This window comes from Anolis sagrei, chromosome 4 (genome assembly GCF_037176765.1).
Source record: "Anolis sagrei isolate rAnoSag1 chromosome 4, rAnoSag1.mat, whole genome shotgun sequence".
NCBI classification, from domain to species: domain Eukaryota; kingdom Metazoa; phylum Chordata; class Lepidosauria; order Squamata; family Dactyloidae; genus Anolis; species Anolis sagrei.
The window spans coordinates 180865903-181383032 of record NC_090024.1 but is presented as its reverse complement, the minus strand read 5'-3'; the positions used below and the strand labels follow the sequence as shown (position 1 = coordinate 181383032).

Sequence of the window (517130 nt, the reverse complement as noted above, 5' to 3'; positions counted from 1 at the left end):
AAAATATAGCACCTGCTCTGGAAAAACACTGTCCTAAGTGACTAGTCTACTGCTGTGAATCTTGCCAGAAGAACAATGCTCTTGGAAACACAATAGGAAGGGTTTTTCCCTTGGCAGGGAGTCTCACAGTCCGGGAAAACCACAGAAAAAGTCTTCCCTTGTATTCTCACCAAACATGCACCTGGGAATGATGGGATCTTTCCCGAAGATCTCAAAACTCAAGCAGAATGCGGTCTTTCAGATGATGCATGTGGTTTGAGCATTGGACTATGACTCTGGACACCAGAGCTGGATTTTCCACTCAGCCATGGAAACCTACTGGGTTATCTTAGGTAGATCACACACTCTCAGCTCCAGAAAACCCTGTGATAGGGTTGCTTTAGTGTTGCCATCAGTCAGATACCACTTGAAAGCACACAGCAACTGCAAATCTGCCCTGAGATATTTAACATGCTTTTTAATATCCTGTTAATTCAAGGCAAGTTCCAACAGCCAAACACAGTAATGAATGTGCACGTGTAGGAAAGGAAGGTTACCTTCTTAGGTTTCTAAATATGTGTCATGCCTTTCTATTTGTCTCTGCTTGGTGATGTATGGGTGCCTTTAACTCTGTTTTAGTAGTACACCAGAAATACAAAAGTAAAACCTGCATCTGCTTTTGTGGTTTCTAAATAAATAGCTCAGCATGCACATCATTTGACTATAGAACATGCTGCATGCAGGAACTTGTAGCAATGGCTTGTTTACATGTCTGGTAATTTCACAGAATAAAAGGCCGAAGTATGTGCACAGGGGGAACGATTCTTTAGCCTTAAGCTGAGATGATTAAAATGAAAATAAGGAGGAAAAGATGCAATCTAAAATTTCACTTTCTCAATGACATGCCAAAGAGAAGGAGGGGGAGGAGACGATGACTCTGGCACAAGCCAGTAAAGATGGTCCTAGTGGTGATCGGCACACTGGATGCAGTGCCTAAAGACCTTGGTCTTTACTTAAAAAGCATTGGCACTGACAAAATTACCATCTGTCAGCTACAAAAGGCCACCCTACTTGGATCTGCACGCATTATTCGCCAATACATCACACAATCCTAGACACTTGGGAAGCATTCAACGTGTGATCCAATACAAAAACCAGCATAGTGATCTTGCTTTTTGTGTACTAATCTTGTTGTGTATCTAACAACAACAACAACAACAACAACAACAACAATAACTCTTTATTTATATGCTGCTTTTCTTCCATAGTGGGGACCTAAAGCAGCTTCCAACTTCATATCCGGATATTTGGGGTCACCTTAAGTTGGAGTCAGCCTATCACATTTCCCAGATCAAGAGATATTTACTTTGCAGAAGGAGAAAGAGATACTGCTCTTGGAATATGCATACAGGTGTGTGTGTGTTTGGAGGCAAGATTTTGGACTATGATAGTAGGATGTTTTCCAAGATGAGTAAATGGCTGGCTGCACTGTTTATGCTGGTCAACATCTAATCCAATGCTGTTTCATGTGAAGAACAGGAACACTGGTACATATGTGTGCCCTTTGGCTATAATTCTTTCTTTAGCTTCTGGAAGCTCTCCAGGAATCAGCAGCTGATAGCTCCTGGACTGGCCCCATCCATGGGCCACCACTTTGATGAGCAAAAATCTAATCCATTTTCCCAAGCAGCCCCATATCAGCCAATGCCTTTTCCATTGGCTATTTTTTTTATATATATAGATATAACACAAATTAGTATTTTCATACTGCACATATTCACATATTTGAGTGTTCTGCTTTTACTTCTATTACAAAAGCTTATGACTGGCTGCTTCCTCAGTATGAGCAATTTCTGTGCGCAACATGGAGCAGGCAAAGTGTGACCCTCCAGATTCCATTGGGCTGCAGCTTTCAGTATTCTGGATCATTGGCTAAATTTCCTAGGGTTTAGGGAAGATGTGATTAAATGACATCTAGAGACAAAAAAAAAATGCCCACCTCTGATCTAACTTGTTGGAAGATCTCTACCAGTTCCCAAGCGACACAGTTCTGAAGACTATACACTTCACTGCAAATGATGGCATCCTGGTGCTCTTGAACAACTAATGGATGTTATAATGACTGTTTGTATGAGCAGGAAAGATAAGATCTTAATCTCAGGAAACTATTTAACCAGGTGCTTGGAACACGTTAGCACGATTGGCAATTACACTCACCAGCCAAAGAAATAGGAATAAATATTGCAGTGCTTCAATTGATCTCACTCCTGAAATTCTTGAAAAAAAAATCAAGATTAACTTCTCAAGGCCTTTCTGAATGAGGGTGCAGGTAATACTGACAATTTCAAAATATCACTCCAAACTAAGAAAAATCAACTTGAAATACACTCTTTCCACATTTGCGATTTTGACTTTTGCAGATTTGATTGTTCACAGATTTGAGGGAGCCCCCGGTGGCACAGTGGGTTAAAGCGCTGAGCTGCTGAACTTGTTGACTAAAAGGTTGCAGGTTCGAATCCGGGGAGTGGCGTGAACTCCCGCTGTGAACTCCAGCTTCTGCCAACCTAGCAGTTCAAAAACATGAGTAAATGAATAGGTACCACTCTGGCGGGAAGGTAATGACACTCCATGCAGTCATGCCAGCCACATAACCTTGGAGGTGTCTATGGACAACGCCGGCTCTTCGGCTTAGAAATGGAGAGGAGCACCAACCCCCAGAGTCGGACACGACTGGACTTAATGTCAGGGGGAAAACCTTTACCTTTACTATTATCTTGAGAAGTTTCAAGACCCTCCGGTGTGCCTTTATGATCAGTTCCCTCCAGCGAAATTCAACAATCAAATTGATCATAGAATCATGCTGAAATACTTAGAAATTCCTAGAGAAGTATGGTGGTAGGGGAAAACATTTATTTATTTATTTGTGATTGTTCACTTTCATGGGACTCCTGTGAACCCCAAATGTATTCTAACGCTGCAAACAAAACACAGATGCTTTTCTTCATCTATCCCTTTACCTCCCAAACCCCAAAAGCAAGAAAAATTCCTGAAATCGGATAAAACTAAAATCACAAGAGACTATACAGCCCTTGGGGGCCCTTCCAACTCTATGATTCCATGATGTTATATTACTTCTACTTTTGATGTGATGAAGCAGTGCGGCCCACCAGGAGGGTTGGGAGGTGCTGAAAAAATGTCCCTTGTAGCAGCTGCCCATCCCTGATGCTACAAAGAAAATAAACTTTGGGAGAAGATTTATGACATAAACCCCAGGATAAGAAAATATTTCCTGAAAATTGATAAATTTACACTTGTTGGTTATAAAAGATCAGGAAGGAGAAGCAATGCTGAACAGGGCTAATTTCACAGAATCATAGAATTGAGTTGGAAGAGGTCTCATGGGCCAACTCCCTGCCAAGAAGCAGGAAAATCACATTCAAAGTACCCCTAACAGATGGCCATCCAGCCTCTATGTAAAAACCTCCAAAGAAGGAGCCTTTGTATTTTTCAAAATACAAAAAACCCTGGATAAGATGAAATGTCTTCATGCACACCAGGTAGCTAGAAGACATGCTTCACTTTTGTGGTCCATGTTGCCACTAGAGGGGTGCACCCTACACTATTGAATGAATGCGGTTTGACACCACTTTAACTGCTGTGGTATCGTGGGAATTGTAGTTTGGTGAGACATCAGCTTTCTTTGGCAGAGAAGGCCAAAGACCTTATAAAACTACAATTCCCAGGTTTCCACGGCATTGAGTCATGGAAGTTAAAGTGGTGTCAACAAGCATTTATTCTATGTGTAGATGCATACAAGATTCTTGTAAACACCACTGATTAATTAATATAGGTGACCCTTATTACTGTGCGTGTGTGCGTGTGTGCATGTGTGCCTTTAAATTACCTGTTAATTTACAGCAACTCCTTGAATTTCTCAGGGTTTGCTTAGACAAGAAATACTCTGAGGTGCTCCAGCAAAGGATCACCGCCTTGTTGTGGTGCTGGAGCTTGAGCGCCTCAATGATGTCATGAACGAAACCGTGAAGGGCTACCCAAGACAGGATGGTCGTGGCAGAGAGGTCAGACCAAGCATGATCCCTGAGGAAGGCAACGGGAAACCACCCCAGTATCCTTGCCAAGTAAACTAAATGGACCAGTACAACCAGAGATATGTCGGTATGCCATTGGAAGATGGGACTCCCAGGTCGGAAGATGGCCAAAATGCTACTGGGGAGGAGCAGAGGATAAGTTCAACTAGCCCCAGATGTGATGACGCAGCTAGCTCAAAGCCGAAAGGAAGGCTAGCGGCCGACGGTACTGGAGGTGAATGACGAATCTGATGCTCTAAAGATCAACACAACATAGGAACCTGGAATGTAAGATCTATGAGCCAGGGCAAATTGGATGTTGTTGTTGGCGAGATGTCAAGACTAAAGATAGACATTCTGGGGGTCAGCGAACTGAAATGGACTGGAATGGGCCACTTCACATCAGATGACCACCAGATCTACTACTGCGGACAAGAGGAACATCGAAGAAATGGAGTAGCCTTCATAATTAATAAGAAATTCGCTAAAGCGGTGTTTGGATACAACCCAAAAAATGACAGAATGATCTCAATTCGAGTGCAAGGAAAGCCTTTCAACAGCACAGTGATCCAAATATACGCCCCAACCACAGCTGCTGAAGAAGCAGAAGTAGATCAGTTCTATGAGGATCTGCAGGACCTACTGGATAATACACCAAAAAGAGACATTATTTTCATTACAGGAGACTGGAATGCCAAGGTGGGAAGTCAAATGACAACTGGGATCACAGGCAAGCATGGTCTGGGAGAACAAAATGAACCGGACGCAGGCTGATAGAATTTTGCCAGGAAAACTCGCTGTGTATAACAAACACTCTCTTCCAACAACCTAAAAGACGGCTTTATACATGGACTTCACCAGATGGTCAGCACCGAAATCAGATTGACTATATCCTTTGCAGCCAAATGTGGCGGACATCCATCCAGTCGGTGAAAACAAGACCTGGGGCTGACTGTAGCTCAGATCACGAACTTCTTATTGCTCAATTTAGAATAAAACTAAAGAGATCAGGGAAAATACACAGACCAGTTAGATATGATCTCACTAACATTCCTAGCGAATATACAGTGGAAGTGAAGAACAGATTTGAAGGACTAGATTTAGTAAACAGAGTCCCAGAAGAACTATGGACAGAAGTCCGAGACATTGTTCAGGCGGCGGCAACAAAGTACGTCCCAAAGAAAAAGAAAACCAAGAAGGCAAAATGGTTGTCTGCTGAGACACTGGAAGTAGCCCAAGAAAGGAGGAAAGCAAAAGGAAACAGTGATAAGGGGAGATATGCCCAGTTAAATGCACAATTCCAGAGGTTAGCCAGAAGAGATAAGGAACTATTTTTAAATAAGCAATGCATGGAAGTGGAAAAAGACAACAGAATAGGAAGGACAAGAGACCTCTTCCAGAAAATTAGAAACATTGGAGGTAAATTTCAGGCAAAAATTGGTATGATAAGAAACAAAGATGGCAGGGACCTAACAGAAGCTGAAGAGATCAAGAGAAGGTGGCGAGACTATACAGAAGATCTGTATAGGAAGGATAATAATATTGAGGATAGCTTTGACGGTGTGGTGAATGAATTAGAACCAGACATCCTGAGGAGTGAGGTTGAATGGGCCTTAAGAAGCATTGCTAACAACAAGGCAGCAGGAGACGACGGGATCCCAGCTGAACTGTTTAAAATCTTAAAAGATGATACTGTCAAGGTGATGCATGCCATATGCCAGCAAATATGGAAAACACAAGAATGGCCATCAGACTGGAAAAAATCAACTTATATCCCCATACCAAAAAAGGGAAATGCGAAAGACTGCTCCAACTTCCGTACAGTGGCCCTTATTTCTCATGCCAGTAAGGTAATGCTCAAGATCCTGCAAGGAAGACTCCAGCAATACATGGAGCGAGAGTTGCCAGATGTTCAAGCTGGGTTTAGAAAAGGCAGAGGAACAAGAGACCAGATTGCCAATATCCGCTGGATAATGGAGAAAGGCAGGGAGTTTCAGAAAAACATCTATTTTTGCTTCATTGACTATTCTAAAGCCTTTGACTGTGTGGATCATAATAAATTGTGGCAAATTCTTGGTGGGATGGGCATCCCAAGCCATCTTGTCTCTCTCCTGAGGAATCTGTACAAGGACCAAGTAGCAACAGTAAGAACTGACCACGGAACAACAGACTGGTTCAAGATTGGGAAAGGCGTCCGGCAAGGCTGCATCCTCTCACCCAACCTTTTAAACTTGTATGCAGAACACATCATACGATGTGCGGGGCTTGATGAATGCAAAGCTGGGGTGAAAATTGCTGGAAGAAACATTAACAACCTCAGATATGCAGATGACACCACTCTGATGGCTGAAAGCGAGGAGGAGCTGAGGAGCCTTCTAATCAAGGTGAAAGAAGAAAGCGCAAAAGCTGGGTTGCAGCTAAACAAAAAAAAACCCAAGATTATGGTAACAAGAATGATTGACAACTGGGAAATAGAGGGAGAAAATGTGGAGGCCGTGACAGACTTTGTATTTCTAGGCGCAAAGATTACTGCAGATGCAGACTGTGGCCAGAAATCAGAAGACGCTTACTTCTTGGGAGGAGAGCAATGTCCAGTCTCGATAAAATAGTAAAGAGTAGGGACATCAGACTGGCAACAAAGATCCGCCTAGTCAAAGCCATGGTCTTCCCTGTAGTAACCTACGGATGTGAGAGCTGGACCTTAGGGAAGGCTGAGCGAAGGAAGATCGATGCTTTTGAGCTGTGGTGTTGGAGGAAAGTTCTGAGAGTGCCTTGGACTGCGAGAAGATCCAACCAGTCCATCCTCCAGGAAATAAAGCCCGACTGCTCACTGGAAGGAAGGATACTAGAGACAAAGTTGAAGTACTTTGGCCACATCATGAGGAGACAGCAAAGCCTAGAGAAGACAATTATGCTGGGGAAAGTGGAAGGCAAAAGGAAGAGGGGCCGACCACGGGCAAGATGGATGGATGGCATCCTTGAAGTGACTGGACTGACCTTGAAGGAGCTGGGGGTGTTGACGGCCGACAGGGAGCTCTGGCGTGGACTGGTCCATGAGGTCACGAAGAGTTGGAGACGACTGAACGAATGAACAACAACACTCTGAGGTGATTTGCCATTGCCTTCCTCTGAAATGCAACTTATAGCCTCTGGTGGTCTCCCATCCATGTACTACCCAAAGCTGAGGGGATCTGATGTCATTATGTATTTTTAGTTGCCTAATAGACCAATTAATAGACCAATGAATTCCAAGGCAGCTCTTTTCACTTTGAATATGATCATTCACCATCATAACTTCAATAGTCACAGCAATTAATGGGGAGCAGTGTTAGCTATTATGTAGTATAGTTGCTTTTAATTTCTCTTCTTGTATCAAGCTTCAGCATTGAAGAGGGGAGAGAACAGCCAAAAATTAAATATAGAATGTGGGAAACAGAAACATGTTTTTGAGGAAAGAGTGGCACTGCTGCAGGAGAAGGAGTTGATTTGTTTATTCATATCATCTCCATTACTTATTAAAAATACATGCGCATTCTCCACTGAAGTAATACAGCAGAAGACAATGAAATAAGGCAAACCTTTTAAAATGGGATATATGTCTATGAATTGTAGTCCAATAAGTTCTGGAGAGCTTCACTTTGCCTACACTTGACATAAAACAATTAAAATATACAAATAATAGCATGTAAAAAGGCATAGACTTGGGAGGAGAAGAACACGAATGCTCTTCAGCAAGGCCAATGGCTTTAGAGTTTGTATCACTAGCACAAATATAGTGCAATGTATGCACGAGATTCTATGTAGCCATGCATTCTCAATATAGGGAAGAGCAAGGGTAGGATTTCCCAATTCTGTACTGGATTTCTGCTGGAGGAACAGTGGAATCCAGCAGAACCGGAAGGAGCAATCTGTCTCTCCACTTCATCATACTGTGTAACCCCCCAAACTGGATCTTGAGGACTGAGTTTTCTGGCAAAGAACTACAGAGAGAAGAGAAGGGGGAAAGGAATGCTTCCAGTGCAATGTTGGGTTTTGACCCTGAAGTATTTATTTATTTTTATTTACTTTATTTTATCTCCTGCCCTCTCCTCCTTGTGGACTCAGAGTGGCTAACAATCAGCAACAATTCGATGCAATTCAAGCATAAGACAATATCAACTCAAAATACAAAACATCGCATATACAAAAATTAAAATGAGAATACATGATAAAACAGTATTACAAATCAACAGTATTTAAAACCAGCTCCTTCTCATTGGCATAATTGAAGTGCATTGCCATCAATTGTCTTCCCCAAAGGCTTCCTTTCAGAGAAAGGTTTTTTTTTTGTTGTTGTTGTCTGAAGGGCAACAGGGATGGAGTAATTCTGATGTCCTTATGGAGGGAGTTCCAGAGCCGAGGAGTCACCATTGAGAAGACCCTCTCCCTCGTTCCCACCAGCTATACCTGAGATGGGGGTGGGACTGAGAGCAGGGCCTCTCCCAGCAGATCTTAGTGCTCAGGCAAGCTCATATCAAGAGACACGGTCAGAAAGATAGGTTGGGCCTGAAGTATATGTTTTCTTAGTACTTGTGAAGAAATTTCATTTTTCCAATGACACATGTTACAATTTATTGCATATATTCCAAATATTATGGACCATCTGAAACAGTCCCAATTCATCCTCTGTAGTCCCACATTTTCAATTGCTTTAAAATGACCCGGTTTCTCTTTCTTCTGTCTTTCCATTTTCTATTTTTGTCCTCAACTTTCATCAGTTGCTGCAAATTCAGTTCAGAGTGCAAAAGTACAATTTTTCTTCCATTAAGATGCCATCGATTGTAACACACACACTAATTTCAGTACCACTAACAGGGGGAAAAAGTACATGTGATTCTAAGATACCCCCATTTTTAGACATGTTTATATGGGGGGAATATGCATCTCAGAATTGTAGAAATAGTGTAGTTTTCATTGCTCTGCTGAGGAGGAGAAGGGGAGCAGAATCTTGTCCTTTCCAGTAGAATCACTCAAAAGCAAACTGCTGCAGCCTCTCCTAGTTTGTGCAATCTTCCTCATAACAATTTGTGCCAGCTTAACCACATTCTGATTTTGCTTGGCCACACATATTCCAGTTTTCATCTGTGAAAGACCAGAGGATATATTATTGCTTGGGGAAAATGTTGTTTCCTTGCAAAGATTATGCAAGCTGGGGAAGAGACTTGAATCCCTTCAGCAACTGCAACCTGTGTTTTTATTTCTTAAAAGAACGATAATCTGGAACAGCTTTTCACTGTATGTTATTATCCAGGCTGAATGACATTGTTCCTCACAAGGTCTGGGTCAGGAACAGCGCAAGGGGAACATTTGTGAAGCAGAAATGTGGAACTGGTCCCTTTGGAAACAGAGGAAACATGACCAACAACCAAAACATATCCAAATCAAATCAGTACAAAATAAAAAGAATCAGAAATGAGGGCATGGTGATTCTTAGAAGTCTATTCTTCTCTCTTCTTCTGCGAGACAGGAACAAGTCTCAATGGGCTCTTCTTGACACAGCACTATATTGGCCGACAATAGCAGGTCAGGTACTTGCTTATGGAAGCCAGAAAGGGCCTCTTTCTCAACAAACATGCACCACAGTGACCATTTTCAACCATCTGATAAAACAGACTCTTAAAGTGTATATGCCTGACTACATTTGTTAGCATTTAACATGCCACAGGGCTCTCTTGGTTTGCCTCAGTGAGTAGAGTGTTTATGTATGGGGACAAAATGAGGGCATTGCCCCAAATACAAATTCTCTCCTCCCTCCCCATGAAGTCTTCCTGCAGTTCTCCCATTCTTAGCTTACAACTTCAGCTGAGCATTTAGAATTACAGTTTCATCATCCAAATAAAAGGAGCAGACAGTTATCAAGGGAAGGTGAACACACACAAAAATGAGATATAAAAGATTTTCAGTATCTAATTCCCTGCATTCCTATATTAGGGACTGAAGGAATATTTCAAAAGGGACTCTATTTTGCTATCCTGTTACAATCCTGGACTTGAGTCTTATATTCCTTGTACTATATTAAAAAGCAAACTACAAACTGCAGTGTTTCAAATAAGATGCATGCATTATCCCATGCAGATACCATGGTTGTACAATAGAGTCTCGCTTATCCAACCTTCACTCATCCAACATTCTGTATTATCCAGTGCAGTCTGCCTCCCACCTGGATCCACAGCTATTTCAATACATTGCAATGTTTTGGCGCTAAATTCGTAAATACAGTAATTACTTCATAACGTTGCTGTGTATTGAACTGCATTTTCTGCCAATTTGTTGTAAAACATGATGTTTTGGTGCTTAATTTGTAAAATCATAATGTAGGCTTTTCCTTAATCCCTCCTTATTATCCAACATTTTCGCTCATCCAACATTCTACTGTAGTTGTATAGCACATCCTATTACTATAGTAACCTTAAAAAGGTTACCCAGTCCCCATCTACACTGGCATATAAAGCAGAGATCTTCAGATAGTAATCTGTCAGTAGAACTGCTCTGCTCTGGGTAATAATATGCCAGCAAAATAACTAAAAAAAGATGATTGGACAATAACAACAATAGAGCCAAACCTCTTCCAGAAAAAACCACAATGTATGGCAAAGGAAAGCTAATTAAAGTTTTTTTCCAACCTCCTCAGGCTAAGAGAGTTTTGGATTCAGCACAGCTTCAGCTGGGCCTATTGTTGGCTCAGCTGGCCCTTGGCCATTTTGGCCAGTTAAGTCTCCACTGTTATTATGAATCTATCCAATGTATTCTGCGAATATACCAGGAATAGTCCTCATTGATCAGCTGCAGAGCACTGAATGATGTATATTGTCATGGCTGAGCTTTACTTATTGCACAAATGCTGTTGGTAAAAATTGTTTAATATTCTTTGCAACACATCACCAAAATTAAGATGTATACAATAACAATAGATGAAAGGTTTATATTTCTATTGCCTATGTTTATAGACACCAGTAACATCTCAGTGCAATACACGGAGCAACCAGATAAAATTGGATAAAATGTAGTCTTAACATTTTCCACCCACATTATCTTCACATAGCTTTGTTTTTTTCCAAGTAAAAAAAATCCAATATCTAGGAAATAGGTCTGGGAAATTCCCCAGAAATGGATCCTAGGTGTGTTGCAAACAGACTAATGTGGCAGAATGTTGTCTATGGTAAAGCTAGGTAATTTTAGACTTCAGAATGAATGGTTTTCCAGAGATTTCAGCTTTAAATGGGCACATTTGTTACTTCAGTTCTGTAGTACACAATTAACATTTCTTTTCAGCTTTTCTTTGACTACCATTTCAGGAGCTTCTTGATATGTTTCAGCAAAAAAAAAAAAAAAAAAAAATTAAAAAATTAAATACTATATATCAGGGGTCCCCAAACTGAGGCCTGTGGGCTGGATGCAGTTCTCTGAGGTCATTTACCCAGCCCTGCCCTAAACTTTAGACCAGTGTTTCTCAACCTTCCTAATGCCGCAACCCCTTAATGCAGTTCCTCATGTTGTGGTGACCCCAACCATACATTTATTTTTGTTTGGTTTTGTCTTTTGGGAATTGTAGTTGCTGGGATTTATAGTTTACCTACAATCAAAGAGCATTCTGAATTCCACCAGTGATGGAACTGAACCAAATTTAGCACACAGAGCTCCCTTCTAGAAAAGAACTGGAAGGGTCTGGTGGGCATTGACCTTGAGTTTTGGAGTTGTAGTTCATCTACATCTAGAGAGCACTGTAGACTCAAACAATGATGGGTCTGGACCTAACTTGGCATGAATGCTTAATATGCCCAGATACGAACACTGGTGGAGTTTGGGGAAAATAGATCTTGACATTCAGGAGTTGTAGTTGCTGGGATTTATAGTTTGCCTACAACCAAAGAGCATTCTGAACTCCACAAACAATGGAATTGAACAAATTTAGCACACAGAACTTCAACGACCAACAGAAAAAACTGGAAGGGTTTGGTGGGCATTGACCTTGAGTTTTGGAATTGTAGTTCGCCAACACCAAAAAGGAAGAGAAGGACAAACAGGGTTTTTTGTTGTTTTGAATAAATAAATAGACCAAAGATGACAATATTTAAACATAAGTACAACTGAATTAAAAGCAAATTAAAGACATGCCAATTTTAAAAGCTATGCATCCATTTGTTTCCTTAGCAGTTCGTCAAATTGGGTAGCATTGTACGAGTTGTGTCTTCCTGTCTAGCAGAAGTGGGATGGACTGGATGGCCCCTTGAACTCTCTCCTCACTATATGATTCTATTCTCCTGCAAGGCTAGAGTTTGGGAACCACTGATTTGTAAAAAAAACCCTAAATCAACACAAAACAGTGTGGTGCACTGCAGTTGTTTGTGCCACCCACCAATTCAGTCTGCTTTCTTAAGGTGTAATGGAAAATTCTGTCCTATTTCCTGCATTGAATGAAGACTCAATGCTAATCCCATTGGCTTCTGCACCTGGAATGGGAGGCACCTGTCTTATCCTTTGCGTGAAGCAGAGAAATGGCTATCACTTAGTTGAAGGGCCAGTGATACCAATCTCAAGTCTTGTGCCAATTTCTACAAGATGAAATAGCCCTTGAAACAACCTCAGGGCTTTAAATACTAATAACATTCCTTTCATCGTGAGCCTTAAAACAAAAACAAAAAAGTAACAATGCAGCTGTATTAGGCTTAGAGTTCTATGCTCTGATTGTCCAGATGACTACCTGCTGACTGCGCTTTGATCCTTTCTTGGGTTGTGAACTGTTCTGAAAGGCAGCTCCATGCAGAGAGTATGGCAGTAGTCCATCTTAGACATAACTAGGACATGAATGACTAATACAAGTAAAGCATATGAAGCCACAAACACTGTTGTTTTTGTTGTTGACGATGATGTGTTGTTGTGGTTTTGAACTTCTCTTTGAAAAGCAAAGAGTTCAAGTCTCCTTAGGAACCTTGCAATCTTCCATGGATGCCCCACTGTTTGTTAATTTTGTTTGGAAAGGAATCAGCCTATGATTGCATAGTGGAGAGAGAAAGTCATTCTCCATTTGCTAAGTCATCCCCGCTCTTGTTCCTGAAAACATGTTCTCAGTTTGAACCCTGATCACAGCTTGTCCAGCTCAGTATATAAAGTTATATACCTAATTATGCTGCATTGAATTAATTTTAGTAAGAAGAGGTAGAAACACTTCTGTGTTATTTCTCTAGAATGCATAATGTGTTATTAAAGCAGGAATGACTTTGAAAACTCTAATCTGAATAATTTGTTGTTTTATTTATCTTTTTGTTTATTAAACTATTTATCTGTCACTTCTCAGCCCACCAAAACCACTGAAGCAAAGCACAACAAATGAAAACATTTAAAATGGATGCATGAATAAAACATTTAAAGACAGACAAACAGTTTTAAAAACCACAGAAACCTAAATCAGAAAGAATTCTTCATGGTTTTTAATATCTGCGTTGTGATAATTTTCACAAAACACAAGGTCTGAAAGGATCCTTTAAAGCCATCTAATCTGGGTCTGTCATGATACTGTGGTTTAGCAGTTATTTAAGGATACCCACAGACAGCCAGTTCATATATATCACCCTCAGTGGCTTGTTTCAGCGTACACTGCTCATGTGAGTGATCTTCTCAGCAGTGGTGAAGGAAAACACATTTTACGCATGCCCAATGGCATCCTTCTTTATTTATGGCCCAGAGCTGAGGAAGGTAGGGAAGGAGGGGAGGGGAGAAGGAGAAGTCCTCGACTTGGAGTGATCAGCATTTGGGCAAACAAACATAAACAGCCTCAGACAATACATTAAACATAAAGAAGTTGATAAACCAACCCTAGTTATAGTCTAGTTTACATTAACCTACCATTATGTTCAAAACAATTCACAAAATTTATTATTATTTTACTGACACAAAAACACAGAATGACACAGCAAATGAGATATATATGCTGGATTTCTTATCACAAAATCACAAGTCGAACACTCCCAAGTATTTAGGACTATGTGATGTCTTCTTCTTCTTCTTCTTCTTCTTCTTCTTCTTCTTCTTATTATTATTATTATTATTATTATTATTATTTGAAACACAACAAGATTAGTACACAGCAAACAAGATCACTATGCTGGTTGTTGTATTGGAGCACACGTCAGACACTTCCCAACTGTCTAGGACTGTGTGCTGTATCAGTGAATAATGCGTGCAGATCCCAGTAAGATGGCCTTTTGCAGCTGGCAGATGGTAATTTTGTCAGCGCCAATTGTGTTTAAGTGCAGGCCAAGGTCTTTAGACACTGCACCCAGTGTGCCAATCACAACTGCGACCACCTTTACTGGCTTGTGCCAGAGTCTTTGCAGTTCGATCTTTAAATTCTCATATTGTGTCAGCTTTTCCAGTTGTTTCTCTTCAATCCTGCTGTTGCCTGGGATTGCAACATTGACGATCCATACTTTTTTTTAACATGATAGTGAGGTCAGGAGTATTGTGTATTATTATTATTATTATTATTATTATTATTATTATTATTATTGCATCCCGCTTTATCTCCCCCAAAGGGGACTCAAAGCGGCTTAACATAAAAACATTAGCATAACCATATACAACCATTTAAATAGGAGTAAATATAAATGGTATTTTAAAATTCCCAGTTAAAAGCTATTACAAAGACAGCAACTGCTAATTAATAACATAATAATAACATTATTTGTACCCCGCTACCATCTCCCCAAGGGACTTGGTGCAGCTTACATGAGGCCGAGCCCGAATACAACAATACAAGCAAAACAACATCAGTACAAGCAATTAAAATAAAACATAGACAATAAAATATACAACATTATCAATAAGACAAAATGCAATTAAAAACAGTGGTATGGCCAAATGTAAAGTTAAAATGGAAATAATGCTGGGACATGGATGAAAGGTGATAGTGGCGTTTGTGGAAGGGCATACGAGCTGATCTAAAAAATGTAAAGTGCTTTGGAGGACAAAGTGCTATGGGATTATTATTCCGGGAAGGCACACTGGAACAACCACGTCTTCAAGCTCCTCCTAAAGACTGCCAAGGTTGGGGCCTATCTGATGTCTTTAGGGAGTGAGTTCCAGAGTCGAGGGGCCACCACCGAAAAGGCCCTCTCTCTCATCCCCGCCAACCGTGCCTGCGATGCTGGTGGGATCGAGAGCAGGGCCTCCCCGGATGATCGAAGGGATCGTGTGGGTTCGTATACAGAGATGTGGTCACGCAGGTAGGTAGGTCCCAAACCGTTCAGGGCTTTGTAGGTAAGAACCTGCATCTTGAATTGGGTCCAGTAAATGAATGGCAGCCAGTGGAGCTCCTTAAACAGAAGGGTTGACTACTCCCTGTAAGGCGCCCCAGTTAGCAACCTGAAAACAATTACAAGGAAACATTGATTCAACTGCAATTCATTTAAAACAAATAAAATGTTTAAATGACGATAAGGTATACCTATCGATCATTAAACAATATCCAGTGCCAATAACATTAATATTATGACTGCATTAAGGAATTCACTTGGCAGTTCATGTAGTGATAAGACAAATTGCCCATATCAGGGTGTCAAACTCATTTTCACAAAGAGCAGCCTTAAGGCCTGTTTGTAATTATAAGTCTGTCTACATGTAACAATGTTTTCCTGCATTAAAAGGCTCATGGGCCACATAAAATGATGTGATGGGTCAGATTCAGCTCCTGGGCCTTGCATTTAACACGTGTGGCTCCTTTCAAAATCACATGAGAAAAGGAAGAGGTAAAAGAAAGCAATCTCAAGTCTGCTGAGAAAGTTCTCCCTCCATAAAGAGAAGAAATCCTTTCTTTAAAAGTCCAATCTCTGAACCAAGAAAGGACCGCCTCCCAGTATAGTCAGGCACCAAAAGACTAGGAGAAACAAAATCCCATCTCTGTGTATACATGCATAGAGGCAGCATCCTTTTAAAGAATATGTTGTGGAAAACAGCACCGAGAATTTGAAGCTTGGAAAAGTTGCCTTTTGGGAATGACAAAATGCAAACATCCCCAGAATTGCCCAGTTAGGATGATCAAAAATAACATTTCCAAGTCTATCCAAATTAGACTTGGAGGTTGAAACAGGAAAATACAGCAAATGGATGCCTTCCATATCCAGGTGGTGTTTACAAGAGAGGTTGGTTTCTGGGACCATGGTTTTTGATTCTTAAATGTAGGACTGTCAGCTACAGGTATACTATACCTCACAAAGATTGAGAAGCATGACAAACCTTGATATTATTGTTGATCATAAGTTAAACATAACACTGCAGTGTCATCCTACAGTAACAATGGCAAATTTTATTTTACCTGCATTAATGGAGCCCCCGGTGGTGCTGTGGGTTAAACCCCTGTGCCGGCAGGACTGAAGACCGATAGGTCGCAGGTTCGAATCTGGGGAGAGGCGGATGAGCTCCCTCTATCATCTCCAGCTCCTCATACGGGGACATGAGAGAAGCTTCCCACAAGGATGATAAAAACATCAAATCATCCGGGCGTCCTCTGGGCAACATTCTTGCAGATGGCCAATTCTCTCACACCAGAAGCGACTTGCAGTTTCTCAAGTTGTTCCTGACACGACAAAAAAACAAACAAATCTGCATTAATAGAACCATAACAACAACAACGGTAACAACAACAACTTTGTTCTTGTGCCCCGCCACCATCTCTCCAAAGGGACTTGGGCAGCTTACACAAGGACCAAGGTGCCTAAAAAGCAAAACATGAAATAAAACACAATATAAAATACAACTGAATAAAACATATAAGCATGTAAACAACAACATAAAACTCAGAATAAAACAGCGTTTTTAGTTCCCAAGTCGAGAGAAGTAACATTCTCACTATAATCTGCAGTGGTCAGACATCACCAGGAGTACTGCCTTCATTTCTGGGCATTACATTTTAAGGATATCGGAAAATGGGGGCGGGGGGGGGGGGTCAGAGAAGGGCAAAACATTCCTTTGTAATAGGAGGACTACTTTGCACAGATGTCGTATGGGTTGTTGTGACAATGTATGCAAAGCATGCTGAACATTCAGGAAAAGTTTTATGGAAATACTTGTTGTTGTCCTATGATTTGGACAGGGAAGTGTGAGGTTTTTTTTTAGCAGATTTTGAATTTGTCTGCAAGGATTTGATATTATTTAGAGGACTAAAGTATTCACTTTGCCAAAGGACTGTATCTTTTGTTTTTACCTTCTGCTTAAAGGGCACTAGAAAATATTTGAATGTTGCTATAATTCCTCCTGCCTTGCACAGAAGCTGATCCATTAAAAGTACTTGTCTTACCTCCTCTAATTATAGCCTCATCTGGACCCCGCCCCTTGTCCCCATGCTCCCCTTTGCTGGCACCCTCCCATGCTAACAGGCCAGACCTGGAGAGCTTAAGGTTTCTCTCACACTGAATAGATTTTCAAAAGTGTCCATAGACCCTCCATCAGCAGGCAGGTTTACAACAGCAGTTCTCTCTAGGCCATCTTTCAATCTGCCCATTACTGAGGCTACATTGGGGGGGGGGGGGGTTGGAGGAGGGAGAGAGCTATGTGCTGCCCTCTGGGGATGACAGACGGTGCATAGACAGCCATGGCACATTCTCTGCCTCAAGCGCAACGGTCCAGGAGCGCTGCCATGTGTCTGCCTTCCAAGCGAAAGGATTGTGAGTCCTTTTTTCCCTGGGATTATTGTCTCCTCTATATCTGAGCAGAGTCAGTGTGCAGTGCGTTTGCTGCTCAGTGTGCATGTGACTGCCATACTGATGGGGGCTGCAGAAAAGTGTGCATGGTCCTGATACTGAATGAGTCGGGCACACTTTCTGCTTCAGGTTCAGTAACATAAAACAAACAGCCCCCTCAAATGGAAACCATTGGGATCTGGCTTGGAGAGGGGTCACATGCTCCTAGACACAGCAAGAACAGTCCCACGTAATGTTTCTATACCAAGTATGGAGGCATCCATCTATTTAATCCTGATCAGAGATCTCTTGCATCCCATTCTTCAGACTGCAATTTTTTCCAAATTGTTTTCTGTGTCAAGAGTGACCTGAAAAACTACAATTTTCTTCTGGTGTGAGAGAATTGACTGTCTGCAAAGATGTTGCCCAGGGGACACCTGGATGTTTTAATGTTTTACCATCCTTTTGGGAGGCTTCTCTCATGTCCCCGAATGGGGAGCTGGAGCTGACAGAGGGAGCTCATCCACACTCTCCCACGATTTGAACCTTTGACTTGTCATCAGTCCTGCCAGCAAAAGGGTTTAACCCACTGCACCACCAGGGGCTAGAAAATCAAACTACACCAGCTCATTTCCAATTAAATGCATATATTAAAGAACTAAACACTCACTTGCCTTTCAAAATAAAATGAAATGTATGATTAGCTAACTAAAGTTTATTATCCAGAAGCTGGTTACTTTATCTAAATTCTGAGAATATACTGATCAATGTGGACTGCGGATGGAGAAAACAATGGTTACTCCACAGCATGGTTTACACTAACCTGGTCTTTTTGCCAACCACATGAAAACAAAGCAAACATCACTGACAGAAAAAGTTATTCCTATGAGGGAGGTTTTCAAAAAGGGAAATTCAAATTAACCCATTAATAGTCTAGGTCTAGGGAGACCTGACCTCAGAGGCGGCCTTAGGTATTTTTCAACGGTAAGCAAACAGTATTTTGGCGTCCCGCCCCCCAACCAATCACTGATATATATATTTTCTGTTCGTCGTGGGAGTTCTGTGTGTCATATTTGGTTCAATTCCATAATTGGTGGAGTTCAGAATGCTCTTTGATTGTAGGTGACAGGCCCATAGCCAGGATTTTGATTTGGGGGGGGGGGGCTGAGTTTGGTTCGGGGGGGGCTGAGTCTGAGTGAAAGAGGGTCTACCCTAGCAAACCTCTTGTATCGTTACCCCAATACCCCCATGCATGTGGGATATATTGAGTATGGTAATCAGATCATGAAAAGGAGCCCCTGGTGGTGCAGTGGGTTAAAGCACTGAGCTGCTAAGCTTGTTGATCGAAAGGTCGCAGGTTCGATTCCGGGGAGCGGCGTGAGCTTCCGCTGTCAGCCCTAGCTTCTGCCAACCTAGTAGTTCGAAAACATGCAAATGTGAGTAGATCAATAGGTACCGCTCCGGCGGGAAGGTAACAGCGCTCCATGCAGTCATGCCGGCCACATGACCTTGGAGGTGTCTACGGACAACGCTGGCTCTTCGGCTTAGAAATGGAGATGAGCACCACACCCCAGAGTCAGACATGACTGGACTTAATGTCAGGGGACTACCTTTACCTTTACCTAATCAGATCATGATATGAATAAACATAACAGTTTAAATCATGTACCAGTAAGGCCTTTTCGTGGACCACCATGAGACTTTCGGGAGGGGGGGGGATGAAGCCCCTCAAGCCCCCCCCCCCCCCGGCTACATGCCTGGTAAGTGAACTATACATCCCAGTAACTACAACTCGCATATGTCAAGGTCCATTTTCCCCAAGAGTGCCTCAAGAGCGCCCCTGGGCAAAATCAATTATACTGCAAATGCTTACTTTGCGTAATGGGTTGAGCCGCCCCTGCCTGCCCTTCTGCAGGTACTTTCTTAACATTGACCTGGATTCGGTAAAAATATATGAGAAAATGTGTAGAGATGCACATCTGGTGTCTATTGATGTATCTGTAGAACTAATGCAGTTTTGCAACACTTTAACTGTCACTGCTTAGTACCATGAGATCCTGGGATTTGTAGTTCAGTGAGGCACTAGCCCTTTTTGGCTGAGAAGGTTGAAAAGCGTGAAAAACTGAAACTCCCATACAACTCTGCATGCCATTACTGACATGTTCTGTGTTGAGATATATGTTTAGGTGTGATAGATATAATACCAAAGCCTACTAAAATCTGCAGCTTGTGGATTCAAAGTGCATGCAAGGTGGGACGTGTCATTTCCCACTCTTGCTTATTTCTGCAGAAGGCAGTGTGTCACAAGAGGAAGGGTATGTCAGTCTGTCGTTCCTGGCTAGCTCTGAACTTTTGTAAATGAAAATAGGAAGCAAGGAATGAAATGATGCATTCTGATCTACTTGTAGCACCACATTGGCATGGTTTGGTCTTTGGGGTTGTGTATATTGTTTTGCTGCAAAGGTTGCCACTTGGGCACAAAACAATCGAAAGAGTTGCTGCTGCAGTGTTAACTGCGGTGTCTTCCATCATATTGGTGACTGCATCCTGTTGCCTAGCAACTATATGGCAGATTTTGTCCTCGGGAAGGATTCTTTGGCATCACCTAAGTGGAGAGATTGCAGAAGGAAAGGAGGGCTGGGAAAACTAGCATCTGAGGTGGGAAACACTGATCCACAGGGGCAAAAGCAGTGCCTGGACACAGGTTTAAAAAACCTGTTTCCAGGCTATTTGGCACTGGAAACCTCCGCCAATGAACAACTGTTTTCTATTGTTTTAGTAACATTAATTTCTGTTTTTCTCTTTGCAGCTAAACATACAGAGAAAGCTGCCGTATGCTGAGTCAGACCAGTGATCCCACTAGCTCAGTATGTCTCAACCTTCCTAATGTTGCGACCCCTTAATACAGTTCCGCATGTTGTGATGACCCCCAAGCATAAAATTATTTTTGTTGCAAAACTGTAATTTTGCTACTGTTATGAATCTTGATGTAAATATCTGATATACAGGATGTATTTTTATTCACTGGACCAAATTTGGTACAAATATCCGATACGCCCACATTTGAAAACTGGGGGGATTGATTTTGTCATTTGGGAGTTGTAGTAGCTGGGATTTATAGTTAACTACAATCAAAGAGCATTCTGTACTTCACTAATGATGGAATTGAACCAAACTTGGCAACTTCCAGAAATACTGGAAGGGTTTGGTGAGCATTGTCCTTGAATTTTGGAATTTTAGTTCACCTACATCCATAGAGCACCGTAGACTCAAGCAATGATGGATCCGCACCAAACTTGACACAAATACTCAATATGCCCAAATGTGAACACTGGTGGAGTTTGGGGAAAATAGACCTTAACAATTGGGAGTTGTAGTTGCTGGGATTTATAGTTCACCTACAAACAAATATCATTCTGAGCCCCAGCAATGATAGAATTGGGCCAAACTTCCCATACAGAACCCCCAAGCCTTGAAAGGACTCATTGGTGCAAGCCTCCCTCCAGCCTTTCACACTCCCCCTCGCCTGCACATGAGTACTATGCTGCCATGCGCCAAACATGTCCAGAGAAAATGTTGAAGACGCTGTGTGTCATGTCAATTCAGCTGTACTCTGAGGCAGAATATGGCATGCAAAATATGAGCGTGTATCCAGCATTTCGTGTGGGGCCCCAAAGCTATGCAAGAATGGAGGAGACATACGTATAGCATGGAGATAAAGATTCTTTATTTTTCCAGTGTGCAAAATCTCTGGGAATGTGAAGACCTGCTATGCAAACATATTAATCAGTGTTACAATGCTGAAAAACCTGTATAGAAAATATGTAAGTTTGCATGGAGATCTTATAGCAGAATGAAGACACTAAGATGTGTTGTACAGAAGTGATTCCTGTTTATATTTATGTTGATTAGGCTTCTGAATAAATACATTAATTGAGTATTTTAAAGGCTTCTGGGGTGCCTTCAAAAGCAGTAGAAGGATGGAAGTGTCTTCTCGCAAACCCTATCTTGCAAATCCATGGGACTTCTTATGGCCAGTTTTCAGTTTTTTGATGTTATTATTTAACTACAAGACTGTGGTGTAGAAGCATCTAACTAATTAGAAAATTAACTGTTTTAAAGTCTACCAGATATACTAACTACAATTGTGGACCATCTGTCCAAGAATCTAACAATCAGTGAGGTGTCATCAAATAATGCAGCAAATTCCAAGCAGTGTCACTTTTTGTAGTTGTGCCATTGTGATTCTGTCTATGGAGATTTCAGACAGTTCAAGAATTCAGACTATTAACGTCATTGAAGCTTGTAAAGCTGCTCAGTTTAATTTAAGTTCTTTCTGCTTAATGTATAATATTGTACAATATTGTATCTCCATGCTATGTTTTGTCAGTCCATTTTAAACACCTATCACTACTGGAACCATTGTTTCTTCCTTCACCCAGAAGCAAGCCTTGATATTTCACAGTTCTACCCCTTTCTTTGCCTTTGATTCTGCAACATCCACAATCCAAGCTTTCTTTTCCTCAATCATAGTTACATCCAGTAAATTCTAACTGTTTGTCAGTAAATCTTAAAGTCCTGTAGAATCTAATACCACAATTTTCAACAGCTTTTCATCTTATATTCCCACCAGTTCTTTGTGGATATTCTTCGCCTGGGTTCCAATGGACCATTGTAAGTACTGCATTATGACCTTTCTTATATTTGGCCTTCACTATTTTGCTGTACAGACTGATAAAATGGCCAATACCTTCACTGCACATAATGAAATTGCCTAGAAAAGCTCCTGTCTATTTATTCAGCAATATAAGTACTGTGATTGATTTATTTATCTATCATGTCAGAAGCTAATTGGGTACAGTTACAATGTATTTAGAACACAAACAATGTTTAAAACTTGGCATTATTCTAAATGTCCTTTGACCAGAAGCTGGCCACTGTGTACTGTATATAGGGGACAATAATTTTACCTTACATGACTTATATCGCTATATACATCACCTTAAGCTAGATTTTCCCATCTACCCTATTGAAAAATAATAATCAATATGATAAAATGTTCTAAAAACTTCCCACTTTCCACCTCAAAGACACAGTGAAAATATTGTTACAATCCTGCCAATTTATCCTTTTAAACAGTTTCTTCATTTTACTTTACTATCTTATTTTTATTCAATCTTCAAGACCCATCAGTGTTTGGACATTTCATTTTTTCTTTATGAATGATATAAGTGATTCACATTGCTCAAACAGATCAGCTGACTTCTCCTTAATCAAACAAGATAACACGTCAATTTCCGTCAATTCTAAAACTTTTGTAATCCAATTTCCTTTTCATGATAGTTCTTCAGTTTTCCAGTTTTGTGTATATTGTCTTGCTGCAATAATTATATAGGACTTCATCCCACAATAGAGGGAAAGTGCGAGGAATTGTCTTCTTTTGTGGCATTTTCTATTGAAAGAAGACAGAGAATCTATTCACCCCCATCACACAAGATCACCTCCTCCTGTTTCTAGTTAAACCCTATGCTTCATTTCTCATCACACGGACAGGTGTTATTTCCTTCCATCATGTCGTCCATGGAGTGTCCATTCCATATTTTTAAAATTATTATTATTATTATTATTATTATTATTATTATTATTATTAAAATGTACAATTGCAAAATTTCAAAGGTTCCAAATTGCACAGTTATAACAACATCTTTTTTTAAAGAGAATAGAAGTCCAAGGACTAATGATGACAGAAGGAGCATTGAGGAGCATGAAAAGACTGCCCACGCACACACACTCACACTGAAACATAAACCCTGGAGTGACCAAGTCACAGTTTTTATATTCTATTCTATTTTATTTAAAATTGTGCAATTGCAGAATTTCATAGGTTAAAATTGCATAGTTTCAGTAACAAATATTTTTAAAGGAGGATAGAAGTCCAAAGAGTAATGTCTGTCAGTCAGAATATGGACTTAAAAGGGGAAATACATGGTTTCCCATCCCATTTCTAAGCGTGGGGAGATGAATGGAGTCAATTCCAGCTCATCTTTAAAATCCACACCTTTTATATGCTGAAAAGATGGAGTCTATGGGCAACCAACAAAATGGGCCATGTGTCATGTGATGGAATCTATGAGATTCTGTCTTTTAAGTGTGTAGAAATGGAGGACAACCTCCATCTGATGGGGTTTGTACTGACATAAAATTAATGGTTTTAGTTTGTTTTGGAAATCACAGTAAAAATAGTGTTGGATCGAATTGAGATTTGATTTTAAATGTCTCTTGTAACAAATGTTGTCTCAATCTTGAATATTCTTTTGCCTTGTCACATGTCCAACAGCTGTGCAAACACTCATTGCTGTAACTTGGGCACCAAGGCTCAGTTCTGAGTCCAGGAGTACACTCAAGCTGTGAATCTGAATCCCTGATTCCCTAACTTGCTCTGAAACTTGACTTTGTCTTGTTTGGATTAAGTTTCACTTTGTTCACTTGCTTCAAACAGGCAAGGGCTCTTTTTCCCACCCGGACATTCCACAAATACGATCCATTTGCCTCATTCCCAACAGACCTCTGAACAAAACCTCTGAGGATACTTGCCACAGATGCAGGCAAAACATCAGGGGAGAATGGCCAAATAGTCTGAAAAACTCACAGCAACCCAGTGATTCTGGCCATGAAAGCCTTCAACAACACATTTTCACTTTGTTCACCCTCATCCAATCCATTACTGATAGAATAATTTGCTTTAATACAACAACAGCTTCCTTCGAATTATGTGGGGAAAAGAGATAGAGTTGGGCATCATCTGCATGCTGGTGACACCAAACCCTAAAATTTCATGTAGATATTTTATAGCATGGAAGATAGCACTGAGTCAACAGGTCAGTGGCCACAGTTTTGAATGTTCACTCTTCAATGCCATCTTCTTTGCTTGACTCACAAAGAAAATCCAGTGCCACTATAGAACAATGACCTCAAGTCCCATGCTAGAGATGCAGCCCAGAATGATGTCATCAATAATACTAAAAGTCACTGAGAAGTCCAGGTGGGCCCCAGTAACGTCTCTGTTCAATGCTTTCTCCAATTCCCTTTCCAAGGATCTTGTTCACAACCTCAGGTTGCACAGATTGAAATCGAATAACATAGCACAATCAGGAGCCAGATTTAAATTCACTGAACCTGTTTCAACTGCAGCAACCAAATCAGAGAGGATTTGAATGATTTTAACTGCAAGGTATTGTGGAAATTCTTCACATTGGGCTGCCAGCTGGTCTGCATGTTGTTTTGTGGGATACAGTGCAAAAAGCTTCTGACCAGTCAAGAAATATTGGCTGGAAAACACTGTGTAGACACAATGGTGACCAAGAAAAAAATGTGGTGCTATCACCCCCAGGCCATAGGTTTTCCAATGAGCTCTGAACCATGTTTGGTCAGGCTTGCTCTGAGTCTTCCACCACCATTGCTCTGGTTTCCATTCTACATGTTTCCTTATTGCCACTTGCTTAGTAAACCAGGAAGTTTGGTTGGCTCCCCTCTGTGAGAGCAGACAATAAGGACAATCATAGCTATTTTTTCAATTTCAGAATTCAGCTTTCAAAGGATTACCTGCTCAGGCAATCAAAACTCCCCAAAGGCCAGCAGGAATCCTTCTAGATCCACAAACAACTTAAGAGATGTCATCTTACTTGGTCCCCCAGCCCTATAGAGACCCATAGTGAATTTAAAAGCCACCAGGTGGAGATCTGTCCATAAGAATGAAACTGTGAAAAGTTCCTCCATATCCAGAGCACCGTCATCTAACCCAGCACAGAAAAATAGGTCTAGAGTGGTCCCAGATATTAGAATCATAGAATCATAGAGTTGGAAGAGACGTCATGGGCCATCCAGTCCAACCCCCTACCAAGAAGCAGGAAATTGCATTCAAAGCACTTGGAAAGGACCTAGCAAGTCCTGACAGGAGGGTCTTTGCATTGATGTTGAAGTTTTCTAGCACAACAAGTGTGTGGGAGATCCAACACTGTCACTGAAACTAATTTGGCCAGCTCAGGAAAGGTATGGGTGCAGGCAACATTCTCAAAGAGGCCAAAGCCTTCAAACAAGCAGGCCGTGAGAGCAGCTACAGACTTCTCTTTTCTGGGGTGGTAGAGATGGTAGTGATGCTTCTTCTCACCAGTGTGCCAATTCCCCAGTTAAAATGGTATGAAAGTGCTCTTGTTGTGCAATGAGAACATACCTTTTAATGTTACAACAGATGAGATCCAAAAGACATGCAGCCAAACAACATCACAGTATGGTCAAGAGGAAAAACTTACAAATGAAGAGGAACACACAAATTAAGAGGGAGGGCAGAAGTTTGCTTTTGCCCGAGCCCACTAGGAAGTGCAGGATTATGTCCCCTTTACTCTTTCCTCTCAACAAGTTGATTGCTTTTGTACTCTGAATGCACTTTGCAGCAATTGAAATAAGCTGGGGATAAAAGGTAGTAATGGAAGGAGGAATTGGGATATTTTAACAACAACTGAAAGAGTGGGATGGCAATGGGTTAATTTGGACTATCACTGCCAAATAGACAGTTTAAAGGTATGATGTGAAAGAGACCCTAATGTTGCTTTCCTTGGGGTAGTTGTCCACAGAGCTGTGGATTCCCAATTTAGGATCAACATTTCCCAGCACAAAGCCTGTCAGTGAAAGAAGCCATAATAGTTTATACAGTTGGGTTCTGAGCATAGTCATGCAAAGCAACTTGAAGCTAACTCCATTCCAAGATACAGGCCTATACAAAGCTTGGCCTCAAACCTCATGCTCCCCTGGGGCCCTAAACAGATGCATTTCCTTCCTCCTGTGTAAACCTTGTTTATTATTCCAACATCATACCCTGGAGCTTTGGCTCCTAAGGGAAAAATAAGAGCATCAGTTGGGGATAAATAGTCACAGCTGGAAATATGCCTGTTAGGATTGCTTAATGCAGTCTATACTGCCCAGGAAAATGAACATAATTTGTACTGCTTAATGTGCTTCCTTTATTTCATGAAATGTCATAAACTAAGTTTAACTTGCATTTCCTTTGCTTCATAAAATTGCTCTTTGGAATGAGTACTGCAAGGCTAGTGTGGTGAGTGGTTTAAAAATAAGTTCCACAACCAAAGAAAAAGTCATGCCCAATGGGCTATTTTTGTCATTCAGGTCTAGTTTATTCTCCAGGCTTTGCAGCTTCCTCTTGGTGTGATCAATTTGGTAAGTGACAAGAGTGATACAAATAGACAACTATCACCCATCTGAACAACAGCATACTCCAGAAACTAGCTGGTTGGCATGGGTTTGTATCTTTTCTTCTAACACTGACACTCAGAGCTTGAAATGTTTACTTTGTCCATGCAGGCTGAAGGAACCCTTGAATGTGCCATCCAAAATAGTAACTTTATGCTGTTTTCATGGGTTGGCTGGGGCCCCAGTTCAAAATGCCCAGACCTGCTACAACTGGATCTATGTGTAACTTACGGATACACACTGAGATGCCCCACCTGCAATATTAGCTTCCTCCCCTGAAGCTAATATTTTCCATTTGGGCCTGTATCATACCATCTCATTCTTGTGATGTGGTGAGTTGGCTGCCAACTCCCAAGGAGCTAACTGGCCCTGGAAGGGGATCCACACCCAACTCCACAGCAAACTGGTCGACACGTCAAGCATGTGAACAGTTTTCCCAGCTCAAGGCAATTCAGTCCCCACATGCCAGCTGCCAGGAGGCCAGGTTTGAATGCAGAAGAACCAGTTTGCTCTTTGCTCCAAGGTTGAATGACTGCAAGGTTTTGATTAATTTAGAGGAGCCTTGGCACACACTCTTTTCTTCGTGCTTAACAAGGAGGGTAAGCCATTCCAAGCCTCTTCGTTCCATTTATTTATTTATTTTTATTTTGCTTGCATTATAATTCCCAGAATCCTCTCGGAGCCAGCATGGATGCATCTTTTATTCCATCAGAAACAGAGAAGAACTTGGAGAGCAGTTACATTCAGCCACTCCAGCATCCCTTGGTAACACTGGTCTGCTCAGAGAAAGAGGGAAAACAATCTGAACTGGAGAGGAGTGGGCAAGGGAGCTGACATGCTACAACAACAGATGTGTAATTGGAATACTACAGCAGACTGGTTTGCTACGGATCCGAACTTGCAGCCATTGAGCTAAGGTATAAAAGTAATTTTCCATTGTACTATACATGGCTCAATGGGACTGTAAAACGCTGCTAAGCTTTTGTCCTAAATGGCACTGGCCATGACATTAAGATGTATCACTTCCATGAGCTTCTTTTGTTGTACTCAGTAGAATGAAGGCGAGACACTGCTTTGCTAGTGCCTGTCACAGAATGGCATCTTCCATGCTTGCAAGACAATAATTCCACTTTAGGTATTTCTCTGAGGCTTGAATAATCCATCCAAGGTCCTGAACCTTGGATAGCTCCTTTAAATTCAGACTGAAGCCAAAAAGCAGATTCACCACCCCATTGAGATCACACTTATCAGCCATTTAAAGGCAGGCCAAGGAACTCCTGCAAGAAACAGTCTGGATTTGATAGTGCATCAGCAGTGACAGGCAGGTCAAGAGGGTTGAAATCCAACAAGTAGTCTGAGACTAAAGGAAAAGAATCAAGCAGAATCCAGTGCAATTAGGACACCACTGGGGGGAGGGTGACACCAAAATGATTGTCTATTAAATTTTAGTGCAGTGTTTCAGCAGAAACATATTCCTTTTTATTAAAAAATATCCCCACTGTTGGATATAAACACAAAAATATGTACTGTGTCATATACCTACAGAGCCGCCGGTGGTGCAGCGGGTTAAACAGCTGAGCTGCTGAACTTGCTAACAGAAAGGTCAACAGTTCAAATCCCGGGAGTAGGGTGAGCTCCCGTTGTTAGCCTCAGCTTCTGTCAACCTAGCAGTTTGTAAACATGTGAGTAGATCAATAGGTACCGCTCTGGCAGGAAGGTAATGGCACTCCATGCAGTCATGCCAGACACATGAATTTGGAGGCATCTATGGACAACGCCAGCTCTTTAGCTTAGAAATGGAGATGAGCACCAACTCCTAGAGTCAGACATGACTAGACTTAATGTCAAGGGGAAACCTTTACCTTTTCATATACCTACAAGGCTAGAACTCTGTCATAATTTACTTTTTGAACCTTCTAATGTGTATTTGCACCAATGAGAGCTGCCATTATTACTAAATTTTAGTGATGCTTTGAATGGTATTGTTTTGTCTGCACATACTAAAAGCCTGACTGCTCATTGGAGGGAAGAATAGTAGAGGCAAAGATGAAGTACTTTGGCCACATCATGAGAAGAAAGGAAAGCTTAGAGAAGACAATTATGCTGGGGAAAATGGAAGGAAAAAGGAAGAGGGGCAGACCAAGGGCAAGATGGATGGATGGCATCCTTGAAGTGACTGGATTGACCTTGAAGGAGCTGGAGGTGGTGACGACTGACAGGGAGCTCTGTCATGGGCTGATCCATGAAGTCACAAAGAGTCGGAAACGACTGAACGAATGAACAACAACTATAAGCACATCTTGTTTTGTAGTTACAATACTGTAGTATGGGAGGTGGTTCATGGAGATGACAATATACATTATCACCATGATGCCATCAACCTAGTGACACACTGAAGCACCTCCAATACTCCATTAAAGTCCAGCTAAACTCCATAGTGGATTAATTGCTCCATTCACATGGAAGGAGCCAGCTGCCATGGAAAACTACTACTATATAGGGTATGCAGAACAAACTAGTACAACAAAGCCAGAAGCCCTTTCACATCACACGTTTATTGTGCTACTAGCCGTCTCCTGCCATGCATTGCTGTGGCCCAGTCTGGTGATTTGGGAAATAAAGTAATGATAAAGTGTTGGTTTTTAATCTATGTAATGTCTTGATGTGTGTGGGTAAACAGTACTTCTTGTTGTTTCTTTGCCAGTGCTGATGTAGAGATTGTCTGGTTTGTCTACTCTGGAACAGGCAACAAATTATTATCCTTCTTTAGGGGTCCCTTTCAAATCTATGATATTATATCTGTCATATACATATGTGCATGTGTGTATGAATCATATCTATCTATTTATATCTATGGCTGGATGGCTCTTTGTCAGGAGGGTTTTGATTATGTTTTCTTGCCCTGGCTAAGGGAGTTGGACTGGATGGCCATAAGGCAGCATTTCTCAACCTGGGGTTGGGACCCGGGGGGGGGGGTAGGGTTAGGCTCAGAAGGTGTTAGAAGGGTTGTCAAAGACCACCAGAAAACATAGTCTTTTCCATTGATCATGGGGGTTCTGTGTGGGAGGTTTGGCCCAATTCTATCGTTGGGGGGGGGGGGGTTCAGAATGCTCTTTGATTGTAGGTGAACTATAAATCCCAGCAACTACAACTCCCAAATGTAAGGGTCTATTTTCCGCAAATTCCATCTGTGTTCACATTTGGGCATATGGAGTATTTGTGTCAAGTTTGGTACGGATCCATCATTGCTTGAGTCTATGGTGCTCTATGGATGTAGGTGAACTACAACTCCCAAACTCAAGGTCAATGCTCATCAAACCCTTCCAGAATTTTCTGGTTGTGGGAGTCCTATGTGCCAAGTTTGGTTCAATTCCAAAGTTGGTGGGGTTCAGAATGTTCTTTGATTGTAGGTGAACTGTAAATCCCAGCAACTACAACTCTCAAATGACATCCATTTTTAAGTGATGGTTTCTCCTTGGGGAGTAGGTGTATTGTGTGCAAATTTGGTGGCAATTCGTTCTGTGGTTTTTGAGTTATGTTAATCCCACAAACGGACATTACATTTTTATTTATATAGACTATTATTATTCCACTATAACAGGCATATGCAAACTTTGGTCCTCCAGGTGTTTTGGACTTCAGCTCCCACGATTCCTAACAGCCTCAGGCCTCTTCCTGAGGGAGAAAAGAAAAGGGCCTGAGGCTGTTAGGAATTATGGGAGTTGAAGTCCAAAACACTTAGAGGACCAACGTTTGCCCATGCCTGTTCTATAAGATATAGTCATAGAAGTTGAAGTGGAATCATAATGCTTGAGTTCCATATCCACAGATTCTGCATCTACTGATTCAATTAACCACAGCTTGAAAAGATTTTTTAAATTTCCAAAAGGCAAACCTCGGTATTGACATGTTTGGAAAGGGACACCATTTTACCATGTCATTATATTTATTAATTCTTGAACATCCATGGATTTTGGTATCCACTGGAGAATCTGTGTATCCTGGAACCAAACTACAGGAGACACAAAGAGTCCACTGTAGTGCAAAAGGTCCCCGAATACAGTTCTAACCAACACTTGACACACAGGCAACAAATATAACTTATTGTAACAGCTCTATGTGTACAGCATGTGTGTATGTACAGGATGTTCCCTTCTGTAATAATGGTGACCACTTTGCACCTAGATGAAGATATGATTTTCTCAAATTTCACAATCTTTCTTCTCAGGATTTGACAAGATTCCTCTCTTTAGGGGAAAAAGCAGAGTCTGATACAATCATGTCTCCTACACATACCCGGGCACAACTAAATGGATGCTTCAGACTTCTGATAAACGCACCTGTCACGTTGGGCTTTTGCAGTGGTTACTCAATTCTTTGGATGATAAGAATGAAAGATTGGTTTGTTCTGTTACTGGAATGACACCTGGGCTATTAATGCTTACAGTGATAAAACATGTTGTGGGTGGCTGAAAAGGTTTGCAGGCCATCACAAGCTAGTCACGTGGCAAGGATTGACCATTTATCTTCTGCCTTCATTGGCAGGTGCTGGGTTTCATTGTACAAAGTATGAACATCAGCTCTTAAGATCTATGCATTGCCAATTGAGGTTGGATCCTTCAACCCAGAAGTGAGCAACTGTGATGGGACCAAAGACCAATCTTCTGCACCTGGAAACTTCTGTGGGCTAAATTACACAAACTCATGAAAATGCCAAAAAAACTAAAATGGCTGGAAACCCATTTCTGGCTTTGACAAATAAGATAAAGGTGTTAAGTAGTGCAGCCTTCCCCTAAAACCTATTTAAGATCACCTGAGAAATGACGGAGATCAATCTGCAAAAGCAACATTTACCAGTACTGATAGTATTTATCAATATCTTTACCAATACCGATAGTGGCCCCTTAAACACACTTTACTCATTCTGCTTTAACCTCAAACTTCACATCCTTTCATAAACACCTTCCCTTGTTTATGTGCAAAATATAGATTTGGAGACATTATGGATCAAAGCTACTTAACTTTATTTAGTGAAAGTATATCTCGCTGTATACATTTACTTGGAGTCTACAAGTACCATCAATATTAGTAACTATTACTTTTTCTTACACCAATCGCCAAAATCCCTTACCAGATTATGGAGAAGATCTACACTTTTCTTGTAGTACGTTAGACATATTGGCGAAGCCAGTAGACTCTCATCATTCCTATTAAACAGACCTGGACCCCATTTATCCTATGCAGTTATATTATTATTTTATTTTAATTGCAATTTGCTTGCTCTATGGAATCCTGGAAATTGCACTTTAGGAAAGAGGTCTTTAGAATTCCCAGCTAAATTGTTCTAGTACCACAACAGATCATAAACCATGGCACTCTATAGCAATGGTTCCCAACCTTTGGTCCCCCAGTTGTTTTGGACTTCAGCTCCCCAAAACCCCAACCAGTTTACCAACTGTTAAAAATTATGGGAGCTGAAGTCCAAAACACTTGGAGCAGTGGTTCTCAACCTGTGGATCCATGGATGTTTTGGCTTTCAACTCCCAGAAATCCTAAACTGGCTGGAATTTCTGGGAGTTGTAGACCAAAACACCTGGGGATCCACAGGTTGAGAACCATTGACTTGAAGGATCAAAGGTTGGAAACCACTGCTCTATAGGATGGAGCCATGGCAGTTAAAGACTGTAAAATTAAAGCAGTTTGACACCACTTTGCCATGTCCTAATGCTGTAGAAGCATAGGAGTTGTAATTTGGTGAGGTACCCGCACTCTTTGGTAGAGAAGGCTAAAGACCTCAAAGAACTACAACTCTTATGATTCTATAGCATTGAGCCATAGCCGTTTAATTGAAGTGAAACTGCATTAATTCTACAGTGTAGATAAATGCAAAATGGAATCACAGTGTAATAATTGTGTAGTGTGAATGGGCCCCAGGATTCCATCTAAAATATCATAACATTAAAATATCTAGGTGCAACTTTTGTGAGTATCCTGTTGGAATAATGTTTCAGGTGTACTAATCTCCCAAATGGAGAGTCCATCACATGAGTTAATAGCTTCTATGTACTTTTCCACATTATTTTTCTTCTTTCTTCATTTATTTTTTAAAATATTTCCATCCTACCTTGTATCTGGAGATCTCAGGGCAGGGCACAGCTAATAAAAGCAACAGTAAAATAATTTGAAACAACTGAAACAATTCAATAAAGCAAAACAGAAGATTACATGATCCAGCAACAAAGAAACCCTGTCAGAATATTTGTCCATACAATTCAGCATTGTCAACTTCACGTGGTATCACTTTTTACAGGGTTTCGGGTGGAATTCTTTCCTACACCTGCCTGAAGGTCGTTGGCTTTACCTAGCTCTCTCCATCCAAGTAATAGCCAGGCCCAATCTGCCTAGCTTCCAAATTCAAACAAGCTGCATTTAGATTGATGGGGTGACTCATACTTTATTTCTTCTTTCCATTTGTTTATATTTATACTTCCAAATCTATTGCCATACTACTGAATCGCCTACAAACAAGCTCAGGTCTTTCCTCCTGATTGGATCTGATTCACTTAGAATGCAGTGATGCGCACGAGTAGTTCTTATTATGCTCCCCAATGTGCATTACTCTGTGTTCGTGAACACTGAGTTGCATTTGTCAGCACGCAGTCCATTCCCCGAGCTTAGTTAGGTCCCTCAATGACATTTCATCGCAGAAGTTCCATTCCTGTTCCATTCCTCTCAGTTCATTTGAACTTCTGCACAGTCATGTCAGACTAATTTCTGGTCCTAGTCGCTATCTCATATTCTGAACCTTCCCTATTTTACTATCATTCAAGAATATGGTTGTGTTCTCTTGCAGCTGAATTGGACCTAATGCCCACAGGGTCACCAAAGAGACACACAAGTGATCATTTGAGGTGGAGTCAACTACATCTAATTTGCACCCAACCTCCTCAAAGGGAAGGTGCAAGTGTATTCTTCTGTAGGTTGTAGGTAGGCTGTATGTTAGCATCTTCCCTGGCTTCTGGAGAAAGATTCTAGGAATAAGGAATTTGGCTTAGACCTATCTACTAACATCTTAAGCTGTGTCCACACTGCAGAACTATAGCAGATTGAGACCACATTGCCTGCTATAACTCCATATTATGCAATTCTGGAATTTGTGGTTTTCTGAGACATTTGCTCTTCTCTGCCATAGAGCTCTGGTGTCACAGCAAACTACAATCCAAGGATTCTGTGGGATGGAGTCATGTTAGTTGAAGTAGTGTCAAACTGCAAAAACTCTGCAGCATGGATTTTTCTTTAATTTTTGTAGCCACTAAGTCAGATATTCTGAGACTCCATCCATTCATCAGAACTCTGTGTGTACCTTTGTTGTTGCCATTTGCCTTCAGGACTACTCCAGTTTATAATAACACTTTCCTTTGGTTTTCCTAGCACTATTTAATCAGAGGAGGTTTTCCATTGCCTTTCTTTGATGCTGAGACATGTGACTTCTCTAAGGTCACCCAGTGGGTTTCCATGATTGAGTGGCAATGAAGGTCCTGTTCTCCCAGAATCCAGCACTCAAACCATGATGCCATACTGACTCTCAGTTGGTGGCTTACACCTTTGTAAGATTCCCTACATAAGTGACTGAATGCTTTTGTCTGATTCAGAGCATCTGAATTCAGTAAAAGTTTTCAGAAGCAGAGCTGTGCACATCAATTGACACTCCTTATGGATGCGCATGAACATTTGGTGTCTTGGTTCAAATACTATTCAGCATTGCCATTATACATAAAGATTGTTGTTGTTCATTCATTCAGTCATCTCCGACTCTTCGTGACCTCATGGACCAGCCCACACCAGAGCTCCCTGTCGGCCGTCACCACCCCCATAAAGATTACGTGGCATAATTAAGGTATATTGTATATGTGTGCAGTAAAACCCAGTGTAAGGTCATGGCCCATGTTTTGTGCACAGTCCTCTTGTGTATCAAAGTATAAGGCCTAGGTTTTGCTCTGACTTCTCAACTGAAAATATGCATTGTTGTTGTTGCAACTTTTGTGAGTGATTACTTAGACCAGGGACCACTTGAACAGGGACCACTTTGATCAGAGACCACTTTGGCTAAGGACTATTTAACCAAGGACCACTCTCCAGCATTAGTACCAAAAGGGTTATGAATCAGTATTTGGTCAATTTAGATTTGGTTTGGGGTGCTGATTCAGAAAATTGCATTGGATAGACCACATCAGTTCTAGTTTCCGATACAGAACATATGCCATGGTTGGCGACAGGGAAGGAGTGGCAGGTGGCACAAAAAGAGTGGAAATAAAATAAATAAATAAATAAATAAATAAATAAATAAATAAAGAAAGAAAGAAAGAGGAAGGAGGCTCACGGACCAGATTTTCATCTTCGCAGCCCACTGGTGGTCCACAACTCACAGGTTAAGAACCACTGATCTACACTATAGAATTATTGCAGTTTGACATCAGTTTAACTGCCATGACTCAATGCCATCATCATATACTGAAATCATGGGCATTGTAGTTTGGTGAGGCACTAGAACCCTTTTTCAGAGAGGGCTAAATATTTTTTAAAACTAAAACTCCCATGATTCCATAGCATTGAGCCATGGCAGTTAAAGTGGTGTCAAACTACATTAATTCTTCAGTGTAAATGCTCCCTTAGGCATGCACCTCAACAAAATAGGTTACAAAAAAAAAAAAAACAATGAACAAACTGCTCGGCCTATTGGCCTATAGACCACAAAGCTGGAGAAGGAGGGTGAAGAAGAAATAGAACAAGAAATGAATTGTTATCTTTCAGTACAGTGAAATTACATTACTTCAGTTCTTTTAATATCTTACACCACACATTCGTTTTTGGAGCTGTGGGGGAGATTCCTATTCATTACTAGGATATGCAGAACAAGACCGGTCTGTCCCTAATTGGTGAGATAAGACGATGGATCGTAACCATGGAACAGAATGTCCAGCTTCCTTTCTATAGCAGCTCTACCTCATTGTGGATTGTTAAGCTACTGTTTTTAATGGAAATTTCACTACCTTTTATCTGTTGCAGATCTTTACGTGCTTCTTCTCCCTCTGTGTGCTGGTAACCATCACTTTTTAACAGCCCAGGGAAATATGGAATGCAGACTGAAAAAAAGAGCTCCGATTGTTTTGTTGTGCCAGGAGCTCAGAGACAATCATTACTCTTCTGGAAACAAAAGTTGGAGGTATGTGATATCAAGGTCAGCGGACTTACAGAAAACCAAAACCAATCATCACAAAAACACAGATGAAATGATTAAAGAACACAATAAAAATAATATTTATAATCTATATGAATGACAAATAAATAGGAGTATATGTTGAACTTGACAAAATATCACAGCTTACGCCCAATGAGGAAACATGCATGAAATGCTGGGCACATCTACACTGTATAATTAGTGCAGTTTGACACACTCTAACTACCATATATTCCCCATCTCAAATCCTTATCTATCCTTGCTGCAGCCTCCATTCAACCACCTACAACAATTTAAAGGTATCCTGCTTGCTTTAAAAGGCATTGGAGTTTTAATGCCCTTATGCCAGGAAATATCTCTAAGGCCTCTTCCACACAGCTGTATTAAATCCACATTGAACTGGATTATATGGCACTGTGGACTCAGATAATCCAGTTAAAAGCAAATAATGTGGATTATCTGCCTTGATATTCTGGGTTTTATGGTTGTGTGGAAGGGCCCTAAGTAAAGTATGACAACCTCTTATGCTCCCTTCAGTTGTGACCTTGAAACCTTCCAACCGTTAGACACAGCCTGTGAACACTAACTCCACATCAAAACTAAATACATGTAAACAGAGTACATATTCTTCTCTCCTTAACCCATCTTCATACCCCTCCATCTCTATGTTGAATTTTCAGCTGTAAATTCCCCAGAACAGATGTTTACCTTTTTTACTGAAATACAACTGATAATACCACATTTATTTATTTATTTAGTATTAAAAGCATTGCATAAATTAGTATAAAACTGATAAAAATAGAAGGAGCGCAGGTGGCTAAATATTTTTTTAGTGATACCACATAAATGTATCTTTCCCTCAAGATTACATATGTTATCCCTACTCAGATATGTAGTCCTCTCTCCTCTTACTACTTAGGCCCAACCCCAATTAAGCTCATGGCTGAGTAGTGATTTGAGTCTGATTATCCCCAATTTGAATGTAAGAACTACACCAATGGAAGTAGAGGCGGAAAATCTGACTGATAAATAGAGAGGACACTGATACACAATGCACTTTAGCAAGAGTCTGAATTATCAGCTTTGCAGACACAAAAACATACATCAACAAAGTCCTAAGGATAGAGTATGCAGTGCAGAGCTGGACAGGACACACTGAGACATACCATGTCAACATCATAGCTATATTTTCTTCAAATGGTGCAAGCAAGAGGCCATGGCACTTGGAGACAATCTAGGTGCCAGCTCAAATTACCTCCTCCCTATTTACAGTTAGCTGCTCTCTTATGCTTGTTTGTAAGCAGCAACTAAAGGACTATAGTTTCCATCCCATTAATTGTACATCCCAGGTAAATATTCATTCTGGCTTGGTGTTCTCTGGTGCCCTCCACTGGTAATGTGAAGGGAAGCAGCTGGCTTTGAAGACAGAAGATTGCAGTCGGAATGTATCTTCTCCTAGGGCAGTGGTTTTCAACCTGTGGGTCCCCAGGTGTTTTGGCCTACAACTCCCAGAAATCTCAGCCAGTTTATCAGCTGTTAGGATTTCTGGGAGTTGAAGGCCAGAACATCTGGGGATCCACAGGTTGAGAACCACTGTCCAAGGGTAACCAAAGAACCATCATGGCTAAGCAAGGCAACCATGTACTAAGAGTGGCATGTCCTGAATCTATCCCTTTTGCACAGAATAGGCCACTAGAAGGCTCTCCTCTTTCTCTTTTCACTCTTTTCTAGTATGACTCCATGGCAATAATTTCAATTAGTATTCCAGAGGTCATAAACTAAGAACTATTTTGGAGATAATGTTATGTGATTTCAGCTTCCGCAAGAACCATGGGTTCAGGACTCCATTGTTCCAAGTTCCAAAGACCATACAAGACATGGATGAGTTGAAGGCAAAAGGAACAGAGGTGTTTGTTCACCTTGGCCATATTGGATGCCACAGAGTCTGTACCTTAAAGACTAACATACCATAATGCACACATACAGAAGTACTTATAGAACCTTGACAGCAGTTTGAAACAAAGACTTTCACCACGCCGCATGCCAATAGCTAATATCTTCATTCCTGTTTGCTGGGAGTGAGACAATGGGTTTTGGCTGGCTAAACAGTGAGTGATAAGTGGTTGACATGGTCTGAATGGACTCCAGGGAAGGGCTCTGATCAAATGTTTGGGATTTGGATGATTTCCCAGAGATAAGGTCAGGTGGTATGTTGGGAAATCCCTGTGGGCTCTTCCCTGGGTTTATTGTGAAACTCCCGGGATTATTGTGAAGGGATTATGCTCCTTACTGGTTGAGATCATGGCATTTTCCCTGAGATGTATGTGCTTTGTGCAGCTTTGGCGAGTTTGTATTGGAAGTTGCCTAGAACTGGATTTCTGAGGTAAAGATCATTCACAAGATCTGTGCCTGGGTGCCCTCAGAGCTGCAGGTTTGTGTTTCAACAACAATAGGAAAGTTGGACTGTTTGGGTGAGAGTAATACTTGCACCCTCTGGGGCGATTCTTGTGTCTAGTAGAATGTATTGAAACATCACCCACACTCCAGGCATCAGGGTGAACATTGTTAATTATGTTGTTAATTCTCTGTGGAGCCTTTTTTTTCAGGAGTTCACTATCTTCCCTATGAAGATAATAACTTTGGTCCACTTTATAGTAGCTATATAGATTATTAGAATAAAAACATTTTGGATGCTTATATAAAGTTGCAGTTATTCAGGTTTGGGATCCTCCCCTCCTTCTGTATTGGTCTACCAAGTGTTATTGACTAGGGTTCGGGACCCCTTCAATGATTCAAAGTCCAAAAATGTAGGAATCAGGTACGTTCAGTCAGAAAATGTGGGAATTCTACATAGGATCACAATAATACAACCACAAAGGGCTGCACTATCTATAAGCATTTCATTCAGATATGTTGCCAGTCCATTTGGCTTTCCCCCTATAGCACCTATCATTTCTGAGTCTCAATTTTTAGGTCAGATATTTCATCATCATCTTTTCCCTCTCCTTGTCATTAGTTCTGATGTTGCATAAGATTGATCTACAGCATTCTTTCCATTCAGATCATATTAACTTTTCTCATCTAGATATAGTTACATTCCAATACATGTAATCCAATCTATAATCAACCAGGACCGGGCTGTGGTGCAGCTAGTTAGTAGCCAGCTTCATTAAATCACTACTGACTGAGAGGTCATGAGTTCAAAGCCATCCTGGGTTGGAGTAAGCTCCTGACCATTAATAGTCTAGCTTGCTGTCAACCTATGCAGCCCGAAAGACAGTTGCATTTGTCAAGTAGGAAATTTAGATACTGTTTTATCCGGGGAGGCTAACTTAACTAATGTACGATGCCATAAAAAACCTTTCAGCAGCGTGCAGAAGAATGAGGAAGTACTCCATCAAAGGACTCGGTGTCACAAGTGGACAGTGAAGTGGCGGCTCCCCCTATGGCCGGAATGGAGCATACCCTCATGAAGCCGGAAAGCTGAAATGTTAAATGCCTCTGTGTCTGTCTATATATGTCAGGGGTCCTCAAACTTTTTAAACAGAGGGCCAGTTCACCGTCTCTCAAACCGCTGGATGGCCAGATTATAATTTGAAAAAAGCATTAATGAATTCCTATAAATACTGAACATATCTTATTTGTAGTGCAAAAAACACTTTAAAACAATGCAATAATTAAAACAAAGAACAATTTTAACGAATATAAACTTATTAGTATTTTAATGGGAATTGTGGGCCTGCTTTTGGCTGATGAGATAGGATTGTTGTTGCTGCTGTGTGCTTTCAAGTAGTTTCAGACTTTGGTTGACCCTAAGCGAGGGCCAGGTAAATGACTTTGGAGGGCTGTATCCGGCCGTCGGGCCTTAGTATGAGGACCTCTGATATATGTTGTATGTCTAAATAGCATTGAGTGTTTGCCATGTATATGTGCATTGTAATTTGCCCTGGGTCCCTTGCGGGAGGAGAAGGGTGGAATATAAATACTGTAAATAAAAAAAATACATCAATCATCCAATCAATCAATATGTATATTGTACTAAGCCAAGACCATGACAAAAAGTTATAAAATGTACAGAGCTGTTCATGCAGAGTAGACAAAGAACAAAGACAAAGGTTACTAACATAGTCCAAATAATAACCTATTCACTTCTATAATCAAAACTTTTTTTTTGTCTCAGCAGAAGTTGTTGTTGTTTTGGACTATAACTGCTGAACCATTTGGACTGCAACTCCTCATAGAAATGCTGGTGGATTCTTAGGTTTGTAGTCCAAAAGCAACTTTTACCTGCTCTTTTGTGACCGCATTTAGGAGCTCCTGAATGCGGTCACAAAACCTAGCTTTCAATTCCTTGACCATGCTTCCTTCACCATTGTCTCATTTTTATGAGCACGAAGAAGAGCTCCTAAATGATTAAATCCTGTATCCTTGCTCTGGGCCTGCTGTTGTGGGAAGCACAACAGCTGAGTGGTCTGCCATTGCCCCAAAATAGCCTCCAACCAGTGTGCTGCCCGATCTTGTGACAGGGCCTCCAAGGAGGCACAGCAGCTGGGGCACGGCTTTGAGCTGCCCTGGCAGCTGGGGCTCATTACCAGGGGGGATTTATGGCTCCGAAGTCCATGGAGCCCAAAAGGGATCCCCCTCATTTATGCAACAAGTCCATGGCCTGTGGGAGGCCCTTTATATGCTAGGTCTCTCTCACGGCTCATCTGCCTTCATTTATTTCAAGCTAAATAATAACCCAAAATGAATTATTTTCTGATGACTTGGATCAGAATCATCTCAGCCTTTAAGGGATAATTCTCAAAATCCTGTATAATTCTAACTTAATGTAATCAAAACTATTAAAAATGAAAATGAATCATATAACAAGAACTGAATTATGGAATAGATGAAGCATGATAACCGATTTGCCTTTTATTGCCTTCAAATAATTTCTGACATATGGCATCCCTAAGATGACCTTGTCACAGAGTTTTCTTGACAGAATTTGTTCAGAGAGAGTTTCCTTTTGCCTTCATCTGAGGCTGAAAGAGAGTGACCTGCCTAAGGTCATTCATTGGGTTTCAATGGCTGAGTAGGAATCCAAATCCTGTTCTCTAATCACAGCAAAAATACTCAGACCTTTGGACCACACTCTGATCTACTACAGGCAAAACATGTGTGTCTAGTACTGGATTAAATTATGGTGTGTGGTGTCATGGATAAAAGTACAGGAAATTTTTGGCACATTATATTTATTTATTTTATACATATATATATAAGATGTGTATTTATCTTAGTGAGCATCACAGATTAAGATTAAATATACCCTAAAATTTAAAAAAGGATAAAATGTAAACAAATCAGAACAATAGGATCAAAAAGTCTAAAAATATTAAAATATTAACACAATATTAATATTGAAAAATATTAATTTGAAGCCTCCTTGAGAAAGAGGTAAAAACAACATGGAAAGAATTGGAAAAAAAACATCTGCATCACAAAAAAGACAATCACTTTAACATGTTTATCCAAGGTTTTATCTAAAGCTAACAGTAGGCAGACATGAAATGAAACAACCAAATCAGGCAGACCTTGAATAAGTAAACAAAACTATTTCGAACCTTCCATAGACCACTTGAAAGCTTCTTCCAAAATGTATCTAGAGACAATTTCTTTTCTTTCAATAATATTTCATTACAATTTCCATTTGGATGGATGAATGCATAGATCTATATATTAAAAAACATGTTGAGGAAAATTGTGAGGTTAGTTCAGTTTCTCCCTTTGTCTGCTTTGCCTTAAATTCCTTAAATGCATGCTCAGTAAAGGATTCCATAGGAAGCTGTTCTTATTTTTCCTGTTGTAGGCAAGCACACAACTAAAGTAAAATCACAAGTTTTATTGCATATTTTTTACTGCAAAAAACACTGCTGCAATCTGACAACTGAAAGTCTGTATTTCTCTAACCCTTCATCTCTCTCCCATTACCAATGCTATTGAAAACACCTTCTGCTAGACCAGGGGTTCCCAACCTGTGATCGGTGGACCACCAGTGGTCCCAAAGAACTAAAATATGATCTGCAACCTCATAGTTGCTACACCATTACAACGAGAGCAACTGGTCTCGCAAAACCCTTTTTTTGACCAGGGACCAATTTGACCAGGGACCACTCTCCAACATTAGTACCAAAAGGGTTACGAATCAGTTTTTGGTCAACTTTAGATTCAGTTTGGTTACTTGGGGTGCTGAGGTAATGGGGAGGTAATGGGGATGTCAGGAGCGGAGAGGCTGACTATGCACAAAAGGTATGACAAGTCTCCTGACTACTGCTTCTCTTTCTCCTCCCTTCCCCTGAGCAGAGCTGTTCTATGTGACAGTTGGAAGCAGGGCCGCCTTGGTGTCTTTGTTTTTAGGCCAGTTCCAGGGGTTATTTGGGATGCTGATTCAGAAAATTGCACTGATACACCATATCAGCTCTAGAATATTAAATATGGTTTTCTGAAGGCAAGCAGATGGCGACTACTGGATAGTATATGTTCTGTATCAGAAACTAGAGCTGATGTGATCTATTCAATGCAATTTTCTGAGTCAGCACCCACAATAACTAAACCAAATCTAAAGTTGACCAAAAACTGATTTGTAACCCTTTTGGTATTAATGCTGGAAAGTGGTCCCTGGTCAAGGTGGTCCCTGGTCAAAAAAAGGTTGGGAACCACTGAGCTAGACAGAGGGAAAGGAGAAAAACATGGACAAGCTGAGTGGGCAGAAAAAGACTTCATAAAAAGGAACTTCTTTGTCAGATATTTTATTGACTGAGATAAACACAGTGACCATTCACAACAGCAGTAATTCTACCTCTTCCTTTAACAGAGCTTTGCAAAGTTAAGTTTTTGAACTACAACTCCCATAATCTCTGCATCATGCTGACCCTGCTGGCTGAAAATACTGAAAGTTGTTCCAAAACATCATTTTCCCAGAGCTCTGTCTTTTCTCAATTTTTGGTTTGTGTTAAGACTACTTTTTCTGCTCTATTAATGTGTGCATGTCTACTGGTTGTACAATGTGTGTCTGATCAAAAGAGTCCCAGTTCATGAAAGCTTATTTCACAGCAAGGCTTATGTTATATTAGTCTTCAAGATTTCACAAGACTCCTTGCTGTACAGGAGACCTACTTATACATTTGGTCACCTTAATAATATCTGCTTGCTCAGGACTGGCCTCATAAGAACTTGGCCAAAACTGGGTGCTGAGAACCACTTGGAACTAAAGAGTTCTTTCATGCAGCACAGAGGAGCAATATAAGATTTGATGATCGGGTGTAAAATATAGACCAGTTAATTTTAGCAATATTCAAAACTCTTTAAAACAGAGACAGCTTTCATTATCTGATACAAATTGTCCAGGGAAGCAATGCATCCTCAGTATAGCACCGTTTCCAGAGTGTATGTCTCTATTTGCCATGTCTCTATTTAAAAAAAGATTCATCAGTGCAGTTGGGTGTACTCTATTAAAAGCTGGACTAGGTCCAGCATACTAATAAGGAAAAGATAGTGAATTCATGGGGAATTTCCTAATATTAGGTGACATTATTTTCCCATGTTGCTCAATCTTCTTTAAGTTGGGCAGCCAGCTTTCACATCGCGTTTTACCTGATACTCTTAATGTTGAATCATTAAATTAGGATTAAAGAGATTTGAGTTCAAATTGAAATTATTCATGAACCTTATGGATAACCTTGGGCAACTCATCTTTCAGCCTAACCATGTTGTTGTTTATTCATTCAGTCGTTTCTGACTCTTTGTGACCTTATGGACCAGCCCACGCCAGAGCTCCCTGTTGGCCGTCAGCACCCCCAGCTCCTTTAGAGCCAAGCCAGTCACTTCACGGATCCCATCCATCCATCTTGCCCTTGGTCAGCCCCTCTTCCTTTTTCCTTCCATTTCCCCCAGCATCATTGTCTTCTCTAAGCTTTCCTGTCTTCTCATGATGTGGCCAAAGTGCTTCATCTTTGCCTCTAATATCCTTCCCTCCAATGAGCAGTCGGGCTTTATTTCCTGAAGTATGGATTGGTTGGATCTTCTCGCAGTCCAAGGCATTCTCAGAATTTTCCTCCAACACCACAGTTCAAAAGCATCTGGTTGTTGTGATATTAAGATGTAGATGGTAAAATCTTGTTGTGTACCACCTTGCATCATTACAAAAGACAAATATTGTATAAAAATAGACCTGTGGTCTTCTGAATGCAAAGCAAAGGTTTATCCAAGAGAGTAATATACATTATTCCATTTGCTCAATTTTCTCCGCCTATAAATTCACAGCTGTATCAAAAAGTCCACCCATACCTTCAAGACTACTTGCAAATCCTTTCTGATTTATGCATTCTATTTTTATTTATTTTTTGCAATCACAAAATTAACCTCTGGGACACAGACTACTAAAAAGAGAAATAAATAGGTCCTAGAGTAAATCAAACCTGAACCTCTCCCTAGAAGCCAAGATGATTAAACGGAGGGTCTTGTACATTGGACACACAATGTGTGACTCACTAGAAAAGCTAATAATGCTTGGTAAGTTAGAAGGCAATAGGAAAAATAGATAGAGCAATTACAGATTGATGGACTCAGTCAAGAAAGCCATGTCCCTGAGTCTGCAATACGAGCAGGATTCAGGGATTCAGGCATGTCTGGAAGGGCCCTTGGAGGTCTCTCATTCATAGAGTTGACTTGATGTCAGCAAACAACAACACATGCATTTCTTTCTCTCCTTAGATAGCATTCCCCTTTTCCATTTGACTGTTTCCCAAGGGCAAAGTTCTCAGAGCAGCTAGCAGCTGGGTTTTCAGCACATGCCTGCTGTAATTTAAGGAGTCTTGTCGCATCATGTAAAACAAAGGATCTTGGCTTCACTCTGTAGACCTGCAATACATGGATTGTACCTTTTTAATTATTCATGATTTGGATCCAAGTTCTGGTAGAGACATAACCAATTTCTAGATGACCAGACTCTAACAACTCTTGGTATATGTGTTTTTCCCCCTCCACAGGCCCGTAGCCAGGATTTCGTTTCGGGGGGGGGGGGGCTGAATTTTTTTCAGGGGGGTTTCAGGGGGGCTGAGTTTCGGGGGGGGGGCTGAGTCTGAGTGAAAGAGCATCTGGCTTAGCAAACCTTTTGTATCATTACCCCAATACCCCCATGCGTATGGGATATATTGAATATGGTGATCAGATCATGATATGAATAAACATAACAGTTTAAATAATGCACCAGTAAGGCCTTTTTGCGAACCACCTGAAAAATCATACTTCCTGCTCCTCATTTCAGAATACAGGCTTACCACAGTTACCAAAGCCTCTGACAGCAAAACTCTATTTTACAAAGTAATAACAACAGCAGCAGCAGCAGCAACAACAACAACAACAACAATTTATTTATATTCTGTCCTATCTCCCCAAGGGGACTCAAGGTGGATCACAATACACATACAAGGCAAACATTCAATGCCGTTTGGACTGACAAGGACAGAACAGACACTAGGGAGGTATGTTGCGTCTATGTCCAGCTTTTTCAGCGCTTTGGAAGTTGTGCTCAAATCCACCCACAGGTGGTGCTGTTGCTCCATCCTCTATGACAAAGAGCCATCAAGACTTCCTCCTTCCTTTTGGTCGCAGTATTTCTGGTCTTTTTCTTTTATGGTGTTGTAAAATAACTCCCCTGCTTTTTTTTTAGCAGTACCTAATTTCTCTACTTACAGATCTAAGCTGTTTTCGAACTGCTTAGGTAAACAGTGAGCTGGGCTCACACCAACCCAAGCTTCAAACTAGCAACCTTTCAGCTAGTAGATCTTATTGCTGCTGCTGCTGATTTACCAGCTGTGCTATAGCCCGGTCCAAGCATTTTCATCCTTGTCCATCTTCCCATTTCCTCCTCATTCCCTGTTTTTTAAAGCAACATGAGCCTTTGGAGGGTGATGAAAAAGGACTGGAGAAAAACAGGGTTTTAATGTTGGGCTGGAGCAGAATGGCTGCAGTAAACAATGCAATAAAAGCTTGAGCTGAAAAAGAAAGAGATTCCACTCTAGTTGGTTTTATAGTACCAATATGTGCCTGCCTACAAAAAGGCAAATTACACAGTAGCTGCCTTTAAGATACATGAACAACAAAATAAAGAGAAAAGGGGAGAGAGTCAATAAGCCTGTCTTACCAGCAATACCAAGTATGTTTTTTAAAACACATAGGTCTATAAATTTGCTACCAAAATGAAATAATAAGCAATTACCTGACCTGATTATTTCATTTCAAATGTGCAGTTTTTAAAGGGTTTTTTTGGGGGGGGAGGGGAGGGGGGGAAGAGATGCAGAAACATCTTGAAGTACTCTTCCTTTTGTGATATAGGCATTTATCCCTGCTTCTTCCATGTTATTTTTGTCTCTTACTAAATTTTCACCAAGATGTAATTTGTTATTGTGTGCCTTAAAATTATTTCTGATTTATGGTGACCCTAAGGCAAGCCCATTACAGGTTTTTTTGGCAAGATTTGTTCACATGGGATTTTCCTTTGTCTTCATCTGAGGCTGAGAGTGTGACTTCCCTAGGTCACACATGGATTTTTATAGTTGAGCAGGGATTCGAACTATGGTCTCCAGGGTCATAGTCCAACACTTAAACCACTATACCATGCTGGCTTATGTTATACCTGTATTAAGGCCAGATCAGTCCCATCCACTCAAATGCAGCTTTCCCTCTGTTCTCCCGACTGTTTGGGACAGAACTTGTGGAATAATTGCCTAAGCTTCTTGTATTATTTGAGGCTTTTCTGGATGATTGGACTGTTGCACAATATATTCACAGCAGTTAGCCACTTTGCTGTTCATGGTCCAGACATCTTGCCTCAAGGTAATAGTTCTGTTAGGAGAAATATCACATTTTGAAGGGTTTTGTTGCAAGGAGAACACATTTATTTCCCATTAATTCTGTGCATCCCTGTTGCCACAACATTTTTGGGTCACTTCCTAGGTAAAACCAATGGCTGGCAGTGATGAGGAGCACAACCCTTTGCTTGCATTTTGGGGAAAGTGAGAGAAAGCCAGACAGAGTTTCAGCAAGTATACAGTGTGACAATAAAAATGGTAAAAAGGGAAAAATCTAGAAGAAGAGCAACTGTTTGGGGCCGGGGATATAAAGCAGGGAGGGAACTTCTGATGCTGTAAGGCCATTTGAGGTTGCATGAACCAGAGTGCCTAAAATAATTAAGGACTGAGTGAGACAATCTAAAAAAAATGATGAATCTCAGGAAAAGAAAACTGGCAGCTCTGTACAATTATTATGTAATATTCCAGAGTCCCTCTGGGACAATATACGTCTAGGCTGGCCAATGGACATGGCATCAGGCCTTAAATAAAAAAGACTATCCTATCCTGCCTGTAAGCCTGATTCCATACAACATTCAATGTGTCACTTGCAGTGATTTCAAGGTTTACTTGAAAAAGAAACGTTCCTATAAGGACTCAGATAAATCTTTCCTGTAGTTGCATGTCCTGTGCATGCATATCAAAGAAAATGATGAGAGGAGACTGAACCTCTCCAACAAGCAAAAGGATAAAAATACAAAATAAAATCATATTGAATAAACAATCTAGGAATATGAAGATTTTGATTCTGTTCCTAAATACAAACTCCAGAATGGAGTGGCGGGAAGAGAAGGGTTTGAAACCCAACCACCCCAACTAGGTAAGATTGTCCAACCAAAGTTCTTATTTCATTTTGTAAAAATCTTCATGTTTCAGATTGTTTCAGTGATAATAGATAAGGAAAATAATTTGTTCTCCCCCTATAAATAGTCATCCCCTCATATTAGTGAGTTTAACTTTTTTGATGACACTATGTAACACAATTTTTGTTCCTGGGTTATAAATGTCATTTCCTAATAGGTTCTATCATAAAAACATGGAAAGGGTTTATTAAACTGCAAAAGCTTTGTTTTTGCGAGACATCTTGTAGCACATTTTGCTATAGTTTTCCAATGAATATCTCATGGAGTCTCAACCAATTCAACATAGTTTGTGGCAGCCACAAAAACAAAGTTTTCGGAGTATAACAACTACTTTCAAAGTAAGTGATACACAATTGAACAGGAACAACACTTTCACACCAGGGACAGAAATTTTCTCAATTTTTGTTACATAGTGTGGATTTGGATAAAATGTTCTTTCTGTGTCCTCCAGTGTGACTCTAGGGTCAATTTCTACCCGATGTAATGAATGAATGTAACCAATGGTTGTGTAAAAGAGGGAATTTCAACACATGCTTCTTGTCTCAAAACCAGGAAACAATTGTTGAAATTTCTTTCAGATACTGTAGCTGTTAAAGGTATAGGACCCTTTCCAGTTTTCAATGTGGCAACCAGGGCCAAAATCAAAGATGGAGACTTGCAGATTTTTGTGACTTTGACTGCATCACTTCTATTTTGCCTGCATGATCATTATTTTAACCATCTTTCCCGATGAAGATGAATGTCAAAAATTAGCAAAATGTTTTTGCACCTTTTTGCTTATACAGTAGAGTCTCGCTTATCTTACCTTTGCTCATCCAACATTCTGTATTATCCAACACAGTCTGCCTCCCACCTGGATCCACAGCTGTTTTAATACATTGCAATGTTTTGGTGCTAAATTCTAAATACAGTAATTACTATATAATGTCACTGTGTATTGAACTGCTTTTTCTGTTGATTTGTAGTAAAACATGATGTTTTAGTGCTTAATTTGTAAAATTATAATGTAATTTGACGTTTAATAGGCTTTTCCTTAATCCGACCTTATTATCCAACATTTTTGTTTATCCAATGTTCTGCTGGCCCGTTATGTTGGATAAGTGAGACTCTATTGTATCACCAATATATATATATAGGATTTCATTCTGAACTCTAGTCACCTCCCGCTACCCCCCGCCTTCTTCCGGATGCTCCTTGCCTCCAGCTTCCATTTCACACTCCAACCACAACAATGAAACTTTTAAATTGCCATTTTTTTTCTTTTGTTCATCCCCCCTTCCCTATTTTATGATGATTTTGATAAAGTAATCTACAACACTGACTGATCTTCCAGTTGTTTTGAATTGGCTTCCCAGAATCCTTACTCATGTACTGGATTATATGAGGCCCCATCTACACTGCCATTTAAAATTCAAATTAAATGCTTTGAACTGGATTATATGGCAGTTCAAAGCAGATAATGTGGATTATCTAATTTAATAACCTGAGTCTACACTGCCATATAATTCAGTTCAAAGCAGATAATCTGAATTCTACGTGGCAATATAGGTTGGATCTACACTGCCTTAGAGCCCAGGATCTGATCCCAGATTATCTGCTTTGAACTGGATTATATGGGTCTACACTGCCAGATAATCTGGGATAAGAAGATAATCTGGGATTAGATCTTGGAATATAGAATAGTGTAGATCCAGCTGTAGATTCAGCTTAAGTTTTTGAACCTATTTGAGCAATAGGGTTTGGGACCTTGGACAGCTTCTTTTAAAGTTCAAACCTAGAGTAGTCTCACTCTTTGCCTTGACTTAGAAGCCACCGGCTAACACTGCCTGCTGACTGGGGATTCTGGGAGTTGTAGTCCTTTCCAAAACTCTGCCACTGGCATGCCTGATGGACCGAGCCCTTTTTGCGTAGTATTACATAAAGAAATCAGGTGTTTTCAAACTACTGGACTCAGTGTAACTATCTCCTAGTACAAAATTATCTTTACATTGTGAATTTACAGTGTGATGTTATGCTATGGGTTCAGCAAAGCAAAAATGTCGTGAGAGCTGGCATTGGGACTTAAATAAACAAACAGACGTGTATATGCTTGCATGGTTATTTAGTTAAAACCAATAAAATATTTTTGAAAACTAAACTGGAATTGACAGAGCTGGAAAGCGCAAGCAGCAGTCTGTGCCAGCTGGCATTCTATATTAGTAAGCACTGAAAGCCACTGGGAAGGCAGCATTTGCTTTTCAATTACATAATTCTGTGCCGTGTTCTCCAGCAATTTTAGCCTAAAAGGAACACAGTGCCCTCTACTGTCTCTTCTGTCTGCATTAATTTGCCCAAGTATTATATCCATATTTATATTTCATATTTATAATCATATTTATTCGTATCTTGCTTCTCAGAGTGGGACTCAGAGTGGCTCTCAATGTAAAAATACAATAAAATCAAAAGCATACAAAAATGAACATGAAAATAGAATTGACTCATTCACAGCTCATTCAAACCTCAGCTAAATAATATAATTTTTAAAAAACAAAAAGGTACTTAAAGTTCATTTAAAGCAATACAGCACACCAGTCCAAAAGCCATCTGTTTGACAGAGGGAAATTTAATATAAAACCACAATTATATTGCTAAATTACAAAACAAAAAGGGTTTTGTGTGTGTGTCACGAGCGATTTGAGGAACTCCAAGTCGCTTCTGGTGTGAGAAAATTGACCATCTGCAAGGACATTGCCCAGGGGAAGCTCAAATATTTTACTATCCTGTGGGAGGCTTCTCTCATGTTCCCGCATGAGAAGCTGGAGTTGACAAACAGGGGCTCACCACACTCTCCAGAGTCGAACCACCAACCGTTCGGTCAGCAGCCCTGCTGGCACAAGGGTTTAACCCACTACGCCAACACTAACTCTATTTTTCTGTTGTGATAAATGTTCATCATGCAAAAATAAAAGTTTAATGACTAAAGAGTATAAGTGATAAAAGGTTGTTTGATATTATTGATATAAAGTAAACTTCAGTGACAAAGAAAATAATTTTTATGGTGGTTATGTGCCTTCAAATAGTCCCTTATTTATGATAAGATTTATTCAAGTTTGCTTTTTGCATAAACAGTAAAGATACAATAAGTATTGAATTCTGAAACAGACAAACCAGATTAATCTGTTTGTGTTGGTGTTTTGGGGGAGGGGTGTTTTATTGTTTTTATTATTCACCATTATTTATAAGATGAAACTATCTCAGAGAGTTTGTTCAGAGAACTTGTATGTTCAGGCAGACAAGAGTTCTTTCTCCCACTCTGGACATTCCACAGATATATAGACCTCCATTTTACTAGTTTCCAACAGACCTCACAACCTCTGAGGATGCCTTTCATAGATGTGGGCGAAACATCAGAAGAGAATGCTTCTGGAACAATGATGGTTCATCATCAAAATTCTCATTCATTGTAGCACACCCAAATACCTGAGAGTTACCCTGGACCGTTCTCTGACCTACAAGAAGCACTGCCTGAATATCAAGCAAAAAGTGGGCGCTAGAAATAATATCATACAAAAGCTGACTGGTACAACCTGGGGATCACAATCAGATACAGTGAAGACATCCACCTTTGTGCTTTGCTACTCTGCTGCTGAGTATGCATGCCCAGTGTGGAACACATCTCACCACACTAAAACAGTGGATGTGGCACTTAGTGAGACCCATTCCCTGTTTGGATATCAGCTAGCACACCAACACCTTAAATCAAGAAATAATTTTCTAAGATCTACAGAGACACTTGCTGGAACACCTCAGCAAGCGAGAGTCCAAAAGTGGCAGGCCAAAACCCAGAACTTCAATCAATGGCTTATAGCAAATGAAAGACTCCCTCCTGGGCACACAGAAAATTGAGCGACTTGGAAGGCGCTGAACAGACTGTGCTTTGGTACCATGAGATGCAGAGCCAACTTTAAGAAATGGGGCTACAAAGTAGAATCCACGACTTATGAGTGTGGAGAAGAGCAAACCACCTACTACAATGCAACCTAAGCCCTGCCACATGTACAATGGAGGACCTTCTTATAGCAACAACAGAGGCACTCCAAGTAGTCAGCTACTGGTCAAAGGACATTAAAAGAATACCAAGTTTGCAAATTGTGTGTGTGTGTTTAAATACAAATACAACTGTTTGGTTCGCTCCTGACACGATAAATAAAAAAAAATATCCCTGTTCTTTCCAGGATTGAGGCCTGTCTACAAGGGTCTGGGAGCAATATATTTCTAATGATTTGTCCCTCAAACCATTTCTGACAAATTCTCAAATAATTAGCACATTTGCTCTCATCAGGGTGCTAATGCTTTTTGTATATTGTGCAATGTCAAGCCACTAGATGGCAGCAGCAAATGCTTAAGGCAGCCTTACCAGGCACAATCCCTTCAGTTGGGATACCATACTTTCACGGGGCCCCATCTACACTGCCACATAAAATCCAGCTTTTGCAGTTTAATAATTTTTTCCAGGTTTTTATGATAGAACCAATTAGGAAATGATATTCATAACCCAGTGTCAAAATTGTATGGCTTGACATAGGGGAAGGCCAAGTGATAGTCTTGAAATCCTCAGAGTTCTTCCTATACAGCAGAACTTCAACTTAAGAGCATCCCAACTTAAGAGCTTTTTGAGTTAAGAGCCATCACTCAGCCTGGGTTTTGCTTTGACATACAACAGCATTCTGAGTTAAGAGCTAGCACCAGAGGGAGCACGAGCAGGAGAGTACAGGGCTTTAAGGCTTCAAGGGAGCAGCATCCATGCCTCATACCTCCGTGCCTTTGTGCTTCTACCATTTCAAAGTTGATCTTTCTTTTTTAATTGTTCCATAAGACTGTGTAGGTTCTGCATTGCTGTTACACTGGCCAACACACACTTTGTTGTGTCAGATGTGCTTCTTTGATACAACGTTGTGCTTCTACCATTTTAAAGTTGATCTTTCTTTTTTTTATTGTTCTATGTTTTTTATAAGATACATTTTCTTATTTAAAAACACATAACAAAAAAATGGGGAGGGGATGTCATGGAACCAGAATGAATTAATAGCATTTCAATGGGAAAATTCACCTTGAGATAAGAGCAGTTTGAGTTAAGAGTTCAAACATGGAATGAATTAAACTCTTAACTCAAGGTATCACTGCATAGAGCAAATCTATGGAATCAGTTGTGAGTGAATCAGTTGTGAGTGAATGGGAGCTACTTAAATGAATTAACACTTAAATACCTCCCATTAATTCAAAAAATCCACTCTGATAGGGAACCACATGACAGGTGGATTCACTCCACCATAGTTGAACTGAGTTTGCAGGACTTGCACTGTTGATAACCAAGGCTGTTGGAGGTCTCCCATTCAAGGGGTCACAGCATTTTTAGAGCCATGGCCAGCTTGTTTTGCTTTGGTATTTTGTTCCGGTTTAGGGCCAGGGATAAGACCAGCAGCACCACTTGCTCCAGTGTCACTGGGCATGTCACCCTTCTTCAGTTTCAAAAACCCTGTGGTAGGGTTGCCTTAAAGTCTCCGTAAGTCAGGAACAGAACAACATATGACATGTGTTGCACAAGGCGCACAACAACAAATGACTTAGGGCCCATCCAGACAGGACCTTTATTGAGGGAACTCCTGCAATAAAGAAGGGGCTGTCCAGACAGCGTTCTGGACAGTCCCACATTAATTCCCTACAAATCAGGAAAACCCTGGTTTGTAATGAATTAATTCGATAGTGCATTTATTCTGTGCCTTCTTGGAAGGCACAGGATAAATGCACTATTTCTGCTGTCTAGACTACATTCCAGACACCATTCTCACAGCTTACCAGGCTAAATAAGCCTGGTAAACTGTGGGAATACCCACCCCCTTCCCACAAAGCCCCTAGATCCCTTAGAAAACTAAGAAAAACTTATGTAGCCTCCATTAAAAGTGCCAGCAGGCTCTCTCGGCACGTAGAAATGACATGCCAGGAGAAGGGGGGGGGAGAGGAAAATCCCTCCCCCCCCCCCCTTGCTCTCCTGGCACTTGATTTCTATGCCTGGGAGAGCCACGTAAGTTTTTCTTAGTTATCTAAGGGGTCCAGGGACTTGGAGACCAGTATATTTGAATCCCCGCTCAGCCATAAAAGCCCATTGGGGTGACCTTGGGCAAGTCACACTCTCTCAGCCTCAGATGAATGCAACAACTCTGTTAACAAATCCTGCCAAGAGAGCCCTATGACAGGCTCAAATCTTCTTTCACATGCCCATTTCCATTACTTCATTTGCCAGTGAACTTATCTGAAAACTCCTGTATCAAATGATTGCCAAATTTCAGAGCTCATAAACACCACAGCCAAGCTAACAAGAAAATTAAATCCCATTTTTTAGAACCTTGCAATGAAAGCAGCTCCCTACTGCTCTCTTATGGTTTGTCCTCATATGACAACCGCTCAGGTATAGAATCATAGAATTGGAAGAGACCTCGTGGGCCATTCAATCCAACACCCTGCCAAGAAGCAGGACAATTGCATATATCGGCTTGAAAAACATTCAACTGCAAATTTTGTAACGTTCCATCTAGGTTTTTGGCCATTCATAATCCCTTGTCAAATTACTTCTGAGACGTTTACAGCAGCTATAGACAGAGGAGATTCCTTTCCCTGAGGAAAATGGAACAATGCAGGCTGCAAACATTGGTGATCATTTTGGGATATAGAGAAGAGTTGTTGCTGATGTGTGCCCTCGAGTCATTTCTTACCCACAGTACTGGGTTTTCTTGTCAGAATCTGTTCAAAGGAGGGTTTGGTCTTGAATTTCTTTGAGGCTAACAAAGTGCAACTTGACCAAAATCACCCAATGGGTTTACATGGATGAAACATTGGGCCCTGCTCTCGATCCCGCTAGCCTCACAGACACGTTTGGCGGGGAAGAGAGATAGGGCCTTCTCTGTGGTGGCCCCTCAGCTGTGGAACTCCCTGCCTAGGGATATTAGATCGGCCCCCTCCCTCCTGACCTTTTGGAGAAGAGTGAAAACCTGGCTCTTTGAGCAAGCATTTGGAACTTCAGCATGACCAGATAATCTCAAATTGGAATATGAACTAGGAACGGCCAAGACGTTATATATTTTTTATTGTCTGTTGCTTTTATGGTTTTAAATGTATTATGATGTTATTTTTTGTTTTTAACTGATGTATGCATTTATATATGGCATTTAATTGTGCCGATTTGTATGCCGCCCTGCGTCGCCTTCGGGCTGATATGGGCGGGATAAAAATAACGTAAACAAACAAACAAATAAATAAATAAATAACTATATACATTGACCCATCGGAAAGGGGAGGAGTTGTTATCTCAGCCACTCATGTGGTCAGTTTTGGAGTATTTCAGATTTCAGAATTCCAGATGAGGGGTGTTCAGCCTGTATGGCTTATCCTAACTGTAACCCCCATCACAATGAAAAACCACAGTGGCTAACTTTTAGTACATGGGAATCTCCCTGGTGTCAGAAAACACACCACAATTCATTCTTGTTGTTGCTTCTAAATTATGGCACACAGGGGCTAAACTAACATTTTATTGGTGCCTATAAGGTGTCTATTAGGCAGTGCAACATTTATGCACAAGCTAAATAACCTACCATATATGAACTCTAAATAAATAAATATGCAATAAAATTAAATGGGAAGTGATGCTATGAAGCCTCTAAAATTTGATTCAGCATATTTCAAGCCAGTCATTCCAGGAACATAAACATATTTCATATTCCTGAGTGCACCTTTTGGTTTTCTCCCCTCATGGAAGAACATATTCTCTTACCATAATATTGAGGGTTAGTGAAATCATCTGTTGCATAAGTGAAGGTCCTCGTTACATATTGTGTTCACTTCCGTTTCATTCTCAGACCTCATTACTGCTGCAATATCGGAAGGAAAACCATATTATTCACCATCTGTATGATTCCTTCATTTAAGAGCCTTTCTCAATCCTTGGTCTCCAGATATAATTGGACTACATTTCAGTCATAGCTAATGACCAGTGATTATGAGAGTTTGAAGTCCAACAACATTTTTGTTTATTAGTTACATTTATATCCTATGTTTCCTCAAAGAGCTAAAGGCAGCATGATTGCTCATTTGTTATTTTTTGTTGTGCTTGCATATTGTTTGACATAATAAAATTCTTGTGTTAATTATATTGAATGCACATGCAATACATATTCCAAATCCATATGCAAGGCTAGGAAATTTACATTGTGTTGACTCAGTTTATGTTAATGCTTCTGCTTGAGATTAGAAAAAACAAAACAAAATTGAGTGGTAATTTCTAAAATCCTTTAAAAAAATACATCTCAATTTCTACTTAAAATTGACCTAAAACAAAAATGAATGAGATTATCGATCTCAAGCATGCACCAAAACTATTTGGAATATCAATCCCATTGTAAATGCAGTTTTGTGGGAAATAGTTCAGACAGTTTTGAGCAAAAATTTCAGAAAGCCAAAGAATTTGTTGAAGTATCCATCAACTACACAAAGTAGTTGATGAGACAATCTAAAATCTTACTAGAGTTTGTGTTTTGAGTCTGTAAGATTGGACATCATGCCCTAAATTCTAGCCCTGATTAGAGTAGACCCATTCAATGAGATTTATTTGTGTTTTTCTTCTTTCCTTAATAATGGATTGAATACGTCTACTCTAATTAAAACTAATCAATAAGAAGCCAGTCTCTGTCTGGTCATTCTGGGAACATGCATATAGATTTATAGAGGGTAACAGGCAAGCGGACAGACAAATATTTTAATAATAGTATAGATCAAACAATTAAAAAACCATTTAAATAACTAAAAGCACTAAAAAAACTAATATAATTATGACAAAGCAATTGTAATCATTACAGACCGGAAAGGCCTGCATGAACAAATGTGTTCACTGGGTCTTGTCTTGGATATCATACTGAGGGAAAGGTGTGATACTAATTAATTACTTGAATGAATTAATGAACAAATAAACAAACAAATAAATACTATCATAAAACAAGTAAAACATTAAACTTTTGCAGCCTTTAGAAAAAAACATGGAGAGAGGTAGGAGGCAGCCAGGCTTTGAAGCTGCAAGGCTATGCAATGCTAATCAAGCTGTTCAATTGCAACATTTGTACTTGCTTCAAACAGACAAGAGTTCTTTCTCCCATCCTGGACATTCCACAGATGTATAAACCTCACTTTTCTAGTTTCCAACAGACCTCACAACCTCTGAGGATGCCTGACATAGATGTGGGCGAAACGTCAGGAGGGAATGCTTCTGGAACATGGCCACACAGCCTCGAAAACTCACAGCAACCCATGATTCCAGCCATCAAAGCTTTTGACAGCACATGGAGATAATGTTTTGTTTTTTAAACTGTGGGTCCTGACTGCAGTAGGGACCTCCAATGTTGGGGTCATGAAAAATTTGGCAACAGTAAACAGTTTCTAAATGCTACTTAGATATTTACGCTAATCTGTTAGCAAAAACGTGCAGTGTTTACAATGTAGAAAATGATTCCACTGTACCACATAAAAAGGAAAATCAGCCTGTTTAGCAAGCCTTGCAAATGCTGAATTATGATCAGGAAATGTTTGGTTTTTTTTATACCTGTTTTATATACCTATATACTTAGGGTCATGTAAACATTTCTCGAGCAGAAAGGGGTCATGGAAAAAAAAAATCTCAGTCAGAAAGGAGTTGCAAATAGAAAAGGTTTAAGAGGCTCTATTCCAGAGAGTAAGTTGCAACTTTTCTCAGGAAATTACCTAAAGGCATGCTATTAGTCAGTGAGACTTCCATTGAAGATCTCAGCAGTTGTGGACATGTCTACCAGAAAGTAATGTTTTAGGTAAGAAATGTAAAACAAACTGTTGTACATTTCTTACACCAGTGGCTACACTCACTAGTGGCTACACTCACTAGGGCTAATGGGACATGGTTTCCTGAACTACTGACAGTCCCCGATTTACAGACATCTGACTTACAAACAACTCATAGTTAAGAACGGGGGTGAGACAACAGGAAGGGAGAGAAATCTATCCCCAGTAAGGGAAATTCACTCCTGAAAGAGTTATCATGGGGAAAGGGGGTCTCTACTGAAGTTTTCTTACCAATATTTATTTCCACAACAAACTAAAGTTTTCAAAATCCAATTATCATAGGGACAGAAGGTGAGGTGAAATCTTCAGAACAGGGACACAGACAGTAAAACAAACACCACAGTGGTGTTAACCTTTCCCTATGCTATTCAATGAACACACATATACACACACACACATACGTACATGTATATGGCTAGTAGCCTCCAGTGTTGCAATGGGTTAAACCGACAGGTCGCAGGTTTGAATCTGGGGAGAGTGTGGATGAGCTCCCTCTGTCAGCTCCAGCTGCCTATGTGGGGACATGAAAGAAGCCTCCTACAGGATGGTAAAACATCAAAACATCCGGGCATCCCCTGGACAACGTCCTTGCAGACGACCAATTCTCTCACACCAGAAGCAACTTGCAGTCTCTCAAGTTGCTCCTGACATGAAAAAAATATCTATATGGCTGGTGTTACATTTAAAAATCCACCTGTTACAATTTACATACATGTTCAACTTAAGAACAAACCCACAGAACCTATCCTGTTCATAACTTGGGGGTTGCTTGTACACTTAAGTACCTAGTTACTCGGCCCACCTGTAAAAGAATGCTGAGTTTTCTAATCCAAACTTCCCTACTATGATGCCCTCCTGCCTGCTTAGAAGGATGAGAGTTGCAGCCCAAATCATCTGGAAGACACAAATTTGGAGAAGGCTATCTTGTTTCAAATCTGTCAAATTCACGTGCAATTTGAGTGGGTGGCCATGCTTTACCTTTGGAATTTGTGTGGTGTTGCGCACAGTTCTTTTACTTTGTTCAGATTAGAAATCGAATGCTGAGATTATCAGACCGCAGCTATCACACATTCACACACGCAAGTGGACAAGCAGAATCCCCACCCTTAGGAAACATTTGCCTTTGGGCACCTGAGTCCACAGGGCAGCGATAACTTTCAGCTCTCTCTTGCTGCCTGGAACTCACATCTTAGTCATGCTCTGACCGAGATTTTCCTATGGATAGTTGCTTGATATCCTCACTCTGCTTTGCTGGCATCCCTAATTGTTTGCATTGTGCCTCTTCTACTTGCAGGGCAGAGGTTACTGGACAGGCTGGTGCCAGGTCTTAGCTCATAGAGACATGCAAAACAGTGCCATTTAAAGTAGTGATCTACTGAGCAATGCCAGCCTGCATGCTATTGGCTTTTGGACTGTGGTGATTAATATGGTAAAGGTTTTGGGCACACCGGGGGAACAAATTGCCAGTCTGCCACCTCAGATCAGAAGGACCTGGGAAGCAGGATAGGGTGAATGGAAGTCTGAGTGAAACACTTAAATCTCAACAAAAGCACGCTGCAGAAGTTAATGGTAATCAGGGGGACATAAAGCCTAAAATAACATCCCATAGAGCTTACTGAAATATATTATGTGAAGTCTGTGCCCAGTGGTTCCCAACCTTTTTTTGACCAGGGACCACTTGACCAAGGTCTATTTTGACCAGAGACCACCTTGACCAGGGACCAGTCTTCAACATTAGTACCAGAAGGGTTATGAATCAGTTTTTGGTCAACTTTAACTAGAAACTAGAGCTGATGTGGTCTATCCAATGCAATTTTCTGGATCAGCACCCCAAATAACCCCAGGAACAGGCCTAAAGACGAAGACAGCAAGGCATCCCACTTCCAGGCGGCACATGAATGGTTCCACTCAGGGAGAGGGAGGAGGAGGAGAAACAGCAGTCAGGGAGTTGTTGTAGCACCTTTGATGGGTACTCAGCTTCTCTCCTCCCAACATCCCCGTTGCCTTGGCATTATAACAGGGTTTTGTCACTCTCATGTAGCAATGGTGAGGCCATGGGCCATATTTTACTTTTTGAGGACCACTGGTGGTCCACGGACACAGATTGAGAACCACTGTCTATGCCAAAAACACCAAAATGCTGTCTAGATGGGAAGGCCATCAAGGGAAATAGTGAAAGGAATAAAAAATTTAGAGTGATATGCAAAAACAGCTGATTATTCTCTTTTCAGTGGAGCAATGAATCTGCCCCAGGTTCTATCCCCTTTCTCAAATATTCAGCAGCTTGATTAGCTCCTTGATCATTTTAAACCTAGTGTAGATTCGCTGCTCCAATGACATGGGAGTCACAAGACATCAACAGCGTCAGCGGGAGTGTTGAATTGGAGGAATCTGAGTCCCTTTCACATTACTATGATCCCACTTTAGGAGGCATCCTATGGATTTGTGGTGTTTTTAGCCCAGCTGAGCCAAGGGAACTGACTGGATCACCTTGGGCTAGTCATTGACTTTCAACCTGATTTATCACATAGTTAAGGAGAAGGACAGCCATAAATAACTCATCAAGTTTCAAAAAATAAAATAAATAGGGTCATATTTGCATAAAGGTTCTCTAGTCTAAATATTAGTTTTGTTTTCAGGTTCCCTCTGGGAAACTCAGAAACAGTCTTATCTCACTATTGCCTCTTACCAACTGGTCTTAAGTGAACACTACTTCCAAATCTTCTTGCCTCCACCATGACTGGAACCCACTGATACTAAGGAGACACCATTCTAATGTGTAACTGGAAATGTTTTCTGCAGAGGGGAAATAGAAGTTGCAGTGGGAATGACATTTCTGTACAGTGCGAAATACCACCTTTACTTAGAAACAAGGAATACAAAATTAAAATGACTATGGTTCTTTTCGGTGTTCATTATTTTATATTAGGGGTCCTCAAACTTTTTAAACAGAGCACCAGTTCATGATCCCTAAGATTGTTGGGGGACTGGACTAGTCTGGAAAAAAACATGAACAAATTCCTATGCACACTGCACGTATCCTATTTATAGCGCAAAAAAAACCCCTATGAAACAACAATACAGTATTTAAAATGAAGAACAATTTTAAGCCAACATAAACTTACCAGTATTTTAGTGAGAACTGTGGGCCTGCTTTTGACTGATGAATCAATTAGGATTGTTGGTGTGTGCCTTCAAGCAGTTTCAGATGTAGGGCTACTCTATATCTAAAGTTTAGGGTGAGGCTGGGTAAATGACCTTGGAGGGCTGCATCTGGCCCGCAAGCCTTTGTTTGGGAACCCCTGTTTTATATGACTAACATATTATTGGGATCAACTACCTAACTGTTCTGTTGGTGACTGGAGAGGATATCTACTGGCATGCCCACAACAGGTTGCCTGTGAGCATGTCACCTACACCTAGCATTCCATTGGCACCTGGCTCCAGGGTTCATTGGCACCTTAAAAAGTCCTCATTTGAATCATCAGATTTTGTGATGACTTTCAGATAGAAATTTTGCTATTTCTAGTTTGTCATAATATCTCAGGGACTGTTGTAGTGTATCTTCAGACAATTTTGTATTACCTCTGGCATGCCCTTAAGAAGCCACAATTACAACCTGGAGAATGGGTTCCCAGCTTCTCAGTTTTACACAGAGTTTCTAAGCACTATGAAACCAAAAGCATTTGGATTCCACTTAACACCCGTGATTCCATTCTATGTAAGTCTGGGATTTCTGGTGCAAGAAAGTATATTGAACATCCTCTCAACCAGATAGCTTCTGAGGCTATAATTCCCAGAATTCCATAGGATATAGCCATGATAGTTTAAAGTGTGGATTGACTATCCCTTATTTGAAATGTCAAAATCCAGAATACTCCAAAATCTGTAATTATCCACATGGGTTGTTGAGCCTATGCTTTCTTATGGCTCTGAAACTTTTTTCATGCACAAAAAGATGAAAAATATTGTACGTATAAAGTTACCTTCAGGCTATGTGGATAAAGTGCATTTAAAATATAAATGTGGGGTTTGTTTCCAAAAGGCACCAAATCCAAAAAAGTAAAAAATTAGTTATAGATGGCAGCACATTGTTGTTTAGGAGTAAAATATTCTGTTCAGATCAAAACTATCAAAATGTATCAAATCACTTTGGTACAAGGCTTGAAAAATAGCATTTTCTAGCAAAAGAATGCCTATTCTAAGCACTTTTTTTCCATGATTTCCTTCCTTCCTTCTGTCCATCAGTCTCACCTTGATTTATTCAAGTTTTCATTTCCTTAATTTCTTTGTTTTTACAGCTAGAAAAATGAGAAGTGCACACACAACTGGGGATAATATCCTCCAATTAGTACTGGAGCATAGATTAGAGGATATTATTCCCTTCATCCCTTGACCTGGAACCATACATTATTTTGTGTGGCTGCACACAGCAATCCTTCTATAGCCTCATACCATAGAAAGCAGGGGAAATTATGTTTTTTTCTGACTGTAAGACATTTAGAGGGTGACCATCAAAATAAGCCCTCTATATATGCTATCAACAGCAATTATTCTCATGTAAAATTTAGAAAGCTCTTGTTTTCCCTGCTCCTCTACGATGGAAGTTGGGTTGAGGGTATTAATGAAGACTTACTTACTTAGCAAACCCTGATTATAAACAGACATCCCTACTCTCTTTGCAGAGCTGTCTAAGGTAGTAGCCAAAAAATCCCATCCAGGTTTAAAGGCAAATAAAATCCAGCCTTTGAGGTGTTCTTTCAGCAGGTTGGGTGATTGGGGCAATTTCCTTGGGGTTCAGGAAGCTTGGGGAGTCTCCTAGGTTCGGGCCCAGCCTATCTTTGTGATCACATTCCCCCCTATGTACCTGTGTGAGTGTTAAGATCTGCTGGGGAGGCCCTCCTCACTGTCCTGCCACTGTCACAAGCGTGGTTGGTGGGGACGAGGGAGAGGGCCTCCTTGGTGATGGCCCCCCAACTTTGGAACACCCTCCCCAGGGAGATTATGCAGGCCTCCACACTGTCCTCCTTCTGCAGGGATATGAAGACTTGGATGTTTAAACAAGCCTTTGAGAATATCAAATTGCCCTAATGATCCGCAATTAATGATACAGCACTGCATTTTCAACCCATGCCCTTGTTCCTTAGCTAGAATTTGCACTATCCCATTCCCTTGTCTTGTTTACAGTTGGCCATGTCTTATGGCAGTTGTCACCATAGGTTATTGGGTGTTGTTTAATGTGTTATTGGTTTTACTTTTTTGTATTGTTTTTAGGCACATTGTGTCACATGCAAGCTGCCCCAACTCCCTTTGGGGAGATCGAGGTGGGGTACAAAACTAAAGTTGTTGCTGTGCTGTGGTTGTTGTTGTTGTTGTTGTTGTTATTATTATTATTATTATTATTATTATTATTATTATTATCTTGCAGGGTTACATGTGGTGCATGGATGGTACTTTCCCCACTCTTAAGCTATGAGCGGTGCCCTTCTTTCTATTCCCCTATCTTCACAAGCACATTTTGTTAGAGATGTGAGATAGGGGCTTCTTGGTGATTGCACATATGCTTCATTTCTGTGGAGGCTAGGCTGTCCCTTCCTTGCTATGTCCTTATGTCTCCATGAAAAGCCTTTAATATTCAAGAGACTTTTGAGAACTGAATATTTTCAAATAAAGGGCTTTTGACAAGGTCTCGTACTATTCGAATTTGCTGTTTTAATATTTGTTCATGTGTGCCTTCAAAATGTTTCCAAGTTATGGTGATCCTAAGGCAAACGTAACACAGTATTTTCTTGGCTAAATGTGTTCAAAGAAAGCATTGACTTTCTCGGAAGCTGAAGGAGTCCAATCTTCCTAAATTCATTCAGGGGAGTTCCAGGACTGATTAGGATTAAAACCCTGGCTTCCCAAAAATCTGGTTCAAAAGTCAAACCAATACAGTTCATTTTAAATAATACTGTTTTTAAAGTTGTGTGTGTTTAAATAGTATAGTATTTGTTTTAATTTGCAAGCTACCTGGAGTCCCTGCTGGAGGAAAATGTGAGCTATAAATGTTTATTATTTTATTTTGAAAACATAAAATATTTCCTAAGTAAATCAAAGAATTTGCAAAAAAAAAATTCTGATGAAGGAGTCTCTAATACAAATGCAAAGCTATATATTGTATTTAGAGACTATAGTTTTCATTCATGTGTTTTTAGTCAAATTGTACTGGAAATTCTTTTACCAAAATGTTTTGAATTTTTTTTATTTCCCAAAGAAGACCTCAAAATATTAACAACCTGAAAAGATCTGAGCTTTAATAGTAAACATTAACTTGCAGCATCTTGAAATTTGGCTTTTTAAATATATGGGTTCAACTGGCTTTTGCCTTTCCAGGAAAAGGAAATAGTCAAAAGTTTAGCTCAGTCATCAGAGTGCATTGAAAGTGGTGATGATGTGCCTTCAAGGTTTTTTTTTCTGATGTATGGTGACCTTAAAGCAAATCTGTCACAGGATTTTCTTGGCAAAATTTGTTCAGAGACGGTTTGTCATCCTCTGAGGCTGGGAGAATGTGACTTGTCCAATTTACACAGTGGGTTTCCATGGCTGAGCAGGGATTCAGATCCTGGTCTCTGGAGTATGAATCCAAAACCCAAACAACTATGCCATTCTGGTTTGACAATGCACTCTACAAATTACATCACAAGGGGGCATAATGTTTCTTTAGAAGTGCTGATGAAATCAGACAAACTCCTGCATTTTCACGCCTAAGACCCTCCAAGTAGTTTTGAGGACTGGGGTCACAGCTCTTGATTTAAAGGTGCTGCTTCCTGAAAGCCGGCTTGTATGTCAAGATATGATCTACAAAGCTGACTCCAAATAAAACAGCTCACACTTGTACACTTTTAACAGAGGTAAATACCAGCCACTTTATTATTTGTATTAAGAGTTTCATTTGCTTCTGTGAAATGGCTCGACTATAGCTAGCAAAGCAGGATAAGCTGGATCCGCCTACTTTATATTCCCTACCAACAGTCTAGCAAACAAAGCCACAGGTTTTATGTACCTTGTTTGTAGGATCAGGTCCTCACCAAATATCTATGTGACTCATGCTTCCTGGCATCTTGAGGCATTGTGATATGTCTCTCTGCCAGTTTCCTTTTTCCATTTCTTCCCTATTGGCCCTCACCCTTCAAACTGTGGAGGAGTGGTTTCAAGTTAGCATGAGAGGCACAATTTGGAAATTTCTTTTTGAAGTCACAGTTCTCAGAATCCACTGGCAGCTAACATGGCTCCATAAGTAACATTAGAGACTTGGCACAAAGAAGTCATAAGAACCCTTCCCTTGGCAATATTTGTTACAGTAAGTTGTGACAGGATCAAGTGTGTGTGTGTGTTAAAGGAAACCTTATACTGCTGGTCATTGTGTGCAACTGCTAATGTAGGTCAGCAAGTAAGTTTGAACCACACCTGCTGGGGTATAATTGTATGTGTTTTAGAATACAGTTTAGCTTTTGCTCTGAGGAGCCTTTGCGCAAACATTTTGCTCAGCTATTTGTACTGCTCTCTCATTGGAATGGAGATAAAGAAACCTTATTCCGTATTACTTACAAGGACTATGTAAGTTTGTTGCACCGTTTGATTTTGTTTGCAACACTGCAAGTTTATATTTTAACTCTGCTGATAAGAGTAAAGTTTTTTCTGTTGTTTTTCCTCTTGCCTGTGTGCAATGTTAGTGTGTCATCTGAATTGGACCTGACTGAAACCTGCTATTCGCAACAATATTTCCCTTTCCATATTTCACAAATTTGCATAGCTATATTTCTTCTTCCTGGGCCCCTTGGTGGCACAGTGGGTTAAACTGCTGAGCTGTTGAACTTGCTGACCGAAAGGTTGGTGGTTGGAATCCGGGTAGCGGGGTGAGCTCCCGCTGTTAGCCCCAGCTTCTGCCAATCTAGCAGTTCGAAAACATGCAAATGTGAGTTGATCAATACGTACTGCTTCTGTGGGAAGGTAATGGCGGTCCATGCAGTCATGCTGGCCACATGACCTTGGAGGTGTCTACAGACAATGCTGGCTCCTTAGCTTAGAAATGGAGATGAGCACCACCCCAGAGTCTAGAATTAATGTCAGGGGAAACCTTTACATTTTATTTCTTCCAATATATGGGCAGGGAATTGATGACCCAACAAATGATGATGATGATGGCAATACCTATTATATTTATTTATATCCCACTTTTTCCTCCAGTCCTGGGGGGAAAGGGGGCACCCCAGGTTGCCATGGTCAGTAGTTCAATCAACTTTCCTTTTTCCTGCCTTAGTATTTTATCTCCCCCATTAGAACAATATTATCTTTACATAATGTTGTCTAACTTGCTCTTTATGATAGTGTCCTATTTCAGATCATAATCATATTTAGGGGATATACTAAAGTGGAAAACCCAAGAAAACTGCCAGTCTGATGTTTCAAAATTTTTGTTGCATTCTGTATCATAAATGCTAGGGGAAGAAAACTTGTATCTCCAAATGTGAAAAAAATCAATATTGTACAAACACAGGAATGGCCTAAGTGCAAATTGTGGAATATTGGTGGAAGTATTCTTATTAATCTCAAATAAAAAGATTAAATATATATATTTTTCAGACTTTTGCCCCAAGACTACTGGGAAGACCTCCAAAGAGCAAAATGTATTTTCGCATCCATATAGAATCATAGAGTTGGAAGAGACCTCGTGGGCCATCCAGTCCAACCCCCTGCCAAGAAGCAGGAAAATTGCATTCAAAGCACCCCTGACAGATGATCATCTAGCCTCTGTTTAAAAGCTTCAAATGAAGGAGCCTCCACCCTATGAGGCAGGATTGTTTCACACAATGGATTTAATGCATCCATCACTATCCTAGTGCAATGCAGAACTTGAAAATGCCACTTTTGAGACTGTAGGTCACCAAATTCGCCAACTTGTAAAGTCAATAGCCTTGCTCAAAGGGGGAATTTGAGGGCTGTAGTCCTCAAACCCATTTTTCAAAGCGCTGATTCGCCAGCCACGTGCACACCCCTTTATATAGAAGTCGAACCTGTTTGTTTAGTATCTAGTTTTGTACAAAGACTTTACCAAATCTCAAATCATGCCTGCACTAGATTTAGTGAGTCACATCTACTCAAATGTTTTCAGCATGGAGCAATACAGAAATGTACACTGTCAGCATGTGTAGACTGCCTCTGCTGTGAAAACAAAATGAAATATAAAGGCTTGCCGGTGGCACGAACACAAGCATGTTGTTTCACATTGTATACAATCATGTAACATTTATGGTTTCTCTTCACCTTTTCTTCCTACCCACCCAATGCTCCCAGATACTCAACCTCATGTAACTGTTTTAATCTGATTTTGGATACAACTGCTTGCAAGTATTTCAGTTTTATGGCATATTAGAGTACAACTCCATCAATTCTCCACCCCGCTATGGTATCTACAACAAAAAAGGTTTCTCCACAAACATTATTAAGTTGATAGATGTGGGTACTCTTCCAATATTCCTTTGTCCAGCAACACGCGAAAGCAACCTTCCCTGAGCTGATGCCTTCCTGAGATGTTGAACTATTATAGCCAACAACCACAGCCATTGGAAATTATAACCCAGCACGCAAAGGCATTAACTTAGGGAAAGCCGCTCTCTATAGTTCCAGTCATGGTTCATATAGCTTAGGACAGCACACTTAGTTTGTTTCGTTCAGGTCCACATCAAGTCTACACAAGCCCAGCCCTTAAAATGAGTGTGAGTGTCTGTGGGAGGGATGGAGAAAGACCTGCTTGATAGGCTTCAGACCTGTCAAAGCTTAGTCACCCCTTGTTAATTTAATGAGGAAGCCTCAGTATGAGTGAGGAGTGAAACTACCAGTAGATCCTGTGTGGTTGCTCAGCAGAGCCAAAGGGATGGGCAATGCCCAGCTTTGGTAGGAGAATTTGTTGGGGAACCTGTCTTCTTGCCATCTAGCACTTCTCATAACAGGCATTTCGGAAGTTCTTTCTTGTTTTGGTAACAGGGAATCCCAATTCCTAAAATTCCATCCAGCACAACTTAGCCACACAAGCAAACTATCAGAAAAGGTTCATGAAAGCAAGCGGAATAAAATGCTTATGAGCACATTTGCAGGTTTCTTTGGATCTTAGGTAGGGAACCTGTAGTAGATATTACTGAATTCTAGTTTCTATCTGCTCCATCACAAGGTATGGTGGAAATTACATGTTAAACCAGAGTTAAGGCACAAGATTCTGTCTGATCTTGAAGGCTACTTGGATAGGAGACCACCAATGAATACCAGAGTCTGTAGACTGGGTATTTCAGAGGAAGGAACTGGCAAAACAACCTCTGAGTATTCCTTGCCTAAGAAAACGATATGAAATTGATGCGGTCACCATAAATCGACAGGCAGCTTGAAAGGACATGACATGGTAGGAGTTGTGAGTTAAGCCAATCTTGCTTAAGACCAATATTGAGAAATTATATTCATATGGATTAATTCTTCATTTAAAAGAGGATTTACAATTGTTTTTCTTTCAAGTAGTGTTTTATTATCTGCTGTGTTTCTAAACGGCTGGCTTTACTCTTCTAACTGGACTATTTTGTATGTATTTTAAAAGAGTTTCATGTTGCTTCATTTACATTCGTTAAACTGCTTTGAAGAGGCTTTGCCCTTAAACCTGGCACATAAATGTCTAAGCTAAACAAATAAAAGTCTCCTTTGTAGTCTGTAGATGCTGCCCCTCCCAATTTTTTTATTTAAGCATAAACAAAGCACTTGCTTTTATTGTATTGCATTTTATTTGTTTTACATCAGATCAACAATATCTCAGGTATGAATAAAGAGCATACTAACATTTCGCATGGGGGAATGCCTGACAGGTCCAAGCAACATCAAATATTAATTAACAATATGTACAGACTGGTGCAGTGCACATACTAGAGCTGAGGTCATTTACTAAACAAACCCAAGCTATTTTTTTTTTTACAAAAAACACATTTTTACAGCATATTTAAAAAGAATGACAGCTTGTTTCCACAAGCTATATGTTGAGAGAGTCCTTTTCTTCTTGGAAAGAAAGTTTCAAGTATAGCAGAAATGGACAAAAATGCCCTATACAAAAATATATTCCAAAAGCTGCCTAGAGAAAAATGCAGCTGCAGCAGTACCTGGCTTAATGGCCAACTTCCTTTGTAGGAGGCAGCATGCAGATGAAGGCATCTGTAGAAGGCTCACAGTGAACCCACATAACATATTTCCCATTGGAGGCTGGTGCACACATTCATACACATAATACCCTCATCAGATGTCAGGTCCAAATATATATACTGTATTTATCAATCCTGAGATGCACTTTTTCCTACATATAAATATCTCTGAAAACAGGGTGGGTCCGGGATCTCATCTGTACTGCTATAGGTTTCCCCTAATATCAAGTCTAGTCATGTCCGACTCTGGGGGCCTGTGATCTCCATTTCTAAGCCAGCGTTGTCCATAGACACCTCCTAGATCATATGGCCAGCATGGAGCGAGGTTACCTTTCCACCTAAGTGGTACCTATGGATCTACTCACATTTGCATGTTTTCGAACTACTAGGTTGGCAGAAGCTGGACCTAACAGCAAGAGCTCACCCCGCTTCCCGAAGTCGATCCACCAACCTTTCGGCCAGCAAGTTCAGCAGCTCAGCAGTTTAACCCACTGTGCAACCAGGGGGTTAATTATATTTGCTATATAATGCAATTTCAGAACATAGTTTACTTACATTAAATTGGATTATATGAGTCTATACTATCATATAATGCAGTTCAATTAAGTTCAAACTGCATTTTAAAATTGCATTATATGGCAGTGTAGATGGGGCCATAGAATCTGTGTGTGTCTCTCTCTCTCTGTGTGTGCATAAAAATAACTTTTTTCTGTCAGTACTAAAAGTAGTGTGTATCTTACAATCAATGGCATCTTAGACTTGAAGAAATACAGCATCTTTCAATGTTTAGTTACTTTTAAAAGATTATCATGAGCCAATTCCCTAACCCTGCACACAGAACACAGCACCTTTGTGCTCCAAGTTGTGGGGCTTCTGCAAAGTAGCATGGGGTTCAGAAAATGGAGACTGATTTCAAGAATAGAATCAGGAGTTTCACTATTCTTAAAAGACAAAGTTGGGCTTCAGAAGCCTCTCTGAACCTGGGAGCACTGCCTGCTTCATTCATGCAACAGTTGAGAAGTATTAAAGATGGCTTTTTCCCCATAGACAAAGGCAACAGGTTGCTTTTTAAAAATATTATATTACATTCGTATAAAACACATTTGAGGTAATGTAATTAAGCCATTATACATTTAGCCAGCTCTTAAAAACTGAGAATAGTTTGCTGCAGTCCTATTTAGCTGGGACTATTAAATATAGTAGGATTTATCTCTGAGTACAAATATAAAATCTGCAGTATCGGCTAGGAAAGACTACAATCCTACACACCAACCTTCTCTAATGCGATATGCTCCAGATGTTTAAGACCACAAGTCAAATACATCCTACTCAATATGGTCACTGACTAGGCATTCTGAATTCTGTAGTGAAAAACATCTATTGGATACCAAATAGGAGCCATAGTTCTCATCAAGTTCAGTGTCAAACCCTTCAAATCTAAAATGAAGATTGTTGCAAGAACTTTAGTCCAGGGGCACACAAAGTGCACCCCTTCAGATGTTGCTGAACTACAACTCCCATCGGCTCTAATCAACACAACTAAGAGTAAGGAATGATGGGAGTTACAGTTCAATGACATCCTTGGTCTGAACTTTGCTCATCCCAGCTTTAGGTCATTGACTGTGCTGGAGGAGCACAACTTGTTTTTGATTTTATTTCCAAAAGGCAACCTTTTCAAAGTTTTTCTTTGAAACATGTGATTTCATAAACCAGAAAAAGGAAACCAGCATATTAAGATAATTTTTCAATTCATATTACAGCCCTAAGCAAAGTAATGAAAAGGAATACTTTAAGATGGCAATCCTAAATATACTGATTTAAGTCCATGGCTTTAATCTTTCCCACTCAATTAGACGTAAGTCCCATTCCATTCCAGATAGACACATTCAGGATTGTACTACAAGTCCCACCAATCTGTTGTCTGCCTACTTAGAAGAGGCCCTCTCAAGTTGGGAGTGTTATTCTCAGATGGGTTTGTGTAAAACTGTAGCTTCTGGGTAAACATGCACAGAATTGGGCTGTGAAACACTGGTCCCTATACATTTCATTTCATGCAACAGAAGTTTTGTCTTTGTTCAGCGTTTCTATTTTGTTTTATAGCCTGTTCCAGAAGTGACAGCTTTAGTTTCTTCTGCTGGATTATCCCACTCACTCACTGCTGACAGCTTGGAGACTTATTGGTGGACGTTACTTGCTTTAAGAAGTTACATCATTGGTCTGAACAGACTGACCAAACTGGAAGCTTTACAGCTGAAACAAAATGTTATTAAAATATTTTAATACAAAAATGCTAGCAATCCTGGCAAAATATGAACAATGATTTTTTTCTCTTTAAATGTCTTTCCCCAGTTTTTTATAGGGCAGAGGTAGAAATTTGGCAGTCTTCCAGATCTTACTGAATGGCATCTCCCAGCAGCTCTAGCCCACCAAATTAATGATCAGGAATGTTGTGAGCTGCAGTCCAACAAGATCCGGAAGCTCAATTCCCATCCCTCTTCTATAGGATGCAGAAGTCATTGTTTAACCTTATAATTTATTTCTGAAGCCATTGGGAGTGAAATATAATGCAAGCCAGGCCAAGTCAGTCTATCTATCTGTATATGCATGCCTATCTCTTGTAGGGTGTATTTTAAAAGTAGTTTGACAAGATAGATCATTTAAAAAGAAGCAAAGGTGTGTGTGTGTGTGTGTGTGTGAATGAAAACCCATTGTGAAGCAAAATATACAAGGAGTTAAAAGCTAACAGGAAGGTTGCGACAAACTCTATCTACACTGACCATTTAATGCAATTTTAAACCAGAATTGAAAAAAGTGATTGCACAGGAAATCCTGGAACCACTTTGAGGCACTGATGGTGATTACACAAACCGCAGAGCACTGATGCGTATTAAGTACTTTTTTTGTATGCATTTTTATGAGCCCAGCACAATTTGAAGCTAGCTTTGAACTACATTAAATGGTCAGTGTAGATGAGGTCACAGTCAGCATTGTATCCGTGATTTTTTTGTGCACACTGAAGATCTGGAATGGGGAACGGTAGGGATACACTGCCCCGACTGTCCTGTCCAAACATACTCTTCCAAGTGCATTTTTTTCATATACCCTAGCTCTCACTGCAGCCATGTTTTGTAACTATTCACTCTTAAATAGATATAGCCTGTCCATAAAGTGGTGGAGGAACCAAATGGGCTCCCTCCTTAAATATTTAAATGTGTCAGTACTATATACATAAGTTAGCTACTCCAGCTAGAAGGGGAGGGGACCAAGTGTTGGATCCCTTCATGATGAGAGTCCCCAGTGTCTCTTTGGATACCCATATCTCTTTGCCTCTCGTCTTCAACCCCATCACAACCCACCCCAATGACCCAAGGAAGCCAGCCATGCTTCACACGTGCCTCTTCATGTGCAGAGCCAGGTGATCTGATCGGGAGAAAGCACGGTCGCAGAGCTGGCACTGGAAGGGCCGGACCCCCGTGTGCTTGCGGTAATGACGCGTGAGTTCATCTGACCGTGCAAATTTCCATCCGCAGCCTTCCCAGTTACAGTGATAGGGCTTCTCACCTGAAAGAGAGAAATAAGCACAGTGAACAGACTTTATAGTATTCTGGGAGAGATAGCATTGTTAGATATGGGGTCCTTCCACACCACACAATTATATTTCCATTATTCTACTTTTAACAGCCATGATTGCCTGGTTTGTAGTTTGGGGTGACACTAGGTGAGAATTCGAAATGACCTTCCCTTATTTGAAAGTCACTGGAGGCAGCCATGGCAATTAAAATGATGTCAAAGTGCTATAGTTATATAGTGTGGAAAAGGCCTACAGATTCAGCTTATTAGCATACACAAACGTTATTGGCAGTTGTGTCACCAGCCCCTCAAATCTGATGGCTGGGAGATTCTGATAGTCTTCAAAAATAACTCTTCGAAGCTATGATTCTGTGATTCTCTAGCCTGTAAATTGTCCCTTCTTCCTTTATCTTAAACTTATTAAGAAGCCATCCATATTCCCATTAAGCAAAGCAGCATCCTTTCTAGTGGATGCATCTATCAAAGGTCATATATCCTCTTCACTTTGGTGAAGTCTATCTCCACCCATTTCTCTGTCCTGGAAGAGCCACAAGACCTGCTCTGCACCCAACAAGATTTATAGCACCAGGAGACGGAGATTGCCGTCCCACTAACACGTATATGGGAGTGTCTCACTGAACACAACGGAGGTGACTTCTGAGGAAACCCGAACAAGGGCACGTCTTTCCAGAAGCCACTCGGTTCATGTACATTCCTGCAAGAGCCCTCTGTAAACAAACTACTTGGACTTGGGCAGCCTCTGGCCAAAATATCTTCCAAGTTTCCTAGCACCTGAGCAGGAAAGGGCAACCTCAGAGATTGGTCATCTAATCTAACTCCCGCTCACTTTACAAGATTGAAATCATTTGCTCCTAGCTTGAGGCTCATAGGGTGCATCTACACTCTAAAATTAATGTAGTTTGACATTTCTCACTGCGATGGCTCAATGATATGGAATCCTAGGAGCCGTAATTTGGTGAGGCACCAGACCTCTTATAATGAAGTTATAAAACTAATCTCTCAAGATTCCATAATATTGAGTCACGGCAGTGAAGGTGGTGTCAAACAGCATCAATCCTACAGTTTATATGTACCCTTAGACACCCTCTTCTCCACATCCCTCAAGTCTGCATCATTGGAAGCCTGGGAACTGGTAGATAGATACCTGTTAAATGTAGTTTCTGGTTGCTAGAGATTTACTGTTAAAACAGGTCTAACTAATACTATACCCAATACTATACCATATCATAAATTCTGTATAGGCTTCATCATCTAAATATTGAAATACAGTAACTGAAATCAATTTTAAGACAAATACACACACATTTAACTTAATGTAACACAGCTTTACTGTTTTACAGATTTTTATTGAAAGTATTGTTTCTTTGATTTTTACTGGTTGCTTGAGAGTTCCAGTTGCTTGAGTTCTGGTTAACGGAGAGCCTATTGTATTTTAGTTTATGTATTTTAATAGCATTGTATTTCATTTCTGTATTTTAGCTATGCTGTACCCTGCCTTAATCCATGAGGGGAGGCAGATAACAACAACAACACTAATTTGATACACAAGAAGATTAGTACACAGCAAACAAGATCACTATGCTAGCTTTTGTATTCAATCACATTTGGACATCCTCAAGTGTCTAGGATTGTATGATGTATGGGTTAATAATGTGTTCAGATCCAAGTAGGGTGCCCTTTTGCAGCTGCCAGGTGGTAAATTTGTCAGCACCAATTTTTTTTAAGTGCAGGCCAAGGTCTATAGGCACTGCACCCAGTGTGCCGATCACCACTGGGACCACTTTTACTGGCTTGTGCCAGAGTCTTTGCAGTTCTATCTTTAAATCCTCATATTGTGTAAGCTTTTCCAATTGCTTCTCATCAATTCTGCTGTCACCTGGGATTGCAACATTCACATTCCATACTTAGTTTTTCCCCACTATCATGAGGTCAGGAGTATTGGGCTCCAAAACTATTATTATTATTATTAGTATTATTATTATTAAATTATTAAAATTATAAAATTATGTTAAACTTATTATAAAACTATTAAAATAATGCAATTATTTTTGTAAAAATAATGATAATTATAACTCTTATTTACCAGTGTGGGTTCGCATGTGGGCCTTAAGATGGGAACTCTTGGTGTAGGTCTTGCCACAGCCAGCAAACTCGCAGTTGTGGGTGGCCGTACGCTTACGGGGAAAGGCGGCCTTGCGGCCCTTCTTAGGCTTGCTCTCTTCCAAGGGGGCCACTTGCATGGGCGAATAGTAATCCAAGATGGGTGAGTTGGGCGGCGTGACCAGCAGGCCGTGCAAACCCTGCGCATGAGGCTTCAGGGGCTCCCGGAAGACGCTGAAGTGTCCATGGAAGTGGGGTGCTAGGGACCCAGTGAAGGTGGGGGTCTGAAAGAGGTGGGGGGCACCACCGCGTGAGTATTGCTGCACATTCATGTCACCTCCAATGACAGGGCAGTGCTGGTGAGAGTTGGGGCCCATCTGCCCAGCAGGGAAGCAAGCCGGCACCTGATGTTGCTGTGGATGCTGGTGCTGTGGGTGCTGGTGGTGCTGGTGCATCATGGACTGCATGGCCAGGGGCTTCTGGTCTAGGCAATCAGGGCTCACGCCTCCACCCAGCATGCAAGACTGCCCATCCATGGGTTCCTGCTTGACCCGCAGGTGATCCAAGGCCATGCCTCGAGGCAGACCCGGGTGAGAAGGATGCCCGAGGCCAGCATTGGCGGCACGCAGCTCAGTGTATTCCCGCCTCTGGAGCTCACAATGACTCTGTGGTTGTGGGTGCAAGTCCTGGGTGAAGAGCTCAGCCACGTAGCTGTGCCCTGGGCTGGGCAAGTAGGATGGTGCAAACTTGTTGGAGGGCTGGTAGTTGGAGCCATCGCTGTCATAAGTTGTGCCACAGCTCTCAGGGGTCTCAGGTAAGGGATAATGGGGGTTGGGGTGTGGGGCTGGCACAGACCCTGCCCCTCCTGGTGCTGCCCCATTGGGCTGCCCATTGCTGGTGTGTGCCAGGATGAAGTCCAAGTCAACAAAGTTGCCGAGCTCATCTGCTTCCCGTTTAATGTTGGTGCCACCTTCTGCCTGAGGAGGAGCCAGACGCTGTGCAGGGAAATAGGGAGAGAGAAGGGTTAATACTAACAAAGGGAGACTCTGCCCAATTTATAGATCTCCAAATCTGAAAAAATCCCAAACTATTTACATGCAGTCCCCAAGTTATGAACATGATAGGTTCTATGTGGTGTTGAAGGCTTTCATGGCCAAAATAACTGGGTTGCTGTGAGTTTTCTGGGCTGTCTGGCCATGTGCCAGAAGCATTCTCTCCTGATGTTTCGCCCACATCTATGGCAGGCATCCTCAGAGGTTGTGAGGTTTGTTGGAAACAAGGCAAGTGGGGTTTATATATCTGTGGAATGTTCAGGGCGAGAGAAAGAACTCTTGTCTGCTTGAGGCAAGTGTGAATGATGCAATTGATCACCTTGATTAGCATTGAATGGTTTTGTAGCTGCAAAGTCAATCAGTGAGGGTATATGTATAAAGGTCTGTTAGAAACTGGGCAAGTGAGGTTTATATATATCTGTGGAATGTCCAGGGTGGGAAAAAGAACTGTTGTCTGCTTGAGGCAAGTGTGAATGATGCAATTGATCACCTTGATTAGCATTGAAAAGCCGTGCCACTTCAAGGCTTGGGTGCTTCTTGCCTGGGGGAATCCAAATAGTATGCTGGACACAGCAAATTATTTGAGAACACAGAAATGCTGGACCACTCACCATGTCAGACTACACTGAGAAGCCACTGAAATCCATAAGCATGTGGACAATTTCAACACAAAGGAGGAAACCATGAAAATGAACACGATCTGGCTACCAGTGTTAAAAAAAAACTCTAAAATCACAACAGTAAAGAAAGAACAACACTCAAGAACAGGGGAATTCCAGACAAGAAACAATCAGGGCCAGCTAATCACCTCCCAACAAAGGATTCCCCCGGGCAGGAAGCAGCCTAGCCTTGAAGCTGCAGTGCTTTTCAATGCTAATCATGGTGATCAATTGCAGCATTCACACTTGCCTCAAAACAGACAGGAGTTCTTTTTCCCACCCTGGACATTCCACAGATATATAAACCCCACTTTCCAACAAACCTCACAACCTCTGCCATAGATGTGGGCGAAACGTTTGGAGAGAATGCTTCTGGAACATGGCCATACAGCCCGGAAAACTCACAACAACCCACAATAGGATTTGTAGGTTTGTTCTGAAGTTGAATTTGCATGTAAGTTGGAACAGGGAAGGGTCAAAACCCCTGTGGCTGCTTTGCCCTCTATGACCCTGTTCAGAAGATTTCGCCTCACTTTCTGTTCCTGTGATAATTGGATTTTGAAAAATTTGGCTTGTTGTAGAAACAAGAATCAATGATAAAGCTTCAGTTGAGACACTTGTCCCCCTTGATAACTCTTTCAGGACTGAATTTATCTTCCTAAGAGAAGATTTCTCTCACTTCCTGTTGTCTCACACACACTCCACCCCGTTCTTAACCATGAGTCGTTTGTAAGTCAGATGTTTGCAACTTGAGGACTGCCTGTATAGACTCCCAAATCCGGGAAAAAAAAACTATTTATAGCCTACAAACCTGAAAAAACACTGTTTATAGCCCCTCAAATCTGAAAAATACAAACATTTCACAGACCCCCAAACTTGAATAAAACACTATTTATAGCTTCCCCCCAAATCTGAAGAAAACTATTCTTAGATCCCAAAATCTAAAAATGCTATATGTGAGATCAGAAGGAACAAAAAGTTTTGGTTTCCAGAATAAGTGGGAACTCAATCTCTCTGTGTGTGTGTGTGTGTATGTATGTATATGTAAGTGTATGTGTGTGTGTGTATATATGGTATTCCTTGCCTAAGTGTATTTATACTGGCATATAATTTTTGCAGATGGTGTATACTAAATATTCTTAGATCCCCAAATCTAAAAAAAAGATTTATAGTCCACCAAATCTTTAAAAAACCTTTAAATAGTCCCCAATCTTAAAAACACGATTAATAACAACAACAACAATACATTTTATTAGTTATCTGCCTCTCCTCAGGGCTGGAAGTAGGTATACTGTTAAAACACCCAGGTGAAACACAATACCATTACAATGCATATTAAAATGCTTAATACAAAGATTAAAGCACCATACTAATGAAGAAGGTTTTTATAGTCTCCCCAAATCTGAAAAAAGGAGTCTGGGCGCACCTTCCCTTCAACTCACTCCAAATTAGAGCCACTCTAAGTGCGACTATCTACGCTGTTGAATTAATACAGTTTTGCACCGCTTTAACTACCGCGGCTGAATGCTAGGAGTCAAAATGGGCATCTGCACTGTAGAATTCATCCGGTTTGACTCTACTTTAGCCGTCACGCGGCTCAATACTATGGAATCGTGGGAGTTGTTTTGAATCTTCTGTCAAAGAGGAAGGACGGGTTCCGCACCAAAACGACAACTCCTGGGATTCAAGAGCATCGAGCCATGATTGTTCTACATTAATTCTACAGTGTAGATCAGGCATTGGCAAACTTCGGCCCTCCCTCCAGGTGTTTTGGACTTCAACTCCCACCATTCCTAACAGCCGGGAATGGTGGAGTTGAAGTCCAAAACACCTGGAGGGAGGGCCGAAGTTTGCCCATGCCTGGTGTAGCTCCATCTATGCCGAAGAGGGCTCTGTACCTCAGTGAACTACAAAGCCCATAGCACTGAGCCGCAGCAGCTCAAGCGGGGCCAAACTGCGTTAATTCTACAATGTAGATGAACCTTCCGCGGCGCTCCCCCTTGACCCCCGGATAGGGCCAAGAACTCTAAGCCCCTTCTATGCTACTGTACAAAATCCACATTGAACTGGATTATATGGCAGTGTGGACTCAGCTAATCCAGTTCAAAGGCAGTTATCTGCCTTGATATTCTGGGAGCCCTTCCACATGGCCTCATAATTCAGAATATCAAGGCAGATAACCCACAGTATCTGCTTTGAACTGGGTTATCTGAGTCCACACTGCTATATAAGCCACTTCAAAGCAGATAATGTGGGGATTTTATTCAGCTGTGTGGAAGGGGCCTGGGTTATATGGCTGTGGGCCCTTCCACACAGAATATCAAGGCAGGAAATCCCACAGTATCTGCTTTGAACTGGGTTATCTGAGTCCACACTGCCATATACCCCAGTTCAAAGCAGATAATGTGGGGATTTTATTCAGCTGGGTTAAATGGCTGTGGGCCCTTCCACACACTCATATAACCCAGAATATCGAGGCAGGGAATCCCACAATATCTTCTTTGAACTGGGTTATCTGAGTCCACACTGCCATATATTCCAGTTCAAAGCAGAAAATATGGGATTTCCTGCCTTGATATTCTGGGTTATATGGCTGTGTGGAAGAGCCCGAAGTGGAAGGACCCAAAGACCCCTCCTCACTTTTGAAGGGACGAGATTCTTTCTAGAGGAAAGCAGCAACAAGAGCCAGAGACAGGCACCTTTAGACCCGCCCCCTCCCCAATTTGTGATTGGCTCCGTTCCCCGAGAAGCCCCTCTCCAGACGGGACGCGATTGGCCAAAACGCGGCACCAAGCCGAACTCTCCGGCTTTGCCACCTGCGCCCTTCCCAAAGCCCCAGGCAGAGTAGCCAAGGTAGTCCTCAAGTCGCAACTCCATATCTGTGGAATGTCTCCCAACTCCCTTCGGGGAAGACAGCCCCCCAAATATCCTCCAGTGCTGCCCCTTAAACCAGTGGTTCACAGCCTTCCTAATGCCACGACCCCTTAATACAGTTCCTCATGTTGTGGTCACCCCCAACCACAAAATCATTTTCGTTGCTACTTCATAACTGTCATTTTGCTACTGATATCAATTATAATGTAAATATCTGATGTATTTTCATTCACTGGACCAAATTTGGCACAAATATCCGATCCACCCAAATTTGAATACTAGTGGGGTTGGACGGAGGATTGATTTTATCATCTGGGAAGTGTAGTTGCTGAGTTCACCTACAATCAGAGCATTCTGAACTCCACCAACGATGGAATTGAACCAAACTTGCCACACAGAACTCCCATGACCAATTGAAAAAAACGAAAGGTTTGGTGGGCATTGACCTTGAGTTCGGGAGTTGTAGTTCACCTACATCCAGAAAGCACTGTGGACTCCAACAATGATGGATTTGGACCAAACTTGGCACGAATACTCAATATGCCCAAATGTGAACACTGCCGGAGTTTGGGGGAAATAGACCTTGACATTTGGAAGTTGCATTGCTGGGATTTATAGTTCATCTACGATCCAAGAGCATTCTGAACTCCACCAACGAGGGAATTGAACCAAACTTAGCACACAGAACTTTAATGATCAGCAGAAAAAACTGGGTTTGGTGGGCATTGACCTTGAGTTCGGGAGTTGTAGTTCACCTGTATCCAAAGAGCATGGTGGACTCAAACAATGATGGATCTGGACCAAACTTGGTACGAATACTTAATATGCCCAAATGTGGACACTGGTTGAGTTTGGGGGAAATAGACCTTGACATTTGGGAGTTGCAGTTGCTGGAATGTATAGTTCACCTACAATCAAAGAGTATTCTGAACCTCACCAAGGATAGAATTGGGCCAAACTTCCCACACAGAAACCCCATGACCAATAGAAAAACTGGAAGGGTTTGGTGGGCATTGATCTTGAGTTTGGGAGTTGTAGTTCACCTGCATCCAGAGAGCACCGTGGACTCAAACAATGATGGATCTGGACCAAACTTGATACGAATACTTAATACACTCAAATGTGGACACTGGTTGAGTTTGGGGAAAACAGACCTTGGCATTTGGGAGTTGTAGTTACTGGATGTATAATTCACCTACAATCAAAGAGAATTCTGAATCCCACCAAGGATAGAATTGGGCCAAACTTCCCACACAGAAACCCCATGACCAATAGAAAATACTGTGTTTTCTGATGGTCTTTGGCAACCCCTCTGCCACCCCTTCACGACCCCCCTCCTCAAGGGTCCCGACCCTCAGGATGTGAAATATTGCCCTAGACGGAAAGATCCTCTCTCGAGGATAAAGTACATATTGGGGAGGGTTCTTCAGTAGTCTATCTCCATGCCGTTTGCCACCACTTTAATTCGCCCTGGCTCACTGCGATGGAAGCCTGTCATTTGCAGTGATGGCGAGGCACCCGCACTCTTGGGCGGAGGCGGCGACAGACCTTGTAAAACTACAACGCCCAAGGTTTCTCAGCGCTGAGCCCTCTAAGTTGGAAGTGCTTGTCAAACGGCAGTGAAGATGGGAATGGGAAGAGCAGGTGGGGAGGATTTGACACGGGGAAAGGTGTCCTTCGGGGAAAGCGCCTCCCTGGTGGCTTCCCAAAGTTTAGATGCTGAGGAGGAGGAGGAGGATGCTGCTGACGACGACGGTGATGGTGATGATCCCCTCGCCCGCTTCCCACCCCGCATCTCTCTCAATCTCTCTCCTTCCCTTCCTACCATTTCGGGCGGGCTGTTTTCCAGCGGCACCAAGCCGGCGAAGGTGGAGATGGAGGGCAGGACGGCTTCTTCCACGGCCACGCTCATTTTGCGCGGGGAATACGCGCTGGGAAATCGCCGCTTCCCTCCGAGGCACTGGCCGCGCGATCCCAGTGAAATCCCTCCCGAAGCAGGCAGGCAGCGCGCGGGGAAAGTGCCTGCCTGGAGTCTTCAACTAGTTGCAAGCAAGCGAGAGAGCGAGAGAGCGAGGAGAGGGCGCTCCGCTCCGCGCGCTCCCATTGGCCGGGCGCCGCTGCATATTCATAAGTTTCGCCTGCTGATTTGAATACACGGGGAGCTAAGGCCACGCCCCCGCTCTTACCCAGGCAGGTCATTCAGAAAGCAAAGGTAAAGCTTGTTAGGGCCCTTCCACACAGCCCAGAATATCAAGGCAGAAAATCCCACATTATCTCCTTTGAACCGGAATTTATTTATTTATTAACTGCATTTCTATACCGCTTTTCTCACCCCTGGAGGGACTCAAAGCGGTTTATAACATAATAAATGGCAAATTTAATACCTCTCATATATATATAATGTAAATATCTGATGTATTTTCATTCATTGGATCAAATTTGGCACAAATCCCCTATACACCCAAGTTTGAATACTGGTCAAGTTGGGGGGGGGGGTGGATTTTGTCATTTGGGAGTTATAGTTGCTGAGATTTATATTTCACCTACAATCAAAGAGCATTCTGAACTTCACCAACGATGGAATTGAACCACACTTGGCACACAGAATTCCCATGACCAATAGAAAAAACTGGAAAGGTTTGGTGGACATTGATCTTGGGTTTGGGAGTTGTAGTTCCCCTACATCCAGAGAGCACTGTGGACTCAAATAATGATTGATCTGGACCAAACTTGGCACCCTGGGTTTGAGCCTGTCACTTTTCAATCAACAAACAAGTTCAGCAGCTCAGCAGTTTAACCCACTGTGCCACTGGAGGGGAGGGGGGCTTTGCTATAGCGAAGCCCCCCCCCCAGTGGCGCCGTGGGTTAAACCGCTGAGCTGCTGAACTTGTTTGTTGATTGAAAGGTGACAGGCTCGAATCCAGGGAGCTGTGTAAGCTCCCGCTGTTAGCCCCAGCTTCTGCCAACCTAGCAGATTGAAAACATGCAAATGTGAGTAGATCAGTAGGTACCTTTCGGCGGGAAGGTAGCAGCACTGTATGCAGCCCGCCTGGTTGGTGGGGACAAAGGAGAGGGCCTTCTCGGTGGTGGCTCCCTGCCTCTGGAACGCCCTCCTCAAGGAGATAAGGCTGGCCCCATACCTCACTTCCTTCCATATGAAACTTGAAGACTTGGTGGTTTCATCAGGCCTTCGATAATGACTAGTCTCAAGACTCAAGCCCTTGGTCCAACAGTTAGGACTTGGCCTTGTACCTCATCCATTCCCCAGTTCCCGGTCATCTGAGGGTACCTTTTCTTCCAGCCCAGACCTTTTTTATAGTCCTTTAATTGGCCCTAGAATTGAGTGGCCACAGTCCCCTAGTAGGTGGCGGGGGGGGGGGGGGAGTTTTATCTGATGATGGCAGTAGGCTACTGATCAGTTTGGTAAAAGTCTACAGAAACATAGATTTTATCAGTTGTGTTGTCATACGTCAGGTGTGACCTATCACTTGCCAGTAGACTGAGGATGGTGGGGGAGGGTAGCGAAGGAGGAGAATTGGTCTGTAGGCACCACTTTCCACTGTAGTAGAGCCGAAGTCTCCTGCCCTCCTTTTCACCTCCTCCTTGGGACTCTTTGCTCTATCTCTCAGCTGAAAGAAGGTGGTGAGTTAGTGAAGAAAGGAAGGCAGGATGAGCTGCTAGGTTGACCAGGAATAAAGTGTTACCTAATGGGTAGAGCAAATGTGATGGATGTCTCTTTAGAGCAAAGGCACCCGGGCCATCTTCCAAGCCATGCTGAATCTAGCTATGCTGAATTACAGGGCCCTTCCACACAGCCCTTTATCCCAGAATATCAAGGCAGGAAATCCCACATTCTCTGATTGTGGACTCAGATAACCCACTTCAAAGCAGATATTGTGGCCTTGATATTCCGGGATATAGGGCTGTATGGAAGGGCCCTAAATCGTAAAAAGAAAAAAAAAAGAAAAAAAGAAGGGGGGGCATCCTATATTGGTGCCATCATCCCTTTGATCAATCCCTTTGATCAATGAAGTCAATAAAAATATGCAGATTTTTTAAACTGTTTTTAAAATGTGTGTTGTGACTGTAAAGTGTTTTTTTCCTGATATGTTGTTGATTTTATTTTATTGTGTTGGTTTTAATCTGTAATTTTTGGGCTTGTCCCCTTGTAACCTGCCCCGAGTCCCTTTGGGGAGATGATGGCGGGGTATAAAAATAAAGTTGTTGTTGTTGTTGTTGTTATTATTATTATTATTATTATTATTATTATTATTATTAAAGTCTATAAAAACAACCACGTCTTCACTTAATTCAAGGTGAAACCGACATAGAAGTGCAGGTCCAGGGCTGGCATTGAGCGAGTTCCAGTATCCACAGTTTGACAACTGCAGAAGTCAGCTGGAATTTTGAAGTGTTGTATCTTTTTCTTCAATAATGTTTTTATTACTTTCTAATTATTGAAATTTTCCCAATCACACCACCCAACACCCAGACCACATATTTCCTCTATATCAGGCATGGGCCAACTTGGGCCCTCCAGATGTCTTGGACTTCAACTCCCACAATTCCTTACATCCTCAGGCCCCTTCCTTTTTGCTTAAGTGGCAGAGGGGGGAAAGAAAAGGGCCTGAGGCTGTTAGGAATTGTGGGAGTTGAAGTCCAAAACACCTGGAGGGCCCAAGTTTGTCCATGCCTGGTGTTGTGCCATTTAAATGCAGATCTACTACTCCTTTCCACCCAAAGCCAAGGAAGCCATCCTGGTTCTAAACCAGTGTCTGTGATTCGTAATGGACTGGATGAGGGCAAACTAACTGGAATGTAATCCAGACAAGACAGAGCTGATCTTGGTCAGTCTGAAAGCAGATCAGGGAATGGAGACCCAGCCTTATTTGGAAAAGAGGTATTCCAAGGTGTAGCTTCTCTGAAAGATGCTTGATGAAATTAGGAAAGCTATTGTTGAGCTATTCATCTTAATCCTCTGGTCAGAAACAACTTGAAGGCACACAACAACTGCAAAAAAGTAACATTTTTAAATAGGCAGACATTTCACAATACAAGTTATTCAGCTTTCATAAACAACACATTCTACTCTCACCATTAGAAAGTTTATATTAGAAATAAACATAGCATTTTGTCTTTTTTAAAGCCTTTAGTTGTCAAAGGCTTTCATGGCTGGAATCACTGGGTTGCTGCAAGTTTTCCGGGCTGTATGGCCATGTTCCAGAGGCATTCTCTCCTGACGTTTTTAATACTGGTAGCCAGATTTTGTTCGTTTTCATGAACAAAATTTCAATATTAAAAAAACTCTAAAATCAGTAAATAAAGAACAACACTCAGAAAACAGGGGAATTCCAGAAAGCTAATACCTCCCAACAAAGTATACCCCCAGGCAGGAAGCAGCCAGGCTTTGAAACTGCAAGGCCATTCAATGCTAATCAAGGTGGCCAATTACAACATTCACACTTGCCTCAGGTAGACAAAAGTTCTTTCTTTTACCCTGAACATCCCACAGATAAATGAACACCACTTGCCTAGTTTCCAACAGACCTCACAACCTCTGAGAATGCCTGCCATAGATGTGGGCAAAATGTCAGGAGAGAAACCTTCTGGAACATGGCCATATAGCCCAGAAAACTCACAGCACACAGCAATGAAGCCTTGAGTTGATTGCAGTTGATTTTTAAGTCAAGCTTACTGTGGATTGGATTCCAAGTTGGTTTTTACATCCTCATATATGGAGACATAGGGGGCATTTCCACCAACCCCCTGTCTCTTTTTCATATCATTCCCAGGGTTCCCTCACAGTCTTCAGGTCAACGTTTTCTTGTTTTATGCAGGCTGGAGAAACAGAATGAAGTATTGGAGTTTAGTACTACTACTACTACTACTACTACTACTATAACTACAAATAATAATAATAATAATAAACTAATACTCTTTATGTACATGCTCACCATTCCCAGATGGAAAGTTAGGCTCCAAACCAGTCTCTTTATAATATTTGAGTTTTCTGCGTTAAGTGTGAAAATGCTCAATTAAAAAAAAAACCCTTTTAATTGAAAACCATTCCTATCATCCTGAGTGGATTGTATGTTGTTCTTTCTCATTCTAATTTTTATTCTTGTATAATATTTTATTATTAAATCATTTTTATATCTGTTATCAACATATCACTCACAATGATAGTTCTAACCTAGCCGTACAGTTTCTTTACCCCTTATTTACTTAATTTTTAATCCCACCTTTCTCCCGATATAGGGACTCAGTGACTGACAGCAAACATCTAAGATTTCTTCTGCACTTTTCCCATAATCTTCATCATTATTCTATAAATATCTTCCAACCAGTCAGCCACTTGCAGGTGCCCATAGGCAACTACAGTCTCAGCAAAAAAATAAATAAAAATAGTTCTATCTTAAGGAAGGGAAATGCCTTTGAATCTTCTGAAAAACTGTTTTGTTGATTAAATATTATATTTCATACTACTTTTTAAACCATTTCATTATTGTATCTGATTGGGCAGTACCAGTTCAGTTACACTATGTAACAACATTTGAAAAAAAATTGTTCCTGGTTTGAAAGTGTTATTTCTGTTTAATTGTGCGGTACTTACTTTGAAAGTAGTTGTTATACTCTGGAAACTTTGTTTCTGTGGCTGCCACAAACTATGTTGAATTAGTTGAGACTGGATGAGATAGTCATGGAAAAACTATAGCAAAATGTGCTGCAGGACGTCCTTTGCACTTTAATAAACTTTTCCCATGTTTTAATGATAGAACCAATTAGGAAATGACATTTATAAAGCAGGAACAAAAATCATGTTACATAGTGTTATTCCCATCTCTTTCATACTTTAAGTTTTTAATTTCCCAGTTGTCTTTTTCTTGCTACATTTCTATAGTTTATTCTAAATCTTACCTGATAGAGATAATGTTTTGGCCATCTTCAGCCCCATCTACACTACCATGTAATCCAGTTTCTGGTCCCAGATTATCTGCTTTGAACTGGTCTATAAGGCAATGTAGACTCATATAATTCAGTTTAAAGCTAATAATGTAGAATCAGATACTGGATTATATGGCAGTGTAGATCCAGCCTTAGGCTTCTGACCACCCAACTATTTTGAATGTCTGAAGCCATGGCATACAAGAATAATAGGAGTTGGAAAAGTTAGTAGCTACTTGCTGTATTAGTACATGACAAGTCTCTTCCCCATCATATTACATTTTAGTATTTCTTTAATTGATGTTACCATATTAGGAAATAAAAAGATAGCTTCCCCATTTTGAAAACAGGCAACATTTACTGCATATTTCATATAACAACACAGATATCTTTCCTTATTTACCTCCTATAACAACACAGCCCCCAAAAAAATCCCAAAATCTTGGTGTCTTGGTTTGTAGGCTTGTTCCTGAAATAATTTGGAGTGCTGAGTCAGAAAATTGCATTGGATAGACTGCATCAGCTCTAGTTTCTTAGATATGGTTATGATTTTCCATGTGTGAGCAGATAAAAGTCTGATATACGTATTAGGTTCCGTGTGTAAAAAAACTAGAGTTGACACAGGAAAGCCAATGTTATTTTTCGAATCAGCAGGTGAGATACCTGCAGAAACAGGACTAATATTTGAAGCACTAAAGTATGTGTTAGGCAATGTAATAGGTGCAGATGAGTCCCCCTGGAAGTACACCCTCATGTATGTTGTACATGATGGTCAGAGACATTTAGTGTACCTAATTCTAGAATCCATGGAAACAACTTGTTTTGACCAACTGGTGGGGCAAATTGTGAGAATTAGGAGATATTGGTGTGCAAACCTGGCTTCCTCTTTTAAGCAATGGGATTTCCAGAGTGAATCTACCTGCTTATTTCAATTACCTCTTTTTATCATAAACTGTAACACTAGCTTAACAGCACAGCTTACATTATGGATTTATCTTTGTACTCAAGTCTGAAACCCAAATTCTTGAAATAAATATGAGAAATAAGACCTATGGCAAAACATTACAATGTAGAAGACTTCCAGGATTAAAGCTAGTCAGGCATGCCTTTTTTCTCTTTTTTTTAAAAAGAGTATTCATATAATTTCTGCTCCCTAGTTTTCTGTAATGAAAGCTGGGAAAATCCCAGATTCTTTTTAGTTTGTCAGGAATGACTTGAGAAACTGCAAGTTGTTTCTGGTGTGAGAGAATTGGCCATCTGCAAAGACGGTGACCAGGGAACACCCAGATATTTTACCATCCTGTGGAAGGTTTCTCTCATGTCCCCACATGAGAAACTGGAGCTGACAGATAGGAGCTCACCTTGCTTCCCGGATTCGTACCACTGACCTTTCGGTCAGCAGTCCTGCCGGCACAAAGATTTAACTCACTGCACCATCGGGGCCTTAAATACCTAGAATTTGGGTTTTTTGTCTAAGAATTTGAAATATTATTCTCGCTGCAGAACAAAAAGTCTTGGTCAGCTAATTTAATCTTGCTTTCTGGATAGTTTTGTGTTGGACTCGCAGATATGTGAAGTTACCCTCCCCCCCCCCAAATATACACACCAATATATGTATGTGAAAGAGTGTGAAAGAGTCTTCAATTTACAAATACAGTGTGTGTGTGTGTGTGTTTAACCTAAGTCTTATGTCACAATAAACCAATTAGCCCTTAAGTTGCTAGAGCACCTTTGCTTTTGCGTAGTTGTAATTATGAGAATGCTTCACAAATTTTCTGTGAGTGATGTTTATGCCTCAGTCTTAATCTACTCTTGAGCTTCTCTTCCCTCAAAAACAACAGTCTGATACTTTTTTCTTCTAAACCTGTTTTCCTCCTTAGATACTATGAATTGCTGATGATGGTCGTTGTATATTCCTAGCAATGATAATTTTATCGCTGAATGTGGGATCTCAGCTGTGTTTTCTGCAAGCTCCAGAAGCTGTATGTATGTGTGGCAGGAGAGAGATAATTGTTCTTGCTTTCTGGTCCTCTTTTTACGATAGGGAGAAATCAGCTCAGACATCACACAGGCTGCTTTTGTAAGCCATTCATTTGAATATAGGGTGATCCATTCAGACATAGAGCATGAAGAACTTTCTCATTGTGATTAAATTAGTGAAGTGCTGTCTCCACAGCAGGTAAGAAGGGTGTTGCTGATTTCATGATAGCACCATCATATACTACTTCGGTTCCACTATGCCTTGGGCACATGTGATTTGGTTATCAGTGCGAGACTGCCCCTGGGCAAACCTTGGCAGGGATCCAAAAGGTAAGGCTACATTGGAGAGTGAACCCTTGGCCCTTCAGATATTGTTCTTGTGTGCCTTCAAGCCATTTCCAACTTATAGTGACCTAAGGCAATTCTATAATGGGGACTTATTCAGAGAGGGGTTGCTCTGTCTTCCTCTGAGACTTACCCAAGGTCACCTAGTGGGTTTCCATCACTGAGTAGGTGGGATTCAAGTCCTATAGCTCAGAATTAAGACTCCAACCAATGCCCCAAGCTAGCTCTCATGCTTTTTATATCACCCATATCCCCCTGCCGTTGACCACGCTGGGTTGGAAAAATGGAATATGTAGGCTCAAGTATTTGTGGGCACAAACACTGTCCATCCTTGTCCCATACAGAGACAGCCATCAAGCATTTGGAAAACTACACAGGGCTGTTTCTATTCAGCAAGTAAAGCGTACGGGTGTCCTCCCTTGTTAGCTGGGACTTGGCCTCCAGCCAGTCATTACCAGGAAGCTCCTTAGCTGTTGAGTTTGTATGGCAGAGATAGGCTTATCTCCTCAAGCCTGTTGCCTTATACAAGGCTTCCCATATCCAGTTACCTTTCTAAGAACTTTTGGGCTGATTTTGCTGTCGGGAAGGCACAAAAGACCAGAACAAATGATGTGGATGTCATAAACATCAAGGGAAAGGCACACGATTTTGTTGAGACGAATCTAAACCTACTCTTCAGGTTACTCTCCTTGCCAGACCTTAATTATCAGGGTGGAGCAGCACAATAAATTGTTGGTGTAATCCAGAAGAGCAACAACTATGCAAATCTCCTCCTAAGGGATCTAGCATTATTTCCCAAAGCACATGCTGGCCTTTGCAAGGAAATTGCCTCCCCACTATCCATATTGCTCATCTTTATTTCAAGATCAGAATTAATTTACTGGCTTAAGTCCAGCCTTGCAGTGATGGCGCAAGGCTTGGAAAGTCCTTCTCCTTCCAGAGTGAATTCCAGAGGCTCTAGCTTGGGGAAAAAATTGAGTATATTTTTCAGAGTGGGTGTTAACTCTAATTTTTGTATATTAAAGTGGCTCATTAAACAGATTATCTATATTGTCATCAAGCATTTTTGAATAAGACACAAACATCAGGCATATTGCTGTTCCTGTTTTTTTTAAAAACTGTATGTGCCAACAGTTGTTGGAGGGAAGCTCATTATCATTTCTGTTCAGTAGAAATGCATTCCAGCTCTTCCATCTGAATTATCTAATAGCAAAGAATTGCATGACAGTATAGCTCAGTACAAGTGCTTTCTGTAATGTTTTGTCTCTGCCACCCTCTGAATGTGCTACCATCCCCATTGACCATCCCAACTGGATAATAAAGATGTCCATCATATCTGGATAATAAAGATAAGGGTGCCAACCAACTTAGGGTAGGATGACAAGTTACATCTGGTTTCATGGTGAACATATGAGCCCCCGGTGACACTGTGGGTTAAAATCATGTGCCAGCAGGACTGATGACTTGAAGGTTGGGTTGCTGACCCGAAAGTTGCCAGTTCGAATCCAACCCAGGGAGAGCGCAGATGAACTCCCTCTATTAGCTCCAGCTTCATGCGGGAACATGAGAGACAAGTTACATCAGGTTTCATGGTGAACATAGGAGCCCCCAATGGCGCAGTAGGTTAAAATCTTGTGCCAGCAGGACTGATGACTTGAAGGTTGGGTTGCTGACCCAAAGGTTGCCAGTTCGAATCCAACCCGGGGAGAGCGCAGATGAGCTCCCTCTATCAGCTCCAGCTTCATGCAGGAACATGAGAGAAACCTTCCACAAGGATGGTAAAAACATCAAAAAAATCTGGTCATCCCCTGGGCAACGTCCTTGCAGACAGCCAATTCTCTCATACCAGAAGCAACTTGCAGTTTCTCAAGTCGCTCCTGACACACACACAAACAAACACACACACACACACACACACAAACATGATCACCAGCGCATTCTGGCAGTGACAAGGTATTGGAATACTCAAACGGTTCTTATGAGTGGAGTTTTAAATACGGAAACATCAGAAAATCAAATCCACTGTGATCGAATGACTAGTATATCAAAACAGGCCTGGAGAGGCCTCACTTCAGATGATTTCTCTCCCCTACAGTTCACTAAGGATCTTTAGGTTACTAATATTCAGTGTTAATTGATCTCACAGTAATTATGAGTCCAAATGTCACCTTCATCTTTTTGGAGGTCATATGAGGTGAGGATGTAGTTAATAAGGAAATAAACTTGAAATATACAGGTGGGAAGGGTAGTAGCTGAGGTCGCAATCCAGAATTACTCCCATTTAAATCAAATGAACCTTTCTGTGTAAACATGGTTAGGATGAGGCTGCAAGTTTGTTTTACCACTGGAAAGGAAAGTCCCTATTATTATTGTGCATCTTACATTGTTAAACATTTTTTAAAAATTCTTTTATCTTTACAGATACTAGGGAAATGAATGAACATAATTGAAATCATGAAACCTAAAAAACCCCATCATACCTTTGAGCTGCCATTGAATCAAAGAAGGCACTTCATAGCTGGGAATTGAAAAGTTTTAGCTGCAACTGAAATGTTTCTCTCATTTATTGGCACATGCTGCACACTGATGGGATCAAGTGGCAAATGTAGGGAAAGACTCCTTGCCTAGACCTAAAAATAAACATTTAACTTATTATTTTTATTATTCTTATTATTGACTACTCTGAGACTTCTGAATTCAGACTGACAGAGTTTGGGAGCACAATATTCCTGACCAGACGATCATGGAAAAAAACAAGTATGGATCGTTGATGTTGCAATCCCAGGCAACAGCAGAATTCACGAGAAGCAACTGGAAAAGCTTACACAATATGAGGATTTAAAGATAGAACTGCAAAGACTCTGGTTGTTGTTGTTGTTGTTCATTCGTTCAGTCATCTCCGACTCTTCGTGACCTCATGGACCAGCCCACGCCAGAGCTCCCTATCGGCCGTCACCACCCCCAGCTCCTTCAAGGTCAGTCCAGTCACTTCAAGGATGCCATCCATCCATCTTGCCCTTGGTCGGCCCCTCTTCCTTTTGCCTTCCACTTTCCCCAGCATAATTGTCTTCTCTAGGCTTTGCTGTCTCCTCATGATGTGGCCAAAGTACTTCAACTTTGTCTCGAGTATCCTTCCCTCCAATGAGCAGTCGGGCTTTATTTCCTGGAGGATGGACGGGTACAAGCCAGTAAAAGTGGTCCCAGTGGTGATTGGCACACTGGGTGCAGTGTCTATAGACCTTGGCCTGCACTTAAAAACAATCGGTGCTGACAAATTTACCATCTGACAGCTGCAAAAGCCCATCCTACTTGGATCTGCACACGTTATTCATTATTATATCACACTGTCCTAGACCTTTGGGAAGTGTCCGACGTGTGATCAAATAGTGATCTTGTTTGCTGTATACTAATCTTGTATCTGATGATGATGATGATGATGATGATGATGATAATTCTTACCCACCTCTCCTTGTGGCTCAATGCAGGTCACAACAAAGCTAAAAACACACAATAATCTTAAACATTCTATAAAATAATATTTGGGAAATCTTGAACCAGATGAGCACAAATGGTTTAATTTTTATGCACTGTACTGCAATCAGCTCTTGTGCCATATATTTTTTATACTTAGTTGAAAAGCTGTGTAATTGTTAATAGATCCCTAAACCATGATGAAGCCTTTTTTAAAAATAGTAATAATTGTAGGGGTTGAGGAAGCCCCTTGGCTTGTTTTTTTCCTATGATTTTCCCTACTGATCCCCTTCATTAAGATTAAAGCTATGTTTGCTACATCCAAAATCTCCCAAAACTAGCCTACTGCCATAGAGTAGTGGGAGGTGCCCTTCCTTCAACTGCTAGTTCACCTGAATTCCTGTAAAGGGGAGACAGTGTAAAGCCATTTGCCTCACACAGCAAAACATATTGTACTGGCCCAGCATAAAGTCACCATCTGTGGGGAAGAAATAAGGGGTAGTTGGCACCTATTTGTTGTTTGACTAGTCAGTTTTGAAAGTCATTGTGTGACCTTTGTGTGGAGCCAGTCATTTTCTTCTTTAGCCTAACCCTTCTCTCAGTGTCAAAGGAAGGATAAAGTAGCATGATGACTCACATTAATCTGTACCACTCTGAAGTCAAATTAAATGGAGGCCAAAAAATACATCCAATTTATGAAATTCAGTCCTACAAAATGTAGAGAAAGTCACTAGCTAGGATAGTTTAGCAGGGATTGATACAAACTTCTTTTTTTATATCAGGAGAGAAGTCTCTTCTTGTGTGAGAGAATTGGCTGTCTGCAAAGACTCTGCCCATGGGACGCCCATACGTTTGATGTTTTACCATTCTGTAGGAGGCTTCTCTCATGTCCTCGAATGGGAAGCTAGAGCTGACAGATGGGAACTCACCCCACTTCCTGGATTCGAACCACCAGCCTTTCGGTCAGTACTTCAGCCAGCACAAGGGTTTAACCCATTGTGTCACTGGGAGCAAAAAAAGGAGTTTTTCAGCTATTTTACTATGACAGTGTTTCCAACGTATGGGATGCCCATATGTTTGATGTTTTACCATCCTGTAGGAGGCTTCTCTCATGTCCCTGAATGGGAAGCTAGAGCTGACAGACGGGAGCTCACCCCACTCTCTGGATTCAAACCACCAACCTTTTGGTCACAAAGGGTTTAACCCATTGTGCCACTGGGAGGAAAAAGGAAAAAGAAGAGTTTTTCAGCTATTTTACTACGACAGCGTTCCCAAACCTTTTAAAAAGTGATTTTTACTAAGCATTGTGGATCCACAGAGTTCTTCCTTCTTTCATCTACTCCTATTGCCTGAGTGTTTTGTGTAATGTGGTAGGTTTGGAAATGAAGATGCAATATTTTAAATGTAATCACAAACCTTTGTTCTGGTAAAAGAAAATATTGGATTCACATCTAATGTAATGTGTTTCTTTTCTTTCTTTTTTACTTAAAATAGTTTTGAAATTGGACTTTACGTTCAACCGCTGAGAGTGTAAATGCTGAGCAGCATTCAACTTGCTTCTAAATTTGTTTTAAGTGTAAGCTGAAAAGGTGTTTGGAGATGTAACTAGCACCCCCTTTCCTTCTCATTAAAGACAATACAATAGTTGGTCTTATGTTGTTTACTTTTAGTTTTAGAATTAATTTTTAAGGTCTTTCGTAAAACCCCTAAGATCCTTTTGCAGTTTGGGAACCACTGAACTATAATAACTGAGAGTACATCTACATCATAGAATTAATGCAGTTTTGACTCCAGCAGTCATGGATCAATGTTATGGAATTCTGAGTTTAATAGTTTGGCAAGGCATCATCTCTGTTTGGAAGAAAAGGCTAAAGGCCTTGTAAAACTATAGCTTCCACAAGTCTATAGCATTGCACCATGGCAGTTAAAGTGGTATCAAACTGCTTTAATTCTACAGTGTAGACACACCCTGACTGGAATCTCCAGGACCAGAAGCAGTCCTCATCTGGCAACTGGGACCCCATCTATACTGACAAATAAAATCCAGATTAACTGCTTTGAACTGGATTATATGTCAGTGTAAACACATATAATCCAGTTCAAAGCAAATAATGTGAATTATCTGCTTTGATAATTTGAATTATATAGCAGCGCAGAAGGGGCGGTAGACTCATATATTGCATTTCAATGCAGTTAAACTGCATTATGAAACTGAATCGTATGGCAGTGTAGATGGGGACAGTGTAGCTGAAACACAATGGGATACATGTAATGAATAATAATATTTGCAACAATATAATGTGAGATTTCATGCTACCTGTGAGCCTTTACAGACACTAGAAATCCCATATTAAACAGAGAGCATACTGCAAGGAACTGGGGGAAAGGGCTCAGAAATAACTGTGGGTAGATCTCACAACTCCACCTCCACACCTTTGGATTTCATCCAAGAAAGTTTGCCCAAAGCCACTATTTCTCTTTATTTGACCTTGGTGAAATTAATTTCAAAACACGAAACTCACTGGGTGGCCATGGGTCATCATTTCCCCCTTCACTTTATGTACCTCGCAGGATTGTTGGAAGCATAGATGGGGAGAAGAGCCATGTGCCCCAAATTTGAACTCACTGAAGGAAAGTCATCTGATAAAAGTTACTTATTACTAAATTTATTTATTTATTTCAAACATTTATATCCTGTCCGTCTCACGCCCCCCTCCCAGGGGCGGGGGGCGGGGGGCGGGGGGGGGGGTCAGCGCACCTCACAACCAGCAACCATTAAAATTACATAAAGTTACAATCCAAGGTCTGTCAATTCTCGGTCACATAAGTCATTTACACTATTATCACTTCACCTGCTGCTCAAATGCTTGGTCTCACGACCATGTTTTAAGTTTTTTCCTAAAGGATAGGAGGGAGGGGTGACCTGATTTCATTAGGAAATGAGTTTCACAATCAGGAGGTCACCACTGAGAAGGCCCTGTCTCCAGGCCCATGTATATGGGATATATTGAGTATGGTGATCAGATCATGATATGAATAAACATAACAGTTTAAATAATGCACCAGTAAGGCGTTTTCGCGAACCACCATGGGAATTTCGGGGGGGGGGGGGGCTGAAGCCCCTCAAGCCCCCCCCCCCCCCCCCGCTACATGCCTGCCTGTCTCTCATTCCCATCAATCACGCTTGCGAGGGTGGTGGGATTGAGAGCAGGGCCTCCCCCGACGATCGAGGTAGATATGTTCAGACAAGTAAACTGGGCTAGAACCATTTAGGGTTATAACTCCCAGAAAGTCTTAAGTATAAAAGCTCTACCTGGCTTTTGGCCTTTGTTTCTCAAAAGGGTGGAAATGGCCTATTCTGAGCATGGTCTAGTTTAGGGGTACCTCTACACCAGGGGTCCTCAAACTTTTTAAACAGAGGGCCAGATCACAGTCCCTCAAACTGTTGGAGGGCCAGATTATAATTTGGAAAAAAATGAATGAATTCCTATGCACACTGCACATATCTTATTTGCAGTGCAAAAACACTGTAAAACAATACAATAATTAAAATGAAGAATAGTTTTAACAAATATAAACTTATTAGTATTTCAATGGGAAATGTGGGCCCTCTTTTGGCTGATGAGATAGGATTGTTGTTGTTGTTGTTGTTGTTGTTGTTGTTGTTGTTGTTGTGTGCTTTCAATTCATTTCAGACTTAGGTTGACCCTGAGCGAGGGCCAGGCAAATGACCTTGCAGGGCCGCATCTGGCCCCTGGGCCTTAGTTTGAGGACCCCTGCCCTACACTGTAGAACTGACCCAGTTTGACACCACTTGACTCAGTGCTATGGGATCCCAGTACTCTTTGGTAGATAAAGTTTAAAACTCTGTAAACTACAAATCCCATGATCCCATAGCATTCAGCCATGGCAGTGAAAGTGGCATTGAACTGCATTCATTCTACAGTGTAGATGCACCCTAGTTTTTGTGCTATAGATACATATATTACCTTATATGTGTATTTCTGAAAGCCATCACATTATTTTCCTCCTCAAAAGGATGCCCAATTCAGTATACTACAAATAAATCATGGTATATGATTTATCTGGAGTTTTAATGTTCTATAACCAGAAAGTAAGAGGAAAGAAAATGGGACAGAAGAAATTCAATCCACTGATTAAAAGCTCTTTCACTTATCATCCCTTGGCAGGTTTTTCCCGCACATGAAGGGAAAACAATGTTATCAGAAGCAGCGTTTGTCTTGCAAAAGACTTCCTAAAGATGGCGGGGAATTCCACTGCTTGCCCCTCAGGCTGGCCATTAACTCTCAGGAAAGCTCCTTAATTGACGAGACTGTGTGAAGATACAGCTGGACTCGTGCATGCCCTTCATTAAAGAAACTGACATTTTTCAAAAATATGTGCTGGTTTTACAGGAATAAAAGAAATTACTTCAGATTTGCTCAATCACGCAGTGCTCTCCCACTCCCCACAACTTGCTTTGACATTTTTGCTTTCCAATATGAGATTAAGTAAGATTTCTTTGGGGAATAAAGAGTAAACTGTAAGAAAGGGGTTAAAAGTCTTATAAGGGTGCATCTATTCTCCACTGTAGAATTAATCTTGAGAGTTGTAGCTTGGTGAGGCACCAGCATTCTTCAGCAGAGAAAACTAATCTATATAAATAAAAATGTAATGTTCGTTTGTGGGCTTAACAGAATTCAAAACCACTGGATGAATTGACACCACATTTGGACACAAGACACCTAACAACCCAATGTATGTCCTTCACTCAACAAAATTGATTTTGTCATTTGGGAGTTGTAGTTGCTGGGATTTATAGTTCACCTACAATCAAAGAGCATTCTGAACCCCACCAACGATGGAATTGAAACAAACTTGGCACACAGTTCTCCCATGACCAACAGAAAATACTGGAAGGGTTTGGTGGGCAGTGTCCTTTGGTTTTACATCTAGAGATCACTGTGGACTCAAGCAATGATGGATCTGGACCAAATTCTACAAGAATACTCAATATGCCCAAATGTGAACACTGGTGGAGTTTGGGGAAAATAGAATCTTGACATTTGGGAGTTGTAGTTGCTGGGATTTATAGTTCACCTACAATCACAGAGCATTCTGAACCCCACCAACGATAGAACTGGGCCAAACCTCCCACACAGAACCCCCATGTGGGCCACAGCAATGCGTGGCAGGGGACGGCTAGTGGCCTTATAAAACTACAACAGCCATAATTCCAAAGCATTAAGCCATGGCAGGGTGCTTTTACATTGTAGGATGAATGCATTTTGACACCACTTTAAATGCTATGGCTCAATGCTATGAAATCATGGAAGCTGTAGTTTGGAGAGGCACCAGGACTATTTGGCAGAGAAGGCTAAAGGCCACGTAAAAGTACAACATCCTTGATAAAGGTAAAGGTAAAGATTTTCCCTTGACATTAAATCTAGTCTAGTTCAACTCTGAGGGGTGGTGCTCATCTTTATTTCAAATCTGAAGAGCCTCCGTTGTCCGTAGACATCTCCATGCCATGTGGCCAGCATAACTGCCTGGAGCACTGTTACCTTCCTGTTGAAGCGGTACCTATCGATCTAATCACACTTGCATGTTTTTGAACTGCTAGGTTGGCAGAAGCTGGGCCAAACAGCAGGAGCTCACCCCGTCCCGCAGATTCAAATCAACAATCTTCCAATCAGCAAGTTCTGCAGCTTAACAGTTTAACCCATGGCACCACCGCGGTACCCATGATACCCATGATATCTTTGCAGAAATTGTATGTTAATTTCACAGTGTAGCTGTGGTGTTAATTCTGCAGTGTGGATACACCCTAAAAGGCTTCCAAAACACTTTAATTTGCTGTTATATGAAATGCAAAAAATTGGTCCAAAAGCACCAGAAGTAATCACAGTGGAACATCATGTGCACACTTGCTCAAAATTAATAACTGGAATAAATAAATAAATTTGTGAACAAACTGTGAGCTATAATATTTTATTTGTGTTTTCACCATTTTTGGATTCACCATTCAAAAATGCATGTGCTTTCAAAATGTTTTAGCCACCTTATCAAAGGGTTTTTTGAGGCTGAAAGTTTCCATGGTGGATCATGGCTTCAAACCCTGGTCTCCAGAGTCATAGTTCAATGCTCAAATCACTAGGCCTGTGTTATTCTAAAGCTGGATCTACACAGCCCAGGTTCTGATCCCAGATTATCTGCTTTGAACTGGATTGTATGAGTCAACACTGCCATATAATCTGGGATAAGCAGATAATCTGGGATCAGATCCTGGGATATAGGACAGTGTAGAAGGGGCCTTACTCCCACTTCACATTGTGGGATTTTAAAATCATATTTTATTTATGTTTTGGTGCACAGGGCATTAGGAGTCCTGGGTACATGGATATACTGTAGACACACACGTACAACTGAAAGGACCATGTATGAAAAGTGGCTAATAACAGAGTTAGCATTTAACAGAAAACAGAGCACCTTTGTTCCTTCACAATTTCAAGTCATATTTTAAGTGTATTTGCTCAGAGGTTCTGCTGAACATAATGGCTAGATTTTGAAATAAATGTTATTAGAATAGTGTACATTGTAATGTTCATGGGATAGTTGTAGGCCAACCTGAGTTTGTGAAACTTGTGCAGTCCACAAACACTCCTGAGGCTTGTTGATTTATATGGCTCCCACTTTGCAGTTAGTGTTAAATTCAAATTCCAAGCTAGCAATTGTTGTGAAAGATTTTATATGCATGTTTCTGCCATTGTATCTCAGAAACCTAAATATACCAGCTGTGAAACTAATTAATGAGGATATTGGCTTACTTTTGAATAGACATTCATAGAATTGCAGATTAATTGTCTTAATTTTAGTTTCTCAGCTCATTCCTAATCCCATTAACTCATTTGTAGGCATGCGTATATATGGTGTGATCTGGAACTATTTAAATGAGTGGGAACTTGGATAAATGTGAATCTATTGGCTCCCAGCCCAAGGGCATCTTTACCAGAGTTTAAGCTTCAGAACAACATTTGCCCACATTTAGCTACTTTCTGACTATTTATATACAAATCTTGGTAAAACAAATGTGAAGTTTGCTTCACAAAGTATGTAATCAATAATAATAATAATAATAATAATAATAATAATACCATCCTAGATGCTTGGGAAGTGTTCAACTTGTGATTTTGTGATACGAAATCCAGCATATAGATCTTGTTTGCTGTGACATACTGTGTTTTTGTGTCAGTAAAATAATAATAATAATAATAATAATAATAATAATAATAGAGTTGGCAGCACATTGTTGGCTAGGGGTAGAATATTATGTACAGACCGAAAACTATCAAAATGTATCAAATCCCTTCAGTATAGGGCAGTGGTTCCCAACCTGTGGTCCGTGGACCACCGTGGTCTGCAAGAACTAAAATATGGTCCGCAGCCTCACCGATACTGCACCGTTGCAACAAGGGCGACTGGTCTCGCAAAACCCTCTTATAGTGCCAAGGCTTATTAAATATGGGTTTCTTTGGGCAAGCAGATAGTGACTACTGGATGGCATATTTCTGTATCAGAAACTAGAGCTGATGTGGTGTATCCAATGCAATTTTCTGAATCAGCACCTCAAATAAGCATACCGAATCTAAAGTTGACCAAAAACAGATTCGTAACCCTTCTGGTAGTAATGTTGGAGAGTGGTCCCTGGTCAAGTGGTCCCTGGTCAAAAAAAGGTTGGGAACCACTGATATAAGGCTTGGACAATTGCATTTTATAGCAAAAGAATGACACATGTTTTTTTGAGTTCCTGTAAAATTTGTTCAGTCGAATTTGGTACGTTTTTGGAAACAAGTTCCACAAATATGGTGTTCTTCATTCTTCCAAGTGAAGAGTGAAATCAAAGTCATATTTCAGACATCTACGGTATGTATCTGTATCTATTGTATTTCATTGCATAGTAGCTCCACTTGTATATAAGTCGCACCCCCATTTTTGGGGTGCCAAAATTGGGATTTATTGTTTCCTTGCATAGTAGTTGCACTGCCTGCCTGCATGCTTGCCCCTTGGAGCTATGGGGCTTCCCAAAGAAGGTATCTGACACTGATTAAAATATACATTACAATGATACTTTGATTCAACTAACCAAAAGATGCCTCTTGCTCCCTGCATTTCCTTTTTATAAATTGCTTTCCATAATAAGATGAAACAAACTTGATACATCTTAACAATTTGCCCAACGATAATCACTAACCTGCCACGAAAATCTTAATAGTTACAGGCATGCAAAATATAAATTAAATATTTCCATCCTGGAAAATGGAGCTCCACCTATTACTAAGAAGAGGATTTATGGCTGGGTTATTTTCCAGGACAAACTGTAAAACAGAAAAAAAAATCCACATATCAGAGAGCAAGAATTCTCTGTGTCTATGTATTACTTTGAGATGCGTGCACACACACATGTATGCTCATACACAAACTCAATTCCTGCTCAATGCAATTAGAATTTATGGCATTATGATCTAAGCAAACATAATCAAACACAGAACTCTTTTCCTTGAAGATGGGCCCCGCACGTGGAGTGGCCACACCAACACTGATAGGTATTGCAGCATACTTGACATTTTCTTTCTGGCCTCATCTACACTGCCATGTAAAATGCAAATTATATGCTTTGAAACGGATTATAAAGCAGTGTAGACTCATCTAATCCAGTTCGAAGCAGACAATCTGGATTTTAGATGGCAGTGTTGATGAAGTCTTTCTCTCCCAAGCTGGCTCTACATTGCCCTAAATCCCAGGATCTGATCCCATATTATCTGCTTTGACCTGGATTATATGAGTCTACACTGCCATATAATCTGAGATAAGGAAGATAATCTGGGATCAGATCCTGGGATATAGTTTGATCTTCATAATCTCAGACTTTGGAAGTATTCCTTTCTTCTGGACTACAGTTCCCATAATCTCTTCCTTTAGCTTATGGTCTTGGGAATTCTGGGAATTGAAGTTTTAAAAAGGTGATTCCCTGCTCTGCATAAATGGGGGGGGGGGGGGGGCTAGAAATCTCTGACAAAGAAGGGTAAATATCTCACAAAACAATCCCAGAATTCCGTAGCATTAAGTCATAGCAGTTAATGTAGTCTCAAACTGCTATAATTCTATAATGTAGATACAGAACAACTGAAGGCAAACAACTGAGCAAGAATACTCATCAGTCCGCACTGAGGTCAATGAGGTTCAGTGCAGAAAGTTGACATTCCTGAATCCTGCTGTGGCAGAGTAATTCTTGTATGAATGAATCAGGGGTTCATAACCTGCAGTTAATGGACTCCAAGGAATCCATGGATCGTATTCATTGGGTCTGTAAAACACATACATACAAACAGTATACAGTACTCTATTTTCCTAGATTTCTTTTCCCATTGCTGTTAGAATTGCATTTGAAAACACATTTTTGGGGAGAAAGTCCATAGCATTCACCAAATTCTCAAAGGAATCTGTGATCCTTCAAAGGTAAAGCCACATTGGACCAGACCATATATTTCTCATGCTGATTTTAGCAGATATTATAAAGCATTGTGTCCCCAAGGCATCCCCAGAGGAAAGGCAAGTGGGCTCAGATTCCTTTGCCCACCCACCCCTCTTCTGGACCACTTTTGTTACTTGAAGGACAGGAACATTTGGCACATTTAGAGCATTGCTCTTGCTTACTTGCTCTCTAAACAGCAGTGTAAGGCAACTGCCCTGTGCAGGTGGCAAACCGTGATGGAAAAGAGCATTGGGAGCTGGATTGTATACTTCATATCACTGGAACAAAGCTAGCTCCACGATGAGGCCACACAGGTGGTTGATGAAAATGAAATGCAATAAGGAAGAGCCCAAACTCTTCAGGAACTGGCAACACCTCAGGCAGCTAATCTTAAGTGTTCTGAACTGTACCAAATAATTAGTTGTTTATTATTGTTGTTGTTTCCTGCCATATACGGAAATATGTGCTTGTGAGATAATTTGCCAAAATATAGTGACCAGACTTCAGTAGAAAACATTTCTTTGGTGAGTGAGATACAGGTATTTTTTTGTTCGGCCTAAGGTAACAAAACATTTTGGGTTAGCCTTACACTTATATTCTGGGCCCCTTTCACACTACACACATATTGTGTTGTACAGCCACCCCTCCATATTTGCTGGAATTAGTGGTGAAAGGCCCCTGTGAAAGTAGAAAAGCCGTGAATTAAAAAAAAATACTATGGGTTTGGTTTTGTTTTTTTTTAACCTGAGAGAACTGGTCTCAAGTAACCATTAATAGAATTGTGGCTATAATTGTTTACAGTGCAAACCTATGAATGTGTGCTCAGAGATTAACCCTACCTCACTTCTTTACAATGCAGTTTATTCCTTCATGAGAATGCACAGGATGGCAGGTGAAGAGACCTTACAGTACAAAAACAAACATATCTGTCCAGAGAAGTAAATAGCTTAACAGCAATCTTATTGAATCATTTTTTGCATAATATTTTTTTTATTGAGGGTGGTTATTAAGTTCCTGATAAACTCATATTCCATATGAGTTTACCACTACCTCTGAGGATGCTTGCCATAGATGCAGGTGAAACATCAGAAGAGAATGCCTCTAGAACAGGGGTCCTCAAACTTTTTAAACCGAGGGCCAGGTCACAGTCTCTCAAACTGTTGGTGGGCCGGATTATAATTTGAAAAAAAAAAAAGAATGAATTCCTATGCACACTGCACATATCTTATTTGTAGTGCAAAAAACACTTTAAAACAATACAGTAATTAAAATGAAGAACAATTTTAACAAATATAAAATTATTAGTATTTCAATGGGAAGTGTGGGCTTGCTTTGGGCTGATGAGATAGGATTGTTGTTGTTGTTGTGTGCTTTCAAGTCGTTTCAGACTTAAGTTGACCCTGAGCAAGGGCCGGGTAAATGACCTTGGAGGGCCGCATCCGGCCCCCTGGACTTAGTTTGAGGACCCCTGCTCTAGAACATGGCCATATAGCCCGAAAAAACCTACAACAACTCATATTCCATATATTTCTGTCCCATTCAACTTCATGATAAAAGTCTTGCAAGAAGCAATCTCTGAGTGGAGCTACTTCAAAATAATGTTGGGAGAACAACTTAATACATTTTAATTCTACATCCTGAACATGTGAATAAGTATGGGGCAGATATAATAAAGGGTTCTACACTAATACGTGGTATGGAGAGTGGAGAGAAGCTTTTCTCTCGCTCTCATATTCCTAGAATTCATATACCTCCCCTGAAGCTGAGTAATGAGAGATTCAGGACAAATAAAAGGAAATACTTACCTCATTGTGCAGTGAAAATATGCAATTAATTTTCCCCAAGATGTAGTGATCACTGGCAACATGGGTAGCTTTAAGACTGGCTCATGCTGCGGAGATACTTTGAATTTCTTCATGGAAAGAAAAAGCGGGATATAAATAAACATAACAATAATGACAATCCTGTAATTTGTAGTTTGGTGCGGCAGCAGCACAGTATTTATTTTATTTATTGTGTAAGAAACTAATTGAGGGTACAGTTGTAAGGTATTTAAAAACACAAACAAAGTTAAACATTTGACATTATACTAAATGCCCTTTGACCAGTAGCTGGCCACTTGGAATGCCTCTGGTGTTGGTATAAGAAGGTCCTCCATTGTGCACGTGGCAGGGCTCAGATTGCATTGTAGTAATTGGTCTGTGGTTTGCTCTTCTCCACACTCACATGTTGTGTACTCCAGTTTGTCACCCCATTTCTTAAGATTGGCTCTGCATCTTGTTGTGCCAAAGCTCAGTCTGTTCAGCACCTTCCAAGTCACACAGTCTTCTGTGTGCCCGGGGGGAGTCTCTCATTTGGTATCAATCATGGGTTGAGGTTCTGGGTTTTTGCTTGCCACTTTTGGAGTCTTGCTTGCTGAGGTGTTATGAGTATATCTGTAGTATATCTGTAGATCTTAGCTGTTTCTTGATTTAAAGCGTTGGTGTGCTGGCTGATATCTGAACAGAGGATGGGTTGAAGATGTCACTGCCTTGGCCCTTTCATTATTTGCTGCTACTTCTTGATGGATGTCAGGTGGGGCAATCCCAGCTAAACGATATAATTTCTCTATAATTTTAGCAGTGAAAGCTAAAGATCTTGGGAAACTATGATTCCCATGATTCCATACTATTGAGCCATGGCAGTTAAAGTGGTTTCAAACTGCAATAATTCTAGTGTAGATGCACCCAGTGTAAATAGTGCACTCAACATTACATGATGAAAAAATATAGCAATTAGCATAATTATTGGTTTCACCATTTTAAAAGCATTGTACAGCTTTCTGTCTTAACTGTTCCTATTTAAAATTGAGACGGGTGAACAATATATTTCCCAATTATGCTTTATTAAAAAATAATTAGTAACTAGGTAATGTCTCAAATAACTATTCTGGACTGGGGTCTTTCAGAAACTGAAAATTGTTCAGTTACTATAAAGTAAGCCTTGTTAAATAAAATATGTTGATCATATAGCTTTCCAAATGCCCCCCACCTGGCAGTCCTAACCTATATAGCCAGTGCTGAGGAATGCTAGGAGCTGCAATCCAGCAATACCGGGAGGGCCACATGATCCCCACCCATGTGTTAGCCGGAGTAGGGCTAAGTAGACGCATATGGGATCAGTCTTTATTCAGTTTAAACGTATTGGAAAATTGCCATTGAGGAGCAGGATTGTCTTTTATATCTTTACCGCAGATCCAAGCAGAAGTATACTTGCTTCCATACCCCTCCCCCCCAAAACAGTGACATGGCCTGTTCCATTTTGGAACATTCTTGCTTTGATCATATCCCTCAATGCTATGGTAGTTCTGGCCATTTCACTGTGCAGCCCTTTAGACCCTTTGTTATGGATCTCACTGGCGCTCTGCATTTCTCTTTATATACCCCAGTTATTTTTAACTCTGCCTACGCAAATCCCAGATCCGGAATGAGCTACGGCTCAGGGCCAAGGGGAAATGGATACGGCACAAATTTCCTGCCCATTTTTTTTACCTCTTTTCCTCTATAACATGCTAAGCACAACTTTATTTTCTCTTACTCGTAACTTTCACTGTTACAGGAAAACCTGCCAGCAACTCAAATCAGTGTACAAAGGAGCGGCCTCAAGGGTCCAAGTCACACAGGTGGAGAACAGATTACTCTAGCCAGGCTAGGGTTTGAGTGTCTTTAGGGAGATGTTTAAGATCTAGGAGATAAAGACAAAAGGTCAGCTGCTGAAGTATCAGGCATCATCTGAACATGTAGTTTCTCCTATCTCCAGCCAAGGAAGCGATCTCTGAGGGCAGACATAATACACCCCGTCCAAACATATGTGTGATGACCTAGCCCTGCCTAGACCACATGCCATTTCCAGCTGTTTCCATGCTTGGATGGATTGAAGGTGAATCTGTACATCCTCCAGTGAGCTCCTATTTGGACCACCTGTCTCTCTCCTCCATTGTATCTTTACAACAATCATGTGGAGTAGGCCAGATTGACAGCTCCAGAATTGGTCAGTGAGCTTCATGGTTCAATGAGTTGAACTTGAATTCAGATGTCCCATTTCCCAGTTGAACACTATTAACTAACTATTACACTGCATTAGCTCTACATTGAACTAATCTCTGATTACAAATGTAATCTAATCTAAAGAAATATGCCCCAAATATATATATTCAAGTAGTGGTGATATGTATCTGGTAAGGTCTAAAGAGCCAATTACATATTTCCTTTCTCTACTGCAGTGGTTCCCAAGCAGTGGGCCGTGGCCCAACAGTGGGCTTCAAGAATGAAAATCTGGTCCATAAACCTCCTTCCTCTTTATTTATTTATTTTATTTATTTTATTTCCACTCCTTTCCGCAGAACTGACCAGCCCCACCCATTTGTACTAATGTTGGAGAGTGGTCCCTGGTCAAAGTGGATCCTGGTCAAAGTGGTCCCTGGTCAAAGTGGTCCCTGGTCAAGTGGGCCCTGGTCAAAGTGGTCCCTGGTCAAAGTGGATCCTGGTCAGGTGGGCTCTGGTCAAAGTGGTGCCTGGTCAAGTGGGCCCTGGTCAATGTGGGCCCTGGTCAAAAAAAGGCTGGGAACCACTGCTCTGCTGAGTTCAAGTCAAAACTGCCATCCCTCACAATATTCCCATTCAAAACTCCAGCATTCAGACGTTTGTTACTAATACTGGAATATTGTTTATTCTCCACATTTAAATTGTTTAGCAGTAATTCATACAAATTAAATCTGAAAGTTAAGCCATTATTATTATTATTATTATTATTATTATTATTACTGAAAAAGAGAAAGTATTTTCTACTACTTAAAAATCTGCAATATTTTAAGGGAATCTACTGTATCATCATGATGGACTAAGACGTCTAATGATTGCCATGCCTATATCAGTGCGTGGTAAGTGTACCCTCATTTGTGATTTTGCAGTATTTAAGTGTTTTACACAGACCAACTCTCTATATTTATTATTAAAGTTTTATGGTAAGCTATCTCCAGTAATCTCAAGTAATGTAATGTAAGGTGAGACCTTAAAGAAATTAGGCAGAAAACCAATCAATTCAGCTTTAGCATGAAAAGTACATGGTACAGCATGAAATATGTGAAATGAAATGTGCAGACAGAAGTTATTTTTAATTGACAGGAGTCATTCACAAGGAAACATGACTAGATGTTGAGCTGATGTAATACTATATGATATAATGAGGCTCTGGTAACACAGAGACAACATTTGGGATCTTTCACATAAGCAACAATTGACTACAGTGAAATGATTAGTTCACATACACAAACATCCCCCAAATGAGCACACCTTCAACCACATCTGTGTATAACATACAGGCATGCCTAAATCAACAGACTTTGGGCCCTTCCAGACAGGCCCTATATCCCAGGATCTGATCCCAGATTTTCTGTTTATTCCAGATTATCTGGCAGTGCGGACTCATATAATCTAGTTTAAAGCAGAAAACTTGGGATCAGATCCTGGGATATAGGACGTGCTTGGAAGAGCCCTTTGGTGTGAGTGCAGTGGTTTGACTTTGGTGTGAGTGCAGTGGTTAAAAAATGCACAGGCCTACTTAGGCAAATTACAACCAAGAAAAGGTATCTCTGACAACCTGGGTGCATTGCCTCATGTTTCTTTGTCAATAGAAATGCAATTATAAGAGAATTCTATCTAAATTGTTTTTGGGTATACGGACCTATCTCCAAAACTGGTGGTTCAGATAGAACTACCAATTTTTTAAAAAATGAATATTCTGTGGCAATCTTGTGATTATGAATCAGGAAACAGAACTAAGGAAAATTCCTTCTTCCAGTTTTATATGTGATTTCAAGCTGAATTTTATGTAATACATCAATGAAGCATGAATATGATTATCTTGTTTAATTTCAGATATGAATATTTCATTTCATTTTATTCAGAGTTCTTCTCTGTATAATTCATTGTTGTTGACAACCTTTTAAATTTGCTATGTCCATCTTTTCATTCAGAGATTGAATTTCCTTTAAACCCCATTGTTTGTCTACATTAAATGATCAGGTCAAATATTACCTAATTGCCTAAGTAGCAGAAAATATTCCTTATGATAGAATAGAGTCATATTAAATTTTAATGGGTGAGGAAATGTATTAATCTATATTTTTAAAAAATGTAAATACATAAAAGGCTTTGTTTATTGTGAACACATTGTCTTATCTCAACACTGAAAGTCTTGCTCCAGCCCTCATTCAACATCCTCTCAATGGCAATGCTGGGGGGGGGGGGGGGGACCCTTAAAGCAGTGGCTCTCAACCTTCCTAATGCCGCGGCCCCTTAATACAATTCTTCATGTTGTGTTGACCCCCAACCATAAAGTTATTTTTATTGCCACTTCATGACTGTAATTTTGCTACTGTTATGAATTATAATGTAAATATCTGATATGCAGGATGTATTTTCATTCACTGGACCAAATTGGGAACAAATACCTGATATGCCCAAATTTGAATGCTGGTGGGATTGGTGGGGAGGGGGTTGATTTTGTCATTTGGGAGGCATAGTTGCTGGGATTTATAGTTAACCTGCAATCAAATAACATTCTGAACTCCACCAATAATGGAATTGAACAAACTTGGCACCCATGACCAACAGAAAATACTGGAAGAGTTTGGTGGACATTGGCCTTTTGGAGTTGTAGTTCGCCTACATCCAAAGAGCATTGTGGACTCAAACAATGATAGATTTAGAACAAATGTGGCATGAATATCCAATATGGCCAAACGTGAACACTGATGGAGTTTGGGAAAATAGACTTTCACATTTGGGAGTTGTAGTTGCTGGGATTTTTCATTCACCTACAATCAAAAAGCATACTGAGCCCCACCAGCAATAGAATTTAGCCAAACGTCCTACAGAGAATCCCACCAAACTTTAGCCAAACTTCCCACAGAGAACCCCCATAACCAACAGAAAATACTGTGTTTTCTGATGATCTTTGGCAACCCCTCTGACACCCCTTTGTGGCCTTCCCAGGGGTCCCGACCCCCAGGTTGAGAAACACTGCCTTAAAGTTAGACAGAAAACAAGAAAAGAGTGGTTGTGCTGGGGACCTGTAAAAAAATGAGCTTCTTGGCTAGAGTCTTTGTTAACTGAGGTATACTTATTAAATTACTTTAGTGTGAAGATATGCAAATCAAATATATTAGATATTATAGAGGTTTTTTTGCTACAGTGTAATAGTATTCAGATATTCTGTGCATACATGCATGCACACGCACGCACAGAATATATAGCCCAATTCTGGCACACAAAGTCTAGAAGAAACAATAATCTGATGGAGAAGCAACACACTTTCATGTTGCATTATGTAAAACTTCCTCCCTGTGTTCCAGGAAGTGTCCTTTAATTATCCAGCTTTCATATTAGTAAATAGGTTTGCTCCACATCACAAAAGCCTTGCAATTTTAGAAGCAGGTTTGTTCACTGTTCAGATTAGTTAATCTCTTGGGGTTAGGATTCCAAAACAGTTTCAGTCACTAGTAAGCAAAAAAAAAAAAAAAAAAAAAAAAAAAAGTTCAGAAATAACTAAGATGGCATACACTATATTCATTAATAAGGCTTTGCAGCTCTCCCCTTACAAGTATTAGGTAGGTAAATTAGAGACCTTCATCCTTATTTTCTTATGCTGATTAAATATGTGGCAAACAATGAAGTAATGTATGCAGCTGAATTAATCATTGCTGCATGTTTTATTTACTTAATTTATGGCAAAAGCTGCTTTGCAGGGTTTGACCCATCTATGTCCTATCCTAAGCTAGGATATTCCATCAACACCCATCTTCTTTTGTTTCTTCTCCCAATTTGGTGTTCGGTGGGTATTCATATTCTGTGTTTCCCCAAAAATAAGACACTGTCTTATATTTATTTTTCCTCCAGAAGACACACTATGGCTTATTTTCAGGGGATGACTTATTTATGGGTTGATCTCTCTGGCCTCAGTAGCAGACTGCTTGCTGAAGCTTTACTCATATCCCCTGGTGTTTGTGTGGGTTGAGAGAGACCCACAAACTGTTGCTAGTCAGTGCTGGGGAGCATCAGTTTTATTGCTGTTTGTGAGTGGTGAGAGAGACCCACAGTGCTGAGTAAAACCGCAGCCACAGCTTTACTTCTTCCTCCTGAGGACACACAATACCTAAAGCAGAGCGTCCTGCTCCTCACTTCACTGAGGGGACTTTTATTTTCACTTTCTATGTCTATGCCTCTATGCCAACCTTGTATGCTGCATAGTCACTCCTATCACTATGTCTTATTTTCGGGGTATGGCTTATATTGCACAAAAGCTTAGAAATCCTGTTACGGCTTATTTTATGGGTATGCCTTATTTTTAGGGAAACAGGATATTTCTCCCAATAATTTTCCCTAGAGCAGGCATGGGCAAACTTCTGCCCTCCAGGTGTTTTGGACTTCAACTCCCATAATTCATAACCTGTTAGGAATTGTGGGAGTTGAAGTCCAAAACACCTGGAGGGCAGAAGTTTGCCCATACCTGCTCTAGAGTAATGTTTCTGTTTCTGAAAACCTTCGGGTTTCCCCAAGTCTCCTGAAATCTCCCTTTTCTGTGTGCTTGTGCTGCTTTGATTAGCATTTGGACAGAAAGGAGAAAACGCTATATATTTCTCACAATGCTACTATATTCATAGTCACACAAACTGTTTGCGCTATCCAGAAGACTTCTTGTTTTCAGTCTTGTTTTTCAGTCACAAGTGCTTGTGCCAAACAAACAAGATGAGTGAATTATTCTGAGTAAAAGTATAATCGGGGCATAATGGACTCTAGAATAGGAGGACACAACACCTTCCCAGACTTGTGGGGAGGGGGGAGCACTTCCTGAAACGAGCAGGCAAACAGGATCATGAAGACCCCTTTGCAGTTTAGTCCCTAGGAATTATCATTCACAAATCTGCTAACTGATCAAGCACACATTTAACTGCGCAACTATATTTTCCCCAATAATGAGGATTAAATTATCTTACAAAAATTAAAGCAATTACAGTTTAAAAAAAGAATTGACAAATACATAAGTAAAAACATGTTTGGTTCAAATACAATTAAACCACTCATATAATTAAAACCCTTTAAAACAGAGCCATTAAAAGATAAAAATCAGCAAAACACCATAGCACACTATTAAAAATCCTTGCAGTACAATTCTAAAAGCCTACCAGGACAGGGGAGTATTCACTTGCTGAAAGAAAGACATCAAGAAGGCACAAGGAGTGTGAATGATCTTATGTTTTTCTCCCATCATGAACAGTCCACATAAATTTAATTACATAAAGTGCTAGCAGGGTTTCTGACCACAGAAATTTAGTTACATAAAGTAAGGGTTTATATCAGCTACTAACAGAAATACCGTCTTGCTCGGTTGTTCTTGTACCATGTGTGGATGACAATAGGGAACATACGAGGAATGTTCATGAAAGATTTCCCCTGATCCATTTCCTGTGAACTGAGAACTGTGAACTGTGAACTGAGAGCAATGAGAGCAATGAAACTTGGCACAGTTATTAGTCCTTCTCTACATAAGTGCCACCTAGAGACACACACTTTTCTCATCTTTTTTAAGCAACTGTAAACACCTTGACAGGTTGCTCAGGCTCATCATCTGAAAAATGCTTGCCCTTCAAAAATAATTTCATTGCCGTAAAGAGGTGGAAGTCCAATGATGCGAGGTTGGGTGAATAAGGGGATGAGGTAGAATTTCAAATCCACAGGAGCATGCTTCTATTTGGGCAACAGGTGAGTTGTGAACTGGAGCATTCTCTTACAGAAGGTGGAAAACTTTGGTGAGCATGCCACGTCTCTTGGTTTTGATGGCTTCCTACAATTTCTGCAGCAGTGAAGCATAGTATGTCCCAGTGATCATGGTGCCTTTTGCTACGATATCCATCAATACTACTTCATGCTGGTCCCACAATACTGCAAGCATGACCTTATCTACCAAGAATTGAGCACATGCCTTCTTTGGAGGTGGTGAGTCATGATGCTTCCATTGCATAACCTGGACTTTAGTCTCAGGATCATAGTGATGGACCCAGCTTTCATCCTGTGTGATCAGTCTGTTGAAAAAGTCCTCCTGGTTTCCATAACACATTGTCAATAGAGCCTGAGAGCATTTGACTTGTTCTGGGGACCCAGTGAGCGGATACCTTATGCATGTGAAGATGGTCTTGGATGATTTTTTCCACAGACCCCACACTAATCTGGACATTTTGGGATAGGTGGCAAATGGTTACGCTGCGATTTTCCAAAATGGCGACCTCCACTTGCTGGATAGTGTGTTTATCAATAGCAGAGTGGGGTTGTCCTGGAATTGGGACTATTTCCACCAAAGTGACCACATTTGAATTGACTCTGCCATTTCTTGACTACATCATATGATGGGGAATCATCACCATCAACCTCTTTCATCTCATCAAACATCTCCTTTGGTGTGCAGCCTTTCAAGTAAAGGTATTTGATTACTGCTTTGCATTCCACTGGGTCCATTATCAAACTTCACACCACTTCAGCACCAGTAAAATCAAGATGGCTATCAGTTCTGAGTTGTAAATTGGCACATAACCTATAGAGACTTATAGGTGCAGTTTCCTGTGATAAATAAAAGTGGGTCAGGGGAAATCTTTAATGAATGTCCCACGTAGACACTATTTCCTTATTCAAACTGTATTCTTTACCATATGCACATTATTCTGCCTTCATAATGTCCCTGTGGCTTCTTAGAATCATAGAATCATAGAGTTGGAAGAGACCTCATGGGCCATCCAGTCCAACCCCCTGCCAAGAAGCAGGAATATTGCATTCAAAGCACCCCTGACAGAGGCCATCCAGCCTCTGTTTAAAAACCTCCAAAGAAGGAGCCTCCACCACATTCTGGTGCAGAGAGTTCCCCTGCTGAACAGCTCTCACAGTCAGGAAGTTCTTCCTAATGTTCAGATGTAATCTCCTTTCTTGTAGTTTGAAGCCATTGTTCCGTGTCCTAGTCTCCAGGGAAGCAGAAAACAAGCTTGCACCCTCATTCCTGTGACTTCCTCTCACATATTTATACATGGCTATGATGTCTCCTCTCAGCCTTCTCTTCTTCAGGCTAAACAGGTGAAACCTAACACAATTGGTATTCTTCCTACTGGACTATTATAGCAGACAATCATTATATTTGGGGCCTATGTCTGAAGAAGACAGCTGTTTAACACCCTTAGGTCCTGGACATGGCACCCAATATTCATTGTAACAATAGAAGAGAAGAAGATAACTTTACCCAATAAGCCAAATCCAGTCTCAGGATGACTGAAAATTAACCCATCACCCAGTTAAGGCTTTTTGATGCATTAAAAAGACTCTTAACTTCCCAAATTCTCTTAGTTTATAGTACCATATGAAAAGAAAATGAATAATCACAATTAAAAACTCTATGGTTCACATGTTTCTCTGCATTTATTCTCCAGCTCCCCGAAAAAGTAGTAACTTGGTTTGAAGCTTTCAGCATGTTTCATTTGACAAACTCTGCTCCTTTTGGACTTCAGCTCCCAGAAATTCCAGATAGTTTATCATCTGTTAGAAATTGTGGGAGCTGAAGTTCAAAACATCTGGAAGAGAAGCTTGAGAAACACTGGCGTAGAGGATCCAAAATGTTAGTATCAACTATGCTAAAGTTTATTTGGAATGACACTAAACCAAACAAGCTAGACAGAGTCGCACAGATAAAAGAATCAAATAGGGGTGCAATATAACATGGCAATATGCCCTCCACATTAAAAATAAATACTTTCAATATATCGTGAATACAAACAGAAGAGCAAGACAATTTTTAAAGCCTATAGATATCCAAGGTAATTGTAAGGCAAAAGGTGCAAAAATACAATCAGGTTCTTCATTTTTGAATGACAAGGAGAACAACATATTCTGTCTATTTGACAATTGATTTATTTAGCTCCCAGAAACTATTCCAGTATCTAATTTTTTTCAGTAGATTTTATTTAAAAGGTAGTGTCTTTTCAATTGCCAAGTTCTACAGATGGGTTCTCCACCAATTTAAAGACAAATCAAGGGATTTTCATTTTTCAAAACCAGGTGATGCATGGAGAGATAATATGGTCTTTATGATGCAAGGGCCTTTTATCATCACAGAACAATGACAATAAACAGACTTTTGAGTTGCAGGCACAGTTTGGTTAGTAATTATATTGATTTCAGAGAAACCCAAAGATTTAGAAAATGGCACATGACCATCACAAATGCACATAGGGCCCAGAAGCAAAGCATCATGTATAATACATTAATATCATCCATGGATACTGCTTCCAAATGGTGTACCTTCAGTATGTGACAAAATTGCTGTCTGGATTTCCAGCCAACCAAGTAGGCTTAATTCTCCCACTGGAATATTCCATTGCATTCCCCCTCTTTCCAAGTGATACTCAGCTTTCCATGAATCGTGAATATGCCCATTGAACTGTTTGCTTGTGGGAAGTAAGGTTAATTAAAAATTAGATTATGTTACAATTTTGATGGCAAAAGAATGCCAATACATATTTTTGTTTCTCAATAACCAATGTGTGCTATAGTTTTGTCAGTACTTCTTTCTGAATTTGCTGCTGGAATGAGAACAGCATCTACTTTATATCTCCTAAAAGAGAAGCAAATCATATGATTGGGATTTTCAGGACTTGAGGCGACTAACTATTATAATTCTCATAGAGCAGTGGTGCCCAACATTTTTTTGACAAGGGACCACTCTCCAACATTAGTTCTAAAAGGGTTTGTCAAATTAGATTTGGTTTGGGGTGCTGATTCAGAAAATTGCATTGAATAGATCATATCAGCTCTAGTTTCTGATACAGAACATATGCCATGGTCAGCGGCAGGGAAGGAGTGGCAGGCGGCATGAAAGGAATGGAAATAATAAAATAAAATAAAATAAAATAAAATAAAATAAAGAGGAAGGAGGTTTGCAGACCAGATTTTCGTCCTCAAGGCTGACTGGTGGTCTGTGGCCCACAGGTTAAGAACAGCTGTCATAGAGGTTGAAAGCCTGAAGCTTTGATAGGAAGCAACATCTAAGTGGCTAGAAATATGGGGGGATACTACCTGATTAGTGTTTACATTAGGGGTTTGTTTCCAGGACACCTGTTTCCAGAACACCTGCTCCCCCAATAACAAACTGTGAATGCTCAACTTTTCAATGGTGTTATAAAATAGTGTATCTTATTTACAGTGTATAAATGTAGCAGAGGAGTATGTTGAAAAATAAATGCAGTTTCAAGGAGTGACATACTCCCCTGCTACATTTATGCACTTATTTCAGCGTTTAACGGATCCTTAGAAAGTTTTTGTATTGAAATGCTGGCCTCTGCGGAACTCTTTTTCCACACTTTGTTGGTACCCAGCATGCAGGAACTTTTCAAAAACGCAAATGTTCATGAATGATTGTGTTCACTGTTCCTACAGAAAGATTAATCTCTTGTGCAATTTCATGTCAGGTTATGCATTGATTATCCAAGACCTGCATTTTACGTGCTGAATTTTTATAGGAATGACTCCTGTGGGCTGGGAACCACTTTTTCCGAGATCGTCACTGACATACATATGACCATGTTTGAAATAGTAAAATCACAGTTTTGGTTTTTTGGATTTTAAAAAAATATTATCAAGCTGTGGCTAATGAAATCCATGGATATAGAGGACCGACTGTAGGTTGCAGGACAGTGGGAGGGGGAGACTGTTGAAATTTGATACATTTTCCTAACAGGCTTCTCTCAAATCACACTCTTCTTCCATCATACTTTTGTTTCTCAGAGTATTTCCCATTAATCTTCATAGTCAGACTGTTTGAATGTGATGTGTGTATAGATTAAACCCACAACAAATATTGCATTAGGGATATATATATATATATATATATATATATATATATATATAGCTGTTGAATAGCAGGTGTGGTCCTCATTCCACGCCAAAACCAACAATTGCTGTGTAGCAGATAACCCTGTGAGTGAGCAAACACACATCAGGGAGATGCCAGTCAGCAAGAGAAGGAGGCAGACTTCCCAGGGAGGACTCCTTAAAACCAAGAGAGCAGAGCTTGCGACTAAATGTGGGATTCTGAGATTTGCAGTTCAAAAAGATAACTTTTCTAAGTTCTGTGATAGAACTCTATGTTCCCAAGGCACAATGTTTGTTTGGGGATGTTACTGGAAGTGTTAGGGAGGTAAGCACAGAAATAAATTGTCCTAAACCTAGAAGCACTTGTTGGAAAATGATGTGCTTATGTTTCTAAGCAGTTACCCGAGATGGAGGAAATGGAAATCCTTTGTTAGTACGGGTGTGAATAGTTCTGCTTTTCAGCAGAATCTCCCTTTAATTTATATCAATATAAAAAGCTTATAAGTATCTGGAATGTTGTTGGTGCTTTCCTAGTATAGAAGCAGGCATGTAGCCGGGGGGGGGGGGGGGGGGGCTTGAGGGGCTTCAGCCCCCCCCCCCCCGAAATTCTCATGGTGGTTCACGAAAAGGCCTTACTGGTGCATTATTTAAACTGTTATGTTTATTCATATCATGATCTGATCACCATACTCAATATATCCCATATGCATGGGGGTATTGGGGTAATGATACAAAAGGTTTGCTAGGCTAGACCCTCTTTCATTCAGACTCAGCCCCTCCCCCGAAACTCAGCCCCCCCAACCCCCTCTGAAAATCTCCCCCCCCCCCCCCCGAAACGAAATCCTGGCTACCGGCCTGTATAGAAGGGACAAGTTTTGTTATAGTCACCTGCTTTAGCTTATATTCTTGTACAGATATTCTTTAGTTAATGAAGTAGAAGTCTTCCTGGGCATCACTTCTGTGAAAATGTGGTACCAGAGACCGAAATAACATGGAACAAGTAGGACTAGGTTTCTACGCCACAAGGAAGAAAAGCAGTTCAACACATTTCACCTAAAATATGTTTTTCTCCCAGCTCTCTTTCACCTTCTTGCCAAAGCTAATGCTACAAATACTTCCAAATAGTCAAAAGATGAGAAGGAAAGGCAGGGGGAGGGCAAGATTTGTAAAAAGGAGCTTCTTTGCCAGAGGCTTTTTATTATCACCAATTTTCACTTTTGTAAATGATCATTTTATATATTTAATGCACTATGCCTTTGGTATTTTGTTGCTATTTGACTTCACTATTTACTCCCACTTCTCCTCTAAAACCATATCCGTGTTTACATGTATGCACCCCTGGCTTGCATCATGGATTCAACTTATTTCTTGCTCTAGAGAAGGCACGGGCAAACTTTGCCCTCCAGCTGTTTTGGGCTACAACTCCCACAATTCCTGAGCTTAATAGCTGGTAAACTGGCTGGGATTTCGGGGAGTTGAAGTCCAAAACACCTGGAGGATGAAAGGTTGCCCATGCCTGTTCAAGAGCCAGCTGCCCAAATGAACTGTGGAAAAAAACCCCAACTTGTATATACCAAGTGTATACAAACAGATAGCCACTTTGGGTATTTTTCTCCTTTTATCGTAAACTTGATGTTACAGCTGTCATAAGAAAAAGAAAAGGCTTGTGTTCAAGAGTTTCATCCAAGATGGTTTGCATGATAAGCTATGCCTGCTGAAATGATGTCTTCTGTACACAACGGTTAAAAATGGGTTGGGGGTCATGCTTCTTCCCAAAATGTTGTGGAACTGCAGCTTCCTCTTAATTGGCTGTTCTGGCTACAGTTGTAGTCCAGCAATGTCTTGAAATTTGTGTGATTCCTTTGTATTGGAGAAAGAGGACCTCTGTCCCTTTCGCCTTAAACTACCCTTTTCAATACATACAAAAATTGGCAGTTTTTATTTCATGGGTCTAAACAGAAACATCAAATGATTGCTGCAGTTCAGACTGTTGTTAAATGAACTGCTAACTTAGTTATCTTCAGCCTAACACACTCAATGGATATTATCAGCAGATCACCAGCTGGTGGCAACTTTCCAGTGAAACTGTTAATATCATGTCTCATGAAGACCCTCACTGTTTACCCCTAGTTAAGCCCTTTTTAGTTAGAGGGATTAATATTTTATGTGCAGTTTCTGGCAAGTCAGTCTAGACAGCCTCTTTGCATTTGAAGCCTCTGTTGCCTTCTCCCTTTAAGAATCCCTTCGGGAGCAGAGACTCTCACAATGCACTTCTGGTTTTTGGAAGTGTCAGCCTTTTTGTGACTGGAAGGTGAAGAGAGAGGAAGGCCAGAAGGTCTACAAAATAGCACGTCCAGTTGGAGCTGTATGAGCTGTATTCAAGTCCAGTCGGAGCTAGATTCAAATCCAGTTAGAGTTAAATATTGAGACCATCTTAGAGCTGTTGAACAACATACAAGAAAGAGACAATAATAAGAAATAAAGATTCAAGAGCCTCAGTTCAGACAGAACTGTGACTGTCTCTCAAAGACTTTACCTCTCCGCATAAAGACTTTGTAGTGAGACTCAGGAGGAGAGAAAGTCTAAAATTCTTGTCAGTTAATAAATTTCTGTTTGATTCATCTATATAGTCTCTAATCTGTTCTCTCCACAGCCAGTTCACCTTCCAAGTAGTTAAGACAGTGTGGGGGCAGAACAGTTAATGTGAAATAAGTGAAACCAATGGAATGGTGCATTTTTTAGATAGTGGAGTAAGCTCTAGGTGTTTGTAAGCTGTTTGACGCATAATTTGTCTTGCTAGAATTCAAAACAAGAACAGAAATCCCACCTTATTCAATATGTAGATAAATATAGTCAAGAACAAAGTACAATTAAGAAGTTTGGATGGAACTGATTTGTTTATAAATGTGTTACCACTGTAGTCAGAGATCACAGTACTTCCAGATACACAGTATCAACGACCCCTCACAAACTAATACCCATGCCAACATAAAGGCAGATCAGATAGCACACCAACTCCTGAAGAATGGGAAACCCAACTTTGCCACCAAAGTAGGAAAGAAACCAATAGCCAGACAACCAGAGATTGAGAACAACAACCTCCATGAACCTTTTACATCTACTGAATTGGACATGGCTCTCAACAAATGTAAGAATGGCAAAGCAGCTGGCCTGGATGATCTACGGATGGAACAAATCAAGAACTTAGGTCCAAAAGCAAGGCGCTGGCTGCTGGAGCTGATGAACAACTGCACTGCATCCTGTCAGATCCCCAAAATCTGGAGGAAAGCAAGAGTCATCGCCATCTTGAAGCCAGGCAAAGACCGTAACGACCCAAAAAGCTACAGACCAATCTCCCTGTTGTGCCACCTCTACAAAGTTCTGGAGAGACTTATTTTGCATAGAATTATGGAAAATATAGACCCCTGTCTGATCCCACAGCAAGCTGGCTTCAGAAAAGGCAAAAGCTGCACATCGCAAGTGCTGAACCTGACTCAACACATAGAAGATGGCTTTGAAAGGCAGCAGATCACAGGAGCTGTCTTCATAGACTTGTCAGCAGCTTATGATACTGTGAACCACCGCCTCCTCCTGAGAAAAATGTATAATATCACAAAGGACTACCACCTCACCCACCTCATAGGAAACCTGCTACAAAACAGGAGCTTCTTTGTTGAGTTCCAGGGCCAGAGAAGCAGATGGCGGAAACAGAAGAACGGCCTGCCTCAGGGGAGCGTGCTTGCTCCATCCATGTTCAACATCTACACAAATGACCAGCCACTGCCAGAAGGGACAGAGAGTTTCATCTATGCTGATGATCGTGCCATTACCACTCAAGCAGGGAGCTTTGAGATGGTTGAAAAGAAGCTCTCCGAAGCTCTAGGTGCTCTTACTGCCTGTTACAGGGAAAACCAACTGATCCCTAATCCATCTAAAACACAGACATGCGCCTTTCACCTTAAGAACAGACAAGCATCCCGAGCTCTGAGGATTACCTGGGAAGGGATCCCACTGGAGCATTGCAACACACCCAAATACCTGGGAGTCACTTTGGACCGTGCTCTGACCTACAAGAAGCATTGCCTGAACATCAAGCAAAAAGTGGGCGCTAGAAACAACATCATACAAAAGCTGACTGGCACAACCTGGGGATCACAACCAGACACAGTGAAGACATCTCCCTTGCGCTATGCTACTCTGCTGCTGAGTATGCATGCCCAGTGTGGAACACATCTCACCACACTAAAACAGTAGATGTGGCTCTTAATGAGACATGCCGCATTATCACAGGGTGTCTGCGCCCCACACCACTGGAGAAATTACACCGCTTAGCCGGTATTGCACCACCTGACATCCGCCAGGAAGTAGCAGCCAATAGTGAAAGGACCAAGACAGAGACATCTCCAGCTCATCACCTGTTTGGGTATCAGCCAGCACATCAACGACTTAAATCAAGACATAGTTTTCTTAGATCTACAGAGACACTCGCTGGAACACCCCAGCAAGTGAGAGTCCAAAAGTGGCAGGCCCAAACCCAGCACCTCAATCCATGGGTGATACCAGATGAGAGACTCCCCCCTGGGCACACAGAAGACTGGGCGACTTGGAAGGCGCTGAATAGACTGCGCTCTGGCACCACGAGATGCAGAGCCAATCTTAAGAAATGGGACTACAGGGTGGAATCCTCGGCATGCGAGTGCGGAGAAGAACAAACCACTGACCACCTGCTGCAATGCAACCTGAGCCCTGCCACATGCACGATGGAGGACCTTCTTGCGGCAACACCAGAGGCACTCCAAGTGGCCAGATACTTTTCAAAGGACATTTAACCAACTACCAAGTTTGCAAAATCTGTGTGTTTTTTTTTCTTTTTCTGTGTGTTTGTTTTGTTCTGTTAGAATTGTAACACCATGGTATGGTTGCTGATGACACGATAAATAAAAGTATACAATTTAATGTAGAATCACTTGAAATGGGAGTAGGAGACCTCAACAATAATTTAATACTGGAGGCAATTTCATATCCTTCAATTGCCCCGATTTGTCAAGAACAGGGCCTTTCCACACAGCCATATGACCCAGAATATCAAGGCAGATAATCCACATTATCTGCTTTGAACTGGGTTATCTAAGGCCAAACTGCCATATATCCCAGTCCAAAGCAGAAAATGTGGGATTTTATTCATGGTGTCTGTAGTCCAGACACCATTCTCACAGTTCACCGGGCTAAATAAGCCTGGCAAACTGTGGGATTACCTCCCTCCCTCGAAGCCCCCAGACTCCTTTGAAAATCAATGAAAACTTTCCCGGCCTCCATTACGGGCTTGGAGCACCTCTCCTGGCATGTGCCAGGAGAGGGGGGGGGGGAGGAGGAGGAGGAAAATAGTCCCCCCGCCCGCTCCCCTGGCATGTCATTTCTACAGGCCGGGAGAGGTGCTCCAAGCTCGCGCTTTGTGGGGTGGGTGTAGACAACCCTCCAGGAACGTCCGCATTTTAAAAACACAAATGATTCTGGGATAAAGCGCTGTCTGGAATCGCCCTGGGTTTCCATGACTGAGTGGTATTTTAACTTTGTCTCCAGAAAACTAGGCCCCTTCTACACAGCTGAATAAAATCACACATTATCTGCTTTGAACTGGAATATAGGGCAGTGTGGACTCAGTTAATCCAGTTCAAAGCAGACATTGTGGGATTTTTTGCCTTGATATTCTGGGTTATACGGCTATATGGAGTGGGCCCCATTCTAATGTAAACTGCTTTGAGTCCTCCCAGGGGTGAGAAAAGCGGTATATAAATACTGAATACAAAAAAATAATAATAATTCTTCGACCACTATACCACAGAGGTTGTAGACATACATTATGTCTGAGAATTTCTGACTCTTTTTATACTATGTCAGGGGGAGCCTTACACTTTCAAAGTCAATGTGTTCTATGCAGAATTTAATAAGAAATTGTCCCTAATAGTGTATTCAGCTCAAACATGAGACCTTGTCATGCATTAAGTCATGTCATTCCTCCATATCGCTGAGTACTGTGCTGACTGATATTTTCTTGCCTGGACCACAGATCCAGAAATTTGACCTAGGACTTTTTGCATACAAGCTGAATAAGTGTGAACAGAATATTTAGATGGAACTCCCCTTAAGAACATAAAGTGCTGATTTGGTGGAAATAGTCATGGGCACATTACATGACTTGTATGCAAGAAGTCCTAGGTGACTTTGAAAGTGTAAGGCTAGGTCAAATTTCTGGATCTGTGGAAGGGCCCTCAGTCTTCTATCCTGAAGCTTAAATATGCCCAGGTTGTTCTACCAGTCTCATGTCTCCTATATTTCAAATCTTCTGTTATCTTCAATCCTTGTGTGCATCTCCTATGTCAGGCATGGAAAAACTTTGGACTTCAACTCCATCAATTCCTAACAGCCGGTAAACTGGAGGGCCTTTCACACAGCCATATAACCCAGAATATCAATATATTCCAGTTCAAAACAGAATATGTGGGATTTTATCCAGCTGTGTGGAAGGGGACCTGACTGGGTTTTTTTTTAGTTTATTTATTTATTTTGCATCAAAAGAATTGCATAAATTAGTATAAAACTGATAAAAATAGAAGGTGTGCAGGTGGCTAAATATCTTTTGACCAAAAACGGGCAACAGCAACAGCATTGTCTGTAGCCTCCAACAATGCCTCCTCTGTACATGAGGCAGGGCACAATGGACAAGCATACAGATGCAGTTGGAGTTGGAAGTCCAAAACACCTGCCCATGTCTGTCCTAAGCTCTCTGTGCTAGCCTGATGGTTTTTAGTGTTGTGTGCAAGTTTATATATTCCAAGGCAGTTGTCATCTGAATGACATTTGCTTCTTTCCTCCAGGAGATGACTGAAGATGTGCACTGCTAGTGCCTTATATTCAACTGGCACATCACACACATACACAGTCACACCCATAAGCATAAACCTGTCTCCATCCTGTTGCAAAACACATAAGCTTACAAGCCATGGCAGAGAGCCAGACATGGGGTAATTCCCAGGTCCAGTAGGGCAGTGTTACCCTATGCTCTGGTCTCACTCCTAGAGTCACGTAGAGGTGAGTCTCGTGCGATAGCACACCCAGGGGTGTGTGGCAGACAGGCAGCGTGCTTTGTATCCCTCCCAGCCCTAGAAGGCTGATGAACTAGAGCAAGGCAGACACCTTACCTTGACTGTGCAGGGAGGCACCCGTGTCTCCTAAATGAGGGAAAGTTCAAGATAGAGAGAGAGATCTTCTTTTGAAAGATTTCCTTGTGTGCAAATGTATGGGTTCAGCCAAGGCCTAAATGTCTTTCACTTGACTGCAAGCTATTCTGAACTTGGAGGTAGCTAGATATGCAAATAAGTTATTTTAATTGATTCATTTCCCAATAGAAAATTAAAAATATATATTATATTTTAGTACCACATTAATAAATGATATCTTCACCCTTTTGCAATGTAACCGTTATTTATAACATTACCTTTAGAAGCAATGGCCACAGGGATTTAACTTCTCTGAATGATGGAAAAAAAGTATTATATGGTTCAAGTATTGGCTCATGCTGAAGTGCTTTCTAAAAGTTGATAAGGCCCTCACTCAAGGTGTTCATTTAGAGCACCCTGAGTGCAGAACTAGTGGTCTTCCAGATATTGTTAGACTTCAAGATCCATGGGAGTTTTAATTTGGTGACACCAGCAACCCACATTTGAAGCCTTATTATACTTGATATGATAGATGCTTAGTTTCAACAGGACAATCCTCTGTTTTAAAATATTACACCCAATACTATATATATATATATATATATATAAATTAACTAATCCTCCAGTTGTTGCCCTGAATATGTTGTGTCCATCTCTCTGCTACCAGGAGGAGGGTTCTGCAGCCTGGTGGAAAATTTCCAGCATGGAGGGGGAAATATGATTCTAAAGTTGTGTATCTACCAGGGAAAACATAATTCCCTTCAGTTCACAATGTCATAGGACTGAAGCATCCTCTGCTTTGCCAATCCAGAAGAGCAAAAAGAGAAATTTTCCAGCAGTGTGTATTTTTTTTTAAAAAGAACACCATGAAGTATTTTGCCTGGACAGCTGCCCTCCCCATGCCTCATTGTTTTGGAACAATACGGGCAGCTTATCACATGGTGTCCAATTCTTCACATACAATTCCATTTACCCATTAAAAATGGTATTGTTTGGAAAATCATAATCATAGCCTGCAAAGCAAGGGAAGACAGATATTTGTGTAGCATTTCAGTTGTTGCATTTGCAATTGGAAGGCCACACTAGATAGCGTGCAGATGTTTTCCATTTTGGAATTCTGATCACAAATAGATCCCCCCCCCCTTTTCCTCCCCTGAAGTATTGGGGAAAATTAGAGAGAACATAAAATAAGGGTTAATTTCATCCAGATTTCCCAATATTATTCAAACATAACCTGACTTTGTAACAATTGTTATGTCAGAAACAGCCAAATGTTTAGTCTTAAGTATAAGGAACCAGAACTCAGTGATTGAGCAAATACTTTGCACATAGATAGCACCAAGTCCAAGCTCTGGCATCACCAATTCAAATGGATCAGGTACCAAGTACAGTGGACTCACTGTATCTGTGAAGATTTAGTTCTGGGATCTGCATGAATAAACCCACGAATGACCACATCCCAAATTATTAAATAGCAGTTTCGGTGTGTCCATATTCTTGTGATGCCATTTAATCCATAGTCAGATCCAACGTTTCCACTGTAATATAGGGAGTGGTTGCCAGTTAGAGTGGACATACTGAGCTAAGTGAAGAAATGTCCTTTCCCATTACAGCATAGCTTCTTGTATTCTGTTGAGATAAACATTTGTTCCAGTGTCTTTACTGTCTAATGATTCAATGGCGTCACTGATATCTGGTACAATGTTATATCTAATAGATGCTTTGTTTCAGTAGGAGAGATGCTAATAGACTTTTTTTCAATTCCCTTAGCATTCGAAACCTTTGGCCTTGCAGATGTTGGGGAATTGATTTCCCATAATTGCTTACAACTGTTTATGCTGGTTTGGGCTTCTAGAAATTGAAGTCCAAATATCTGGAAGGGCAAAGTTTCCCTTTCCTTAACCAAAATCTTTTCTTTCTCAGCCTCACCTTCTGCAATATTAGGATAGGAGTTATATCAACCTTAATGGATTTGGAATGATTGTAGATTACTTATGAAAACTGGTTTAAATAGTCAAGTACTCCATCTTATAAATATAGTATACTGTGTACTAAATTTCTCTTAACATTGTTGCAATGGGGTTTCCTAAATCATACAAAATATATGGTTTGTCTGTATGTATATTATGTAACATAATACTACATAATCAAATATATAGTGCCCTGGGTATCTGATAGGTTTGAGTTCCAAGACTCCCAGTAGATATACCAAAATCCATGGATACTCAAATCCCTTTATATATAATGGTGTCGTAAAATGGCATCCCGTATAAAAATGGTGAACAACTCAAATAAATGAGAATCTGTGAAAAAGAGTGATATAACAGGGAATGCCTACACATCAGCATAGTGTTTGGTAAGGAGCAAAATAAGCTTTTCTTTTGGGATTAAAAAAAATTGAGTTGTGGTTGGTTGAATCTGTAGATATGGTAAGGCCACTGTATACATGTTGGTCCAAACAATGTTACATTGATAAAGATTTTCAAGGATTTTCCCACAATAGCTGATGTAAAAACTCAGGTTTCTGGATTCTAGACTTTGAAAATAGCTAGTTAGAAATAATTAGTTTATAGTAATTAATTTCTTCCCAAAACTGAATGTACAGCTACATTACAGTAAATTAAATCTGTAATGCAAGGAGAAATAACTCCCATCCTATTGCAATATCAAGGCAGTCATAGTTTGCTTACCGTTGAAAATTACCTAGGGCCGCCTCTGGGTAAACCCTTGTGATGGTGATGGGGAGACTGCATGGAGGGTCATCTGGGCATCACAACCCATGAAGCTGAGATGTTCCCAGTGCTTTCATTGGTCCATGTAAGGGCCAGCATAGACTATAAAAGGCTGATTCCAAGGGAAAAGAAGAAGGCATTCCTTGTTGTTTCTGTCCACCCACCTCTCACTGTTTATTTGTCACAACTTGGGGGGTTTGACGGGTAATATGGATCTGTTTGAAAACAGGCAAATGAGAGTCAATAGGTACCACTCCGCTGGAAGGTAACAGTGCTCCATGCAGTCATGCCGACCACATGACCTTGGAGGTGTCTACGGATAATGCCAGCACTTCAGCTTAGAAATGGAGATGAGCACCACCCCCCAGAGTTGGACTCGACTAGACTTAATGTTAAGGGAAACCTTTACCTTTACTATGGATCTGGAATGCAGAGCAGTTGGGTTCTGGCAAACATAAGGGTATATAGTAGGCAGTGGCTCAAGGCCCACCCAAATGTGGACAGGCACCCACCAGCAGTAATTGGCTGTCAGGTGACAAACAGGGTCAAGTTCAAGTTCAAAGGGGCATGACAGCCACACAATATGATAAGATCCTAGACCCATGTAGAGTGCCAATTAACTGAGTGAGCTGTAACCAATAAAGTTGAGGCCTTATTTTTACCTGGCTTATGAGTCCGTTTCGTTCATTGTGTGCACGTTTACCTGGGAACGGCAGTATAACTTTTCACTCACAATTGTATGTCTGGGAGTAGCTTCATTAAATCATGAAAGATAAACTCCATATAGCTGAAGTGCTGGCTCATCCTGTCCCATGTGGGCGTTGAGGTAAGAGTGGGAAAGATTTAAAAAAAATGTAGTTTCGTACCACAGGCACATAACTAAAACAGTATTAGTCAATTTGAAGGAAGAAGAAAGCAGGGAGCTCCTTTTTTTTGAAAAACGTGGATCATTCATACATACTTTTTATTGATATTTATTTCATCACCATTCATTCAAGCATAGTTGTTATTGCCATATAAGTCATTTACAACTTATGGCAACCCTCAGGTGAATTTTGCAGACTACTTTAGGTTAGACCTCCCCTTCTGAAAATATGAAAACAAATTCATTCATTAGTCAAGCTTATCTTTAGCAAATTAAGACGGTCTTGTTAGTCGCTCATGGCAAAGCCTTTGTGAACAATTGAGGTCTGGCTAATGAAGGTTGTCCTTTGTGATTTACCTGGATGTTGAGTCAAAACATGTGATGAGATGTTAATGTGCTGCTAAAGGGAAATTTCTAAACAGCAACTGAGCTGTGACTCAGCCCAGTAGGAATGCTTTGTTCACATACTGTCAAAAAAATTAAAAGGAACTTTTTAATGTCCTACTTCTATGAAGAAGCTAAAAGATGTTTAAATATGGGTGCTTTTGCATTCAGAGGCGGCCCTAGGTAATTTTCAATGGTAAGCAAACAGTATTTTGCCCCCCTCCCCCCAACCAATCACTGATATATATTTTCTGTTTGTCGTGGGAGTTTTGTGTGCCATATTTGGTTCAATTCCATCATTGGTGGAGTTCAGAATGCTCTTTGATTATAGGTGAACTATACATCCCAGTAACAACAACTCGCATATGCCAAGGTCTATTTCCCCCCAAAAGCACCTCAAGAGTGCCCCTGGGCAAAATCAACTATACTGCAAATGCTTACTTTGCGTAATGGGTTGAGCCGCCCCTGTTTGCACTGTAGATTTAATGTAATTTGGCACCTCTTTAACTGCCATGGCTCAATGCTACGGAATCCTAGGATTGGAAATTTAGTGAACCCCTCACACTCTTTAGCAGAAAAGGCTATAGACCTTGTAAAACTACAACTCTTGAGATTCTACAACTTTGAGTCATGATGTTACAGTGGTGTCAAATGGAATTAATACTACAGTATAGATGAATTTTAAAATCCAACTTTTGGCTATGTCCACTTTAACAGTGTACCTCATACTTTTAACCAAGAACTGGGAAGCCCTGGTGCTTGAGCATTTTAACTGGAGGTCAGATGTGACCAGCAGTGCTGTGAAATCCGGAGAGGCACGAATTAAAAGCAAAAGGGAGAAATATGCCAAGAGGAAAGCACGTCAAGCCAACACTTTCCACCTGGAAACTGATGCCCTCACTGTGGAAGAATATGCAGATCAAAAATAGGACTCCACAGTCATCTACGTATCCACCACCAAAACACTACACTTGAAAGCCCATTATACTCGGACAACGAAGGATCGCCTAACAACAACTCTTAAGTAACCAACCCTAAGTTCAATAGGACTTACTCTCAAGAAAATGGGTACAAGATTGCCCAATGCCCATTATTTTTTTGTTTTGCCTAGAAACTCTTTTCTCTGGGTTTGTCAAGATTTTTCAAAAAGATATGGCGTCAAAGAACTGGAAGAGACAACAAGGGTCATCCAGTCTAACCAGCTGCCACATAGGAGCACACAATCAAAGGACTAATGACAGATGGCCATCAGGATTCTGTTCCTTCTCTCCAGTGAAATTATTATCACATGTTCATACATTATCAGAACTCATGCACATCAAAACAAAGACTGTTTTTTAAAAAAAATATTATTATGCATGATGTGCTGTTGTCTGCAGAACAGGTTTGTATGCTATATCATATTCTGGGATCAATCATTGCATCTTACTTCCCTAATTATTCACATACATTTTGGTATCTCATTAAAAAAGTACATGCGTTTGCACAAACAGTTTGGATACAAAGGCCTAAATCCAGCTACTAGTTCCAGCTAAATTCCATTGGATCAAGGGCTGAATTCAAAGCCAAATCTATTCTGTTTCAAGGACCAGCAACCGAAATTAGGCTAAACTGCTCTTAGTCCTTCTTCTCCTGGCAGAAGGTGGCAGATTCATAGATCTAGATCAGGACGCAAACTGGGAAGAAAGGGAAATAATGCAGTTGGCATGTATGAGGTACCCAAAGTCCTTGTAAAATGTTGAGCATCACTCAGCTTGCATGGGAGGTTAATCCAGTAGTTTCTGCAATCATTGGTGTCCCTTTTCTTGATGACCATAATGTATATTGAGAATTTCTTATTTGTGTGTCACAGTTTTATTTTCCACGCATGTCGACAAATTTTAGTTAGAACTAGAGTAGATTCTGTCTGTGCAGCTTAAGCAGCTCTATAGGTATGCCATTTGTTCTTGGTGATTTATTTCTCCCAACCACTTTGAGTACATCTTTCACTTTGCTTTCTAAAATTGTAGCTTCATCTTCAAATGGTTTGCCTTTGAATGAATTGGTCAGCCTTTCATCTCTTTTTTGATAGCAGCAGTAATAATCATAATCATAAGGTAAAGGTTAAGAGGTTTTCCCCTGACATCTAGTCCAGTCATGTCCGACTCTGGGGGTTGGTGTTCATTTCCATTTCTAAGCAGTAGAGCCGGTGTTGTCCGTAGACACCTCCAAGGGCATGTGTCTGGCATGACTGCACAGAGCACAATTACCTTCCTGCTGGAGTGGTACCTATTGATCTACTCACATTTGCATGTTTTAGAATTTCTAGGTTGGCAGAAGCTGGAGCTAACAGTGGGAGCTCACCCTGCTCCCTGGATTTTAACCAGTGACCTTTTGGTCAGCAACTTCAGCAGCTCAGCGGTTTAACCCACTGTGCCACCGGGAGCTAATAATAGTAGCAGTAGTAAATTTTTATCCACCTTTCCTTGCAACTTGAGGCGAGGTACAATATTATTAAAACAAGATATAAAACACTAGTAAAACACCTACAATAAGATATACAGTTAAAATACAAGTTAAAGTCCACCGATGAAATGCAGATTAAAATCCACAACTTAAAATTGACTGGGAATGCTTGCACATAGTTCTTCCCTGTATTGTTTCCATTGTCTTTTATTTTAGCTTGGCTAGGTAATGTATTCCTCTGCTGGTTGAAGAGCATCCCCATTTTGGGTTTAAATTTCCGTTTGAATCCTCAGATCTTATGGAAGAGGTTTTTTGTCCTTCCTTTTGTGTTGTCAGCTTCTATTTCTATCATTGACTATTATGATAGTCCCTGCACACAGATCTCTTAAAAGTTGGAGTGAGATTTCTGAGTGTATTTCTGTAACTTTTAACTTTTGTTTCCAGTCTGTTCTAAACTGTTTTAAGATTCATCTGACATCCATTGAGGCTTCCCTTTCGTTTTGCCTAAAAGTAGTATATTTTTACACTTTTCTTTGACAATGTTCCTGGTTTCAAGAGTTCTTCTAGCTGTCAGGATGGATGCATGCATAATTTTAAAACTAGAACTTTCTGTGGATTTTTTTAAAAGAGATGCTCAGCAAGCCCACATGGACAAAGTGTCCTCTCAGCCCCTCACATTGCACTCCTTCAGCAGTGTGGGTGATGGCCCCACAGTGGGGAAAAACACGCAGCCCAGAAGATAGGTGTCATATGATTGCTGCCTTGTGTTAAGCTCCAAGGGGGAATCCTAAGGAATTAGATTCCTCCATTCTGGTTGCTGATACTAGGACTGGTGCAAATATGTTTGCAAACTCTTACTCTACAGTGGAACCTCTACTTAAGAGTGTCCCAACTTAAGAGCATTTTGCGTTAAGAGCTGTTGCTTGGCCTAGGTTTCACATTGACATAAGAACAGTGTTTTGAATTAAGAGTTTGTGCCAGGGGGAGCGCTAGCATGAGAGTACAGGGCATTAGGGCTTCGAAAAGGATGATGTCTGTTTTTTAATTTAATATGTTTTGCTTACTTTTCACTCTTATGGATTGTTTAGTTATTTGTATTGATTCTATTTAAATTTGTTATTTATTGTTTTACTATCATCATTTTATTTTAATTATTGATGTGTTATTTACACTGTTGTAATCCACTCTAAGTCCCATCAGGGAGATGAGGTGGGATATAAATAAAGTTGTTGTTGTTGTTGTTGTTGTTGTTGTTATTATTATTATTATTATTATTATTATTATTATTCAAGGGAGAAGTCTCTGTGTCTTGTGCTCCTGTCCGCTTTGGGAGATTGCTGTCTGCTTTGCTCTTGTTCACTTTGAGGAACTCTGGGTTACTTGATTTTGAGTGGTTTTTATTCCTGGTATGTTTGGCTTCATGAAGAGAGGTGGGGGGGGGAGCGCAAGAGAGGGAGAGAGATTGGTATGAGTACAGTATGAAGAAAAGGATGCTTCTGCCTCTTCACTTTGTGCTTCCTTGTCACAACTTTGTGCTTCTACCATTGTGCCACAATTTGTGCTTCTACCATTTTAAAGTTGATCTTTCTCCTTTTTTATTGTTCCATGTGAATGTGCAGGTTTTACTTCGCTGTTAGACTGGTCAACACACATTTTGTGCATTTATACATTATTTCTTATTTATAAAGTACATTTTCTTATTTAAAGCACTTAATAAAATAGGGGTGGGGGTGGGCTGGAATGGATTAATAGCATTTCAATGTGAAAAATCACTTTGAGATAAGAATTCTTAACAAGTCTTAACACAAGGTATCACTGTACTTTGTGGCCTAGTTATTAACATACCTTCCAAAATTTCATTAAAAAGCAGGGGCATGTGTGGCCAAACAAGACCAGAGTGTGGTCAAGATAGCAAAAGCCATTAATGAGAAAAAAAACATAAGACATAAAAAACTAGGATTGGCTGCAGCAGTTTGCTTTACTTGAGAAAAAGGGGAGGGAGGGGATGGAAGGGGAAGAGAGGGGTGGCTTTTGGTTGCTACTTTAATGGGTTCCCCCAAGTCCAACCCCATTCTGCCTTCTTGACCATGCATGGACCACGGAAGATGGAATTTGCAGTACTTTCACCTGCTTTGGATCCAACTTCAACAGAACATTGTGACTCCTACAAATGACCAACCTTGACCAAACTAGACACGGAGAACCCCCATGACCAACTGAACATATTGCAGGGGTTTGGGGGGGGGGAATTGACCTTGATTTTGGTGTCTTGTAGTTCACCTGCATCCAGAGATAATGTGACCCCCACCAACAATGGACTGGGGCCAAACTAGACACAGAGAAGCCCCATGACCAACTGAACATATTGCAGGGGTTTTTTTTAGGGGGAGGGGTTGACCTTGACTTTTGGGAGTTATAGTTCACCCACATCCAGAGAGCACTGAGCCCAGCCAATGTTGCATCTGGACTAAACTTGGAGCATAGACCCAACATGGTCAACTGTGGATATAGATGGGGTTTGGGGATTATTGACCTTGGAATAGGGGAGTCATGTTTCACCCTTATCCAGAGACCCCTCTGAACCCCACCAATGATGGATCTGGACTACACTTAGCACACAGACCTAATGTGGCCAACTTTGAATACTGGTGGGATTTAAGGGTGATTGACCTAAGATTTTGGAAGTTGTAGTTCACCCACATCCTTATGCATTTACTAATGGAAGCATTCATAAAGAGCAAAAGGAAATACTTGCTTTTTTCTAATAAATAGCGTTACAAATTATCAAACTGATATTATTAAACACCCCAAAACAAAATGTGCCCTTTTCAAATAACCTGAGCATCGCCAGGTACCCAAGCTAATATATGACAAAAGTGTCCATCCAAAGAAAGAGTTTCTAATACATTCCAAGGCAGCATATTCTCATATATTCTTACTATTTTATGGATGCAATCCTTAATACCCCAAAGTAGTGTATCTGTAAGTCTACAGCTGTAAAGAAGTGGGGAAAACACCTACATCTCTGTAACCTCATTGTATGCAACGCCCACCATAAGATTTCAAAGATAGGAGGTTTTTTCAACACAGGAGAGTGATGGTGAATGGGGCCAAATTTTTACTGTGTGATGGTAAATCAACTGAAGACTACTGAGTACAACTGAGTAAAATGGATAGATTTAACAGTGTGATAAAGGTAGGAAAATCATCCATTTGATTTCAAAACGAAATATGACTGAACTCTATGATAAACCTATTCTACCAAACACTTGAACTGGTTCAATGAGGTGAAGTGGTGGGATGTTTTAAAAAGTAATAGACTTGCCTTACATCATTATAAGCTGGAAACAAAGAAGAACACAACAACAATAAGGAAATTTTTAAATTTCACATGGCTTGGCAGTAAATCTGCTCTTGTCTTTTTAACAAGAGCTGCTCTTTCTTTTTACAGCAGCCTGACATCAGGAGAAAGGTTTCCCAGCATATTTCCCTGCCAGGAAAAGTTTTGCCTGCTATACTGGAGTGTGTCATGGGAGAAGAACCAGTTTTTAAGAAGAAGACAAGAAGTGGAAAATGCAATGAGCATTCACCTGAGAGGCCCTCCCAACAGTGACGCATGACCAACATCCACAGTAAATTAAAGTCTTGGCCCTGTGGTTGAGACAGCCCTAATTACCAGTGGAAATGAGCCTTATAAATAATAAGAACATAGCAGGGTTCCACAAACCCTGCAGCCAAGAAAGGAAAGGACAAGGGTTGCAGGTCTGCATTTTTGTCTAGAAGGAGCTTCTTTATTATACTATACATAGCTGTGTATAACACTGAATAATAGATTTTAGTTTTGATATGAGTAATTTATATAACCCTCCAGATATGCAAATTGATCCTTATCATCTTTATTTTATCTTCGCCTGAAACCAATCTTATCTTTACAACTTTATTGTGTCTTCTCTTGAAAACAACCTTATAAAGTAGAGTGCTATATCTGCTTTATAGCTGAAAAGCTTAGCAAGAGCTTAGCAAGATCCCTGAAGGTACCAGCTGTTCTATGTTCAGGCAAGATTCATCTAAGGTGCCAAGTATAAAATTTATATCCATTGAGATGGAGATCATTCCAAACATAAATGGCCACCCCTCTGAAATGTGAAGTTGGTCCTGTTAATATCTGACTTCTGATAATTGGGGGTGCGCTTGCATATCCCCAATTAGCACACAGGAAGAACATGCATTTTTTTTTTTGTAAATTTGGAGGAAATTTTGATTGTGTTGAGGTCTCGCTTGAAGTTGAGATTAAAGATAGAACCTGCATGTAAAAAACGAACTTAACACTTCTTGTAGTTTCCTACTTCCCCTGTGATCATTCTTTGCTGTCATATTATAAAGTACCTATTTTACCATCTTTGTACTATTAACTGGTCAAAAGTAAAGAAATCTTCAGTTCTACATTCAGTGACTTCCTGCAATTACCAACCAAAAACTATTGTGCAGCTATTCCTTGTTAAAAACACAAAATGAACTGGGAAAACGTGGAAAAGTAACAAATGGGGGACCTCATCCCCCTTCCCATAACATTTCCATGAATATGGTGGAATAATTGCACAATAAAGAGTCATCTGAATGCACCAAGCAAAGGGTGATTTCCCTGTTCTATAGCTACTGTTTTTACCATGTGTTGATCCTCTTCCTCACTGTCATCAATTGTGAGTGTATTGTGTCACTGGACTGTAGCCAAGGGAGAAATCTTCCTTTTGTACCACTTGGAAAGACCCAAGAGCAAAGTGCAATTTGATATATGTCTGAAATGGGAAGATTTTGTTATTGTCTTCTGCCATTTTATATATGCAATAGTTCCCTACAAAACTGAGAGCAGTTCTGCATTTCACAACTTCACTTGGCCTATATTACCTCTAGTTATAGTTGCATTTCAGAATTGTCATAATTCAGCCAGTAAACCATTTGTCTGGGGACTGATCTAGACAGAATTTTGAGGGCTTGCTTCTAAGCAACCTCCACCTTTTGCTGCTTATCCAACCTTTGCTCATCCAATATTCTGTATTATCCAATGTAGTCTGCCTCCCGCCTGGGTTCACAGCTGTTTCAATACATTACAATGTTTTGGTTCTGAATTCGTAAATACAGTACTTACTACATAACGTATTGAACTGCTTTTTCTTTCGATTTGTTGTAAAACATGATGTTTTGGTGCTTAATTTGTAAAATCATAACGTAATTTAATGTTTAATAGACGTTTCCTTAATCCCTCCTTATTATCCAACATTTTTGCTTATCCAACGTTCTGCCGGCCCGTTTATGTTGGATAAGTGAGACGCTACTGTATAACTACCAAGTATTTACACATTCACATAAGACAGCTGAGTTTTACCTTAAAATGTATCAAGTTCTCATTGATGTATCAAGTTTCCATTGATGTAGTTTTCCCCAATATCCCCACTATTCATCAATAGTATCTTCTTAGAAGAAATGTGCTAATGATTCGAGGAAACAAAATGTCTACCTATGGTACACAGAGTTCTTCCTTCAATACAATCTCTTGCATTTCATTGTACAAAGGAGAACTGGTGTCAAGGAAGAATTTGCATTTGTTTATCTTTGAGAAAAGTGTGTATATGTATGTATATATGTGTCCCTGCAGACTGCCAACACGGTGCTTATAAACAGGTTATGTGTGTTTGTTTTGCAACTAGCATTGCTGCGTGAGCCACTGTGTAGTTTGTACAAGAGAGATAGTGTTTAGATGACTCTTGTTTCTGCAAAATTAGAACTACTGCTTCCTGGTGTTGAGCAATAAAATGAGCTTAGGCCCCTTTCAGGTTGGATTCCTGCATTATTTATAAGCTTTGTTTTATTTTAATCCCTCCTGGATTACTGCACATCATCTGGATGATTTCCAGGTATTGTAAGGAATGTTGTGCCACTGGCAGCAAAGAATGTCAACATAACTTGTTTGCTGTTGTTTTATACCAGTTTTAATAAACTCAAATTAACCTAGTCTACCTACTCTGTGAATGGTACCCATTTCCATCTCTTGAGATCATGAGTGGTGCTGGGCACAGCATCAAAGGGCAAATATGGATCTATGTACATATGTGGGCAAAAGGTGAGGGCAAAGAAAAGAGTCATCAGTCTTCTGCTGTAGAGCTATAAACAACTACCCATTAGTTAAAAAGATAGCAGAATTGCTGAAAGCCTAATGAAGGCTGTTCCCTCAAAGTCAAATGAGTAAGATACCTGGTTAATAACAGCATCTGAAAGGGAACTCACTTGTAGGTGTGGCCCAAATATCAGGTGATAAGATGCTCCTGGCACCTCATTCCTCCTACAAAGCAACCCAAGAGAGAGGAGCAACAAGCCTTTCCTACAGGCCCTGAGAGGAACCATGAGTGATCATGTTAGAGGACAAATTTAGTCATTGTAACAGAGAAATGATGGCAGAGAAAATTAGAACACCTTTTAATTAGATGCAGCGAGGTCTCTGAAATATTGGATGCAATGAAGTCTCTGAAATACCAGGATATTATATCAAGAACACAAGTCAGTCTGAAGGAAGCCATTGTTTTAATATAGGTGGGGCACAACAACATGATCCTACAATCAAATGGCTTTAATAGCCTCTGTTAAGTCTATGAGAAAGTGTCTAACCATTTCATAGAATGGGCTATTTGCCCAATATGCACTACTGCCACTTTCCTCCTCCTCCTAAAACCTAAACGGATCTAAAGAAATGGAAGATACCTACAGATGGGTGTTTTTCTTGATGTGACCAAAATTTGGTTGAGAATCTTTGTTGTTGTTGTGTGCCTTCAAGTAGCTTCTCATTTATGGCGACCCTAAGGTAAGTCTGTCATGGGGTTTTCTTGGCAGGATTCATTCAGAATGGGTTTGACTTCTGAGGCCAAGAGAATGTGACTTGCTCAAGGTCACCCAGGGCTTTCCATGGCTGTGTGGGGATTGAAACCCTGGTCTACAGAGTGATAATCCAATGCTCAAACCACTAGACTACATAAATTTTGGGTTACAAGTCCCATCATCCCATAGTACTGACCATGCTGACTGAAACATCTTGAGTCCAAAACACCATATTTCCCTTCTCTTCTTGCCATTACCATCATGCCACTTCTTTACTAAAAAAAATTCAACAAACCCTTTACCCGTTTTTAGAATTGCCCCTTGTAGAGAATTGCATATTAGGCACACTTCCTCCAGCACTCTGTGGAAAAGAATGGGCCTGTTGAAATTATTCCTGTCACATATGAATTATAGGCATAAATGATCATTTAAAGTGATGTCCATTTTTATTCTAATTTCTCCTGTCTATTTAATACACACTGGAGGAAAACAAATGGAAATTTCAAAGATAACACACTGAAAATATTTTAAAATGATAGGATTACAGTGCTTTGGGAAAAAGGAATTAAACCAGACAAGCGTAATCCAGCCAGGTACTTATTCTCTGGATGGATGGGTTTCTGTTGATACTGTATCTACATCTAGTCAAGGTAGGAGGTGGAGGTGTAGACCTTCTGTCCTCCTTCAGGCTCAGGTGCTTGGATTAACCACAGCTCATTCTCAATTCATGAGTGAATTCTTCAGAGACAATTAATGGCAATATGAAGAAATGTTGTTATGCTGGTCTGTTATTTTACATTTGTATACTACATCCTTCAAGTAGAAACAAAGTTCAGTTTCCCAAAACTTTGGGGGTTGTCGTATCACAACAATATAAAATGAGGGCAGAGAAGGCCACACTCACAACAAATTAGATTTTTTTTGTTCCAAACAAGTTTTAAAGATGGGTAGATATTAAGAGTCCTATTTTATTATAGCTGCAATGTCTACCCTCTTTGATTTTATTTACATCTGATATTTGCAATATAAGGGTGAGAATTTTATTTACATCTGATATTTGCAATATAAGGGTGAGAAGGGCTAGGATGTGTTGTCTTGTGCTGTTTGCACAGTCCACATTTGGGGTTTAGTTTAGACTGTGGAAATAAGGCCAGAACACCTCCCCCCCCCTCCAAAGCAATGGAAGTGGTCAAACATGTATTTTTGGAAAACTGAACTTTAAAATATTAACGATGTATGCAAAAATGTGAATTCTCAACTTGGAGGTCTCCCTTTTTTATTGATAAATTTTGTTCAGAAACTACAGAAGCAAGAACAGTAAATATACATTTTCTTAATATAAATAACATACTACTGCTACTTCCACCTGAAGCCCCCACAAGTAAACATTAACTAAAATCTAGAGTACTGTATATACTCGAGTATAAGCCAACCCAAATCTAAGCCGAGACACCTAATTTTACCACAAAAAACTGGGAAAACAGATTGACTCAAGTATAAGCTGAGGGTGAGAAATGAAGCAGCTATTGGTAAATTTCAAAAGAAAAATAGATACCAATAAAATTATATTAATTGAGGCATCAGTAGGTTAAATGTTTTTGAATATTTACTATATTTCAAAGAAAAACAGTAAACTAGCTCTGTAAGTGGAAAAATAGGGTCAACAAAAACAATATGGTATGAACAATAACATAATAATAATAATAATAATAATAATAATAATAATAATAGAACTTCATTTGTATCCCACCCTTTCTCCCCATGAGGACTCAGGCTGGCTTCCAACATAATAACAGGCAAACATTCAATGCCCATATAAACAATACAGAACTAAATACAGATCTATAATTATATATACTAATTTCACATATGCATTTCCCCCTGAAATGTTTGCAAATCCCCCCTCTATGTATGTGCATTTCCCTCCTGCAATATTTGCAAGCCCGACATATCTATGTTTATATCTATCTAGACCTCTCTCTCTCTCTATTATATATATGGTCTATAGGGCTTGCAAAGGCCAGTAAAAACTTCCAAGAGAAAAATTAATACATTTGGATACACAGAAATCAGGCTTGCAAAAGGTTTCAGGGGAAATGCATATATAAGATGAATATGCATATAGATATATACAAATAACAGAACTTGCAAAGATTTCTAAGGGAAAACTCTATACAAGCTTTGGGGCATGCTTTTGGTCAAGGAAGTACAACATTCCCTACTCTTTAAAATAATAATAATAATAATAATAATAATAATAATAATAATAACAGATCTTGCAGATTTGCAAGAGTTTGTCTCTCTTTTTCTTCCCCTCCCACCCATACAATATTCCCTTTTTCTCTTTCTCTCTCTTTAAAAAAACAACAGTTTCCAAAATGGGCGAATCCAGTTTGGGAGGAGAAGTGGAGTGAGAGAGGCTTTGGAAAACAAAACACACTGTTAAGGGAGGAGAGAGAAATATATCCTATATTGCAAGCAATGGCTTGGAGCCTTGACCCCTTTATAAGCCGAGGGAGGCTTTTTCAGCTGAAAAAGGGCTGAAAAACTTGGCTTATCTTTCAGTATATACGGTACTTAATCTAAGGTCTTAACACTCTCTGCCTGGTGATTATATTTTCTCAATAAAAGAAGAAAAACCATTAATAGATCATCTCCCCATAAGATAACACTCTTCCAATTCAAAACACTCATAACAGAGGTGTGACCCAATCTTTGCTGAATAATTCCCGGTGTTTCTTGAAACTGATTAGATAATTTTCCTTAATCAAAACTCTGAGTTAGCCCATTTCCACTAGTTCACACATATTTGTAAGCCAATCTTCTTGTGTTGGGGGAGTTTGTTCTTTCAGTCTTTGAGCATAGATAATTCTCACTGCCATAGTTGTATATAACATTGGGTTTCCACATTTTCTATAGAGTACGTGGAGGCTTTCAAAAGAGGCTATTCGTGAGAACTATCAAAATATGTAGTGATACCAAACTATACAGCTTAACCATGCACTATATAAGTATTTCTCTTTTTCTACCCCTAATTATCCTACTATTCTCTTTGGATCTTGAATTCTAATTCATATGCTATGATTAATGTATTAGTCACTAGTACAGTTGCCATCTCAGTTCCAATATATTAAACATGCCTTGTTTAATTTTTTGAAGGTCTTAGATCCAGGCTAGCATGGGTCTGTTCTCTTAGACCCCTTCCACAAAGCTGTAGAAAATTCACATTGAACTGGATTATCTGGCAGTGTGGACTCAGATAATCCAGTTCAAAGCATATATTGCAGATTATCTCCCTTGATATCCTGGGTTATATGGCTGTATGGAAGGGCCCCAAACTATCTTGAGTCCCAGCTTGGGTGAAAGTGTAATATCAATAAAGGGATGGATATGACATTTTGATTGGGTCCAAGGCAAAATGACAGGTATGCCATCTTAACATGGTCTGCATGATGTACTGGTCCAGATAATCTGATACAAATGCCATACCATAATATAATATAATAAATTGAATATACATATAATAGTGATAATGTTATAATGTCATACAATATACTACTACTACTACTACTACTACTACTAATAATAATAATAATATAATAATATATTTTATATTAAATGTAATATTACTAATAATATTACAGTATAATGTTATAGTACAGTGTAATATATAATATTAATATTGTGCTATGATAATATAATATAATATATTGTATTTATTTTTTACTGTAAGCCGCTCTCAGTCCCCTTTGGGGTGAGAAGGGCGGCATATAAATGTCGTAAATAAATAAATAATAAATAAATACCATGGATTTTGGCAAGAAGAAAGGAAAGAAGAAATGAAGATTAAATGTAGCTCGAATCTGGGAAAGGCAGGGATTGGGGCCATTTGTGGCTCCCTCACATGCACGGGCAAGTCAGTGGTACCAGCCCTATACTTGTTCTGCTACCTGGGGGGTGAGTCATGACTTAACTTAGCTGGCAACCTTTCTCTAATTAGGTCCATCTTAGCTGTCAGACAAGCTGACACGCTCTGTAAATGACAAAGATCAGGACCAGAAGCACAGCTTGAAGAAGGGGCTTTCAGACTTTCAACAACTTCCATTATGTTCCTCATGTTTGAAATATGTCTTTGACTAACTATTAATTAAATGATCTGATCATATAGAGCAAGAACTGACTTTAAAGAAAAAAAAATGACACATAAGTGAAATAAGCTCAGGAAGGATTTTCTGGGTTTTAAAAGAAATAAAGAAGGTCCCAATGCTCTTTCAAGTTTCTTCCCAGTACTAATACAATTCTATTATCTACCTCCTCCATGGTCAGCTAGCACTAAAGTTGTCTGGATTTGGGTTTTTTTAAAAACAAGCAATATACAATATTGAGATTTCTCAGCTTACATTTACGGTAACACACTCTACATGGGGCTGCAGTTGAAGAACATTTGGAAACTTTGACTGGTCCAAAGAGCTACGGCCCAATTGCTAACTGGGGCTGGCTGCAAGGGAGCCACAACTTGCTTGTTGCATCAGCTCCATTGGCCGCCAGTTTGTTTGCAGGCACAATTCAAAGTACTGGTTGACCTATAAAGCGATATACAATTCAGGTCCAGGTTATTTGGCAGATCATATCCTAGAATCATAGAGTTGGAAGAGACCTAATGGTCCATTCAGTCCAACCTCCTGCCAAGAAGCAGGAAAATCACATTCAAAGCACTCCCAACAGATGACCATCCAGCCTCTGTTTAAAAGCCTCCACCACACTCTGGGACAAGGAGTTCCACTGCTGAAAAGCTCTCATAGTTAGGAAGTTCTTCCTAATGTTCAAAGGAGATTAGGATAATTTCCTAACCTCCTTTCTTGTAGTTTGAAGCCATTGCTGCACATCCTAGTATCCAGGGCAGCAGACAACGTATCTCTCGGTATATTTATTTATTTATGTATTTATTTATTATTTAAACTTATATGCCGCCACTCCCCTGGGGCTCAGAGTGGCTTACAAGAATGGCTAAAATCTAACAAAATTTAAAAGCAATTTACAACAATTTAAAAACAGCAATATCAAACATTAAAACCCTTTTGAAACAGGTATGTCTTACATGCCCTGCGGAAAGCTGGTAAGTCCCGCAAGGCACGGACTTCAGGTGGCAGAGTATTCCAGAGCGATGGTGCCACTGCTGTAAAGGCTCTGCATCTGGTTGCTGTTAGACACAAGGTCTTGACACTGGGGACTTCCAATAGATCTTGGTCCTCAGAACGGAGGGATCTCTGGGATTGGTAGGGGGTGAGGCGGTCCCTCAGATACATTGGCCCCAGACCATGCAAGGCCTTAAAGGTGAGTACCATCACTTTGAAAGTGATCCGGTGCTCAATTGGTAACCAATGCAGCTGTAGTAAGATTGGGGTTATGTGGCATCTCATCGGAATTCCCGCAAGAAGCCGAGCAGCTGCATTTTGTACCAACTTGAGCTTCCGGATCACCGACAGAGGAAGGCCAATGTAGAGGGCATTACAGTAGTCCAGTCTTGAGATGACCGTGGCCTGGATCACCGTAGCTAGGTCGTCCCTGGACAGGGAGGGGGCCAGCCATCTAGCCTGCCGCAGATGAAAAAAGGTGGTTCTGCTAACGGTGGAGACCTGGGCCTCCATCGTCAGCAGAGGGTCCAAAAGGACTCCCAGATTTTTTACCAATGATGACGGGCGTAGCGCCTTGCCATCCAGGGTAGGCAGCTGGATGTCCCCACTGCCAGGTTGACCCAGCCATAGGATCTCCGTATTTGCTAGATTCACCCTCAACCTGCTGGCACGCAACCATCCAGTAACGGCCTCGAGGCACTGATGAAAACAATTGGGTAAAGAGTCCTGTCGGCCTTCCATCTTCAGCACCAGCTGAGTGTCATTGGTGTACTGATAACACTCAAGCCCAAAACCTCAAACCAGCTGAGCAAGTGGTCGCATATAGATGTTAAACAACAGAGGGGAGAGAATGGCCCCCTGAGGAACCCCACAAGATAGAGGGGACCTCTCAGAGACCAGGCCTCCCCTCTCCACTCGCTGTCCACGGTTGTGAAGAAAGGAGGACAGCCAGTTTAAAGCTGTCCCCGACTCCAGCAACAGCAAGGTGGTGGGTCAAAAGATTGTGGTCGACTGTGTCAAATGCTGCTGTGAGATCCAATAACACAAGCAGCGCTGACCCACCCTGGTCAAGCTGGCATCGAATGTGATCCGTGATGGAGACCAGCACAGTCTCTGTCCCATGCCCCGCACGGAAGCCGTACTGGAAGGGATCTAGTCCGGCTGTGTTGTCTAGGAATTGCTGCAACTGCTCCGCTGCTGCCCTCTCAATCACCTTGCCCAGGAACAAGAGATTCGAAACTGGGCGGTAACTGGAGGGAACCGAACAATCTAAGTCTGGTTTCTTCAGCAGGGGAGAGACCACAGCCTCTTTTAAACCCTCTGGAAAAACTCCTTGCTCAAGGGAGCTGTTTATAATCTTCAACAGAGGGTCGCATAATCCCTCCAAGTAGGATTTCACCAACCAAGAGGGACACGGATCGAGGGAGCAAGTGGTCGGTCTAGCTGCAGCTATGAGCCTATTGACAGCCCCTGCATCCAGTGGGATGAACCGGTCGAGGATGGGCCCAGCAAGTGGCCACGGAGTCTCAAATTCTCTCACTGTATCAATTGTGGCGGGGAGGTCCCGGCGAAGTAGCGAGATCTTGTCTGCAAAATAGCTCTGAAAAACCTTGGCTGAAGGGGCCTGATCACCACTTTTTGGGATGGTAGGAACTGTCGTTAGGGATCGAATTATTTTGAACAATTTTGCCGGGCGTGAGCTAGCAGACGCTATCAAAGAAGCATAATATACTCGCTTTGCCTCGGTGATAGCATGCTCATAGGACTCCCTAAATGCCTCATAAGCTGATCTCAATGCTCTGTCACGGAGTTCTCGCCACACGCCCTCCAGCCGTCTCTTTTCCCTCTTCATCAGTCGACCCTGCCCAGACCCTGAAATCCTCAGGAAAAGCCTCCTTTCAGCCCCACCACCATTGCAAGCACAGTTGATGGAAATGCGAGAGCGGGCCTTCTTGGCGACTGCACCTCAACTCTGGAACTCCCTTCTTTCCAGAGAAGCCAGAATGGCCCCCTCCCTGCTGTCCTTCTGTCAGCAAGTTAAAACCTTTCTTTTCAGGCAGGCTTTTAAAGAAGAGAGTCTTTAAGTTCAAACCTTGTGTGCTATGTTTTATGTAGTTTTGACAGACTTGTTTGGCTTTATTGGTTTTAACTATGTATTTTAAACAAGTCCAATGTTTAATTGTATTTTAATGTTGGTATGCTTTGGGTTTTAATTTACATATTATATAGTTTTTAGTGTTAGCCACTTTGATAACTTTGAGGGAGAGGAAGCAGGATATAAAGAAGAAGAAGAAGAAGAAGAAGTTGTTAAGAGAAGTTTAGAATGACAGACACTAGAATTAATGATAGTTGTCAACAAAAACATCATGGACTATCCATCACCAAGGTCAGAAGCAGTGTACCTCTATGTGACTCAGGAAATAATAACTGCAGAGGGCACGGGCACTATTTTCCTGTCCGGCATCTCCCTGACAGGAGGTGCCATCATGTTTTGATGTGAACAACATTAATTTTACTTGCCAATTTGGCCAACTTTTTTCCTTACAGAGTGTTTGTGGAGTAAGGGACTGTGTGGGAGTGGGAAATAAACCATCACACTTGTGATTGGTTTTGGATGCATTTGACCAGAGTTTGGGGAAAACAAAATGTAATGTAAGAAAATGGTCTGAGTGTACAAACATATTAAAACACCCGATGACCTAATTTTATTGACTTGATGCCCAGTTGTGTGGTTCTGACGTTAGAAACTTTGTTCAGAAAGTAAACATTTAATTAAAGGAAACTAAAGTCTCACCATCAGGAAAGAAACTTAAGCCTATGATATGGATATTTAGTTACTGACCAGTTTGTCACTGTCATTAAAACAAAAAGAACGAATAATCTCCCTTCCTTTCTAGCAGTCTCTCCATGCTTCCAGTTACTTAACAAAACCCAGTGCAAGTTCATTCCAAAATGCACCAGGGACCTGCCTAATTAAACCATATACATCACAGATAATTATCATTTATTAACAGCTTGAGTCCTAGAGAAAGCCAATTATTTAGTGAATGGACACAGTCTTACTCAATGTCCAGTGAATTGGAAAAATATATGATAGACAGCTCATCAGAGGGACTCTATCCTGTTTCCTTCATAGCCTGTCTTCCCACTCCAAGCCAATCTAGGTAGACTCCTGGCCTCCTTTATTCACAGAGTATCTACTATACTGATGGTTGTATTTCATACTTTTCTTTGACAGTAGCATCATTGCTCAGTCAGACTAGGAAAGCAGAACAAGAATGACCAGATTATATTTGAAACCAGGTTATTTTCTAATTGAGAAGCAATACCTAGTAATTAAAGATGAGAAAATGAATCTAGAGATGACAATGAGGATCCTTTGGACAGACAAATAGACAAGTATGCACAATGTTTGAACAAGACTGCTTTCAAATGACATAAAATGTATTTGGCCTGATCAGCTAGAACTGCATACATATGTGTATGTTTGTTATCTTACAGTTTTCATACTTCGTAAATTGTGTGCCTGTATGCTCCTCTCTGATCTTTTTCATATCACCCTATTATAGCACATTGATACAATTTTAACTATCATGGTTTTGCTGTTCTAAGGTATGTTAAATTTTCAATGAGTTCCATGATTCCATAGGATGCGGCCATGGCAATTAAAATGGTAAACAAGTGCTATAATTTGTGTGTGTGTGTGTGTGTGCCATGCAAATTCATGGTCTGCCCACCAATTGGCAGGAAAACGGACCAATCATAGGCAGGGATGACAATGGTATCACATTACTCCATATTCTTTCAGACATCATATTTGAAAATAGCATAGCATTTCCAAGTTGTTAACACTCCATCCAATGGTTCCACTATACATCTAAAATTGTACTCTCCAATCTTTGTGTAACTGTTGGACTATTTGGGTTACACAAGGAGGCAATGAATAAGTGGGTCATGGAACTATCAAGCTTGCCCTCCTTGCTTTCACTACTTAAAGGCAGTTTTAGTGGTTTGACATCACGGCACCACATGTGTTTCAAGAAACCTTGGTGGAAAAGGTAAAGATTGTTTACAGAGCTTGGTTCTTTTTTGGCTGTCAACATCTCAATTTGTTTATCTTCTTCCATGGTGTCATTACATAGTCTCTCTTTTTAGGACGAGGGTGCTTCTGTTCTTGGCTAACATGTATAGCACACTATGGCATCATGCCAAAGTTACCTCTGTCATTTGAAACAAAAATAACATATCTTGTAAAGCATTTGTTTCCTGTATTGTCGAAGGCTTTCATGGCTGGAATCACTGGGTTGTTGTAGGTTTTTTCAGGCTATATGGCCATGTTCTAGAGGCATTCTCTCCTGATGTTTTGCCTGCATCTGTGGCAAGCATCCTCAGAGGTTGTGGGGACTGTTGGAACTAGGAAAAATGGGTTTATATATCTGTGGAATGACCAGGGTGGGACAAAGAACTCTTGTCTGTTGGAGCTAGGTGTAAATATTTCAACTGACCGCCTTGATTAGCATTTGATGGCCTGGCTGTTTTTTTGGTTTTTTTTTTGGTGTGGCTTGTTAGTGCCAGAGGGAATCTTTTGTTGAGAGGTAATTGGCTGTCCCTGGTCATTCCTCAGATATATAAACCCAATTTTCCTAGTTCCAACAGACCTCACAACTTCTGAGGATGCTTGCCATAGATGCAGGCGAAACATCAGGAGAGAATGCCTCTAGAACATGGCCATATAGCCCGAAAAAACCTAAAGCAACCCATTTGTTTCCCATTTCCAAACAAAGTTTCCTTTCCATTGTCTAGTCCTAAAACATGATGGATGCACCCTGGCTTATGGTTGAATCAAAAGGAGGCGAAGGCTGAATGTTCTTTGTATTATATGAAGTTCTGTTGGCATCCGTTTTAATTTGATATTAATTTTAGAACCCATTCCTTTTTCTTCAGTTTGGTTTATGTGCAGGGAACACATAACTGTTCTGGAATTTAAGACTGCCTGTTAAAAATTCCTTACTTAGATTAAAGTGCGTATGAAGGACATTTGCTCTTATACAGGCAGTCCCTCAGTTACAAACATTACTTATTTACTTACTTAGGCGATCCCTCGTTGGACGAGTAAGATGGTCTTCCATGATGGGTTTCTTTGTGGATTCGTTGGTGGCCGTGGAGCCCTATTCTTGACCCGCATCTTCTCCCACAGTGAAGGCATAGGTTTCCAGGTGGAAGGCGGTCCCGGTCGGGGTTGGCTTGACGCGCCTTCCTCAAACATACAACATATATGACTCAGGACCCATCCACACAGCCCTTTATACCAGAATATCGAGGCAGAAAATCCCATATTATCTGAGTATGCACTCAGATAACCCAGTTCAAGGCAGATATTGTGGGTTTTTCTGCCTTGATATTCTGGGATATGGAGCTGTGTGGAAAGGCCCTCATAGTTAAGAATGGGGGTGAGATAACAAAAAGTGAGAGAAATCTATCCCCAGGAAGGAACATTTGCTCCTGAAAGAGTTATCATGGGGGAAAGGCGTCTCCCCTGAAGCATCATCACCAATCCTTGTTTCCACAACAAGCCATTTTTTTTCAAAATCCACTTATCACTGGCACAGAAAGTGAGGTGACATTTTTGCACATACAGCAAAACAAGCACCACAGGGGTGTTAACCCTTCCCCATGCTATTCAAAGCTAAAAGATATATATTTTTGGCTGGAGTTACACTTTAAAAAGTACCTGTTCCAACTTACATACAAATTCAGCTTAAGAACAAACTTACAGAACCTATTTTGTTCATCACTCGAGGACTGCCTGTATATGCAGCTTTAATTTTGTGTCAGTATTTATTATATCTTATTGCAAATAGGACTTTAAAATATTGGCTTGGAGACCTTTTCTTCTCTGGATAGTTTTCATTCACAGCCAATAACCTTTTGTGCTATATGTATAAAGTGAATGGAAGAGTAACCTGCTGTTGTAGAACTGCTGTGTATATTACCATAATTTAAAAACCAAATTTGAAAAGATGTGTCCCTTTGCATAGAAAAGGGCAATGCACAGTTTTGAAATTCAAAAAGTAAAAAAGGTTCCTAATGTGTTGGGCATTACAGTACAGTATACTAGATTGGCATGTGTGTGTTAATGTTGATAAGCACTTTAAAAAACAGAAAATAACAGAGTGAATCATCCGGTTATTGAGCGATGTAACATGGAAGCAAACACCCTCTAAACAAAATTTTGGCAACTTTTGGATTTAATTACAACATAGTGTGGAACAGATACTGTTCAACGGGTCTCAATGACTCTCTTGCAGTAAAATCTGATACTGTTCTCATAATCTCAATATGTATGTTAGCGGATACAAAAAACAGTCTTTTTACCAGAAATTAAAATACTGTAGTATACATTCTGAGGAAATCCCTTTTAAAGAAATACAACTGGGGTGGGGGCGGGGGGAATCCAGAGTCACAACTGATAACCATGTGACTGACATAACACACACATGTTATAAGATCCCTCCTGAATTAGTTCTGTTTACCATCTAATCTGGCATCCTTTTACAGGATTCACAGTAACCATCAACATGGTTATGGTAAAACCAAGTTCATCTTGTTTATCTTTAACATTACACTGACATATCAAACTCTACTAAAATATAGAATGGAAACTTTTGTGAGGCATGTGAGCGAAATTGTACGTACCATAACCTTAATATGAAAGTTTGTACTATATCTCAAAGTTTTCCATGTAGTCCTCAATACACAGTTACCAACTTGGGCCGGCTGTTCTCTTAAGGCAGTCCTAGTGCTGTTTTCTGTGGGGGCTCCAAGCCATCATTTGCAAAATAAAATAAAATAAAATAAAATATTCACGCTCTTATGAAAAATACTATAATAAAGAGTCAATGAAATCTAATACATAACTAACAGCTGAACATGATAACAGTGAATATCTTCTTGTTAGTCTTCACAAAGTAGGACATTTAATTTATGGGATTTACTTCTGTGTTGACTCCCTATTCAGCAACTGATTCAATGGATTTACTCTGAATCCTGACCAACAGGATTCTAACCAATAAATGTGTCTTGAGCTTCTCACACAACATACAGCCCTTTTATTAGTTAAAGCACTTATCTTAGGTTTAAGTTTTAATGCAATATATCGAAAATAGCTTCTTGCTTTGCATTCTCTAGGAAAATAGGGTCTGTTGCCCACTCCTACTTGGTGAGGCATATGCTTCTGATCTTAAAGATCCCTTTATTTTTGCACTGAAAAGTGGGGAGGCAGGGGGAGGCAATGGCAAATCACTGCCTCTAAGTACAACCAGAAGAAAGGAGAAGATTTGACCAGAAAGGGAAAGGTAGGTTGCTGTGCTGAGGAGAGGACACCTTCCTCTCCTCCTCTCTCGGCACAGAGATCCAGCTGGGTTGCTGTACCAAAAGGGGAGGAGGCACACAAAGGGCTTCTTCACAGCCCCACGCCTTCCCACCAGGACACTTACTCGAGTATAAGCCGAGGGGGCTTGATGAGATGGTGCAAAGCTAATTGCAGACATTATTGCCGCTTATCTATTGGCTCTAGCCAAGGACTATAAAAGTTTTCAATGTGATCTTTGACCACTTTCAAGTAGCCATTTTACCTATAATGTCATTAACTTAAAGAATAAAATGTAATTTTTGCCACTGGCAAAACAGTAGGACAGATAGAAACCCCATCCTTGTCTAAACTGGATTGCAGTAATATGTTGCACATAGGTTTGTTTCTGAAGATAATTTAAAATTTAGAGTTGCTGCAGAATGCTACAACTGATTGTCTGGAGCCAGTTATAAAGAACATATGATAGCTACATTATAACATTGTTGAAGGAAATAGCTGTGTTGATCTGTTTCAGTATTTAAAAGGGGGTTGGGACCTTTAAGAATACCAGCTTCAAGGAAAACATGTATAGTAGTGGTTTCCAACCTTTGGCCTCCGGGTGTTTTGGACTTCAGCTCCCACAGTTCCTAACATCTGGTAAGCTGGCTGGGATTTCTGGAAGTTGAAGTCCAAAACAGCTGGAGGCCCAAAGGTTGAGAACCACTGATGTATAGGGATCTTTCTAAAAACCATCCATCACTCTTATGTGTATTTCATCTCACAATCGTGGCAGGACAATACAATTCATTCCCTTTCACACACCCATTAAAATAGAGATGATTTGCTCACATGTGTTAATGTACTAACTACAATCTAAACAGTCTTTTTTTTAAAGACATCTCCCCTTTTAGAAATTGCTTAAGCCATTCTCTAGGCTTGTTGAACTTGTTTTCTGTTGATTAAATGTCCTAGATAGATAATTTAATTTCCTCTGATCTGACATTGTTTAGCTGATCTGGCATTGTTAGCTCTGGCACACTGTAGGCATTTCACAGTCTCTTGGTGATGAGGAGCCTTTTCATCTCCAGTCATCATCAACAGCAAATGCATCCACACCCTCTGGATCCTTGGAAAGAACATGATGTTTCGATGTGGCTCAGATGCTCCCACACACACCTGTGGAACCCTCTATATCAGTGGTTCTCAACCTGTGGCTCCCCAGGTGTTTTGGCCTCCACCTCCCAGAAATCCCAGCCAGTTTACCAGCTGTAAAGATTTCTGAGAGTTGAAGGCCAAACATCTGGAGACCCACAGGCTGAGACTCACTGCTCTATAGCTTTTACTTCTGCACTGTTTCTCTGCAATATTTAAGTCTTAGCGGTTACTGCTTTCCCTTGAGATATTCCTAGGTAATTCATTACATTCCACAGTGCAGGCAAGAACACTCAATAAATTAATTCAGTGACACATTAATATCAACTCCTTTGAAATCTGGAACCAACCACACTGTGTCTTTAACTCCAGCAGTAAGATAATGGATGCTGGAATTACTTCTGAAACTTCAAGTGATACCAAACTGGATTTCACATCGAACTACAATTTTTCTTGTTTGCTTTATATGCCACTTTTCTCTCAGCATGGGACATAAATTAGGAGCTACTATTCAGTTTTGGTAGCTAATGGCTCTCATCGATAGGTCCTGTAAAGTTGTATTAAGTCCTCTTCCTCCTCCTCTTCTTCCTCTCCTCCTCCTCCTCCTCCTTCTTCATAATACCCAAAGAAGATTGAATATCCCACTGGCACAGGAATCACTAGCCACTACTGTCACTAGTGATTAATTACAATTTCCTTTTTCTGTATCTCATTACCATCAATATTAATAATTACACGGTGCTATTTGGACCTTTCTTTCTAATTGTAATTGTTGTCACCTGTCTCCCAACACATTTAATCCATAATTTACTTCTGCCCTTTCACTGGATTTGGACAAAAAACATTTCCCTACCATAAATGTTTAACTGCTTACAATTCCTTACAATCAGAAATGATGGTAATATACTCTGCAAACATGGTGCTTTTCTCCAAACAGCCTGTCCTTGGGCTGGACCAATTCCAACTCCAAGGAGATTATCAATGAAGAGATATGCCCTGCATTGCATGTGTTACAAACTCAAAATAGATACCATGTTTGCTCTGTAGCCATGCAGCAAGTGTCACCTCTGCTACAGTCCCCTGACTTGCACCCCTGTGCTCCCAACCGCACCCAGGGCAGTGGACCGCTGTCACACAGCTATTGCAGTGAGTCAGTATGGGTAGAAGTACAGCTGATAGTATGGCCTTAGCTTCTTCTGTGTTGTTTCGTTTCCATTGAAACACAATCACCAGGCTTTAAAAATGTGTTGGTGAAAACTCATTAATCCAAATAAACTGGAAGAAAAAAATGCCACCAAACATTATTTTTTAAAGTCTGTTTGCTTTGTTTAGATGTTTGTACAAAGTGTGGAAGTAAGGCTGTCAGTTATGGACTTCAATAAAGAAAAGATTAAATGCTGAATGCCATCAAAACCAAAAGGCAGTACTTTGTAGATCTTGGGCAGATCCTGCTGTCTTTAGGGGCAACAACATTATTAAATTAGCATTTGTTAGGATGGCTTTTTATTTGCTTTCTATGCCTATGATATCTGTTAGAAGCCAGTGTTACTATTTTGGCTAATAGCAGTATGTATTATTTATTGGTAGGCAACTGTGTAAGGGGGAGAGCTTGGAAAAGTTATTTTGGGAGGCAGAAAATGCATTGTCTGGGATTCCGGGAAATGTAATCCAGAAAATATTTTTCTCTTTGCTTTGGTATGTGGCTTAACCTGACACAAATAAAAAAATCCAAAAATCTAACAAATCGGGGGGAATTGTATATTTCTATACAGCATTGCTTTAAAATTCTTATATTAATTTGTGTGGCAATTCTTAGGCTTTGTGATCGGTGTTTGGAAAAGTTATTTGCACATCATCTATCTTGATGAGTGGTGGATTCTGGATGGTATAGTTACAAAAAGTAACACTTTGGAGCTCCGCTCCGCTCCTTGAGAAGGCAGCTGAGATCTCACTTTACAAGAAGAGAGAAGCCTGTCGTCAGAAGGCTTGCCATCAACAGATTCCCTTTGAAATCAGCAAAATGTGCAGTCACTATCATTTTATTGCTTGCAGCGCTTTAGCAGTAGTAGGGCTTAAATGATAGTGGTAGCAGCAGAAGTAGGACCAGAAACAGGATGTAGCAGGGCATCTTGGTATCACATTAGGAGGCACCATAGATTTGCAGGATCCAAAGCTCCCTCATTCTCCTAACATGCCCCTACAATGGGCCTTGAGTGATACCAGCCATTGAAACATTGGTATGGAAAATGCTCTCACATCCATTGAAGTGAGGTGGGAGAGAAAATCATTAGATAGTTGGAAATATTACAGTACTTAGCATTAAAGAGTTTATGTTTTAGAGAGAGCAGCAGTGGCGGGGTTAAATCATCTAAGAGAGTGGACATCTCCTCATCTCCTATCCACCTACCATGAGCTTTCTTGATATAAACCAAAAATGTTAGGGATCTTGTCACCTCATCTCTTTTTTTTGCTGATATCTTTTCTCTCTCAGCTTCTTGAAAACATGAAATTCATCACCTTTCCTCTCTTATATGATTTTTAAAACTTCTTTTACCTGATGAAGGAGCTACACAAGCATGAATGATGTATTTTATGCAGTTTCCTTGGCCAACAAAGCTATCACTCTTTTAGTTTAGAGAGTGTACCTATCTGAACTGTTCCTACAATAAAATCTTTATTCTATTTACTTTATTTAACCCATCGGTTTCATTGCTCCTTAATCAGAATTTCTAACCATTGCATATGCTCCCATTCAAAGATAAGCTACCCTTCCCTTCTCATTTGTTCTTTGAAAAGTCCTGTTCCATTTCCAGTTTATACATAACAGGGATTTGAATCATGTGACCCTGAAGATGCTGACTGGTTGCAGGTTGCCATCAGACTTTGCCAGCATAAGTTGTGGTGAGACATGCGGAGAACGTCAATCTATTGATACCTAGAAGGTTGCCTCATTTCCAACTCTTCTGCGTGGAGTTAGGTATGCCTAGTAAATGCTTTCAAACCTTTTCTTCTTCTATAGAGAATAATTTGGGCTGCCTGGAGTGCATTCAAGACTTTGTGGTCTTCATAATTTGTATTGTGTGTTTCAGGGCAGAGGATTTGTGGAAGAAAAAACAGAAACCCCAACCTATCAGCACAGATAGGAGTGCTCACATACATCAGATATATCTGATGTAACATTGGGAGATGCAACAGCTTTAAAAAGGAGAATCAAGTCAAGCTATCTTCAGGTGCATTGTATATGTGGTGTCCATGGATCCCCAAAATCTTGCAACCATAACAAGCTAGAAGAAGGCGTTGGTGACATGAACTTGTTCTCTTTGCATGCCCACGCGCCTAATGAGCACCCTTGGGCATCCAATCACTCTGCATTCTCCCTTTGTTCTTCCAAGGCCTTGTTCTTACTGAGCAAACTTGTTTGCATGTGGACTAACAATCCCACTTGCAACAGCATGCTCTGTCCTGTCTGGCCTCACGTGGCATATTGGCCTCACTGCATTTACAACATTCCTGCTGAAGATGAGTCAGAAGTGCTTGTTTACCAAGACCAGCTGTTCTTGAAGGATTCCAGCATTTCTTGCTTGCACACTTCGATCTTTACTTCCTTCACCACTGTCCTCTTCCTCCCCCTGAAGTCAGGGATACTATGGTGCCAGTTTATTGCTACATCAATGTCATGTGAGTGGCCAAGGACAAAAACAAATTTAAAAGATGGTAGATATTACATATAGCTTCCTGGAGAACCTAGCCATGCTCTGTCTTTCAATTTTTATCTCTAGTGTAGGTCTCACAAAACAGCAGATGAGTGTAGAACCTGGGAATGTCACATTTGAAGGGTACAATTCCCAGTCAGTTGGGCGAATAGTCATGCTCCATGGGGTTCTGGGAGCTGCAGCCCCATGCTCTGGGTGACATATAAGACCAAGGTTAAGGCAGCACCATTCTCCTTGACACCCAATTATCTACTTAGATTGTAAGGGGGGGGGTGGTCTGGTGGACCATTCAATTATTTACATCCTGACGTAGGCCAGTAGACATGATTTTATAAATTATATGTTGTTTATGATATCAAACTTCTGCTACTCAAGGAAAGATAAGGATGGCACCCTTCAAATTAAGTGTACAAACACAAGTTTGAGGTTTCTTCAGCATTATTGATGGACCAGCTTCCTCACTTTGCAGGCCACATCCTGCCTCTGGGCCATACATTTTGCAGACCTACTCTACACAGTCATTGTCATTGCCTCCTGCATTAATTCTGTTTAACTCTCATAACTCCACATATGATTTTCCCCTCCAGTTTTGGCTTTTCTATTGAGCTCACCATTAAAAGGGTATTTAGGTTGCCAGGTACAAACCCAAGATATTAGACTTTTCCACACTAAAGACCAACTGCATGCAAGGACAGAGTTGATAAACTGAAGACAGGAATAGAGCACATATTTGCTCCCCCTTCTTGAATTCAGCTTTCATAGTGTCTGATCTTATTTATTTTTTTAAAAAGAGTTGTAGGTTTTTATTCTGGCAATAGTGTCAAAATCATGAATGGATGCAAAGGGATCTTGTAGCATCTGTGAGCCTGAGAAAACTAAGTTGGTAGGATAAGCTTTCATAAACTTAAGTCTACTTCAGCAGTTGCATGATGCCATCTTCATCATCATACCCACAAGTTTTGCATTTTTATGATGGTTCACACACAGTTTGCCTATAACGGTCTGTTCCTAGGCATTTCAGGTATCTGAAGAAGTAGATTTAGTCTATGAGAGCATATGCTACCAACACATTTTCTCAATTAGTCTCTAAGGTGCTTACAAGATCCCCTTACATATTGCTATTTCAGATTGACACAGCTGTCTTTGAATTCTGCCATTGTTGCAATTGTGAATATGCAATTGTGAATAAGTTGCAATTGTGAATATGAAACAGTTATCTAGGTTCTTGTGTGTTTTTTTCGGGCTATATGGCCATGTTCTAGAGGCATTTTTCCTGACATTTCGCCTGCATCTATGGCAAGCATCCTCAGAGGTAGTGAGGATGCTTGCCATAGATGCAGGCGAAACATCAGGAAAAATGCCTCTAGAACATGGCCATATAGCTCGAAAAAACCCACAAGAACCTAGTGATTCCAGCCATGAAAGCCTTTGACTAAACAGTTATCTATTTTATATTCATAATAACTACTTACGATTTAACACTATTGCCTCTTAAGTAAAATCTTCTGCTCCAGTCCCAAAATCTGTCTTAACCACCAGCAGCCAGATGTGATGGAGGTCTGTGTGAAGAGAGAAGCAAGGAAAGTGGTATAGTTCTAGTCAGTCACAGTTCTAGGAGAAGACGAAAAAAGCTGGGGAAGCCAGGTTGGTGCCAGCCAATCCCAGCTCAAGGAATGCCATGAAAGGATATAAAATTGGGACTTGTCTTTGACAGAAAGCAGGTATGGGGAAATTGTGAACCAATAGGCAAAAGATTGTTGAGAGAGATAGGGGAAAGCTGTAACATAAATAGGACAATCAGGCAAGTAGAGAAGAATTGAATAGGAGGTTGTGGAGCTGTGAATGATTACATAATTCAGGGGTTAATGTGTGATCAATTGTATATACAGTGTTCCCTTGTTATATTGCGGTTCGCTTATTGCGGACTTGCTGTTTCACGGGTGAGCAATAAGCGGGGAGGGAGCCGCCGGGGGGGGGGGAGAGGAGGGGAGAGGAGGGGAGAGGAGGGGAGGGGCAGCCAGGTGCTAGGCCTTACCCTGGGTGGGTGATCCATTCCAGGACCACCTGTAATAAGTGAAAATTGCTGCTCACCGCCTTGGAGGCCCCTTGGGCTCTGTTGACCGCACTGCCAGCCCAGCCTGGCAGTGCCATCATTGGTGCCCAAGGGGCCTCCGAGGCAGTGAGCAGCAGACTCGGCGAAGAGGACAAGGCTGCTGCTGAGTGGGTGGAGCGTCCTTATTTCGTGGATTTTCACTTATAGTGGGTGGTCCTGGAACGGATCACCTGCAATAAGTGAGGAAATACTGTACTCATATAAGTCTAGAAATTTTAATAATCCTCAAAACTTGACATCCATGGATCAGAGGAAGTATTGTAACTTAACTCTTATTTTAAAAAGAACCATTTCTTAGTAGCGAAAAGCAAGAGCTTGGCCCATAGTGGGAGAACAGAAAAGAAGCACCTGGAGGAGCAGAGATTTAGAAACACTGGTATAGATAATGTGATGCCCAGACTAAACGAGAATAGGAAGTCATAACACTAAGCACCAACAGTTTTTCAATTTACAAAATTTGTGTCCAGAGGAAAGCATGCCAGTCCATGCCACAGCTTGTTCATGCATCTGATGAGACTAGAAGATGTTTTTGGTGTGTGTGTGTGTGTGTGTGTGTGTTTGGTTTTTTAAAGGAAGGGCAGATTAATTTGTGTTACGCAGTTCTTTTGCTTTAAGGTAAATAAGCGGAAAGATATATGAAATGTTATAAAATAGAGAGACATAGGAAGTAATGGAAATGGTAGGGGGAAAGCCCTGTGAACATTGCTGGTAGAAGGTCTGTGGTTTTCTAATTTATGTTGTGAACTCCACTGTATGAATCGATTTGGGACCAAACTTTTAGTGTGAATCCCAAGCATCACAACTCTCATCACTGCTAATCTGCTAACTGAAGTGTTCCCTCAGCTACTGTTCTCAGTTCACCTGATGCCAGCCACATCAGCCCTGCTCACATCAGTTGGAGTGGCTGGGGTGAGGTTGGGGGAAGGGGGAGGATGAATCATTTCAAAGATATGGCAAACAAGGAGCCCCACCCAGCTGCATTGTGCCAGAAGCTGGGTATTGAAGAAGAACATTCAGCAGAAAATGCTTGAAGTACCCAGCCACTCATGAGACTAATCCAAGGTTTTCCCACCCACATATTTGCTGGCTCCATGTTTTAAGGTCATTTTCCTTAAGGGGTTAGTCCACCTGCTCCTTGCTATCACTGTCATCGGTTAGTAGGTAAGGAGAAGTGCAAGCTGATAGTGGGTGTCAATGGGTTTCCTGAGAGTTGTGGGCCTCAGCAGGTGCCCAACAATGCCAATCTCTGTTACTGTCCGACTGCGAAGAAGTGTTCACTTACACTCACAGCTTGCTAACCACTTTTTCACACTGCTGTTAATACTGTGCTGCTCTTGATGTTAATGGATTTATATTCCAATTACTATCCTAGATTTTTCTAGAATTCCTCTTGCTGTTCACCAATCATTTCTGGAAATCAAACCATAGCGATGCATTCCTTACACGGGAAAGTTACAAGTTTGCCTCTTATTCAGGGATTAGGCTCAAGTCTTTCAAGGGAGTAGTTCACTTCAGTACACTTTTGGTGTTTTGTCTGTTTAGCAATGAATTTAATTAGCTAAAATTCATGACAAAGCACATCCAAACAGAGAAGAAAACACATTGTATATACACACACTAGAGCAGTGGTTCTCAACCTTCCTAATGCCGTGACCCCTTAATACAGTGCCTCATGTTGCAGTGACCCCCAACCATAAAATTATTTTTGTTGCTACTTCATAACTGTAATGTCACTACTGTTATGAATCATAATGTAAATATCTGATATGCAGGATATACTTTCATTCACTGGATGAAAATTGGCACAAATACCCAATTAACCCAATTTTGAATACTGGTGAGGTTGGGTGGGATTGATTTTGTTATTTGGGAGTTGTAGTTGCAGGGATTTATAGTTCACCTACAATCAAAGAGCATTCTGAACTCCGCCAACAATGGAACTGAACCAAACTTGGCACACAGAACACCCATGACCAACAGAAAATACTGGAAGGGTTTGGTGGGCATTGACCTTGAGTTTTGGAGTTGTAGTTCACCTACATCCAGAGAGCACTGTGGACTTCAACAATGATAGGTCTGGACCAAACTTGGCATGAATCCTCAATGTGCCCATATGTGAACACTGGTGGAGTTTAGGGAAAATAGACCTTGACATTTGGGCATTGAAGTTGCTGGGGTTTATAGTTCACCTACAATCAAAGAGCATTCCGAACCCCACCAATGATAGAATTGGACCAACTTCCCACACAGAACCCCCATGCCCAGCAGAAAATACTGTGTTTTCTAATGGTCTTTGGCGACCCCTCTGACAACCCCTTGCGACCCCCACAGGGGTCCCGACCACCAGGTTGAGAAACACTGCACTAGAGCATTTCGATTGTTTTTTTACCTGAATGGAGGTATTTCAGTGCTGAAGCTTGGCACTTGGTTTTGAGACCAAGGGTTTGAACTGTGATCCCCTGGCTCAGCATTAATATCTTAATTCACTTCATTGCTGGCTTCTTGAATATTTTCCAAGTGGAAACTGAGCCTGTGCTATTCCTGATCTGATTGTCAGGGTCTTGTTTGCTCTGGTGTGCTTAATTCTCTTACAGGGCCAACATCCCTTTGGGCTGAGTACAACCTGCCTAGGTTTGATCTGAAAATGTTTTATTTTGGCAGTGTGCCTAGTGCTAAATCCACAATGACTGAGTCACACCTGGGCCTTCTGTGTGTGAATTCAGTGTATTTGTGTCAGATGAATGTGTATGCCTATCACGTGGGAGGGAATGAAAGAGAGAGGCCTATGATTATGAGTATGCTTATAAAAGATATGTGTGCATGGACACACACACATGTGTGGTTGAACAAAACCAATAAACTGTCTGCCATTCCTTCAGTGACTACATAGTTTCAGATCTATTCTAAGACATAGTGTTCCTTAAGGTGAAGATAGCTTATGGAGAGGTTGATGAGTAATGCTATCCTTCTCTGATCCGACCGTTGTCCTCGTTAAGGGTTTGCATATTCCGAGAGTCACTTTCACATTGATATATTTTATATCTCATATTTAAATAGTATTTGGTGCTTATGCACTTTATGAGGCCTAATCAGCCTCATACATTGAATAGTTTTCTATCGCATTACACTGTTATCTCACTATCATCCCACTCTAACTCTGAGGAATGCTAGTGGTGTAACTTCATGAGGTTCAAGAGCTCTTTGACTGAGAAACGCCTCTCCCTAAACTGCAAATCCCAAGATTCCATATGATGTTTTCACAGGGTTTACAGTGGACTCTGCAGAATATGCTTCAGCTGTACTCCACAAAAAAGAAAATCAGCTTGTTTAGCATGCCTAGCAAATGCCGATTAAGAGTAAATGTTTGAATTTTATACCTGCTTTAGATACCTCTATACCTGGGGTCACGTAAAAAATTAGTGGGCGGTAAGGGGTCACAAGAGAAAAAACTTAATTCATACCGGTCTAGAATGGTCTCCTATGTTGTGGGCTGTGAGCTGGTGGGCTCCGTTCTAAAAGTATAGGTGAACCAGCTCATTCCACTGTTTTCTCTAGTCCATTACTGCCAATATATACTGGCTTAGAATGAAAATAATTTCCTTGCATTGAGGTGGAAAGGAGAGTTAGGACCTCATCATATGATGGAAATTCAGTGTCTGAGAATGCTTCTGCCCCAGTTGACCCATGGAGCCCCATGACGCCCCTCAAACAATGTAGCCTCACTTCCATTGGGGTTCCAAGGGTCAACTGGGGCAAAAGCATTATAGGATGCTGTGCCGCCAACATGGGTGCCTCCCCATGTTCCATTTGGAACAACATGGCTGCCATGAGGGGAAGCTGTGTGGCAACTCTTCCCCATGTGTGATGGGGAAAGTATTAGCTTGCAGTGAGGCGGGGTGTGGGGATTGCCTCACCACCCCCTGATTTACCATGGAGGCTGATGAATTGGAACGCTGGACCTCATCCTTAGAGGTAGCTATCATCAGCATGTAGGTAATATCTGACACCCAAACTCTGGGAACCTCATCCAATGGCTTCTTGTATGTGTCAATTAGTATGGGAAATAAAATGGACTCAAATGAGACTCACTAGACCAGTGATCAAGGGATAGAACAAAATTCCCTCAGAACCACCTTGTCAGTTGCCTCTTTCAGAAAGGAACAGAGCTACTTTAGAGCAGTTTGGGCCCCACCTATCTCCGTGATCGCACCTCCTTCTATGAACTGGCACAAGCTCTAAGATCTTCCGGAGAGGCCCTCCTCTCGGCCCCACTACCGTCTCAAGCGTGATTGGTGGGGATGAGAGAGAGGGCCTTCTCAGTGGTGCCCCCCCCCCATCTCTGGAACGCCCTTCCAAGGGAAATAAGACAGGCCCCATCCCTCCCCTCCTTTCGTAAGAGCTTGAAGACCAGGTGGTTTCAACAAGCCTTTGAAAATGAACAGTTCTAACTCAGCCCTACACATTGTCGAATACAGCCTTATTCTTCCTACCAATTACGCAGATTCTTTCCTGTAATTGGCCCCGGAATGAACGGCCACAGACCCATACCTAATATTATTTTTGCGTGCCATAGCATTGCACTTAATTCCCGGGCCCCTTAGAATTTTTGGGCTTGCACAAATCTTGGCCCGGCCTTTTAAATGTTTAAACTGCCTTGAACAGGCAGGATTACTTTTAATATATGTGTGCTATGGCGACAATTTTTATGCTTATATTTTATTTTGTTAATCTTATGGTTATGCTGTTTTTTACTTGTATGTTTTGTGATGTTACCTGGGAACCACTCTGAGTCCCCTCGGGGAGATGGAGCGGTATATAAGTAAAGTTTTATTATTTATTATTAAGTGCCTCCATGTCCCATCCCCATAAGTGATCCAAAAAGATAACATGGCTCAAAGGTTTGGTTGCCACTGAGAGGTCCTGCAGAACTGAAAGGGATTTATTCTTCTTATTCAGTTCTTAGAAAAAGGTTGTCTACCAAAGGAACCAAAGCTCCATAACCAGACCTGAAATTGATCCAGATAATCAGTTTCATCCAGGAATCCCTGGAGCTGGGAAGCCATTACATGCCCACATATGACATTTTGAAGGCTGACAGATACCATGATTATCCAATTGAGCGGTATCCATGGAATCTTCTTTTAAAAACAAGGGCTTTACACACGCCTCCTTTAGGTAAACTGAAACTATGCCTTACTGAAGAGAGGCCTGTCTGGAAAGAGTTTTGCTTACTGTCAGCCATTCTAGAATGTAGATGACGGGCAGGTCTATTGCCAGTTCCCTGCAATGTGCTGCTATTTTGGAATACGCATAGATCTTTGCTGGTGAGACCAATGTCTGGATGAGCATTATACACCTGTTTAGTCCTATCAAAAAGCTGCTTGCCTCTTCACCACCAGGACCAGCTAGACTGGCTCAACTGGTTCAAGCGGGGTTGGTATCCAATTGTATTATTCATTGTGAGTCGGTCTCTCATTCTCTATCACTGCTGGCTCTATGCCATGCTACCTATACAAAGCCAGAGCAGGAGTTACCTCTTTCTGCTGTTTGGGATTATTCTGAGTGTTGAGGTTGCATATAAAAATGCTAGTATATATGTTAGTGGTACAATTCTGCCTTGAGAAGTGCAAATTATACACAGTTGGCAAGAATGATGATCCTTTTTGCTTGGGCTGGCTTTTCTTGGTGAAAGAAAATGCAAACTTCAGGGGTTGTTAAAGTGCAGGCAATATTTCTGCATACAGTTATGAAACATGAGCATAAATGGCAGAGAAGAAAACGCCAAAAAGATTAGAATTGTTATGTTCAGCAAAAGCAAGAAAATCCTTTAGGCATCAGTTATGTCAATGTCAGGGCGTTCTTGCTAGGATTAGTGCCTGCATTTAAGTGGGATCTTACCACACTTAATGACATAATTCATATTCTGTGTTTTAAATAAGGGGAAGCCATTACAAAAGGAAACATACAGGCAATATGGAAAAAGTTTGAGGAGAAAACAGGTTGCAAAAAAAGGCTTTTCTTCCCGGTGATAAGCCCCTTTGTATGTTTCCTAAAAGACTGCTATGCCATTTCACACACAAGACATCTAACCATATTTAATGGCCATAAAAATATCAAAATGAGTTGCTGTGAGTTTTCCATACTGTATACCCAGAAGCATTCTCTCCTGACATTTTGCCCACATCTCTGGCAGGCATCCTCAGAAGTTGAGGGCTCTGTTAGAAACTATGCAAGTGGGGTTTATGTATCTGTGGAATGTCCAGGGTGTGAGAAAGAACTCTTGTCTGCTTGTGGCAAGTGTGAATGTTGCAACTTGATTAACATTTAATGGCCTTGCAGCTTCAAAGCCTGGCTGGTTGCTGCCTGGGAGGATTCTTTGTTGGGAGGTGTTAGCTGGCCCTGATTGTTTCTTGTCTGGAATTTCCCAGTTTTTGAGTGTGTTTTCTTTATTTACTGTCCTGATTTTAGAGGTTTTTTAAAAAAAACAAACAAACTGGTAGACAGGTTTTGTTTATTTTCATGGTTTCCTCCTTTCTATTGAAATTGTCCACAAACTTGTGGATTTCAATGGCTTCTCTGTTTAGTCTGCTATGGTGGTTGTTAGAGTGGTCCAGCATTTCTGTGTTCTTAAATAATATGCTGTGTCCAGCCAGGGGCGGCCCGTCCATTACTCGAAGTAAGCGGTGGCGGAATACTTTTTTTGCCAGGGGGCGCTGTTCTGTCCTTAGGCCACGCCTCCTCCTGCAGGCCCCATGCGCCCTCCACAGCCTTCTTCTAATGGAGAAGCGCAGGCCCCGCCCACTAGGCGAGAGGGAAGTCCTCCCTCCCTCCACGTGCTGCCAGGAGGGAGGCAGCCAGCCAGCCAGGCTCTTTCGCTTTCCCTTTCCTTCCCTGCAGCTGAGCCTGGACCCCTCTCAGGGCAGCAAGGAGGCCTGGTCAAAAGGTACTGCAAATGTCATCTTCTGTACATGCCTCCCCCAAACCCCTCTAGTATTTGGTAATGGAAGTCCTATATGCCAAGCTTGGTTCAATTCTATTGTTGGTGGAGCTCAGAATGTTCTTTGGTGCTTGGTAAACTGCAATTCCCAAATGTCAGGGTCTATTTTTCCCAACCCCCTCTCCAGTATTTTCTGTTAGTCATGAAAGTCCTGTATGCCAAGTTTGGTTCAGTTCTATTATTGGTGGAGTTCAGAATGCTCTTTGGTGCTTGGTGAAGCATTCTCACCTGATGTTTCACCCACATCTATGGCAGGCATCCTCAAGAGGCTGTGAGGTCTGTTTGTAACTAGGCAAGTGGGGTTTGTATATCTGTGGAATGTCCAGGGTGGGAAAAAGAACTCATGTCTGCTTGAGGTAAGTGTGAATGTTGCAATTGGTCATGTTGATGAGTATTTAATGGCCTTGCAGCTTCGAAGCCGAGCTAGTTGCTGCCCAGGAATCCTTTGTTGGGAGCGGTTAACTGGCCCTGATTGCTTCATGTCAGGAATTCCCCCCCTTTTTTAGTGTTGCTCTTTATTTATTGTTCTGATTTTAGAGGGTTATTTTAGAGGGTACTGGTAGCCAGATTTTGGGCGAGGGGCGAGCAAGGCATTCTCTCCTGACGTTTTGCCTGCATCTATGGCAAGCAGCATCCTCAGAGGTAGTGAAGTCTATATTTATAAGGGTTTATATTTATGTGGAATAATGACCAGGGTGGGACAAAGGACTCTTGTCTGCTGGAGCGAGGTGTGAATGTTTCAACTGACCACCTTGATTAGCACTTGATGGCCTGGCAGTGCCTGGAGCAATCTTTTGTTGAGAGGTGATTAGATGTCCCTGATTGGGTTGTTGTAGGTTTTTTCAGGCCATATGGCCATGGCCTAGAGGCATTTTCTCCTGACTTTTCGCCTGCATCTATGGCGAGCGAGAGGGGCGAGTGAGGCATTCTCTCCTGACGTTTTGCCTGCATCTATGGCAAGCAGCATCCTCAGAGGTAGTGAAGTCTATAATTATAAGGGTTTATATTTATGTGGAATAATGACCAGGGTGGGACAAAGGACTCTTGTCTGCTGGAGCGAGGTGTGAATGTTTCAACTGACCACCTTGATTAGCATTTGATGGCCTGGCAGTGCCTGGAGCAATCTTTTGTTGAGAGATGATTACAGATGTCCCTGATTGGGTTGTTGTAGATTTTTTCAGGCCATATGGCCATGGCCTAGAGGCATTTTCTCCTGACTTTTCGCCTGCATCTATGGCGAGCGAGAGGGGCGAGCGAGGCATTCTCTCCTGACGTTTTGCCTGCATCTATGGCAAGCAGCATCCTCAGAGGTAGTGAAGTCTATAATTATAAGGGTTTATATTTATGTGGAATAATGACCAGGGTGGGACAAAGGACTCTTGTCTGCTGGAGCGAGGTGTGAATGTTTCAACTGACCACCTTGATTAGCATTTGATGGCCTGGCAGTGCCTGGAGCAATCTTTTGTTGAGAGATGATTACAGATGTCCCTGATTGGGTTGTTGTAGATTTTTTCAGGCCATATGGCCATGGCCTAGAGGCATTTTCTCCTGACTTTTCGCCTGCATCTATGGCGAGCGAGAGGGGCGAGCGAGGCATTCTCTCCTGACGTTTTGCCTGCATCTATGGCAAGCAGCATCCTCAGAGGTAGTGAAGTCTATATCTATAAGGGTTTATATTTATGTGGAATAATGACCAGGGTGGGACAAAGGACTCTTGTCTGCTGGAGCGAGGTGTGAATGTTTCAACTGACCACCTTGATTAGCATTTGATGGCCTGGCAGTGCCTGGAGCAATCTTTTGTTGAGAGATGATTACAGATGTCCCTGATTGGGTTGTTGTAGGTTTTTTCAGGCCATATGGCCATGGCCTAGAGGCATTTTCTCCTGACTTTTCGCCTGCATCTATGGCGAGCGAGAGGGGAGAGCGAGGCATTCTCTCCTGACGTTTTGCCTGCATCTATGGCAAGCATCCTCTACTAGTGAGGTCTGTTGGAAGTAGGAAAAAGGGTTTATATATTTATGTGGAATAATGACCAGGGTGGGACAAAGGACTCTTGTCTGCTGGAGCGAGGTGTGAATGTTTCAACTGACCACCTTGATTAGAGGGCCCACCAGAGTGAGTGCCTGCCTTCCCTCCTTAATAATAATTTTAATTTCTCCTCCCTATTCTACTAAATTAATAATTAAATTTAAAAAATATTGAAAAAATATTGAAAAAAAGGGCGCCATCTTTACAAAATGTTTTGTAAATATTTACGAAATTTCGTAAATACCGAACTTTTTTTTTGAAAATTTTGTAATTATTTTAAATATCGAAACAAAAAAAACCCCAATTACAAAACGATTTTAGAAACAATTTTTTGCGTTGTTACCCAGGCCTAATAGATAGATAGATAGATAGATAGTGATTGGTTTTGCGGGGGGGGGGGGGGGGGGGCACCAAAATACTGTTTGCTTACCATTGAAAATTACCTAGGGCCGCCTCTGTGTCCAGCAACCCAGTGATTCTGGCCGTGAAAGCCTCGACAACGCATTCGTATCAAAATGCTTTGACAACTATAACCCACAGTCATCTCTGATTTCACTATAGCACTTCCATTAGGTTTGGGAAAATCCCTGCATGAGAACCTTAGTCAGCATAGAAAACGCCGTACTACAAGAAACAACCGTCTGACTCAGTTTCAGGTAGCTTTCTATGCTGTTAGTTTTGCTGTGTGCCTTCTGACTTGTGAAGACTCTAAGGCAGGGGTCCTCAAACTTTTTAAACAGAGAGCCAGGTCACAGTTCCTCAAACTGTTGGAGGGCTGGATTATAATTTGAAAAAAAAATTGAATGAATTCCTATGCAAACCACATATCTTATTTGTAGTGCAAAAATCACTTAAAAACAATACAATAATTAAAATGAAGAACAATTGTAACAAATATAAACTTATTAGTATTTCAATGGGAAATATGGGCCTGCTTTTGGCTCATGAGATAGGATTGTTGCCGTTGTTGTTGTGTGCTTTCAAGTCGTTTCAGACTTAGGTTGACCCTGAGCGAGGGCCGAGTAAATGACCTTGGAGGGCCGTATCCGGCCCCCGGGCCTTAGTTTGAGGACCCCTGCTCTAAGGTAACTAAAGGTTTTCTTGGCAGAATGTTTTTAGAGTAGCAAGTTTGTCCTTCCCTTCCTGTATGACTGAGAGAGTGTGACTTATACATACTCACCCAGTGGGTTTCCAGGGCCTAAGAGGGGCTCAAACCCTGATCTCAATATACCCCAGTCCAATGTTCAAACCACTACACCATACTAACTTACATAATAAATAATTCTGCTGAAAGAAGGATGATATGAAAGGCACAATGGCCTGAATGCTATTGTTAACCCCAACTAGAGCAGATCCATTGAATCAATGGGATTTACCTTCATGTTGACTCATCAGTCTGCAATTGATTCAATTGTTGTTGGAATTAATGAATCGCATTTAAGCTATTTTTAGGGTTTTTTAAAAGCCATACATGGAAAAGTGGCCAGAGTAAATACTGAACTCTCCACTTTTGCAGGTTTCACTTTCACAAATTTGATTATTTGCTGCAACATCTGCGGCTGCCCTATGCCATTGCTCTCTTCCTTTGTAAGAGTGAAGCAGATACATGCAGAAATAGAAAGAGAAAATTACGGAGAGTGAGCAAGCAAATGGAGAAAGGCAAGGAGGCAAGGGAGCCCCTTAACCCACAGTCCATTCTCCCCTCTGGACATGCAGGGCTTTTCCACTGTCAAGAATGGGGGTGGACAGGCTGTGCCCTTAACCCCCACAAAAGTGGAGGGCTGACTGTATTGAAAAGGGGGTAGAGATCTCATTCCTTGTGGCAGTTACTAGAATGGGAAAACATAACACATTAATAAGTGAAATTATGCAATAATAGTTGTACCATGAGACAAATAAGAAAATGATCTTAATTCCCATATTATTTATATATTTATTAATAGGATATATATCACAGTACAGGTCATTGCATTTCAGAGTTTCTAAAATGTTTAAATAAAATAGTTTAAACAACAATGTCATATAAAAGCAATATAAAACACAAAGATACAGTAATAGCAGTAGAAAAGTCTTATGTTCAGATCAGGCATGTAGCCGGGGGGGGGGGGGGGGCTTGAGGGGCTTCAGCCCCCCCCCTCCCGAAATTCTCATGGTGGTCCGCGAAAAGGCCTTACTGGTGCATTATTTAAACTGTTATGTTTATTCATATCATGATCTGACCACCATACTCAATATTTCCCATATGCATGGGGGTATTGGGGTAACAATACAAAAGGTTTGCTAGGGTAGACCCTCTTTCAGTCAGACTCAGCCCCCCCCCCAAACAAACTCAGCCCCCCCAAATCAAAATCCTGGCTACGGGCCTGGTTCAGATTAAAAGTATGTTTCCTTTCTTGTGTCATTTTAATTGGTTCAGTACCAATTAAAAGAACATAAGAAAGTCAACATACTTTTTAATAACAGTGCCCCCTTACTTCTTGTTTCGTTTCGCTTCCTGGCCATTATTTTTATTGTATTTTTAAATGCTGAAAGCCACACTGAGGATTTTATTAAAGTGTGGGATGTTGCATAACTAAAATCATTTTCATAAATAGATAAAATAAAACATCAATGTGCAAGAATATGGGTGGAACTGAAAACAGCTGAAAGAAACTATTGCAGATTAGTCTTCCTTTTTGTTTAAAAGCAATTAAAACCCTTTTGTCCTAATAACCTTAACCAGTTAACTGACATGATGGAATCAAAGGTGATACTGGTTGGGAAGGGGCCACACCCAGTGCCCTGAAACTGGAATGGTCTCATTTGCTTATATGAGACTTTTATGACTCATCCTAAAGTTGATTCAATAAAAGATAATCTTTTCCTATTCAGACTCCCCTTCTGTAATACTAACACATGAACAATACCATGTTCATTTCTCAATAAGAGTCCCAATTTCTGCTGATCTGTCTTTCCTTTTCTTTGAATGCACAATGTAGGGCCTCCATATCCATCGGTTCTGCATCCATGGATTCAACCAAACACAGTTCAAAATATTTTTGGGTGGGGGGATCTAAAAAGCAAACCTTTGCTGCACACAAGGCACAATGCCAATGAGTAGAATTATCCTGCTGTAGTCTCCATCCATTTCACAAATCTTCAGGCTTTCACTGACACTCATTTGAGTTGCCTGACATTTTGGATAATGGATGACATTTTGTATATAATGGGACTTGAGCATCCACAGATTTTGGTCTCCATGGTGAGTGTGTGTGTCCTGGAGCAGTGGGTACCAAGGGCCCACTGTACTGCAAGCCTGCACTGTAAACAGTTATTCTGTAGTACAAGCTGAAGTTGGAAATAAACACTGAGAAATAATAGAGTGTATGGAGCCGGTAGAAGGAGAATCACAGTACTAAGGAAATGATTTGAGAGATAATAAATCAAGCTGTTAGAAAATTATGAATTGTAATTTAAAAGACATATGCACCTTGAGGTCAGCTCTGATATATGGTGACTTTCTTGGCAAAATTAATTAGAAGGAAGTGTGCTTTTCTATTGCTTTTCCATAATTCTGAAAGACTGTAAATCATCCAATCATGCAGGGAGCTTTCATAGCTGATCAGGGATTTTGAACCTGGAGTCCTAGTCCAGTACGCAGACTACTACATCACACTGGCTCCTACAAATAGGTTGAAGATAGGTCTATTAACAGTGCCTCACCTGGTGAGTTTTGAAGGTAATATTCCCAAAAAGTAACTTTCCTCAAGATTTGCTGATAGCACAGTGGTGGGCCAATATGTTCATCCTTGTTTCTGATAGGCAATGTTATAGTTGGGTTGTCATCTTCATGTCCCCGTTGGTTGTTTGCCACCCTTCTGAAACTGTATGCAGGGCTTCATTCTGATTCGTGAGAATTTTCTTATACAATATGATTCCTTTATCTACACTTCCATTTACTCATGTTCCAGGAGATATTATTTCTATCAGTCTCATCACAAAGGCCAGGTGAAGCATCCTGCTTTGCTGAGAAAGGAAAGGAACAGCAGGGTGAATCTGTTGCCCTGTGCACAGCTCTCTCTTAGCGACGCATTCCCCATGACATGGGAGAAACATTGCTCGCCCAGTGAGGCCCCGTGCCGGCTCCACTGGAGCTGGCGCAACATGGGAAGCCTACCAGGTTATGGGGACAGTGTCCAGCGACATTTTCACCCTGGTTGGGGGTGGGGCCTCCACCAGAAGTCACATGACATAGTGCGATGGTTGGCATGGGGCTCCATTCTTTAGTGTGTGATAGCGCCCTAGGATGTTAATTTCCCCCTATCCGATGAGGTCCTATGTCATGCAGTGCTATTCTGTGGTATGCTTCCAGTTCAAGTCTAGTCAAAATATAGACTTCACTACTATCCACAATTTCAGTTGTTCATGGGAGAGAGGGTCTTGGAAAGTATCCACAGAAAATACGGGGGTCGTATTGAATGTCTGTATTGCTCATAAATCTTGATAAACTATAAAAAGGAATGAGATGGGAACAAAGCACAAAGCACAACTCTAAGGACCTCTTCACACTTACCTTATTTTTGGTGGTGTGATGGGTTTTTTTTTCTATTCAGCCACGGAGCCCGATAGCTCCTATCACACCCCGGAGGACTACTTCTAAGGTGGCTCCATGGTTTGTTTGTTTGTTTTTTTGGGGGGGGGGGGGGTTGACTGCTGCTGCTAAAAGAATGGCAGCAGCGGACAATGACAGGCTCCCCATCTTTCCATAGAGAAAGATAGGTCAAGCTGCCAAAAAAAGGTTTCCCCCCATATGATGGGGCAGGGGGAAGCCGAGACAGAGTAGGGCATGGGACAACAGGCCCCAATAACCCCCTGTTGGGACATGGTAAAATGCCTTCGTTCAGGTGGCACTTATGACGGGGTCCTAAGACTTAGTGGCCTGCTCTGTATTGAACATGTTTGTCCTACCCATACTTGGATAAAGAATTCTGAAGAATGCAAAAATCTGCAGTTTGTATAAACTTTTCAGCTGACCTAAGAAAGGTATTACCCCTATATTGATTTTGAAATTATTATAATTAAATGTTTAAAAACACACTCAAAATCATTCTCAGCTTGGCAATTAAAAAGGACAAGCTTCCACCAGAAATATGAGCAGTCTTCTTTTTTTTAAGGATGAGTGCACTTAATGATTGGAGCAAGGGTGTCCTCATTGTTCATATTGCAGATCTAAACTAAGCATCTGTTATTTATACTGTTCACTTTCAATGTTCCAATTATTTTACATATTCCAGTAAGTCTTACAATAATTCTTAAGACAGACCAGTTTTTCAAATAATGTTATAATATGAATGTATATCTTCTGCGACAGCCAAAGACCTCAAGGCAGCATACAGTATAATAAATTTAAACAAATTAAAATAATGTAATATGTAAAACAGTAAAAGTAATTTATAGTCTAAATTTACAGACTCTAAAACATATGAAACTACCTAACAAGCTAAAACAAGTTAAAGCCAGGTACATGAACAAATTGGATAAAATGATTAGGCCCCAAAGGTTTAAATATGTTTACTTCATACTGAAATGAAGCTGTCTTCACATTACAAGTAGGCTAATACATGTTGTTGTTTGCCTGAGGCTAGCTGGTGATTTCATAACTATTTGAAATAAAGATTTCTCGAATATAGCTCATGCTCTTAACCATATTGTAGCTCAGTGTTTCTCAAACTGTGCTCCTCCAGATGTTTTGGACTTCATCTCCCACAATTCCTAACAGCTGTTAAGCTGACTGGGATTTCTGGGAAGTCCAAAATACCTGGAGGAGCAGAGTTTGAGAAACACCGCCAATTGTCTCCTCTAATTTAGTCTTCCATTCTGTTGACAAATTCTTCATCAACAAATGAAACAGGTGGGGTTTTTTGACATTTTATAAAAAGTATAGCAATTATTTATTAACATCTTCATCTTTTGTGCATTGAATCTAAAACTCACAACTTCTCCATATTGTTTCAATAGATTAAAAAGAGGTTGCATTGATTCGAATGGTTCTTCAAACGCTATCATGTCATGTGCAAAAGCTCTTACTTTAATCGAGCCCTTTTTAATCTTCAAGACTTTAATTGTTCTTCACATCGAATTCCCCTCAATAGAGTCTCCAGTGTTAAAATAAATGATAATAAAGAATGTAGACATCCTTGTCTAGCACCATTCTGTATTTTGCACCAGTTTGTCAGATTGCTATTCACTAAAATCATTGCTAATTGACAATGATATATATCGCCTTACTCCAAGAAATAAAGCTAAATTCAAAATCCATTCTCTCTAAAACTGCAGAAAAAATACCAGTTCAAATTGTCAAATGTTTTTCACTATCAGGGAAATTCTATGTTACTTGTCTCTCATTGTTTATCCACACACACACACACACACACACATTCCATGCTGCTTTCAAGATGTTCCTCAGTTGATTTTCAAATATATGTTCTTATAGTATCAATTTAAGTCTTGCAGTTAAGACCAAAACAATAATATTATAGTAGTGTTTGTTCAATAATCTATTGTTAACTTATTTCTGAATCTTCATGGCTTTCTTCTAGTATTAGCATTCTCCCATGTTTCTGGAATCCTCTTACGATCCAAAATTGAGTTTTTGTTTTTTGAAGAACACCATACAGTTTTTTCTGAAATTTATAATAGCTCACCGAGAATCCATCTGTACTTGGTGTCTTCCCACTCTTGGCCTTTATGATTGCTATATATATGGTTTTGTTGAGTTTTTATAAACTGTTGCAGCACTTGTTGGTTTAAGCACTCTTCATTTTTCTTCCTCAAAGTTTATCTCTTTTTAAATATAACTTTGAAATGCTTTAAAGATCTTTCCATTGTGCATGATAAATTCATCCTCCCACAATGTTTTCAACACCGCATCATTGGAAGATACTGAAGGAAATAAAATAGTGTCTGACCTGGCACTGATTAAATTTGTAATGAAGTTCATCAGTGACTTGATTCTGATCAGTACATGCCAACCAAGACTGATTCCAGGTTTGCTTGTGTTGTTTTTATCTAGCATTTATCTGATGTCAGGCAGTCAGGTAGTAAGCTCAATTGCTTGAATATACAATGGCCATCACTTTTATTAGTGTAAAACAGCCCTAAATCAATCAGTCTGCAAAGTCTTATGTTCCTATTTTACTTGCGACTTTTATCTGTTCATAACGTTAACTACACTTTTCACTGTGCCACCATATAATTGCACTTATCAACACAACTGCTTGTCAACACAACTTTGGGTCAGCCTTTATGACATTCAAAGGAATGTTCTTTCCTGTTGAGACTGATTGGGCCCTGACACACTCTCAGGGAGGAAACAAAATGCTGCTATGCTTTCAACAAGCTGTATTGGCTGGATTCTACAAAACCATTACAAGGAAATTGGCAACTTCACCTTGTAATAAATTGCATAGGGTGGATTCAAATAACCTTTTTTACTAGTCCAATAAGTGTAAGTTTGCATGAATTATCATAGAGGCAGTTCGTTACTCCAACTAATATGAAGTAGTGGCTTTGTTATACTGGCAGTGATTCATCCAATCAAATTTATGGTTCTGCTACCTAATTTACATAGTTAGAAACAACTAGGCAAAGGTGGGGATCCTTTTTTCTGCAAACCATTTGTGAACCGTATATTTATTTATTATAAATAACTATACAAGTATTACTACAAATTATAAAAGTATATATTAAAAATCAAATGAAAGTTCCAAGGGCCACATGGCATGAGCAACTGCCTGCATGTTCACACGGTTACTGGCTTTGGCTCAGCTGGCAAAAACAAGAGCAGAAGAAGCAGAATAGGCCTGCACAAGATGAACCTGGAAGCGGCTCAGGTCTGAATAGTAAGCAGTACTCGACCCACAGAAGAGTCAATGTGGTGGCTTGGCAGAACAACAAGAGCTGGGTTAAGTGGGTGGACTGGGGCAAGTGTGCTCCCAAGTGCTGGGCCAGATCAAACAATTTTACAGACCTTATATGTCCTGTGGGCCAGATGTTCCCCATTCCTGCATTATGTCTTGCTGGGAAACTCATGTCAATATTGCCATAGATAGAACCCTATTATCCACTGGGACAGGGAAGGACAGGCAGCCAGAAGGGAACGATGTAGTTCAAAAATAGCAACCTGCCTCCCATGTCCTACAGTGCTCCCAATCCAGGAGTCCACCTGCAACCACAATTAACTAAGCAAAAGGGATCCACGAAAAAAGGATCCATGCAGCTCTCCTCCTAATCCAGCCTTGAAAAGAGGACTAGAGGAAGACGACCAGGGCCCATAAAGCCTCAAGTCTTGCCCTCCCCCCTGTGACCTGCCTCACCAGACACATACAGCAGGCAATTTAACCCTGGTCTCTATGCAGGAAAGCCATCAAAGGTGCTCCCTCACCCACAGTAGCCACCGCTGCACAGTCTTGCTTTGACTACTGTTCTAATTTTGCTTTGACTACTGTTCTAATCCTGCATCTTGGATTTGGAGCATATCCAACATTTGTATAATTGACTCTTGAGGTCTTTTCTGTGTCGTGTAATTTCCTTCATCTTCGTCTGAGATTTATTTTTCGTAAGGATTGTCAAAGGCACCAGATCCAAGTCAGTACTTGGTTAGTATTTGGGTGGAGACCAAGGGCTGGGCCAGTTTATCTTGTCCCCAAGGCCAGACATTTCCCATCCTTGCACCAGAGGAGAGTTTCTCAAACTGTGCTCTTCCATTTGTTTTGTACTACAGCTCCCAGAAATCCCAGCCAGTTTACCAGCTGTTAGGAATTGTGGGAGTTGAAGTTCAAAACATCTGGAGGAGCACAGTTTGCAAAACTCTGCACTAGAGCATTGAATGGCTAATATCACTAAATTTATGCATAAGAAGTCACCACTTTAGTGAACCAAAAAATCTCAGCTGCAGTAGCCTGCCCTAACTTTGTGCTTTCCAGGTATGTTACACTATCGCTCCCTTGTTCTTTGGAAATGTAGGAATTGCAATCCAACACATCTGGAAGGCATTGGGTTGAGAAGGCTGTTCCAGAGTAACTTCTTATCTGCAGCACCACCATTTCTCAGAGGACTGTTCTTCAAGAGAAGAGGAAAATAATCATTAATTTCTCTCTAATTATTATAAAAGAAAATGAAAAATAGAAGCAAACATATAGATGTCAAGGAAGGAGCAGCGTTCAGATGGTTTTATATCTTTTGGAAACAAGCTCCACAAATAAACTGTATTAATGGATACTTAATTATGTGCTCTTGTATATGTTCTCCTTGTATATCTAGCTGAAGGTCTGTCAGGCTCAGAAACTGTTAATTTGTAATATATTAAGAGCTCCTCATTATATTGCATGACTTTTATTACATTGCCTTACATTGTGTTTTTGTGACATGCCTTCTGGATTTAGGGCCCCACCCTGTTGATGTTACACAGTTGAACTTCATCATCCATTAGCAAAGCACCCAGACCCAACCTGTTAGGTTAGAATTGTAAGTGATTCTGGGCAGGCCTGAATTAAATGCTAATATATTTTGAGTACCTGTACATGGTGTCAGCACCTGACTCACGTGATGAATGGAGGTACATGTGGGTGCATGTTTGCATGAGCACAGGTGGACAGACCTGAATGTCTTCACTGTGATCAGGTATATATTAAATGTGGCTGTGGGTAGGCAGAGTTGTCATTCAGCGTGTGAGATGGTTTTGCAACAAAATGTCAAATTGTAATTAGTGTCCCTCTGCCATGGCGTCACTGCAAAAGAGACTAATTTTATTTAACTTTTCTACAATCAATGAAAGACATCTGCTCCAAGGCCTTGGTTAATTTTGAGACAGGCTAAAATTCAGCATCTGAGTGCCTCATTCTAAAAAGGATATAGATAAGTTGGAGTAATTTCAGAGAAGAGCAACAAGGAAGATAAGTATTGAGAACAAAGCATGAGGAAATGCTGCAGGAGTTAGGCATGTTTAGCTTGGTGAAGAGTAGGCTGAAGAGTGACATGTGCTCTTTAAATACCCCAAGGACTGTCACAGAGAGAATGGGGCAGGCCTGTTCTCTGTTATCTCTGAGAGCAGGAAAAGCTTTAATGGTTTGATGTTAAAGGAAGGTAGATTTTGAGTAAACAGTAGAAGGAACTTCTTGATAATAAGATACGTTTGGCAAAGAAAACACTTGCCTAGGGAGATGCTGGGGTCTCCTTCTCTGAAAAAAGGCTGTATAGTTACCTGCTGGGGATGCTTTAGCTCAGTGGTTCTCAACCTGTGGGTCCCCAGCTGTTTTGTCCTTCAACTCCCAGAAATCCTAACAGCTGGTAAACTGGCTGGGATTTCTGGGAGTTGTAGGCCAAAACACCTGGGGACCCACAGGTAGAGAACCACTGCGAGATCTTGCCTTGAAAAGTGAGTTGGACAAGATGGCCCATGATGCCACTTCTAACTTTATGATTCTGTGATATATAATCCCAAGTACACAATCACTAGCTTCATCTCATCTTCTGCAGCATTGTCAATACACCTTTCAGAAGGCGAAATAATTTCAAGAACAACCACATTTACACATGAAGAATACTGTAGTAATTCTCAGCACAAGCTTTGAGTTACATCCTTGAGTAAATCTCTTTTCAATTCCATTACTGGAACAAGAAGGATCCTTACTTCTCTTACATTCTCACCCCATCTCTCTCTTTTACCATTACGGGGCAATAACACATAAGAAAAATGCCATTTTTTGCACTATGTACTTCTAAGGAAAAGGTTTTTAAAAGTCACAGTGGAGAAATTCAGATTGCTGGTCACTCAAGTCTTAAGTAACCTTCGAAAGAGCCTTATCCAAGAAATTGCTGCAACTGCTTTGCCTCCCTACCTGAATAGAATGAGTAGACACAAAAGCCACAACAATAAGCAGAACTGAAGAACCTATAGTATATAAGCCCATGCTTCTTTAAATCAACGTGGAAAAGCCTGTGTATATTTTTGTGAACATTTTACTTCTTTCTTTTCAAACAACTAACTGATGCTGATCTGTGAACACTGAACTTCAATAAGCAGTGGGCCAAATCAAGTGCCACTAGCAACATGTCTAAAGGCAAAATGTCCTAGTAAGGAGAAAAGATCTGTGTTCTTTTCAAGATGATATTTGTTTAGTCAATATTTATTGTTAGCTATCACAGAATAAAAGAAGGCAAAATGATAACTCAGAAAACATTCTAGATTCAATTAAACAAATCTTAGACACATACCTTTTATTCTTATTTTCTAGTAATTCAGCACAGTGGAAGAATATGCTCATTATTAAATAAAGTGTGGAAAAAAAAGTTGTAAACAGTAAGAAATTTATTTTTCTCCAACCTGTTGGTTTAATGAAAGCTCAATCCTATTAATGTCCACATCATTGTCAATTTATATAGTATTGTCACTATATATGACACTTTACAATTAAAAGAACAACAAAACCCTCCCCTGCCCTCAGGGTTACAATCTAAATAAGAGATAATGCAAAAGGAAAAGGAAATGGTGGTGTTGGAGGGGCTCCCTTCAAGGCCATTTTTCAGTGGAAGACCTCTAACCCTTTTAAAAAGCCAATTTTAACCTTTGCTTTTTGTGTTCTGTTACAGCAAAACCTTTAAAAAAAGGAATTTTAGTAACCAAAACCAATCAAACAAAATGGTGCCCTTATTTCTCTACCTACTGATTAAAAGTTGCTGTGTTATAGTTTCATACCCACCCTTGGCATGCTGAGAGAGAAGAAGTGTTGCAAGTGTACATGCTTCACAGAGCATCTCATGGCTGAAGCCATCTGCGCCTTTGAAATATGAGGATCCTAGGCAGCCATTACTACCTGCTGCCCCCAATTGCCCAGCTTGACATACCATCCCGGCAGGAGGTCCCCCTTTTGGGGCACCTGTCGTCAGGAGACAGGACTGGTATGCACGTAGCTCAGCAGGGATGCTGTACCAAAACTGCTACCCTGGTAGTGGCAAAAGGTCTAACTGTAGGTCTATGCTTTGGCCCAGCAGGAAGCAGGCCTTTCATCATCTTGCACCTGAGTGCAAGGCAGGTAACTCAGGGCTTGCCTTTGGTGGGAACCTGTAATTTGACCTCCCAAGTAATTGAATGCCTGGCAATTCCATTTTTCCACCTGTGCAATTCCCTGCCATAGAATTCCCAGTTAGGCCTTTGAAGCGAGGGATTGGCTAGAGGGCATCATTAGGAATTTGATGCCAGTTGATTTGCAGAGACCCCATAGGAAGCTGACCCTGCTAATTTAGCTGATCAACCCAATTCCACAGACCATATCCTGATAAATGATTCATCAATGTGTAGGTTTCCCAGGCTATTCAACCAACAAGAGGCACTTGGAAACCGATCTAGGAAATATAACTTCTATTTGTCTTCAACTTCTGGCACTCAAACCCTCAAGAGGGCGTATTATTGAAAGCTTTCATGGCTGGAATCACTGGGTTGCTATAATTTTTTCAGGCTGTATGGCCATGTTCCAGAAGCATTCTCTCCTGACATTTTGCTTGCACCTATGGCAGGCATCCTCAGAGGTTGTGAGGTCACAAAAGCCCCATTCCCTCTCCAAAGAGGCAAAATGACACAAAAGGGAAGTAGAGAATGCTAGGAAGTTGTTGGAATACTAGATTTTCCCAAAGCTTCTCTAAACATAGGATAGTCATATTTTTTTTTTAAAAAAAGAATTTCATCAGAAAGAATGACAAGATAATTTATTGTCAGCTATAGGCAGCTGAGATAAAAGTTAGTTCAAATAATAAGATATTCCTATTGTCAGTTATCTGACATTGAAGGTATTGGAATATTCACAAAAGCTTTTTGAGGTATAAAATACAAGGAACCACAAGAGGTTTTTAGTACCAACTCCATAAGTAATTTTTCCTCCTATGTTACATCAGTGTTGTTGTTGCCCAGTCACTCTGTCCTCAACAGCCCTGCTCAAGGTAAAACAAGGTCAGTTCCAATCATTTTAAGTCTCTATTATTATGTCAACTTTGAGGGTTCTCACATCATCAAAACCTATATTATGTGAAATTTTAAATTTAGATTTTTTTTAAATTTGGGGTTTTCTACTGTTTTTTTTTTTTAGATGCCATTCATAATTTAAGCTAAGGCCTCAAAATACAGTTGACAATCAGACCTCTGTATCCATGGATTCAACCATGCACTGTTTGAAACCCATCCCTACCCGCCCCCTCAAAAAAAAATCAAAACCAAAAAGTTTGAGTTTGCCATTTTACATAAGGGACACTATTTTACTGTATAACGGAACTTGCATAAAATGGAACTTTCAGCTTCTACAGATTTTGGTATCCACAGAAGGTCCTGGAACGAAACCCATGTGGATACCAAGGGCCCACTGTCCTTAGTTTGTGCATAAACCTGGCACAGTAATCTGAACCATGTTGTGGCTATGGAGCGTTAGATGTGAGAGGGGCCACTAAACAGAGAAAGGGGCTTAATAACATACATTGAAGGCCAAGAACCATTGAGCAATGGAAGGTGAGGGATGTACACAACTTATTTTACCCCCTTCTGTTTTGTGCCCCTCTCAACCTGAGTCATAAATAACAGTCTGCATTAGGGCCTTGGTGAATATTTTGGTTTTTGGCTTGGGGCAAGAAGCTTTCCATTCAGATCAAGCACATGGCTGCTTTTGGCTGACAGCCTACCCAGCAGTCATGCCCCAGCATGGGACACCACATTTCTAGCGTGCTTTTCCTGCTACAACTTGGCAAGGTGCCACATTACAAGACTTGGCACTGTGACCTGTTAAAGTGACAGAGCTTCCACTCAGAAATGACTAACGATGGGTGTCAGAGGGGCCCAGAGAAGAAGTAATTGGGTCATACCTCAAGTAGTTAAAAACCGTTAAGCCAGTTTGAAGCAGGCCAGGTGGCAAGCCCAGGTCTAGGTAGGACTGTGCCAGCTCCTTTAGGCAAAGCAGCTACACAGACAGGTGGATGCAGTGGGAAGACTGATTGCTTGTGATCTGCTGGATATAATTGTTTTCCCTCTAAAGATTGATCCTCTGCCCGGATTAAAATCTCCCTCCTCATACTTCCCTGTCTTCATGAGGTGGGGCAAACAAGGATAAGATAGCACGTGGCAGAAAGAACTATTACCTGGACATACAGCTTCTGTAAGCAGGGATGGATGATTGAAACCTCTGTCTTGCACAAAGTAATTCCATTTGTCTCAGGGAATAGACAAGAGTTTTAAGTGGGGTTCTCAGATTTCAGGTTGCTCTTCTCCTGTTCACAGGCAGGGCAAATAATTTCACTGCCTTAAAAATAGGGTTCTTAATGTTTCCTTTTAGCAGATTCAGAGACACAGTGTGTACAGAGCCAGGACGGAGCCCTGCCGGAAGTAGCCCTATGTCATGTGATGGGCTCTGGTGGGCTCCGTCCTGGCTGTCTCTCGGCAGCATCCTAGGATGGGCAAAAAGCCCAATGTGATGAGGTCCTTAGAGTTGGTATTTTTAATTTTGAGTGGAATTCTCTGTGCATCTGTGTTTGAGTCTTACCCTATAATGGTTAATAATATCACCAGGGCCTGTCTCCCATCACATTACAAGCAGATTGTTTCTACGTCTCTCAGGGTTGAACTTGCAATCTCAGGGCTTGGGATAATTCAGACCTGGCAACCCTAGTAAGTGCAGAGATTGTATTGGGCAGATGCTTAACACCATCAATGATCGGAGAGGAATGAATTCAGTGCCTTCTAGGAAAGACAACTGCTACCCACTCTGATGTTACTCATTATTAGTATCAGTCCTGTTGTTATTTCAGCTTTTTTTCAGGATCTCAAGGGAAAATAAATAGTTGTTAATTCTGTTTTGTACTCATTGTGTCTTATCTATGAAGTAGGTTTGGAAGAACTTGAAATTATTTTATTCAAATATATCTATTCTGCTTTTCAGGACAGAGTCTATTGTTGTTATTTTGTTTATCTATACCCCAGTTTTTCTTTTCACAAAGGAGACTCAAAGCAGCTTAAATTAAAATATCAGTGAATGCACCAAAGTCAGCTACTGAGTTACTAGTTTCCACCCTGGATATTAACTCATTTCTCCATTGTCCAAATCTGGTACTCAGATCACTACACCCAGGCTTTTCTAAACTGGTTTTCTCCAGGTGTGTTATACTGCAATTACCAATATTCCAGCCATCAGGGCACATCTAAGGGGAATGAGGTTCATGGAAGTTGCAAAGTTCTCATCTTCTGGGTAAATTTAGAAAGTGAATGTTCATACAACCCTGTCTCTAACCTTTTAAAGTCAAAGATTTTAATTCAGGTGTGAGCAAAATGTGAGCCAGTGCTTTTCTGACATCTACCTAAAATCACTGGGAAAGGTTCTCTGGGGCTTTCAGCTGTTGTGTCTCCGACACATAGGTAAGACAACTGATGTTCTTCAGAAAAGGTGTTTGGGTAGGATAATTGATTGGATGAGGTCCAATAAACTGATGCTATCTAGACAAGATGGGGATACTGTTTGTGGGTGGTTCATCTGTCTGGCTAGATGGTGTCTCCAGACTAATCTGGTAAGGTTACATTCCCCTTGAAGAATCAGATTTGTAATTTAGTGGTGCGCTGAATTCCATCATTGTCATTAACAGGCACAGGGAGCCTGTTAATGACAATTTATCAGTTTAAAATGATCTACCAACGACAGCCCTACCTAGATCAAAGATGTCTTGCAACAGTTGTGTATGCTCTGATAACCTGTTTAGATTATTACCATTAATTATAATGGAGCTATAAGACACTTCAGTTTGTCCAAAACAGGGTGATAAAGCAACAGACTCATATTATGCAATTGCTTTGTTGTCTACATTAACTGTGGTCACATTTTGACACTATTTCAGTGTTGATTTGAACCTTTAAAGCAGGGGTCCTCAAACTAAGGCCCGAGGGCTGGATACAGCCCTTCAAGGTCATTTACCTGGCCCTTGCTCAGGGTCAACCTAAGTCTAAAATGACTCGAAAGCACATGACTACAATCCTATGTCATTAGCCAAATGCAGGCCCACACTTCCCATTGAAATACTAATAAGTTTGTTAAAATTGTTTTTCATTTTAATTATTGTATTGTTTTAAAGGTTTTTTTGCACTACAGATAAGATATGTGCAGTGTGCATAGGAATTCATTCATATATATTTTTAATTATAATCCGGCCCTCCAACAGTTTGAGGGACTGTGACCTGGCTCACTGTTTAAAAAGTTTGAGGACCCCTGCTTTAAAGCATAAATTGGTTTTGACTGTGTTGATCTGAAAGTGTCTCCCCCAAAATCTACATATTTAGGCCCTAAGATGAACACCCAAATTTCCCTGCTAAATAGGACAAGACTAGTTGCTATGAGAAAGAGAAGTTTATCATTAAAAGCAACTCATCTGTGGAAATCCATGCCCAGAAAGGCTTGCCTGGTATCTGTGTTATGGTCTTTTCAGTGTGATTTACATATTTCCCCAGGCATACAGTTTTCAGTGCTTTTAGAATTTGGGACTTTTAAAATTTGGAATTGGCGTCTAAATTTGGCTTTATGTCTTGCAATGTTTTTATTACCTGCTGTTGGTTTAATTGTGATTTTGTTCACTGTTGCATTACTTGTGTTTTTAATGTACTGTGCACCACTATTTTTATTTGACAGTCTGAAAGTCTAAGCAATAAACATAAGAAAAGAAAATAGTTCTTCCCATGTTCACCCACCAAGGCATATCCAAATATCCTTGTCAGGCTATCAAACTCTGATCTGGGATCTTCTAGACCTATGGGTGTTCAACTCCTATAATCCCCAGATAATGAGATAACTGACCATGTACCCAACACATCGGGGAGGAGACTCAGAGAAGGCTGAGATGGACTTTCAATGAACAGGTTGCTCACTCTTGTGCAGGGGCATCATTGGCTGAAAAGGAACAAGACAAACAACTAAAGGGGTGAGTTTAAGGGCAGCCTTCCTGTACTTCTTCAGCCTCCAGCCAAAAATAAACCCCGCATGCTCTCCCAGCTTCCCTGGGTTGTGTCTGTTTATTTTCTGAAAGTGATCCTACAAGGAGCAGGACTGCTGCCAAGGCTTCATCATGCAAGAAGGGCAAGTTCTGCTGAGGTCATTGCCTGTACAATATATTTTTCAACAATAGGAAAATGCTTTGTTCCAGAAAGGTGAACAATGCCTGATCCAAGGTTAGGGCTGCAGAAACCATTGCAAAGTCCACACCAAACAGGCATCTACAAATGACTTGGCTCCTGCTGTTACTTCAGCAAGTGTGCATTTAAGTGTGTGAGATTCTGTTTACAAGGCTGTAGATGAGGGTCCTTAGACACATCTCACTTATAGCCCTATGGTTGCACTATAACCTCTATAAGGACATCCTACAGAATCTGAGGGCCACAGCTTCCCTACTACTGTTCTAAGAAGTGGAAGGGTCTAGCTAGTATTAATTTATTTGGAAGCTGGCTAGAGTAAAGCAACAGGTCCCTTTCAATTTACTGTAGTATGAAAAATTGTAATCCTCCCATATTACCAGATATACGTAGGAATGAAAAACAGGGTAGCCTTAGAAAAATAAGATTCTGCCAGTCCTGCCAATACAGAAGCAACTATATATTGAAAGGAATGAACAGCTGAGCCGAGAAGGCTCAAAATTTGTAACTGTCTCCATATTTCTCCAAATGCAGAACTACAAATAAGGAGTTGTACAACTCTAATGACTTACGTTCAACCATGCCCTCCACATGCTTCTATTTATACAGATAGAAAGTCTAACTAATGCATATTGAATGCCTGTTTGAAAAGCAATAACTGATTTTTTTTATATGAACACTGGAATAAAAGCTTCTGATGTTGCACTAATATTGCACTCAGATGCTAATTTAACTGATTTTCTGTGGTGTATTTAATCTCCTCTTTCCATTCTTCCTTCCACCATCCTAGGACAACAGAGACCACACTGAAAAATTAGAAAACAAAAAGAAAACTTAGAATTTGGAAGGCTGCGAAACAGTACTGGGAAAGTATCCTAGGATAAATCCTCCTTTTTATACCTTACAAATGTAGAATATCATAGGCAGATAACAATGGCTGTTACAAATCCATAGACTACTTACACCATAAAAAGGATTACATACATATATTTTAAGCATATTTAAAATGAGAAAAATGCCAATGCCACTGTGAGTTAATACTTAATGTAATTGTATTATTATCTGAACATGAGAAAACACATAAGAGTCCACAAATAATAAGAGGAAATTGAGAACACAGGATTCAGCACCTTGAGGTATTAGCTGTCTGGTTTATTTCATGTGTGACCCATGACACCAATCCTAGATTTGTCTACTCAGGATAAATTTACTGAATTTGGTGAGACTTACTTGCAGATAAGTATGTACCTTGAAGGCTTATCCAGAAAGGAAAAAAGGAAAATGTCTCTGGACATTTATTTTAGTTTTGATTTTACTTGCATATTCATCATTTTGTATCCAAACCCTTGATTGAAATAGCCTTAGTTTCACTTCCTCTACTCTCCTCTCCCTTGTGTTTTTTTCACTTCAACTACTTATCAGGTGCCACATCTAGACTCAGGCTGTTTCAGAAATTAACTTTTACCAATTTCCATTGAACCCTTTTTAATTATTGCAGTATTCAAGAATTACAGCCCTAGTGTTAAAGTGCTTTCGCAATATTTTATTAGTGAAGCATTGGGATAATTTTCTTTTATTGCTAGCATTTCTCTTTAACCTCAGGTGTCCTCTGTTGAATTTGTTGCTCTGGAAGCAGTCACTATATGTTTCTTGGCAGTGGTCATCTTAGCTAGCACTGGAATAATGCCGACAGATGTGGAGGGGCTATGTTTAATTTCAGGAAATTCCACATTCATTTTAACTGGCCAATGGGATGGCAATAGAAAGACTTAGGTAATACTGAGAAAACAGGAAAGCTTAGAGAAGACAATGATGCTGGGGGGGAAAGGAAGGAAAAAGGAAGAGTGGTCGTCCAAGGGCAAGATGGAAGGATGGTATCCTTGAAGTGACTGACTTGACTTTGAAGGAGCTGAGGGTGGTGACTGCCAACAGGGAGCTCTGGCGTGGGTTGGTCCATGAGGTCACTAAGAGTCAGAAGCGACTGGATGAATAAACAACAACAATACTGAGGCCCCATCTACACTGACCATTGAATGCAGTTTGAAACTAGCTTTAAACTGCAGTGGCCAGACAATAAACATCCACAAAAGTGTGTGAAAGAAAGTCCTTAGCATGAATAGTATTGAGCCATGGCAGTTCAAGCAGTGTTAATATGAATTAATTTTTTTTGTGTAGATGCAGCCACAGGGGTAGATGGTGAATATAAATTAAAAATTAACAATACAATAGAAACATAAATTTTATTCTGCCCTCACACACTTGAAACAGTCTCAAACTGTGGGATGTATATTGGTAATGTAAATTTAAAAAAATTAGCCACACACAGCAGAATTAAAGACTTGTAATTTCCCGCAGTCGTTCATATTGTGTATTTTGTAGTACATTTTGAAAATATTAAACATTAAGTAGAGGCATTCCCCAAGTTACAAACATCTGACTTACAAACGACTCATAGTGAAGGATAGGATTGAGTCATAGAATCATAGAATCATAGAATCAAAGAGTTGGAAGAGACCTCATGGGCCATCCAGTCCAACCCCCTGCCAAGAAGCAGGAATATTGCATTCAAATCACCCCTGACAGATGGCCATCCAGCCTCTGTTTAAAAGCTTCCAAAGAAGGAGCCTCCACCACACTCCGGGGCAGAGAGTTCCACTGCTGAACGGCTCTCACAGTCAGGAAGTTCTTCCTCATGTTCAGATGGAATCTCCTCTTTTGTAGTTTGAAGCCATTGTTCCGCGTCCTCGTCTCCAGGGAAGCAGAAAACAAGCTTGCTCCCTCCTCCCTGTGGCTTCCTCTCACATATTTATACATGGCTATCATATCTCCTCTCAGCCTTCTCTTCTTCAGGCTAAACATGCCCAGTTCCCTAAGCCGCTCCTCATAGGGCTTGTTCTCCAGACCCTTGATCATTTTAGTCGCCCTCCTCTGGACACATTCCAGCTTGTCAATATCTCTCTTGAATTGTGGTGCCCAGAATTGGACACAATATTCCAGATGTGGTCTATCCAAAGCAGAATAGAGAGGTAGCATTACTTCCTTAGATCTAGACACTATGCTCCTATTGATGCAGGCCAAAATCCCATTGGCTTTTTTTGCCGCCACATCACATTGTTGGCTCATGTTTAACTTGTTGTCCACGAGGACTCCAAGATCTTTTTCACACGTACTGCTCTCGAGCCAGGCGTCACCCATTCTGTATCTTTGCATTTCATTTTTTCTGCCAAAGTGGAGTATCTTGCATTTGTCACTGTTGAACTTCATTTTGTTAGTTTTGGCCCATCTCTCTAATCTGTCAAGATCGTTTTGAATTCTGCTCCTGTCCTCTGGACTATTGGCTATCCCTCCCAATTTGGTGTCGTCTGCAAACTTGATGATCATGCCTTCTAGCCCTTCATCTAAGTCATTAATAAAGATGTTGAACAGGACCGGGCCCAGGACGGAACCCTGCGGCACTCCACTTGTCACTTCTTTCCAAGATGAAGAGGAAGCGTTAGTGAGCACTCTCTGTGTTCGTCCACTTAACCAATTACAGATCCACCTCACCGTAGTTTTGCCTAGCCCACATTGGACTAGTTTCCTTGTCAGAAGGTCATGGGGGACCTTGTCGAAGGCCTTACTGAAATCCAGGTACGCTACATCCATGGCATTCCCCGCATCTACCCAGCTTGTAGCTCTATCGAAGAAAGAGATCAGATTAGTCTGGCATGACTTGTTTTTGATAAATCCATGTTGACTATTAGTGATGACTGCATTTGTTTCTAAGTGTTTGCAGACCGCTTCCTTAACAATCTTTTCCAGAATCTTGCCCGGTATCGACGTGAGGCTGACCGGACGGTAGTTGTTTGGATCATCGTTTTTTCCCTTCTTGAAGATTGGGACCACATTGGCCCTCCTCCAATCTGCTGGAACTTCTCCCGTTCTTCAAGAACTCTCAAAGATGGTTGCCAATGGTTCCGAAATGACTTCCGCTAGTTCCTTCAATACTCTGGGGTGTAGTTGATCTGGCCCTGGGGACTTGAACTCATTAAGAGCGGCCAGGTATTCCTGGACGACTTCTTTCCCAATTTGGAGTTGGATGTCCTCCAATCCCTCATCCACTCCATCTTGCTGAGGTTGAAGACTCCCTTTTTGTGAGAAGACCGAGGCAAAGAAGGCATTAAGTAGTTCTGCCTTTTCCCTATCCCCTGTCAGCATTGCCCCATCTTCTCCGCGAAGAGGTCCTATTACCTCCTTGTTTTTCCTTTTTCTACTGACATAAGAATAGAAGCCCTTTTTATTGTTTTTAATGTCCCTGGCAAGCCTGAGCTCGTTTTGTGCTTTAGCCTTGCGGACCTTTTCCCTACAGGTGTTGGCTATTTGTTTGAATTCTTCTTTGGTGATTTCTCCCTTTTTCCACTTCTTGTGCATGTCTCTTTTGTGTCTTAGCACAGTTAGAAGTTCTTTGGACATCCATTCTGGCTTCTTTGCACTTGTCCTATTTTTTCTCTTTGTTGGCACGGTTTGCAATTGCGTCTTGAGTATTTCACTCTTGAGAAATTCCCATCCATCCGTAACTCCCTTGTCTTTTAGTATCTGTGTCCATGGAATGCTGCTCAGTGTTTCCTTCATTTTTTGGAAATCAGCTCTCCTAAAGTCCAAAATGCGGGTTTGACTTGTCTTAGTTTCGGCCTTCCTTTGTACCTCAAATTGCAGGAGCACATGGTCACTTGCCCCTAAGGATCCTACCACTTCGACCGCATCGATCAGGTCCTCCGCATTTGTTAGGATGAGATCAAGAGTAGCCAATCCCCTTGTTGCCTCTTCTACCTTCTGGACCATGAAATTGTCTGCAAGGCAAGCGAGGAATTTGTTGGACCTTGTACTCTTGGCCGAGTTTGTTTTCCAGCAAATATCGGGATAGTTGAAATCGCCCATGACTACTACATCTCTTTTCTGTGCCTGTTTGGTCAACTGTTGGCAGAATACTTCATCTCTTCCTCCTGGCTTGGGGGTCTGTAGTAGACGCCTACAACGACATCTTTTTGAGTCCCAGTTCCCTTGATTCTTATCCAGATGATTTCAAGCTGGTTTCCCAGATTGCTGTCTTGAATCTCTTCTGCAGCACAAGAGTTTTTGACATATAAGGCTACTCCGCCTCCTCTCCCCTTTGTTCGGTTTCTGTGAAAGAGGTTATACCCCTCGATATCTACATTCCAGCGATAGGAGTCATCCCACCAGGTTTCAGTGATCCCTATGATATCATATTTGTGGTGTTGTGCTAAAAGTTGGAGTTCGTCTTGTTTATTTCCCATGCTCTGTGCATTAGTGTAAAGACATGTGAGCCCCTGGGATCTTCCCTTGAGCTGTTTAATTGGGATTATTGTGCTTTTGGTACTTGGTCCTTGTTGTGTTTGTGCAGCCCTCCGTTTAGCCTTCTGGCGATTCCCAGACATTATGGGTAAAGTAGTGTTCGCAAGGCTGTTGTCCCCCTCCCCCGGTGGACCTAGTTTAAAGTGCGTCTAATGAGGTTTGCGAGTCTGTGAGCAAAAAGGTGTTTTCCTACTTGTGTGAGATGCACCCCATCCCTTGCCAGTAGGCCATCCTCCTGGAAAAGCAGGCCATGGTTGAGGAAGCCAAAGCGTTCCTCCTGACACCATTTTCTAAGCCAGTCATTGACCTGTACTATTTTTCTGGCTCTTAACTGAAAGCAGTTAAATTTAAAAAAAGCTTACCCTGAAGCAGAAGGAAACAAAATGGGTTCCTGCTTCCTCAACTACTGTGGAAAGCCCAGCTGCCCCTTGGGTTCAGACACTGGTTTATACAGGATAACCAGGAAGCCCCGCCTCTCAAACAAAGCAGTTAATTTTTAAACTCATGAAGCCCCGCCTCTCAAACAAAGCAGTGCTGAAAGCAGTTAATTTTAAACAAAGCTTACCCTGAAGCAGAAGGAAACAAAATGGGTTCCTGCTTCCTCAACTTCTGTGGAAAGCCCAGCTGCCCCTTGGGTTCAGACACTGGTTTATATAGGATAACCAGGAAGCCCCGCCTCTCAAACAAAGCAGTTAATTTTTAAACTCAGGAAGCCCCTCCTCTCAAACAAAGCAGTTAATTTTAAACTCAGGAAGCCCCTCCTCTCAAACAAAGCAGTTAATTTTAAACTCAGGAAGCCCCTCCTCTCAAACAAAGCAGTTAATTTTAAACTCAGGAAGCCCCTCCTCTCAAACAAAGCAGTTAATTTTAAACTCAGGAAGCCCCTCCTCTCAAACAAAGCAGTTAATTTTAAACTCAGGAAGCCCCTGTTCTCAAACAAAGCAGTTAATTTTAAACTCAGGAAGCCCCGCCTCTCAAACAAAGCAGTGCTGAAAGCAGTTAAATTTAAACAAAGCTTACTCTGAAGCAGAAGGAAACAAAATGGGTTCCTGCTTCCTCAACTTCTGTGGAAAGCCCAGCTGAACGCAACAGAACGCAAGTGAAATCTACCCTTCTGAAGGGAAATTCACTCCTAGAAGAGTTATCATGGGGAAAAGCTGTCTCCACTGAAGCTTTATCACCAATCCTTGTTTCCACAACAAGCCTATTTTTTCAAAATAAATTATCACAGGAACAGAAAGTGAGGTGAAATTTTCTGAACAGGGGCACAAAAAGCAAAACAAACACCACAGGGGTGTTGACTTACACATTCAACTTAAGAACAAACCTACAGATCCTATCTTGTTTATAATTTGGCGACTGCTTGTAGTAATGCAATGAATTGTTTTGGATGTTTTTATAGTAATAATGTGGTCTTGCAGTGTGTTATCACAATATATTATTGGTTTTGTGTTACTTTTTTGTATCTTGGGGTATTGAAAATACAGCAAACAATTTTATGTCACAATGATTTTTTAAATTAACACTGGCGTACTGTCTTGCTCTCTCATTTTCTTGCTCCACTATGTCAAGAACATAGAAGCACTTAAAAATCTAGAAATGCAGTATGCATGGTGTGATAATGTTAGCTGTCAGCTTCACAAATGAAATATACACACGACTATCCAAAGCTGCCTCGCCCTCTTGTTAGATCACTGTGTTCAGGATCTAAAATTTACCTAGCCTCTATGACTTTTACTGGAAACATATGGTCTGCTACGATGGGAAATTATTTATTTGCAGGTTTTATTTACCTAAAACTAACCTATATAACTAAATATCAAAATAATCTGTGTAAATTGACATAAACTTGACACAAGATGGTGGGTACCGTTCTGTCAACTTATCATAGGTCATTATCATACATCAATTATATATGCTGAAACCCATGAGACCTGCCAACTCTTTTTTTAAAATGGTATTAAAATGGCATAGTGGCATAATGTAACCTTTTAACAGAACAAACTCAACAGGCATTGCATATTATTTCCTCCCAAAGACAGATTTTTCAGGGTTTGTACAAATTTTTTGCTTTATAGGTTCATAGCATGACAAAACAACAATGAATTTGCTGGGTTGTTGTAGGTTTTTTCGGGCTATATGGCCATGTTCTAGAGGCATTTTCTCCTGACATTTTGCCTGCATCTATGGCAAGCATCCTCAGAGGCAGTGAGATCTGTTGGATGAATTTGCCATTTATAGAATCATAGAGTTGGAAGAGGTCTCGTGGGCCATCCACTCCAACCCCCTGCCATGAAAATTGTATTCAAAGCACCCTCAACAGATGGCCATCCAGCCTCTATTTAATAGTCTCCAAAGAAGGAATGAGATGCCATTCAACTAAGGCATCTCTTCATAAGTCCAAATGTGACTGTGGAGGAGGTGGACCGGATTCAGTATGGCTGTTTTGATTTGGTTTTAACTACTGATTTTAAAGTGGATTCAGATGATTTTAATGTTTATGTATGTTTATAGTTTGTTTTATGTTCTGGCATTGAATGTTTGCTCCACCCTAAGTTCCCTTCGGGGTGAGAAGGGCGGAATATAAATGCTTTAAATAAATAAATTCTGTGCTGTCCTTGATGAAATGAATAAAAGTAAACCATGTTGAAAAGAAGCCTGGTTCTGACTAGTAATTTAATTTATACCGAGCTTCAATTGAGAGGTGCACTAAGTAAAGGTTTTCCCCTGTCATTAAGTCCCATCATGTTCGACTCTGGGGGTTGGTGTTTCTCTCCATTTCTAAGCCAAAGAGCCAGCGTTGTCCGTGGACACCTCCAAGATCATGCAGCCAGCATGACTGCATGGAGCGTGGCTACCTTCCTGCTGGAGCGGTACCTATTGATTTACTCACAGTTGCATGTTTTCGAGCTGCTAGATTGGCAGAAGATGGGGTTGACAGCAGAAGTTCATGCCACTCCCCAAATTCGAACCTGAGACCTTTTGGTCAACAAGCTCAGCTGCTCAGCAGTTTAACCCACTGCTCAATGGGGGGGCTCCCTGGAGAGGTGTACCATTTCCCCCAAATTCAAGTTATTTTCAGTCTTGCAATGAAACAACAAAAAGGATGAACAGATTTATATGATGTAATGCCTTACAGTTGTCACAAAATATGGAAGGAAGTCCTATTTCTTGTTCAACTTGAACTGCATGGTTTGTAATTTGACTAATTCTTAGAAATACCCTTTTTCAAAATTCAGAAATATTGAGTCACTTCTACCACATAGGGAGAGCCCCTGGTGGCACAGTGGATTAAACCCCTGTGCTGGCAGGACTGAAGACCGACAGGTTGCAGGTTCAAATCCGGGGAGAGGCAGATGAGCTCTCCCTATCAGCTCCAGCTCCTCAAGCAGGGACATGAGAGAAGCCTCCCACAAGGATGATAAAAACATCAAATCATCTGGGCATCTCCTTGCAGACGGCCAATTCTCTCACACCAGAAGCAACTTGCAGTTTCTCAAGTTGCTCCTGACACGACAAAAAAAACAAACCAAACCACATAGGGAAATATACCCAATGCCCCACAGTTCACACAATATGTTTATGAAATTGAGTGCATTTAAACAAACAAAACAAAACAAAGACTTATCTGGCAAAAGGATAAATTTAACATCAAGGTATTAAAAAAGAGGAAGTGGGTAGAACAAAAACAGATGGATTTGCATCTGAAGACAGAAGGATAAAAGGCAGATATCCCAATAGTAAAATGGCTAAATCCAAAAAGAAAAAGAAAAAGGAGACAGGGCGCCTCCGTTTTTAACACTTGCTAGAAAAGGCAACTCTGTCTTCTGCATGACTATGAACAGTACAGAGGTCCTGTCTTTTGTTATCTGGCCACTGTGCTTAGTTATGGTGCCAACCATCTGAATAAGTGTCCAATCACCATCCAGAAACATTTTATTCTGTCAACAGACGTAGAAGACAATCAACTCTTCTGTTGAAATGTTGCAAAGTTTGTAATAGCCCAGACTATAACATGCACAAATTTCTGCCTTTGCTTTCTGAAACATTTAGAAGACGAAAGTCCATTTTTAGACATACCATATACTTCATAGTATAAATTGTGTTTCCTCTTTTCACCTCTGGAAGGCACTATAGTCTAGAAGGGGTGCATCTGTTAAACTTTAAAGGCTAGTTCACTTTGAGCATCCGGTTTGAGCTTGTAAAACCCAGCTGTTAAAAAGTCTTGTGGTTGTCACAATGCATGTTGTCTGCATTTTATGGCATATTTTGCGGTAAGGGAAGAAAAGAAGCCTGAAAGTCAGGCTGAACCTGTGGTGTTTTATTTGAGAGCTCAGGACCTTTTTTCCCTTTTCTTTTTAAAAGCAAGGCTGTGCTGTTCATCTGCTTTTCTATGACATTGTCACACCTATGAAACAGTTCATAAAAAACAAACATCAACAAAAGTTGCATCTCAACATGAGTGGCTGACATATACTGTACTGAATCCTGGATGAGCTTTTCTGTGCTTGGATATTCCCTCTGCTGTATTGCATGGCATGTTCCTAAGAAAGGTAACAACTAATATGAGTTGTTGTAACCATTGGAAAGTTGTACCACAAACGGATACAGAAAAAGATAGAAGCCCCTAGTAGATTTTAATAGTGTAGATCTCTAGGGGGAAACTTATGCTGTTAGTTTCAGCAAGCCCACTTGAGCATTTACAAAGACAACTCCTGCCACTTTTGATTCACCACTCTCACCTCTAAAAGATTGTGTTAGTTGTCTGCTGTACCACAGGAATATTCAACATTTGGAGACCCACAATAAAATCTCCTTTCAGGTCACTCCCTTAATTATAGAGGGTTTAGCTAGTTCTGCAAGTAGTTTGATTCAAACCCTGAGTATGCAAGATCTCCGCAAGGCAGTTGATGGTGGGGGCTTTATATGTTACTATATGTCAGAGTGACTTGATTACAGTAACAACAACAAATAGAGTAGGGGTATGCTACATGGTTCGTTGCACTCTGCCAACCCCTGTGTGTCCCCTGTTTCCCTCTGCAGCCCACTGACATCTTTGGGGGTGGGACTTTCCAATTGTTCTTTTCCAGCCACTCCTAGCTAAGGGGAAACAAGGCCCTTGTTGGTGACTTGTGGCATCGAAAGAGCCTTTTGCCCCCAATGATCCTGCTTCTGCTGTAATTGCATCCTTGGTGGCAGCAGGAAAAACTGGGTAATCAAGGACAATCATTGGATAAAAGGGGCTTCTGTGGACTGGGAGAATGAAAAGTGGAAACAAGCATATATATAAAGGGAGGAGCAGTGTGGATACATATGTGGAGTTTGTTTCCAAAAGGCATAAAGTCCAAAAAATTTTTTAAAAATGAGTTACATATTGTTGACAAGTAGGAATAAAATATTATGCACAGGTCAAAACTATCAAAATGTACCAAGTCACTTTGGTACAGCACTTGGAAATTTGCATTTTATAGCAAAAGAATGCACATCCCCAGGACCTTTTTTTCAATCCCTGTAAAATTTGTTCAGGCGGATTTGGTTCTGCATTCCAATATACTGAGAGTTCCTTGTAATTTATTTATTTATTTATTATTTGCAATATTTCTATCCCGCTTATCTCGAACCCAAAGTTGACTCAAGGTGGCTTACAACCAGGCAGCAATTTGATGTCTAACAATATGCAATTAACAGAATTAAAAATACATTCAATAAAACATTTAAAATATAAAAATAATGCCTTCATTGTTAGTCTCATTGTCCATAAATTGTCATCTGAGCCGTTCCAGTGTTCACTTTCATCTAATACCGTGTTTGATTGTTGCATTAGATTCTGAAGGCTTGTTCAAATAGCTACTTTTTCACTTTTTTCCAGAAGGTCAAGAGAGGGGGCTGATATAATATTCCTGGGGAGGGCGTTCACAACCGAGGGGTCATCCCCGTCAGTCATGCCTGTAAATAATTGGACTGCATCTCTCATCAATTTTAACATGCACAGCTAATGACAAAGTGCAGCTGAACAACATGTAGAAGCCCAGAAATGGGGTGCCCGAAACAGACTGAGGACCTATTTAGTCTGACAGCAAGTGAAGCTCTGCCAAAGAATCCTTACATTAGAGGCCTGGGAAGTGAATGGCAAACAGCTGAATCACAGTTTAAAGATAACTTTCCTGCCATACATACCGTGGCAATCTGTGGTCATTTGGGATAGAGAGGGTGTAGTTATCTACAGCCTGACATAATGTTCATCTCACTGACATTATGCAGCTGATGGAAATTATTGCACAAGGCAATAGTAGATACTTCCTTGCGCAACTTACAAAAATGACTCATGCTGTCGTAACCCCTAATTCCACTACAGCATACGTTATTAAGGGGATTCTGGCTGTAGACTGTTGCATAAAAATCATTGAGAAGTGCTTATTAGCCATGCAATATGAAGTTATAATTGTCAGTAATAAGCTGTAGTAACAGGAAATAAAGCACATACATATAAATGACACTGATGTAGCATAACAACCAAGAGCTTTAATAAAAAATACCTCACGTTCAAATTTGTGCTGATGATCTTAGGAAAGATTCAGAGACACATCTGTAACAAAAACATAATCATAGAGGGGTCTTGTAAATTTTAAACTTGCATCTTAAGTTTAATCTTTGTTTTCTGGATTTTAATATGTATTTTGTGGAAATATGTTCAATACATGTATTTTAAAGTATGTTTTTAGATTATTGTGTATTAAGCAATATTGTTACCAGCCTTGAGCTATGAGGATAGGTGGACAAGAAATAATAATAATAATAATTTCTTAAAAGGCTGTTATAAAGAGTATTGAGATAAATGGACACCTGGACCTCACTGTTCAAATGTTAATTGGCTATGATAGAATATATTCCATCATGAGAAAAAAAACATACTGTGAAGAACCATCACATTCGCAAGACAGAGAAGCCAGCAACATAAACAAGGACTGGAGGAACCTAGCTTCAAATCCCCACCTAGACATGAAGCTCACAGATTAATCACTGTTTTTTTGGCTTTGACCAATATTAGAGTTGCAAGGGTAAAATTACAGGAGTAGTCTTGAGAAATGTGTGTGCTGTAGTGAGTTTCTTGGAATAAGACTGGTAAAATATTAGTTGAGAAATCTATGCTATTCAGCCTCCTTTCTTTCAGCTTAACCTACCTCACAGGGTTACCTTCATGACTAATTAAAGGAATGTCTCTCCATTTGTATGCAGCAAAAGGTGTATAATTACTGCAATTATGAAAGAATGGCACTGACTTCAGCCCCATGTAATGTTCTAAGCAATATCAGGAAATGGGAAGGAGATGAGCATTCAAATATCCAGAGTACAGAAAGGAAAATGAATGTGATCAGCTGTTGCACAGATGAACAAGAGAGTTCTAGAATATTAGGAATACAAGCAACTTCTAACATACTTTTGCTTGATCCCATTTGCCAGTTCTCTGTTGGAGTGGAATAATTGATTTGTCGAGCTCCAGATGTTTTTTGTTCTCCAGGGCCAACAGTTAATGATTACAGTAACTACAGACTGGCAACTACTGGAGAGCAACTGTTGCCCATCTCCTGCTTTGAAAGGAGGTCTCTTCTGTTTTCACTGAGCCATCCCCACCTCCTTCACTTTGATTGAATGTGTCTCAAACTAATCTAAGAATGGCAGGAGGAACAGTTCTCTTCTAAGATTGCCCTCCTATATCTGGCTCATGTCTTCTGTTTCTAACAGTTAGGTGTTATGGTGATCTAGTAATAAGAAGAGGAGAAATGCAATTATTTCCTGAAATGAAGCTGTTAAAGACACAAGGCCTTTTTCCAAGTGTGTGTAAAAGTGAGAGAGGCACCTGATCCCCCTGTTTCTGTACATAGCGCAATTCATTTTTAGGCGAGCCATTCTAGCATTTTTGGGAGATTCCCAGATTAGTTTAGTGTTTACACCTTATTATATTTTTCTGCTTATTTAATATTTAATGTTTTTTTTTCTTAAGTGATATTTGTCTTTACTGTTCTAATGTAGCACAAATCCTATGTAAAATCATACTACGCATTTTAGACATTAATATTGAAATCTGAAATATATACAGAAAGTCTTTACTTTACTGTCCAGATACAATACATTGCCTTCTCATCCAGTGTTTTTTAAATTTTAATCCTTGCTATTGGCCCTGCCCACTGTGGTTTATTTTCTTGTGTTTAATTATTGCAATTTTATATTGTTTATGTTGATTTATATTGTTATTTATTATTTTACTGCCATTGTATGTTGTTTATTTGCATTGTTGTATTGTTGGGCTTGGCCTCATGTAAGCCGCTCCGTGTCACCCTGGGGAGATGGTGGTGGGGTATAAATAAAGTTATTATTATTATTATTATTATTATTATTAAGGAGTCTAAATAGACTCAAATTAGGTTGCATCTATAATTTACATATGTCTCCCAAACCAGTAGCTCTTAAGGCTAATGGCCTTCTCTCCCATGGTCTACATTTGAAGTTATACACCTCTAGAAAGTACATTTGAAACCACTTAAATCAGTTTTTTTTGTTGTGTCAGGAGCAATTCGCTTCTGGTGTGAGAGAATTGGCCGTCTGCAAGGACGTTGCCCAGGGGACGCCTGGATGATTTGATGTTTTTATCATCCTTGTGGGAGGCTTCTCTCATGTCCCCGCAGGAGGAGCTGGAGTTGATAGAGGGAGCTCATCCGCCTCTCCCCGGATTCGAACCTGCGACCTGTCGGTCTTCAGTCCTGCCGGCACAGGGGTTTAACCCACTGCGCCACCGGGGGCTCCATACTTAAATCAGTGATGCAAATAGAACCTCAGCCTTGTTTTATTGCTCTGCTTCTTTGCCACCCCTTAGGATTTTGCTCACACCACTTGATAGTTCTGTTGGGGATATAATTTTTCCCTCCCTGGCAGAGGTTCTGTGCCTTAAATAGCTTCACGACAAGCAGAAATCAAATTACATAAAAAGATTTCCACATCATTACTAATTGTGTGCTGATGATTATTGGTCCTAATACGGAATCTCTCCCCACCTCCATAAATGCAAATACAAACAAGAGAGGAGGGTTTTTCAGGAAGACTGCAGCATGGAACCCAAGGGGTAAATTTCTGCCTGTTGGGATACTATCTTTATGTTGGCATTTTAAGAAATCCACCACTTTGCAAAGGTTTCCCCATCACTTACACCTGCAAAGCAGGAAGTGCTTCATCTGTTGAATCTCAGCATGTTGCGTGGGCTGTGAAAGAAACCTTCCCAGGGGAAATGATATCGCCACTCCTCAAAGTTTCATTTTTGAATGCCCAGCTGTATTTGTTAATACAGCACAATTTATCCCATTTATTAAACTAGCCTTTTATTGTTGAATGGGGGAAGACACATTCAGCATCTCAGAAATTGGATAGATGATACACCATATATGAGCTCCCCTCTTCTTGAGCTGGACACAGTACCACCAACATTCGTCTCCGGAGTCCCCCTTTTCCCAGTCACTGTTCACAAACATTCCTTCTCTCTCAGGTAAATATTATTGCTTGACAAATACAGCGTGAATCACCCCCTTTTGTTTTGCAGTCCTAGCTTGTCAGACGGCTGTTTAATGACCCTAGTGGTGTGTACTGTAGTTTGTTCATTAACCTCTAACCACAGATGGTGAGGAGCTGGCACTAGGCCACTGGGAACAGTTTGCCAGCGCTATCCATGAGCCACCAACAGCCTTTATACAAGGATGAGTATACAACCCACAGAGCTCCAAGCTTTAGTGTTACTACTTAGGGAATATCTACTCATAATGTAATCATTTTCTCTCAGTTTTGGGTGCCAGTCCTTCTACCCTTCTGTTCCAATTTTTTTCATGTAATCTCAATTTTCCATTGATACCAAAGAGATCCCAGGGTTTCTTACCTGTGGTGTCTGGTATTACAAGTATATTGTACAAAGTGGGATGAGGCTGAAGATTAAATTAGACATTAGCATCAAAAGCCTCTTATGAAAATCTAGTGAAATACCAACGATTGAAAATTGGTTACTGAAAGTTTGGGATATAATGAATTTGGACCTACTTATGCAAAGACTAACATATAATAATGTACAAAGACAAAGACCAAATGAGGAGAAATTTATTGAATTCATAAAAAAGGATAATACAGAAATTTATATCCAAGAAATTTAAAAGAATCTCAAAGGCCCAAATGAAAAAAGGAAACCACTGGCAAAAGGACTATATGACCAATGAAAAGCAATGGATCTACAACCCAGAGTAACCTGGAAGTTGCAAAATTAATAAGGTTTTTTTCCCGCTTTCCTCACCTTTTCTCCCCTTTTCCTACTTTCCTACAATTAATTGTTCCCACACTTTTGTTGTAAAATACTTCTTTCTTTTTATCATTTTCTTTACTCCACTCTTTTTGGTGACATTGTTAATCTCAATAAAAATAAATTACAAATAAAAGCCTCTTTCTGTTTACATGTAGTTTAAAAAAATACTAATATACAGTAGTGGGGACATGCTCTCTAAATTATTTTTTAATTTGGCAGGGAACATCCCAATTTATTTTTTGCCATCCTTCTTCAGCTGCTTTAAACACATCCCAGTTTCTCTCTCATCCTCCCACTTCCCTCAGCATCCTGCTGTAGGTACAAACTGATTTCAAAGTGCAAAAGTGGACTGCACTCAATCCCATGAGGGAGAGGGAAAGAGAGGACAAAACAGAGCACAATCCTCCCCACCCCAAGAGGCTCAGCAAAAAGTAAACTGCTGGAGCTTCTGTCTTGCCTTTTCTTCCTCATTAATAACTTTTGCCATCCTTACCATATTCTGATGTTGCTTGGCCACGTGTGTCCTGGTTTTCATTGGTGAAATGTTGGAGGGTGGCAGAGAGATGCTGATATAATTATAGAAAGAAATGAGAGTTTAATTCCATGGTAGAAAAACCATGGTCAGAAGGAAGACTATAACAAGTGAGCCTTGGACTTATCTACATTCCATACAGGCCAGCTGAAATCTATATGTGTACACTTCCCTAACTGGTGCTACTTAAAGTGGATAAAGAAAAGAAAAGAAAGCTGCAAGTGAAATCCAAAAATACCTTTAAATTCTGGCCTAGGACTTTTCTTATCTGACTTTGCTTCACCATTACATCTAGGAAAGCAGCAGTTCACATCCTTTGTATTCCTTAGTATCTAACACACAGGTATGTGATTTGTGTGACAGGTCCCCCACTTCTAACCTCATGACCTATAAGTCCTATAATTCCCAAACAATTCTCATGGTGGCTGGAGGATGAGCAATGTACAGTCCAACACACCTGGAGACAGCCACATTAGGAAATGGTAGTATATGAGCTGTCTATACCATGTTTTCTCCAAAAAGTAGGATAAAGGGAATATATTGTGGAACTAATACAACAAATACTAAAGGGCTTATGTACCAGTCAAAGATCCATGTGTGAAATAGGTTTTTGATAGCCCTTGGAACTCTCCACCCAAGTAATAGAACTAAACAAATTGTTTCTTCATTAGCAAGAAGGGGAAATAATGAGTCTGCTGCCTGAGTCATAAGAAAGTAAACAAAATTCGTTTCCATAAAACACTCCTGGGGAAACTGCATGTCATTCTGACACTTATCTATATCTGACTGAAGAACTACCAGTTTATCTGTAGTACTGAGGAAGAGATATAAAGCAGAACAGGGGGCACTGGACTGCCGCATGCTTCACACTACCACTCCAATAATGTCTCACTATTATCATTAGGATCACTTATCATGTTGGTCAAGCCTGACAGAAATTGAAATTCAAAGTATCTGGAGAACCAGCCCTGGCATAAAGAGTTTCTTCCTTTTTTCTTCATAACTAGAAAGTTCAAGTTGGCATTAATTTTAAGCCTCTTGATTTAAAATACATGCTGCCGATGTGGCCCAACAAAAAACATTTAAAATGCTTCATATATTAAATGCTTAGGCAAAACATCCTAGACCAGGGGCAGCCAAAATACATCCCTCCAGATATTTTATCAGCCATAGCCAGTGCTGAAAAATGCTAGAAAAATACTTTCTTCACCCCTATCCCAGATAAAAAGAATTGCCTACAGATGCTCTCCTTAAATCATCTTAATAATTTCATGGATCTAAAAGAAGGGTGGGCAAAGTGTGGCTCTCCGGATATTGGTGGGCCATGGGATTTTTTATAGTGACACATGTAATACTGTTCTGTGTCATTTCATATCATAGAATAATAGTAATAATGTCAGTACAGGGGAAAAAAACATTTATTGTATTTTAAAAGGGAAGAAAATGTATTTTTGGAGTACTTAATATTTAGTTTTGTTATATTTTTTAGAACATAGATGGGAAATGTAGGTCCTTTCAGAGGCTGTTTGACTGCAGCTCCTCTCAACCCTAAGTATTGACTACATTGGTTGGAACTGGTAAGAGCCACATTAGGGTGGGGATAATTTACCACATAATTTGGGCTGAAATGAGAGTGCTCAAGAGCTGTAATTACCTGTGTGACCTGGCACGGAGTGAGAGTTCTCCTGCTGTCCTTAAATGGTGATCTTGTGTATCTGACTACCTTGAGTCATTTGTAGCATATATATGGAAGGATGTGGTTGGACTTATTATTAAAGTTTTTATCCAGTTTACCCAGTAATTGGTATTCAATTACTATTTAACTTAGTAGTAGGGAATCTGAAATTTGTGAGGTGCGCATACTTTCCTGGGGGGCATTTTACGACCTCTCCCGAGCCTCCCATGGTCATCAGTCCCTCCACAAGTTATTATTGGGTCAAAAAGAATGAAGCTGCCACATAACCATGTCTATTTGTCTTTTTTTTTGTTCTTCCATGCTTCCCAAACCCATGAGAATCAGCTGCATTTTAGTTGATCACTGGAACCAGAATTTATGTTGCATCACTTCCCGTCATGGCTGGAGTGGCCATGTGGCCCATTATGGTGGGAGTGGTCCAATCAACAAAACACATGAGGCACTAAACTAATCAAAGTGGGGGTGGTGACCAGCCTATAGTTTGAAAACCTAAAGCCAGCGCCTCCTCCAAAAGACTGTCTCTGTGAAGAGCATGTGTCTAACAGTCATTTCTTTTCCACTTGGGAAAGGCAAATTCACTTTTATGAAGCAGAGCCAGCACACAAAGCAGAATTGGCTCAGTAGCTGGAGGGAAGCATCTCTATTTGTTGCTGCAAACAGGGTATATTTATATCATAGACAGGATAGTCCTAAACTGGAGAGGATATAGTAGTGGCAGAGGGTGCTTCCCAAAGGTAGAAATGAATAAAGAAAAGAGCTAAAAGTTAAAAAATGAACCCAAATGCTCTTCAAAGGCAGAAAGGCCCTGCATGCTTGCACAGAAGTCTCTTTGCTAGAGAGGAGAGCCACCCCTGGGAGCCCGCACTGAATCTGGATTGAAGATAAAAAGAAGCTTTCAACATATCCAAAGTGTGACATGCTAAAATATCTTCCTACGTAAAGTTATGAGAACAGAGGATCTCATTCATTTGAAAATATGGCTGGGTGCATTTGAAAAAAAGAACCTGTATGTGAAGTCTATCTGATGCTTCCAATATTTCTTTTACCTAAAAGTTTTTAATATTCTTTGGTGCCTTTTGGACAGATATTGGATATTGGGGGAGGAAAGGGTAGAGCGAATCTGAAGCAAAAAGTGGATCTTTTTCTTCTAATAGTACATTCAGGAAGCAGCTGCATATACACCCAGTTCACCACCTCAGAAATTCTCCACTGGGAGGATATACTGTGCTGGAACTGGCTGTAGTTCCAGGCCTTTGCAAGAGTACATTTGGTGATGAACATTGATATGCATTACTGCTGTGAGATAAGCTTTATTGGTGGCAAATGATAGAGCAGATGGTATTCAGCAGAGAAGCATCCCAATCGTTTTGCTTGCAAGGTCTAGCATTCCTTCTTAACCAGTGGTAGAACTGGGTCCACTAAATTGATTAAATCCAGATTATTTTTGAGGAGCAATTCCGTTCCCCACCACTGGCTATATGGGGCCCTTGGACTGGCAAGGATCAGGGAAGATGGGCTTCTAGGGTTATATAGTATAGAAGCAAACAAAGGAAACCCATCTCCCTCACTCCTAACTCAGAAAACTGTGCACGAAGTTTCATATCTGAGGAAAATTAACCCCCATAGTCCATTTCCAGTCTCAAAGGTAAAGGCAAAGGTTTCCCCTTAACATTAAGTCTAGTCGTGTCCAACTCTGGAAGAGGGGGGTTGCTCATCTCCATTTCTAAGATGAAGAACCGGCGTTGTCTGTAGACACCTCCATGGTCATGTGACCAGCATGACTGCATGGAGCGGCAGGAAACTGGGCCTAGCAGTGGAACCGCCGACCTTTCGGTCAGCAAGTTCAGCAGCTCATCGCTTTAACCCACTATGCCAGGGAGATGTTCCAGCCTCAAAATGCCATGCTATTTTTTTAAAAGTCTCAAACATGGTCATAAATACAAATTAACACTTTTTTTACACTGGACTTTTACATTGCCTTGAATCCTGTACAAGGAGAAAGGTGGGATATAAATTAAACAAACAAACAAACAAACAAACATTTAGTTATGTAATGAATCCAAACCTATCTGACTGGTGATAGAGGCCCATTTCAATATAGAAGATAAGAAGCTGAAGAACTGACAATTAGCCCTACCCAGTAGTGACCAGATCCTCACATTCTCCTGGGAAGAACATATGAATCTAACTTTATGGATGAATGGGTTTGTTTTTTTCTCGTTACTAGGGCAGTTTATTCCTGTGATGCTTATTATGAAAAAGCATTGACACCTATATTTAAAATGCAATTTCTAAACTGACTATGATACACATGTTTTGCTGTATATTTTAATGTATATTTAATATATGTCAATTTCTGTCTTCCAATAAGAAATATTAACACTTTCACACAAGTAAAACAAAAGCATTATTAACACCTTCACACAAGGAAAACAAAAACAACCAATAAATCAACTGAAGAAAAGCAAGTCCTGATGGGCAAAACTCTTGTCCAGATCACCATATTTAGATGAAGTTAGTCATCCATAAACCGCATTGAGACCTAACTGCAACTATCTCTGTATTGGTGACCAAGTGTGCAGGGTATATTAATTTGCTGAAGAGAACCCTAAAGTCTTCTTTCCAAGAAATGTTGATGGGAACTTGTACTCTTCTAGCATTCAAAATTGAACATTTACTTCTGATTTTCTCAGTGATAAGCCAAACATCTCCTTTGCCTGTGTTGTGACTTTAAAATATTTTGTATTTTTGTGTAATTTTTTAAACTTTAAAACAGGGGTGGACAAGTTGTGGCCCTCCAGATGTTGGTAGACTACATTTTCCCTTACTCCCCAATTAGCTGTGCTGGCTAGGCTGATGGAGTCGTCTCCCAACATTTGTAAAGCATCAGGTTACCCATCTGTTTCTTAAATGGTGTGCACTCTTCTCATATACCAGACACAGGGCATCACAAATCATTGGCCAATACACATTTTGGTGCCTCAAATGTTAGCCCTGTTTCTGGGAATATCTGACCTGCTGATTCAGACAATGGCACCAGTATTCCCTTATCAGCGCTAGGTTTGGAGATACAGAACATATGCCATTACCACTTTGCATCTTCTTGCCCATAGAAAACTATGGTAACTAAATCTAAGAAACTAGAATGGATGTGGTCTATCCAATGCAATTTTCTGAATCAACATCCCAGATAACCTCAGGAACAGCCCTAATAACCAAAAACACTTTTTTGATTGGGCTGTGTTATCTGCCCAAGTTACCTTTCCCACTTTGGTATCAAGGGCATATAACTATGGAACATTTCAGAAATACTGCAACAGGTTATAGTGGCATCGCCTGCTTAGGCCTACAAGTAAAACATTGTCGATATTCTTAAAGTTGTTTAAAAAGTATTTTAGGCCATTTGGCAGGGACCCCCCTCCCCCCAAAAATTATATACAATTTCAAAATAATCCATAGTGTTTGAAGGGTGAAAAACTGACATAGCGGGAATTAAAAGAAGACAAGAAATGCAACAGATCAGTGCTCTTCCTGCTTTAAAATAAAAATAGTACAATACAATGTTTGGTCAGTATGATTTAAGGCTAGCCTTCTCCAGCCTTGGAAACAGCATCTGGTGGCTAATATGTCAGTGGAGCATTTAATCTGCTCTGACTCCAAAATTTGAATTATGAATCTATTTTTGGAGTCAATGTTTTGAGTAACTCCTTTGAAGTTAGGACTGAACTCCAGAATAAATTCACTATTCTATTGGCGCTGAAGTTACCAGGGCAAGTACATAATATGCAATTACATGTTGATTGAATAAGTATTAATATAACACCAAGAACTCATTTTAAAATGTGTTTGGAGTTTGGTGTGTTTTATTTCTTGGAATTGGAAAAGAATGACAAAATATGAATCGAAGATAAAACTACAGGGAATTCCCAATGTTGACATATACCAAGGTGTGGAAGTGATTTCCTAACAGTGATACAGTTCATAGCTGTTATTAAATATTACAGGGCTAGATAAACCTAAGTTGATTGAAATGTTAAATGTTCACCTTTGCACAGGATTGTGTTGCACGTAATTAATGAGGTAAAGAATACAGTAACAAAGGAGGTAGATATGTGGCATCAACAGTTAAATGGTAAAGGATGATACTATACAATCAGCCAAACATGCATGATGATTACTTGCCACTCCAATCTCTTTGGGTCTCTGATGCTTCCTTCTGAGTAAGATTAAATTGTTTAGTCTTTCCGTGGGACATATATTGCTCGGAGATATTACAAATACATACTACTGAGAGGTATATTCTTCCAAGAGGTCTGTTGTCCAACTCAGTAGCAAAATATCAGTATATGCAAATAAAACTTAACTGCAAAGGTTAGATTATAATCCTGCATAGGAAAGGTCTGCTCAACATTTGACAATCCTCTGCCTGAGAAATGTAAGAATGGTTCCATCCTGTGGTAGTTGCTGCCCTCTTGTGGTAACCCTAAAAGAGTGAATTCTTCATTAGTCTCCATAAACTTCTGAACTTTTTTTTTGCTTAGTTTAGGAATTATCAAAAAATATCTGAATAGGCATGCCCAATAAAAACAATGAATCCAGTGGCATCTTTAAAAAACAATTATTGTAGCATGAGGTTTCATGGACTATTGCCAGTATCCCACCAATGGCACTATCTTTCTGTTATGATGGGACTGTGTGTTCCTTTAAGATAAGAGGTTATGCTGGCAGTAGGGTCTCTTGTATGAGATAGGCTTTTACCAAAGAGCCGGATTAAATGTGCCAAACTGGGCAGAAGGAGGTGACACTGATGGAGGATTTCACAGAGGCAGTGGCACAATAGCTAACATTGCATAGAAGGAGCCACAATGAACCACTTCAGGAGGATAAATATTCTATTTTCCTTCACTCCTGATCTAACAGTCTTCATTATCCTATCGCCATCCGATATCTGGCAATTTAAGGCTTGTAGTGGGTGAAATGGCATTTTAAAATTATGGTGTCAAAGCTGCACTTCAGAGATTAGCCTTGTCTAATCTTGGAAGTGCATGGCCATGGCAAACACAGAAAATACCTCAGTGCTACCAGGAATCCTTTGTGATCTTAGATACTATCCAAATACCAGATACTCCAGCCCTGTTCATGTCAGAGGTTTTGGCAAGACTAGGAACCACTAGATAGAAAATTACATATGACAAAGAAACATAGGCTCATTCTTGTTCGGATTTTTCTGGTCCATTAGAAAAAAACAAACTAGAAGGCTCATGCCTCTATAATAACCAACTAAAACACCATGGAGAATTCAACAGATTTTTCAGTTTGCCAAAGCAATTCAATACTGGATCTACTGTTAACCAAAGAAAGGGAGGGTATTGGGGGGGGGGGGGTTATGTTTGTAGGCTAGAAACTAGTATGCAGACTATAACTGCTTTTTAAATGGCGTAAGGCCCCATCTACATGGCCATATAAATCCAGATTATCTGATTTGAACTGGATTATATAGCAGTGTAGACAGAGGGCCCTTCCACACAGCCATATAACCCAGAATAACAAGGCAGAAAATCCCACAATATCTGCTTTGAACTGGGTTATCGGAATCCACATTGCCATATATTCCAATTCAAAGCAGAAAATGTGGGATTTTATTCAGCTGTGTAGAAGGAGGCAGAGGACCCTTCCAGACAGATGCTATATCCCAGGATCTGATCCCAGGTTTTCTGTATATCCCAGATTATCTTGCAGTGTAGTCTCATATAATCCAGTTTAAAGCAGAAAACCTGGGATCAGACCCTGGGATATAGGGCCTGTCTGAAAGGGTCCCAATATAATCCAGTTCAAAGCAGATAATGTGGATTATCAACTTTGATAATCTGGATTACATGGCAGTGTAGAAGACCTAGTCTGAGACAAAATGAAATAGCTAGTGCCATTTACATTTTCAAATGAGAGGAAATATTCTCCTGAGGGTATTTTTTTTATCATACCGAACATAATCTAAACCTATTTAAAATCTAATCCTATAGATACCTGGAAGTAATTTCTGTGGAATTAAACAGACATTTCCTATGAGCAGAGATGCCTAGATTGACCTGTAAAGCTACAATATTACCATAATTTAATTGGCAAGAAAGGAAGCTCCTTTGAAAACAGTACAACTCCTGAGTAAACAAATACATTATAGTTTAGGGCTGTGCTAAGATATCTTGCTGACTTTTTTTTTTAAGGACAAGATGTTGCTCTTTGCCCTCATTTCATACAGGGAAACAGTTTGGACTGGCAACTGAACTTAACTGTAATAATAGAAAGAGGGTAGCATTCTTTACCTTACTTGAAGGCAACCTATTAATTTATGAGATGCGAGACAGACTGTTCAACACATACAGCTATGTCCTCAAACATCTTCCCATTCTTCTGTGCTACCCAGAATTTCCCAGTTGAAATAGATGGCTCACTCTGATGCATCCTATGGCCAAGTCCAGAGTCGCTTGCTTTACACTATTATACACTACTAACATGTAAATAGACTACCTCCCTCATTACACATAAAGATTATTACAGTCCGAGCTACATGTTTTTTCCCCATCCAGACTAGCAACATTATTTTTTTCTTAGGCTGCTTTGGTTTTTATCATAACTTTCAGATGACATAATTTGGAGTATTGATAAATGTAAAAGATTTCTCATAGCACTATTATGCAACTTCAAATATTACGTTTTTATAATTTATCATATAAAATTTCAAATGCTTTACTGTATTTTGAAGTTTTGTGTATGCTTGTTTTTTAAAAAACATTAGGAAGCCATTAGAAAATCCTTTGGATTCTGAAACCATTTACTGTACATGTGTTCTGTTTAATTGTAATGCTACAGAATGATGGACCTGAAGAGTGGTTTAGGAAGCTGTGCCTGTTTCGTTTGGAGAAAAGAGGGGTCGAGAGGGGACAAAGGAGCCATGTTTCAATATCTGAAAGGATGTCACATTGAGGAGAGGACAGGCTTTCTTTCTGCTGCCCTGGAGACTAGGACACAATGGAGCATTGGAGTCAATTTGCAGGAAAAGGGATTCCACCTTAACAGTAGGAAGAACTTCCTGGTATAAGAGATGTTGGCAGTGGAATATGCAGCCTGGAGGTGTTTAAGCAGAAGCTGGATGGCTATCTATCGGGAGTGCTTTGTTTCTTTTTCCAGAATGGGGTAGGAGTGGAAGGCGCTTGGGGTTCTCTTCCAACTCTTATGACTCAATGAAAACTCTTTTATCAGTGGTCTCTATAACCAGCCTGGCTGAAAAACAGCTCTTTCTCACATTCCCCATTCATTTACACTGACTTTCTGCGAGTGACAGTGGTCTTTCACTTGGAAAGAACAGAGAAGGGCTGAAAAGCCAGGCCAAAAATGTTAATGTGTGTGTATCAAGCTAGAAATAATTTGCAAAAAAACTCACTTGCCAACCAGCTTAAAAAGCATTTGAAAAGATAACCCTCTGCAAGGCTTTTTGAAGTGATAGTAAATTGTGTGTAGTGTAGCCCGTGCTTTTTGTCTTTGCGGATGACTGTCCACATCGATCCCACTTTATCTCTACAGCATCCTGTAACAGAGCAGCCGGCATGCGACTGTCCCTTATCCCTAAACTGTAGGCATGATTAGGATTACAATTTTGAGAAAAAGTTGCTAATAACAATATCCTTTGCAGATGCAGGCGAAACGTCAGGAGAGAATGCCTCTAGAACATGGCCATATAGCCCGAAAAAAACCTACAACAATATCCTTTGTATTTGCCAGTCAAAAATGTTGCCATCTACCTATGTATCTACTGTACACTCAATCTATCTATCTATACACTATATACTATACATACACTACACACACAATAAAAGTGAAAATATGTATGTGTATATGTGGCACGGCTACCACTTTCACAGACAGGCTCCCACTTCCACAAACATCTATAGCTCCCACCACTCAGCAGACACCAATGACCCTCCCTCCAGTGACATTGCAGGTTATAGTGAGCGCCATGAACATATCCAAGAGCCGTGCCAATGTCCTCCACAAACACCATACTGCCCACCACCCAAGTGAAGGCTTTCATATGGGAACAATTTCATTCTAGATTTTATGTTTTTCCTCCAACACAGGCATCCATCCCAGTGTTCCATTGATGTGGAATTTGTATGATCCCGCCCACTGTCTCTCCCTTAACCCTTTCCTATTCAGGAATTGGTCAGCAACTGAACAGGCTGGAGGAGGTTGGAGGACTGACTCAACATGATGGAAGTTGTAGTTTGTCCTGCATCAAGACACAGCACAGTGACCCCCATCAGTAATAGACCTGGACCACATTTGGCACACAGAACCCCCATGACCAGATTTGGGAGGGGATTGACCTTGATTCCACAACTCCCACCATAATGAGCCCTCCTCCACAAACAATCTGTTTCTCTTTTATCTCACCCAAGCTTTTTAACCAGTTTTAATTAGTTCTTCTTTTAACCATTACATGTGGCCCGCCCATTGTCACTGTGTTTGTGTTTATTGTAATTTTATATTGTATATTCATATGTTTTTTGTAATTATGATGTTGTTTATTGTTTATTGTTTGCATTTTCGGTTTGCGTTCGGTCGTTCTTTATTGTATTTGTTGTTTGGGCTTGGCCCCATGCAAGCCGCTCCGAGTCCCCATTGGGGAGATGGTGGCGGGGTACAAATAAAGATTATTATTATTATTATTATTATTATTTATAGGAATTGTAGTTCATTTACACCCAGAGAGCACTGTGAACCCAACCAACGATGGATCTGGACCAGGCATCGCCGGTACCCAAGCTAGTCAATAGAAAAAAAAAATGTAATGTTCGTTTGTGGGATTAACATAACTCAAAAACCACTGGACGAATTGAGAGCAAATTTGGACACAATACACCAATCAGGCCAATGCTCATAAAAACACTGAAAATCACATCAAGAGAGACTTAAAAAGCCAAAAAACAAAAATGCATTACAAAGCATACTCAAAACCACATATATACACAAACACACATTTATACACATATACACACACAAAACACATATTCACAGACTGGGCCACAGCATTGTGTGGCAGGGGCCTGCTAGTATACCATAAAGGTGGCCTTAGCACCAGTCAGCTTGAAACCTGAGGACTCTGGCTGCAGCCCAGCGAACACCATCATCCCAACCATCATCTGCTTTACGGATATTATTTCAAATTAATTCTTGAAGATGGATTTTGTTTGTTTGTTCCAGTTTTATAGAGCATCTTGCGCCTTAGGCGGAATCCGGAACTAAAGATGTCGCTAGTTGAGGCCGCACGGACCTCAATGCGTGCTGCGCCAAAATGCTTCAGGTGAGAGCGGCGCTCTGCGGCTCAGGGACCGGAAGTAGCCGGGGGAAGTCTATTGAAGTGACACAAGGACTGAGGTGTTTCGGGTCCGGCGTTTGCACCGGGGCGAAAAGAAGTAGGAGGTGGGAAGGAGGGTGTTGATAGCTGGGTTGAGGGGAACTGGAAACTGGAGAAGGGTCTTTAATCCTGAGTGCGGGCGGGAAAATTATGATGATGATTTGGGGGACGTTTCTTTAAAGAGGAGTCCGGTTCCTTGAGGTGTAGGGATGGGCAAACTTGGGCCCTCCAGGTGTTTTGGACTTCGACTCCCACCATTCCTGACAGCCTCAGGCCCTTTCCTTTTTCCCCTCAGCCGCTTAACTGCCATGCCTCAAATGCTATAGAAACATGGGAGTTGTAGTTTGGGAAGGCACTTTTCTCAAAGACCTTGGCCCCTTCCACACATCTGAATAAAATCCCACATTATCTGCTTTGAACTGGAATATATGGACTCAGATAACCCAGTTCAAAGCAGATATTGTGGTGTTTTCTGCCTTGATCTTCTGGGGTATAGGGTTTTGTGGAAGGGCACCCAGACAAGGTTTTTGTGGGGGGTTTTTTTAAACCACAAATATGTATTTCTAAGATCTGCTCCCTCCCTCCTGGCTTTCAGAAAGAAATTAAAATCATGGTTTTGGGACCAGGCCTTCGGACAGTAGATGTTTGTAGAGTTTAAAGGACATGGACTAGAATGACAATTGAATATAGGAACACGGAACAACAGATTATGAGATTGGATCTTGATTCTACCTATGAGACGCTAATGAGATGTTACAGTTATGTTTAACTGATTTTTTTTATTTATTGTGTCAGTCGTATTACATTTTTGACAGAACAAACAAACAAACATACAAAAGACACAGAGTTTGCAAGCTTGGTAGTTGATTAAATGTCCTTTGACCAGTATCTGGCCACTTGGAGTGCTTAACTGATTGTTTATTATATCATTGTTTTTAACTGTTTTTAAACTCTTTTTATGATGTTGAGCATTGAATTTTGCTATTGTTAACCGCTTTGAGTTGCCCAAGGGCTGAGAAAAGCGGTATATAAATGAAGTAAATAATAAATAAATACATTGTAGGTCTTATAATGACCTTTCTCTTCTGTCAATCCCTATTTACTTAGCTTCTGCAAATAAAAAGCTGAAAAACAATAGGTGACTCAGGAGTGCGAGGAAAAACATGCATCACGTATATTTGTAAGAATGTAGCAGGATCGTGCTTCAATTCCCAAAAGGCTTTGGTGAATTGGAATAAGACAAAGACAGAACTCTGTAACTTTAATTAAAAGCAGTTTTGTTACCTATCTATGCATTATACGTATCCAAGGGCCCTTCCACACAGCCAAATCCAGAATATCAAGACAGAAAATCCCACAGTATCTGCTTTGAACTGGGTTATCTGAGTCCACGTTGCCATATATTCCAGTTCAAAGTAGAAAATGTGGGATTTTATTCAGCTGTGTGGACGGGGCCCTAGTGAAAAGATTAGTGATTGATACCTATTTGATGGAGTATCAATCTAAGAAAGCATTTTTCTATAAACATGAAAATGTTGGCATGTTGTGGAACAAGGATTGGTGATAAAGCTTCAGTGGAGACACCTTTTCCCCATATATCTTTTCCAGGAGTGAATTTCCATCCCTATGAGTAGATTTCTTTCACTTCCTTTTGTCTCACCCCTGTTCTTAACTATGAGTCAGATGTTTGTAACTCGGTGTATGCCTGTATTTGGTTCTTATTCTCAAATAAGTGGATATAGGATCATCACCAAAATACTGTGCAACAGTCCTTGTAATTGTGTAGTCGTTTTATACAAAACAAAATTGAAGAGTCAATGTACACATCAGAACCATGAATATAACTGCAAGTTTATATCCTTTGTGCAGTTGTTTATTTCATTTTTGTGGCTATGCACTAAAGGCTGCTTTTCATCTTAGGTAAATTTATCCCAGATCTTTTCATTGTAAGAATATTCACAACAGACTGTTTGTGACTATATCAGGTAAGATTTCCCTCTTCACTATCCATTGCCCACAAAGGAAAATAAATATAGAGAACTATTATTTCATGAGCTCTGCAAGTTATTTTTGTGGATGTTGATCTGTTTTATTTGTTTGGGACATTAGCAATAGTATATTCTATATATTATCCTCTATAAATACACAGTTTACAAAATAAAATACATTTTGGTTTAATATACAGTCTGAAACGTGATGTTTAAATAGCCATCCATTGGCTTTGGGCAAAGCAAAGGACAATCTTTATTCTGATTTAATTCTCTAACTTGCCTGAATAGGATTAAGGGGCCTTCAACACAGCCATATAACCCAGAATATCAAGGCAGAAAATTCCACAACATCTGCTTTGAACTTTGTTATCTGAGTCCACAGTGTCATATATTTCAGTTCAAAGCAGAAAATTTGGGGTTTTATTCAGCTGTGTGGAAGGGGCCTAACTTTCTACTAATAAGCTGTAGTCCTGTATACTCAGAATATCAGAGCAAGTCTGCATGTTAACCTTGCTTGCATGTGGGGGTCTTTGAATACCCTCACATGGCCATTCAAAGCTTTGCAGGGAGTGGGCAGAATTGTAGAAGCTAGATATGAAATTATTATTACAGCAGAGCCAAGACCTTGAAAGATCCTGCTGATTCCTGGCATCAGTTTGCATTGGCTATGGGGGTGTATCCATGTGATTCTGTCATCCTGCCAACCGAGGAAACACAGAAACAGTGCATGTTGGGGTGGGGTGGGAGCCTTCAGAGGCTGTTCAGTAAGTTACGAGAGAGGGGTTGGGTACTGAAGGGAGGTGGTGCTATAATATAGAAATGTCAGAGTATAAGAACATTTATGTTCTTGTCTAAGACATGAACAAAGCAGCAAGTCATTGTTATATAGATTTGTTTGTGATGTTTCAATTTTTAACTTAAATTTTGACAACCCTCAAAAAAGTAGTGTTCTGGAATATGGTAGATTCTAGAAATACTTTTTCTTTGTTACTTTTTCAGAGATTCTTCTGATAGATTCCCTTCCCCTTTTCCCCAATAACAAAGTATCAAAATGTTAAAAGTTGTGTTGATGTGACCAAATGCTCTGTTTACTCTGTTTCCAAGATCAAGGAATCAGAATTTGGCTAGCATTATTGCTTGAAGTTTTGGTTTGGGTAGAGTTGTAATACTAACGATGGAAGTGAGTAGCCAAAGCAGGTAAAGAAAAATAGTAGGACACTAAACTTTCCATTTTCAATTCATCATGAGATAGTAACTTGCACTGTGCACATAATGCCTGGAAACTTTCTCAATTGGGATCACAGGTTTTAAAGAGACCAGATCTTGCAGTTGTTGACAAATATATGGATGTACAGTGTACAAAACATGCTGGTCTTTGGTCCCCTGAGTATTGAAATTTTAGATGCCTGTCAGGTCTATTGGAGCAGCTTGATTTCTGTACGATAAGCATATTGGGAAGAGAAGATCAATTCCAGAATGAACAGTTATTGCTGAATAAACAGAATTCAGAAAAGCCTTTAATTTTGTAGGGACTAGTTTATGTTCTTTAGACAACCAGTTGTGGATCATTTCCTTTTAAATCGTGCTTTCCTTTCTGACTTTAGGTAACAAAATGACTACAGGAGCAGATGTCCGGGATATACTGGAACTGGGTGGAACGGATTCTGAGAATATAGGAACCATTAATAAGAAAGACATAATCAATTCTGATAAGGTACAGTCTGGAAAGGCTTAATTTGAAGTGAATGTCAAAAGAAACAATTTTCACTTTTATACTGCTCATATTTTTCAGATGTTTCTGAAATATATTCTTAAATGAATTTGTCTAGTTGGAATGCTAGCTGCACCTGTATTGTGGGAAGAAATGTATAGAATATTGCCAGGGATTTTGGATGTCTACTTTTGATCAGGACTAGGAGGCTCAATTCTCTATGTCTATGGCGATGGGTCATATTTCCATGGTCCACATCCATAGGAAGCTCTTACTGTTTTCTTGGATCTTGTTAGCATGATTGCCTCATGCAAGAAACTTCCTTATTCTAATGAAGTGTTTGCATCTAGACAAAGTAGTTATTTTCATGTGGAGAGCCTCCATATATTGAGCAAGATGGTGATGACGGGGTGACTGCTGCTGTTGATGATAGTATAGTACGCTGGATCCAAAAAACCTATGATGAAAATTTGCCTCAGTAAAATAGAGCCTCTAATGAAGATCTTCTTTTCCAGAAAAAATCTAAGAAGTCATCAGAAACCCTAACATTTAAGAGACCAGAAGGAATGCACCGGGAGGTGTATGCATTGCTGTACTCTGATAAAAAGTGAGAGTTATTTCACAACATTTATCTTGGATAGTTTGTACTTTTGTTCTGGAAACCTCATCTTCTAAGGTCTATATATATGAAAGCATCAACAAATCACTTTTTGAAAACTGACTTTCTGTGTTCACTCGTTTCTCCTTCCTAGTACCTATGACTATAAGAGAACTATTTCACAGTGTGTGAGCTCTATGATCTAGATCAGTGGTTTCCAACCTTTTTTTAACTAGGGACCACTTTGACCAGGGACCACTCTCCAACATTAGTACCAAAGGGGTTGCAAATCTGTTTTTGGTCAACTTTAAATTCGATTTGGTTATTTAGGGTGCTGATTCAGAAAATTGTATTGAATAGACCACGTCAGCTCTGGTTTCCAATAAAAAACATATGCCATCCAGTAGTCGCCATCTGCTCACCCAAAGAAAACCATATTTAATAATCTAGAGCTGATGTGGTCTATCCAATGCAATTTTCTGAATCAGCACTCCAAATAACCCCAGGAACATACCTAAAATGAAGACACCAAGGCACCCCCGCTTCCAGGTGCCACATGGAACAGCTTCCACTCAGGGGGAGGGAGGAGGAGAAGCAGCAGTCAGAAGGCTTGTTATCGTGCCTTTCATAGGTAGTCAGCCTCTCCCTTCCTGACATCCCCATTGTCTCGGCACTATAAGAGAGTTTTGCAACAGTGTCGTAATGGTGAGGCTGCGGACCATATTTTAGTTCTTGGGGACCACTGGTAATCCACTGACCTCAGGTTGGGAACTACTGATCTAGATGTTTAATGCACTTCTGAAATGTAATTGTTCCAGAAATTTTGGGCATGAAAAAACAATTAAGAACCCTTTTGGCAAAAATCTGATGTTAGGAGAAATTGTAGCCTCTCTCAAAATCAAATTAAACTTATTTTTCTCTTTTAGGCATATAAGGTATTTTATGTATATGTAGATAAAAGATTTATATTTTAAAAATATTCAGTCAAATTAGTAGAAAATCTACATACAAATGTACAAAAACAATAAACCTTGTACACCTATGCGAAAAGGGTCTTTGGACCATAATAAAATGTTGTTGTTGTACATACAAATGTACAAAAATAAACCAACACAAACAACAACAAAAATGTAAAATACTTTTTATAGAATAAAAACACCTACTACTACATTCTAAACATCAAAAAGCATTAATTACATACAATCTACATTATCTGATCAAAGGGCTTTACATTTTCTGAGGTTTGATGATTATAGTTTCTCAATTTTCTACAATTAAGTGAAAAAGAACTATTGATATATTACTTCCCCACATAATAACACTTATGTTTATATAGATAAAATGATAATTTTTCAACGTTTTTGTGATATATATATATATATATATATATATATATACACACACACACACACATACAAGTGTATGTGTGTGTGTGTGCTTTATTTTTATTCCGGATAGTTTACCTTAAAATGCCTAGGCATATGCCTAAGGTAGGATAATAAGAAATAACTGGAAGTTAAAATGAGAAACCCTTAACATTTACCAAGAAAAACATGTTTTCTAGTGTTGGGAATAGGGCTAGGGTCCAGATTGGTTCATGGTATCCAAAGAAGTTTGGACTTCTGTTTCTCAAGTTGCTACTGCATTTATCTCATAGCAAGTATTTTTCTGAAATTGGAGAATTGTTAAATAATTGTTAAATATCCAAAATATCTCACCTGTTTTATACTGCAGTTCAGTTAGCTGATTTATCTTTATCACAGATTGATGTTGCATTTAAACTGACAAACTATGTTTTGTGTATACCCTGAAGATTTCTCATTATAACAATAACTAATATATAATTGTAAATTATGGCTTGGTATTCCATGTGAATCAGCCCATTGTGTCATGCTGGTACTTTCTGGGCCTTATTTATGCCTTTCTGTTCTAAATTCATATATGCTGGCCTTCTTTGGTCTGTAGAGATTTATGTTATGTGTTAATCATATAGGATTGATTATATTGGCTTAAGGCCAAGGTTAACACTGTACCGCTTGTGTGTAAAAATGGTAATAAAACATTTGGCTTTGAAGCCTTGCCTTGGAGATCATGACATGGGGCAGTGGAGAGGTGAAGTGATCCTCATGTGGACAACATAGTTTTATCAGTATGCACCATGTGTTTTTTCAGAGATGCACCTCCTCTTCTGCCAAGCGACACGACACAGGGCTACCGCACCGTCAAGGCAAAATTGGGCTCCAAGAAAGTGCGGCCTTGGAAGTGGATGCCCTTCACAAACCCTGCGCGAAAGGATGGAGCAATGTTCTACCACTGGCGGAGGGCAGCAGAAGAGGGCAAAGATTACCCTTTTGCCAGATTCAACAAAGTATGGCTCCAGAATCCGAATTAAGGCTTCTATGATATATGTGAAACACAAAAAGCTGGATATGTTTCCATCAAAGCATTTGAAACGATCATCCTAAATACCTTTTTCCTATTATTTGGTCTTTCGCTTTGTCTCAGTGTTAAGAATATAACATTCTGATTGTCAAATAGTAGGAGGATGTAACCTATTATTCTAATAAGATGCTCCAGATGTTATGTCCTATCAGATCCACCATGGCTACTGGTTAGGGATCATAGGACCTAGATTCCAGCATTATATGGAGAGCCTCAGATTCCATGAAGCTTGCATTTCATTGCTTATTCACCAATATTTAGTGAATGCACTGCTCATCTATCTCCTTCCCTCTTAACACCTCATGGAGGCTGTGGCAAGACCTCTTCAGAAAAAAAACCCTTCCCTGAATCCCATTATACTCGATAACTATAGGTCAGTCTCCAGTCTTTTGTTTTTGCGTAAGGTACTGGAGCAGTGGTGGGTTCTCAACTCCAAAGTTTCATGGATGAGATGCATTATCTAGATCTATTTCAATCTGTTTTCAGATTGGGAATGGCTACACGCATTCAAGTCGTGTGGGGGAGGAGAATAGCAGGTCACCGATATCCCAGGGAGAAGCGCAACAGAGTCTTTGCGACCCTGGAGAAGGTAGGTAGTGGTAGGCTCCATGGCAGTCCCCTTGGTCTTAAGGTCCTGCTGATTAATGCCAGATCCGTTAATGGTAAGACCGCGGCCATCCAGGACTTGTTCTTGGATGAGAGGGCGGATCTGGCATGCATCACCGAGACCTGGTTGGACGAGCTGGGGGGAGTAAATCTCACTCAGTTGTGTCCACCAGGTTTCGGAGTGCATCAGCAGGCTAGACAAGGGGGGCGGGGAGGAGGGGTCGCAGTAGTCTTTCGGCAATCCATCGCCGTGATCAGATGCGCTGTTCCGCAGGCTTCTGGGTTTGAATGTGTCCACTTGAAAGTGGGGAACCGTGACAGTGTGGGGTTCCTGTTGGTGTACCGCCCACCCCGCGACCCAGCAGTTTCCCTGTCTGAGCTAGCGGAGGTGGTCTCTAATCCGGCCTTGGTCTCCCAGCGCCTGGTGGTGCTGGGAGACTTTAACATCCATGCTGAGACCACCCTATCTGGTGCAGCTCAGGACTTTATGGCCACCATGACGACCATAGGACTGTCACAAATAATATCTGGTCCCACTCATCAAGCTGGACATACTCTTGACCTTGTTTTCGTGGCGGACAACGAAATGATTAGAGTGGAAGATCAAAACATCCTTCCGGTGTCATGGTCTGATCATTATCTGTTCAGTTTTAGACTTGCTGCGACTCCTAACCTCCACAGGGGTGGAGGACAGATTAAAATGGTCCGCCCTAGGAGACTGATGGATCCGGATGGATTCCTGAGGAATCTTGGGGTTCTTCCTGCCTTGGAGCCTGGCGATTCTATCGATGCCTTGGTGACTCTCTATAATGGGGAGATGTCCAGGGCGTTAGATGTGATCGCACCCGAACGCCACATCTCGTTGCGTCATGACAGGCCATCTCCCTGGTTCACCAGGGAGCTGACTGTGATGAAGCATGCGAGAAGGGGGCTAGAGCGCAAATGGAGGAAATCTCGGGACGTGTCTGATCGAGCACGGGCTAAAGCCTCTCTTAAGGCATACTCCGTGGCTATACGGGTGGCCAGGAAATCATTCACGACCACCCGTATAGCGTCTGCAGCAAATAGATCATCTGAGCTATTTCTGGTCGTGGGAGAACTCCTCCACCCACCTGTGGTGGAGGAGGTCACTGATGACCCAGCAGCTCGGTGTCGCGATTTCGCACACCATTTTGCAGATAAAGTCGCTCAGATACGCATTGAGCTTGACTCCAATTTCATCGCAGTGCCAGGAGAGGTGACGGAGGCATCTGCTTGTCCAACCTTGTGGGATTCTTTTAGGCTTGTTCTTCCTGAAACCGTGGAGGAGATTCTTGGGGCTGTGAGGGCGACCACCTCATCTCTAGACCCGTGCCCATCTTGGCTCATTAAATCAGCCAGGGAGGGGCTGGTTGATTGGTTTGTATTGATTATCAACGCATCGTTGGAGCAAGGGATTTTTCCATCTAATTTGAAACAGGCTGTGGTTCGTCCACTCCTCAAAAAGGCTTCCCTTGACTCCACGGTGCTGAGCAATTACAGGCCAATCTCCAACCTCCCTTTTTTGGGTAAGGTGCTGGAGCGGGTGGTCGCCTCTCAGCTCCAGAGCTTCTTAGACGATATCAACTACCTAGATCGGTCACAGTCTGGTTTCAGACCTGGCCATGGCACCGAGACAGCCTTGGTCGCCTTGGTGGATGACCTCCGCAGAGAGCTGGACGGGGAGTGTGACTCTGCTGGTTCTCTTGGACATCTCAACGGCTTTCGATACCATCGATCATGGTATCCTTCTGGGTTGTCTCTCTGGGATGGGCCTCGGGGGCACGGTCCTGTCGTGGCTCCGGTCCTTCCAGGAGGGACGAACCCAGATGGTGAAGCTGGGAGACGCCTGCTCGGATCCCTGGCCTTTGACCTGTGGGGTCCCGCAAGGTTCTATTCTGTCTCCCATGCTTTTCAACATCTACATGAAACTGCTGGGAGAGGTCATCCGGGGTTTTGGAGTTGGGTGCCATCTTTATGCGGATGACACACAACTCTACTACTCCTTTCCACCTAATTCCAAGGAGGCCTCTCGGGTGCTGGATGAGTGCCTGGCCGCTGTATCGATCTGGATGAGGAGGAACAAGCTGAAGATCAATCCTGACAAGACAGAGGTCCTCCTGGTCGATCATAAACCGGATCGGGGTATAGGGTGGCTACCTGTGTTGGACAGGGTTACACTCCCCCTGAAGCCACAGGTCTGCAGTTTGGGTGTCCTCCTGGATTCTTCGCTCACACTTGAGGCTCAGGTGTCGGTGGTATCCGGGAGGGCCTTTGCACAACTGAGACTTGTGCGCCAGCTGCGACCGTACCTCGCGAAGGCTGATCTGGCCAGGGTGGTCCATGCCTTGGTCACCTCTAGAATGGATTACTGCAATGCGCTCTACGTGGGGCTGCCCTTGAAGACGGCTCGGAAACTTCAATTGGTCCAGCGGGCGGCAGCCAGGATGTTAACCGGGGCTCATTATCAAGAGAGGTCTACCCCTCTGTTTAAGGAGCTCCACTGGCTGCCATTTATTTTCCGAGCCCAATTCAAGGTGCAGGTGCTCACCTACAAAGCCCTGAACGGTTTGGGACCACCCTACCTGCGTGACCGCATCTCCATCTACGAACCCACACGCTCGCTCCGGTCATCTGGGGAGGCCCTGCTCGTGATCCCACCCATGTCGCAAGCGCGCTTGGTGGGGACACGGGACAGGGCCTTTTCTGTGGCGGCCCCCCGACTCTGGAATGCCCTTCCAAAAGATCTTCGACAGGCCCCTACCTTAGCAGTTTTCAGAAAGAACCTGAAAACTTGGCTGTTTCGATGTGCTTTCTCAGATTAGGAATCCCCCATCCCAAGTCCTAGAAGCACTTTAGTATAATCAATATTGCTGCACACCGCACTATTTTCAATCCGATGTTCCTCCTGCCATTTCAGCACTTTTAACCCTGTACCCCAGCGCGCCGGCCGGCCCAGTTTTAAAGTGTCTTGTTGTATTGTCACTGTTGCTGTTATTTTGCTTAATTATTTCATTTGCTTTGTTTATTGTGTGTTATGTTTTCTACTGTATTGTGTTCTGAGGCTTCGGCCTGTGTAAGCCGCATCGAGTCCTTCGGGAGATGCTAGCGGGGTACAAATAAAGTTAATAATAATAATAATAATAATAATAATAATACAGGAACAGAAATAGCTTTGGTTGCCTTAGTGGATGACCCATGCAGGGAATTGGACAGGGGAAGTGTGACGCTCTTGCTTCTGATGGACCTCTTTTGATATCATTGACCATGGTATCCTTTTGAGTCACCTCTCTGCGATGGGGCTTTGAGCTACAGTTCTACAATGACTTCATTTCTTCCTGGAGGGGTGCTCTCAGAAGGCGGAGCAGGGGGATTCCTGCTCAACTCCTTAGCTATTTGACCTCTGGAGTCCACTAGAGTTGATGTTGCCACCATTTTATGGCCATGGCTGTTGAAATTATATATCTGGAGCCCCGTGGATCCAGAAGGTCCACTGTATGTTGTTAGCCACCTTGAGTTCCATTATCAGGAGAAAAGGGGGATATAAAATTTAAAAAACCCAATGTTAATAATATTAACAGTAATAATGGTAATGATAGAAATAGCAGCATAGTTCTCAGATATGCATACACCTTGTGCATCTACTGTCTGAGAATTTATCCTCAACTTAGAAAGCAAATACAAAAGTAGTAATCATTTTCTAGCACTTTTTTGTGTATAGCAGTTTTAATTTAGGGAAACAGAACTAAGCTACAAATAAAACAGGTGAAGGTTAGGAGGAAGAGGTTTCCTTGTCTTATTTGAGTAGCAGTAGAAATGGAATTTGGGGAATACAGTTTGAAGATACTAGTGAGTGGGGCATAGGAAAGGACAGATGGGATTCTGTCATAATTCTTTGTACTGTGTAATCTCAAATTTGTTTCACTTAAAAATATTCCTGCTAGATAGGAAAGCTATCCATTTTTATGAAGAGATCCTGATGTGTGAACAATCTTTTTAAACTTGTTCTCTTTCTGCTGCAGACTGTACAAATCCCGGTCTACTCGGAGCAGGAATATCAGATGTATCTTCATGATGATGCTTGGACCAAAGCTGAAACAGACCATCTTTTTGACTTAGCCAGAAGGTTTGATCTCCGCTTTGTGGTCATTCATGACCGTTATGATCACCAGCAGTTCAAAGTGAGTGATTAACTTGCCTGGCGTGGTTTGTTGCATAACTCACAACTCCAGTTTGATCTATGGCTAGACAGGTGGATCCCGTAAGAGAGATAATGCTGAACATGGAGTGAGAATCCGTAATGTATATTGGGTTGATCGCATTATACACATGTGTTCTGGCTTTTCAAAATTTTGCTTATGACATTTTAACAATATCTATGCATTGAAGTAAGTAAAGGAGTGAGGGAAATTGGGTTGATCTAGTAAGATGCTCTTCCATACCTTTATGGGGGGAGGGGGGGGTCATATAATCTCCAATACCTGACAAGATGCAACTGCCATTTTTAAACCCCTTCAAGCAAGCTTTTAGTTTTGCAATTAACATGGTTTAAGATCAGGGAAGTGAGAGTGAGGAGCACTCGATGCATCTCTTTTTGCACATCTAAGCAAAATATAAAGAATGCTTGGCAGTTATGAAGGGCTAATCAATGCTAGCATGCATTGCAAACCTCGTTTAATATCTATTTCAACCTCTTGTACTGTTTTTAGAAGCGGTCAGTTGAAGACCTGAAGGAGCGCTACTATCACATCTGTGCCAAACTGGCCAATATTCGTGCTGCTCCAGGCACAGACCTGAAAATCCCTGTCTTTGATGCTGGTCATGAAAGACGACGGAAGGAACAGTTAGAGAGGCTATACAACCGTACGCCAGAACAGGTAATGCAAAAGCAAAAAGGTCTCAGATTATCCTTAGATTAGATCAGTGGCAATAGCTACAAAATAGTTAGTATGTCCCAGTATCCTTTGTAACTGTTAATCTCCAGAGAAGTGTTAGTCAAGTAATCTACCTCAGTATGACTGAGGACATAATTAAGAGAACACGGTATGTTCTAGTTTGAGAAAGCCCCTGAATTTGAGTTTGAGGTGCCCACTGCTGCTGTCACTCATCAAAATATACTTCTTGAGTTCAGATAATGCATGTAAAATATTTGTTTTCCCAACAAATGATAGATATTCATAAAATGTACTTAGAGAAGAAAGGTTACCTCTATTAAAGAACCTCAACATAGTGCCTTTATGAAGTGTTACTGTGTTTAGGGATTTGATGATGAAGTCTCTTGACAGCAATTGATTTACATGATATGAAGATGTAGAATATATGCAGACGTCCACATTCCTGAAGAAATGAAATTGTCAACAAAGCAAGAAGTAGTTTTGGGTATATTTTTTCCCCACATCTTTAAAAGAAGACAGAGCAGAAACCGTAGTGGGGAAAAGAGCCAAAAGGGAAAAAGACAAGAACTAGAAAGCTGTGACTAGCAAAGGTATGAAACTAAAAATGGGCTAATGGAGAACACTTCCTAAGCAGGATCTAAGAAATGAGAGAGTGAAATATGGGCCCAAACGGTATAGAACAAGACATACAATTTGGAGTCTGAGGTGCGAATATGTAGCTCTCAAGCTTTAATTGTGGCCCCTTTTCCTTTTGCCAAATTCCCTTTGTATTTTTAGTAGTGGTAAGGGAAGAATGTTTTGTCTTAACCTACACGAGAAGCATAGTTGTTGCCACTAGATGGTTCTTTTGTACCACTTTAACAGCCACGCTTCTTACTTGTCTTGCTCCTTTTTCATCTGAAGGTGGCAGAAGAGGAATATCTAATCCAGGAGCTGAGGAAAATTGAAGCCAGGAAGAAAGAGAGGGAGAAGCGAACACAAGACTTGCAGAAACTCATTACGGCTGCGGACACAACCACTGAACAAAGACGTGCAGAACGCAAGGCACCCAAGAAAAAGCTGCCACAGAAGAAAGAAACTGAGAAACCTGTAAACATTTTTATACTTGTCCTTTTGCCCTTGCTTATGGTACCACCTTGCCTTTTGCCTGGGGTTGTGGGTAGGATAGTTGTCTGGTTCTAGATATATGCAAAGTTTCTATGATTTGGGTTATTTTTTATTAGACCTTGGTATTTCTTGAGGTAGCCATGTATAGGCTGCACAGAGGCCAGATTTAAGCTGGAAGCCACTGAAATTGCTGTTTTGGATATGTGGAAAACTGTACAAACTGTTCTCAAAGAGCAAATGACTTGGTGGTCAGAAACATGTTCACTTCTACATTATGCAGCATAACAACAAGATCAACAGCAAGAGCATAATCTGTCTTGTTCCAGTGTAAATATTAAGGATAGGCAGATCATTTTAGCTACGATTCCTGTCAGTTGGACACACATCCATTTGTAAGGCTCTTCTCCCATTTTTGCATTAATGTGCAATCTTTAAAAGTGCACAAAAGGTTGTGTATAATTGCATATTTAAATATATGTACCTGGAACTAATTTCGCACAAAATATTCTTTATTTGTGAGAATAATTTCTCATAAAATAAAGCAGGTTTTATTTGAATGTACATATTTCAGGACATTTTGTCCTAAAATATAGATTTTAAATTGTTTTTAAATTTTTGAGCTCAGCTCAGTACAGACTGGAATTCGTAATGAATGAATTCCTCAAGGATCATAGCAGTTAGTCTGAAATCTGTGCCTAAGCAGGGGGTGTTAGCACATTGGATGGACTGAATTTACACATTCCAGAGATAAACCATTATTTTGGGAATATTAACAGGGGATGAGTTAATGATTCCTCCTCAACCTATTAAGGAATTTTATTCATTGAAGGCTGCAGATGCTAGGCAGAGCTGGGTAACTTAGAAATCACCATTGGTCTTGTGGTGCTTTTCAATGCATTTTGCACTGTTTTATTTTGAACACATCATTCTTTCAGTGAAACAATGAACTGATTATTCTTTGCTGTTGTTTCTGACTTATGGTGAATCTAAGGTGAATGTATTACAGGGTTTTCTTGGCAGAATTTGGTCAAAGGGGCTTACCACTGCCTTCCCCTGGGGCTGTGAAAGTGTGACTTGCCCAAGGTCATCCAGTGAGTTTGCATAGTTTTAGTGTTCGATTCAAATCATGGTCTTCCTGTGTCCTAGTCCTGCTGTCAAACCATTACAGCACACTGGCTCTGTAGATATGAGTAAATTAATGGCTTTGTATATGAAAGTATTTGTAGTGTTTTGAATGGAACACAGTTTGGAATTGCTACATGAAATTTCTAGTAGAAATGGTTCTTTGCAGTGGTTTTGAGGGTGAGATGAGTTGGCCCCTAAATATACTATTTTTGTTCATGTGTAAGAGTGAATCCTTTTGTTTACCAATAAATGGCTTTCTGGATAGATAGGCTTACAGGCAGGAGTTGGAATGTCCAATAATCTTTCAGCTTGTTGTTTTATTTCTCTTTTCCTTTGGTAATTATTAGTATTTTTCCAGCCAGATTATACCATGCCAGTAGGACATGGGATGAAATAGCCACTCGACATGCTTGAGGCATGTTTGGCTACCTCTTCATATTTTGCATGGGGCCCTTGTATCTGAGTGTAACATCTCAGGGCTCATGAAGGCAGCTTCTGTTTTGCACTTGTGCTGTTTCAACCATGACAGAGTCCATTAGGAGTCAATTACCAACTGTAGCAGGAAAACGTGTTTTTTTTAAAAAAAATGCATTTTAACTAAGAATTTGAATCAAGGGCTCTATCAGCATCATCTCAACAAAAGGAAGTCATTTACCAAAGAGTCAATTGAGGTTGAAGCATTTACAGCTCATGCTGGCGTCTGAGGTATAGCAACTTGTTTAATTGCTCTGATGTGAGGTGAAGGCAGACTGTGCGGTGTAGGAGGGAGTTAGTGTATCTCTCATTTTCATTAGAGACTAGGTGGATAATTATTGAAAGGAGGGTAGGAAGGGCATGCCCTAAATTGCTCTTAGAGTCTCTTGAACTGAATGAAATAGATATTCCGTAGAAGTTGGTTGGTTCTACCTGTATGTTTATATGATGGAGTACAGTAGGTCCTAACAGCCATTTTACTGATCCAGAGCTATCTAAAGGTCGCTACTTCCCTTGCCTCTGCTGTCACAACCTGTGTAGCTTCGGTGTAGGTTCATGGAAGTTGGAATAAGTTTTTTTCAGATGCCCCAAAAGGTAAAACATCACATCCTTGATTCAAATTACAAGAAATCTGATTCTGAATAACTAATTGGAATGTCTTTTTGATGATAAGACCTGTTTGGTATAGATATGTAGTTTTCATTGTTTCTTTAACTTAAATTGAGAGAATACTGATAAGAAAATATTGCTCTGTTCACAAATCTTTGGCTGACACTAGAAAGGTGGTCAACAAACTAGTACATGAGTATCAAGATACAAAATATAAATAAAACTGTGTTTTTGTGTGAAAATGGGGGCTCTGTAGAATAGAGACTTGCAATCTTGCCAGCTATCTGGCCCCAACGTTGGCCATTTATTTATTTATTTATTTGCTATGTTTATACCCTGCCCTTCTCACCTCAAAGGGAACTCAGAGCAGCTTACAAGTAGACAATAATTCAATGCTACATATACAGAGCATACAATAAAATAAACACATATATTAAAAACCATAAAATTGGAAACATCTAAGCATAAAACCATATAATCTAAAATCATCGTTCAGGAGCTGTTCCAGTTGTAATTGCACTTGTGGCCATGAGCCACACTGAACCCAAAAAGCAATAAGAATTATTCTGACATTTCTAAAAACATGAAAATGTGGACAGTCATGTCCAGTTTCACTTTTTATTTTGGGAGGAGTATGTCTGAGAGTTTCGGTTTCTCTCTGTGCTATGCCCAAAATGAGCGGTTCTAGATGCCTCAAGGACAAATAAAATGCTTTCCCTCCTCTAATCCACCAAAGACATTGTAGAGGGGAATAAAGCATGTTGAGGAGTTTTGTGTGGCCTGCAGGGACTTTGCCCCTTTATCTTTAGGCTATAGGCTTCGCACCTCTGGAGCCACTTCAGCCTTATTCCATTTAGAAGCAAGCCTATGGTATTACCACACGGTATATGCGGGCTCCAATTCCTTGAATGGAAGAGAATGGCTTGTTGTAGATGAGTCATCATGTTGGTAGGCTAGATACAGCTGCAACGGCTTTATTTTTGTTATGATGTGTGAACCCAGGAGGAAGCCAACATTCTGGCCTGATTCCCTTCCAGCCATACTATTAAAAGTAGAACAAACCTTTTATTAATTCTCTAGATTGTTTGGGGAAAAGACACTCAATGGACTCCCTGATTTTGCATGCCACAGCAAACAAACAATGAGTTAAAGTTCCATGCATAATTTAACCATGTGAACAATGAGACCGGAGTGTACTAGCAACCTGCCTTTTCTTGATATCCTTTCTTGTGACATGTCTATATGGCCCTATATGGCCACAGCAGTCAGAACTAGCGTAATATTTTATATTAATGCCATTTACTTTGAGGATGTGGCTATCATTTACTTTTAAAACAATGCAAGGTATTTAAAAATTCTATAAATTACTTATTAATTCTAGCAATTAAAATCAGAAAAGTTGTAATATTATTTTATTTCTTACCCATCTCCCCTCATGGCTTGAGGTGGGTTACAACATAGCTAAAACCATATAATCATAATATAAAATACACATATTAAAATGTATTTCTACAAAATATATACTTTGTATCTTTTGCAGCCTGAACATAACATATTGCCTTACGTGTGAGAGATGTGGAGTTCAATGTGAAAAGGATAGAGGAATTTGCAATAGGCTTTTCCCTCTTGGATTCCTTTCTTTATTAGCTGAAATCCCTTTAAAATTATAGCATAATTACATGAGAATTGATTATATTGAAACATTTGTAAGTCTGCAGTGTTTAAAGAGACGATAACTTATATGTTTAGCTTATAGTGGTGAAATATTTGGCCAGGAGAAAAGGGCATTATTCCTGATGAAAAATGCAGAGGGCTACGAGATAGGCAGACATTCCCACAATATGAACTTCACACTAGAGCCAATGAATAGGGCAGAAACTATAATGTTGTGTAGGTAGATGTAAAAACTGGTTTTCTGAATATTAAAAAAAGCCAATGCTTTGCATGCAGAGTTTGAAAACCTGCTCTATTTGCTGATACATAGTCATGTTCATGATCATAATGCTATACTCAGGTTAGGATTTGGAAGTGGGGAGACCAAGCCATTCAGATGAGAGTGTGCTGTTTACTGATGCTCTAAATTAAAAACAGTTGAGGCTAAAATCAACACATTTCAAAATGGGTCAAAGCAGAGTGAGCAGATTAACGGAGTGGTTAATGTTGTATAAGGCCATTTGTGAATGTAGTTTTATCTTTGAAGAAGGCAGACCTATTGTGAGGGTGATTTGGAAGAGCAAAAAATCAACCTGGAAGTTGAAAATCTGGTAGCTTGAACTGCATGGTTAGAACCAAAATGCTCAAGAAGTCTATGTCTTATAGTAACAGCTAGTTTGGAATCAAACATAGTACAATACAGCTATTTTGTTTTAAGTATTCATCACTTTGTGCTTAATGTGAACCACATCTGCCTGCCTTCTATTTCTGTGAGACCCCCCTCAGTAATATCACACTGTTTGCTTTAAATGCAATTTTCCTGAGATAATTTTAAAGCTGACACTGTGTAATCAGTATGAATAGATTTGTACTACGAGAAATTGCTGATATCATGGTGTACTGAAGCCATCTTGGTGTGATTTAAATGACATTTAAACCAATGGATTAATGCTGGTGCTAGTGCAGCATTCTAAATCCAGAGTTTGCTTCAGTCCTACTTATAAAATCAAAGCATTTATGTTAAGAAAAAGTTGTGTCCTTCGGAATTCTTAAACATAAGTCACTGCGAGTGGCTGTCTGGCAGGAACTGATTCCTCCCCCTTGGCCTTCTGGGGTTTGCTTTGTGCCTCCTCTTATATTTTCTTTATCAACATATTGTGTTCTTCTCTTTTAGGCTGTCCCCGAAACTGCTGGCATCAAGTTTCCGGACTTCAAGTCTGCAGGTGTCACGTTGCGGAGTCAGAGGGTAAGCTGCTGTAATGGTCATTGGGGGCTGGCATCAATGGTTGCTTGCTTTCTTTTTCTACCTACCTTTCCTTTTAAAGCTGCTAAGGGTCCACTGGAGTGTGAGCTGCCACAGTTAACTGGTCTCCAGCAAGTCTCTGGAATACAAGCTGTGTCTTTTGCTCCATAGGCTCACTAGAGGCGCCACGGGTGAACCTATCTTTTTGCTCCTTAAGCTTCAACTGGGCTGAACCTCTCTGCTCATATGCTTCTATTGAAAGCCACCCTATAATGTAGGATAATGGCATACTGGCAGCTTACGTAGCCAGGAGAGCATTTAGGGAAGTTCAGTGGAAAGGGGATTACAAAGTATTTTGCCTCTTGCCTATTGCAGTTGTACAAGTGAAAGACTTTCAGATATGTTTAAGCGAACATTCTCAATACCTCATTATATTTGAAATTTGATATGCACATATTACTGCATTAATTAAATGACCAGGGCCCAGACAGAAAGGACAGGTCATGGGTTTAAAATGAAATCCTAGTTTGTTTGTTCTCAGCTTCACTTGAGGATTTGCATATCCATCTTCCTAGTGTGTTCTAGACCAAGACTTTTAAAACTTTTTCCACGTGCAGCTACTTTCCACTCAAGAAATGTTTACATAATCCTGGATATCTAGATATACAAATGTGCATTCATAATAAATCAGCATTTGCAAGTCTTCCTTTTTGTGGAGTGCAGCTGATGCATTTTCTGCAGAGTGGCTGTGAACACCGCATGTTGTTGTTAACAGATTTGTGTAAGTGGGTGGTGTTCAGAAACCTTTTAGTGTTGCCAAATTTTTCACAACCCCAACACTGAGCTCAGGGGACAACTTTTGGGGTTGGGACCACAGTATAAGAAGCAATGTTCTAGATCACAGTTCCCCATTTTGTCAGAACTCAGGACTCTTTCCTTCATGAAGGGGATTAGGGGATGAATGGGCATGAGGTTTCCAGCAGTTGCCCGAACTACGTTAAATTGTAGGAGGGAGTTTGTTCTACTAAAGTTAATAGCATTCCCCCACTCCTTCTCATTATTTCAATTTGGTAGGGACTTTGAGCAGGTTGGGGATTAGCTCCTTAAACTGTTATTTTAAATTCATGAAACATAAACATGTATCTTTTAACCACACTTGTTTGATCAAGAATGTAATAATCTAAAATTTTGTGTGCTTTAAAAAGCTGGGTCAGAATGACAAGGATAACCCTTTTCTCAATATGTTTGCATTTTTAAACCTTCATTATTATAACGGTTTTTAAGTGGGAACTGTTGCACTTGAAGAGTTGCCTAGGAACTTTTGGATCTCTGTTTCTGTCACTTCGACCAGCAAGGCCATTGGAGAGATCTATGGGGGAGAAGGCTGCTAGAGGGATGTGTCAAGGTTACCTGTTAGTAAATCTGACTGCATGACTGAGGGAGGGAAGATGTGGGTAGAAAAATGTTGCCTTGCATTATAGGAATTGACTTTTGGCTACTTACCTAACCTTGTGTAAAGCTTAGCTCATCTGTTAAGGCAGGTATGGCAACTGAGATAGCAGAGAAGACTATTAGTAAGTTCTGCAACACCCAGCAAGTTGCACTCCCTAATAACCTATCAATAAACAGCGGAAAGTGTAGCTGGAAACAACATTTATTATTCTTGTTGTTATTTTTATTATTATCTAGTATCTACTTTCATATGATTTTCTTTTTCTGGGTGAAATGGAAAGGTCTGATAATATCTGACATTCAAGGAATGTCTTGGATTGATTTGGGAGGGCTCTTACCACAAATAATTTGTTTTTTGGAGGGTTTCTGTGCAGTGTACTGTAAACCAGGCCTCCCTATGAAAAAGCCTCTGCAAACACCATGGAGTCCAAGGCCTGCAATGTGCCCCACTCCCCATTTAAGGATATTGTATGACTGCCGTTTCTTTATGTCTGAAACATTTGCCCTTATGCAAAAGAATCACACAGAATGGGAAGATATGTTAAATTCTTGTCAGTGCTCCCAAAATCTTGATATTCCAGTGACCAAGCAATATCAGTAGTGTTTTAATTGGGCCTTTGTTTGAAAGTGTTAATAGTTTTATCTATACAGTTGGCACTTGGAGATCTGAGAAGCTTAGCCATTGTTTGTGTGACATTTTAGGAGTTTCAGTAAGTCATTGTGATTCTAAGTGCTGGCTTGGATTTGAGAAAGCTGGCTGCAGTGGGACACGATGCCTGCCAATATGTTCTCTTATGCCAGTCCTCCATGTCTCTGTTTCTGATTGACAAGGTTTGAGATGGTGTGCAGTGTGACATGCAAAGGTGAGTAGACATGAAAGCCCTTGGGAACAATCGGAAGAGGATTTGTTAACTGCCCGGATTAAGTGTTCTTTCTAAACAGCTTATTCAGGCCCTCCTTTGCAATTTGTTGCAATGGAGAAGCCAGGGGGAGCTTCATATCTACCGGCAACTTGATGTTTTTGCTTCATATTTATGGATAGGCTTCTTTGTAAATAAACACAGCTTTCTCAGTAATAGTTTTCACTTCTTAGATTAATGAAGACATTACAGTATTATTTAGTATATAAACAACAGGATTCATTTTAATGTGAGTTTTGAGTAATGAAAGCATAGCACACAGCAGTGCTTTCAAAAAAAGATCAGCATAGGAGTTGGCATGCTTGTCATGTAACCAGGAGTTGGAAATTTGGAAGTTAGAAAAATGATTATAAGCACTAGTTCTGCACAACCAACATTTTTTCCAAATTATTTTTATTAAACCTTTACTAGGAAAGTAGGGGATGGGAGAACAAGGGAAGGAAAGGGAGAAATTTGGGGATAATAGATTAATTATTGGTCAGTTGCATCTTTACCAATGTCTAGTATATCGCGAGGAGAAAACAGGGTTATCATTGCTACAAGAAGTTTTAATCTCTATTTTTTTAACATATATTACATAATATATTGAGGATTCTAACAATTTAATGGTAAGTCTATTGGTTGTATCTTCTGTCTTCTCACATGGTCTCCTGGTCCTCATGTATTCTTTTCCAGTTCTTCTTCAATGGAAATTAAACATCTAAAATTTTCATAACAGATTATTTCACATTAAAACTTTTCTTAAATTATTTATTATTAATATCTACAAAGAAAGTTCTACAATTTTCATTCAGATTGTTGGTAGGTTAGTGTTTTTATTATTTTATCATTATCATGCTGTCACTCTTTCCATATTTACATCAAATATATTTTCCATCTATAATTCTTGGTGGCAAAAGCTCTTTTACTTCCACATTTTTTAAAAACCATAATTGCTGGATCTTAATAGTTATCTCTGCTTGTTGAAAGACCAAATCTGACCACTACTTCTGTTCATTTTGCTATTGGGCTGCAATCTTCTGTTTGGCCATTTTGAATTCTCTTGAAAACAGTGTGCTGTATTGTTCATACTGAAAAAGGAGTATTTTGTATGGTTTCCAAATGTCCTGCCTTCAATGAATTTGGGGGGGGGGGGGGAGCTTTAAAATGGCTTGTAGTCATTTGTAGATCGTTAGACCATGACTTTAATTGTATCAAATTAAATGTAACCCTCTGTGCAACCAGTTCTGACTGAAAGCATTCAATTTGCATGTGTGTTTTCATTCCTTTTATGTTTAACCTTAGTGATATATGGTTCCTCTGGTGCTAATACACATTTTGTCGGGGAATTTTGTTTATATGTTCAGTTACTACTCTGGCCCCCTTCTTAGAGGATGTAGGTAAGGGAGAGATATGTGTTTAAGTTCTCGTTGCTCTGAGTCTGTGGAATGAAGAAAGAGATCTGGATTCCAAACTGTTAAGTCTTTGATAATGAGGCAAAGCAGTAGGATGAAAGCAAGTTCTTAGCAACCTCAGAGCCACAGAGGGGATGCTGTGGCGCAATTGTTTAGTTCACAGCTGGACATCTTCCACCAAGAAAGACTTCCAGCAGACAGTTTTACTTGTTACCTGCTAACTAGGATCTTGTAGACAAATTGGTGGTCAGACCAATTAAAAAGAAATGGGGGGAGAGGGAGCTTTCATTCCCATTGATTCACACATCCACCCTCACTGGCTTTTAAATATTTACTAGCCAACTGAGCACTTTTTTAGCACTGATTAATGAGGTACAATCCACTGTGGTGCTTGCTTTCTCCGAGGATGGGGGTGCGGATGGGGGCGAGTGTTGTACTGTGCATTTAAGATAAATGAGTATTTGGGTCAAAGCTTAGCGTGCAGAAGGGGGTGGGCTTAGGTGCATGTGCGTTCATGTTAAATGTATATTCTGTTGTTTGATTTGTCCCCCATGAAATGTAGGCATGTGCTGCCTGTTTACTCTTCACTCGAGGCTCTTGGTCACCCGCATTCTCTCTGACATTAATGCAAAGCCAGACCTCATCAGCTGCTAACAGGGGAAGCATCTGTCTTTCTTTGCTTGATCAATACTGTCCCTTCAGAGGCCAGGCCTTGAAAGCAGTTACATAAAATACCAGTAATATTTATTTGGATTTGATAAATTTAATTACTTGGAACAATTAATAATTTATCTCTTTAGTATTGACTGTGCTGCAAGGCATTTCGGCAAGATAAGCTGATTGTAATCAGCGCCTCCTTATTAGCCGGAAATTGTATGTTGCCACAACGGGGAAAACTTCCGATGGTTAGAAAGATGAAGTGTTCTTGTTGCTTTTACTGACACATTCATGTAATTGTGTGCATAGCCAGACTCCAGTATACCAATGTGTGAGATAATAGCTAGGGACAGAGAGCACATGACAAGATGTCTGGGTGGGGAGGGATGTGTGATCTGAATGCCATCTTAGTTTTACTCACAGATCATGAGCACTGAAGCAGTCCGACTCAGATCCTCTGTTGGCATCTTATCAGCATGTCCAGCACTGCAGTGGTTCACAAGCCTTTCCCTTAATGGAGACTAGTTGTGTATTTTGTTTCCATTGGGGACTTGTGTGAGAATGTGCCATTGTGGCCCTTCGTGACATGTTAGCTTGATCCATCAAGGTAATTCTGGTTTAACCTTTCAGTGCAAAAGCAATGGCTGAGCAGAGTAATGAATAATAATAATAATGAATAGTGAAATAAATGGGTGTGGTTCAGTCACATGTCCAGCTGTTAGTTTTATGACTGAAAAATCCACAACACTTTGATTAATTGAATTGTGCACATTCATAAACAGAACTTCATGATTTCAGTGTGGTCAGTGAAGGGGTTGGTTGGATACACCCACCCACCTGCATACACAGATCAATTATGTGGAAAATATTTTACAAGAATAAATGTGTTCTTACTGTAACATACAAATCACTGGAAGTTTGTTAATTCAAGCTGCAATTTCTGAATGTGTGCTCTGTGTTCGTCAGTTGTGAGTATGGAAAAGATACTTAGGAAAATATGTAGTGTATGAACACTAAAGCTTTATAATTCTGTGCTGGGGAGAAGAATTGAGACGAGTGAATGTGTATATTGGAACAATTGACTTCGGGGGGTGGGGGTGGGGTGGAGCTAGAATGATAGCAGGATGAAGGAAATATACAGTTTTCAATTCTGGTCCCAGCTCATTTTTCAGTTCCTTCTGGACATAAAGAATGGTTATAAGATCTTGACATTCCTCTTCAAATTTGTAGATGTCTGGTGAGAATTGAGCTCAGATGTGGCTTTAAAAAGAACTCTGACTTTTCGAATGTATATAATAGGATATAATTTGGGTCAAACTGCCAGATTCTAGGTGTAATTCTTGTGATTTTTCCCAACCAGTGTTATAGAGTCTGAAAAGCTGGAATGGCCCTTTGCAGCATCAGAATTTTTGTGTTGTTGAATTTTAAACATGGGTCACAGATTAATGTAGAGCAGCGTCCATGATTATGGAGCAGATATTTGACTCACAGTTTGGTATCTCGAGCATATTGGATTCCTCAGATTTTCTTTACATTATAAAAAAGTCCTTATAGTGCTATAGTTGAAGTTTGGCCCATGTGTAATTCAAAATTCAATAAAGTCACCTAAAAGTGCCCTAAGTAAAGAAGTGATGCTGAGTTGAAACAGTGAGTGAGGGTTCATAGAGAAATGTTTGTCAGTGGCTCCGTCATAGTCATGGAACTCTTAAAGACACCAGAGCAGCTTCTGGGGGTATTAAAAGAAGTTATATCAAATCTTGATGTTTTGGTAAACATTTCACCCCCCCCCCCCCCCAATATAATTTACTATCTGAATTTAAAAGATACTGGTTTCTTACTATATAACAATTATTATTCATACAATTTTGTGGAAAGAGTGGTTATATACTTTGAAAAATAAAAAGTGTACATATTTAATGTGGTGGTAGTTGAGAGGTATTTTGATAAGAAATTAGGGCCCCTTCCACACAGTTGAATAAAATCCCACATTATCTGTTTTGAACTGGAATATATGGCAGTGTGGATAACCCAGTTCAAAGCACATTTTGTGGGATTTTCTGACATGATATTCTGGGTTATATGGTTGTATGGAAGGGCCCTAGGTAGAAAGGGAACTGTTGGTTTGTGAAGCTTGGGGACATTTAATTTTGTTTTAAATTAGTTTGAAAAAGCCCTGTTAGCTCTGGTTGTATGGGTGATGTCTATCCAAGCGAATTTGCTTAGCACCTATGATAAGTTTGTTTTATAATGTCTTCTCATTATCTATTTGTGCAACATGTTGTTTAAGCAGAAGCTTAACTCTTTATGGATTTTGATTCCTTTAAGACCCTGCAGGGTTTTGGCCAAGTCCTGTGACCTTAGGATAATAGTGCTTTTTGGGGCCAGTCTTTGTCAGAATTATGCCAAGACATTGATATGAGACACTGCTTAACAAAATCCCAGCAGCAACATTTGCAGTATTAACTTGGAAGAATTTAATCAGAGTTAGCAGTGCCATGGATTATCTATAGTAAAAAGCAGCTGTAAATGAAGAAATTTCCGTAGAAGTTAATTGTTACGATAAAAATAGCATAAACTGCACTTTTAGGAAAGAGCAGCTGAAAAGGTTAAATACTTTACATAGTTGTGAACAATCAGACATTAAAGGATGGATTCTTCTCAACTTGCAGCTGTGACTGAGAGGTGCCAACAGGATGCTGGGTCACATAAAGAAGGGAACTTCCTATGGAAAGTATCCCAATGCATTTGGAAAAATTAGGCCCATTTAGTTGGATAATATTTACATCAATTCATACTCCAAAGGAAATTACTCAAGTGGAGTTAGAGAAGTTAATTCCATAACCTTCCTGGGCAGCCTGTCCTGTTTCTGCACTGCATCTTGGGAATCTGCTAGGACTACATTCTGTGTAGTTCTTGTTGAAGTGAGTTGTAGTTGCATAGAAATGCAGTGCATGCGTGTGTGCACCACCACTTCCCTTCAGAGCAGCTTCCTCAAAATACAATCTCAGTCAGTCATGTTTTCCACCTGCATCTTTTTATATAGAACTGTGGATAAATTTTAGACAATAACATAAAGAGGGCAGGTGTGAATTCTGTACATTCTTATATCAGTGTACATCTTGAAAGCCTTGAAGAATAACAATTAGAACTTTCCCCATTTATCAGGTTTACACACAACAAGAGACAATATCATTTCTTTGGAGTAGGGCTCAAATAGAGACAAATACAGTATTGGGAATTTAAAGGGTCCTGGGACATTCCTGGGAATTAAATGCAATTGAGACGGTATTTTAAAAATTCCAGCTCTAGGAATTGATTGATTGATTACAATACTTATATCCTGTCCTATATCTCACCATGTGGCTAGTGACTGACTGGATGCTGTAGAAACTGAGTAGATTCCCTGATACCAGTCTATACAAAAGTCAGTCACTTTGATGTGAATGTTTGTTCAACTGAATTGTGTGCTCTGATGGTCTTCCTGAAGAGTGTTATGGGGCCTAGATACACCATCAACAACAGTGTTCCCCCTGTCAAAAACCTTAGTACATTTAAGGTGATCCTTGTGCAAGTGATACGTTTATCATAGATCTCTGCCTGCAGCCATTCCCAGTCACTTCTTGTCAGTGATTTTTGGTATACATGACAATCATTAGATACCCAGTAGAGAGCTCTGAAATACATGAAAGATTCTTATAATGCTTGAAACACTACATTAGTTGTGGTGCAAAATGTAACTAACTGTGTGTTGCCCAGCAGTGAATCACACAAAGGAATAGTCTTCATAGGAAGACCTATATCTCTTCATATGTCTATAATTAGATTTATTTAAAACACCAGCTTACAAAAATGCAATAATTTGAATCCTTGAATAGAAAATGGAATACTTTTGTTGTGAATGTAAGTTAAAGAGCAGAAGCTTTTCAAACATAGGCCTAGTTGTCCTTGTCTAAAGTATCTGTTTCCAAGAGGTTAATGGTGGGAGCTGAGATAAGAAATGGTTCAGTATTACATGTCAGGGTTATCCTATTACTGCACACATTTTCATTATTTGTTGTCTAGGGAGGAAAGGTGATGAAAGTGAACCAGGTACATGCCTCAGTGATCCAGACTATAGTATGTTTATTATCTAACCATGATGATTAGACTATTGTTTCATAGTTTGCTCCTTGCCATCCCATTGGTGGTGAATGGAGAAGAGATCTCCCAGTTGCTGCCAGTCAGCAAAATTATTGTTGGCTAATCATGTTGCTTTGAATCATATGTTAGTGTGCTGCCCTTTTATTTATTTTTCTCCTGTTGCCTTGTTCAGGCATTTACTGGTTGTTTATAGCAAGAACAAAGGCTCAGAGTCCTTAAATCAAAAGTGATGCTGGCATAATAATACTCACAGACTTAGGTTGCAAAGAGGACTGCTGGGAGAATTTGTCAGAGGAAGATAGCATCCAAGATATATTAACCTCAAAAATCCGAGATAATCAGTTCTTCAACTTGTGAGCAGCCCAGTTTTTTTCAGGGATGAATTTTTGGGGACTTTAGCAATAATAATAAAAAATAATAATGTTAGTTTTTTTATGGGGAAGAATGGCCTGAACAACTATGGTATGTACCTTCTAAGAATCCTTTTGTACTCACTTGGAAGTGAATTTTCTTCTGTGTGGCATTGAGCTGCTACCCAGGTTCTGCCCAGGTCATATTCTATGTATAGTTAAGAAAGCACTTTGTTACTTAGTGGGAAAAGTTGTGTTTGGCCACCTGCCGTCTCACACGGTAGGACTAAAGCCATCAGAACCCATAAGTCCCAGCATGGAATAGTGATCTGAGCTGTGTTATGAGGTACTGAGTTGTCATTTCACAGAATTAGCCTGCAGGAGACTAAGGGCCACCTTTTGCTTACTGTTGACATTCTTTAAAGGATTTTTCTCCAGCTGAATCAGCCCTGTGCTTCTGTAGCAGGTTGCAGTGTTTTCTCTCCAGCTAAACTGGAGAGTTGTATTTATCTTTGCCACAAACAATCCATATAAGTTTTGCCTGAAAAGGGAGTGCAATAGTGTGTGTCAGACTCCAGAAATATTGTAAGTCCACCATTTTTGAGAGGCAGCTACAGGGATCCCTTTGACATCCCATTCAACGGTTTGTCAGAAAGCACTTTGGTGTCGACAGAGAACTACATTATCCAAGTATCCCTCCAGTTTCGTGCTGACCACCTATCTCAGCATATTGGCCAGTAAGTGAAAGTGTTTCTGGCTGCCATAATAATCTTAATTCAGGGTATTGTCTTTTGTTTAGCATTATTAGGGTAGATAATGTATGCCTTTTACCTTGGAATTTTTTCGGGGCCGCTGATACTCACTTTCAAAAAGTCGGTTTTGTCTAAGGAGCAACATTATCCAGAGTTATTTTTAGGAAATCATGCCAGATTACACCCCCCCCCCCCCAATAAAATTCTGGATAAATTTCTGAAGCAAGTAGAAAAGACCCTTTTAAAACTACCCACAGACTCTACTTATGGGTCTTAAAATATACGTAGATAAATATTTAAACCAGGTCAGAACACTTTGCTTATCAGTAAAAACCCTGCATTTTGTAGCCCTGTTGTTCTGTCAAGCTTGATTGCAGCCCAGATTCTTCAGCTTTCCTGAAGGGCAGCCGCCTTTGCTGCCTTTTGCTTTCTGCTGCTGAGGTGAGTGGAGCATTGGGCTTTTGCCTGCTGTTGCGACAGCCAGGCTAACGGAGCCTACCTAACGGATTATCAGCGCCCTGTGAGTAATAGACTCCTCATTTAGTTTTAATACATTTTGCATAGAGAGCAATCAACCTTCATCAGTCTTAAAGATGAATTGGCTTAGCCAGCTAAATTTTAAAGATATTAGTCCGACAGCAGCCGCATAAATCATAACATTTTCTTAATGATGGTAAAATTAAAATATACTCTTGCTTGAAGAAGCCAATGGAGCTTTCACGTTCACAGGCCAAGTTCTCCCCCAAAATTAAAGGGAAGCTTAATTGATACTCTCAAAAGCTCAGAAAACTCAAACGGTCCCGCTTCTCTTGAGTTGGCCTCGTAATTCTTCTGTGGTCTGTTGGTAGATCTAAATTCATCCAGACTGTTGCTGTCCTTTCCAACCTTTAAGCCAAAAGAAAAATAATAATGCTGTATATTTCCAAACTCATGGGCTATCACTGGGTAGACAAAGGCAGCATCTCCTCTGACTGATATTAACAGAGCCCCTTTTGGCCTGGAAAGGGGATCCTTTTGCCTCTGGCTAATCTTTTTGCCATGTTCTTCCAAGAACCTACAATACAGAAATGTATGGAGCTGGGACACATGGAGAAGAATAAACTGAATCGTTGTCTTATAATTAGAACTGCTTGACAAGCCATAAAGTTGTATTTTATAGGATAAGAAGGTTGATGTATTTTATATTCTGAACAGAAGTTGCCACATACTACTCCCAGATTTTCATCACAATCTGACCCTGTAACCTGTTGGGCAAGCAGAAATATGCTTGGTCTACCAATGTTCAATTCCATGGTAAGGAACTTCCTTGGTGAAGAACCTCCACATGTTAGACTTGTCCTTTGACAATTCTTCACCCATCACTCTGACCATTAGCAATGCTGCCTGGGCCTGTTGGGAGTGGAAATCCAATAACATATGAGGGTCTCAATTTTCTGAGTGATCAGAAGCTAGCCATCTGGAAAAGCCTTGCCTTGCCTCCAGCAACTCTTGTTCGGAGACATAGCGGGCTAGATTTGGAGGTTCTGCTTAACTATTATAAACAGGTGATTGCCACCTGTTTGGTTTCTTTTAAATATCTGGTTTAACTGGCAAAGATGGGTAGCACAGAGACAAAGAGATTACTGGACTTGATTGGAAAAACACCTGTTGGAAAGCAGGGTTAAAGTTTATTGACACAGAAAGTATTTTAATAAACATTAGTATCTGTGGTTAATATCTCTTAGGAAACAGTCTAGAATTGCTTTTAACAAAAATACAGTATATTTAATAATATGCCAATTTTGTTCAGCCTGCGTAGTAGCTCAGAAATGTATATAGATAATCCACATTTTAATGTAGTTGTCACACAATTCAGTGGAACAAATTGACGACAGTTTCAAACTATTTTATTTTGTACTTGTACAGTTCTTTCAGTTGTTCAGAATGGTTCATAGTTAGTTGGGAGACTGAATCTGAAAATGGCTTCTTTTGGGCCATTTCATGGGTTCACAGCAGAGATTTAGATTCAAAACTTCCTGATTTTATAGTTTATTCTTTTAGGCTCTATATAAGGAGTTGAGCGGGTTTTGCGGGTTCTGGGGTCAATTTCCTGCATTAAAACACTCTGGGGGTCCAATGAACTGTCAGAAAGAACTCCTTCCCTTCAAATAAAGAGTGTGCTTTTATTTTTGAAAAAAAAAATGATGTGTGCGTGTGCATGGAGTCCCTGTGACCTATATAAAAATGAATCACCATCCCTATAGAGCAGAGGTTCTCAAGCTTTGGGTCCCCAGGTGTTTTGACCTGTAACTCCCAGAAATCTCAGCCAGTTTACCAGCTGTTAGGATTTCTGGGAGTTGAAGGCCAAATCATATGGAGACTCACAGGTTGAGAAAAACTGCTATAGAGTTTACGAGATGAAATTCATAAATAGGGGAGAAGGGGGGGGGGAGAAAGAGGGGAAAAGAGAAAAGAATGGGAGAGAGAAGGTTAGGCGGCGTAGGAGAGGGAGAGAGAAAGAAGGAAGAGAGGGTCACAAGAGAAAGAGAAACGAGAGGGAGAAGAAGAAAGAGGAGGAAAGAAATAAGGGGAAGGGAGAAAGGGGCACAAGAGAGAAAAGGGGGAGGAAGAAAGAGAGAAGGAGAGACAGAAAAAAAGAGAAAAAGCAAGAGAGAAGGAAGGGAGAGAAAGCAATAGAAAATGAGGATAGGTTTGAAAAAAGGGAAAGAGAGGAGAGAGGGAAAGGGAGTGAGATAGAGGAGGAAAGAGAAAGAGAAGAATAAGAGAATTATCAATAGAAAAGTGAGGGAGAGAAGTGGTAGAAAGAAGGAAAGAGAAAAGAGGGAGAGGAGGACAGAAAGAAAGGAAACAAATAGAAAAGAGAAGAAGAAAAGAAGGGAAAGAGGGAGGCAAGAGACAGAAAAAGAGAAAAGTTGCTTGTAGTTTTCTCTCATCGCTTAGCAATAAAAATGGAGTCTTTGGATCATGCTCCATCTATCTAGGAAGAATAACTTGAATGAGATAATCCTATGAATTGACCATCTGAATTTGCTCTATATTATAACACTAAACATAGGCCAAAGACAGCTTCCTCCTGTCAAAGATTTGAAGTAAAACAGGCTAGGAGAGAGGGTGATACCTATTTTCAATGGAAGAACATCGGAAGCTGGAAACAAAGTGTAGTCACAAACATATTCCCTTTATTAACATGAGCATATGGCAAGAAGCAAAAAAGCTCCTTGAAGGTAGTGATGAAGACCTTGCAGACAGGTTTTAATACTTTTTTTGTTAGCTCTGGTGGAATGTTTGAATAATGTTAGCTCGACCATTTCCCCTTTCATGCCAGGGACCTATACTGAATTGTGCCTCGTGTTTCTCTACCCCTGGGCTTTCCCCATTGACTACTCTCCGGCCCCTAAAGACCCCCTCAGGTTGCACTAAGGGGGTCCTGCTAAGTGCGATCCCTTACCCAGCTTGGGGTCTGTGCCCTGCCTGATACATTCCTGCTCTCTGTACCCCCTTCGGCTCCAGCGTGGCTGTGTGTTCACATTTCTGCCAATTGAGTAAGAGTGTGTGCGCTTTGTGCCTCTTTGCATCTTTTGTTAGAAAACTGGCTCTGTAAATGAATCCCACAGCTTCGGGCTTGGCAGGTAAAGGGAGAAGGAAGTCTGTTAGTGCACGAGTCTAATCAGGCTGGCAAGAGCAAGTAAAGTAGGGCAGCATCGCACATTAGCTGCTGTGTAATTGAGCTCTTTGATGGGCAGAGCACTGCGGGAAAGGGTTCGAAACGGAGCAGAACTTTTGTTGTTAATTCAGTTGCACATGGAAGCTGTAAAGCTGTGCATCTCCGCATCTTGGCACCAGGGGAACTGTAAAGCCCTTGCGACCAGGCTTTTCAGTCCCTGCCCTTGGCCCTAGTCTACAAACTTTCAGACCTTCTCTCTGCCTCCCTCTCCCAGCACTTGATTTCCCTTTTCTCTTTTTCTTTCTTTGCCTCGCTTTTTTCCCTGTGCACTATAAAAAGCAAAGCTCCTTTGCCGTTTGAACTAGGCGGCTGTGAGTGAGGGCTAGCTCAGAGCTGTGTGGCTGTTACCTTTGTATTCCAGATGAAACTGCCGAGCTCCGTGGGACAGAAGAAGATTAAAGCCTTGGAGCAGATGCTGATGGAACTCGGAGTAGGTGAGTAAAGAGGGCAGGTAGAGAGAGAGAGAGAGACCCATGGAGCAAAGTCTTTGTAGTCTAGAGGGGCTATTTTTTCCCCTTAGTAATACAGCCAGTTCCCTGAATAACAGTATGTGAATGGGTTTGAAAAAAATAAAAAATAATACCTGATGTATTTTGTTAAATATATATATATATATATATATATATATATATATATATATATATACACATACACATACACACACACACACACACACATACATACACACATACATACACACACACACACACTCATGAGTGAAAGCAGGAGGAGTCAGAAGATATACTCAGGATTTTTTTTGTTTAATTCTTCCCAGTAGAAAAGCATTTGAACTGAGTCTTTGTCTCTTTCTGCCTGAGGAGCAAGAGCCTAGCATTAAGGAAGCCAATCTCTTCGTGTGGGGAGAAGTTCTTTGAAAGGGTTAGTGGCCATTGTCTGGAAGACTGACTGGCTCTTTGGCCTCCTCATTGTTACTGTTTTGGATGGATCTTAATACGGACTGCTGTATTCTGAATTCCTTCAAAATAAGGATGGCTCCTTGTTTACAAATAAGGGCTAAATCCAAGCCACTCTCTGGCCTCCTGCCATGCCCAGCTACAATTTCCTTGCTGTGAGAGTAAGGATTGTTGAGTACAGCAAGCAAGTAAGGCTGTGAAATGAAGGTGGGGTTGTGTAGTGAATGCCTTCCCTTGAAACTGGGTCAATTTCTAGGCTCCTCACATTACCAGTCTAGAAATGGCTGTGAGGGTGTGGCAGGGAATCCAGGGAAGGCTCCTCATATTTCTAATAGTTGGGATAGTAAAATAATTGACATATTCTACTCTTTAGTGCTTGCTTCCACCTCAATCTTGGAATGAAACAGAATTCCTAGGAGACTCTGCAAGTACACACCAAAGAAAGCTATGGAACTGATTTGCTTACCTTTACCCTCCTCTTCTCTTCTGCAGACTTGAACCCAATGCCAACAGAGGAAATTGTGCAGATGTTCAACGAATTACGCAGTGATCTAGTGCTACTCTATGAGCTTAAGCAAGCCTTTGCAAACTGTGAATATGAGCTGCAGATGCTACGCCATCGCTATGAGGCCCTGGCCAAGGCAGGCAGCAGTGGACCCAGTGCAGATGGTGGCTTGCATGCTGATGGACAGTCAGGCTTGAGCACCGAAGAGGTCAAGGGTGATGGCAAGGAACAGATTATTGACGTGGTGGGGGCACCCCTCACACCTAATTCGGTGAGTAGGAATTAGGATCATAGATCTCTAGGCATGTCAGTGAGGCATTTCCCACACCCCTGCCAATGTTTCAAGTATGACAGGATAAGTCTGTATCCTAAAGGAATGCACATGGAACAGTAGTTGTTATCTAGATCTCTTGGTAGTGGTGTTCCTGCAGCTTAAGGTAATCGTAGTTTCCCAGTATATGCCTATTTGCCCAAGGAGTTGTTTTAGTACACAGTAATGAACACATGGTAGAAGATGCAGCAGAGATGCAGACAAAATTTTGATCAGATAGGTTCAGGTTGAGGTTAACATAAACCAGAGGTTCCCAACCTTTTTTTTGACCAGGGCCCACTTTGACCACGGCCCTCTTGACCAGGGTCCACTTTGACCAGGGACCACTCTCCAACATTAGTACCAAAAGGGACGGGGCTGGTTAGCTCTGTGGAAAGGAGTGGAAATAAATAAAGAGGAAGGAGGTTAGCAGACCAGATTTTTGTTCTCGTAGTCCACTGCTGGGCTGCAGCCCACAGGTTGAGAACCACTGACATAGACTGACCAATCCCAATTGCAGTCCATTTAGCTATATTCAGAGTGTTGGCCAAATAGCTGCCACAGTCCTCTGGCTTATTGTATAAGAGCTGCCCAGTATACCGGCATAGCAGTACATCAGGTTCATTATTGAATAGGCACAATTGTTGTTTGATTATGAAGAACCTCTCTATAAGCTCTGGATAGGAAATAGAAGTTTGAGTAAGAGTTTATTCCTTGCATCAAGCTAAAGGCCTTTCCTGTGATCATGTTGCTGAGTCCCAAATGTACAGCTTCTTTAGGGGGAGATGAAATCTGTGACTTACATTTGGATTTCAACAAGTCTCATCATCAACGTTTGAAGGCCAGCTCAGAAGCATTTCCCCATATGCATTTTGCATTGAAATGTCTGTTTACAAAATGTCATACTTTCATTTATTCCCAGTGCTGATCTTGGCCTACCCCACACTTGGGATAGAAACAAAGAGAGTGAAGGCAGCACCAGAAGGGTTAACATGATCTGGGCTCTGACATATTTGAAAGAAATATAATCAAGTTAATTCACTGCAAGGCAAATTTGGTACCTAAAGGGCCCCCCTGTTAAATACAGCTCTGACCTTTACCGGCTGGTTACACAAAGACGACACAATTAGATTAGTCCAAGACAAAAGGTCAAGCGCATTCACACTGTGGCCACTTTATGCTGTCTTTGGAGGGGAAAGAAATTTTACCCAGCAGGAAGGGGGCAACTCAGGGAGTTTCACCGTTGCTGCCAAAATGGAGAGCGGGGCATTGGGGGGTGGGTTTGTACAAGGAAGCAGCACTGCTATCAATCGAATAAGTGTTGTATTGTTTTCTACTTGGGAGAGTGTGCCAGTTTGGCCGTCCCTTCACCAGTTTGGGCAGTATAGCATTGACTGTCAATTTAATTACATTGGCAGCCTCTTGTATTTATCTGGGCCCATATACCTTATTCATTCACTGCCTCTTTCCATAAAGTTGGCTTCCAAATTGGAGGTGAAGCAGAGTGGATGTCCAAATCTTTAAAGGCAAATCTTTGTCATAGACTTGAAGTCAACTTGCCTTTTCTTCCAGTAAAAGAGAGGATGTAATCTCACTATCGTGTGGAGTGTGTTTCACTCTGCTTTTTCAGGGAGTTGAGATTCAGCTGTTATGGGGTGAAACTCCCTCAGCTCATGACTAAGACACCCTGGATATTTTCCCCACTATTTGGATTTCAGAGTGAACAGGCAGACATTGGCTCAAACAGCATCCCAGTGAGGAGCAGTTCTTGTCACTTTCAGGCATGAGAGCTTATGTAGCTGGATCTGAGATACAGGAAACCTGGGTTACAATACACTAGGTGCCCTTGGATGTAGCTGCTTATCCCAACACACAAGGTGGTTACTATGGTAAAATGTCATTCTGAACTCCTTGGTGGAAAAGAGAAATAATATAATATATACCTAAAGGCAGACAGAGACCTGTGTAGTGTGTGTTTTATCACTATCTTATGGATAATCTGCAAAATCCCAAAACCTACACAGAGTCACTCAACATTTCTATATTGCCATGGTATCCATCTCCAAATGCCCAAAGATGGACAGGGAATGTGTGCTATGGATATGCTGCATGTGTGGGCATAATCTCAACTTTTTTCCTCAAGTTCCCTGTGGGTTTGATTTCCCCCAGATGTGTTGGCTTCCATTCATCCCTTGCTTACCTGACAGTACAGTATTAGAAATCTGGCATTTCCTATCCACTATCATCGGGAGATAGAGCTTGTGGTGTGTGGATCTACCTAAATAATGTACCCTAAAGTTCATTTGTTTGGGATACAGCTCTCTGAAGCCATCAGCTGGTATGTCCAGGGTATTTGTGGGGTGTGGGGGTTATAGTCCAAAAAGGAAAAGCAGTAGTCCCAAGCGTACTTAAAGTAGCTATGTTGAGAAACAGTGATGTGGAAATGATGTCCAATATTGGGACTTTGAAGGCTGTTTCCTCAAAACTATTCCGATCTTTTCACTTGGAGGCTATTTTTGAGGTAGAAAGGGCAACTGGGCATCAGGTGTTGTCTGTAATACTGCAAGAAAAGTAGTCTACCTTTCAAACATGTGTTGAATAATGCTAGCAGACATTCACCTTGCCCTCTCACCACAGCCAGGGAAAATGTAGCATTGAACACCTACCACCTTCTGGCAGGAACATCGCCTTTCTGGGCTTATCTTCTGGCCTTCTGACTTCCGGCCTCTCTCCGACCCAGCCCAGGGCACCCCTTTAGTTCATCTGCTCTGGGATCCCCCTAAGTTGTGTCCATTGCTGGCGGCCCACAGGGAAGGTTGCCTTCTCCCCCCACCCCAGAGCACTGCTCTGCTGACCCAGGAGGGACGCTACTCCAGGCCTTTGGGGGGTGAAAGGTGAGTCTAACTTGGAACAAATTAGTTCCAAGCAGAAGTGCAGCCAGTTACTCCAGATTAGAGCCTTTGATTTGCGCGACTCAGACTCCACTCGCCCATCCATAATGAGTTGACTCTCCTCAGAATTCCTCACATCAGCGCACTTTGTTCCTGGGCTCACAAGTCAGCCCATTAATGGGGAAAGGAAAGGACCTTGCCTCTAAGAAGTCTCGGGTTCAGAGTCAGAATCATTTGACTTTTAAGCTGCCTTTATCTGAACTCCTGCCGGCTCCTTGTTTTCTGAGCCTGCTTGAAAGTGAGAAGTTACATTGTTAACATCAAACATCCTTCCTTCCAGATGGAGTTAGAAAGCTTGGCTCATTCGCGCGTATATATAAATGTGTATCTATGCCCATGATATGAGAGAGAGAAAGAGAATATGTTTTATGTGTGTGTGTGTGCGCTTCTCATTTTAAAATAATTCCTTTCCATTAACAGAGAACTAGGTTCCCAGGCTCTTGTAAATTATAATGTAGAACATTTTTTCTAACCAGACACTTATCGCTTTTGCCCACGGCGATGGGCAAAGCCAAGCCAGGAAAGGTGATTGATATGAATTTGTGACATATTTGAAAGATGGCGCTTTTGCCATATAAAGATTATCAAACATGTGCACTCATCCCCATTAATTCAGCAGCCTCGCTGGGAAGCGCGCAAGCCCCCACTCCTTTGTTTCCAGGTTGGGCTGGCTGTTTTAAAATGTACCTTTTGATTCTCATTTTCCTCCTGATACTAGACTTTGTTTTTCAGAGGGCGACTGCTAACGAAGTAGTGCAGGTTCCCTGCTAAGCAAAGGCTGCTTTACTGAATCTATTAGCGACCAACTATTCTAGGCAAGCATTGTTGAACATGAAGGATAGGTGCAACCCCAGGAGGCGGGGGTACTTCATTATTAATGTAGGAGTTCAGACTACAATAATATAGGAGCTCAAACTGTATACCTCAAATATGGACAAAGGAAGATTTTGGTGGAGCACCTTTATCCCAAGGTGGGGGTCATTTGTATTCCTTTGTAGTGGCCACGAGTCCAAGAGGTTCCTTCAGATTTGTGTGGGCAAAATGCAGCCTTCCTGAGGTTGTTCGACTGTTGCCTATGGTCTTGTCTGCTGGGATTTGCAGTCCCAACACCTGAAAATCCACACTTTGCCCACTTGATTTGAGTAATGCCTTACCCACTTTAGTTGGTTTTAAGTTTATATAATCTCTGATCATTTCTGCTCCCCCTTCCCCCCCCCTTTCAATTTTCCTCATATTGTTCAGACTCTTTAAAAGATAATCTGTTGGTTCAAGTGAAGCATCACTCTCTATATTTTTTTCATCACAACTTTTATCTCCTTGCTAATACAGTGGAAATGGGTTCTGTGTATCTTTTGGGAAAGCATGCAACTTAAGAGATCATGTATTAAGCAATGCAATCTGCTGATAATTTGCAGTTGCTTCTTGGTGTGTCCTTCAGACATATCCATACAATTGCTCCTTTCCATTGTCCTTTTAATGTGTCCATTCCAGAAATACTTGTTCTGGAGACATATACCTTGTTGTCAGCCACGTGATTCGGCTACCAGAACCTCTCCTTTTCTCTGTCCCTTAGTTTTTCTCTCTTTACCATTCTAGATTTTTATGTTCAGGATCCAGCCCTTCATTTTTTTAGGTGTTGGCTGGTGGGCTTTTCCCAAGCTCTTTCTCTGGACATCCGATACTTGGGTTTTGACAGGTATATATTTAATGGTTGAACCAGGAGCCTAATGATCTAAGCCCTAAACACCTCACTTTTTCTTTTTCTTTTGGTGACAGAGAAAGCGCAGAGAATCTGCTTCGAGTTCTTCATCTGTCAAAAAGGTGAAGAAGCCATGAGCAATGAAGGATCGCAGCTCCTTAGACGTTGAAGAATTGAAGCACTGACTGTAGGTTCAAGAGGGCACCAGTTACCCATTACAGTGGCAATGAGGACTGTTTAAATGCTCTTGTCCTCTTCTGCCGGAGGTAAAAAGGACTGGATGAGCTTGCATAACAGATTCGTATTTGTTGATGCTGTGGTTATTGTATTGTTTTTTATATCACTGATTGTAAATTTCTTTGTAAATATAGAAAACCTGTTACCTCTTGTTCTGTCTAATCTGAATTGAGTCTGGGGTGGTTGTATAGGAAATCATGTGACAGATACATCATTGTCCCAATTTCTCTTTGAATTGGGAATGGGCAGTCAGACCTTTGGGTTATGAATTGGTTTTGTGAAGAAGGTAAGTAAAAGGGTAAAAACGTGGTCAGAATGTTCTGGTATGATGCTGCACTTGAGTAATGAATGTGAATGCTTATCTCATAAAATAGTGGCAAACACTTGAGTTCAATGGCCTAAATCCTATTCCACCAAGGGGATTGATTTACATACATTTGACTTACCATTCAGTAGTTAATTCAGCGGGTTCATTGGAGACTACCAATAAGATTTAGACCACAGGTTTAAGTTGAAACTACAGTCATAGAAAGAGCAGCGTGAACAGATATAGAATGACATAAATGTGTGCTCTTTGAAACTCCCATTTTTCCACTTTCTTTGGTGCTACTGTTGAAAGTATTGATTTTACATGTACTTGGGCTACACTGAATGAACATTTAGCCATTGGTTGAGCAATAACGAACACCCGATTCCTTGCTTCTAGTATTAACTAGTGTCTTTTGGGATAAGACATGATCTGCATACATTCCAAACAAATGACAACTGTTCTGAAGAAGAAAATGTGCCAGTGGGCAGATGAATGTTTTGTAGTAGGCAAAAACAGTGAGGGAGCTATTGCCTCTGCTCCAAATTTTATCTGCTGTCTGTAGGTTTGTTTAAACATTGGTACTAAATAATTCAAACATTCAGCTTCATTAATTGTGGGCCTGTTTTGCCAACTAAATTCCAAGGTTACATCTTTATTTTTCTCATCTCTCAGACTGAGGCAATTTCTCAGTCCTGTCACTCACTAGCCAAAGTATTCTACACTGCTGGGCTTGTGGGCACATGTACTTGCCCATAGTGCAATGGTTTTTGTGTTGTTCTTCAAAGAGTTACTCAGCTCTTTGCAGCTTGATGCTGTGTGGCCTAAATTCCACTTGTAGTCCAGACTAGATAAACCCACTGAATCAATAACCTTTATATATGGGTCTACTCTATCAGGAACTAGGAATACTAGAATTCAGGTCTATGTGTTCACTTAGAATTGGCATGTGTTCCTTATGTGTTCTAAGATTACAGCTGCTTTGTGTTTGTTTATCACATATAGTAGGACAGTCATTTGTAGAACAGTGGTTCTCAACCTGTGGGTCCCCAGGTGTTTTGGCATACAACTCTCAGAAATCCCAGCCAGATTACCATCTGTTAGGACTTCTGGGAGTTGAAGGCCAAAACGTCTGGAGACTCACAGGTTGAGAACCACTGCTGTAGAGATTTATTTATTTACAATATTGCTACCCTGCCTTTTTCCACCCCGGAGGGGACTCAAGGTGGCTTGCACTTAGGCAACTATTCGATGCCTTCCCAAACAATGTACAGTTAAAATAAACATTTAAATTGGATTATAAAATACATTAATAGAGATACTCCTTGGAAAGATAGCTTAGTGGTCAGTGGAGCAGCCAACTGAATACATGTGTGCTTTTCATGAACCTGGGAACATTATTATGCCTTATTATGAAGATTGAATTTTTTGTGCAGGGCTGAAAAGCCAAGACAGTATAACTCAGACTATTAGCCATTGAAACAAACATTACACTATTTGGTATTGAATTTAGTGACTTCAATTTTTTTTCCAGTTCTTCTAGCTGCAGAAGGCAATATGAGATCCCATGTCAGAAGATATTGAGACTGAATTTTTATCTCATTACTTAGCCACTTATTTTTCCTCTTTGCTAACAATAAATTATGTGAAATGGGCAAATACATCAATATTTGCATTATACATACAGATTGCAGAATTCCAGGTATTTGGTATAATGGTGTTTCCAGTGGGGATAACATCATCCTAAGTCAAATCTTAGCACGAAGCTCTGATTGTGTCCAAGTCCACAGGCATTTGATAGTATGTGTTCTCCAGAAAGGTAGCAGTCCTTAAGTGTGTGAGTAGCCCAACTCAGCAGCATAAAGCAATGCTTAGCCCAGTGATAGGCAACCTTTTGAGCTTGGTGTGTCAAAATTTGCCAAAAAACCTGAGCATAACTTGGGCGGGGTGTCAACTTCGAGGAAAAAACCCCCACAATTTTGCAATATTTATAGTTTAAATAAGAAAAATGTATATTCCATGCTGAGTTATGGAGTGAACAATGCTCAAATGTGCAGATATTAAATTTATAGAGCCTTTTACAAATTTAAGGATGGAATTAGATTAGCTATTATAAGGTGTACTTCGCTGTATGCAGCCGCATGTGGCCACGTGTCATCAAAAATAGCCATGCGTGTCAGTGCTGACACGCGTGTCATAGGTTCACCATCACGGGCTTAGGCCAATGGATGCGGTAAGCCTTAGGATTCTCAATTGGGAATGATTCCAGCCTGCTCCCTTTCCAGCTCTAGAATGTACCTTGTTACAAATTAACAGAAACCCCCCTCTCCCCTTCTTCCTCAATCATCTTTCCCCCTCTACCTTTCGGAAGAGGGCTATGACACTCCTGGCCTGCAGCTGTCAGGCCTAACACATGCGCTACCTTCCACTTCCCATTTCAAGTGCAACTTAGAATCGATAGTGCATGACAACGCCCTTTGATTTACATTTGTGCTAGCAGAAAGAAAGGTCAAAGGCCAAGTTCTTCGTTTTCATAGAAAACTAATTAGACGACTCCATCGACACAGAATCAATAAAACTGATCAGGTGATTACACAGAGGGAGCCATTAAAATCCCTGTGACCTTTGATCCCAAGTCCCTAACCTGAGGTGGGAGAGACTCAGTTATATTCTCCAGTGCCTTGGAGGATGAAACTCAGAAGAAAGAATGAGTGGTTGGTGAACACAAACTTTGCTGAGTCTGCTGCCTGGCTTGAATAGACATGCTGCTTATTTTTTAGTTGTCCCTACCCATTGTCTGAACTTCAGTGTAGAGTGAAAGGGACCCTATTCCCATTGATGTACCATAAAGGAGAGGGTTTTAAATGGGGTGGGACAAAAATTTTGTCCTTCTCCAATGAGGCAGAGAAAAACAGTGTGCAACAATGGTACAGGTAGTGAGTCACTTTGATTTTTATCTCAGGCCACTAAGTAGTCAGCTCAGGATGTTTTCTAAGGTGCTTCTATTTCTTCTGTTTGTCATTATTCTGTAAATCCTCTAAGTTGGTTCACACTGATGCATAAGCCATCTTAGGTCATGTAGCACTAAACAAACATTTGGTAATTAATCATTGGCCTTTAAGTTTGTTTTATGACTTTGAAATGGATGATGATTTTTTAAACATGTAGTTCCAGGCTTAGCTCTGCAATGCATGATATATTTTCATATGGAATATAAAAGAAAGGATCAGCCACTCTACCTATAAATGCTGATGAGAACTTATTTGCATGCATATGTTGTCCTATTTAACCTGCGTTCTCTCTATTTTAATGAAGGTGCACATTTACTATGTGTTCACCAGTACAGCTGTGAACTGCACGGCCTATGGATTTTCTGTGTGTGAATGCATAGGGGAGGAAAATTTGGCATATTTGGCAATCTCATGCTCTTCAATTTTGAACAGAGCATACTACAAAAAATTAGTTGCACCTGTTAAACAAGATATTACCTACCCCGTCCACTTCTACTGTCTACAGCAATTCACTTTACTGAAGACTTTGTGGCTCTGCCCAAAGTGAACATGACACAGAGGACAAGACACCTGGAGTAAGACCAGACATAAATATTAGAGGACCAGAATTAGCTTTTCTCAGAACCTTTGCCAAGAAAAGAGTAAGAAACTGGGAAGGGATCTTCAGCTAACACAGTGTTTCTAAGCTACAGCAAGAAATGATTGGATGATTCCTTACAACCATTTAAAAGTAACAATTGCCCTTAAAAGGGGTGAGCTATTTTCAAATCTGTGCAGAAGCTGCCTAAGTTTGTGATCATATGAGCAGATTTTGGAAAAAGCAGAGAGCAATGCACCTTGTAAGAGATTCCTGGAAAGACCATCCCATTCCCTTGGAGCATATAATGAGTCAAGTTCCTTTCCCCCAAACTTTATTCATGTGGCACATTTACAGCAAGGATGGGAGTAACGAGCCGATGAGGAGGTCAGGTTGGGTTCAGCTGGAACATCCACACACCATGCATTATTTACTGGGAAGGCCCAGTGCCTGTATCACCTCACAGCCTGACTGCTGCAAGGGCAGAGCCTTCTTGGTGTGGCTCCCAGGAAGGTGGCAGCAGGAGCCTATCTACCTGGGTATCCATTCAGCAAAGGCTAAGAGCAGGGCAGAAGGTTTCTGGGAACCAGCAAAATGAGGAGGGAGCACCATTCTTTATTCTCCTTCCTCCTGTGCTGTTCCAGAGCAGTGGGAATCAGATGGGAAGAATGGGCCACATCTTTCAAGCAACAGACTGGTTGCAGCCATTGTGGAAGAGCGAGGTGGTCAGTTTTAGTAATGGCGAAGAAGCAGAGCTATCAGTCAATCTGCAGGTTCTGGAAGTGTATAGAGATTGGGAACACAACCCCCCTGCTGGGCTAGCAGTCATGTCCACTGCCCGCAATGGACTGCATGCTACATGGGGAGGAGGGGGGCATGCACAGATGGATGCACAGTAAGGCCACCCAGGCTCTGAGGAGGCATGAGCAGGGGACCACTGCAAGAGGTGCCGGACATGGTCACGAGCATCAACCAGGATGCTTCACCCTCTGATAGCCCCTGCTGAACGAAGGCCCAAGGAGACGGGTGGCTTTTGGTGGGCGGGGAATACAGGCACTTTACCTTGAACAGAAAGAGCCAAGCTTTCTTAGTCACATATAGGAGGAATCAGAGGATTAGTGTTTATTTAAAACAGATTGGGCAATCGGAGAGAGGCCGAAGGAAGGGGCAGGGCCGGTCCAAATGCTGCTCAGTCAATATTTAGCTGACACGCAGGAGACACAAAAACAGATTCACACAGGGAAAGGGGGGCTTGACTGCAGCTGTTGAGATATTGTACTCAAAATAATAAGGGCAAGAGCCCGAACATGGCGCCACGGTCTTGCTACAGGCGCAATTGTGAGCAGAAAGCTTGAGAGAGAGAAAGAGAGAAAGACGCAAATGGAAATCAGAAGCCAACAAAAGGGAAAACAATCTACGTCTCTAACCATGTGGAGCAAGCACCCTAGGGGGCTGCAGGCTGGGCCAGGCTGGGCAGGCAGCCGGCCCCAGAGAGGGAGTCACGTCAGGCCTACACAGAGATTCCAGTTCCATATATACAGCCTCTACTGGCAGAACAGCAAAACTGACGGAGTCATGGGGTTACTCGTTCCTCTGTCCTCTTTCTGTCGTTGAAAGCTCCAGCCCATCACGCCCGTGTAGCAGGAGCCGGCCGCATGCAGCCCTGTCCGGCCGGCCCCGGAGATCAAAAGGGCTTGGAGGTCTGCTTGAAGATGAACCCTCTGTGGGCCAATGTCTTCATGATGTTGGCAATGTTCTTGCAGTCATCTGTTAGGTAGAGAAAGAAAAAGATACGAGAAGAAATGCATTGGATTATATTTTCAGCTAAGAAATTTGTCGGAGAAAAAAAACACACACACGCACACACACCTGTATCCATGTAATAATCCAGTTATGACTCCTGAGACCTCATAACCATCTAGACTATGCATCTCTCTCTCTCTCTCTCTCTCTCTCATTCATGCTACTCCTAGATAGGTCAAGGTTGGTGCTCCACCAACAAATGCAGAACAAAAATGCATCAGTTGCTCTGCACTCTGAGCCATTACCAAAGAGTTCAGCAACCAATGCCTGAACAATTATAACCAGACATAAACCAATAATAATATATAACTGAAATCTGAGTTGACGAAATTGTTACTATGGATCTGCCCCAATTACGTTTGGTTTTCTATTCACTTCTGTGTCCTTAGGACTGATGGAAACTGTAATCAAATATCTTAGAGGGCCACACTTTGCCCTTCCCTGTCCTGGATGGAGTCATGTCACACCCATGCTTAAAAGAATTACACTTGCTTCCCTATTTGGTCTGTGCTTAGACTTTAAAGACTTAAATACTTTGGGGTCCAAATATCAGAAGAAATGCCTCATTTCCTATCTTGCCCATACGCTGAACACTTCTAAATATATAATTTAGTATAATGAGTGGGAAAGAGCACTGTGCATCGAAGAGGACCTTTTTTTTTAATCTTCTGACAAAGATGGCACTTGTTGCCATCTCCTCATCACTGCAGTCATTGGTCTTTCTATTCCTACTGCTGCACCATCACTGATGAAGGCATATAATGGGCCCGCTGTATTTGCATGGGATTTGCTTCTGAGGCCTCACATGGATATAAAAAGGTGCAGATGAACACACCTCATATTATTACATTATTAGATGGCCATATTCTTAAATAGTGATGATGTGAACACGCATGCTTCTGTATGCTCCTATTTGCATTGGTCTTGCAAGTGGATGACCTCAAAACTTTGAAGGCTGTGAGATCTGTTGTACGTATGCTGGCATATATTTGTACCATGCTAAAAATGTATCAAGTCTTGGTCCGAGTCTAACTTTATAGCTACAAAATACATTATTGCTATAGCTGTATTTACTCTGCTCTAAGATTGCCTGGGGTGTTGGAGTAAATATGTTTCAGCAAAAGAATCAATGTTGCTTCTCAGCCTTTACATAAATCACCAAAACAACTAGACAGACATCTCTACATTAACTATCCTGTCATTCATAGCTTCATTAATAGCTGATGATGTTACAAAGAGGAACATTTGAGGCCACCAAGTTATGCTACATACATCCCTCACCCTTCTTAAGATATTCGAAAATACTGTATTGTAGGACTTTCTGTAAAAGTAGTGGTAAGACTTTAGAGGCTTAGTTTGTAATACATCCAGCTTTAACAGTAGTATCCAAAAGCAAGGTGCCTCGTAGGAAATCTGCTACAAAACAGGAGCTTTTTTGTTTAATTCCAGGGCCAGAGAAGCAAATGGCGAAAATAGAAGAACGGCCTCCCTCAGGGGAGCATGCATGCTTCATCATGCTTCATCAGCCAGAAGGGACAGAGAACTTCATCTATGCTGACGATTGTGCCATCACCGCTCAAGCAGGGAGCTTTGATGGTTGAACAGAAGCTCTCCAAAGCTTTAGGTGCTCTTACTGCCTATTACAGGGAAAACCAGCTGATTCCTAATCCATCTAAAACTCAGACTTTTCATCTTAAGAACAGACAAGCATTACGATCTCTGAGGATTACCTGGGAAGGAATCCCGCTGGAGCACTGCAGCACACCCAAATGCCTGGGAATTACCTTGAACCATTCTCTGACCTACAAGAAGCACTGCTTGAATATCAAGCAAAAAGTAAGCACTAGAAAGAATATCATACGAAAGCTGACTGGCACAACCTGGGGATCACAACCTGATACATGGAAGACATCTGCCCTTGCACTTTGCTACTCAGCTGCTGAGCACGCATGCTTAGTGTGGAACACATCTCACCACATTAAAACAGTGGATGTGGCTCTTAATGAGACATGCTGCATTATCACAGGATGTCTGCACTCTACATCACTGGAGAAATCACACTGTTTAGCCAGTATTGCACCACCTGACATTTGCTAGGAAGTAGCAGCCAATGATGAAAGGACCAAGGCAGTGACATCTCTGGCCCATCCCCGTATATCAGCCAACATGCCAATGCCTTATCAAGAAATAGTTTCCAAGATGTATAGAGATACTCACAGGAACACTTCAGCAACGAGAGTCCAAAAGTGGCAGGCTAAAACCCAGAACCTCAACCAATAGTTGATACCAAGTGCAAGACTCCCTCCTGGGCACACAGAAGACTGGGTGACTTGGAAGGTGCTGAACAGACTGCGCTCTGGCACCACGAGATGCAGAACCGACCTTAAATGGGACTCCAAGTGGAGTCCACGATATGCGGGTGTGGAGAAGAGCAAACCACAGACCACCTACTACAATGCAACCTGAGCCTTGCCACACGCACCTTCTTATAACAACACCAGGGGCATTCCAAGTGGCCAGCTACTGGTCGAAGGACATTTAATATAATGCCATTTTTTTTGTAAACTTTGTGTTTTTAAAATACATTACAACTGTACTCTTGGTTCACTCCTGATACAATAAATAAATAAATAAATAAACAGTAGTATCTCATCAGTGAAAGTGGAGTTGTCTAATAACAGATGGGTGCTTCTTTTTCTCTCTTTTTGACTAGGGAGTTGTACAAGTTGCTGAAAATGGCAGGTGAAACTCTACTAACAAAATGTCTTATTTCAAAAATCTCGACTTGAGTGAGTCTTTCCATTGTGGCAGTCAGTTCATGTAGCTGCCACTATTCTCCAACCTTGTACTATAAAAATCAGCTTTCAGAGGGTGGGAAAAAGCAGTTGTGTGAGCCTTTGGGACCAAGGAAGGAACAGAAGTAAAACAACTGGGGCAGGATGATGGGGCAATGGTAAGGAGTTGGCAGGTGCTCAGCAACTGCTCAATGGCATTGACAAGCAGGACTAGGTAATAATGACTGTGTCCTTTCAATTCAGTGGCTGCTTCCGGAGACCTTGTGGCTGAATTTTCTTGGCAAGATGTCTTCAGAGGAAATTTGGCATTGCATTCCTCCAAGAAAGAAAGCAAATGTGGTTTGGGTTCCTAGGAGTGGATATGAATTTGAACCCTGGTCCCAGAGCAGGGGTCCTCAAACTAAGGCCCGATGGCCAGATGCGGCCCTCCAAAGTCATTTACCTGGCCCTCGCTCAGGGTCGACCTAAGTCTGAAATGACTTGAAAGCACAAAACAACAACAATCCTATCTCATCAGCCAAAAGCAGGCCCACACTTCCCATTGAAAATCTAATAAGTTTATATTTGTTAAAATTGTTCTTCATTTGAATTATTGCATTGTTTTTAAGTGTTATTTGCATTACAAATAAGATATGTGCAGTGTGCATAGGAATTCGTCCATTTTTTTTCAAATTATAATCCAGCCCTCCAATAGTTTGAGGGACTGTGACCTGGCCCTCTGTTTAAAAAGTTTGAGGACCCCTATCCTAGAGTCTTAATCCAGTCCTCCAACCACAAAACAATGCTGGTTTTAGAACTAGATTATCTTGAATGTGTTTTTAATTGTATGTCCCACATTTCTGTCAGAGATCCTCACATTAATTCACAATACCTCATTTGAAAACAACTAATATGATGATGATGATGAACAGTTTTAGTAAAGGGGTACAGGAACACCAGTTAAAGCTAATTTGGCCCAAAAGTTATTTTTCTTTTTTTGTAACGACATTTAGCAGTTTCTGAAGGTGAGTAGTGAAATAGCCTTATGGCTTGAAGTACCTCACAATGTGGGTGCCTTAGATCCTTGTCCCCACCAGCTATATCTCAGAATGCCAGATAGGGACAGTCATCACTTTTTCTGTCACAAAAAACTTGCAAGTAGGTTTGTGTTGAAGCCTCCCATAGTCCACACTCTAGTTAGCCACCCTATTACTAAATCTTAAGTGCTATGGATCCTGTTATGGCTAATATGAGTTTTGGGTGGACTCCACTCTTTGCACTAGACTTATTGTTGCTCCAATTCAGTTATAACAACCAGTGCTTCTTCATCGTGAGAAGGTAGTTACAATTTCATATAACTGGCAGGTGAGATGATGTTTGATCCTGGAATTAATCTCAAGATGCTCTGAAAAAAAACCTCCAGTCACCATACAGCTTGGGGTAGATACTACCAGATAAAGATGCTCTTTCAACAGCACTAATCTTAACAGCTACCATCAGAGTGACCCCAATAGGGGGTAAGAATCTCTCTTAGGAGTGGAACGATGAGTATTATTCTTCAAAGTAATTTTCATTCTGCACTCAGAACAATTTACAATTTAACAATTTATACTTAGTTTAACTAATTTACACAAATGAAAATTTGAAAGAACATGTAATGTTTAGGCAAAACCGACAAGGGTTTGTTAAAATAGAGCTATGTGGGAAAGAGAATGACATTCCTTCAACTCTGAATATTTTAAGTATAAAATTAAGTGCATTGGCAATTCCAGCTTCCTGACATTAGCAAAAATTGCTCTCATTTCTTTTACTTGCAAAATACACCTATGAGAACTAGAAACTTACTTTCAAATAGGATTTCAGGGTTTCTCTGTAACAGCACACAGACAAAAATAAACTTTGCTATTTCGGAAACTTGAAAAACTTTTTGTGAGGACTCTTGATACAGACCCCAGTAGATCCCATAAAATACAGTTAGGGCAAAAAACGAAGACAGAGCCTTTTCTCTGTCTCTGAACAGACAGATGATATGCCATTCCCTTCCCACCTCAGAGGGAAGCTGGGGTTGGGCTGGCTCATGTTATTTACCTGCGACTAAACGCAAGCAGAGTTTGCTAAAATAGAAGCAAAGCTTAAATTGATTCCTGGTGTCTATATTTCATGTTGAAAATTGGCTTGTAAATCCATGTTTTGATCTATGGTGGCCGTCTCCTTAAGAAAAAGCAAGAGTAAATGTGTAATTTCTCCCTTGACAGCACACGGTGGTGAGGCGATCCTTCTTCCCGCTCCCCTCCGACTCGGGACAGCTCCGCTGCCTCCCATCAGCACTCTTTCTTCCTCGCCCCACGCCTTGATGTCTCCATTTCATTAGTGTGCGCCCATTCATCACGCTGTTACCGTAAGGGTGACTTTGCCCACTTGCATGTGGCAGGCGGGCCCTGGATGACATGGGGTGGCGCTGCCACTCTGGCAGGGGAGAGGAGCCGAACACACGCACCCCTTCACTAGTAAATGGATGTTGTGGCAGAGGGACAGCTGCATCATTACTGATGTGTAAATGATAAAGCAGCGCTTCCACATCCATCTCTTAACTGTAAATCCAGGGAGTGCTTTATAATCAAGCGGCAGCGATAATAATGTGAAATTAGGTCTCTCTATCAAAGGGGGGAGGCCTTTTAATCACGGCTTAAAGGGTGCAAGCGCTGTTTATCATAATTGAACTGTATCCGGGCTAATTGTGGCCATATTTCACTGTCTAGGAGACAGGCACACCGACTGAGGAATGAATGCCAGAGGCCGAATGGAGCAGGAAGCTGCTGCTGCCCAAGCTCACTTTGCCTCCAAGTGCAGGTGTTTCACTATTTGGGGAGGGTGTAAATTGATACATAGAGTAACCCCAGATACCTTCACACCGATTAACCCATTGAACACTGGTAACACTCCTGTGGGGAAGCAGGGGTACAAATGGCACTCAAGTCCTCCTGAGTTTGGCTTGTGTTTGCCTCTGCCTTGGCAGAGGAACTGGATTGAGAGCAACTAGAAATTGAAATGCCACAGCAAGGTACAAGATGAATATACAGTCTGCAGATATGTTTCAAGAAAACTAACCAGATCACAAATGAAGTGTCATGGAAAGGCACCATCCTCATTGCAAGCGTCACATTTACTCTGGCTAAACACTGGAGATGCATCACAAGTAAACTAGGGAGGAGTACAAAAAGCAATCCGCATTAGTCTCAAGCCTCAAACCACATGCATAACCAGAACATGTGCAAAACAGAAATTTGACATATCATCTTCCTGTGAGAAGATGTAGGAAGTTGGGTCATTGGCTCAACAAGGAAGAAAGAGGGCATTTTTGCCCAGGGTACAACTTGAATTAATGCTCTCTCTGCTTTGCCCAAAATTCAATGACTATGAAAATCTGAAGAAGAAAAAAACATTGTGCTTATGACAATTTTTGAACTTCTTGCTTGGAAGGGTTCTCAAAAAAAATTCTCGTGATCATGTTCAATGACTATCACTCCTCATAGAGGAAAGCTGGAAGATGAGACTCCTGCTTCCAGTCAGGAGGAGAAGGAAGCACCCTCTTCTAGGACCAACTGGAAAACTTCCACAAAGACGTACTACCCTGCTCTATCCCATTCAACTAACGCTTACTGATGGTGATTTCTCAGGATCCCGTAGGATCTTATTCTCCTGCTGATTTTCACTGCATATTTTCTGTAGTTAGCCCAAACTGATCTGCACTCATTACTTTAATGGCTCCAGACAATACATATACTCATATTTCACCCTGATCATGAAAATAATCTGTAGGTCTCAGTTTCTGCAACTTATATTATTTTGTCTTTTACTATTTTGTTAAATTTATACTAAGGATTATTGTCTGAAAATATTGCTTCATCGGTATATCAGAAGGTCTCTGTCCCACTCTTCAGAGGGGATGTCATATGGTGACTAATTGTAGGCTTTGAACTAATTTGTCCCACTTTCACTGTTCAAGATGCCAACGAGATAGAAGATTTAACACAGGAGTGAGAAATGCAGTCTTCTAGAAATTCTTATGCCCCAGTTTATTACTTACTTACATACTTAGGCGATCCCTCGTAGTCCGAGGAGGATGATCCTCCAAGTGATGTGTCTTGGCAGTGGATATGTAGGTGGCTGTGGAGCCCTATTCTTGACCTGCATGTTCTCCTGCAGTGAGGACATCGGTTTCCAGGTGGAAGGTGGTCCCGGTCGGAGTTGGCTTGAAACACCTTCCTCTTGGCACATTTCTCTCTTTTGCCCTCAATTCATGACTCTTCAAATTCTACAGCACTGATGATCACAGCTGACCTCTAGCTAGAGCGCTCAAGGGCCAGGGCTTCCCAGTTCTCAATGTCTATGCCACAGTTTTTAAGGTTGGCTTTGAGCCCCTCTTTGAATCTCTTTTCCTGTCTGTCAACATTCCGTTTCCCGTTCTTGAGTTCAGAGTTGAGTAGCTGCTTTGGGAGACGGTGATCAGGCATTCGGACAACGTGTCCCGTCCAGCGAAGTTGATGCTTCAATGCTGGTGGTCTTTGTTTCTTCCAGCACGCTGACGTTTGTCCACCTGTCTTCTCAAGAAATTTGCAGGATTTTTTGGAGGCAACACTGATGGAATCGTTCTAGGAATTGTATGTGATGTCTGTAGATAGTCCACTTTTTGCAAGCATATAGCAGGGTTGGGAGGACAATAGCTTTATAAACAAGCACCTTGGTATCCCTACGGATGTTCTCCTCAAACACTCTATGCTTCATTCGGAAGAATGCTGCACTCGCAGAGCTCAGGCAGCTCTCTCTCCCAGTTTTATCATCACCACCACTATCTATTTTAGCTATATCTGAGAGAAGCTATGAGTACAGCAAGGCTACAAGTTCCCTCATCCCTGCCTTAGAGTTCTATCAACCCAAAATCTTCATCTGGAATATGGTGATAGTAGTTCCAACCTACTTCACAAATTCTGGTAACTATTACTATTTCAGTAATATGTGGCAACCTATGTTAATCAGAATGTATCATACAGATTAGTTATACTCAGTATACCAATACTAGTAGCAGTGATACCATGTATGCTTAGACAAATAAGTCAATAAAATGATCCTAACAGTAATTCCCCAGTAATTAGAAATGAACAATTGAGAATACTCTATAGTGAGTGAAGTTCTATTATGCATTTTCTCTAAAATATGGTTGAGCAACCAATGGCTTTCCAGATATTGTCAAGCTACAAATCCTTTCCTATAAGCCATCATATTTTATCAGACTGCCAGGACTGGAAGGAATTGGAATCCAAAAACATCTAGAAGGGTATGGGTTTTCTAACCCTACTCTAAAAGATCAAGAATAGACAAATATTCACACATCAGATTCTCTGCTTGACAAGCTGTTTCGTCAAATGATGAATTATATATTTGAAATTGCCACACAGATTAAATATTATAGTCCAAGGTTTCATACTGGCTACATATCCTTGTATTTAATTTTTTGTTGTCAAGTCACATGTTTGGTGAAAGGTGTCAGATTCTGAAGAGATGAGCTATTGCAGAGCAAACATGCATCAAACAGCTCTATATCTTTGCCATTTTTAAGATACTGAGCAATATCAATTTTGGTCTGACCCAATACAACTGTTTTCATGAACGTGGACTCTGGTGTGTGTGAGAGAGAAAGAAAAAGAAAGAGAAAGCGTTCTTCAAGATCCAAAGTAGGTGAGGCCACAGTTCTTCCTCCCTTCCAATGGCCTTTTTTACTGTCTTCCTTTTCTCCTCCCCATTTCTTATTTTTCTCACTTTCTCCCCTTCTATCCATACTGCCTCTCCTCCTGACTTCCAGGTAGCATCTCGGTCTTTTAACAAAACTTCTATTAGCAGCAGTCAAAGCTTTATTTAATGCCTAACTGATACATGGTTTGGGCAACTAGGTGTAGTAGACTGGGCACACAGAGAGGAAATGACAATGAGCCATTATTTCAGAGGATAGTTTGTTGGGCCTAAGTTCCTTGTACTTCCTGGCTCCAAAAGTTTCAAGTAAATCAAACAGTCAGCCTCCACCTCCCTCCTACTTTGAAACTGACATGGGGCTGAATGCATTCCATCCTCTTGGTACAGGTGGTGCCTGCAAATGTGCGTTAACCAACCACGGCAAACCTTGCTTGCCACAAGTCATTTAGCTAGGCTGACTTCAAATCGGCATGAAGGTAAACACGCTTATTACAATTACCCGTGTACAAAAAAATCAACAACAGCCGAACAACTTTCTAATATGCAATTACAGCCGCTTATTGATTTTACAATGTAATCCGCTCCGATTGATTTAATAACACAATTATAGGCTGGCTCCCGGGATATTAGTACGGGAGATTTTCATAAACTCCAAAGCAAAATACTAAGCGGCTTTTAAAACAACACAATCAGATAGTTGTTTGGGGAATTATTAGCCATATGAAATCTCCTAAATCTCCTCATTGTTACTTTGAAAGGGGATCTTCTGCTACAAAGATGGCAATTCAGAAAGAGAGAACATTCCACACGGCATTGGGAGCTTTTCCAATTCTTGACACATTTCAAAATGGGCATATTTCAAAGGTGGTTTTGTTTTCAGATTGGTTCTTCAAACACCAGATAAAATTTGATTCCCCAGCTGCTGAAGCACATTGTTGTGAAATAATTAGAAAATATGAGGACTGGGCAAAGCTCTAGGTCTCAACAACATCTGGATCTCAACCAATAGTCCTACACTTTTGACTAACCTTGCAATTCCTAGTATATCCTAGTATTCAGCTTAGTCTTGCAGTGAGTATAGTATCATTCTCGACTAGAATGGTTTTATCTTCTCTGTTCATGGCTCATCTCTTTAATTGTTGATTTCATTTCAACACATCACAATACATATAATTACTTCCTGTAAATAACAGAAGGAAAGAACAGAACCACACTCTTCACCACTCTACAACTGAATTGTACTGGGGCTATTTTCATCGTCATCCTCCACCCCAAGGCCTGTTATCCTGGGAGAGTCACCCAGCACCAATGGAATTATTTATATAAGGTCAAACTCTCCTAATATAGCAGGACAAGCAGAAAGTAATAAAACACCAGGGTTAACTCCCATGTGACCTCTTATCCTTTTGTGAAGTGCAGCAGACATTTCTGAGGTATCCAATATTGGAACTGCTGACATCGAAAGCTCCATTTGCTTTCATACTGGCATTTGTTCCCCAGGGAGTATAATGATGGGCAAACCTGATTCTTTAAGGTGGGGTTCATGAACTGGCCAATCCCACTTGTTCAACCCTACCATTGGCCATACACCCTGACAACCTTGCTGAATACCTTTCCCTTCACCCCAGTCCTTCCCAAAATGGTGAGTGTGACATTTTCTATTGTCATTTTGAGAACAACTTCAACAATAATAGAAGTATGTGAGAATTCTCAGAGTTCCTAGAAAACCTAATTGTGGGTGGGGAGTATTTTTGCATATTTGGGCAGTTCTCCATGTAGTGTTCAGGCAAAAAGTGCCCAAACGGGATGGGTTGGGTTAGGACTTTGAGTAACTGCTGGGAGAGGGGCTGCATCCGGTTAAGGATGTGCTGTGCCCACCACTGCTGTATGGCAGAGTTTGCCTGGTATCACAACCATCTCCATTGAATTTCTGCAAGAATCTACCCCTAATCACAAGTCCACAAAGACATAAACTTGGGCCATGTAGCAACTGTATTCAAAAACCCTGATTCCCCTCCAATATGTCTTGTCCTGTTCTGACCCTGCGGAATTATACCATGTGCAGATCAGAACTCAAAATTCCACTCTTTCTAAAATCTTCCCCCAAACACACAACACAGACATGCTTTGCTCTTTCTCTCCGATGTATGCGCCAGCTTTATGGGCCCATTTTTCTTGTCAAGCTGACAGCGCTGCTAAGTGGATTTCTCTCTGATATGCGGACAGATTATCACATTACCCCAATGTCCAACACAAACATATTACTTTATATTCAATAGCTCTAATGAATATAAACTGCTTTTTCTCTTTTTGGGAGGGGAAGGAGGCTGGTGGGAGGGGGCAATCTATAGATTTTTAATGAGGGCTGCTATTTACTCGCTCCTCTTTAAACCAGGCTGAGGTGCAGCCCCTGGCTGGAAAATCAATGTTGTTATTGTTGGAATATTGTATATTGATATTGTAATAATAAGATGCAATTGATTTAAAGGTGTGTATGGATGGGGTCAACCCAGGGTTACTCTGCCTAGAGAGTGGCCTTGTCTCTCCAAGTGGGCCATTTGTTTTAGGCAATGCTCCCTTTCAGAACTCAATGGGTCCTAGATCCCCCCCCCCCCCAGCAAAAAATACGTTCACAAAACTGTGACAGCACAGGTGGTAGTCCAAAAAGAAGGATTAAGGTTCTTGTACAGATGGATTATACTGGGTTCCAGAATTCCTTCAGAGAATACCCGAGAGAAAAAGAGACACTTGCAAGATTTCCAAGAGCCTGGGCTCTTACCCCCTGCCTGATCTCCATTAAATTAACTTCTTCCAATTCCCTGATGTCTTTCTATAAAGACTTTTCAAATTCAAATTCTCTGGAGTCAGTACCTCTGTATTTCGCACCCAAGAAAGTAGATTGTTGATTTTTTGCCAACCCTATTGCGTAGGGCAAAGGAGCTTTCCACAGAGGCCTTTCCACTGAGGGCTTGCTTTTAAAGTGTAGATTCAGAACATGTTGATGCTATTTGTACAATATGTTACCCACCTGCCCTCATCTCACCAGCAACTTGCTATGGAGCTGAGAGCTAAGACGGAAGCAGAGTTTTAACCTTGCCAGGTTAAAACTCTAATGCCAGTCCTGTTTTGCTCTTGTGTTAATAAGAGTTTAAATTGCGTCCCCAGCTTATGAAATAACATGCTAGAATGGTAAAAGAACAAGCACACTGGCTGAAAACAGTCAGTCCTAAAATCCCAGCCAGGTGGTGGAACTAACTAGGGTATGTGCCTGGCCTTGGGAAATGTGCTCATTTGGAGTGAAGCTGGCTGCACCTGCATTATAGCCACCAAGACAGATCACCCAGTGGCCTGTGCTGAGCAGGTCCATATTTAAGCTGTCCCCATGCTTTATGGTCTGTACAGGAGCTGATGCAGAGGCAGAGAGAGGCCATTTGTCACTGCTGGAATGGCAGATTCCTGTTAATGAATAATATCGCTGCTCTCTTTGTATAACAGCTCTCAGCACCGGTAGTGTGGGGGAGGACAGCCATTGGACTGGCTGCCTTGTTTCCAACTTCCTTTTATTTGCCTTTGTTACCAACCAAAAGGTCTGTCCAAATAACCTGTGTGCTGACACTCTCTCTGGGCCATTACCACAACATTTCTCAACTCTGCAGGTACAACTGTAAGTGGAAATGTTTTCTGTCTTGTCATCATTACTGTAGCTCCTATCTTTGCCACAAGGCTGTTTATTAACAACCAGTAACAGACTGAAATCCATCATCCTGACCCATCTCTGCAGCTGATGTGCAATTGAGTCATGGAAATATGGCTGGGAGAGCGTTAAGATGCCTTGCATTATACATGGAAAGGGTAGCAGAGAGCACCACTCTCTGCTACCAGCACTTCACGTTAGCTTTATCCATTTCATGGGCCAGCTTAATTTAAAGTTTCAGAAAAGGCTTTCCCTAACACCCAAGAGGCTGGAGTGGAACTGAATCAACAGGAAAGAAACAGATGTGGGGGGTTTAATGGGGTAAAACTTAATTTATAAGCAAACCCTTCACAGCAGCAAATGAACAAACTTTAATTCACATGGTGTTGTCCAGGAATGTTGCATGCCAAACTCCCTTCCCCACCCAGAATGACCACTGAAATTATTTTTAGACCTCAGTGGACAATTTGATATTATTGGTCTGCAAGCCACATCGTGTCTAGTTTAGGATCATGAGAAGTGACGAGAGCTTGCATTCCAGTGACACATGATGAGACATACGTTACCCACTTATTTATACCCAACCAGATATAGTATAGGCCTCCTGGTGACGCAACAGGTTAAACTACTGAGTTGCTGAACTTGCTGACCGAAAGGTTGGTGGTTCGAATCTGGAGAGTGGGCCAAGCTCCCGCTATTAGGCTCAGCTACTGCCAACCTAGCAGTTGGAAAACATGCATATGTGAATACATCCATAGGTACCGCCTTGGTGGGAAGGTAATGGCGCTCCATGTAGTCATGCTGGCCACATGACCTTGGAGGTATCTATGGACAACGCCGGCTCTTCGACTTAGAAATGAAGTTAAGCACCACCCTCCAGAGTCAAACACAACTAGACTTAATATCAGGGGAAAACCTTTACCTTTACTAGATATAATATGTATGTATGCTGATCTCTGTATGTGCATATGTGTGTTCAGATACACAGTAAGAAATTGAGTTCCACAATTCAAATTTAGCTGAAGACAGCACTGTCAGAATTAAAGGAAGATTTAATGAGGATGGAGGCATGTATACCTGGAAGAATTCTTGGAAAACATCTTGAATACCATCTGGATATATAACAAAAAAACACAAAACTAAAAATAAATTGGGGGTGTTCTCTCTCCTCCATGTGGCTACAAAAGGGAGGTCCCTGAGACCGCCAGCAGGTATCTCAAATAGTGCTGACAACCAGTGGACAGAATATTAAGAATAACTTACCTCATTATCTGCAATTACATTACTGCTACACACCTCATTTCTTCACAAAGAAAAGAAAATTAGTTTTATATTGACTTCATCCTAGCAGTTTTCCCAACCGGCCGCTGGATAAACCATTCAATGCTTTAAGGTGGGGATGGGCTTCAATTCGGTAATTAATAACCATTTCTCATAACCTGTTGCCTGGAGGTGAGACAACACTTGGGCACAACATCTGGGGGTGTGGAAGGGCATATGTGAGTGGTTTCAGGATGAGACACAAGCTAGTGGGGATTATCCTTGGATTAGACCCAAAAGTGAGCAACTTCTCTTCATAAATTATTCCACTCCAACCCAGAACTTTTTTTTTTTCGTGTCAGGAGTGACTTGAGAAACTGCAAGTCGCTTCTGGTGTGATAGAATTGGCCATCTGCAAGGATGTTGCCCAGGGGACGCCCAGATGTTTTGATGTTTTACCATCCTTGTGGGAGGCTTCTTTCATGTCCCCACAAGGAGAGCCAGAGCTGACAGAGGGAACTCATCCATGCTCTCCCTGGATTCAAATCTGTGACCTGTCGGTCTTCAGTCCTGTCAGCACAAGGGTTTAACCCATGGCACCACCGAGGGCTCCTAACCCAGAACTGAAGGACTTTGAATCCCATTGAGGCGAGGGGTTCTCAGACCAGATAAGTATCTCTGCTTGTCATATCCAACATACCTCATTTCCACTCCATGCTTGGTCCTGCCATGGAATGTCATCTTTCCAGTGAACACAAAGACCCTAAACAACCGTCTGCCCTCAGGGGCCAGGATGCAAAAGTGCAAAAATGGCGGGAGGAGGGAGTCGCCATGGCAAGGGCAGTAGGTTACAGCAATGTTTCCCTCTGCATCAGCATCCTTCAACCTCTCCATCCATTAGCCATAATTGCTGGCAGGAGAATAACAGTGCTTTGAAAAGCTCTGGCTCTGATGAGTGGAAAGGAAAAGGAACATGCTCTCCACTTCATAGTGCAAATGCCAGGCTCCAGTCTATCAGGAGGAAGGGCAGGCAGAACCACATGAGAAGCCTACACACATCTATTTTGTGCCAGAACACAGCTGTGTGTGTATAATAAGGGTCCCTGCCTACAAAGAGAGGACAGACACCAGGAATCCTACAGAAACCATGTCTAATTTTCAGCTGAACTTGTTCTCTGCTATGGGTGCAGAGATTGATGGTACTCCACAGAGAAATGTATATCCATGGAAAAGGTCAGTTGTGCATGTGAATGTAACAGTATGACCTGAAGAAATCCAGCTTTTAAGATACCACCTGATGGCGTATTTTAATGCAGTTTTATGGCAACCTGCCAAAAGTTGGTTCTAAGATAAAACCAACTAGCAATAGCATACATGAAGGATGGTAACTCATGGACATAAGAAGCAGCCCCCTGCACTGGCTGGGATGGATCAACACTCCTCTCACTAGTTTTTCAAACTGTTCCACCCACCCAAGGTGAGGAAACTTTGGCCTCCAGATATTTCAGTGCTTCTATTTCCATCATACTTGACCTCTGGTCTGGCAGTTGGGAATAGTAGATCCCCTGGGGATTCCTTGGTCCTGCCTTAAAAGTGTTTTCTGCTGGTTTGTCATAAAAGCCCTGTGAAGAACCAGAGGAGAGAGAGGAATATGCAGAGGCATCTGCTTCACAACTATAGAGATCTAGACAGCTTAGTCCTTTTGGGGCTGGCATTTCATGCTCCCTGGCTGGCATGTGAGATGTCGAAGGCATTGTTTATTATATAAGCAATCACATCTGCTTGATTAAAATAGTGTTATGTGTAGTTCTTACATTTTTATCGTGTAGTCCAGGAGGTCAGATCAGTAGTATTTTAGCAGCTCAGGTTTTAGTCGAATGAGGTAGAAAAAGGGGAGTCATCTAAGGGTGCCTTAGAGAGTTTCATGGCCAAACTGGGATTGTAGAATAAGCTTCCCTAAATCCAACCAAAACTTGGAGACATTACTGTTTAGGTTACAACGTCCAGAATCCATAGGCAGAATGGTTATGCTGGCAAAAAGGTTGCAGATCAATAATCTATAAAAATAACTTTTCTAGGTGGTGAAGTCTCCACTTCAAGGCCCTCAGATGGCAAATTACCTTTTTATATAGTATGTTAAAAATTGGTGCTGAATACACTTCACTTTCAGATTAAAAGCCTATTTTTTTCATGAAACATTTTTCAGTTCTAAAAATATATTGTTTCATAACATCAATGGACAGCAAAACAAACTGAAGTAACTACTGGTCCAAATTACCTTTTTGTACAGTATGTTAAAAATTGGTGCAGAATACACTTCACTCTCAGATTAAAAGCCCAAATTCCCCCCTTTTCTACTGCCACATTTTTTATGTAACATTTTTCAGTTCTAAAAATGTTATTATTTCATAAAATTAATGGACAACATAACAAATTGAAATAACTACTGGTCCAACTTGGCAGTTTCAAGGTTCTAACTAATATTTTTTTCTACTGATGACCAACAATTTTTTATATTTTTCTATATTGTCTTTATATTTCAACAGTGTTAAGGAGAATGGTTATCATGTCTTGTGGCATTTAGAGGTCTTGCAATAAAAACATTTCAAAGTAAAGATTTGCCTTTTTCCAATATGTTTTTAACATTTAAAATGCATTTATTGCTTTATTGATCCCCCCTTCCTAATCAAATATGTCGGTTCAAATACTCTGAGCTACTGCAACAACTTTCTAAAGCAGATAAAAGCAACAATGCACAGTTTTTAAAATTGTTGATGTGAAAAATATTAATTTGGATCCAGTCATTTCAGAATGTCTGAAGGTAATCTGAAAATCCATTATTACAGCTCTGTACCACATTCCTTGATAGTAAACAGTGAAATGTGGCATTAGTGAGTCCTAACTGCATAGCCAACACTTCTGTTCCACTCCTACCTCTTCACTGTTTGGGAAGAGCAAAGCCATCTCACAACCAGTCACTGCAGATGCTCTCAAACTGGTTATAAAGCTTGTTGAAGTCAGATTATTGGAACATCTAGCATATAGCTCTGATGTTCAGGTGAGCAACACAAGCTCAAAGCTCCCTGCCAACCTTTGACCTGGGAGGATGGGTAATCCCCTCCCAGATCAGCATACTGTAGAAGTCTAGGATTTGTTCCCCAAACAACCTTCCTCCTTTAATTTCTAGTAGTGAGTTTCAGGTGAAGTGAGGGATGAAGAGGCACAAGCACAGTTTTGTCTGCCGGGGTTGTAAATTCATAGTACCAGACAAAGGAGAGGCACAGGAAGCTGACCCTCATTAAGCTCCCAAGCATCCTAAGTGCTAAGAAAGCTCCAAACCCAAGCAAGCTATCACTCACTCCAAGAAATGCAGAGGGCTGGATGGGCTGCTTTCCCATCAATCACTGCATGCAAAATCCTCACCTCCACTCCAGTTCTAAAGCTTAAATACAACCAAGGGAGAAGTAGGCCGATCCCAGTCTTACACTGGGAACGTGTTAGAAATGCAGCATAAGGTTGAGGTCAAGGACAAGGTTTTCCCTCTGGAAGAAGGAGCTGGTTACTGATGCCATCTTGTGTTAACTTGTGGGGCTGGCTACTAATGCCATCTTGCGTTAACGTACCTCTGTTCCCGGTGCTAGTATCTGAAACGTGAGAGAATGAAGATAGGAGCCACATGTAGGAAAAACTTGCACTTAGTCCTATAATAACAATTCTTTGCACACTTCTGACAACATTTAGAACTACGTGACAGTATTGGCCACTGCTGGCTTGTTCCTTAGGAAACACCTGTGGATAGCTGAGTGTCTGAAGAAGTATAGGCCCTTGTTCTCTCTTTCCTGGCCAGCCTGGAAGCAGCTTCCTTTCTACACCATGGAAGCTACATTCCACACCAGTTTTCTTTCTCCCTGGCCATCATCCAAATGGAAGAGAAACATTCCAAAGTCATGCAACCCTTTCCTTTATTTGTTTATTTATTTGAACAGATTTCCAGGTTTTGGTTGTGACCATGTACGCCAGGAACATGTTCCTTACTCAACCTAGCTTTCTGTATTTGGAAGCACATCTACAACTTTGCCTGTCTCCATCAGCTTTGCGATGGTGAAGGACCCAGGCTGTGACATGGGCTACAGTGTGTATATCTACGACTGTATCCTGCACTAGATCATTTCCACACAGTTACAGTTTTGGGGGCTCAAATTGGGGGGGGGGGGGGGGACAGCTTTCAGGATTGCTATAAAAAAAAGTGAGAAACAATACACAACTCTGAATTTGCTGATGGAGAGATAGGATTTAAATGTAACTTTAAATAAATAATGAACAGATATCAGGTTCTCCTTCTCTCACTTATACATGCATTTCCAAAAAGCTAACTGAAATAACTGTCAACATCTGAATATGTGGCATAGAGTTGTCAACTTCTGATAGATACTTAACTCGCCCTTTGATTGTCATTTGTTTTAACTATTGTATTTTTATTTCTATCCAGTTGTTTTTAATTTGGGGGCTACCTTTTTGTCCTCCTTTTTTTTCTTTTTTAGCATTATTTCTAAAAACAACATTTTTATGAGATATGTTAATAAATCTGTATTTCTAATTAAAAATAATCCAGCAAAAAGGTCATAAATGCATACTCCTTTGTAGTATCACTTATAAGAATCTTAGTGAATGGCCTGGATAAAAACCATTATGATTCTTTATTCTTATCCTGCCCTATTTCAGGTCAGCCAGAATGAGACATCTGCCCTCCTCTGTCCTTTACAACCACAGTCATGCAATGGTTTAGGAAGGAGACAGGGAATCCAACCAATGACAAGCAGCAGGTTTTGTGGCCGAGTTGCTATCTGAATTTTTTCTCTCCAGCCAAAGTCTAGGATTTCAATTACGACACATTACTGCTTCTCAAAAGGCTTCTTGCTACACTCTTGAGGTGGTTGTTTTACTAGCAGTTACTTATGGTGGGGCAAAGCAGAGGGACTCTTTGGCAAATGTCCTCATGGCAAAGCTTTCCATAAAGCACAAATTTGAATGATCCTTTGGGAGCCCAAGAATATATTCCTCTCTGGGTTTATACACATATTCTATTGCTCTACCAGCATCAACCAGCAGGCCTTGTGATTGAGTACTATATAAACCTGGCTGCTAGAGCTAAGTCCAGCACTCTAATAATCACACTTTGGCATCCTACATCTATGCTGCGCAGGAACAGAATTCTAAAATGCTACTACTGAAAAGTAGTCCAGCTGTCTGTCATCATTTGATAGAAAGCAGGCTTTGTTTGCATAAGATTCCTATTCAATCCACAGAATCTCCAGTTAAAAACCATCTGAAGTAGTTGGGCTGGCAAAGCTCTATGTCCAAAGATATGGGCTACTGCTGCCAATTATAGTGAAAGTTCTGAGATACATTATCTTAGTTTCAGAACCAGGCACATCAATATGATAGAACTCATATGATGATAGTAAAATTCAGCCAGTTTTATATAATTCTTACCTTAGTGAAAATTATAGGTCAACCTCCAAAGGGGTTGAGAGATAATTCCAATTATTATCCATGTTTTATGGAGGTGATTGGATGGTAATTAAATGCAACTGGAGGGGAACTTGAGAAGACTTCTTTACTTTAGGCTGTTGACTCCAGATTTCCTGCCGGGTTTCCAATGTCCTATTCCATCATTTTCCCTTCTTACTACATAGTCACTACTGAATAACTTTCTCCTCTCTTTGCTTCCATGAAACAGTTGTCAATTATCCTATGCTACCCGTAGATTCCTATCCCCTGGTGTTGACACTGTGAAACTCCTTTCCAAAGCAGATTGGGCTGGTATAATTTTGAATAGCTGGTACCAAAAATCACAAAAAAGCAATTGTTTTTGAGGGTTTCTGTTTTAAAAAATGTGTTGCTAAATAATCAGTGTTTGTTATGATGGTGTCAGATTTTGCTGTATCTTGAGTACCCTGAGTTTCTATTAACTATAAAGACGATTGAATATCTCTTCTGTAATACCACTAGCTGACACCAATGCATGTGTAATGCTGCTCAATAGTCCTGATATAATGAAATTTCCCCCCTATCTGTCAAGGGTATTTGCAGATAGAACAAGCTGCCTATGAAGATTTTTGAAACTTCTGTCACTGGAGATGTTTAAGATGGAACTAGACCAGCACCCAGTTATCTAAAGGATGAGTCTAAGTAGCCTACAAGTTTTACATTACAGAGTCTCAATTTTTTATCAAGGAAGATGTTCTTCCCAGCCTCAGTAGATGAGACCCTTGTAACTGGATAAATTGGGGAATGTACATGAAGCCCATAGGTATCTTAGAGGCGCTTCCTTTATTCTGTCTTAATCTTAGAACTGCCTACATGGGCAGGTATTGGTTCAATAGTGATGGCCTGATTTGCCAAGTGAAGGTGAACCTGTAAGGTATCCTATTTGAATTGTCACATAATCAAACTCAAGATTGGCACCAATTAAAGCTGTAATAAACGCCAAGAATAAGTTCATAAATTTGGACAGTGGGATGAAATCCGCTGACTGGAACTACCATTCCTCCACCACACAGACCAAGAAACTCGATGTAGGCTCCTTTGAGGCAAGAGTGGAGTTTTGTGTGCCATGTTACTACTTTGCAAAATGGGTATTGCTTAGACTTTTACACAAAGATAGAAAATGCCAGGCTGGTTGCCACAAAGAGTAGCCTCGATAGACAAAGCAAGGATGAAGTCGTGCCCCCCGTGCCCCCCCCCCCCCCAAATCTATGAGATAACAACCAGGCTGATGTTGAAGGATAGCAGCCGGCTTGGCAATAAGGGAGAAAAGGCAATTTCATCTTTATTAGTGGGAGATTTCTCTTTTAGTAATAAGCACACTTCAAATAATTAGCGTGTTTTACGTAATAATGAAATTATGGAAATGCAGTCCACTTATTCAAACAAGTCACCATTACCATATTTTTAAATATTAGACTTAATTAGAGTTTATCACTTCAGAGAAGTACAAGAGTGGAGATTTTTTTCCCCCTCCTTTGCGCAAAATTTTTTCCTCATAAAGTGTTTATTAAGAGCGGGTAAGAAGGGGATAATGATGTGTTTGGAAATTAAGGCAATCAAACATTTAATGCTATGCACTCCTGTAGGCAAAAGCATTCAAATGAGTCAATTAGACATCCATTATCCAGGCACGATTAAACACGGCAGGACGAGAGGCTGTCCGCCCCAGTGCCTGTTTGTGCTGAGGACTTATGCCCACTTAAAGCTGGCTAATAAAACACTAAACTTGGAAGAGGATACAAAAAAGAAAGGAAGAGAGAAAGAAAAAGAAGGGAAGGGGAAGGGAAGACGTAAAGAAGTAGGTCACCAGGATGACAGGCAGGCCGCAAGAGGAGGGACAATGATGTAGTGGTGTCTTGTGGACCAGGGTTTCATAAATCACAATAATTAAGTTAACACGAAAATCAACTTCACCATCCCGTTAAATTACAGCATTTGCATATTAGGGCTGAAATGAAGTCTGTGGCTTGGCAGGACAAGGAGGGGGCTGGGAGAAAGGGAAAAAAGTAGGTTGGGAAAGAAAGGAGGGAGCAAGCTGATAAGGGATCCATTTATTATGGTGAATAACTAATTTCAGAATTTATAGTGCTGGATTTTCGTCCCCATGCCATTTATATTACCGGAGGAAATTAAGGGGCGGGTAGGAGGCTGGCTGGACATCTTTCTGCGTTATTGCTTGTCTGCCATTTGCAAATCATTATTAATTGTGGCCCACGCACATGGTGCAGCAGGCCACAGTGCCTGGACAGATAGTGCCAGCACACATATCTCTTCATCAGGCCCCCAGCCACTGGCCCTGAGAGGCAATTACCCCTCCCTGATTGGTATCAGATAAGGAGGGAATTTTTACAAATTAGAGAATAAATAGGATTTCCACACATGGAGCAGGGAGGACTTGAGAGGCGGTAATGAAAAACGATACATCACCATCAGCTAGACAATCCTATTCATACACTCTTGTATTATGCTCACCACTCATAAAAATCCTGCCCAATGACAGACAGACACCGACAACATGTCATGCAAAATCAGACTCCTTCCCCACCCTCGCAGTTCCCCCTGGCAATTCTGAAGAAACTTTCCCTCCAAAACAACCACAGCTAGAGCTGCAGCAACAGCAAAAGCTAATTTCTGTACACACTGAAGTCTTTGGCCTTGTATCTACTTGAAATTGAAGCCTTTACACCCCAAGCCCATTTCTTAAATCTCAAATGCAAGGGGTGGCCTACTAGGAAACAGCACAAGGGATGTTCATCTTACACACATAACCTTAGCAACACTCTCTTCCGTATTATCACTTCATTTACTCTTTAGCTAAAGCAGCATTCAGATGGAATTTGACTTAAGAGTTTGGATTGGTTTCCTTTCAGAAATTTCTTGGCACGATCTGAGTGTAACTGATCAATAGATCTTAGAAATCAAAATGTGAAGGATAAGTCTACTATTTGTCTATGTTTACTGATCTGGTTTTTTAAACACGTTCATTTTTTTCAACATCCCCAGTGCAAGCCAGACTGCATTGCCTATGCTCCAACTTCTTACCTATTGTAGGATGTTGCTGCAATACTAGATAGATAGATAAGATGATAGATTGATAGGCTGTTAGAGAAAGCGTTCTAAGCTTTTAAAAAAATTGATCTGTTGAATATGTTTGGATTATAACATAAAACATGATGCTTATTGGGACTTTTCAAGGCCCCCAAATTTCAGTATGTCCCTCCATTTCTTGCCATCTGAATGTATAAAAACCACAACATATCAAACACCAGGTAAGCATGCAGTGATGCATTCCTCCCACCCTGCACTCCTGCCCCCAACATTGCCTCAATCCTTTTGAGATTAGTTTGACTTAATTATATTACACCCAGGACATATATTTCACTTTGCAGCACAGATAAAATTTAAGTGCATATAGCTTGGTTTCTAATGGCAAGAAAACATCAGTAGGCTGAAGCGATGTTAGTGACTTTGCTGTGGTTTGGTACTCACATGGGATTTTCCTTCAGGGAGTGAGCATCTGATTTTGTAAGGGGCCACTTCCATGTCCGATACATTCTACAGACTCCAGGGCAGTTCAGAAAATCATCATATGTCAGATTGTACAGCCAAATATCATGGGCAATGCCATTTACAAGGAGCCCAGATTCTCTGCTTACTCAACCCCCATGAGTTGTTTCAAAAATGTCCCCACATGCCCACATATCTGTTCTGAAGTCTGTGTCCTATATAAAATAAGCAATGAATTATTTATACCTACATAGGAATATGATACATGATCCAGCAATGCTAACTCTACACCAGTTATTCTTAATCTTTTTTGAGTCACAGATCCCTTTGAGATTCTGAAAGCCAAGGACAGGATGAATGAGTAAAAATTGATTGTCAGTTGCAGGGGTGGGGTGGAGTCATGAATTCCTGGGGTAGCATAATGTTAATGACATGTTAGTGGTATGTCTCTTTTTGGATGAGGTGATGGGTTGGTACCCCTTTGTGCCCTTATTCTACCCCAGCCTAGGGAGGAAGGGATACAAACAAAAAGCATATTCCATCTCTGGACAGTTTCTTCTCTCCTTTGAGTGTAGACCAATTGCTTCTTTGTTGTCCAAACTGTTTTCTTCACTCCCCAATTTTCTCAGGCTTTGACAGCTGGCAGGGAGCCAGGATTTTATGCTCTGCCAATCTGATGTAGCATCTCAGGTCATGACTCTTAGAGGTCCATGGACCCCTATTTTAGATAATATGGCCATGGAAATCATATATATAGGTTCACAGCTTGGGTGTGATCCTGGACTCATCCCTGAGCATGGAACCCCAGGTCTCGGCGGTGACCACGGGAGCATTTGCACAGTTAAAACTTGTGGCCAGCTGTGCCCATACCTTGGGAGGTCTAACTTGGCCACAGTAGTCCACGCTCTGGTTACATCCCATATAGACTACTGCAATGCTCTCTACGTGGGGTTGCCTTTGAAGACTGTCCGGAAGCTTCAAATGGTCCAATGGACGGCAGCCAGATTACTAACAGGAGTCGCGCTCAGGGAGCATACAACTCCCTGCTGTGCCAGCTCCACTGGCTGCCAGTTTGCTACCGGGCACAATTCAAAGTGCTGGCTTTAGCCTATAAAGCCCTAACGGTTCTGGCCCAACTTATCTGTCCGAACGCATCTCTCCTTATGAACCTTCCAGGAATAAGATCATCTGGGGAGGCCCTGTTCTCGGTCCCACCTTCGTCACAAGTACATTTGGCGGGGACAAGACACAAGGCCTTCTCAGTGGTGGCCCCTTGGCTATGGAACACCCTCCTTAAGGACATCAGATTGACTCCCTCCATTTTGACCTTTTGAAAAAAAGTCACTTGGCTTTTTGAGCAGACATTTGCAAATGTAATGTAACGGACATAGAAAATGGAATGGCTGACGACATGACTGGACAATGTTTTAACAAGGAGTTCCTAATGAATGTGTGTTTTTAATTGACTTTGTTATGGTTTTATATTCTCTGACTGTTTTTATGGTATTGAAATTGTATTTTATGGTCTTGGTACCAACTGTACACTGCCCCGAGTTGCCTGAGGGCTGAGGGCTGAGAGGGACAGTATATAAATATAGTAAATAAATAAAGAGAGAGAGAGAGAGAGAGAGAGAGAGAGAGAGGAACATTCTTTTGTTCCACAGTGCTCCTCAGGTTGTGGAGAAAAAAGAATTGAAGTGGTTTAGGCAAACTGGAATCTTATTTCAAACTCTTTTTTAATTAGTCCTGCACTATAAAATGCCTGTTATTAAATAGTCCTTACACTAAAAGCTGATCCACACATGGTTGTACTGATTTATAATAATTAATTGGCTCCATATAGAAATCTACAGTCACACTTCTTGGTCTTAAATAGTTCACTTTAGAGTGAAATTGGGGGTTCAAGAGACACCAAGTTACCAACATTCAGGTGATTAAGTAATCTTGTGAGTGGCTTTTGTAAGGGAAAAGTGCTTTAGTCTCAAGCTGCAGTCTCAATCTAGGCAAGGACCTCTGGGCTTACTTTGCATTAAAAGGGGAACTTTCAGTAGCACAAATCAGCACTTTCCTTCTAGTTCAAACACCAGACACCAGAGTCCATCCCATTCCCATCCTGAGTCAGACTGGAATGGAAGCATGGGGGTGAAAAATAATGCTCTTCATTCCCGAAACACAATCCTGATCAGAACTGTTCTTCTTGCCTTACTTACTAGTTATACTTTTAAAAACACTTTTCTTGCAATGCATAATGATGTGACTACTGTCATGCTTACTTTGGCAAAGCTACACTGTAGAAATCAGTGAAAAATGACTGCCCTGGAGCTGGTGCAAGTTGACTGATATAAGACTGCTTTGCAACTATAAGTACATACATATAATTTTTAAAGGGTGTAACTAGTACCATATTATGGTTCTTTTTGTACAGTAACACCAAGACTATATGCAAACTCCATCTTTTGGCATCAGAATTGGAAAAATGGCAAGACACATCGATATTTCTGAGCAAGCCCCATTCATTTCTGAGAATGACACACGGGAGGTGCTTGGACAGGCTTATGGTGCCCTTGGTTTCTGGTGGTTTTCTGATGCTCTGGAACAAAGCCTGGATATAGCTGCCTAGGGCCCTAGGCAAAAAACACCATGGTATTCAGACTGGCAGAAACTATTCTCATAATTGCCTCTCTTCTCTGCTTTTTTGTGCATGTAGACACATATAAAGTAAGAACTTTGTTTTAGCTCTGGTTGGTGTTCTTGAAGCACCCATTCACACATACAGAAAATGTAAAAGCCAGTGTGGTGTGGGGTGGGGAGAACAGAACCCAATACTCATATAATGAAATGGTCTCCATCCCTCACTGCTTCACGTCAGCCAATCCACATATCTGACTGTCTCAGCAATGGGGATGAATTGCCATTTCTGACACAGAAATTGTTCTACACACAGTTAGAAATTTGCAAGGAGATGCAGTGATTATCAGAAGGTGTGGGAGAGAACCCTGTGCATGTCAGCTCTATGGAAAACCAGCCAGGTAGGTATTGCTTTTGAGCTCTATGTGTAAGCTGGCAAGTTCAGGAGAATTACTACCATTATATATAGTGATAGGAAAAGGGTTGAAGCATGGAGGCTATTAGCACCAATTAGCCATGCTTATTTCCTTTTGTACAACAGAATTCCATCCATGGAGATGTGGGATAAATTCTGGTTTCCATTCTTATATCTTCCACAGACCTCCCTATATTCTTACATGCAAGAATATGCTCTCTGCAAGAACTTCCTGGTTAGTACTATGGGTAAGACTAAAAGAGAGCTGGGAAAATGCAGGTCTTTCTTACGTGAGGCTAGAAACCACAATCCAGTTGCTGACAACATTATTAGGAGAGTAATACTGTCAAGACATTGTCTGGGATATACAGCAACTTTGTACGTATGCCTGAGGGCAATACCAAGAGCTGTGCTGCTAAAGCGATGCTGTTTCTGGTATACAGCCATATATTCTCCGGGGGAAGGTCAGACCTCTGCTTGCTGTAAAGGAGTCATGTCTTAGCACTTATCCGCACAATATTTATGGCAAGTTTATGCCTGGCTGTTAAAGTCAGTGGTAGTTACTGCTGATAAAGACAGGGCTCTGCTCCCGGGAACTTTCTGCCCTTGTTGAACTGCTCTTAGCTTTCTCTTGGCTGCTCCTGCTGAGAGGCTCACATGGATTTTCTCTCTGAGCAATTTCAGTGCTCCCTGCAGGAAAGCACTGGGTCACCCCCAACCTACAGATTCTGAAGTATATCTGGGTTCCACAGTCCTATATCTGCATTGCAACAAGCAAGATCCAACTGTCTGTATTTGCACAAGACTAGATGTACTGGAGATTATAGCAAAGCTACTTAGGTATCTTAGCAGACTATTTCTCATGGATATCCTATGATTCATGGGGAAACTGCCATTTTTGCACAAAGGTCCTCCACAAATGACATAGGAAGGGAGGGAAAACAGAGAGCTTGTCTTGCCAAATGGCATCCTGACATTTATCTATTTATTTACAGACCGTCTCTCCTCATAAAAAATAACAAGGCGATTTACAAGATGAAACTAATACAATAAAAACTAGCAATAAAACGTATAACCAAGGTGTCTAGAGTTTAGTGTAGCTGGTACCTAGATAAAGAGGGGTGCCTTCCTGAGGTCTTGTAGAAGGTGTGGCCTGAATCTCATCACCACCACCACATTTATTTATAAAGGATGGAACACCAAACAAGTACAATCAGTGTGTGTGTGTGTGTGTCCCAACATCCAACTACCCACTCCAGCAACCTCAGGTACAACTCTGCAGCTTAATCTGGTGAATCGAAGAGGAAGGTCTTCAGTCCCTTACAAAACAGATGACTTACTCCTCTATTCTAGTTGGAGGTCCAAAGGAAGACAGTTCTGCAGATGTGAGTCTATCTTGAAAGATACACAGCCTCGACAGAAATGTGTGTGCTGATAATAATAATCCTTTGCCTATAAAACTAAGCTGCTGTTCCTCCAACCAGTTTGCTTGTCCAATCTTCTGGCAATTAAAAAAATAAAATAGTCCTTTTTGCGCAACAGCATTGCTACTGAAATGTGGAAGGTTCTAAGGCTCTGAGCTTGGCCGGAGAGTTTTTGGTATATGTTTAACACCCTGGCACAATTAGGGTGGTGAAAGTGCTTCTCACCTGCATGACAGCACTTGTCCTTCCATGTCTGCTGTAGCATTATCTCCTGATCTATTATCAGCCTCTACTCATGTCTCACAAGTAAGCCTTCAACCAACCCCCGTTAGCTTCTTGGTTCAATGATGCTACAGGGATTGGGACCTTAATTAGGGAGAGATTTCAAAGTCAAAATGGGAGAATCTGTTAAGTAGAGCCACTTCTCCCCGAGAGTGACACGCCATGTCAAGGAAAAGGAATAAAAGGGAAGGGTTGCAATTCCGGAGCTTCCAAGAGTCCTAATATAAAGTTCTCTGCTTTAAAGCCAGGCGAGATGGCCTAGTTATTGCCTTGAAAGGCTTTGGAATGAAGCTGCAGAGCTACACTCAAATCTTTCAAATAAAACCCTGCTTCATTTTGGCAGGTCCAGCAAGGCAGAGGCACTGATTGCACACAGAAGGGCAGTTCTCTTTATCTTGGAGGGAGACCTGCCTATTTTTAAACATTAGCTCCCAATCCTCAGTCCAGCCCTTTGTCTCCCTTGCCTTCGGAAGGACAGATCAAACGCCAGGCCGTCGCCATTGTTTCTCTCCCAGCGAGAAGATGCAGAGCTGTAATCTTCCCACAAAGCCGCATGCTTCAAAAGAATCAAAAGTGCTTATTAAAAGTCCTGCAAAACTAATTTAATAACATCCCAAAGGGCTGGAAAAATCAGCACCAGAGGCTCAAGATATAACCATGGGTGAGGGACTTTTTTATCTAGCCACAAATGCACAACAGCCTCCTGTGCTCAAGAGGAAGTTTCTTCCATCTCTACAAGGGATGAATCTACATTTATTTTTGTGGCTTTAAATTATTATTTCTCCTGCACTGTGCCGACTGATCCCTCTTTGCCAGGATGCCTACTAAAAATTCACATCTGTCTCAGGTCTCCATCACACTACATGAGCTGTAATGAACTAATCAGCAAGGACCAGTTGCCTCCAAAAAACTTTTCTTATTAAGAGCAAGCTGCAATTTTGTACATGTCTTTGGCCTTAGTAGTCAGAGGCCCTCATCACAGGCAAGGGTTCCACATCCATTAGAATTCATGAGATACCCATTTGAGGAGTTAGCATCACCTTTTGTGGGGCTGATGGGCAGGAAAGTAATAAATTGGATAGTTGATAAATTGCTGGCACTTTAAGGATGAATAATGGGTATTGCCTTCACAATTAAAATTGATGCCTGAAGTAATTTGTTTTTCCATATGCTTCTGTTAAACAAAATGACACTGGCTCCCACATGCCCAGAACTTGGAAGAGGATTTTTTTTTTTTGCACTAAGAATCCCAGAATCCTGAAACTAGTATGCCCAGTGAGTCAAAAGAGCAACTCTTCAAAGTTTTATTTATATCCAATATGTCACATAGAAGATAAGTTTTGATAACAAGCTGATTCAAATCTTGTGGTATGTTTAACTGTAGCAAAAGGTTCAAGGTGGCTCATGATGGAATAGCATCTGCAGGAGACCATAATTAATGCATATGGAATCACACTGGCAACCTTTAACTGGACCAGACAAGAAGGAATGCACATCTCTTGCATGCTACAACATATGGCCACCCTCTGATCTACCATGATCCTAGAGAATCCTGTTCTCCAGGTAAGACTCTATTTGTATGAGCTCTGCAGCTACCTATATCATGCAACACAAACCCAACTAGAACATCAAACAATTGGACAGAGGGAATGATGAATTTGGCAGAAATGAAGAGAGAGACACTTAAGGAAGGCAAATGTTTTTTAAAAATATGAACAATAACTTATGAAAAGTATTTCCTATGTCCCAATACTGGAGCTTCTATATTATTGCTAGTTCAATCAAGGTAGGACTTTTAAGAGGTCTTAAATTCTCAAACTGCATCTGCCAGATTGTCCTCCTTTACCCACCCATTTAAATGTGCAGAAGTTTATCCGTTATGTTTGCATGAGGAAGAAAGAGAATTTGTGACCAGTAGCTGCTTCTGGGGACACCATCAGTTCAGCATTCTCAGAAGCACACTGAGAACACTCATCATCATTTGTGAGACAAGTCCACTCTAAAGTTCTGGTAGCTGCCACCAACCCTACCTCTTCATAACCAGACGGGACAGGATACCTGATCATTCTTCAACTCTCAGAAACCAGCTGGGAAATCCATATTGTGTGTGTGTGTGCCTTCAAGTCACCTGTTGACTTACCTTTCTCTATGTTGTAGATACTGCCTACAGTTTAGTACGACAGAGGACTTGGTACAAAAAAAATTAGGTGTAATATTGCTTGACTACTAAACCATGTTTTAGAAAACAGGAATACTTCAAGGGATCAAGAACTCCTTCTGCCTTTTTTCATTAACAAATGTGTTTAGGTATTGAAAACAGCTTCTAATATTAGTTTCAATCCTTGTTTTGTCAATTTAGATCAGGACAAAACTAAGAACCATATTGGTTGAGACTGAGGACTTACTAGTCTAGCATTCCATCCATATAGGTAAAGGTAAAGATAGTCCCCTGACATTAAGTCCAGTCATGTCTGACTCTGGGGTGTGGTGCTCATCTCCATTTCTAAGCCGAAGAGCCAGCGTTGTCCGTAGACACCTCCAAGGTCATGTGGCCGGCATGACTGCATGGAGAGCCGTTACCTCCCCGCCGGAGCGGTACCTATTGATCTACTCACATTTGCATGTTTTCGAACTGCTAGGTTGGCAGAAGCTAGGGCTGACAGCTCACGCCGCTCCCCGGAATCGAACCTGCGACCTTTCGATCAACAAGCTCAGCAGCTCAGTGCTTTAACCCACTGCGCCACCGGGGGCTCCATTCCATCCATATAAAGTTGCCTGTGGGAAGAGCTGCCAGAAAGACATGAGCACAACATCTTGCATTCTACAGCAGCTGATATACACAAGCACATTTTTTTCTGATACATCCCAACCAGCAGCAATTGATGGCTCTGACCATGCATTTAGCTAATCTTTTTTAAAAAGCCATCACAATATCAAAGCTTAACAACATTGAAGCATAAAAACACAAACAAGAGAAGTAAGGTGGAAAATTATGGATAGAGGAGAAAATCATTGACCACCGTATCTTCTTGCCAGTCTAACAAGCAGAAATGTACAACAGGAAGCAGGACAGCTTTCTAAACATTACTGGACTTTGACTCCCACCAGCCATATTGGTTGGGCCAATGGGGTTGCAATAAGTGTCTAAGGATCACAGTTTCCCCATTCCTGGTATATAGAATAACCTAGGAGCAAATATCCAATGGAAAAAGAAAGGTTTATATAGTACAAAAGGAACATAAATAGTGTTTTAACAATATAATCACAAATGAACCACGCAGCTAAAATGATACCTGTAGACCCTAAATTGCAGGCATCAAGAGTAAACTTTTGATGAATTGTAGGACAACAAAAACGGGGATAATATAGTCATAGAAAGCTTTTGTTTCTTGATCACAGGGCAACACCCACAATTCCATTCTAATTTCAGCAGGGTCCACCAATTTATCACACTGTTGTTGTTGTTGTTCATTCGTTCAGTTGTTTCCGACTCTTCGTGACCTCATGGACCAGCCCATGCCAGAGCTCCCTGTTGGCCATCACCACCCCCAGCTCCTTCAAGGTCAATCCAGTCACTTCAAGGATGCCATCCATCCATCCATCTTGCCCTTGGTCTGCCCCTCTTCCTTTTTTCTTCAATTTTCCCCAGCATAATTGTCACACAGTTACACCTCCTTAAAAAACTCTCCTATCCTCAAGAAGAGAAAGTGTAGCCATGTCTGTAGGACAAACCATAACCTTAAAAAGAGAAAATACTCCATATTAAAAGATACACTCCATAACCAGTTTTAAAATACAATTTTAAAAACAATTAAAACAGAGCCATTTCCGATTAAAGGCCAAGCAGAGCACCACTGATTGGCTGCCTTGTGTAATCTTAGAAACGCAGAGTTGGAAGAGACCCCATGGGCCATCCAGTCCAACCCCAAAGCACTTCATCTTTGCCTCTTATATCCTTCCCTCCAGTGAGAAGTCGGTTATTTTTTCCTGGAGTATGGACTGGTTTGATCTTCTTGAGGTCCAAGGCGCTTTCAGAATTTTCCTCCAGCACTGCAATTCAAAAGCGTCTATCTTCCTTCACTCAGCCTTCCTTATGGTCCAGCTGTTGCATCCATAGGTTACTATTAGGAATACCATTGCTTTAACTATGCGGATCTTTGTTGCGAGTGTGATGTCTCTACTCTTAATTATTTTATCGAGATTGGTCATGGCTCTCCTCCCAAAAAGTAATCGTCTTCATATTTCTTGGCTGCAGTCTGTGTCTGCAGTAATCTTTGCTCCTAGAAATACAAAGTCTGCACTGCCTCCATGTTTTCTCCCTCTATATGCCAGCTACCAATTAGTCTGGTTGCCATAAGCTTGGATTTTTTAAAAAATTTTTTAACTGCAACCCAGCTCTTGCATTTTCTTCTTTCACCTTGGTTATAAGGCTCCGCAGCTCCTCCTTGCTTTCAGCCATCAAAGTGGTATCATCTGCATATCTGAAGTTGTTAATGTTTCTTCCACCTGTGTATAGATTTATATATCTGTGGAATGTCCAGGGTGGAAGAAAGAACTCTTGTCTGCTCGTGGCAAGTGTGAATGTTGCAAATGACCACCTTGATTAGCATTTAATGGCCTTGCAGCTTCAAAGCCTGGCTCGTTGCTGCCTGGAGGAATCTTTTGTTGGGGGGTGTTAGCTGGCCCTGACTGATTCTTGTCTGGAATTCTTTTTGGACAAGAAAACTGAAATCATATTATTGAGGAACAATCTCTGGTAGAAGGCTACTTTTTCACTGTATGAACATTTGTAAGTGGCCATACTTAAAAGTATACGACACTTTGAGTATTAGGAGCACTTTCTATAAATTACCCTGTTGTACTCGTTACAAAAACTGTATAAAATAGATGGGCATTGTATTATTACAATAGATCAGTTATACTCCACTAATACAATATTCATGCTGGGCTAGAAACTCGCAACACAGAAACCCTAATTCTAATGTTCCTTCTCATTATAAAACAGTAATGACCTCTTTGCCTCGTATATATCACTAGTTCTCCAAACATATTCCACGCCGCACTCCAAGTACCACCCCAGCAGCCTACATGTCCTAGAAACTCACACATCCTTTGCAGCCTATTATCTATTTTATGACATTTGTCCTTTTAATTTACAAATGCTTTTCTTTTAGTTAACTTACAGATAGTTCAGTGAACACAGGAAGGGAGCTTCTGACACAGCACTAGTTTATTTTTTGGGGGGGGGGGGGGGCATTTTGCATCTGAACCCACAGGCAATCAAATATAAAAAAAATGCTATGAGAAGGAATTGTGATTCCTATAGGAAAAATTTTACCAGAATATGCATGCAAGTATATATCTGCAAGCATGCATGGGACTGAAAAAAGGATCAAGAACTGAAAGAAGTGAGAGAAAACTGTGGTATTTACTTTTTTTTGGAGAAAGAGCCTTTCTGGATGTTCCCTTGGCTTCTGAAGATGTGATAACTATCATTACTGGATCTAAGTGATAGGACCAGACAGACACTGGACCTGCCTCAACTGTGGTATTTAAATCCTGACAATCCCAATTTCTATATATAGGGATTGTACTGTCTTGCGGTTAAATTAACCACATCTAAGGACAACAATCATGGAAATTTCCTAAGACTTGGAATATTGTCTTACAGGTTTAATAGACTTTTTAAACCATTGCTAAGTTGAAGATTTTCTGATCTGTTTAGTTTCCAAGAAAACTAGGCTCGCAAAGAATATTTCTTGGTAATTGGAGGAAAGACTCCTTTTCTAAAAATGTGGTAGCTCTTTGGCAGAACTCTCTTCCACATGATGAGGGTTAAAACAGTGCTACTCAAAGTGGTGGTTAGTGGACTCATGCCAGTTCATGAGTTTCCAGGAAAGCAAGTAAGAGTGGCAGCTAATGAGCATAAATATGGTACCAGTTCCTGGCACATGAAAGGAAAAATGCTGGACCCCCATATCAGGTAGTCTGAGAAACAGTGGGGTAAATAATCACTTTTGCTCTTCTTTGTGTGGTGAATGGAAAAAAAATAGTTATCAGCTGCCCAATACTGTTTCAAGGGGCCAGATCAGAGAAGAGGCCATTGAGGCTGCCAGAGCCTGCTCCCGATGAAAAGGGGAGAGAAGTGTCGACCCCCATTAGTAGGCTGCTTCACTCCGGATCATTAAATATGTATATCTTATTACACGCCTTGTTAGAGGATCGAGCTCTATTGACTGATAATAAATTCCAAGCCTCATCCCAGCCATAAATTTATCTGGAGACGATGAAGACTCAATAATCTAGTCATGCAGATAATATGATAGGGCCTTAAAAAGATCATTACATTGGATGTCAAAATTAAAAGTGAAATACACTTTATTAACACTGTTTCCACACTTGGGCCCATTACTTGTTATATCCCCCATTCCAGCCCACTCAGCCCTTCTGACTGATGAGTTGGGGCCAGGCAAAACAAGCCCCTAGCTGCCTGGACTTCTCCAACTGTGTGGTAAGTGCAGCACTTTATTTCTAACAGGTCATAAGCAGAAGGCTACTTGGCAATCACTTTCCTCATTCTCAAAGGCCTTGATCCCAATCTCAGATGAAGGGGCCTCTGTAGTTTTTCAGCAGCAACCCAAATATTTGCCGAACCTGTCTAATAGCCACTCTTTTAAATATATGCTGTTTGAAAACATAGCGCACAGCTAAACCCTGCCACGGATACCAGTAGTACTGTGCCACCATTACTGTCTAAACTGGAATAGGCTGCAATGGTGGCATTATCTGCCCCATTCCAGAGGAATAATGGAAGAACGCCTCAACAGAAAGCATTGCACAGCTGACATTGTACAAGTCCTAGTACCCCAGATCAAATGTGCAAGGGCACTGATTTGTGAAGGGGCAGGCAACCCTTGCCAAGGCCAGAAACATGGCTGCACAAAGGACCGATAGGTTTTTGGCCACCCAATGCCTTCTACTCCCCAGCTAGCTGCCCCTCCAGACATGATTTCTCACTTCTAATCAGAAGGTCACAACCATTTAAACCCCTTTGATTAGGGCTGGCGGCTCTTGCTCTTCTTGTATTGGCCCCACTGGCCTCTTTGTGCTCCTGCCTCCGGATCAATTGGATGTATCAAGTTTAAAGTGGTTCCACCAAGGGCTCACACACTTCAATTCCACTATACACCCACCCCCCCTTCCACCTTCCTCTCCAGACAAACAAGGTGGAGGGCACATGAATCGATAAGGCAGCACAGATCAGCTGCCAGGAAACCAATCGCAGATCAGATTGAAACTGACTTCTGCTTGTATCTTACCAGCTCTCTCTACAATAGATTGGCCTGAGAAATCCGATGGAAAAGGAAGACAAAAGGAAGGGGGGGATCCGATAATACTCCCTGCCACAGCCGCTCTAATCTGTGACAGCCTGAGGATTTGCTGAAAACCATTATCACATCACACGCTCCCTCCTCTTCTCCTTCGATAAAGCCCTGGCTAATCTGTTTGTTGCAGGGACCGAACAAATGCATTTAGTGAAACAAGGGATGGGGGGTATCCACCACCTCCCTCTAGAGTGAATGTGAGTAAGACCTGAGCAGGTTGAAGAAGCCTGTTGCATGAACTGACCATGGTGAAATAGCAGTACAGTAGGTCTATTCCGGCTCCCTTCTACCTAGCTTGTCAATACTTTGAGCCCAAAAATCACAGAACACAAAAATACCAAATAATGGATTTTATGGTCATGGGATTTTAGAAAGTTTGATCTGGTTTCAGACATGAGATGATGGCCTTAACAGGTCCTTTTGTTACCCATTACTAGGACACAAATGCCCCCCCCCCCCCAGGTTGGAAAATCAATCCTGTTTGGACATACCATTCTTAATGACTTATCAAAGTTGATGTTGCCAATGTTCATAATTTCTTGGTTTTGGAAACACAAACCCCAATGGCTTACAATACTTGTTTTCTCTGCCTGTCCAGTGTCATCTTCTAGCTTAGGTTTTTAACCAAAACTGATTAAAGCTCCAACATACCTGTTGCTGAAAAGCACATAAATCTTTTGTCAATCCAGATTAGGAATCTTCATACAAAAGCTCCTAATGGGGATGGCAGATCTGGAACTCTGCTGCCTGAACCACCAGATTAATTTGAAAGTATCAGGATGGAGCCAAACCCTGTCTGACCCAGAGATGAAAATTATGGATGAGATCCACTAATTATGCTGGGGGAGCACAATTCTCTGCCAACATACCTAAACTGAGGATTTTTAGGGGGTTGACTGCATCTTCTCCTTCTACAAATGTTTATGAGCTGCTAGAGACTCTCAAGTGTAACTCCTGATCTCTGATTAACTATGTAGGTGTCAACAAGAGCCATCAGGCTGTCTTTGCACACCTAGGGAAGAGGGAGATGCATCATCCCCTGACAAGGATGGATCCAGCTTCTTTAGTACCAAGGAGATAAGGGTATTCATATGATCAAACAGTAGTTGGGGTGGAAGGATAAAGCTGTGCTCAGGAGCCTACAGATCCCCTTGCACAGCTTAGGGTGATGGTATTTTGCACAAACCTTAAAGGTATTTACATTGGTGTAACTGGAGGTTAACACAGCATGAGCCACCTACAATATTCTGGCGCTTGCATGCAACCCCCATGGCAATGGTAGTTTACTATGGGCTACAGATATCATGCTGAAGGACCCTTTTGTACTTCTAGCTGAGTATTAAAACATCTATAATTACATCCTCACAACAATCAACTAAAAGGGAAAGAACTGTGTTCAAGTAAAGAAGTGCAACCAAGTCTCTGTTTCTACATTTGTGTTAGGTTGGCTGCTCACTTCAGCTCCACTGCTGGCATATGATTCTTACCACTTCTTGTGAGCTTTCAACAGCTACAGGACAAAGTAAAAGAAGTTTCCAGGTGGACAGAAATACGGGAAAATGATAAAGCACAACATACTATACAGGGGCTCTCTTTTCATGAGCAGTTCGACTCTTTGTCCTCTAATTATTTCATAAAAGGGAACTAGGGAACCTGGGGCTTTCCATATGTTGTTGGATTCCAGTTCACATCAATTTCCACATGGAATTATCTGCAAAGTGCAACTACTTTCTTTGTTACCTGTTTGAAACTGTATTAAGTGGTCAATGTAATGGGACCAGAGAAGCTTCCATGAGATCAGGCTTCCTGATCAGATAAAGATTTGTGAATATAGGTTGCTTTAATACAGCTATCTCCAATAATGCTCTAGAATCATATGCTAAGGTGGCAGCAGTGATATGAACCAAGGGAATTCTAGATACCCCATATATCTATATAAATAAAAATGTAATGTTCATTTGTGGGAGTAACAGAACTCAAAAACCACTGGACGAATTGACATCAAATTTGGACACAAGACACCTAACAACCCAATGTATGTCCTTCACTCAAAAAAATTGATTTTGTCATTTGGGAGTTGTAGTTGCTGGGGTTTATAGTTCACCTACAATCAAAGAGCATTCTGAACCCCACCAAAGATGGAATTGAGCTAAACTTGGCACACAGTTCTCCCATGACCAACAGAAAATACTGGAAGGGTTTAGTGGGCAGTGTCTTTTGGTCTTGGGAGTTGTAGTTCACCTACATCCAGAGATCACTATGGACTCAAACAATGATGGATCTGGACCAAACTCTACACAAATACTCAATATGCCTAAAAGTGAAAACTGGTGGAGTTTGGGGAAAATAGAGTCTTGACATTTGGGAGTTGTAATTGCTGGGATTTATAGTTCACCTACAATCACAGAGCATTCAGAACCCCACCAATGATAGAATTGGGCCAAACCTCCCACACAGAACCCCCATGTGGGCCACAGCAATATGTGGCAGGGGACGGCTGGTGTAAAATATGTTTGCACAAACATCCTTAAACATTATCCATCATTAAGACTAATTTCCCTTGCCATGATAATTTGGGGAAAACTTGTTGCTGCTGTTTCCAAATGCAAGAAATTCCTACTGGCAGTCATATGGAGATGTACCAAATCCATCTTCTGCGCACCCCTGCTCTAAGAGAGACTCTAGAAATGAATTAATACAGAATTATCTGCAAAACTTCAGAATAGGACAGTCCTCAACTTAAGACACATACCTGACTGGAGCTAGAAAATTTAAAGAAACCCCTCACCAACCCAAAGGTTTCTTCATTGGGGTGGGCAGAGTAGATCTGAGCCCATAACAGCTACGCCCTCTGGTGACTCTTCCTGTCTGCTTTTGTGACTGTAAAAGCAAGAGAAAGGGAGCAGGAGTGCGCAGAGCTATCTTTCATTCCGCGATCTCATGCCTTCGGGCAATCAGTTAACCCGAGTGCCGTCTTCCCCTCCCTTCTCCATGTAAAATAATGCTCAACAAAGCTAGGCAGGCACAGGGCAGCATTGCAACAGTATGTCAAACAGAAGGACATTTTCCTTCTATCACAGCTACTGCCCCAGGGTACATTCCACCTACATTCAATCTTTACTCCACTACACATGTTTCCTTTCCAGCCTGGGATTATTTTTTATCATCAAATTATTGTAGCGATAAGATAGACTCAATGTGATAGCAAACAGAGCCCCCCGACCTTACTGCCTTCCCCCAGCCCCGCATCACCCACAATGCCTGCACCGTGAACAGGCAGAGTGCTTTATTCAAATGTCATCAGGGGGTGAAGAGATGCCCAACAGCTGCTTTATTCACTGACTGAGACCAAACAGCAAATGACAGCAAGCGCCTGGGAAATGGGGGAAGCTGTTAGCAAGTTAGCCAGGTTCTGCCAAGGCCTTTGTGGGGCAATAGGGAAGTTTCATACACACTAGTCAAACTGTCTTAACAAAGAGGTAGCTGGGCCAGCAAAAAGGACATGGGTGGAGGTGCAAAAGGACAGAAGAGGTGAGCAATTCCTACTTATGAGTGGTATTATGATAGTGACAGGGGGTGTAGAAAGGTTAGATACCAATGGGTAGTTTATGCCTTGCAATTTGCAATCCATTTCCACATTAGCAGCAAGAAACACTTGCAGGCAGGCAAGCAGACATGGCATGTCTTAGGAGAATGAATTACAATACTGTCCCTGCTCAAAATGACACAATCACATAATTGTCAAGTTCAAAGGGGCCAAAGCAGGAATCCACAACCAATATGTTCCTGAGATGTCACCATGGAAGGGGAGGCAGTACTGTCCCACTGTTCCATCTGTAGATTTGATGAGTATCACCTCTACTCTTTCATCCATCTATGTAATTTATAAACATGTCAAACCCTGAGTCCAGGACAAAACCCTACAGCATCCCAGTTGTCTCTAGAGTGCTAAGGAACTATTTAGAAGACTTTTTGGATTAGTTCTGTCAACCAATTAGTGCTCTTCTAGCAATTACCAACCAATCCCTCTGCAATGCCAGAAATACAGCTTAATGTTGTAACATTAGAAAATGTTGACCATTTCTGTTACCTTGGCAGCCACCTCTCCACAAAAGTCAACACTGACACTGAAATACAACACCGTCTGAGCTCTGCAAGTGCAGCATTTTCCCGAATGAAGCAGAGAGTGTTTGAGGTTTGGGACATCCATAGGGATACCAAGGTGCTTGTTTATAAAGTTATTGTCCTCCCAACCCAGCTATATGCTTGCAAAATGTGGACTGTCTACAGACGTCACACTCAACTCCTGGTACAATTCCATCAGTGTTGCCTCTGAAAAATCCTGCAAATCTTTTGGGTTGACAGGCAAACAAATGTCAGCATGCTAGAAGAAACAAAGATCACCAGCACTGAAGTGATGCTTCTAGGCCTTCAAGTCAGCTGGACTGGCCACATTGTCCAAATGCCCAATCACCATCTCCCAAAGCAGTTACTATACTCCCAACTGTTGGTGGACAGGAAAAGAGATTTAAAGATGAGCTTAAAGCCAACCTTAAAAACTGTGGCATAGACACCGAAAACTGGGAAGCCCTGGCCCTTGAGTGCTCTAACTGAAAGTCAGCCATGACGAGCAGTGCTGCAGAATTCAAAGAGGCACGAATGGAGGGCGAAAGGGAGAAACGTGTCAAGAGGAAGATGCATCAAGCCAACCCTCACTGGGACCGCCTTCATCACTGCGTAACAACATGCAGATCAAGAATAGGTCTCCACAGCCTTGTGGACATCTAAATTACTACACCCTCTTATCCACAAAGTTTATAACTCCATCCCCACACGTACAAGAAAAAAAAAAAAGGGGGGGGGAGTAAGATCAGTTTAACATGACTTGCTTTTGAGAAGCCCTTGGTGGCTCTTAGTAATCACATCACTTTTTTCTATATGGTAATGAACTGATTGTTTCATTATCTATTTTAGTACGTTTCTTGGTATCAAGATCAAAGTGGTTGGCTATTACTTGAATCATCTTCATTAATTTTTTTGATTTTTTTTTTTTGGCCAACTTCAAGTGTCTCAGGATACCTGGCCACATCCTCTAAGAGCATTTTTGCAAGATCCTTTAGGAGTTTTGGATATATTTCATCTGGTCCCAGAGATGTCAATTCATTTAAAGTAGGAAGGGATCCCCATATTACAACTTTTATGAACTTCAGCTCCTACCACACCACTCTCAACATTTATTTTGTTTCTGCCAGATTGAGCACTGTTTTCTTTTGGGAAGGTGATGGTGGAAAGTAGATGTGATACACTTCTACCTTCTGTGTTTCATTAGCATTTTCTTCTCCATGAAGTATTTATTTATTTATTTATTTATTTACTTCATTTATATACCGCTTTTCTCAGCCCTTAGGCGACTCAAAGCGGTTAACAACAGAAAAAAATCAATGCTAAACATCATAAAAACAGACAAGGGACAATTAAAACAGTATCATAATAAACAATTAAGCATCAATATAACAAATCATTAGCGTCTCATCAGTAGAATCAAAATCCAATCTCATCATCCCTTTCCTTATTCTTTTATTAGCACCAAACATAGTCGCCATTTCCCCCTTAATTATCTTTAATTTCTCATGTAAGGCTGAACACATTTTGAGCATTGCTACCTCTTTTCTCTGTACTGGGTACTTGTTTGCACTCTTCCTTAGTGATTTGCTCCTCCTTTAATGTCCTATATGTGCGCCCTATTACTTTGCATCTCACTCAAAAGTTCTGTTTTGCAGCCAGCCTGGCATCACCAGATGGTTTATGTCTCTCCTAAGAAACTCCAATTTGCCATGATTCCTCTTCTCTTAAGAGTGCTTCCTACTAGTATTGAGTGCTTCCCAGTATTTCCTTATGCTTAGTAAGTTTAGAAATTCTTATACTCAGATATCTTACTTCTCCCATGAATTAACTGCATGGCATTAGCAAACCCTTTGCTTTTAGTTTTATTTCCACCACCCCATCTACAATATAGGGATAATATTAATGGTTAGCTTTACAAGACAATGTGTGAAAAACACTTTAAACACTTGAAAGTACTATACAAATGTTACATATTATTAATATGACATAATATAATGAATATTCAAGTAGCCTTATGCAAATAAAACCCAGACAAATCTTTATCTTACTACTATAATCTTTACAGTATGTATTTTGTTTTTTGTCTTAAACCCATAGTGCTTACTAAATTAATGATTTTTAAAAATGTTTAAACCATAAAATCAGTTCGGAACACCCCAGAACTGAATCCATTAATGACTTGTGAGCTGGGGTACCACCAGCCTTTTTAAGTCTTGCCAGTAGGTATGGAAGCCTCAATATTAATTCTTAAAGGAGCTACCTTAGCAAGTCAGTGAGGCAAACGGCAGGTAGCGGAGCCAACACAGATGGAAGGATCCCTCTGTGCTTGCAAGAGCCAAAGAAAGCACAGTCTGGCTTTTCATGACAAATCTTTTCTATTTTGTATTTACTCCAAGCCCTTCCCTGAACAACCGCCTGCCCAGCTGCATGTCAGGGCACTCCTTCTAATCCCTATTAATTTAAGCAATGCTGGGCTGCTGTTCGCCCCAACTCTTTATTATTTATCAGGTTTGTTTATTTGTAGCTAACAGGTAGTGCTCAGCATGGGCCCCCAGGATAGGGACAGGGGCAGTTAATCACGCTGGCTCCCCTGCCATCACCATCAGTCAATTACTCCTGCTTCCTTTAATTAGTAATGAGGACTAATACTTACTTACTTACTTAGGCGATCCCTCGTTGGACGAGTAAGATGGTCTTCCATCATGGGTTTCCTTGTGGGTCCGCATGTGGCTGTGGAGCCCTATTCTTGCTCTGCATCTTCTTCCGCAGTGAGGGCATTGGTTTCCAGGTGGAAGGTGGTCCCGGTCGGGGTTGGCTTGACGTGCCTTCCTCCTGGCACGTTTCTCTCTTTCACCCTCCACTCGTGCCTCCTCGAATTCTGCAGCACTGCTGGTCACAGCTGTCCTCCAGCTGGAGCGCTCAAGGGCCAGGGTTTCCCAGTTCTCAGTGTCTATGCCAGAGTTTTTGAGGTTGGCTTTGAGCCCATCTTTAAATCTCTTTTCCTGTCCACCAACATTCCGTTTTCCGTTCTTGAGTTCGGAGTAGAGCAACTGCTTTGGGAGACGGTGGTCAGGCATCCGGACAACGTGGCCTGTCCAGCGGAGTTGATGTTGGAGGACCATTGCTTCAATGCTGGTGGTCTTTGCTTCCTCCAGCACGCTGACGTTTGTCCGCTTGTCTTCCCAGGAGATTTGCAGGATTTTCCGGAGGCAGCGCTGATGGAATCGTTCCAGGAGCTGCATGTGACGTCTGTAGACAGTCCACGTCTCACAGGCATATAGCAGGGTTGGGAGGACAATAGCTTTATAGACAAGCACCTTAGTATCCCTACGGATGTCCCGGTCCTCAAACACTCTCTGCTTCATTCGGGAAAATGCTGCACTTGCAGAGCTCAGGCGGTGTTGTATTTCGGCGTCGATGTTGACTTTGGTGGAGAGGTGGCTGCCAAGGTAGCGGAAATGGTCGACATTTTCTAATGTTACACCATTAAGCTGTATCTCTGGCATTGGAGAGGGGGCGGCTGGTGACTGCTGGAACAGCACTTTGGTTTTCTCGATGTTCAGTGACAGGCCAAGCTTTGTGTATGCTTCTGCAAAGGTGTTGAGAGTGGCTTGTAGATCTTCTTCTGTATGCGCACAGACGACATTGTCATCAGCATACTGGAGCTCTATAACAGATGTTGTTGTGACCTTGGTTTTGGCTTTCAGTCTGCTGAGGTTAAATAGCTTGCCGTCTGTCCGATAGATGATTTCCACTCCGGTGGGAAGCTTCCCATCAACAAGGTGTAATATCATGGCGATGAAGATGGAGAATAGAGTTGGGGCAATAACACATCCCTGTTTGACACCCGATTCCACCTTAAATGGGTCACTTTGGGAGCCACTGCTGTCCAAAACTGTTGCCATCATGTCATCGTGGAGGAGCCGCAGGATGTTCACAAATTTGCTTGGGCACCCGATTTTTTGGAGGATGGTCCAGAGAGCGCTGCGATTCACTGTGTCGAATGCCTTTGCAAGGTCGATGAATGCCATGTACAGAGGTTGGTTTTGTTCCCTGCATTTTTCTTGGAGCTGTCGTGCAGTGAAGATCATGTCCACGGTTCCTCTGGAGGGGCGGAAGCCGTTCTGGGATTCTGGGAGGGTGGCTTCTGAGAGGGGCAGAAGGCGGTTTGCAAGGATTCTTGCGAGGATTTTCCCAGCAGAGGTTAAAAGGGAGATACCTCGATAGTTTCCACAGTCTGTTCTTTCCCCTTTTTTGAAGAGGGTGATGATGGTGGCATCCTTGAAGTCTGCTGGGATTTTCTCGGTCACCCACACTTTTTCTATGAGCTGGTGGAGTTGGTGTGTCAGCGCAGGTCCTCCCTCTTTAAAGATTTCAGCAGGGATCCCATCCGGTCCGCTGGCTTTGTTGTTCTTTTGTTGGCTGATGGCATTGCTGACTTCTTCCAAACTAGGCAGTGCTGCAAGCTCATCCCTGGTTTGTTGTTGCGGGATTTGTGAGAGGACCTCTTCGGCCACACTGGAGCTGCGGTTTAGGAGGCTTTGGTAGTGTTCTTTCCAACGTAGTGCAATTGACTTTTGGTCCTTCAGGAGTTTGGTTCCGTCTGATGAGCGTAGAGGCTGTATGCCATGGTTTCTTGGCCCATAGATGACCTTTGTGGCTTTGAAAAATCCTTGAGCATTATGGGTATCTGCCAGGTGTTGGATTTCTTCAGCCTTCTTTGTCCACCAGATGTTCTTGAGTTCTCTTGTCCTTCTTTGGACCTCAGCTTTTGCACTGGCGTAGATCTTTTTCTTAGCAGCACAGTTGATGTCTCTCTGCCATGTTTGGAAGGCTTTCCTTTTCTTGTCGATTAGCTGTTGGATCTCGATGTCATTTTCGTCAAACCAGTCTTGATGTTTCTTGGCTTGGTATCCAATAGTTTCTTCGCAGGCTTGGATGATGGAGGTCTTCAGTTTGTTCCAATGTTCCTCAACATTTTCGGGGTGTACTGTGGGTAGATGGTCCTTGAGTGCTGTTTGGAGATGGGCTCGCCTGGAGGGCTCCTGAAGGGCTTGGGTGTTCATTTTGCGCCTTGTCTTTCTTCCTTGGAGTCTGCGCTTGGGGGCGATCTTGATAGCCATGGTGGATCGGATTAGTCTGTGGTCGGTCCAGCAGTCGTCAGCACCTGTCATGGCTCTTGTGAGGAGTACGTCACGGCGGTCTCTGGCACGTGTGATTACATAGTCTAGGAGGTGCCAATGCTTTGACCGGGGGTGCTTCCATGATGCCTTGAGCTTGTTTTTCTGGCGGAAGAGCGTGTTGGTGATGACAAGGTTGTGCTCCGCACATTTGGTGAGAAGCAGGATGCCATTCGAGTTGCTGTTTCCAACCCCGTCTTTTCCTATGGTGCCTGGCCACAGGTCGAAGTCTCGCCCGACTCTTGCATTGAAGTCCCCCAGGAGAATGATTTTGTCCTCCTTAGGTATCCCCGATAGGACAGTGTCCAGCTGATAGTAGAATTTCTCCTTGATGTCTTCATCAGCGTCTAGTGTTGGTGCATAGGCACTTATGATGGTTGCCCGTTGGTTTTTGGCAAGATCGATTCGGAGGGTGGAGAGTCGTTCGTTGATGCCAGTGGGTGCTTCGGACAGATGCTTCATCAGATCATTTCTTATAGCGAAGCCAACTCCATGCATTCTTTGGTCTTCTTCGGGCAGTCCCTTCCAGAAGAAGGTGTAGCCTCCTTTTTCTTCCTTCAGCTGTCCCTCTCCTGCTCTCCGGGTCTCCTGAAGGGCTGCTATGTCGATGTTGAGGCGTCCCAGCTCCCTTGCGATGATGGCAGTTCTGCGTTCGGGGCGTTCACTGTCACTGTTGTCCATCAGTGTCCGTACGTTCCACGTACCGAAGTTCATTTTTCTTTTTTGGCCGCAGGATGGTGACCCCACTGGACGCGGCAGTCCAGTCAGGGATAAGTGAGGCAGACTATGTTTAGGGCACCTTTTCTAGCCCCCTCCCCGTGTGGGGTGAGCAGAGTGGGTCCTAAAAAGGGCTGCTCAGTCGCGGATACAGCTGCCGAACTACTCAACTGCCTCGGACCTTGAGGTAGAACGACTGAGTCCGTACCCACCGCCCATGTGCCAGTCTGTGACTAGGGGCTTCCAGATTTCACAGTCCTGCCCCCGTCGCCACTCGCTGATCGCCATGGGACTTTGGTTGCTTGGTTTTTATTTTCTTTGGAAGACGCCTGTGCGTGGGTTTTTTTAATGTGTGGAGGTCAGTGCACAACTGAACAACACACAGTCTTCACAGATGAGGTTCCACTGGTGATGTAGTTTAACACAATGACCGTGGCTTCTCAGTCTGTTGCAGCCTTCTTCCGCCTTCGCAGCCGTTGTAACATGTGCCATGTTATCCTCCGCCTGCTCCGCCGTTGAGGTCTTTGGGTCTTCGGACTGTGCTTGGTCTGGGACCTCCCCCGCGGCCACTCCTGGGAGTGCACGACTCCAGTTGTTGTGCCCACAGGTTCATCGGAACACGCAAGCCCCCTCACCACGACAAGGTGACAGTCCATCGAGGGGGTGAGGACTAATATCCCTGCCTTACACACCGGCTGGAGTGGAACTCCCCTCCAGGGGAAGAAGCGAGTCAGGGCCAGGGGAGGATTCGAAATAAATAAGGGAAATGGGGCTCCTCTTTCTCAAGCAGCCACTAAGCCCCAGGCTCCTGTCACTCCTGAAGAAATAAGCAGCCCCCAAGGCCCTTATTTATCACCCACTTGAGAGTGCCTCCTGCAAAAGGCAAGCAGGAATTATTTTACCAAGTGTCGCCCCACACGCCAAGCAGGTGCCCAGTGAGGAATAGGGGGAGCAGTCTCAGTCACAGAAGTGAGCAACGAAGACTGGCAGTCCAGACTTCTCTTCACATATGGAATCTGTTCAAAACTGAAGCTGAGAAAGAGATGGGACTAGGTCCTGAGGACCTTGTTGGCCAGCTGAAACTCTGGTCCTTAAAGGCAAAAACATTCATTCCTGCCCCTCAATCCTTATCAACAAGCATTGTTCTCTGACTAAGCCTCATCCCTGAAAAAAGCCTCATCCACCTAGAAGGCAGCTTTAATCTCAGACTCAGAGAGCAGCTTTTCAGATGCCCTTTTTGCTTCTGCTCAGGGACACCCTTCTCTTCCAGTTCTGTATGATATTTTTCAGATTTTGATGACGAGGTTCTATTTCCATGTATCCTATGTACATATAATGGTATGCAAACTTCCCTAGTTCAAACCAAAACTGGGCATAAAGAGAGAATGTTTTTATCTCTTTTGGCTGCACCAGTGATTTGCTTCCCAAAACATCCAATTTTTATATATCTGAAGGCAGGACTTCCTTTCTGAGAACCCCATACCAAGATGACGGTCTGGATGGGGGCGAACAAATTGAAACTGAATCCAGACAAGACACTCCTGGTCAGTCGCAAGGCCGAACAGGGTATAGGGTTACAGCCTGTGTTGGATGGGGTCGCACTCCCCCTGAAGACGCAGGTTCGCAGTTTGGGTGTGATCCTGGACTCATCGCTGAGCCTGGAACCCCAGGTTTCGGCGGTGACCAGGGGAGCATTCGCACAGTTAAAACTCGTGCGCCAACTGCGCCCGTACCTTGGGAAGTCTGACTTGGCCACGGTAGTCCACGCTCTGGTTACATCCCGTTTAGACTACTGCAACGCTCTCTACGTGGGGTTGCCTTTGAAGACGGCTCGGAAGCTCCAATTAGTCCAACGGTCGGCAGCCATGATACTAACTGGAGCGGAGCGCAGGGAGCGCACAACTCCTTTGCTGCACCAGCTCCACTGGCTGCCGATTTGCTACCGGGCTCAATTCAAAGTGCTGGCGTTGGCCTTTAAAGCCCTAAACGGTTCTGGCCCAACCTACCTATCCGAACGTATCTCGGCCTATCAGCCCACCAGGACCCTAAGATCTTCTGGGGAGGCCTTGCTCTCTATCCCGCCTGCTTCACAGGTGCGGCTGGCGGGGCAGAGAGACAGGGCCTTTTCTGTGGTGGCCCCTCGGCTCTGGAACGCCCTTCCCATGGAGGTAAGATCAGCCTCCTCGCTGATGGTATTCCGAAAAAGACTAAAAACTTGGATGTTCAAGCAGGCATTTGGTTAATTCGGTGCAATGAATGTGTCGACTACGGATTGGTAATATGGATGATGCAATTGGACCACGATTTTAGTTAGGAGATGTATTGGATTGTGATTTATGTGAAATATTGTGTATTATGTTTTTTACGGTTTTAATTGTATACTGTGTACTGTATATTCTGTTGTAAACCGCGTTGAGTCGCCAGTTAGGCTGAGAAACGGCGGTATACAAGGACAGAAAATAAATAAATAAATAAATAAATAACATGGCGGAAGCAGAGAGGAAGTACTAAAAGAGTCCAACCTAGATCATTGCTTGAATCTAGTTACAAAGCATCTGTGAAATCCAACTGCACTACCTGTGAATTTCTAAAAACTAGCAGAAAAGACAGAAAATTCAAATAGCCATTAAAGCTGATTGTTGTGAGGCAAACAAGTAAGTTTACCCACTCACTCAGGCAGTGAGGAATACAAATTATGTCCCTGTGATTTATTGGTTGGAGAAGTTTTTACACCACAGCTCATTAAAACAGATGGCTCTGTTTACTGCTAGGCCTTCATGCTATGGAGACATAGGCTGGACACTGAACTTATGCTGACTCCGCAGGTGGACATCTCATTAAAAAATTCCCAGTGCCCTTACTCAGAATCCAGGGTTCATGAATCCTTACAGACATTTTAATAAGTTTAAGAACTAATACAGGATAATCAATTCTTTGCTTCACAATAATTAGGTTCGAAATTTTGTGTGGTTAAGTGGAGGTGATTTGGTTAACTAGGTTACCATACCATATGCAAAAGTGGCACATCTCTTCTAGTTTGTTTTGGAAAAACTGTAAGGCTGTAGCTTTGGTGCAGATAATGCTATGCTTCTTCATAGACCCTAAACCAGGCCAATAAAAGTCTTAGAAAAACTTCTGCCCTAATGCTGTAGGGCAGAGGTCAAAGATCTGATGCCCAAAGGAGGATGTGGGAGTGTTATTTGGGGGGGTGGGGGGAGGGTTGTTTGGGAACCACAGACCTAGCTGGGCTCTAGACATCAAAATATTATACAACATCTATCCTTCTAGCCTCTCAAAAGTTTCACAGAACTATATGAGCACAGTGCCTTGTACCAAAATACCCCACTGTGTTTCCCATTTCTGGCCTAAGAGACTGCTAGGGACAAGAGTTTACCCTGCATAGGGAACCCTCTTACTTAAAGGTCAACATGTCCACACCTCTCTGATCAGTGTGAAGTCTCACTCTTTCTCTTTATTCGAGATGTGAGGAGGAAAACCAGGATGATAAAATCTCCATAGTTGTGTCAGGTTTCAGTTTATGCACAAGGTTTCTGGGAGCAGAATCGGCTTTTACGTTTTAATATCAATACAAGGAGCAGGCAAGGATGTAGGCACACTTAGTAATCCATTCACTCTTAAAAGTATGCTCACAGACAGTTACACAAATATCTACTTAGCCTACTTTCATATATATACTCATATGTGTATATCTTTGGCCATTTCTGAGTTGAGCAGAGAAATAGGTACACCAATAAAGATTACAGTTCGAACCACTTCAATCCCAAAATATTTCAGCTCTAAGGAAAACAGCAGTCTAACAATATTCATCTACCATTTCATCAAAGTTGCATTAACAATAAAGACATTAACAATCAAATGACAAAATATAAACAGAAATTGACACAGTATATATGTGGCAGAAGATAAACAAATAGATATTATTCACCAGAGAAACACTAAAAATAATACCACAAAGATCCATTCCTCTTGCCATTTTTCAACAAAGGAATCTGGAATGGAACCAGATTTCCTGAGCCATACTCATTGCTTTAACATGGTCCCACACCAGGATGGGCAACTTTATGACAGTGGGAAGTCACATTGGTATCTCCTGCAATCCTTTGGGAACAACCAAAATGACTAAGAATTTGAATCTGAAATTCCATAGGTTAAATTCTACTGATTTTCCTACAGCCAGGACACAAGTAATAATATGGTTGATGATGAATACAGTCTGGAAAAGGTGGAATATATCAGAGGAAGAAAAAGAAGAGGAATAGGAGTACGCCTCATCTTCTCACAATTTTGATAATGTTTTGGCTTTGTATTCCAGGAGGGTGTATTATCCTTTGTCGTCATTACCTGTGAGATTATAGAAGTCTCACAGGTCTGATTGTTGTGGCACCATAGGTGAAGGAATTAAAAACAGTAGGAAAAAACTCATTATTCATCATACCACATATGAGTGGCCATTTTGGGGTTGAGGAACAGTATAAGGGCTATATATATCTGTGAGGCTATAGGGTATCCCACTTCACTCTACACAGCCAGTGCCCTCACTACAAGACCAGAGATTCTCTCATCCCGCTAAGAGAAAAAGACACCAAAGTGATATACTAGATATAAGAATAAGCTCTCAAGATTTTTTTTTAAATACTCTCATTGACTAATTACAATATTTTAGACCAACATGTATATGAACTATTTTGCACAAGGATTATAATGATAAAGCAGAGGAATCTGCCATATATATCAGGATGACCAAATATATCTGCCTTCCCAGCCAACTGTCTGAATAGAAGTATATGGGGGGGGGGGGGGGGAAGCAAGCACTTGGCATTTGCACCACCAATTCTCTCCTAAACAGGCTGCATCTCTCAGAAATGAATTTTTGTAGGCGATTAGCTCACAATGTGAACTTAATCGCTTTGGGTATTTAAAAAGCCCCATTAAATTAAATGGCCAAGATATTGAGGTTTAAGCAGTGGCTGCGTCCAATGCACAGTAACTCCCTAGCTCATTACTGGCATTGCCAATTTTGCAGTTAGAATTACAGACCCATGAGAGGCTGAGCTATTTAACGCCCATTCACAGAATGCAGCACAACAGAGTTTTTGTGGAGACTGAAATGGCTGTAGAAATATAACTGAGCCCGACTTCTGACTTGTAATATAAACCAGTGGCAATAATGGTGAATTCATGTGTTAAGAGGAAGGAGGTGAAAGGGGGAGAGGACATAATAGGAGGGCAGAGGGGTTTGGTGAGACCTTTGCCCATCAATGACAAGAGAGTTTTGGAATTTATTTTCAAAAGTGAAAATGCACGAAAGAGTACTCCAGAAAGTTTTCATTGTTTTCACAACATTCTCCACACAGACCACAAAGAATTTTTCAAAAAAAACACCTCAAAATCTTCCACTTTAACCAAAATGGTGGGAGTGTGGCCTTCACATGATCCAGGGGACTTAAAAATGTCCCTCGGGCCTTCCAGGACTACTCAATACTTTCAGCATTATAAGGTGATCCCTGTCATATTCTGTTTCTTCTTAAACTAGTTGCTACCACTTAATAGGAAAACACAAGAAGGACAAGCGGGCGGACCTTCAGTCCTTGATGGAAAAAAACAATCTGCCCATTCCTGTTTTTCCCCCAAGAAAATGTCCTTCAAGGTTAAAACTTATGACAATGGAACAAGTCTAATAATAATTGTATGTGAAAGGGCATTCCTGAGTTAGACACAGAGGCGTTCTCAGTGGCTATCCTGCTGCTCAAATCTAAAACCATCTTCTCTGTAGTTTTACTGAAGTCCAATTTGATATCTACAGAAGCAGAATAAGACCTACATACTTTAGGTCTACTTTGAGGGGATTTGGGCTTTCAAAGATCTGAGAGAGGCATTTTAATCTGGTAGAATTTGATTATGTTTTAATGGAATGTTATATTCTTCTCTCTATATCATTTTACATGCGTTCGTTGCTTGAGGAGCCCTTTGGGTCAAAAACATGAATCATATATTTAAGAAAAAATACTTACCCACTCTGAGTTTTCATGATAGAGAAAGATATAAATCTAAATTAATCAATTAATAATGTCGGTATTACAGGACATTATGGCCCCTGTAAAATGGCGGCACAAGTGTCTTTTTGGCAACATATACAAGGAATAGGAAGCTGGTCTGCACAGTAGTTTCTTCATACAGTAGTTTCTTCATACAGTATATAGCGAAAGAATATGTTGGGCAGTATGTCTGGAAAGTAATATATACTTGCCTATCCATTATTCTTGAACTACCAAAAGTAACTGTGGGCTATTGCCATGCCCCCAAAACCCTATGAATAAAGACAGGTAGGGAGCATTGGATGCCAAGATATTTTATCTTGTAAAAACATTGCATAGCACAGTTCATAGGACCTACAGTCCACAATATCAGGAAGGTCCATTGTTATCATTCCCGTTATGCAAAGCATCAACCAAATGTGACGCTCATTCATGCTTTTGCCACTGACCATGTGTGGGGTGTTTAGATAAAACAATGATAAGTTCCAAAAGACAGGGTGCAAAATTAAACAGGATTAGTTCTGTGCTGAGTGATTGAAGAGGGAATGCTCTACTTTGCATATCTAATCAGGACCAGCATTCCTCTCCACCCAATGTGTCAGGATCATGACTATAACTGTTTTTTTTAAAATCCCTGAATATCACAAGGAACTGGCAACCAGTAGCTCAAGTAATAGTCAATGGGTACTTTTGCTATAAGTGACTGCAATTTTACTTGTTATTATTCATTTAAATTGTTTATACTCATGAAATGTAGATCTGCAACTTCTCTCAAAGTGCCTCAAAGTGAGGGAGGGAGGGGACATAGCAGCTTTGAAATTGCTTGCATCTATCACTCAATCGCTTTCAGGTCAAATGCAACACACTCAATTTAATGACATCATTTCTGCAGCTACAAATCTGTCATTGTTTTTGGTTCAAAGCCAATAGAATCCCCCTGCCTCAGAGCTAAAAAATAAGGAGGCTCCCAATGATGAAAGTACCTCATCACTCATACTGCATTTTTTCATGCAAGTGGCAGAAAGTTTTCTCCTTTGTGGTATGGAGCATGCTGTACTACAGAGCACAGACTAGATAATCAAAGTAATGTTCTCCCCCATTCTAAATCTAGACAGGATCGAGGTTTAGAGGTCAGCAATACCACTAAAAAACTGGAGTATGTAAAAGCATCTTGAAACCAAAATAGCCAATTATATTTTAATGCATCTGGAGTCCCCATAATACAATTGGTATAAAATGCAATTCACAGAATGTTGGCAGGAATAAAATGGCCAGACCAAACTGATACCAACTTCTGTGGTTATATGTTTCTAGAACAATTAATAAAACTTAATAATAATAAAAACTTTATTTATAGACTGCCCTGTCTCTCCAAGGGAACTCAGGGCAGTTTACACACAAAAAGGCAAACATTCAATTATAAGTGTTTGCATTACTTCAGAGTTTTAAAGCTTCAGGCCAAGATATCTTACAGATCGCCTGCAGAATCTTGGTATATAAAGATCACCCATGCAAAAATAATGTGGTGGTTTGGATGCTGGAATAGGATACTCGGAAACCAAGATTTTAATCCCAGTTCAGAAAAGGAAACCCAATGGGTGACCTTGAAGCAAATTCCACTCTTTCTGTCTATGGCAACAGTTCCCAACCTTAAAAAAAACAAAAAAACAAAATAACAAAACAAAAAACAAAAAACCAGGAGCCACTTTGACCAGGGACTACACTCCAACATTAGTACCAAAAGGGTTATGAATCTGTTTTTAGTCAACTTTAGATTCAGTTTGGTTATTTGGGGGTGCTGATTCAGAAAACTGCATTGAACAGACCACATCAGCTCTAGTTTCTGATACAGAACATATGCCATCCAGTAGTTGCCATCTGCTCACTCACAAAAAACCATATTTAATAATCTAGAGTCACGGACCTTATTTTAGGTCTTGCAGCCCACCAGTGGGTCCTAGCCCATCAGGTTGGGAAGCACTGGGCTAAGGGAAAGACAATGGTAGAAATCTTACCAAGAAAACGCTATGATATGACATTGCAGTGTAGAAGTCTGAATATTAGTCTAGGGCTCGTAAGTCCAAGAAGACTTGGAAGCACATATCAACAGCATACATACTTGCCGAAACCTTAGGATAAACCTCAGAGGATTTGCTCATGAAAATATTCTGCCAGTTTTGGTACTGCTGCTTATTTTTATTATGAGATTGCAATCTAATTTTATTGTTTTGTATATTACTTTATAAGCCATTCTGGTTATACTGTAAAAACTAAAAAAAGAACTTTAACTGCACTCATAACATACCTTACACACATAATACCGACATGAATGGCAAGCTAATGAGCCACCAAATACTTATAGAACGCCAAAACAGTGACTGCACTGCTAGTGCAATTAATTGAAGCAGCCTTGAATCTTTGCCTCTGCCATTGATTTCAATTCCAGTCCAATTTTCTGTTTTGACCTTCTCTCTCCCAGCCCTTGCTCCCAAACCAACAAACAAATGATATGCAGGTTTCTGTCTGCAAAAAGATCTAATGGGCAATAGCTTTAAACCAATAGCTTCTGTGTTGGACACTCAAGAGCCTTTTGTCTGAGTGATGGTCACATTTTAGAATAAATGAAAAATAAATCAAATAATGGAGCCTCCCAGTATTCCAGTATGATGGCTACTTGCATACTTGTTCCATGGTCAAGAACATCCTGGCAAAGTGGAGCCCAAGAGAGGTTCCTGTATACTTTTTAAAGCATCTCTTCCTAATGAAGGAGTCAGTGGAACTTCAAAACCTTGCATGAAGTGTTTTTTTGCATTTTGGGTGGCCAACAGAAGTATGGCTCTTTTGTAGTTTTTTTTTATTTTGCCAGCAAAATATGATCCTCTGAAAATAATATATGACCCATCTTCAAGTTTCAGTTTACAGAAGCTTATCAGCTGTTAGCTTTGAGGGTTTCAAATGATATGCTCTCAATAGAAATTCAATGAGGAAGACAGAGTAATCTATTGTTTTAACAGATTTCTCAATTATTAATTCTTTATTCTCTAACTAGTGTGCCTTCAAATCATTTCTGACTGATGGTGAACCTACGATGAACCTATCAATAGATTTTCTTGATAAGATTTGTTCAGAGGATGTTTGTCATTGTCATGGCTGAGTGGAGATTCAAATCTTTGTTTCCCAATCCCTAGTTTAATGTTCAAAACACTAAAACCACACATTTAAAATAAAGGCAGGGTTTCTACCAACAAGTCTAGCCAACTCAAAGTTGGCAGCAGGGCAGTTATCTTGAATGTTTAAATTTAAGCCATTAAGGCTCCAGGGAAGGGTTGGCCACCCCTAGATGCAGAGAAAGGTGTTTCTAATGGCTTATAATTGTGTTGGAAATATTTTGTTAGTCTCTTGAGTGGGAAAGGTCACGAGCTGTAGTTACTGCCCAACTGCTGACTAAGTAATGATGTTTGTTTTTTATCAAAATTATACAGATAAGAAAACTGGATTCCATCCAAGACTCTTCATTACTATTCCATTCATCCTGTGACTGCCGCTGCTGCAATATCTGACAGGAACTGGAAGATAAATAATAGCAGGGCTGTGGGGCTTCTATCAGACATGCTGTTTTAACAACTGGTAGGAGTACCTGAATAGAGGGAGAAGAGGGCTGAAGATGAGCATCATTTAGTGTATGGAAAGGAAAACCTGCTTTTCATTCATGATAGGCAAGCAAAGATATTTTTTCAGCAGATTTTCCAGAGGCAGATTAACTTCTTTTCAGTGTCACCCATTTGACCAGTGAAACAGGTGTCCAAATCTGATCTGCTAGTTAATATAGTATGTGAAAAGGTTTGCAAAATTCGAATAACATCATTTAAAAACCTATGTAGGATTCTTTAAGTACGTAACAGAGGAGATGGCATCAACTCTACACAGGTCATCTGCAGTCACTAGCATTGTGGTGTTGGGAGAATGAGCAACTGAATACAGTGCTGAAGAGAACAACTCAAAGGACACAATGTTGGAGAGAAGACGGAGGATGTCTTATACACCTGTATGTGGAAGGTGAAGCCCACAGGTAGTAGGCTACTGTGACATGTTGTACTGGCATGCAATTTAACGAGCAACGATATTCAACTTCCAGTTGGCAGATGAAGGACAAGTATACACGACAAACACAAAAACCAGAATCAAAGGATCCCATTGAAACTAGACAGTATAACTCTGCTAAATACATTCAATCTTCTACTCATAAACACTGGTGCCTTGAGAGAGATCCACCACATCTGGAAGAATTCTGAGAATCACAATTTTCTACACAACTTCTCTTTGCTCTACTCTGATGCACCAGCTCGTCACTGGTGCCTGCCAGCTGCTTCCCTTCCTCTTTCCCACAGCGCACTGGAACATGAGGCAATCATTCAGAAAGAGTTACCATCAGGGTATAATGCACTAATGGGAAAGGGAGCCCATAGGGGACAGCTTTTTGTTCCACCCCCATTGAGATGGGGTAAGGGTTTGGATCTCCTAGAATAATATCACAGAAGGCAAAGATGGAAAGCCTTCGCCCTGCAGAGTTTTCTTTCTGATCAGTAGCAATTTACCATGTGAAGGAGCTGGATATTTATAATTATGCTCAGAGTGGCCACTTTGAAAAATCTATATGACTTTAGGCTCTGTGTACATCACCATGTCAACTCTCTGAACAGAGGCATCCATCAGCTACCATGCATCATAGATCTTGGTGAGCACTTGGGAAATGCTCAGTGATGCCTGTGTCCTATATCCTGGATGGAAAACATTCTGGCCCAAAGCCAGGCAACCCGGTTTGGACCCACAGAGGACAGTCTTCAGAACACCACAAAAAACTTATTAAGCTCAGTAGTGGCAATCTTGATTCTGTCTACCAAGTAATGCAGCCACCAGAGACTAAGTTTACTCTTTAAGTCATGCTATCATTGAAGTAGAAAACACAGTGTCTTCTTCTATCTCACTACATGTTAGTCAGCAAGCGATGGGAGGTGGGGCGGGGCGTGGAAGGTCAGTCAGGACAAACAGCTGAACTGACAAAAAGTTGGGATAAAGAAACCCATGCCTAGAGAACTCTTTATCTACTCTACCAGACAGTCAAAATCAGCTGCTTTGGAGGTATCCCCTTCTTGCACTTTTCAGAATTCAGTCTCCTATAGCAAGTCAGTCTTCTTATGGCAAGGGTGTAGAAACAAAATGGCAATAAGGGGACAAACTTTCATAAATATGATGTGGTAGAGGAATTCTTATTTGCACTTACTGAAAAATATTATCTGGTCCTCTTGAAGGAATGGATGAGGTGCATTTTCCAGGGAATGTGTGCAAAGTAAAGTGATGGGATGGGTAACATATGCTCTTAGCCATTTTCCAGGAATGAGAAGCTCGTCAGTTGCAGGGAAGGCTAGAAACGGACAAATCATACTTCCTACCCTAACACTGTGAGCCCAAGCTGTTCTTAAAAATTTATTACTCTGTTGCAACATGAAAAATAAGACAGAGAAGCAATCATTAGTATAACTATAACTCCCTGTGCAATAGTCACACTTGTAAATTGAGATTTATGATTGTAGCTGCCGATATTTTAGAGCAGGGTGCCAGCGCCAGCATCAGCAAAGCCCCACTGCTCACTGCCCCGGCGCTGTTACAGTTTATCACAATCTGCAGAGATTATTGCAATGAATAATACAGAACAGTCTGGCAGTGAAGAACTATTCCCGATCAAACGCTTCTGTAAACAACTGAATAAATAATATTTCTCATCCCTTCTTTGAAGCCACTGCAGGCCTGGGGAGATTGCTCACTGAGAAAGAGTTGTGGGCTAGGGAAGGAGCAATAGATTAAATGCAACATCAGGCACTTGGTACAAACTTGGTTCAGCCCATTCTCCATCAGTCCCTTCGTACAATTCCTTCACTCTTTTATGAAGGAGATAGCCAGTGAAGAAGCTGCAAGACTTAGACCATATTGAAAGCCTGTGGCAGAGAGAGGAAAGAATATCATATTTCCTGAGACTCAGTCCCGTGGTGTTGTGAATTAACCAGCAACAGAGAGTCCAACTATCCATTCGGTACATATCTGGCTATTTGTTGAAGTGGATGGTGAAAACTCACATAGACAGATGACAGAGAAGAAGATGTGACAGGGGAGGAAGCGAGGAGGAGAATGTTGCTCACAGGCAGGTTCAGCAGCAGGTGCAAGTATGATGAAACACTATCCCCTGAGAGACATCAGAGCAGTCTCTCAGGCCATGTGGAGTTAGAGGGTATACACGGAGACCAGGCTCTCCGCTTGCATAAATGTCAATAAGTAATGTAACATGATGAAGATTATGTGCCAACATCTGCAAAAAGGGCATCTCTTGCAGGATGTTAAAGGATAAAGTTCAGCTCTGGAACAGCCCTCTATTTCCACTGCTACATCAGAGGCATCTCTGCCTCCCTCTAACCTGCTCTGTGGTTTGAATTTTCAGTATGACAGCTAAAACTCTAGGGAGCCAAAGAGATTTAAGGGCAAAGCTTTCCATTTAAGCTTTGATCCATCCCTCAGACATCTACTACTAAAGCATTTTTACAGAAATCATAGAGGAAGAACATTCCCAACTCCATTCTTTAATCACCTCACTGAAGGAAGAGACTGGCTAGAAATAGTCATAATCAATAAATGAAGACATAAGATAAAACAAAGGGATATTCTGTGGCTGATGTAAGGTATCTGAAATATTCATATCTGATATATTTTCTTCTCTTTATCAAGCCTGCCATTTCCATCCCACTGCATTATTATTATTATTATTATTATTTTACTGACACAAAAACACAGTATGTCACAGCAAATGAGATATATATGCTGGATTTCATATCACAAAATCACAAGTCAAACACTTCTCAAGCCCAAGACTGTGTGATGTAGTATTATCATCATCATCATCTCCCTATGGAGAGCATACATATTACAAACAATTTATAATTTGTAAACACAACATACAAACAATCTACAAACCCACCAAGAAAATCCAACAAATGCTACGTTCAGCAAAGGACAAGAGGGATCCTCTCACCTCTGCAGGAGTCTACCGTATACCATGCAGCTGTGGACAAGTCTACATAGGGACCACCAAACGCAGCGCCCAGACACGCATCAAGGAACATGAAAGGCACTGCAGACTACTTCAACCAGAGAAGTCAGCCATAGCAGAGCACCTGATGAACCAGCCTGGACACAGCATATTATTTGAGAACACACAAATGCTGGACCACACCAACAACCACCATGTCAGACTACACAGAGAAGCCATTGAAATCCACAAGCATGTGGACAATTTCAACAGAAAGGAAGAGACCATGAAAATGAACAAAATCTGGCTACCAGTATTTAAAAACTCTAAAATTATAACAGCTAAACAACAGAGAGGAAAAAACCAGGCACAGATTAACACCTCCCAGCAACAGATTTTCCCAGGCTCAGGCAGGCCTTCAAATGCTAATGAAGGTGATCAGCTAAACATTCACACCTAAACTGCAGCAGGGAAGAGCTCCTTGCCCCACCCCAGCCATTTCACAGATATATAAACCCATTTTTCCTACTTCCAACAGACCTCACAACCTCTGAGGATGCTTGCCATAGATGCAGGCGAAACGTCAGGAGAAATGCCTCTAGAACATGGCTCTATAGCCCGAAAAAACCCACAAGAACCTAATTTATAATTTTAAAACTCATGATTTAAAAACCATCTGAATATGCTTGTCAGAAGACAGTGGTCTTTAATGCTATTTAAACTCAAACATATCCAGCTGTTGAATCTCTTCTGGCAGTTTACGCCACAATTTTGGGGTTGCTGAAGAAAAAGTTTTCAGGTTAACAATTACCAACCTAACGCTGACTGACTGAAGTCCTGAATGTATAAAATGGATTATACACAAGAAGGCAATTTCATAGGTAACTTGGACCCAAACTAGATGCCATTTTTACACTTTGTAAAAATGGTAGCTATTGGAATGAATTCAATATAGCCAGTAGGCAATTTGGCTTCTACATTTTTCACTAATTGAAATTTGCAAACATGGTATAGAGGCAGCCCTATGTGCAGTACATTGTAGAAGTCCAGCCTTAAGATTCCCAGCTTGTGCACTACCATTTCTAGGTCCTCCAGCTCTAGGAAGGTGCACACATCAGCCCAAGCTTGAAGTAAGCATAATGGAAGCACATAATAATGATTCGTAATGTCTCATTCCAGAGGTTATACCTACAGCTTTGAAGAAAAACTGCTGACATCTCTTACCACAAATGGGAAACTTGTAGTTAAGATTGTGTCATCAAACTATGAAGTTACAGATGGGACATGTGTAGACTGGTGTTTCTCTCCTTTTTGTGATCTCTGTATTAGTCCTATATCTGAAAACTGCTCAAAGCAAGACCTTTCTGGATTTCTGGTGCATCCTCAATTGGTTCACTCACTCCACCAAGAGCTAACAGATGTACTTACAAAAGTCCTGCATACTTTCTAGTAACTTTCAGCTTACCAACTCAGAGGGGTATCAACAAATACTGTAAATGTCAAGCAATAGGTTTTTGGGGAAACTTCTCCACTGCAGATCCACTTATGAGGAATGTTCAGATTTCAAAGTTGTGCCAAAAGCATCCTAGCTTTTGTGAGGCCAGCTATAACACCACTTTGCATTCCAAATGCAGGCTGATCACTCCGGTTTCCTCAAAGGGCCCCTGGGACAAGGGCCCAGCCTTAGGAGGGGGAAGGCAGTGAGTCTATGTTCCATGAGCAGGAATTGGTTCCAATTAATCCCCTCTCAGCTTGGCCTGCCCGCTTCATTACCTCTCCTTGATGAGAACCATCAGTGGGGCCTGTATGATTTTGCTAATTAGCCTCACTTCGTTTATCATTTCCATTTTCTCTCAGCGACGCACGGCTTGCTGGGCGACAGCTTCATCTCCTGCTGAAACAATGCAGCCCCTTCTGTGCCTGTCTCACTTAGCGCTGTCACTGCAGCCATTATGAAATTGGGGTTTCATTTACACACTAATTAAACATTACAGCTTGTTCACAATTACAACATGGGGATGAGGAGGTAACTAATTACTTAAGAAATGAGCTAACATTTATCTCCAATTCTTCTCCCCTTTATCTGTCTCCCCGCCTTCTCCAATCAAGATGAGATTGTTGTTCAACAGAGATAGTGCTGGAGGAACTTTGTAGCCTTTGCACATGCCGCATCCTTTTCTCAGGACAGTTTATGGGACTGGGATCTGGGATACAAATAAATTATAGCCTAATTGCTACAAGGCTAGCAGGGGACCATCAATATCACCAGCACATAAAACAAAAGCAGAACAAGCAAGTACCCCACTACTCACTCCAGAGAAAACAAGGCTGATTTCTTGCTAATTTACCTTTGGGACCATGACTCTTAGTCACTGCATAGCATCAGGCCCTGATCTCTAAATACCCAAATACAGAACAGTGCTCTGTTCCTGTTCAAATCTACAGACCAGCCACATAGTATTTACTGACACACTCTGTTCCAAATGGACACTGTCCTTGGCTCACATATGTGTTTGAAGTTGTGCTGTTATAAACCGCACCAGGTAGTACAAGCAATGAGGAAAATCAATGATTCTTTTTATTTCCCCTGGGAGAAGTAGGCGGGGAGTTAACTGCCACAACTGGTTGGGTTGGAGCCAGCACCACTGTTCCCTTCTGATTTGGTCATTTCTGCCACACAGAGAGCAATACTAACCTTCTTGTATTGTCTCAACTGAGATTACATTTTACTCCATACACTATTCCTCCACGCCCAATGTATCCAACTGAGTACAGCCTGCTTACTTAGCCATTCAGTTTTATTTCCTTGTAGTGCTATAGTTTTCTTTTGATTGTCTTAAAATATTATACTGAAATTTTTAAAGCAATTGTCTTGTTAGTCTGTTTCAGTACAAAAGGGAAATCTCAGAGGGGATGAATCTAATGGCACTTATCAGACCAACTTAAAGGTGCTGCTAGATTCCCTCCCTTCATCCTGGCTTCTTTTTTTGGCATGAAGTTTGGTCAGAATATAATTCTTAGACGACTTCAAGTTTGAATACCACCTCAACCCACTACATCCCTTCAAACTGAAGAAATAAAATGAAAAACCTACTACTATGTAGTATGATGGAGCCCCTGGTGGCACAGCGAGTTAAACTGCTGAGCTGCTGAACTGGCTGATCGAAAGGTTGGCAGTTTGAATCTGAGGAGTGGGGTGAGCTCCCACTATTAGCCCCAGCTTCTGCCAACCTAGCAGTTCGAAAACATGCAAATGTGAGTAGATCAATAGGTATTGCTCCGGTAGGAAAGTAGCAGCGCTCCATGCCATCATGCTGACCAAATGACCTCAGAGGCATCTATGAACAATGCCAGCTCTTTGGCTTACAAATGGAGATGAGCACCACCTCCCAGATGAGCACCACCCTCCATGTCAAGGGGAAACCTTTATGTGCTGTGGTGTGTTAAAGACTGAGGCAAAGCAAATGGTGTGCACTTTAGGACTTAAATGTATACCAGCTTTATCATCCAATCCATGCCCTAACACCTGTTTTTAAACACCTGTTTGTTTGTTTGTTTTAAATATAATTTATTTGATATGTTATGTTTAATTTAAATTTCGATGTTAAGTTATAATTTGTTCTTTTACGTTGGGTTATTTTTGTTATTTTGTTTGTATTGGTTGTTGGATTTAGGGATTAAATGTTGGCCTTTTTGTGGTTGGCATCCGCTCTGATTCCCTTTGGGGAGATAGGGCGGAATACAAATAAAGTATTATTTGAAACACAACAAGATTAATACACAGCAAACAAGATCTCTATGCTGGTTGTTGTATTGGATCGGACACTTCCCAAGTGTCTAGGACTATGTGATGTATCGGCAAATAATGCGTGCAGATTTATTATTATTATTATTATTATTATTATTATTATTAGTTCAAGGAAAATATAAAGAATTACCATGCCATTTATTTCTTAAACACCAACACATCACAACAAAAATGTGTATGTTCATATATAACATAATGCTTCCTTTGGCATATAATCTATTGACACTCCATGTATACATTCAGGTGGAGTAAAAAAAGGATGATATTTTACTGAGAAGGACACAGGTTTATTGCCCAGTTACATTATTTGATAGTAGGTTAAAGAAAAAAAAAGACTACAGATCTTGGGAAGCAACTGTCAGTTAAAATAGATGATGTGGCAGATAAACCATTTATGTTTATTTGTTTCATTTCTATCTCATTTTTCATCTACAATGAATTATCCAAGAAATTAGCTAACTAACCTTTACAGCTCTCCATTTAGTTTAGTATTTCAACTTCACAATGAATACCATTAGACTAGGCTGAAAGACAGCTCCTGTCCAACATTTTGTTATGTCTAAGAACACATGGAAACCCAACCTTGACATCCTACAGCCAAGTTCTCATATATCCATGACAAACATACCAAGGAGGAGGAGGACTGCAACACAGTTGTATCAAACTATTGGTTAAGAAGGGAAGATGGCTTGGTTTGGGAGGGATGAGGAGAAAAGGCAGAGAGATGCAACTGACTGGCTCAGTAGAAATTATGTCTAACTATAGTCTTAGCTACAGGGATGAGGAAGGAGCTTGCACACACTCCAAAATGCTCAACTCAGTAGCAGCCAACTCATCTTGAAGAGACATTTTCTTCAGGGAGGAATTAACATTTACAAATGAGACCTATTAGAGTAAATAAAGGCGATTGTCATTTGGCTCAGGAGGCGATAGAGACCATAGGCTTAAATACAAATCTGATTAGGGTGATGTGACTTTTGCAGGGGGTGGGCACTCTTGTGCAGTGGTGTGTGCGTGTGATGGTGAGAAGTGTATTTCCCCCCTTGAGCTGGATACAGAGGCCCCATGCATATGAACTATGACAGATTGCTAGGACAGATTTTGTGAGGAGTATTTGGAATTGACTGAGTAAATCTGTGAGGAATATGATCACCCTTGTTAGGTCAAGGTCATCAGGATGTAGGGTCAGTAAAAAGATTGATAACCTGCAACTAGAAGTATACTTTCCTTGCATACCAATATCCAGAACAGAAAAGTCTATAACTGGGTTATGTGCTCTGATCCAGACTACTGTAATGTCTCATTCCTGTTGTGATTGCAAATATTGGTAAAAGAGGTGAAATTCCAATAGATCATAAGGCAATACCAGCAGAAAAAAAAAAAGGATCAGCAAAGGAAACCTCCAGCTGCTATCACCTATGGACTCCACTGGAAGAAAAAAAAAAGTGCTATTGTCCACAGAAATGCTTCTTTGGAGTTTTGGAAATCTGGAGGGCCTGCCAAAAAAAGGGTGCAGCGGAGGGAGGACTACTCTTAACTCCACATTTGCATGACAAAAACATGCTAAAACACAATGGCTACTTGAAAGTTTGCTGCATATGGAAAACTTTCTTCTGAAGTTACTTGAGACCTGTTCCCAACAATACTCAGATGCAAAACTACAAAGAAAACATGAGGAGGCAAGACAAAAACTGAAGTGGCAAGTGATTTTACAGCAACAACATGCCACCCACAGACTCCACCTGGTTCCATTTCAGCCAATCACCGTGCCGGTTCTGCATGTATGAATTAGAGTTTTTAAAGGCTAGCTATTATGAGGGTCCCATATTGCCATTAAACTTCACATAATCCTGGCATACACAACCATATTACAAGACAAGGACAGAAGTTTTGGTCCTTGTGGAGAATTCTTTAGGCATGCTTAAAATATATGGGCCTGGAAATAGTTAAAGCATGAACAGGGATGGGGCTCTGTGGGTTTTAATAATAGTAACTCCTCGTTCTCATAGTTTTTATCCTTCCTGTCTTTGGCCTACAAAAAAATTCTCAGCTAAACTACTGACACTGGCTGGGAGCTTAGAACTCCCAAATCAAACGGGGCCCTTGATTCTCCAGCACATAATTGTGCTGCCCTTTCACCCCCACCTTCAATCAGTGCCGTTTAACTATCTCGTTTAGCCTACGGGACCCACCCCTCTGCTAACTAGCAGCCATATTCTTCTCATTAGGACAGAGGCTGTTCTTGCTTTACAGACAAGTTGAGACAAATCCGTAATGTCTCTCTCAATGCCGTTAAATATAGAAAGGGTTGTGGGGGGAGCAATTCTGGGCTCCTGCAAAACAGCCCAACTTGCAGCTCCCTGAACCTGAAGCACACACCAGAAAATTACTGTATTTACCTTGCTCTTCAACAAGTAAATAAACAGCAGGAAAAGGGAAATGTGCGAGGTTGTATTCACCACACAGAATATGCAAAATGGCTGTCTTTTCTTTTGGGAGAGAATGGCCTAAATCCAACTCTTCACCAGAAAGATAGGGACCCCAGTGATTCAATGGGGTTCACATATGTGTTGACCTAGCATTAAGCAGTTCATCTATCTCTATCAAGTCTATTGTAGATGGGAAATAGTAATGGGATTTATGTGAACATTACTAAAGTACGTTTCCAAGCCACCTTATGAATTTCTGCATAGGCTTTGCTCATCATAAGTAGACTTTTCTAGAATAATATACCTAAGTTATTACTTTTCATATAAGAGCCAACTGTACCTGTCAGTAGTACTAAAATTATCAAATGCAGAAAAAAGTGGTTTATGGACTCAAATGATAATGATTTTCAATCAATCCAGTGACATGGATTGTTTGGATTAGGAAACTCTAGTACTATACACAATTTTCTTTAGGACTACACACAATCTTCTATAGTACTATACACAATCTTCTATAGTACTACAGTATACACAATCTTCTACAACAGTGGTTCCCAACCTTTTTTTGACCAGGAACCACTTCACCAGGGGCCACTTTGACCAGGGACCACTCTCCAACATTAGTACCAAAAGGGTTACGAATCAGTTTTTGATCAGCTTTAGATTTGGTTTGGTTATTTGAGCTGCTGATACAGAAAATTGCATTGGATAGACTACATCAGCTCTAGTTTCTGATACTGGTCAGTGACAGGGAAGGAGTAGCAGGTGGTGTGAAAGGAGCGGAAATAAAATAAAATAAAACAAAGAGGAAGGAGGCTAGAAGACCATATTTTTGATCTTGCGGCCCAGTGGTGGTCAGTGGCCCACAGATTAAGAACCAATGTTGTACAATAACCATTTCAAAGTTTATAGTATTCTGCTAATGTGCTATTATTCAAGTTCACCATTCCTTTATATTACCTGTATGCCATGTTAGCAGCACTACATTTTTTTAATTGTAGCGCTTCACTGTAGGTGTACAATCCCCGTGAAAAAGTACATTTGAACACCTAAAATACTAATAATCTTGGAAACTAGGTAGGATTGATTCTGATAAGTTGTTATCATGGGCGACCGCTAAATTTCAAGTGAGTATTCTTTGTCTAAGAAAACCCTATACAATTCATGGGATTGCCATATGTCAACAGGCAACTTGAAGACACATACACCTTCAAGGAGACCATATTAAATTATCATAAGTTGAGGAGTCTAGAGTCTCTCAATAAAGAGAAAATAATGTGCTTCTCTTCAACTATTGATGATACATTACTTGCAATAAGCTTATCTTCAGTATAACAAATATCCCAGATAAATTTAAAAGAGCAACATCCAACTGAACCTCAAGTGCATCAGTGATGATCTACTGGACTTTTTCATGAAAAAAAAAATCAAGTTTTCACTTGTATGCAAGTTTTTGGGGTGGTCATAGAAATAAACTACCTGCTTTGAGTTTCCTTATGGAGAGAAAAAGCAGGGTATAAATAAACATCACCATCATAATAGTTCTGAGTCCCACTTTTTATTGCTTTTTTTAATTATTTCTCTGTGTGTTTCATTTTTAATGTACCTCACTGCATAATATGAATCATACTAAAAAAATAAAAACATTGAGATTTTTGAATTGTCGAAGGCTTTCATGGCTGGAATCACTAGGTTCTTGTGGGTTTTTTCGGGCTATAGAGCCATGTTCTAGAGGCATTTCTCCTGACGTTTCGCCTGCATCTATGGCAAGCATCCTCAGAGGTTGTGAGGTCTGTTGGAAGTAGGAAAAATGGGTTTATATATCTGTGGAATGGCTGGGGTGGGGCAAGGAGCTCTTCCCTGCTGCAGTTAGGTGTGAATGTTTAGCTGATCACCTTCATTAGCATTTGAAGGCCTGCCTGAGCCTGGGAAAATCTGTTGCTGGGAGGTGTTAATCTGTGCCTGGTTTTTTCCTCTCTGTTGTTTAGCTGTTATAATTTTAGAGTTTTTAAATACTGGTAGCCAGATTTTGTTCATTTTCATGGTCTCTTCCTTTCTGTTGAAATTGTCCACATGCTTGTGGATTTCAATGGCTTCTCTGTGTAGTCTGACATGGTGGTTGTTGGTGTGGTCCAGCATTTGTGTGTTCTCAAATAATATGCTGTGTCCAGGCTGGTTCATCAGGTGCTCTGCTATGGCTGACTTCTCTGGTTGAAGTAGTCTGCAGTGCCTTTCATGTTCCTTGATGCGTGTCTAGGCGCTGCGTTTGGTGGTCCCTATGTAGACTTGTCCACAGCTGCATGGTATACGGTAGACTCCTGCAGAGGTGAGAGGATCCCTCTTGTCCTTTGCTGAACGCAGCATTTGTTGGATTTTCTTGGTGGGTTTGTAGATTGTTTGTATGTTGTGTTTCCTCATCAGCTTCCCTATGCGATCCGTGGTTCCCTTGATGTATGACAGGAACACTTTTCCTCTGGGTGGATCTTCATCTTGACTCTCGTGGCTTGTTCTTGGTCTTGCAGCTCTTCTGATGTCTGAGGTGGAGTATCCATTGGCCTGGAGAGCCCAGTTGAGGTGGTTCAGTTCATCTTGGAGGAGGTGGGGTTCACAGATTCTTTTTGCACGGTCTGCCAAGGCTTTAATGGTGCTTCTTTTTTGACTTGGGTGATGGTTGGAGTTTTTATGTAGATATCTATCTGTGTGTGTGGGTTTTCTGTAGACGGTGTGACCCAATTGTTGATCTGGTTTGCGGATGACTAGGACATCTAGAAAAGGCAGTCTTCCTTCATTTTCTTTTTCCATGGTGAACTGGATGTTTGGGTGGATGCTGTTAAGATAGTCCAGGAACCTGTTGAGTTCTTCTTCTCCATGGCTCCAAATGGTGAAGGTGTCATCCACATATCTGAACCATATTGTGGGCTTTTTGGTTGCTGTTTCCAGGGCTTGTTCTTCAAAGTGTTCCATGTAGAAGTTAGCTATGACTGGGCTGAGCGGGCTCCCCATAGCTACTCCATCTTTCTGTTCGTAGAATTCATTGTCTCACTGAAAGTAACTGGTGGTAAGGCAATGGTGAAACAGAGCCGTGATGTCTTCTGGGAACCTCTGGTTGATGAGTGCCATGGTGTCTGCTACCGGGACCATGGTAAATAGAGATACCACATCGAAGCTGATCAGTTTGTCGTTTGTATTTAGCTTGAGATTGCTGATTTTTTCTATGAAGTGGGCTGAGTCCTTGATGTAGTGTGTAGTGAGCCCAATATGGCTTTGTAACTGTGCAGCAAGAAATTTTGCTAGATCGTATGTGGGGGATCCAATGGCACTCACGATTTTTGTTTTTTTTTTGTTTCTCAGCAACATTTAATAGTATGAGATTTTTGTTTTCTTTGTTTCTCAGCAACATTTAATAGTAAGGCTTTTCCAGACTGGAATATGATTGTGTCATTCTGCTCCAAGTTTCTACAGTGGAAATAACATGGGTAAAAATGTCCAAATGTCCCAAGATTGTAGAGGTCACTACATGGGCTGCCATGAAACAAAAGACATGTGACAAGAATTGTATCAAATTCTAGCAAAGAACTAAATCATCATCATCATCATCATCATCATCATCATCATCATACCTCACAACCTCTGATGATGCCTGCCACAGATGCAAGAGAAATGTCAGGAGAGAATGCTTCTAGAACATGGCCATACAACCCCAAAAAACTACAACACAATCATCATCATCTATAGCTCTTTTAAATGACGGTCCCCTCCCTCTTGCAGAAATGCTTCACTTTGGTCAGGTTGCTAGAATTCTACATGGAAATATACCAGCTGCTACACATTTGAACTTGGAAGTTGGACAGTTTTTCCAGACCAGTAGAACAGTCCTGTGATGTTTTAAAGTGATATTTTAAAGACTACTACAAACAGTAGTCCAATAAGACTTTCTACCTGACCCACCTTGTCAGTCTCTTGCTTGTATCCTGGGACTAATATGGCTGTGATCAGCTATTAAAAACACTCCAAGTTCATTATCTTGCACAGACCAGCCAGGACACGGGGCAGTGAGGCTTAAACCAATTAACAGAATGCTCTAGTTTAAGCAAGAAGGAGCTGTGAGTCAGGCCTTCAAGAGAAGGATGTCAGTGCAACAGGAAGAAACATGTCACGGGTCACAGCAACTCCGAACAGAGGGACCTGTTAGATCTTAATGATAGTTGGGAAAAGCTGATCAGCTTAGGTCAGACAGCACTGTTTCCACATATGGGCTCTGCCGTGGAGTGCTCCAAAGAAAGAAAACTTTCTTTCCAAGAATAGTACAGAACTAAGCTGGATCTCCCCGAAAACAGGGCGCAGGGTCAGAATGGATTAGCAAGCTTCTGTTACAGTGCTCAAACCCAAAAAAGCTGGTCCAAGTCTTTACACACAATATGCAATGTGCATACATAGGAATTTCATCCACTTCTTACAACAACAAAAACAAATTGAAGGTACAGCAAGAAGAAAAAGGAAGTCAGGTTGAGCTATGAACTCCAAAAGGTTTATTTGTCTCTAAAGAACAACTGCCCTCTTTGGTTTACTCAAAGGCAAAGGGACAAAGAGGGGCAAGGACACCCAATGAATTTGTGGATCCCATACCATTAATATATTAATGAACGAACACCCATCAATACACAGACCAGCATAAGCACAGCTAGACTCCCTAAGAAGCAGAACTTGAGAGTACAGAGACAGGCAAGGTGATCGCTTTTCAATAGAAACAATTTTGGTTTTAAATTGTAAAACATGTAGGTTTTACACCCATCTGCCTCCAGTTGGAAAGTCCTGATAACTGGCTCCAAACAGAGCAAACAAAACCAAGATCCACTTAGCAGAGTGGCCATGTTTAAGTCAACAGCCCATTATTAAGGTGACAATAGCTTCCCATTAGAGAACTGGCTTTAGACTAGAGAGGGGTATTTAAAAGATCACACTATACCTCACACACGCTGGGCAGATAGACATCCCCACTGCCCCCTCCCAGAGGACAGGAAGCTTCTTTAAAAGCTCCATTTCTCTTCTTTTTTGCTAGAGGAAAGGGGGAGGGATAGTAGGAAGTTAAAGAGAATTGTCTTGCTACTCAAAGCCTTTAACAACTATTTTTAATATCAGGCTGAGGAGCAAGATTTTTGAAATGAAACAGCCAGCTTCCCTTTGATGCAAGAACTACAGATCTTGAAACAAGGTCCATTCCCTCCTCCTTCACTAACTAACAGCCATATTTCTCTCATTAAAAGACAATCTGACTGTATTTTCAAACTTCTTAACAAGGCGATCTCCGCAAATTGAGGTTTCTATTATCCCTGTTCCTATTTCAGTTGGATCGGGAAGCAGCGTGCTCTTTTGGGGCTGGGGGCAGTCACTATCCTCTTTCTTTTTCTTTCTTTCTTTCTTTCTTTCGTTCGTTCGTTCGTTCTTTCTCTTTTCCTTCCTTCCTTCCTTCCTTTCTTCTTTTCTTCTCAAACTACCACCAGTGGTAATGATGACTTGTGAATATTGATTAAACAAGATGGGGAAAGGGTTTTTTTTTTCTGCTGTTGTTCCAGAAAGGAAGACATAATTACAAATAAAATAAAAGCTAAATCAAAATGAAGTTTATCTATCTTCCATTTGGGGTTGGTCCTTATGCTTCCCGAAGACATACATATATTAATCAGATGTGCCCCCTTTTTCCTTTCGGTCACTCCCAATCTCCCACCCCTCTACCCCTACTCAAATGCGGGCGGCCAGAGCTCCAACACCCCTTTCTGGATCCCTCTCTGCCCGCCCAGCACCCTCACTCCTCTGGAGCTGGCTCTGCCAGATGGATGCAATTTGCATAATATCACCGGCAGAGGCTGCAGGATCAACAGGGGTCAGGCTCTGACATCTCCAGCACAGTCTATCTCCGAGTGCTAATTTGGACTGCATTGATCTCTCTTTCTGATTTCTTTGTCATTTACGTCTGCAGCAGTTTGACAGGAGATATGGAGACAGACCGGGGGGGGGGGGGGGGGGAAAGTGGGGAGAGGCACGGAGAGAAACAAAGATTGTAGTTACAGATGTCTTTAAGGAAAGGAAAAGATTAAGCCAAGGACTCAGCTGAGGGTCGCAGCTCAGAGACATCCTAATTACCTTGTTCTTGGGGATTCTTGTACAGGCTTAGATGGGGGTCTTGTCATGGAACTCAAAGGAAAGGAAACTTGTTAAAACGCAATGGAGTGCCTTCAGTTGGCCGCTATTTCCCCACCAACATCCAGCCCCCTACCACACCTCTCAATGGTTTCTCATTATGTGAATGGCAGGCTGCTAGAAGGCTACACTGGCAGATTCTCATTAAGGACAAAAACCAGGCCACTCCATAATGTACCCAGGTGCCAGCTCAAAAAGCTGGCAATGAGCAATCTTACAGGTACACTCCCATGATTTCCAAATAATGGAAAAGTCCAGCCCCTTCTCCTTGGGCTTAGAATCATAGAATGGGAGTTGGAAGAGACCTCATGGGCCATCCAGTCCAACCTCCCGCCAAGAAGCAAAAAAATCAGGTTCAAAGCACTCCCAACAGATCGTCATCCAACCGCCTTCTTCAACAGCCAGCCACTATGTAAGAGAGCAGAGACAAGACTGACCACTTGTATTTAAGAATGATTTTGCTTACCACAATGAGTTTTTCTGCAGAAAAAGGAGAGAAAAACAGCATAAACAAGCTGAATAGTTCTTCTCATATGGGTTTTTTTTAATTAATAAAGAAAAAACCAGTTTAATTTTGTGTGAACTATTTGGAAGGTCCCAACAGATGAGAGATGAGAAGATCAGAGCATGACATAGCGTCTTTATTTAATTCAATAAGTGACATTTTTAAATTATTTGATTCAGAATATTCCATTTATGTTATTTTCATCCATTAATTAATTAATTCTTCTTCCTCTCACCAGGCCCTAGGGAGCAGTCAGAAGTAGTAAAGGTCTCTTCCTGAGTCTGACCCACCACCAAAATGCAACATATTTCCTTCCTTGGACACCTCGACACACTAGGAAAACCAGAGCATCAAGTGAGGGTGCCCCCATCTTGTCTAAAGTACCCCAATCCTGGTAATAAGACACTGTTTCTTTTGCTCAGCATGAAATGAGAATCGTCTTCTGTACTCTAAATTCTCAGAAATATTGATACTACATCCAAGTATGGAATGTATATTTAGTACACTGGAATCCTACAGTATATTCGGACCTTAAGGATGCCCTTCTCCTAACAACATTCAGAGGCACTGACATGCAGTAATGCGGGCACATGCACACATTCAAGCAAAGCTATTCCAAACCTACATCAAAATCAATTAATGAACTTCAGCTTAAAGCAGTAAAACTGCTACTATTTTCCACCAAGAAGCTTCACTTGAATTTGTTGGTAAGTGAAAGGGTACTGGTACAATTTAGAGCCATATACACAGTCAGGGCTGTAGCCAGAAAAAAATTTCGGGTAGGGTTGAAAATGGGGGGGGGGGGGGGTTGAAAATTTCAGGGGGGGCTTGAAACCTGCCTCCTAGCTCACACTGAAGCAAAGAGCACAGCAGCGGGCATAGCAGCCTTCAATAGCCTGCAGCTCCACCCCTGTCAACCACCTCCACCAAGTTTGGCCTCCTTAATGAGAGCATTCAACACCCCCCCCCCCCCCCACTAACTTGGTTGCTTCACTACATCGGCTGTTGTTGCAAGTAATGACAGTGTGAATAAATTATCAATATTTGCTTGAGATAGTGTTTGCAGTTCTGGAAGGACTCTTAATTTTTGCGTCTCATAGACTTAGCATGGGGATTTTAAAATTCATGAGTAAACCAGGTTTTTTTAACCTGAAATTTTATTTAATTTGAAAAACCCTAAACTACAAACCCCAGAATTCTGCAGGAGGGAGAAACCAGATTTAAGTGGATTTTTTCTCTAGTATGATGAGGCCCCTATTCTTTCATTGTGTACAGGCCTGAAGCCCCCCGACTACAGGCCTGTACACAGTGAAAGAATAGGGGCCTCATCACACTAGAGAAAAAATCCACTTAAATCTGGTTTCTCCCTCCTGCAGAATTCTGGGGTTTGTAGTTTAGGGAGGAGCCTTTAACAGCTTCACTAAACTAAAACCCTAGAATTCTGCACGAGACATAAACTGGATTTTAAGGGGATTTCTTCTCTAGTGTGATGAAGTGGCAACCAATCATGTGGTTCTTTCCTAAAGACATAGGATAACAGCAGCACAAAAAGGTGAGAAGCAGCCATGCTCCAAGCACTCAGAATAAAAATAGAATAAGGATAGAAGAATGCTATGTTACACAACTATTAGGGGTATAAAATGTAAAGTTGAGGAATAACATTTCCATTTAAATCTCTTGAACTGAAGTAATTTTTAAAAGGAAACATGGATTTATGTTAATTTATAGTTTTGTACAATTGCTATACATTTACTCCCTTTTGAACTAAAAAAAAACCCCTCTTACACTTCTCAAAACCTACATGCACTTTCTGCACATACCATTCCTGAGAACGCTTCCCCATTGGGTTTTCAGAAATGTACTGCATTAATGACAGTATGCAGCAAAAAAGTATATGACCTGGATGACATCACCAGTATTCAGCTAAGATGGCTACTATGCTCCACTTGGCAGGTAAAATCATGCACAGCATATACAAAGTCTTCTGAGTCAAATGCATCACCTTTGCCATGATTGTTTGTGAAAAGCATGGGGTTGCAAATCACATCCAACATTAAAAAAACACAAGTAGTCAACACAAATACCCAATCATGGTGATATTCCCAACCACCACCACCCTACCCCACCCACAGGCTTTCTTTGTTAACCATAGGAAACAGTTGAAAGACCTTGAGTTCTCCATTGTAACACAGAGAGGAATACAGCAGCAGTGACAAGAACATACCCCCTGCTGCTGCCAGGAAAAAGGAAGCGCCGAATCTTTGCTAAAAAGGGCTGAATGCTGGCAAGAGTGTTCTGTCACTTTTGCGTACAGTAATCCACTGTGCCACCGAGTCCCATCAGAGGGATTTTGAAAACTTAAATGACTGAAAGCACAAGAGCACCAGCTCAAGGTTCCCAGCCGGCCCAGACATCCTAATTAGCTTTACACACACTCCCACTCGGAGGGGAGAGAGCGCACACACAAAAAGGACTGTCACTTTGCTTTTTTCTTTTTCTAAAAGCGTGTCTACGCTTACTGCCTTTCCCACTGTGACACCTCTCACGGTAGTTAATTAGAATCATGTCACCACGTTAATGTGCTCTGACTGGACGCTGACAGACGTTCAGCCCGTCTCTTGCCGCAACCCCCTCCTCCTCCCAGACCAGCACTACCTATGCAAAGCCCCTCTATTCCCCAAAACCTCTCCTTGTGTCCTGGGCCGAAAGTGCTTCATCTTATCCACCCGCTCATGAGCCCCTGCTCCCCCTTGCCAGAAATACTTGCCATATTGCCTCACTCACGGAGCATCCGCTCCACCTGTTTTGAGCTGCCTGACCTTTACCAGCACTAATTCAAAATGACACTGCTCATTTGATGACATTTCTGTTGATTTTTATTTTAGTCTGTTTTAATTATTTAACTCCGGAGTCTTTGGTCGTCTCCCTTAGGCTCTAAGAGAGTTGCCCTCTACCACAAAACTGGTCAAGGGCCACACCTCAGTTGTGCCCGATCTCTGCCAATCTGGAGTGAGCAAAGGGCACCATAACAAAGCAAAGCAAAGCAAAAGGAGACCAGGGTGCTCATTTTTAATGCTGGAAATGTCACAATAGTGAAGCCGCAAGGCACTGCACAGACAGCTTGGAGTTGATATGCTGAACTCTACTCTACAACTTCAGATACCTGTGATCTATCACTTCCATACAAACTATATATTTAGTCAAACAGACACATGGAGGCAGCTTCTCTAGTCCAACGTCTTAAATCTGCCCTAGTGCAGAGGTCAAGACATTGTCACACTTCATGACAAGTGAATCACCAATAGTTGCAACTGAAGGCACAAACTCATCTTCACATAGGTTTTTTTTTAATTCCACCTGGCCATGATGTTCCAAGTTGTGCAAAATTTGAAAAGGAAAGCAGAGAAATGCTCTATAGGATAGCAGACTTCATTATAGACAACCACAGCCTGTCATTTTGTGCCAAGAGAACACATAAGAACAAAAGGATCTGGAATAAGTTACAAGTATGGCATGAGACTTGACAGAATGGTCATATTTATTCTGTAAACTAATCTAACGACACGGTGCAAACATCCTAATGAAGCAAGGTGAATTGAGGAGGAACTAACTGAACAACTTTAATAATTGGGTGTTTGTAAACTGATTGAAATCACTTCACTGTAGGGCTAAACCCAATATGCCTCCTTAGAGCTTGGCTGAAATACCCTCCTAGGACTTATGGTTCCAAACAAAGCAACAACTCACTTGAAAGTCTTCCTTTTGAAGTTCCTTTATACAACTGCCAGAAAGAAGAAAAAAAGAAAAGGAGGTTAGGCCAGGGCTCTTCCACCAGCCAGAGTGTCCTTTGGCATTTAAGCCAGGTTATAGTTAAAAGGGATTGTTCCTACTTTTTATTCATAGGGTTTTAATTGTATTTTAAAACATAAATGTACACAATTAAGTATATCTGTTTTTATTTGAATTCTGTAACTGTTGGCTGCCTTGTGCCTCATTCCCAGCAGAAAGTTGGAATATAAAAGAAACAGCAATAAACAATAAGGCAATGGAAGAAGCAGGTATGAAGAAAAGCAATGCAGTTTACCAAAATCAAACAGTAATTCCAGCTACATGAATGCTTGCCAGATCCTTTCCTTATACCACTCGAACTTTTGAAATCTGGTACATTTTGTTCCTCCGATTCAAATTCGTATGGAAACCTTGGAACCTGAACTGAACCTAGCAAAGCACACTCATTCATTTGGTCACACATACCAGCCCCAAGATAGTCACATGATGTTTGTGAACCAAAAACCAAACAATTACTAAGAAATCATGATTTCCTCCACAACTATGACTACTAACAAGCCACCCCATTTTTAAATACAAGCAGATTCTGGACTATCAAGGATACATCCCATATTCTCTAATAAAGCACAATTCTGAACAACGCAATGTGATAAAGATGGCCATGCACAATTCTTGACATCTCAAGTCACTTCTATTTGTTTGAAGCAATAGGAAGGAATTCATCTAGATGAGTTCCAGATCTGCTCTAAATCTTCCCCCATGTTGGGATATGTTAGGGGGCTGAGAAGGTAATGGATCCAGCATGTCCACATACTCTCATCCCCATTCATCACCACAACTCCAATCCAGTTCTTCCCCACCACCAGCAATGAGGCTGGCATTCAGAGGCTGCATTTTTCAGATGAGCCATCACTGAAATATCTACATCTGTCACATTGTACACTACTTTCAAGCATTATGATTTTAAATTTCCACACAGAGCTCTGGATTTGTATGAATATAACATTTATGCTGTGTGCTATATATCAGTTCAAAAGCTTTGAGGTATTGGAAATGCATTTCAAGATACACAATGGTACTATATTACTTTATTTATACCCTGCCTTCTTCCTAAAGCTGAGACTCAAAATGGCTTGTAAGAAGAAATACAAGGAAAAGGACATGCCAGTGAAAATATACAAAAATTATGTCTAAAATTACATTAAACTGTATATAAAATTGAAAACATTTAAAATAACTTGAAGTTCATATTTGTACAGCATGTAAAATTAATTTGGCATTTTCAAAGCAGTTCTGTTTATTAAACATGAGTAAAACAGACATGCTAAATTTGATGCCAATCAGCAATACTGCTGGCTGATAACCAAGACAAGTAATATAGAGGGGAGTGCAGAGCCTGCATTAATGAAGGGCTGGGAGAGTGCAAAGGAATGTGAATAATAAATATTCACATTCCTAGAAGATGGTCAAAGTGAGCCAAAGAGGCTACAATGGACTAGTACTCAATGCATCTTAACTCCCAATACTCTATGTGCTAAGGCAATGTCACCTCCATGTCCCAGCCTGCCACACGTAGTATTTGCACAAATGCTACCATGCTTCCACAAATAGACCTGGTCTTTAACATTAGTCATGAAAGCAAGTCACTATCTCCAAAAACAAATCTTATATTCAGAATGCACTTGTGAGGATGAGAACTGCACCCTGGCAGATCCCCATGGGGTAGGCGGGGGGGGGGGGGGGTGTTGGTTGGTGGGAGTTAATTAGAATCTTGTCACTAAGTGAATGTGCCCTGCCTGGACTCTGACAGATGCTCCCCTCTGACACTGGGGGCCAGGAGACAATCCACATCAAGCTACTGCAGGATGACCCTTTTAACACAAAGAGTAAACTCACTGCACAGCAAGTTGAAGCTCATTAAAACTGTCTACTCTGTGAGCATCCCATTAACCTCTCTGTTAAAAACACACAATCCCTCTTCTTCTCTTGCAGGCCTAATTAATGCTCAGGATCAGGAACAATATAACACCCTAACCTTCCTAGATTTCCAATCAGTAAATGAAAAGAGAGGGGGGGGAGCTAGAAAGATACAGATACATCACCTACATCTCATGCCATATTGGTGGTTGACCCTTTCAAATAGGTAGGCTTTCCCATGAGGCTAACGCAAGCTAAGAGAGATTGCCTGTGCGTAGCTGGGCAATGTAATCAAGCTGCCATTTGCACTACATGCTTTGGTTGATCAGCTCTGTAAAACTTTCTGTTTCCAAACCTGATTTGCATACTAGGAATGGTGGGTGAAAATATGTGTACCCTGCAAAATGACCTGAAATGTAAGGGGGTCTCTCGATTCCTGTTATTTTCCCCCCAAACTCCAAATAATCTAATAGGCAGTGGATATGCACACACTTCAGTCTCTAAAGAAGGTCTGCATTGATTAGACTAGTGCTGCAGTCACCAGCACATTGCCTTCAAAAACCTCTGTTCACACCAGGTTCTTTGTGCTTCCAGCTTCTCTCTCCTTTGTTTTTTTAAATTAGAAAACAAGGATGCTGGAATTCTGTGAACTCTCATGTTGACTACTAGCATCTTCCCTATTTCAAAAAAATATAAAAACGGCAGGTAGCTCAGTTTTCAGTTTCATTTTAAAGTACATCCAAGCTATTCTAAAAGAAAAAGGGCAGCCTGTGGGTGAGAGCATCATGGAAAGCTGAGAATCAAAGCAAGTTGTTTTTCCTCTGCAGTGCGTTTCACCTGGTTTTTTCCCTTGTACTTGATGTGCTATGTGTTTGATTGTTCCATAGTGGTTTACTGTGTTTGGTTTTTTTGGTTGGGGAGGTGATGGAAAGAGATATACGTTTAGTGATAGTACCTTTGTTTATTAGGCTTTTTGAGAAGGGGATAGTTGACTTTGTGTGTTTCTCTGATTATCATTACTTTGCCTTCTGTGAAATTGCCACTTGGTTGTCTTTATGTGGGCAGTGTGTGATTTGACCTTTATAACTGTTACCTGGGCAAAGTATTTGTCTCTGAACTTCACTGGTTCAATGTCTCTGCAACAGGTATTTGAGCATTTCTGCCTTTTGTTCAGGTTCTTGGACAAATGACTTGGTTTTCAGCCTTAACTTTTCATCTTCTGAAAAATGAGTATTTGGAATTGTCACTTTCACCATGGCAGCCATTTTGTAAAAGCATCAACACTCTCTCAGAATTACAAACATATCCACCATCCCCAAAATGATGAGAATTTCTGGTCTACTGTAAATATGCTAAATATAAAGTGCTTGAAGAAGGGATTCAAATAACCAGCTTTCTCCCACCTACATATGGGTTGGTTGAGGGCCATGCTAGTTGTGAATGACTAAAGTTGTAGTCAAAGTATAGTTTAGACTGAAAATAAAAGAATATGCAGCAGAATAACTGAAGCTTCACACAGATTGTAAGTCCAAATGTTCTTCTCATGAAAATCTAACAGAGAAACTCAATGCTACTGAGTAAGCCAGAGCCCCGAAAAGCTTAATGTGACTTGTAGAGGAGACGGTGTTCTTAATGTCTTCTAAGTTTGGATTGCCAGCACTTCAAATCAAGCCTATGCCATTAATGTAAGAATTGTTGCTCTGTCTCAAATGGATGTATTGGTTCCTCAACATCAACGGATTTCTTTGATGTTTTTTGTTGTGATAAGATTACATCTCATATGCCTTATTTAACTGATATAACTCAAATATGAAAATTACATGGACAAGTGGCACCAAGATAAAAGCAAAGCAGGGGGAAGAATAGACCTCCATCTATTTTTTAAAAAAAATAACATGAAAAGGATTGGGGAGCCCCCATCTTTGTTTTCCAAGCAAAATGCATATCCAAAGAAAATTCAGTTCAACCTTATCCAGAATTGCCCATTTAGTTAGGATGAGAATCAATATAATACAGGGTGGGCTCACAATCACACTACACATAGGCACTTACATATCAATGTAACTGCCATGGTGCTGACCTTTGGAGTTCTAGGATTTGTAGTTTCATATGACAAAATTATCTATTCCACTCCTTTGAACTACTGTATAGTCCTTTGTCATGAAACTATGCATTCCAGAATTTCATAGACTGGGGAAAGGGTAGTTGAAGTGGTACCAAAATGTTATAATGGTGCAGTTAGTGCAGTTGGGGTACACTCAGTGTGCAAAATGCCTAACGCCCACCCCACCCCATATCATCATAAGAACCATATTTAAGTACTCCCCCATGTCACAGTCATACATAAAACTACCACATCTGTGAGAAAACTAGATTAGAATTTTTCTTCAACACAAAATAAACATTAACAGAAGCATCTGAATATATGAGCCTATTTCCAAACACTCAAATATATATTCCTTGCCTTCTGATAGCAGATGAGATCCCTTTCTTTCAAATATGTCTGTATTTTTTGTTGTTGTTGAGTCCTCATCATATCCATAAGGGCTATGAGTTTCACATTCCCACTGTGCGCAATATTTTAGGCTCCACTGCTAATTAATCCCATCAAGCACAGTGAGAAACAGCAAGGTTGAATAGCTGCCAAATAAGTATCTTTAAACATATATAAACACTGTGAAAGAATGAAGGGGTAGGGGGTCACTAACTGTGGAAAGCTGTCAGAATGCACCCATTCTCCCGTGGGATCAGAACAAAAGAATGGAAGGAATAGCTAAAATCCTTTCCTCATCAAAGGACACCTGGCCTGTCACTGGACTAAAAAGTGCTGTTTCCCCTTCTCCATAATTCCCCCCATGGAGTCTGACTCTTGGTTCTTCTTCTTCTCAACTCGCCAGCACAACTGTCCTTTATAGTCAAGATTACACATGTTGTGCAATACCAGAAGAAATCCTCTCCCACCCCTAAAATGCCTCATGGCTCCCATTAGCTGCCCCTTGCATTCACAATAGGAGCGAAAACTCAACCATGACCCCATCCCGATGATGAATAGGCTTCATTTCAAGTGTGCCCACTGAGCCTTCCTTGAGAACCCCATGAGTTCCTTAGTAGCACAACTGAATTGCTTGGTTTTTTATCAAAAACATGCTGGACCCATTATGTATTATGCTCCCCTGCTTTTGGCATGTGGCATTTCCTTAATTTACCACTGAGCACTGGTTAATCTCACATAATAAACATATTTTTACATATTAAACATATAATAGTTGAGCCCCCGGTGGCGCAGTGGGTTAAACCCCTGTGCCGGGAGGACTGATGACCGACAGGTTGCAGGTTCGAATCCAGGGAGAGTCAGATGAGCTCCCTCTATCAGCTCCAGCTCCTCATATGGGGACATGAGAGAAGCCTCCCACAAGGATGATGAAAACATCAAATCATCCAGGCATCCCCTGGGAAACGTCCTTGCAGACAGCCAATTCTCTCACACCAGAAGTGACTTGCAGTTTCTCAAGTCGCTCCTGACACGAGATAGATAGATAGATAGATAGATAGATAGATAGATAGATAGATAGATAGATAGAAAATAGCTAAGTGGAAACAGATTTTAAAATAACAGAAATATTATCTTTGAGTTCAAAAGATACTTTTGCTTAACAGTCAGATTGACTCATTTTGTTGCACTGTGCACACACGTTTAAAACAAGTCTCCTTTTATTTTCACAACTTTCACTGCAGGTTTTGGACTCCACAATTGGATGGGTTATAAAAATAATATTTAAAAAACTTTCTATACCACCTTAGATCCCTGAGAGGGCTCAAGGCGGTTTCCAGCATAGGGCAAAAGATTCAATTGCCGAACAACACAAAAATCCATACAAAAAAATGAAACATTATAAAATATAAACATAATCCTATTAAAACAATCACAACATTTAAAAGCCAGTTTCAGTTTTTTACTCCATCAGACAGGATTCAACATACCAATGGCCAGAATTACAAAGTGGTTTCAGCAGAACTTAATTCATGTTTAGCGAGGCCTGTAGCCTGGGGGGTGGGAGGTTCAACACCATCACTACCCCCGCCAAGCTGGTTTACTCAGGAATTTTAACTGGTTACTCAAATCCCCATGCCAAGTCTATGAGTAGCAAAAAATAAAAGTCCCTCCAGAATGGTAATCACTATCTCAACTAAACTTTGACAATTTATTCACTCATTGCCTACCTTTCTACCAATTTACATTGCAATATCTGCAATAGCCAATATAGTGGAAGCAACCAAGTTGGCCCATCCACAACTGGATGCAAAGCCTAAGGCACAGAGGGGAATTTGAAGGCCCTCATGAAGAAGACCAGACTTGGTGGGGGTGGCTGACAGGGGCAGAGTGGCAGGCTATCTAAGGCCACTCCACCCCCTGCTGTGCTCTTTGCTTCAGCCTGAGGTAGGAGACAAGTTCCTAATGGGGAATTAGAGGACTTGTGTCCTTGCTCCTTCCCCTCTCCTCCCCCTTTCCGGTGGATAATAGGGTTCCCATTGCTCCAGGGATTCACCCTAAAATTTGGGCAGTTTCTGCCCTTGGCATTTATTGGCAGCGATTTCCCAACAGACCATAAGGGCTGGAGGTTTGGGTGGCTGCACTAAGCAGAGTTCCCCTCCTCACCCAGGAGCTTCTAGACCTCCTAGGTTGCCTCAAGGAAGGCACATTCTGTAGCAGAGGAGGCAGTGTCTTTAATGACTACAGGTAAAAACTGAGGAAAACGGAAACTGAGGTATCTACCACTGGTTCATCTAATCCAAGCCCTGCCAAAGAAACCATGAAACAGGATCAAGGACAAGGAAGTTGTGTCATTGTTAGACCTTGAACTTCATATGAACAAGACTGCTTCTGACAACTAATTTAAAGCTCAATTGGGGCAAAATCCACAGACTCCATTGCCAGAATATGTATTTCCTTTAGATAAGAAGAGGCATCTAAATTTTCAATCCAAATGATTCAGAAGATTTCCCTGGTTAGCCGACTCATTTCATCTACAAAGTGCACTCTGTAAGTACTGTGTGGTGTTTGGAGAAGTTAGGGGTAAAGGTGGTTATCAGAATCTTGATGCATTGGTTGCATTTGTGCAATGGAAAAATGCAACAGAAGTCTTCAATTGACATTAAAAAAAACAAAGTACCATCAGAACAACATGTGCTTGGCTGAAAATTTCTTGCTAATTCACAGTGGAAAATGTCTTGCTGTAACCCAACAGCATGATAAAGAAAACAAGAAGAAAGCAGAATGAAACAGAAACTATTATCCTTTGTAGCCAACAAGAACGGACTTTAAGAGGGAGTAAAGATTTAGGACCTATTACTTGTGAAGAATCTTTGCACAATGATGGTAATTTCAGGGTCTTGTTGAGATCTCGTGCCAGATCAGGGGACACTGACCTGAAAAGTCATCTCAAAACTGTAGCTATGAATGACCAATATAATAGTCCTCAAATACAGAATGAACTAATAGACTTTTGTCATGACAAGATAGTCTAAAACGATTGAAAGATGCAATGCATCACAGTGTTTCTTTATTTTCGCAGATGAAACTTTGGATGTGAGTACCTCAGAACAGTTATCACTTTCAGTAAAGTACACTGATATCAAAGTTGCAGGAATAAGGGAAGACTTTATAGACTTTATGAAGATAAGTGATGTGACACGTGGAGGACTTGCAGACATTATTTTGAAAATATTATATATCTATATAAATAAAAATGTAATGTTTGTTTGTAGGATTAACATAACTCAAAAACCACTGGATGAATTGACACCGAATTTGGACACAATACACCTATCAGGCCAACGAGTGACTATCACTCATAAAAACACTGAAAACACAGCAGAAGGGACTTAAAAAACAATAATAATAATAATAATAATAATAATAATACATTACAATGCAGGCACAAAGCCACTTCTATATAAATAAAAAATATGACTTAAAAGCCAAAAAAGCAAAAAGACAAAAAAGTTAAAAAAGCAAAAAGATGCTTCAGCACATGCGCAAAAACGACTCCCCCGGTAAACAAAACACACAATAGCATATCCACACTCTCTTCCGGACTACAGCTCCCAGCATCCCCTAGACCAGGCCCTTTAGGAGAGGAGGATGATCCAAATGCACTTCTTCCAAACCACAAGCTTTCTTCTCCTTGGATTTCTTTGAGAGCATCTCAATCCCTGCATATTTCCAATATCCTATTCCTGGACCAGCAATCCTTCAGATAGGAAGATTAGATAGAGATAGGTAGGTAGATCAAGAGGACTGTTGGGAGTTGCAGTCCAAAAATAGGTAGAGAAGGAAGAAAGAGGAGAAAGAGGAAGGGAAAGAAAAGTTGGGGGGTAAGAAGGGAAGAAGAGAAGGAAGGAAAGAAAGAAAGAAAAAAGGGAAGGAAGGAAAGCGGGAGGGAAGGAACAAGAGAAAGAAGAGAAAGAGGGAGGGAAGGTTGGCCACAGCAACACGTGGCAGGTACAGCTAGTGTGTGTGTGTGTGTGTGTGTGTATCTGGGAAAATGGGCTGGACTTGGAATATTTGTGTGGACCGGGTTATGATGGAGCTGCTACTATAAGTAGTCATATTAGTGGAGCACAGGCAATTATATCACAGAAGTATTCGATGGCTATCTACATCCACTGCAGTGCTCACTCACTAAATCTAGCCTTAGCAAAGACTTGCAGCATTCCATCTGTCAAAAACTGCCAAGGAACAATACCATCTGTGTGCATTTTCTTCAGAGCATCATTCATTAGACTGGAATTGTTCAATAAAAACATAAAAGACTGTTTTTCTGAATCAAGAGCAAACAGCCTGTTGCTGCTTTGTGATACCCTCTAGGTTGAGCGACATGATGCAGTTTTACATTTTGTTGAACTGTACAGTGTGGTGGCGAGCACACCTAAAGAACTAAAAGAGAATTAAATATGAGCCAACAATGTGATGCGGCGGCAAAAAAGCCAACGGGATTTTGGCCTGCATCAATAGGAGTATAGTGTCTAGATCCAGGGAAGTCATGCTACCCCTCTATTCTACCTTGGTTAGACCACATCTGGAATACTGTGTCCAATTATGGGCACCACAATTGAAGGGAGATGTTAACAAGCTGGAATTTGTCCAGAGGAGGGCGACTAAAATGATCAAGGGTCTGGAGCCCTATGAGGAGCGGCTTAAAGAGCTGGGCATGTTTAGTCTGAAGAAGAGAAGGCTGAGAGGAGACATGATAGCCATGTATAAATATGTGAGAGGAAATCATAGGAAGGAGGGAGAAATGCTTGTTTTCTGCTGCACTGGAGACTAGGACGTGGAACAATGGCTTCAAACTACAAGAAAGGAGATTCTATTTGAACATTAGGAAGAATTTCCTGACTGTTAGAGCTGTTCAGCAGTGGAACTCTCTGCCCCGGAGTGTGGTAGAGGCTCCTTCTTTGGAGGCTTTTAAACAGAGGCTGGGTGGCCATCTGTCGGGGATGCTTTGAATGCAATTTTCCTGCTTCTTGGCAGGGGGTTGGACTGAATGGCCCACAAGGTCTCTTCCAACTCTATGATTCTATGATTCTATGAAAGCTCCTGTCATCATCCCTTCAGCTTAGCAAAACATTACAAAGAGAAGATATGGACATTTTCAGTGGTCTGCAACATGTCGACAATCTCTTAGAAAAAGCCAGGGAGATGCACACAGAATCTGTGAAATAATTTCAGGAGATCTTTGACACAGCAAGATCAGTGGTGGAGTCTATGGGTGGAAAAGTGAGGACTCCTCGTATCTGCTCAAGGCAGAATTGTAAAAGCAAAATCCAAGTAATTTCACCAACACCAATTGAATATACATAAGAAGCACAATGGGGCTTGAAAGATTGACGGGATTTGTACTCTTGAGTGTACACCAAAATTACCAATAAAAGGTTTTTTTAGACTCCAAACTTTGTAACTAAAATAGAAATTTGATTTAATTAAGTCTACATAAAAATATATAATTAGTCATATAATTTAAATTATTTTGTGTTATGAAACTACTCTTCATGATCCGCAAAAAAATATTTAACCCCCCCCCCCCCCCAAAGTCTGGCTACAGCCTTGACCGTATGAAGTTCATATTAAAATGTGAACTGAAGAATTTCACACCTATCTCTATCCATGACAAGATGGTGTGAATCACAAGTTTCACAGTGGCTTAATCCTTCTGGGAAATGAGGTATTTTGGAGAAGTCAGACACATGTGGCACAGTGCTGATATAATAATGGAAATGTTCCTCATTAAAATGAGTGCTGGGTCAAACACTCTTGCTAAAGAGTTAAATGCTGGACTCACAGCAAACAGTGTTTAACTGCAGGTTCTGCACCCAGAGGTAACATACAAATGCTTCATACCACAAACAGAAGCAACAGCAGCAACATATTCTCCCACCTTGAGGGTGTTTGGCTGTAATGAAGAAGTAAAACCCCTGGAAAGAAAATTCAGTCCAGAAGATTGGGGAAAATAAACCACCACTGTGCTCAGCTATCCAGCAGAGCGAAGGCAGCTAATGGTACTCCGATAGATGTACAAGGTAATTAAAGGCAGTGACAAATGATATTCTGGGGATGTTTGTTGCTCTAGCGTGGTAAAAAGAAACACTATAAACATTCCTATAATGGTTCTAAGGGGTCTCTAGCAACAAAATGAAACAAGGGACTCAGCATCTCCCAGCCCACCCCCAATACTTTTCCTGAACATGGACACATTCCTGTACTAAACTTATACCCAGGCAAAGAAGTAAAATTTGAAAGCTACATCCTGTCAATGATGCAACTAGATCCATAGTTCAAAAGGAGCTTGCTAATTAAAAGCGGGTGAGCTTTAAATAATTCATCCCCTTAACTCATATTGATTTGGTAGTTTAGTGGTGAGGATCTTGAAACAATATTAAACAGCTACCTTCAGGGTTGGGTGGCGGGTGACTTTTTCATGTAAGTCTCTTGGCCTAGCAAACAAATATACAGCAGCAGGGGGAGACAATACAAATAAGGGGCATTCTTGGCAGTGGAAAAGGAAACACTTTCAGACAGTGGGATGAAGATGTCAGACATTTGAATGGTTTCTGTACAGAACATGCATAACAGAGCATATTTTTCTAAAGCTGACACTACATGCCATTCACTATAGGGCATATCAAATGACTAACTGGTTGTCAGTATTTATGACATCCAGGAATACTCCAAACATGTATATCTGCTGTAACTGTCCCATAAAAATTAATACATATTTGCAAAAACTGTACAACACCTAGGCACATGGCACAAAATCAAGAAAACTTGAGCTCCCGGAGCTGCCAAATTTGCCCATCTAGCATCAAAACAGATTAGAAAATTAGGGGGAAATTAAGGGGTAGTCTGGCACTATCTTAGGAGAAAGCATGGCATAGCATGCCATTATGCTTTTCCAAAGTTTCACTCTCTAACATTCATACTCAGCAACAGGGAGACATGTTGAATGTGTTGTTGAAGGTTTTCATGGCCAGAATCATGTGAGTTTGTTGATGTGGTTTTCCAGGCTGTATGGTCATGGTCCAGAAGAATTCACTTCGTTTCACCCACATCTATGGCAGGCATCCTCAGAGGTTGTGAGGTCTGTTGGAAACTAGGCAAGTGAGGTTTATATATCTGTGGAATGTTCAGGGTGGGAGAACATTTCCAAAGATACATAAACTTCACTTATCTAGTTTCCAATAGATCTCACAACCTCCAAGGATGCCTGCCATTGATGTGGGCCAAACATCAGGAGAGAATCCTTCTGGAACATGGCCATACAGCCCGGAAAACTCACAGCAACCCAGCGAGAAAAATTATTTTACCAAACCTTATGAAGAGTTAGTAGATATGCAAGGTGGACTAAAGTGAATGTGAAGGTTATTGAGAGCATAACTCCACATATTAACCCTCCACATATTTCAAGTGCCCATTCCTTCAAACGGATATTGTGATTCCCCTTGTATTCAAGTAGCAATGACAAACCTAACCCCATGTACTCAACTGTTTGCCTGTCCACTGAATAGCAACATCACAAGCTGGTTTATGCCGGCAAGGAGCTTTGCATCCTTTGAGACCAAAATTGTGAAAGGGCAAATCATTCTTGCATTATATCAGCCTCGCCAACTTCCGTTGACTATACTAGCTGATGACACCTACAGCTCCAAGTATTATAGATTGGGGAACATTAAATTATGCTATTGACAGGCAACTTCCAGTGGGAACCACTAAGATCTTGGGGGACTGACTTTCCCCTTTTAGGGACCTGCCCATGACCCTGAAAAAATTGACTTCCCAACAGCCTGTCATATGTTTTAGACACAATTTGGCCATTTCACAAATGAAAATAGGAATCCATTTTAGGTCCACAGAACCATTTTTTTAAATTATTGGTCAAGTTTTGATTGGTCAAGTTTTGAAAATTAGTCCTCCTGGGGCTACAACAGATCTGAGAGAATGTTTTTTGAAAACTGTGTGAAATTGAGGGTGCATTTGAGAACATGTTGAAGTGCAATAATGTTCAACTGAGTGGAGGATATTGGACAGTGCAAGATGCAAAGGGCACCAAAGTGGTGCTAAAAAAACACATGGGAATACCAAGTTGCTCTTTGCCATTATGACACGCAAGAAACAGAAATGAGGTGGAGTAGTAGAGAAAAGAGCCATGTTACTAACCTATCCCACTGTGAGGCCTTCCTATGTGCTGTAAGTTCAGGCCTTTGTTCATGTCTAAGAGTCCATTCTTCGGCCAGCTTCCCATGGCAAAGCTGTATGCCTGGAAAAGGAAATCCATATGTATGTTAGATAATTGTACACCAAGATGGTAATTTAACATCCCAAGAAAAGAGTCGACGGTTGTTTAAAATTATACAAGAAAACCCACAACAGTCCATCCTGCCTATCTATTCAGTACTCTATAGTGATACTGCAAAAACTCCCCCTCTCAAATTTTCTGACTTTTCTGTAGCAATGTTGTTTAGAGGCTTTGGACATGATGTGGACAATGACCTTCGTTTATTGCAGATTCTATAATGCAAGATGCCAAATTCTCTACATTTGTAATAAACAGAATGAAAATGGTATTATGCAAATGTTAGCTGACTACTTCCACTAGCAAGCAATCAGATTTGATTTATTGTACACAAATTGTACACAAATGCCATTCACCATCAGCAGTATTGTCAGTAACTCATTCACCAACGTGCCGCCATCTTGAGTGGATGCAAATGGGAACACAAGAGACAATACATATATTACCAGACACGGGTGTCATAAAAAACAGAAAACGTTATAAGGAAGGAGTAAAGAAACCACACTCCTCATCCTTATTGACCACACCTCTCAAAGACCAATAGTACTACAGTTTTTATCAGATGCCTTTATGTTTTCCAATTTTTGTCCACAACATGAGGGCTATACACAATTTTATATTCAATCTTAACTTCTATCTTCCATACTTTTCTTCCCTTTCTTCAGTTCCAAAGTAAGAAAGGCAGCCTCTCCTCATTAATTAAAAAACAACAACATTTTTCTTTGTTCTACCAAAAGAAATTTACCCCATAATCTCTGAAACTTCTGATGCCGTTGGTTATCTTCGTTGTCTGTTCTTTAAGTTAATATGCAGAGACAATTTACTTTGCAGCTCTGGCCTAGCCTGATCACTTCTGAAACAGATGATAGGAGCCCAAGGAGTTATATAGAGATATTTTATGTAGTTCCATTTCAACAACAATTTGGTCTTGGACTAGACAATACCATTATAGGAAGCTCCAGTACACATTTTCTGCTACTTGGAAGAAAGGTTATATAGCAACAAAACTAAAACAATGGACCCTGGAACTCATCAACATTGTTAATTAAGTTTTTTGTACTCCATTTTGAGCTGTACATCTTCTAAGGGCAGTGAAGTCATTGCCTAAACAATGTTTCCTTTTCCATTTCCTTGATTTTTAAATATATTTATTTACTGGGTGAGAAGAATGTAGTAATTAATGTTATTTGTTCTGCCTGTACAATATTTACTTGGACCTAAGATGCATCAGTCAGTGATGGGTCCCACAACAGAGTGAGTTCACTCTGGGTTTCGATTTCTAAAATGCTGAACTATTTTGAGAACAGGATCTAACACACAACCCCTGTAAAGTTTAGACTAACATCTGTAGTGGATAGCATGACACTGACATGGAAGCCACCAGCTGCCACAGGTCTAAGGAATTAAACCATGAACTGCAATGTACTATAATGAAGCTCAGCATTTGGATATGGAAGCTGGCTATGTTCTGAGTAAAATACCACTAGATCGAATTCTATTTATTCATGCCAGAGCTTTAGATGCTCATAAAGCTGACATTCTAATGCAATATCCTGATAATATTTTTTTTTTGTATTTATGTATTGATTTGTGTATTGATTGACTGCTCCCTGTTGGCACAGTGGGTTAAACCACTGAGCCACTGAACTTGCTGACCAAAAGGTTGGTGGTTCAAATCTGGGGAGAGGGGAAAGCTCCCGTTGTTAGGCCCAGCTTCTGCCAACCTAGCAGTTCAAAAACATGCAAATGTGAGTAGATCAATAGGTACTGCTTCTGAAGGAAGGTAATGGTGCTCCATGCAGTCATGCTGGCCACATGACCTTGGAGGTGTCTACAGACAACGCCGGGTCTTCGGCCTAGAAACGGGGATGAGTACCACCCTCCAGAGTCGGGTGGTGCTCCTTTACCTTTACTTTTACTTTACCTTTACTTTGACTATGGACAAGGCTCAAGTAAGACATTTCATGAGCACACCTTAGTTTAGTCCATTTTATATCTCATCCATCCCATACATGAACAGAGGTAGTTTTATTTTGGACAGTTAGTTCTGTGAGAGTTTCCACTCAACCTCAAAGTTTCCAGAAAGTCCCCTTTTCAGGCCCCAGGAGAAAATGTTGCAGCTTGCCTCCTACTGCTTCAAGAATCTTTCATATCTTATCATGTTTAAAGGAGAAGAAAAGAAAGGGGAACCATCTGCTTCACAACTGTTTTATTAGGCTACAAGAACTTCCACAGCCATGTCCTTGAACTGACCAGGAAAACTTTGAAAACCACGAGTTCCTTCCAAACTCCAGTTTGGCCATACCAACAAAAAAAGAGCAAATGTCTGAGCAAAGAGAACACTTCCGTGGAAGGCACTTGTCCTTCTCATCAATGGAGATAAATGAGGATTCTAGACTAGTGCAGAGAAGGACGTGTGAAGGGAGAGGTAAGTTAATTTAATTGTGTAATATAGGGCAGCGGCACTAACCTGGAAACAGCTGGATAAGGCTTCAGAGCTCCCAAATACTGTAACAATTATGATCTGACAGCAGCCTATCTTCTCCATCAAAAGGTATTGCAACAGCTGTGCCATTGTGTGACATTAATGGCGCAAGGCTTAGCAATACTTAGGAGTTAGGCTGTCATACAATCTATTGTTCCCAGATGAGATCACGTCAATCCAGAGGAGAATATATAGCAGCCAGGTTCCTTACATGCCTGCTATGCCAGAAACAAACAGAATGGGATTTTAACAGAGCCGGTAACAATAATTTTTGCTGTCCAGTCAACTAAAACTTGGGAATTTTAAAGACCAAGATGGTATGTGAGTGTTGTTACATTGGAAGAGAACATTAAGAAAGGTTTTGGGTATAAACATTAAGCCCAATGAGCCCGTGAGGACTTCAGTCATGTTCCCAATAACACAAAGAACTATCCTATATGATCATACCTTTTTTTTGCAATGCAAGGCTCAGGCAAAATCACTGAAGCTTACCAAACTAGCTTTGGACATTATGAGCACTTAGCCAAAGGCTTCTTTTCTTCTGAACTTCTCATCATTAAGAACCAGGGGGGAAACCCATGGCCAAGAATAACTTGTCATAAATGGGATACAGGACTCCTTGATCGTTCCAAAAGGTTCTCAGGGGGACTATGACAATATGCTGAGCAAACTGCTGCTGAAATCACTGTGGAATTTATTTGGGGGCACACCCCTCTTTCCCTTCTATTTGTGATTGTAAAGTATTCACTGGAGAATTTTAAAAATAATGTAAGTTTTCATGTTGCTCCATTTGACTAATAATGTAAACACACCCACAACATCCACATCTCTGGTGCACTGAATGCCACTTTCCTCTAGGACAGAAACAGAACAAGTACATTATACAAAAGATTTGGGTTAACCAGCTCTCTGTACAGCATGCACTATTTTTCATTGTCTTCCGTTGTCCCTTTCCTTCTCCTTCGAATAAGCTTTTAATCCAAATAAACACTACAATAAAAATAGACACCCTACCACATAATGGGAAATACGAAATTTAACACATTAAAGGAAAAGAGGGCGGAATTCAATAAATCTGGTAGGTAACAGTTGAATCAACAGTTGTTATTCATGACAGCTTAATGGTATTTACATGTTTAGAAGCATATTCCATGCATTTCAGACGCTGACCAGAAAACATAAGATTGGATAGTTCCTAAAATTGTCCAGCCAGCCTGGCCTTTGGAAGTTCTATCCAAAGTACTTTTCGCAACTTCTGCTGAGATCACACAATGGGAAAGACCGAACCCTTCATTTCCAGAAGTGGACTTCTTAAGAGGCTTCTAGCTGACCACGGTTGCAAGCAGGTCACTAGCCTAGATTGCCCTTTTGTTCTTTTAACAATATCTCTAAAAAACAAATATTGTGAACTGCCTAATGAAAACCTGAAAACAGTTTCTTTCATTTGAGATTTATCTATATGCCTGAGTTTTCTATTTGGATAGGACTGTCCATATTCTTTAGGTTTGGATGTAACTTGCATCAATATTGAAAGCTTTTTAGGTGTTGTTATGTCTTCAAGTCAACTCTAACTTACGGTTTTGAAGACAAGATGTATTCAGGGGAGGTTTATTTATTTATTTATTTTATGCCTGGTTCTCTGTCATGAGGGACCCAAAGCAGCTTACCACTGCCTTCTTTTGAATATAACCTATAGTGAGTGACCTGTATTCCCTGGTGGCTTCCCTTTCAAGTAGTAACCAGGTCTAACCCTGCTTAGCTGCTAAGATCAGACATTATCTGGGTGCCTTCAAAAAGTTTAGGCTTGCTAAAAACAAGAGATTACAGAATTTTAAAATGAACCCCTTTTTTCTGTTGCCACACCTCTGACATAAATGACTTGGCAGATCAATATAAACAATATCTTTATTCCAAAGAGGTTCGATCTACAAATGTAAGAACCACCACAATGGATCAGACCAAAACCTCTTTTTATTTATGTGGTGAACAACCATTGCCAATGGTAAACCCACAAGGAGGACATTGTAGCACATTCCTGTGCTGACCCACAACTACAGAAAGAGACAAAATGTCTCTTGGCATTGAAGCCTATATAGAATCATCTTGGGTAGCATTCACCGGTAACCTTCATCCTCCAAGGAGTTGTCCAATGCCCAGTTAAACGCCATCTAAGCTGGCAGCCATCACTTCTTGTGGCAGAGAACACTGTAGTTTATTACATGATGTGTGAAGAACTTGTTTCTGTTATACGCCCTCAATCTCTCATTATTCACAAACACATTGAGGTTCACTAAAGAGCATCCTTTCTGAGGTAGCCATTTCCAGGCAGAACAAAGAGGGGGTATCCAAACAAAAATAATGTTTAATTCTAGTAGCCACACAGTGACACAGTCCGGGGACTCTTTCAAACACCACCTGCAGCCTTCCTGCATAGCAAACTCTCCATTTTCACAGCCAGTGTATTGAAGGCCCCTCCCCACCAATCAGTGCCACTCTTGAGTTGTCCCTGGAGTTCCATCAAGGGGTTTTGGGTAGTTAATTTATTGCCACGTATGTAGCCATTTATGCTGCTTTGTTACTCCTGCCTTAGCAAAACACGGGGGCTCCACAGGTAATTAATAGACAACATTGCTAATCCTATTGGGAGATGATTAGCAATTAAAACCCCTAATTAAGTCTATGCATAATTCACTGAAATTACATCGCTGTGTACACAATGGAGAGGTTTCCCTCGCCTTTGACAAATACACACTGATATCTTTATTACTCATTCAAGTCACTGCAGCCTAGGATCTGGTCTATTGCCCACAAGGGATGCTGAACTTCGGATTTTATTCCTCTTGTGTAGAGCTTCATCCTGCCACTCCCTGCCATAACAAGAAACTTGCTGCCTTGGGGGGAGCAGTTCTACTAAAACGCCTAGAGGAAAAGCCACACAGCTCTTTTGAAACAGGCACAGCAATGCCCCCTCCTGGCTTGAACTTATATTTGGAAGGTGCCAAAAGAGAAGTTCATGAAAGCAATTTACCAAAAAAAAAAAAAAAAGGAAAATCCCACTCCATACCATGCCATCAAAGGTCAAAAGATAGTACTTTCTCAGGCTCATTCCAGACAAAGTTGAAGAAATGAGGCACCACTTGCTAGTGACTATACAGATCTTAAAAGAGAAATCAAACACCTGGGTTTTACATGTTACACCTTGCTTAGACAGGCACAGGTACTGTGAGTGTATAACTGTGAGTGTATAAAGAGAGTGTATAACTTTTATAAACTATAATGCATAAAAGCACACATTTCCTGTGCCACTGCACAAATTCTCCATGTGTGTTTATCCCCAAAAAACATGAAAATGTTTTGTGATGCTTTTTTCCTGCACCAAATTAAGATGCATGATTAAAAAGTGTGGGCGGCCTTCACTTTGTGTTGTACGGACTTTACTGGACTAAGCCCTGTGTAAGTATTAAGTGGCATGATCTCCTCAAACACTGCCCTCTTGTGGTGTCCATCTGCTATATTATGTATACCGTGAAAGATCGTGCTCATCTGCTTATGGTTGCTAAGAGGAAGGGAAGAGTGGTCATACAAGAGCATTCAAAAAGATGGATCCGTATTTTTTAAAAAATACTACAAGCAGGAAATCAGCACATCAGGAGATGCCTTTCCTCATAATCTGCTAGTTCCTCTTCTCCCTTTTTTGGCTCGTGTGGTGGTAGTGAAATCACATTAAACAAAAGCCAAAATGGCATCTGCCCCCCCCCCCCAAAAAACATAATTCATTCTACTATCTCAGACTTCATTCTACAGCACATATGTATAAATTAAACCTATGCAAATGCTCACGCACATTCCTATGAGGGAAGAGAAACAAGTTCATGAAAACCTTAAGGAAAAGATCTAGGAAGAATGCATCCCGGCACCTGTTAGCAGGATCTCATTGAGCCCCCGAGTAGAACTTTTCTCAGGACTGCTATCAAAATTCACCTATCTGGCCCCTTGATGCCACATACTACACATCCAATGGAGGTGTCCAATGTGGGATCTGTCTTAGATTATAGGATCCATTTCTGGTTTTGCTTGGGCACTCAAGGAGTCTCTTGCCCCTCTTGGGTTCTATTAGTTTTGGATGGTGAAATAGTCATTCCCTAAAAACCTACTCTAGAGAACTGGGTGATCCTCTGGAGTAGGTTTCCTGCGCTATGGAAGCTAGATGGGAAGATGTGCCTCTATTGGTGGAAATAGTGGAATCGATCCAAAGTACTAGATCTTGGCCTAGGTATTTGTACTATCAGACCTTGAGTCTCACACAAATCCAGTGATTGGATTTTACAACTGCTTTCTTGCTGTGATCAAGATTTTGGCCCTTCTTAATGAGTAATCTGTCTGTAGCCACTCCTGCTGAAGCAGTATTGGTTGTTATGCTAACACCTTCTGTAAGTCTTTTGTGTAGTTTTTTGTTAAGGATTTATTTATTGTGATATATCACTCAGATATTGGTAACATAAGCAATGCATACATATTATTGAATGGACAAAGAGTAGGTCTACAGGCCCAAATATAATTAAGAAGCTAAAAATGAGGGACAAAAAGCAAAACATGCCAACTGAGAAGGAGACACTGTTTTGCACTCTTTTCCATCACTGTATTGGGAAGAGGAATTGGCTCTTGTACCAAAACGGGCCCCTGAACCCCTAAATTGGGATTGGGACCACAAATGGGCTTTTCTTCTCATTGCATTCTGCTTTGCTCATCAAGGTCGTTGCGAACAGTAGAAATACCTGAGCAAACTTGTTAAAGAGGCAGCGTGGAAGGTGGCCTGAGCACTGAAGGTCAAGTGTGCCCTTATGCATATTCACAGCTGCCTGCAGGATCGATTGGGTTTTAATTGTTTTTCCTGGGGTTTTGGAAGGAAGTGCCAGGGGCATTGATCAGCCCTTGACGAAGCCACTCACACTTGGGGTCTCACACAGACTGTCACTTTGCTACAGGCAGACGGAAATGAAGGAGCTAAGAATGAGAGACAGAAAGCAAAACATGCCACTTGAGAAGGGGCGGCTGCCCCAGCCTGTGCAGAGAGGAAAGCTGGGAGGGGAGGAATGAGCTGTACTCAGAGACGTGTGACCAGTGAATTGTATTTGAAAATAAAGTTTTTAATTAAAATGGGCAATTCTGAGCCGCCTGCTGGCAGCGGCCAAGCAATCAGGAGACAGGAGCATGGCTGTTTAATATTTAAACACAACGTTTAATCTTTAAACAGGAAAGTTCTTCTTCTGACTGTTAAAGCCTCTATTAAAACAGGATGGAAAGGGCTTCAGAGCAGCTGCCATCGGGGCTTCCAAGACCATCTAAGGGGTAAGACTGATGAAAGGGGAACATGCAAAAAGAAAAAAAGGTCTCTCCAACTACACATCCCATTGCAGGAAATCCCCTCTACCATGGATAGAGGAGGGAATCCATAACCAGGTTGCATAAAAGGGCCCGGGGACAATCAGAAATGAATACACCTGCCCCAAGGCCCTTGCTTTGCTTCAGGCAAGAGAACTGGGATGTCATAAAAAGCAGCAAATGGTTATTTAATCTGTTAATAGTGTGCCTTTATTGCTTGAGGTGGAAGAAATCATTTGGGCAGCTTTTTGTCTCCTGTTTCAAATAAGGTTTTCTGTCTTCTGTGTTGGTTTTGGATATAAGGCAAATCAGTATGTGTAATGAGGGGTGACATCTGCTTCTCTGGCTCAGACAGCAAAATATCTTGGACCCAAATAACAGAAACCACTAATAACAGGTAAGGTTTCAGATCTAAGTGAAAGCAACTCTCATAACTATACTGTAAATCTGAAAATATATATTCTCTCTCTCTACCTCTCTGTCTCCCCCCAACACACACACACACACAACACAAAACACACATGGATATATTGATAAATCTTTCTTTCTGCTGCTCTACAAACACATGGCCATACTCAAAATTAATAGTAACAATCCTTAGGAGGAAAAAAACTATCATAGGGATATGAGGAAAGCCTTAAAAATTCCACAGGAAAATACAGACTGGCCTGATGTCCATTCCAACTCCATTTCTACCAATAGTGTGGAAGAGTGTACATGCATGTTAGGCAAATACAAGACACGTTTCTTCGTTCCAGTTCTGTTTCATAAACACTTCTATCAGAATTATAAATGGAAAAGTGTCTACCCTACATTTCACAAATTCATTTATCCATTACACAGCCTCACAGATGAAATAGGGTAGTATGCGGGTGATGCTATGTGGATACTGTGCCTAACAAATGACTCTTCCCACAAACCATTTTTGTTTTGGTAGAAGGAATAGATACTCAAATTTGCAATGCCACATTTACATGCCATGAGGGTATGTGATTGTGGCCCCTGTTCAGAAAAGGGAAAGTCAGTCACGGCGATTGTGTACTGTACTGACAATAGGAAAATTGTTCTATACATTCATTAGCCATTGCCCAATACTTTCTCAATAGCTCTGGGAGGCAGCATAGCCTCACCAAACACTCTACAAAATGAGCATTTGGATTTAGTCTTCGGCATTACATGAACAACCCAGCCACAAAGATAGTTCAAGAGGAATCTTCTGTCAAAAAGACATTTTGGTTTGCCTAGGTAATATACTTATAGATCATCAGTGCAAAATATTTAAGAACAACCACAAAAGTGACTGACTTCTATTATTTATATCACTCTTATTCAAATTGGTAGTTTAGGAACCGGTTCCATACATGAAACCTCTGTTGTGAGGCCACAGTAGGTTTAAACAATTGTTTTGACATCCATATACTGGTTCCTCTGTGTGTGTGTTTGTGTATCCCTTCAAATAACCTGTAAACCTATGGTAATTCAATGGATTTCACGGGGTTTTCACAAGCAAAGAACACCCAGATGGTTTTGCTTGTTCCTTCATCTGAAATATAGCCAAAAACATCTGGCATTTGATGGTGGCCCCTTTACCCAAGCACTAACCTTGCTTAGCTTCCAAAAGCAGAGATTATTTAGGCTGCTACTAGCACATTGGGAGGGGGGCACCCTGCAGCCATTTATATTATCCAAGCATCCTGCACGGTTATGACAATAGTATTTGCAAATGACCTCCTTGTTTTTGGGGCTTTTTAAGAATGACATAGTTTCTCTTTAATGCTAGCTATAGTTTTGAAACTATCTGGATGCAATACAGCAGTATCAGATGTGTATGTGCTTTGTGTGTATCACATACACAACATTGCATTTCTTCATTATTGCATGGTGAGGATCAGAGTTTCTTCCACATTGTCAATGACTAAATTGAAAATAGATTGATGCATGCACCAATATTCATGGAAATCAAAGACTGCTCACCATTTTTCTAAAGAGAATTTTAAATAAGAGTACTCTAATTCACACTGTGATTCTAAAAGAAAATCAAATAGTAAACTGTTAAATCCAGAAAAAAAGAGCTCACAGTAAAAACAAACACCATGGTATCACCACTGTTTTGCCTCTATGGTCCTCCTTACGCTGTTGTATCCAGGGAGTACACCTCTCTAGCTTCCATTCTACATTCCTAATCCAAATGTGACAACCATCCACATTATTTTGCCCATTACCATCTACTGAGCCATCAGAAGTTCAGTTTATTCAATAGCCAGCACACTGGAAGGACCTCAAAGCCATATAATCCAACTTGCTGCCCCTACAGAAGATCACCACTTCCTTCAGGACACAGCATGGCATAGAGTAGAAGATGCATCAAAAAAGTATATGCACAGCAAACAGCTGCAAATAAGAGAGGAAAATAAACTGTATGAACAGAGAAAGGCAACCCCTACATTTCCGTAGTATTGTCAGCCAATATGACTTAGAAGAGAATATTTTCCAAGGTTTAAACCAAGCCTTTGCTAAAAAAGCAAAGCTTTCACAAGAAACTTGTAACTACCACTCAAGAGGCCCACACAGTGCACTGTCAGCACTACAAAAAGAAGCACATTAGTTCCTGGATGAAAAGTTGACTAATGGTACCAGTGGACATTTATTAGACCAAGAATTGGATCCCTTAAAAATGACAGAACTATCTCACCACATTTTAAATTTTGTGTAGTAAAAAAAATTACCGTGTAAAGAACAGGACAGGGACATTAGACTTTAATTGCAGAATCTAAAATAACATAATTACAAATCAGAGTTTATTTAGGGATCCCAGCAATACAGATAAAAATGACTTTGGCCTCAACTCTGAACAGGTAATAGTGCAAGCATGCCAACCATAAAAACTTTAAAATCTGCTGAACATAGAATGCCCCAACCTTGCAAGCCTATGGATATGTTTAGAAAGATGACTAAGCCAATGACAGCACTTGCTCTCAAATCTTAGCACAAGGCAGGAGTAGTGTCTGCGACCCCCAATATAAACCCTGCTTCCTTGAACTCATAGTTTTTTCTTCCAATTAAACATCCACTTCACAATAAGCGAGCCATTTAATTTTCCAAAATCATCACTAATTATATTTCACTAAAATTAACTTTATCTTCCCAAATTAATAGGAAGATGGCCTCCAATCAATTTTATCCTAAATTGATATCCAAATCAATTCAACTGCATTTAGTTCTCCATCCATTCATTACCCAACTGCTACATGACACATACTGACTCCTTTCTGCTCTTTTGCTCTTTTTGGCAACCAACCCATCCAAAGGAAATCCAGGACCATTTTATAGCATGGTATTTTGCTTCCCTTCCCAGTTTCTATCTCTTTCTTAGAATTATCACATGCACATCCCACCTTTTCCTCCTATTCTCTGAAGCAACATCCATAGTTATAAAGTAAAGAGGTGTCCTCATCTTTCATTTGCTACTTCTCTTTACATCAGACAGTAGGGTATGCTGCAAAGCAAAATGTGAGTCACCAGTAATGAAATATCATATTTCCTAAGAATGCATTTGGAGAAAACAAAGATGGCAGACAGGTCAAGTTTCTTCTTCTAGTGCATCAAGCCACTTGTCCAAAGATGTGAAAATCTGGAAGGGGCAGGTAATCTCACGGGTATGGCAGGAGAGCACTACACTGAGGAAGGCAGATAAGATGAAACACCATGAAATCACTTCATTATGTTGTGACCAATGGTTTAAAAATATTTTTATCTCTGCTAAAACATGTAATAAATGGACCAGATGGCCTTTAGATATTAGGGTAATCCTATGTGACTTTATATTTCTACAGAACTGATGCTCCATTATAAGGACACACATCCTACTAGATACTAAATTTAGGGCCATTTACACCATGAAAATATTTGTGGGAAAGTTTCCAAGCTTTCCTTAAAAACTATCAAGTCCTCTTTAACCTGGTGCTCTCTCATTTTTGTCCAGTTACAGCACACATCATTCTCAGCCAAGATGGAAAAATAGCTGTGATGGCCCACAATGATAGGACTTATAACAACACAAATAGAAAGCACCATCTTGGGTAAATGTAACCTGTCATCCTGGTATAATAACCTTACAGCAAGTACTGTTCATTCAGTTGAATCCACATTACAGATAATTTGTCAACTATGAACAAAAGAAAATCAAGAAGATGGGCTGTACCAAAATGAGCTGGTGCAGTGGTTCTCAACTTCTGGGTTCCCAGGTGTTTTGGCCTACAACTCCCAGAAATCCCAGCCAGTTTACCAGCTGTTAGGCTTTCTGGGAATTGAAAGCCAAAACATCTGGGGACCCACTGGTTGAGAACCACTGGCCTAGTGGTACATTGTCATACATGTTTTAAATAAAGTTCAATTGTTTTATTTGGGACAAGGGTCCTACTCATTTTGGATTTATCTTCCAAATCTTTCACAAAGGAAGCTGAATCTAAACTGGAACTACCGAGGATGGACTCTTCTCTTGTAATGATTATTTCTTCTGCACACATTTTTCAGAACTAGTACCAAACTATAAGAGATTAATAGTAATTAATAGTATGACGTGCAGGATTAGAATATACAGTAGACTAGCATTCTCTTGATTGAAATTCTGAAGCTATGTTTTTAACCAGCAAAGAAAGTAGCCATTGTGACAACATTAAAAAGAAAATTTGGAAACAACCTCAGTGCCCACTTTCTGGAATGGTGGCGAACTTTATGCCTATAACAGGATTTTTCATACAATCAACCCATCTCAAAAGGTAGATACATCCATGCCCAGAGATAAACATACCTAGTTCTATCGTGTCCTTTTTAAGCAGTTTAGGCAGAGGTGCTCTTATATTCACAGCCTTTCAAGTATTTTTAAATCACTTACAAAAGAAGGATTAAACTATCAGAAATTTCATTTAATAGGACAAATAAAGAAATAACAATACACTCTATCAGAGCCAAGAAGGCAGGTTTGATTTTTTTTTTAAAAAAAATAGGATAGGAAAAAAGGAAGAGAGGGATAAAAAAAGGATAATGTGTGTTTACTCAAGCAAAGAAAAAAATATTTAAGTGATGTAGGGGAGAAGATTGCAGTAACTAGTGAAGAATAACATCGTCTGCTTTGCTGTCAAATCACACAAAAATTTCAGTAATAGATTCTCATTCTGACACTCAATTCAATTCGAAGGTGATCCTGCTTTATCCCAACACATCAAATATTAAACACTCGTATTAGCCAGGGTGCTGTCGCCTTCCCCGGCTTAGAGACACAGCGTAGGAGGAGGAGGAGGGAAAAGAGGGGGGAAACCTTCTTTCCTTCACTCACTATAATATTCTCAATGTTATCTAAACATGCCTTCATACACTAGGCTTCTTATCAATTCTATTTGGGGGAGGCAGGGGTACTTAAAATGGTATTAGTTGTGGGGGGCTGTATTATTCTGATTTCCAAAAGCTTTTCAATTTTGTGTGGAAAAAGCTTAAGAGGAAGCGGTAAAGGGAGGGGAAAGGGGGGCAAGGAGGAGAGCTGGAGCAGGAGAGCGAGAGAAAGTCTAAGAAAGGGAAAAAGCAGCCAGCAGCTCTCGTTTGACGGATGCCTTTCAACAAGGGCAGTCTAGCTTGTCAAAGCCCAGGCTGGAGATGAATTGGCATATCTATTCAGCCTGCCTCTGGATGTCATGCAATACAGTTTCATATTCCAAGATAAGGCATGATAAGCAATTGCTGCCCTGACACCAGCTCCATCCGTCCCTTGCCTTCCTGAGCACATGAGTGTGTACCACATCCCGCCGCTCAGCTGCTAATAAGAGGCACTCCGCTCAGATCAAATGCTTTGGCAAAAGGGACCTGAGAACGTCCCCCAGAAACTCTGGACACAATAACATTCTATTAAGCTGCTGATGTTTAATTACTTACTTTCATAGGTATAGATAATGCTAATCATGTATATGATGCACAAGTACAAATACTGTAGGAAACTGTTCCACCCAATGTGGTGCACAAACAGAAATTCATGTTATCACTCTACAAGTTATTCAAGCTGCAAACATTCAGAGGAATTCCATGCTCAGATTACAACCCAAATGGACTGAAAAAGTTAGAATGGAAATTCTGGAATATAACAGGAATAGTGATAAAGAAGGACAAGGATGTATCCTGACTAAAATTCCTATGGCAAAGAGAAAAAAATTATGACAACCTTGTAAGTAGCAGTTAAGAGAATAAAAACACCGGCAGGACTGGGTCTCTCACATTAAAAAAGAAAAAGTTAAAAGCATGTAGAGTCAAGTTTGGATTGAAGATGTGATTGTTTTCTAAGGAGCGAATCCTTCACGTGCTATAGAATTGTGCCATATCTAAATTTCCTCAGAGGTGCTATTTGTCCCATGGGAAGAAATATATACAACTTAGGTATCCCTTGCCCAAAATACTTAAGACCAGAACTGTTTCATATTTTGCTTTAGAATATTTATATATCTTCAAGTATTCTAAATATTCATAAATACAGGGGATGAATATATGTATATTTGAAGAATAAACCAATTTTGTGTTTATGTCTGGATCTAATATAATTATATTATATAATAAGATATATTGGAGATAGGATCCAAATCTAAACACAAAATTGCTTAATATCTAGCATATATAAAGATCCTGAAGGTAATTATGTGCACAATATTTTTAATTGTGTACATGGAATCATCAGAAAGCAAAGGTGTTACTATCTTAGTTTCCCATGTTGACAATTTTGGATTACACTGAATATCGGAATTCCAAATAAGAGATACTCAAGCTGTATGAATGCATCTAACACCTGTTTTGCTTTACAGCATAAATATCAAGTTGCGATTTATATCAGGCAATGAGCAGGAGGGAAAGGGTTAACAGCCTCACTCAAAGATTCTCTCCCATATAATTATTTTTAACTTTTTTGTAACATACAGAATTCGGCTTTTGATGCTTTAACCAGCAATATCATTTCTCCAACGGAAATGAGCCAGTATCCAGATCGAGGGTCATTAAAAAAAACAATCCACCTGGTTACTGTGATAAAGGGAAGTGTGTGACCAGTGGACAGAACACATAAGTAGCTTTCTTTCCACAGTATAACTTTATGTGAAGAAGACATTGCAGCTGGGACTGTCTCTATTTTGCCTCAACTCAAATAGTCTGTAGCTTTGTGTCTGGAAGGGAGACAGTGAACTCCTGACTCTATCTTCCACAGTATACTCTTGTTTAAAACTAATGAAAGGAAGGGAAAGAACAAATATCCCGACTTTAAAAAAATATTAGGCTGACTGTATGGGTGGCTTTCAAAGTTCCAGTGTAATGGCACAGATACATTCACTAACATCACCTGCTTCATATGAAATTTTGAGGAAAATCTTCATGTAGAGGATGACAATAGCTTGGGTCATTCTTTAGTATCTACCTATGGCACTGAATCCACATAGTTAAGCAATGGTATTCCCCATAGTCACCTACGGATGTGAGAGCTGGACCATAGGGAAGGCTGAGCGAAGGAAGATAGATGCTTTTGAACGGTGGTGTTGGAGGAAAGTTCTGAGAGTGCCTTGGACTGCGAGAAGATCCAACCAGTCCATATTTCAGGAAATAAAGCCCGACTGCTCATTAGAGGGAATGAGATTAGAAACAAAGTTGAAGTACTTTGGCCACATCGTGAGGAGACAGGGAAGCTTAGAGAAGACAATTATACTGGGGGGAAAGGTAGGAAAAAGGAAAAGGGGCCGACTAAGGGCAAGATGGATGGATGGCATGCACGAAGTGACTGGCTTAACTCTGAAGGAACTGGAGGAGGTGACGGCTGAGAGGGAGCTCTGGTGGCGGCTGGTCCATGAGGTCACGAAGAGTCAGGAACGACTGAACGAATGAACAACAAATGGCACTGGATGTATGACTTACTTAAAAAATAAGAGAAAAAACTTTTAAGTGTCTAATACAGGGGTCCCCAAACTAAGGCCCGCGGGCCACTTCCGGCCCGCCAAGGGCCCTGATCCGGCCCGCGGAGGAGGAGCGCCCCCCCCCCACACAGTGCCCCTCCATTGGCTGGCTCAGCTATCTGTTAGGCCCGATGGACAGTGTGAGCCAGCCAAGGGAGGCACCTCCCTTGGCTGGCTCAAGCTGTCCATCGGGCCTGAGCCAGGCAAGGGAGCCTGAGCCAGCCAAGGGAGGCTGCTCCGCGTGGTCTACTTGCGCGTAAAGCACCTCGCGAGGTGATTTACACACAAGTAGACCACGCGGAGCAGCCTCCCTTACTCGCAAGTAAGCCGCGCGGGCCTGCTCCTCCCTTGGCAGGCTCACGCTGTCCATTGGGCCTGATGGACAGCCTGAGCCAGCCAAGGGAGGCTGCTCCGCGTGGTCTACTTGCGCGTAAAGCACCTCGCGAGGTGCTTTACTCGCAAGTAAGCCGCGCGGGCCTGCTCCTCCCTTGGCAGGCTCACGCTGTCCAAGCGAGGCTGCCCTGGTGCTCCAGGCAGTCATGCTGGCCACATGACCTTGGAGGTGTCTACGGACAACGCTGGCTCTTCGACTTAGAAATCCAGATGAGCACCACACCCCAGAGTCAGGCACGACTGGACTTCATGTCAGAGGAAAACCTTTAACCAGGAAAATCCTGGAAGATCCAGGGTAGGAGAAAGAACTCTTGTCTGTTGGAGGTAGGTATGAATGTTTCAATTGGCCATCTTGATTGCCATTTCATAGCCTGACAGTTTTTAGGGAGAATCCTTTGTTGAGAGGTGATTAGCTGGCCCTGATTGATTCTTGTCTGGAGTTCCCCTGTGTTTGAGTGTTGTTATTTATTTACAGTTATAATTTTAGATTTTGTTCACTCTAGAAATAGGAAGATTTCCCATTCTCTGCTCCTGGAATTACTGCCTAAAGAGGGCTAGAAAGAACCCCTTCTAAGGGTCCTTCCACACAGCAAAATAAGATATGTGCAATGTGCATAGGAATTTTTTAATTGATTTTTTTTAAAAAACTATAGTCCGGCCCTCCATCGGTCTGAGGGACAGTAAACTGGCCCCCGGTTTAAAAAGTTTGAGGACCCCTGGTCTAATACTTCCACTGCTACTGGGGGTTATCAATTCATTAAGATTTAAAAGTGCAAAATATTTTAAAATGCCATTTTTATTTATTTCTCTCCTGAAATGAATGTTAAGGGCATGTTTTTTGACTTCTCTTGATAGCTCACACCCACCTATGGAAAGAATGAGCATCTCATATAATCTTAAAACTCCAGAGGCAAAAAAAAAATGTAAATTCAGACAAACAAACACTAAGAGAAGGTTCAGAATTGGCTTACCATTTTATTTTAAGTATCTACCTGGAAAATGCCAGTGTTTGTGTATATGGGATTGAATTAAATGCCATATGTGCTATTAAAAGCAGATAATTGCAGGGTTTTTAAAAGAGCATATACTTTTAACAGCCTACAATTAAACTGCTACATTAAAATATTAAGAACATTGTTGACCCAATATGTAAACTGATTCATGTGATTTGTATATATACAGCTAGCCTGAAGAACCACAGGACAGATTGCTAAGAAAGGGAGACCCTGCCATGTAATTTAGGCACTGCCAGGGCAATATATCTGATGAAAGCATACAGCATTCTCTCCGGGGCTATGGGTTCTCAACAGTTCGTTGAATTTGAATCACTCTTTATTAGGAGTCAGCTGATGATCTAGACTAATACACTGAGCCTGAGAACTGCTTCAGGTCACTAGGAAAGATGCAAGTCTGATTACTGATCTAGAACACTGGCCACCTACAACTTGTTAGCTGTAAAATACAGCTTTTGATCAGAACTTTTGACTTTCTATCAAAGCAGTAAGATTTCTATTTTGATCATCAATATCCACAAGATTTTAAACATGTAGGCTCTTTATATTAAGATTTCAAACAGCAAAGTAGAATGTGCCTAAAGCTTTCAATGGTACAGGATGCTCTTACAACCCACAGTAGGCCGTCTCTACATAGTTCTAGGCATTTTCTTCTAATCACTTTAAACGCCACCCCTCTTGCTTTTCCCCCACTACTCATGTTTTCATTTCCCATAGAATTAGTATGCATGGAGAGCAACAGTGCTCAAATTTCATGCACCTGCCCACTATGTGCATGGGGAGGTGTAGGGCCCCACCACCACTTCTCATATCTTCAATTCCCATAGGATTGCCATGCATTGGATTGCCATGCATAGGATTGCCATGCCATGCAGCTAATCGTGTGCTCAAATTCTTTGGACCCTCACGCCATACACAGAGGGAGCTATAGAGCCCCGCCACTCTGAAGATTCTGCCTTTGCCATCCAATTCTCAGGGGATGTCCTGGAAAACATGACATCTAGGGAGCATGCACCTTCTTTCCTAGTAGAAATCTTACACCTGTTAGCCAACTACAAGCAGAATACCTCATGCTTCTTATTTCTCAACAAAATTGCTAAGATTCTTGTGGCAGTGGAAACTTCAGTGGTGACTACATGAAACCTCCAATGGGTTCTTGGAACTAAAGGAGCAATGTATATCCTGGCCCCACAAAGACTTTAATATGATTTTGTGTTTAGGATTTGCCAAGAAACCATCACATTAGAGAGGCAGATTCAGCACAAATTCCACTCAGTGAACTTCTTAGTTACATCCAGTTTTACAAGTATTAAAATATACTTATTCACCTGTAGCTTAAATAGGTACAGTCTTGAATGGTCTCTACTCATTCTGAGAAAAGTCTGGAATGGTTTCAAAAGAGAGGGTATTATATGCTAAGCTCTTTTTTGAAACTTATACAGTGCCTAAAAGTTTTTTCTAGGTGTCACAGTACAGACTACACGAGCAATCCAAAATTCTCAGCCTAAGAAAGAGAATCTCAATGGAAGTTACTTTGATACTGCTGCTGCAAATCGATATGGAATTTGTTGTCTGTCTTTTACTGCCCTTTATCTAACTAGCAACAGAAGTAACATCTGAGACAAAATTTTGACCAGTGACTCTAACACTGTCATTTGCAGTGCTGGCATGAAATCTTACATATAACTATGGAATACTACAGCACTACGTGAAACTAGAATAATATCTACTTTACAAGCACACACATATATTTTATATTCAATAGATAATAATTATATAATATTTTACACGCTTAAAGAAGAAAAAATCCAAATAGTCTGTCAACTCAAAATGTGGAGTATCAAATTGAGATAAGAAAAACAATGGTCTAAAGCTATTAAACTCTAGTTAGCATAAAGTACCTCTTTTAAAAAAATGCGATAACAGATTTAAAAAATGCATATGCTGTCATAATTTCACAACGTAAAAGAATTTCTATGCCAATTACTTTGTTTCACTACTGTTACTATGGGGAAAGGATTGGATTGAACTAAGTTCTGCCTTCCATAAAAAAACAGGGTTACTTTTTTGCAAAGGGGCCTGGATCCAGAAGAGCTTTTCTGATAATGGATAGTGGAATGTTCACATGCAGCCCATAGTGTCACCCATTTATCCACTATTTGGGAAGACCACCCCCACCCCCACTCCTCCAAAGCATTACTTAGGGGAACACAGAAGCTCTTGACACTACAGAAAAAGCAAATGTTGTCTCCCCACAGTTGCATTCTAAATACAATTGGCACTCCTCTATGTCCATTCCCAGATCCAACTCATTGGCAAGAAGGGAACAGGAGGTAATTCTCTAGCACGTCCACTTTCTTTAACAAAATCAACCAAAATTAGATGTGAAAGACAAAGCAAAGGGAATTGCAATTTCCCAGTTAAAGAATGAAGTCAACTAAAACCATTGCCATACTGTAGACAAGGATTCACAACAACAAATATCAGATTTGAAACATACCCAGTACCTTCTAAAGAAAACTTCTAGAGGGTAGTCATATCTTGTTGTCTTGTGCCACAATACACTCATAGTCTTACAATGCATGAAAGACTAATGGATTTACTATTATATAAGCTTCAATACTGTAGCGTAAGGCTCATACACATGACGTGGCCTGTAGTCCACAAAACATCATATCACAACATAGTCTTCAAAGCATCATAAGATTCTTTGTTGTCTTCACATTTTATCACTCAGATGTGTCCTCTCCCATAGTGCACATGAACATATTTAGTCATTTAATCCCTGTTAAGAAAAGGGTTGATATCAAAAGGTTGAATCCTCCAGCTAAGTTATATTTTTCAACGTAGAAAGAACACACATATAAACACACCCTTTTTTAATTTGCATGCGCAAGGGAAGCAGGTGCCCACATTCCTGTAAGTACTCCCATCTCTCATTTTCCCCCTGCCTCCACTACCTTCCTTGGATCCTGCCCCATTAGTTTAGTGCCCAGCCATCTGCGACGTCTCCTGTAATGCTCTCCCCCCTGTGTATCAGGGAGCTTTTCCATTAGCGCCTTTAATATTCTGACACCTTAGCACAGGCTGCTATTACATTCAAACACGGATCGCCCTGTGAAATTACATTGCCAGGCTTGCTAAAATGGAATTGGGTATAATCAGGCTGCTCCATGCGCTGTCAGTCCCATCACAAATGCAACGCAAAGCAGGCTTATGGATGGGCTTAGCAGCTGCTACAAGTGTATTTTTTAATAGATGAAGTATCCCTTATTTAAAAGCATTTCCTTAAGAAGAAGGGGGAAGATACGCATACACGTCGTGGAAAAGACAAATCAAAAGCTGCGTCGGCATGCTACCAATACCTCTGGTCTCTTAAAAAACTGTTATTTACTACAGGGCTATCTGTTTATCTATAACTATATCACATATACAGCGAGAGGGAGGGAGAGATAAAGGTAGTTAAATAGACAGCCAGTGAGATATGTGCCACCAGGAATTAATAGCTAAATAAAAAGCCCCATTATTTACTCCAAGGAGGAGGGAGTCTAGGGCGATCTTACAGGTGTCTCACTCATGTGCTGCTTCTTTATGAGAATCCAGTTAGTAATAGCAACTAGATACAGCCTACGAATAATACTACTGCAGATTTGCATGCTGCAAGGTTCACACAAGCAGGTTAACCAAATGAACAACCCAATATTATTTTCTTTATAAAAAGATCTACCACCATGTGATTCAAGCAGAAACTTAGATCAGGCAGGCTCAGGATATTCCGGTTGTAAATGGCCAACTAGAATTCAGGAAGTAGGCATTAAAGATCAAGAATAAAAACATAAAGAATAACCACTTCATTCGCAAAGAAGTTCAATAAATGAACCAAAGTTCCACTGAATTAAAACAGAACAAAACAAAACAAAAGTAGCATCAAGGGCAGTGTTTCTCAAATTGTACTCCTCCAAGTGTTTTTGGAGTTCAGCTCCCACAAATCTCAGCCAGCTTACCAGCTGTTAGGAATTGTGGGAGCTGAAGTCCAAAACATCTGGAAGAACACAGTTTGAGAAACTCTGATCTAGGGAATTACCTAAAACAAGAATGCAAACTGCTGAGGGCTGGGGAGCTGCACTGGCCTCCCGTGAGTCCACGTTCTGTGTCCCAGTTTGTTTTTCAAATAATAGTAGAAAGTCCCATCCAACCTTGCACTTGTCAGGGACCATTAGAGAATCCAGACAAGACAGAGGTCCTACTGGTCAGTCATAGGGCCGAACAGGGCATAGGGTTACAGCCTGTGTTAGATGGGATTACATTCCCCCTGAAGACGCAGGTTCGCAGCTTGAGAGTAATACTGGATTCATCGCTGAGCCTGGAACCCCAGGTCTCGACGGTGGCCGGGAGAGCTTTTGCACAATTAAAACTTGTGCGCCAGTTGCGCCCGTACCTTGGGAAGTCTGATCTGGCCACAGTGGTCCACGCTCTTGTTACATCCCAAATAGATGACTGCAACGCACTCTACGTCGGGTTGCCTTTGAAAACTGTTCGGAAACTTCAATTAGTCCAGCGGGCGGCAGCTAGACTACTCACCGGAGCGTCATACAGGGAGCATACCACCCCTCTGTTATGTCAGCTCCACTGGCTACCGATCCAATTCCGAGCACAATTCAAAGTGCTGGTTTTGACCTACAAAACCCTATACGGTTCCGGCCCAGCGTATCTGTCCGAACGCATCTCCTTCTACGTCCCACCTCGGAGTTTAAGATCTTCTGGGGAGGCCCTGCTCTCGGCCCCACCTCTATCACAAGTGAGGTTGGTGGGGACGAGGAGCAGGGCCTTCTCGGTGGTGGCCCCTCACCTGTGAAACTCACTCCCCGGGGAAATTAGGTCATCGACATCCCTCCTCTCTTTTAGAAGGAAATTAAAAACATGGATTTGGGACCAGGCCTTCGGGTAATCTGGCAGATAGACAAAGGACAAGCGACGACTAGAATTGATGGATTGGACAATGTGGAATTGAATTTACGGACTCTGGGAGGGTAAATTTGAGCACTAGATTGGTTTTAGGGACTGTGGTGCACAATGAATTGTTTTAATTGTTTTAATTACTGTTTATATATGTTTTATTTTTACCTTGTTGTTGTGCTGGCATCGAATTGTGCCTTTTGTAAGCTGCCCTGAGTCCCCCCTCGGGGGTTGAGAAGGGCGGGGTAGAAGTGCAAGAAATAAATAAAATAAAATAAATATACCTTGGTGGCCCTCTTAGGCCTCATGTATAAAGTTTGGAGTATTATATACTCAGTACTGCACTGAGGTTGTTGTTGTGTGCCTTCAAGTCACTTATGGTGACTCTAAGGCAAACCCACCCCTGTTTCTAAAATGTATAAATGGCAGTTTCGTGTGTCTTTCTAAGCATCCGTTGGTTGTACACAATAATTCTTATGAACTATTTGTAACAAAAAAAAACTGACTTGAATGTTAATACTTGCAATGATCTGATCATTTTTGTTGTTCTTAATTGCTATTAAGTCACCTTCAACTTACAGCAACTCTATGAATGAGAGATCTTAAGATCCCTAGTTATTAACAATTTGGATCAGATCTTGTGAACACAGGACAATGGCTTCTTGGATTGAATCACACCACCTGTAAGGCTGTTCCTAGTGCCTTCCACTTTACCAAGCATTAAGGTATTTCAGTTAAAGTCATCTCATGATAAATCCAAAACACAGTAGCCCCAGTTTAATCATATTTGGGCTTGGTTTCATCTCAGACCCATTTATTGGTCTTTTTGGCAGTCCATGATATCTGTAGAACTCTCCTCCAGCACAATATTTCAGAAGAATTTATTTTCTTCCAATCAAGATTTCTTCACTGACCAATCTTCTCCATTCCTAAATCCCACAAGGTAGTTGTCTTATCAACTTACCAGAATAGAATAATACAAAGGCCATCAATTTAGGACCTGACTTCCCTAGACATTTACATTTGATTTTTTCTGACTGTACTGTAGGCTTCTTGCTCCATGTTGGCATACATCAGTGTTTAGTGTTATTAGTCTCTCAAGCTTATTTATATTAATTTTCATTTGAACAAAAAATCCTAGAAAAGTTCATTGTAAGGTGACTCAGTAAAAAATATCTTCCCCATTTGGTTTGACCTCTGGGGCATTGAACATAGCAAAGTCTTGTGGCACCTTACAGACTTAACAAATTTTGTTTGGCACAAGCTTTCATTGACTGCTCTCTTTTTAGTACTAGAGACTAACAAAGTCAACGACTTAAATCAAGAAATAGTTTTCTAAGATCTACAGAGACACTCGCTGGAACATCTCAGTAAGCAAGAGTTCAAAAGTTGCAGGCTCAAACCCAGAACCTCAATCAATGGCTGATACCAAATGAGAGACTTCCCCCCTGGGCAAACAGAAGACTGGGCGACTTGGAAGGCGCTGAACAGACTGCGCTCTGGCACCACGAGATGCAGAGCCAGCCTTAAGAAATGGGGTTACAAAGTGGAATCCACAACATGCGAGTGTGGAGAAGAGCAAACCGCTGGCCACCTGCTGCAATGCAACCTGCTACATACGGCAACACCAGAGGCACTCCAAGTGGCCAGATACTGGTCAAAGGACATTTAATCAACTACCAAGTTTGCAAACTTTGTGTTTTTTTATCTATTTGTTTGTTTTGTTCTGTTAGAAATGTAATACAATGGTCTGGTTGCCCCGACACAATAAATAAATAAACAAAGCTATTTAACTTCCTTATACATTTTCTAGGTATTCCTTGTTACCTGACCTCAAGGGTGCATAGGAATCCCTGTTTTATTTTTATTTTTTTTGGGGGGGGGGAGTTTATTCACTTTATACTGCTTATCCAAAATGCTTGAGATCAAAGGTGTTTTAGATTTCAGGGATTTTTTAATACCTGTGTGTGTGTGTGTGTGTGTGTGTGTAAAATAAGGTATCTTGAAGATGTGATCCAAATTGAAACGTGAAATTAATTTGTATTTCATATACACCTTATGTGCATAACCTGCATGATTTTATACAATATTTATGTAATGGTGTGCATAAAATAAAGTTGGTATATTTCTGGTTAAATCCAGACAAGACAGAGGTCCTCCTGGTCAGTCGCAAGGCTGAACAGGGTATAGGGTCGCAACCTGTGCTGGATGGGGTCACACTCCCCTTGAAGGCACAGGTTTGCAGCTTGGGAGTTCTCCTGGATTCATCACTGAGCCTGGAATCCCAGGTTGCAGCGGTGGCCAGGGGAGCGTTCGCACAATTAAAACTTGTGCGCCAGCTGCGCCCGTACCTTGGGAAGTCAGACTTGGCCACAGTGGTCCACACACTCGTTACATCTAGGATAGACTACTGCAATGCACTCTACATGGGGTTGCCCTTGAAGACTGCTCGATAGCTTCAAATAGTCCAACGAGAGGCAGTCAGGTTAATAACTGGGGTGGCATACAAGGAGCATACAACTCTCATGTTACACCAGCTCCACTGGCTTTGGCCTATAAAGTCCTAAATGACCTCGCCCCAAATTACCTGTCCGAACGCATCTCCCCCTATGAACCATCGTGAAGATCCTCCAGGAAGGCCCTGCTTTCCATCCCGTCATTGTCACAGGCACAATTGGTGGGACCAGAGACAGGGCGTTCTCGGTGATTGCTCCCTGGCTATGGAACTCCCTTCCTGGTGAGATCAGCTCGCCCCCCTTTTTCCTGTCCTTTAGAAGGATGGTAAAAACTTGGCTGCGGGACCAAGCTTTCAGGACAGGGCAATGAAGCGGCAGTGGGAAAGATGACCAGGCCAATTAGACTTGACGCGGATGACTAGGACTGTTTTAAATGGTGTATTTTAATATTTTGATAAATGTATTTTAACGTTTATGTATTGTATGTGAATCTGTGTCCAGGCATTGAATGTTTGCCGTGTATATGCTATGTCCTGAGTCCCCTTCGGGGTGAGAAGGGTGGAATATAAATGTTTTAAATAATAAAATAATAAATAATAATATTTTGAACCATCATAAAACAAAAACGCCACTATCTCAATCACCCATGTAGACAGTTTGGGATTTCAGAATATTTTGGATTTCAGAATTCTGGATAAGGAATACTTAACCTATATATGCCTATGTGAGAATTATCGTATACTAGAGGGACCTCTTCTCTGTCCCATCAATAAGGATAATATATCGCAGGACAACATAGGGGGCCTTCGCTACAGTGCCACAGCAGTTGTGGAATATTCTCCCCTTGGAGGCCTAATGGGCAACAACATTTGTATCATTTTGGCATCAAGTCAAAACATGGCTCTTTATTAAATCCTTCAGCACTGATTGATTTTAATATATATTTTTAAAAACTATTATCTCATCTAAAATAGAAACGAATTACTGAGAAGACAACAAATTTGAACTATAACTTAGCTAGTTTTCAAAGTAACTTTCTTAGTAAGAGTTCTTAAGAGGAATGTTGACTGGCTTATCAGCAGTCTCAGGTTTTTTTTCTCTTACAGAAGGTGTTTTGGAGCTAAAACCAAAAGACGTCAGTAAACCTCCTGGGGCAAACAGTGAAGACATGAATGGAGACGCTATTCCTGGCCATTTTAGTATTTGAGATTTGAAAGAAGAGTATAACATGTATAAATGTGAAATGAAAAGCAGCTCTCAAACGATGGGACACATAAGACGATAAAAACCCGTAAGCAACAGTAAAAGCAGAACAGAGAAACAATAAGCAAATGGCACAGAGCAAATGGCAAGAAGTGCTAAAAATAAGGAACCACTGTTTAAGTAGGCAAATGCTCATTATGTGTTTGCAGAGACAACAGATCACATAAGAAAAAGAGAGAAACTAGCTCAAAGGCGCAGCAAGACGTAGTGGGTTATTGCACTTGAAGACTCCAGTTTTTTAAATGCGAACAAAGAAAGCAAAGGACATTTAATGAAAGGTGTTAGAGGCAACAGAGGAGTGAGAGAAGACCAAGTAACAGGGCTGTGGCATGCCAAGTTCCTCACATAAATCCACAACAGTGGGTAACAAGCCATGGAGGCCTTCCCTGCAGCCTGGGGAAGCAGGCAAATGAGCCCGCAGCCAATCTGTTCCTAGTAACTAGAAGAAGCCTTTGTGTGTATGTGTGCATGCACACACACACACATAAACACATTCATGTTCCGCTTGAGCTGAAGCCTGGTGTTAAATTCAATGCCTTGAGTATTGATTTCCTCGCACATGCAGAACTTTGTTAAAGGGTTTGTTGTGAACCGAGATCAAAGGGAGGTTAACTCACTTCTTATAAGTGATAAAACAGACCTCAAGAAAAATTCTGCCACTTGGCCTATCCTCTGAGGACAGCAAGCTAGTGTTGTTAGTTACCCTTGTGTCACCATTACAAGGCAGCAAGATGCGAAACTTCTGAATAAAGCTGGGAAAAATGAGCCCAGCAACTCACAGTGCCTTTATAAATCATGATGTAGAAATTCTGGAGCCATTTCCATTGTTCTCTCCCTGATGTCTCATCCCCATTTAGTGAGCAAAGAGTTCCTCAGGCCATTTATGGGAATTCACAAAAAGAGACAGAGTTACCCCTGGAAGGAAGGGCTTTAAAACACTGCAATTATATATATTGGAGACTCGAAAATATTTATCACACAGCCTGTGGTAGCAGTCAGAAGGAAATCCAGATGGGGGGAAAAAAATGTTTTGTTACTACATCTTTGCTACTACTGATGCACTCCGTGTAGCCATGGCTACATGGCATGTAAGACATTTTATACGTTTTCATAATCTAAAATGTCAGCCCCAAGTCCAGTCAGTACCCCCATGGGGCAGATTGGACTGTTTAAACAATAAAAATTTAACATGGCCATATAGCCTGAAAAACCTACAACAAACCAATCAAAATTTAGTTTTCACCACAGTCCTGCACAGAAAGTCTTGTGAGGAGACATAACACCTTCAGTCTGGAGTGTTGACCACTCCGAGAGAACAAAGTAGGGAAAACAAGCCTCTAAAGCAGTGTTTCTCAATCTCTGCTTCTCCAGATGTTTTGGACTTTAGCTCCCACAATTCCTAACAACTTGTAAACTGGCTGGGATTTTTGGGAACTAAAGTACAAAACCACTGGAGAAGCAGAGTTTGAGAAACACTGCTCTAAAGTGTTAAACCCAAAAAGTAATAATAAAACAAACAGTTTATAAAACTGTGGGGGGACATAAGGAAAAAAAATCATTGAGGAAAATTTGTTGCCCTGGCCTTTTTGTCTTTTATTTTTAAAAGCTGGATAATCGTCTCAGCATTGTAATTGCAAATAGGACGCCTTTTTTAAGTTCAACAAATGGCATGGCAAAATTGAGTCACTCATTATCATTCAGACCTTCAACAATACTTAGCAGTTGCAAACAACACTTGCATGATCACATTTCAGGCAGCTATTGCAAAAGCAATGGCTGGTTTACTTTAATAATAATGTATGCTTTACTTTCATATGTACAAAAATCAATTTCCAATGCTTGGAAGGTATAGGAAAAATCTAGATCCTGCATGACAAATAAGAAAGAATTGCTGATTTACTGCATAAAATAATGCAGTACAGGCATAAGTAGGATTCAAAACAGAGCTCTCCAGGTTTAAAATCTCAGTTGCCCCACCTGGTGTTGCCAACAGGCTCCTGCCTCCATAGCTGATCTGAATCGAATGCCAGCAGTGTTTATAGAGCAATTGCTGTGTATTCTCCACTTGCGGAGTGATGAAGATTTCACTTAAACTCTCAACATCTGCACATTTCAACTAAATTAGGCTATTTGCTATAAAAGAACACAATGACAGTAATGGAATAATAACAGCATTAATAAAACACAACAATCCTTGGATGAAGAGCAAAGGCACTCACAACCTTCACAGACCGGGGGGGGGGGGGGAGAGAAGAAAATGGGGCTGTTTAAAATGTCATGCAAAACCCATTTAGCGCTGTGGGGAAGCATCAAAGACAGCAAAAGGCAGATTCATAAGGGAGTTATATTTTTAACCTTAAAAGAAAGTTTGCCTGACTCCTGACAGATCAATTCTCAATAACATTAGAGGTTTTCCAGGAAAAACAGAGTGTGTAATGGTCATCCAAGGAAACCTCCTCCACCTGTGGTACATGTAACCATATTGAGAGATTGTGTAACTGCAAAGCACCTACCATCCACCCAAATGTACGACACTACATATTCTACCACCTAAAAGTGATTGTCAGCCAAAAGAAAATCTATAAAAGCATTTTACTATAATCTATAAACAGTAATATAAACTCATGGGTAGGCAAGAAGTGTTGAACACATCCAAAATGAGTAAAAGTTTCAGTAAAACAACAGACTCAAGCAGGTAGCACCAAAAATAAGCATGGAAGCTCAGATAGAACTCTGATTCCGACTGAGATGGGAAACTTTCTGGCAAGGATTGAAGATAACACAGTTTTAAAAGTTATAAAACTAATAGCTGGTAGGTAGGTATTACCACTCTCTAAATGAGACAAAGTTAACATCCTTTCATAGAATGGACTAAGCGAGGCTGAAGAGCATTGCACATGCTGCTGCTCTCCAGGGAACAGAGCTATTCCCTGACTGAAAACAAGAATCCAGTTTCTATTGTAATGATCACATGAGCCAGATGGAATCATATGAACAAAACTAGCACCATAACCTGGCTAGAACAGCACAACCGATAAATGATACTCCCCACAGGAAACCCTTTTTCTGAGTATGAATTATCCCTGGGGGTGGAAAGAGAGAAACGGTGGTCTAAAAATCCTAAAATTTACAAGAGAATGGGAAGAATGGCCTGTGGCCAGTATATATCGTATATGCAGAGCTCTCAGATACTTTCCTTGAATCACTGGCTGAAGGTACATGTACACTGCAGAATTAATAATACAACTATATAAATAATAAAACTTTATTTATATTCTGCTCTATCTCCCCAAAGGGACTCAGGGTGGATTCCAAACATAAAAGGAAAACATTCATTGCCCTAATACAACAACAATACATCCATGCTAACAAAATTTATACAACCCAACATATAAATACGAATTATAACTTAACAAGCTAAAATTAAATAAAAGCACGGTCTGTTATAACAGACATAAGACAAAACATCCAACATCAAATGGAAACATTTGCAATTTGACCTCAATTTAACAGCCACAGTTCAATGGAAGCTGTAGTTTTACCAAGCATCACCAAACTACAAATCTCATGATCCATGGCAGTTAAATTGATGTCAAACTGCATGAATGCTACAGCGTAGATGCACCCAATACTGTTTGGGACTTCTGCAAATTTGTGCTCAAACTTCTGGACTGCACCATAATGGCTATCCTTCATGAATCACTAACATAATTTTTCGTATGTTTTCCGTTACTAGCCAATGCTCCACAAATAATATTCCTTTGTTCTACCACAGCACATTTGATCATTTGGTCACAATATCTAACCAAGAAAGACGCACACTGTCATCAACTGTTTTTCTCATTCCTCAATCAAATGTCTCCAAAATAACTGTCAAGCAACATTTACAGTTTAATTTTCCCAGTTTGTTCTGCACCTTCTCAGTTGACCTGTTGAATTAGAATTTGGAATTCCTTTCAACTGGATTCCTTGACTAAACCTCACCAGCCTGAAATTGTTAACATGGGTCAGCCATTATGAGTCCCTCTACGAGGGAGAGAGGGTGGGATATAAAACAAAGTAAATAAACAAGTTCCATGATGCTTTATTCATTTCTTTGTAGCAAAATGCTCCACAAATCAGAGGACTCAGTTCTCCAAACTACAATTTGAAGATGAAAGTGAATAATGCTATGACAATATCGAAATAAGGAATGGACAAATAAAGCTTTAATTATTTTCAATAACTATAGTCAACCATATGACCCAGAAGTGTGATGCCGAAAGATGTTTTTATATTATTCCCTCTCATGATTGAATATTTTAAATCAATCTGGAATCTTCTTGGAATTGAACAGGAACATGGCGCACATTCTTCCAGCACAAACCACTTTCCTTAGGAATGCTCCAATGGCAGGAAAATGTACCAAAATCCTCCATTGAGGAAATAATCTACTTTATCGTTCAAATAAAACAATGTTAACATATTTGACACATTTGAGTTAATTATTAACAGATGTCAAAATACAAGGCAACTTAGTCTCCGTTGGCCATTGCAATCTAAAAGACTGCAGTGAACTATTTCTATTACCATTTAATAATGCAGTCAGCTTGATAGAATTATTAACACATGCAACTAAAGACAGTGTTGGCCAGGTGTCTATCATTTATACCAAACATGCGTTCTGAGATCTTAACATTGGTCATTTTGAAGAGCCCTTGAATTATCTTGTCTCTATAAAAGCAGAAGAAACCATGTTCTTGTGGCAATGCAAAGCCTCTGTTAATAACAACACACAAGAGAGTGACATAGATGCCTCAACCATTGTGACATGGGTAAGTTCTCACCTCAGCAGATAAGTTAGCCATGTGGTTGCAATCAAAACCCAAATCAATCAAAATACAAAAAAGTGTGCAAACTTCCATTGAATATGTGCTGAAAAACTCAGCTTATACACGAGCACATACAGTAAATGAAATGAAATGTAATAAATAGAAGAAATGAAGAGATATATATATCAAGCAAAAAAGAAACGTGATATTTGCAAAGGAAAGATATTTGGTATTGGTAGTAGGTAAGTAGGTAGGTATTGGTAGTGGAATTTCTGCTGATACAATTCTTATTAATAATCCTTTGAAAGTATATTTCCTGATGGAGCTTGGAGATAGAGGAGAGAAGATGGGTTCTGTAGTGTAGTTCTGTAGGCAAAGTTTCAACAAAAGCCAAGCACCAGAAAAATGAAATTGAATGCAATAAATAGAAGAAATGAAGAGCAAAGAGATAAATATTTTGATTAAATTGAACAACAAAGAGAACTTGATGAGATTGCAAAGGAAAGAAATAAGGTATAGGTATTGGTTGATAGGTACTTGGTAGGTAAGTAGGTACTGGTAGTAGGTAGTGTTTTTTTCAAGTCTTCAGCTTTGCTGTTTGCTGGAATTCTTATTAATAATAATCTTTTAATATTATTTTCTGAATAAGGGGAGGGAGGAGAAAAAAATATAATGAGAGGGGAGAGGCTAAAGAGGGCGAGTCAAGGCTCAGAGCCACCCTAATATTTTTAAAGGAAAATACTTGCCCACCCAAGAGATGCTCTTTCTCCCAAGACCCTAAACGTGCACCCACCCAGTCCCACAAGAATCAAGAAAATAAAGGAAATAAAGGAAAATCAAACAATAAAATTAGATTCAAAGAAATAGATTTGCTGCTGATGCTATTTGTTTTGGAGTCAAAATGCTAGTAGAAGGCGAAGCCAAGCCAAGAGCTAAAGCTGCAAGCAGCAATCGAACTGAACCACAATCAATCTGCCTCTCTCTAGAGTCAGGACACAACTGAGAAATGGAAACGCTTGCCCTGTTCATACAGATCCAGTCTGGGCTTTCTTCTATTCTGATTGGCTCAACAGGCAGGGCTTAGAGGGAAACCCCATGCAAGCACAAGGCAGACTCTCCATACTTTGTGTGTTCCCAAATAGAAACCGAAAGTAGCCGCGATCGGCAGCTGTGTGCTCTGTTTCGGACAGAAAAAAGATAGCAGCAGAGCCCTTGCCATTATGGGCGTCCAAATAAGCTAAATCAGCAGAACCAGCCCAAGACCATTTTTTAAAACGGATCCATGCACAACCCCATTAGTCACTACCCTGATGACTGCACTGCGTTTTTTACAAGTGGGAGTGAGTGCCATATAAAGAATCAATTCAGAGGCAGCGCACCTACATTTTCAGGTTGAACGTGTTACTTTTTTGGTCAGAATTTTCTAACAGAAACAAGAAAGACTTGGGGGCAGAGTGATGAAAGACCAGAGAACCAGGATACAAACAAGGTTGCAAATGTCTTTTCTGTCATTACAATTTCTTCCTCCTCTGCATATTTTTAGCCATCTCTATTCTACCCCAACCCCCCTGAGGTGCCCACAGTGATTCAATGAAATACAACCCTCGACTCCAATAAGTGTATTTCAATTACATCTGTCACCATGTAACGATGTAATGATATATCATGTGATATTAAATCCATGGTAATCATATCAGTGATTTTTTTAATAGTGTGCTAATCACGTTATTACATCTCGATAATTAACAACAGAAGAACTGGAAATCTCTGTCACCAAGCCCTTTGTCTCTCGTGGTGCATACAGAAACCCTACTGGCTGCTAGGAGGGCAGCATCTAGCCATTTCAGGATCCTGTGGCAACTGTCAAGCACTGAGTCACAAGTGTAAGAAAACAGAACACAGCAAAATGGTGGTGATTACTTTTGCTCTTTGTGTCTTCTAGAATGAAGACAGATAAATCAGTTACAAGATAGAAGATAAAGGCAGCAGAAAATGTTTTCACCGTGCATCTTAGATCTTAAGGCAAGTCAGAGCTAACCATAGTTCAGTGTTAAGATCTGTACAAGGTGAAAGATGGGAGCATCAGACAACAGAGACAATATTGTGCCTCTCAAGGAGCCTGGTTCTATTCAACAGCTGTGTTCTTCTCTATAAACAACAATAACATGATTATAGAAAAATAAAAGATCAATTCTTTTCTACTCACATGTGAACAAAGGGGGAAAATATGAACCACTGCTGGCTACTGTAGGACAACTGCGTCTAGGCAAACCCCTGGTTACAAACAAGATAGGTTCTATAGGTTTGTTCTGAAGTTTGTTTTGTATATAAGTCAGAACAAGCAAACTTTTAAAATTTAACTCCAGTCATTATTATTTTTTAGTTTTGGATAGCATAGGGAAGGCTCTTTGTGCCCTTGTTCAGAAGTTTTCACCTAGCTTTCTTTCCCTGTGACAATTGGATTCTGAAAATTTTGGGTTGCCATGGAAACAAGGACTGGTGAAAAAACTTCAGTGTAGACACCTTTTCCCCATTATAACTCTTACAGGAGTGATATTTTTCCCCCAGAACTAGATTTCCTCTCACTTTCTGTTGTCTCATCCCCATTTGGAACTAGAAGTCTATGTATGTAACTCGGAGACTGCGTGTATTTTTCATAGAGTAATGGCAGTCATGTTTTTGTTTCGAGAAACTGCAAATTTCAGCTCTAACATATTCAGGTTAAATGCTTTTTGTAACCACTACAAACAGCCTCAAAACTATCTGAAATTTCAAAGTTGCAATAACTCTAAATTGTATTCTAGCTACTATATTAGATTTGTATATAATCCGAACAGTTTATTTTCTTGCTTTTGACTTCAGGAGTCTGCTGGGCTTGCTGTGAAGGGGCAATAAAGATCTCCAGCCTGCTCCCAGGACTCCTTGTGAGTAGCCAGCAGCCCAGGCCTCCTCCAGTGGGGTGTGACTCAGCAATCTGCAAGGAGGCCTCTACATCTATAAAGCTGAGTCCACAGGCCTGCCAGGGACTGAGTCTGCTGGGCTTGCTGTGAAGGGGCAATAAAGATCTCCAGCCTGCTCCCAGGACTCCTTGTGAGTAGCCAGCAGCCCAGGCCTCCTCCAGTGGGGTGTGACTCAGCAATCTGCAAGGAGGCCTCTACATCGCCCACTAGACCGCAGACATCGCCAGCAAGGCCGCACCTGCCACCAGGCCGGACCATTGCCGTCACCGCAGCTGCTGCGGCCGCTATCACCACCAGCTTGCTGCTTATCTGCGGCCGCCATCGCCCAGCCGAAACCACCACAGCCGCCATCGCTGGGAGCCGCATAGGCCACACCACCGCCTAGACCATCTGAACGGCCGTCCCACTCTGCCATCTGGACGCAGCGACGAGACTGCGGAGGGTCTGACTGTCCCTGTGTGGACCCCTGGGTAGACATTTTGTGCCGACCTTTTTGTGTAGACCTTATATTGTGTAGACCTTATATTGTGTTGGCCTTCTCTGTGTAGACCTCAGTGCAGACCTTTTGGGTAGACCTCTGTGTAGACCTTTAGCGCTGGCCTTGTGTAGACCTTGGGCCGGCCCTCTCTGTGTTAGTACAGAGTGTGTAATTACTGTAATTACTGTAATCGACCAACAGTGCTGTCCCACTGCCGAGTTGCCACCCCCGGAAGCCCCCATCCGCTTTATTCCAACCGTCTAGAGACTCCATCTGGGTCACAACAGCTTTGAGCTAACTTGCCATCTCTCAGCCCCATAGGAGGGTGATTATATACCATCAGCTTGCACATTCCTGGGCTTATATCGGTTGATAATGTGATATAAATACGAAATATAGCACTTTACGTAAGAAAGCACTTTAAGGCGCCTGCCTTGCCGCCAACTGCACTAGCACTTTCGCCCCTTCCCTGTCCCTCCGTGCCGCATTTTAGCTACTGTAGCTACCGTCCAATCAATATAGGGCACTTATTGCACTTTAGACCTAGCACTTTACTTGTGCACTTTATGAACTATTCGATTGGTGTGGCCGGAACATCGAACACCACCTGTATAGCTGTTATCCATGTGGTCCCCCATCCCCCTTTGTGTACTATCCTTGTTACTATTGTATAGTGTAAGGGACAAGAGAGGAGGTGGGTTGGACCCTGTAAATAAAAATGAGGTGGGGAGGGGGGTAGAGGGGAAGAAAGGATATGGCCAAGGACCGAAAAATCAAACAACGAACAAAGCAGAAAGCAAGATCTTGTCTTTAGATTGCGGCATGGAGGGGGAGAGGTGTTCCATTAGCCGAGGGGCCCCCATAGAGGTCGTGGTGGGAAGGAGGAGATGCGGGAAAAGGAGACCTCGAATTCGGCCTAATTCGGACCGCTTATCCACATTAACAACCCCCAACCGGTCTCCTAAGGTAAATTGGTGTAACCAGGTGAGCGGGCCCTCCGGTTTGAAGGTGGTGTTGTTGAACGCCAGATCTGTCAACGGAAAAACGACCTGGATCCAGGATTTAATCCTGGAGGAGCGGGCAGATCTGGCGTGCATCACGGAGACCTGGCTGGATGAAGCGGGGGGCGTAAATCTCTCCCAGCTTTGTCCTCCAGGTTTCTCCGTGCAACACCAACCAAGAGCCGGAGGACGGGGAGGCGGGGTCGCAGTGGTCTATAGAGATTCCATCCATCTGACCAGGAGTCCCATCCCGCAGACCACAAATTTCGAATGCGTCCACCTGAGGGTGGGTGACCGGGACAGAATAGGGATTCTTGTAGTGTACCGTCCACCTCGCTGCACTACAGTCTCCCTGCCTGAGCTAGCGGGGGTGGTCTCGAGCCTGGTGGTGGAGTCCCAACGGCTTCTTGTGCTGGGGGACTTCAACATCCATGCCGAGGCAACCCTCACAGGAGCGGCTCAGGACTTCATGTCTGCCATGGCAACCATGGGGCCGTCCCAACAAATAACTGGCCCCACCCACTGTGCTGGACACACATTGGACTTGGTCTTCTGCCAGGGATGGGAGCAAGGTGGCGGTGTGGAGGAGCTGTCTATCTCTCCGTTGCCATGGACCGACCACTTCCTGATCAGATTTAGGCTCACTGCGCCCCCTAACCTCCGCAAAGGTGGAGGACCCATTAAGATGGTCCGCCCCAGGAGGCTTATGGATCCGAACGGATTCCTGATGGCTCTTGGGGAGTTCCCCGCTACCTCGGTAGGTGACCATGTCGAGGCCTTGGTCGCTCTCTGGAATGGGGAGATGACCAGGGCAATTGACAGGATCGCTCCGGAACGTCCCCTCTCAAGTAACCGAGCTAAACCAGCTCCTTGGTTCACTGAGGAGCTGGCAGCGATGAAGCGAAGGAAGAGGGAACTAGAGAGCGTGTGGCGCTCGGACCCAAGCGAGCCAAATCGAGCACGGTTTGTGTCCTTTCTAAGGGCATATGCCGCGGCAATAAAAGCCGCAAAGAAAACTTTCTTTGCGGCCACTATTGCGTCTGCAAAAAACCGTCCGGCGGAGTTGTTTCGGATTGTCAGAGGTCTTTTAACTCCCCCTACCTCAGGTGGGAGCCCTGACAACTCGGCCACGCGCTGTGAAGCATTTGCTCGGTTCTTCGCAGACAAAGTCGCTTTGATCCGTTCTGGGCTGGACGCCACATTAAAGGCAGTCTCGGTGGATGTGACACAAGCACCTGCTTGTCCTATTTTGATGGATTCTTTTCAGTTTGTGAAACCCGAGGATGTGGACAAGATACTTGGAGGAATGAGGCCTACCACGTCCATCCTAGACCCCTGCCCATCCTGGCTTCTGAAAGAGGCCAGAGGGGGATTGGCTGAGTGGGTAACGGTGGTGGTTAATGCCTCCCTTCGGGAAGGCACGATTCCAGCGAGCCTAAAACAGGCTATTATAAAGCCGCTGTTGAAGAAACCATCACTGGACCCCACCAAATTTGACAACTTTCGGCCTGTTTCCAATCTTCCCTTCTTGGGCAAAGTCATGGAAAGCGTGGTGGCCTCACAACTCCAGGTATTCTTGAGAGACACGGATTATCTGGATCCGGCACAGTCTGGCTTCAGACCGGGACATGGTACCGAGACGGTCTTGGTCGCCTTAGTGGATGATCTCCGCCGGGAGCTAGACAGGGGGAGTGTGTCCCTGTTGGTGCTCCTGGACCTCTCAGCGGCCTTCGATACCGTCGACCACGGTATTCTTCTGGGACGCCTTGCAGAGATGGGCCTTGGAGGCACCGCTTTGCGGTGGCTCCAGTCATTTCTGGAGGGTCGTACCCAGAAGGTGTTATTGGGGGACTCCTGTTCAACACCACAGCCGTTGACCTGTGGTGTTCCTCAGGGCTCCATACTGTCCCCCATGCTGTTTAACATCTACATGAAGCCGCTGGGTGAGATCATCCGGAGTTTCGGGGTGCGGTGTCATCTGTACGCAGATGACGTCCAACTCTGTCACTCCTTTCCACCTGCTACTAAGGAGGCTGTCGAAGTCCTGAACCGGTGCCTGGCCGCTGTGACGGTCTGGATGAGGGCGAACAAACTGAAATTAAATCCAGACAAGACAGAGGTACTCCTGGTCAGTCGCAAGGCCGAACAGGGTATAGGGTTACAGCCCGTGCTGGACGGGGTCGCACTCCCCTTGAAGGCACAGGTTCGCAGCTTGGGTGTGACCCTGGACTCATCACTGAGCCTGGATCCCCAGGTTTCGGCGGTGACCAGGGGAGCATTTGCACAGCTTCGGCTCGTGCGCCAGCTGCGCCCGTACCTTGGGAAGTCTGACTTGGCCACGGTGGTACACGCTTTGGTCACATCCCGCCTCGACTACTGCAACGCTCTCTACGTGGGGCTGCCCTTGAAGACGGCCCGGAAGCTCCAGCTAGTCCAGCGTGCGGCAGCCATGTTGTTAACCGGAGCGGGACGCAGGGAGCACACAACGCCCTTGCTGTCCCAGCTCCACTGGCTGCCGATTAGCTACCGGGCCCAATTTAAGGTGCTGGTGTTATCCTACAAAGCCCTAAACGGTTCCGGCCCAAAATACCTTGAGAACCGCATCTCGGCCTACGAGCCCACGAGGACCTTAAGATCATCCGGGGAGGCCCTTCTCTCGGTCCCGCCTGCCTCACAGGCACGCCTGGCGGGGACAAGAGAGCGGGCCTTCTCGGTGGTGGCCCCCCGGCTGTGGAACTCCCTCCCTGCTGAAATCAGACAGGCGCCTTCCCTCATGGCCTTCCGCAAGGGCCTGAAAACCTGGCTCTTTGAGAAGGCCTTCAACTAAGTGCTATGTTTTTGGAATGACCACCGGAATGGACCATGACTACGAGATTGATTATGACCCTAAACAAGACGAAGCGGATTTTTAGTTAAGTAGCTGTGTATTAGTAAGATGTGTGTTGTGGTCCTGATTTATTGTAACCTGTTGTCCTTTGTGTTCTATGTTCTGTACACCGCCACGAGTCGCCTTCGGGCTTGAGAGTGGCGGTTAACAAGTGCAAATAATAAATAAATAAATAAATAAATAAATAATTCAGAGCAAAAAACTGCAGCAGAAAATGTGTGTTATAAACGAGGAACTAATGATCCATGAAAAATTAACCTACCCAATGGGGCATATGGAGTAGAGGAGGGAACAGGGACAAGGCATCAATTGGCACAACAGAGGAAGAAAATACTTTGTTTTCTATGCATTAGTAAACACTACATTATCAAATCTGCCCAATAATCATGAGGGGTAGATGCTTGATTTGTTTTTTATAATTCAATATGAGTTTCATATAAATGTGACATAATGCAAAGCTGCATAAGAACTGCAATGCATTCATAGAATATTTTCTCAATGAACGAATGCATACATAGCCTTGGATTCCACCTTGGGAGGAAGGCAGGGTATATATTCAATAAACAAATAAATAAAATAAATTCCCTCACCACCACTACTCCAATCTACCTTTGCTATCAACAGTTGTTTTCTTGATTGCTCAGGAAATGAGGGAATAGAAGTGTCACAGCCAATCCATACACCTGCCCATCATATGCAATGAAAGACAACAACCTACTGCCTCCAGCCAGCCAGTACAAGCAAATAATTCATTCTTTAGGATCCAACTCACATGGAGTCTAATCTACCTACCAATATACCAGGTTTGTAGGCAGGAAACAAGAATTTTGCAAAGAAAGTTGGTTGCTCAGACTTAAAATTCTTATAGTTGAATTGGCTATGCTAAGAGAAATAAAGGAATTGTGTGGTTCCAAACCAGATCCTTTTGCTGAGGAAATCGGGGTGAATGGTGTCATGTGGGGTAGTCTAATCCTAGCTTCATCTTGAAGAAATGGTGTCAAGAATAAGGTATTCAAACATTACCTGGGGAGATCCTCTGGCTGCAACAGAGCTTTCATACTTATCTCATTTACAGCCTGATCAATCTAGCAGTTTCTACTCATGAGCTTATCTGAGAGAGCCTCATTACCTGCCTTAAAGTTTCAGCCACGCACTTAGCTCTTAAAGATGGGATTTCAGAAATTTCTGACTGATTATTTCTCTCCTCATTTATTTCAGCTGCCCTGAACCAATTCAACCTGCAAAGTTGAAAGAGGGAGAATAAGTTGGAACACTTTTTTGCAGAACACCTGCTACACAGTGCACTCAACTTCCTGCATCCACTTTTAAATCATCCCTATGGGATCCAATCTTGGAAAGTGTAGGGCTATGTCTACATTGCTACTGAGACACGGGCAAAAAAAATAATATCCAGGATGTCCTACTTCAAGGCCATGGAAGGGAACAGAATAATCTCTTGGAAGTCACTGGGTCATTATAGCCAAGAACTTTTTAAACTTGTGAGAGCTCACAAGTGTGTTTCGGTGTAAGACTGAAGGCTAGTTCCTACTTGAAAGCCAAGTATAGATATAGCTGGCCATCCTTTTCCTTTTTTTTTTTTAGCTAAAGTTCTTGAAACCAATTTTGGCCCTTATCCATCTGTTTCTAATCTCTTAAACATTCATTAATAAATCAACAATGTGATTAAGCATTATTTACTTATGAAATATCAGATTTTTCTAGTTGATCTTTTCTATCATGTTCTTGAAATATCCACTAAATAAATCCAATATGTTATGAATTTCCAGTTGGGATTTCAGTCATTCACTTTCATATTTGGAATTCCTTAAATCCAGAGGACTTATTAACACAGGAAATACCATGATTTCCGTGATCACAAAAAACTCTTTGCTAAAACTCATCCTGGCCGTATGTGTGTACAGTCCACTTCACTAAACTATCACAAGTATGTGTGTGGCTAAGGAAAAACTGAAGTTACCCATAAGCAGATAAAACTGATAGTACAAATTTGGTCAATGCTGGAAATACATCATTATTTTCCTCATCAATTTAAGATGGCAGAAGGGAGATTTTTCTCTAACCCTTACAAATCTTGACATCTTAGCTCTTACACACAAAATGCTGCAACAATTGGCTCGTGTCATATATTTCAAACCATCTCCAGCCAGAGCTTGATATGTCAAGCTAGTGAGGATTTTATTTCTTTTTCATAATATTTTGCCCCATTGAGGCGCTATCTTTTAACAGTGGGCAATTTCACTAGCTTGATGTAACTGAGAAGAACTCCCACTACAGTGAAACTCTCAAGGATAGCCCTGCGAGGAACAGCTTTCCTTCCCTTGAAACCCACCATCATTCACTTCCACCCTAAACTACTTTCTCACAGGAGCAGAAAGAATGACAAGGTCCATATTGAGAGTCATACACAGACATTTTTAATTTCTACAAAATGCTACACCTGTTACACTAATCAAAATACCATCAGTTTTCTTCTGTTACCTGCAGAAAGGAAGCATCAGTAGGAAATGGCATATCTTCAGTTGCTCACACAGGCAAGCACCATGTACTACTCTTATGCTATGAATGGTAAAAAGGCAAGAAACTAGGCAAACAATGAATTCAGATCAGATTAGTAGGGTGTCGTATATGGTTTCCCCTTTAACATTTCAGAGGGGTTATTTCTCTTCAGTATTCATATGTATATCTATATCCCAGTCTTAACAGCTACAGCAAAACTATCAGGGATGGCACTGTGAGGAACAGCTTTCCTTTCTTTGAAGCCCGTCATCATTCACTTCCGCCCTAAACTACAGCACTTATGGCTAATAACATAGAAAGAAGAAAGCCAGTATTGTGTAGTGATGTGAATACTGGACTAGGACTCCAGAAGAGCAGGGTTTGCGTCCCCATCTCTTCTGATAAATCTTGCCAAGAAAATCCTATGATAAGTTTGTTTGTGATAACAACAAATGGAAGGGGGCTGGTTAGAAAAGAATGCTAAATTCTGTACCCATTTGGGGTTCTTATTACACACCAAGTATAGTGTAGTGGTTGGAGTTTTGAATTAGGACTCTAGGAGACCACAGTTCAAAACCCCACACAGCCAAACAGACCCACTAAGTCTCAAGGCAAAGGCAGATCCACTTGAACACATCTTGCCTAAAAACCACCATGATATGTTCACCTTAAGAAAAAAAATGGAGAATGATAAATTCTGTACCATTGAGAATATACATTCATATAGAAAACACAAAGAGGTCAATTCTACTGACTTCCTTTTCCTGTCAGTTCCAGAGCACACAATTTTCATATACCACATTTCATCTCATGAGATGAGCTCTCCCCCCCCCCCCCAAAAAAAACCAAAAAAAAAAACAAAACAAATTCGAGGGAAAGGAGGGTTGTGGCTATTATGAGTGTGCAGCTGCCGTGAGGCCTACATGGTCTTCTTTGACTGCCTAGCAGGTATGCAGATGGATGAAGGGTCCCCCGTCCATGAGCCTGCTGCACACAGCTAGGAGGCCTCTCTTGGGTGGCAGCAGCCACTAGGGGTGGCCTCCTAACTCTTGCAGCTTCTTTCACAAGTGCACCTGCCCCTCGGAGCTACAGGAGCTGGAGGTGTGACTATTATGCGAGGAATAGAAAAATACCTAAATCGAGACCCCAAAAAGAGTGAGAGAATATTATGCGTTGGCAACTATTATGCAATGAAATACAGTACCCATGTTACTCAGAAAAGCAGAAGTCCTCCTACATAACACGCACAGAGGCACATACAGAGTTCACAAAGAGTGATAACTGTCCCATTCCACTTGGTGTTCCTGAAATCTCATCCTATTTGATTTTCAGCCCTCAAGCATAATTGGGAAAGACCACACATGGATCTCTTTCATCAGACCTTTGTCCAGTCTTCTAATAAGAAAATAATTAGGTGATAGTCATTCACAAATTCTGCCCCACCCACGTGTGAAATATCACATTCATATATAAACAATTTCAAATGACACTATTAAACAGCATGCATGAAAGAAGCCAAAGATTCAATCAAATTATCTTTTGTGTTCTCAGAACTTAGAGGCATAGCTAAAATTGGGACAAAAAGAAATCCCAATTTAAAGGTATTTTTAGAAAGCATTTTTTCCACAAGCAGTTCAACACTAACTGTCATTCCCATAGAAAATGCACAAAACTGCAATCTAGGGGCCTGGGGAAAATAGTAGCAGTGAACAGAAGAAGAAAAATAATTTTGCATCAATGCAAACATGCAATAGTTAAAAACCTTTGCACCAGAAAAGCTGCAGTAGATTGAAGCAGGGCTCCTTTGCATGTGTGCTCCCTCAGAATGCATTGGCATGTGCCCTTGTTAGCAGACTAGCCAATGCAAAACTAGCACTAAGATGGTATACAACATCATGCTAAATATGGCTGTTTCTTCCCTAGCCAGCGATCCTGAGAAATTTGAAGAGGCAATCTGACACATAAAGCTTCAAAAAGGTCCAATGATTTCCAAAACAGATATATTTGAAAGCCTGAACATGCTACTTCAACTGAAAATCCTCATCATAGTCAAAACAGAGATGTCTTTGGCTTATTCCCACCGCTCGGAACACACAACAAAAGCATTAAGTGACTTCTGGCAGTCCTTCCAGTGCAGCCCATGTAGCTGGGGCAGCCATGGCCCGAGCTACAATCCTAGGAAGGATCCTACCTATGCACAAGGCTGTCCAAGAACTTGACAGGACTCTGTTTGAAAAAGCTGTTGAAAGAAATGATCTCTTTAAGTGCAATGGGGAGATATTTGTCTCTGATTTACCCTTGGCTTTTTGCTCTGGTTCAGGTAGGAGCGGTGTGGGATGGCTGGCAGATCTGAGAGCATGGCACGCCCCAGCGGGCAAAGCGCGCAGTGCGGAGGAATGCGAGAGTCAGTTTGGAGTGCTCCCCATTTATCAAACTCATGCAGCCCGCCAGCAGAGCGAGTCTTTCTATCATTACACCTCTCAAAATCCGATTCATACCACTAATCCTGCCTTCATTCCCCCAGATTAATAACATCTCTTTCAACCTTCACAGTGTGATAAATAGACAAAGAGAGAACAAAAGGAGAAACAGAAGTGAGGGAGAGAGCCAGAGCAACTCCAGATAATAAAGAGAACCAAGAAAGGGGAAAGGAGAAAAAAAGAAGAAAGAAGCAGGAAAGAAAAGAAAAGATATCTGACCTGACTCTGCCATTTACCTTAACAGAACCTCGAAGAGAGAGCCGCTCAACAGAGCTTTAGAGAATGTAAAACATTGCTCAAAAGAGAGGGCTCGTTAGCAGCTCCTGCCAGCCGGGTGTTTGGTTAGAATCCTTTTCACTCCCAGTTTTAGTTTAGGTCATGAGCGATAACAAGTTTGTTGGTTTCTCATGCAGCTTCTCTACCTGTGTTCTCTTTAAAGAGAAACTTCCACTGCATGTTCACTTTTTCCTTTCACACGAATAGCCATCCTTGGCCTTGCAGTAGCCAAGTAAGAGGTACTGCAGGTCAGGGTGAAGATGTACCAGAAACCCAAAGCCAGAGTAGCAGAGGATGCTACAGGTTCACTTTTTCTCTCTGGTGGCAAAGGACCAGAGTAGCAGGGGGTGCTAAGGGTCAGCATGAAAGGGCACTGGCAGAGAAGAGAATGCCCAACCAGCTGCAGTTAGAACTATTACATCCTTCTAATTCATCACTACTGGTTATTACTTTCCTCTCTCTATGTTGTGTTAGAAAAGGGCACTCCAAAACTGACAGCATATTGAAAAGCCTATTCCAGGCAGCAAAGCTTTATGAAAACTAGCATCAGTTTTGTACTGAATTCCAACACAAAAAAAGTCATTTTCAACCTCAGCAAGATGGAGTGGATGAGGGATTAGAGGACATCCAACCCCAAATTGGGAAACAAGTCGTCCAGGAATACCTGGCCGCTCTAAATGAGTTCAAGTCCCCAGGGCCAGATCAACTACACCCAAGAGTACTGAAGGAACTAGCGGAAGTCATTTCGGAATCATTGGCAACCATCTTTGAGAGTTCTTGGAGAACGGAAGAAGTTCTAGCAGACTGGAGGAGGGCCAATGTGGTCCCAATCTTCAAGAAGGGAAAAAAGGATGACCCAAACAATTACTGTCCGGTCAGCCTCACGTCGATACCAGGCAAGATTCTGGAAAAGATTGTTAAGGAAGTTGTCTGCAAACACTTCTTGGCAGGGGGTTGGACTGGATGGCCCATGAGGTCTCTTCCAACTCTTTGATTCTATGATTCTATGACAATGAATAAAGGTGCATTTTAAGAAGCAGCAAAAGAAATTCAACTATTGGGGCTCAGTGTGGAATGGAGAGTACACCCTATGTTGGGTATTATTAGGTTACAGGCTCAATTGTGTTCAAACACAATGGGCCATGCCAGCCTTGAAATTAGCTGTACGGAGCAAATAACGATTTCCAGGAAAGTAGGCAGGGTCTCATGTATTCCATGGTTATCATTCACAACTAGAAAAAATTATTATGTAGATCATTCTGTTACTATAAAGAAGCTCAGAATAATATTTCAGTCCTCAGATCTCTGTAAGTATCCAGATTCCATCCAATCCAGATCTCTCCAGAGGATGATGGTTCAGATTCCACAGAAAAATAATCTACTACCACAAACGTCAAATTACCTGATTGAAGGTAGCTGAAAAGCTTTGTGCTTAATCTCCAACTTTCTTCACATATTGCCCAAGTCTCCACAATGTAATTGGCAGCAGCCATGATAGGAATGCTGAATTGCTAAGAGCACATTCACCAGTCCAGTTTTATTGCCAAAGTCTACTCAGAAAGAGAAGGAACACCCAGATGCAAGTGGTAAAGACCAGGAAGAAGCTGCAGTGAGGCTTGAAGCTCTCTCTTACTTTTGGACTCTGCTGGGTCCATAGCTCTCTTTTGAGCTCATTCAGCTAGCATTCTGCCAACCCAGCTCCCATTCCAACTCTAGCTCTCACAACAGTCTTTAGTTATATGGGATAATCAAGGGGGGGGGGGGGGGAGAGAAAGAATAACATCTTGACATGACCCTGTTAGATACAGGGCCCATCTCCATATCCCACACTCCCTAAGGTTATGAAGATTGGTTAGAAAAATCTGCAAAAGAAGCCAAGCAATATTTCTAATTATCAGTAGATGAGTCTTCTATGTCTTAAATAAGTGTAACCCCTCGCCGGCAAACTATGACTTTGAAAAGGGGAATATAACTCCATCTGCATGTCTTAAACAAGGCACTGAGCATCATTTTCTGTGACAAAGAATTTGGGGTGGAGGTAGTACGTTTGCCAGTGTCCTTGTTCACATCTCCTTGCTACTTATAGATATTTGAACAGCAAAACACTTTGTAGACTAGTTAATTTTTCATACTGAATGACAAACCATACAGTTTCATTATAGGCAACACAAGAATGATTAGCACTCCTGATCCATTTTAAGAAAACTCTGGATTTGTTTTCTGGTATTAGTGGCAGTCTATATGGCTCCTAGTCTTTACGGTCCCAGAAAGTACCAAGGCATTAAACTGACTCACAGAACCACTACAGTTGCTTACCTGTGCCACAGATCTTCTGATCCTAACATCTACTAGACTTGATTATATAGCTAAATCTATCAACTAAAATCAACATACTATCAAGCAAGCAACTATCATTGCTGTGCTCTCCTTGTTCTGCTTATGACATGTAGGAGAAAACAATAGAAGTATCCATTTTACTTTGGTGATGAGTGCTGTCAGAAGTGCATTCAAAGTGGGTTAGTATGAATATTAAGAAAATATCAATACACACATCTAAAAACCTAAGGCAACCACTTCCCCAAATAGCCAAATGTGTACCATGAAAAAGAGATGAACTACTGGAAAATCACTATCAAACAGTAGTGGGGAAGGAAGAATTGAAAGCTCACCCAGAAAAGAGCATGGCTGGACAGAATCCTGAATAGCAGCACTTCTTTTCATAGAGTGGATATACAGTACGGCCCCTGTTTGCATGGGGGATATATTCCCAGACTTTCTGTGGATACCCAAAGCCATGGATAATAGTGAATCCAACTTAAATAAAGGGCATCTGGCCCAAGAGTGCCATACAGTCACATTGGACAACCAAGAAAATCTCTAGAGAGGTGGAGGACCTACTAAGATGGTGGAGGACCTATTAAGATGGTCCGCCCCAGGAGGCTGATGGATCCAAATGGATTCCTGACGGCTCTTGGGGATTTTCCCGCCACCTCGGTAGGTGACCATGTCGAAGCCTTGGTTGCTCTCTGGAATGGGGAGATGGCCAGGGCTATTGACATGATTGCTCCGGAACGTCCCCTCTCAAGTAGCCGAGCTAAACCAGCCCCTTGGTTTACTGAGGAGCTGGCAGTGATGAAGCGAAGGAAGAGGGAACTAGAGAGCGTGTGGCGTTCGGATCCGAACGAGTCAAACCGAGCACGGTTTGTGTCCTTTCTTAGGGCATATGCCGCGGCAATAAAGGCCGCAAAGAAAACTTTCTTTGCGACCACTATTGCGTCTGCAAAGAACCGTCCGGCGGAGTTGTTTCGGATTGTCAGAGGTCTTTTAACTCCCACCACTGCAGGCGGGAGCCCTGACAATTCGGTTGCGCGCTGTGAAGCATTTGCTCGGTTCTTTGCAGACAAAGTCGCCTTGATCCGTTCTGGGCTGGACGCCGCGTTAAATGCAGTCTCTGAGGATGTAACAAGAGCACCTGCTTGTCCTATTTTGATGGATTCTTTTCAGTTTGTGAAACCCGAGGATGTGGACAAGATACTTGGAGGAATGAGGCCCACCACGTCCATCCTAGACCCCTGCCCATCCTGGCTTCTGAGGGAGGCCAGAGGGGGATTGGCTGAGTGGGTAACAGTGGTGGTGAATGCCTCCCTTCGGGAAGGCAAGATTCCAGCGAGCCTAAAACAGGCTATCATAAAGCCGCTGTTGAAGAAACCATCACTGGACCCCACTAAATTGGACAACTTTCGGCCTGTTTCCAATCTCCCCTTTTTGGGCAAAGTCATGGAAAGCGTGGTGGCCTCACAACTCCAGGTATTCTTGAGAGACACGGATTATCTGGATCCGGCACAGTCTGGTTTCAGACCGGGACATGGTACCGAGACGGTCTTGGTCGCCTTAGTGGATGATCTGCGCCGGGAGTTAGACAGGGGGAGTGTGTCCCTGTTGGTGCTCCTGGACCTCTCAGCGGCCTTCGATACCGTCGACCACGGTATCCTTCTGGGGCGCCTTGCGGAAATGGGCCTTGGAGGCATTGCTTTGCAGTGGCTCCAGTCATTCCTGGAGGGCCGCACCCAGAAGGTGTTATTGGGGGACTCCTGTTCCGCACCACAGCCTTTGACTTGTGGGGTGCCACAGGGTTCCATACTGTCCCCCATGCTGTTTAATATCTACATGAAGCCGCTGGGCGAGATCATCCGGAGTTTCGGGGTGCGGTGTCATCTGTACGCAGATGATGTCCAACTCTGTCACTCCTTCCCACCTGCTACTAAGGAGGCTGTCGAGGTCCTGAACCGGTGCCTGGCCGCTGTAACGGTCTGGATGAGGGCGAACAAACTGAAATTAAATCCAGACAAGACAGAGGTACTCCTGGTCAGTCGTAAGGCCGAACGGGGTATAGGGTTACAGCCTGTGCTGGATGGGGTCGCACTCCCCTTGAAGGCGCAGGTTCGCAGCTTGGGTGTGACCCTGGACTCATCGTTGAGCCTGGATCCCCAGGTTTCAGCGGTGACCAGGGGAGCATTTGCACAGCTCAGGCTCGTGCGCCAGCTGCGCCCGTATCTCGGGAAGTCTGACTTGGCCACGGTGGTACACGCTCTGGTCACATCCCGCCTTGACTACTGCAACGCTCTCTACGTGGGGCTGCCCTTGAAGACGGCCCGGAAGCTGCAGCTGGTTCAGCGCGCGGCAGCCATGTTACTAACTGGAGCGGGTAGCAGGGAGCACACAACGCCCTTGTTGTCCCAGCTCCACTGGCTGCCGATTTGCTACCGGACCCAATTCAAGGTGCTGGTTTTGGCCTACAAAGCCCTAAACGGTTCCGGCCCAAAATACCTTTCGGACCGCATCTTGGCCTACGAGCCCACGAGGACCTTGAGATCGTCTGGGGAGGCCCTTCTCTCGATCCCGCCTGCCTCACAGGCACGGCTGGCGGGGACGAGGGAGAGGGCCTTCTCGGTGGTGGCCCCCCGGCTATGGAACACTCTCCCTGCAGACATCAGACAGGCGCCCTCCCTCATGGCCTTCCGAAAAAGCCTTAAAACACGGCTGTTCGAGAGGGCATTTAATTAAGTGCAACAACAATGTGGTAAAGAAGATCGGAATGGAACAAGGAATATGAGACTGGTTATGATTCTACTAAGAGACGAAGCGGATTTTTAGTGTTGTCTGTAATTGTTGTATAATCTATATGTTGTTGTAATTGGTTTCCTTTGTAAACTGTCTTCTATATGTGTTTGTACACCGCCATGAGTCGCCCTAATGGGCTGAGAATGGCGGTTAATAAGTGCATCAAATAATAATAATAATAAATAGAGAGACTATATTTTGTTGGCCGTGGCTAAATGAAACCATGGTTTTGTGGATATGGGAGTAGTATCATATTCAAATAGGCAGAAGGATCTTGGATCTCTCTCACTTTGGTTCCATTTATTCAAATCAGGCAGATAGGCGTAGGAGGGCAGAAAATAACAAAATATGGCCTCAAATTTAATGTAAAGAAAATTAAGATTAGAGTGTTGTTTGCAAATTGCAATCAAGACACATGCAACAACTTCCATTAAATGTCTAGTTCTGTTTCTATTCTTTTTCTCTCTTAATTAAAATGGTTTAGGTATTAAGACATCACCTGAACCTCTTTGCCCCTGGGGAAAAAGCTTGAAACTACTGACATTTACTCTAGGCAATAAACTATGTTATATGCCTACTCAAAAGCATTTGCAACTGGACATTGTTAGAAATAATTCAGCTATAATATTGGGCTAGATGGACCATTGGTTTGACCCCCAAAATATTGCTCAGATATTATGTGCTGCTCCACTGATATTTTAATAGCCTTTCATATCTCATCCCATTAACCATCCTGTCCCAACCTAAATCCCTCAAAAAGCTTTGTCTCAATCTTGTGCCTAGCCTCCTTCAGCCTACAAGGACCTTGGGTGTAGATTGCCACATACTCCACATGCCATTGAACTAGCACAGCATGCACCAAACTTGCACTGACTACAGATAGATTTTTATGTCATGCTAAATGTTGAGGCAGGATGCTGCCCCTTTCTAATACTGTTGCATCCAAAAATCCCCCACAGCCAAGAGAAGGCTGGGGTGGCTTTTTAAAAAAAACATGGTTCTATATCAGTTCAGGCTTTGAAGTAGAGAATAGCAACACTCTCATGCAGGTTTTTTTTTTCCTAATGCTGCCTTTATCAGAATAAATCTTTCCCTTCTCTGTATCACTGGAGATAGATAATCAAGTCAAAAAAGAAAGTCTCTTCTAACAATAGATATCTTTTTCCTTCTGAACTTCAAATAGGAAACTCTTATCTCCAGCCACAGTTGACCAAGAGAAGAAAAGAAAAGAACACACAGACACACACACCAAACCTTCCATTTACTCCAAAGGCCACGCTAACTCCATGCACCCGCGCTACCTCCCCCCTGCTTCACAGAGAGAGGCATTCAGAACATTTTTATAGAATGTATTTACTCACTAGAAACACTCTTGAAACAGAAATGCTCCTTTTCACTCAGAAGAGGAACTTTGGTCTCTAAAACGGTATCTCGCCAGGTAAGTAAAGCTGCTGCAGGCATGAGAGAATTTCAAAGACATCACCCCACATCTGATAGTTATCAACCAGCATTGAGAGTTTTCCAAGGGATCTGTGTCCTGCTCTTGAAAGTTTCCCAATTCTTTCTATCCTTTGCTGCCAAGATTTACCTAAGGGTGGGCAAAGTGTGCCCCTATAGATGTTGTAGGATGGTAATTTCCATCAGTCCAGGCCATCAGAGTATATAGTGAGCAATTCTGGGAACTGTAGCCCATTATATACCAACTGTAGTCCACATTTTGCTCACTTTCTTTTACTTCCATATAAAACAAGTTTGGTCTGTGTCCTCTGGGGATGCATCATGGGGTTGCAACTCTATTTTGGACAATCATCATTCATAGGATCCTGGTTCTTATAAACTGGGCACTCCACCCATGCTGATACTGCTTTAATTGACCTTCTGGTAAAACAACTAAATCCAATGACAAAACACATTCTCTAAGGAAAATAAGACTGGTAATCAGCAGCTCGCTAGCCTACTACCCATTCCTACTTTATCAACAGCAGTAAGTTAAAAAAACCTACAAAGCCCAATATCTGTGTGTAGTCAGTGAAGGGTAACTATATACTCCCATTAACACAGATAGAATGTGTACTAGAAAAAAAAGGACATTTCTTTTATAATTAACCCCAGTGATTGAAAGTGATTTGGGAAGAAGGGGGTATCTTGCATCAGAGAAAGTTCTCCAGTGAATGAGGCCATCATCTCATAAGCCTCCCTTTTAAAGAGTCACATGGCATGATCCATCACACAAGGTACCCTCACTTCAAGCAGCTTGATAAGTGATGTTCCAATACCAGCACATTGGGATTGACTGAACACCCAGACAAATGTTTTATCATTCTTTTTCCTCTCCTTCTTTGCCAATGTCTCCCTTGAGAGGTATGATGATAGACGATGACATAACTGATGGTTTCCAATCAAGGTAATGTAAGTAATGACAGCTGACGTGATTCCTGGAACGTGTTTCCAGCTGTTTGCCTATCTGCTTTGCCTACTATAGCAGAACCATGGCAGCCTATAAGGAAGAAAGAGCAAATGGGTGGCAGACAGGGAGAGAAAACAGCCTTAGCATAAGCCTGAAGAAAAACTAGTGAGTCTACCTTGGCTAGCTACTGAAAACTTGGCTGAAAACCTGTACCAGAAAGTCACTGTTAAAAATAATCTGCCTCAGGGAAGAGGAAGATTTCTCTCACACTTTGTCCAAGCGGCCACATTATACGAAGATGGAGACATACACATCTGTCACTTGAAAACCTCCACTTTCAGGACTGTTGTATTTTTTTCACACACGCACACTTCACACATGGCAGGCTGGGGTAGTTTTGTCACTTCTAGTTTTGATTCAGCTTTACTATTAGTGGATTTTCTTTCACTTCATGGGATGTGGGTGTAGAAAGGAAATAAAGCTTTCCTGACTGTTCTTCTTCAAAAATTGAAGAATGGGACATGCAGAGACTTTGGGATTGTCAGACAGCTGAGGAATACAAAAACCACTACGTTACAGAAAGGGGCACCATCAGGAAAGAACCATGCATAGAATTTATGTCCCACTGCCACAAATCTTAGGATCCCATAAACAGTCCTTGGATGACAATATTTAAGGTCGTATTCCAACCCTTGGCCATAGAGAAATGGACTACAGTAGTAATCAGTCTCTCGTTTGGCTTTAGATTAGAGAACCTGGAAAATTAGTAAAAAAAAAAAAATCTTCATTTAACCTACGATTGAGGGAAGAGGCCAACCGTTCACTCACTGACATGCTCTGAGAGCAGTCAGAAACAAACAAAGGTATGTCTAAATCTCTGTTGCACGTAAAGATACAACTGGACTATGAACAACAACCCAACAGACTGATAGGATTAAAAGTCTAACTACAGGAAGGTGGAAAATCAAGTAAGGACCAGAGGCTATGAGCTCACTCTGTGACACACTACTGTCAAAAGGCAGAAAAGGTTGGCAGTTCTAGTTAATTTAGTTGTAAAATGCTACCATACCAATTGGTTCAGCATATTCTTTGGGGTCAATGGGACTAGTAAATCAACCAAAACTGGGAGGCCAAATCTTCTGGTAACATGCCATCTTGCCTAACATTTGTGGAGAATGTTGAAAGAAAATCTATACAGTTATCAACAACAAACTGGTGGCTATATGTTATATCTCTTTTGCAACTAGAAAACAGACTTTCTCAACCACAATGGCAGCTCCTCTAGCAGACTGAAATTTTCTAAACAGAAGATAAAAGTCCCCTACTCAATGGATGTAGTGTGTTATGAAGGGCATTCCCGCCCCCCCCCCCAAAAAAAACAGGAACACAAATCTTCCCCAAACTGACTCCTTCTAGTAAAGGCAATGCCTAGACCATTCTCTGTATTTTTACTTATTGTTAAGTGACAGGTGTACAAACCATAGACGTCTACCTACACAAGACAAACATGGTCATAAAAAGACCAAAATTAGGTCAGCAAGTAAGTACTGTATACATTCTGAACATATGCAAACACAGATCACAATGAAGAAGCTGAAATCTGGTTCAAAAGTGATAATTTGAATAGAGCCAATCGTAGCTCTTGTGATGGTCAAAGGAAACAGTCTGCAGGAAATATTGCTATACCTCAGACAAGCAAAAGCAAACTGATCATAAGACCTTGGTGAAAAGGCAGAGCTCCTGTACTGTCAAATCTCTGTGTCCTTCTTGCCACATAATGATGTCAAGTCTCGCTATTGTACATGAGAATTCTGCAGAAAGAAAAAAGCATGACAACCCAAATTCAAATTAAGCTTATTTTGTACAAACTTGCACCATTTATCCATTATGCATAGTTTGTATTTTTGATGAAAAGAAGAAATTATGGTATAACAGTCTCCTTCAGAGTTCTGCCAAGTCACTCAACTGCCCTAGTTCTTCATAAAAAGGCTGATAAATATGACACATATTTGTGAAGCTTATTAAGGAAAATATATACAAAAAAAACTTAGGAATAGGCACTAGAGGACTTGAGTTCTACTCCTATAACCATTATTTACTTATTCAGTTTTAAAATTATAGTTTTTCATCTCTCTTTCAGCTTTCTTGCCATAATGATGCTTTTTACGTTACTGAATGAAAATGTTTGGAACTCCTGAATTTGGAAGATCTAAAGGAAACCAAAAGGTTATATATCTTGTTTCACTTCTCTAGCAGAACCTGATTAATATTTACTTCTGGAATGCAATTCAAATATATATGTGTGTATATCAGTCAATGAGGCAGCACTAGAGTATTGATACCAGAGCAGTAGTGCCAATAAAATGAATAAACCTGCAAATATCCAGGAAGGTATACACATCATAATCTACATCATTAATACACATTACTGGAGCTTAATATCTAAAAGTGAAAACAAATCTGCCGTATCAGTAACAGAATCCCAATATTTACAAGAAACCAACTAAGGCAAACCAAAGAAAACTAACTTCACTGCCCTCCAAGTCCTCCACAGGGCTCATTTATGGAAGAGCCATCACAAAGTTGTAATACATTCATAATGTCTCACCTTAAAAAATCCCATGGAATGTGCCATCATTTACCTCTTGCTCTATTGCTCAGCAGAGCTAATAAATCTTGCATGAGGAGAGCAGATTGTAATTTTCTAATATGAAAAGGCATTTGGATTGAAGAAGGGAGGGAAAGATAAAAGTGATTGAATCCCCAGTAGCCGAGGGTCAGTGAAAAGGAGCATCCCAAGACAAACTACTGGGAAGTATGGCTCACTTTCCTTCTAAACCTTGCATACATCATTTTTCCCAACCACTTATGCATTTTTCTCCTAATCTCCCTTATTGATAGGCCATTGATGCAAGTTATAATTTTTCCCTTTTTATCAATCTGAATTTTCAGGGCAATTACTCTCTTAATCAATTATTGGCATCAGCAGTCTCTCAGCTTGCTTCCCAGCCAACCAGTTGCATCTCTAATGCTGAGACCACATGTACAGGCAATGAAGCTAAGGGAGTAACCGTTTCAGTTGAGGCAGGTTCATCTTACACAGACACACATATCTATTGCAAACGTAAAAAAGCATGAAGGCCACTTCAAGGAATGGCAGATGAAAAGAAATGAGCATGTATAGGAGGAGAACATCAGAGTAGGAAGGCAATACACAGGGATCACCCACAAGTCAGGCAGAAGACTAGAAAAATCACTTCCTGAGACAAGAACCAATGTATGTGTACACAAAGGCTGGCATTAAACCAAACTCCTCACATGGTCAGGTAATTCCTCTACGCCCAGCAATGTATTGTTTAGCAAGTAACACAATTATTTGTATACACTGATTCTATGTACTATTTGACATGCCCTACACCGTTTTGAATCCCATCCATTGGATAAAAGTGGGATAAAAATAAATAATAAGTCAGTGGTGTGCCTGCTTCTGTTTGTATCTTGCAACAAAATGTTACTAACCACTAGGCTTGGGTAACCACAGAAAAATTTGGTTCTAAACTCGTTTTGTTTTTAGGGGGCCCTTACGTTTCGTTTTTTTTAATAATTCCGAAATTTTCCTTTTAAAAATTTCGAAATATACGAAATTTCGTATAATTACGAATCGATTTGTTAATGGCAGACGCGATTGCGCAATATGCTAAAAAAACCTCCAAATGGGACAGGGGGAACTTCTGAGGCTTCCCTCTCCCTCTGTTGTTGACTGTTGGTGTGATAAAACAAACAACAACTATAAAACTTGCACCAGACATGCCAAAATAATTGCGAAATAATTACAAAATAATTATGAAATAATTATGAAATAAATTGAAAAAATTGTTTCGAATCTAATTTACTCCTCACACTATTCCTGCATGGCTCAATACTGGATCATAAGCTAATTTAAATACGAATTAATAACGAATTACGAAATTAATGAACGAAACCGCCCAAGCCTACTAACCACCCCACCATCCAACCCACATCTGTAAGCTTCGTAAACCAACTCTCTGCAGAGCTAGAGGTATCTCAGTCAAAACAGATAGTGGGCTAAATGGACAAACCAAAGGCAACACATAAAACATCAGCTTATCTACGAAAGTATATGCTAGCATGTACAATGTAAATATGAGTCAATCAGAAGCAGAAGTATTCTCATAAGGCAATTGCTAGGGCAACACAGCAACATTGAGGGTAATGCTGCCTTAGAAGTGGCACTACTTTCACCAGTAAGCTAATAGCAAAAGCTACACAGGGAGACAGAGGAACCTAAAGAGACCAGGATGTCAACACACCAGACCCTGGCAAAGCATTGATAGATGGTCTTGTGCATCGCTAGCTATTTTACATGGAGCATGGCTGATCAAAACTATCCCCACTGTGTACTATGAAGCAATAAAAATAAAAAAAAACCCACAGGAAGAATTCTTTAGGCGAGTAATGGGCACTTTATTCCTTTTTATGGCACTAAACATAGGCAGCTGGCATAATTACAATACAATAAAGGCATAATGTGCACCTAGCAGAACGAATGCAAGGCTTCTGATAATTAGGCAGAGCAAACAATCTGAGATTCATTCACATGGTTTTACTTGGTCTCCTGGGTCTGTTTGAGCCCCAGTTCCCAAAGCAGACCAAGCCTGTCTCCTTCCTCTTATGATATCTTACCCAAGTCAAGTCTTTCTTGGGTGGTTCACAGTTATTGCTCATTTCACAAGATAAGCAGTCATCAGCCCCCCCCCCCCTTCCCACTCAGCAAAGTGGATGATAGACTTAGAATCAAAGAATCATAGAGTTGGAAGAAACCACATGGGCCATCTAGTCCAATCTCCTGCCATGAAAGAAAAGCACAATCAAAATATCGTTAGAAGTACAAATTATGCAGAGCTTATAAAATACAGGTGAAGCATTCCTTAGCTGGAATTCTAAAACCCAATATACTCCAAAACCCAGTTTCATTCGCATGGGTGGCTGAGATAGTGATATTTTTGCTTTATGATGTTTCCGTGTCACTAGCGTTTGACCGCATAGGGAAGTTGATGAGGAAACACAACATACAAACTATCTACAGACCCACCAAGAAAATCCACCAAATGCTACATTCAGCAAAGGACAAGAGGGATCCTCTCACCTCTGCAGGAGTCTACTGTGTACCATGCAGCTGTGGACAAGTCTACATAGGGACCACCAAACGCAGTGCCCAAACATGAATCAAGGAACATGAAAGGCACTGCAGACTAATTCAACCAGAGAAATCAGCCATAGCAGAGCACCTGATGAACCAACCTGGACACAGCATTTTATTTGAGAACACAGAAATGCTGGACCACTCTCACAACCACCATGTCAGACTACACAGAGAAGCCATTGAAATACACAAGCATGTGGACAATTTCATCAGAAAGGAGGAAACCATGAAAATGAACAAAATCTGGCTACCAGTATTAAAAAATAGACTAAAATTGCAACAGCACAACAACAGAGAGGAAGCAGGCAGGGACATCTAATCACCTCTCAACAAAGTTTGCCCCAGACACTGTCAGGCCATTGTATACTAATCAAGGTGGTCAGTTGAAACATTCACACCTAGCTCCAGCAGACAAGTCCTTTGTCTCACCCTGGTCATTCCACAGATATATAAACCCTTTTTCTTAGTTCCAACAGACCTCACTACCTCTGAGGATGCTTGCCATAGATGCAGGCGAAACGTCAGGAGAGAATGCCTCTAGACCATGGCCATACAGCCCGAAAAAACCTACAACAACCTCACTGCCATTTGTTTCATAAACAACGTTATTAAATAGGTTAAAATGACAGGAAAGCAGATTCCACCTGAACATTAGGAAAAACTTCCTGACCGTAACAACTGTTCAACAGTGGAACTCGCTGGAGGTAACTTATTTGGAGGCCTTTAAAAAGAGACTGAATGAACATCTGTTGGGGGTACTCTGATTGTGCTTTGATGGCAAGGGGTTGATGGTCTGTGTGGTCTCTTCCAATTCTATGATTTTATTAAATGTATTGTATTATGTTACATACATTTTATTAAATGTATGAAACATAAATTAATTTTATGTTTAAACTTGGGTCCCATCTCCAAGATATCTCATTATGTATATGCAAATATAGAAATTTCAAAATCCACCCATCCCCCAATCCAAAATAGTTTTAGTTTGAAGCATTTTTGGATAAGAGATACTCAACGTGTATCAGGGAGCAGCACCTCAGATCTCTATGTTGACAACTAATGTAAGCTTCTCGTCTGGACAGTAAGAGGTACCCAGCTCTGAGTAAGTCACAGAGCATCGTAACAAAAATGGAGAGGAAAAACAGTGCTATCCAGCTGATCCCATTGATGTGGGATAAGTGGAAAATACATAGTTTTTGAGAGCAACCTGTTTTGAGAAATGTAGCAAACACCTGTGGTCTGGAGGCACTCAGAACCAGCACCAATGCAGAGAAACATAAGATCACAAAGAGAACACCAACAAGTTGAAAGAAAGAAGGGGCTACTTTTTTGTTTGCTGCTATCGTAGACCTTGTCTCTTTCACCAGTGGACTCTGCTCTCTGCAGGACTAAGGCCCTGACCCAGCAGTAGTGCATTCCATCAAGTAGTGCATTCCTTGCCTTCTGCCAGGGACTTAAAAGGAGGATTCCAGTGGGGATGGGTCCACTGCCAGTGAGGTTGCCCCCGAAGGGGGTTCACCCCTTTTGGGAGGAGCCACTTCAGGAGTGGTGAAAGGGTCTACCATTTGGCCTGACAGAAACAAAATTCATTACCTGCTTTTAACATTACCTGCGTGAAAAAGGCACTACCTGCTTGAATTGTATATAGATTTGTTTTTAGTAGTCACCTGTTAGCCTGCCCAATACAGTGGCCAGGAATATGCAAAGCTCTAGAAGGCTTCCTTGCTATTTTGACACAAACAACAAATCCTCATCTGTCTAAATCTTGTATCGAAAACTTGAAGTTAAAAGTTGGCACAACAGTTTGAGAAGGGTTTGCCATCTTGAGCATTCACACAAACCAGCTGAGAATTAAAGAAAGAAAATCAAGCAGGGCTTTCCAACAGTCTTTAAAATATTAATCCAGAAAACCAAAAGCAGTCTTACATGGCTATATTCAGATCTCAAAGTTTAAGCTCCAGCTCACCTAAGCAATATCCTGGTATAAATAATTGCAGGGGTTTCCCAAATGTATGGAGGAAAAACCTTTTAGGATGAAAATTCAAACATCTGTGCTTTAATTGTAACACTGACTTGCAGCAATGAAAATCAGATTCCTAGGGGGAAAGGGCCACATTTCTCACTTTATTACCAAACCTCTGTAACATCAGTGGTACCTCTCTTGGCTTCCAGAGTTGCTAAACATTTCAGGGATTTGTATTAACATATTTCTAACACATCAAAGAGATGTTAACTAAAACCCTGACCTTAAGACTTCCCTCAGTGACATATTCTGCATTTGTATGTTTGTTTGAACACATATAAAATGTTATAGTCCTTTAGTAAAAGTAACTACTACAATGTCTTCAGCATCTGGAAAAATGACTTTTCTTTTAAAGCAAAGTAAGATGTGTTTCAAAGGTTAGGAGACTGCATTAGTCCCTCAGAGGACCTTGAAGGGCTGTGCTCCATCACCACCACTCTTATTTTTTTCTGATTTATTGAATTTGGTTAGTTAAAACATGGCTGAGAAAAGGGGTCAAAGATAAAGTAAAATTCCCCCATTACTCCTGTACAGAAGTGTTTATTATAATGTGTTGATAACTGTATTAGTGTTTTACATTGGTTGCCTATGGCTGGAGCGGCCTAGCTGTGAGAGATATGTTGCCATGGAAACAAGGCAGAAGAGGAGGTGGGAGGAGCTTAGAGAGAAAAAGGTTTAGAAAGTGACAGTTAATTTCAGTCAGGAGAAAGAGACCCTGAGAGAGTAGCAGAGTCAGATAGGGACTCTGAGAGAGTAGCAGAGTCAGGGAAGAGACTCTGAGGAGTGAAGAAGTGTAGAGTTAGTTGTTAGTGTTCGTGAATATTTCTTCAGCTAGGGAGCTGAAGGGGAAAACCTCGTTAGATTTCTTTAGTTAAAAAGAACTAACAGAGGCTTTTTAGGATCGCCAGTCGGTGGAAGACTGGAGATCAGTGATTTGATCCAGTATAGGTCAAACAGTGAGAATATTCACAGCAGGGAACACTGAATAATAAAGCGCTTCACTACAGCAAGAGTTTAAAAGTTGTAACATCAAAAGTCTGAACTGTATCGCAACCAAGTCATATTGTAACCATCAAGTATATGCCAAGCTTAACCTCTTCATATTGTAACCATAAGCTTTGTTTAAAAATAAACTTGTTCTCTTTCGTTTTCAAATCTGCCTCATATCCGTTAATTTTTACGTTCGGTGCACCCACTCTACCAAAATTACCTCACAACACAAACAGAGACTTTTAATGCCAGAGTCTCTTTACAATTTGGTGGCAGTTTAATTAGCATTGTCGGAGGTTCTTTACAACTCCTAATAGGAACAGAGTTCTGGGGGCTTCAGAAATAGTCTTGGGTCACAAGTGGCCTATGGTTCTCAGTTTCTAACCCTAGATAAAGGAAGATATCAAGGGGACCAGAAACACATGGCAAACTAGAAGAGGATGAACCAGCACTGGTGCATCTGGTTCATCTTCGTCTTTCTGTGTGCCATGTATTTGTGTTCTGCATAGTATTCCTCTTCCTTTGTGCAGGAGGATCAGGGATTACAGCAAACAAGACAAAAGGGAGGAACTGGTCACACCTCAGCCTGTACCATCACTTACTTGGTGGATCTGGATCCTCCTCCCCTTCCTGTGTGCTGTGTGTTCCTGTTCCCTAGCACTTCTCTTATTTGCCCATATAGAACAGAGTGTCGCAGACACAGAAGAAAAAGAGAAGCCAAATGAATATGATTAGTGAAGTAGTGCACAGTTTCAGCCCCTTCTCTTTTTGCATGTTCCAAGTCTCTGTTTCACCTGGAGGAAGGTACTGAGCATAAACAGACACATGTCATTCATGTCTCTTGGACAGCTCCTTTGCTCACCTTCTGAGGATGGGGCTGTCATGTGAATGTTCACATTCTGGCCCAACATTGGGAGGTGGAGGTATTTCAATCCCGTAAATAGTCAAAACTGCGAGTATGAAACTGGCAAAAGTGGAACATATAACTCTACTGCAGTGCTTCTCAACCTGGGGGTCGGGGGTGTCAGAGGGGTCGCCAAAGACCATCAAAAAACAGTATTTTCTGTTGGTCATGGGGGTTCTGTGTGGGAAGTTTGGTCCAATTCTGTTGTTGTTGGTGTTCGGAAAGCTCTCTGATTGTAGGTGAACTAGAAATCTCAGCAATTACAACTCCCAAATGTCAAGGTCTATTTTCCCCCAAACTCCACCAGTGTACACATTTGGGCATATTAAGTATTCATGCCAAGTTTGGTCCAGAGCCATCATTGTTTGAGTCCACAGTCCTCTCTGGATGTCAGTGAACTACAACTGCAAAACTCAATGTCAGTCCACACCAAACCCTTACTGATACTGATGGTCATGGGAGTTCTGTGTGCCAAGTTTGGTACAAAATGACAAAATCAACCCCCCACCCCACCGGTATTCAAATTTGGGCATATCGGGTAAATTTGGTCCAGTGAATGAAAATGCATCCTGCATATCAGATATTTACATTACGATTGATAACGGTAGCAAAATTAGAGTTATGAAGTAGCCACAAAATTAATTGTATGGTTGGGGGTCACCACAACATGAAGAACAGTATTAAGAGGTCGCGACATTAGGAAGGTTGAGAAACACTGCTCTACTGTATTTTTAAAAATATTTATATACTTTAAAATATTTCACAAATTTATTTTAAATGCTTTTTAACACAGATATGAAAAAATAATTTCCTTGCATTCCTGCAGCAAAACAAAAATAACAGGAAAAATAAAAATATATAAAAAATGTAAAAATGGAGCAAATCTTGTTTTTGCATCATTTTTCTACAGAATACACCTGAGCATTATTCTATGTCCACTGCAAACTCCTGTCAAAATGAACACTGTAGATACTTTCTGTATAACAGAACAAAAGAAACTAAATTTAAAGCCTACCTCTTTTTGCTCAGCTTGACAGCACCACCAATTCCCTCTATAGTGAGATTAATATTTTTAAAACTTCATTTTATTCTCTTACATCAGTAACTTTAGATATTTCTAATCATAGTATTTAAGATACTGGCCATGGTGGGGATTGAGGGGGCACTGGACAGCAGATTCCAGAAAGTTATTCTGAAGAGCTACGGACCAGCTAACTTGGTAATGATGCAGAGCTCCATTTTGTCCCCCATATTATTTAACACCAACAAGAAACAACTGAGCGAGGTCTTTCGGAGATTTGGCATGAAATATCATGAACATGCATATCTTAATCACCATGAAGAACACAGATCAGCAAATGAATAACAAGACCAGCCAATGGTCTAGAGATCCTCTAAAAACAACACAACATATATGTAGTACGTCTAATTGATGAGCAATGTCAAAGTGTGAAAATGTAAATTTGAAGCCTGGTGCATTTCACTACTTCCAAAAGGCCAGATCAAGACATGAATTGGGTTTGAAGGCTTCAAGAACAGAGGTTTATTACTTTCAGGCCAGAAAGGATGTCAGATACAGAGTCTGCACTCTTAAAAGGATCTAACAAAAAGCATGTAGCTGACATTTTATTCATTCTGGCAGCCATTTAAAATACCTGCACCCTCCCATGATTGACTGAAAGGCCAGCCCAGCTAGGATATGGGCATTTGTTGGCTGGGGATTCCTCCTGACATCACAGGTTGTCGAGGTTTCCTCCATGCCAGGAAAAATGTACAACTGTCATTTGGAAGTTCCACCCTGACCAAGGTGCAAACAGGTGGAATGTGGTGGGGCAATATGCAAAACAGTCCATGATGAGATTAATTGTCTAGTCCCATTAACACAAAGGGTGAGCTTCAGAGAACACAATGGGTTTTATGTAAATATAAACAGTTCAATGAAAAACATACAGAGTTAATCTCTGAAATGATGTCTGGTAGTGACTCATCTTTGGAATCCCTTGAGAAGCTGGGAAACAACTCTACCTTTGACCCCTTCTCTGAGTCCCCCCTCGGGGGTTGAGAAGGGTGGGGTAAAAAATGCTGTAAATAATATTAGCTTTACATGCTGGCATTGTCCTTTCCTGATGGCACCATCCTCACAGTAGGTGGGAAGGCAGAGGAAACCCCTCAGGGATACATAGAGCCTATCACTTTTTAAAGTATTCCCAATAGATAAGCACTACACCATGTTGTTGTTGTTCATTCGTTCAGTCGTCTCCGACTCTTCGTGACCTCATGGACCAGCCCACGCCAGAGCTCCCTGTCGGCCGTCACCACCCCCAGCTCCCTCAAGGTCAGTCCAGTCACTTCAAGGATGCCATCCATCCATCTTGCCCTTGGTCGGCCCCTCTTCCTTTTGCCTTCCACTTTCCCCAGCATAATTGTCTTCTCTAGGCTTTCCTGTCTCCTCATGATGTGACCAAAGTACTTCAACTTTGTCTCTAGTATCTTTCCCTCCAGTGAGCAGTCGGGCTTTATTTCCTGGAGGATGGACTGGTTGGATCTTCTCGCAGTCCAAGGCACTCTCAGAACTTTTCTCCAGCACCACAGTTCAAAAGCATCTATCTTCCTTCGCTCAGCCTTCCCTAAGGTCCAGCTCTCACATCCATAGGTTACTACAGGGAATACCATGGCTTTGACTAGGCGGATCTTTGTTGCCAGTCTGATGTCTCTACTCTTTACTATTTTATCGAGATTGGACATTGCTCTCCTCCCAAGAAGTAAGCGTCTTCTGATTTCCTGGCCACAGTCTGCATCTGCAGTAATCTTTGCACCTAGAAATACAAAGTCTGTCACGGCCTCCACGGTTTCTCCCTCTATTTTCCAGTTGTCAATCATTCTTGTTGCCATAATCTTGGTTTTTTTGACGTTTAGCTGCAACCCGGCTTTTGCGCTTTCTTCTTTCACCTTGATTAGAAGGCTCCTCAGCTCCTCCTCGCTTTCGGCCATCAGAGTGGTGTCATCTGCATATCTGAGGTTGTTAATGTTTCTTCCAGCAATTTTCACCCCAGCTTTGCATTCATCCAGCCCCGCACATCGCATGATGTGTTCTGCATACAAGTTAAAAAGGTTGGGTGAGAGGATGCAGCCTTGCCGTACGCCTTTCCCAATCTTGAACCAGTCTGTTGTTCCGTGGTCAGTTCTTACTGTTGCTACTTGGTCCTTGTACAGATTCCTCAGGAGAGAGACAAGGTGGCTTGGGATGCCCATCCCACTAAGAACTTGCCACAATGTATTATGATCCACACAGTCAAAGGCTTTAGAATAGTCAATGAAGCAGAAGTAGATGTTTTTCTGAAACTCCCTGCCTTTCTCCATTATCCAGCGGATATTGGCAATTTGGTCTCTCGTTCCTCTGCCTTTTCTAAACCCAGCTTGAACATCTGGCAACTCTCGCTCCATGTATTGCTGGAGTCTTCCTTGCAGGATCTTGAGCATTACCTTGCTGGCATGAGAAATAAGGGCCACTGTACGGAAGTTTGAGCAGTCTTTCACATTTCCCTTTTTTGGTATGGGGATATAAGTTGATTTTTTCCAGTCTGATGGCCATTCTTGTGTTTTCCATATTTGCTGGCAAATGGCATGCATCACCTTGACAGCATCATCTTTTAAGATTTTAAACAGTTCAGCTGGGATCCCGTCGTCTCCTGCTGCCTTGTTGTTAGCAATGCTTCTTAAGGCCCATTCAACCTCACTCCTCAGGATGTCTGGTTCTAATTTATTCACCACACCGTCAAAACTATCCTCAATATTATTATCCTTCCTATACAGATCTTCCGTATAGTCTCGCCACCTTCTCTTGATCTCTTCAGCTTCTGTTAGGTCCCTGCCATCTTTGTTTCTTATCATACCAATTTTTGCCTGAAATTTACCTCCAATGTTTCTAATTTTCTGGAAGAGGTCTCTTGTCCTTCCTATTCTGTTGTCTTCTTCCACTTCCATGCATTGCTTATTTAAAAATAGTTCCTTATCTCTTCTGGCTAACTTCTGGAATTGCGCATTTAACTGGGCATATCTCCCCTTATCCCTGTTTCCTTTTGCTTTCCTCCTTTCTTGGGCTATTTCCAGTGTCTCAGCAGACAACCATTTTGCCTTCTTGGTTTTCTTTTTCTTTGGGACGTACTTTGTTGCTGCCTCCTGAACAATGTCTCGGACTTCTGTCCATAGTTCTTCTGGGACTCTGTTTACTAAATCTAGTCCTTCAAATCTGTTCTTCACTTCCACTGTATATTCGCTAGGAATGTTAGTGAGATCATATCTAACTGGTCTGTGTATTTTCCCTGATCTCTTTAGTTTTATTCTAAATTGGGCAATAAGAAGTTCGTGATCTGAGCTACAGTCAGCCCCAGGTCTTGTTTTCACCGACTGGATGGATGTCCGCCACCTTTGGCTGCAAAGGATGTAGTCAATCTGATTTCGGTGTTGACCGTCTGGAGAGGTCCATGTGTAAAGCCGTCTTTTAGGTTGTTGGAAGAGAGTATTCGTTATACACAGCGAGTTTTCCTGGCAAAATTCTATCAGCCTGCGTCCCGCTTCATTTTGTTCTCCCAGACCATGCTTGCCTGTGATCCCTGTTGTCATTTGACTTCCCACCTTGGCATTCCAGTCTCCTGTAATGAAAATAATGTCTCTTTTTGGTGTATTATGGTGTACCATATGAGTGCAGATATAGCTTCCCCGCTCTAGCAGTTACTTTTATTAATAAACATGTGCATGTAGACCACAAAGAATTGTGAAATGGACGGTGTGAGTTTTATAAGTGATTACTGGGGGATGATGGGTGTTATAGCTTTGAAACTGCAGACAAACTCTTTCTGTTAAAGGGCTTTTAGTATACACATAGGAAAGGTTTCAGTCTGGGATTAGTGAGTACACATTTCCTGTTCAGCTCCCCTGAGGTGATCTGTTTGTGAAAGGTGAGTGAATCTCTTTTGTAAGTAGTCTGCCTGATCTTCCCAGCAGGGTTACTGGAAATGACGCAAAAGGCAGAGAGGAGGAATGCTAATTTTTCAGAAATGTGTAACTCTATAAAATGTAAAATTACATAAAATAAATTTTGTATTTCACTTTGGAATTCACATCAAGGCCATCTTTGGGGGGGGTGTCAGATTTTTCGATAGTAAAAACAGAAATCCAATTATAACGGACTTCTGCAGGAATAACAGGGATGAACTGAATAGGCAAACACAGAGATCAGTGCAATACAGATTAGGTCAAAGATATTTATTTGGTTTGCACAAGAAATTAGATAACATGAAGGGCCCTTGTACTAATCAGTGCTTTTATTTTGTGCTGTTTTTAGATTCAACAAGTTTTATATTATGCTCTGATTCCTTTTCTGTATCAAGTCATTTTGAGAGAAGCAGGTACCAGTAGCACTGAGGAGAATCTGCGAAGCCTGCAAGTACGGCTGAATTCTTGCTATCTGATGGAGGCCACTCTAAGCACAGCCACTTACACCTTACACCTGCAAGGGCATGAAAATGCAACAGTTTGTGTGGATAGGCACTATGCAAGACTGTTCTACTCACCTCTGTTTTGCACTGAGTTAAAAACTGCCATACTTTAATCTTCAAGAATGTTGTTTAACCATCAGCCCTTCTTTCCTCTCCCAAAGGAAAGAAGTGCTGCAAACAGTGGATGGATTCTTTGCATAGCCAGAATTCTTCATGTTTGTCAATAATGAATGGGAGAGGGGAACAAGAAAGAGGTTTGTGAATGATTCGCATTCCAACTTCTTGCCTCTGCTTCATTCATTCACTTTATTTATATCCTGCTTTTTCTTCAAAACCAAGACTTTCAACAATAGAGTGATTACCTTCAGAACAGAGCTCCGCTGCTGAGAAGATGCTATATGGCTTAGCTATAGGTAAGAGATTGAAAACTCTCAAACATCATGCTCTAAAGATTAAAAGAAAATCTAATGATTAAAAAGCAGGACCACAGATATATGCCCTTCTTCTCCCTCAGTTTACTGGATTGCCTGCTTCCATTTCCCCATGCATGTGGTAACTGACTCTCGATCATCACCTGGCCTAGAATTCAGCCCACGTTGCAAGATTATTGTAAGACATGCCCTGCTTTTAATCCCTTATTCTCCAGTCTTGCTCTAGTATTGACTGTGGGGGAGGAAGGGTCAGGTGTGAGGTCAAGCTTGTCTCTTTCAACACTGGTACACGACAAGCATGCTAGCCTCTCAGCTGATATCAAGATATGCTGAAACCCAGCATAGCAAGAGCAAGGAAAGCAGGACTTGTGGAGAGGAGTGTGGAATCTGGGAGATGAGAGTGAAGCAAATGTTGTTGAAATCTATCCAAACATGATCCAACTTTGGGCTAGCATTTCCTGAGAGTCATCAGTATGGGTCTATCCAAGAAGATAATATCAGTCCAGGACATTATTTGCTCTTAAAACTGTAAAGATTTTCACTATTTAATGTTCACAGGGAAGTTCCACCTCCATAGTTGTGCTTACAGACCACAGTGTTGAAATGTTGAATACAGCACCATGCAAAATCACCAAGTGAGAAAGAGAGGGCTGCAAATCTCTTCACAGTCTTGCAAATGTGAGAACCTGTGGTTCAGAGGTCTGAAACCATGTACTAAAATATATAATCAGGACACATGCCCTTTTTAAAAGTGTAGCTATTAATCTCACTGAAATTTGGGCTGTACATTCATGAATACAAGGCATCTGACTAGAACAGCAAGAAAAAAAGGAAAATGTCTTTCAAAGAGTGACCATGACCAGAAGCAGGAACTGGTATATCTGTAAGAAGGTAGAACAAAACACAAGATGGAATCCATCTTTTGACAGTTTCAATTCCAAGGTTTATTTTAAAAAGATTTTTCAGTTACAATAAGGAAGTCTAAAATATAGGAGCTCCAAAAGGAAATTCCAGGCACCAATTTTGACCACTGATCCACCACACTCCACACCATCCTCCCAAAATGAAAAAGCCAAAACTCCATTTTCTGTTTTGTAAAAGTCCTTTTTGGGTTGGTAGCAAAACTACAAACAATGTAAAAAAATATCCCATGGATATATAAATAGCTTAAGCCTATGTGCCGTGTGTCTTTTAGAATTCTGGCTGAGACTTTGCCATTACAACCAAGCCCACCACAAGAATAAGAAGGTACTTCTGTACTCTTACAACTTCTGTGATCTTCCACCCCCCCCCCCCCTCTCTCTATATATGGCAAAAATTGAAACCATCTTCTAACCACTTTCTTGTCTCCAAAGAGATGGTAAATGACTCCAAGGAACCTGTTATGTCACGAAAACAATGGCAGAAAGGACTTATTTCAGTAACCAGAAGAGACTTCTATTTCCTTGAAAAGCTACTTTTGCATATTGTCAGCTATGACTCAACAAGAACCAGAGAAGCTGAAAATGCCTCTCTGTTCGAACAGTGTGCCCATCCCTGACTAGTACAACATGGAAAGAGGCTAGCTTTTTATTTGAAGACATTCTGGGCTATTACAGGTACACTATTTAATTAAATCTTTAAAAATGGGTGGAGGTGTTAAAAAGAAAAGGAAAGGCTGACTTTTTCTAATAAAAGTTAGTTATATATACTTTTGAAAAGTATATATAACTTTTATTAGAAAAAGTCAGCCTTTCCTTTTCTTTTTAATGAATGCTCCCGTTAGAAAATTCATAAGGATGTAGGTGAACTACAATTCCCAAAACTGTGAGTTAATCCTCCCTAAACCCCGCCTGTATTCAAAGTCACTGGGTCTGTGTGCCAAGTTTGGTTAACATCTGTTATCAGCTGGGTTCAGTGATCTATGGATGTGAGTGAACTACAACTCCCAGAATGCAAGGTCAATCACCCCCAAACCCGCCAGTTTTCTAAGTCGGCCATGTTGGATCTGTGTGCCAAGTTTGGTCCAGATCCGTGGTCAGCTGGGTTCAGTGCTTTCTGGATGTTGGTGAACCACAGCTCCCTGAATCTAAAGTCAATCATCCCCAAACCTCGCCTGAATTCAAAGTTGGTCATGTTGGATCTGTGCACCAAGATTGTTCCAAATCCATCTTCAATCGGGTTCTATGGATGCAGGTGAACTAAACACTCCCAGAATGCAAAATCAACTATGCCTAAACCCCACCAGTATTCAAATTTGGCCATGTTGGGTCTGTGTGCTAAGTTTGGTCCAAATCAATCGTCGGCTGGGTTCAGTGCTTTCTGGATAAGAGCGAACTATAACTCTCAGATTCTAAGGCTAATCACCCCCAAAATCCGCAAGTATGCAAAGTTGGCCATGTTGGGTCTGGATGGACTATAACTCCCACGCGAGTTTGATCTAGATCCATCATTCGTGGGGTTCACAATGCTCTCTGAATGCAGGGTGAATGACAACTCCCATGTGGGTGGGTCAGTTCCCCAAACCTCCCCTCCCCCCACTATGTTCTGTTCGTCATGGGGATCTGTGTGCCAAGCTTGGTCCAGGTCCATCATTTGTGGGGGTCGCAATGGTCTATGGTAGCTAAATTGGGTGACGGTACTGCAAATCCCATCATCCATGGTTCATCCTCCCCCAAACCACTACAGTGCATAAAGTGGGTCACAAAAAGGGGGGGGGGGTCTGTGTGCCAAGTTTGGTCCAGGTCCATCATTCATGGGGGTCGCAGTGGCCTGTGGAAGTGGCAGCCAATCGGAAAGCTGAAATAAACATTGCCATCCACATACAAACATTCACTTTTATTTTATAGAGATAGATAGATAGATAGATAGATAGATAGATAGATAGAGATATAGATAGATAGAAATCCCTTAATTTTGGGGTGATGTAGCAGCACTCCTAGATGAGCATAGCAGGAAGAAGTCTACATTAATCAATTATCCTAAGCAGCAACCCATCAACCATTACAGACAAGTCCAGATGGTAACTAGAAGGACTCTAAACACAGAGCAGAAATGTTCAGGCATAACAGGAAAGAATGCCATGGGGGAGGGGGGGCACTGTGGAAAACTCACTTAGAAAAATTGCATGGGGCTATATAGCTGAAACCAGACAAAATATTCAGGATGGTGGAGACTGTAGTTTAAGTTTTTTAAAGAGACACCAATTCTTTGAATCCGCTATCAGCGCAGTCACCATTCATGCCAACTGAAGGTTTGTGGGAGTCAGAGTCCAAAAAAAAATTCCCAAACTAAAATAAATTGATTATTTGGGGCAAAGTTTGGATGAAATCTCTCTTTGCTACACTGCACGCTATTTTCTTAATGTGGCCAACACTGTTAGGATTTTGCTTTCCGCTGTATTAATCAATATATCTAACTAAGTCAGGATTATCTAAAAAATGCCCTTTTTTCTATATAAATATAATACGCTTTTGATAATACATTTAATAGAAATTTAATAGAAAATTCAAACTACAAGAGAGGAGATTCCATCTGAACATTAGGAAGAACTTCCTGACTGTGAGAGCCATTCAGCAGTGGAACTCTCTGCCCCGGAGTGTGGTGGAGGCTCCTTCTTTGGAAGCTTTTAAGCAGAGGCTGGATGGCCATTTGTCAGGGGTGATTTGAATGCAATATTCCTGCTTCTTGGCAGGGGGTTGGACTGGATGGCCCATGAGGTCTCTTCCAACTCTTTGATTCTATGATTCCACACAAATACTACATCAGGTGAACAGGAGATAAACTTTCAAAAGATGTTCTTAATGTTACTTTTACTTCTTTGCTCAGCTAAAATTGGGCCAAACCTGTGAGCGCAGGTCCTCACAAGAGAGTGGCCACAAGGTTGCATGGAATATGACTTTCCTGTCATAGCCAGATATGTTCACATACATGCTCTAAATGACAATAGGATAAGTGAAATGGAGCGGCACTACCAAGGTTCGTGGAATGCAAGCATGATGGAGACTTCTACTGGATGTTGTACCGTGAAAATTGGGAAATCTTATACACCAGGAAAAAAATGGCAAAACATTTCTGATCAAGCATAGATAGTTGAAGCCTTACTGGCTGACACTGGAACTTGCAAGCACACTGCAGTCAAACTGTTTATATCTGATTACTCTGTTTGGATTGTAATTAGTTAATTAGATTCTATTGATATCAGTGCGTAAATGCATTAATTATTACCGGATGAGATATTGTGTTTTTAACTGTTTTAATTGTATTTATTTGTTTTATCTGGTTTAATATTTTTGTTAAATGCAGCACTGAATTTTGCCGAACTGTAAGTCACTCTGAGTCCTCCTCGGGGTGAGAGAGAGCAGAATAGAAATATAGTAAATAAAATAAATAAATAAATACATATCCTTCCAGATGTTGTTAAACTCACAAAACATAGACAATGGTGAATCATAGAATCATAGAATCAAAGAGTTGGAAGAGACCTCATGGGCCATCCAGTCCAACCCCCTGCCAAGAAGCAGAAATATTGCATTCAAATCACCCCTGACAGATGGCCATCCAGCCTCTGTTTAAAAGCTTCCAAAGAAGGAGCCTCCACCACACTCCGGGGCAGAGAGTTCCACTGCTGAACGGCTCTCACAGTCAGGAAGTTCTTCCTCATGTTCAGATGGAATCTCCTCTCTTGTAGTTTGAAGCCATTGTTCCGCGTCCTAGTCTCCAGGGAAGCAGAAAACAAGCTTGCTCCCTCCTCCCTGTGGCTTCCTCTCACATATTTATACATGGCTATCATATCCCCTCTCAGCCTTCTCTTCTTCAGGCTAAACATGCCCAGCTCCTTAAGCCGCTCCTCATAGGGCTTGTTCTCCAGACAAGCCCTATGAACAATCATGGGAGTTGTAATCCAATGATTCCCAAGCACAGATTGATATGATTGTAGCAATAAAATATTTCAGGGATGGACTACAGTGTCTGTGAAGCATGGCATCCAGGAAACCTGAGCAACAAATCAGAAGGTTCCAGGTTTCTCTTAAATTGCCTTAAACTGACATAACATATACCCCCATCAACATACAAAGATAATAATAGTGGCTTAGCCCCCTGAAACATCTGCTATTACTGTTACTTAAAATGTTGTTGTGGCTCTAAAATATCTAAGGCGAACAGCAGCCTACCCATCTACCAAGCAACAAGGATTCTGGCTAATTCTACATTCTCTTGCAGTTTCTAGAACATCTTATCAGCAAACATCCTTTGAAGTACTTGATAATATCCCCACAGGAAATAACACCTGACATAATTTTGAAGACTGTCACCAGTGTCTTGTTCAGCTGCTATATCACTGAGCTCCTCATCTATGTTCGCCCCAAAAGCTCCATTCATCACCGCTAGAGCCTTCATGCTAGCTTTCAAAAAGCAGTTATTATCAAGATCAGTCCACAACTATTTTCTTAATATGTCCAATACCTACATAATCATTATTTAATTTGATCCAGGAGCTCAAAGGGCTGACAACTGATGTGAACAGTTTAAACAGGCTAGAGGTGTATATAAACCAACAACATAAGCTGACTGTCCCATATAGTGTTACATGCAGGGATTTTTGATAATCTAAGAGGAAAGCAGCACAAATCAAATTTCGCTTTAAAAAAACAAATAAATCATTGGACAATAACTTTTCAAAAGAGTGTAAAGTGCTTATAAAACTTGTTTAGAGGATTTGATGACACTCTCAAATACTGTATTTTCATTATTTTCATTCAGACAGTTTTAAGGGGTGATGGAAATGCATTAAATAACCAAGTCTCAAGGCATATGTGGAGGAAACATAAAATCACAGCACTGTCCTTGATTCTTCATTCATGTTGTTTATTTTAAGGAAGTGGAGCAACGAGTCACTAATGGTTAAACAAATAATAGTTGTCTTTGTGGTTGGGAATGAGAGTTTTGAACTCAAAACTTGGTGCATTTCTCCTTTTGCCTAAAATTTTGCAATTTTAGGCAAAAGGAGAAATGCACCAAGTTTTGAGTTCAAAACTCTTATTCCCAACCACAAAGACAACTATTATTTGTAAATACATATTTACAGAATTTAACCAAATGGTCCCCTTACAGTGTGTCCTGCAACAGGACAGAGAGGACTCCATTTCTTTAAGGCTTTTCCTGGATGCCCTTTCTATATCCAGTGACTACCCGCAAGCTCTCTCTCTCTTTGATTTAAGAGTTCCTCTCCTGGCCCTGACAGTAAGGTATTTCTGTCCCACAGATTATAACTCACTCTGGGCTATTATTCAACTCCCAAGCCCTAGCCCTGCTGCATTTAGTCCAAACATAATATCCTTCATGCATATATTATCTGTCTCCCTATTATCTGGAATCATTTCGGAATTAAATTTCAGTCCTGCAATATTGGCTCGAAGAGCGGCTCGCTTTATGGGCTAGTCAAAGGTTAGAATACCAATCAAAATAACACTGCCGATGCAGCGAGACATTTTAATATTCCAAAACCCGGTAATTGTAAAAGGACATAATATTTTTTCCCTGATTACCCCAAAGGCAACACATGTTAACAAGGCGAGGGAGAGAGTGAAAAGATTTCTAGAGATCAAGACAGCTGTGTGACAGATTTAAAGGCAAAGTGGTAAAAAGCTGGCCCTAAACAGGCTTCCAGGAGGGGAGTGGGAAGCACATCTGCCCCTCTGGATCAGATCAATGCATCCACTCTAGCTCTTTGTGATTGGCCAGTTACAAATATCCTTTGAGCCATAACATGATCACCAGTCTCATCTTCCCATGTGCTTTGGATAGCTGCTGGGTTGAAGGAGTAGCCATTATACAAGGAAAAAGAATCACGAAATGACACAAGAGAATTAAATTGAGAAATTCAATCCTAAAATAATCAAAGTCAAGTCAGACTGGAAAATGGTGAGATCAGGCATATGATAACAATGGGAAGTACCAAGTGTCAGCTTCTAGCAACTAATGGATTGTTTTGGTTCACCAACCTTCTAGTATAGGAGCAGGCTCTAGGTTACGTAGTGCTTTAGCTTACCATGCACACAACAGTTAATTAATGGTGTGGAACATTTTTTGTCTAGCAGTAAATGTATGCAAATCTAATGCCTTGATCCTGCTCCCCAAATAGCTACTGGGAAACAACAATTGGTGGTGGGGGGTGAAACTGGTAAGGCAATTATAAGAGGCAGTTGAAGGCCTTAATGCTATACAGAAGAAGGCAATGGCAAACCATTTCTGAACCATTGAGAACCCTATGATGAAACAATCTATAGTGGGACAAAGGGGAGACTACATTAAAGGCGCATTGATTCAATTAAGGAAATTTTGGCTCTGGCTTGTAAAGATGCAAGCAGACCAAGGTTTCTGAAGGTCTCTCATTCATTGAGTCACCATAAGTTGAAGTTCATTTGATGGCAAGTAACAAAAGCCTTGACCAGGCCAGCAATCCCTATAGCATTATGCTCCATTGCTGCTAATAACAAAACTAAAAATCCTCAAGAAAATATACTGAAGTAGCCTATTCTTAGTCATCCACTTCCAATCACCAGTTTTAAAGTTTAGAGACACCCTAACCATTAGGATAGATGTCTTGAGCTTCCTAATAAAAAACTATTGATATTCTTATCTTCCATTAATTTGTCTAGGGGTTTTTATTATTATTGCCTAGCAGCACTGATAGCAGAGTTCCACAAATAAACTGTGGGTTGTGTAAAAATAGTTTATGTGCTTGTTTTAAACCGACTGCTTGTTAATTTCATTGGAGGTTCACTGGTTGCAGTAACTATTTGAAAGGGTAAAAAGTCTGTTTCCAGGTTACTTTTTGTACTCCACTCATGATTTTATATACTTCTGCTAAGAAAAGTAATAGAGAAAAGTGTGAGCATTACTAGAGAGTTCCAATTTTTGTACCCTCTTCTTGTGGAAAACCTCTGCATATTACCTGAATGAGTGAATCACACAATTGTGAAGAACATATGGGTATAATGAGCGTCAGCACAGTGTGGTTTGAGCATTAGATTATGACTCTGGAGACCAAGATTCAAATCCCCACTCAGCTATGGAAACTTGGACAAGTCACACTCTATCAGCCCCAGAGAAAAGCAAAGGAAACCTGTTTCTGAACACATCTTGCCAAGAAAACCTTGTGATAAGGTCACCATAAGCACTCAGCAACATTATGTGTACAATTCATTAATAACATTAGCTGCAGGGATGAGACTCATCTGGCTCTTCAGATGTTGTTGGACAGCAAGTCCCAGCAGCCATATTCAATGGGAATGAATGTTGAGAGTTCTTCCTCTATTCATGAGTAAAGACAAGAGAAGAATATAAGCCCCTTTTATTTGTTTGCATGAAACATTATTTTTATGTATTGCTAAATCTTAATCTAAGTTGCTTTATTACACAGCCTAAGAAGCTGCATCTTATTGTGTGGCAACTACTGCTACCAATCGTTTATATAGCACCATCAATGCTGACGGCACATTCCAGAATTAATTGAGAGAGATAGATCCATGTCCCAAAGGGTATAAGGCACAAGTTTCACATCACAGAATCATAGAGTTAGAAGAGACCACATGGGCCATCTAGTTCAAACCCCTGCCATGCAGGAAAAGCATGATCAAAGTACCCCTGACAGATGGCCATCCAGCCTCTGTTTAAAAGCTTCCAAGGAAGGAGCCTCCACCACACTTAGAAGCAGCAGCCTGGTTCAGCAGGATAAGAGACAACTGACAGACATTGGGATAAGGGCGCGTTGGTGTATTCTCGTCTATAGTTATGACATTCTCGTCCTTGAAAGTATAGAGAGGACCATCACAAACAGTTTTGAAACAAAGAATGAAGAGCAACATACATTTCTTTCTTGAGGCACGTTTATTGTAATGCCTCCTCCGTCCAAGCACTCTTGGTTTTTCCAGACTTGGCCATCACTAAGCAAGGGAAGTTCCAGCTTTCTTAACATCCATTAATACTAACCCACAGCACCTATGTTGATCATATGTACAGCTTTTGACAGCAACAGAAAAGAAGCCCATCAATAGCACTCAGCAACTATCTCAGTAGCTGCTCACTGAAAGGGTTTAAGGAAAGATCTGATGTAGAAGAATATTCTAATACAATTCATATCTCCAGCAGCCCTCCTCAGTACAGATCTAGTCAAGGCAAAGAGCAGGATAAACTCTTTGCCCCAAGTCTTCGCTAAAGTGACAGTTTACAAAAGGATACATGATCGCTCAGTGACATTAAAAATGTCAACGAGAGGCCAATGCGGTTTGGCAGAGAGAAAGCATTGGCAGGCACAGGAAAGTAAAACTTTTGACAACACATTCGGCTTTAAGCAGGGTTTGTTTTCATTGCTGGTGATTTCTGTCCATCCTAAGGCCTTGCATTTTATCCAGCTCCTGCATCCATATATCAGGCTGCTGTTAACCTTTACATGGAGGGAGAGGGAGCCCCCCCCCCACCTCTGTAATATCTCATACAGCAAAAGCTAAAAATACCTTACCATTCCTAGAGCAATGTCTTTTCTTTCTTACACACATGATAGGTAACTGAAAGTAACATGGATCTGAAAGACAAGTGTGGAAACACCAGCAGTTCCTCTTGCTACAACAATCACAAGGACATTCAAAGTTACAAGATACAAATCAGTTTCCTGGAATACAGATGGCCTAGCTTTAAGTAAAACCAGATTTCCTCAACGAAATGCAGTTGAAACAGGTACGTGTTTCGGTTTCTTGAAGATACAACTTGCTCTTTCGTTTTCCACTATGTCTTCTTGTTCATAGTAACTAAAAGTAACTAGAAGTAACGATATTCTGTATTATCTGTATGCCTCTCTACAGACTTTGGTGTAGAACACCAGATAGCTGAATGACCTAAGCACCCACATACACATCTGTGGGTGCTTAGGTTTTAAACAAAGTATTCGTTCGAAATAAAGCCAAACAGATCTAATTTCATGGTTATGGCTAAATACTTGAATAACTGATATGCTTAATCAGAACCTACTACCAAGAACACTGTACCTATTCCATCTTTTCTGAGCAAGTCAAGATCTAGCTCATCAACAGCAAAGAAGCCAGCTCATTTCCCCAATACTGGTTTGTTCTTCTGATCTCCCATCAGCTATGTTAATCCAGCTGCTATCTCAAACAATTTAGTAACAGTTAAAGAATGGCATGGCTTTGCTATATCATCAGTTCACCATAGAGCAAATGGTTATGATTGATGTTATATTTTTGCAGCTAACTAATAATGGCAAGAGATCTTTCTCCTCCTTCAGCATGCCCCAACTCAATCTCCCATTTCTCTAACGTAATTCAACAAGACATGCCCCACTGAGATTTTCTGCCATTATTTCTTAGTCCTTTCCTCCGAATCCTCCTGAACAAAAAGACACTCTCACCACAAGACTTCTGTCTGCATTCCACATTTCTGTGAGCCCCAAAAGATAACTCATTAACAACAGAGTGTTCTCTGTTGGACACACTGGTGTTAAAGGAAATCTCTCTACCTGCTCTGCCTTTTGTAGATTCTCAGAGGGATACACATATAATAAAATAAATAAAATGCAACATTAGGAATGCTAATTCTAGTACACTGTTATTACTGTGCTCTATTGTGTATTTTGATATGTTTTTGATTGACTTGTACTCACTTAGGCACTGAATGTCTGCCTTCTTATGTGTAAACCGCCCTGAGTCCCCTTGGAAAGAAAGGGCGGTATAGAAACAAATTATTATTATTATTATTATTATTATTATTATTATTATACAAAGTAAGTTTGTTTTTTTCTGCCATAAGCTAGCATGATTTGCCACAATTTAGAAAGAAGAAAATGGGCTGTTTCAAAATGGTAGTCCTTTCTGTATATGAACTCTGATCTCTAGAGATCCACTGTCCTGACCATTTCTGGAACGCTGATACATCATGGTTTCTTATCAAACATCTGCACTATGGAACTGTGCCCTGAAAGAGAAGCAAAATGTCCCTGTCTGCATGTCAAAGTTAATTACACAGAATAAAAGCCAGCTTTCAAACTGGCTGAACCTGATAGTCCAAAATTATGCCCAAAAGACAGAACATATTGTCCCAATGGCCAGAGGTACTAAACTGTCAAGGGTTTCTGCCAGCTAATATCAAAAATCACTACACAGAGCAGATTTGACTTTTCTGTATGTCTATCAATCAGCTGGTTATATCACTGCTACCCATCCACCAGAAGTTTAGTGAACTTCAAATGGCGATCATTAATGGTCACTGAACTGCACAATGCCCCAATATGCTTTCAGGTTACATTTGCAAAAGCCTGGCAATAATCCAAGATATTTGCTCTGACAGCAGAGACTGAAGGAAACCCTTGTCAAGCTTTGGGAGGAACACGCTGTCAGCCTCTTACCTTGTTACATTTATGCCCTACTCTGATTTGACAGAATAGATCATGTTAATTTTTGTTCTGCTGCTGCTCATAAAGTCTATCTCAGAAATGGATATAACAAAATAGAGGAAAATTATAGGCACATTTCAAGCTTCTAACAAGCAAAACTGATAAATTCAGTGGCATCATTTGATGTAAAGCAGAGGGAACGAAAAAGTCATGGCATTACTACATACAGTGCAACTTTTCCTGCATTAGTTCCCACTTTCCAACTGCCTTCTTATGAACACCTAGGCTTTGCTGGAGGATTTATACATAAAACACACTCATGCCTGCCACAGTCTGTCCAAGAGGTGTAAATCAACAAAAAAGGAAAGCATCTATGTCTCAATTATTTTAGTCACATAACAATGAGGAGAGGTGGGATATATATATTAGTGGTTCCCAACTTTTTATTTTTGACCAGAGAACACTGTGATCGGAGACCACTTGACCTGGGACCACTTTGACCAGGGATCACTCTCCAGCATTAGTACCAAAAGGGTTACGAATCAGTTTTTGGTCAACTTTAGATTCGGTCTGGGGTACTGACTCAGAAAATTGTACTGAATCAACCACATCAGCTCCCGTTTCTGATACAGAACATATGCCATGGTCAGTGACAGGGAAGGAATAGAAAAGAAATAAAATAAAATAAAATAAAGAGGAAGGAGGCTTGTGGACCAGATTTTCGTCATCGCGACCCATTGGTGTTCTGCAGCCCACAGGTTAAGAACCACTGATATATACACATACATACACACACACACACACACACACACACTCCTGAACAGTGAATACAACAAGAAGTCTTAAGCAGACTGTTTTTCTATTTGTTCCCAAGACTTTCAGAGCTGAGGAGCAACTGGCTAATATTCTTGGGGGGGGGGGGGGGGGAGAGATATAGTAGAAGGAGGGAGCAGGCTTGGATATGCTCCAGCTGACCCAGCCTTTCTCAGAGAGATGCTGAGTTATTATGCATAGAGGTGCTGCATTAGAGTAGCCACAATGGGATTCTCCTCAGCTGCAGACCATATTCCATCAAGTACAGTAAGACTCTATTAGAGGAGATACAATGGGAACTTCGCTTCCCCCAGCCTCTGAGAAAATAACTCCTCATTTCAATGCAAAACAGCAATGCTTATTAAATACCTTCTTGAAGGAAGAGAGGACGGGAGAATGGGAGAAGGAAGAGGAAATGAAGAGACACTGGTGGGGGTGGGCAAGAAAGATTTACAATTGAAAATACCTTTTTAAGATTAATCCATTGTTTGAAGTAATCAGCAACTGGAAGTCCTAAATACTGGCATTGTCCAGGTAACCTGTAAGAAAGGAAAGAGTGTAAGTTGTATTTAGTTAGAGCAGCCTGACAAAACAAAGTCAGCTTTACTAAACAGTTCTCAATCTGAGAAAGAGGAAAGAAAAAATGCTCCAGTCCGCATTTCAGAAGAAATTTGACAGAAATCAAATAGTGGTGCTCAGCCTAACACAAGATCATGGATAGGGATCTTGTGGCTCTTAAGGTGTTGGACTCCAATTCCCACAAGAATTAGCCATTAGGACCAATGGTTAGGGATAGTGAAATTTGTAATCCAGGGACACCGGATGGTAGAATACTGATCTGTAGGACTACGAGTTTCCTATCTCTGCTTTAGACTAGAATTTGGGTGACGGATATGAACTGCTATGACACCAAACAGTTCTAATGGGATCTTGTTTTAATACAGATAGACAGTTCCAACGGAAACTTGTTGAACAGAAGTGAGATAATGCCTCAATGGCATCATCCTATATAACAGTTCAATGCCTTTCACTGATATGTAGATCTCTTCCCTTCCAAAAAGTAATCCAAATTAACCTGTTTTATGAGAATATAGCATCATTGGGTTTTTTTAAGGCCACCAAACACAATGAAAATGGATGGAAACGATCAATGTAGAAATAGAATCAATGAGGAAATGACAAAAACAAAAAGTATGTATAATGGAAACAGTGAAATACAATGCAGATAATAAAAAGAATATGATGAAGACGATCAAAAATGCTATCAGTAACCAATTGCAAAAATATCAGAATTTTCTTCCCCAAGTGCTAGGGAGTGATACCATATTTGTGCCCATTAAATATAATATTATTTTAATTTTCAGTGTAACTCACAGACTGCCACTGATTAGCACTGCTCTGAATAACTCTCTCCTCCCCCCTCCCCAATATTACAGTTTTCTCACCTTAATACAAGCTTTATGAATTGCCAGTAGTTATCATTATACCTCTCAGTATATATTTTCTTATTTGCAATTAACTTCCACTATATTTGGGGGGGGGGGGGAGGGGGTCCTTTCATGACAAATGCAAAATGTGAGTTGAACGTTTTGACACTATGCAGAACTGTCATTTAACATGTTTGCTTTTGAAGATGCATTTTGCACCACAGAAGCATCTCCTTATACCCCCCCCCCCCAGTTATCCCAGTCTCTGTGATCTCAAACACAACCATTCTAAAGATACAAAAACAATATATACTATTTACATAAAATCATCTCAAGTGGAAGAGTCACGATTAAAACTGCTCTAAGTAAATATGAAGAATATATATAAGGGGCAATCTTTTCAAAATTAAATAAGAGACAAATCTGAAAGTCTATACCATCAATCATTGTGTCAGTGGCCCAGTCTTTCCAAACAGATCCAAACATGTGAAGTTTACATGATTATCACACAGCAGATTGTTGGCATAAAGAACAAGCTTCATAGCTTATGTGCACATCCTGTACATCCAGAGATATTCTTAGGAGGCCAAACAACAACCAGAAGGAAGAGACCCCAATACCCTGGGGAAAGGGAACAGATCAGAGGAAGTGGACCTCCAGCTGTAAGAGCTTAGATCTAACAGTCAGCAGTTGTATCATATACTCTCAACACCCCCATCTTGCCCTTTACTACTGGAGGGGCAAAGAATAGGCATTGAATCCTTTATTTTGGAATGTAGATTCATTTGTCTCCAATCAATTTGATTGATATGGGGTAGTTAACAGGTCGTATTGCTTATTAATGCTTTGCTAAAGATTTTTAGAGATGTTCTGTACGCTGGATTGGGTATGAATGAGGCAAGCTTAGGAAAGACCAAAAATTAATTAAATAAGTGATTAATAGATCCATTTACACATGGTAATTACTACAATCCAAGCAATTGGATATGCAAATTAGGCATGCACTTTGGACCCAGCACTTTGTTGCAAACTATTTTCTGCAAGCAGAGATTTCAGAAAAAAAGATACAAGATGGGTCTGGTCTGCTCCATTAATATTGCAACCTGAGAAGAAGGGTTTCACTATAACGTTAATTTTCAGAAATCAAAAGGCATGGCTAATGGCAAGAAAACTTGGTATCTTCTACCTGAGATTTTCACTTGCTCAGCTCCTATGGATAAGGAGACACTGACATTTAGAGTTTTTTTAAAGACACCTTCTCCCCTGCCCCCAACCCCCAATATTGGTCCCTGGGATGATGAGAAAATAGAAAACAATAAACAGATTAGATATGCACTGCAACGACTATCAGATTTTCTAAAACTTGACTTCTCAAACTAGTATCTCACATTTTGAAACCTATCATCTCAGCAATTTTCTTTCAATACTGGTATTCCCCAACCCAAATTCAATGGACCTGGAAACAATACCATCCCACCATTCCAAGGTAACATCTTCAAGTGCACATATTCTGTACACGTATAAGAACATAATATCTCCAGAGCAAAATGTTTCCAAATACAAGTTCACTTTATCTTAAATGAAAGAGGTAAAATGTTAAAGATTTATATGATTTGAAGAGAAACCAGAGTATCTTAAATGAGAGAAGTGACCTGTTCTCCTAAGCCAATTGCAATCATCCTCCAATAAAAAAGTCAACTGATCTTGAACTAAGTGACCTGTTGATTTCTAAAACAATTCTTCCTGATTCAGCTTTTCCACTTGAAAATAGAATTACTTAAAGTACCAGCTGAAAGGCCTGTTCCCAGGCAAATTAGTACCACCACAAAAAGGATTCCAGGGGAGGTAGGAACATAAGAAAGGAGATCTTCCAAGAATCTGTGCTTTGTAACTCACTTATAAGTGACTTAGCCTGAGCAATGAGATTGCTACATTTGTTGATTATATCAAATTATTCCGTGCAATAAAAACAAAAAAAGATTGTAGAAGGCACTGAAATGACTTCTTCAACCTGAATAAGCATGGTAGAAGCAGATGAACGTAAGAAATTTTGAGGTGATGCAGACTGAAGTAATCCTGCACCCCAAATGCACGGGGACACTGGTAAAGTTTGATCTGGGAAACACATTTTGTGGTAGAGGCTCAACAAAAAATAAAACACTGACTGATTAAGTAGTAATGATGAAAAAATGGGCTAACTACATCAACACCATTATTACAATGCTTTCATATGTATCTATGTTGGGATCACACTTGGGTTATTTCATATCACAGCAGTTGCCACATCTTAGAAAAGATATTGTAGAAGTGAAAAAGGTGCAAAGAAAGACAGAAGCAACTGTGTAGGAAAGGTTGTAATGTTTGTGGCTTTTCAGTTATAAAAGGTTAATGAAGGGAGAACATAATACATGCAAAATGAACATTAATGTTTGGTTCTCTCCGATATAATGTTAAAATGTAAGTGTAGGAGTTCCAAGGGGACAGATAAAAGGAGGAACTTTTCCACATGGTGCCTATAAGGTTTGGTTCCACAATCTATGGCAGCAGTCACCAATTCAGATGGTTTTAAGAGAAGGATTAGATATAATAATGGATAGTGGCTATATCGTTGTCTACTAATTCATGATAGTTTTATAGCACCTCCAGGATCAGAAACAGTAGACCAATTCTGAAAAGCAGATGTTGGGAAGAAAAGCGAGAAATTAGTCTTCCCCTCATGCTCTGCTTTGTGCCCTCTCCAAGGGGCACCCACCAAATCTGCTCCAACCAAATAAATAAAAAATTTACTCTGTAGTTATAATACCTAAGGTAAAAGGTAAAGGTTTCCCCTTGACATTAAACCTAGTCGAGTCCAACTCTGGGGGCTGGTGCTCATCTCCATTTCTAAGCTGAAGAGCCAGCACTGTCTGTAGATGCCTCCGAGATCATGTGGCTGGTATGACTGCATGGAGCGCCATTACCTTCCAGTGGGAGCATTACCTATTGATCTACTCGCATTTGCATGTTTTTGAACTGCTAGGTTGACAGAAGCCGAGGTTAACAGCGGGAGCTCACCCCGCTCTCCAGATTCGAACCATTGACCTTTTGGTCAGCAAATTCAGCAGCTCAGTGGTTTAACTCACTGGGCCACCGGGGAAACTAAAATTTAAACAATCAGAAGACAATAAAAGTCAAATTTCAGGCTACCTTTATGTGAGAGAGGGCTTTTAGAATATACTATACACAGTATTCTTGCCACACTAGCAAAGAAAAAGGTATGCAAATTAGCTTGCTTTCTCCTGCTGAAGCCAGCTGTCCTTTCTTCCAGCAATGATAGAAAAGCCTAGCTTGGCGGTGATAAACAGCTATGCTTTGGCTATCACTTTCCTTAAGTTGAGGAGAGGGAGCTAGTGATGGATGGACAAGAATTTGGTTATCAGGCAAGGCTGTCAGCCAGACTTGCTGATAGCGCACACACATTTAGCAGGGCATCATTATGCAATGGCATGGAGCTAAAATATGGCCAAGGGTATTGAAAGAATGAAAGAACAGGGTTTGGGGGGGTAGGCAGCAAATTGAGCAACAATAAAGGAGTGCAAGGCGAGGATGTTATCGTCCTAGTCACACCTTTTATCTCAGCCTGGTTAGTGAGAGAAGGGCACAAATTGGTCCTTCCTCCACCATTGTATCCTCTTGTACAAACAGAAGCAGATAAAATGTGACACTGGTGTGATAGCATATCAATTTAACCCTAATTATCTAGGGGGTCACACTAAGAAATAAGCGTTTCACATTTCAACAGGTCCCTCCATTTCCTCTACAGAGCAGCCACATTAATAAAATGGGGGGAGGGGATAAAAAGAAAGAGGGGGGCTGTAATTGAATCCAGTCACTCAGGTGGTCTGAGTGTATAAAAAATTAATGTGCAAGTCTTCCAACTAATCAGACGGTTAATGTCCATCTGCTTCTGGGTTCAGAATGTCAGAATCCCAAGAAAACAGGGCAATTTCCAGCATGCAAGATTCATTGCTGCTGAGGCTGCTGTTTTAGAAAAAAAAACTTCTCCTTTAAAGAAGGGGAGCATTAAATCTTGAGACTCACAGGCTTGGTAATGGGAGTTAATAGGATCCCATATACTATCATCTTCTGAAAACATACAGAAAACTGCTGCTTCAGTAAAGGACTTTTCAGACAGGTAGTGGAACCAAGTCATAAAAGGGAGGAGACGAATAGAGTGCTGTACTTCCCTGGTCTGAAGATTTGCTTCAAACAAGTTTATACCATATTCTAATATTTTTATTTATTTATTTATTTAAAATATTTATATATCATCCTATAAGCACATAATATCTAATAGAGCCTTGCAGGAAAGGCACTGAATTTCACACCAAATATGTGAAATAAGGATGCTGCAGGTAAAAGAGAAAGGAGAATGGCACCATCTGTTTTCTACACCTGAGAGAAAAGCCATACATTTCTCCTTCTATTTATGTACTATAAAAGAGAGGGAACAAAAATCATGGACATGTATGCCTTAAGGCATACTACACTGCTGATCTGTTTGGAAAGTTTAGAAGTCATAAGTACGTGAGAATAAGTACCCAAAATTCACTGCTATGCCAAAATCCAAGAATAATTTGCAATCTCAAGTCAGGAAGATTTATTCTAGAACTTAGATTTTTGAAAGAACGTGGAGAAACTACCAGCAAGAAAGACCATAACTTACCTTGGATAGTCAGGTGATAAATGAAGGTACAAGATATGGCTTTTAAGAAAATGAAGAGAAACAATCCAGTGTAGGGGAGTGGGACTGCTCAATATAAAGGGCTTTACTTTGAAATTCACTCCTGACTGTATTTAGTATGCAAGTAAACACTAAAGTTTTGGTCTTGAAAGCCTGGTTTCAGCTATTTCATTCATAGAGAAAATCTAAGACATACAGGTGCAAGATGCTTTATTACGTTATAGATGCTCTCCAACAACCTAGCAGCACTTTTGAAGTTTATTACAAATCTTCAACTTTCTGATAGTGTGGTCAAAGAGCCATCTTACATTCTGCTGACCTGTTTTAAATTAACTGTAGAACTTTGCAATAACACTTCCTATCAGGACCACTTCCATTCTACTCTTTTACACAATAGCAGGCTTAATTCCTTTCCTGGGGTCATCTTAGGAGGGTCCAGCCAACTAGAAGGGACAGCGGTGCTTCAAATTATCAAGTGGTTACAAGAGGAAGCAATATGCTTGCTGGAAGTCATGAAATTAAAACTGTGCTTCATATTTTTATACCAACTTGTGGCAAGTCTTCCTACTCTCTGCCTCCAATATGTCACAGCACAGCCGGGTGGTATAGTGCATTTCAGTCTCATATATCTGTGTGAATGAAGAAATCTCAGAAAAAGAGGGGGGAAAGCATAACTCATGTCCTTTCTATTAGCTGACTAGATATACTAATGAGCTATGGCTTCCAACAGACTGAAAAGAGTTGCAGCTTGCTCCCCAAGTACTACCAATGAATGATTGTCACTTAAGAACATGGGTCAGAGAAAGGGATTTGTGAATTTTGTTGTTTACCTTCTTACAGGAGGATTTATCAAACAAGGTTACTGGCTAAACAGTCTCTAGGTTGTGTGGCAGTTGACTCAGAACTTTGCTATTCTGCGTCATATTCTCCTATATAAATAATGTCAGTAACTCCAAGTTAGGATCAGCAATTTACTAATAGCATCACCTTCAGCCAATCTACACAAGCTTCTCTATGCATCTCTCTCACAGACTCAATTCCCTATACTTCCATTTCCATAAATATCTATCACACACATCTTTGCTTAAAACCACAGTGGGAAACCACAAAACATGTCCACTCAAAGTGGCCCTCTAAAGCCACATTTGTCACCTTTTTGCCACACAGAATGCAATTTCATATCATGAACAGTTTTTCTTTCCCTCCTTGCTGCTTCTCTTCATTGCCTTTAGCAATAAAGGAGCCAACTATGTCCTTCTCCCACACCTTTCCCTATTCCTGAGACACCAATAACTATTTCAGAACTGGGCATCACAAAGTCATAATTTATAACAGCCTTAGTACACAACATGAAGGCAAGTGAAATTTTTCCCTACAAATGTCAACCTGTCACCTCCAGATATTAATGAGGGCTGACCAGCAGCAAAAATGCAACCATGCTCCATTAGTAACAATACAGACACACTGTAATAAGAAAAGGGAAAGCATATATCATGGCTGAATCACACACTAAACAAATTTTGGGACCACATGTGTTGTGAGGGATTTTTGTGTGCAACCTCAATAACATCCTACCATATTATCAAAGAAGGTAAAAAGGTGTTTTGCATTAGATGAAGATCCCTGCTTCAACAATCTTTCACACAGATATATTACTCAATTGTAGCATATTTTCTAATTCTAATTCTATTTGTGAACTGCCCAGAGTTTTTATTAAACAATAATTTCATTATAAAAATATAAAAATAAAGAAAGTATGAAAGATACTAGAAGCTTAAGATTTAGACTCTAGGATTCCTGTGGCCATTTCTGCATGTGCAAAAAAGTGCTCCCACATGTCCACATCCAAAACAGGTGTTTCCCCCTCAAGTTCCACCTTTAGAAATAGAAGCAAAATCCTTAAAATAACAATCCTGGAATGGCAATTTGACATGTAAATAAAAAGTGCAAAGAGCAAGGATTTCCTTTAAAGGTGAAAAAACAGGAGTCCAACACCACATTCCTCAGTAGAAGTGCATGATTCTGGGCCCAGTAATTGGGACGGGGCGGGGGGGGGGGGGGAGTAGCAACAAAGTGCCACAATCCAGAATGTGTATCCACTTTTCTAGATTGCTGTAGAGGCTCTCTTATTTTTTCCATCAAATGATTTTTGCAACCAAAATGTAATGCCCACCTTTAGTGCAGTTCCAGGGGACTGACTAGTGCCCAAGAGATTAAGGTTTTCACACCTACACCTCACCAAAACTGCTAAATCCCAAAGAATGACGGGGAACTGGTCAGTCTGTAAATCAGCACCCTGCATCCCAAACATGAAGATTAAAGATAATTTTGATAGTTCACAAAAAATCAAGTGGAACAGATAATCTCTCCTCAATGAAGAGTCAGACAGCATTTCCATAAAATGCAGGATCGTGGCAAAGTGCAGAAGAGTTACCTGCACAGCACCAGTGACACAACAGGCAAACCTTGCCCCCTCCTATGTTGGCAGTACACCACCCACTCCCATGTTCTCAGCAGCATATTCCCAACTACTGTCAGCAAAGCAGACATCTCAGCAGCAGCCATCTTTGACATTTGGATTCCTACAAGCAAAGATTTGTTTTGCTCTTGATATGTAGTAAGAGAAAAGAATAACTATCCCAGAGCTGGCTGCCATTAGAACGTGTTCTTCCAGTGGGAAACCTCCAGAGCAAAGGACAAGTGCAGCAATTAAATTGCAAGGGGGGAGGGAGAGGGGGGGGGAGGCAGGAGCTGTTTAACTGCACAACCCAGAGGTCACTGCATCTGACTCTTTAACACCTCCATAAATATTACATGAGTTTAGCAAGAGGGGGGATTTTTAAACTACCCTGAATGCTTTCCTTTCCTTGACCCTTCCTCTCACTCTTGCATTCATCATACAGTTCAACATGTGAGCTACAATATTTCCACATGCAAAAGTGAAAGAATGGCTTGGGTAAATGAAGAGAAATGGAGGAAGGTGCTGCCTGTCACAATAAGCTAGATAACACAGGGATTCCAATCCACAATTTTTTCTCTACAATTTCATATATAATATCCATCATCCACCCTCACAAGTCAGCTTCATCTAAGCATATAACCCAAGAGAGCTCCCCTTTAAGCCTGCCTTGATGCTTTGTAGAGTGCCCACTCCTGAGGAGGTCCTCCTTGGACACAGAGGCATGTGAAAACAACTGCAGTATCACCAATATTCTACTTCTTCAAAATACTTCAATGTATAATGGCTGGGCAACTTCAGATGTCCTTGAAGATAACAAATTTTCTGAGCACATTTCAGTCTGATATCAGGCTACACTACTGAGACGTTATTGGTTGCACTGGCTGATGACCTACTCTAACGGAAAGACAGGGGCCTTCCTAGATATCTCAGCGGTATTTCATACCATTGCTCATAGTATCTTATTGGAACAACTCTAGAAAATAGAAGACAGAGGCATTCTTTACAGTGGTTCCACTCCTATCTGCAAGATCAAATCCACAGTTGCATTGGGAGACTCTTGCTCAGTCCAGTGGTCATAGCATTGTGGGATGCAATATCTTGGCTCCCATACTGTTCAATATAAGGCCACTGGAGGAAATCCTTAGGACTTTGGGTGTTGGGTACCACCAATATGCTGACGGCACTCAGCTCTACTTATCAGCTATAGAGGTGTTGGAGTGATGCCTAGCTGCTGTAATGGGCTAGACAAACTGAAGATGAATTCTGATATGATCAAGTCTCTGTGAATTGGTGGGTAAACTGTTGTGGATGGCACTCTCCCTGAAGAAGCAGTAGCATAGTCTGAGATGAATCCTAGACTGTTCCTTGCCACTAGAGTCCCAGAGAAAATCTGTGCCCCTAACATAGCCACAATAGTACAGTGAAAACTTCCTAATTGCAATGAGGCTGCCCTTGAAAATGACTTAGTAACAGCAGTAAGTGCAAAAGGCTAAACTGCTCATATAATATCAGTTCTGAATGAATTGCACCTGCTACCACCATGTTTCTGTTCTAAATTCAAGATGCTGGTGATAATGTTGAAAACTCTAAATGGCTTAAGGCTTTGGTACATGAAGAAGCCCCTCTCTTGATAAATGCCTGCTTGAAAAGTGAAGCCTGTTTTTTTTTTTGGCGGGGGGGTTATCCTTTGTATCCAATCAGTCAGTCAAACATATTGTGGAGGGATACAAGAGAGGGCCTTTTCTGCAGTGGCATCCTAGTTGTACCAATGTTGGAATCGTTTCAGTGCCAAATCAAAATTTTGTTATCGTTAAGGTTTTAATAACAACAAAGTTTTAATTTGGCACTGAAAAAGATTCCAACATTGGTGCTGATTAGGCCTCTGACAGAGGGCATTCTACAATGTTGTTGTTATTAAGGCTTTTTTGGTGCCCCAGGTGGTGCAATGGGTTAAACTCTTGTGCCAGCAGGATGGTCAGCAGTTCGAATCTGGGGAGAACGGGTTGAACTACCTCTGTCAGCCCCAGCTCCCCATACTCCCACAAGGATGGTAAAAACATCAAACATCCAAGCGTCCCCTGGGCAACATCCTTGCAGACGGCCAAGTCTCTCACACCAGAAGTGACTTTCAGTTTCTCAAGTAACTCCTGACACAAAATAAAAAATAAGGCTTTTGGCCAAACTGATTTTATTCAGGCTGCACATATTTTGATTGAGTTATCCAATGTTGTTTTAACTGAGAAATTATATTATGGAATTTTAATATTTTTACACTTTTGTAATTACTGTCTTAAATTTATTTTAAAGTAAATTACTAAGATTTTTGGATAAAGGGTAGCATATAAATAAGCTAATAAATAAATAAATAAGCCTGCCACCACACCTTGTTCATTTCTACATTCTCATTGGTTATGTTTTTTGCACTTTGTTCACTTTTGCTCAGAACTATAGAAATCACATTTTTATTCCTCCTAGTGAGTATACACAGCATTTCTTCAACTCCTGTTCACCAAACGATGCATTCTAAGCCCTTGGTAACTTCTCTGCTTTTTATTAAACACCCCAAATGCCAAAACAAGATAGTGTAGTCACTTGGCAATAGACTGAACCCGCAAGAGCCTATAAGCAATGTGTTCTGCTCCCACATGACAATTTAGTCAAGGGATTTGCAATGTTTCTTGTGTACCTCTTAGCTTGCTATCAAGCCCATTTGACCATCTATATTTTTGCCATAGTGGATTTACTAAAAAAGTGATGGGAAGGTAAGGTCTGCAAATATCTCAGAACTGAGACAGAAAGTACCTCAGCCTCCATGCATCTCCTGCGGTCGTGCTCTAATGCTCCCTGACATGCCTCTGAAGATGGTGAGCTGTTTGTAGTCACCACCATGATTTGTTAGTAATTATTTTCACAGTGTCACATTGCTGTCACCCTGTTAACAAAGAGACAGGCAGCCTGAGGCTGCTTACAAGAGACATGGGCTGGGGGGAGGATTGTCAGGCACCCAAAGACTCTCTTTGCTCAACAGATCTGGAGCCCTTACAACACCCTAAATCAATGGCACCTCACAAGCAGCAAGCCAGCATTTTCTTGCACTTCGGCCACAGTAGATGAAATTAATTACTCCCTCCTCATTTCTGCCTGAAACAAAGCCCAAAATTCAGCAGGCTCTCCATAGGATTAGATCTCCTTTAAGACATTAATATGCTGGAGGCTAAAGCAAAACAGAGAGAAACCCTTGGGGTAGTGATGATTTTAGCTCTTTCATGCCATGTTTTTTAAAAATAAAGGTGTGCTATTTAGTTACTCTTTCTAAGCACCGTGAAATCTATACTGTACCAATGACTGCAAATAAGCTAGTCTATACACACTGACAACACTCTGTATTTCTTCAGTCTAGCCTCATTGGCTGTATCAACATATTTGCATTTAATGCATTGCAGTGCCAAAGGATAGCAGCAGCCTATAGATACACTTATGAAATATACAGATTAATGGCTTGTGCCCAGTTACCTTGCCCTCATATCACTGTTATTCCCAAGAACGACCCATACACTAGATCCATCCATCCATCCATCTTGCACCTATGACTGTTCCTCCAAACTACCTTGTCAGTCAAAGATAATCATACTCCCCTCCCCCCTATCTGTGTTGCCTGCTTGGCCTCCTGAGGGATGTCAGTATTTCTGCCACCAATGTGACACAAAACAAAATACAGTTAGAATAAGAATGAACTGTAGGTCTTACAGGCAGGTGCCTTTACTCTCTTTACAGACAATGTGAACATGGCTCCTTGAGTGATCCTCAATTTGGAATACAGTACACTGCAATTAAATTATTGTTTTTCCTGCTGGGTTTATCATCCCACAGGAGCTACTCGCTACTATAACAATTTGGAGAACCCAACATCAAACAGTAGAGAATAACCGCACCAAAATTAGCTACCTATTTTAAGTACCTTTTAAGCAGAAAGGGGGAATATAAATGTAATAAATAAATGTATAAACAGTACCTGGAAGAATCCAGTTCAGTAGCTTCTATTCAAGGCTCCTATTAATGGCAAGTAAGTGATATATATATATGTAGTGAAGCATTAGTCTCATCATTAGGGAAGCTAAACGGTCCATAAAACATAATAGCAGACTCTTTGCTTGATTCAGCACCCCATGGGATTACAATGTGACACCACAATTCAAGAGCAAGCCTTTATTTCTCCTCACTTGCAAAATGGGCGGAACCTATTTCTCGAGCCTGTCTGGCTTATTCTCACTGGTATCCAGCCCTAAGCACATCATAGCTCTGACAAAACCAGGCATGTCCATACCTGAAAAGGTGGAAATGGCTAAGTATGCTGTACCGCAGGCCTGCATAACATGCAGCCTGGGGGCCAGACACAGCCCTCACAAGAATTTGGTGTGGCCCACAAAGGCTCTGAGCCTAAGCCTGAGAGAGGGAGGTCACATGCACAACTACAACAGAATAGCAATCAGAACTTGCCATTATGTCCTTCAAGTGTTCTAACTCTACACATATCAAACTAACCTGTGACAAAGGGGGCACCACCGAGAAATCCAGACTCAGTTGAAAACACAGCCTTGGGAGGTTGTTGGAGTAGTGGGGAGTGAGGATGCAATTCTAAGGAGCATTGGAAAGGCGCCCTCTCCCAAGCCCAGAGTGAAGTGCTAAAAACCTATCTGAGGCCCAAAATGGTTTAGCCTATTTAATTTCAGCCCCCTACTACTGCCAAGTTGTGCAGGCCTGCTGTACAGAAAGACTGATAATGCTGGCAGTGGTGTTACAGAGAGGAGACTAATTGTTTGGCTTCAGCTCTCCCAGTACCAATTATTTGTCCAAGCACATTATACCTTCCCCTCTACCAAAAAAGACCCAAGCCTGAATTGCTTTTTTCACTTTTAGAAAACACTGCTTCCAAATACCAGTAAAAGTTCTTGGTCAAATCACAAGAGGCAAAGTCCACAGTCTGTTTATGTCTACCAAGGTTCATCTCTAATGTCTAACTTTCACCAGCAAATCATGTACCGGCAGTCCCCGATTTACAGACATTACATAACCTAGATTTTTCAAAATCCAATTACCACAGCGGACAGAAAGTGAGGTGAAATCTTCTGAACAGGGGCAAAGGCAGCAAAACAAACACCACAAGCATGCTAACCCTTCCCTATGCTATTTAAAGCTTGTGTGTGTGTGTGTGTGTGTGTGTGTGTGTGTGTGTAGAGCCAGAGTTATACTTAAAAAATGTACCTGTTCCGAACTACATACAAATTCAACTTAAGAACAAACCTACAAAATTCATCTTGCTCGTAACTTGCCTGTATTGCCATTTCATTAGACTTGATACCACTCAGGAAGCCAAAGAACCAAGCCCAAGAATATTCAGCACCACACAAAATATCTGAGATCTCTAGAATGAACAGAATTAAAACAGAACTCCAGGATCATCTGCCTAAGAACCCTGCTAAATCAGACTATGGCTTTGTCTAGTCCTGTATTCTTTTATCATACAGTCCAACAAAACACATAGGAAAAGATTACAAGTAGGATATGAAAATAGTAGTATTTTGATTGTGTTCCTTTGTCAATGGTATTCAAAAGAGAATGAAATGAACTGAAAGGCTTGTTCGGAACATATTGGGGCAATTTAAGACTCTTAGACCAAATGTTAAAAAGGACCCGCCTACTTTTTGTAAGTCTTGAAGGTTTCCCTATCATATGCAACATTTCAGATACTACCCTGTTTCATTTACAAGACCTATTTACCATATTTCTACGCAGATTTCAAAAACATTCCTCTCCATTTCCACAGTCCTAGTCCTCTGTTATTCCAGGAAGCTTCAGTAGGTGTCAAGGAGTCCAACAGTACAGTGGTATACTAGGTAGATTCATCTCCTTGTTCATAATATTCCAACATCATGAAGGTCTTCAATATCCTGCTGGTTATATGCACTTATAAAATTACTTTATTTGATATTAAAATCTCCAGAATATTTTATTTTTTCTTGAATTTCACTGGGCTAATTTACAGAAGACACGTAATCCAGCCCCAGAACATCTACACTGCCCATCAATGTCCCACGGCAACTGTAGGACAGAGTCTAAAGCAGGTCTTAAACTTGTGGCCTTCCAGATGTTTGGGCCTACAACTCCCAGAAGCATAGTCAGCTTACCCAATGACAGGAATTCTGGAAGTTGAAGTCCAAAACACCTACTGGGTGACAAGTTTGATACCACTTGTCTAGATCTAGTCAGATCAAAGCCATCTTGGCCCCATCATACTTTGGTGTTCCATCACCACTCCTAGACTGCCACAGAAGTAAGGAGAGCTCCTGGTTGTCACCGGGCCCATTTGCTGGCATCGGCAAAGGAATCTGCAGAAGTAGGAAGATGGAGAAAGGCAATCCCCCGCTCCTTTTCCCTGGTCATGCAGATGCTTATCCTAGCGTCAGCAAAGGCACCCAGTGACGGCAAGGAGTTCTTGGGAGCTCTGTGATGGTCTACTGCAGTAAAAGGAGGGTGACATGGGCCCAATCAATTTCCTTTTCACCGCGCTGGGGAGGTCAGGAAAAAGGGAATGGTGGTACCTGACAGTATGGACAGTGGACCAGTTCAAATTATAGTGGTCCAGCTATCCACACTAGACCTGGGAGTGAGGGCTGCTCTGTATTTTTAGTGAGACTCCAGAGCATTCTCCAACTTCTCCTAATGTGGAGATAAAACCAGGTTAACTGGCTTTATCTTATATTATGGACCAAGTGTTCCTGGATGCCATGTTGATGTCCAAGAGCAACATCTGGCCTGATGCAAGGTATAGGGTCACTGTAAACAAGCCTAAATTAAGTTGAACACTGAAATTTTGGCAAATGGTTTACAATAATAGCCTCCTTGATATAATAACCTATGCAAATTCATCTACTGATTATTGAAAATAGGATGAAGGAAGAAAAACATTGTTAAGAAGATGAAATTGATGCAACTCTTTCTCATAAATAGTTTCTCACTATTTCTTTTATGAGGAGACATTCCTCCGTACAATCAGACAGGATACTTTTGCCAACTGAAAGTGATTTGGGTTTGTATCATTCTATCAAATGGCGAACACCAATATGTATGGGTAAGTGGGCTGCTATTTTATCACTATTCCCAAAAAAAATCATAGTATTTCCTCACATTTGTAGAGGTTAGGGGTGAAGGATCCCCTGAAAGTGGAAAAACTACAGATATAAATAAATCTAAGAAAATACTTCTTTAGGCATTTTTAGACCCTCCAGCATGATTATATGTTCAACTTCTGCCAAAGACGCAGACTCATACTGGAAGACCTAGAATTGCCTACAGAGGACTTTTTTTTTTTTTTTTTTTTGGTCACATACAGGGCAGCAGCACCAAATACAGTAATTCACAAATAATCAGACTTGCAATTCCTTAGGCCACACATGTGGAGAGAAAACTATATGTTCAAATTAATTTACAATGGATGTTATTGTGCAAATACTTTTTTTCCACACTTGTTTTGTAAACCCATGCTACGTTGGGATGCAATCCCTCTGCCAGTCTTTGCTGCCTGGTCTTTGTGGCCTCTAGTACATGGAAATAGGCAATTGTATCCCAAACATCCTGTCATTCTGATGAGTTCTCCTGAACTGCCATAAGAATCTATTTCTCTGGCTTGTTTTTCTCCCGCCTTAAGGTTTTTTTTGGCTCTTGAAATGCTTCTGTCTGGCTCCATTCCTATGGTCTTAATTTCCAAAGAGCAGACATTACCTTGCTCTCTCAACTTAGATTGTGTCAAAGCTCATTATGCTTTCAGCTAACGCACCACAACCCCTTCAGATACAGGGATCAGGTTCATACCCTTTGTGTGTAGAAGATTAGACAAGCTGAGTTTTGCCATCCCTAGCAAGGTAATCCCTACGTGAACAGCTTAGTTACAAGCATCTCACCCAAAACCAATTCCTAGAAACCACACAGCGGGGAGTGCGGGGGGGGGGGGGGGAGACACTTGGTGGATTCCACACACATCTTCCTATTCTTAAATAAAGAAATGGAAAGCAGAAGAAAAGGGAGCTCAGAATACTGACACCACATGATAAAAAAAGAAGACAAAGACTTGGAATGTTTACACTTATTTTACAAAACTAAATTAATTGTTCTTGTGTCATGAAGGATGTCAACTTGGGGTAAATTAATACAGGCAGAGATTTAGAATATTGGTGGAAAAACAACAGCTAGATGTGACAGAACTCAGTATATAGACAGATTCCCTGTTATTCCAGAGTATAATCAAACTGACGGCAATTTCATGGTGCAGCATGCAATCTAGCAACGTAAACAGAACGTCTGCTTGCAAAATTTAGGACAGTTGTCTTTACTAAAGTCTCTCAATCAAGAAGGAGCATTTATAAACTCCAGTTCTAAAAAGCAGCATTTCAGAAACATACACAGCTCACTTTCTACTGGAAACGTCTATGAACAAATCTCATCTACAGGGAAAATCCATACAATAACAAGATCTCTATGCTTTATCATCATCATATGACAAATTTGCATAAATATCGTTCCCTGACATCAAACAAATGCCGAATTCAGTTAGTTTTGATGATAAGTTTTTTAGAGGAGGAAAAAGTAAGTTACAACCCCAATTCAGTGGTTTAAATGCGCACAACCCCCCTTCTTTGCTCAAGCAAATCAACACAGCAGTATTCATCCCAGCAGTATACATCTCTGCAGGGTCCAGACGTTACTGAAATACAACATCCAGCATTTTTTACAATTGGCTATATTGGCTAACACTACTGGGATTTCCAATTGAATAACATCTGAACAGCTGTACAATTTCCACTCTATAGAAACTATGATAAACTTGCTATATATGCACTAGAATACTGGAAAGGAAAGTCAAGGTTAAGACAAGGGTTTGTATATTTTGAAAACAAAACATGCAAATACAGAATTTGCTTTCCTAAGAAAACAAACATATTGTTAATTTTGATATACAGTGGTTGTATATTTACTTGGAGAATTTTAACACAGGTTGACATCAGGAATACAGGACTGTTGAGCCCCCATCTATCTCACTTACACGTTTAAGATGCCACCACACATTGTCTATGTACTTTCAAGATACACATTGTCTATGTACTTTCAAGATACAAGAGATAAGAACTTCCCATTTTTGAAAAAAAAAACTTGGGGTTCTTTTCTTTTTTTTGTATGTTTCATTCCCAGTATAATTCTCTCATATGGAAACAGCAGACACAATAATGTATCTGAAAAACAGATGAATTTTTATAAAAAGAAACAGAACCATGAAAAATAGTTTTGCTGCCATCACCCCTGTATTCTGAGCCTTGACTCATGTTTAAAAAATGCCAAAATGATATACACATATTGTCTATCAACCCAGATTTTGGTCTAGTTTCCAAGCAAAGTACAAAATGTTGGTTTTGACATTTAAAGTCCTACATGGATTGGATCAAAGTTGTCTACAAGATTGCCTTCTCCCGTACAATCTGCTCCACACACTTAGGTCCTCGGGGGGAGGGGGGGGCAATACTCCAGCATGGCAGAACCCGACTGGCAACCATCATCCAGATAACCTTTTCATTGGATGCCCCAAGACTGTGGAACAAGCTACTGGAAGAACTCCAATAGCTAAATGAGCCGTCGGAATTTTAAAAGTGCACAGAAAGTTGGGTGAAACATGTTGAACTGTTGTTCTTTTTTGTGGTGTAGGAATCTATCCCTATCCTTTCCATGTTATTTCTACCTTTTGCACCAAAGTTTTTGTGAAAGAAGTAAAGAACAGGAATTTATTTATTTATTTATTTGTCGTGTCAGGGCAACCAGTCAATTATATTACATTTCTAACAGAACAAAGCAAATAAACAAACAAAATACAAAATTTGTGAGTTTGGTAGTTGATTAAATGTCCTTTGACCAGTATCTGGCCACTTGGAGTGCTTCTGGTGTTGCTGCAAGAAGGTCCTCCGTTGTGCATGTGGCAGGGCTCAGGTTGCATTGCAGCAGGTGGTCAGTGGTTTGCTCTTCTCCACACTCGCATGTCGCGGATTCCACTTTGTAGCCCCATTTCTGAAGGTTGGCTCTGCATCTTGTGGTGCCAGAGCGCAGTCAGGAATGCATCTGTAGTTATCTCTCCACACTTGCAGTTTTGACTATTGCAAGTTTGATTATTTATGGATTTTATTTAAAATGTTCTCTCTAGGAGTATCTCAATTGTCCAATTGATTCCATAGTCAGTTCCAGCATAAGATGATGATGATGATGATGATGAAGAAAATACTAATAATTTTTTTAGCCCACCCCCCTCTCCCCAAAGGGACTCAGGACGGCTTCCAAAGATTCCAAGTTGACTATGGAATCATGCTGGAAGACGTAGAAATACCTAGAAAGATGTTAAATTTTAAAAAACAGCAATCTTTGTATTTACAATGTTTCACGTTCATGGGGGTCCTGTGCCCCTAACCCCAATGAAAGTGGAGAGATAGCTATACTTCATTAATTAAAGTAAACCCATACACCTCCTAATCCAAGGTCTTGGCCAATGTGTTTGTATTTCTAAAAGGTTAAAGATTTGTCAGTATTAACCTGATGCCAAACTATATCCAAAACCAGAAGATTTTATTACTGTCATCTCATGCCCAGGTTTTGAAACTAATGCTAGATCTCATCTGTCTAAATAAGGAACATTGCTTGGAAACCTGAGTCCATGCTCTACTGAAGTGAAACAGTTCATTCTCAAGCCTGTAAAAGAAATCCTGTGCCTTCTTCAACATTCTTGATCTATTCTGAACTTGGTGCAGCCAAGTCATCTTGTAAAGCTTAGACAAGAAATAATTAAAAACACTAAAATCAAATTAAGCCATGGTATAATTCACCACTAAGGGTTTACTAATGTGCAACCCAAGAAACGCACCAAGAGCTATAAACATTTCAAGCCAATCTACTGTGGTTTATTGCCATCTTAGAAAGCAAGCATTTGCTTTTTACCACTTACCTATCAAAATAAAACTTCTGAGCGAATAGTTGCTGAAAAGAAATGAATTAATTAGGTCTTGTTGCCATGAAAAACATCAGATAAGCATTGCTGCATTCCAAAGGTCCATAGGAATGTACCCTTTTAGTCATAGCCTTGACCTGCATACCCACCTTGCTCCCAAATTATACACAAACACCATTAAGGTTCACACCATTGTACTGTTGGATCTGGCATATTATTTCCTGTAGTGGCCATCTTTGATATACATTAACAGGCATTCTGCCTCTAAACTGAGAGGTACCATCTACCTATTATAGGTACAGTCAATTTGCTCACGTGTTTTCCTAATTGTTCTTATAAAATAGTGGCGACTGGAGCATATTGCAGAAGCATATTCCAGAGGTGCAGAAACCATTTTATAGGCACTTACTAAAAAAATTTAACTGAATAAAGCAGGATATGTGTCTGATCAGGACTTAGTGACCAGGCACCAGCTGTAATCTGAACAGTTTTTACCAAGCTTTGGAGAGTATCCCTGCTCAGTCTGCTCTTGGTACAGTCAAGCAAGTCCACAGCCCTGACTGCACCAATTACATATTCATGGGATTTACCTTGATTCAAGCAGATGGAGCATTTTAGTTCCACAGAGATACATTTTGGTGAAGAATACACACAAAGCTAGACCTACAAACTATAACGCTTATGGCACTAACACCGGAATACCTGCAGGCAACATCCCCAAGTTTTATTCATCTGGCATGGATAGTTTTGTTTTGTTTAACTGAAAAAAATGTCCCAACAAAGCATTTATATTCTATTACTTATTTAAATATTAAAAAAAGAGTGCTGACAGACAGAGAACAAACATGTTTCCTACCTCTGGGTGTTCGGCTTTTGTAGAATATCCTTAATTCTGTGCACACTCTTATGTATGTGAGGAAATTTTATGGCTACAAGCACATTGCAATTTTCACTAGGATCTGAAAATACAGCTGATTTTCTGCATATATTCATTTATTAATCTAGAAATTTTAGTCAAAAAATCAACCCAAAAGACCTGCTTCAACTTATCCTCAGGTCAATGTAAGTACTGTACCTTAAAACTTTTATTTCATAGAGGATCTCTGAATAGTGTACTGAAAGGAAATGGTTGTGCTGGCCAGGAACAGCTGCCCCCCTTCGGCGGCACTGACACTCTCCTCTCTGCACAGAACAATCCATAAGTTCTCCATTAAAACCAGAATCCCCCCGCCCCCGCCAAATCTGCCCTCGATGTATACATGAGGTTGATTTATACATGAGTATATACAGTAGGTATTCAGCTTTTTAAAATCTGCCAGGACGATGATTAATGTATTTGTGCTGTACATGGGCCTGCCCCTAAAAACCACAAAGTAACCTTAATGCACGATGCTAGGCTTCCAACTGGATCATGCTGGGACCACATCATCCATTCACTGAATCAAATCCATGGGCTGAGAACTTCATTTCTGATTGAACATTTAAAGCTTAAATGCTCAGGACTAAGTTCCTTAAAAGATATTATTATCTTCCCATGTAAACCATTCCATACTTTAAGATCACCTGCTGAGCCTCTCTTGCATATGCCATTGTCTTCAAAAACACTAGATATTAATGGTTCTCAGACTTTGATACTCTAAATATCTGGAACTTCAATTCCCAGAATTCCCAACTACTAACTATGCTAGCTAGGAGTTTAAGACCAAAACATCTGAAAAACCAAAGATTAAGAAGCACAACTGTAGGTGGCCACACAGAACAGGATCTTCTGTATGGAGATGCCTCATATGTGCAACTCTCTGTGCCAAGTGTTTTAATACCTGTGTCTTTATCTGAGCTCTGTTAGTAAGTGAAGACATTCCTCTTTACACAAACATTTTACTCTGGTCTTGATTAATTTCATTTCTAAACAGTTAGCAGAGATTGGACAATTACTTTTTAAAGTAATTAGTTACAGCCCCTTTTTTACAAAAAGGAGAAAGAAAGGGGGTGGGAAGAAAACAAATATGGCAGCACCTTGAAGAATGGTTTTATTTTCACATGAGATTTTTCAGATGCAGTACCTTTTTATATCAGTATAGCTATGTTTTTAATATAACACTTTACTTCATTATTCATAACTAACTTACAATTTTTACTGGGGGGGGGTTACACATCAGAATGCTAGAAATTGCTCATCTGTGGAATAAAGCCTAATTCAGTAGTGAGTCTGCACAAACCTGTAATTAGAAAAATGATTAAAACAGTTACATCACCTAAAAAGTGAAGTATCTTTCATTCAGTTAGAACCATAATATAATGCTATTGTGCGCTGGTTACTGAAAAAAGAATTACAAGTGATTCATCATTTGCAACTAATTACTATCAAGCAGTGCTAGTTTTGTGTATACCTCTCTGTTTTTGTTGCTGCTTTTAGTCTGTTAATGTGTTTTAATTATTTGTTATTTTATGCATGTAAGCATTTTTGAACAACTCAAGAGGAAACCTTTTTGAATAACAAGTCAGCAACAGCACTGTTAATCATAGCTCATATGAAATTGCTTTGTCTGTCTAAAATATACCGCTAGTCAATTTCCTGTGGGATCTGGGTGAAGAATATTATGTGTTACAAAACATATACACAATTTTGCAAGCCCATATAACAAGGATAGAGAATTCTTGGAGATTTGGGAGCTTAAAACACCTCCTTAGGCCTGAGAGGGCCACATCTGTCCCTCTACGTCCAACTATAATAATAATAACAACAACTTTATTCTTGTATCCCGCCACCATCTCCCCAAAGGGGACACAGTGCCTAAAAACAGAAGATAAAATTAAAACAATTTTAAAATATAATTAAATAAAACAAATGGACATTTAATACAACTAAAATTTTATTGTGAGGCATTTCCATGTAAGCAGAATGCAAACTGACACTAAGTCCTTGATCAGTATCACTATTTCATCGTACATTTTGACCAAAGGAAAAATAAACATGGACGGGTTTGAGCATCTATTTGAAGAGATTTACCTTACATTTTGCTATGATTAAACCAGAATGCTAGAATTCAGACAAGAGATGGGCAACGGTGGCCCTATTTTTGGACCAAAGTACTTTTGATCCCTTACCACTACCTATGCTGCACCACTACCTATGCTACCTATGGAGCCTCCGGTGGCGCAGTGGGTTAAACTCCTGTGCCGGCAGGACTGAAGACCGACAGGTCGCAGGTTCGAATCCGGGGAGAGGCGGATGAGCTCCCTCTATCAACTCCAGCTCCTCATGCAAAACAGGAAACTAAAGTTAACTGGAGTTCTCCAGATTTTTTTGCCAGCCCAGCTTAAGCAAGGAGGCAGCATTCACATGCAAAGCATCATATTCTGGTTTATTAGACCAAGTTATTACCATCTGCATGCAGCCTATACCAGCTCCCACAGAATCCAACACAGTTGAGAGACATCTATGCTCTACTTCTTGTTATCCTGGAGCATTACTATGGAGCATGGCAAGCTGCCTTTTTATTTAAAATATAGCAGACAAACTAAAATGACTCATAAAATTCTAGAATTCAAAGATAGAAGGAATCTCCCACTTTATTACAAGGTACAATGAAGAGCATGATTGCTCCGAGGCAAACCTGAACTGAATTACCCCCAAACAATTCTTTTAGTTTGCCCTCCATAGCAAGCCAGTTATGTGCTTTTTAACAAGTATGCACTTCATTGCTCATAATTATGAATGTACATTACATTTTAATACAAATCTCTCACTGAATTGATTTCAAAAATGAGCTGCTTACAAGAGGTCCAACTCTGGCCTCACAGATTCTCAACTTTCAAGTAGCTACCACCCTTCCACCGTGTCAAAGGAATCCCATTTCCGTAAAACGTCTTCTCAAGTCTAAGGTCCCATAAGCTTAACAAGGCTGAATCTCCACTCATATTTCAGCCTGGCAGGTCTAGTGTCTCTTATCTTGAGCTTCAAGAGGCTTTACTTTAATTAATAGCATTTCTATATCGATGGAGGAAACTTTACACCCCAGAATGAATGGCCTTTTCTCATTAGATCCACTGCTGTCATGATGTATTCAAGCTATGGAATATGATTCATCCTTCTTTGGTGCAAGGGGTTCTTTCTTTTTCTGAGTGGAGAGAAGTTCAGGGACGAATGACTCATATTTGCTAAAGTTGACATGAGACTCTGTTGATATGAAATGCCTTTGTCAGGACAAGCCTTCAGAAAGGTGATGTTCCCACTCAGGAGCTTTTCCCTCGTTAAAGAAATTGCATCTTAACAAGGAAGGGAAGAGTGAACAGGATAGGAACAGCTGTCTCCCCTTTGCCCACACTATTAATGCTCATCAGTGGGGGGTATGAAGCCAGTTTACCCTCCCGTGTATTAGCTAGACACAGAATCAGCATGCTGTTTCTGATCCTAGCCTTATATTCAGAGGGGATGAGATATTTCAGAGGCTTTCAAGTAATATACTACCACATGGCCCATCTTAAATGAGCTCATGCTATCACCTCAGACAGAAACCCAACACTGCTAGAAGTTCATTTATGCCTAGATGATTACAACTGTTTTCAGCTCCTAATAAGCCGCACAACTCATCAGTCAGACAAAACAATGGTAGCCACACTACAACTCTACCTAGAAAAGGACAGCCCATTAATATGCTAGTAACTTCCTATGTTGACTGCTTCAAATTTGGGTATTGGACAATCTTTGCAAATAAAATAAGCTTTCCACATTCACTGGGGTTCAGGCCTAAAAAAAAAACCGTAAAAGTGAAAAGTTCTGAATTTAAAAATTACTTTTTTTTAGCGAGGAGAACACCTCTATAAGAATTTCTAAGTCTCCCAGCGTGATTCTATGGTCAACATGCTCTGGAAGCTGGTCACAGAATCATGTTGGAGGATACAGAGATTCATAGAGAGGTGTTCTCTCTAGAAATCACTAGGTTCTCCAGCATGAATGCAGGACATTCCATAGAGTTATACTGAAGGGCTTGAGGTTCCTAAAATAAACACTTTAACTCAAATTCATAAATAATCAAATCTACAAAAGTCAAAACTGCAAATACAGGGGACGACTGTAGACGAAAAAAAAGAATATAGGTGAAAATCCTTTGACTGGGATTGGAAGATAATGAGCACCACTATACTACTGCTTCACCGGCTCCCATTCCGGTTTACTGACCAATTTAAAGCACTAGGTTTGGCTCTTCAAGGTCCATAATTATTTGGGACAAGGTAACTGAGTGACTGTTTACTTTTCTTCACCTATATTAAAATGGATCTTCACCTCCCTTTGGCAGATTGTTTGTCAGGTACCATCACCTGGTAACATGATATGGATGGGTCCCTAGGGAAAAAAAACACGGAACTGTTCAAAAGCTCTCCCTATATCAAAGAAAGTAAATCCCATGTTCACCTGACTGACAAAGGGCACCTTTCTCTGCCTATCTGCTGTACAGAGGACAGCACAAAATACAACATTATTCTAGGCATTTAATGTCCTACTCACTGGTAAGCATTTAAGTCATCTCATGATGAATCCTCTATCCTTTACTTCTTAACAAGTGTCTACTGTAGACATTCTCAAGCTTGACAAAAACAATTAAGAACACAATCCAGATATGCCATTTTCTCAAGTAAATTATGACAGTTATAAAATTAAATCCTTGCTAGAACCATACCTAAAATTTGTGGATTTGTTTCTAAGACATTAAGGGGAAAAAGCATAAAAACACTGTGACAGAATCACTGACCCATATACTAAGAGTGAATAGGACTATTATTTTGAAAAATCAGGAACCAAAATTTTATTTTGCTGATTTTCTTTAATGTGTAGTACAAAAAAACATAGGATGGAATTTGCTTGCATGCATTTCCAAATTAACTTCACCTAGTCCCCCTAGCATTTATTTCGAATTAAATGTTCAATACAGTATTCTTGCAGTTCTAGCATTAGATTCCCCTCTTTCCAGACCCAATCTGGATTTGTACCAATCAATTTTCTGCTAAATCATCCATCCCCGCTCATAAGGAAACCAACTGGTAATCTTGTACATAGCAGTAGCATCCTGGTTAGCTCCCATCCAGTTTACTCTCCAAATAAAATTAAACTACACTGGGGAGTACATTCTAGGAAGTCTGCACATGTAAGCTGCACTGCCTTCTTTGGTCCTTGAGGCAGCATATCAGTTCTGCACCAACCTTATCTGAAAAGTTCTCCTGATAAATCCTATTTGGCAATGTGTCTAAACGCATGCAAACTTAATTAGTTCAGGAGGAGCCTCAGCATTTGTAGTGATGGATAAAAGTAAAGGAGGAAATGAGAGGAGTCAGAGCTGGCAGCAAGTGCTCTCTCACTCAAGCTCAAGCCATGTTTTCTGACACACCACTAATCAGATGTGACACCACCAAGGCCACAGCAGCCAATCTCAAGCAGGAAAAAGTGATAAGCTGTTTTGTAACAGGTAGCAGCTGAAAACCCTTACTTCCACAAAACTAGAATCACAATATCATGTATTTCCCACTGGACACCAACAATGCCCAAGGATCTACCTAAGCATCAGCTTTGGGGCTTTTGTGTAAAATAAAAGAAAAATGGAAGAAGCAGAGGAAATAAGCTATTTACAGCATCTCTTGAAGCTGGGACTGAGTACGCATGTAAAAGAAAAGAATAGCATAAACAGTCTCAAAAACACTCTGCACTGACTCCACACAGCCACAATGGTTCAAATCTTTTTCAAAAGGGGGAAGGATCCTTCATTATGCCTTCCCTTCTATAAAACCACAGAGTTCTAAGTATCTTTTTGTCCAAACCTTGCTATAAGAATTTCATGAACATAAACACTACAAGCAGGAAGATTTGACGTTTATGTAGAACAAGGTTGCATATCTCCTCTATTTAGTCAGATGTATTGTGGAATCGTTTTAGAATAAGGAATTTGTTTCCTGACATCAGACATAAAACAGCTACTACTTGAATGGTTGTTTCTTGTTCTACATTTAATAATTTTGTTCTCTTTTCTTCATGGCTTTTTGTATTCTATTTCCAAATGACAAAAACAAGAAAAAGAGCTAGTTTCACTTAGTATTTATGCATTCTAAATAGTGAGCGTATGGTAAAGTGGAGAGCCATTTTGTTTTGTTTTTACTTTTATTTGTTGTAGTTTCAACATATTCAGTGTTTAAACATTTTATACTTATCACTTCTCCTTAACAAATTGTACACAACATGTATGTCTTAATGCCTATAATATTTCATCCTCCCGCTTCATTACATATTGTCCAATCACCCAGTGCTGACCTTTCACCCCAGACCAGCCAATTACAATACTTATTTCCAAAAATCAGTTGTTTCTATTACAGGTTTGTTCCCCTTACCTTCTATATATACATATTCTATCAATTTCCCCCAAATCTTCCCAAAATCATCTTTTTTTAATCATCCTCTTTTAACCTTTATGTTTCCTGTCAGTTTACTGTTTATTGCAATGTCCCAGATCTCCCTATACCACTCTTCCAATTGGCACTCCCCTCCTTCTTTCCATTTTTAGCTATTAACAATCTTGCTGCATTTACCAGATTGGCAATTAATTCTTTTAGTTCTTTTGGTATTTTAACATTATTGATAAATGACAGCAGTGCTATCTCCGGTGTTCCTGTTATCTCTGTTTGGGTGATTCTTCTTATTTCTTGAAATACATTTTCCCAGAATTTTTGAACATTTTTACAAGACCACCACATGTGTATATATGTACCAGTTTCTTGACAGCCCCTCCAGCACTGCTTAGAATGTTTCTTATCATTTGATTTAATCTGATTGGTGTGAGATAACATCTCCACACCACTTTGTAATAATTCTCTTTTATTCTTATTGACATATTTTAATAAATAATATTCCTCATTCCTTTCCTGTTTTGAGGGTGTATTACTTTATTACAATTTGACTCCCACATTCTTTTGAGGTGGTCCTGCTCCTGGCCCCCCTCCAACAGCATTTTGTAGATATCACTTGTTATACCTTTTGTTCTTTCTTTTTCTTCCTTAATTCCCCTTTGACTAATTATTTCTTCAAATTTGATAAGTACTCTATTTCCTTTATATTTCTTTCTTATTTCCCTTAACCATCCTTCCAGTTGTAGAACTTTATCTAATCTAATACTGCCTCTTGATAACTGGTCCTTTATCTCCTCTACATTTTTTATCTTTGATTCCCAATCTTTTAATTTTGTTATTCATTTTTCCTTGAATTCTCTTTCTAACTAGTTTTTGAGATTTATAAGGAAATTATTTGTAATTAATGGGGAGATCAGTGGTATTGATTTTTCTTCATGCTTAGACCATATTTCCAATATATATATTTTAAAGGGTTCTTTATTTTGTTATACAATTTCTTCTCTCGATTCCTAATTTTCCCTATAAAGAAAATATATTCTAGTTTCATATCTATGTCTTCACTCTCTTCTAACCATTCTAAATCCTTTTGACCCATAATCCCTTCAACAATATATCTTAACTGATTTGCTATATAGTATAGTTTTAAGTTTGGTATTCCCAGGCCTCCCTTCTTTTGTATTTTGTATCATTTTCCTTATTAATTCTAGCTCTTTTATTCTCGTTGCAAAGGTGTTTATCATATTCTGCCACTTCGTAATTTCTCCAGCTGAGATTTTAATAGATAGCATCCTAAACAAAAAGTTTATTTTAAGTAATATTTTCATTTTTATTAAAAAAACTATTGTATTGAACCATGACAATTTGAGCTTGGCAAATTTAGCCAGAATATCCTTAACGTTTTTTCTTAATTTGATTAAACTCATCCCTTCTAGATTATTAGAATTTTGGTGTAGTGGTTTGATTGTTGGACTAGTACACTGGGAGACCAGGGTTTGAATCCACACTCAGATATGGAAACCCATAAGGTGATCATGGCCAAGTCACATTCTCTCAGGGTCAGAAGGAAAGGGCAAACCCTCTTTGAAAAAATTCTGCCAACAAACTCTTGTGATAGCCTTATATAAAGTCGTAAGTCAGAAATGACTTGAAGACACAGATTAATATTTCAAGTCCTAAAGAACTGTATATTGTTTCTTTCACATCCTTTCCATGTTGTTTATAATCTCATTGAAATGCTATGATCGAGACTGCCCACACAACCCCAGCTAACCAATGCTATTGCTATCCCAAAACAAAATTCAATGAACATCAAAAAATTAACTACTTGGAATCAGGAATTTGACAGCCAGAACAAAGAACTCCAATGACCGAATTAAGTTATGGAAAACAGAATATGACATAAATATTTTGGTTCTACAGGGTCTTTCAGTGGCTTTCGAAACTGGGTTGCCTCATTGAGATGGGACTTGGAAGTACTGTTTTACACTGGCTCTATCCCTTCCTGGAGGAGCAAACCCATAAGGTATTACTGGTGGATTCCTGTTCAACTCTCAGACAACTGGCCTATGGGGTCCCTCAAGGCTTTCCTTTCAAAACCCATGCTATTTAACATATACATGAAACTGTTGGGAGAGGTCATCCATATTTTAGGTTCAGGTCTGACTATCGGAGACTTAGCTGGGGGAGGAGCTAGAAGCTACTAGCTAGAACAGTGGTTCTCAACCTGTGTGTCCCCAGATGTTTTGGCCTTCAACTCCCAGAAATCCTAACAGCTGGTAAACTAGCTGGGATTTCTGGGAGTTGTGGGCCAAAACACCTGGGGATCCACAGGTTGAGAACCACTGAGCTAGAAGCTGCAGTCCAAGTCCCTGAAGGGAGCCAGAGAGAAGTGAGGCCAAAAGGAATATTTTATGTAGGTGTGATGGAAGAGACAGCATAAAATGAGCTTGTGCCTGTTGGGTGAAACATTCCCAGCCTCAGATAATCATTTGGGAAAAGGTTTTGGGTTACAGCTGTCATGCCTGTTAGGATAAGACTGTTTGTGTGAGCCGATTGCAGACTTGGTTGTTTGTGTGCTCCGTTTCCAGGATTAGAGGGACATACCATTGAATATCAGTCACTAGGGATCATATCCTTAATTGTCCTGCCAAACAGGACAATTTCCACCACCATCATCTATTTGGCACTATGAGAAAAAGGATTCCAATACTAGACCAGTTTTTTCTTATGTTCTTAATTTTTCCAGATCATGAGTTGTCAGACATTTGATGCAGTGCAACAACCCAAGACTACAGAAAATTCAACTATAAAGTTCCAAAGACACTAAGATTTCAAAAAAGGAAATCAATAAACCTCTGAAGCACTGTTCTAACTAAAATCTTAATTCATACATAAAGTATAGAAATGTTAATCTTACAGATACACCTTTTAATTCAAGATTAACATGCAGAAGCTAGCAACCACTGTGATGGAAGTACAAAATTCCAACCAAAATACACACTTACAATTGGAAAGCACTATTCAGGACTAGTATCTACCCTGTATACAGTCATTCTCAAGCATGAAATGATCTTCAACTTAAACACTCATAATTTTGAAGAAAAATGTTGCTCAGACTTCAGGCCCAGGAGAAATGGCTTTTCTCATTATGATATATTTTGTTTATCCACAATCTTAACCATTTAAAGGAGAAATGAAGAAAAGTAGAAAAACATCAAAGCCTATAATTCTTTTGAGAATGCCCTGGAATTGACATCTTAGATAGCTGGACCCATAATTTTGCTTCTGACATAGCCAAATTCTGGCATGCAGGCAAGTGGAGAGATGGCAAAAGTCAGAAGTGACATAACAGTGGTTGGGCATGCTTCAGTAATACATTACTTGATGATGTTTTATTCCAAATCCTAATATAGCTATTGGAGAATTAAGATATAGAAACAGCAGTGCCACAAAGCACCTCATAAACTCTTACAAGTAAGCAATAGCATAATATTCTGCTACAGAAAGAAGTTTTGTAGATGCAACAACTGTCACACCACAAAGACACAAGCCTCCCCCACCCCCAATACTTACATTACTTTCAAGTCCCAGTCTCCACAGGTTACAAAGATCGACTTGACACTGGGATCCAAGAGGCCTTCCTTTGCCATCCACTCATCAACTCTCTGAAAGAAACAGACAGAAAGAAGATGAGCTTTATCAGACATGGAAAAGAGACACAACAGTTAAATGCTGATAAGCTTCACAATCACAAGAGAAGAAAATTGTGATCTTATCCGACACGGCTGCCCCCCTACTCCCATCTCATTCTGTTCCCATCCTCATCTGTGTGAAAGTATACTTGGATCTTTGAAGATTTCCAATAGAAGGCATCAAGCAGCCAGTGATTATTATCAGGCCTCACAATACTTTGATTATAGAGCAGCCATCAAACATTAATATTGCCTAGCCATTTTCTATGTACCCTACCCCCCCATTCCCCTCAAAACAAAAAACATAGTAAAGCTAGTCCTAACAATAGGTCCCATTTCTACCACAGATTCCAAGCAATGCATGGCTCTGAACAAGCATTGACCAAGAGGACTAATTCACCACCTCACATACTACTGAAAGGCAACACAGTAAGAATCTTGAAATCACAGGAAAAATATTACCTTAGGTTCGATTTTGCCAATATATTGTTACCACAGTAACACCTCATGCTGTTTAAAGAGCAATGGTACAAGGAAAAACTTATCTACTTTCAGTGGAATAATTAATTTCAAAAAATCCAAGTTCCCATCCATATTTCTTAATACTTCCAATATTCATTTAAGGAAAGCTGCTATCTTTATTTTGTTCCCATGGAAAATTGGTAAATCACTTTAGAACTACACTTCTGTGATTCTGGGACTGTGTGTTCAAGGCAGATCTCAAGAGTTAACAGCAAAGCTAACTCTTGTTAGTACTATGCAGAAAGTGGCACTGGCAAATCACCTCTGAATGCCTTTTGTCTTGAAAACTCTGGTGAGACAATCCAATGGTAAATCAATAAATTCTATTGGCTAAAATGATCTAACTGTCGTTAGTACTGATAATTGTATTTAGCCCTTTATTCCCACCCAAGATATCAGACAGTCACATAATCATAAAATCATAGAGTTGGAAGAGACCTCATGAGCCATCCACAGTCCAAACTCCTGCCAAAAAGGAGGAAAATCACATTCAATGCTAATATTTTGTATGTAATTATTTTGTATTTCATGCACAATGGCTGCAAAACCACACTAGAAGACTACAGGCATATCTCAGCAAGGAAGGAAGCTTCTTTTTATTATTTTTTATATCCACCCACCTTTTTAATATTTGTCCTCTAACTTGTGAGGATGTTTCCAGCATCATTAGCTGGGAAGATGGTAAAGGTGGGCTAGAGAAATATATATTTTTGTCCCAGGTTGTAGCAATGTGTCTGTGGCACACAATAAATCTTGATGAGATTGTGTTTGCTTACAGCAGGCAAGGTAAACAGCAGCTGGCTACAGCATCTTTTATTGAGCATGCACAAACTTAAGAGAAAATGAGCAGAGAAGTATGTATATCAACGCGTTATCGCCTCCATTTTCGGAACAAGTGTTAACCATCTCACTATCAGATCCTCCTGCCATTTTGGTGGCTCATATCCAGCGTTCCATAGGAAAGTCCTTATAGTCCCCATTACCAGCAAAACCTAATAAGACTTACATCCTTTTTGGCCATGGAGCCTTATGATTTGAGGGGGGGGGGGGGAGACGACAAATTTGGAACAATATTTACTTATAAGACTGAGGACTCGAAAGAGTAAATTGCACTGCTATTATACTGGTTGATGCTGCTAACTTCCCCAATGCTAGCACTTTAATCTTTTGACTTAATAACTCGCACTTTAACCATTAACCCCTTCATTGTCGTACTTTATTTATTATCATAGTTATCAACAAACCCGACAATTCCCTTTGCACTTTAATACCTTTTATCATCTAGCACTTTAATACCTGCTGGTACTTTGTGAATTTCCAGTGATATTGTACCAACATTGACCATCCATGTTGCTCCCTATTCCCTGGTATCTATTAATTGTATTGTTAATTGATTGGGAAGGGGATAGGGGGTGGAGTGGATTGGAGGAATTTGGAAATAATAGAGCAGGGGTGGGAAATGAATGGAGGGGAGGACAATGGCATACGGAAATACTAACAAACCAAACAACTAGGAGTGAATCATGGGTTGACGCTATGAAAGTTGAGTGCGACATGGAGGAGGGGGGTGTCTCATCAGCCGAGGGGCCCCTATAGAAACTATAACGGGGAGGGGAAGATGCAGGAAAGGGAGACCATTAATTCAGCCTAGGGATTGTGGAAATTTAGTAACTCTAAATAGGTCTCCTGATGTGGTAAGTTGGTCTACCCAGGATGGTGGTCCCTCTGGATTGAAGGTGGTGCTGTTGAATGCCAGATCTGTCAATGGAAAAACAACTTTCATCCAAGACTTAATCCTAGATGAGCGGGCAGATCTAGCATGCATTACGGAAACCTTGTTGGATGAAGCGGGAGGTGTAAATTTGACCCAGCCTTGTCCACCAGGGTTCTCCATGCAGCACCAACCGAGATCTGGAGGGCGGGGAGGCGGGGTTGCGGTGGTCTATAGAAATACCATCCCTCTGACCAGGGGCCCCATCCCGCAGTCAACCAATTTTGAATGTGTCCATCTGAGGGTGGGTGACCTGGACAGAATAGGGATTCTGTTAGTGTACCGCCCACCTCGCTGCACTATGGTCTCCCTACATGAGCTAGCAGGGGGTGGTCTCGAGCTTGGCATTGGAGTCCCAATGGCTTCTTGTGCTGAGGGACTTTAATGTACACACCGAGGCTACCCTAGTAGGAGCGGCTCAGGACTTCATGTCTTCCATGGCAACCATGGGGCTGTAGCAAAGGGTATCTGGCCCCACTCACAGTGCTGGACACACGTTGGATTTGGTTTTCTGCCAGGGATGGGAGCATGGTGGCGGTGTTGAGGAGTTGACCATCTCTCCGTTGCCATGGACCGACCACTACCTGGTCAGATTTAGACTAACTGCACCCCCTAACCTCCGCAGGGGTGGGGGACCCATTAAGTTGATCCGCCCCGAGAGGCTTATGGATCCAGATGGATTCCTGATGGCTCTTGGGGAGTTTCCGGCCACCTTGGTAGGTGATCCTGTTGATGCCCTGGTCACTCTCTGGAATGGGGAGATGACTAGGGCAATAGACACGATTGCTCCAGAACGTCCCCTCTCAAGTAGCCGAGCTAAACCAGCTCCTTGGTTCAACGAGGAGTTGGCAGCGATGAAGCGAAGGAAGAGGGAACAAAATCGAACACAGTTTGTGTCCTTTCTAAGGGCATATGCCGCAGCAATAAAGGCCGCAGAGAAATCTTTCTTTGTGACCACTATTGCGTCTGCAAAGAACCGTCCGGCTGAGCTGTTTCGAGTTGTCAGAGGCCTTTTAAATCCCACAACTCAGAATGGGAGCCCTGACAACTCGGCAACCCGCTGTGAAGCTTTTGCTCAGTTCTTTGCAGACAAAGTCACTTTGATCCGTTCTGGTCTGGATACCACATTAACAGCAGTCTCTGAGGATGTAGCTGGAACATCTGCTTGTCCGGTTTTAATGGATTAATTTCAATTGGTGAAACCCGAGGATGTGGACAAGATACTTGGAGGAATGAGGCCTACCACATGCCCTGCCCATCCTGGCTTTTGAAAGAAGCCAGAGGGGGATTGGCCAAGTGGGTAAAGGTGGTGGTTAATGCCTCCCTTCGGGAAGGCAGCATTCCAGCGAGCTTAAAACAAGCTATAATAAAACCGCTGTTGAAAAAACCATCACTGGACCCCACTCAATTCGTCAACTATCGGACAGTTTCCAATCTCCCCTTTTTGAGCAAAGTCCTGGAACGTGTGGTAGCTTCACAACTCCAGGTATTCTTGGAAGACACGGATTATCTGGATTCGGCACGGTCTGGCTTTAGGCCGGGACATGGAACTGAAACAGTCTTGGTCGCCTTAGTGGATGATCTACACCGGGAGCTAGACAGGGGGAGTGTGTCCCTGTTAGTTCTGCTGGACCTCTCAGCGGCCTTCGATACTGTCGACCACAGTATCCTTCTGGGACACCTCGTGGGAATGGGCCTTGGAGGCACTGTTCTGCAATGGCTCCAGTCCTTCCTAGAGGGTCGATCTCAGAAGGTGTTGCTGGGGGACATCTGTTCTGCCCCACAACCATTGTCTTGTGGGGTTCCACAGGGATCAATATTGTCTCCCATGTTGTTCTACATGAAGCCGCTGGGGGAGATCATCTGGAGTTTCGGGGTACGGTGTCATCTGTATGCGGATGGTGTCCAACTCTGTCACTCCTTTCCACCTGCTACTAAGGAGGCTGTTCAGGTCCTGAACCGGTGCTTGGCCACTGTAACGGTCTGGATGAGGGCGAACAAACTGAAATTGAATCCAGACAAGACAGAGGTACTCCTGGTCAGTCGTAAGGCCAAACAGGGTATAGGGTTACGGCCTGTGTTGGACGGGAATTACACTCCCCCTGAAGATGCAGGTTCGCAGCTTGGGTGTGATCTTGGACTCGTCGCTGAGCCTGGAACCCCAGGTTTCAGCGGTGACCAGGGGAGCATTCGCACAGTTAAAACTTGTGCGCCAGCTGCGCCCGTACCTTGGGAAGTCTGACTTGGCCACGGTAGTCCACGCTCTGGTTACATCCACATAGACTACTGCAACGCTCTCTACGTGGGGTTGCCTTTGAAGACTGCTCGGAAGCTTCAAATGGTCCAGTGTTCGGCAGCCAGGTTGCTAACAGGAGCGGCACTCAGGGAGCATACTACTCCTCTGTTGTGCCAGCTCCACTGGCTGCCAGTCTGCTACCGGGCACAATTCAAAGTGCTGACGTTGGCCTATAAAGCCCTAAACGGTTCTGGCCCTACTTACCTCTCCGAATGCATCTCCTCCTATGAACCAGCTAGGACACTAAGATAATCTGGGGAGGCCCTGCTCTCTGTCCCGTCTGCATCACAGGCGCGCTTGGCGGGGACAAAAGACAGGGCCTTCTCAATTGTGACCCCTCGGCTGTAGAACGCCCTGCCTGCAGATATCAGATCGGCCCCCTCCCTGCTGGCGTTTCGGAGGAAAGTGAAGACCTGGCTGTTCAAACAAGCATTTGATTAAGCAGTGTAACTGAACATAGGAATACGGAATATTGGATGATGAGACTGGTTTCTGATTTTACTGCTGAGGCGCTAATGATTGTTATACAGATGTTTAATGATTTATGTTACAATTGTTTTTAATTGCCCTATACTTGTCTCGTGATGTTTTGTATTGATGTTGTTCACCGCTTTGAGTCGTCTGAGGGCTGAGAAAAGCGGTATATAAATAAAGTAAATAAATAATAATAAATATCTCCAGCTACCATCTCTCCCCAGGACATGAAAAAAGCATAATTTTTTTATACTGTATATATTTTTATTAAATACATTTTCTCTTTACTTGTACATAAAATCAAGGGGTAGGGTAGTGATGGCCAATCTATACATAGCCATTCAAAAGAGGGAAAGGGTAGGGGGAGGGAGAGGGAAGAGGGGAGAGGGGAGTGTGCAGGGGTGTGTGAATGGGATGGGGGGTGGTGTTCTGTCGGCTTCCAATCTTCTTCTCCAAATATCTTCTGTTCTTCTGTTTCCTTATGTCTGTAGAAGATCTTCCACTTCATTTCTGTTGTCAACTTGATATTTCTCTTCTTCTAGTTCCTATCTCTTTATATTGCATTCCTATGTCTCACTCTTCCTTTTCTTTTTGTTATTTTTTCAGTTTGTTTTCTTTGGTGAGAAAATTATCCACCAATTTCCAGTTTGTCTTTATAATTGATCTACCATAAGATTCTTTAAGGGCGAACGTTAGTTTATCCGCGCCCTTAATTTCTTGGATTTTGTTTAGCCATTCTTCTTTCATTGCGAGATCACTTTGCTTCCATTTTTTTGCTGCTACCATTCTTGCTGCAGTGGAGAGGTATGTAAATAAGATATTGTTGTTTCAGTCTTGTTCCAGTTCTTCCTCTATTAGTCCTAGCAGGAAATACTCTGGTTTTAGCTGTATCTTTGTCTTAAATATTTTCTCACATGTCTCCTGTACCATCTTCCAAAAGATCTTCATTTTGGGGCAAGTCCACCAAGCGTGAAAGAAAGTTCCGACTTGCGTTTTGCATTTCCAACATTTATTCTGGGAATTTTTTTACATTACGCTTAATTTTTGGGGAGTCATGTACCATCTGTACATCATCTTGATCTGATTTTCCTTTAGGTCTGTCGAGTAGGTGTACTTGATCTTTTTGGTCCATAATTTCTCCCATTCTGTCAGATTTATTTCTCTTCCGATGTTTGATGCCCATTTAATCATACTTTCTTTGACCAGCTCTGTCTCTGTTGCCCAGATTAGTAATTTGTTGTAGATCTTCGTTATCGTTTTTTTCCCTTTCAGTATGATCTTATCTTGGAAGTCATCTTTTTCAGTAAAGCCTGCTTCTTTGTCTTTCTTGAAATACTCCTTGAGTTGAATATACCAGAACCATGAGACGGTGTTAAATTTTTGGGCGATTTCCTCCTTTGTTTTCAATTGCAGTATGCCATCTTTTTTAATTAATACGTCTTTGTATGTGGGCCACTCTGACCACCCTAATAATCTTCTCTGCCCAGATTCCAGTGGGGAGATCCATAAGGGGGTCTTTGAGTAGCGTTTAGTTTTATATCTGGTCCAGATTTTCATTAGTGCAGATCGAATAAAGTGGTTATTGAAGTTATTTTCTTTCTTGATTTGGTCGTACCAAAGATACGAATGCCAACCTATTCTTAGGTCAAAGCCCTCTAGTTCTAATGTTCTTTCCCTTCTTAGTGCGATCCAATCTATTATCCACCTTAAGCCGCAAGCTTCATAATAGAGTTTGAAATCTGGTAGTCCTAGCCCTCCTCTCTCTTTCTTATCTGTCATATGTCTGAACTTTATTCTCGGTTTTTTTCCCCTCCATATAAACTTTGATATTTCTTTGTTCCATTCATTAAATAGTCTGTTTCTGATTACCGGAACATTTTGGAAAAGGTATAACAGCTTCGGCAGGACGTTCATCTTGATCGTGGCAATTCTTCCCAGTAGAGATAGCGTTAGATTGTTCCAATTTTTCAGATCTTTTTTTTATCTCCGTCCATTTCGCCTCGTAGTTATTCTTCAACAACTGAGAGTTCTTAGCTGTTAGTTGTATTCCTAAGTATTTTATTTTCATGGAGATTTGTAATCCAGTGCTTTCTTTTAACTCTTCCTGATTTTTCTTGGATATGTTCTTTGTCAATATCATTGTTTTTTCTTGTTGATCTTGAAGCCTGCAAGAATCCCGAACTCTTCTATTATCTTAAGCCAATTTAATATATTTTCTCTTGGATTTTCTATAATGCAGATCAAGTCATCTGCAAAGGCTCAATATTTGTATGACTGTCTTCCTACCTTTAGTCTGGTCAGATTTTTGTCTTTCTTTATATTTCTTAATAGAATTTCCAAAGCCATGATGAAGATCAAAGGCGACAGTGGGCACCCCTGTCTGGTGCCTTTTTCAATTGATATTCCTTTCGATGGTTGTCCATTTATCCAGAGTACAGCCCTCTGTTCTTTGTAAATCGCATCGATGGCATTTTGAAAATTATGGCCTATGTCCAATTCTCTGAGTATTTCTTTGAAGAATTCCCAGCTTAGGTTGTCAAAGGCCTTTTCAGCGTCGACAGCCATTAGGGCCAGTTCTTTTTCGTGATGTGTTTCGTAAAATTCAATCACATCTAATATATTTCTCAGATTGTCGCCTATATGTCTGCCCAGTAAAAAGCCCGATTGGTCTTCATCTATCTAGTTCAGTAGGAATCCTTTCAATCTTTCTCCAAGTATGTCTGTAAAAATTTTATAATCTAAATTGAGCAGGGAAATTGGTCTGTAGTTCTTTAGATCAGTCTCTTCTGTCCCTTCTTTATGTATTATGATTATATTTGCTGTTTTCCAAGTCTGTGGACAGGTCCCTTCATCCATGATTTTATTAAATAGCTTTTTCAGATATGGTGTTATTTCTTTTGCCATTGTCTTATAAAAGATGGCTGTGAAGCCATCTGGACCTGGGGCCTTTGCAGGTTTTAATTTCCTTATTGCCCTTTGGATTTCTTCCTCTGTTATTTCCCTGTTTATAGCTTCTCTTTGAGATTCTGTGATCTTATCAAGTTTTTGATTAGAGATGTATTCAGATATTTCTTCTAACTTGGTGTGATTTTTTGAGTATAGGTTCGCATAGAAGTTTTGAAATTCTTGCAGGATGTCTCTATCTGTGGTTATCTGTTTGTTATTAACTCTTAGTTTTGTAATCTGCGTTGACTGTATTTTCTTCCGTAATTTTTGAGAGAGCCATTAGCCTGGTTTATTTGCGTTCTGAAATTCCTTCTGTTTTATGAATTTCAGTCGTTTTGCCAGATGATCTAGTTCTAGTTGATGTTTTTGCTTTTTTATTCGGTCTAAGGTTTTCTCTATCTCTGTGTCTTCCCCTTTGAGTTTCAATTCCCTTTCAGCTTTTTCTATCTCTTTGTCTAATTTCTGGGTTTCATGTCTTATAGTTTTGCTTTTGATTGCCTTTTGTTGGATGAAATAACCTCTCATAACAGCTTTGCAAGTGTCCCACAGAGTTTCAATTTTAATATCGTGGGTGTCATTGATATTAAAGAATTCTTGAATCAGTCTGGTATTTTTTATTATATCTTCTGTTTTAAGGAGGCTGTTATCTAATCTCCATCTTTTGTGTAAAGAAGTTTGATTAAATATGATTTCGATGGCTCCATGATCTGATAAGTCTCTCGGTAGTATTCTAATTTTGGAGGTTTTGGGGGTTACTGTTTTGGAGGTCCAGACCATAGCTATTCTAGACCATCCTCTATGCCTGTTTGAGAAGAAGGTATAGTCTCTAGGTCAAACTCCTGTTTTAGTTTTAGGAATTTGTTAGGAAGTGTACTCATCTCTTCTTTTTTATTCTTTTTATTAGGTTTGGTTTTATCTAGTTTGCTATTGATGACCCCGTAAAAGTCACCAAGAATATTTAAGTTATCAAATTCTACTTCCTGGAGTTCCTTTTTCAAGGTTGATATAAATTTAGTTTTGGAACCATTGGGCGCATAAATATTACAAATTAATGTTTTTTTTTATTTTCCTGAGTCAGCATTATCCCCACCATTCTTCTGTCTGAATCTCTAAATATCAATTGTGTCTCTAATGCTTCTTTCGCATATATCACTACCCCACGTTTTTTTTCCGGTGCAGAAGAATAATAAGCTTTCCCTAATTTTTTATGTGAGAGATGGGCTACCTGCCTTTGTGAGATATGAGTTTCTTGTAAGGCAACTAGATCATAATTACCTTTTACAATAGCGTTAAAGACCTTTCTCTTTTTTTGAAGAAGAATTGAGGCCATTTACATTTAAAGAAAAACACTTTATTTGTCTATTCAAATTACTCATTATTTAAAACTGTTGGTCTGTCTTCTTCCTTTACGTCTTCTTTGGTTGCCGGCTCGCTGGGTGCGGTTGTGGTCTGTCTCGGAGGTCTTGTCTTATCATCTGGAGAATCGAGGCGTCTTTTTTTCTGTTGTCTTCCTGAATGGTGGTCTTCTGTTGGAAAGATCTTAAAATCTTTTTGTAGGATTTTAAAGAAGGTTACAGCTTTATCTTCATTGGTTAAACAATGCTTTTGTTCTTTGTATGTTACCATTATTCCTTCTGGTTTCTCCCAGCGGAAACGGATTCGAAATTTTTTGAGTTCTTCTGTTAAGAAGTAATACTTCTTTCTTTTATTCAGCATAGATTATGGGAATTCCTTCATTATTATTACTCTGTTCTCTTTGTAACACAATGGGGCTGTGCTATTCTGTTTTAGGACCTCATCTCGTGTTCTTTTTTTTTTTTACGAAATGGACGATTGTGTCCCTTGGTACTTTGTTTATTTTTGAGAAATTTGTTGTTACTCTATAAATTCTGTCTAGTTCTTGTTCCAGTTCTGCTTGTTTTTTTCCGAGAAGGGGCATTAGTAGGGTAATTACTATTTGACGAATATCTTCTTTCGGTTCTTCTAGTATGTTTCTGAACCTTAACTGGAATTCTAGATTTTTTAGTTCTATGTTTTCTTGTGACTCCTCTAGTTTGAGATTTTTCTCCTCTATTTTTTGTATTTTTTATCTATTTTTTGTGTGCTTCTTGTAGCATTGTTCTGTCCATTTTAATTTCTTTCACCTCATTATGGATTTGTTTTAATTCTTCTTTAAAGAGATTTTGCTGTTCTTCTTGGTTTTTTACCATCTAGTTGAAATTGTTTTGTAGATTGTCTTGTTTTTCGGAGAGTTTTTGTATTTCTTTTAGGACCTCCTTTAAGATGGTTGATTCTTCCGTACCCGAAGGTTTCCTATTTGTCCCCTTTTGTTCCTTAATATCTTTACTGTCTTTCACTTCTTTCATTTCTTTCTCATTTTTTGCTTTTGGTGTTGCCATCTTGATTTTTGTACCGTTTGCTCCTCCCTTTGCTTCCTTACTCAATGTGAGAGTTTCTTGTCGCTTTTATTCTTTTAATTATTATTGTTTGATTGTCATTATTATTAGTGTTCTTATTATTTTTCTTTATTATTAATTAATATAATAATAATTATAATTATTTTATTGTTTTACTTTGTTTTGTTTTATAATCCTTATATTGGTAACAGCATATGTATATGGCTTTGTCTTCCTGTGTCTTCTTTTAATCCCTTTGTTTTATGTGTGTATATGTAAGTTATTTAATTATTATTTTAAAAGAAAAAAAAGGAAAGGGGAGGGAGAGAGAAAAAAATTAAATTTATTTTTTATTATTTATTTTATTTTTTATTATTTTATTATTATTTTAATTCATTTAATTTTTATTTAATTATTTTTTAAAATTTTATTAATTATTGTTTTATTTTTTTAATTATTTGTGAATTTATTTAGTTAGTTATTGTTTTAATTGCTCTTGTTGATTATTGTTTTTGTTTTTATTCTATTATTATTATTTATTTGGTATTATTTATTTATTTATTTTGAGTTATGTATATATATTTGTTTTTATATTTGTTTTTTATTATTATATTTATTATTTTATTATTATTATTGTTGTCATTTCTTGCTATTATTTACTTATTGTTTATAATTTATTAATTGTTGTTGTTAGTTGATTCTGGTTGGGTTTCCTTATTTTTATTTTACTCCCCGCTCTTCTCTCTCTGTTTTTCATCCTTCTCCCTTTATTTTATTTGTTTTCTTCTTATTATTATTATTTGTTTATTCATTTATTTATTTATTTTCCCCTCTTTATATAATCAGCCTCTTATTGATCTTGAACTCTCTTTAGACGTCCGTACAACCAGTGGAGTTCAGTCTTCTTTTCTTTCTTTCCGGTCTTATTTATTTTCCTTTGCCGCTTTCCCTTTAATTTCTCCGATCTGGTAGCCCTCCTTTGTCTCCTTCATTCTTCTTCCGCCCTTACTTCTCCTTTGGCACCTGCCCTTTTTGCGTCTCTGCGTCCTGTGTCTTCGCGTTTCCTTATTCTCGCGGCACTTCGCTCTCCCTGTTCTCGCGACACCTCGCGTCTTTTTTTTTCTTTGCTTGCGCGATTTGGTTTCCCGCGGGGGAGGGGAAGGAGAATGGGGCGGAAGGTGGCGGCGGTTCTGTAGCTCAGTGGGAGTCGATCGTAGTAAGTTGATTGAGCTAATTTCCTTCCTTGTTTTCAATTAAGTTATCAATTAGTCCTTAAGTAATTAATTATTTAATTGGCTAATCAGTGGTCGTCTCCAGCTGTATAATCCCGTTCAGGTTACTTCCAAATAGTTCCGATTAATTCCGATTAATTTCCAATTACTCTCCTAGGCAGCCGTAGTTTGACCCTCCCTATCTCTCATTGCCTCCCAATAATTCTCTTCATTGATAAAGTGCAGCCCACTGTAGCAAAGTGCGTTGATTAAATTGATTGGATGAATATCAATTAATAAATTAATTAAATAGTATAAATAGAAAAGAATAGCTTAGGTATTCGCTACTCAATAAATACTGGATGCTTCTTAATTTGTTATAAATAATGTATATTGATTTCTTAGATGATCTTAATGGTTAATTAATTATAGTTGCAATTGATTATTCAATTCTTAATATTTTCCACCTATCAATTTGTATCAAGTTGTATCACTTTTTTATTGTAAAATTATAATATTTATGATATTTTACAGTATCTTTTCTTCTTTTTTGTTGCAACTTAATGGTAGTTTGCTAAAAGTACACATATATAGAGAGATCTTCCCCGGCTCTAACAACTGTAGTGAAGGGTGTCTCTTTCCCTGGAGATATAGATTTTTATTCTTGGGAACTTACTGTTAAAAAAGCATAAATTTTTAAATTTTTACTCTAGAGAAAGTTTCAGAAAATACATAAAAGAGTAATGTCCAAAGAGCCTGGTACTTAGAAGTACATAATATCTAAAATGTTGCAGGAATCTACCACGGCTGGTAAAGAACCCTGTGGAAAATCAAGGAGAATCACTGCTAATCTACAAACCAGGAAGAGGCAAAACAGAGCCCATGACTACACAATGCCATTTCTGTCCTTGTATTGGAAAAATTAAATCTACCAGACTTGCTCTACCAAAATCACCCAACTTTTCTGTAGATTGATGTGCTAGATGAACCAATATTTTTATTCCATAAAGGTGGCCAGTTCAAAAAAAGGTGGAGCTTGCTCATGAAGGTGCTGGGATATTTCCAATCCCAAAATAATGAATTGCATACCCTGTAAATTCAAACTACAGATGGGCATCCAGTCATTGACAATTGTGATGTTGAACAGTTTGAAACAAGAAATGAAGTCCACCAATCTTGATCTAGCAAAGTTACCCAAATTGTGGGTCCCAGCCCCAAATGGAATTTTTTGCAATAGTAAAAATTTCTGAATATCTACTAGTGGCTGTTTAAACATTTACATGAATCTGTTGTGCAGTGTGTATAGGGGAGAAGATGCTTCCGCAGTACTTCATAAAAAGGAAAATCAGCCTGTCTAGCAAGTCTTGCAAATATTGATTTGTTATCAGTAAATGTTTGACTTTTATACCTTTTTTAGATAGCTATATACCCAGGGTCATGTAAACATTTCTCAGGTAAGATGGAGTCACAAAAAGAAGCCCTGCTCTAAACTAATGAGCTAGATGAACTAATGTTTTGATTCCATAAAAGTCAATGTTCTAGGTAGGATAATAAGGGGGTACCAACTCTATGATGCAAGTCAAGTCTTCTAGTATCAACATCTCAATGGTAGAAGTTACAAAAGGAAGTAATAATTATATTAATTTTGTGTTGGACACACTGAAATTCCTTTATCTGCCTGACACTGAACTTTGTCAAATTATGAATGCCAACTAAATTAATAAACGTAAAACTAAATCCAGTTGTTAGACTCAACTAAAGCAGACTTAATCATAGAATCATAGAATCAAAGAGTTGGAAGAGACCTCATGGGCCATCCAGTCCAACCCCCTGCCAAGAAGCAGGAATATTGCATTCAAATCACCCCTGACAAATGGCCATCCAGCCTCTGCTTAAAAGGCTTGTTTTATTAAAGGAACTTAAGCGTTAACTTAGCAAATTCTTTCTGATTTGGTGGATTTGCTGTAGCTAAAGTTTATAACTGGATTCAAGGCATAGATCTTTAGAGAATCGTGGATAGCCCTGGCACCAGTAAGTGGGTCCCATGGATTGCTGAATTAATCATTAAGGTAAGCAATTTTTGAATCAAAGAACAAAACAAGCCTCCTTTTCAGCTGTCAAAGCTCCTGATGCAGCATAAATGGAAGCTAACTACTGAACAACATTTCAGGGGTATTTACCTATCTATTTTCCCTCAGTTCAAGGTTCCAAGCCATCTCTAAACCAAGAGATGCAACTTTAACCTTTAATCAAATTTCCTTACAGAAGTTATGGATATAATCATTTTGATTAAAAACTATTAGGCACATCCTGGTGGGAGCAATACATTGAACTGCAGTTAGAATAGGATCTCCCTCCTGGATGACTCCAAACAACAAAAGCTATTGATTGTGGAAGTACTTTCAGCTAATTAAGCCTTGCTCCAGGATTTCAACATTAAGCAGATGGCACTATTAAAACTATCTCCTACATTCAGTGCTTCATAGATAAGACTTCCAGAGCAATCCTCTTGCTACTTTGGTTTATTACTGAGTATTTAAGTAGCTATGTACATTAATCTATCATCTTTCATGCACTAGTTTTAATGCAACATTGCTGACCCCTGAAGACCATCTCCAATAAGAGAGTTCCCTGTGCACACATCTCCCCTCGTGACTTCTGGCAGCAGTCTGGACAAGTTGTCAGTACCTTTGACATAAACAGCTGGAAATGACAGATCAATGGTTCAATATTCTCAACAGCATGTCACTGATGTGACAGCAAATGTTATTCTAATGAAGCTGTAATCATAGTCAAATTATGTGGTTCGATACACAGGAACAGGAAGGGGGGAGGGAGAGAAAGTGTCAGAGGTCAGGAACTAAAAGGTTATTTGGCTTACCTCAAGCACTTGCTGGAGACTGGGCTGTCCATCCACCATGGCTTGAATAATTCCAGTCAGCTGAAACAAAGGAAATGTGGGGGGGTGGGGGGTCAGTAAAAACATTCAAATCATTGGAAGGAATCACATTTTTCCAAGTCTAAATACTCATTGAAACTAGATGAAAAACCAGGAACCAGGAACAGTATTGTAAATTTAGGTATAACTAAATTGGAAATATTTGAAAGAAAATCTATTAGAAACTAACTAGTCACTTCATTTGCTTAGAAAAAGAATTTTAGGTTGGATTAATGGTTGGTTTTAAGAATTGTATTATATATCAGTAGGCTGGGATTTCACTCACTTGCTTGAACCATTTGTTTATGTTAATTATTCCTCGACATTTTCCTCACTATAATCTGTTTAACATGAGCTACCTTCTTCTGATGCCAAACAGGGAGGAACCTTCTCTTTCATCTTAAGGGACTGAGGCAGATGGCATCTCCGCTCCCCTTCCAGATCTATGCTTCTGGGACTGCATCTATGTACATGTGATCTTTGTTCTGCTTCCTGAACTTAGACAGAAGTTCAGATAGAAAAGACAGAAAGGTCTTTTCAGCTGCAGCATCAAAACTACAGAACAGCCTGTCCAGGGTAGGTCATTGGCACCATATTTGTCTACATTTAAAACAGGTTGTTGAATTTTAGGAAAAAAAATATTCTGGTCCCACACCAGAAAGATAAGATTCTAGTTTAGCATAAGTCACCCTACAAATTCCTGTAGATTCCCCAGAATAACCGAGCATAATTTTCGGCAAGTCGGTTTTGCTTGTGTACACTCTAGTTTCTTCTCAATACAATGGGAAATAAAGGAGAACAATCCGCAACTCTGCTGTCCATCATAGAAGAGGTATTAAAATGTACAAATACATTTTTTGCCTTAGGAGTTAGGGTCCTACATTAATACTAACTCCAGATTACCTCATATGTTCCTTAGGAGAGAAAGATCTACACCTCAAGCCCTGCAGTTGATACTCCCGTCTAATAGAATAAGTAAAATCCTCCAATTTTAGTGTGCACCTTATTTCAGCGCCATTCCTGCTACATCTCTCATTTACATTTTACAGCCCAAGGTGACTTCAGGCACTCCTATACACTGGTGATTAACACAATAGAAAAGGGCCATAAACAGATAAATAAAATAAACCACTATGGAAAAGTGAGGTGCTGAGGGCATCAGCAATGCAGCTTTCCAGAGAGAGGAGGAACAAATATCAGAGCATTATGAGAAACGAGCATAAAGCTATGTTTACAATTTTATAGCAGTTTTCAACTTTGGTTTGAAAAGAGTCTTTTGCATTTTAAAAGCTATTGTATTTTTTATTATAAATTCCAAAGAGAACAGAGATCATTGTCAGTACTCTTCTGATACTTACATGGATATTATTTCAAAATCACCCATGCACCTATTATTAGACCTAAAGCAAAATGGATCACAGTAACATAAAAATATGACTCAAACACAAGAAAGAAAAAGAAAAATGTTTGTTAGGGGCACTTAACAAATGACAAAAACTACAAAGGGTGGTTTATCCCCATCCTCTGTTCTGAAGCACAATACCCTGCGTATGAAACACATCAGGAAGATACCTATTTATGAAATCTCCACATACTCTTCTTAATATTTGCTTGTCAAAATGTGGCAATTTTAACACATTCTGTACCTACCTCCAAAGGTAGAGAGGCCCAGTCCTACTCTTTCCTCAAAAGGCAATACCTAGGTAACCGCAATTAAATACCTGATAATTAAGTGCCGACAACATTGTATTTGTATTTCTCCTTTGCTATGCACCCATTTTCTTCACTTAAGTTATGCAATGGTCTTGCTTATCTGAACTGACTCCTTTCAGTTTAACAAATTTAGGCGTAAAAATATTGTAAAGCTATTGACAGAAATTACTTCATGGGAGTAAACCAATCAAGCCCTTATGCTACAGAAAGAGCAGTGCTTAGTCTCAATTTGCTTTCTATGCATCTCAAAGGAACTCCCAAGAAATCCATGTATTAAAAATTTGTATTGCCAGAATTCTCTGAGCTGAAGATCTCTTAGGAGAAAGCAGGAGAGTAGAGTTTATTTGGACTGCTACAAGGGTATATAACCACCAATAATTGAAATTTGTAATTCACTATGTCAAAAATATCATTTCAGAGAAAAATAAGGTATTCTGGTGCCTGGGGCAAAAAAAAATGTGTCTTAATCACATACACACTCATCTCTGCTGTAAGAATAGATGCTATACTAGAAAAGATGGACAATTCAAGAAGGACATTGACAGGATGGAACGTGTCCTGAGAAAAGTGACCAAAATGGTCAAAGAACTGGAAACCATGAACCTCTTGTGAAGAACAACTTATGGAGCCCGATTGAGTTAGCCTGGAGAAGAGATGGTTAAGAGGAGTCATAATAGCCATGGTTGAAGATGGGATCAGCTTGTGTTCTGCTGCTCCAGAGACATATAGCAATACATTAATACTGTCAGCCTTCTGCTATCATGGGTTTCACTTTTGGAAGCAATTGGGCAGGCAGAGAAAGGAAAGGAGAAACCTGCTGCCCCTTTCTTTCTCTACATCCCAAATTGCTCGGTGTATTTCTCATGTCTGGAGGGAAGGGAGGTATCAAGCAACCTGGCAGGCAGAGAAAGTAAAGTCCCTAGTTCCTCCCTATCTTTTTTAACCTGCCAACTGCTTGTTGCCTTCCTCTAGTATTTATGCTATGTGGGGTTTTTTTCTTATATCAACACCTTCAAGTGAGACATTTTGTCTAAACTTCTGGTTCTTATCTCTACTTGAAAATCATTCAAAATATAAGATTTCCAAGACAAAAAGATTCACAAGTGGTTTTCATTGCCTTCAGTACTAATAATCATTAGCTATGATACTACTACGAATGTCTTTGAGAGATCCAGTGACACCCTCCACTACTGTTGCTGCCCAGTAGCTGTTTAACACATTTATTCTGGTTCCTCAACAAAAACCTGTATGGGAGACCCTAACAGCAGCACTGCTACTGTGAGCTTAGCGCCTTGCCTAAAAGGAGCATGAAATCCCACCACCGCAGAAAGGTTAGTGCCATGGTGGAACAGAGGTAGTATTCAAAGGTAATACTTCAAAGCTGGAAAGAACTCATGAGTTCCTAGGGAAGAACAAAGGACAGATAAAAGACTGATTTTTATTCAAGAAACACAAAACAAAAAGACATTTTAAGTATAAAAACCACCATGACTGCACAAGCTACATATTACATGCCCCAAATAGACTAAATAACTATCTAAGTAACTATAAAAAATCTACAAGTTTCCATGACCAATCAGATATTTGAATTTGGGGCTCTCTGCTCAAAGTCCAATACTCTAAACATTACTCTGTAGTGGTTGTCTCATATCAGTTGTACGTGTAATTTAAAAAAAATAAAAATTGGGATATATTGGAAGAAAAATGCAACAATGTACTGAATTAGTACAATTAGCTTGTAAATTACAGTGATCTACATAATTAGAACAATTTCCATAATAGACAAATTAGCTGTCCAAATTTGAGGAAATGGGATACGTCAGTCCTAACCTTAGTGCTCTTTCTATTTTCAAGTGTGCAGTTTATTAGTGACAATAACTCCACAACACAAAATGATTACGTATGCCCTGTTTTTTAAATTATCAAAAGTGACTCTGTTTTATTTTATTTACTGTATTATTGCTATGAATTATTATCTACCTAATCTGCCATATTTGTTAATCCAATTTCCTCATTTGTATAGATTTTTTAATGGAAGCATATTGAGGGGAAAGTAATTACTCTGCAAAGTGTGGTTGTTGTTTTTTTTTAAATTAATTTCTTCATACAGATAACAAAACAATACAATACGAACCTTAGACATCTAAAAGATAACATAAAAACTGTTTACAATTTTTATGGCTAGGATACAGGTTCCAATTGTGCTTCCCTTTACCGTATATCTTGATTAATAGCCCCTTTAAACTCCCCGTCCTACCCACCCACCCATACTACCCTCTTCCCACCTCCCTCCCACCCCCATCTGGGTTACTTGAATCAATACATTGATTTAATTGTCTGGAAGGCCTGATTTAAAGTTCTGTACCTATCTTTTCCTTCCGTTTTGTTGATTAAACAAGACCATTTCCTAAACCAATCTTGTCTTGACTGAATATTCAAATATTTATTTTTCTTTTCATAGATGAAATCATTAATTAAATATTCAGAGAGATACGACCACCAGGTTTTCAGGTCCCACCTTGTTTTATCTTTCCAACCTCTGGCGATTGTGACATGTATAGCGGCTATCATAAATTTTAATATATCTGACCATTCGTTGTTCCCCTCCTTTACCTCTATGTTGAGGGACAAAAATCGAGCTTTATTCCAATGTAGTTTTTGCTCTATTATTTCCTCTATTACTTCTCTAACAGTATTGTAGTATTTTTGGATTTCAGAGCAGTCTCACCACATGTGTGAAAAAGTACCAATCTCCCCACATTTATGCCAGCATTTGTTAGAAATGTTTTTCATAATGTGAGCCAATTGAGAGGGGGTCCTATACAATTTTGAAATTATTTTCTTTTGTGTTTCTTTTATTCTTAGATGTTTAATTTTTGGGGTTTTAACGATCCAGGAGTTACTAAGTTTTCATTGAAGTTTATATCCTGTTTCCAGGCCTCTACTAAAGTATGTTTTGTATTATAGGATAAGGCTATTAGTTCCTTATATATTTCCCCTATAATGCCTCTCCCTTTTTCTATTTTCCAGCCAATTATTCTATCCAATGAGGCATCTAATGTTTCTTTCTTTTTTTACTTCTTGTACTCTTTGCGACAAGCCTAACCAAGCTAACCAATACTTTAAGCCACATTTGTCTTTTATCTTATCCCATTTTTAATATCTCCATTGGATTCCAAGAGGTCTCCTACCTTCTTTACTCCATTCTCTTTCAGGGACCTGATTAAATTCCTAAATGTATTATCTTTATTTTCCAGGGTTTCTAGCGGAAAGGGATCTATTTTATTTATTTGGAATTTATTTTGCCATTTCTTCCAAACCTGCAGTGTTGAGAGGAGGGGGGCATCTCTTAATTTTTTAAGCTCGTTTTAATCAATTTTTTCTCCCATAAATGAGCCCTTTTTCCAATCATTTAATTCTTTCTCTAATTTCACCCATATTTTTTTCTCCCTTCCAGTTCCAGTTCTATTAATTTAGCAATATGGCAGGCCTCATAATACAACTCCAGGGATTCTGATAATGTTGTACACATACTAATACATAGTATATAGAAAGCATGATACAGCACCAGCAAACTAGTTTCCCTATTTGTGTTTCTGTGGCTAGTTGGTACTGCAACTGGGGGAAAATAAATATTAGTTGTTTCAAAGAAACTTCAGTAGGTCTAAAGAGCAATAGCCAGACTGCTAACTGGGGCTGGCTACAGGAAGCACACAACTCTGCTGTTGCAACAGCTCCACTGGCCACCAACATGTTTCGCGGCACAATTTCCACATCGTCTTGAAACAAGCCCAATAGACATCTTTCTAGGTTTTTCTTGATCTTTTTAGAAATCATTTTATTTGTTTCTTTCATCACCTTTTTCCAAAAATGTTTTACGTCTGTACACATCTATCAAGCATGGAAAAGGGTACCTTTCTGCACTTTACATCTACAGCATTCTTCCCTTTGGGTTTTGTCAGGTTTGGCCATTAATTCAAGCGTTATATAACTTCTATAGAATCAAAGTGCTGGTTTTGACCTACAAAGCCTTATATTGCTCTAGCTCAAGTTATCTGAAAGACCGTATCTCTTTCTATGAACCTGGTAGACATCTACAATCAATTGGGGAGGGCCTTCTCTCTGTCCCACCACCCGCTCAAGGGAATTTGCTGGGAACACAGGAGAGGGCCTTTTTGGTGGCTGCTCCCAGACTGTGGAACTCCCTCCCAAGACAGACCGGATGGCCCCATCCCCACTTGCCTTCTGCAAACAGGCAAAGGCTTTTTTTTTTGTCTCAGCGGGCAAAATGGGGGCACACAGCGGGCAAGGATAGGGCACACTGCTGGGGAGGTTGTGGGTGGGATTTTTAGGGGTATTGTGTGTTTAAAATGCATTTTAAATGTATTTATTGCCAGACACACAATACTTTTTTTAAAAAAATTGTATTCACTTTGTTTTAAATTGATCCAAGTGTGTGATTTGGCTTCCTTGAGTCCCCACAGGGAGAAAGGCAGGGTATAAAGTAAATAAATAATTAATTAATAAGAAAAAAAGACTAAAATCCAATTAAATTGTAAACATCTAAGCAATTCCAATATACCTGACTAGCTGAAAACCACACCCTGTGTGAAAATTACTTTCTCATCTAACTTCCATATAATGGCAATATGTACCTTTTTTTGGGGGGGGGGGATTTTAATTTCTAAAAAACAGGTCTTCTTAGTAAGTAAAAATTTAAGAAGCGGAACCAAAACTGCACATTCCATTTTTGAAACTATTTTCTTTATTAATAATAATAATAATAATCTGAAGCTGCCTGTGTCTACATATACTGAAATGAGAACAATTGTGTTGATTAACTGTTCTGTGTCTTGATTCCTTGCTGTTATGAGCCTTTTCTGATATAAGATAGATAAGCTCATATGCAAACAACTATAGTGAAAACAAAGGTTGCATGTAACTGCATAACGGCTAGAATCAAAATCCATCTGTGTATAACTGGAAACACCAGGGAACTCTTGCGTGGGCTGGCCCATGAGGTCACGAGGAGTCAGAAGCAACTGAACGAATACACAACAACAATCCTTTCTCAGGGCAAGGAAGGCTATTTCCTCCAGGTAACAATGTTTTACGCCCAATGAGGTATTATGCAGTCTAGTACTCCAACCTGGGAGAAGGGATTTTCAAGAGGAGGAGGAGGAAATACAGGCAAGCAGAAACTGAATAAACTAGTCTATACTCTATATTGAAAAGCTACACTCTGAAAACAAATTTAAGCAAGGAATTGGTAACAGACCTATATCAACTTTCGTGGCCCCCACCAAGAAGTACAGACCTTTTATAACAGAGTTATAACAGAGTTGCATATAATCTACACACTGACCTCAGATTATCATAATTTAACACATCAAGGTGTAGTGGCTCACTTTGAGCCTGAGCTTTCTGAGCCTGAGTTTCCTCAGGATGAGGAGGATGATGGGTTACAGATTTCTGAACATGTCCCTGTTATTGAGGCAGACAGTGTTGATTCTGAAGAAGAGGCGGCATTTCTGTTTCCCAGAGAAAGGAATGTTGTTTTAGATAAAGATAGTGAAACTTCACAGCTGCAGGTGGAAGATTTCTGGGGACCATGTCATGCTGCCATGGATTATTGTTTAACCAATGCTAAAGGACTATGCTTCATGCTATTTGCCTTTGGATCTTGGAAACTTTGCCTTTGCTTTTAAGACTCTGTTTTGGCTATATAACTTTTGCAACTTTTAGCACAACACCACAAATATGATATCATAGGCATCACTGAAACCTGGTGGGATGACTCCTATCGCTGGAATGTAGACATCGAGGGCTATAACCTCTTTCACAGAAACCGAACAAAGGGGAGAGGAGGCGGAGTAGCCTTATATGTCAAAAACTCTTATGCTGCAGAAGAAATGCATGACAGCAATCTGGGGAATCAGCTTGAAAGCATCTGGATAAGAATCAAGGGAACTGGGACTCAAAAAGATGTCGTTGTAGGAGTCTACTACAGACCTCCAAGCCAGGAGGAAGAACTTGATGAAGTCTTCTGCCAACAGTTGACCAAACAGGCACAGAGAAGAGATGTAGTAGTCATGGGCGATTTCAACTATCCCGATATTTGCTGGAAAACAAACTCGGCCAAGAGTACAAAGTCCAACAAATTCCTCGCTTGCCTTGCAGACAATTTCATGGTCCAGAAGGTAGAAGAGGCAACAAGGGGATTGGCTACTCTTGATCTCATCCTAACAAATGCGGAGGACCTGATCGATGCGGTTGAAGTGGTAGGATCCTTAGGGGCAAGTGACCATGTGCTCCTGCAATTTGAGGTACAAAGGAAGGCTGAAACTAAGACAAGTCAAACCTGCATTCTGGACTTTAGGAGAGATGATTTCCAAAAAATGAAGGAAACGCTGAGCAGCATTCCATGGACACAGATACTAAAAGACAAGGGAGTTACGGATGGATGGGAGTTTCTCAAGAGTGAAATACTCAAGGCGCAGTTGCAAACCGTGCCAACAAAAAGAAAAAAATAGGACAAGTGCAAAGAAGCCAGAATGGATGTCCAAAGAACTTCTAACTGTGCTGAGACACAAAAGAGACATGAACAAGAAGTGGAAAAAGGGAGAAATCACCAAAGAAGAATTCAAACAAATAGCCAACACCTGTAGGGAAAAGGTCCGCAAGGCTAAAGCACAAAACGAGCTCAGACTTGCCAGGGACATTAAAAACAATAAAAAGGGATTCTTTTCTTATGTCAGTAGAAAAAGGAAAAACAAGGAGGTGATAGGGCCTCTTCGAGGAGAAGATGGGGCAATGCTGACAGGGGATAGGGAAAAGGCAGAATTACTTAATACCTTCTTTGCCTCGGTCTTCTCACAAAAAGAAAGTCATCTTCAACCTCAGCAAGACGGAGTGGATGAGGGATTTGAAGACATCCAACTCCAAATTGGGAAACAAATCGTACAGGAATACCTGGCCGCTCTAAATGAGTTCAAGTCCCCAGGGCCAGATCAACTACACCCAAGAGTATTGAAGGAACTAGCAGAAGTCATTTCGGAACCATTGGCAACCATCTTTGAGAGTTCTTGGAGAACGGGAGAAGTTCCAGCAGATTGGAGGAGGGCCAATGTGGTCCCAATCTTCAAGAAGGGGAAAAAGGATGATCCAAACAACTACCGTCCGGTCAGCCTCACGTCAATACCAGGCAAGATTCTGGAGAAGATTGTTAAGGAAGTGGTCTGCAAACAGACACAAATGCGGTCATTGCTAATAGTCAACATGGATTTATCAAAAACAAGTCATGCCAGACTAATCTGATCTCTTTCTTCGATAGAGTTACAAGCTGGGTAGATGCGGGGAATGCCGTGGATGTAGCGTACCTGGATTTCAGTAAGGCCTTCGACAAGGTCCCCCATGACCTTCTGGCAAGGAAACTAGTCCAATGTGGGCTAGGCAAAACTACGGTGAGGTGGATCTGTAATTGGTTAAATGGACGAACCCAGAGGGTGCTCACCAATGCTTCCTCTTCATCCTGGAAAGAAGTGACGAGCGGAGTGCCGCAGGGTTCCGTCCTGGGCCCGGTCCTGTTCAACATCTTTATTAATGACTTAGATGAAGGGTTAGAAGGCATGATCATCAAGTTTGCAGATGACACCAAATTGGGAGGGATAGCCAATACTCCAGAGGACAGGAGCAGGATTCAAAACGATCTTGACAGATTAGAGAGATGGGGCAAAACTAACAAAATGAAGTTCAACAGTGACAAGTGCAAGATACTCCACTTTGGCAGGAAAAACGAAATGCAAAGATACAGAATGGGGGATGTCTGGCTCGAGAGCAGTACGTGTGAAAAGGATCTTGGAGTCCTCGTGGACAACAAGTTAAACATGAGCCAACAATGTGATGTGGCGGCAAAAAAAGCCAATGGGATTTTGGCCTGCATCAATAGGAGCATAGTGTCTAGATTTAGGGAAGTCATGCTACTCCTCTATTCTGCTTTGGTTAGACCACACCTGGAATATTGTGTCCAATTCTGGGCACCACAATTCAAGAGAGATATTGACAAGCTGGAATGTGTCCAGAGGAGAGTGACTAAAATGATAAAAGGTCTGGAGAACAAACCCTATGAGGAGAGGCTTAAGGAGCTGGGCATGTTTAGCCTGAAGAAGAGAAGGCTGAGAGGGGATATGATAGCCATGTATAAATATGTGAGAGGAAGCCACAGGGAGGAGGGAGCAAGCTTGTTTTCTGCTTCCCTGGAGACTAGGACGCGGAACAATGGCTTCAAACTACAAGAGAGGAGATTCCATCTGAACATTAGGAAGAACTTCCTGACTGTGAGAGCCGTTCAGCAGTGGAACTCTCTGCCCCGGAGTGTGGTGGAGGCTCCTTCGTTGGAGGCTTTTAAACAGAGGCTGGATGGCCATCTGTCAGGGGTGATTTGAATGCGATATTCCTGCTTCTTGGCAGGGGGTTGGACTGAATGGCCCATGAGGTCTCTTCCAACTCTTTGATTCTATGATTCTATAATTCTATGAGTCAGCTCCATCTGGGAGTTCAGTGCCTCTCGGTTCCCAGGGTGACCAGTCCCAGGATAATGAGTTATCCAGCCTTGAAGATGGAGGAGATTTGATTAGGGAGGACCATTTGCAATTAAGGGTTTGCCGAAGTGAGCGGCTTGCCAACAAACGGGAAGTTCGAGGTCAACGTAATGCTTTCTTGCTAAGGAAACATATTTAACGATCCGATTGATGTCTATCCTTTGTCAGTGCAATGTTGCTTATACCCTGTTAACTTCTCTGAAACTACCTTTGATCTTGATTTCTGGGGACCTTGTCATGCTGCCATGGATTCTTGTTTAACCAATGCTAAAGGACTATGCTTCATGCTATTTGCCTTTGGATCTTGGAAACTTTGCCTTTGCTTTTAAGACTCTGTTTTGGCTATATAACTTTTGCAACTTTACTTCTATGTTTTTGATTTTGCTTTTTCCTCAATAAACTACAAAACCTACAGCTTTGGTGTATGGTGGTGTCTTAAGCAAGGTGAATCTTTCCTGAGTTGTGACACAAGGAATGAAACAGCCTTGCAGCCCCTTCCTCTCTTAACCAGCTACCCCTTGCATAAACAGTTTTCTGTCTCAATCTAATGAGAAACTAGTTAATTGAAGATTTTATAGCATAACTAAAAAGAAACGTATTCCAAGGACGAATGATTTACATGTATCTTGGATTAAACAGAGATACAATTCTCAATACTCAATTATATGGTTCTACTCTGCCATATAGAGTGCAAAAAGAAAATCTTGGTATGTTTTCATTTCAGAACGGTGAGTAGGGGAAGCATGACATTACATTTTCAGACCCTCCCCCCCGCCACACACCAGGGAAAAAATAGTTGGCCAAATAACACACAAAGGCAAATAAAAAAGATAAATGGGAATGTTGTTGTTGTTCATTCATTCAGTCATTTCCGACTCTTCGTGACCTCATGGACCAACCCATGCCAGAGCTCCCTGTCGGCCATCACCACCCCCAGCTCCTTCAAGGTCAATCCAGTCACTTCAAGGATACCATCCATCCATCTTGCCCTTAGTTGGTCCCTCTTCCCTTTTCCTTCCATTTTCCCCAGCATCATTGTCTTCTCTAAGCTTTCCTTTCTTCTCATGATGTGGCCAAAGTACTTCATCTTTGCCTCTACTATCCTTCCCTCCAATGTGCAGTCGGGCTTTATTTCCTCTGGTGAATAAAGTGAATAAATGTGTTCAGTTAATCAATTTATTGCAGAAGCTTTCTCTAGCGAGGATGGCAAAGATGGAAGAGGGCAGCACAACAGACAAGCTTCAGGACTATGTCAACAGCATGGATTTTTCTCTGGAGCTTATCTAGTACACCATCATATTTCTAGTCCAAGACAGTTTGCTGATTACGTAAGTGGTTGTCTGTGGCATACCGTCAGATAATCGGATATGCCTTTCTGTGTAGACAAAGAGAACTATAAAGCTTACCATTTATAAGGAGAGGAGCAGAAATGAAGCCTTTAACAAACATTTAGAAAAACCAAAGCTACTGGAGATGTATGAATGCAGAAGAGGTCACTATTAATTGCTGCTGAGACAAAAGCTTATAATAAGGGATGGTGAGGGATATGAAAAACATGTCCAGAAGGATAGAGCATACCCAAGGGCTATATTGCTTCCTACCAATACTATCAGCCATACAATTTTTTAATTTCTGTCAGCATTTTTCACAAGATACTTTCATGCCTTTAAAAAATGAACTGAATGAACAGCTTGGGTAAGCACAGTTTCTTCTTTCATAGTAATATGCAGTGCCTCTAATATGCATACATATTTAAATTCTTATGTCCATTTCAGATTTACTTCTTTTGATTTGGAAATGAAATTAATTGTGAGAATCCCAACAACAAAGATATTTTAAAAGAGATATTTTCTTACTACTGTAACTATACAGTAGAATCACTACATAAGATGTCCCAACGTAAGTATGTTTTAACTTACAAATCCTCACTTGGCCTAGAGTGACGTTTTGACATCCAAATACGAACAATGCAAAAGTGGCCTCTTTGCCCCCTAAACCAGTTCTAACAGCAAGGCAGGGAGAAACATAACATGGACTGGATTCCTAGCTAGAGCAGCTCTGGCTCTTCTTTCAAGGCAGAAACTCTAGCTCCATGTGATTGCTTCCCCTGAATATTCTGGGAGGAGTCCAATCTGGAGATTCCACTGCAGTGTCACGTTCAGCAGTTGATGGCCAGGGTTGTTGTTATGATTTTATGTGATTTGTTTTATACTTTTCTATCATTTTTACCTGTTGTATGATATATGTGCACCCTGGAGTGCCTTGTAAGCCGCCCGAGTACCTTCGGGGAGATGGTGGCAGGATATAAATAAAGATTATTATTATTATTATTATTATTATTATTATTATTATTAATATTAATGATGATGATGATGGCTAGTACACAGAAGGCTTGGCAGGATCCTGGCCAGTAGGGTGGTGATGCTGCAGAATATATGGAAGGGGTTAATCTTCCTCCTAGTTCTAAAGAGCAGTGTAATCTGGATGTAAGAACTTACAGGTGGCAGTGATAAGGGCAAGGGCCTGCAGAGACAGGATGCAGAAGGGATCAGATGCATAAAAAACCGAGCAGAGACTGTTCTTTGGAGATAAAAGTATCTGTTATATTTGGCTGTGGATGCTGGTGGTTTTTCTCCCCAGGTTGTGTGGATTGTTGGTATTCTGATCCATCTAGTGAACTCTTGGAATCTTGTACCTTGAAGAAACTTGAACCCTGGTGAGCATCTTGTTGATGTACCTTGAATCTGGATTGACTCTTGACTACATTATTTTGGATCACCCTTGAGCTTTGGACTAGCTGGCTTGACCTTTGAAACTACGACTATGCTTTGGTCTCTTGAACTTTGGACATTAATCAGTAATCTCTTGGCATTTGACTCTCAGGCTGCAACCTTGACTGCAGTTTACTCTTTCTCCTGAACCTTGTTCTAAATCTTTGCTTTGTACCTGAGCTGTGTGCTATTTTATGTTTTGAACTTGGACTGTGAAACAGCCAAATGAGTAAGTGCTGCTTTAAGTAAATAGGTTTGACACAAGTCGGGGGTTTGTCTTGGTTAATCTCTGCCTGCATACTGGCAGATGCCTGGATTGTGACATCCAGAGACTGCAGTCCACCCTGGTGCAGCAGAGCCTCAGGGCCCTTCCACTCAGCCATATAACCCAGAATATCAAGGCAGATAATCCACAATATCTGCTTTGAACTGGATTATCTGAGTCCACACTGTTTTATAATCCAGTTCAATGTGGATTTTATGCAGCTGTGTGGAAAGGGCCTCAGCCTAAACAGCAGTACTGTATGTTTTGCTGCAAAAAGAGAGAAAGCGAGGGAAGGAGACTAGAATTCCAGTATAAAGAAAATGACGCTGTTGTGTCTTGTTGTATACTGGTCAATACATTTTGTTGCCAAAATTGTGCTTCCTTGTTTCAGTGGCTGGATGGAACCAAGCACTGTCTATCTTGGAACATTTTATAGATTATTTGTTACTTGTAAAGTACATTTTCTTATTTAAAAACACATAACAAAAAATGGAGTGGTTTTTTGGGGGGCAGGATGAATTAATAGCATTTCAATGAGAAAATTCACTTTGAGATAATGTTTTGATTTAAGAACATGGTCAAGGAAAGAATTAAACTCTTAAGTCCCGGTATCACTGTACTAGTAGAACATTCACACTTTTTAAAAAAAAATTGGAACAGTACGGAACATGTGTCTTAAGTGAAGAATTCAAGATTCTTGGCAAATGGTTCATATCCAATACCATGAGTGAACCTGACTGGATCTTGCCCTTGCCATCCCCTCCCCTCCTCGTTCCATGTATATTATTCATTCTCTCCTATCCTTGTTTGAGTCAAACCATACTCTGTCCATTAATCATTATATATGAACCAAAGAGAATGTACAGAAGCCCAACCTCAAACACTATGTCAAACCACTGGTTTAGTCAAGTCACTAATAACAATAACAACAACAACAACAACAACAACAACAACAACAACAATAATTTATACTAATGCTTTTATGTCCAGCTGCTATGAGTCCCCTTTGGGGAGTAAAGTGTACTAACAACAACATCTTCACTCTTCAGAATCAAAAACACTTCTTTTCTCTTCCATAGTTCTCTTCCATATTTTCTCTATCCATATGTTTTCTCAGACAAGATGGTCTAGAAGGGCCTCCCCTTGAAGTACCATGCATGTGCACTTTTAAAAAAATATTTTTTCTGAAGATTTCTTTAACTTACAGTTTGAAAAAAGGTTCAATGGGGAAAAGTGGGAAATAAGGTATTTTATTAGTGCTCACCAACTCTATCTTTTGTTGCAAATCTGAGTGGCCTCATTGCTAAGGTTGAGGACTTTGGAAGTTATCTTGAATTTGGACAGGATAAATCCAAACTCTAGCAACAGACAGTGAGAGCACATCGATATATGGAAATTTCACATTTAACAATGTGCAAATTCTTTACAGCAGAACTGACATGTTTTCCATAAGAAAATGTCTAAGACAGGAAAGCAATGAGGAACTGGAAGTAATATATTGAGCAAGTGGATGGTGTTTTGGCTATGGCTGTGCAAGAGACAAGTCCCCATCCTGCTGAAAATTAGAACCTCCAACTAGACTCTCTAATTTCTATGTTTTTACTAAAAAATAAAAAGCAAAAAACAATGTTCTTCAGGCAAATTAAATATGGTGGAGCAGCTACTATTTCTCTCAATGAATCAAGGCCTGGTACCATATTTGTGCCACATTATTATGCTCACATAGTTTCTTGGTAATTCATAACAAACTGACAGCTGAACTATTATGGATTGTCATCTGTACCATAAGTACCATTGTTCTAGTGTACTAATTAAAGTAAATACCAGGCTTTTAACACCGATTATGAAAAACTAGAGGGGAGTGTCCTAATTGCAGTTAGTCCAGAAGAAGTCAAACTACACAAAACATTCAACTGCAGGAACATTAAGTGTTTTACCTCTGTGCAGAAGGGTGTGAGCTGTGAGTGGACCACCGGTTGAACATACATGTGGAAGGTGGATTCAATCTCCATTGTCCTGCCATTTAACTTCAGGATGGGGAACTCAATGATCTCCTACAATAAGAAAATAAGGTATTAACCCATCTTTTTTTTTAAAAAAATGTAAAGAAATTGAATGACAAGCTGCAATTACATAGACAAACAGTGCTAGAGAAGGTGTGACACCATGTGAGAAACAGCATCAGTTAGAATGGAAACAAAGGCTTAGATTCTTGTGTGCCAGGTGCACCCGTACCTTGGAAAGGCTGACTTGGCCACGGTAGTCCACGCTTTGGTTACATCCCGCTTAGATTACTGCAACGCTCTCTACGTGGGGTTGCCTCTGAAGACTGCCCAGAAGCTGCAGCAAGTCCAACGCACGGCAGCCAGATTACTAACGGGTGCTGGGTACAGGGAGCACACCACTCCGCTGTTACACCAGCTCCACTGGCTGCCAATTAGCTTCCGAGCAAAATTCAAAGTACTGGTGTTAACCTATAAAGCCCTAAACGACTCCGGCCCTGTTTACCTCTCCCAACATATTCTCCCTTACGAACCATCAATATTATTAAGATCATCTGGAGAAGCCCTGCTTTCAGTCCCACCGGCCATACAGGCGCGCCTGGTGGGGACGAGGGACAGGGCCATCTCGGTGGTGGCCCCGCGACTCTGGAACTCTTTCCCACCGGAGGTCAGAACCGCCCCGTCTATCCTGACATTTAGGAAACGGGTGAAGATGTGGTTGTGGAGACAGGCTTTCGATGAATGAGATGATACCCTAGGATTTTGGATGGAAGATGATGTATATTTGATTTTAATATGACGACTGACCACCGTAGTTTTAAATATATTGTTATTTTAAATTAGTTACTGTAATTGTGAACTATGATATTTTACTGATTGTATGTGTTTTTATGGTTGGAAACCGGGCTGAGTCCCTCAATGACGTGAGAAGGTCGGTATAGAAAACTTTGAAATAAATAAATAAAAGATTCTAAGACTCAGAGTTCTGCTCAGATAATGTAGCCTTTCTGCTTCCTTCTGCCTACCACATCCCCAGCATCCCCTGAAAAACTTCTCAGGGGTCTCATTCAACACACTGAAAGGCAATGAAAGGGGGAAATCAGTCATGTATCCACCAGAAGGATAGATACCATGGGCACAAACCAAATTCCCCCTCCCTCCTGCGGGTTTATCCGCTTCTGAAATTGGCCCCTGTAAGTTAAAGGAAACCCTTGAACCATATGTGGGGGGCAAAGGACACAATAAATCAACCCTAATTTCTTCAACACTGGATGTTACCCTCAATGACAGAAATGACAAATATAGATTAAAAATACTCTTCCACCAGGACATATTTTCAGTGCTCTATAAAATCTCACTTTGAGTCTTATTTTTGTGTTGTTTTAATTTTAAAGTCATTCTAGTCTCAGAGGTAAAGTTGCAAATATTAATGGAGCATATAAAATAATTGAACAGAAAATGCAAATTAAAGTATTATTATTGCAAAATACTCAAATCAAATTTATTATAATTATATATTTATACAGCAACATTTATTACATGGGGTCTTAGAGAGAACCGCCTTGACAAGGCTCTTCCCCAGGAGGCTTACAGTCCAAGAACAGACAGATGGAAAACACAGGAAAAAGTACACATTACATGTTGACAGGCAAATGTAGTTTCACTCACATGCCACAATGTTATGTTACAATATTGTACACTGAACCTCATATGAACATATCTAGAACTGAGAGTATTTTGGATTTCATTCTCAATTATTCTTGTATAGTCATTCAGGAAACCCATGAAACTCTACGGCAAAACTATATTGATGGAACCAAGGAGAATATTCCATTTTAAACTATTTGAATAATAAACAAAACAAAAATTTACATAGCCTTGTTAATTTTTTAAAAAGCTTAACCAAGTCCCTTTACAAAGTATCTGCCAATTATTAAAATATACACGTGGAATTTAAAAAAAAAACATCCAAGGAATAAAAACGATAAAGTCCTTTGTCTCTTTCCTCCCCACTCCACCCCCTCCTGAGTTTAATGTAAGAGAAGTGACAATTTGCTTGGTGTCTTTAAAGGATAATTTGTCTGTGTTATTTAATAGAGAAGCATGATGCTAAGGCTCTGGAGTGCAAATGAGCCTACTGAATGATAGCCAAGCATGGAGTCTCTCAAATCACTTGTGGAGAAAAGAAAGGATAAAAAAATTGCTCTTTAATATTCAAAAACAGTTTGCAAAATTTAATCAAAGCAGAGCAAAAGCTAACATTTTTACCACTTTGACATTTTTATTAGTACTTTCATAAATTTTTAAAAACATGAATAGAATTAGTTTAAAAACAACAAAAAAATTGCCTGAAAACATCTGGAAGAGGAAAAATAAGCCAGAAGAAAGACAGAAACGTGTACGCCAAGCAATATTTGCATCTTAAGAATCCAATGCCTACTGCAGAGGAAAATAAATTAAACTTTTGGGCCACAACCATAACACTGCTATCCAGCATATTGAGACCACAATTAGCTGTTTGAATATCTGGAGTGCATAGTACTGTATTACAAGAATATATATATATATATATATATATATATATATATCTTAGAAACTTGTAAACAGTCACTCATAAGATTATCTGGTGGACAGCAAGTTAATATAACATACGCAATGGGAAATACAGTGCTCCAACTTTGAAAACTATGTACAATAAATATCCACTATCATGGCAATGTTACCTTTGATCATCAGAATTTGAATGGGCTTGAATGGAAAAGAGATATATTTATCATAAAAATATAGACATATTTAAGTAACATGTAAGCATATGAACAGAACTCCTTCCCTACAATGTAAAGAAAACACCTTAATGTAGACCAGTGGTTCTCAACCTGTGGGTCCCAGGTGTTTTGGCCCAGAAATAGCAGCGAAGTTACCAGCTGTAAGGATTTCTGGGGCCAAACGTCTGGGGACCCACAGGTTGAGAACCACTGGTGTAGGCCGCTGTCAATACTTATTAATTATATTGAACAAACTGTCCAAATTTCATTTTAAAAAATTAGATTAAAATAGTTGAGTTACAGAGACTGGATACTCAACTGTCAACAAGAACTTAACTGATAATCTGGAGCTATTCTATTGATGATAATGGAATTTAAATTTTACCATTCTTTGTCTCATTCCCCACATGGCCAAGGAAAGGGAGCAGCCTCTACCTGCATTGCAAGCTCTCCATGCCAACTAAACTACTATAGAAACAACATATGTGATTTTAACATCATCTCTTTTCTTTCCCTGTATTGACTTTTTTGCCATTTGCCTGATAAAGAAGCAGTGAAGCTTCAAAAGCTTGCATGGAGCATTTTGTGCATTTCAGTTGGTCAATAAAGTTATTTCTCTTTTCCATTTGGAGTGATTTTCACCATTTCCAACATTTTTACTAATAAATAATATATATATAAATAATAGCATGTATGCATCTGAAATGTAATGTGGAACACAGCAGCACAAATGCACAGCTTTATTTCTCTCTCTCTCTCCCTCTCTCTCTCTCTATATATATATATACACTGTATATTCTATTTAGCATTTATATAAAGGTTAGCACTACTAGAAAATGTAGGATTCAGTACATTTTTTAAAAAATGAAACCTTTAGGATTAGAAAACATTCATTCTAATAGATATTCTAATAGCATTAATTCATCAATGTCATTACTAATACTACCCCGTTATCTAAGTCCTATCTGTGGCTGAAAACATTTTAAAATAAAATAAAGGACACAATCACACTGGGAACAATTCATATCTTTAAAAACAACACAGAAAGAACCATTAAGCCAACAAAAATGGGGGGGGGGGGGATCAACAGCATAAAAACAGCACTAAAACCCAGAAGAACAAACAACCATTTCCATCCCATCTTTGGCTATACAAGCCACAGTTGATGGAAGCAGCAATCTGATCAAACTGGAAGACAGCTAGTAGCCCTCCAGAATATATATTTTATTGGGCTTTACAAGAAGCTGGACAAATTTAAAAATCTACGTTGTACAGCATATATTTCACTAAATATTAATTTACCCTTACGTCAACTTCAGTATTGCCTCCAGCCTACAGAAAAAGAGGGTTGGGACTGAAAGACCAATGAAACTGTGGGCTTCACAGAATCTAACTGGAATTAGTATCCACACTTGGAACAACCTGTTCTAGTTTGCCTGGTTTTCAAGCTTTAATGACATTATCTTGAAAGAAAATAAATGTAACTAATCAACTCTTTATGAGTATTTGTCAAAACTCTAGGACTTTATCATCCAAGTAAAACTAACATTATTAAAAGGCATGCACATTTTAATATTTTCTTTACCTTTATAAAACACACATATTGCTCAGTAAGACCAATAACTCTTTGTTTGTTAAAGTATGGCAATGCAATAGCTAAACTTCAGTTCTAGCACACCTAAAAATAATGGGTCCTATTACAAGACAGTAGCTTCTGATAACCTCTCATTTGGGCTTTCAGACAATGAAGAAATACATTTTGTGAACAATAACAATAAGGGAAGAAATAAAATGAGAGTAGTGAAAGCAGAATTATAACAAGATGCTGTTGAGACTCCTGTTCACTTAAACCCCAGGCAGCATGGTTAACAATCAAGGGCGATCAAATTTGTGATCCAACATCCAGAGGAGTTCAGGCTCCTATGAATGAAGAGTTATCTTTGAACTGAAAACTCACAACAGACACTGTGTTGATGCTGTAGTTCAGGTAACATTCTCCAACAGGAAGAAGATATATCGGGTATATCTATCTCCTATCACAAAGCCTCTCCCCAACACTTCCTCACTACTCTCAAGTGTCACACGGCACTAATCACGCAACATTAATAGTTTGTTGGTTCTGTGGTTTTCCCGGAATTAGTTCTTTCTAAGACAACTCAAGAGGTATTTATAATTCTCTATAGTACTGCTGCTAAGCAGCTTTCCATGAGGACAGACAACCTCCATACATAAAAAAGACTATCAGACAAACAACACACATTGAGGCAGGCTATATTAAGACAGCTGGAAGAAATAAAATACCTAAATGACCACATTTGAAATTTTATGATTGTCCAAATTATGGTCTGCTTATGAAAACTACAATACTACAAAAATATTTACTAAGAAATCTGAAGCACTGGGGAAAAAGATCAATGTCTTTATTTTCCCACCCACTCGTTTTTTTCTCTTGGCTTCCTTGTGAAACTGGACAAAAATTGCCTACCAAAAAGCTTGCTATTCCAGTGTTCCCAGGAGGGGGAGGCAGCAACCCTCACTAAAGCTATGTTTTCTCCACTGGTATCTACAGCAACAGATACCAGTCCTATGATATCAGCACTAGTGCTCACTAACAATGTTAGCTAGCCCTGCAATGAAATGTAACCTGTGACGCTCTTTGGTACTTTCCATTTAAACTTCCATTTGGAGAGCAGCACCATTTGGGGAGCCCGCCGTCCGTCCTGCTAATAAAGACAAGTGTTGGGACCTTTAAAGCTGCCATTCATCTTATGCCTTTATTAAATTCAATTTTCCTAAACCCATGATACATCATGAAATTAGGGGCTGACATTCCTGCGGAAACAAAAATATCTATCAAACATAAAGAGGGGGGAAAGCGCTCCATTACTCAGAATTTATGGCTTAAAGCCGATCTGTTTCCACTTTTTTACAAGCATATGGTTTGTTTTAGATATCCAAAATGTTATTACAGATCTAGAATTTCATTAGAAGCTATTATGAAATGGTAAGCACTTACACACACAACTGAGCAGGCTGGTTTTCTGAGCACACAGACTCAGATAGGCAACTTAGCCAGCATTAAAAACTGTATATTACATTCATATTGTCAATCAAATTCAAAGAATGAATGGCAGAGAGAATTAAAACAGAGAAAGAGAGATCGAAGCTAGAAGTCTACTTATAGTTGAACTGACTTTAAGGAAAGTAGTTCAGTACTACGCTACAATGGTCTCACTAGGAAGTGAGGCTCAATTAAGAACATTTTTGCTGAAGAAATCTGAAGGGTTTAAGATACCACATTTTCTACGTACACACTTCCATTTATTTTTTATTTAGAAAAACCAACACACAAAGACTGTCTTGTTGTCAAAGTACCTCTGTTGTGAACTCTGTATAAAGCCCCCTCTCTGCTCAGTTGCATTGTTTTATCCATAACCAATTACTGGCAACTCCACAATCCACTCTTTGGCATGGATCTGTTCTAAGGAATCATACATGCACTCACGACCAAAGTCATATCATTGCAATGTACTAAATCTATATATATAAATTTGTTAGGGGCATCCATCGAGGAAACAAAACTCAAAAACCCCCCAACGAAACTTAACCAAAATTCCCATGCCCATAACACAACCCACAAGGTACAAACATATCTACTCAAAATGAAAAACAACACAACAACACACTCACAAAACGGCAAAACAACAAAACTAAAAAAAAACCCAACAAAACTTAACCAAAATCCCCGTGCCCATAACACAACCCACAAGGTACAAACATATCTACTCAAAATGAAAAACAACACAACAACACACTCACAAAACGGCAAAACAACAAAACTCAAAAATCCCCCAACGAAACTTAACCAAAATCCCCATGCCCATAACACAACCCACAAGGTACAAACATATCTACTCAAAATGAAAAACAACACAACAACACACTCACAAAATGGCAAAACAACAAAACTCAAAAATCCCCCAACGAAACTTAACTAAAGCCCCCGTGCCCATAACACAACCCACAAGGTACAAACATATCTACTCAAAATGAAAAACAACACAGCAACACACTCACAAAACGGCAAAACAACAAAACTCAAAAAAACCCCAACGAAACTTAACCAAAATTCCCATACCCATAACACAACCCACAAGGTACAAACATGTCTACTCAAAATGAAAAACAACACAACAACACACTCACAAAACGGCAAAACAACTGAGCATGCGCATTGGCGCCCAGCCGCAAGTTCCCTGGCGCGCGCACATGGCTTTCCGGCCAACGTTCCCTCTGCGGAAACCATGCCCACTCCAAGCCCCGCCACGCCGCTTCCCGCACACACACACCCCCTGCCGCACACACACACGCAACCCCACGCTCCATCACTCCCCCCGCCGCCGCATACACACACGCAACCCCACTCCCCCTGCCGCCACACAAACACACGCAACCCCACGCTCCATCACTCCCCCCACCGCCGCACACACACGCAACCCCACTCCCCCCGCCGCCGCACACACACACGCAACCCCACGCTCCATCACTCCCCCCGCTGCCGCACACACACACGCAACCCCACGTTCCATCACTCCCCTGCCCCAATCTTACCTCCTTTTACTTCATGCCACCTCCAAACCCCTACCCCGCCCCTTCCCGCCCTGTCAAAATCTCGGAAATACAGGAAGGAAGGAAAGAAGGAAGAAAGAGAAAGGGAGGTAAAGAAAAAGGGGGAAGGAAAGAAAGTTAGAGGAAGAAGAAAAGGAAAGAAAAGGAAAGATGGAAGGAAAGAAAAGAGAGACAGCAGAAGAGAAAGAAAAAGGGGGAAGGAAGGAAAGAGATAGAGAAAGAAGAGGAGAAGGAAAGATGGGAAGGAAGGAAGGAAAGGAGGAGGGAGGGAGGGAGGGAAAGAAGGAGAGAAAGAGGGAAGATTGGCCACAGCAACACGTGGCGGGTAAAGGTTATTATTTCTATTATTATTATTATGCTATTGTTCCTATGAGACCCTTTTAGGGGGAATGGGAGAGGTGTCAGGTCCCAGAGGCAATGCATTGCATTATTGTTATTGTTATGATGGTGGTGAAATAAAAGGAAATAAAAAGTGAAAGAAGGAAGCAAACAGGGAGGGAAGAAAGGCAAAGGAAGAAAGGGGGAAGGAATGAAGGAAAGAGAGAAGGATGAAACCAAGTAGTGAAAGAAGGAAAGAAAGAAAGAGGTAGAGAAGGAAGAAAGGAGAGAAAGGGGGAGGAAAAGGGGGAAGGAATAGGTAGGGACCTCTCTTTCATAATAGTCCAGATATCTACCTCAACTTTGATAAGTTTTACTATAGGCCACAGCAACGCGTGGCAGGGCACAGCTAGTGTACTATAATCTAATTGTGCTATTTCAGATTCCCAGTTATCACTTCTGATTACGCCCTAGAGCAGTGGTTCTCAACCTGTGGGTCCCCAGATGTTTTAGCCTTCAACTCCCAGAAATCCTAACAGCCGGTAAACTGGCTGAGGACCCAAAGATTGAGAACCACTGCCCTAAAGCTTTTAGAATTTTGTAAAAGATAGAATACTATAAAGGCAATTGAAAGGGTATTTACATTTGTGTCTAAGATTATAAAACCAGGTGTTCCTGTTTCTTCTGCCAAAACACACTGCCTCAGCAATTTCTACCAAAAAGAGAGAGAGAGACTGAGGATTCAAATTGCTGGTGATGAAGTCATATATTTTGAAATAACATCATTGTTATAAACTCTAAGCACCAATATGTTCTGAAGCATTCTACACACAGCTCTAACTCAACACCACAAGTATTTGCAATTCTATAGCAGGATTTCCCATAGTTTTAACCTGCGAAGAAGTTCTCAAAAATCAGCAAAACACACAGAAATAAAAAGTTTAAATTATCGAACACCCTTTGCAAACATGCCTGTTTAAAATCAGCTCACATAATAATCTACAGTATGTACATTCTAAAGATTTGGCAGCCCATGAAGAGCTTCTGACTCACAAAGAAAAATGCACATGCAAATACAGCCTGTAGCCATCTCGCGTAACTTGCCTACCCCACCAAATTCATCAAAAGACAGATGAGAGCCTGGATCTCAATTGGTCTGCTGAAAGTTTTAAGAGACCTCCCTTTCTAAGGGATGAAAAAAATTCATGAGACTCGTGATTTCAGCACTATTTTACACATCTTCCAAAAAAAAAGTAGCATACTGAGAAGAGAGGAAAGAAAAACACAGTGAAGAAAAAAGAATAATGAAGTTTCTCACTAAAAGGAAGAACTGCAATTAAGCCAATTTGAAGAAATCCTAATTTGGGTACCACACAAAAATATTCACACAAAAGCACAATCCTGGGCAAAGCGCTCATTAGATTACAGAAATGATTTTCCCAAAAACACATTCAAGCTCTCCAATGTCTAACTGAGTGGTGTAAGAAACTTTCAAACAATAGTATATATTTATTGGTCGTTGATAAGATTACACCATTCTTCTTTTTTAAAAAAAGGAAACCCTGTAATAGAGAATTTATTTTCCCCATGCTTACAAACAAATTAATAAACATAAATAATGAAAACTGCCACAAGAAAATCAACACTGTCTGTTCTCATTGCAATAAAAAAGCCTGCTGCTGTTGATAGTGAGAGATGTTTCTGATAAGAGAAGGCAGGATGTTAAAAGACAGCCTGCTTATGCCTCCAAGAATGGAAGACAGGAATTCAATGGAAGCATCTCATTTTAATCAACAGTTTTTCTTCTTTTCTTTTGCAAAGGGGGGAGTCATTTTATGCACAAGAAGCTTGTTTCTTAAACAAACACTTGTGTTTTAGATTTACACCACAGGCTGCTCCTAAATAATTTATGGCGGGTTAAATTTATTGCATAGCCCTGGCCGGCTGCAAATTCGAATTGCCAAATAATTAGATTTTAGGGCAATGCTTATAAATTATCGGCCGATTTGTCCGGACTTGTTTGTCAGTCGCTTTGTGCTCCAGGTCATCTTTGGCATTTCGCTGTTTGTGTTTTAATTGCTGATTTACACTTTGACAGATGAGAGTTGATGCCTCCAAGTTTGGGGGAGGGAGAGATAGACGAGTCAAGAGATCGTAGGCGGCTGGGGTTCCTTCCCTCCTCTTTTTTCCAAGGCAATTAGATGAAGGGACAGCATGTGGACAGTACGGGCCCAGTGAGTTTTTAATTATTATTTTAATGAGAGCTGGCTGAGTTGAGCAGTCCTGCACTGGCCTCCAGGGGTAATGGACAACATGACTGAGTAGCCGCCCACCCATCCCCAAATCCAGGCTCAAAGATTCAGCAAAACTGACCACTCAGGACAATTGCAGAAAGAAAAAAAATCAAGGGCTGCACTAAACTGATGAAGCATGGCCAACCATTGCAACACACATTTGCACACAATTTCATCATTCCAGTTCACATTATCTCTCTTGAATGTTCAGGCTGGTGTGTTAATCATGTACACCAAAGAGACTTTTCAAGTCAGCATTTTAACACCAAATTACCTTTCTCAAAGTTATTTGGAGAAAACAAAATAAAAATGCAGTTGGCAATTCAATTTAACATAAGCTATATATATTCACACACGCACACACAAGAAGAGAAACAAATAAAAATGTCAATGACAAGACACTGCACATTCCCATAGATGAGCATGGAGAAGAGACTGAGGTGTCATGTGATAATGAACCAGACAAAGACAATTAGATGCTAATTTCTGCTGTCACAGTTTAAACTCGTATGGCTTTCCCCTTTAATTTTTTTCAAAACATATTCTCTGTCATTTCACAGAGGTAGTATGATTTTTCCTTTTCGTCATCTGAAATGTGCCTCCTAAATCACACTTAGATAATGTCCTATTAAATCTAATCCCTAAGAAACACACTACATAATTCTCCTTGTATTCATTCTAATCAACCTATTCTATCTGTGCTTTTTCTATCCAAAATCCCAACCAAATCTCCAAATGCAGTTTTTCTATGCATCCATGGAGGTCACTGTTGAATCACACAACATGTGTAGACCTCTCTGAACCCAACAATTTCAAAATGAATACAGTTTTTCTGATCTAGAACAGGGAGCAGTACAATGTACTGGTTTGAGTGTTGGACTAAAACTCTCAGCCATAGAAACCCACTGGATGATCTTGGTCAAGTCACATTCTTGGCCTCAGAGAACGGAAAGGCAAATCCCCTGTGAATATATCTCGCTAAGAATACCATGTGATAGGGTCACCATAAGTCAGATATGATTTGAAGGCACACAACAACACACACAATATAGAGATATATAGATATATGTATGCATGTGTGCATGTGTAGGCATATATATATCAGTCACCAATGGTATAATGTAAATAAATATAAATATTTTAAACAAACAAATAAATAAATAATGTTTGTCACCACTGACGTCTCTTAAAAGTTGGAAAACACCCCTCTCAGTTTTTATTTCAGCAGAATTTTATCGTATTTCCCAAGGTGTGTGTAACTCACATAAGGAAATTTACAGTGTTAGTTTGGGTGATTCTTCCACAAGAAGGTCAGCCCGAACACAGCTGATAAAAAGCTTCAATTGAATAACGTCCAGCCTTAATGCACTATCTTCCCTGAAAATATATAGCCAATGTGCAACAGCACATATTGTTACATTTCACAGCAAGGACTTGGGGGACACAGCTCCTTAAAGTTGTAGTAATCATATTCTACTCATGCTCTGTTTTTACTGCTAGCTGTAAACTAGCTCTACATGCATCATGGTTTGCATCAAAAAGCACACACACCATATCCAAAGAGAAATGGCAGAGTCAATTTACTGTTTTGACAGGCCATACTCCTGAGGCTGGGCACACCAGAACAGCCAGAAAAAAAGTTGACATTGCTTATAAAAATCAACTGCACCCTCCAAACAGATTGCCAAGATTGCAGGAGTGGCAGGTTGGATTTGTTTCTTAATTCAGATTAGTTATCTCAACAATATAATGCAAATGGAGACACATCTTAAAGACAATGGACAAAAGACTGTGCCCAGATTTATGGACACACTTTAAACCAAATTACTTCAATTTGCCTGTGCTCTAAGATTAGCAGAGGAAGGCTTTCTCTCAGTACCATCACCATCCCAGGTGCCTCTGGTGAAGGCATACAAGAGTCTTCTTCATGGCTGCTTCCAAGTAATGGGACTCTCAGATGAAAACCTTTTGACGTGAGGAAGCTTTTGATTTTAATGCATACAGCAGATAAGTCTTTTAATCATGAGCATAAGGTTTCTGTTGTATTAAATTTTAAAGTGTCTTGTAACACTGGTTTAACTTGGGTTTTTTAAAATAGAAATGTAACTTAACTATATATTTTTTTATATTAATTGTTTAACTGTATTGGATCTTGGATCCTATACTGGGAGAAATACAAGATATACAGGCGCGATTGGCGGGGACAAGAGAGAGGGCCTTCTTGGTGATTGCCCCCTGGCTATGGAACTCGCTTCCTGGTGAAATCAGATTGACCCCCTCCTTCTGTCCTTCAGAAGGATGGTAAAATCTTGGCTGTGGGATCAAGCTTTCAGGACAGTGCAATAAAGCAGCGATAGGAAACCTTACCAGGCCAATTATATTAGGCGCAGATGATCAAGACGGTTTTAAACAGTGTATTTTAATATTGTGACAAATGTTTTTAAGGTTTATGTATGCAAATAATGAATTAATGTCCGGGCATTGAATGTTTGCTGTATAGATGCTGTGCTCCGTCCTGAGCCCCCTTCAGAGTGAGAAGGGTGGAATATAAATGTTTTAAATAAAAAAATAAAAAAATATAAATATAAATCAATCAATCAAATAAAATTAATACATAATCAAAATTAATAAGGGCAACAAACCCACCCACCCCCACATTCTAGGAGCATATTTAAAAATGAGAGTATCACAAAAGGCAATGGGGCTGGCTCCTCCCAGAACCCCATCCACCTAAGCATCATTGTCACACATCAGATCTTAAAATATTTAGGAGAATATGAATTTTTTGCTTTTGATTTTTAATACATATGGGTGAATGCTTACTTTTCAACTCAAGGAAGTGCCTAACTTATTCATATTGACTCACACATTGTAGAGTCTAAGCTCTGAAGTAAGACAGGGATGTTTACAGGACTCCACAGAAATCAAGTATTTGGAATGTTCAATACTATGGTGACCTAGAGATTCATTTTTATTTATCAACCCATTCTGATTTCATAATCTAAACAGTGAGACTGGGGATCTCCACAGACATAACAACATAGAAATCTAAGCTGCAAAATAGATAACTGCATATGCAATAGCCTGAGAATCTCTCCTTTCATTTTTAAATTAATATTCTTGGCCTGCTAAACTGTGAAGAAGCTGGAAAATGACTAGGCATTATCCACATATAGAAGTGGAAAGAGAACCAAAGAAAAGTGTATACAGTTGCATTTTATCACTGTGAAGGAAAGAAAGGGAATACTTCCATAGTTTTCATAATAGGAGCAAAACACATCCCTAAATATGCCTGCACTCACAATGTGTCTCAATATTTTAGATATGTCATTGCTTTCTCTTGGGTTCCATCCTTGGATTGCACAAGTCTCCAGTCCTCAATGAGTAGTTAAATTAGATAGAATTAGAGTGAGGGATTCCTTTCACCACATTCCTATGCATGCTTTTCCCAGAAGGGGCTTTGTCTTTACTCTTCTTGCTTGCCAGTATTTCCTCCCCGCTTTGAAGATGTAGTAATGGAATCTTTGTGAGGGATGAGGTAACTTCCTCTTTAAAGGTATTTTATTGCCCCGGCTTGTTGGCCATGTGGTGATTCTCTACTGCCCTTCTCTCTCTGCCTTTGTCTTTCTTTCAGTGAGGACACATTTTGCCATTCTCCAGACAAAATATAGCTGCATGGATACTTTTGATATTTTATTCTTTTACCTTCCTTAAAAGATGAGCTTAATAATCTAGTTAGCTCCAAGACCCTTTTCTATCTAGAATGGACTTCTTTTTACTTAAATAAATATTTTGAACCCAAAGTTGTGACTCTGCAATCCTGTTCAATCCTCTTGAATGGAAGCTAATTCTGACTCACTACACATAAGTTTCTGCTGGTAAGAGTGCTTCTGGCACTCTGCTATATTTTTTAGTGGAATCACCCCAAGTGAGAGCTATTTTTGAGCCTGAGAGCTCTCATTCCCAATAATTTGCAACATTCAACCTTCCCTTAACCAGAATCATTTCCCTAAAAACTACAATTAAATAAATAGTTTTTTAAAATAATGAATTAATGAAATCAACAAAATAATAAAGCAGTTTGACCATTGCATATTTATTCTTTCTGAACTTGGATGGCATGTTTTCTAAGTTTTTAACTATTTAAATCTGTTGTAACTATATTTAATATGTTGCAATTTTTAAAATGTTTAGGTAATTATGTTGAGGCACAATGTTGTAGAATTGTAAGCCGGCCTGAGTCCCCCTGTCAGAGTAGAGAAAGGTGGGATACAAGTATGGCAAATAATAATAATAGTAATAATAATAATAATAATAATAATAATAATAATAATAATAAATAATTACTTTGTTTTTGTTTAGCTGAAGAATATTTGACACCTGCAGAGTAAAAACCTAGAACCAGAAATCCAAACCCGATACATAAATCACTGAAACAACATAGTTTCAAAAATGTTTTCCCAAGACGCTTTTTACATTAGCAGTTCCAAGGCAATTTTAGCAAAGGCAACTATGAAATCAACAACCATAGACAGGCCCACAACAGCTGGAAGTTACATTTAGACTAATACAACTATCCTTAGGTTTCTAAATTAACAGCTAAATCAGAGCTTTCCAGACATTTCATGATTGTGACACACTATTTTAGACATGACTCATTTTGTGACACAGTAATTCAGTTTTACTAGGAAACTGTAGGTTAAACCAGCCCCTTATAAGAGGTGCAGACACATACATACAGACTCAAGAGGTTTTTTTCCATTTGTATGACAAACCTACACACTGCAACCGATACACGAATGTGTTGTGACACACAATTTGGAAAGCTCTGAGCTAAGTGAAAGAAGGCACAAAAGGAATTTAATACATTCAAGTTATATCATCCCAGTTTTTATACAGAATCCAATGAACAGGATTACATATTCACACACAATATTCATTCCCTTACATGTTATTCTCTTTAAACAGTGCATATGAGTTTTTTTAAACCCAGAGAATTCATTATCAATTATTAAAATTATTACCTGGGGATGGATCTGTGGCTTGTCACATGTGGCTTCAAAATCCAGCACTAGGAAGTAGTGATATCTCTGGGGGGGAAAGGATGACATTGCTGCCATGGAAGCAAAGCCGTGGGACGCCAGTTTCCCGGTTGTAGTGGAACCGCACCCCTGGGAAACTCCAAACAGCAGAAAGAAGTGCAGAGTATTTCTTGATCTTGGGAGTAACCAGAGGCGAAGCCTTGTTGCTGTGGTAGAGAAAAGTGCTACCATTGAATGCCTTGCAGCATCTGGAACTCTGGAGAAAAACAAAAAGAATCAAGTGTTATTTTACACATACTTCACTTTCTTCTCATGGTGGAAATACAAGTTCAACTTTAAGTATGGGTGAAGAGCTGGAAAGAGTTCTTACTAACCAAACCCTCAAGTTTAAAACACGTGTATTCTGCCCTTCAAAGCATCTGAGAAGCTAACAAAAGTATTCTAAAATAGTAACATAATAAATGAGATGACTAAAATGTCAAATACACAGCCAGATTAAAACTGCACCCGTATGGAAGAATGAAATACTTGAAACACCTCCGTATCTACTATTTCCCACAAAAACAACAAACAAACCTATTTCAACACCAAAAAAAGAAGAGAATGTATGTTAGGACACAAGGCGACAAGGGCAACATCTATGAACAAGTTACAGACAATGATTACAAGTCTTATAGTTGATTGCATGTTAAGTCACCAGTGGACTATGGTCACCCCATAGACTTTCAGCGGTTTAAAAAGATGTAGTTAAAATACACAGTACACAAAATTTCCCATGTTCTCATCAAATATACCTGAGTAGATGGCAGGACAGTCAGAAGGGCCACCATAGATCCCCCAAAACCAGGGCCAATTTGTTTGGGAGGATATAATCCTTCAGACAACCTGGATCTGTACTGTATATGGCTTTTCAGGTCATATCCAGCACTGTGAATTGTGTCAAAAAACAGAAGCATGGCCAATGAACATCTCCAGTAGGTAACTGTGTAGCCCAGGCATGGGCAACCTTTGGCCCTCCAGGTGTTTGGGACTTCAACACCCACAATTCCTAACAGCTAGTAAGCTGAGATTTCTAATATTTGAAGTCCAAAACATTTGGAGGGCCAACGTTTGCTCATGCCTGATCTAGCCTCTTTTTGGAGACATCTAGAAAAAGAGACCTCACCACCTCTCTAAATAAATGATTCCACTGTAAAACAGCTATTATCATTAAGAAGTTATTTTAATGTTCAATCAAAATCTACTCTTCTGTTACTTAAAACCATTACACTTGGTCCTACTCTATGGGTAGAAGAGAACAACCTGCATCCTTCTTTCTGTGACAGCCCTTAACGTATTTATAGAGGACACTCTTCAGACTCCTTTTCATCGAACTGAACATGCCCAGCTCTCATGACACCTCCTCTTGTATTTTGATTTCCATTTCTCCTATCATCCTTGTTGCTTCTCTGGACCTATTTCAACTTATCTTTATCCTTCCTAAAATGAGTTGCCCATAGCTGAACTCAGTCAGACCTTCAGATGAGGTTTGAGTGGTGTAAAGTATAGTGTGAGACTATTATTCCTTTATCTTGAAAACTATAGGACAATATATTTGCCTGTGGGCTAGGTTCCCTAGGTTGCTCTATAATTTCCAGTTATGTTGTGGAATGGAATACTGAGCACAAACTACAAGAATGTAGTCATTGCATCCCATGTTGAGACCCCACTAATATTTTAACAGACTAAGCATTATATGGTGGATTATCCAATAAATTTTTATTTTGGACTATGCACATATTAACCATAAATAGATAATACATTCAACGCCCTACAGTAGTGAGATAGCTATACCATACATCACATGCTAGGCATCAAAATTCACAGCTTGTCATTTGATTTTATCTTGCCATAAATATAATCCCAAAGGGAAGAAAAGTATAAACCCAATGGTCACTCTCAACTCCAGCATGCTCTTTCAGACACCTGAAGTTAAATGTTCTCTTAACAAATCCCCATGAATTTAGTGGGACTACGTTAACGGGGACTGACCATTAGACATGGGTCAGACTGATCTGGTGACTAAATGCAAGCATTTCACCCCCAGCCATGCTGATAGAAATTGCCTACAGCAATGCAGTAGTCCACCAGTGAACAAGCAATTGGCTGTTGGTCTATGCGATGTTTCCAGGAAGGAAGGAAGGAAGGAAGGAAGGAAGGAAGGAAGGAAGGAAGGAAAGAGGGTCAATGAGTACAAATATGGTGCTGGTTCATAACATGGGGGGGGGGGGGCTGTCGATCTCTGCCATCAAATAGCTATACTATACAGAATTAAATAGTCCGAGATCAATCTTTTTTGGCACATACGTTATTAACCCTTTTCTGCAGTAAAGTAGAGGAACAAGCACCCTGTGGTGACCACTGCAAATAATAGAAAACATATATACCGAAGCAGAAAAAGAGGCAGATCAATTGCCTGTGAACACAAAAGATATTTAACTGCTCCTCTGTATCCATTAGTCCAATCACACACATGTCAAAACATATACTTAATGAGGAAAATAATATGTCCTGTTGAACAACAACTGTACCCGAGAGACCAGTAAGGAAACAGATTAAAGATAACTGGAGATAAGCAAGTCATACTGCCATTCCACACAGAAAAAAAGTAAATGGGCTGTTTTCAAGGACATATTTCTATAGAATAGGCCAGTTGGCACTGTTCCATTATTCGGGTGGAGGCCACTTGGGGGCGCTGGAGAGAGAAGGATAGTCGGGGGGGGGGAGTTGAAGGAGGAAAACCATTTCCCCCTTTTTTGCTGGTTATTCTCCCTCTTCCCCTTCCCATATCATAAACAAGGGTTGTTTCAACGACAGGGACATGGGTAGGGAGAATAACAGGAAAACAGTGGGAAAGTTTTTTCTCCTTCAACCCACCCTCCACCCACATAAAATGGATTATCCTTCTCTCTCGCACGCGCCCCCTACTGGCCACTGCCCAGATAATAGAACACTACCAGCCAGTTCAACACACAGGACAAAGAGACAAGACAAATGACAGAACTGTGATGATTGTAGAACCTTGGTGGCAATTAAATTCACTCACAAGGAAATCTTGGAAATTTCTTTAATGCTAAGTTACTACTATACAGCAAAGTTATGAATGAAGAAATTGTGGAAAATCTCCCAAAAGTTCCTCAATCCAGCCTCCAGGTCTTCCAATCTGTACCAGTCCGTGTTGTCAGGCTCCTTCCCACTCAGGGCCCCAGATGTCTTTATTCCTTGGCTTTGGCTATGAAACTCGTGGTATGCATGTGTACTGGTGTCTTGAACACACCAGATACTGATCCATGACAATACTGGAAAGATCTTGCTTCCATAAAGTAACAGGTCAAGTCTCGGAAGAAGGAAAACCAAGCTACAAAGATAATAAACAACCGCCCTTGTAGCCTAACACTGTATTTATCCTAGAGGTTTCTCGCCATAACACCAATCTTTCCATCTAGTGTTTTTTATTGTCATTAATAAATGCATTACAGCCAAATAGAAGTTAGTAACAGTCACTTCCAACCCATCATGGAGTAACATGTATTTGAAAGAAATACCTTCTAAATCTTCAAACCTGCCAAGCTATGTAGCTGTAGGGCTATCAAGCAGATGAAATGATCTCAAATAAAGCAGGCTTCTGTAATATTTTACCAAGGCAAAACCAAGCCACACCAACTATACAGGTAAGTACAAAGGAAAGAAAAAGGCACTACTATATCAGAAAATTATCAATAAATGCACCCAACATCCATCCATTCATGCACGTATTAAAAATGTGACTTTGCTACTATACTTTCAACAGCAAACCCCCAAATTTTGACATCTTGCCCTGAAACATGAGAAGATAATTGCCTCCTTCACTCCTTGGAATAGTAATAAGATTAACTGCAATGGTTTTAATACCTATACTGAACTGAAGTTGCCATCAACACACATTCATGTTTTCAGAATCCCTACACTAGCATTTCTGGACATGTAAAAATCAAATCTAGTGGATAGAGTTTATGTACATACTCATGTATCCGTCCAGAAATTTAAAAAAATATCCCAAAAAACTAATTGACTTATCACAGGTCAATATAAGTACTGCACTTTAACTATTTAAAAAAAATCACAACTACTTTTGAGTAAAGTAATAAAAAGTGAGAAATTTGTCTTCAAAAAACCTAAAACAGGCACCAGTCCTCTTGATTCCCTTTATTGTTGTGCCGCTTCTGGCTTTTCTGAATACCTAGATGGGAAAATGGCAGTGGCCATGGATGGCTGGCCCATGAAGTGGTGCTGTCTCCTTCACTTCTCTGCAATATGACCCCAAGTTATCCATAAGTCATATCAAAAGCCATAACTTTGTTCCCAAAACCTGCCCTCTACTTATACATGAGGCTGACTTATACACAAGAATATACAGGCAGTCCCCAAGTTACAAATATCTAATTCACAAATAACTCACTGTTAAGAATGGGCATGAGACAACAGGAAGTGAGAGAAATCTTCTCCTAGGAAGGGAAATTCACTCTTGGAAGAGTTATCATGGGGAAAAGGTGTCTCCACTGAAGCTTTATCTCCAATCTTTGTTTCCACAACAAGCCATTTTTTTCAAAATCCAATTATCACACGGACAGAAATTGAGGTGAAATCTTCTGAACAGGGGCACAGAAAGCAAAACAAATAGCACAAGGGTGTTAACCCTCACTCCTAGGCTATCCAATGCTAGCATATATGTACAGCGGGAATGGGCAAACTAAGGCCCATGGGTCAGGTGCAACCCCTTGGACTCTCTTCCCTCCAGCCTCGGAGCCAGCCACATGTCACACACCCCTCTCAACAAGAGTACACAACAGCTCGTCCAGTCACACGTGATTGCGCCAAGCTCTCCTGAGAGCCCTGAACACCTACGTGCCAAGCCCTCTCCCCGCCCCAACCGCCCCCCAGCCTCTCCCCATGTCAAATGCCCTTGGCCTCCCTCTCCGTGCCAAACACCACTTTCCAACCCCTTTGCCCCCGCCTCGCCCTGCAAATGCCTCCACTCCTGGCCTGGCCCACAATGAGGCCCCAATGTCATAAAGTTTGTCCACGTCTGATATACAGGCAGCCCCTGAGTTGCAAGCAAGATAGTTCTGTAGGTTTGTTCTTAAGCTGAATTTGTTTGCAAGTCGGAACAGGTAAAAAAAAATTTTTTTTAATTACTGCTGGTACATACTATTATAATATGCCCTATGTGGGACTGCCTTTGAATAGTATTTGGAAACATACAAGTTCCATGTTACAATAATAATAATAATAATAATAATAATAATAACAACTTTATTTTTATACCCCGCCATCCATCTCCCCTAGGGGACTTGGGGCGGCTTACAAGGGACACACGCAAGATTACAATTAAAACACACATGTAAAACACTTTAACCAATTAAAACATCAGATAAAACAAATAACAACACAATTGAAAGCAATATAAAAACAATACAGTTGAAAGAAACATAGCTGAGGTACAGATTCAATGAGTGCAATACATTTTTACAGGACCACAGGAAAGTGCAACAATTCGGTAAACTGGGCAGGAAATACTGCCATAACACATGTTGAGGTAGAACGTATGCCAGTGTAAAGTGCGGGCCATTGTAAAGTGTTACAACAGATCCACTGGCTACTAGTCTGCATCGAGGCACAATTCAAAGCACTGCTGTCATTTATTGACAATGTTAAAATACCAAAAGAACTAAAATAATTAATTGCCAATCTGGTCACAGCAGCAAGATTATTAATAGCTAAAAAATGGAAAGAAGGAGGGGAGTGTCAATTGGAAGAGTGGTATAGGGAGATCTGGGACATCGCAATAAACGATAAACTGACAGGAAACATTAAGGTTAAAAGAGGATTATCAAAAAAAGATGATTTTGGGAAGATTTGGGGGAAATTGATAGAATATGTATATATAGAAGGTAAGGGGACCAAACCTGTAATAGAAACAACTGATTTTTGGGAATAAATATTGTAATTGGCTGGTCGGGGGTGAAGGGTTAGCACTGGGTGATTGGATGTATTGAAAAAAAATGTCCTTTGAAAAATAAAAAAATAATGCAAAAAAAAAAACCAATTCAAAGTAATGACTATGACCTATTGTATACAACTCAGGTGCAGGTTATCTATGGACTGGATCTCCCTTTTTAAGCCTGTCTATGTTTAAAGATTTTCTCTCTATCCTACTAGCCTCACAGGGAACATGGGAGAGAGCCTTCTCGGTGGCTGCAGGATTTGGACTCTGCAATTCCCATTTTGAGAAAGTTAGGTTGGCATTTCCCTTGCTATGCTTTCACAGACAAGTTATTTTTGTTTTGGAAAGCTTTTGATGGACCTTTTTTGTACTATGTTATCTATATTTGTTTTTGTTCTTTTTAATTAACTTAATTTAATTAATGTAATTAATAATTTAAATTAACAACTTTTAATTTTCTGATAGTTTAATTAGATGTTTAAAATTTTGTAAGAAACATTTTCAGAGCTGTATGTGTTTTAACTTTTGTATGCTGCCTTGAACCCCAGACAAGGAAAAGAGGAGAAGGACCCATTTCTACCATTTCTTGCCCAACAACATAGAGAGAAAATACAAAATCAAGGGTAGGCAAGAATTATATTAAGTTTTTCTAATTGTTCCATAAGGAAAAAAAACATTTTATGCAAACTTTTTGAAAAAATATACATTTCTTCTTAAGTTTAACAGAAACTTACAAATAATAAAAAAAATAATATGGCAGGTGGTTGGACTGGATGGCACATGTGGTCTCTTCCAACTCTACAATTCTATGATATATAACTGATCCAAATCTTGAAAAGATATTTCTGTTGAAAGCCAGTTATATACTGTTTTAAAATATGTCTTTTTGAGCGCATGACTACTTTCACACGCATAAGCAATGTTGATCCCTAGACACCATTTTGAATTTGAAAAGTTGTTGTGGAACCAAGAAAAGAAAGCCATTTTCTAAGCAAGTGGATTGATCCCATATCCAAACAGTGCCAATCCACTGTATATATTGTTCTACAATCAATATAAAACAATATTGATTTGTTCTGCAGCGTGCATATGTTGAGGATTTTTATCTTTCTTTCTTTTAGCCACAATAAGTACAACTGGGAAAAAGTATGAACAAAGCTAAGCTCTTAAATCCAGTTCTCGGGCCAATGGAAATCTAGCTTGAAACACCCCAAAGTACCAACTCAAAATCTTAAGATCATGATCATTAAAAGTCCTTCATTGCTCTCCATCTGAGGGAAGGGTATTTCTTATGGTGGTACTCTAGTTGTGGAATACATGTTCCATGAAGGCATATCTACTGACTTCTTTATTCTCTTTTATCATACCTTGTTATATGCTCTGACTTCTAAAATCTGGGCACTTTTAATCCATCCAATTTTAGATCTGCAGAGAACTTTTACTGATGGCTTTATTGTCTGTCACAATTTATGTTACATTTTATAATTTTATTGATTTTCACTATATTTCAATCTTTTATTGTTTGTAAGCCCTCCTGGGAACACTGTTACTGGGTGGCGTGCTTATACTGTCAATAAATGTTTAGCTTCCATAACTCTACTAGTGATTACCATATACTCAAATATATTCTTTACACATATTTAAAAATGTTTTCCATTAAATAAATATAAGCTGGAGCACTCAGGTTTCACAACACAAGGAAAATGAAGTATCAAATATATGCACAAAGTGACAGGATGAAGGAATCTAGCTACAAATACATTTTTTTCGTGTCAGGAGCAACTTGAGAAACTGCAAGAAGCTTCTGGTGTGAGAGAATTGGCCATCTGCAAGGATGCTGCCCAAGGGACGCCTAGATGTTTTGCTGTTTAACCATCCTTGTGGGAGGCTTCTCTCATGCCCCCGCATGGGGAGCTGGAGCAAATACAATGGATATACAAAATATTTATTTTACATATGTTTAGGGACAGATAACTGCCAATCTCAGCACAAGCCAGGTCAACATTCACTTTAACAAACAACCACTACTCCTTGTTACTATAAAATATAAGCAGACACCATGAAACAATTGAACGTATTCAGCAATGTGGCACAGAAAGACACACAACATCTGAACTTATAGAAATCAGGATTCCAGGAGAGAAGGAAAAGACAGACACAATGCAATTCTGTGCACATTTAACCCACTGAATTCTATCCAACTAAAGCTTTTGTGGACAAGACAAGATTTGTGCCTTACCCATGACTTAATCTGTTACAACTGGGATTTTTTTTCTATTCTAAGAAGACCCAATCAAAGAAGCTCAATGAAACTTCATCTTAAATTAATTTTAGTCTTGTATCAGGCCTAAATATCAAGAGTTTTCACTCTAAAATTATTTAGTCGCTACTCGCTTGTGCTCCCTCTGTTTTATCAGTGTTACACTTATTTGTGCAATGCTTTTGACACGAAATTAAAAAAACCTAGAGAGACTTGAGTCCAGAGATCTAAATATTCTAAGTCACCAGAACCCATTGCTCTTGAGTTCATCCCTAGTTTGCACTTAGATGGAAGATTGCCAGTGAATATTAGGCCCTGTAGGCTATATTTCAGAAGACAAAACTAACAAAAACACCTATGGGTATCCTTTGTCGAAGCAGTATGAAATTCACAGGGTCACCATACGTCAACAAGAGAATTGAAGGCATGTATTTATATATGTGTGTACACACACACATCAGAGTCCATCTGATCTTGGAAACTAAGCAGGATTAGCCCTGTTTAGTACATCAGTGGGCAACTGTAAAAAAATGCCAGGTTAGTAGACTAAATTTCAGAAGAAAGCAGTGACAAACAACCTCTGAGTATTCCATGCCTACGAAAACAATATGAAATTCATAGGCTCATCATACGTTAACAAGTGGCATATAAATACACTATGTAATTTTTAATCATCTTTGATAGTGATAAACTGATCTTTTTCTGTATTCTTCCTTTCTGCACTTATTTGAAACCACCATGCAGAAACCACCATGCTGACTACCATAAGCATTCTAGACCACTGGAAAAAAGCAAGGGAAAACAAAACAATGTTATAGAAAAGAAGCTCTGGGCTTTCAAAGTTCCATTTTAGACTGAAGCTCACTGGAGTGTCCAAACATTCCTGGTGAATCGAAATGTATCCACATTCTGGTACAGTTATAGAAAATGACCTAAACAAAAAAGTCTATTAGAAAAGACATGATGTTCTATTTTTAAAAGCCATGCTTATTATTTATTTCAATATCCCTCTAACACAGGATTGAACAGGAATTTAAAGGAGTTCCTTTCTTTGATAGAGATCTCAATTCAAATGTATTAATATCTCATTCCACATGGTCTCTGGCACAGAAGTCAAGCTATGGGTCTAAATTTTGATAATCCTATTTTGAGTTAGATAGTATAACCAGTACGATAACTGTGTTGTACCGCATTACATCCACAGTTGCATAAACCTGTGGACCAAAGGTCTACTAAGAAGATATATCAAGAAACTTGCCACACAATTCAGATCTGTATGAGTCTGAAGAAAAGAAGATGAAGTAATATGTGTGAGAAAGAGAGAGAGAGCATGCAGACACATGCATATGCACATAAAAAAAGAAAAAGGAAGATAAAGGTAAACAATAGCAGGGGAAGGAGAAGCCAAGACACTTTAAGTAACTAATAGCAAAATAAAACGTGAGATTATTCCTGTCCCAAGAGAAATATACAACCGTTGCCTCCAATTACAATCAAACAAATGAAGGATATTCAGGCATCCAACTTTTTTTAAGAGACAAAGCATCCTATGAATCTTATCTTTATGGGAGTTTGTGCATAATACTAATATTTAAATTTTACAAGCAACTGTAATTAAAACAAATCAAACCTATGCACAGGCATAAATGAGACAGCTGGATTATTCCAATAGCTTGTTTTCACCAAAAAGGGCATACATTCATAAAGTAATAAATTGTTGAGATTTTTGATTACATCTTTCTGCAGTCTATTATCACAAGGAGCTGAGGGGAGGATATGTCTACCAAAGATATATTTATTTATTTATTTATTTCACAGTTTTGTATACCGAGCTTCTCAACCTCGTCGAGGGACTCGGCCCGGTGTACAGCCATAAAAACATATACATTCATTAAAATATCATATATCACAAATTACAAAACAACTTTAAAAACACTAAATATAAAACTACAGTGGTCAGTCGTCCTAATAAGATGGATCTATATCCACTTCCATCCGGAGTCCTATGGTGTTGTCTCATTCCTCGAAGGCCTGACTCCACAGCCACGTCTTCACCCGTTTCCTAAATGTTAGGATGGACGGTTCTGGCCTCCAGAGGGAGAGAGTTCCAGAGTCGTGGGGCCACCACCGAGAAGGCCCTGTCCCTCGTCCCCACCAGCCGCGCTTGCGAGGCTGGTGGGACCGAGAGCAGGGCCTCTCCAGATGATCTTAGTAATCTTGATGGTTCGTAGGGGAGAATACGTTCGGAGAGATAAACAGGGCCGGAGTCGTTTATTTGCAGACTTTATAATCCAGTCACAACTGTCAGTACAGGTCATATGAAAGAATACATTTAGATCATCAGAGCAGACACGATTCCAGAAACACTGCCCCACTTCCATACTTCCAACATAAGATCTCTATAGAGTACATCATACATATGTGTGGCTTTGGACATAACCAACAAAAGAAAAGATTTTGGGAAAACACTGACGACTTGACTGCAAATTTTTTGGGAGAGACTAGCTATCTTTTTGGCATAACAAGGGCAGATAAAAGTTACATTTCAAATACAATGTAATAATGAGGTATTTTGTGTTTTTGGTAAGTCTTTTAGTTACTTTTTCAAAGTAGTGTTAAGGACTTTCAAGGAATTTAAAAAGTTGTATGCCATTCCTTCATCAAAGATATTCCTCCCAAAGCAAGCAATGAGAAGAGCTTTTTTTCAAACTAATTTCAGGGATATTAAAGAGAAATTTAAGGATTTCTTCATCATTCCGCCTTCATACAACGCATGCAACCAAAAGTAAAGGAAATGTAACAGGCAGAACATAGAATGCCTATGCTACAAAGTAATGAGTTATGAAGATAATCTATTTTTAACCATAAATAATTAGTGGTAATTGAATAATTTTAAAAAGTAACTTCTGCTATACACAGTAGAAAAATAAGAACAAGTTCATTTATAAGCCCTAGCCCTCTGTGACAGTATTCAAGAATTTTGGCTCTTTATTTCACCCATTGCTTTCTGCTGAACTTTTTACCTGAATTTTTATAATGGAAAGGAGGTGAGATATTGACATTCATATAACAGGGCCATCAAAATAATTTGTATCCCCAAACCTGAAGCCAGATTGTAATGGATACACAATCCATTTTACTCAGAAGTTCTTGTAGTAGGGTTGCCACTAAACATTCATAGCCAGGTAGTAATTATTCAATAATTATTCAATTCAATCGATCCAAAGAAGTCCTCTTCAATATAGGACACACAACTGCCATTTTTAGACAGGATAAAACAGAATTCTCACATGAAAAACTGACAATTTTTGCTACACAATCTGTCAACTACTTCTTGACAATTTAGAGCCTTTACAGGTTAGGATGGACAGAAGTAATGCATTACAGTCAGCCCTCCACATTTGAAGGGGTTAAAGACACAGGATTCTCACGGAAATAAAACCCCACTAATAACTTTAGCAACACCTCCCCACACCATAGAGATTCCTTTTGCCTGGCCAGTCACTCCCTTTCTGTGATATATCAGCCAGAATGTAAAGGCCTTTTTCCGATGGCGAGAAGCCAGTGGAGGAAAAGGCAATTCAACAGGGAAGGGCTTTCAACTCAGGCTGAAACTTTGTGGTGGGATGATAGCCAACGGAGTGTGGGGAAGAGAGAACAAAGAAAGAAGTTTCAAATCTGGATGAGGCTTCAGTGGGAATAGGAGTAATGGAGAAAGGAGTTTTAAACCTAGGTGTTGCTTCGATAGGAAAATAAAGAGGTGGGTACAAGAGAAACAGAGGAAGCAGGGTATTATTTTGATGGGAAGATGAAGAGGGGAACAATGGAGAGAAGAGTTTCAAACATGGGTGTCGCTTCAATGGGAAGGAGAAAGAAGAGCAATGGAGGAAAGAGTTTAACATCTTGATGAGGCTTAGATGGTGAGGTGTGGAAGGGAGTGACAAGTTGTTGCTTTAGAAAGAATGGCGGTGAGCTGAGGCAGCAGGAAGATTGGGGTGATGAGGTGGAGCTAGTTAAACAGTAGCTATAAACTTACAAATAATCAAATCTGCAAAAGAGAAACATGTGACAGGGAAGAGCTGACTGTATTTTTCAATGACTTCACTGATCCAAGGTTGTTGTCCTGATCACTGGGTTAGATAAACTAAAAGGAATCCTGGTCACTAGCTATCCATCAATAATGTCATTCAGAATATCATAAAAAGAGATTTAGGAGGAAGAAAGCAAATGATATCTTAATGGTTAAAGATCAAGCTACTGATACTAATGAAAGTTTTGGTTTGTAATGGCACTGAAGAACCACATTAACACATTCTAAGGAATGGGTGGTCAATATGCAACTCTTAGCCTCAGCTCAAGTGCTTAGTTTAATTTCAAAATCCTTCTGAGTGTGGCTGGTTGAAAACAGCCACACTGGGGAGGAAAAGAAAAACGGAGGAGTAGAAAAGACATAGAGAGAAGAGCATATTCTTGCTCACTTGGGCCACAGCTCCATCTTATTTTCAATCCTCTCTTATCAAAGTTATACAATGACAATTATCTTCAATCCTCGCTTATCACTATATGGTTCCCAAGAGAATATGATTCTCAACAGAAAAATTTGAGGGAGGGGGGTCTCCATTCTGGGCCAAAATTGTCTCAAACAAACATGAAGCAACTATAAAATCCCTTCATTTCCAATAGGAACCGATTTTCACTTCTATCATCTCAAAAGTAGAACATGGCAGGTTCATAGCACTAATTTTTAATTATGGCTTTCTCCCCTCCTGTATGGAACATAAACCCAAGGAGATAATATAATAAACTTGCACATTAATTTTTACATGTTTTATTTATTTTGGCACATGTAATAATATAACTTCCACAATGATGTGGATGAAGTCATAATCATGCTGTTATATTATGTGATGACCTAGAACTTGCTTATTATTCAGTTCCAGTATCTAGAACAATATCCCTAAATAAGAGTAAAACAGCCAATTCATATGGTATTAAGCTCAGAGTGTATATCACTTCTCAATAATAATAATAGTAGTAATAATAATAACAACAGCAGCAGCAGCAGCAATAACAATAAATCTTTATTTGTACCCCACCATCTCCCCAAGGGGACTTGGGACAGCTCACAGAAGCAGTTCAAGTGCCACATACAGACAATACGTAAGTATAAATACAATGACTTAAGTACAATTATATGAAGCATCTTTCACTATCAGTAAGGCAACTGCTGTGCAGCACAGAATATTTTTTCCCACAAGAAGTGCCTATTTTTTTAAAAGGCACTGTATGCTATAATTACTCACTATAACCATAAATGGCCAGAGAAAGTGGTTGGTTTCAAAGTCACAATTATCTTTATCTTATTTTTAGGTGGCTATTTCAAATTCAAAGCAACACAATTCTGTGATCCAAATATGAACTGAGTGTCCACATTTGCAAATGCAAAAGCCATACTACAAAAAAAAGCCTGGAAGCCAATGAATTCATGATAATACCCTGCAAAAGTAACCAACTTAAATCAAAAAATAGCAAAGGGGAAGAAGAACAAAATTATTACTGCACATTATACAAAAAAGCACTGCCTCTTCTTTCTAGAAATGCTAGCACTAAAAGTTAGAATAGTGAGAGCCATGACTTGCATAAAGAGGACACAGGTATGAAGCAGATCACAAGATGCACTATTAATATTGCAGCTCTATAAACTTCAGGAGTTTTCCTGAAAAACTTATCTGCTAACAAATCAAATTCCTTCTAAGTCTCTGAAGTGCTGGTCAGGGAACAGTTAGAAGGAGAACAAATAGTAGAAGAACAAAGAGGTTCATATTATGAAAGACCTATTGTACCTATATAACTACTTTGGCAAGTTAAATTCAGTGTCAACTTGCATTTCTTGATCAGTTTTGATTTGGAAAAACAGTTGCTGCTTTCTATTTTTTTCTTTCTTTTTTTTAAAAAAACAACAGTACACACTGTGAAGCCAAACACTGACAGAGCGATCCTCCTAACAATGTTTATTCAAATAATGGATCTCTTTGAATTCAGTGGGTGACCTCCTGGGAAATCATTCAGTCTAAATGGCTGACGACAGTCTCCTAATTGTGTTTCTCCAGAATCAAAAATTTCCCCCAAACATATGGCTGCTCCTATCAATCACAATATTTGACTTCTACCTATATACCTGTTTCCCAGCTATCTAAATGATGGGCAGAATTAACTTCATCCCCTAGGACTCCATGAAACGCCTGTGGCTCATGGATACTTGCTCTTTCTTGTACACCCATGGAGGTAGAGAAGATTGGGATATAAAAGTTTTAAATAAATAAATAAATCTGCTTCGAAGATGGGCAGGATTCATTTCACCTCATCCTAGGATTCCATGATACTCTTGTAGCTCATGGAAATTTGTTGTCTCTTGCATACCCATTTTATTCATGAAGTTTAATGACCATCGCCAATTACCCATCTCCCATTGTTTCTACTGTGAAATTTTTTCATCACCCTTGAGTTCAAAATGTCTGATTCTCAATATGTGTACACCAAACAAGTTGTACATTTCTGGATCAAGTGTCATTTCTTCCCTGGAACATTCCCTTACCCACTAACTCCAACCTGATTTGGAGAGGCTTGTTGGCCCACCAAAACACTTAACGTCTTGCTTCTAACCATTGCAACCTTCTCTTTGAAGTTGGGACAATCTTGCATCTCAGCATTCCAAAATAGTCAAAGATCTGGAAGCCAAGTCATACAAGGAGTGGCTTAGGGGGCTGGGTAAGTTTAGCTTGGAGAAAAGAAGACTGAGAGGGAACATGTTTGGATATCTCAAATGATGTCACATTGATGATAGGGTAGCTTTCTGCTGCTCTGGAGACTAGGCCATGGAGCAATGGATTCAAATTGCAGGAAAAGAGTCCTTGGGAAGAACCTCCTAACAGTATAAGGTGCTCAGCAATGAAATATGTTGCCTCAGAGAATTATGCAGTCTCCTCCTTTGGAGGCTGAATGTTGGGAGCGATTTGGTTAGGTGTTCCTGTACGGTATAATGGAGTTGGACTGGATGGCCCTCGTGGTTTCTTCCAAGTCTAGGTTTCTATGGATGATCATCTGTCAAGAGTGCTTTGATTGCATGTCCTTCCTGACAGAGTTGTGTGTCCGTGTCAGGCAGAATAAGGTTGGGCTGGATGGCACTCGTGGTTTCCTCCAACTCAGGGATTCAATGGATGGCAAATCTGTCAAGGAGTGCTTTGAGTGTTTCCCTGCCTGGCAGAATAGGGTTGGACTGGATGGCCCTCGTGATCTCCTCCAACTCTAGGATTCAATGGGTGGCCATCTGTCAAAAGTGCTTTGATTTGTGTGCCTGCCTGGCAGAATAGGGTTGGACTGGATGGCCCTCATGATCTCCTCTCACTGTACAATTCAATAGATGGCCATCTGTCAAGAGAGATTTGATTGTGTGTCCCTGCCTGGCAGAATGAGGTTGGAGTGAATGGCCCTCATGGTCTCCTCCCACTCTAGGATTCAATTGATGGCCATCTGTCAAAACTGCTTTGATTTGTGTGCCTGCCTGGCAGAATGAGGTTGGACTGGATGGCCCTCATGATCTCCTCTCACTGTACGATTCAATAGATGGCCATCTGTCAAGAGCGATTTGATTGTGTGTCCCTGCCTGACAGAATGAGGTTGGACTGAATGGCTCTTATGGTCTCCTCCCACTCTAGGATTCAATTGATGGCCATCTGTCAAAACTGCTTTGATTTGTGTGCCTGCCTGGCAGAATAGGATTGGACTGGATGGCCCTCATGATCTCCTCTCACTGTACGATTCAATAGATGGCCATCTGTCAAGAGTGCTTTGATTGTGTGTCCCTGCTTGGCAGAATGAGGTTGGACTGGATGGCCCTCGTGGTATCCTCCCAGTCGAGGATTCTATGGATGGCCATCTGTCAAGAATGCTTAAAGAGGGTATTCACGCCTTGAAGAATGCTGTTAGACTGGATGGCGTGGTCCCTCCCAACTCCATGGATGGCCTTCTGTTAGGAGTGCTTTGACTGTGTGTCCCTGCCTGGCAGAATGAGGTTGGACTGGATGATCTCCTCCAACCCTAGGATTCAAGGGATGGCCATCTGTCGGGAGTGTTTTGATTGTGTCCCCACCTGGCCGAATGTGGCGTGGTCTCCTCCCACTCTAGGATTCTATGATAGCCCTTCAGTGGCACACAAAATCTTGCCGCAAACGCATCAAGACCCCTCCCTCAAGCCTCAGCCATCCTATTCCCGGCCTACAGCTTCCAGAGCAGGCCTGAGTGCCTCCCGGCAGGCAGGCAGGCCGGCCTCCCGGAGCCCTCTCCCCCTCCGCGGGGCTCCATGACCCGGCTGGCGGGGCCCGGCGCCCCCGCGCAGCCCATCCCTGCCCGCAGCCCAGGCCGCCCGGGGCTCTTCTCCAGCGCCGCGCCCCCGCCGTGGCCTCGGGGCCCTTGCAGGCCGGGCCGGCGCGGCCCTCGAGCCCGGGGCCCCCGCCCCGCCCCCGCCCCGCCAACCCCCGGCGCCCCCGCCCCCCACGGCGGACCCGGCCACCCCGTCCCTCCGCACCACGAGTCCCCACAGCAACCACTCACCTCCGCGCCCTCTGACCCTCGAACTCACTCTGAGCGACGCGCCTGACAGCCAACCACAGCGCCGGGGGCCGCCCGAGGAGGCGGGCGTTCCGGGATGCGCGCCTGCGCACTGCCATCTCTCCGCGCGCCGCTGGCTCCCGTGGCATTGTGGGAAGCGTAGTTTTCTTTCCCCATTTGAAGAGGCGGGGATATGCCTCCAGCCACTCTCGTACACACACACACACACACAGAGAGAAAGAGATGAGGCAGAAGAATGACAGAAGGTTCCCTTACATTCACAGATGGATTGCTGACAAAGGCATTCAGCTAACAATAAATAAGGGAAACCATGGCTTTCAATCTCCATCCACCTCTTTCCTCATTTTAATCCCAGCATAACACTTTTCTTTAATACTTTTTTAACTTTCACATTCCTTGTTACTCAAGGTGCACCTCCACTGTACAATGAATGAAGCTTGGTGCCACTTTGACTGCTATTAATCAGTGCTATGGGATACGGGCAGTTGTAGGTAGATGAGGAGCCTATTAAACTACAACTCCCAGGATTCCATAGCACTGAGCCACTGGAGTTAAAGTGGCATCAAACTGCATTAATCACACAGTGTAGATGCAGAAGTTGTTTTAAACTCTGCCAGCTTTAGTGCAGTTTGATACCACTTTAACTGTCATGGCTATTGAATCCTGGAGTTAGAGGAAACCACAAGGGCCGTCCAGTCTAACCTCATTCTGCCAGGCAGGGACACACAATCAAAGCACTCCTGACAGATAGCCACCCATTGAATCCTAGGGTTGAAGGAGACTACAAGGGCCATCCATTCCAACCTCATTCTTCCAGGCAGGCACACAATCAAAGTACTCCTGCCGGATGACCATCCACTGAATCCTAGGGTTGAAGGAGACCACAAGGGCCAACCACATTCTTTCAGACAGGGACACACAATCGAAGCACTCTTGACAGATGGCCATCCATTGAATCCTAGGTTTGGAGACCATCCAGTCCAACCTCATTCTGCCTGGCAGGAGCACACAATCAAAGCACTCCTGACAGATGGCCATCCATTGAATCCTAGGGTTGGAGGACACCATCCAGTCCAAGCTCCTACTGCCTGGCAGGAACACACAATCAAAGCACTCCTGACAGATGGCCATCAATTGATGGGAGTTGTAGTTTGGAGAAGCATCAGCACTCTTTGGCAGAGGAGGCAAAAGGCCTTGTACAATTGCTGGATTCCATAGCTTTGAGTCATGGCAGTGAAAGTGGGGTCAAACTACATTAATTCTACAGTGCACCCATAAGGTGTTCCTATCACCAGAACACCTAAAGCAATTGCACCTTTGTGAGTATTAATGTATTAATTAATTTATGCAATTTTGTGTTTAATGTTGGGAACTCACCTACATTTCCCCAAGGACAAGTAATATCCCATCCTGGGAGGTACATTATTCCTTTCTCATGGGGGCCAGGATGTGAGGGATTGCCAACATGAGGGACATCACAACTGAAGAGGGCACCTTTTAAGGGTTGTGCAGAAGAAGGAATTGCTCCAATATATTGCTTGTTTGCTACCTGTGTGACAAGCAGCACCTGCTGAAATTCCCTAAGGGCTTAGATACAGGTGCCCGCTCTCCAGTTTTCAGTCCACCAACTCCAAGGAGGACGGTAGAAAAATTACAGATCAAACGTGTGATACTTTTCGTCCAATTTTGGAAATCTGAATGGAGGATGAGAGGCAATTATTATTTCACTGTGGTCTCTTCTCCGAGGGGACTCCCACTCTTAAAGGGACCCCCAAATATGCTGCTGCCGCCACCACCTTTTGCATTTGAGTCATACCTTTCCCATTTTATACATAGGAGGGTATAACAGAAAAAGAGGACAATTGACATCCTAGGAAATAATGTAACAGGACGCGGGAAATTTTATTCAAATACATAGCTGTCCCTTAAAATTTGGGACACCTGGCAACCCTGGTCTACAGTGACCATATAATGCACATTTGAGGTGCTACGTATGGGAGTGAACTCAGAGCAATGCAAAAACAAGAAGAATTATCAAAACTGTTGATTATTTCCCTGCGGACTGAACGGGAGTCAAACACTTTTTCTTCCCCTTCTTTCCTACCCCCTTACCCATCCCCATACTTCCCAAACTCCCTTCCCTACCCACCTAGCCCTCTTACCCACCTCTCACTCTTCCCATCACACAATATCCGCTCTAATTTTTCCCACCTTTTCTATCTAGAATATTGTTCCCACTCTTTCACTGTACAAGCAAAAAGAACTAATAAAAATTATTTTAAAAATACAGTGACCATATAATGCAGTTTCTAACTATTATATGGCAGTGTAAATGGATACAATAACAAAGTATTAACTGGGGCATGCTATAGTTGTCTGCTCATGTGCTCACAAAAAATAGATGTTTATATTGCTATGGCAGCATCCAGCTTTTAAACAATTCCCTTGTTGTCATCAAGAATTCCTAAATACTGAAAATTTAGGAAACAGAGTTTTTGTCCTAGGGAAAGTGAAATTCTAAGCTTTTAAAGAGTTTCAACATTAGGTGTAATGGTAAACCATCTTTTTTCTATTAAAAAAAAAAAGACTCCCTGTGCCAGCATAGTATCTTTGGCTGAGTACTAATATTGTGACAATATCTTTAATACCCATAACTATTATTCTTGTATTATAGTATGCACTCTTCAACAAATTAATAAAGTGCCTGTCCAAATCCTTCAGTTCCAAGGGAACTAATTAACCAACTTGGATAAATATTTAGGAGAATACTGATATTCCTAATGAACATTTTTATATTCATGTTGCTTCTTCCAACCATGGATCCGCTGCAGTACATTTGGTTGAGAATTTGTGAAGAACTACAGATGAATAGAAGCAACCGGGAGATGTACAAGGGTGTTCGTTTCATATTAAATAGGTTTCACTGAACCCAAAGCTTCTCTCATATTTTTAAAGCTAAACGGATTGAAGAAAAATGCATCAGGGGATTGGTCCCTGGTTCCACATTAAATGTTAAACAGAGACAAAAATATGCTGTACATCCACAATTGTGTACTAAGAGAAAAATACACTGTTATTACGTTGATCATCCTGAATTTCAATTTAAGAGGAAATGGAAATATAATCACAAATCACGGCTTCTACTTATAGTTATCAAGATTTGTTTCTTTCCTAAATGGATCATATTTTTGGAAGCGTTGCTGTGATTCTGAAAATGCTGTGGCACATACACACACAATAAACAAGATGGGGTTGCATGACACATTTCACCCTTCTTAGAACTATTTAGTTTTCATGCCACTATCCCCAGTAAGCGAGGAGGAGCTGAGGAGCCTTCTAATCAAGGCGAAAGAAGAAAGCGCAAAAGCCGGGTTGCAGCTAAACGTCAAAAAAACCAAGATTATGGCAAGAAGAATGATTGACAACTGGAAAATAGAGGGAGAAACCGTGGAGGCCGTGACAGACTTTGTATTTCTAGGTGCAAAGATTACTGCAGATGCAGACTGTAGCCAGGAAATCAGAAGACGCTTACTTCTTGGGAGGAGAGCAATGTCCAATCTCGATAAAATAGTAAAGAGTAGAGACATCAGACTGGCAACAAAGATCCGCCTAGTCAAAGCCATGGTATTCCCTGTAGTAACCTACGGATGTGAGAGCTGGACCTTAGGGAAGGCTGAGCGAAGGAAGATCGATGCTTTTGAGCTGTGGTGTTGGAGGAAAGTTCTGAGAGTGCCTTGGACTGCGAGAAGATCCAACCAGTCCATCCTCCAGGAAATAAAGCCCGACTGCTCATTGGAGGGAAGGATACTAGAGACAAAGTTGAAATACTTTAGCCACATCATGAGGAGACAGGAAAGCCTAGAGAAGACTTTGCTGGGGAAAGTGGAAGGCAAAAGGAAGAGGGGCCGACCAAGGGCAAGATGGATGGATGGCATCCTTGAAGTGACCGGACTGACCTTGAGGGAGCTGGGGGTGGTAACGGCCGACAGGGAGCTCTGGTGTGGGCTGGTCCATGAGGTCACGAAGAGTCGGAGACGACTGAACGAATGAACAACAACATCCCCAGTAAGACATTGTGGATCAATTCTCAAGATTGCAATAGCTATCAAATATTTAGATTTATTAAAATATGGCATCTAACTTGTGCCAGTGTTAAAGTTATCTTCTGTTTCACCAAACTTGTTGTCCAAAGTATTTGTAATAGAAAGGCTCTAAGGGACCCATTTATAACACTACTGTGCTGTCGCACGCTGGGCCTGTGCATATGACTGTAGACAGGACATAAATTCTGTGTGCCCAACAGGATGCCGGGTATGCCTCAGATTAAAGGCCCTTGGACCTCCCCAAAACAAAGTTCTGTAGAGGCTTAAAGTAAGTCCAACAAAGTTCTTTATTGATGAAAAACAAACAGGTACTTTAAAGCTTTCTTAACAGTCTATAGGCTCTTGCAATCTTGTTCACTGGGAACAGACACTATCTTCATAACTGTATACTAACTAATGGGGAAATCCTTAACTTCTAATCTGGGCAGTCTGTACTTGCCTCTGTTGGCGTGGAGCCCCTGCACCCGGTACCAACTGTGTCTGGCTTCCACGAGCGACCCTTACCAAGCAGAGCTTTGTAGAATTCCAGGGGAAAAGAAGGAATTCAGGTTGCTGTGATGGCTGGCTGAAGTCCCTCAGCAAAGGAGCTGTAAGGCTCCAAAATCCACAGCCAAGCTGTGGGGCCTTTTCTCCCCGGCCAAGCTGTAGGCTGTATATCTCCCCGGCCAAGCTGTAGAAGACGAAGCTTTCTACAGGAGCTCTTCGTTTTATGTCCTGTGCGAAAGGCTTCTCTGTGAGAACTGACTCAAAAAGGCTCCTATTCCCTCCAAAACTCAAAAAGGGGCAGGACCAGGGAACCTAACTATAATTGACAGGTGGCTTGCCCTATGACTGCAGCTGAAAGAAGCCACCTATCTGCAGAGTCCCTGAAACTTAGGACTGCAACAAACATTCAATGCAAAGCAAACAAAATTGGAGCTCCTGGTACAGTTGTACCAGCACAACTACTAATGTGTTAAGTTAGCCTAGGACTGATGCTGAATCCATATAAAGCACAACATTTGCATATGAGAAGACAATCAGAAATATTACACCAATAAGATAGATCATTTTATGGGGGGAAAACAGCTATATGGTCATATAAGGTTACTATCCTGGTAATCTCACTGGAAACAAGGCTTTGTTATGCAGCATCATTCCATTAAGGCTGGGAATATTAACTTCAGCCCATAGATACAAGGAAACAGCTAGTAGAATCTTAAAGGTCTGTCTTGGACTATCCCGAAAGTCTGTTTGCAAATAACAGTTTGAACCTTGGTTTAAAAATTATCCTCACAAATCCACCTTAAAGAAACTGGAAAGAATATGACAAAACTAAAAAGGATCAAGACTGTGATCCAAGTAGCAGGACATGCCATTGGGTTCCATCATTAACAAAGCTACATCCGGTGGTTGCAGAAGAGTGGAAGCTAGTGGTTTACATGTTTCAGCCTGAGTTTTAAAGGAACTATCCAAGATGCTGAAACTGACAAGACTGGATTATATGAGTCTACACTGCCATATAATCCAGTTCAAAACGGATAAACTGGGTTTTATATGACAGGGTAGAAGGAGCCTAAGTCTTCCACCATGACTCTCTAGCTGTATTCCACCGGAAGCTGACCATAGAATCGCACTGAAAGACCTCGAGATTCCTAGAGAGGTGTTCTCTCTAGAACCCGCTTGGTCTTCTATCATGA

General features: G+C 40.8%; 3 protein-coding genes across 6 annotated transcripts; 1 reads left to right on the top strand and 2 right to left on the bottom strand.

Moving 5' to 3' along the window:
- Nucleotides 1-68695: 68695 nt before the first annotated feature.
- Nucleotides 68696-81474, bottom strand: KLF18 (KLF transcription factor 18). Of its 2 annotated transcripts, XM_060773359.2 has the most exons (4): nucleotides 81248-81474; nucleotides 74821-75832; nucleotides 72542-72707; nucleotides 68697-71396 (listed from the first exon to the last, which is right to left on the bottom strand). In XM_060773359.2, exons 1-4 carry the CDS (start codon nucleotides 81332-81334, stop codon nucleotides 71351-71353), a joined length of 1311 nt encoding a protein of 436 aa, XP_060629342.2. In that variant the 5' UTR covers nucleotides 81335-81474; the 3' UTR covers nucleotides 68697-71350. The 2 variants fall into 2 exon arrangements, with proteins under 2 accessions (XP_060629341.2, XP_060629342.2); XM_060773358.2 differs by having other exon boundaries at nucleotides 68696-72707.
- Nucleotides 81475-209123: 127649 nt separating this feature from the next.
- On the top strand, nucleotides 209124-247769 carry DMAP1 (DNA methyltransferase 1 associated protein 1). 3 transcript variants are annotated; one of them, XM_060773361.2, is made up of 12 exons: nucleotides 209124-209199; nucleotides 211062-211126; nucleotides 212737-212846; nucleotides 213359-213450; nucleotides 215614-215809; nucleotides 220530-220688; nucleotides 221217-221384; nucleotides 222306-222491; nucleotides 227545-227616; nucleotides 241364-241436; nucleotides 242409-242692; nucleotides 247459-247769. In XM_060773361.2, exons 3-12 carry the CDS (start codon nucleotides 212745-212747, stop codon nucleotides 247516-247518), a joined length of 1392 nt encoding a protein of 463 aa, XP_060629344.1. In that variant the 5' UTR covers nucleotides 209124-209199; nucleotides 211062-211126; nucleotides 212737-212744; the 3' UTR covers nucleotides 247519-247769. The 3 variants fall into 3 exon arrangements, with proteins under 3 accessions (XP_060629344.1, XP_060629343.1, XP_060629345.1); XM_060773360.2 differs by having other exon boundaries at nucleotides 209124-209206; XM_060773362.2 differs by lacking the exon at nucleotides 211062-211126 and having other exon boundaries at nucleotides 209124-209206.
- A 4061-nt stretch (nucleotides 247770-251830) lies between these two features.
- On the bottom strand, nucleotides 251831-511409 carry ERI3 (ERI1 exoribonuclease family member 3). Its single transcript, XM_060773363.2, has 8 exons — nucleotides 511331-511409; nucleotides 494421-494694; nucleotides 479325-479441; nucleotides 463982-464041; nucleotides 449366-449457; nucleotides 419221-419293; nucleotides 340494-340593; nucleotides 251831-253280 (listed from the first exon to the last, which is right to left on the bottom strand). Exons 2-8 carry the CDS (start codon nucleotides 494667-494669, stop codon nucleotides 253198-253200), a joined length of 774 nt encoding a protein of 257 aa, XP_060629346.1. The 5' UTR covers nucleotides 494670-494694; nucleotides 511331-511409; the 3' UTR covers nucleotides 251831-253197.
- Nucleotides 511410-517130: the final 5721 nt, after the last annotated feature.

Bases quoted from the DNA above. Each gene is read 5' to 3' on its own strand.
- ERI3 (XM_060773363.2), bottom strand. From the start codon at position 494,669: ATGGTAGCACTTTTCTCTACCACAGCAACAAGGCTTCGCCTCTGGTTA. The intron at 464,042-479,324 runs GTAAAACACTTA...CCTTTGTTTCAG, and splicing joins TCACACCCTTCTGCACAGAG to CTGACTGGAATTATTCAAGC. The intron at 449,458-463,981 runs GTAAGCCAAATA...TGTTTCTTTCAG, and splicing joins GTCTCCAGCAAGTGCTTGAG to AGAGTTGATGAGTGGATGGC.
- DMAP1 (XM_060773361.2), top strand. From the start codon at position 212,745: ATGACTACAGGAGCAGATGTCCGGGATATACTGGAACTGGGTGGAACG. The intron at 241,437-242,408 runs GTGAGTAAAGAG...TCTCTTCTGCAG, and splicing joins GCTGATGGAACTCGGAGTAG to ACTTGAACCCAATGCCAACA. The intron at 242,693-247,458 runs GTGAGTAGGAAT...TTTTGGTGACAG, and splicing joins CACCCCTCACACCTAATTCG to AGAAAGCGCAGAGAATCTGC.
- KLF18 (XM_060773359.2), bottom strand. From the start codon at position 81,334: ATGAGCGTGGCCGTGGAAGAAGCCGTCCTGCCCTCCATCTCCACCTTC. The intron at 75,833-81,247 runs GTAGGAAGGGAA...TTCCCTGCACAG, and splicing joins AAAACAGCCCGCCCGAAATG to CGTCTGGCTCCTCCTCAGGC. The intron at 72,708-74,820 runs GTAAATAAGAGT...TCTCTCTTTCAG, and splicing joins CCACATGCGAACCCACACTG to GTGAGAAGCCCTATCACTGT.